This window comes from Agelaius tricolor, unplaced genomic scaffold (assembly GCF_023055355.1).
Source record: "Agelaius tricolor isolate 1412-34295 unplaced genomic scaffold, bAgeTri1.0.p SCAF_14, whole genome shotgun sequence".
NCBI lineage: Eukaryota > Metazoa > Chordata > Aves > Passeriformes > Icteridae > Agelaius > Agelaius tricolor.
Genome location: NW_027269274.1, coordinates 14,929,193 through 15,497,627, shown reverse-complemented (window position 1 = coordinate 15,497,627; position 568,435 = coordinate 14,929,193). Strand labels below are relative to the sequence as shown.

Below are 568,435 nucleotides of genomic sequence, written 5' to 3'. Positions count from 1 at the left end.
TTAAGTCAAAAGTCCCATAAAACCTGTGCAGACACTAGTGAGTAAGTGAAAACCTAGGGCAGAGCTCACAAATCCCCTCTCCATGTTGTCTGTCTGATTCCTGGAGTGGAGCTGTGGGTGCCTGGTGCTGTGCACTGAGGGTGATGACCCAAATGCTCTTGAGTGGCTCTTGATGCTGCTGCTGAAAGGGCTGACCATGAACCACAGACTGAATAATTGGCACAAAAAAAGCAAATGCACGATGCTAAACACTGTGTGGCTGGTAATGTGGGATCTGGGGTTTAACAGAGCTGCCTTTACCTCTCCACCTTTACCAGGCTTTGAGCCACTCAGCTGATGGGAATGAATGTCTTAATCTTTGTGTCTGAAGAGCCACTGGTAAACTGAGCCATGTCCTTCCTCTGTGGCGCTGTAAGGGGAAATCGGGGCAGGCAGTCATGGGCTGATCCACCTGGGCAAGGATTCTCACAGCTTGGCAACAACTTTGAGTGTGGACAAGAGCATAGAAAAGTCCACATTAAAAACCTTGAGAAGTGCCTGCCTAAAGGTTTTTTTCATTTCATGGGGCTCACTCAGGTGGTTTTTGTTGAACTCATTGTCCCTGCTGTGTGGAGAGGAACATCTCTGACATTCAAGATCTCAAAAGATGTTTGTCCTTTCTAGGATTTGTTTTGCTGTTCCTGAGATTTGTTAATGCTCTCAGGCAGACTCATGAGGACTTTAGAACTGATTGTAGTAAATCAGTAGCAGAAAGGCTGAATGAAATCATGGCAGGATTTTAATTGCTTTATGGTGATCGGTAGAATCAGCATTCCTGCACCTCATTAGACTAATTACTCTGTGAAAGTTAAAAGGAAAAGATTCAGTTTTTGCTCCAAAGCTTTATAATCCAAACACAGGTTATGCATTCTGGAGTGCAGGGAGGGGGATTGGGCTGGCTGCTGCAATGTGCATTTGGATTCTCTGATGATTCTGTGGTGGTGGTAACACAGAAAAGAGAATAGATAAATTCCAGTGGGCCCTTTAGAGCAGGGTCTGGACAGATGTGCCAGCTTTCAATTGTCACTTTTGTTTGAAGGATCTGGTCAGGAATTTTTCATATATGGTTGGGACACTGTTTAAAAATAGGAAAGGGCTCTCTTTGAACATACTTGTAATCCACCGTGTGTTTGCAGGTCTTACCTTGCCCAGAATATTATTCATGTCTGTTACCTTCTTAAAGCTCTGTGAACAACCTCTGTTAACAACTTCTGTTAACAAGCTACAGCTACACACTTTGAATGTGTGACATTTTGGCTTTTTGTACCAGATTTTTTTTCCTGACAATTCTGCAAGCTGCAGAGGACTGGATGTTTCATAAAGGATTATAGGCTTTGGTTCACTGACCCCCTCACTGGCTGCACACACTTTTATCAAACTTGCAGCAAGCTGCTTCAGGACTCCAGGCGTAGGCCAGGAGGTCGGTGTCTGTTATGGTTCAGGATAATAACAGTTGTGACAGCGTCTTGCTCTGAACAAAACTCTCCAGGGCTGCCTTAGCAGAGCCCATTAGAAAGAAGCAGATGTGTCTCAGTGCTGCTTGGATTGCTGCAGGTAGAAATCCTATTACACAGCCAGGAAGGTGCCCCTGTGCCTATTTCCAGCACAGTCACATAATGAAGTATTTCAGAAATTTTCTTTATGGGGAGCCTTTCTTTTGTGTCCCTGCAGTTGTAACACCTCAAGCTTTGACATCTTGCTGCTGCATTACAGATACAAACCATGAACTTGTTGTACTCATTGTGTTGTGTTGTCCCATGTGTTCCCAGGGGGGAAATTACTCACTGTCAGCTCAAGTCTGATGCTCCTATTGGAACTTTTTCCTACTCATGTTTTGCTCTGTGGAAGACTTTTGCCTACTAGCAGTAAAAAATACAAAGAAACTTCAAGGTTGGGTGATGTCAGAAGAGGTCTCTGCCACATTGCTATTTGGCTTTGTCAAAAAAATCCATTTGCTGAAAGAAGCTGTGTATGTCACCAAGAATTTGGGATAATGTTTTAGGTAGTCTGTTTCTGTGTTGGGTGGGCTTGACTAATTCAGAACAGCCTGTTATTCCTGAAAAATAAAAAGATGCAGCAGTCTTGAAGAAAATACATCAGGGAGTGTGGGAACAGTCAGTAGATGAATGGATGTAAAGTCTGGCAGAATTAAGGAAATGGGCTCAAAGGTATCTGGTTTACAAAACAGACCCTACCTAGAAATACTGGTGATGTAAGCAGAAATGAGCAGCTGTGCTTGGGATATCATTGCAGAAACCTGAGGGATTGGAGAGGCTCTCAGAAACTGGAGTGTGTCAGAAGGAAGAAAAAGGGGCTGCACACACAGCTTTTGTTTGTTCATCTGGATGTATTACTCTTTTCTGTAACTAACTTAACCTGGTGCCCAGTGAGCTGGGTGGTCCCCAAACACCCCTGGAAGAAGCTGCAGCTGCTGCAGGGATGCCACAGGTGTCCAGGATGGGCAGGTAGCTGAAATCCAGATATTTGAGTTTATTCAAAGGGCCTAAAGTACAGTGATTCCAGTGTCCACAACCTCCCACTGAAAGGGTTAATCTGAAAGATATTTTTGTGCAGTTTTCCATCTCAGTGTGCTGCCTTGGCTCAGGATGGCTGCTCAGTGCTTTCTGTGTGCTCCCTGCAAAATGCTGCTACTTGTCTTGTGTCATTTTAGGCAACTGAGTTTGTTAAAATGAGAGGCCAAAGACTAGAAATCCTGCATTTTTTCTTTTTGCTCACCACACAAGTGATGTTTGGCTATACTATTGGTAGCAGTAGGTTTGGAGGGTATTTCCCTCCCTGGAACTAAACAACTTGGGCTTGCAGCACTAAATCCAAAGTACAAACTGTTGTGTTTGCCAGCTTGCAGACACTGAAATGTGTAGGGTGACTGTGAGAGGTGTCAGAGCACATAATGCTGTGACCTTGGCAGTCAGGCTCATGGCACTAAAAATTCATGGAAAGCATCACCCAGAGAAGCGATGCTGCACTGGAAAAACTGTGGTATTTCTGTATTTGACCAAGTAATCTATGAGAGGCCCTAATGGCATAGCTCAGTGTCATTGACCTCTGCTTTTACAGTGTTTTACTCTAATTATTTCATGTGGCTATAGATGGCTTTGAGATGTTTGACTTGACTTTTTTGAGCAACAGGTCTGTCTGAATATCTGTCCCTTGTCACAGTAAATAATGTGTAAAGATGCTAAAATCAAATTAGAGGCAGGCAGAGCTCAGCTCAGCCTTTCCATCTGCAGGCAGGAGGAACAGTGCTGTATGCCTTAAATCTGAAAGCAAAAGGGGCTTCCAAGAAAGTTACTAGTAGGATAATGTAGGAAAACCAGCCTGTGCTCAGCAGCCTCATTGTTTGTGTACTGACAATCCCATTCAATATTTAACCCAGCTTTTTGTGCTTGTAGCAGTAAGAAATGCTCACTGGGGAATGCTACAGTGGAAACATTTGTGCTAAGGACAAAAACAGGCTGCAGAGGACAGATGCCAAAGCATTGTGGCTTTTCAAAATTACTGTGCAAACAGAGCAAATGAAGTGATTTTTTTATTTGCATGATACCTTACCCTCAGTGTTCCATGCCCTGACCGTGGCATTAGCAGGGCAGCCACGCTGGGCCACACGTTGTCCTCTCCAGGGAGGGGGTGTCACAAGAGTGACACTGATCTGCCAGAGGGTTGAGTAGTTGAGATGCAGCTCTTCACTTGTACTCCTCAGTAGCTGTGGGGGCTCACACCCCTCACTCATCAGCCTCCTGGGCCAAGGAGCAGGGCCTGGGTGTGTTCTGGTGCTCACAGCACACACTCAGTGTCTGCAGGGCACAACACAGCCTTTGGCGTAGGGATAGCACAGTGCCCATTCACATGGAATGAATTCCCTGAAACAATGGAAGCACCTACTCTCTGGAGTATTTTGGCCACTATTGAAACATTAAACCATTTTATTCAGCAGTTTGTGTTTGCTGTAGCTGGTAACTCCCTGCTCCAGAGGCATGCAGGCAGAAGCAGCCTGGTACCAAGGGTGGGCTCAGATCTGCAGCCACAGGCTTTGGCATCAGAATAGGTAAAGCAACGTTCAGGAGCTGCCTGAATCATTGGGCACTGCTGTCTGGTGTTTTGTACAGGGCACAAGAAGGCAGGAAGGAATCTCACAGGCTGAGGCTGTCATCTTCCAACACAAACCCCCTGTCTGCCCAAGAGTTTAGAGCCCATGGTGACCATCAGCAGGCTTCAGTGGGCTCCTTCAGGGGCTTCCAGACTGAGGGAGAATATAGATTTTCCCCAGATTTACAGAGGGAATTCAGAGTCTCTGCTGGCCTGAAGTGTTGCTAGAGGCTGTTGAACATGTGCTGTCTGTTATTTGAACTTGGACACTGGGATTTATGTGCAAATGGTACAACTTGTCACTTGGGTGAGGTCTGAATTTCAAAAATGGGTGATGTGGCTGGTCCTGTGACAGCTGATGTTCAGAACGTGCCTGGGGCTGCTTGCTGAGGTCCTCTCCAGCCTCTTGGCAGAAAGAACAACTCCAGTTCTTGCCTGACAAGTAAATGTGTGTGGGGGAGTTCAGTGAATTCAAGCACTCTTTGGAGGTCTCAACTTGTGTGAGAAGGGTGAAGCTTTGGTCCATCAGATCCTCTCACCGCATCCCCTGCTGAAGGCCAGTCAGCCCCAGCAGGGGAGGGAAGGACACACTGCTGGGAAAGTTTGGCCCAAAGTTTTTTTTTAATGTCCCCAGCTTTTCTCTAATTCTCAAGCCAAGAAACTAACTGAACTTTCAGCCTTTTAATATGAGTGGAGAGCATCCTGAAAATAATTGCTGCAAACAAAATTAATCTGGCCCTGCCTGCAGAACACCCCTGAAGGATTGCCTCCAAAGTGCTTGGAGTTAGATAAGAAATAAGCTCTCTTTAGTGATGCGTGTGCTTTCTAAATAAACTCCTTTTAAACAGACTTGCTGTTTAAATCTGTTTATTTACTGTGGCACATTGTGCAGATTATGTTTTAAGGAGCTCAGCAACCAACATCAGAGCTTTTACATAAGTGAGATCTGAGGAAAAATGGGAGTGAGATTTCAAATATCCCATTAATCTTTTCAGTTTAGGTCTGAGCCAGCTTCAAATTGCACCGAGCTGCTGCCAAGCGTGAGTGAGTTTCCATCCAAATAAAGGAGGCTTGGCAGGTCTGAGCTGAGGCTTTGTTTGTTTCCAGGAGTGTTTCAAGGACTCGGGGATGCAGGGCTGGTGGAGGCGTAGGGCTCTGTGACTGCCTGTGCCCGGCGGCCCCAGCTGCCCACACTGAAGGCACCCCTGCTTTTTACATTTCCTTGCCTGTGTTTTCAGTCTGTGCTTGCAGAGGGGGCTGTTAAAATGTGGGAGCCTGGAGTTTGTTTTGACTTAATCCCACACGTGCGATTCAGCATCTGCCGGGCCCTGGGATTCAGACTTGGAGCTGAGGCTTTACCTCAATGGCAGCTGCAGGGTTGTGGAGCTTTTGGATCAGGTGCTGCTGCTGCCCGTTGCAGTGGGCCTGAGTTCATGGTGTTGGCCCCTTCTGTGCCGTGCAGCAGAGGAGTTATAGAAGGGCTCAGAGCTGGGAACTGGTGAGGTGAGGCGGGGCTGGCAGCGCTGCGGCCATCGGCCGCCCTGAGGAGCTGAGGGGAGGCCTTGCGCAAGGGCAGCTGCAATCTCACAGCCCACCCAAAACCAGAAAGGCCTTTTTGGTTCTGCCTTTCATTTCTGGGGTTGTGGATGGAGTCCAGCCTCCCCACTCCACAGAGGGCAAGGAGGAGCTGTCTGGAGGGCCAAGCTCTCAGGATTCTGCTGAGGGAAAGGGAGCTCCCTCCATCCAGCGTGTGCCCAGCTCAGGTCTGTGCGTGCAATAACCCTGAAATTCATCCTGCAGTCTGCCTGCTCTGTGTCCTCCACAATCAGCTGTTTGCAAAATCTTCCCAAACACTCTTTCCTTGAATTTTCCCTGAAAAAGGAGCTTTATGACAGCAGAAGTGAGGAGGCCATGGTGGCCACTTTCTCTTGTCTCCTGTGGACATAAATTTGGGATATCTGCTGCACAGCATGAGCATTGGCCAGCCTTGCCAGGATCCCAGGTATTAGTCTGGAATTATTTGGCTGTGATCTGAGTGATGATATCCACCTAAAAATCATTTGCTGCAAAGCACTTCTACTGTTTTGGGGGGCTCTGGGGTATTTGTGTCACTTGCAGAAACCGAGGATGACACAGAAAAACTTTTGGAGTTTTACCAGTCCTCATTCTTCCTCCCGTGCCATGCCCTTCCCACTCCAATGAATTTTTTTACTGTGAATATAGGCACTGTGAGTAAAGAAAGTAATTGAAGAATTCCCTAGATGACACTTGTATTTTTGGCAGACACAATTTTTGTTAACATCTTGAAGGCTCTACTGCCTGGAAAGCAGTTCTCAGTGCCTCTGCTTTGTGTTCACACCATGACTCTGCCCTCAGCCTGGCTGCTGACTTTGTTAAGCTAAAGCATTAAAATAAGCTAAGTAGTTTAGTGCCCACAGGCCTTTTCTCTTAATATCCTCTGTTTGATTTTAGGATGGCCCAAACTTCTTCAAAACCCAGTAAACTTATGTAGCTGGATAAAACCTTTTCCAGGACAGTTTTTGTGTGCTCCTCCAACCCAGTGACTCACACCTCTTTGTGGGGTTGTGGCACTAGGTTCCTGCTGCTTTTACTTCTCTGCCTGCTAGTGCTCTTGGTTGTCTCTGGACCCTGTTTTATCCCCCCTTTTCCCCTGAAACTTGGTGGAGAAGAGCTGCTGTATTTGGATTTTCCTAAATCTTCAGTGTACGTAGAGTGACTGCAACAACAGATTGTGATGCATTCTCCCACACAGAGCTTTCCTACTTTTCATGGATCTCTAGGGTGCCTAAGGCCTATTTCAGACCTTCCCTCTTTTCCCTGTCTGCTGACCTTGGCTCTCCTCACACACACTCAGTTATTCCCTGAAGTCAAGCAGTGCATCATCTCTGGTGCCTGTGGAGCACACAGAAAGCTGCACAGCTTTTCCACACCTACAGAATTAGGTGTTAGCCCCTGGGCATCCTTGTGAAAAGCCAGCACAGGGAGGACGATGAAGACTCCATGGTGTTATCACCTGTCTGGCCTCTTAGCTAAAATCCAGTCCAAGTTTTGCTGAGGCAGAAACTTGGCCACTGAAGCAGCAGATGCTGCTGGATTTCAGAATGAAATGTCCCTGTGTGTTGGCACAGTGAAGGGCTGTAGCACCGTGCAGAGCAGCCAGCAAGGACAATGTTCCTGCCTGGGAGCTGAGAGCCAGCAGCAAGCCCAGGGCTCCTGGTACCTGGGTTGTTTGTCTGCCTCCTCTCCAGCCAATCTGTCTCTCTGGCAGAGCTGCCTCTGAGCTCAGGCTGCTCTCAGAGAAATTGGAATCCAAGCAGCCACTTAAATGGGCAGCCCAGGAGGGCTTTTTCCACAAGATTGTCTTCCATTGATGTCAGCTACACACTGGCATCTGCTGAGCCTTGTGGTCCTTGTGCCACCTTCTCCATGATTAGTGTGACAGGACACATTTTATCATCTGAGAGTTTTTTTGGGGAGCTGTGCCTTCTTTAGGGGCAGTTCAAACAGGTCCCCCTGTGCTAGATAATAGACTGCTCCCCAGAGCATTCCTGTTGAGAAGGGGAATTGTATGTAGAGGAATTTCCTCTTGGGTGGAATGAGGAGCAAAGCTCAGGTGTCTCTTTTATCACTCAACTCACTCTTGCAATGAAGATTTCTTTCTAGGAAATGCTGGTTTGTTCTCAGAACCTTGGCTATGATAGAATTTTTTTTTAAAGAATTTTGGGTCTTTGAGGAAGTGCAAAGTTCTCTGCACTGCACACCTATTAATCCCTGGAAATCCAGCTGCTTGTGCAGCAGCAGAACACAGGTGAGCCAGGGGGTCTGGTGTCTCTCTGGTTTTTAATGCTGTGCCAGTGTCACTCACAGTGCCCCTCCCTTCCCTGGCCATCTCCAGCCTTCCAGGATGGCAGCCAGCCCCCACGAGGGTGTGCATGCAGCTCATTGCTGTGCCAGATCATGAAGAGAAGCCCAAAAGTAGAGTGTAATGTTGCTTGGAGAAGGAGTGAAAATTGTGTCAATTTTCAGGGCAAAAGAGTGTCAACAACCCCTTCTTGAGCAGCATCTGCTGAGGGCAGGGCTGGCCCTCTCCTCTCATTCTTCCTCCCTTTCTTGTTTAGATGTGTATTGTGCTCTTTGTCTTCCCCCACCTAGGATAAAACCCAGCAGCCTCTGCTGAATGCCTGTGGGTACCAGTCCCTCAGTTAGGGAAGGGCTCTTCCCCCAGGAATGGTGGAGCACTGAACCAGGGAATGGGCACAGCCCCAGGCCCTACAGAGCTCAGGAGTGTCTGGACAACACTCTCAGGCACATGGGGGGATTTTGGGGTGTCTCATGCAGGGCCAGGAGTTGGACTTTGGTGATCCCTGTGAGTCCCTTCCAGCTCAGGATATTCCATGATTTAATTACTTGTATTTTTGGATGGTCAAGTGCATTCCTAGCCTCTGCCTGCTGCCCTTGTTGGAGGTGTCATTGCTTCTGTGGAAGGCTGGAAAGTGAAAAGTGCTCTGCAGCCAGGGAGAAACACTACGAGAAGTCATCACCTGTACATTGATTTCTTTATTTTTTCTCAAAATGCAACTTGTCTGCTGCCTTTCTGCTGCTTCTTAAAGAAGACAGGCATTTGTTTATTTTTTGAAGCTGGAAGTTTTAGGAAATGTGTTTTTGTTTTGCTTGGGGGTACCTAAAAATTGCTACATTAATTTTAAGTCCAGTGTTGAATAATAACTGCCTTGAGGTTTGTTACTTGTGTAGCAGGTTGGTGCCTGATGTGATTTTAAAGATGACCAAGATGTAAAACCCTGAGAGCAAGGATTTATGGAGAAGAGATAAGAAAATCTTTATTAAGAGAAGGTGCTCATCTTTCAATTTACTTTTTTCCCCCTCCTTAATATTGTCTGTGGCCAAAAACATCCTAGAATTTGAATTGTCCTGAATATTGTCATTCTCAACAGTACTTTCAAGGGCAAATACTTCCTGAAGTGCTGAATAACAGGTCTTGTATCCATTCTTCAAAGGAAATCCTGTGCAGTGCCCTGAAATCCTGGCTTGTTCCACCATCTCCTAAGCTGGAATGTGGTTTTCCAAATGAAGTATCACTGATTTGACACCAGGACACAAAACACTGCAAAATGTGCCTCTCTCAGGGTGGGGTTTGGAGCCTTTTCCTTGATGGGGCTCACTGATCCTTTTGGGGCCATTTGCTTGTCCAGGTGCACCTTGGTCCCTGTTGGTGCCTCAGGTGCTGAGAGTGCCAAAACCAATCTCCTGACCAAGCCTGGATGAAATTGTGCCCTGTTGTGCTTCAAACCACTGGGCTTTGGGGGGTACCCAAACAACCTTTTCTGTGGCAGCTTTGATGTTTCTGTGCTGATAACATTATAAAATGATTTTTCTGGATGATGCATGAAGCTGAACTTTGGAAAGAGATATGAAGGAGTAGTTGTTGGGAAGTTTTAAGCTAAGAATATTGTAACTGTAGATAGAAAAAAGCTTTTTAATTTTAATCTTAGTTGTTCTAAAGTGGATCTGATCTTACAAGATAAGGGAGAGTTGCTTTTGAAGCAGAAAGAGAAACAAATATGCAAATAACTAATGATTGAGGAAGCACACACTTAAAAACCCCCAGCACTCCAGCAGGGTGTTCAGGAGAACAACATGCACATTCCAGTGAACACTGAACAGTGCCTGGCTGGGGAAACACACATCATGGTTTGTTCTGGGGGAAATGCACATCAGCTCAAATGCTGTGAGACAGGGACCTCAAACAGTTGCTGTATTTGGAAATCTAGGCTGCAACTCCTCTGGTTACTGATAAATGTGTATCCTGCACATCCTGGGATGCAATGGGAAGGCTCTCTGCTGAGCAAGGTGTTCTCTCTGCTTCATCCCTGCAGCCCTTGTTAGCTGGGCCTGTGGCTCTAGATACTCTCTGGGGATCCTGCAAACATTCTGCAATTGTTCACAATTAAGGGGCATGATATTTGCTATGATCCTTTAAAAAATATCAATAGTAATTTAGATGTTTATGGCACATTTAATGCACTTAAACTGCTATGGTACTTCTACGTCATGTCTGCAGATCCCATGCATATGTTGTAAATAGCAAATTGTGGTACTGGCATTTCATTTTAACTCTTGTGATAGTCTCTTGCAATTTCAACAGTAATGGTATCCTGGCTACTCACAATAAATGCTGTAAGTTTAAGCAAGAGCCATGTCCTTTCCAAACAGAACTTGGGGGAATGTGTAGTAAGAGCATGAGAAGCAGAAACAAGCACCATACCTTGGGGGGTAGCACAATCTGCACTCTGTAATCAACAGAATCCTTGCAGCTGTGCTAGATCTGATGAAATGGAATTGGCTTTTTAAGGTTTGGGAGAGAGAATTTTTGCTTGTTTGCTGCTGTGATGCTGCTGTTGGTATCCAAGGAAGGTGATGTCTGTACCTTGGTCAGAGAGGACTGCACAGGGGCACCTGGAAATGTGGGAATTTGGTGAGATACCAGCAGCAGAGGTGAGTGCTCTTGCACCCCCTGCAGCCCTGCTTTGGCTGCCCAGGCAGTGCTCATGAACCCCCCTGCAGCTGTTCACAGCAGGTCCTGCTCCAGGGGGTGTTTGCCAAGGGTTTTACAGCTCCAGGGATGTGGCATCTCACCAGGGACTTGTTAGTGCTAGAGGACAAACATCCAAAAGAAGTTAAAGTAAAGGCCAGGGATGTGGGAGTATGGGTGACTCCTGTCCTTCACCCTAATGGATGCAGTGTCTTGCTCTGCTGCCAAATGTAACTCGGGTAAGAATTAGAACCAGGTTCTTGATGGTTTGTAATCATACAAGATCTCATCATGCTTTTGAAAGTGTGTAGCTGCTAACCCCAGCATCCTGGCCCCCTTCCAGCTCACAGAATTACCGTCTGTCTTTCCTGCCCCCTTCCCTCAACACCCCTGTAGTTTCAATTAGATAAGTCATTCCTTCTCTCCAGAATAGTGCACTGTATTCTCCCCACAGAGGAAACCTTCAACATCCACTGTATTTTTTAATCTGGACATCATTTGCTTTACTTTGTCATTTTGTTATCTAATTAGTATTACCGTGCACCTGGTGCAACCTGTCTGGTTCTGGGGCCTGAAGTTTTGTAGGGAGTGCAGCATACAGCTAATTTATTAATCTTCTAAACTCTACACCCAGTCACTTATTTAGGTTGAGTGTAACAGGCTTCTCAGTAGTGATTTTTGTCAGGAGGATGTTGGTTTACTCATCTGTACATGGTGATACAAGCATCAGAAGTTGGAATCCTTAATGACTCATTTCTGGCTGCTGAGTGGTTTTTGCACAGTGTTTCCAAGAGCACTGTGGGGATGCTGAAACAGGGTTTTCTTACCCTGCTGGCAGGCAAAAGCACATGGCTTGGGCTGGACCAGGGTTTTGGAGGTGGTTTGGGGTCTGGTGAGTGTTTCAGAGAGGCTGCAGCAGTGCCTGGCACGGTGACACCACCCTGAAAGGAGCTGAGCTTCGTTCAGCTCCAGCTGTGCCTGTGGCAGCCTCAGCCTGGGCTCCAAAGTGGGAGATTTTGAAGTCCTTAAATGGCTAATTTCTCCTGATATGCTGTGACAGTGCCTCTGTAAAACAGTCTGAACTTTGTGGCTCACTGCATGTGATAGCAGAGGCATTTCTAGCGCTTTTCAAACTCAAATGACTTTTTACACTTCAGCAAAGAAAGCGAGTCCTTTACCCTGGGATGTGAGCTGGGAACAGATGGACAATGATTTTTCACCAGCCAGTCTGTTGTCAGAGCAGTGATTCTCATTGACAGAGAGGTTAATAAACATTAGGAGGATATTCCACAATTGACATCTCCAGTCCACTGCCTTAATACTGGTTGTAATTCAGCTCAGGACGTTACAGAATCTTGTGTTTCCCAAGCTGTCATTTGAATGCGTTGGATGGAATTAAATCCAGTCGGGTTCAGATGGAAAAATTGATCTTTATTTTCTGTACTTAGGCTGGATTAGGCTGGGACTGTAAATTTTTGGAGAGAGCCTGTGCAGCTACAGTATGCTAATGGTATGGTGCTGAGGTTTGCTTATGGAATACACAAAAGGTGTGATATAAATAAGAAATGACTACAGACAATAATGGAAGAAAATCAACTGGGAATAACAAATTGTCCTTAGAATCTCTTAAGAATATACTGTTTGCCTAAGGAGGAGAGTTTAATTAAACTCCAGGGTGAAATGCATCCCTGGGGAGGGGGCCAGCACATGGCTTATGAATCAGTTGCACATTAACCTGTTTCTTCTAGTTTAGAAACAGATGGATGTGGTAAGTGCTTGCTTCTCAGGTCATTGGGGAACAAATCAGTGCTCCCTGATGTGTGAAGGGGGAAGGTGCTCTGAAGGATTGGGGCTGGTTTCCTCCCCTTTACCCCTCTGTTCTGGTTCTCCTCAGCAAACCCCAGAAGATCAGCTCACTGTAAGAGCATGGAGGGACAGGACAAGGGGGAATGACCGTATGGAAGAGAGCAGATTTAGACTAGATATTAAACTGGGAGGGTGCTGTGGCACTTGCCCAGAGAAGCTGTGGCTGCCCCATCCCTGGAAGTGTTCAAGGCCAGGTTGGATGGGGCTTGGAGCCACCTGGCCTGGTGAAAGTTGTCCCTGCCTATGGCAGGGAATTGGAAGGAAATGTGAGTCTGGGAGTTCCCTTCCAACCCAACCCATTCTATGATTGTGTGTTTCTGTGATTTCCCACTTGCTGTTGATTATCCTTCTCCTTTCAGCTGCTCAGGAGAGCTGCTGGCCTCCACTGCTGCCTTCTGGAAGTTTGTGTGTGCCAATGGCCCTGAGGGAGACCCTGAGCATCCTGTGCTTGGAAGGATGAGGTGCAGAGGCAGCACCCAGAAATGTCTGAGCTCTGCAGAGGATTGGAGCAGGTGACCTGTGTGTCCCAAAGCAGCTTTACAGAGGATGTGCCACTCTGGGGATCCATCTCTGCCTCAGAAGAAGGTAGGAGAAATCATGGTATTTACCCTGTAGAGAGCAGCACCTGCTCAGTGTTGCTGAGCACTCTTTGTTCTGATGAAAGCCCATGGAAACACTGGAATAAAACCATTAGGGTGTCATGGCTGCTTCCTGTCTTGCTTTCTTCACAGTCTGTTGCAGGTGTGAAAGCAAATGTGGCCCATTGGGCAGCTTTCTATCAGGGGGGTACTGAAAAGGCTGTGATACCTATTCATCTGATAAGAATAATTATGGGGCAAATCTTGATCTATTCCAAAGCCAGCTGTGGAAAATGATGCATTCTTAGTCAGATCTGCTTTCTGTGTTTTTTCAGAGAAGTGTCTTACCAAGCCTGATGAACACAATTATTTTATGTCTAGTATATGAAAGGACACTATTCTGTTTCAGAATCATGGTTAAGTAAGTGCAGTTCTTAGGAAAAGTCAGTTCTTTGCTAGCCCTAAGTAGCTCTGCTGGTAAGACAGACAGTAGCAGGGAACTGGTAAATAGTATGAGCAGAAGTGTGTTGGTAAAAAAATCACACTTTGAGATTGAAGTAATGTCAGTGAAAAGTTTGAGTATGAAGAGAAGAGGCATGTATCAGAGAACAAAATCTTTCTGGCTAGAAATTGCCCTAGTGAAAAGACCAAAACCAGACCTTGGAATGCTCCTGATCAGCCATTGTGTCAGGTGCAATAAACTTGGTAAGGCATTAAAGTTCTTGAAAGAGCCCTAAAATGAGTGGTAAGTTTTTTTGTGGCAACTGAGTGTTTTCTAGACTCCTATTACCCCAGACTTTTGCAGGAAAAGTGGCCTTTATGTAAGTTCAAATACATTCTGTGTGTAGGTGAGCACAGTGGTTGTGCACTGCAGGACTGGGATCACTGACTCCTGTGTGGACAGAGCCTGCAGGGGAAGGGAGAGCTCTGGAGCCCAGGCAGACAAGCTGATCAATAAACCACATGGAGCCCAACATTCTTAAGACAGGTCTGAACAAGTTTATTAAACCTCTGCTAGAGCTGAGAAATCACTACATTCTACAAATCCACGTTCAGCTCGCTCTGAGTAAAATTGCACAGTAAACATAAGCAAAAATCCATGGCTATTACTTACAGCTGATTTAATTTTTCATCCAAAATGTTTCAGTAAAAAGGAAGTAAATTGGGAGGTGCATTTTCTATGCATGGGGGCTTTGCAGTGCAGCATGTTTGTAAATAAGTGCAGAGTTTGGCATTTCAGAGAATCAATAAGGCACATTATAGAAAGTGGGAGCCAGGAGTGTTTCCCATCCTTTGTGTACTGGTAAGCCTGGGAACAGATCAATGAGTTTCTGTCAGCATTCAACAATGCCACAACATCTTTCTGAAGTAATTGGGCAATTCACAGAATGAAAGATGCCATCCAAGGGCTCTAATACTAGCTTCTGTAAGAGGAACATTTATCTGGTATTGAGGTGTTCTGAGGAGACCAGCAGTCATCCTTCTTTTTCTTCCTCTTCTTTTTTGAGGTAATTCACTTCCTTTTAAGGTTACACGTAAACAGACTTCAAAATAACAGCAGAAATGCAAATGTTGTCTTTTCATGGCTTCACGACTGATGAATAGAAGCGCCTCAGGTTGGGTCATTTCTTTTTGCCTTGAGGACTCTTTCAAAGGATGTCTGAAGCTTTCATACTCCAGTGCTTGCAATACAGATGGAACAGAGAATGTATTTATGCTCATTATTTGTGTCTTTCAGTGCCTGGAAGTGAGGTGTGCTTGCTTACTGGTGACTGGTGCCTCCTTTTCCCCTCCTTTGCTGCTGAACTGTGAACAGCTGTACCCATGGGGAAGGAGAGAGAATGGGAGATGTTTGTGCTCAGGACTTCCCCACAGGCAGCACCAGTCCCATCCCTGTGTGTCTTAGTGCAGGTGCTGAGAGCAGCACCCCTGTGGTGATGGGGGGAGCAGAGCATCCCCAGTGAGTGAGGGCTGCTCGGCTAAGCCCAGCTGGTGATAAGAGGAGGGTCTGGATTATGCTCCTGCTCCATTAGAAAGTGCCAGAGCTACTTTGGGCTGAGAATTGCCATTGATGTCAGGAAGGGAGAGTGAGGAACAGCAAACATGAAGGCTCCTGAGACTTGTCACCATCATACCCTGGGTCAGAGACCTCAGGAGGTTTGTGGTGTGGCCAGCAGAGAACTGGAAAACTTGTGTGCAACATCCCCTTGTTCCTTCAGTCATGGTCCATACACCCTTCAGCAGCACAGGAGGGACCTCAGGACTCTTGTGGGCATCCCTGTGGAATTCAGTGGCTCTTGTTTGTGAGACACCCTCTGTGTAAACTGAATGTGAAGCCTTAGTCTGAGAAAAATTGTTGTGCCAAATATTGGAGGTCTGTTTAAAAAGGATGTCATTCCTGTGCTGAGGGTGAAGGGTAAAGCTGTGGGAAGTGTTTCCTTTCTTCTGGAAAACTGTCAGTGGCCATGCAAGTCCAAAGCTGGGTGTGCCTTTGGGAAGTGGAGATGAAGGGCAGCAAGGCCCAGGCTGTGCTTTTGCCAAATGTTGTTTGTTTCTGGAGAGGGGATACCCAGAGGGTGGGTAAAGGGCGTTAGTGGTGTTATGTGATGATTCAAACCAGAAACTGAGACAATCTCTGGAATAAATGCCTGTTGTGGAGCTGTTTCAGGAACTGCACTGGTTTGGTGTCTAGAATCACTTCTAGTCTAGTGGTCTTTTCCTTCCTCACCAGTCAAAAACTGCTGCTTTAGTCCTTTTTTTTATTATTTCCACTTGCAAAGTAGCATGTGCCCACCATTGCTTTTCTAGTGTGCTCAGGCATCACTTTTAGGAAGTATATGGCACAGAAAGGGGGTTACTTTCTCCATCCTTCTTCCCCCAACCCTTGGACCATCCTTTCTCTCTTATCTTTGTCCTGATACATACCTGTATGAAATGGCATTTCCTAGTTAGTGCTTGCATGGCCAAGTCTGGGAGCTGCAATGGCAGCGTGGGGGAATCCTTGGTTCCTCTGAACTCAACCTGTGCAAAATGCAATCTGTGCCCAATGTCTGCAGTGTGAGCATGTCAGGCACAATCATTGTCAGGGGAAACCCAGACCTAGAAGGAAAATTATTCATTGCAACACTGGGGAGATTAAATCAAACCCTGTTTCAGTTGTTGAGGTAGGAGGTTTTTCCTCATGGTGCCAGCAAATGCTTTATTTGCCTCAGAAAGGTATAAATTCTGAATAGCTTCAAAATAAAACTCATTTAAACTGTGTCAAATACTTCCTGTCATTTCCTTCTCTTTCAGAAGTGAATTTCTTTATTTTTCTCATAAGTTAGTTCTAACTCTTACAGTTCATAAATTGAAGTGGAGGATTGCTGCTTTGTTATAACATGACATTTACCTTGTATGCAAGTGTTTGTTTTGATATCTGCTTCAAAATTTAGTCCTGAGCTTAGGAGAATGAACCATTATTTCTTTCAAGCTGATTTAGTCCAAGTGGAAGAAATTGCCTCTCTACTGCTACATGCTTTGTGGAACCAAAAAGCTCTTGGATAATTTTGCTGAGGTTGCAACAGGGTCTTGCTTATAGTGCAGAGCTGATATTTATTGTTCAGCATTTTCCAGAGAGCTTAATACAAGGTAGCATATTAAAATAGAGATAGGAAAGGATAGTCTGTGACACGTAAGGCAGATTTGACAGGAAAATCCCTTACAGTGCCCAGAGCTAAAGCAGCAGTGATGGCAATGGAGCAGACCTGGCTGCTGTGCCTCAGCCCCAGGTGACAGAGGGATGATGTGCCAGGCACTGTGTTCCATAGGGCTGGCACCAAGGGAAACTCCAGCTGGGCAGTTTGAACAGCAATGCTCAGCATTCCTGATGTGATGCAGCCTGTCCCAGACTGCCCTGGCCTTTGCATTTCAGCTCAGGGTAAAACCATGCTGTGGTTGGATTTTCTGTCTAATCATTTGTCTTCAGGCATAGGTGCAAAAGAGCAGGCCACAGGGAGAAGGTATCATTTAGCAATCATTTTTTGTTGTTCTTTATTTTTAGTAACACTCTTTTCATTTCATGCTATTCAGCTAAAATTAGCCTTCTGTCTCCTTGCCTCCTATTCTCCCACTCCCTGACTGTTTGGCAGTTGAGGCTGGGTTTTTGTTGTTGTTTTTTTACCTTCCTCACTGACTGGGACATAAATTGTTTGAACAAGAAGGAATTAGAGTAGGACAGATGGCACCACCTGCTGCTAGTGCTTTGCTCCTTGAAAGGCTTCCTGGCCACCGAGTCTGTTTGGGCAAGATGAGGAGGAGACAGGTTTATCTGCTTTTCTGGAGTCCAGAGAGTAGCTGTTATTCTGGTTCTCCTTCTCTCTCTGCTGTGAGCAGCACTCTATCCCATCTGCTGGTGACAGGCAGGATAAGAGCCCCTTTTTTTTCAGTCTTTAAGGGCTTCAGGTTTTTTCTGCCATTTCTGCTTCTGCTTTCCAGCTTCTGCTGCCAGCTCTGTGCCTTTCTGTCTATCTCTTACTTGAGCATCCAGTACTGGCCAGCAGAAGGAGGAAAGAACATGAAAAGGTCAGAAATTGCTGTGGTCCCTCAGGCCTCTGTGACCTGTGTCTGGCAGAGCTGCTGGTCCTGGCAAGATCAGGCTCCCCATGCAACGTTCACTGGGCTCCCCCCCACAGCTTACCAAAAACTGATACCCAAAAACTAAACGTGAAGAGTAGAGCCCACTCACATCTTTCCAAACTCATTCTAAGCCCGTTTGTCTAGAGTCTTTAGTGAACCTGATTATGAACAAACCACAATAAAAAAACCCCTGATTTCCCTTCATAGAAATTATTTCAAATGGAATCAAACAAAAATGGGAAAGTCACATTGGAGATCCTCAGCAATTTTCTTAGCTGAGTTGTACCCAGCAGAGTAACTTTGGCTTGAATCTAAGTGAGGATCTGGCTCTTGTGTCCAGTTGCAAGCAGAATGCTCACAATTATGTGTGTATCTCATCAGGTGCCCTGTCAAAGACCCCAGACAGACTGGAAGCACCTGTGGTTAGTCAGGAAATACATGACACTACATCCATACATGAGAGCAATAAGCAGTCAGAAACAAATTAGTTTTTAATAATTGCAAGTGATAGCTGACATTTTTCCCCCCTCACTTAAAAATGGCATCTGGTTTTGGGGGGGAAACATGCTCAAAAATTTTCTTTGCAAAGGGCCAGAGTAATGGGTCTTCACACAGCAGCACTATGTTCCTTGCTTATGGGGCATTGAGGAAAAGAGTAATTTATCAGAATCATTATAAGAGAACAACACCAGCACTTTGAGGCAAGGGCTTGCTTGAATAAATAACCATGTAAAGAAATATTAATTCTAATGGATTTCCTGTACATACCATATGGATGCAGGAATATTCATGAAGTGACTCACCTGATCATCCTTATCCCAAATGCCTGAAGAAGTTGTTAGAGAAAAGTAACTTTCTTGTAAAATCAAACAAAAAATCCCCCTAAGAAACAAAACCATCAGAGACTATGGTAGGTAATTTAAATACTTTTTTTAATCTTAAAAGCATATAGCCATCTTATTCCTGGTGGACTTTGCTTTAGATGTTTTTCCTAGAACTCTTCCTAATTAGCATAATGGCTTGCCATTTCCCACTCTTTAAATTGCAGAAATCACATACCTTGTGATTTTTTTTGGCTGCTTAGTGGAGAAATGTTCCTGGAAATCCCTGCTTTTTATAACCATTTAAAAACATCCCGTATATTCAGGAAAAAAAAAATAAACACAACCAAACCCATATTTTTTTTATGCTGTAGCCTTTTTGAGCTAACTCCTCACTTTTGTCTATGCTAGTGTATCCCAAGTGGGGAGCAGGGACCTGGAAGGGCTGGCTGATGCTGCTAAAGTTGTATTATGATATTGCCACTAATCTGTCCCCCAGCTCCAAGTTCTCTGCTTCAAGTCTGGTGTAATAAAAACATGTAGCAATGAAAACTCTTTCTGTTTCCAACAAGCTCAGGGTTTCGCTGTGTTTTGGGTTACAGCTGCAGGCTGATTTCCTTCCCTTCATCACTCACGGTTCTGGAACCCTTTTCTTTCCCATAAATTAATGGGAGATTTGGGGAAATCCAAAGTGCAAACCCACTTCTGCCATGAACAGCACCAGGTACCTGCCCAGGCTGGGTTTGTCAGCCCTGTTAAACTCCTCTGTGAGCTCTTGTCCTGACACAGCATTCACTTAATCCTTGCCCTATTGATTGCACCTAACAATCCATGTAGGCTCCTATCTGGAAAACCTGTGAAGAAATTGATGCAAAATGACCTCTCTCTGAAGCCTGTGGAAGAAGTGCTGCTGTGGCAGAATGCTAACCTGATTTTAGTGGGGCTGTGGCTGGGAGAAGCGGCTGCTCCATCCCCTCCATCCCCTCCATCCCCTCCATCCCCTCCATCCCCTCCATCCCCTCCATCCCCTCCATCCCCTCCATCCCCTCCATCCCCTCCATCCCCTCCATCCCCTCCATCCCCTCCATCCCCTCCATCCCCTCCATCCCCTCCATCCCCTCCATCCCCTCCATCCCCTCCATCCCCTCCATCCCCTCCATCCCCTCCATCCCCGGGTGTTCGTTCCCATCCCTGCTGTGGCTGCGGGAGCTCAGCCCTGCCGCCTGCTCTGCTCCCAGGAGAGGGCAGCTCAGCTCCTCCGCAGGGCGAGGATTCCTGCGGGAATTGCCAACCAGTTTCAGGGTCGGTATGAGCAAGCGGGACGGGAATTTTGCATCCCGATGGTTGTTTGGAAGTGAGGAGCAGTCAGAAAGGGGCTGCAGCTTTGCGGGGAAGGAAGGGACGTTCCCAGCTGGAACATGGATTTTTAATTCCCGGCAGGTTGTTCGCTTTGTTATCTTCTGTGTCGAACTCCCTGACTGCCGACTTCTCTCTGCCTTTAAAAAAGAGATCTCAGCCTCTGTCTGTCCTTGTTGTCCGTGATGTCCCTGCTGCCAGGAGCCGGGGGCTCCTCATCTCTCCAATCACCCTCATCACCCATTCCTCGTGGAAGGCCGAAGGGAATGGCTTCAAACTGAAAGCAAACAGGTTTAGGTTGGATATTGGGAAGAAGTTTTTTACTGTGAGGGTGCTGAGGCCCTAGCACAGGGTGCCCAGAGAAGCTGTGGCTGCCCCATCCCTGGAAATGTTGAAGGCCAGGTTGGACAGGGCTTGGAGCCACCTGGGATAGTGGAAGGGGTCCCTGCCCATGGGGGAACTGGATGGTCTTTAAGGTCCCTTCCAGCCCAGACCATTCTACAATTCAAAAATACAGTCTAAATTCTCAATATATACAATAAGCTCATGATTTCTGGGAGAAGGCTGGAGAGACAGCTGTTGGGATGGATGTGATTGTTGTAGAGATCACAGAGAAAAGATGTTACCTGTGTTGTTTGGGGTTTTTTTTCCCTGCATTCATGATACTTTCAAAAAAGTGAAAATTTGGGCTTTGGTAACATCAGGACCCAATATTTCAATACCTACCTGTCCTGACTTTTCAGATGAATGGAGAATCAGTAAAGGCCACCAGAAAATGCTGAATGTTGGAGTAGTACAGAACAGAGAAATGTATGGCAAGATCTTGTTGCAGTTCTTGAAAATTCTTCATTTTCCCACTTGCTCTTTCACAGAGTTTTCTTTAGATTAGAACTGTGAAATAACACATGGTTCTGAGGAACAGTTGCTTTGTTATAGAAGAAAACCAGGGGTTTCAGTCTGTGAGCTGTCAAAAGAGTGATGATGGCATCTTATGAAATGTAGTTTGTGCTTCATCTCGTGTTTGACTACAGAGAATTGTTTGAGCACTGACAAATGGTGTTAAGGGCAGCGTGGTCTACAGCATTTGAGTTGTGGTTGTGGTCTGCTCTGGGCTTCAGTGTGAGTTACTGAATGGTGCATCAGTTTCACTCTGAGACAAAACATGAATAACACTGAGATCAAAAAGTAGTTTTAAACTGTAAATATTGTTACTAGTATTAAAGCATTTTTCTTTTTCTCCTATTTGTCCTGAAGTCTCAGGAAGTCTGAGTTATTGCCATGTGAATCTTTTTTATAGCAGGAAAGATTTTAACAAATACTGGATTTTAACAAATGCTTATTTTAATTAAGATTTAAAAAAACCCCAAAACTGAAATTAATTTGGATCCCATCCTTTATGTAGTCTGGAAAAAAGTCATTTCTACATTACCCTCTAAAGCCATGTTAGCAGGACTGAAAAATGAGCTGTTCTGTGCATTGCCTTCAAATATCAGTGTTTTATCCTTAGCTGACTTCACAACTGGTTGTTTGTCAGTAATCTGCATCTTTCATGTTATTTTTTCCTCCTAATTATTAATTTAGCTCAGAAAATAGAGCACATTGGGGGTAATCTCAGATAGCTGAGCTCTTCTAGAAGCTGATATGAGATAAGCTGGTTCTCATTAAGTTGCAGAGGGAGAGCAGAGGACCACACATATTCATCTGACATCAGGAGCAATAATCTGGGTAGCACATGAAGAATTAGCCAAGTCTGAGGCATCTGAGCACAACAGGGATTTTTGCTTTCCATCTGAGATTTTGAGAAAGCAATGATATACTGTTTAAGGTGATGAACTTAGGTATTGATTTAGGTATTGCTTCAGCAAGCTCTTATCTTTGCTATTATGGTAAAGTGTGTTTCAGTGGAAGTGGTCTTATATTGTAACAAAGCAATAAAATTAGGAAGCCAATTTTGGATCATTATGGGCAATAATAGCTCCTGATCTGTCCAGACCTCATCTCTTACAGAAGTCAGGTGGAAATCCAGTTGCATATTATTCCTGATGCACCTGGAATTATGTGGGAGCAGAAGGAAACATGGGAAAATGAGGAGCTTAGATCTTGGGAAAGGTTTGTAGTGAGGCTGTTTTGGGGCTGTTTTTTGTTAAAAAACCCCTTTTTAAGAAAACCTTGCTGTTGTTGGTATGCTGCATGTGCAGTGGGACATGCAGGTGGCAGCAGGCCATTGTAGGAGCTCCTGCAAGCCTTAGATTACAAGGGGAAACTGAGGAATCTGTTAAAATATTTCTGTCTGGCACTTTTCATGCAGCCACCTGAGTTCTCCCCTCAATAGTGGAGTGCAAGTGACCCCAAAGTTGACCCTGATTAGAGGTGCCAACATGACCCTGGCAGCCTGGCACAGTGGTGTGGCAGGGGCACTGAGTGACAGATGAAGTGGGCAATAAACTTTATTCAGAGATTTAAACTGTCACAGTCCCATCCTGGGAACATTCCAGAAATTTATGATGATAATTTTGTTCTCTTAAAGTAGTAAACTCCACCAAATGCTGAAACATCTCCTGCAACTAAGACTCCAGACTCTTCCCCAAGGCCATGTAACTCTTAGTTACTATACAATTGACTTAAATTACTCCAGTTAATATATCTTTGTCCTCTAACCTTTGCCAGAAAGGTCAAAATCATTTGCTAGCAAATGATAAACCCCTTCCCTACCCAAGGACTCTCAGGAGTACAATAATTTCTTCAACTTACAAATATATTTCTGACCAGTCTGGGCAGAATCCTCATAAAGGATTTTACTTCCTACCACCTGCTGTGCCCCATGTACTATCCATTTCTACAGGGGCTGCTCATGAGCTGAAAAGAGTAAGTCCTGCCACTATTTAAAAATAAATAAGTAAATAAATTCAGTGCAGTTAGATGCATTTCCATCTCCTTCCCTTTAGATGTGCTATGGGCCCTGTCAAATGACACCATGTGAAAGGCCAAGATAAGCAGGTTTCAGTCCTGCACCAGTGACAGGTTTTCCATGCATAAACTCCACTGCTTTGAAGTCCATTATCTTGTAGTTCTGGGTTAGAAACTTCTTTTCTCTTGGAGATGGGACTCCCTGCACTCCACATCAGCTGGGCTTTCTCTCTCAGCCACAGGAAGGCTCCTCAGCACCAAAGGCAACTTAGTTTTGGGTCATTTGTGGAGGTACAATGTGTTCTGAGTCAGATGCAGGCTCACCAAAGCGTGTGGCTTCGATTGTGGCAATGTGAGCAGTGACAAGCACCAGGTCAGAGGGGGAGAGCTGGGAATCCCCTGATGCTGGCTCTGTGGGTGATGCAGAATTTGTTCCCCTGGTGATCTCTCCCCTTGGAGCCCACAGAGGAGCCTGTCTGTGATTTCAGAGGTCAGGGTTAAGATCCTGCACACTTGGGTCACCTCTGAGGGTCACACTGGCAGCTTTCCAGGGCAGGTGCTCTGTGCAAGGACAAGGTTCAGCACCTGCCCACACTCAGAACTTGGCTGATGGTTGTTGGAAATGCTGCTTGTGTTGGAAATACTGCTGTGCCCTGAGGTGTGAGCAGTACATGGCCCTGGCTGTGGCTCTGCTGGAGTCATACACTCTCATGTGTATTGAATGTCTAATGTATTCACACACTCAAATGTGGGACACATTTATTTTGTTTAATTTGTTTTCCAGCTCTTGCTGCAGTAACTTTCTGAAGTCAGGCACATACTCCACACAAAGCAAGGAAGAAAATGTATCTAATTTGGCTTCCTATAGAAGCTACACCCTTTTGGCACAGCTTTCATTTACAACTGCAGTGATAAGCAAGCAATTCATCTTTCAGTGCAAATCAATAGGAGAATCTTGTTTCATCTCCATTTCCTTTCATTTTGTTTTCCTTTGCTCACCACTCCTCTCCTGCCTGTCTAATCCCTCTGAAGGGAAGCTCAGCCCTGCCAAGAGCTGCCTCTGGGTAATTGAGTCACTCACTCCTCCTCCTGCAGGCTCTGTCCAGCTCCAGAAAGGTTGGAGCACTCAACTGCTGCTCACGTGTGCTGAAATTTAGCTGAGTGTGGCTGTGAGTAGGAGCAGCCCTGTGAAAAGCTCTGACATTTCCTGAACTGCTCTGGGCTGGCACATGGAGCTCATGCTCTGGTAGCCCTGCTCTACACTCTCTGCTGTTTCCTCCATGGCATCTCTGCCCCTTTGCTGCATGGGCCAAATGAACTGAGGAACAAATCCTGTCTGTGAGATCTCTGCCTCCACTTGAGAGGCTCTGTGTATGTGTGAGGATGAATAAGGATTTTTTTTTTCTATGTTCTAATTTAACACAGTAAACACAGAACACAGAGTAGCTTTCAGGGGGTTTGTGGTAGATACTGGTGCTTTGAACTCTTCTGGTCAAAAAGTGTTTTTTCTTGAACGTTTCAGTGGGATTTTGTTAGGGATTTTTCCTTGTCCTTTTCCTAAGTATGTTGTTGTCATCAAAAAATTGAAAATTTTTAATTTGGATTTGCTGGCAGAGCAGAAGGGAACATCTCTGAGACATCAGTGGGGGGAGTCTCTGCCTTCAGTCTCTTGCCTGAGCAAGTGTCCATGTCCCAGCTGTGCATGCTGTGGTAAACTGTTACATGGAGCTCCCTAAATACTCTGCAGTGGCCAACAGCTGGGAACTATTACCTGTTTTACTGCCTCAAATACATAGCTTGGTCATGGAGGAGAATAGTGACATGAAGTACAGGACTGCAAAGCCACCAGGATGGCAGCATGAGCCAGAAGAGTTGTGAACAAAACTTCAAGTGATCTGTTCAAGATGTTCTGCTTCTGTTTAAAATTTTCTTAGGGGTTTAAAATAGTCATATCAGTCTTTTCCTAATGGAGTCCAGTTGTGGAACCAGCTGTAAACAGGGTTTCCTTTGCATTTCCTTGTGTTAGTGTTCTCCTATGCATCATTCAAGTGAACTTTTGAATTGATGAGCAGAGCTGCTGCTTCTTCCCTTTTGTGGGAAGCACTTCTGGTGGGCAGCCAAAAGAATGGCTTTTCCTTTCAGTTTAAATTAACAGCTCTTTTAATGAAGTAACTGAGCTGCAGTTGAACCTGCCACTTGTCAGCCTCATGCTGCTGACATGTAGCATAGGTGTAAACTTTATTACTGTGAGCTTCCAGATGGAGAAACTGTCCAGTGCAGAGAGCATCTCTGTATCAGTCACATCAGCACTGATAATTGTTTATTAATTGTGTATTTAGTAATTGTTCAGCTTTTCACTCAGTGCAGGCAATGCTGTATCTGCTGAGCCTTTTATCCACAGATTTGGGACGTGCTGTACTGAATACACAGGGACACCTATGTAGTAAAACATGGGTGTGTTTTAGTAGTTTGTTTGCAATAAAAGGAAAAAAAAAACCAAATCAGGCAAAACTAGTCCTAGTCCAGAACAGAACAGGGTGTAAACTTGGCCTATCACTGCACAGAATATCAAATATTCCATATGTGCAGTTTTTGCTAGGAAAAATGGATGCGTTGTTTGCTATTTTTAACTCATGGATGTGTGTCAAATTGTTAAGGAAACAATCAAACCCCATGCTGAACCAAGGAGCATAACCAAAGGGGATAAACAACCTCTCACTTTTGAAGCTGCATGTTGCTGGAACTTGCAGAAATCTGAAGATATTGTGCTGTTCTACTAATTGCTGCTTCAGCTGGTCCAGCCTCTGGGTAAGGACCTTTGGAGGGGCACCTGAGTTTGCTTCATGGACATCTAGGCAAAGGCAGGAACCTTTAAACCCTTTTGAAACAATGTCTGTGAGAAAGGGAGGTGACACTGAAGGTGATGCACAGCAAGGGGCTGGGAGGGCCTTTTAATTCATCTTTGGGCACTGGCAAAGCAGCTTTTATTCTGTGCTGCACTTCAGAGCTTTCCCCCACAACTCTGAGCCTTAATAATAGTTTTAAAACACTCTCCTGGCGATTCTTATATAAATGCAGGGCCTCTAGAAAAAAAATCCAGGCGTGAAACTTGAGATAAAGTGTTGACAATGGGCACTGCTGCTCTTTGTGGGAATACCTGTCACCCGGTGTGGAGGTCTTGCATTGTCACTGTTCCCTGCTTGAGACCAATTACTGCTGGGCAGGGAAGAAAGAATATGCAAGAAATCTGTCTAATAACCACTTTTGAGGTGCTTTGTAGTGACTTTTTGTAGCTAGCAGTCTGCTAAACTGTTTACCTCCTAGAGGGCATTGCTGCTGAAAGGCCCAATGTAGTTTTAGCTGTAGCTTTTTGCAAATTCCTCTCAAAAAGAGCCTTCTCTTCTCATTGTCACCCCTTTTGTTACCTTCTTCTTGCTCATTTTTATGGACATAACCTGAATTTTTATTGGAGCAAGTGAGGTCAAATTCAGCCTTACCATCTCTGCTGTGATTTGGGAAGTGCTTTTGTGTTCAGGGAGCCATTGTTCTCCAGCCTCAGCTTGGAGAGTTCTCACAAGGATAAGGCTATCTCATAAAATTAAAATCCATGCAGTCAATTACTGGGATTTTTTTTTTTTTTTTTGGTTAGTAATTAACTGTTTTGACTGACATTCTGTCCAGGTTTTTGGGGAAGGATTTTGCTCTAAGGAAATCAGTCTACACATTTAATAGCTTGGCACTGAGAAAACCTTGAAATATTAAAAAGATTTTTTAATATAGGCTGTAGCATGGCTCAAAGCATCAGAGGTTTTAAAAAAAGCTTAATGTTTGGTTTTGTGGTCAGAAACTGAGAAGTACTTGGCCAATTCAGATGGAGCTCTCCCAAAATCTGTTTACAATTAGGAACACCAGCTCTTTTGCAATCTGACCTTCAGTCCTTTGGTTTAGACTTAAATATCATTTTCCTTAGGCTGAAGGGGCCACTACAGAAATCTCTTTTGCTGTCAAACACATCCTTTGCTGGACTCATTTGCTAGCAGCAATGACAGGAACTCTTGTTCACTCTCTGTCTCTGCACAGTAAAACATATCCTTGTAAAAATTCTTATAAAACCTGGGATTTTTTTACCATGCCAAATCCCACATAGCTGAGGCCAGATTGGATTAAATTAAATACCAGGTCCAGACTGGAAGACCTCTCAGAGGGCTGTCCTGGCAGCCTGGCTCCAGTTCCCATCCCCACTTGGTTTTGTGTAAGGGGAAGGCACCAGCAGTGGGTTACTGTGGTTGCACTGGAATTTCTGCTCTTTTCTGACAGTTGCCATTTTCTCTTCCTTAAGCACCTGTAGCTTCAGGTGACACAAGAGTAACACTGAGCACATCACATTTGGGAAATGCAAATAGGGGGTGGTGTAATAACTCCCACACTCACACACACAAAATTCAAGCTGTCCCATATACAGCACCCTCTTCTTAAAAATTCCTAAATGTTTGTACCAGGGAAATTTGCCTCATTTAAAACATTTTAACCAAGTGTTTTTTAAGTGCTAAGTGATTCCAGAACCCTGACCCAAAAAAACCCCAAGCCGTTAAGGGAAATTTTTTCGACATTAATCTGTATTTGTCAAATGCAACCTAAATTTTTGACAGTGGTGGCAGAGAGAAATGTTGAATAGGGCTGTTGTGGGGTCAGGTCGTTGTTTAATGAAGGTATGTTTTGTAGCCAACTTGCATTAAGGTGCTCTCCAGATCTGACAGTTAAACCATTGCTTGTAATCACACTTACTGTGATTAGAAACCAGTCACATTCACTGCCCAGCCATACCTGAAATAATCACTGCATGGAAACCTGAACTGGTTTTTCTTTCAGTGTTTTGAAGAGGATGTGTAGGAGTTACCACTGAGATATAGCAAGTGCCCCTTAAGGAGCAGAGAGTGATCAGAACTCACCTAAAGCAGGTATTAGAAGAAAAAGATCAATTTATTTATTTCCTTAAGAAAGATTTCTGAATCCTACAGAAAATTTAGAAAATGGAGTATAAAGGAGTTAATAATCTGAAACTGACTCAGTGTTATCCTGAGAAAAATGAGGCTCTTAAAGGTGTGTCAAGGTGAGCAATGGGAGTGGAATCACCTGTGTCTTCTTTAAAATGTTTGGGTTGTTGATGTTGGGTTATATTATTTTATTTTGGGTTTTTTAAAGACAGCATGTGATGTTGGTGCTTTTGCAGTGGTTTGCAATTGAACTCAGCAGCCAAAGTGAGTCTGGTTTTCAGATGCTCATACCCTTTGTCTTCTAAAAAGAGTGAGGACAGCTTTAAACATTCAGTGAATGGCTGGGCTGGGATTTCTGGAGTGTAGAAAGAAAAACCCTTTCAAAAGCTTTATTTAGGTACAAGGCTCAAGGAAGGAGCATCGGTCTCTAACACAAAACTCATCATCCAAAGTCTGCCTGTGATGCTTTAACGTATCAGACCAACTTCACAATGCAGAGAACAGTCAGCCCTGGCAATCCAAGCATCAGTGCTTTAAACATCCCCAATTTTCTGCAAAGAATTGAGACCTCAAATCAAACAAATATGCTGTGTTCAGTCTATGAGTGCTGATTTTCTTTTAAGATGCAATTGCCTGCAGGTGGCTTTCAGTGCCTCCTGGTTTGCCAGCCTGAATCCCAGCAAAAAAATGTGCCTTGAGCTGGATGGGTTCCTTAGCTGGGGAAAGAAACCACATCTTTTCTGCTGGGGAAGGAAATCACATCTTTTTTGATGGGGAATTTTAGAGACATCAGGGATGCAGGTGGACATCACCTTACTGGAACTTGGGCAGGCAGCTGAGTGTAGATTTCTGATGGCTGCTCAGGAGTCCATGGTGACTGAAGATTTTGCTTTTATATTTATAAAAAGCATAAAATACAGATATATCTATATATATAATATAAATATGCACAAGGTATTTGTTTGCAATATAGAGCACACATATAGAAGACAGCACATTGTCATTTTACAAGGGGAAATGATTTCCTTAAACAATGAAGAAATACTTTAGGTTATTTTTAAAAACAAAAGAAAGAAAGTTTTCCTGAGCAATTCCAGCATGCCAAACCCACAGCAAAAGTACACTTAGTGCTGAGGAAAATGCAGACTGAAAAGACTGAATGACTGAGTGTCAGCATGAAAGGAACACAGTGGCTGACAGTGAGTGAGTGGGAGATTGGGCTGTCACATCAAGGGAGAAATCAGTGCATGGAAACAAAAATGAAGTAACATTTTACCAGCTGGTTGGATAACTTTTAATGATGTTCAGCTTTTGGACACAATGCCTTAAGCAGACTGCTGATGTGAGAGGAGCCCCAGCAGAGATCTGCCAAGTCATATGTATTTTTAGGTGTTCACACAGGTTTCAGTGGGTGCAGGGAGAAAGGAGAGGTGGAAAAAAGAAAATACAGTAAAAGGTGCTAGTGCTCTGACACCATGATCTCTGGGAAATTGTGCCCCTTAGAGAGGAGCAGGAGCAAGGAAATATGACAGGACAACCACAATTGCATCTGTACTCAGTCCCTACTCTTGTAGAAAATGATTGCTGGCAAAAAGTGAGCACCTTAAAGCAAAATCTGAATTCTAGAGATTTTCTTCCTCTTGTTATTTTGCTTCCCAAGGACCCAATTATCTGGCTCATGGAAAGAGATGCTTATACATTCACCAGATCAGGTGTGTTTGTGCAGAAGCTGAGCCCCCTTCTCCTGCAGTGATTTTCACCTGCTGGAAGGGAAAATGCTTTGTGACCTCTCCAAGGGAGGGCTCTGCCAGCCTGGTGCTCTTATTTTCTTTGTTTAACAGCTACATGTGTACCTGCAGGAAGCTCAGCTCAGGACTTGTTAGCAGAACACTGGAGAGGTTCCTCTCTGTGCCCCAGCATTGTTCTGGTCTGGTCGTTCCTTTGAGTTGTGCAGGAGGGCAGGGGCAGGGCAGCCTGGGCAGCAGCTTCCCTTACAGCAGCTCAGTTGTATAAAAGAATTTCATGCCTTAGGCTGGGCTCTCAAATAGATGTGGGTCTGCTGTGAAACAGAGGTCTGGATTTAGGTTTGGATTAATTTCCTTAATTTCTGAAGAATTCACAATATTATGGCTGGTCATTTCTCTTCACTCTTGCAGGCTTTGGAGGGAGTGAAAGCCCTGCAGCTCAGTGGTGCAGCTTTTGCACCTCCCTGTGCCTTCAGGCTGGGCAGGAGCTGGCAGCCCCAGTTTCCTCCATCCATCCAAGGAACACGGGTTCACCTTTGGGAAGGTTCCCTGAAAAATTTGTAAACCTTTAAAACAAACTGGTCCTATTAAAACTCCCAATTTAAAATATCTGTGTTCTCCATGTGGGTCTAAACTGGAAATGAAGCACCATGTAGGCTTGCTTCCCTCATCCTCACAGTCTTTGTGGAGTTTTTTGTATGGATTTTTTAGGTTTTTTTCCTTGCGTGTTTTTTTCCAATTTTTTAAAACTGTCATTGTGTCCAGAAGTCTTACCAAAGTGAGCTCAGATTTTGTAGGCTAACAGGTTACTTTAGTCAATCATGCCTATTTGACTGTGATGTTAATTAAAGAACATATTTTGAAGTTATGGTGAATTTATTCAAGAAATAATGTTACCCACCTGAGATATTTGTGCTTGAAAGGTATCACTACAGACAGAAAGAAAAGTGTGAACTGGCTGCTTAGGCTGATGTTTTCATACTTTTGTCCTTGGATGCTAGAAGTAAATGCATGTGAGCATTGAGCTGTATAAAATTGAGCTATATTTTATCATTTGAGTCCATACTTCACTTCCAATTAGCTTTCTCTGTGTGCTTATTTTGACTGACCTCTTCTTATTTGCATTAAAAGCCCATGAGTGATTTCCATTTCTGAGGACCTTTGCTGGTGTGCCCCTTGCTGTGGCCCTGCCAGGGTGATGCACTCACCGGGCTCCAGGCAGGAGCAGGGCCTTGCCCAGGAGCTCCCAGGGAAACAGAGGAGCTGCTGAGGAAATAATGGAGCTGCTCAGCAGAAAATGCTCCTTTGCCTCAGTGCTGGCTGAAGTGCAAGCTGCATTTGGTATTAAAGATAATCATCCTGATGGTACATGAAATAGGGGAGGGGTAAGAAGTGTTGTTTCTTCTAATCTTTCCCTTTGAAGTATTTGCATGCGTAAAAATGATAATTTTGGGGAAAAAAGCGTGTTTGAAAGCCAAAATGTACTAATGTGGTGCTTTTCAAACCAAATTACTTGATGTGCTTTTGCAAAGCATTGATGAAGTGTCTCTGACATGAGAGAGAATGCAATGGTTTTGAAAGACTCTGTTTCCTTTGTACCCTACAGGAATGCTCTGGATGGATTCCCTGCTGCTGGCTCCTGTGAAGTAGCAGTCCTGGCTGAAGGAACCTTTACTCCCATAAAGGCACTGGAGCCTTTGGGCAGTGCAGGTGGGGAATGATTGTCCACACTGGCTCCTTCTGAGCATTCTCCTGCCCATGCCCTGGGCTCACAGATGTAGCCAGGCCAGTGCTCCTGGAGCCCTCCTGCCCTCCCTGGTGCCAGGCAGCTGCTCCCTGCAGCTTCTCCTTTGTTTATAGCCAGACTCACAGAACAGACCTTGGTGTCTCATTTAGAATGTTTGAGTAGTTTCCACATAAACGCTTCAAGAGCCTGTGAAATAAAATTGCCTTGCATGTGTTCTGAACAAACAAAAAAAATGGGATATGCTGAACAAAAAAAGGGGGAGCTGGCCAGTGGGATGGCTGGGCATTGGCCAGGGGTGGGATTGCATTGGGCACCACTTGTTTGGCACATTCTTTTATCATTATTATTGGTTTTCCTTCCTTTTCTGACCTATTAAACTAGAAAAGTATTTCACCTTTTTCCCAATTCTCTCTGTGTTTGGCTGCTGCCAGGTTAAACCACAACACTAATTAGTGCTGCTGTTGAAAAAGGTCCTTCTTAACAACCCTGAAAGTGGTGTGGGACAAAATGCAGACCAGAAAGTTTCTTCTGGAGAAAAGATCAAAAAGTGAAATTTTTTAATGAAACTCATTATTTTTTCTTCTGTTTTTTCCATTTTTATATGATTTCACAGCCTGCTAATACCAGCAAAGTTGGCTGTTACATGTCAAATCACACCAGCATTTCCAATCATCTCCCATGCTGTAATCCCAGTAGTGTATTTCATTTTTATTTACTTTAAACCTTCTAGGCAGATGAACATTACTTTTTATTTTCAGCTCAGAAGAACTGTTGTACATTACCAAGAAATATTTTTATGCTGTGATTAATGCTTTTACTAGAAAGCAGTGCTATTCCTGCCATGTCATACAGTCAGTTCAAACAACTAAATTAAAAAACTGTTTCAAATTACCTCAATCTTAATCTGGGAGGATTGTTTTTTACCATTTTTATTTCAATGTCTTTTCCTTTACAGGGAATTTTGAAAATTAACTGGGTTTTAATTCCAACCAGAAAGACACACTTTGGACTGAAATCAAATCTGGAAAAACACATCAGGAAAAGCTGAAACTTAAGCTCTGTGTGCCATCATAAAACTTATTGCTGCAGCTTCTAATCAGGTGAGACCCCAACTAGAATTGATAGATATCTTCCCTGTGGAATTTTGGCCTTGAAAGTGAACTAAAAAATTAAGAAAAAAATATCAGGGAATCAATGCCAGAAAATCCCCAAGAAAATATTAATGGTGGGGGACAACTCATGTCTTAAAAGAGGTAATACAATGTTGAAAGGAATAAAAACTTAAATAGCATAATTTTACACTAGTAGATGTTGATATTCTGATGTTTTAGGGCATCAAGAAAGTAACACTGTGGCAATTAGGAGTTCAACCCACAAGGATGTCTTTTAAGGATACTTACAAGGATCAGTTGTTGAGTTTCCACATTCTGGTGTCCTTTTAAAAGAGTTGCATGATCAGGGGGAAGTGTTTTGGGAATTGATGCCAGCCAAGCTATACTGCACCATAGATTACAATTGGTGGTAATTATTTGCTTAAGATATTTATCTAATATTACATCCTGCAAGCCAGTATTCTCCTCTGTGCAAAAACACCCATTGATCAAGAAGTCCTTTGTGTCTTTTGAATCTTCTAAAGAAAGTTGTTTCAGGAATGTTTTGAAATCTATCATGCAGAGATGAGCTTCATGTCCAACCACTTGTTTCAACTACAGCTATCAAAAAAGAGTTAAACCCCCTTACCTGCTCTGGGACAGAAATGCTCTTCTGGAGAAGTTAATCAGGTGTCAACTGACAAATGATCTCATGAATCAGAGGGATCTATGGAGACATCAGTGTGGAAATTGCAAGAGGATTTATCAGTGATAAAAATCTTCTTATTGTGCAATTCAGAGTTCCCTCTGGGAGTTTGGGAGGAATTTAGGACGTGTGGAGTTAAACCCTCTGCTCTTCCCTTGCCCCCATGACTCACAGCAAGGCTCAGCTTCCTCTCCCTAAGGCAGGGCTGCTCCAAAACACCACAGGGTGACTTGGGATAAAAGAAGCCCAGTGAACTCCATTTTCAAACCACTGGATGAAATTGGTCAATGCAGACTGCATCCCAAATGATTGTTTGTCTAATTTAAGTCTGAATTAAGGAAAGCATAAGTAAAGGTAAGTTATTAAAAAACAAGGAAGATAAAGCAAAAGGCAAAATATGCATCTGCAAAAGCTATTCCACTTGTGTGTATAAATCAGGAGACTGTATGCTCAAGTGGAGAATTAGGCTGAGTTGCCTGCTGTCATGCATTTAAATTAAGCAGATTCTAATAGCTTTTTTAAAATCTGGCCCTAAGTGTGTTTGGTTTTTGGTTTTTTTTTCTCTCAGGGAAGAGATCACCTAATCAAAATAGTGCTTTGGAAGGAAGAACAATTCAATACTGAACACAAGTGAGGAGCTCTAGCTCTGATAAAGACTGCACTGCCCAGGGAAGATTTGTTGCTGTTGGTAAAAGCCTGAAGAGGCTCTTTGCAGCAAAACTGGGAGCAGAGAGCAACCATCCCAAGTGCTAATGGGGACCAGTGGTATTTCTGTATTTGGGACAGCTGCTGATGGAGGGGCTGCTCTCAGTTTTCCTGCTCTCTCTGCCTTCCCTTGTGCAGCTGCAGAGGTTTTGGTCCAGGTGAGCCCCTGGCTGTCAGCTCAGCAGTGCTCAGGCACAGGATCTCTCCCTGTCAATGCCTCACTTCCACACAGGGTTCTGTAGAATTCCTCTCCTTTGGTCTTTTGAACCACGTTCTAAAACAGGCAGCAGAAATTTCCTAGAAAGTTTTGACCTAATTTCTTGTCCTGTGAAAAGAAAGGCTGGTGTTGAATCAGCTGCTTGGAGACAGGGAAGGGAAGGGAAGAGCCTTTCCCCATGCCTGGAGCAGAGAGGTCATGCTCCAAGCACAGCTCCAGGGCTTGGCTCTCTCATCTGCCCCTTTCCAGCAGTGCTTCTCTACCTCAACACATCATTTTGCCTCTTTGTCAAAACATCTTTCTCTAAACATGGGCTTTCTGTGTGAGCTGGACACACAGAGCATGGGCAAAGTATTTTTGGTACAAAGCACCAGAGCCTTTTGCCTGCTATTGTTGTACCCTACAGACAGCTGAAAGTCAGAGGGAAACACTGCACTTGTCCTGCAGAGATCAGTTGCTAGCAGGGACTTTAAAAGTGAATTCAGTCTAATTGCTGCATTTTTGAGCTTTACAGAATGCCTAATTTCACTTGACTATTGGGAGGTGAGGTTAGGGATTTTAGTTCTGCAATTAGGAGACCTGAAGTATCTGCACTGTCTCTGGGAAGGATGTGGCTAAACAGCAAGTCTGAAATTCTAAATGTATTCTCTTTGCCTGCCCTTTTTTGATCCTCGAATTTACTGTCTGTGTCTGCTGCAGCTGGAGAGGCAGAGGATAAAGGGGAGGCAGAGGTGCTGAGCCCATGCTGGCTGCATGTTTGTGAGAGTGCCTGGGAGAGAAGCAGGAATCTGAAAGAGCTGGCCCAGACACTTTGGGTGGTGACTGAAGTGCTGGGCCAAGAGGGACATGGAGGCAAGGCAGAGAGGGGTGGGAGGCAGTCCTGGGAGTCACAACAACTCTCCTAGAGGCCATGGGTGTTTTAGAAAGGGGTGCAATGTGTCCAGGTACTCCTGACTGAGCAAATCAGCTCCTGGCAATCTCCTTCGATTTACTCTGCAACTTGTGTCCTGGGCTGAAATAATCTACAGCACAACTGTATTGTCTAGCACAGAGCACTAGTTGGTAAATCAAACCATTATTTCAACTTCCCTTTATTATTTTTCCTCTTTATTCCTGCTGCCTTTCCCATTGCAGAGCTGGGAATCTGTGGCCAGGTAAACAGAGCCCTCTGCACCTCTGCTGAGGAATGATCTCTTGGAGCCTGGATGTGTGATCAGCATCCTCAGCCTTTCTCAGCCTCCTGTGTGGCTACACCTATTTATACCCTGTTAGCAGCTTTATATCCTTCATATGAGGAGTTCAAGGCCTGCTAATCTTGCATCATTTGTAGTCCTGTCTAAATTCTGATCTTTACAGCCGCTGCTCTAGAAATGAAAAGATTAATCAAATGCCAGAAGATTACTAGAGCTTCAAACCAGTCAAAATCTGACTGGGAAAACATGTTAATCACTTCTCACTTAACCTGAGCACATACTGCACCCTGTATTTCTCCTCCTGCTCTTGTCACTGATGTTCTGTATAATGAGCACCTCTGGCTGACAGATGCAGAAGAAATTATAGTGCTTTTTGCCTTCTTTTTTTACCAGATATCTCTGTGTTGGTGCTCTAGATACTCTTCAGACATCCTGCTCCAGCCTACATACAGAAAAGGCAAGATCTCCACACCAAAATTCACAGGTAGAAACACAATTGCAGAGAATTATAGAACCATTTGTAAGGTTTACAAAGTACTGCAGAAAAGTAGTAAATAAGTCAAAGAGTAAGGATAAGCTACACTATTCAGCAACTAATTTCTTGTATTTTAGTAATTTGAACATAAAGCTGTTTCAGCAATAAGCAAATTTTGTTTCAAGTATTTTTGTGTAAATGCATTTACTTTAACAGAAAAAAAAACCTTGTCCTTTATTGCCATTTTGAGCATGTGAATAAAATAAAGCAGGACTTTTCATACATTTGATTTTTTCAGCTGCATCCAGTGAATTAGCCCTGCTGCAGTTGACAGGATTGCTGCAAAACTGCCCAGATACAGAGCTGAACTCAGAGAAAATCCTGGTAGGCCCTTTGGGCAGCAGAGTCACACCAGGGAAGGACAAAGAAACAGAAGTTTGAGGGGTGTTTGCTCTTCAGGAGCTTGTGTTTGTCCCACAGTACCACAGACCAGTCCATGCACAGTGTCTGACACTGATATCTGACTGTATTCCAATGTACACTCAATATACAGATAGATCCTCTCTTCTGGTTGTGTCTAAAGACACAATTGGCAGGAGGTAAAAGAAGAAAAGTTATTTTTTTATTCTGCTCTTGTTTCTATCAGGTTAACTACTGATACAATCAGTGTTGGTTTTTATTTTCTTTTTCTGCTTTTAAATTTATAGAATGATTCAATTCCCCAGCACACCTTGTTGATTTGGTCTGGAAAGAGAGAAGTTCCCTTCACACAGCTCACACACTGCTCAGGTGAGTTTAATGGGCTTCATTTTCTTCTTCACTTTTTGAGTGATTTTATAATGGGAGTTGTTCCCTCTTGTGGTCCTCTAAGACTATTGATATTTCACTGTTGGAGACCAGAGGAGTGTCTATAACTGTGGCTGCAGCTCCTGTAAAACCTGCAGGTTTATACTGGTTGTGGTGGCTGGACTTGGGAAAATACTCATTTTGTGATGGGACTGTGTCTAACACCTCTGGATACAATGGTGCTGCCCAAAACCTCTCAAAAATACTTGGGCTTACCATTATTATAAATAATAGGAATTTCTGTGGTTATGTTATCCAAGTAACTGCAAGGAGAAACATTAGAATGCAGAAGACAGAAAAGTGATGAACAGAAAACCATTTTATTATAATGAAAATAATTTCTTGTGCTGCTTTTTTCTACTGCAATAAGGGCAGGACTGTGTATGCATAAATCACAGCCTTAGAAGTATAAAGTAAGGGTATGAAGAAAACCTAAGATCAGACTTTTTGGAAAAGAGTCTGTAGGATGAGAAAAATATTCATTGACTTACAGGAAATAATAAAATGTCCCAAAGAAAATATAGGATCCAATTGATTTTATGTGCCACCATTTGCAATCTATAAATACCCCCGTGGCAAACTCAGAAGATCTCAGTTTATTTGTGACTGGGAAATGGAGACCAAAAGCAGCCTCATATATAAATACAATGGATTTCACAGCCCCAGGATTTATTGTGTCTCCTTCAGCAATGGGGGTTACACACTGAAACAAAGCTGAGCCATAATGGGAAAACTGTCCTGCTTGGGATTTATGAATTTATAAAGGATATAGCCAGTTTTGCTGTGTGATTCAGCAGTAAATCACTGCCTGTGGGTGCCAGAGCTTGCCTCAAGTGGGAAGGTGCTCATGGAAGGACACAGCACAATCCCCAAGCAGCCACTGGGCACCAAAAGGGAATCAAGGGAAGAAGGGTGAGCAGAGAACCTGCCCCAAATCCAAAGTGCTCACTGAAGCACAGCAGTAGCCAGCACTGGGAAGATAAAAAGTCACAGACAATATTTGAGAGTTTTTAAATTGGGAAGTATTTTCTGTCAGGCTTGTATTTCACTTTGTTTGCCTCACCCTTTCCTCACCTTTTGCTCACTGTCTGCCTGTGAGTAGATTAGGGCAGGGCACAGTTCCATGCATGTTTTATTTACCTGCACATTTAAGCCTCCATTGCTTTATGTCTGTGTTATATGACATACAGTGTTATATGACGCACAGGTGCTGCAGCACCTGTGAATGGTTTTCCTTTTCATAATTGCAGCTGATGTATTCCATTTTCTGAGGGGGGTGGAATGTGTGATGGAAAGAGAGGTTTCCATCCCTGGTCTGACTGTGGCAGGAAGGTTCTGCTCTCATCCTTGCAGAGGATGTGCCTGTTGAGAGACAAGTTTGTGAATAGCAGGCACAGTGCTGTGCTGAGGCTCAGATGGGATCAGACTGTGTATCAGACTTCAAATGGGGCATAATCAGGCATTTCAGACTGCTGCTCATGCTCCTGGAGGATTTGCCTGATTTTCAAATGTACCAGGCAATCAACTGCCCCTTACTGATTTCAGTGGGAAGTAGTCAGCCCTCAATGCATCAGAAAAATCGGGCTGGTTACCTCGAAACCTGCATATGGTTTTCAAATCTTTACTCTGGGGTTGTTTTGTTTTGGTAGTTTTTTTTAATTGCTGAAACTAGCCTCTGTTTTCCTCTACTGTATATGCTTCTCATATGCTTTTGCTTACTCTGCAAATAGTGGCTTTTTTGGCACACTCGGCCCTGGAAGTGCAGTTGATTAATAAATTTTGTCTTTTCTAGATCTGCCTTGGAGAAGATCAGAGAGTTAGATCTAAGAGGAGTTAAGAAGTTGGTTTTGGTAATCAAAAGATTGCTTGCCCTGTCCTCTGTTTCTCCAAATTTTCCAGTTAATTTTTCTGAACGGGGAGTCTTGCTTTGGGTCTCAGCTGACAGAGACCCTCTGCCATTGACACAATTTATAATCCCTGATGTCCACAGGTGACAATTCCTTCTCCCCTTTTGGTACAATAGATCCTCTGCATATTGTGATTAAGCCAAATGCCTGCTCTCCCCTCTCATCCCAGCTAAAATCACCTGCAGGAATAAAGAGAAGAGGGCAGGAACAATGACCTGTGAGCAAAAGCAGAGTTTCAGCAGAGGAAGGAAAAGTCTCAGCTCTGACAGTCACCATCCCATAGGTGAAGGGCTATATGCCTGTTGTCCTCTGCCTCCTCCTCCATAAGAGCAAGACAAAAGGGTGCAAATTTTGCAGCAAAGAAAGTTCAAGGTGGATATTAGGGATGTTTCTTGCCTGTTGGGGGTTGAGAGAGTGCAAAGTGCTGGAGGAAGGTTGTGGAGGTTTTGGAGGAGCAGTTGAACAAGCAGATTTTGGAACCACAGGGTGTTGTTTGAGCCATTACAGACGGAGGGAAGTTCCATGCAGGGACCTGCAGATAAGGGAGGTCCATAGGGGGCTGCAGCTCCCGTGGGAGGACACGTGGGTGGTCCTGAGCAGAGGCTGAGAAGTGCAGCTCTGGAAGCAGGTCCCTAGAGGAAGGATGGCAAAAGGGGGGGACCATTCCCTTGCAGGTGTGACTGGAGCTGTGATGACTGTCACAGCCAGGTGCTGCTTTCCTTCCATCTGACCCTGGAATGTCCTGCTCCTTTGACTGACATGTGTCAAATAATCCACAGGCTGGAGGGAGAGGGAGCATCCAGGGGTGCTTGTCCTGCCTCTGCCATGAGGGGTCCTTGCCTGATCTCATGAGTCCTTTCCCAGCTCCCAGCACAGAAGCACCATCCACCAAGGCAGCAGAGTGCCACTGAAACTTTGGAAACAGCTGGAGCTTGCAGGTATTTGCAAACCAAAGATCCAAACAGAGCCCTTATTCCCACAGTAGCTTGGTACATGTTTTTGTAATAAAACAGTGGAACAGGCTCACAAACAGCCCTTCCTAAGGGCTTTGTGAGGGTCAGAGGTCCTGTCCCTCTTCTCTCAGTCTTATACAGCTCTCCACAGCTTTCACCAGGGACTGGGGCAAAGAGTGGTTTTTAGGTAAAACTCCCTATTCCTTATTCCTTTAGCAGCTTCCCGTGCTGCCAGGCAGCAGCATGGGGCATGCCCAGCAGCAGAGCACAAAAGGGACCCCAGCCAGGTCCCATGTCCCCAGGCACCTCAGCTGCTTCCAAACCTCTATGCAGAGCCCTGAGCAGAGGTTTTGTGCAGCCATTGTGACAGTAATGCTATGAGAGATGCTGCTGATACCAGTCTGAGACAGGAAACATGTAAGGAATTAGAAACAGACTCCCTGAAAGAAGCAAGACAACAGGATATATTACAATATCAAAATGTGCTTGACAGGTGGAATTTATATATCACATAGTGAAAGAAGCTGTTTGGTGAGTGATACATTTCATATTAAAATATATAAATCATTCACTTGGAGAAGAATTGGACTCTGTGGGCAAGCAGCTTAGCTACTGCATCTGACATGCTGCCTGTTAAAACAGATATATTCATTTATGAATCTGATAATCATTACCTACTTTTTGTATTTATTCCATGGTAAAATTCAGATGCATCAGTCACAGCATCTGACAATATTCTATGTCTGTTACTGGCTTGATTATGTTATTCCAGTGTTGCAGGATAGTTAATAGTCCCTAGTTAATCAGAGTATCTATTGATTAATATATATTCCCATTAAGGTAAATATAAATCATAATAAATTAGATAATATTACCATAATAAACCTGCTGTATCCAGTATGTAACACACTAAATCAAAATTAGCAATTACTAATTGAAATTATATCCCCTAGTATAGCATTATATAAATCAAAGGCATTCCTCTAAAATCCATGCATCATTCAGAAGATTAATCCTCTGGCAACTGTAAATGTTTTTCTACTCCATTCATTTGGCTAAGCAGGATAATGGTAATAGCCTTGAGGTTAAGTACACAGCACTGTGTTAGAGCTGGCTGTGGCCACAGGTGCCCCTCTTGCCCATCCCACTGCACCCACCACTGTCCCTGGGCATGCCCAGGGCACTGCACCCACCACCAGCTCCCAGGGCCGAGGGGAAACTGTCTCTGCAACGTGTTTGGAAGGTTTCTACCCTGTGGAAGGACCCTTTTTGGACACAAAACAAAGGGCACAAAAACAAAGTGCTCACCTGGGGAGCACTCAACACTGGGGAGTTGGGTGATCCCAAACCCACCAGGGTTTTCCTCTTCCTTCCTGCTTGGAGCTGGAAAGACTTGAGAGGGGTGTTTTGAATTTCATCTCCACCATCCCAGGGAGTGGAAGGGAGCACAAAGAGGAGCTGCTGTGCCCTGAGAGGGCAGGGCAGTGACTGAACAGCTCTGCATTGACCCAACAGCCTGGCATGGACAGGCCTCAGTGGGGGATGCTGCTGGGGTCCCTGGAGTGGATCTGGAGAGAAATACCCCTCATGAATGATTTTGGAGTGCATTTCTGTAGGGATCAGCCCTGCCCTGTCAACAAGGGTCTGGAGGAACTCCACCCTGCAGCCTATGCAGTGGGGAAACACTGATGGCTCTGAGGGAGCACAGGGTGAGGAGATGCAGGTGAGACAGCCCAAGCTCCCTGCACTTGCAGCAGCCTCACAAAATGTCCTCACCACGCTCAGAAACCCAACTGGAGGTTACACAAACCTCTCCTGCTTACTTTGCATTTTCAAAGCAGAGGACTGGGCTCCAGTCCAAACCCATAATCCGTGCGAGGGCATGTCACAACAAATAGGAAAGGGATAATTAGAATTTTATGAAGTGGCTCTCTATAATGCTACCTACTGTTTACTTACCAACAATTTTAAATTTAGCAACTGATGCAATTTTAATACCAATTTTAAAAATCCCCTAAGAAGCCCATGTTTGCTCATAGTTATGTGTGCTTTTAAAATAACCCTGTTTCCCCAGTGGGACCAATGTGTGTGCACATGTGTGTGTCTGCTCATAAAATGGTACTGAAAAGTATGAGAGCATAGGAATGTGGCTTAGCAGACAATAACTCTTGATTTCATTGTTTCAAGTCTTGTGTTTTTTTCTAAAAGTCAAGGAAAGTCCAGCTCACTGAAGAGAACAGAAGAGAATGAGGCATTCCTGGGCTTTCTAGCAGCGTGGGAGAAGATCCTTATAACAAGTAAATCTAAAAGCAGCACGAGATGGAATGATTCCTTCATTGTGTTTGATCACAGCTGTGTAACTTAGCTAGAGTGGTTTTCTTTTACCCCAGGCAGGACACTATTTCAGTGGTATCTCACACCACTACATGGTGTCCAGAGACAGTAATTTGACATATTGTTTGGGAAAAAAACAGTGCTTTAGCAAGGCAGTACATTTTACATTATTGATTTGTTGTAGCTAATAGAGCTGCATGGATATCCTTATCCATGGGCAGATCTGAGAGTATTAATCTACTCACAGAAAGATTTGTGTTAAAAGCCAACACAGAGAATGTAGCTCAGCTCTGGAGCAATTTTTGATATCTGATCACCACTGAGGCTCCCAGTGCATAAACAGAGCCACAAGGAAGGGGCAGGGCAGCCTCTGCTGTGTCCTGCCAGGAAATCACCCCCTTCTTCCAGCCTTAACACAGCTGGACCTGGGCACTGCTCTCTGCTTCTTACAGCACTTGCAGGGCCATGGTTTGAGGAGGAAGACAGGGAAATCCTGTGTCAGACAGAAGGGCTGTAAATCATGGGCTAAATTATCCTTGAGCATAACCTGGCAGGGATATGGAACAATTCAGCTTCAGGTATTTAAATCCAGTTCTCCCAGCTATGAGAACACTGCCCTGCAAAGCGTTTGCCCTGCTCTCAGCAAGAATTTCTCTGTGCTTTCTCCCTCCTATGGCAGGAGTGTGGACAGCTCTGCATCACCTGTGTGGGCATCTCTGCTGTGCCAGAGTTAAGGCTGGGTGGTTTAAGGAATTGACTTGTGCTAAAGGTAACCCTATTAGACATCATCCAGGTCCAGTCTGTTCATGTGAAAAGCCACATATTCCAACACTGAGTTATGTGCAGAATCTGACAGCATTGTTTTGTAGTGCTCATGCTTAATATGTGTAATAGGTTCTCACTCTGTGGACAGGGTGAATGGTGAAATGGATTCAGGTCTTTTTATTTTCTTTTTAGCTTGTTATTATCTAGAGGAAAAAAACACTAATTACTAGAAGCTAATAGCTAGTGTGTTACTTATCCTCTTAATTAGTACCTTAATTATTAAGTGTGGTGATAACCACCAGTTAGAACATATTTGCTTTTTAAGACTTTGTTTATCTGTCTTCCCACTCCCTCTTTTTAATGACACTGATACCAGCAGAGTTGCTGGAAAGGGAATACCAGTAATTTCCCCTTGGGAAGTGAGTCATTTTGAGCCTCCTGAACACTGTTATGATTTTCATTCTGTTGTAAAATGCTTTTCACCTTTGAACTGCTGGCTCGCGTTAGATTCTGATATTAAAGTTGGTAACATTCAAAGCTGTGAGGATGAACTCAGGGCAGCAGAAAAGGTCACCCCAGCAGCACAGGAGCTCACTCAGCTTCAGCCCTGTGGGAGGCTGGAAGAAACAACACAATCCTCAGCTGCCCATCCCTAAATCCTGGGGTGTTCAGTGAAGGATTGCCCATTGCACGTGTCTGAAGTCATGGTGTCAGGCTGGGATGTGGCTCCACTGACCATCTCCTGCTCTCCATCCTTTGGAGTGGGAGGATGGGATTTCTGGGTGCTGCCACCCCCTGTGTGTGCTCTGGGCCCAGCACCCACTGCCACAGCAGGTGTCTGTTCCAAGTTCATCCTTGCTCAAGTGAAATGCCAGGCAACTACATGTGAACTCTTAATAGAAGAGTTGTTTAAGTAGAGAATTAAGTGCAAATGCCTGCCAAAAATCCTGTATTGAGGTGATTGGTATAGATGGGCCACTGCCAGAAGTTGTAATAATACAGCATTTTTATGGAGTCTTATTAACTTTTTCCAGGGAGTGGCACATTGGAAGTGACTGAAGCCAGTGATTTAAGATGTGTGGCAGAAGGGAAGAAAGATCTCTTGATTACTGAGCACAGTGTATGGCTGGGCATGAGCTGGAGGTGCTGCAGCACACCAGAAAGTGCTCTCCTAGCTGTAAAATCTAATGGAAGGAGCAAGACATCCCTGCTCCTTCTGCCCTTGACTCTTGGCAGCTGGGATCACAAAGTGTTTAAGGGATGTGGATTAAAGAGCTGTGTTAGCTGTATGTGCAGGCGCTGCTCCTGTGGCCTCATTAGCATTCACCGTGCTGCACGCTGATTTGACATTGTTTCTGCCCCGAGGAGCTCGAAACCTACAGGCAAAACCCCGTGACCATCTGAAATCTGAACATTTCAAGGAAAGCTCTGAAGGAAGGATTCATGAGACTGAGAGCAAATACATTTCTGTTGCCTTGTCAGAGGCAGAGAGCAGGCAGGGAACAAACAACTGGAGCGGTGGAGAAGAATAGTGAGAGAGTCCCAATTGTTGTCAGCTTGATTCCAGCCCTGTTCCCCCTGACAGAGCCTTTGTCAGGGCAGGCTTTGCTGATTTACACTGATCTGAGTGAGAACATCCTCCATGCTTTTATCCAACACTGCACAGCTTTTATCCAGCTGCTGCTGGAGCGGTTTTAACCCCTGGTCCTTTTGCTTTTACGGGGGCACAGGGAGGAACAAGCAGCAGCACAGCCAGGCAGGATGGGCAGGGAGCTGCTGCTGCTGCTTCTCCATGCAGGGCACACTTGGAAGAGCTGCAGGGGTTCCTCCGTGCTCCTGCACACCACCTGAAGCTGGCCCCAGGTTTTTCTGAGCAGTGATGACCTCTCATGTAAGCAGCTTTTCCTTTGGGGTGTTCTGAGCTACCATGAGCACCTGGTTTGTGCTGTGAAGAGCAGGTTGTCCATCACATGGATATTTTCTTCTTCCCTTCTAATTTTTAGCTGTAAGCTCTCTTATTGGCAGTAGAAAATTTTGGTTTCCTTGAAAGACACTCAGCCTGGAGTGGGTGGGGGTTTCTTAGTGGAAAAAATATGATCAGCACTTTCTGATTCCAATTCTTGGCAGTACTGCAGGAGACAACAGGCTTCAAAAGCAGTTCCCTTTTCTGGGCTGGTTTATAAATGTCTCTGTAGCTACACTCACAGCATAGCATCTTCTCTTTTTTGTTTTTCCTTTTTTTTTCCTTTGTTCAGCTTTCTTCTGCTGGAGCAGTGCTGCAGCAAGAGATGGAGAGGAAGGAAAGCTCTTTGCCTGGAGGGTTTGGCTCCTGCTGTCAGGGTCCCACCACTTAGATGGGACCCAGCTCTGAGCACTGGTCACTTGAGGCTCACCACGAGTCAGCAAAGTGTTTGGTAAGGTCACCACAGGTCCCACTGCCAGGTAAATTCCATTTCTCCATCTTGCCTGGGAGGCTGGGCTGCCCTGGAGTCTCCCACACCTCTCTATTTTGAATTCTTACAAACTTCTCCACTCCTGCCTGCAGCAGTTAAGCTTTGGCTTTCAAATATTTTTTTTTGCATCCATGCAAGGATTTCTGTGCAGTGATCAGAGGAGCTTTCAGCACAATTTATTTATTATTATGCTCTAATACAGCACTTTCTTAAAACATTGTGTACACTGATAGGAAAATGTGTGATCACTTAAAATTGAAAGCTGCCTGTTGCTGTTAGAGCATTTTAAAACATTCAATGATTACTGGGGTGGGGACTCACAGCACAGTGCTTTCTAATTTTGTGTTCATTTTATGCTTTTTTAGCACAAAAAAATTGTGTGCAACTATAAGATGTTGGCTCACAGAGAATTAGATGTGCTGAAGCTGCCACCTGATGTTTCCTGATGTTGCCACACTCGAGGCCCCTGTGTGACATCTGTCTCTGATCCCTTCTTGTCACTGTCCTTATAAATGGGATCATTTATAGAATATCAGGGATAGAGAGCCCTTCCAGGTGTGATCTGCTCAGAGCTGCCTCAGGTTTCATAATTATTCACAATAATGGCCCATGGACAGGAGATAGTTGCTGTGTGGAAATGCCAGGAAAGTCATTTCTGGAATTGTGCTGCTCTGTGCATTCAACATTCCCTGGAAGGAGCCTCTATTGGCACAATTCCCTTCCACAGGGCTCTTGCCCTTACTGGCCACTGGCAGAAGTGAGTTCATGATATCTGTACCTTGCACTGGGTCTCTTTCCCTCTGAGCCTGAGAGGTGCAAGGAAATAAAATCATAAAATTGTTCCAGCAGCAGGAGTCCAGTGAATGGGTAATTGCCACACAATGTAAATGTGTTTGAAAGAGTGGAGGAAAAAATAATCTAAATGTTCTCCTTTTACTGGGCAAATGTATTATTATTTAGAAATAATTTTTGCTGTTGAAGGGAAGTGTAAGATACAATCAGAGACCATAAAAATGAAATGTATAAAGTGTTATTTACATTATATTGGAGAAGAAGGAATCACTGGCAGGAAAATGCTGGTTTATTTAAATACAAAATCAGGTTATTCAGAATTGCATTCTTAGATTAACTGCTGTACAAAATGCAGTCCATAATTCTTCCTGCAGTAGAAATATGAATCCTGGTGAGCACTGCTAAGTCTCTAAGTTTTGTTTGTATCTCCACACCATGCTGGTGTCTGGGGTTGGGGCTGTATTCTGCTGCAGCAGGAGCTGAGCAAGAGGCTCTGAGTTTTCTGCAGGGTTTGCTGTCCCTGCAAAGGCTGAGAGAAGCAGTGAGAGCACAGCAGCCAGCCCTGGACACTGGGGAGCATCCACAGCCCAACCCCCTGGGGCAGGAGCTGGCACTGCCCTTCTTGCTGCTCTTAAGGAATAGACCCATTTTTAACGAGGTTTGCTACTAATTGTCAACATTCAAAGGTTCATCACTACACCAAGGCGTGAAATTGTCCCTGTAGATTCTCTCTGGGGTGCCAAGCTTGTGGAAGTGGGGTTGTGTTTGGGGTGTTTCCTACTCTGTTGATCCATCCCTTTCTGGTTGCAGTGGTAGAAGCAAGATCTGGAGAGCTCATTTGCATCTTGGAAGACAAAGATAGCACAAAAAGGAGAAAAATATCACATTTCTGAGTTCCCAAGATGCATTTGGAGACTGGTGTTGATGGGCTTTGTAGGTAGATGCCTCACCTGATTTGTAGGATGGGTGATCTGTAAAGAAAGTTTTTGCCTTTGCTGTTACAGTTTGTCAGTAGTGGAGCATGAACAGGCACAAAATGTCATAACCTCAGATTTTACCTTCTATATTTTACCATAAAATTGACTGCTTTCTCAGATTGGACTGTGCAGAACAGATTAGGGGCAACCCTGCACATCCATTAAAGAGATGAGCACTCAAAAGGGGGTTGTAGTGCTGGAAATTCTGCCCAGAAAAAGATAACTGTGGCCTTGAAGAACATTTTCTCATCTCTTCCTATTGACAGAACACCAGCCCAAGCAATGTAAGCATATCAGATGCCTGCCAAGGGAAAAGCATTGCTCAAAATTAGCTCAAACCTGCTCTTCCCACTGGGAAAGGGAGCTCCTCCAGAACTGCAGACTTTGGTGGGTGCTTTCTGCTTTTCATGACAAATGGCAGCTCCCAAGAAAAGGAAAAAGCCTTGGATTGGAAGTCTGGGTTTTGATAAAGATGCTGAAGTTTTGGTGAGAGCTGGAGGAAGTTTTAGTTCTGACACAGCAGGACAGAAGCACAAGGAGCAATCAAGGACTGTGGAGAATGAGGAAGTGCTTCAGAAATGTCCAAAATATTTGTTTCCCTTGACAATCTGCTGCTTCCTCAATCCCTGCCTTGATGTGTTCAGGGGGAAATTCCAGCTGCTGCTCTGGCCTGCCTGCACCCCTCTGTGTGTGTGTGTGTGTAACCATGCCTGGGAAAAGAATAAAAGGAAAACCACTTTTGCTTTCCATTTTAAGAGCAGTTCCTCCTTCTGAATAGTGAAATAAAGGTGATGGATGAAAGACAGTTCTGTGTCACAACCTCCTGAGCCACAGACAGGAGATGCTCAGACCCTCTGGATGCCCAATTTCCAGTGTGAGGCTGAATGTCACAGTCAGCAAATATCCTAAAGAAAGGTCTGGAGAGATGAGGAATCCTGGGTTTTATTCACTCAGGAAACAAGATTCCAAGTGGCCTGTATATAAGGCTGCCTATAATGAAAGGTCTGCACAAAACAAATTCAGCAGTACAACTCCTTTTTACCATTACAGCACCCCAGACTGAACACAGACCTTGTGAATAATTGGCACAGTGATATATCCCCAAGTTGATGGTATTGCACAAAGTTTTTCACTGGGAGAGTAAACACAGGGATGTGTTATCTGTCAGGGGTGAGAGGGGACAGGCAGGCTCAGAAGCTGGAGATCTGGAACAGCCCCTCATGTGAGCAATGTCTGCAGCCCAGGGAGAAAATGAAGCACTGCCAAGAGTTTAACAATCATTCATTTTATTCCAGCATTACTCAGGGCCTATAACTCAGTGAAATATTGTTTGGAAAGCCAATTGTTCAAATGGGTGTGGATATAAAACCAAAGAAAATGCTGCCCTTGGAGGCAAGGCCATAGTCCTTAGTTTCAGTTAGAAGAAAATAAATAGTAACTATTAATCTGCAGCCTTTTGAGAGCTTTTTGTGGTCTTAAGTCCATGAATGACTGTGGGGGGAATAACGAAGGAAAAGGTAACCTGCTTAAGATAAAAACAAGCTCCAAGTGGTTTCTCTTCTAATTTTGGCTCAAGACTCCTGCTGAGCCTAAAGTAAACACTGTGGTACTGGAAAAAACCAAATAGGTTGCTTGGGTTTTGGGTTTTTTTTTTCACTCTTTACTTTTATTTTTCATTTTGTCTCTTAGATTTTTCTGGGAGCATCTGCTAGGCCCTGCTTATATGACCTATGAGCTGTGGGATTTCTTTTGCTTTTTTAAAGCCCATTCTTTCCAGAGTTAAAAAGGTTCTGGTTACTTCAGAGACAGAAGTCAGACCTTGCTGTGTATTGTTCACAGAATGCATCCAGAACTCCTCAGGCTCAGAAGTTCCAGGACACCCCATAAAGTTCCTTGGAGGAGGTTGCTTGGTGGCAGAATGCACAGGAATTAAAGGAGAAAAGGTCTGGATGATTTGTATGGTTTGAAAAATGGTGTTGGCTTACAACCTCTGGACTTAGTCATGGAAAAAAAATCCTTTGAAAATCAAAACAGGACTTGGGAATTTCAATTTAAATCAGCCTGAGAAGCCATGAATTGAGTCATCAGTACTGAAATGTGAGTCACCTGTTTGCCAAAACATGCAAAAATGTCTGGTCTGTGGTAGAGCAGGGATTAACCAACATCAGACCTGAAAAACTGGCAGCTCCTATCAATACTTCCAGATAGCACAAGTGGAGATAAATACTTAAACTGGAACCTGAAAGGAGGAAGTTGAGGCTGCTCCTCATTTTCCCCATGGACCATTGCTTTCCTTACTCTCAAGTATAATCCTTTCCAGCACAATCAAGCTTTTCAAGTTTTCATTTTTTAACACTTAATCCACTTTGAAATTTTTCAAGATGGACTTCAAATTGAGTTTGGTTTTGGTATTCTGAGAGCAGCATGAGGAGTTCATATAATACTATTATTTAAAATGATTGCCAGCTTTTTTACTTTGGAGGTTTTTATAAAAATTCCAAATCACTACTTAAAAGTGCAAATATTTACGTTTATAGATGAAAATCTGGCTATAGTTTTTTATTTTGCAGACCACATTTCGGAGCCAAGACATGAAAGAAATGGATTCCTGGGCTGCAGAGTCAGGTTGGTTTATTTCTTGCTAATAAACTTCTAACAGTGTACATATTTACTGAGATCCTCAAAATTGGCCTTTTCTGGGAAGGTTTGGAACATCAGCTGTCAGGCTGTGCTTTAGAAATACAGTTGTGTATTTTATTTACCCTCAGCCCACGCAGATGCTGTGGATGGGATCCCTGCCCATGGCAGAGGGACTGGAACTAGATGGTCTTTAAGGCCCATTCCAGTCCAAATCATTCTGTCATTCTATTTTGAGCTCACAAAATGGCACATTCTTAATCTTTGTGATTATTTTGGGGTCATATAGTTAATTTGTCACTATTTCTATCCAATTAAGTACAAACATATGCTGCATATGCTGAGTGGAATTATAGGGAGGTTCCTTTGTCTTTAATTTTTGGTAGCAATAGTGTGTGTGTGATAGCTCAGCTTGAAGTGTATCTAGATGAGTAAGCAAACCTGTCCTCTTCCTTTTTCTAAAATTTCGACCCATCTGACCACTTTTATCTTGGAGAAAATGGGAAGAAACTCTCCCCACTGAGCTTTAAAGGCTGCTGGTGAAATAACCAGCCCCACTGAGCAGAGTTCTGCTCAGTGAGTGGGTACATGCAAAGGTTATGAACTAAAAGGAAAAAGCAAAGTCCTAAATTGGATTGCTGGCAGCAGCTCCTCATGTTTCACTTAAGCCACTTTAGTTAAAATGACTTTCCTTTTTGTTTGCCAGGAAAAACAAGATGCTTTGTTTAAGTTCATTACCTGTAATAGTTTATAAATAGGTGGGTACTGAGCTATGCTCTGTTTTCTGTGACCTAGGCTCTGGGATGAGAGCGTTGCTGTCTGGGAGTTGCCATCCTGCTCCTGTTTGGGTGCAGAGCACCCAGCCCTGTGCACAGCCTCTCTCTGGGCTTCCCTTTGTGCCCTCTCTGTGCCTGGCTACCTCAGCAGCTGTGCTGCCTGAATAGAGCAGAAATGCTTTTTTCTCCTTTGCTTCTCAGTGTTAGGCACAACTGACATGTTTCTCTCTTGGGTCATGAATGAGGTGAGACTGAAAGCACAAACATGGGCTGTGCTGACCATGCCAGGTGCCCTGGTGCCTGTAGAGGTGTAGGTGAGGGTTTTGCATCTTTCCTATGGCTGCAGTGGACAAAATTCCCAGAGTTATCACCTGCATGGACTGATGTGTCCACAGAACACAAATATTCTGCACCAGGCCCTGCCCTGTTTGTGCCCTGCCTGATGCTGTTGGACACCAGGCTCTTTGAGATGCTTTTTTACAAGGATTCACTGCACACCAGAACAAGGTCCTTTCCTTGTAGGCAGGTCAAACTCAGATATGGCTAAAGATCCGGGACTTGTCCCAGATTGTCACTAAATCATGGCTTTTCTGAGGAATAAAAGCATTTTTAACTCTGCTCCTGGTGTCCTTGGCCATATCTGGCTTGGCCTGGGTGCAGCCACGCTGGAGGTGCTGCTGTGGGCTCCTGCAGGGCTGTTCCTGGGGAAACAGGGCCAGAGGCACCTCTCTGACCCCAAGGAACACTCGGGACACAAGGGGGGTCCTGCTGTTATGCATTAATCTCATCTCAGAGCAAAATTATTGAGAGGACAGAGTATGACAAGGAATGGTGGAGGGTTAAAGAGTAACCCCTGTAAAAAGGGTATGAATAACTTGAGGAAGGCACATCAAAGTGCTCTCTTGGGCTAAGAAGCAGTCCAGCCTCATCCAGAAACTGTAAATAATATTGTCCCCAGGGATCTGCTGCTCAAGCAACAGTACAATAAAATCCTTTCTGCAGACCAGGGACTGGATTTTGGATGCTGGTGTTATTGCAATTTCCAGAAAGTTTAAAGTTTAAGGACTGCAAAGACAGTGGGAACTCAGCAGTTTGGCTTCTCCTGGTGCCTGTCCCAAGCCCCCCAAACTCAGGAATTGCAGCTGCAGGACTGAGGGCCAGAGCAGCCCCAAGCCCTCCCCAGCTTACACAGGGCCAGATTCTTTATATGAAAAACACAACAAAACCCCACAAAGCAAAACAAGTAAAGCTGCTGCTTTAAGGGCTCTTTCTTCAGTTTTAGCATCCACTAAATGACTGAAATGGGCTTTGTAGGCAGACACATGAGGCACACTGTGGGTGAGGATTAAGCAAGCCCAGTTTAATCCTACAAGGAGCAATCAAATGTGGAAACACCCTGTCCTTTCCCCCTGGGGGACATTCAGTGAGCAGCAGCGTTCAGAGCAAGCTTTGTTGTTGGCTGGAGCCACCTCCTTGCTGGTTTCCTCATAGTGCAGGAGTTGATGCAACCCTGCCTATTAACTTTTTATTTTATGTTCTGTATGTTTTTATTATGAAAGGGAGAAGGAAAACCAATGTGCTTGGCTAATCAGGTTTATTTATATCCAGCCCTGGTGTTGCCATTATGACTGGAACACACACAGTAAGGATCTTTTGCCTTTTTTTGAGAAAAATACCAGGTATTTGAGGCAAGTCAGTAGGGGACATGGTGAGCAAGTTTTATTTTAGCAATGTCACTCTGTGCTACCTGGAAATTGAAAACATCCGGAGCATTTGGAAATTATTGTCACCTGAAAGCTCTGACCCAAGTTTCACACAGAAGGCAAAGTGAGTAACAGTAACTAAGTGAAAATGAAAAATTAATTGTCTTTTTCTCCCTGGAGAAGAGATCCATTCTGCTGGGGCTGGATAACACTTGCAAGCTACAGAGCTCCTTTTCATTAGAGAAATGAAAGGCTCATCATCCCTTGAGCTCTTAATTAGGCACCTTTTGCCATTCACAAAAATCTGGGTCTCTGCTGCCAAGTCCTATTTGTTTTAAAAATTGATTCATTCTCATCAGTTCCTTTGTTGGGCAGCAGAAATGGATAAACCAAATGAGTCCAAACACTTTGGAAAGTGTCAGAAGTTTAATACGATCAGCCAAGCTCAGCGAACAAGTGCGCAACAATGCTTTGGTGCCAAAGGCTCACAGAGCCATAACAAAAACCATGTTCAAAGCAGAGAGGGCTACAGAGGAGAAGGAAAAAAGTACATATGGAGCATCAGCTCCCTGCAGACCTATATGGCACTCTTTCATTTCTGGTGGCCATTAATCCACAGGAATTATGGATCAGTTGGGTAGGGAGGGTCAAAATCAAAGTGCTTGGGTTTAAAAATACTCAGGCTGAATGGTTTTTAGTGCAGGTTTTCTGATGAGGAGTGGTTTAAACCTTTTGTTTAAAGGAGATTAAATTTCTTTTTCCCCACCACCTGAAAAATAACGCCTCTTAGGTGTGGAATATAAATTTAAACTGAGATCAGCTGTGTTCATAAGGCTTCCTTTGAAGCATTTCTCCACATGATAATATTCAATATCTGTTTACAAGGCTTTGATTTCATGCAGGAAACAACTGCTTTTGTATAAACATATAAATGTGTGTAAGAATGCAGGTATTTGCATATAAATGTGTCCTCTTCATTGTTTTTTTTTGTTTAAAAAATCTCAACCAGCCTTGAGACAGGAATAAAACAGTAACCATCACTCGTGGGACCTGCCTGACTGGAGCTCAGCAGTGAACCCAAGCAAAGCTGGTGCCAGTCCCACCATGCAGGAGGCTGAGCCTTCCAAGAGGGTGGCTGCTGCTTTCCAGGCTGAGGAGATTCTCCAGTTTCCTGCACTTTCAGGTTTGGATGATCTCTTCAAGAGGTAGGACTAAATATACAGAAAGTTTTTTTGCAGAATTTGGTGTAAACCCTCCAAGTTTTTTCCAAAACTTCTCTTTTAGGCTCAAAGCTACTATAAAATTGTTCTTTGCATGGTTAGAGGGGCAAATGGCCCATTGTTAATCAGTGTAGTGCATTTTGGAAGGTAGATAGAGGGAAAGGTAAAAAATTATCTTGTGTGGAAGCTGTACATTCTGGGGAGAAAGAGTTTTACCAGCATGATTAGAGGAAAAGGGTAGATGTAATTGATTGAAAGTCTTACAGGAGTAGTTTTCACAGTGATTATCTGATTGTCTTTTCAGTACATACATCTTTCTCTCTAGAAGTGGTGCCAGTTTGAGTCACTGTTTCCTGTGTTTTGTGGCTGCACAGGTGAGCTGTGCTGGGAGAAAGCCCCAGAGAATTTCCTCACACATACAGGAAGGATTACAGGCCCTGTGTTAGATGCATGATGAATTCTTGCAGGTTTCCTCAGCCAAATTGTGCCAACAGTGGTGTCTCAGCTGTCAGTGTGGGGTTTTATCATCTTTTTTTTCTCAGCCAGTTAGAGAAGTTGTCAACAAAAGTATCAGTGTATTAGAAATAGTTTAGGAAATTATAAAAATTCTCACCTCCTGTATTTTTGTGCCCATTTGTTGTTGCTGCTGGTGTTTACATGAGATCCAACACAAATACCTTTATTTAGTTGAGTGCAGTACAATTTGCTTTTTAGTTCCTTCTTCTCCAAAGATAAGGAGGTCTCACTCCTATTTTATTGATTGAAAGTTGAAATTTCCATAACCACATGGAGAGTCTTGCTGACAGAGCAGTGTAAGCAAATTGTTTTAGAGGTACTCCCTTCCCAGAGGATGGGATCGAAGAGGATTTATGGAAGAGCTTCACACAAAAAGGAGTTTTGCTCTTTCCCACACGTAGACAGCGCTCACCATGCCCAGTTCAGATTGCTGAGTTAGATCATGGCCATTGCCAACAAGGCAGGTGCAGCATTTCCTGCACACATTTTTTGCCCAAGGTTACAGAAGTCCCTGCAGTCTGTATTTGCTTACAAACACGAGGGATGATCCATGCACATTCTCTGCATTTGCATTGGATTAGCTGCAATTTGCAGCACAAGTTCTTTTGGGTGATGACAGTGAAAGCATTAAACATCAGGGCCTGCTGGAGCTGTGCAAAGTCCAACAGAGGCACCCCTGCAGACTCTTGACTTATTTGCACTGTAAGAATCAGCTTGGGTCTCCACCTGTGGAAATGCAGAGTGAAACTGCTCAGAAAAGCTGTTTCATCTGGGGGTGTAGCAGGGCCAGGCATCCACTGGTGTCACAATGAAAATGTGGCAGGTTGTATTCAGCCAGATGAATTTTGAAAGTTGCTCAACCTTGGAAAGCTTTGCCTGATTTGGGAGGAGAATGAGCTGCAGAAATGCTCAGCAGCCACTGCAGATCTCACTGGTGTTGAGCAACACAGGATTAGCAAATCTTGGGCCTGGGAGAGGGAAATCATTGGGAGAGAATATGAACCATGCAAAGCCTCTTGTTTGTATCTGGGCAGTGGACAGCTCCAGTAAACCACGAGGAGCTGGCAAAGAGCATGAAAATCTGCAGTTATTTCCTTTTCCAGCAGGTTTGTTTAGCCCCTGACAGAATCACTCCAGTAAAGGGGAAGGGTCTGGCCATGGCTTCAGTTTTTGAATTTTAATCAATCTTTGAGCAGTTGGCTCAAAGCTGTGTTTCAGTTGACAATAAATCACAATTTGGACCATGATTTAGGACACTGAGGTTAGCCCTGCTAGTGACTGGGAGAGCCATGGTGAGGGTACACATGGGCAGAATCTGAATTCCAGTTTTCCCTCCTGTGTGCAGCACTTCCAGAGCTCCAGCTCTTGCAAACAGCTGTGTTAACACATCTGGAACTGCTCCTGTGGGGATCCATCCTGTTGGGGAGCCCTCTGCAGCTCTGGGGCTCAGCCAGCCATGAAACCAAGTGAAAGAGCTCATTCCTGGCAGGAGGGCACTGCCACTCGTGCTGCTTTGCTGTGACAAACAGAGGAAGTGGTCACAAACCTCTGTCAAATCTTCCCATTTCACTCAGCTCCAGTAATTATTGGCAGGACTAATTGCCACCAGATGGCTGTATTTTAGTGTAGGACACTATTAAAGACCCCAAAGCTCCTGCAATGTACAGGTTTTACCTGGAACCTTGGGAAGGCAGAGAACAGCACTGATTGAAATCTCAGAGAAATCACAGAATCAATTAGGCTGGAAAAGACCTCTGGGATCATTGAGTCCAACCTGTGACCCAACACCACCATTTCAACCAGACCAAATAATGATTTCTGAAACCAGTGGGAGTTTTGCTGACAGATACCAGATATTTCAGTATTCTAAAACCAGCCACAAATAAAATTGGCAGCACTCAACTAAACGGGAGCAGGAAGGAAAATGTGTTAGGGAAGGGAAAACAAATGCACCATTTACATAACAATAAAACTTTATATATATTAAAAAAAACAACCTGACAGTGAAACACCTTTCAGTACTGCTTGCTCAGGACAGCATAATAATGCCTGACTGAGTAATCTCAGCTGGGAGATGTGATGTGGTGGGAGATGCAGAGGATGTGTTTAATCACTCTTTCTTTGGTAAGTGAGTCAGATAAAAGACTATGTGAGAACCACAGTCAGAGGAAGGAAGTTATTGTCAGTCCTGGGCACTGAAACTGAATGAGTTTACATTTTTAAAAGTTTCATACATTACAGCCTTCTGGAAGATTCATTGATTCAGGGATCCTAAACCAACAGACAAACAACCCAGTGTTAAAGGACAGTGGTGGTGAGGGATGTACAGTCAGACTCTGCAGCTGTGGGAATGTGGCCACAAGATATTGATTTTGTAGAGTCCTGAAATGATTTGAGCCCTCTGCCATCTCCATTACTGCTTTAAAACAGAGTCTGAAAATGCCTGTGTTTGGAAGAAGCAATTCTGTGCCAAATTTCCCTGGCAAATCCCATCACTCACTCTAAGAGAGGAGAAGTTGCTGAACTTGCACATGCAGGGAAAGGCAGTGAATTACAGAGGTTTGCAGCCTCGTGTGGAGAGAAAATTGCAGGATTCATAAAGCAGTAGCTGGAGGAAGTGTGTACAGATGCTTCAGAGACCTCTTGTGCAAACAGACACCAGCTTAACTCACAGATTTAGAAGCAGAATTAACTTTGTTCTTCAGCACTGCTTCTCTTAACTGCTTCACTGCCATTGCAAGTGCTCCAGATGCTACTGGAACACTTCTGGGCTGCCTTTTTCTCTAGAATTGAGTCTAATATTTTCCCCAAACTAATTCCCTTCAGCAGCTCTCATTGGATTTGGTGTCTGGCCCCTGGTACCTTCTTCTTTAACTTCCAGTCTCTGACAATTTACTGTTTTCTTAATATTTCACCCTGGACTGGTAGGGTAGTACCTAACAGACCTGACTGTGTGCACTTGATTTTACACCTTTGTTTTTCAATTTAGACACAGCTGACTCTGGAAGGGATTTATTGCAGCATGAAATACCTGATTCAGCGGGGGTAACATCACATAGTGCCAGTCTCACTAGCAGAAGTTTTCTGAATTCATTTTGAAGTTTATAAAAGACATCAAGTATCAGAATGGTCACTTTTGCATGCCATGAAGCAATCGGGATTACTCATGGAGCTTGCAACATGTTTGCTCTTTATTTAGTTCATGCAGAGTTCATTATATTTCAGGGGGGAAATTTATTTTGTACTAGATAAATAAATATACTTGACTCTATAGATTTTTAAATTTATAGTCTATTTTAAATCTATAGACTCTATTTTTTAAAAGTTCCTTTCTGTATTAGGGATGTTCACATACCTACCATAGCCTTGCCAAACTAGCTCAGTCTTATTTCCCTGTCACCCAGGCCTTGTGGGCTATTAATGTATAAATAGATTTTTTTTTTCTTCCTCTCTTCCCTTCCTTTCTTTTTTTCCTGTCTTTTATTTCTGCAATCACCTGACTGTTTGTCCTGGAGCTGAATGCCTGCCCTATGCTTGCCTTGCAGAAAATGCACTTTATCAGGTGCTGTGCCCGTGGAAGCCCCTGGAATGGAGCACCCTGATGAGGCAATCCCCAGTAGGGAGGTGCTGTCAGCAGGAGCTCCAGTGCCATGGGCAAAGCTCTGAGGAGCAGGGCCAGGCAGAGCCAGCTCTGGATGTGCTGGCTGGGAGGGCTTTCCAAAGGGCACAACCTGCTGGGAGCATTTCTGGGCTCTGTGTGGGGAGCTGCAGACAGGACCATGCACAATGTGCTGCCTGAGCTGGCAGGAGAAATGCTCTGAGGGGAATGGTGTCAAACTCTGGGCTGTGAAGCTGCTCACAGACCTGTTGAGCAGCACTGGCTGTGCTCTCTGGAGCTGCTGCCCAAGCAGGGGCAGGACAAGCCCTGCTGCTCACCCAGCTCCCATCCCATGGACCCTGGGTCTGTTCCTGGCACCTTCTCCCCCCAGCCTTGGCCACACAGGCCCTTGGGGCTGCCTGTGCTCAGTGCTGCTCACCCACCACCTCCTCCAGGTGCCCCACCAGCCTCTCCTTGCTGGGAGAGCTGCTCTGGACGGGTTCTTCTGTGTGTGCAGAGTCCTCTAAAGCTCAGCTGTGCAGCTCCTGCAAGGAGAGCAGGGATGGGATTCCACCAAACAGGGGCTGCTGTAAGCAGGGTCTGAAGAGCAGCACGAGGAGGTGGAGGAGGTGAGTCAGATGTGCAGGAGGGTGAGTGTGCACTGTGGTTTTGTTGGTAGGAAAGCTTGTGGCACTCTGAATGCATCTTTCAGTTTTCTGAACATGCTTTTGATTTGTACAAACTAAATCCAAGGGCTTCCTTCTCAAAAGGAAGAGGCAGCTGTGTTCAAGCTCTTCCCCTGACCTGAATTCCTGGTTGAAAAAGAAACCAGTTTCTTAGCTGAAAAGTAAGTGTCAAAGGATACTACAATTAAATTATTTTTTATTTCCACCTATCAAAGAAAATTAAGTGAGAGGGACTAAGTGGATAAATGTATCAAGTAAACCTGCAGTGAAAACAATATACTGCCTTTCTACAACTGTAAACAATTACTGCCATGTGATTTGGAAACTGTCAATTAGCTCTGAGCACAGTGAATCAGAGCTGCTTTTGGTGTAATGAAAACAGAGCATCTCCCCATCACATCAGTATAGATTGCATTAACCTTAATGACTCCTGGAAGGCTAAACCTTGTCTTGCCAGGCAGATTGAACACTGTGCCTTGTAAGCTTTGCCTTTAACTTATCTTTGTAGAACTCCCATTGATTCTACTCTAATTTAAACTAGAAATACAGAAATTGTCAGGTCTGAACAGACCACTGGTGCAACTAATTTGATTTTTTGTTGCTAACTGCAACCAGTGATGGATGGACTCAGGGAAAAGAAGAATTATTCCTTCCCTGTCCCCTCCCCTTTTCTCTTTCCACTCGTACCCTTTCCCTAATTCGTTTAATTAAGTGTGGTGTGATTTCTTTACCCCCAGTTGATGACAAGTTTGTGTACTGAAATGGAAATATTAACAGATCTTGTGTCTTCAAACTCCCCAGTATTATTAGAGGTATTATTCTTGCTAGTGTAAATGTCAAATCCCAGTTTGGAAATAATTCTTTCTGTTTCTCCTGTATTAAATGGATTATTCTAAGAAGTTTCCAAATCCATTGCCAGGAGCCTTCTTTTTTAAAATCATTGAATGCTTCCTTTCAGTGGGAGAAAATGTAAATAGGACCATGTTACTCCATGAGCACCACCATCTGCCACATCTCCTGTTTCATTATTAGTGCCTGGCTAAAGTTTATTTGGTGAATTGAGAGGAGTTCCTCTTGGACTTATCCCAGTGTAACAAAATCCAACCCTCTTTCTTCCACTTACAGGCAATCTCTCTCTTCATGATGCACTTAAATAAAATTGCTGACTCTTCATGGGGAGAAAGACATAAACTGATGTCTCAGCTGGAATAATGTCTTCTTGGTCTAATGACTGGTATATCTTTATTGTTTACCTTCTCCAAAATATCTCCTAAGTTCCTATAATGAAGTGATTTTTCTATGGGCTGTTGCTCAGCACTTTAAAATTGGGCCCACAGGGGTTCCAAAGGTAGGATTTGAAAATGAAGGTACCAGAAGTTAATTGCTTTTTGTACAAAAATAGGGTGTGATTTCAATTTCTGAGATATGTGAGCTCTACTTAGCTCATGCCAGGCCAGGCTTTCTCTTCACTGAATCTCTACCACACATCAGAACAATTCACCTATGAACACAGCAAAGCCACTGCTGCTGCCAGCCTCATTGCTGCACAAATGATTTCCAAAGCTCTGTTGCTGTGGTTCAGAGAATGTGTATTATCAGCTTTATTTGTTCCTCACATTAGGAAAAAAACCATCTGCTTATGAATTAGGAAAAAATCCAGGCATATTTGAATCCTGATGACAACAAATACCACTATCTGCTACAGTGCAGACCAGGAGGCTGGACTTGAATTCAAGAGGGAAAAGAGTCCTTGAAGCTGGGAATTTAGCTGGGAATCTCTGAGTACAGCATTTTCCTGCTCAGGTGTGAAGATGGAGCATCTGCTGGCATCTTGCCACCCAGCTTTGCAAACCCAGCTATGTTTGAAGAGCAGCTCCACTGCAGGCAATGCACTATGGTATGTTTAAAATTCAAGTATAACTACTTTTTCCTATCTTTATTCCTTGCATTGGTATGTGCAAAAGCTTCTCATTCAAGTGGGAAACTAAAAATAAGCAAGTAAGGATGAAGCAGTAAGGAGGTTAACTTGACAGCTCCCAAATCAAACAGGGAAAATATTTAAAAGCTGAGCACCTTCAGTATTGTGACAGAGGAGGGGGAAACATCACAAAGACCACATTTGTGGGAACCTGTGCAAGATTTTTATGGACTTTTAGAGTGTGTGGTAACTGCAGGACCTAGTGAATCTGAATAACAAGTGAATTTAGGGAAAAATTATAAAATACCAAAGGCCAAAATTGTTGGTAAAGCTTCCCTTACTAACAACTATTAAGAATAATTAAAATAAATCAGGAGGTAAAGGCAGAGGGTTTCACTAACTACAGAGCCTTGTATTTGAAACTGAGCCTGTATTTCCAGCAGAGGTGTGTGCACACAGGATTGAATGGCCCAGTGGTTCCTAATCCAGTTCTCAAACAGCAGCAGAAAGCCTTTTTCTGCAGAAATCTCCTTTGCAGCTGCACTGTCAGGGGCTCACGCTCCACATCAGGTGCAGGGAGCACTTCTGAGCTGGTGTCTTGTTTGTAACAGGCCACCATTGCCATAAACTCGTTGTGCTCAGTCCCTGCAGAGGCCAGCATCCAGAAATTTGGATGGGCATTAAATGCACATGGATGATTTTGTGCAGTAAAGGAGCTGCTCAGATTTTGTGTATCAGCCAAGGAGTGCTGAGCAGTGGCCTATGTAGCTTGGAGAAAAAGGGAGAGGAGATGCTAATGAATACAAAATTTATAATAATCTCATTAATTTAGAGCCACCAGAGCTGCTCAGACTCAGTGTTAGTAGCAGAGCTTTGCAGCTATCAAGCTGATCCATGTATTTCTTCCCAGTCTCTCAGTCCTGATCCTCTCCCCTTCATGCAGTAAATCAAACAGGACACACCTGAACTTCTAAAGGTTTCCAGATGTTTTTTTCATTAGGTTATTGGGAGGCAGTAACTTTCAAAGGGCAGAGGAGTTTTGGCTCTGTGAATGCACTCAGAAGAGCAGGAGGGGGCTGTGTGAGGACAGGTCCCATCAGGTGGGCACTGGGAGCAGCAGAGCACAGCTGGGCCAGGAATCCCCTTCTGCAGGGACTGTCTGGGGCTTGGGCACCAGCTCTGCCCAAATGGGCTCAAAGGCACTGGCAGAGAAGCTGTTCTGGTATCAGAGCCAGCCAATTGTAGAGCTCAGTTACTGCAGCAGATCTGGACCCTGTGTGCATCACTGGGCTCCTTCTGGCTTTGCTTTCCCAATAGGTCAGGTCTCAGTGCTCTCAAATGTCACTGTTGTCACAAGCAAGTGCATGATGGCTGAGCTGCCACCTGAGCAAGCAAAGAGGACCCTGTTGTTTAAAGAGATCTTTCCTAGTGTACCTCCAGGCCTGATTGCCTCTTCCATTCACCATCTAGGGAAGGAATCTAAAGAAAAAAACAAGCATTTCACACTCTTCCCACTCCATTTCTTTGTCCAAAACTCAGTGTTTGTCCCTCTCAAAGTCACATTTTAAGCTTATAAACTGTCTGTATTAAGTAGTTTATCCAAGTGGCAAATTTCTGAGGGCATTTAGAAAGCTGAGAAGGACAGGAACAGCTGCATTCAGTAACTCCAAAACTCTTAATTCTGAATAAACAAGGGGGGTTTCACAAAGACTTTGTGTTTAGAGAAAGGGTAGAACAGAGAAAACATGCTAGGGGGTCTGCACCTTACATTGCCATTGTACATGATGCCATTTGCAAATTTGTCTCCAAAACCAGAAACTTCCAGACTGAGGAACACTCCAGGGGTATCAAAGGAGGGACAGCATGGACTGCTCATCACTCCTGGCTGCATCTGCATCCCTGCCCTGGTGCCAGAGGGGGACCCTTCCTCCAGAGAAGCCAGGAGGGACCCTGCAACCCTCCTGCCTTCAGCTGGGACAGCAAGAGATGGAGCAGGAGCTGTGTGTGGCATGCAGGAATCCCTGCTCACCTGACCCTGCCCCAGCTCTGTGCTTTCCTGGGGTGCTGCAGGTCCATCCTGCTGGCCACAAGCCCAGGACACCCCAAACTGCAGCCAGGTACTGCTGATGCCAGCTGGGCTCTCCCCCTTCCCTTAGCTAAGCTGCTTCTCCCTTTGGCAGCCTCTCTACACAAGTACTCACTGAATATCTCATTCTGCTCAACTGCAGTTTGCTTGAGCTCATATTTTCTGTTAAAAATACCTGATTGGTTCTCTAAAATAACAAAATATTGCTCTCATTTGTGAAGGCTGAGACTGCTTAAGCAGAGGCTTGAATTACTGCTGAAAAGTGTGTAACAGACTTTTGTGTAGAGAGTTTGTGTCATATGCTGTAATTTATTAGTCTCCCAAGGTATGCAAAATTGTTCTGTGACTATTCAGTAGCCATAAAATATATGAAGAAATGCAACTACCCCAAATTTCTGAGATTTCTTTTGTGTATAAACGCATTGCCATTTCTAAAATGTTTATGTGGCTCTAGGACATTTATTTGCAAGATACAGACTGCTTTAGTAGTACCCAGAGTACCTTAACCTTGGCTGGACTTGACTCTAGGTGCTTCTGTAACACAGAACTACAATCAAATGAAGCCCTAACTTCAGTAATTGAATTTTAGTAGCCAAATTTTATGAAGGAAACAAATTTCATTTACACCTGTGTATTTGCAAAAGATGAATTTCAGTTGTTAAATGTAAGTGTTCATAGACAAGCCTGTGCACTCAACCAAAGAGAGAAGAGAATCAATATCACCCCTGAGCAGCAGCTCAAATTTCAAATATTCACAGCTTGTAAAGTCGAACTTGTGAAGTTTAATTGACCAGGAATAATTTGAGGACAGTGATCTGTATGAGCTTCATAGGCAGAATGCAACTGAGTTATTCACTGGAAATTATTTATTCCACTTTAGAAATTATGGGCCACGTGAAATGGGGCTGTGCATTTGCTAAAATCTGAACTTTAATTTGCCCATGAGCACTGCATGATCCTCAGCAGAAAAGGAACAGCAATTAGGAGCTTGTTTTCATGTCATTCCCTCCCACCAGTGCTCTTGTGAGTAACCTGGTATCAATAAGCACATCCCTCCTGCCACAGCCCCACAGAGCTGAAGCTGTAAAGGAGAAGATTAACAAGGGATCCATGATCTCTTTTGCTTCTGTGACTTTGAAGTTCAGAGCAGAATTAACCTGTGATTCTTCCCTCTGCTGCTCTGCAGTGACCACTGAACTAAATGCCCATTTTTCTTCCTCAACTGCCAGGGAATATTTACTGTAGTTTTTCCTGTAGAGCCTTGTCCCTTTTGCAGAGCTGAGAGTTTGGCTCATCCAATTTCTGTGTCTCTTTTGTAACCCGTGGCACTGCTTTGCACCTCTCTGCTGTGGTTTAATATTACATGTCTCTGGGAATGCCAGGCAGGAAACAGGGGCTGCTGGGGAAAGTGCTTCTGGGGAAACGGGACCATCTACAACCTCCCAAAAATTGTGAGTAGTGTACTCAGGGACATAAAAGTTCAGCTACATGAGATGTGAGAGGAAGAAAGGTAAAAGTAAAGTGAACAGAATTTGGAACTTAAGTAACACTTCAGTTATTTTTTATAAACTTGAATCTTGGCTTAATTCTGAAATTGCACATTGTTTAGGAATATTAGTGTTGGCAGAAGTAAAGTTGTTTGGAGGAGTCTGTCATGACTAGAGGATCCCATATGAAGTACTGTGATATTTCATGCATGTAATCCATCCTCTTCCCCTGGTGTCCAGTTTACCACTTCTGTAAGGCTGTGAAATGAATCCCCAGTCAGGCCCCTTCAGGAGCCAACACTGCAGGCTGGGCTGGAGACATCCAGTGACAGAGCTGCTGTTGTGTTTGCAAATCTGGCATCCCAAATTACACAGTGTCTGCTCTCTTAAGCTGCAGATATGGGCAACTGGGGAGGCTGATACCCTGTAAGGTGTCTGTGAACTAGTTAGGGATCCCAAAGTACATAAAACCCATGAAATTGAACCCATTCTGCTCTGGCCTCACCTCCCAGCCAGGTGTAGGTACAGTTAATGTATAGATGCACACTGGCTAGAGAACAGACACAGAGGGCAGTGACACTGCTTGGGAAAATGTCACATCCAGACTCCAGGGTTTAGATTTTACAGGTGGGCGGTGGTGGCAGAGATCTTTCCTTTTCAAAGGTAAAAATGATAACTGAGCTCATAGCAATTTCTTTCTTATGTTTTGATCTTTAGGATTTAAGTAGGTAACAAGGCTTGTGCCCACTAAAAGGGTGCACTCAGGGGTCCCTAATTAGGAGTTAGGATGCAGAGCTTCCCTGCCAAGGACATCCCCACCATGGTGTTCAGCTTCCACCTGATGAATGTTCAGAACCTCTCCATGTTAGAAATCTGAATAGCTGTGTTGGAGAGCAGGTGCTGCAGGCTGGGGTGGGAGTGCTGAGCACTGTGCTGGGCTGACCCTGGAGCTGGCTCCCTGCTCAGCTCTCTGCTCAACCAGCAGCATTTCAGGCTGCATCACCCTCTGCCAGACACCTTCTGTGTCAGCTTGCCTACAGGTACAACCCAAGCAACTGCTGGAAATTAGGAGGAATCTTTTGTGCTTTGCCCTATTTTTAAGCCCCTTTGTCACTTACTTGTACACAGCCTGAGTATTTAAGCAATACAGGTTGGGGGCTTTTCTGCTTTACTCCAACTTGTTTGAAGAGTTGTCAGTATTTGTTCCCTTTTGAAATTCTTATCCAGACTGCACAGCTCAAGTTCTGTGGTGTAAACCCCCCTGAGAAGTCACCATCTCCATTTTGAGCTCTGCCTCACATCCCTTTGGCCAGACTGACCTCATCTGTGCAGATTTAAAATCCTAAGCAGCACAGCCCACTGAAACCAACACACCTGATGAGTCTGGGCAGAATTCTAACACTGGCCTATGTAACAGTGGTTAAGCAAAAGGTCTGCAGAGTCATCTACAGAGAACTCATCTGAAGGAAATAATGCTTATGGGTTTGTTTTTTTTTTTTTATTTTACAGGATGAGCCTCCCTAATTTGCAGTTCTTTGCAGCTTTATGCTGCACATTGAGTGAGGATCCTTCACCAGCTTCTAGACACTTTTTTCACAAGAAAATTGATTGGCAGGGGCCAATTTTTTGCTTGTCACTCCAGGTAAGATGACTCCATTGACTTCTGTATTTCACTGTTGGGGAAACCAACTACCCAAGAGATTACTAGCTGAGATTACTAGCAATGTGAAGGGAGACAAAACAAGGCAGATTTTTATCTTTTTTTGTCCAGTTCAGCTTCTTTCCAGCATTTCTTCCCCACTGTTCCTTGGTTTCCTTTTCTTCTGGAGTGGACAGGGTTGTGTTCCTTGGCACTGGCCTTGCCTTCCAGCAGGTGTGCTCCCCCCTGGTCCCAGCAGAAGAGCTGCTGTGCTCTGCTGCCTGCTTGGGCTGGTGCAGCCCCGTGCCCACAGCCAGACTGGGCTTGCTCAGGTGCCCTGCTTGCCCTGGCTGTCGAGGAGAGCCGAGTGATGCACGCTCAGTGCTGGCAACAGGGCTCACACATGTGCTCCATTGTGCTCCAGTACCTCTGTTTCCATGGCTACCACAGAAATTGCAGGTTTGCTGTACAAATTAGTGGGAGAGGTTCAGAACACCAGCCCATGTGCTGCAGCTGCCTGATCCTCACTCCCCTCTGCTGGGCTCAGCCGGGGCTGGGGTGCAGTGCTGCTCTCTGGCAGGGCTGGGGTGCTGGGCTCCAGCAGCAGGTGCACCAGGCACTGCTGGGCTCTGCTGGGGAAACTGGGGGCACACACCAGCCTGCCCCTGTGTGGCTCTGGGCTGTCAGGTCTTTGAGCAGGGGAGAGGATCAGCATTTTGATGTACAGCCAAGGGGCCTGGGGGAAGTTTCCTCCCTGGTGGTTGGGTTTTGTGCCACTCCTCAGGTGTAAAGCAACTGAGTAAAGGCATATTTCAGCATGTGACTGTGGAGCTTTATGCAGAAAGGCTGCAGGGAGAGCATAAACCCAGACAGAACAGGTAACACAAAGCCCATCCAGACCAGTACCTGTCACAACTGGAGACTGACAGCAGGGTCCACAGGGAGGATTACAGGGATGCAGAAGCATTGGAATTACTCTCCCTGTGCCCAAGTAGCTGCAGCTCTGCTTTCCTGAGCCCGAGATGGTATCAGTGTCCTTATTTTCCTAGTGAATTTTTTCTATTAATTTGCCTGCTTGTGTTAGAGCTCACATCCAATTTAGCCTGTGCAACAGCTCAGCAACAGGCTCCAGAGCTGAGCTGTGCACTGGGTGATCAAACTCCCTGCAGGCATATTCTCCCAGCATTAGCAGTCCTAGTTCCATTATTTGTAGTCATTTAACAAGCAGAAGCCATTCAATATCTGTGATTATTGCCCATCTCCTTGTGGTCTCCACTTTTAGAGACTCCTTCCTGGGAGGGTTGGTGACCAGAGCAGCTCATGGCTGTCAAGATTCAGATGCATTGTGGATGTCCCTGTTCCTTTCCTGGTACATGCCAGTATCTGGATTGTCCCTGAGCACTGGGCTGGCACAATCTGCCAGGATACAAATATTTCTTTCTTTACTGCTAGCTGTAAAGCAAAGCCCATCTCTCTGTGCGGCCACAGCTGTCTGTTTTGAGGACTCTGCCAAATTCCTTCCTTGGACCAGCCCACTCCTGGCATCCCCTGGTCAGTGGGGTTAAGAATATGCCAGACCAGACTTGACTTGTCAGGTTAAAGTTTTTGCTCACACTTAGTGTAAATTTCCTCTCCTTGAAGTGTTTGTACCAGCATGATCTTTCTTGAAGGCTTTGTCTTTCCCCAGCTCTCTGTGGAGAGCAGGAGTGCAGGATCCTGCAGCAGGGATGAGTTGCCTGTCATTTCTATGGGCACTTCTGCACTGTGGACTTTGGTGCTCCTCCAGCTCTGCCATCCCACAATACTTTGTCTGACTAATGACTGCATGAGAGATCCTCAAACCAGAAACTCAATCCTCTACCACAATATAGCCCAGCTTGAATTTTAGGCAGTTTGTTGACCAGCATCTCTTTGAATTGAAAGGTATCCTGAATGGGACAGTTCTGGTGCTCATACAAGGTTGTCCTGTTGCTGCTACTCATGAAAGGTTCCAGGGAGAGGAAATTTTGGCAATCACTGGAGGAGATTTGTCCCATTGCAGCCTCTGAGGTAACAAGGTCACAAAGAGCACTCAGACCAAGCTGCTTGCAGTGTGTGCATCACGGCTGGCACACAAGGAGTGTGTTTGTCTGGTGATAATCAGACCAATAGGGTGTGTTATTACATTGCACTGTGTTATTGCAGTTATTAAATAGCTTTCCCAAGGATTATAGAATAGCTATTTTTCAATAATACGTTCCTTGATGCCACCTTGAGAAAGAGCTCATGAGGATTTTTGAAAGGTCTGTTAGCAACATTCCAATTTAGGTAAGTATTGTGGTTGAATTCAAATCATGAATAAAATATGAAATAGATTAAGAAAGATGAATGGAGTGTTGAAAGGAGATCCAAAATCTGTTTTGGCTAATGCTCATAGCATTAATTTTCTAGAACTGCTTTCTTCACACACTACTGACTGAAAGTGCTTCATCCATTCAAATATCTACACTGTCACAGACAAGTTTCTTCTACATTTTTATCTTTCACCAACTTGAAATTGAAGGGAAGTGACCATAGAGGATTGTTAAATCCAATAGAGGATGGCTTCTCAGATACATAATTCTAACATTTATAGAAATTGAACTCTGCCCTGTAAAGTCACACAGCACATGTTTAAGATAGTTGAAGATTTTGTCTCCAGATTAGAATAAATTACATTAGCAATGTGGCAATTTTAATGTTTTCTTCTTTTCTTGGTAGTTCTTGGTGGTGTGTCCGTCTTTGCAATATTTCATACTTAAAGATTTATTTTGAGAGAAATTTTGACTTGGATCACTTGCATTGTCCTGTAAGTAACATAATTTCAGTTTTATTGTCAAGAATATTTTCTTTTAGACCTTATGATAGTGTTCTTTGGGGATTTACTTAATTTTGTGTATTCTGACTAAATCTGCTGAAACACTGCCATAGACTTTTTCTAGCAGTTTGACAATGTATAACATTGACCTTGCTAAGAAGCAAAAATATCCTTTCTTTATTTTCCAAGATTAAGAACATCACCAGATTCACTCACTAACATTACTGCTGCCTCCCCTAATAACGTATTTGTGAATTTGTCCTCCAAGTTTAATGGAGGACAGTGCTAGCAATCTGGAAAATTTGGCAACATTACTCATTGTAAAAAGCCTATTTACATATATTAAGGATGCCTTGCTGAAGTTTAACAACTAGACCTCCCTGAGCAGCCCAGCAGCACTGAGCCTCTCAGGTACCCACACAGCACTCAGCTTGTCTTTGCTGCCTGGGGAGGTTAATGGATGCAGCTGAGTCAGCTAATCACCACTGCAAGGAAAACACATCCACATGTTTACTGTGAAGCACCAAGATCCTTGGACAGGGACATTTACCATCACTGCAGAAAATAATAAGCCATCAAGGCAGGAAAATACTTCATTTTACTCCAATAATCTATCTCTGGCCTGCAGCAAATGCTGTGAACAGCATAGACACAGGGCAAGCATGCAGTGCTCCCACCCAAAACACCCTCCCAGTCTGTAAGTCACCTGCAGCATAATTCCTAAACTGTGGTTGTGCCTGTTTTGAAGAACCTTTCCCCCATTAATGTGCCCAGGAAGTTGTGTCTCCCTACATTCTTGCATCTACAACCTCATGTGGCAAGGATCTTCTTCCAGCTTATCCTACTTGCCTGCCTAAAGCATCAGTTCCAGGAGAGGGTTTATGTGGTGGAAGGTGTTGAGCAACTCTTCTGGAACATCTTGGGCTGCTTTCAGGGGTGCAGAAAGGGGATGTCCACACATCCAAGCCTTGCAAGCAGGAGTAACTCATGTTCAGTGAGCAAAGAGTAGCTGGGAAGCAAAAAAATAAGGTTTTGATGAGGTCTAGTCTCACATTTTCTCTCTGTTGTGTGTTTGCAGCTTACTCTGCTTTTAAAAATGTAGATGCAGTTATGGTCCTGTTAGAAACAACAGAGCCTCCATTGAGAAATGCTGTGACTGTTCAGGTAGGGCTGGACAGAGATCAGTGCATAAGAACACTCAGAGCAGTTTTAAAATCCAGGTGTGCTTTCATTTGTTCTGCTGTGGGACTGATCCACAGCTGTGTGCAAACTCCTTCCTCGACATTTGCAGTGTCCCTGCAGTTGTCACTCTCCAAGACAAGTCCTACCCCCACCACTCTTGCCTGTTGATCCCTGTTTTAATTGATCAGTGTTACATCTGCCCTGTTCTGGACTCTGATTAAATTAGAATCCCATTAAGCACAGTTGGCTGTCAGGCAAAGGAAATGTCTGATCTTATTTTCAGTATAAGGCATGCCCTCTGCACTCCTACACATCAGAAAATTTCCAAGGAGTGATAAGGCTGCAGTTTTGATAGGATTCCTGCATCTCTCCAAGGACTCATTGAAAACGTGGCAGCTTAGTAGTTGAATATTAGATTGTTAAGTGGCACAGTGCAATGTGTGTATAGCTCCTAAATAGTGTAAGGGCTCCTTTATACACAAATCATTGCACTGTGCCACTTAACAGTCCCAAAGAGCTGCCCACTCCTCAAGGGAGATCCTTCACAGCATCAGTCACTCCCCAGTGAAGCCACAGCAGCAGCACCTGGGCAAAAACACCCCTTGAATCCATTAAAACATCTCTTGATAAAGAACAAACCTAGTCTGGCATTCCTTGGAGAAGTACTGACAAAATCTGAATTTAAGGTGCTTTGTGCTTTTCTCTTTTTGTTGGAAAAGCAGGATATCAGTAGAGCGTTTGTGTCAAGGACCATGTGCTGAATATTCCCTTTGACTTTTCTAACAAAGCCCAGCAGAACTTGCCACAGGGTCCAAGGCATTCCTGACATGTATCACCCCTGCCTGTGCTCCTGCTCCTGGAGGGGTTACAAGTCCTTGTTCATCAAGTGTTATTTTCTTTGAGTGCAGCAAGAGCTGTTGTTTCAGCAAACTGGTCTAGTGAAGGGTGTCCCTGTCCATGGTAGGGGGTCAGAACTGCAGGGTCTTGAAAGGTCCCTTCCAACCCAGGCTGTTCTGGGATTCATGTTGAGAATATTTGGCAAATCATCAAAATCTCATTTTACTTGTTACTGTGTTAATATTTGGGATTTTCCTTTAAAAGGCAGCCTGTCTTCTGCAATCTTCCCTTCAAATCAGGTTGCTTAACAGCTTAAAGTCTTTAAAACAATGTGTGCCCATTTTGTTCTCTGGGATCATTCTATGCCTTCTGCTAAGCAGTAATAAAACAAAATGAAAATACAAGATTTTGTTTTAAATATTCGCTCCTTAACTGTGCATCTTATGGGCTGGGCTCAGTTAATCTCTGGATTTCAGTGTAAAATATTATGGCATTTATCTGTAAAAATTATTTGTACTGCACAACACTCTCACTTGAGAAAATCCCCAGACCAAACCCTTTTTGTTCCAGGTACATTCATTTTCTGCTATTAGAAAAAAAAATTAAAAAAAAAAAAAATCTTGAGACCACTAAGCAGCTGCAACCTTTTCTCTAGACCTTATTTCTCTGATATTAGCTGAACTGTGCATTGCACTTTATAGGAACAGAAAGAAATCCCTGCTCTAAAGCAGGAGTCTGTGCTGCCTGTAAATGTCAGTCAGCCCTTCCAGACCAGAAATTAATTGTGCCCCCACCACGAGAAAACGAACAGGTCAAAGCCCTTCTAGTGCTGTGCCCTGGCAGGTTATTAGGGTTTCACCTCAGGAAATCCAGCTTCAAATGCCACCTCACCCACCTTAGCTGATCACTCAGGAGCATGTATGGAACAGACACAAAAAGTTAATAAAAATACACCAGGCACCCCCCACTGACAGCTATTTAATTACCAATCATTTGCTGCTCACACAGAGGAGCAGTGTGGTGTCCTCTTGGGTGCTTCATTAGTACCATCCAATTTTGGCTGTGTCAAGGTTTATTTTCTGGTCAGTCCTTTAAGAATAGAAAAATCAAATATAATAAAAATACAACCTGTAGCGTTGTAACTGTCAGGGTAGCAACTATTGCTGGACTGAATTCAGACCTTCCAGCCTGGTTTTCACGTGTTTATAGTTTCCTTTGTTGTTTCAAACTATTTTGATGCTAAGAAGGAAGTGTTAAAAAAAAAGGAAAATCAAATTGTGTTGTCCTGCAACAGAGTGTTGTGCCCAGGGCTTTGAGATGCTCTGTCATGACAGACCTGCAGGGAACCCCAGTCCTGCTCAGAGAATTAATCCCTCTCCTTTCATCCACAGCACAGCTCTCCAATTTGTGGGGTCCCTCAGTCAGCCCAGAGGTTAGTGAGCACTGAGGAGCATTACAAAAAGTGTTTGCAGCTGATTTAAGATGGGAGGGCATCAGCTGTTCTGCTGTGTTTCCTTCTCCTCCCTAAATTAAGGGTTCCATTCGTTCCAGTGGAGTTCAAATAAGTAAAAACTGTTCTATGTTCAGAAAGAATGAAATGAATGTGAGGGACTCCTTAAAAAATCTCATTGGGGCATGGAGCAGATTCTCAGGCTGCTTCTGCCATTAGATTCTTTGGTTTTCCTTGCTCAGCATGATAATTGCAATAGCTGCTGTACTGGAGGAGGATTAACACATGCACATCACTATCTTTCTGCAGGTGCAATTTATGTTTATCTTCCTCCTGCTGCTGCTCCCATCTATTGATTTCCAGCTGCTGCCTTTCTACCTAAGCCTTGGCACAGAGGGAGATTGAGTCAAACACAAGGTCCTCCCTGGATCCTTGGGAATGGCTCAAGGTGCTTTGAATTCCCTCAGCCACAGGACTGTGGGTCTGTGCTGGAGCCACAGTCATCTCATCACTCATTGCACCTGGCCAGCCTTGTTGGGGACACTGAGTGACAATGGCAGCCCCCAGCAAACTGGGCACTGAGCTCTGGGCTGCATCTGTCCCCAGCTGCCTGTTTAGGGTAAGTTTTGCTGGGGAGAAGCTGTGTGCAGAGTGGTGTTTGGGGCTTTGTTAGGATATGGGTGTCTGCCACTGCAATGCCTGCTAACCACTATGAGTTCCAGATTTTTTCAAGTTTTATTGAATATTGACCCTTCATTTCTGTGGCATGGCATTGTTTACTAGGTAATGTTGTGTGCTGTCAGCTAGTCCAGGTCACCAACAGCTTCAGTTGGCTTTACTCTCTTTTATCTTGCTCTGTTTCCAGCCAAGCCCTGTGAATAATCTTGGCATTTTGTTGTGGTCCAAGCTCAGGCTTTGCACCAGCTTTGCTGCTAGTGCTGTCAGTTCTTCTAGGTCTTTCTTTCCAGAGGCTCTGTGACAAGTTTCAGGGCTCTCCTGAAAGCTGCCCCTCCTGAGCTGCTCAGGTTGGTGTTCCTTTCTGCTGCTGGGTCCCATTCCCAAGCTTGCTGAAGGACTGAGCCCTGCTGAGGCTGAAGGAGAAGCAAGAAGCAAGAAAGGACACAGAGGGTGTCCTTTGGGAAACGCCCATGTCCTTTGGGAAATGCCCATGTCCCTTGGCTGCAGCACACAGAGGGTGTCCATTGGGAAATGCCCATGTCCTTTGGGAAATGCCCATGTCCCTTGGCTGCAGCACACAGAGGGTGTCCTTTGGGAAACGCCCATGTCCTTTGGGAAATGCCCATGTCCTTTGGGAAATGCCCTTGTCCCTTGGCTGCAGCACACAGAGGGTGTCTGTCCCTTGGGAAATGCCCATGTCCTTTGGGAAATGCCCATGTCCCTTGGCTGCAGCACACAGAGGGTGTCTGTCCTTTGGGAAATGCCCATGTCCTTTGGGAAATGCCCTTGTCCCTTGGCTGCAGCACACAGAGGGTGTCTGTCCTTTGGGAAATGTCCATGTCCTTTGGGAAATGCCCATGTCCTTTGGGAAATGCCCTTGTCCCTTGGCTGCAGCACACAGAGGGTGTCTGTCCTTTGGGAAATGCCCATGCCTGAATCCCCCCTGCCCTGTGGGGCTGCTGCTGTGGCCTCTCAAGCTCTGTTGAGCCAGATCAGAAAGGCACAGCACAGACAATGCTGTGGCACTGCTGCTCCCATGCTTTTCTGCTGCTTGGTTTTAGTCAAGTTCCCTCAACAGAGCCATTCTTCAGCTGCTTATTCCCTCATCTTGTTTTAATTCTGTTCTGTGAATCTTCTGGACCCAGTGCTGATCTGCATGTATGGCAGTAATTAAATAGGGATCATGAAGTAACTTTATTTGTATAATCTAGAGAAACAGTATTCAGAAGCATTTTTATACCCTGCTTTTTTATTTAAGAATATGGGCTCATCAAAGCAAAGTGTTTGTGGGAAGACTTTTAAAAATAATTTTGTGGATCTAATTCTGATTAAACCTAGAGAGCTGGATCAACCTCCTGAATAACCAGCTGCTGGTATTTAAGGTGAAAGTCTTGGGTTCAATTTCCTCTTTAAGATCAGCAAACCAGGAACTTGGATTCAAAGCAAATTCTAAAATACAAATCCTTATCTTGCCTTATTTCATACTCTCACAAACCAAGCCTCGTCTTTCCACAGCTTTTAAAGAAAAGCTTTGCTTGACCTAAAAATCAGCCATACAGAGCTCCAAGAACCAGGTTGAAAAGTTAATTGCACCTTCTACACTCCACTGTAGCATTATTGATTGGAACACTTATTTAAAAAGTAGATTTTTTTTACGTACTTGTAAGCTTTATTGCCCAGATGGTGAGATTGCTTTCAAAAATCCCTAACCTTGAACTCCACTCATCAGTATAAATTCATTACCTGAGTTAATCTTGCTGTGTAGCAAGTAAGAAAAAAGTCTACCCAGTATTATATTCCTAGAAGCATTTCCAGTCTCACTTTGGCAAAACACTGTGGCTTTAAAGGGCTTCAAATTGTGTTGGAGTCTTGTTGCAGCTGAGATGGGAAGAACACAATCTATAATACTTTTCATTTGCTGTATCTACTCAAGTGTTCTGTACCTGAGGTTATTACTGGCATCTCTATAGTAAAGCAGCAGAGTATGTATCACCTTAGAGATGTAATTAGTGACCTACCCTTGTTTTTCATCTTTCATGATAAAGACAAATTCTAACTTTCTTTTCTATCTCTTTTCCCAAATTCAAGCTGGCAGGCAAAGATTAACGACAGGAAATAACACCAAGTGCTTTCCCTGGGGATTCCTGTGCCTTGGCTCCTGGCTTACAATCTCTTTTCCCTGCTTTAAGGGGATGATTGAAAAAAGTCATTTAGTGGTAGTTTGTTAAATTTAGGAAGTAGAAAAATGCAAGGTGTGGGAGAAAAGCAGTATCCAAAGCTAGCCATTAAATTTCACTGATTTCAGAAGCCAGAGCATCTTTTTGAGATATTTGCTGTGTTGTGGCCATTGTGGAGGAGACAAACACTTTAGTTAGGCCAGCTGTCAGGTTTACTGGGGCTGAGCAGTGTATAACCATCCCTGCTCAGCAGCACAATGGTAATTCAGAGCTCAGGAACAGATCATGTGTAAATGGTGCCTTGCTACAGTGGTACCTTCACCCCTACAGATGTCACCTCTCTCACACACCAGGGTGTGTTACCTTAACGTTTACCACAGCCAGTTCTACTAATTGCATAACAATGAACACAAGATTGTTGGCACAGCTGCCAATAGTGAGTTTGAAACTTTGAGAAACAGACAGGGTGACCCTCTGCATCACAGTTACTCTTCTTCCTTCCCACTAAATGACTTCAGAGACAAAAATATTCACCTGAGCTCTTTATCAGGGTGGTCACAAAACAGCCACAATGACATATTCTTGGTTGTGAAGGCAAACAAATACAAGTGCTTTCCAGAAATCCATCTGTTTGGAGACTGTGCCAGAGCCTCCAAAGACAGAGAGCATCATTCCCCCCAGCCTTCAGCCACAAGAAATGCAGCATCTCTCAAAGGGCCATTCCTAAGCAAGCACAGGCAGCTCTCTAACATCAGTCAAAATTGCCACCTTCTAGAACAGTCATGAATATGAAATCAAGCTCTAAAATGAATGTATGGAAGTTGCTCCTCCTTGCTAAGTGAAATGATCTTTCCCTCTGTATGGAGTCTCTTTGGGTGGAATACATTTGTTGCAGTGGTTTGGTTTTGTTAGTACTGAGGAGTCAGCACAGGTCAGTGGGCAAACTGAATTGGCATCTGTGTGCCTGAAACAGAATTGTTCACCCTGTGCTCACCCCCAGGGAGCCTGGGGAGCCAGAACCACGTTCTGAGCCCACCCCTCTCTGGAGGCTGGATGACCCTGCAAGCACCTCCTTGGGAGCAGCCACTGCTCCTTGGCTTGTCCAACACTTGTAGAACCACTTTGCACAGAGAAAGGAATTTTTTTTCACTTTTATGCTCTCTAACAGACATGAAAAGTGATTTCTGAGATTAATGCAGTATAAAATTTTAACTCACTTTGTATAACTTCCTTCTTTTTAGACAGGAAGAGTTTTTTCCTCATCTATATTATGACATGCTTTAGCAAAAGCAATCTTACTCTTTTTATCTTTGGCAGCTTGGGATGGGCATAATATTTACAAATGATGCCATGAACAAGTTATGCAAATCACCCAAATGAGAACCAGTAAGCTTTTATATCTTGCCAAACAATCGTGTATTGTAGAAATGCCACATTTTACAGTCAATTTGAGAAATGTTTGAGAGACTTTAAAATATTAGTGCCCTATTTTTCATATTGCTCAACATATATAACTGGATTTGTTAGTACCATGAGTCCAAAAATATAAACCTTTGGAATAGGACAGAAAAAATAACCGTAATAGATTTTAAAAACCTAAGTGACTTTGAAAAGCCTCTTGGAAGTTCATAATACTGTCAATTTTTTAAAGATCTTGTCTAAAATTGAAAACCTGTATGACTGCAGAGAGGCAATCTGTGCCTTTCTAACTAGTATAAAAATACCATTTCTTAGTGCATGTAAATGAGGCATTATAAAATAAATCAGCATAAAAGTAATGGATTCTCTTAATGTATGAAGCTCTCCAAAGGGCTCATCTACACTGCAGAATTCACAAGTGTCTGAGCTGAGCTAAGGATCTGTGACTGCATGGTCACATTCCCTGATTTTTAACGTTGTTCCACAATCCCTTTGGCAGCGTCCTGGAAGTTTCTTTTTTAGGAGGTTCTGGCTACTCAAAGTGGGGTTCCTGGGAGTCACAAATCCCAAGATGTGCAAGACCCCCCTTTCCTAACTCAGTCTGGGGCTACTAGTGAAAAATGAGCTGAACCAACCCAGCCTGGCAGCTTCTATGCCATAACCAGCTCATTTTTAAATTATTTATCTAAATTTGAAGACATTATTGAATTATTTGTAAGCTCTAATTTTATTTTTCATATTAAAAGGGGCATGTGGATTCTTGGATTGAAAAATAGCAGAAGTTTTCCCTTGGAAAGGAAGTTTCCAGCCATAGTAGTAACCCACACAACTTTCCTCCCCAAGTGAAACAAAGGAACATCTTGGAGGGGAATGAGGAGCAAATATCATAACAGTAAATTTGTGAGAACTACAAAATGATAACTTTTTAAAATGTGCTATTGAGGGCTTTTTCCAAGCAAAAATGTTTTCATGCTATATTACATCTGAAATCCTTACAACAGCTTTCCACCTTCCCTGTAAAGACCTGGAGAAAGGGCTTATTTTTTCAAAGCTCTTCTAAATCTCCATCTCCCTGCCTGACTTTATTTAAAAGGTTACAGAGCTCCAGTGCCTCTTTCCTGGTGTTTTACTGTTGGTGTGCTGTGCCCAGTGCCCTGGGTTTGCAGAAGGCTGGTGGTGGGTGGCTTTTTTGGTGAACTATTTACTGCTGGACAAGGGCAACCTGGGGCTTTTCTAACTTGGTTTTCTACTAAGTCTTTTTATTAAAGGCTCGCAACAATTTTGTTTTGATTGAAGCTGTGACAGAAGCACCTGGGCTGGATGAAGCCAGGCCAGGCCCTGCCAGGGAGGACAAGGGGGGACATTTCAGAGATAAAAATAAATGCACAGGGTGAAGTGTGAGGTAGGGACAGGGGCAACTGAGTCCTGTGGGGTGCTTTGCTGTACAAACCTTTGTGTAGTACAATTAAGTATTGTACATCCTTGTGCCCTGAGGAACCACAGGGCCTCTGGAGCTGAGTCTTCTGCTCTTTTCCCATTTATAAAACATTCTCCTACATTGCTGCATAGTGTTGGGTGTTCCCAGTACAGCTGAGACCCCCCTCCTGCCACACCTGTGCCATCACTTTGTGTTTTAGGCCAAGTTTGGGGCTGAGTGGGAACTTTACCCGCCTCTGAAGCATCCCACAAGTTTTTGGCATTGAGAAAGTAACTCTTACACTGAGCTGTGCTGGCAGTGTAGTGTTGTGAGCTATTTCACCAGTGCTGTGGCATGTGCAATATATATTGTGCGTGTTGCAGCAACAGGAGGGATGATGAATGGGTTATGTGTGCCCTGCTTTCTGCTTCTGTTGATAAGTGACTGATAAAGCTGACAAATAGCTGGATTAAGTAAACAGAGCCTACATAACTCATTCAAAGGGAATAACTGTTTACAAATTATCAATTGTTATCTGCACAGTTTTGAGTTAGGGATGATGGATTCTGTTCCTGTGTAGAAATAATGGGCTGGTGATGTGTATCAGGTATGTGAGCAGTAAAATTGGCCATCTGACAGTGCTCATCCTCAGGACAGGGACTGGCAGGAAAGTAAAAAAAGAAATGTTGCCTGGACCAAGTAGAGCAATTTTTGTCTCAGGCAAAGAACAGGAATCCGAATACAACAGAGGCTTCGGGATTTGGCTCCTAAATACAATCAGAATAATTTTTAGTCTTGTTTAGAAGCTATTGTAACTAGTTACTACTCAAGGGCCAATTTCCATCTCATTCCCATGAGCAGTGTTTGCAGAAAATGTAGAATGCATATCTTTTATTAGAACAGGAAGAAATGCCTGCTAATATAATGCCACTTCATTTCATAATTCACTGTAGGATGAGAATGGGATTTCAGAGCTGCTGATGTTTTAATCTCATGTTTCCTTGTCCAAAGTAAAAAGCTGTTCATGAACCATGTCAAGTTAAACAGATTTAGTTCCTCGATGGCTGTGTTGTATTTCTAGCACGTGTTAAAGGTGGGGGAGCGCTTGTGCTCAGCTCTCTATGATCAAGTGCTTGGTTTTAATTTAGTGAGTCGTCCCTGCAGCATCCTGATAACAAAACGCGGCTTCAGATTGCTGAGATAACACTGAGTGCCGATTGCACATCAGAGAGAAAATAACTCGGCTCGCAAGAGGCCGGACTGATCGGCAGGGAAAGAGGCTCTGAGCGGGGCTGGGAGCGCCGGCACAGCCCGGCCGGAGGGGCCGGGACTGCGGGGGATGCCCGGGAGCGCCTGGCCTGGGTGCGCTCCCTCCGGGGGTTTGGCACCCTCTGCTGTCCAAAAAACCCCAAAGCACCCCGGAAACCCGACCGCACGGATCTAAAAGAGCAAATCAAACTCCTGACTGAATAATTTTGGTGATCAGCCCCCCCACACTCTTACTTGCTGCAGCAAGTAGTGAATGTCCACCAAAAAAAAAAAAAAAAAAAAAGGCAAACAAAAATTTTCCTGCTTCACAATTTGCATAATTGCGTTGGCTCTGTTTCTCATAAATGAAGTGACCAAGTCTTGGCTCCTGAATCCACTGCAAGGCTTCCTGACCATTCAGGCTGGATGCAAATACAGCACAAAGACTGATGCTGGAGGAGTCTCAGATATGCTGAGAGAGGCTTTTTCTGCCTCAGCAAGGGCTCTGCACAATTATCACCGAGTCAAAACCACCCTAGCTCAGTGGAAACAAGCAGGTTCCTACCTAACATCTGGCATGGCTGTTCTTGCTACACGAGCATCTTGTGCTGCAGCTGAGAGTGCTGAAAATTGCCTATGACACCTTATGCATGTTTTAGCTATTTAGTTAAATGTTTATTCACTCCAGGTTTTTTTGGTAGCAATTAACAAATGCTTTCCTTGACAGAGACACACAGAGCTTCACTCCTGCAACAGAAACATGGGACACCTGGCTCTGCAGGAAGGGGAATTCAAACCTAGAAGCTCTGGAAAACAGGAGGCCTGTTTCTATTGTGTGATTACCTCCTATATTTGATTGACAAGGTAAGAAATATTCTGTATAGTAGACATGGGAGCCCCTAAGGAAATAGCCCTTGTTTGTCCCTTCTGTATTTCAGTGCTTGCACACTGTATTCAAGCTAAAAAATAGGAATTTATCACCCAGATCTGCAAGGCACACAGTGCCAGTCTTCCCTTAACAGACACCAGAAAACCAAAGCTGTGCTTCCCAGTGGAGGCCCTTCAATGGCTTTGATTGTTAAATGGTTTCAGTTCCATCTTTATGAATTTTCAGTTTTCTGTGGCCTCAAGTATGAAATCCATGGCAAAACCAGGACAAAGCACTGTTCTTCTGAGAGCACAGATCCTGACAGGGATTGCTGCATTCCTTCCTGGCTTAGCTGGAATTCTGAGCCACCTTCCTCATGCTAATCTGGGCTCCAGAAGAGCCCCATAGTCCAGGGCAACAAGCACCAGTGCCTGTGTGGAGCAGGTGCCGTGGTTTTGTCCAGGGTGGGCAGTGCCTCACCCCTCACCCTTGTCCAGCAGTAAATATTCACCCAAAAAGCCCCACACCAGCACCCTGTGTGCCCTGGAGCTGGGGGTCTCAGGGTACAAGTTCAGCCAGGAGCTGTTCCCTGCAGGAGCTCCTGTGCCTGCTGATGTCCACTACATCCCCAGGGGAAAGTCATTTGGGGAATGCAGCTCTAGGCTAAATTGCCACTTGTTTCTCTTGCCTTTCACTTCACTCCAGCAGGCTCGATGCTGCTTCCTTAACAAAGGATTAAATCCTTAAATGGATTTACTAATCAACTGCTTTTCTTTCCATACCCGCTCTGCTTCTCCTCACATCTTCTCAGACCTGGGAGGATAACTAAAGGCTCAGAATACTCATACTCATTTCTATTATAAGAAGAAGAAAATACACTGATTCTAAGAAATTCCAAAGCTTTTGGAAATAGCTTTGGTTTTTTTGCTGCAAGAGCCATGGTGTTCTAAATAGACTGCAGCTCTTCACATTCAGTCTCAATAGAAAATAAAATGGAGGAAGTGCAGAAGGCAGCACTGGCATGATTTGCATACAGTCTTTGAAAACAAGCCTCAGATAGAGGCAACTGAAAACCAGCTTTATATCAGGCTCTTGCTGCAACAGTGCTCAAGTCAAAGAAAGAAAAGCTGACCTTGTGACAAAATAACCCTCACTCTGGTGTATATCTGACACAAACAAAAAAAGATAAGACACTGTATTTTAAAGAGGACACAGAATTAGAAACTTGAGTGGTGGGAAAACACTAAATAAAACCCAGAATCCTTATTTGAGATCTCCAGTGAGTGGAAGCCAAGGTACCTGGTGCTGCCTGTGCATAGGGCAGTCTGCTGCTGAGCTGTATATTCAACCACAGATTGGTTTCCCCAAGCATCAGCCAAGACATTGTTTTTATTGATTTATTTTGCTATCTTCCCACTGCAGTGATAGGATGACAAAAGAACCACCTGTGGGTATCCTAATATATCTAATGCCAGCAGATTTTCAGGTTGAATAAAAACAATAAATCTTTCCAGGCACAAAGGGGAAACTGTGAGGTAAGTTAATTTGGGAAACTAAAGAGCATGATTTAGGAATATTGGGTTTGTTAGAATGGATCAGACCAGTCCTCCTGGTTTACTGTCTTCTTCTCAGAGATAGATCCTTAGAGATGACACAAAAGAACATAAAATAAGGCCCAAAATAGTCAAATGTTCAATGACACTTCCAGGGACTGGCCTGCTTTCTGACAGTGCAGCAGTAATTGTTACACCAGTGAGCAAGAGGTCTGACTCTCACTGTATTATGCACATTACAAGTGCTCCAAAAATTGGCTAGAATTTCCTAAGGAACCCAGGCACAATCAGCTCATGGCTGTGCTGATCACTGCATCTCTTGTGGGACACAGCCTGGATTTTCCCTAGGGCACTACAGGTAGATTTGTTGTACAACTTCCTCTTAAATTAAGGGAGAAAATGAATAAACATGTAAACCTGTTCAGCCACGTAATATATTCACAAATCAAGGCTAAAACACTAGTTAGTCAAAAATGGTGTTGAGTCTAGCACACCAGAAAACAAAGTTCTCTTTCTCCTCTGTTCTTCCAGTGGGGTTTCCTGTCTCCTCACTTCCATGAACAGGCTGAACTTGTCTTGTGGGGTGCTCCTAAAAATACATATTAAGTCTTCATGGTAACACAAGGTTTCTTGGATACCATCTCTTTCAAAACAGTAATTTTACACTCTCTTGAGCTTTCTGCTAGTTAAAGCTTCCAGAATAACACATCCCTGATTCTACACCACTCTGCTTTCCCCAAAGCAGGTCCAGCATGGGCAAGAGTGGCTGAAGATCCCCACAAGTGCTGCTTTGCTGATAAATCCTAGCCCTGACCTATTGTTGGCAGTGCATCTGCAAGGTTAGTTTTTGTTTTATTCCTGGCTTCTGCATCCTATTTGTCCAAATTTGGAGTCTGACCTAGGAAATCTAGGCAATTTTATTCATCCTGATCTTGGATTTTTGATAATTATACTATAACATGGTACACATACATGCACTGCTATATATGTAGCTCAAGAATGCAGTTTTGAACGATATGGCAAATTGTGTAGTATATTTACACTTCTTTAGATTGCTTAAAGGAGCATAAATAAAGGCAGTGTATCTGCCCCCAAAACCCCAGATATCAGTAGTGGTTGCCTCTGTAAGGTCAAGGCAGTAATACACACCTGCCAAATTCAGACCTGCACTCTTCTCAGACACAGGGAAAAAATCAAATTGAAGTGAAGGTGTAAGAGCTCCAGAGATATTTCAAAGCAAGCCAATAAAAGGGAAAAGCCTGAAAGTGACACTCACCAATAACAGGATTCTTAAAGCCTCAAACTCGATAAACCCACAAACCAAAAGAAATTAAGCAGGCTGTGTCACTTCAGGACATCATGCTATGGGATTTTAACAAGATTCATGGGTATTAAAAAGTAATGGCATAAATTGGGTATTTAAAGTCAGTATTGATTTGTTGCCAGATTCTGCATATCAACAATTGCACTTGAGTGTCCATTTACTTTGCTCAGAAATAAATATTCCTGCCCAGCTGCATGTGCTAGTTGGAAGAGAATCAGTTTTCACCACTGGCAAAGGGACAGGTTGTTATCTCAAGCCACATGGTTCATTGATTTATCTGTGGTGGAGTAAATACAAAAATGTATAGGAATGCTGTCAAAATAATTTATTTAAAAGCTTTTTTTGGAAGAAGAATGATAGCACGTTCCCAGGTAAGAATGCAAGAGGCTTTCTGAGTATTTGGACTTATTAACTGGTTGAGGTAAATTATCTCCATTTGATGTTTCTGGCTGGCAGAGTTAATTTATTTGTACAAAAGTATTTAATGATGCAGGGAGATTGTTATTGGTGGTTTAATTATTGTTTTGATCAGAGCTTCTGTATGGGTGGTAGTACTCCTAATAAGATAATCATACTTTTTCATCTGTTAATGAGTCTTTGGAGTATTCCCAACACAGTTTTAAGTCTTAGTTGTTTTCCCGCTCTTGGCTTAATTTCTGTGTTTCATTTGGCTTGCATAATGAAACAAGATGGGCTGCTTTACTGCTGTTTATAATAGGTCTTCCTAATATGGTCTTCTGTGCTTGGGCTGATCAGGATTTTCCAAAACCACATAAATGTTTTTAATCTGGGGGGAAAAAAAAAAATCACTTTGCCTGTAAATTGAAAGCAGTAAATTGGGGTTTTGTTCTCAGGTAAATGATAATATTGTTCTTGCACAATCTCCTAGTGGTATCTGAATTTTATCACTAAAAAGCATGTTGTCTCCCTCTCTTTTCCATCTATATCACTTTAAATGCCCCCAAAGAATTCCTTATATCTCTTCCTGCAAATTCTAAGTAGTTGGTGAGATCACAGTGAAATACAGTGAAAATATTGACAATATGGGCAGTATTTGAAAATTAACAGTGGGAAGGGCATGGCCTGACTGAGGTCCAGGGTACTTCAGCAGTGGGTGTTGATGTAAACCATCTTTACAGAGGTTCACTTTAATTATATGAGAAGCTGGGAAATGGTAGGAATGTTAAGGGGACAGCCATAAAAGAGCACAGTTAATATCATGTCAACAGAGGAGCTTTGTTTTTCTCTAAAGGTGAATATTCTAGTTCTCATAGTATTTTCTTTAGGGAGTATTTCTATACTCAGCTTTTCTCAGTTGTGTGACTACAACTTCCCCTCTGCTTCATTTTTATTCTGAATTTCCCAGGCCTGGCTCTCCTTGTTTTGCAGCCCACCTTGGTTCTGTTGCAGTAATGTGCCCACAGGGACAGCCCACACTGCAGAGATATAAAACCATGGGCACATGAAAAAGCAAGTGGTGCCTAAATGTTCCTGTGCTCTGCCTGCCACAAGCACAAACAATATTTCAGTCCTCTGTGACAGTTATACAGGTGCCTACTACTAAAACTGCACTGGAAGAAGGTGACAGAAAATTCCTTTTTCTCCTCTGGAACTTTCTCATCCTCTTTGATGCCAAGGAAAAAAGAAATGTATTCAAGCAGTAACAGAAGTGCTCCCAGTCCAGCTTTACCTTCAGAGCTGGGTGATGGTTTTTTGTTAGGTCATGGTTAGGGTCTCTTTGGGACTGTTTCACTGTTTCTTATGGGCTGGGGTGTTTCTCTTGTGCCATCTCACAGAGCTTCCAGAGGCAGCAGGAGATGCACAGAGACCTGGGAAAAGGTCTTTTTTACCAAAAAAGAAAGAGAGGACTGGAAGGAACTAGATTAGGGAGGAATAGAGCTTCTTGTATTTTTATCAGGCATCACAGATCTTCAGAGTTAGCAGTAATTTCCTATTTGGTACTCAGTGAGCTGGGGAAAGGGCATCAAGCACGTCTGCCTATAATTTAGGAAAACTGCAAGATTACTCATAGTTTCTCTCCTCATCTCTCCCAGGCTTTAGCCTGAGAAATTTATCCCTCTCTGTTGTGACCTGTGTGATGTGCCTTACACATGCAAAGTCTTCAGCTGTGTTAAAAATGTTAAAATTATTTTAGGATTTTCATAGTATGGAAAATATCCTAATATCTTAATTACTATCATAAACCTGGGGAACAGAGCTAACGCTGGACCTCATATACAGGCAGCTGTTGCACAAGTAGAAATTAAAACTCTCTGAAAAGCTAAGTCTAAATAGAATAAAAAAAGGGCAGGGGAAAATTACATATGTAAAATGAACAGCACCATGGCTGCTAAAGATCAGGTTTCTTCCATGAATTTATTCTTCTTATAGTTTTGGGAATTAATCTGAAATGTAAAATGAACCAAACAATCCAAGTAAGGTACAATAGATGCTAATAGGAAATAATAAAATAGAATGTACAGCAGTCAGGAGAAATGAGAAAGAAACAAAAATGCAGGGGGAAAAAGGAGTCAAACATAAAAGATGCTCAGGAGGTGAACAGGGAGAAGGTGGAAGATGGGTGTCCTGTGCTGCAGAGACCAGGCTACAGAAGCTTTGCTCTTGCTGCCAGCTGAATGTCTAACTAAAGGCCCAGTAGCCTCTTTTTTTGTCATTTACCTAAAATCACTAAAATGGTGTGGCCTGAAGCCTTCTTAAGCCAAGTTTAAAGTCTGTAAACCACAAAGCAGGCAGCTGGGGAAGGGAAGCTATGGAGCACATCACTTGGATCTGTTTCTTCCCTTCATTCTCAACCTGCTCAAGCATCTCTGCATGCCAACAAAGTGCCTTTGAAAGAGAACTGTCTCTGATATTTGGAAGAAAGTGTTGCCTCTGTAGCTATTAACATCCCCAGTGTCCACCCCATGCCCTGCTGGCACACCTGGCACCTGCTGCTAATGGCAGGGGCATCTTGAACCAGGCCACTGAAGGGGCTGGATGGTCTGATCTGCACCACCCCACGTGCCACCAGCGACAGCAAAGGGCAGAGTCCAAGTGGCTCTTCCTTTGTGCCTGCATTAGGGCTCCTTTGAGGATGAACTGATTGTCCTTCACAAGGCTGGCAGCTGACCCTTTCACCAGCACTACAACTGCCATAATGTTCAGGCCAAACAAAGTCTGAAAACAGGAAGAGCAAAGGAGAAGTCCAGGGATGTCACTCAGTCATGCACAGCAGGTTATCCTTTGGGTTAGCCTTAGTCTGATCCACTGGCCACAGAAATGGCAACTGCACATCTCTGGTTATTATCCCAGAGGTACAAAATGTGGAGAGCACTGAAGGTTAAAGAGCCCTTGGCAAATGTTCTTTAACACTGCAGTAGAATACTGCACATTCTGTTAGAAGACATGGAGTTCTAAGCTAACAGCATTTGCTGAGGAAGCCCCTGTAGTTATGGAAGACTTCATGAGCTGAAGCCACTGTCCAGCTCTCTGTGGAGAGTCAGACTGACTGGGCTTGGTCTCAGCTCAGCTTTGGGCATCCTGGGCATGCTGGTTTGCTCTGCAGCTCTTGTAAGGACCCTGTTTCCTCCACAAACACCAACTTCTGCCCCATTAATGGGCTGGGCTGCAGATGAAGGTCACCAGGCATCCAAGGATTTCAGAAACCCTCTTGGATTCCCTATGTAAGACACAAATAGTAATTCCAGTAAGAAAAATACACGTTTTTCATACAGCTTTACTCAACCAAATCTACCCTATAAGTAAGGACAAAAGCTTTTAACCAACCTGTAACTAATTTGAATGAATACATCTGTAACTCAAAGCAGACACAGTGTTCCTGTAAATTAATTATCCCCACTTCACTGAAGGGGAATTCTCTGTTCCACGAGTTTCATTTGAGTACGAGCACAGAGCTGCAAACCCACACCAGTCCTGCTCTCAGTGCAGGGATGTACAGCTTGAGCCTGCTGTCTGTGCACAAAAAAATTCAGAGGGACTTCTTGGCACTTGCAGTCTACAGGAGTGTGGTGCTAATTAATGAAGCAAAACAAAGGCAAACTGAATGTTTCACTGAAAGGAGCAGAAAGCCCTGCTCAGGGAAACTGGCTGCACTTAAACCTGGGTACTGATTTTCTAATGCTGTTCACACAGCTTGAACACTTCAGCTTCAAAACAGGTCTCCCCTAATATAAGAGAACAAGTGAAGGAAAAGATGGTGTGATGCTAACAATATATGTGACTTACTGGATCAATTCAGGGAAAACTTGGAATTCCTCATTAATCACTTAATGTAAACAAAGAAAATTAGTTTTTGATGATCAGGAGGTTCCTAAAAGACATGTGGCTTATTTTGCATGAAGCATTCCAGTTTAATTTTGTATAAGAAATGACCTACCACAGTCAGAAAAAATGTCCAAAACAGAAACAAGTGCCAAAACAGTGAGAGGTTGTAGGGAAACAGGTGAACCATTGTGGTTCTTGGAGATTCATGTGTCACCATGGACAGCTTTGGTTGAAGAAACAGGACATACTGAAGGATTTGTGGGTAGCCTGGAGCCAGGACATTTCACAGAAGCCCAAGAGCAGGCTGCTTTACAGGTACAACATTTGCCACCTTCCTATGTGCCCAAAAGTGTGGACAGGTTGCAAAGTGAGCTGCTGGAAAAGGTGAAACCTCTGAGCAGGCTGAATGGTAAATAATCTTAAAAAATAGGACAAGACGCGTATTTTTAAGGCATAGAATCTTAAACTGCTCTAGCACAATTGATCTATTGCCTGGAGTACCAGAAATGGGTTGGAATGTAATAGCAAGAAGTCATGCACTTAAAGATTAATTAGAATAACTGCGAGTGAGCTCAGAGGTTCATCAAATGTGAGATTACAAGAGGAGGAATCCAGGTATGTTATTGGTTGTAGGATAACTATGATGCCACTGTAATGTGGTCTTAAAAATGCTAATGTATTCTGGGATGCATTGAGTGAGGTATTTTCAGGAGACGGTGAGATATTAATATCGTGGTACAAGGCAGTTGTTAAGACCTTGTTTAGAACACTGCACACAGGGTAGAAGGTATAAAAGGACACTGGAGGAGTGGAAAACCTATTTGGAGAGAAGATTAAAAGCAAAGCAGAAAGACTGAGAATGGATGATCTAATTGCTATTTATAGGGACATTTTAGGTAAGTATCAGAGAAGCAAAGTTATTTAATTCAAAGGGCAAAATGGTAAAGACCTAATGGATATAAATTGGTAGTGAATACATTTACACTGGAAATTAGAAAGTTTCTAGTTTCAGAACAGTGGATGCTAGAAAAGCCTTGAAGATAAAAGTAAGGCACCTTGGCTGTCTGATGGCAGCTTAGTTACCCAGTTCATCCTCCAAACTGGATAATAAAATGGTATTGGGTTTCTCACAAATTGCCATTCCTGCAAAGAGGATATAAGGAGATTTAATCCCCGTGTGAGGAAATGTGTATTTGCAGTGTGTTAGCCCCGTGTTTCAGGAGTTTGCTAACGTGCCAGAAGGTCCAGCAAGATTCCACTTCCTTTCCGTGTCTTTTTAACCTCCAAATCACCAGAGATGACACAAAGTTAACGTGTCATGGAGCTGGTCAGGCGAAGGTTCTGTAAACAGCTGTCCTTCTGTGAGTGACGATTAATAGGACAGAGAAGATCGTTTAGATGTTTCACGGATCAGACTGGTGGGCCACGTTTCTTTCTCGACGCAGTTGTGTGTACCAAGGACTCATTTCCAGGATCGCCGAGCAGTCTGAAAGGGCGTGCTTCTTGCTCTTGCCAGCCTGGGAAGTTTGTGATACCTGACTTTTGAGGTTTTCTTCCTGTTGCACACCAATTTGGGGCTTTTGCAGAACAAGTCCTCAGTTTCTTAGCGGCTGTGCTTAGGGGAGGGGGTGGCTGCCGTGCCTGGCGGTGGCCGCGGAGATGTTCCGGGCGACTGTCGGAGCCGGGCCGGGCTGGCCCGGGGCTGCCTGGAGCGGCGCTCGGTTATGCAGGCGGTGTCTGCTGGGACTCAATTAGGCGGTGCGGCAGCGCTTTGGTTTGAATAGTTAATTGCGCGGTGCCGGGCCGGGAGCGCTCGGCGGGGCCCTGCGGATCGGCATGGCGAGACCCCCCTCTAGCGGAGGGCCCGGGCCTCGCCCGCCCCTCGGCGGGAACGCCAGCGGGAGCGGGCGGGCCGGCGCTCCGGGAAACGGAACCGCGGGCAAGAAGCGCTCCAGCCCCGCGGGGGCCGGCCTTGGGCAGGGCCGCGGCCGCTGCGAGCCCCGGGGCGGCTCCCGCCGGGCGCGGGCCTCGCTGTCCCGGGCGGCGGGCGCGCTGTGCTCGCTCCCGAGCGTCACGGGAAACGTCGTCGCTTTTTTACTGCAAGCCAGTGGGAAACGGAGCTTTCTTATCCTCGTGGAGAGCAGCATCTCTCCTGCGAGAGGAGCTGCGTGGCCGGCTCCGTCCTGCTTGGCATCGCAGCGCATCGCTCAGGAGCAATGGGAGCCCGGCGCGTCTCGGCGGTGCCGCGGCGCGCAGAGCGGTGTGAGCGATCTGCCCGCTGGATGCGTAATGAGCAACTTCATGGTTCCATTCGTTCTTCCTGCCCGCTGTTCCGGCACTGCCGCTCTGGTTATTTGTTGGCACTTCTTTGCTCCAGAGACAAACCATACAGCTCACTCGATCCGCCCGCTCTTCGCCTCGAACACTCATTTCGGGTCGGTAGCAACTGGTGTCCGGCACGACGCGAGGGCACGTACGCACGGATAAGCCCCGGTGCCCGCGGGCTGGGCGAGCCGGCCGAGAGCCCGCGGCCCGGGAGCGCGTCCCCCCCGGCGGCGAGCGGACCGGAGCGCGGCCGCAGCGCTCCCGCCGCCGTCTCCGGCCGCCGCCGCCGGCGGGCGGATGCGCTCCCGGGGAGCGCAAAGGCTTTTCGCGCTCTGCTCCCGCTGTTCCCCGCCGACCGGCGGGCTCGTTGTCGGCCACGGCCTCGGTGCGGGCCGGCTGTGCGGATCGGGGCGGGGGGCTCTCCCTTTCCGCCCCTCCGTCCCCGCCGCACGGGCAGGAGCGCGGTGTTGCACAACCCGCTTCCTTTTTCTTTCGCTTCGCTGCGCCGCGGGCAGCGGCGGCGAGTGCGCGGGGCGCCGGTCTCCGCCCTGGGTGGGGGGAACGACACGGCCGGTGCCGCCCGCCCGCTCCTCGCCAACTGCGGCGCTGGCGCGGCCCCGCCGGCTGCGCGGCCCCGCGGGGGCTGGGGAGGGGGGGGCGCCGCCGGTCCCCGCGCCCCGACCGACGGGGCCGGTTCTCTCCGAAGGGAAGGGGACTAAATCCTCGCCGGGGCGGGGGGGATGGAGTCGGGACCGCGCATCCCGCGGCAGGCACCGACCGCCCGCTCGCCCGCCGGGCCGTGTCCCTTCCCGCGGCGCCCGGGCAGGGCGTGGACGCCCGCCCCGCCCCGGCAGAGTCGCGGCGGCGGCGCGTCCCGTTACCGGCGGCCGAGCCCGCGCTGCCCCCGGCGCGGCGGGAGCAGGTGTCCGGGGGCAGCAGCCCGGGACAGCGCGGCGGGGGCGGGGTCGGGGCCGGGCCCCGCGGGGCCGGGCGGGCGGAGGCGGCGGCGGCGGGCTCGGCGCGCCCGCGGCAGGAGGGAGCCGGAGCGCCCGAAAAGCCGTGAGGGGAGGGGAGGGCGGAGGGGCGGGAGGGGGGAGGCAGGCGGGCGGGCGGCGGGCGCATGCGCTCTGGCGGGCCGTGCCATATTGGAATGAGGCAGTGAGCGGAGCGCCGGGGAGCCCGAGCCCCGGCAGCAGCGCAGGGCTGGAAAAACTCCCCGCAGGTGAGGCGGGCGGCGGCGGCGCCCGCGCGCGGGCGGAGCGGCCCCGGGCGCAGCTGTTGGGGACGTTTTGCCGGCGGGGCGCGGGGCCCGGAGGGTTTTTCCGGGCTCACGAAGTTTGGATGCGGGAAAAAGGCGGCGAGGCAGGAGGAGGAGGAGGAGGAGGGAAGAGGCAGGCGGAGCGCGGCGGGGAGGCGGCAGCGGCAGCGCGGGGGGGACGCGCCTTCGGCCGCGCCGAGGAGCGATGCGCGGGGCTGGCCGGGCGCCGCCGCGCAACTGCCCGCGCGCAACTCTGCGCGCTCCCGCCAGGGGCCCGCGGCGTCCCGCGGCGCGCTCGGCCGAAGTTGCCCTCCCGGCCGGCCCCGCGCCCGCCCGAGGACGCGCCCGGCCCCCGCGGGAACTTTGTGCGCGCCGCGCCGCCGCCCCGGCGGGGCCGGTCCCTGCCCGCGCCCGCGGGGGGCCGAGCCCACCGAGCGCCTCTCGCTCGCCCCCCTCCCCCTCAAAATGGCGGTGGAAGGGGACCTTTAAACCCCGCGCCGCTCCGCTCCGCACCCCCGCCGGGCGCGGCCGCGCTCCGCTCGGCGCGGCGCGCGTCCCGCCCGGGGCAGCGGCTGGCGTCGGTCCCCGTCAAGTGGCCCGTCAGCGAGCGGCTCTCGCCTCCCGGTCGGGCTGGGTGGGTGGGTGTGGGGGGAGAGGGGCGGGCGCCGCCTCCGCGGCCGCGCCGCCGGCTCTCCCGCAGCGCCGCCGCCCGCGCTGCGGGGCCTGCGCTGCCGCGGGGCCGGGCATTGTGTGCGCGCCGCGCCCGCCGCCGCCGCTCCGCACCTCCGGCGGCTCCGCGCCCGGCGGCGCTCCGGCGAGCGACACACAGCCTTTGTCTCTCGGGGAGTCGGTCTGCGCTGCCCGCCGCTCCTGCACCTGAAGTCGTAAATCGGGCGCCGGTGACACTGCCCGGGCGGCCGCCGGGGATGCCCCGGGACGCCAACTTCGGGCTGGGGAGGGAGCGGCGCCGGGGCAGCGGTTGCGGGAGGGCTCCCGCCCGGGCAGCGCCCGCTGGAAGCGGCGGGGCGGAATGCCCGCATCGGAAGGACTGAGCAAGTTTTCCGTCTGTGGCTTTTGCAAACTTGCTACCAGCCCCCCCCCCACCCCCTACACAGTGGAAATAATGAAAGGAGAAGAAAAACAGCGCGGGCAGTTAATGGTGAATTTGTAACTACGTTCTCCGTTGCAGTTCTGCAAGGCCCTTATTTATTGAGAAATAGGCCAGTGATGTCTGTTTCACAGTCACATGCGTGCTTTAGCGAAACAATTACATCTACTTTGGAGAAACTTGTTGCCATTATAAAAAGGTTGTACATGGTAACCCTCGTGTCTGTCAGTTTCACCCACTCTGACAGCAGAATTCTGGTGGAAGATGTTTTGCAGCAGAAGAAAAGGCCTAACTTGCTGCTTCTTTGCTGCACCTTCCTTCCTTCATGGGAGCTGGCTGCTGTCAGTAGCCCAGGCAAACAGTTACCATAGCAAACAGTTCTGTGAGGCAGAGTATGAGGTGCACCACCAAAACTCACTCTGGAGAAAATGAGAGTCCACCTTGCAACTTCAGAAATACCATTGTTGCAACCTACGTAAGATTTGCCATGTGTGTGAACTGGTCAGAAAGGTCTGATTTGTAAGAGGAAAAGTTGTTAATGGCAAGAAGTCTTGCTCCTTCAGGAGTGGGGCTGTAACTTGTAGCATCTACAGCATCTCATCCTGGCTGTGGTCTGTGATGACTGTTTCAAAATAGCCAACTGTTAGGACTAAGTGAATCAATGAGAAGATAAAAATAGATCAATTAACTGAAAGCCTAGGTTTCTTGTCTGGTAGGTGGTACTGACATGGATTTTACAATTAAAAAAATAAGTTTAAAAGTATCTGTCTATCTAAAAGATCATCTCTAGGGAGAACACTTGGTGGCCTTCCTGCCTTCGATTCAGCCACTTCCTCTTTTGCATTTGGTTTGTGAATTTGTTGCCGTGATTGAGGGATGAGAATGAAATCTGGTTCTTCCCAGAACCTGTGTTGGGAAGATGCTTATGGACAAGATGGACAACCAAATAAAGCTGCTCCCACTGCCTTTTTCAATGACTCAAAGTCAGGAGATGGCATGGGTGTGCTGGGAGAATGGCTTTGCCATTGTTTGGTGTGTCTGTGGCGGGCACTTACCCTGGGACACCTCAGGATCCTCTCCTGTTAGAGCTGACACGCTCCTCCTCACGGGACACAGCAGGGAAACAGTGGCACATCTCTGTAGTTATTGATCTTTATGGGCTTTCCTTTGCTGTTTTTTCCCCCTGTACTATTAATTTGCCAGTATTGAGTTATCTTATCTGATTCGTAAACTGGCAAATCTCCTGAGCAATTGCTGCTGTGTGGAAAAGGTGGATTAAGTGAAAGCTGACATGTTAATGACTGATAGAGTTTGCAAGGTGTGATCTTTATATTCTGGGAGCCCTTTCACTGCCTCATGGGGAAGATGTTAATGAGTACTACAAAAACAACATGTGCCATGGTATGTTTTGGTACCACTTTCCAGAGGATTTTTTGTCATTTCTTGGCAGACCAGTGACAACTGTAGACCACAACCTTTCTGTCGTGGCTGCCTTTTGAATCCACCGTGCTTGGAATTCACCTTAACATCATTGCTGTGCTTCCAGTTGTGAAGTTTGGCTGTGGCATGATCATCATGCAGTGATGCAGACATCAATACAGTCATTTGGTGCTGGCTCAAGTAATTGTCCTACAAGTGATGCACTTGAGGCACGTGGCATCTTAATTACACGAAGATGCTGACAGTGAAATGATTCATGTTAAATCCACTATAGTGTCCTTTAGGGGCATGGGAAAATTAAACCTGGAGGTGCTTAGCAAGGGGCATTTTGGGGAGAGAGCTTCCAGTGTCTAAAACCATAGGGCTTGCATTACATTCATTGTTCCTATAATGACACGGCAGCATTAATGCTACAGAATTGTCTTGGGATTTGGTTTCTTGACTTTTTAAGTGTGCAATTCTTTGTTGTATAGATTGGTCATTGACTTGAAACAGTGTAGCCTGTGCAAGTTACAAATGTTTTCTGGACCTATAACAGCTTTCTTTTGTGTTGTTCATCTGACTAATCTTGCTTGATGATTAGCAGATTTCATGTGTCATCTTTGTTTTGGTCTCTTGGAGCATCAGTGTTGCTGCTGGTAGTGGACTGGACTTTGTGCTCCTTTCCTTCTGTTTTTGGAGAGTGACTGTCAAGTTTTAAGTGTTTAAACTTGAAGTGGCTGTTATTTAAAGATTTTAAGGTCGTGGGGATTCTCCTCTCAGGAATACTTTCTTACTTGAAAAGTAAAGAAATAGAATAAAAGGGAAGGAGTTGATTTTTTTGTTGTTGTTTTGACTCAAATGCTTGTTGAGATGGTGCTGAAGGCAAGCACTCTGTCAGTATGTGATATCCTGAAAATGTCCTGAATGTGACATTTAGCAGTTTGCATTCTTGAAGTTCAGAAAAAGTAAAAAATGAGAGTAAATTTTTGTCTTAAATTTATATTAGCATCTTATGATTTTTAAAGCCATGACATCAGTGCAATGATATTTTATTGTAATGATATATTTTTGTGGCTTTAATCCATAATTCTTTTCACTTTCTTTATATTGATAAAACCTATGAAAGAAGCATTGAGATGCTAATTAATGCTCTTTTGATTTTAAAATAGTTTTGGTTCCCAGGGTACAGAATATAAATGCATTTTTTTAAGTTGAATTTCATGCATGTGAGACACACGTTTTCTGTGTTGATTTTTCTTCCTTTTTCCCAGACTTTGCTCACAATCTTTGTGGATTGGTGATGTTCATAAGATAATAATATTAGCAATAGTAATAATACTAATAATAATAATCATCGTCATCATAGTAACAATTATCATCATTGTTTTACCCCTATTTATGGGTGAGATTGTGGTTTTTTAAGTGTTCCTAGTAAAGGCTGGTCTGTAGAATTAAAGCATTACAGCATGAATTTTTCTCTGCATCCTTAATAGGACATCTCTTAGGGGAATTACATGTTTGAATAGTTTAAATGTTCCCCTGTGAGAAAGGAGGGTGTGAACTTAGGCTGGAACAAGATATTGTGCCTATCAGTTGGGACTCTCCAGGTGACTCTCCACATCTCTGGGAAATTAGTGAATTTTAACTAATGCAAAGCTGCATGGTGGCTCCTGAATGGTAGGGGAATGCTTTAACAACCTTTGAAGGTGGAAAGCCATAAGTCTTCAGGGTACTTTTCTGCTTTGTTTGGCTTGGGATTGTTGGATTGCCACCCACAGACACCAGTGAGTGATAGTGGGCCCTGGAGAACATTAAAGATAGACTCTGAAATTGTTAGGCTTTGTGTTTTGCCAGATCATTGCACCTGCGTAAGCAGTATGATAAATGATATAATTGTTAGATGTGATGATTGTTTAGTAATTAAATATAATTATTGTGTAATCATAAGAAGAATCATGAGAACCTATGTTAGAAATTTAAGGGGGAGCCACGAGGAGCCATGCTTGGCTGGAATCTATGTATACAATAGAACAATATAAGTTTAATAATTAACATGAAAGTTATATAATAATAGAATATAAAAACATTGTTCATCCCGAACGTATGGTCGGAGTCAGATTTGAGTTGAATACCCCTGACACCCAGAGCTCTTAATAAAAGCACCTGCATATAATCATTTTCATGGTTATGTGTTTCTGAACACCAACATGAGGAGTGGTCAGCTGTGCATAAAAAGGCGGCCTGGGCCCTACACAGCTGAGGAAGCCCAGGTGCCAAGGTCTCTTTGTTCACCTGTCTGCCTCTCCTCTTGTTCCCTTTCTTTACATCTTGTGGATTGTCTGGGATGTCTTCATTCGTCTTTTCATGGAGACAGTGATGTTTAGCTTTATTTTCCCTGTGAAAATAATCATCCTAGTACAACACCTGTTGGATCTTGGTGTCACAGAAACCCCAGACCCTCAGTCATGTTTTGTTGACTTGGTTTGGGGAAGAGTCCTGAGAGGAGAGCCAAAAAACTGCACACATGCAGGTATTCCATGTTGATCTCGTGAGTCTGTTTGCTGGGATAAGCAGGTAAGCAATAATGTTAAAGCCTGAAGCAGGAAGGGCTTCAGTGAGGTTTGCAGGAGCACAACCATCTCTTCTGCAATTCCTCACTCTGCTACTGGGATTTCTGCTCTTTAAGTGTGGTTTTTTTATAAGACAGAGCATCCTTAAGTGACACAAGGTTTTTGCTGCATGGATTACTTGTGGTAAATAATGCACAAGTAAGAGATTTCCCTTCACTTAAAGTTGGTGGGAGCCATATTTTTTTTTTTTTTTTGGTTTTTCTACCCATTGGGATATGGCACATGGACAGGTTGCAGATGCTTTTACCTACAGTGCAGGTGAGTTGTAACTACAAAGGTAATCTCAGCAATTTGTTCAGATTATATGGACATTTAAAATGTGATTATTGTCCCTAGAGTCATCCTGAGCAGCAGTTTGCTGGTGTTCAAGGTCATTGTTTATATTGCTGTGGCACTTCATTTACACTGGTTTATTTGCTGTTACACTTGAGAACACTTCTGTTCACTACAGAAATGATCTCTTTCTTCAAACAGATGAGTTGGGAAGGAGATTAGTGGAATGTGATGTTATCTAAAAACGATGCAGCTATTAAACCAGCTTTGAGATTCTCTGAGAGTACTGATCAGTGAGAGAAGAGATGCATCTTGGATTATATTTTTCTCTGAGAGTAAATGATGCAGGGCTGAGTGACCTCCTCTTCCATTTTGGCTGATTGGAGTTGAGGGCTCTCAGCATATCTCAAGAGGTGCTCTGTCTTGCAGAACTGGGTCATTGGTTGAAAATAATGGTGGTGGTGGGGAACCCTGCAAGGTTTTGCTGTTTGTCACTTAATCCTTTCCAAGGATGTGAGGGACTGCAGCAGTGATCCTGAGGTAGATATCAAGTGGATTGGAGAAGATGAACTCTGTCTTGATGTATTGAGAGGCTTCAGTCACTCTTTCTTCTGGCAATGGGTGACAGAAAGCCATAAATAGCACCTTCAGATTTGTCATTGTTTCCAGAAGAAACCAATCAAGTCAGGAAGTGAAGGCACTTCCCCTCTGATGCTGGGTGCACATTTATTACAAATGGCTCTGTGGGTGTCTCACCTCTCTGTGCTGGAGCAGGTGATGCTCTGGCATTTCTTATCTTTTATCTTGACCTGGGAAAATACATACAATTGTACAATTTATTTTTTTATTATATGGTGTATTTTTTCTTTTTGTTGCCTGGCTGAATGAAATCCCTTTAGGATTCCCCACCTCCTTGGGAGCTGTAGTAATGTGCACGTTTGCAGCTCAAGCATGCACTTTGCTCTCTGCACAGGGAGCTGTGGCCTCTGGTTTAAAAAAAGAAACTTATTTGTCTTGAGATTATAAAAAAAAATTTTAAAAATTTTAAATCTAAGGACTGTGAAACTCCATTCTACTGTAAAGCTTTGTCTGAAACCATTGTGGTTTTTTGAGAGTATCTTTGGTGTCAAAGCAACTTTTGAAAGGAGGCCAACACTGGCTTTAGTGCCCAATAACTTTGAATGAGGACCTGGTGCTGAAAAAGCTGACATGTTTCACAGCAGTATGGAAAAATGCTAGTGAAGCCTGACAGGGGTATGTGCTACAGGCTTTCCCTCACATATATGTAAATATTAGTGTTTATTTTTCCCTAATGTCACGTTCTAAGCATGCCCCCATTAATGTGTTAAGCACTGAATTGTTGAAATGGTGTTTTTAAGTCAATTACAGGGCCTGTCATTAGGTTCCTAAAGAAACGTCCAGTTAGGGAATGCCAAGCACACAGGCAGGGGGAGAACATGGAGATGCTTCCTTGCAGTTGGGCCAGCAAAACTCACAGAATGCACAGCCTAAAAAAGAAATTATTGAGGGAGGCAGTGATTCCTTCCAGGATTAACTCTGCTCATTGCTCTTTAAAGTGTTACCATGAGGGTTAAACTAATGGCCCTAAGAAATAATGCAAGCCCAGGATCAGTCACAAGTGTTACAGATCCAGCACTAATTGGCCAATTGAACCGAGCTAATCAACTCCTTTTAAATGGATGTGACCATGGGCACGAGCACAGGGAAATCTTCCCCTCTTCCAGGGGGAGGTTTTTCTCCTCTTTTTGCATAACAAAATCCAATCAATTTAGCTGTGAGTCTTTTTAGTCCAGTGGCCATGAGCAAAATTCTTCTTTTTCATGTGAGTATTTTATATCATAAGTTATTTGTTAAACTTTTTAAATAGATTTTGGGGAGGGAGAAGGAGCTTAATTTTGTATTCTCCTTTTTTCTTGTGGGCAAATCTTACATTTTGAACTTATTCCTTAGCAAATTTAAACATATATTTTGTCACTCCCCTTAATGAAAACCAGTGTATTTAGGGAAGTGGTTTGGTTGAAGCACATGAGTCTAGTTTGTTTTGATAATAAGCCAGTTCTAGATAATTCTAGCCTCACTGCAAGTGTAGAGAGAGTGTGTCCAACAGCTGCTTTGTCTGGTTTTGATTTTTTTACTGGTTCATCTTATGTAAGAAAGAGATAATGATTGGAAACTGAAGAATCAAGGACAGTTGTTTCTTCTTCTGGTCTTCATACAAAGAAAAAAGTCAGCAGAGTAACAGCTGGAAGGGCAAGGTGACAATAAAAGCCACAAATTTTGAAACTATGGTTTGAACTCTCCTTGGTTTCATTCTATGTTCTTACTTAATGAATACCAGAATATTGGGGTTTTTTGTTTCTGCCTTCTCTGTATATGCTTTTAAGGTAAGAATACTCATTATCCTATTAAAGTGTACTTTTATTTCTAACTGAAGTTCGATTTCCATCTAAAAGCAACTTGACAAAAATTATAATTCTTATGATTATCCAATAAGAAGTGCTGAAATTATCTTTTCATAGTAAATCTAAGTTTTTATTTCTATAGTCAGATTTAATCTTTTGCCTTTATATTTTGTTTCAAAACAGTGGTTGCATTTACTGGGAACTATTTTTAGGTTATTGAGAAATAGTAGTATTGCATAGTTTAGTATGCTTTTATTTAAGGCAATTTATATAAATGCTTTTCCTTTTGTGCTGTGATGTAGGTAATGACATCAAAATACACTTTGTTAGTTGTGATCATTCTTACATGCAAATGTGGATGTAGATAATATTGCAGAAAAAAATAACTTTCTCTCAATTATTGAAGGCATCTTTATAGAAAAATGGCAGCATTGTTGCTTCTGAAGAGGTACAGGTTTAGAAGCTGGGTCACAGTGGTTGCAGTGGTCAGGCTGGATCAGTCTCTGAATGAAGCAGTGTTTTTTGGGTTTCAAGGACTAATGGTGTATGATTTCTTCATTATCTGCCTTGCCTTAATGCATCTGACAAACAGCATGGCAAAATCCATTTCAGTGTGTAAAGTTAACCTTTCTGAGTCTCTACCTTAGCAGTGAGATTTGAAACAAAAATCCACTGCGGTGGCTCTCGGGCGTGGCTGAGAAATTTCCTTGGGTTGCTGGAGCAAGAGTGGCTTCAAGTCTAGCTGAAATTGGCATGGTCATGAAAATTGCCATAGTGTGTCAGATCAGACCCCCAGCCCTGTGTCTCACCTCCACAATCTCTTGAGATGAGGATGAGGGTCAGTGAGGTGGAGCTCAGCACGCTCTGTGCCGACCCAGGAGCCGGGGACTGGAGCTGTTCCCTGCTCTGAAGCCACACCTGGTTATGGGTCTGCACTTTATTCTGTGCCGTGTCAAAAGGTGCTCAGTCTGTGCTTTCTGCTCCTTGTGGTGGGAGAAATAGGGAATAATCTTTCCTCATACATCTTTTTGATCCTAGTTCTGAATTTGCACAGCCCTCGTGCTCTCCCATAGTTGCTCTATTCAGCTCAAAGAAGGAACCTCGTGTGTTGTACTGAAGATGCTGGAGCCCATCTGGAGCTTGTGTGTGCAGTGCTCTTCCTGATTGTGGGTGTTTCTTACCTTTGCTATAAAACTGAGTTATACATCCATCCCTATTAGAATAGAAGTATTTCAAGCCTCCGGTGCTCTTTCTTACCTTTTTTTGTGCATCTTTTAGTGTTTCCATGGCTCTTTGACACCAGCACTACAGGCTGTCTCAAGTGGCTCTGGATTTCTAGAGTTGTAGTACAATGTTTGTTGTTTTTTTATCCGTTCCTTGGGGCTCTTAATGAGTATGAAATTGATGTTCCAAGAGAATTAGTTGTAACAGCTTCAAAATTCCGAGTTGCAGTAGCTAATTTAGATCACATTGTATAGGTGAGGTTATTTCTTTTTCTATGTCTTATTATCTTGCCTTTAATTTCATCTGCTATTATCCTTCTGCTGTTCTTAGCAAACAGCATTTATTTTTCATCTCTTGAATGGTTCTGTATTGTCCTAAAACTTTGCACTCATTTAATGTTTGTGTGCTTCCCTTGAAAAGCAGGACATTGCACAGACATTAGTCCTCCTGGTATTGTGAACAAATGCTTTTTCTTTCTATCATTATTTCATGTCTTTATAATCAGCCTGTTAAGTATGAGATGTACCAGAAGAAGCTCCACAATATTTCAAGTCTCCTTGGATGAGAGCACCCTCTGATCTGAGGTGATCGCTTGGGTTTGGGTTTGGCCTTAATGCCCAGATTGTTTTATCTGCTTTCTAAAACTCTTACTTCTTGACAAATTGGTTGATAAATCACCTTCATTTAATGAAGTGCTACCATTTAGTGATCTTTGACTAGATCTGCTGTGCAGCATATGCTATAGAATTTAACACTGATATTTTCAACATTTAAAAAATATTATCCTGAAGTCCCCAGGTTGTGAATTTTTGAAATGCCGTTAATTCAGATATGTATTCCCAGACACCAGGCCTACATGCTGTGGTGTGAATAGATCAGTGGGTGCTTCAGTTTGGAAAAGGACAAAATGCACATCCCTGGTCTGGAAGAACAAGATTAAATCAGTCTCCTTGTGGTGGCTCCACGGTGCCTTGTGGCCACACCTGTGAGATGGGCACAGGAGAAAATGCATCTTACATTAGTCCCTATTGGATGGGAATGTGCCACAATCCAAAGGGTTTCTGTACCATGTGATTTACTTTGCTATAAGGTAATAAGTATGTTGGAGATTGTTGAACTAAGAAAAGTGATTTCATTTTGCTGTTAATGAGTGTTTTTCTGTCGCCCTTTAGAAAAATCCATTCACTCTTTGTCTGTACCTCAGCAGTTTTCTGTTCATTTTGTGTCCATTCACTTCTTCTGGGTGTGCCCAGCCCTCATATCAGGGAAGGACCTTTTAATCTTTTGTGTTTAGACGACCCTTTTTATAACCATAAAGGCTAACAAAGTACCTTACCAAGAATTAAAGTTAAGATGTTGCAGAGATGTTGACCTCAGCTTTGGAAAGCTTTTAGGGAGTATTTTTCCAGGCCGGTTCTTCACTCAGTTGATGCTCTTGCTTTGCATAGAGATCTGATAATTCATTTTTTTACATCCCTGTTGCTCCTGGAGCGATTGTGGCAGTGCTGGGCTGAGCAATTTCCGGTTGCTGCTGAGGGCAGCACTTCAGTGGAGATGGTGTAATTTACATCCAGGGCTGCACTTGCCACTTCATGTGTTCCAGCAGCTCCATTTCTATAGGGAGCAAATCAAAACAGACTTGGGCTGTCAGCAGAGATGTGGTTTTTAAACACAACCAGACGAACGGTTTTCTTTTCCATTTAATCAAGTTTATTTAAAATTGAATGTCACAGCAGAAGCATGTGATTATAACATATACAGGTATTTCTAGTGGGTTTAGCTCTAAAGAACTTCCATGGGCTACACTTAGATGCAGAATACTGACATGGGGGAAGAAAATGCAGGAGACTTGATGAAATAACTTCATAAGGCAGCGTTTTCAGGACAAAGGTGTCCTTTGGTTTTTCTGAGGCGCTGGGTTTTTTTACATCCTGCTACAGTATTAAAATTCTGTTTTAATGATCACAACTAATGATTCAAAAGTTGAAGTGGAACTTGAATAGAAGAGTATTATCTCTCTTTTGTATGTATTAATGAAACAAGGTTGCATGTGACAGCACGGTGATGTCTGAAAAAATACATGTTGAACTTTGCAGGGAAAGGGCTGCAAAAATAATTCAGTGGGGGGGAAAAAAAGTATGAATTTGAAAACACTTTTTATGACAGTGTAAATGTTCCAGTGTTGTCAGGATCAAGCTTTGAAATTGTACTCCTAAAAATAGAGAAATCTTTTTCAGTTGCACTGCCTTTTGAGCCCTTAGGCTCAAGTCTTGTTTTTCTCTCTGTATGAACAGACATGAAGGAAAAAAAATCTTAAAATGAGAACAGATTTTCTTGTAATTTTACCATTCCTGATGTTGGGGTAATAAGAGCATCATCCCTTACTGTGAGCTCTTGACTAAAACCCTGTGCATTAACTGTTCTTGGGCCTGTAGGCCTGTTAATGTTCTTGTGATTCAAAATGTGTAGTTGAAAGCTGTTGTCTTTCTTTTTTTGTTCTTTTTTTTTCCCTTCCTTTTTAAGCTTTCAGTACTTTTCAAAGGGAGTAATGAGAAGGGAGCACATCAGTTAATGAGCAATAAAAAAGGTGAGGCCATATTTTTGTGGCATTGCCTAGAGAGAGAGAATTCCATGGTTTAGCACAGCTCGTAATACAGTAATTCTATTGAGGGGGAAGATCTGGGGGAAAGCTGTGTTCTGCCATCACAGTTTGCCTGTGCAAGGAGTGGTAGGTGACTCAAAGGGAGCTTTAGCAAGTGAAAACAGCATGGCCAGTGCATGGATGGTTTCAGTGGATAGTGCAGGCACAGCTCAGGAGCTGCAGTGGAAGTAGGTGCCTGTCTGGCTCTGTCAGAGGGTTTGAAGATCATGTTTGGTTGAAGATGTTCCAAGATCGTATGAGGGGACTTATGATGATTATTTATGTTGATGCCTGAAGTCTCTTGGGATTAATCAATCCAGGAAGACCTATACTGGCATTATAGCCAGCCAAGTGTGTATGTTTTTCTCAGTTTTCTGCAGTTAAAGTGCCACATTTAAAGCCTTGTTACTCTGAGATGCTTTCTCAGCCTGTTATGAAACTTCACTTACTTCACTTGAAAGGTTTGGGTACTCTTTAGCACCTAAAGTGTATGAAGTAATCCAGGCTGTGAGAAGGAACCATATTTCTGTGCTTTTAGGCTCTTGTTATTTCTGCTTGGACATAATGTTAAGAGATGTGCTGGCAGTGGAACTGAAATAGTGGCTGGGTTCTGCTCGGTCAGTACTGATAGCTGGAGAGGGATTTTCTTTTCACACACCAGAAGTTGTGTCAGGGCATCAGGCAGCCAGGAGCAGGTATTGCTGACACAATGGCAGTGTATTCAAGCCAGCTGGTCTTTGTGAGATTTGTTGGATCTCACAGGTAGAATGAAAAATATGTTATGGTACCCAGATCTGTAATTTCCCATAGAACTGTGTGTCCTGTAAATATCTGCTGGTTGAGCAGACTTCTTCTAAGAGATTTGTGATGGAACTTGGACATTGATATTTCTGGGTTGCCTTCAGGTAAAAAGGGAATTTTTTGTATATTATCCTTATAAGGCACCTCCTCTAGATATGCATGCATTTCCATTAAAAACCCATTTGCTAATCTGAGCTGGAGCCCTTTTAAAACAAAATGTGAATAAAATCTTGGAAAGCAGTGGGAGATCTCAGGACTCTACAGTGAAAGGATTGAACTCTGCCATCCACAGCCTCTTATGAATAAAGTTAGCCTTCTAAAGATAAAAGAAAATTCAATTACAAAGCAAGGAGGAGAGTGAAGGGGTGTAATTAAAACACATAATCTTAAAAACAATATGACCAGCACACTCTTTTTTTTTCATGCTTTTTCATGTTATATTTAAAGCAGCCTGCTTTGTGTGTGCAGTTGCTATTCCTTAAGATTATTGATTTAGTTTCCTGGGGGAAACACTTTTGAGAGGATGTGAAAAGGATGACGTCTGTTGGTGTGATTTCACACGAGCATTCTACTTAAGGCAGTTTGCTGGAGAGTTTTCTTTCTCTGCTTGCTAATCTTTCTTTGACCAAAAAGAAAAAAAAAAAAAGGGGCTGAAATGAAGTGCTGCTTCTCCTTTTTTCTCACGCTAGCAGCAGTTGTCCTGTCAGCCCGAGTGCTGCAGGCAGCAGGAGGAACCAGAGGCAGCACGGGGACAGCTCATTCACATCCAATCCAGCACTTGGTTCCCAAAGTTCAGCAGTTTGGACCTGGATTTTCAGAGCATTTGGAGTCCAACTCCCACTGAAGGGATCCACAGAGGTGCCTAAAGCCTTGGATAGGATGTATAGCCCAAGGTCCCATTAGCCTGGGAACTGGAGAAACCTCTCTGGAGTTCTGGGCTAATGGGTGCTGTAGTAAATACACATCTGCTCTGCTGTTCCTCTGCTAATTAGCAGCTTAGTCTTATGCTAATGGCAGGAGTTAGATTAGACCACCTATCTTCTTGGTAGTGAGGCAGTCCTTGGCTTGAGTTACAGCATTTCTTTATCAGGACTGGCTTTTATGGTAGAAATATTGAGATTCTGTCTACAGCAGGGTGAGGTGGTGGCACACACGGAGCTGCTCTGCAGCTGGGTCAGAGAGGAGCCTGTAGGTGCTCATGAGTGATTGAAGGTGACAGGCTGTCCATCTTCAGAGCTCCTTCCTGCAGGAACTCCAGCTGGTTTGATTTCACAAGCAGGGATGATGCCTGATTTGATGGAGAGGAAGAAGCTGTGAGGAAGGAAATGTGGGAGGAACTGGCAAAAGAAAAATGAGGATGAGTATAGAGATGAGGGTTGAACATGAACTTGACAGTCGAGAGGTTTCAGAAAGTCTTTTGAATGCTCTGCTCTTAATACCATTCAGAAACTCATCTCTTTCCCAGCATTCTAGAGATTAATATTACAAATTCCTTTGATTTTTGAATATTTTAGGCTGATAGGTTGATAAAATATTAGTGGTATTATTTCATAAATTATTTTGTGGAAAAAAATTCTCTGTTAGGGAAATATTTTGAATTATTGTAAAGAAAGTCTTCATTTCTTATAGCAGTTGATGTGCATGTTTTGTTATCTGCATAAATACTGTGTGCAAGCCTAAAGAAAAATTGCTTGAGTAAACTTTAAGTCATGAGGTTTCTTAGTCAAAAAACATTCTTGCCTCTATTCATCTTTTACCTGGAATACCTTATGTCCTGTTTGTCTGCTTTTGTAAAAATAGCTTGTGCCATCAATTCAGTTCCTTTGATAAAACTAATTACTAGAAGATATGCAATCAGAAACTAAAAGCAGGTATGCTTTTCAGCTGGAGGGAGCAAGTGTGTAATCACTGCTCAGAGAACAGGTTCCTGAATTCAGGTTGCAACCAGTGCATTTGCATTTTGAATCTACAAAAAAAACCCATCACAATCCTTTCAGAAAAAGTCAGTGGAAAACCTGTTTCTGCAAGAGATGAGCTTGCTTGTTTTCTCCTGATCTGCTGGGAGATAGAAATGGAGGAACCTCAGCATGTTGATAGTGCTTTTCATGGATTGAAACACTGAGTGTGACTCGGATCCTTCCCTCAGGACGTGTTTCCTGGCAGCTCTGTCAGACTGAGAAGTTCTGGGCTTCAATCTGCAACTGGCCTTTGCCAAACGTGTCTTGCATTAAAAGTTTCACAGCAGCTTTTAAATGCCTTTAAGTGGCTGTAGTCCTTTGAGGAGCCTCATCTATGATGGGTTTGGTAATTAGCTGCTGGCAGTGGGCTGGTGTTGCTGGGGAATGGAGCTGGGATTGCAGGGAAGGTCTTGATGGTGTCTAAACCCACTTTTGGGATGGATTGAATTAATGATGCAACTGCTGTGTGGGTATTTGGGACTTGGAAACTCTAACAATGACTTTCAAGTATTTCATGAAATATCTCAGGGAGAAGTTTGAGTATTGGTGGAAAACCACATCAAGGGAAAGGTAGAGACTTCTAAAAGTATCTAACAAACTTTTCTGCTTTAAGCAGGTCTCGTGCAGTTTGCTGTGAATGTTGAAAGTCTTTGTGGATTGTTTTTAGAGTTGCTATAGCATACTGTCATGTTGAGTGAATATATTCTAGATGTTTCTGATGCTTCCTCACAAGAGTTACAGGGCTCAGCAGTTTTCACCTGCTGCAGGTGCCAAAGAAGTGCAGAGAGTGATTTACAGATTAAATACAGGGCAGTGTACGTGCCCACAGGTGGCTCCCTTCCCCAACAGCAGGAATTTGCCTTTTTTACCACTGCCACTTTACATATGAGTAGGGTATTTTTGGTTTATTTTTTTTGTTATAAGTCACCCACACTGTGTCATACCCTTCACACACATTTGTATCTTCCCAGTTTTGATGGGTGGTTGTTAATTCTGAAGTCTGATTATTATTGTCACTGCAGTGCTGGGGATATGCTTCTGCCAGCACTCGCTTTCAGCAGTGGTTTGGTTTTGTTTTCTTATTCATCACAAGCCAAGGAGATTCACAAGGCACTCCTGTGTGTTTGCAGGCTGTGGATGCTTTTGCAGGTGAGGGCTGCCTGTGCTGACTTGGTCATAAAATACCTTCTCTGCCAACAGGCTGAATCATTTCCACGCTACAAATACAAAGTTATGAGGGTCCCCAGATTTGTGGGATGTTTTTCTTTCTCCATTGCCTAAAGTTTGCTTCAGGGAAGCAAGTGGAAGTTAATAGAAAGTGAACCTAGCATTAATTCATCTTGAGGAAGGGTGATTTGGGAAATTAAAATAAATATATCTGTAAACTGCCAAGGCATAGCTTTAACTCTGCTGCAGATATACTAATACAGAGCGATATTTATGACTTGTTTTCCTGTGTCTTTCAATAACTAATCAACTGTAAACCAGGAACTTGTAGCAAGATTCTTTTAACTTGAAATTTATTTAAACTTCTCTGTATTGTTATTCCCTTATATTGGTCAGTAAGACTTCATATGTGGCTGTTCATTAGCCTGATTTTTAACACAATAATCAGTTTTATAAGTTGTTGTTAGCCTAAAAAGATAATTTTGACAGTCCTCTGTAGGAAACTATACTGATAATTAATGTTTGCTGAAATTTTTCATTGTTTATTTAACTGGTTTTGAAAAGTACATATTTAAGTATTTGAAAAGTAGACTGAGCTTAGACTAAAGCTCTTCTCATCAGTGTGGACACGATAATCATGCTAAATAGAATAACATTGGAAAACCAATGTTAGCCTTTACTAATTTACCACTTTCTCCTCTTACCACACTCGCCCCTGCAGAATGACAAAGCCTTTGCAGACTTTATATAAATTAAACCATTTAATTGAAACCATTTGTCCTGTCATGAAAATAGCACAAAGTTTGCAGTAACATTAGTTCAGAGTTGCAGCAGATAAGAGATTTAATGTGCATTCTATATTTTTTTGTGGGTTTCCTATCAGGTTTTAAGAACTGAAATAGAATATTGTGTTAGACTAGAAACAAGATTGTATCTACCCAAATACAAGAAACCCTTAAAAATTATACAAAGTGGCATGAATTTATGTTTGCTCGTTCATGCTATCAGTATGATTTTGGGCACAGGATAAAGAGATTTACAGTGAATACTTTGTCTGGAGGAGAGAGTTTGAGTCTTGATCAGGGAAGGGGAGGTACCAGTGCATGGAAGGACTGGAGTTAACAGTGGGTCTCAGAAATAACAGGCTGCCAGAGGGAGAGAGCCTGGAATGGGCTGGCCTTGGTTTAATGTGCATGTTACACACAAAATTTAATGATCCATTTTTGATACCTGCCCGTTCTTTGTTGCTCAAAGACCTTCCATAACAATCTTTTCTTGGAGAGACCAGAAAATAAAAAATGTTTAAAAAAAACTCCTGGTTTTAGCTGTTGCAGGTTTTCAGGGATTGCTCTGTGTATGTAACTGCAGCAAACCCATTTGTCTCTTCTAGTTGGAGCAGAAATGGGTTGGTTTTGCTGTCAGGTGGGCCCGTTTTTGGCCAGGATGAAGGATGCAGGGAGCACATGGGCTGTTGTCCCTGCCCTGTGGTCCCTGCCTTGCTTTGTGTTATTGTACAGACACCAGCAGTGGCTCTTGAGCTGCCCAAGCTGCCAGCCCGGGGCTGCCTGGTGTGTGCAGGGCTCCCTCTGCCTCTGTCAGAGCTGCTCCAGTGCCAGCTTTCCTCTCCCACCTCAGCTGTGCTCAGCCCAGCTCACAGAGCAGCAGGGAGAGCCCCCAGCCTGCCCTGAGTGCCCAGGGAGATCCTGGCACTGCTCAGGCTGGGGAGCACTTCTAGGTGAGCTTTAATGTCTGCCAAATCCCCTGGGCTCTGCAGCTCCCTCCACATAAATGTGTCAGGTGCTTTTCAGCTGCTTGGCCATGACTGATTAAGAGTGTGGGGAAACTGGTGTGCTGTGCAAAATTTCTGTCTCTCCTTTACTTGATTTCAGTTTCTCCTTAACCATGACTTTTCCTGTTCTTTTGATGATGTATGGTTCTCCTAAATTTACATCATCTGTTTCTCTGATGCTGTCATTTTATTGTGTATATAAAGCTGAAAGGTATTTCACTGAGCAGGTGAAAAGCTAGATACTGTGTTTTGTTTTATCTGATATCTAAGGCAAAGCTGTTGATAAATATGTTTTAATAATTTAGTAAACATTTTAAGGTTTATAACTTAATACTTTTGAATAACTGAGGTGACAGTCTGACTTGCTGTTGGAGTAAGTGCTCCCTGGAGCTTATGTAGAAAAATTGGGTAGAAATTTTGAATAAGGAAGGTGTGATGTGAATAACTATAGTGGATTTCTAGGAAGTGCTGACATGTTCCACATGTTTTAAGCTGTGCTGAAATGTGGTTGTTTTGACCAACCCAAGATCTGCAATTCCTCCCCGTTTTGATTAAATTTTGATTTCCTGTGTGACATCACATAATCATGATGTCATGCCACTGGGACTCCTTCTGCATGGTCTCATTCAGTCAGTGGCAGAAGTGACCTGTCTGGTTTAGCTTTGGCTCTGGGGCTCTGCTCTGTAGATGCCTTCATACTTTAATCTTTATTAGCTTTCCCTTTTAAAAATCACCCCTAAGTACTGTCTCTTTGCAAGAATGTCTTTTTTTTACTCAGAGGCTGTCACTGCAAGGCACAGTGGTGTTTGTACAGCAGCATCACTTCAGGTGTTGCACACAATGGCTGAGTTCTCCAGCTCTGGTTGTGCTCCAAGGAGAAGCTGTTGTGAAGCACAAGTACAATACAAACCAGGGGGAGGCACCTGTCCCCTGCTGGGACACCTGATAGAGTAGTTCAGCAGTTTAGAGTAGGAGTCTGAATCTCAGGTAAGTAGCAGTGTGATGGGAGGGCTTGGCTGGTGGCTGGGGCGTCCCCAGCTCTGGCAGCAGATTTCCTGTGCAGTTTGCAGTGAGGAGTCACTTCAGACAGCATCCTCGGAAAAATGCCAGATGTTGTTTTCCTGCCTGCAGACAACACTCCCCATATTAAGTCTTCAGCTTGGTGCATCAGAGAACAAAAAGCACATGCTGGTAAAGTAGGAGGTTATTTTCAGTTTTGCTGTTTAAAACAGGAGATCTGGAGTGTGACCCTGAAATCCCACATTGTTCAAAGATTTAAGTGGCAGTGAAGACTAAACCAAATTTCTCATTTCCCTTTAAAAACTCCCCAAGAGCACTGGATTTCTGTAGTTTTCCTTTAGATACTGATGGTAGGTTAATTTGGCTACATTATAAATTAATAAGCCCTCATTGCATTTAACCTAACTCCTACTTTATTTATTCCTGTTGCCATTATTGTTTTGAACATCAGTGCTGCCGTAAATTGTGGAAGCTAATTTTGAGTGTCCTCTGCCCACAGTTTCTTCACGGCACAGTATTATAGGCTGTGCTACAGTGATGACTAAGAATCACTGTAACAGAATTGTTTGGGGTTTTTTTTTGGTAGGCATCTGTTTAAGATCAGGATGTTTCTAATGACGCTGTCATTTATGTGCCTTTTGGGTGGTTACAAATTTTTGGTAATAGATGTTAATGATATGATCCCTGTCTGAACTGACTATGAATGCATAAGCTATGAAAAAATAAACTTGGGGTTTTGCATTAAATGAGAAGGTACTGAGAGCAGAGGCAGAGAGCCAGTGTGGGCTCACTCAAATCCAGAGCACACCCAACGTCGCACAGCATTGCTGAGCTAATCCACCTTGTCTGTGTTCAGTGACAACTAAAACCAGAACCCATTACACTTTTAGTAATTTTGATTAAAAGAATGAGAAGATTGTGTGTTGCCTGAGCAGCTGTGTGGCAGTGCTGGCTGCCACCCCCTGAGTGCTGCTCATGGTCCCTGGCTCGTGGATGGGCTCAGTGGCAGCTGCTCACAGGTCAGCACTGATTCTGCTGCAGAGGTGCCACTGCCACCACTTGGTTTTATTTGTGTTTGTGGTGACAATAATGAACTGGCTGTGGAGCAGGGAGGGCAGGGAACTTAAGAGTAGCTCTGAATTTTATCTTCAACTCCTGAGCCAGGATTTGGCTTTAGCATCTTTAATCCCTAGCTGCCTCCTAGGAAGGCAGTGGCCTTTTGGGAAAGCTTTTCTGATCAGCCTTACAGCAGTGGAAGTAGCTGGAAACATCCAGCCTGAGGAAAAAGCCAGCCATAAATTCCATACTTCCTCATTTTTCTCACTGTGTTTTCCCCTATATGTGTGTGGGAGGATTGCATCCCTCTGTGTTTTGATGTAGCACTTTCAGATCTTTCTAATTTCTGTTACTTTGTCTTCTCTGATGGCTTAGAAGAAAGCCAGGACTAGGTAGACAAACTGAGTGGTGCACTGGGGTTCATTGCCTGGCTTTTAGAGAAGAGTGCCAGGGATGCAGGGCACGCTGGAAAGTTGGAATGTCACATTCCCTTCCCCAGAGCTCAGCAGCAGGCAGCTGTCCTCTTGCTGCACTCTAGAGGCAGCAGGGTAACGTAATGTGCTGGGCAACAGAGACCTCTGAACTTAGAATTTGCTGCTCTTTAGATCTGTTCTACCTGTGTTACTCTAAGCTCAGGGGAAATCATCTTTATTCACCAGTCCAAAACAGATCTGGCACCATAAACCAAAGGCAAATTGAGTAAGCCTCAATTAAAATTAAAGAGTGATTGCCCGAGAAGAACTATTAAGTAAAACTCACAAACTGACATTGTATTATCCTGAGCAAGGAGTGAAATGACCAGGCTGAAGGGTCAATTTTCCAAGGTTGAACAGCTGCTGCTGTTTGTGCCAGGTTCAGAGCACTGGTGGCTGTGCCAGTGCTGTGCCAAATGGTTTTTTCTGCTTAGCCAGAGCAGAAGGCTCACAGATGATGCTCAAAGGCTGATGGCATTCCCCACCTGGGGACTTAGCTCTGTGACCCTTGTGATGGATCTGGCATCATCATTGTAGCACAAACAGTGGTTTTCAGGGGAAAGCAGGGAGATATTTCCTTTTCTGAGCAATGAGTTTCAGAGGTCTGGTCCAGCTGACTGCATGGTGCAGGATAGATGTCTGAGGCTTTCTGGATAAAAGTGTTGTTTCCCATAAAATAAAAGTGTTATTTCCCACTGTTCAGTGAGTGCTAAGAGGAAAAAGGAAGATAGCACTCACCTAAATCATTAATAAGTAACATTGAATTCTCTTGACAATGGACATTTTTTTCATGTGAAGGAAGCTGGAGTACAGGTGCTGTGTTCTTGACAGTGACTGATGGATGCAGCTCAGAGTCTGAACTGTAAGCTGGCTTTTATATTGATAAAAACGTATTTGTGGACCTTAAAAGTTTGGTCGGGTGAGCACAGATGAATTTTTACATATAAGTAAATGAAACATACTGAAGTGGATAAATGAAACATCTCTTTTCCCTATATTTGGGGTTCAGTTTGTATTCCTGATCTATCATAAATGAAGTTACCTTTAAAAGCAGCTGCTAAAGTAAAGATTTTCATTTGACACAAGAAGCTGAAGCATGTTTCCTTGTCTTAACAGGTTTTTTTCCCTTGGAACCAGCACAGTTACTGTGGGATATAAGTTCACTTGAGTTTCAGAGGTACCAGACTGTGCTATAGTGTAAACACAGCTGCTATTGAGTAAAATAGCTGCAGTCTTCTCTAAAGTATACAAGTTCAGTGTTAGTGCAATAATAGATGCTGATTTCATTAACTGTTAGTCTGCCTGTGGACTTCCCTGGCAGACTGGAATGGTGAAGTTCATCATGGGCTTGGCCTTCCATTAACTGAGAAAGGAAGGGAATGCTGGAGCTTCCCTGGGAAAAACTGCATCTCCTGGTCACCCAAAGGACTGGAGAGAGGGGAAATTCCTTCCTGGGATTGTTGTGTTGGAAGAATCCATGCAATGAAGTGCAAACCATGCTGGTTAAGTTAGTTTATATACCATGCCTGAATGCCAGTTGCTGTTGTGTGTACTTCAAATATCAGCACAGATACTTGCACAAATATCAGCACAGGTCATCTCCTGGTCAGCACTGACTGGGAAACTGATCAGGAGCAATTAATCAAGTGCTGATGGATGTGGCCCTTCCAGGTCCTTGGCAATACTGCTGGTGTCAGGGAAGGAGAGGTAATAACCACCTATATGGAAATCCTGATTTTATTTTGTTTGTTTTTGGTCACTGAATGTTTGTGTTTCCTGTGGCTCTTTTTCTGACTGAGAGAAGGTGGGGGCTTTTTTTATTATTTTTTAGCTTATGGGGGACAGCTTATTTAATGCATAGTGAAATGGCATAGTGATTCAGCTTAGCTGATAAATGAGAATCTCTGCATGGCTGTGCTCATTTCAGACAGTCTGGGCATAATGGTTCTCTCATTAGAACCAGCTTTAATGACACTGATCCCATAGAATTGTCTCAGTTCTGCAAGTTCTTGGGTTAAAAAAGTGAAAGTGCAGTATGGAATTTTGTCCTTAGGGTAACTAAAATACAATTTAAATAAAACAGGTCAACTTGGTGTGTGCAACCATCCAATGACCAAATATGTGGAGCTTGTTAAATACCAACATTTAGCTTATATAACAAGGCTGAATTCCCTCATGCTGGTTGTGAACTGGTATTTTTGAGGACTGTGCTGTGTAGATCTCTTAGAGCTGTAGGAGCTCTGCTCTTCTGTTCACAGCACAGAACCTCTGGAGTGAGTGGATGATGCTCTGGTGGGTGGAAAGCATGGAGACCAAACAGCTAGGAGGGGGGAAAGGGCTTCAAGGCTTCCCAAACATTATCTGGGACTGATGCCCAAAGAAATCAGCTGCTGCTGTAAGTGCAGGTAAGCTGAAAGTATGATCCAAGCTCCTGTTTTGCACTCCATAACTCACTGAAAGCTGCTGTGTAGCTCCAAAGCCAAGCTGCATTGATCAGCCAGGTCCTAGATGACAGAGCTCTCTTCCCATGGCTTCTCCTGGCACGATGCCTGGGGAGATTTCCAAAATGTGAGAGCCACAAAACAGTGCCAGGCTGCTGTGCTGCTCCATGGCTGCAGGACAGGCTCATGCTGGAGCTCTGCTGCACATGCTTCTCAGGAATGGCCATCACTGACCTGAGAGCTGGGTGCTGCCAGTGCTGGTGCTGCCAGTCCATGCCTGCTCGAGACCTTGGGGCAGTTCAGGTGAATCTGGAAAGTCAACATTTTCTTACTTGGGCTCCACAGTTTCTGGTCTGTGCTTGGATATTTCCTGTGCTCCATCATCCTGTGGAGCAAAGCACACTGTGACAGCCAGAGTGATGGGGCACTGACAGGCTTATAAATAACAGAGGACTGGAAGCTTCATTCATCTCCACTGTTGGAATTGAATAGTGTGCCTGATCAGGAAGATGAAGGGGATAGAAGTTATTTATAAATCTTATAAATAAAGATTTAGCCTAGACAGGGTCTCCTCTTTGGCTTTGCTGTGTGAGTTTGCCCCATGGAAAGTTTAGTGTGGGGTAGGGATGAATGAGTGGGTGTGGAACTACTTTCTTCAGAGCAGTGCAGCCTTATTTTCCTTATGAGTGGAACTACAGCCAAGTTACAAAGAATGTTCACAAGTCTTTCAAGGCCATGGAAGTGGTGAAGTCTAGAAACAAACACTTGGAGGTACATTTCCTTGTTCCATGCTGAGGCTGAGCCCTGAGGAGCTGTTATTCTCAAGAAAAGCCTGACCTCTTCTTTCAGGTTCCTCCTCTTTCTTTAACATCAAAGGTTCTCCTAGCACAGGTTGAGGCAAGAACTTATTTGGACATTTACTGTTAGCACTTTGATTTTTGCTCTCTTCATTGTTGCTCACTTGTTTGTGAAAGCAGTAAAATAAATTACCAAGTCTTCTGCTGAAGGGTTGGTGGGCTTGGTCCCCAACTTCTTCATGGAAATTTCTGGACTAACTGGTTAATATTTAAAGAAGGAAATTTTGTTTCTGAAGCAACTGGCTGTTTTCTAGGTGTTTGCTCTTCCTTTTCCCCTTAGTTTCTCTGATCCTGAGGGCAAAACTGCAGTGATTGCTTTTACTGACCCCCTCTTTTCCCTCTTCTTTCCCTTGCTCCTCCTCTCCCCAGCTGTGTGTGTACCAGGAGGAAGAGCCTAACACCCTTTCCTTCTTGAGGTTTTTCTTATCAAATCTAAGTTTTTCAGGCATGATACTTCTTTAAATATGTATGACCTAATGTGTCTGTGGTCAGGGAATTGAGTGGTGCTAAAAGTGATCTTGTTGTCTGAGGAATATTCTGGTATTTGCTCTTTATAATCCAAGCAGCACTAAGGATGGAGCAGAGCTGTTTCTAAGTGAATCTCCACACTCAAAAATGCTAAAAAAGTAACTGGTACCACTGAGTGAAAACATGTAAGATAATGTTTAAAAGTGCATGGAAAGAAAAAGTCTTTAAAATCTGCCTCGCTCAAGATTTCAGAGTAAGGTTTGAATAAGAAAAGCTTCTGATCTCCCTTACCTGTTGCATTTGCTGCATCTGAAGTGCAAAGATACAGTTTTTGAATGTTCTGACTTCAGCATTGCAAGGCTGCAAGAGCACTGTGTTTGGGTTTGGTTTGTGTTTTTTAAGTGAAGTGCTTTCTGAGTGATCCCAGCTCCAGAGCTGCCAGGTGTTGATTTAACCTTCCAGCTCATGATGACATCTTTTTGACCTGCTTGGTAAAAGCTGCTTCTTTATGGGGTCCCCCACAAGTTGATCCTCCTTTTGCCTTGGAAGTCCTTGCCTCACTATAAAGGCTGATTTGCTGTGATGTCTGTCTCCCTTACCTCACAGCACTGTTTTTCTCTCCTTCCCATTTTGGTAGCTCCCATTTTAGAGAGGTGCAAGTTGTAGCCTTGTTTTGCTGGGTGGGTGAGGATGCAGTTCAGTGCCACTGCAACCTTACTGGGGCTCCTCAGCAGCTTCACCTTTGCCTTCTTGCCTTGAGCACTTAGACTTTAAAAATAACCTCTCCTCCTTTGGCAAAACCTCCTTTACCCTTCACCCTGACAATTAAAGTTAATAGCACTTGGACACATCTAAAAGTGAGAGGTGCCATTTTTCTGTGGAAAAGAAGTAGCTTGCACAGATCATCTATGGCACAAAGGTATGAAATAAGTTTTGTAAAAATTAAAATTCAGGTGGGGGGTTATGCAGATTGCCTTATTTGAATATTTAAATGTTCTGTAGCTTTTTGATGACTGCTTTATCATTGTTTTCCATATATATGCAATGATGCTCATTTACAGCCTTCCCCAATCAGTTATACAGCAAATACCACTGCTATAAATAAAATGTCATTTGCAGGAGACAGAGTTTTGGAAGTTAAATGAGGAAGAAATATTAGCTGTGATCAGTTGGCCAGGATTTTCTCTACAGGATTATTAAAAGGAGTGGTTGAAATGTGGATTTTCCATTCCTTTCTGATACTAGCCAAGGAATACTTCAGGGTTTAGGATAGTATTTCAGAAAGATTGTCCAAGAGAAAAAAAAAACGTCTGGGGATGTTATCTCATATTACAGCTTAGCCAATGTAGTATTTGGCAATCAAAAAGCAGCAGTGCTGCTTGTCACCATCCCTGGCCATGCAGTCTCACCCTCCTCTGCCATAGCTGCTGCCTTAATCCTGCAGTCAGCTGTTTCTTCTCTCCAGCAGGAAACTAATAGCTGTTGGGTTGTTTTGGTTTTTTTTCCCTTGTTCTTTTCTTGGTAAGATCATGCTTTGGCTTGTTTGGTGCTTCTGCACTGTCTACTAAATAATTCAGATATTTCTGTCTAGTTATTCAGTATCACTGGCTTTGCTTTTAGCATTTGAGCTGTGTCAGTAAACTCATATTTGTCACCATCAGGGAAAATACACTTATTTCTGCTGTTACACTCTGAAGCCCCAGCAATATCTGCCAGATGCTCACACAGGCACACTCAGGCTGCTCCTGCTCCTGCCATGGGCATTCCTGCACCTGCAGGGAAATCATGTAACCTCCTCTGCAGTTTTATCATGTCTCACATGGGAGTGATAGATCCTGCCCTGGAATGGGGAATCTTGTCCTATCAGTCCTAAAGTAACTCAGATTAGATTAGTTTGAGGTGATTATACTCAAAGCTTCCTCATCAGTGATGCTATCTTTGGAGGATATGGAGCAGCTCAGGTCAGGATGCATCTCCTGCTAACAGCACAGGGGGTGTTCAAGAGTGCACAGGAGACCTATGAAACAGGCTGGGGATCAAAGTAAAGATCTGTTGAACCCAGGCTGCAGAGGGCTTTTTCTTGTACAGAAAGAAATTTAGGATGAAATTTAGGATGTAGGATAACCTGCTCTCAGCACATGTTTTTATAAGGGATCTTTCAATATGCATTGTGGGAAGTTGAATTTTGCCTCCTCTAGGATTTCTCACTTGAGGTGATAATTTTTACTCAGTGGTTGAGGTGGAAAGTGATTCTGTTTAATAAAACTGGAATTAGAAATTCTTCTATTCACATTTGGAGGCTCGAGCAGAGGGACACAGGCTTTGAGATACATTCCCCAGTGCTGTCCATGCATGGTAGAATCCTGGTTTTGTTTTTGGCTTCCCCTCAATTTTAGGGTGATAATTGACAGTCATGTTTTGACTTTCAAACTGGGGAGTGCCTGTGAGTAGGAATTCACTGTAGTCCTGGCAAGGATTAACATCTGGATGGTGTATGGGTAACATGCATTGAATTGAGCTGGTCTGCTGGCAGTGAGGAGAAGAGAACAGATCCTTGCAGAAGGACTGAGACCTGCTGCTGTTTAATTTTCTGTGCTGCTGCTGTTTCTGTGGAGTGCTGGGGAGGACTTTGGGAAGGGTGGATCAGTCCCAGGCTGCAGGAGCTGCGGAGGAGGATGAGGAGGAGGAGGAAGGGGTGTCCTCACTCCTTGTCCCCAGGTGGCAGAGCAGGGCTCTCTGTGTCCCTGTGCTGGTGCTGGCGCACTGCTGCCTGCAGAGCTCTTTGGGAACATTCCAGGAGTGCTCTGGTCACCAGACCTGCCTTGCACAGTAATGAACCAGCGAGACTGAGCTATGACAGTAAAAACCTGAGGCACACAAGTCCTGGAGTGATGCTGGGCTCAGAAACGTGGATTTGTGAGGAAAAGGACAGGGCAGGCCCAGAGACCTGACTCTTCAGAATCTGTAGTCTCATTTCTTTGAGTTTCATCTGAAATGAAGAACTGCTTCTCAGCATTTCTGAAAGCAAAGCTGAGCACTGGTGGCCTTGATGATGAGGTGGCTTTGTGGAGTGGGGTCAGTGTGTGTTGGGTGTGGCTGTCACCTTTTAGAGTCCTTTTAGAGTCCTCTTTCCTGTTCATCTCCTTGCTAGTAGGTGCCACAGCGTCCTTGTTAGGGAAAATGACCTCAGATGTCCCTTTCCAAAGAGCACTTCTGCAGCACAGGCTTTCCCTGTTTGTTTGCCTAGTCAGTGCCCTGTGCTGGCCACCCAGGAGGAAGTTAATTTCTTTGTAAGGAAAATCGTGAATTCTTAGTCTGTTTTGATCCAACTTGATTTGTTGTGATGACTGCTTTTGCTAAAACTGTGGGCTGTTTGCTTCTGCAGCTTTTATTTGCAATCATGGACAGTTTTTTTTTTTAGTCCCACTGCTTGTTAAAATAGGTTTTCTGTCTCTTGGACAGTTTGATTTGCAGTTGCATCTGTTTGTACAGACCTTATGTTCAAATATCACTAGTGGGCATAAAAACAAATAAAGATGCTGTGATTAAGGGCTTTTAAATTGAAATTATTTAAGATTAAATTACTTAGATTGAAATTATATGATACCAAAGCTGCAAACTTTGAAATAAGTTATTTTCCGTCTTAATTTTCACTCCAGCCTGCCACTGACAATTTGACTAATGGATTGTTTGTCCAAGGAAGAAGGCCTGATGATCCATGTGTGCAAAAAAATATAAATGAAATTCAACTCCCTTTGTTTTCCCTTAGTACCAGTGCCAATATTTTAGAAACAGGAATATAAAGTTCAACAACTGAGTCAATTTCTAAACCCAAATCTGAGTTGTCCCTTGGCTGTGATGGCACTCATGGGAGTGTCGTCCTTTCAGAGTGTAGCTTGTGGGTGAGAAATTAGTGTAATATATTACTTTTTTCTGTATCATGTGCCATTTCAATGGCATGACAAAAGAAGGAAACGAGTAGGAGTGTGCTTTTACATGCAAAAGGCGTTTTATGTCATGGATTTTTTCTTAAATGTCTTACTTGCAAGATACCTTCCTTTCCCCACCGGTCTTCTCCTTTAATTGTTGTATTGTCTGCAGTGATGACATCCATTAGCTGGTTCTCTGAAACAGGAGCTCATTTTCAAAGAAGGGTTTGGGAGATTGTGCCGAGTTTTTTTCCCTTCATGTGACTTGGGTGCTGAGTCAAGCTGAGTGTCCTGTTCAGATTTTATTCAAAGATTTTCCTGTAACACATGCACAGAAGATGAGTTGGCAGCAAGGACTTGTTTGAACAAATCAAACCTCGTGGCAGTGTCAGGGAACCATTTATTGTAACTTTGTGAAGATTGCATTGACCTTCTTATGTTGTCTGCAGGCCTGGCATCCTTTGTAGATTGAAAATAGTTTCTAAACCTGGTGTTCTGAGGTTTCTCCAGTAATTCTCATGTTTGGGGAACTTAGAGATTTATTTGTATCTTTGTTAATTGCCTCAATGTATGGGCAATGAACGTAATTTTGATTTAAAACTTTTCTCTCACATAGTGGGTAGGTTCCTCAAGGGAGTGTAAAGGGTTCCTTCCTCTGCTGGCAGATGAACTCTTGCCTATGGCTTTCTCACAGGCAGCATCCCTTTCCCCATCACTGTATCCCATGGGTTTCCATACTTACATGCACCAGGGATTCAGATCCAGAGGTAGAAGTCAGTTTCTTTCCATCTGAGTGCTCTATTCTATCTCACCATGAATCATACTACATTTTACTGGTGGAATATTTGCTTGTTCATGCTGCTTGTCTTTGTAAGGAGGATAAGAAGCTGCCAGGCTGTTGTCTGGGACTTGGTAGCAGCAGGAACTTCATGTTTTTCCTTCATCTTCTCTTCCAACTTGTAACTTCAGGCAGTTATATTCATGGACATGAATTTAAAAAATCAACAATGAAAACAGAGCAATCTGTTCTGTGTGGTTTCTTTATTTGGCCCATAACCCCCAACGTGCTTGTAGTCTGCATGCCATGAAAGTAGATGAGGAGAGCAGAATAATGCTGAAGATTTTGCATTTAAAAAAGAAACAGAACTCCCAACTATCTTAAACGTTAGAGGCAAACTGTATTTAACAGCTCCTATTTGCAACCACTTACAAACATAAGGGAACTTTTTGGGACACCCTGTTGTGTGTTATTCCCCTGTCAAGTCAGTGCTCTCTCTGTCGAGTAGCATTTAAATTAGCTGGGAATAGAGCTGTGACTGTTTCATTCTCACCTGGACTTAACCTGTGGTCCCATGGAAATTGTTTTACTGGCTGGGTGGCACAGCACAGGTTGTAAAGTCAGATCCTGTAATTTGTTGAGCTGGACCTGTGTGTTTCAAGATTCATTAACCAGACTTCCCAGTTCTAGGTGTCTTACCTGGATGGTCAGGCAGATCCAGGCTCTGAGTCAAATCCTGGAAGCCACTGGACTTCAGACAGGGGTTGGGATTGGAAAACAGACATGAAGTGACCTAATCTAAGTGGAAAAGATAAACATCACATATGGTATCAGCAAAATTTTGTTAAATGGGTTATTGTTTGGGTTTTTTTCTGTGATGTACAATAGCTCTAATGAAAGATGGAGTTAAAGGTAGAAGCACTGGTCCTATTCTGTGACCAAATAGATACTCCTTTTCTCTGGTAAATATATTTATGCTGGTAAAATGTACATTCACAGACATCTCCACATGTTCAAGGCAGAAGGGACTGCCAGGCTTTAACCTTTCAGTGTGCTGTGAGGTTCCTGTTTATCTGACTGTGTAATGCCAGCACTTGCTGCATTTAACCTGACGTGAGGGGCTCTGGTGCCCTGGTGCAGTGTCCCCCTGCCCTGTCCTGGTGACACAGCCACCCTGTCCTGTGTGCTGCAGGCAAGGAGGGGCCAGGGGCACAGCTGGGGTGCTGCTGTGGCAGTGCTTGGACACCTCTCTGAGTCCTGGAGGTGTCCAAGCACGGAGGACAGCAGTGTTCAACTCTAAATAACTGGGGGCTCTGCTGCTTCAGTGTGCACAGAGCAGCCTCTGCTGGTTCTGCCCACCTTGGTGGGTCAGATTGGGTCAGTGCAGGGCAGCTGTCACAAACATAGGCCTTTTGTTTTTAATAAACCCTTGGAACAGAGCTAATCCCTTTCTTGGTGCAGTGCAGGGTGCAGGCTGCATCCTCTGCAGGGTGTTATGGTTCTCTCCATGTGGAGGGGGTGAGGTGTGTTCAGAGCCACACAGCTCTGGAGGCCTGGCTGCTGATGTTGGCCTGCATCCTCCTCTGCAGATTCTTTGCTCCTTTTACATCTTACAAAAATTTCTTTGGGAGGGTAAGAACAGAAGGTGTGTTCTTTACATGCACTTCTCTTTGAGGAGTCTCAGCATTGCTGTTGCAATGGAATGGATGAAGCTGAGTTCTCTTCTGCCAAAACAGATTTAATGGGAGCAGCAGGGAGTTGTCAGGGCTACTGGTCTGTGAGTAGAGATTTCAGCACAGGTGGGAGAGAAATTATTGTAAGTTTTAATAATTAATCTAACTCTGGTGATACTTCCTATTTGCATTTATAAACATATATAAACTTCATGTTCAATGGTATCAACAGAATTTTGCTGTTCAGATAAGACAACTTAAAGGAAATGTTCTACCTTGGTGGTAGATGGTGGTTCTACCTGCATAAAAGGTAGATTCAGTGCTTTGTTTGTATTTGATAAATCCTTACAGAATCAGGCAAATTAGCTGCTTCTCACAGACCAGTTGTTCCATTTGTGTATGTAAAAATAATGCCTTAAAGAGCTGCAAGTCAGCCAAAGGTTTCTGTTCTTCACATTGGGTGGGATAATTCCTTCAGCAGCTGTGACTAATGAAACTGGTAGTATTTTTATTACTTTGTTATAGAGGCATCACACTTTATTTTGCCTATCCATAGCCTGCTTTCTGGGCCTTGCAGGTCTGGAGATTTTGGAGTGTGCTAACAGTGCTGAGTCAAGGCTTCTGTGACAAGTAGTTTTCTTTCCTACAGAAACAATCAAAACTGATTTTTTTTCTTTTTGTCACGGAATAGCAATTACAATGGCTTGAAAATTTGGAATTTCAGCATAAATTGGGCATTGTAAGTAGTCTTCCACTTTGTCTTTTGTTTGTGGGACGTCAGGTACTAGGAAGGCTTGTGAAATACTTCTTTTGTTTATACAACTGAAAGTTAGAAAATATCTAAAATGTTATCCAGTCTTCCAGCTGGTAGGGACTAAAGAAGAGAAGACAAAATTATAAGGAAAGCCTTAAACCCTATTTTGACTCTAAAAGGCTTGGAGAACTGGGAGCTTGCATGAAGTATGGGACTCTGGAGACCCTTTCTTGGAAAAGCAGGACCTCTGCCAAGGGCTCCAGCAGGGAGAATGGCAGCAGGATGGAGCAAGAGGGAAGGGCATAGATGTGTGTACAAAAATATTTTTCATGTCCTGTCTGACAAAAGAGTTGAAGTGGTTGTTGAATGAGAAAACATGGGTCGTATTCCATGTGGCAGCTGAGACAGAGGCTGGGGTTGTGCCCACCCTGCTCCTGCAATGTGTCACTGGAGTTAAAAATCCCCCAGGTGGGGGAGAGGAGATGGCCAAAGCCTTGGTGGCTTTGAACAGCCCTGTGCTGGTGTCTCCCACACGCTGCAGCTCTGGGGGTTTGGTGAGCTGCCCATCCAAGTGCAGCAGCAGTGATCCTGCAGACACTTGATCTGGGAATCTTAAACTGTTCCTTCTCAGGTATTAAAGATCTCCTACACCAGATGTTCTTCTGAATGTTTGTTTGCTTTTGCTTTTCTCAGCCCTTATTTCAAGGGTGAGGTTTTTGTTCAAAGGAGGCAGAAATCTGCGATTGTGCCTGATGGAGGTGGCTGCTGATCTGCTGTGGCAGGTAATCAGCTGTGTCCTTCCACAGAGCTGGCAGCAGTGCTTAGCCAGAGTCTCTGGCTTTTCCCCCAAAAGGATGGGGCTGTTTTAAAGAAATGCACTGACCCCAGTGTAGGAGTTTGGGTATTTCTGTGAATGCAAGTGTATTGCTACAAAATGGTGAATGAAACTCACACTGAATAGCTTGAAAATTAATTTTCTCCAGCATCGTTGATTTTGGTTCTGGTTGAGAAATTTGCACAATATATCTTGTTTTGTGCTGAAGACACTTAACTGAGAGTGATATGAAACTCGCCGGTACAGCTGGAATGCATTTCCAAAATGTTTGTGAATCAAGTGCTACACGTTTTAAGTCGAACCTAAAATTAAGTTGGTTCCTACCTGAATAGTTTATTGCATTAGATTCTTTTTGTGCTGTAGAATTTAATTTTTTTTAATACAACACTTCAACTTAAGTTGGCATCCAAGAAGGTCCTTTCCATTTTTGACTTTGTTGTGTCAGTGAGGAGTGGCAGAGTCTCAGTCAGGCTGGCTGGAGTCTCTGCCCTCTGAGCAGGTGCAGATGTGTTCTCCAAAGGGCTGATGTTTTAGGCCTGGCTTATCTCCTAGGGCAGAGGATCCCGTGCAGCTGCATTTCTGCCTTAGCTCTGCTCATGCATTGATAAGCTGTGTGGCCTGTGAGTACCCAGTCACTCACAAATCTCGATTCCAGCATGCTCCCCTTTCCCCTGGAGCCACTATCTCATCTTCGTGTAGCAAAAGGGCCGGCTGAGACCTAAATTCATTATTGACTGTGGTGGTGTTAGAGTAGAAAAAAAAGGTTTAAAAAAGCTGCTTGGAGTGGTGGGGTTTTTGGAGGCTGTGGGAATGGCTGGTTTCTGCAGCAATAATAGAAGCAGAGCAAATGAAGTGTGGGTTTTGCATGGCAGCATCAGGAATTAGGATTGAGGGGGGTCTGTCCCCTGTGGTTGGAGCCCCGTCCTGTGCAGCGCCAGGATCGGGCCCGCTGTGAGTCCTAGAGAAAAATGAGTTACAAATGTCTTTAGAAGAAGTGTACGTGTCATTTCCCCTCCGAGGAAATACATCACTGCTGTTTCTCGAGGTGAAAGAGCCCGGGTGAATGTGTGAATGGGCACAGGGAGCCGGAGGACACTGAGCACTGTCCTGCCGCCCCCAGAGTAACAAAGGCAGGGACCCGCGCTGCCCTGGCCGCGCATCTCCGGAGCGGAGCGGGCAGAGCAGGCTCTGGGTGCTGCAGGAGCCCTGCCCTGTCCTGCCCATCTCCAGAGCAGGCTCTGGGTGCTGCAGGAGCCCTGCCCTGCCCTGCCCATCTCCAGAGCAGGCTCTGGGTGCTGCAGGAACCCTGCCCTGCCCTGCCCATCTCCAGAGCAGAGCAGGCTCTGGGTGCTGCAGGAGCCCTGCCCTGTCCATCTCTGGAGCAGGCTCTGGGTGCTCCAGGAGCCCTGCCCTGCCCATCTCCAGAGCAGGCTCTGGGTGCTCCAGGAACCCTGCCCTGCCCATCTCCAGAGCAGAGCAGGCTCTGGGTGCTCCAGGAGCCCTGCCCTGCCCATCTCCAGAGCAGCCTCTGGGTGCTCCAGGAACCCTGCCCTGCCCATCTCCAGAGCAGAGCAGCCTCTGGGTGTTGCAGGAGCCCTGCCCTGCCCTGCCCATCTCCAGAGCAGCCTCTGGGTGCTGCAGGAGCCCTGCCCTGCCCTGTACATCTCCGGAGCAGGCTCTGGGTGCTGCAGGAGCCCAGCCCTGCCCTGTACATCTCCGGAGCAGGCTCTGGGTGCTGCAGGAGCCCAGCCCTGCCCTGTACATCTCCGGAGCAGGCTCTGGGTGCTGCAGGAGCCCTGCCCTGCCCATCTCCAGAGCAGGCTCTGGGTGCTGCAGGAGCCCTGCCCTGCCCATCTCCAGAGCAGGCTCTGGGTGCTGCAGGAGCCCTGCCCTGCCCTGCCCCGGACAGGTCTCCTGCTGCCCACCGGGAGCAGCTCCGTGCTGGACACGGTTTGAAATAGATTTTACCGGGTGCCTCGGCATGAAGGAATTCGCTGAAAGCCGATCCTTGCTGGAGCTCAGTCCTAAGGGGTGGCTCCTGTCCCCATTGTCTGGTGCGCCTTTGTTTTAAAATGATATTAAGCCTCAGACACCAGCTGATTTACTTTAATTCAACAGCCAACTTATGTTTGATTTCTTTTCATATTCAAGTGAGCCATCTGGCTTTAATGAACTGTAACTGTTTTTAATGCTGCCTCCAGTTGCTAACATCTGAATATTTCATGTGCTGAAAGGAGATTTGAAATGCAGAAGTGAGGCTGAAGAGTCCAAAGTATTTCCAAAGCAGCTCTGTTCCAGCAGCACTTGTGCTCCACTTCCCTCGAGATTTATCAAAAGATAATCTTTGGGGTGCCAGACTGTAAGCAGCAGCCATGGTGGGTGCTAATTACAAGTGCTCTCAATTTTGTGTACATAAAACACCACAACTGCTTATGAAATCCTGAGTAACAACCCAACTTGACTCGGGCAGAATATCAATCAGCTTCAACAGGAGCTGCCAGTGTTTGGCATCTTCTAAATCAACAGCCTCTTTGGTGCTTGGGGTTTGGTTTTGTGGGTTTGTTTTGGGGTTTTGGTGGGGATATTCACATGTTGCATAAAGAAAAAGCAAATAGTGTAGTTGCGTCACATAGTTTAGTTGTCGAAGCTATTTGAGAACTGTATCCCATAAACTGAAAATAGCTCAATTGCAATTAATTCTGAGTATACTTTGCCAGGGCTACACTATTCTAAAGCAGTGGCATATCTTCACACTTGTGGAATATGTGCTTTGCTCACAGCATTGCCTTTGTTTTGGCTTAACACTGAGACAGCTGATAGACTTAGGATAGGCCATTACCAAGACATGTTTTGATTAATGATTAAAAAGTGTTTTGTTGGTTATTTCTTCTCTTTGTGCTGAGCATCGTGCCAGTGACATCCTCTTCCAGCATCACTTTATAAAAGATGGAATAGATGGAAGCTCAGTCTGTGCAGGGAGAGGATAGGCTGGGACATGTGCTTGAGTTACCCTACCCTGCTCTGCTTTGTCCTCTGAGCCTGGAACAACTGTGGGGAGTGAGAGTGGAGCCTGTGCTTAATTTCTCAGTGCCTTTCTCACAGAGGCAGAGCTGGGTGGGAGTTAATGTGTGACCTTGTAGTTGCATGCTGAGCACAGACTTTCTGAGCTGGAATGGAGCAGGTTAGAGGCATAGAGCAGAAATTGGCAGCTGGGTTCCATTCCAGACACATTCCTGTGAAGCTGTAATGAATAAAAGTTATTGGTATCTTCTACACAGTAGATTTTTGTGGCATTAAGCTGCCATTCAATAGGAGCTCTTAATGATAACTCTTGCTACTCTCAAAACTTCTTTTTTTCACACGTAATGAAAATTTTTGAAGTTGGCTGTAGTTTTGATTGTACTTGAACTTCCTACATGACTGAGCACTGCTGCTAGATATTTTATTCCATTCAAGTTTGCTGATTTATTTGTGTGTGAAGGAAGCTGCCAGTGTTGTGTACCTCTAAGGTTTATCAGGTAGTCTGCATAGACATTACAGGTGTACAAAACTCAAAATCAGAGACTTTTCAAATGTGTAGGACTTCCTTTTTATAAAGCATTGTTATTCAAAATGTGTTCATTTCAGAAGCACAACCTAGGTTTTTTAGAACTTGATTTTTAGTCTTCTTTATTATTTCAGGTATATCACTTAAATAAAACAGGTGCTTCACAGACATTCAACAAGAATGCAAAGGGTTTTTAAGATTACCTTTTTCTTACAAGAATTTTCAAGCCAATGATCTTGGTTTTATGACCACTCATCTCTTTGATTTATATAAAGATGTCAAATTGTGTTATTTCTAAAGAAACATGTTACCTAGACTCTTATTTATGCAACTTTGCTTTTGTGGAGAATTTTGTAAAGAAACAAAACTTGTTCACTGCTAATGAACTGGTGGGCTTGCTTCACTCCTGTGTTTACTTATTTTCTAGCATTCATAATGACACAATTATTTAATTGCTAATAGGAATATGTTTGTAAATTGGATATTAGGAAGAAGTGTTTCCCTGTGAGGGTGGTGAGGCCCTGGCAGCTGTGGCTGCCCCTGGATCCCTGGCATGCCCAAGGCCAGGTGGGATGGGCCCTGGGCAGCCTGGGAGAGTGGAAGGTGTCCCTGCCCATGGAAGGAGATGATCTTCGAGTTCTCTTCCAACCCAAACCACTCTAGGATTCTATCTTAAAAGTAGCTAAAAATCCCATGAAGATTTCCTTACCAGCTGTTCCTTTCAGGTGTTTTCCAGGCTCCCTTCCTGAATGTCCCGGCCGCTGTGGAAGGCGGGAGGTGACTCATGACCACCAAACAGTGACAGCCTTGGACCCCCCTGCTTCTGGCTGCTGGGAACAGCCACTGGGCTCCTGTGGAGATGAATGGAGAACAGCAGTATGATGCAGGTAACAGTCCTGGCCAGCTTCTCTAAAAGCATGAACAATGTGGGAGAAAGATGGGCACAGTGAGTGTCCCACAGTGCCTGGTGCTGGTCACAGGGAGAGGCTCCACAGATTCTGGGTTGTGCTCTGGCTCTGGGGCTGTCATGGCTGTGTTTGTTACTGCTCTGTATCAGAGCAGGGTGTACCACTGGCTCAAAGGGAAACAAAATCTGGCCCACCTTGGTGGTTGTGTTTTCAAGAAGCTGCGACTTTCCTTTCTGTGGTACCGCTATGAGATGTGCTTGTGAAAAGCTTGGTGGTGTTAACACTTATTATTTTAAGGCATTTCTCTTTCAGAGGGGTTAATACCTAGTTCTGTCCTTGTGTTCATCTTCCTAATATTTTGGCAAGCTTTTGGTGCTGGTTGGAAAAGTCAGATAACTGAAGCTGTTTGCTGCCATTGTAATCTGTCCTGTTTTTCTGAAGTGCCTTGGTGTGTCCTCTTTGATGGGCTTGTGATATCAATACCTAACCTCCTGCAGAATGGTGTATTATGAGAAATCATCTCAGGTTTTGGATAACCTTGGAGCACCAGGCCAGGAAGAGTGTTAGTGTGGGATGGCTGGGAATACTAACAGCTTTCTGAAACAGTTCTGGAAATGTGGGGGTTGGGACCATCCATTTGCTCTGTCTTGCCTGCCATGACTGTTCCCTTTTCTTTGAGGAGCTCCCTAGCCATCACAGTTTATAGAAAGCAAATTTTAATTCGTAATTATCAGTGTAAACAATTGGACCAAGATTTTGTCTGAGTATTACTTTCCTTTGGTACTTGTCCAACAAGCTCCTCTTCTCATAGGATAATTCACTACTGGTAATTTTTCTACCTTTACTTTATGGTAATCTAATTTTTGTCAGTGTTGCTGAAGAAATGTTAAACATAATTTTAATCTATCGTGCTTTCTAGGAGAATGCTATAATCTGCTTTATGATGCTGAAATGTGCTTTTTGATTACTAATTACAGCAAGTCAGTCCAATTGTTGTCAATGTTATATCCTCAAATAGTCCAGAAAAGGCATTGTGGGTGTGGATGTAGAATTTCTCCTGGCACATGCAAATACTTTTTCCTTGCCTAGTGGAAACTGCAGGCTTCTGTCACAGAGTGTAAGGAAGGGAGCAGAAGAGTGAGGAGTTGTTTACATGGTCAGCAGTGGTGTGTCCACAGGCTGTGATAGCACATCCCTCAGTCTTAAAACCTTTATTGATATTTTTCCATCTTCCTCAAAAAGTAGCAGGTCAGAGAGTCCTCTCTCACTGTGTGCTTTTGAATAGCTGAGGAAAGGTTTGATTCTGGCTTGAAATTACTCAGCAGCTATTTCCCTGAGCATCCTTTTGTGCCAGGTTTGAGTACAGGAGACTGTGAAGAGCAAACAATAAATGATGAGAGCTTTACTTGCATTCAGAAATAGTTCCCAGCAAATACCTGTGTAAGCATAAGCACATTGGTTTTGTTGTGCCCTCTAGTATTGTTTTCTGAAGTGCTTTTGAGTTACACTAGTCCAAACCACTGCTGGAACATTGCTTTCATATTCTTTGACTGGTGTAATTTTCTTCCACTTGATAATTTGCAGCAGCTTTTGGAGGTTCTCCTCTGTTCTTCTGGTTTTACATCCAGGCTCTCTGGCTCCAAGAACCCAGACAGAGCTCAGGGTTGCTGGTTGTGATTCTCCCATGTGCTATGAGAGGAAAAGACAACTTTTATTCATGTCACAGTCATTTTCAACTCCTGAAATTCCAACCTGTCTTTATTTATTCATGGCCTCGCAGCTGGTGGAGATGAAAAAGATTAACTGTTATTAAAATCAGATTGAACTATATCTACATTTCAGGGTGAGAAACCTTTGGGTTAGCCTTACTGAAGTCTGCAAGACCTTCAATTGTGATGTACTTAAATGTCCAATGTGACAGTCTTCAACTAAATGACATTAAAAATGCATTAAAGTTATTTGCAGTGAGAATTTAGCTCAAATCCAAAGATGAGAACAGCCGGGTTTAGACTCTTTCCATTTCAGATATTTTTAAGGGCTAACTTCCTTAATATTTCACTACATTCTCCAGTCCAAATGGTATAATTCCATATTCTTTCTCAACCTGTATGTATCAGAGAGCAGCAGGATGTAATTTGTGATAAAATTCAGAAAGAGTGAGTGTTCCCACTAAGGCCAGTAGAAATAGGGACAAATGGGAAGTGATGCACCTGCCTAGGAAACTGCTGATATTCATATAGAGAATTTTCTCACCTCCAAAGTGGGTGAATATTCTCTGTAGGACACTTCTCTGATTTTACTTAAGAAAATGTTAGCTTGATTTGAAAGTTCTCCTGACACAAACTTGGTTGCATGGCAATGCCAGAGGGATGAGAATTGTGTCAGGTTTCTTCCCCTGCCTTTGCAAAAGTTGTGCTTTGCCTCTGGGCTAATGTGCTGCTCAGTCATCCTGTCTAATACAGAGAAATAAGTCTCCACATAGCAGAAAGCTGAATGTATTTAGGGCTTGTAGCAATTAAGGATATGGGGAGAAAGAGAGAGCATAAATATGTACACCCATGCAGAATTAGATGAATAAATTGTGCTTTGGAATCAAATGCATTAAATATGGTTTTGCTTGTTGTTATCTGTCACGCTGACTTGCAAGTTTCTTTCTCACAGTAGCAAGAACCTCTGCTGTAAATGTCTGGGGTTTTATTGAACATTCTGAACCAGACTGATCAGGGTGTTTAGTGCAGACTTAGGGCCCCTCAGGAATGTGCCTTCATTAAACTGGTCCTGAGTCTCCAGGGGTCTGCCAGCCTGTGAGGATGGAGCTGTGCAATGGGGTCTTGCATAAAATACCAGCAGAACAGTTCAAAGGCTTGATTTAAGCAGGGCCTGTTCTGCTGCTACTGTTCTGCCAATAAAACCAGAAAAGTGATTGGATTCTGGCTCTGAAAGCCTTACCAGAGAGATGGTCCTTTGGTGCACCTTTGGAGTGCCTCTGCATTCAGATTGAAAAAGAGAGACTTATTTTGGGGATTTTTCTTTTTTTTATGTATTCCTACCACATGCCACAATTAAAAAGTTAATTTACTGCTCTCATTGTGAATCCTCATATAGCATTTTCACTTGGAGCTTTATTCTGTGAGCTTTTCCTGCTCCACATTGCTCCAGAAGGAGCTGTGCTAAATAACCTGGGGTGCTGTGGCAGGTTTGTGAAAAGCAGCAAAAAGGATGGTTCAAACCATGGCTAAGCACAAACCTCAGCTGGGGCAGCCTCCAAAAAAGAGGAGAATTTCCCAGCTCTGTGCTCATTGGTGGAAGTGAGAGGCTGGTCACCTCAGCTGTAAAACCTTGGTGAAATGTGAGCACAACCTGGGTTCAGCTTTATGAATGAATGAATAGAAAAAGTTGTGGGGGCTTTTTGCAGAAGTTTTTAAAAAAATCTCTCTGACTGAAGGAGCTCACTATAAGAAAATTGTAAGAGTATTAAATTTTCTATGAGTGTTGGATAGGGATTTGTGTTTTGTTGGGTTGGTTTGGGTTTTTTTTGGGGGGGGGGAGTTTGGTTTTTGAGTTGGGTTGCATTTGGTTGTTGGGGGGTTTATTTACTTTTCCTATGAAAACCGGGTTTGAGTGAGCTTTTGGCTGTGCTGCCGAGCTGTGGGTGCTGTGCAGGACAGAGCAAGCTGAGCCCATCTCACCACAGGCCAGCCCTGCACGGAGAGAGCTGCTCTGGGAGGGGCCAGGCTGCAGGGCTGGGGATGAGAGGGGACAGAGGAGCTGCCCTGGCATGGAGGGAGCTGCTCTGGGGGTGTGGGACAGGCTGCAGGGATGAGAGGGGACAGAGGAGCTGCCCTGGCACCGAGGGAGCTGCTCTGGGGGTGTGGGACAGGCTGCAGGGATGAGAGGGGACAGAGGAGCTGCCCTGGCATGGAGGGAGCTGCTCTGGGGGTGTGGGACAGGCTGCAGGGATGAGAGGGGACAGAGGAGCTGCCCTGGCACCACGGGAGCTGCTCTGGGGGTGTGGGACAGGCTGCAGGGCTGGGGATGAGAGGGGACAGAGGAGCTGCCCTGGCACGGAGGGAGCTGCTCTGGGGGTGTGGGACAGGCTGCAGGGATGAGAGGGGACAGAGGAGCTGCCCTGGCATGGAGGGAGCTGCTCTGGGGGTGTGGGACAGGCTGCAGGGATGAGAGGGGACAGAGGAGCTGCCCTGGCATGGAGGGAGCTGCTCTGGGGGTGTGGGACAGGCTGCAGGGCTGGGGATGAGAGGGGACAGAGGAGCTGCCCTGGCATGGAGGGAGCCGCTCTGGGGGTGTGGGACAGGCTGCAGGACCAAGGGTGAGCGGGTGGGTGCCAGAGGAGCTGCCCTGGCACAGAGGGAGCTCTGCTGGAAGGAAGGACATGATTCCTACTCCCTCTCAGCCAGTGAAAAGGACAAATAGGTTGTTTGCCATGATTAGGATGAGTATGGCAATTAGGAAGAATAGCAGGTAGGTGAAAAATTTTGTAATGTAGGAGTCTGAGGCCATATATCATGTTGCAAATTGTTGGATAGATCATGATACGAACAGTGCAATGGGGAAGAAGGTAAAGGAGTAGAAGTCTATTTTTAGGCTGATGGGGATTTTGAAGTTTATAATGAATTTTCATTCTCAGAAGGAGGTGAGGCTTCCTGTTCCGGAGTGGATGTAGATTGTTATTGGGATTAGGCTGATTAAAAAGGAGGTTTTGACTGTGTTTGTAATTGTGTTGGGGGTGTTCTTGAGGTTGTTGGATAGAAGTGGAAATAGGATGGAGGTGGAGCGGGTTGCTGGAGTTAAGAGTATGAATGTGTTTAGGACTAGTGATAGGTCCATTATTTTCACTTGGATTTGCACCAAGATGAGCGGCTCCTAAAACCATTGGATTACTGTTATCCTTTGAAAGTAAGGAGACTGAGGTTTTATACTCAGCTACAAGAGTTAGCAGTTCTCGCTGGGTTTACCTCTCCCGCTGGGTGTGTGGGACAGGCTGCAGGACCCAGGATGAGCGGGTGGGTGACAGAGGAGCTGCCGTGGCACGGAGAAAGCTCTGCTGGATGTGGGACAGGCTGTAGGGCCGAGGATGGGTGGGTGCCGGTGGAGCTGCCGTGGCTGCCCAGCCGGGATTGGCTTCAGCCGCAGTTCAAGGCAGGGCTCGCTGAGCAGCTGCAGGCGAGCCGGCTTTCCTGGGAGCTCCTTGTAGCAATTAAGTGGCAACAGAACTTACTAATTGACCCTTTCAGTGTGTGAAGTGACCTGTGGCTCATTTAAGGAGCTTAAGTGCCCCTGGGCGGTTATCTGATGATCCCGGGCTGGGGGCTCGCCGTGCGGGCTGCCCAGCCCCGGCTCCCTGCGGCTCTCCCGGGGCGCTGCCGCTCCCGGGGCCCGGCCCGCGCCTCTCCCGCTCCGCTCCCCGGCCCTTGGAGCAGTGTCAGGGTCACCCCGGGCAGGACTGGCTTTTTGGGGCTGGAGGGGAGCGGGGCTCCTGCTGTAGGAGGATTTTTGATGCAAAAAGTGAGATGGTTTTCTTTGGGTGGGAGGAAACTTAAAATTCGCTCCTAGGTCTGACTGACCAGAGATGGTGTTTGTTTCCTTCTTGATTTTGGAGCTGTGAACTTCAGCGTTTTTATGGTCATATAAAACTAAAATTCTGTTTAAATGAGTTGAGAAATCTTAATCTATTCTAACAACATTTTGCAATGAAATTGTTTTTCTTAGAATGGCTTGCAGCCAAAGCTTTGATCGGCTCCACCCTAAGTTGCAAACAACTGTGGTCTGTGTCTTAACCTTTTATTTCCTAAAAAAAAATTCAAAATAAAACTCCTTATTTATTTCTCCAGGTAATTTCTTCAGTAAGTTAAAAATTATTCCTTAAAAGTGATGGTGATATTCAAGCTCTGAATCTTTTGAGCTGTGAAAGGCCAAAATAGCCAGCTATGTTTGGTTAAAAACAGACAAAGTTGGGGTCTGGAGAGATAAGAGTGTCTTTTAAAATAGATAATGTCATCAGCAAACAACAGCTAACCGAATATACATTTTTGAGCTTTGGGAAGTGATAACTCCTAGAGTCACAATGAAAAGTCAAAGATGAGCTTAACCATCAGTCTGAAGGCAAAATGAACCTATTAAACTCAAGACTTGTAGGTTTTTAGTCTATTTAATGTATCTCAGACTTTTGGACAAATATTTGCTCCTTTCTATTGGAAGACTGGGAATTGTCCCAGAGCTTACTTAGCTTGTTAGCCTGTCCAGGGGGCTGATAAGGACACGTGGTGCTAATTAATTCATTTTTTTAATGTGTAATGTTTCCTACTCGAACGACTGCTGCTGGAAAGATCAGTTACTGCCTGCCCTAGGAAAGGCACGGGGTGTAGGAAATGCCAGTGTCCTGTAACCTTTGCTGAGCTCTCCTTGGGCTTGTGATACACAGAGATTTCTCTGTTTTCAAATATAAACAAGGTATCAGGTTTCCTCGTCCTGAGAGAGGGAAAGCTCTGTTGTTCATTCATAGACAGCTCTGGGGCAGATGGTGGAACCAAGCCTGAAAATGAAAATGAAAGCTCTGCTCTTGTGTGCTGTCACTGCAACCCCATTTTGCTGCTGAACCTGATCCTGGTGTGTTGAGGTTAAAAATGCTGCTTGCATGGGCTGGGACCCTCACTGGCCACCCCACTGTGTTCCTGCAGGAAAAATGAACTAAACAGGGGACCTGAAATCCACCCTGGGCTGGCTTGGTGTCTCTTTAGCAAGGGGGGTACATGTTGGAGAAAATAGGAGTAGGAGAGAAGCAGGGAAGGGGGGCCAAGCCAGAACTGAAGGGGAGACAGGGCTGGGGTACAGGCCTGACAATAATAATTGAGAATTTGACTAATCTGTAGTGTGGCTTGTTACAGGTGCTTGCTTCCCTAACAGCCTGAGTGAGCTTTAAACTGTGGTTTGAGTGGTTTTAGCACATTTATGCTTTAAATTCATCCCATAATGAGGTTTTCTTGGTCTAAAGAAGCTGTTACACCTTACAAGCTGGGCTTTTAAAGTGACCAAGTTGAAAGGACTTTATTTCAGTTATGTCTCAAGTTGTTTTCTTTAGAACTACCCTGAATCCCTCTCTTTGCTTTTGGTGTTTTAGAACAGCTAAATGTATACTATCTGACTTTTAAAAAGAGCACAGTCATATTTCAAAGGATTTGTTAGACTTTCTTTTCAAATCTCTCACAAGTGTGTACTGCTCTTTCCTGGGTGGTTTTTAATTTAAAACACCAACAGTCCAGTGTGCCTGGAGTTCTGAGTCTCTCATATTTGTTGATATAAATACAGAGCTCTTCTGCCTTCGTTTCCCTCTCACAAATTGTAAGCAAATTTGTGCTAAACCAAAATCCCCTGGATTTCACTGTTTTCCAGACCAAGTCCAGCTTATAGGTGCTGTTCACAGGCAACAAAGGCCAAGTAATGTTGTTCATTTCTTGAAATGTGTTCACTGCACACCTGTGTGCTCAGTCATTTGGAATCAAAGTGGGTTTTGCTGTGGTTTGTAGTAGCCTAAAGCCACAGAAGTGTTTGGCTTCTCTTCCAGATGCTGGTTCCAGTGTGGAAGAAATGGAATTCAACTGGGATGAGTATCTAGAAGACACAGGAGCAACTGCAGCCCCCCATGGATCTTTTAAACATGTGAGTAAGGGAGGGTGTCTGTGCTTGGCATCTCCTGCATTGTTTCTTTGATACATGAAGTGTTTAGGGTTTCTTTGAATGAGTTACTGCTCTCAAATTTGGAAGACTAACTAGAATCAATTTTTTTATAGAGAAATGTTGAATTTAACCTTTTTTTTACTGTTTGTTGTCCTTCCCTGTACGTAGCACAGGGTAAGCCCACCCAGAAATGCTGAAATCTAAGGAGTTAAGGTCTTTTCTGCCCCAGAAGATAAGCTTGATTTTTCTCAAGAAGCTCAAAATATCCAGTCTCTTTCTTCTTTTGGTGATTGCTCCTGGACAGCTGTTATGGAGGAGTAGCTTTAGAAATCTGGTGGCAGAATAGTTCTTGAGCAGCAGAATTCAAATGTGCTCTTAGAGAAGGCTTTAATGGCAGACCTCAAGGAGGCAAGGAGAAAATAACAGCTCTGCCAAACACCTGACTGTAGTAGTTAGAAAACTGATTAGGATAATTGTTGATCACAGGCTTAATGAATAGGATGAGGTCTTGATAAGCCCTTGTCTTTGCCCTTGGACATCTTTAATGTCTGCTGGTAAAGTCCTGGAGAGCACTGTCCCATTGGGGGAGACCTGAATGTGAAATCTGCCTTCTTGTACAGGGCTCTCAGTGAAGATGAGCTGTACAGAGCTGGTGTCCAAACCTGTTGGTTCTTTTCCAACAATTAAAGCACCTTCCAGACTGCCAGACTGGTGACTGTGTGTGGCACATTGCTTGGAGGACACCCTGTGGTGCCCAGGCTTTTGGGTCCAGCACTCTGACTTTCAGTATGAGGAAACTTAAATCAGCAGGAAAACAGCCTGAGGTCTGTTTGTGAAGGATCACAAAGCATTCTGAGTTCAAGAGTAACCTGGAGAAATGAAGATTACTAAATAATCTGTTAAAATATGTCAGTTGTGTTAGTAGTAAAGATGCACAGAAAATACAGACTTCACAGAGGCTGTGAGAACACTGGGATGTAGTTGTAAGTATTTTGTTCAAAGCAAAAATTCAGGTATCTCATTTCTGAAGGGAAAGGGACTGTGCTTGTTTTATTTTTCCTGGGTGTACTGAGGCTGTAGCTAGAGCCAGCTTAGTTTAGTGGTGTCCATACAGCTCACACTGAGGGCACAGCATGGAGCCAGAGCAATGGCATTTTGCAGTAATACAGGGAATGGTCTGTCTCCTCTGGAGTGGTTTACTTCACTGGATCTCTGTTAAAGAGGCCTGCTATCATAACTTGGACACTATGTAACTAATTGTAATGCCAGCATTACAGCAGTGCCCAACTGAATTAATATTGTAGCTGGATTTCATTAATTAGCAGCAGACACACTTTGAAAGACTCACTGCACCTACACCAGCTCAGCTGTGTCAAGTCTGAGGTCTGGTGGCTGTGGCCATGGTTGATAAAAATACAGTTAGGTTTTAAAAAACCTCCACATTTTATATTGTTGTTATTATTATTATTATTATTAGTGAGGAACACAGTGCAGATGTGCTGGTGAGGTGACATTGTGATAGAGAGTGGTGAGGAGGTGTGGGCAAAGCCTGGGGGATCAGGGGTAATCAGTGAGCATGGAAATAGATCCCTGCATGTTCAGAATGGAAACTATTGGGCATTTTCTACCAGAGCTCCTTAGAATTTGTCCAGAGACCAGTGCTGATGTTCTCTGTAATAAGCTTGGCATAAAATTCTTTATTGCTGACACGGGATTGACAGGCAGAGGGAGGAGCATATTTATATCATAGTCCTGCTGTTAATAGAAGTGCAGGAGTGCAAGGTCACATGCTGGGGGTTTCTGTGGTCCATGAGAAGGAAATGTGCTGGAAAAGGTGGAGTAGAGAGCCCCACTGCCTCCCAGTGGAGAGTGACAGCCTGTCTTTGACAGCCCTGAGACAGGGTTAGTGGGATTCCAGGGTACCTCAGGTGAGTGGCTGTCAGTGGCAGGCAGGCACTGATGGGCCTGTGCTGCTGATTGTATTCCTCCAGCTCAAACCCGTGGTCCCAGTCTCTTGACTTTAGGAATGACATATTTTTATAATGCACCGTCAGGAAAGCTAACAAGCTTTACTCTCAGAAAAACAGAGTGAAAAATTCTGAGCTGAGGAATAGTATTGGCACAAGAGCAAATGAACATGTATGATAAATTAATTAATATAAATGCATTTTTTAATGGAACTGTATGGTTTTAGTTTGATTCTTTTTAAATGCTGAAGTAGTGAGCTCCCATTGTGAGTTGTGGGTGAGAAATACCTAACTCATGTTGTAGGAGAATGCATGGTCAGGTTAAGGAAGTGTAATCCATGCTTACACAGCCTGTTAGCAAAGCACTGGACTTGCTTATGAGTTGACTTTTTAAATTTGTATGCTTATATTAATTCTGAGAGTTTTGCCTTGCTATGAATAAGATGCATTGGAGAATTTAAGCTACTTCTCAAATTAAGTGTGTTCTAATGTTTAATTTGTTAGCATTTTAAAAATTAAACAATATCAAGATCAAAGTGACTGTTTGGCATAAAATTTAGCAGGAAAAAGAACTGTAATGGAGCTGTAATGAATGCCAGGGTTGTTATCCCCCCAGGTCTAAGTACCCTTGCTCTAGAACCAAATGCTCTTTGTAAATTTCTTTCTGCCTTTTACAACACGTGTGTGACCATGAAAAACGAGTTGGTCTTCAGCATCATCTGAACACATTTATTTGCTGTGTGTTCTTGCATGCTCTCAATCCTTTTTGTCAGTTCCTTATCATCATCTCCCCCAAACTGAGCTGCATCCCTGGCTCTGGCTTGTGCCGAGGCACGGCCTGGGGACAGCTCCTGATGGGAAGGGATGGCAGGGCTTGGAGTCACGGCTCCTGGCCCGCTCAGCCCCTGTCGGGCCCGCTGCTCCAGAGGAGATGCTCTGGAGGGTGCCCATCCTGCCCTGGCCGGCCCGGGAAGCTCCTTGGAGGAGTTGGTGGCGCTCCCGGGCCGGCGGCGCTGCCGGGAGAGGGCGCGGGCACCGCTCCGTGTGCGCGGCTCCCGGCGAGGGCTGCGGGCAGCGCTGCTGCTGCTGCTGCTCGTGGTTCTGCTGGAGCCTGCTCTGCCTGCCGGGACCCTGTGCTCAAAGAGCCGGTAAAGGGAGCAGCACAGATTGCCCAATTCTTCAAATGCTGCCTTGAGCTCGAGGCTTTTCTCTCAGGAATCGGAACATGAAGTTTTTTTGTCAGCAAGACAACTGTCTTTTTGAAGAGACACCCTCTATAATACCACTTCAAAATGCCTGCAGGTATTGGGTCCTGCTGATTAGGTTTTTAAGAAGAGATTTCTCTAAGTGAAGGGTATTAACCCAAAGGATATGAACAGTTAACACAGGCATATGCTTTTCTTTCTGGTGTAGTTCTCTTAGTTTTATTTTTAGCAAACCAGTATGTGCTGGCTGATGAGACTATAATAGCTATGGCAGTTACTGAACTGTCAGCACAGAACTGGGAATAAATACCCCAGAAAATAGCTGCTCCATCTGCATCATGCTGAAAGCCTTTCTTTTAGTAGGTTCAAAGAGGAAATGGAACTTGGGACCTCTTAAAAAAGAAAGAAAACATGAGTTACAGCCAACTGAGAATGGGGAATTGACATGTCAGAGTTTGTTAGGACTGAGGTCCTGGAATTAAGTGTAGATCAGAACATTCTATAGAGAGAGCAGAACAGGGTCCATCTGCTCTTTTGGGATTTGGGAAAAATTAGGGATATGGGAAACTTAAGGTGTTGCCTTCTCTTTTAAGTCTTCCATTCCAGTGTCTCAGTCCTGTGCAGATTGGTCACCTGCACACAGCACACCCACATACAAACAGAGCACTCCCACTGTCTGGTGCTTTATTGTTGTCAAAGCATGAAGAATACAGACTGATTATGTTCTGTGCAATTTATATGACAGTGCTGCAAGTGGGAAAGTCTTTCAGTGATGGGGGAAGGTATTGTCCAGGGCAGAAAATGAATGGCACAGTGTTGCTTTAAGCTTGAAGAGATACTCTGAAATGCAAATAAGATTTCGTTAATGATGATTCTGTGTGCATCCTAGTTTGGGTCCCATAATGTGATAAAGCTGTTTCTCTGAAGAGGCTGGGTGGCATTTGGCTTGAGTCTTTTTGTTCATGAACTTGTCTAAATTGTTCCCTCTGTTATTCAGCAAAGCTTCTGAGAGGTGCTCAGATGTGATGATCTTCTTCCTCTTCAGGTGGATACAAGTTTGCAGAATGGTTTTGCCCCTGGCATGAAGCTGGAAGTGGCTGTCAAGTCTGACCAGAACACCTACTGGGTTGCCACCATCATCACCACGTGCGGGCAGCTGCTGCTGCTGCGCTACGACGGCTACGGCGAGGACCGCAAGGCCGACTTCTGGTGTGACATCCTGACTGCTGACCTGCACCCCATCGGCTGGTGTCAGCAGAACAAGAAGATTCTCAAAGTGCCTGAAGGTACCAGCTCTGTGTGCAGGCACAGGGAGCACACCAAGAGGTGCTGTTGTCCTGTGTCAGCCGGGCAGGCAGCCTTTGTGGGCGCTGTGGTGCGCAGGTGCTGTTGCTGTGGGGACAAGCTGAGGTTATCTGCTGTGCTTTCCTGAAATCCCATGACAGAGGCTTGTGGTTATCTTAATCATCACCACCAAAATCTACTGCTTTGACATTTCCTTTAAGGTTTTTTTTTGTTGGTTTTGTTTCTTTCTTTTAAGTTGTTACTGGCGTGTGGCAGATTCTCTTGAATTAGGCAATGCAAGGCTGTAGTAACATCTTGTGTCTGAATAATCTTTATCTGGCAGGAAAAATCAGTCTTTCTCTTTCATTCTTTGCTTAGGTATCAAGGACAAGATACCTGACCAGGAGGAGTTCCTTCAGCGGGTGCTGAAGGGGGCGTGCAGTGCCCCTGCCAACCTGCTGGAGGGGGTAAGCGCTGCAAGGGGCTGCATCCTGGGTTTTGTCTTGGCTTTGCCCTTCATCGTTAAGGGGATCTTATTTGAATTGTCAGTTCAATTCCCTTTTTAAGTTTAGGGAGCATTGTAATATGCTGTTGACCCTAGAGTTCCACTCTCTAGTGTTTCCTATTTACAGTATTTAATTTTTATAGTGTTGTCCTGAAACATATCTGTTGCTGCAGGTTTGGGTTGTTCATTAATCCTGGCAAAAGAAAGACCTTTTTCAACTCCCTAGGGTTTCAGTCTTCTTCTTGTTCTGTTCCTCCTCCATACAGCTCTAAGAAAATAATGCTTTATTTATCTGGCTTTCATGTTGTCTCCTTTCTCAATTAACTCATTTCACTTTGAATTGTTTTGTTTGGGAATCTTTTACTAATGGTCATATTATTGTTTCACTTAATTACATCTTTGCAAGTGAAGAACCAATTTTTTTATCCCCTGCTCTGCACTTAAAACAATATCTGCACCTTATATCAGTGTCTGGTTGTAAAACACAGAACATAATGGTTTTTGGAAAATGCCTTTGACACCTTCATTACAGCTAACAGTTCTGTCTGTATGTTTCTGTCTAGTCATCTTTGTGTGCTGGATGACTCAGTTTTAGAAAGAGGTTATTCATGTTTCCTTCAAACCTGGAATATATAAATGATAATGTCTCTGCAAATGATAATGAGGACTTCGGTGAAATGTGTGACTGTGTCTACAGGCAGTGCAGAAGCTCTGACACAAACACCAGCGATTCTGAACATTGTCACTTCTGGCTTGTGTTAGGAAGGGACATGGATTTCTGTGCTTCTGTGCTTATACTTTATTTATGCAAACAGAATGTGTGTAAGGAGGTGGAAATATGGCATTTGTTTTGTTCTCTTGTACAGAATAATTTGTATTCTTTCTGTAGCTTCACAGAGGGAAAAATCCATTGGATCTCATCGCACCTGGCTCCCGGCTGGAGCTGCAGAACACCCGGGACTCCCTGGAAGCCTGGATCGTCACCGTGGTGGAAAACGTTGGTGGGAGGCTCAAGCTGCGCTATGAGGGCCTGGAGGATTTGGATAAATTTGACCAGTGGCTCTTCTATTTGGACCCTTTCCTTCACCAAGTGGGTTGGGCAGCTCAGCATGGATACAGCCTGCAACCACCTTCAGGTACTTGAAAACACAGATCTTGTATGTGGTGATCGGAGGGTAGTGGCTGCTGCTTTAGTCTCTGAGTTGTCCTTCTGGGTGCGCGTGGTGGTCACATAATCTGTGTGATCTGACAAGTCCTGTACCTAAGAAAATGTAGGGGAAGACACAAGTAGTCCTAAAAGACTTTTCACCCATTTGTTCTGAATGCTTTTGCCTGTCAAAACTTTCCTCCTGTGTGTGCAAAGGAAAGAAGTGAGGAAGGGATTGCCATCATGATTTTGGTTATTTTTGGTATGTTTGTTTTCCTGGAGGGGGTGGAAAAAGTTTTGTGGCTTTGGAGCACTGCTCAGCAGGAGCTTTTGCAGCTCAAGCCTACTGGACTGATTTAGATACCATTTAAAAATATGAAAATCTTTCTTAAAAGAAGGAACAAGTGCATGGAAGCAGAGGCAGAGGTGGACACATCTTTCAGGCATGTCCATATCAGGGCAGATCATCAGAGAAGAGGGGCAAAAAGTGGCAGAAACACAAAGGGATGGCTTATGAGCTTGCTAGCGATGTAACATGTTTGCTGATGAGGGGAAACCTTGGGATAAAGAATTTGGCCATTTAGAGGGGCACAAATCAAACTTTATTGCTATGTGTTCTGAGAGAAAAGAAGAAGAAAAATGACTTCTCACTCTTTACCTCTCTTTTTCCTCAAGCCATTAGGTCCTTGAGGAGTGAAGCAGATTGGCAAGAGATCCTGAAGAAGGTGAAAGAGGAGGAGGAAGAGTCATCTGTTCCTACAGATCTTTTTAAGGTAGTTTAATGCTGTGGATGATACCATGGAAATGCTATATTCCTGAGCAATGATTCAGGGAAGTCAGACACCCAGAATTCTTTCCTTGTTTTGTTTTGTTGGTTTTTAAAATTTATTCCCTCCCTCTCTCTGGTTTAAAAATGTAATTATAAGGGAAAATAATCATACTGGTATCAATTCTTGCTAAGTTAGACAACGCACCCATGACAGTTATGTGAGTCATTAGTTGTCTTGGTTCACATGTTTTAGTTCTTCAGGTTCTTAGTCCATTTTTCTCAGCTTTGTTTGGACCCATAAGTAGAAGTAGAGGTGCTGTTGCTCTTGAATTTGTTGGGTGATGTACAGAGATAGAGATAATTCTGGAGCCAGAGCCCTGTTCTGCGGGTTTCTGTTAGAGTGGAAATAGAGGCCTGTATAGTTCTCATTTAGTGTAGTTCATGAGGAGTGCTAAAGGTTACAGGGAAAAACCTCCAAACATTTCTATTGACTTATGTGTATTATCAAATCTTGCTTCTGTGTGGAGAATGGCAGAGGAAGAAGTCACAGAGACTCAAATCCCTAAAACTCATCAAAAACTGTCAGTCTCAGGGGGCATTGTTGGCCTTGTCATTCAGAGAAGTTGCTGGTACTGAGACACGTTGATTTCTTGGAGTGAACTGATAAAAACTCCTTAAAAACTCATCTTCTTCAGTTAATATATGTGAGGTATGTCTCTTTTTTGGTGGAAGAGGGCAGGTAATCAGAGCAACACATCATTTTCCAGGATAAACCTGTGATCGGAGTGCACTCATTCTCCGAAGGCATGAAGCTGGAAGCTGTGGACCCAATGGCGCCCTTTGTTATCTCTCCTGCTACAGTTCTCAAGGTACCAGAGTTCTTAAACCAGCCCTGCTGAGATTCACTTCTACTGCTACTTCTGTTCTCAAATGCTCAGGGAATTCTCATTAACTGGTTATCTTGAAATCTTGTGCTAGTTTCCAAATGAAGTGTTTTGTATGTCTCCCTCAGGGGACAGGCTGCCTGATCAAACAGCTGCTGATGGTGAAGCCACTGGATTTCAATGGAGGGGAAAAGTTCCATACAGATATAAGCTCAAAATATCAAATGATGAAAATTGTCAAACCCAGATTTTTAAAATTGGGTATATACCCTCACAATCTGAGTATCCACCTGGAGATAGTTTTTTGGGGTTTTGATTTTGTGAAGGTTATGTCATTACTGTGACATAACCTTACACTACACATGACATTTAGGTGGCCTGATTTCCAAACAAGGTTGGATTTCAAAGCTGAATTGAAAACTCTCCAACATGATCAGGCGTTCATTTTCTTGCTATTTGCTTGTCCTGCTTCTATTTGCTTCAGGAGTGTAGTGGTTTTTTTGGTGACAATCCATCCTGAGATGCAGTTCAGCCTTGTTGAAATAAGCAGTTTGTTATAGAATAGTTGGAAGACCACAGATGCTAATTTCTGTGCATTTTTCATGAGAAAATTCCCTAAAGCACTAGGTCACCTTATCTTTTCAGTGCTCAGACATAAAGTTTTATTATTTATGTTTGTTAAGTTTCTGGATAACACAGATGAATCTGCTGGTTTATGAATCCCAAAGATTCTTTTAATTTTATTTTTTCCTAACCCTCCCAGTATTTAAAGGTAAAGGGTTTCCATCAGGCAATGCTGCTGTTTAATAAAGTTCTCCGAATCTGCATCTCACAAGAGCCCATGGTTCTCTTTTGGCTGACTGCAGGTGTACAATGACAAATATTTCATGATAGAAATTGATGACCTGCGAGCGGAGCGCGCCGGCAGCCAGCGCTACGTTTGTCACCTCAACAGCGCCGGCATCTTCCCGGTGCAGTGGAGCCTGAAGAACGGGCTGCACCTCAGCCCCCCCCCAGGTATGTCTGTGCAGCCTCCTCCTGCTCCCTCTGCTCTGCACAGCACCTGGCAAAGCAATGGACAGAGCAGCACAGCAAAGATCCAGAATTGTATTTGTGTTGCCCCCAGACGAAGGCAGGAATGATGAATCTGACTCCATGTTCGCAGAAGGCTCATTTATTATTTTATGATGCTATATTATATTAAAGAATACTAAACTATACTATACTAAAGAATACAGAAAGGATACTTACAGAATGCTAAAAATTTAATAATGAAAACTCGTGACTTTCTCCAGAGTCCCGACACAGCTTGGCACTGATTGGCCAATGAGACAAAACAACTCACCAGAAACCAATGAAACAATCTCCAACCACATTCCAAAGGAGCAAAACACAGGAGAAGCAAAGCAGATAATTATTGTTTTCCTTTTTCTCTGAGGCTTCTCAGCTTCCCAGGAGAAAAATCCTGGGTGAAGGGATTTTTCAGAAAACGTGAATGTGACAATCCAGCTCTGAAAATCAGGAGGTTTTCCTGGGGAACTGTTTCCCAGCCATGAGTGTGGATTTGGGAGGATGAGAGAGGCTGAGGATGTCATGCATAACAACCTGACCACTGGAATGGATGGAGTGACTGTTCCAGGCCTGAAAGATATGTTGATTTCAGACTCAATTAACATGCTCTCAGAAGCCTTTAGTCATTTGCATTGAATTTTTGCTTCTGGTCAAAATGGAACATTGTTATCCAACATTTTATAATATTTTTAGGCTATCTTATCACTCAGAAGTTAATGAACTATTTTTTTGACCAATGGCCTATCAGGCACTGTTGCAGATTGTTGAAACATTGCTTTAGGACATAAGGGAATAGCGTAGTGTTCCTGCACTCCTGAAATATTTATTCATTTTCTCAAACTAGAAATGTCAATGGTACTGTAAAACCTGGTCCTCTGCTCTCTTACTTGTGCCCTCACAATTCAGGGTGTTTTGTTTTAGCTGCTCCTTACATTAGGGGGCAGAGACTGTAGGATGTTTGTCTCCTGCCTTTGCTTGGATAAGGTGTGAAAAGTGGCTCTGCCTGACCAGCATTTCCTAGAATTTTGCATGTATAAAGTGAAATCTCACTTTATAGGCGTGTGACTGGAGCTGACAAATATTTTAAGTTTCTGTTCTTATCTCCCTGGACATGGTGGTCATTCTGAATTGTGTGAGGTCTCAAGAGCCCTACTGGCACTGGTAAAACTGAGATAAATGGATAATTAAGTCTTTCTGTGGTTCAGCCCCTTCTGAGGAGAAGAGTCACAGAATAAATTAGGTTGGACTGGTGAGGTCACTCCTCAAACCTTGGCTTCAGTTTTGGGCCTCTCACTACAAGACAGACATTGAGGGACTGGAGCATGTCCAGGGAAGGGAATGGAGCTGGGAAAGGGGCTGGAGCCCAAGGCCTGTGAGGAGCAGCTGAGGGAGCAGGGAGTACCTGGAGAAAAGGAGGTTCTGGGGGAAACTTTGGCTCTGTAAATTTCAGATTGTCTTGTTAATACTATATTCATCCACTGGGTTTAAAATTTTGTTTGATTTCTTAAACTGTTGTCACAGGTGTCCCTTTAAGGGGAGTGGAATAAGTGCAGCACTTGTCCTTGCTAATTTACAGCCAGCCTCAAACTGACATGGCAGCACACTTTTGGGCCCCATTCCCTTCAGTTATTTGCTTTTTGTTAGATCACAGGGAAGCCAAGTATTTCCCCCAAGAAGAATATAATTTTTCTTGGAAGGATTCTCTGTCTCCTGATGGACTCCTTGTTAAGACACTTCCCTTCAGAGGTGTGCAGATCTACAGCTGTTATCAGCCTTGATGAGGCTCTTGGCACATCTTACTTCTCTCTTTAATGACTTAGCATTTAACATGTCTTTGAGAGAGCAGTGTATTGATATTGTGCACGTTTTGAATGATCTGTTTTTAAAAATTAGTTTCAGAGCTGACACAACAGCAGTTGCAGAAATTTTTCCTGAATTTCATCTGTACTCTGTGAAACTGTTTAAGATGGGTGAAACTGTAAAGGGTGAAACTGCTTTCCCATGTTTCAGCTGCTGCCCTTGTCTGCTTGGCAGACTCATGATTCAGGTTGGATTGGTCTGACCTCACGTGGCTCCCTGAAGCCCTAAGTCAGCTCACAAACCTGAGTAACCCAAACAGATCTCAGGCTCTGTATGTCAGGTGGGTTTGAAATGAATCTCAGCTGTTAAGCTCTAACCCTTGGCTCTTTGCTGTCCTAGGTTACCCTGGGCAGGATTTCGACTGGGCTGACTACCTCAAACAGTGCGGGGCCGAGGCAGCTCCCCAGAGCTGCTTCCCTTTGGTAAGGTTCTCCTGCTGCAAATCTCCTCTGCTGCCTCAGTGACACCCCTGACTCCAGGGACAGGAACCTCTTTTGTTTCTTACTTTAATTGCTTTTCCAAGTAGAATGGAATATTTGAGCTGGAAGGGACCTGCAGTGATCAATTACCCTATCCAATCCCTGACCCTCTTCTGGGTTAAGCAAAAATTAAAAATGTGTTGTTAAAGGTGTTGTCCAAAGACTGACAGGGATGGAGCTTTGAGCCCCTCTCTGGGAAGCCTGTTCCAGTGTTTGACCACCCTCTCAGTGAAGAGGTGCTGCCCAGTGTCCAGTCTGCACCTGCCCTTGGAAGCTTTCCCACACATCCTGTCCCTGGAGATCAGCACCCCCCTCTCCACATCCCTTCCTCTGGGAGCTGCAGGGAGCAGTGAGGTCACTCCTCATCCTCCTATTCTCCAAACTGGACAATGACTTAGCAGAGTCCTGAGCTGTTCCTCACAGGGCATTCCTTCCAGCTTTTCACCAGCTTTGTTGCCCTCCTCTGGACACGTTTGAGCACCTTAACACCTTACCTGTGATAACTCAGGAGGCAGAAGAGATAAGACAGTATAAATGAGAGTGAACTGAAATAGTTGCATGCCAGCTTCCTAGATAGGGAGGCAGTGGACCAAATGTTTCAGTTATGATAAAGCAGACTGAAAATAAATGTTTGTTTTGTGAAATTGAGATGTGTAAGAGTCCGTGGAAGAGACATAGAACAGCATCAGTCATTGTCACTCCTGTAACTGTGGAAACAGAGCCTTTTAATAGACCTTATTTTCATTTACTAAGGGTACTCTTTCAGTCTTCCATCCTTTCAGCTTGAAAAATTAATTCTATTGTATTAATCAATACAAAGTCATCTTAGATTAGTACCAAATAATCATTTTACATTAACCAGTGCCTGAAGGACATGCAAGATTTTGGGCTTTTGTTGGTTCAGTGACAGTATTGCTGTCCCCCAAAGCACAATACCTTGTCAAGCAGGAAAGGGTACTATTTACACCTGCCTTCCAGTTTCATTTACCATACTTGGGCTATTGCAGTGCTTAGGGGGAGAAATTAGAATGAATAATTACCAGTTTTTGAAGAGAGTGTTGCTGGCTATGAATTCTTGTTGCCCTTGTTCTGTCTTGTAAACTATAGCATCTTAGAACAGGTCACTGAATTTATTATCCCTTTCTGAGAAGAGTTGATCACTGTAGGCTAGTTCCAGAATTCATAATGTATTGATCCTGTAATTACTTTGCAGAGTGGCTCTGGGAAGAAGAGTCCTCTGTCTGGCTGGTACTTCTTATCTTTAATTCAAGAGCTCCAGAGCTGGATAAATACCTATTCTTATGTTTTAGGGATTTTTTATATATATATATAAATGCAAACTGTATTGGTGAATAAAGTAAGACCCTATTTATCCAAAAAATGTAAAAGAAAGCTTCCTATTCTGCCTGCCAGAGCTCAGATGAGGCAGGAATGTTATTTGCATACGTAAAGTGGATTTCCAAGTTAACATGATAGAATAGAGAACCTGGTCAGACTATTTGTCAGACTTATCACTCAGGTGGCAAGCAGCAGAGAATTTCTGATTGCTGAGAATGCACTCAATCCTTTCAGTGAGCCTGAGCATCCTTATTTTTTGAGGACAAATTTGCTAGGTCTTTCTGTAGAGCTTTTTTAAACTTAAATTCATTGTAGTTCCTGATATATCTTACTTGTTTACAGTGTGCTAATTATCTGAAATCTCCTCTGAGAATCTTTCTGTGTTATTCAGGCTCTGAGGGCTTTGTGTTGCTCCTGTTCATGGATATTCATATCCTTTCCTGGATATACAGCTGGTGCCTCACTGATGTATTCTGGCTTTTTCCTAGTTAACTTCTGACCATGGATTTAAAGAGAACATGAAACTCGAGGCTGTGAACCCAGTTGATCCTGAAGAAGTTTGCATTGCTACAGTCACCAAGTTAAAAGATTCATACCTCTGGCTTCAGCTGGAGGGTAAGCTGGTTTGGGGGGAGAGAGGAGTGCTTGCTCATCACTACACTTGCTTCTAGTGCCATCCCCAAACCTGATGAGTATTTGGAGCAAACTCACCGTGTGCAGAATATGGGCAGCAAGGCACTGTTTCCTCAATGAAATCATAGTCAAAACCCACTTGCATTGTCTGTTTCCAGTTTGCCTTGGCTGGCACTGCTTATTTAAGCCAGAAATGGCATTTGTGCATTGCAGTGTCAGTGCTGGGCTCATGCACCGTGCAAAGTGCTGAGCGGGGCCTTGTGGAAAGCAGGGGCCTTGGGACAGTTTCACAGATGAGTGACTTGCATTCTGAGCAAGCCTTGGCCAGACCTAGGAAGGAAAGTTTCTTCATTAAGATAGAGTAAGCCTGTGTCAGCTGTTCTCCATTATAATCCCATTTCTTGATTGGAAGTACATCAGCATGCACTTGCTATGCACTGTGCATCTCTGCTAAACTGCGGAAGGAAAATTCCCATCTCCAGCCTTTAGGAGGAAGTAAATGAGGTCAGGAAAGAATCTGGTCAGTAAAAGGGGATGAATAAATGATTGTTATTGTGTTCCAGATACACCCTAAATCAAAGCAGCTTCACTAACAAACATGCAGCAAGTGTTAACCAAATTAGAGGTTTTATGACTTGTTTCAATTTTTCCTTTTCTGAACTGAACAGGCTCCAAGAAACCTGTCCCTGAGTGTATAGTGAGTGTGGAATCAATGAATATATTTCCAGTGGGTTGGTGTGAGACGAATGGATATCAGCTCAGGCCTCCTCGCAAAGCAATAGGTACCGGTTCTCTTCTGTTTGCAGTGGTGGGGTAGAGCTGGTGAGACCTGCCAGAGCAAATTGCTGCAGAATTATTGCTGGCATGGCTGAGTTTGGAAACATTCATCATGCACAGAGAATCTGTGTGTTGCACAACTGTTCCCCTGGCTGTTGGGGCCAGTTGGAAGCCCTACAACTTCAAACCCCACGGTGTTGGCTTGAGGCCCCTGCACACTGTGGGGACAATCCATTGGCCTAACAAACAAATCCTACCTGTGTATGAACACCCCCCCTGCTCTGCATTTACTTCTGTCTGAGCTGTTCTTGCCATGAGTCTGACCCTGATACTGATTTTACGTGTGCACTTGTGCAAAGTCAAATTAATGCCACAACGAAGCAATGTGGATTGTGTGCACATTTGGGTCAAAATAAAGGAAACTGATTTTCTCAATGGGCCAGGTGGTGATGATCCCTAATGACAAAGTGCTGAAGAGTAAACCCTACCTTTTGAACTACACTAGTAGGTAGAATAACTGTCTTCTCTCAACTGGTTAGTGAGGCATGTTTATTAAAGTTTAATGGGGGTTGGAGAAACTGAAGAATTTCTTCAGTGTTCACTAGGTAAGATAAGAAAATTTTTAGATTGAAATGAGCTGTTATTTTCTGCAAGTCAAAGCAAGAGAAATTAATCTGCTTGCACTGCCAAGGACACATGAGGAAGAAGAGGGGGGATCCTAGTTAGATAAAAGATTATTTGAAAAAAAAATCCAGAAGTTTGTCAGGGCCAAAGCATGAAATTGCTGAAAAGGCATAATGTTGCATTACCTTGTTTTATTTTACTACCTGGTTGTGAAAGCCAGAATTAGCAAGTGGACCCATCACCTAAATGACTGATTTGTTTGCAACAGTGTTTTCCTGCATAGCAATTGGCTGAAGTCATTGGTGTTTCTAACCAGCTGATTTCATTCCATTTCAAAGTTAAAGTGCTGAAGTTACTGTGCCAGTAAAGTGACACGTTGTGCCAAAGAACATAACCTTTGGGTGCTGAAAAAGAAAGCATGTCATTCCTTTTCTGGATGGTAGTTCAGGTGGTTATGGGGCTCTGATGCAAATAAAGAGGCACAGAAGGTAAAATTTCGTAGAAAACTGGGCATGTGCATGCTTCATTTAAAGAATTTTTAATGGAAGTTGAAGTAAACCTGATTCTCCAAATTACTTGGATCAGTCTACCTCTCATGCAATTGGGTCAGTTGTCTGACAGTGATGGGAACATAGATTCTTTTTGCTGTATAACTTAAAGAAATGAGTCCACTATATATATATTGTTCTAGATGCTTCTAGATTTGTTTGTCTCTCATATTTTGCTCTTTTTTTTTTTTTCAGTAAACAAGCAGAAAAAAATTGCAGTAGTTCAACCAGAGAAACAGTAAGTAACAGGTTATTTGCTGTTGTTTTTGTTGAGTTTTTTCTCTTTATTTTTCAACTGGAAAATATGCTGTGTTAGGGAAGATGCAGATTTGCAAAAGTGCTGTACTGAGGGTTGAGAGATTCCACAGTCCATTTGTGTTAATGCTGGTACATTCTGCTGATGTTCAAAAAGACCTTTTGCACTACAGTAAGAGGAGATAGAAAGCCTGGAATTTGATTTTTTGTAATTGTTCCTTCCCAGATTAAATTTGGCCCAAAGCAGGCAGAAAGAAGAGTTCTGCTAATGTCTACAATGAGTCTAGAAACTGTGTCATGCACTTGGAGCTCAGTCTCGTGAGCCTGCTCAGAAATGCTCCATGGAATGCTCACAGTTGCCTTTATTGACTCTTTACAGCTTTACAAACACCAGAGCTGTCAGTAGTCCTGCCAGTGTTTGCATTGCTCCTAAAATACTGAGCAGACTGTTCCCCCGTTTTTTGCAGTTGGGATCAGTACCAGAGTACTGGAGTCATTTTAGTTGTATTTTGTTTCAAATCCAGCTTTTTCAGAATGCATAAGGTGAGGGTACACTGCCCTGTGCTGGGACATGTGAAGTTAGGAGGAGTCAGGGGATGCAAACTCCTGTGGGTAGCTTTGGGAGGTGTCTGTCACCGTGGTGGCCCATGGACTTCAAGCAAGGAAGGATTGCTGCTGGCTGTAGCAGGACAGAAGTCCTTTCCAAGTGGAATTTGGTAGTTTCTGTATGTTATTGTGAAACAGGGGAGGTATAAAAAGCAGGTTAATAAGGCTGGAGCTGAGGAAAAAAAGTGTTATGGTGTTTTAGTAACAGAGAGGTGACTGTCATGACTATGTGTCTGTTTTCCCAACCTCCTTCTTTCAATTTCAGAATTCTATCTTCAAGAACAGTTCATGATGGACTAAAGAACCAGGAACTGAACTCTTCTGACTCAGGTATTGATCACAGAGGTCAGGCTAACAAAGGCAATATCCTGTAAGAGTTCACCTGCTCAGTCCTGTTAGGAGAGGGAAGGGGAGGAAAGGTTTGGAGATTTTCATCCCTTGATGATTTGTTGAACTTCAAAAATGAATGAAACAAACAAAAACCTGCAGTTTTCAGATTCTTACACCAGAACATTGCCCCTCCAGCAGAGGATATGTGAAGCTGAATGTGCACTGTGACCATGCAGGTGACCTTCTGTTGTCACCTCTTCAGTTTGATAATGTGGGAGAAGCAGGTGTGCTGTATCTGTGCTCAGAGTTGTTGGATTCTGGCTTTGGGAAGCAGATCTCTCTGGTTTTATTGTTAACTTCATCATGGTGATAAACAAAACCAATTCAAACAGCAAACTGCTTTGTGTGCCAGATGGCAAAATCTAATCATTTTCTCAACTGTTGCAAGAAGGAATGTGATGAATAAGTACATCTGCTGGTGAAAGTCACACAGATCCATCCATTTGGCGAGACAGTGCCTCCTCCTCTGCTGTTTTCTGTACAGTGAAGTGCACATCTGAAGCTTCACTGAAAGCAAGATAAAAATGATGTGTCCTTGTTTATCATTTTAATTGGCTTTTAATAGAGTCATAATGTAAATTTGACTTCATTTATCTATCTGCCAGTTTTCAACTGCTGAATTTAAAGTCTTTAAGTGGTAGTGTTGCTCAGCCAAGAAAAACTAGAACACTGCTGGGTAAAACAATATTGGTTTTGTACATAAGTGTATTGCAATATATATTAATACTTGAATTTTGAGCAATGCTGAACCATTAAATAGATTCAGAGAGCTTGATGTCACTTCATCAGAGGTCATTTTATCAGTTGCTGAATCTTTTGTTTGCTAATCAAAGGAAAAGGATTTAAAAATGCAAAACAATGTGATGCTGCAGTTTAGGATGAACAGTGGAGAATAACTGCCAGTTTCTCTGGTGGCAGAAGTTTGGGGGAGAGAAAATTTACTGGAAAATTTATCTGTAATTGCTTTGTAGGAACTGCTTCTGCTACCAAAAGTTGGGATTGTCTTTGTCTTTGCTGTTCTCACTGGTGTGGTACCATGAAGCAGCAGACTAGCCAGGAGGGAATGTTTCCTTTCTGATACATGACCATCTTTATTTACTGCAGCTTGACAATTTGCAAGCATGGGTGTGAAGTATGAAAAATGTTTTGACAATGTGGAATAACTAATGGTGCCATTGCAAACGTGACAGAAACTACCTCAAATCCCTGTCATTCAGGACGTTTTCCCCTCCTTTTTTTACAGCAGATAAACTGTTACCTACTGCGAGATTCTTTCCTGGGGCATTTGCAGCGTGTGATTTCAATGTTTGTTTTCTCATCTCTCACTTCTCAGTGGTAATTAATGGCAAGTACTGCTGCCCAAAGATCTACTTCAACCACCGCTGCTTCTCGGGGCCTTACCTGAACAAAGGCAGGATTGCAGAGCTGCCCCAGTCTGTGGGACCTGGCAACTGTGTGCTGGTGCTGAAGGAGGTGAGCTGATGGATACACTGCAAACAGCAGAGTAGCTTCAACACCAGAGTGTCTGTCTAATTACAGATGGGTAATTCAGAAATTTAAGCTGATAAGTGAGGAGTGTCTTTTTGCATATAATAAAGTATAAATCATGAATGGTTTTATGAATGGCTGATAACAGTAAAAGCCTCTCATTTATCTAAGTAACATTCAGCCTTCTACTGCTGAATTTTATTTTCTGTTAAAACAGTATAACCTGTAATTACCACAATCAAAGGAGTTAGTATCTTTTTATAGCTGTAATAAATGTTTCCATTTTAATTAACAGAAATTAGCTGGAGATAATCCCAAATTTCCTTTACGGTTTGCACTGTTGATGGTAAAACAGAGGAAATACAGATTTTCTTAGTCAAAATGGCAAACTACATTCAGTAACTGGGAAATGAAAAGAGTTATCTGTGCTTTATAAGTTGGATACAATTTGCGTAGATCAGGTGAAATTACAGTTTGGCTTCTTAATGTAACTGAGGGAGGAGGAGGCCAGTCTTTAATGCCAGAGAGCTTCTTCTCCAGAAGGTGTTTCACAGCAAATTTACAGGTGCTTTAATGTAATAATTATTTTCTGAAATTTCAAAAAAGTTCATGAGGTGGTTATTATCTGACCTGAGAGGCTGGAAATTTCCCAAGACATAACTAACTGGATATGCACACTTGAGCTGTCATGAAATGATTACTTTATATATAAGAATTGGCTCAACATACCGGGAATTTTCCTTCCCGACCAAGTATCTTAACAGGGAGAGAGCTTAAGAGAGACTTTCTGGCAGACCTGCTGTAAAGCAAGAGTGTGGTTGTCAAGAATCAAGCAGACTATTGAAAAAGGTCCAATTTTGCATGCAGAAAAGTACCCTATCCTTTCTGCCTATTTCAGTATTTTATTGAAAGAACTGCAAAAGAGCAAATGTGAAGTTCTGTGGCAGCTTCATTTAATCTTGAAGGTTTACTCTGCTTCATTGCCTGAAAGCAGAAAGTGTGCACAAATCCTGCTGATGTGCAGGTGCTGAGTGGTGCTGAAAGTTCAGCCAGTATGCTCAGTTGTATGCATTTCAGTTGTGAGTCTTGCTCACTGTAGGAATCCTAGAAAGAGTTTGGTGCTTGCATTATATTTAATACTTTTCTTTGATTTCTGGGCTGCTGCATTAGTAGCAATAAAACTGCAAATTTGTAATGTCAAGGTTGTTATGCACCCAGTTGGAAATGATTTGGAATAAGCACATAGTGAGCATAAAAAGTACAATTACAGTGCACATTTTGTACTATCCCCCACTAACTTCTGGTTATTCACAACTTCCAAGTTACTTTACAGTACTCAAGAAATTATCATTTTATTAAAATGGAGACCTTATCATGGTTCATGGAAGCAAAACAGATGAGAGTTTAGGATTCTGCACTATGGTTTTGTTGTAAGCAGTAGGTTAGCAGGCAGCAAAATCCTGCAGTGTTTTTTGGCACAACTTCACATGACACACAATCTTTAAGATAATCGCTCAGATTTAGCCAAGGTTATGCAAGTTTGGGAGTTCTCAGCCCCAGGCATTAATTTAGTGATGTGTAATTCAAGGGCAATGACTTGGAAATTGCTGGATACACTCGTGACTGTGCAGACCAATTCTGAGGGCTGGGAAGGCCCAAAGTGTCGGCTGCTCTCAGTGCTCGTTTTGGCACTGTCAGGAGGTGTCTGTAATCCTGCTGTGAATGAGTGCTTTGATGCTAGATAATTTGGATGAATAGGAGCAATTTCCTATTTTGCCCTGGCACTTTAAAACAGATTTATTGTACAAATAACTTACACATGTTTTCTGCTCTTTCCTCCCATGCTGTAGGTTCTCACTTTATTGATCAATGCCGCCTACAAACCCAGCCGTGTCCTGAGAGAGCTGCAGCTGGATGAAGAGGCTGCCTGGCATGGCCATGGAGAGACCCTAAAAGCCAAGTAAATTCTTATCCTGTTCCCTGGCTCCTCAGTCCCAGTAGCTGTTCGCTGCAGGCTGTGCTCTAGCTTAGGTTTCAGGGAAGGAAAAACAGCTTAGAGCATATCAAGATGCCAGCAGCCATTAGGTGTTGCATTCTTTATAAATTTCTCTGAGTTCTGGTGGAGTGCATGTGATTTTAATGCTCCATAATATGGCAGTGTACTCTGCTACATGTGAGTACATGTGAGCAGCTAGAGACTGGTGTGGCACTGGTACAGCATTGTACTGACAGACCTGAGGGTGAAGTTTAAGATTATTTAATTCACCTGAAGATAATTGTCAGTGTTTTAAAGCAAAAACATGTACTGCTTGGGAAGCTTCTCAGGCATTTCCATTCAAATTTCTTAGTGGAAAAAGATTCTTCAGAAATAAAGTTAGAAGCTTTGTAATGGTCTGACATGGATGTCTTTCTACAGCAGTCTACCCTAAAGCACTCCCAGTTTTCCTGCTGAGCTTTTTGGGTTGAAGCTTCTTTGCAAGATTACTTTTACAGCTAGGAAAAGAGCAGTGAACGTATTTGCATATATTTGATAAGTCCAGATACTCCTTTATAGTCTAGGGATGGTTTTGTAATTAGGTCACTGTGTTTGCATATTAGAGATTAGATTTTCCCAATGTGCCACTGCACACTTTCCTGCATAATTTTGAACATGTCAGTTATTCTTTTGTTGGATCAGTTTCATGTATAAAAAGACATCTTTCCATATATTGGAGGACTGCTCTGAACTGGGCAATAGGAAGATGACAAAGGTTAGTGTAAATAGAAGGTGTAGCTGAGAAATAAAGAAAAAAATATTTGTTTAGTCTCGCTGAAGTTGCTGTTTGCTTTCTTTTGCCATAGTAGTGACACTAGGGATATCTGGACTATGATGATACATTTGGTTTTTTCAAGGTATTACCTAGGTACTTGCAGGCCTGAAACATCTCTGGTAGATATCAGCACATGCCTGTAGCTGTGCTGGAAGGATAAAGCAGAAATGCTGAGCAGCTCTGGTAGATATTGCACAGTGCAGCTCTTTCAGTGTAATGGTAAGGTTGGTGAACAAAAAGGAATAATTTCTTCATTTGAATCAATCAGGAGCATTAAGTGGAGTCATGCAAGTGACTGTCCCAGGGAATTGTTCAGCAGCTGGACAAAAGCTCATTGGAAATGTGGCAGTAGTCCCCTTGTCTCCATAGGATGAGCACAGAAAGGCTCACCAAAAGCTGTCTGCTGTTACCTGAATGGGCTCAGTGACTGCTCTCAGCCTTGGTTTGAGGAACCAGCTGTCCATGGCACAGTGGGCATTTCTGCAATCCCATAAAAGCAAAGAGAGAGAGAACCATCTGTGAACAAAGAAAACAAAATATCTGAACTCTTGGACAGTCTCCTCAGATGGTGTTTTGTAGTTGTTGATGGGGCAGTGTTGCTGTGTTTGGTACTGCAGCCACCTCTGTGATGGATTTTCTTTATTTGGGGATCTGACAGAAGAGACATGAGCTCCTGTTTCCTGGACTTGGCAGTCCATAAAGTTCATCATTGCTCATATTTTTTCTCAGTTTGATCTCAGTACTTTTGTACACCTTTCAATGAAGTCCTTTGATCCTGGTAATTAGAAGATTCCTAATTATGCCTGTATTTATACTGCTAGGTACAAAGGCAAGAGCTACCGTGCCACCGTGGAGGTTGTGAGGACGGCAGATCGGGTGGCAGATTTCTGCAGGAAAACCTGCATCAAGCTGGAATGTTGTCCAAACCTCTTTGGCCCTCAGATGGTGCTGGATAAGTGTTCAGAGAACTGCTCTGTCCTGACAAAGACAAAATACAGTGAGTAGATCCCTGATCCACACCAAGATGGAGTTTGGAGTGTTATATTTTAGTTTCTTCTGGCTTTGATGCCAGAAGGAGCAGCTCAAGCACTGCATAGAGAGGCCTACAAAATATTCATGTTCCAGTGTGTAGGAGAGAAAAAATTAACTTTTAATTAAGTGGTAGAACCATGGCTTAACTTCTGTTGTGTGCTTAAAAACTTTATCTTTTTAAAACAATTTTGGGGACAAGAACGTGGCATTATAATTGCTTTTACCAATTTGTGGTGGGGAAAAAAATGCAACACTTTCAAGCTCTTTTCTTAGTTTTTAGGGTTTTTGTAGACTAGCTTTAACCATTTGACACTGTGAGAACAAGCAGTGCATTGAGGCAATGTTTAAAAACTACAAATCATCATAAAAAGCACCATTAAATTGGACTGAATCTTTGATAATTTTTGTATAAAATAGGATCATTTGGAGACTTCCCAGAGATGGAGGAAGTAAGTCTTTACAGGGCAAACAAAATTGATCAGTAACTCTCGTTCCTTAAACCAAATTGAAGTGGAAAATACAGACATAGCGATTTTGAAGATTTGCAGAACTGGGATTCCTATTGGGAAGTGTCCTTCTATTGATTTTCCAGTCCTGATGAGGGCCAAGCATAGCTAGTGACACTGAAGGTGCAATTCAGCAGTGTGCTCCTTCCTTCTGTCCTGGCAGCACACTATTATGGCAAGCGGAAAAACAAGCGGATAGGTCGGCCCCCGGGTGGACACAGCAACCTGGAAGTAGCCATGAAGAAACCAAACAAAAGACGGAAGAGACGAAAACATTTCTTTGTTCATAAGAAAAAACGTTCTTCTACGTCTGTGGATAACACTCCAGCTGGATCTCCCCAGGTAGGACAGTGCTCGTGGGTCTGGGATGTGATCTTGGACTGCTTCATTTGAAACAGCAAACCTGGTAACTTCAGGGTTACAGCTGCTTTTTTTCTTTTCTCCTAACTCTTCAGGGCAGTGGGGCAGAAGAGGAGGATGACCAGGATGAGGTGGATGAAGAGTCTCTGACTGAGGACAGCACCTCAGAGCACCAAGATGAGCTGCTTGAAGAATCAGAGGTGTCAGAGAAAAAATCCCTATCATCATCTCCCACCCAGAGTGAACTGTCTCATTCCCTGGCTCAGGACCGAGACAAGCGGAAGAGGAAGCTCAGGACCTTCTCCTTTTCTGATGATGAAAATAAACCTCCTTCGCCAAAGGTAACTTGGAATGTAGGTTTCTGCCCTGGCTTGATCCCTGCTGAGCAAGCACCAAAATCTTGGGGGTATTAACCACAAAATGTGTGTTCTCTGTTTCCCCGTGAAGGGTGTTGTGAAAACTTTACAGAATAATAAAAATCCCTGATGTTTGTTATGGTTGAGTCATAGGACTGTGATAAAGAGTAAGCATATGTGATATTTTGGGAATTCTTTTGGCTTGTCTAGGACATAAAGATGGAAGTTGCTGAAAAGCTGCAGCTGGACAGTAACCCTCTGGAATGGAGCGTGGCTGATGTGGTACGATTCCTCAAATCCACTGACTGTGCTCCCCTGGCAAGGATTTTCCTTGATCAGGTATCATTTTCTGGCTGTTGAATGTTGAATCTGTCACTTGGCTTCTTGTCCCCTAAGGAGTCAGAAAAAGAATTTTTTTTTAATAGGGTTCTGAAGAAACAAACACTTGGGCAACCTGCGGCAGTTGGAGAGAGGAGAGTTCAGGGAATGACCAGAATTTTTCAGGTTTCTCATTACTGGGGGGAGGATATTTTGGTCTGCAGAGCATCTGAATCTTAAAACTACAAATAATGCCTACAACAAAGCACCATGACAAGAGTCAACATTTTATTTGCATCTTGGTTAAACTTTGCCATAAAACCAGTGTCTTTTAAAACTGTACTATTAAAAATAATGGTTGGGGTGGTTTGTGGTGGTGGATGTTGCTGATAAACTTCTATTTCTACAGAAAGATGCAGTGGTTGGTTAGAATGACTTTCTGCATGAAATTCCCTTGATTTCTTTTGTTGGGTTGTATTTTTTACAGTAGAATCTCCTGAGAGTCTGTGCCTCAGTTGATTTGAGCTGGCATTTTAAAAAAGGAGTTAATTTGTTGTGTGTCAGAGAGAGATTTTTAAGCTGCCTCAGGGAACATGAAAGAAACATCTAATTCACAAATGGTCACAAATCTGAAATTACAGCAAGTCAAAGCTGAAGGAGCAGGGAGAATAACAACAAAGTCACTCTGGAATTTTTGTCTTCTGACAGGAAATCGATGGCCAGGCACTGCTGCTGCTGACCCTGCCCACTGTTCAGGAGTGCATGGACTTGAAGCTTGGACCAGCTATTAAACTCTGCCATCACATTGAGAGGGTCAAACTTGCCTTCTACCAGCAGTTTGCAAACTGAGGAGCAGCCAAGTTGAAGTGGACCTTTGAAGCACAACTACAAAACCATGCTCCTTCCTCTCTAGCAAGTAAAGCCAAATGAACTTAAACTGAGGCCCTGGTGACCTAAAAGTGTGTGTCAGCCTCAATTTTTTCTATTTCAACAGAAGGAAGACAACATCTGGAGCAAAATGCCAATGCAAACACAGGGGCTACTCTTCCAGCTGCCAGCTTGGGAACACAATAGTCTCTTGCTCTATGGTTCCCTTTTTTTAATGTATTTTTTAATGATGACAGAAAAGTCTCCTCTTGTGGGAAATGACATTTCAATAGTTCTGTTGGCACGGAACTTTAAAAGGAGAAATGGATCCTGTTTACGTTCGCATGTAGGCTGCCAGAAATAACCTTTCTGTTCCTGATGTTTCACAGAATCCCCTGCCCTCCCTGTGGATGAACACTTGCTTTACCACAGCACTGACTTTGGAATGTGTTCTTTGCACATTCGTGTGTTAATGTTGAGATTTTTAATGAATTTGTTCATTGTTAGGACAACAATGTGGCCACAGGGTTTTGAATGTACAGTATAGCAAGAGTGTGGTTCCTTTTGAAGTTTGTTTTTGTTTATTTTGGTTTGTTTCACTGTTGTTGGTTTTGCTTTTGTTTTTACTACCTCTGTAGCCTGAACAGTAGAAGTGATGAACTAAAAAGGGAGGGAACTGCTCTTTCTGGACACGTGGTCCGTGGCTGCACAGCAGTCTGGCTTCTGTGGGCATGTCCAGAGTGCAAACCAACGTCAGCTTCTGTTCCAAAGCTTTAGCTGAAACTTCTGTAGGCATAACCTGGATGTTTCCTTTTTTCAGATGCCAGAAAACTGAATTATTTTGCACTTCTCTTACAGGCAGGCTGTAGGACATAAGGAAGGAAAGAGAAAGTGCCTCTGCATTTTCTATATTTGGGTTGTCAGATTATTTTTTTCTTTATTGTATGAAGTTATTTCCTTTTTCTTCTAGCAGACAATTGGGCCATGTACATAGAGCCTGTCAGCAGACTTTTGCTTTGCTACCTGAACATCTATTTAGAGAATACACTAAGGAAACTGCAATCAATAGAGGACTGCAACATAGCTCTGCCAGTGTTTGCATTCTGGAAACTCTTATGAGCTTGACTTTGTATTTTTAACTATCTACAGATGCTCAGGATCAGACTTGATGAAAATTTGGTAGGTTGGCAAGGGATTTGTGTGCTTTTATTACAGAAAAGGAAAAGGACCAGTGGGACATCTTAATTCCATCAGTAGACTCACAGTAGGATGAACTGCTGATTTTAATTTTCCATGGTAATAAAACCCAATCAGCCACTTGCTGTAGGCCAGTGCTTTACACTTGGAGTAACAGGGCTTATGTTACTTTCCATTAAAGGTGTGGGGAAACTCACATCAGGCCCAAGATCTGCATCACATCAGTGTTGAGTTTCAGCTGGCTTGCATTCATTCACTCTGCCTGTTCTCAGTGTTTGCAGGAGCACAGGCAGGAGCTGGATGTGTGCAGCTCTGCTCCTTTATGTCCTGCTCAAATCCATCTCTGCAGGAAGCCCCTGGCCTACGAATGCATGTGAGTTAGGAAGGTGTTTGCTGCAGGAGTGGCTTTAGGAAGGATGCAGTTATTGGGTTCTGCTGAACAGGGATTACTCTGGTCAGATGGAATGATTGGAGTGTCCCTTAGGCCCAGTGTGACTGGCCATTCCAAAGCTGTGAGCTGCAGGATTCAGAAGGATGTGGTCTGTAGGCTGAGAGCTGAGTTGGCACAGCCTGTGACTTTACCTGCCACCCTGGTGTGGAGGGGGAGCTGCCTCCAGTGGAAACTGCTGGCTCTAAGCAGAGCTCAGTAACTGGGCATGGTTGCTTTTGCCCCTTAGAGTAACTGCCTAGTCAAGGCAGAACTATTCACACAATTATTAAATCAGATTTTTTTTCGTTCCAGAATCAAAATGTCAGATTATTTATTAGCTGAATATTCCTGAGGGAGAGCAGTGTGTAGCTAGGACAATTTTTCTCCCACATTGTAAGCAGAGTGTGAAGACACAACTAAATTGAAATCAAAGTGTCCCTTTTTCCTCCTTACACCAGATATGTGGCAAATAAATGGATGTTTTGGCTCTTCATATTGTGCTTAGATCATTTGCCTGTACTCCAATCCCTTAGGACAAACTCATTCATAAGCCATTAGGCTTGAAAAAATTTCTAAAGAAACACTGCTGCTTTGCTGTCAGCATCTTGTCCTGAGAAATTTGGCCAGCAGAGAACTTCTGGGCTGGAAGATGATGCTTTTGGGTCAGGGCTGTAGAATTCCCAGGGTTCTGTTGTCCTGTGCCTGGCAGGATTGCCCTGCATAGCCAGGAGATGTTGCTTCCACCTTTCCCCATAGAGAGATAGATGTCTTTTTAAGTAGTTGTCAGGAGAGAACAGAGCTGAACATGTCATTTAGTGGACCTGTTAACATGGTGCCTGGGGTTTTAAATACAAATGTCATACTCCTTTTCTCAGTAAATAAAGCAGTCAGCAGTTTCAGCCCTTAGTGGGATACTCACTGGTCACCTTTGGCATGTTTTATAGGCTGGATTTTTCTGCCTTGTTTTGGGAGGCACTGACAGTCTGGTCCCAATGGGATCTATTTTTGTTGAGATTTTCAAAAGGGATGTTTTCATTATTTGTGAAATGTTTTTATGCTGCACACGGGTACTGTACACTCTGTTTCCTGGAAAAAAATGCACTCTGTTTTATTGCTGGATTTAAAAGGGATAACTGGGGCTTTATCTTGATGGATGGTGTTTCTACTTGACTCTGTTTCAAGTTCCTCTTTCTCTATGTGTGGCAGATGACACAACTGCACTTACTTGTTCATCTTACTCCAGTATGACTTTGAGCTCACGTGCTGCTTTAGTCACTCTGTTTCTTCAAAACTGGATTTTGTGTAGCTGGTGGCTGAATCTTGGATTTGGGTGACAGCAATGTTTCACCATCAGAAATCACTGGGACTGCAGTAATTTAGGGTTCAGGGGTTTGTGCTGTCCTCTAGCACATCATTCACCATACAGTACAACAAAGCTGGGGTCCAGGAAAAGGCACTGATGTCTTAGCAAATGTCTCCAGTACAAGAAAATGAACCTTGTGTACTGTTAATGGGCTGGTAACAGGAGTTTACCCTTGGCTTGACCCACTGAGGGTGTGTGTTCTTGCTTGTCATGTTTTCATATGCATTGTGCAGTCTTGGGTTTGCACGTTGTAGCTTTAGAAGCCTGGTGGTGCCACTTTGACCGGGCTAAGCTTAGCCTTGTTAGGCAGGAGCATTTTGTTGGGTCACTGTTGTGTGCTTTCTGCACCAACTCAAGGATTCTGTAACAGAGAAGTATTTGATCTCCAGAAATGCCATGGAGGTTTAATGTGGTAGAATTATTCCCAAAGCACAAGCAGCCTGCAGTCCATCCTAAACTGAAAGCAGTCCTTCCAGGAGAGCAGAGGTACAGCACTGATCTTGGTGAATGAAGACTACTTTTTTCCTATCTCTAAACATTTCTGAAAGTTCCTCTCTGAGGAATGAAATAAAAGGCAGATTAATTTCTGTATTGTATAGAACTCCAGGAGTGTTTGCAGTCTCTTCTGGGGTTAATGGAAACAGTACATACAGAGTTTGGGAGTGGTTTTAAAGATTGCATTCTCTGTCACAACTTTGAGCAGTATTTTGTTGTTGTTTTAGGATTTGCTAGTGTTTGTTCTTTATTCCAGTGATGCTTTAAGGAGGGAAGGAGTATTTAGCTGCTAGGTCCACAGAAGTGTAAATATATTTACAGGCAATTGGACTGAGCACTCCATTCTTCTATATGAAGTACAAGCCTTGGTACTTTGTTGGCAGAAAGCCCAGTGGCTTGTGAGATTTTTGAATGTAATGGAATAGGCTTCAAAACTATCGAGCTGGAGTTGGAGACTGGATACCTTTGGACCAAATCTGTTGTTACTAGATGAAGTAGTCTTACCAGAAACCCAAAAATATAATCCTGTACAAAGCTACTCCTTAACCAGTCCTGTCACAAAGTGTCAGCCTGGTTACTGCCTACTGCGAGCTCAGATTACCTAAAAGTAACTAAGCACAAAGACATAGGCTGGGTCAGGAGACTTCAGGTGTAGGATGTAGGCTCCCCTTCCAAGGATTGTGTGCTGACCCCTTGTTTCAGAGTGCTGCTGCCCTTCCCCAAACATGCATGTAGCCTTGTTTTCAAAGGCAGCCTTTTGGGTGAAGGATTGCAATGGGACTTGGGAACACCAGAGACAACAAGTGTTGTCTTTTATTGTTGTAAAACCAAAATAGCAATCTGTATGAAACACAACAAAAATGAGTTAAGGTTAGTGACACTTTGTCTCCGTGGTCATTTTGGTGGTATCTGTTCTGGAATGCACCAGACATGCAAGTGGACTTTTGATGAGAAGACAAAGTTGCTCAGTCCAGGTGCCCAGCCAGCAGTGTTTGGCTCAGCTTTAAGCCATGGAAGCCAGCAGATCTGTGCTGACAGAGCTCCAGGGCAGTGGGTCTGAGTGACTTAGCACAAACAGTGGCACCCCTGGCCTGGCACAGACCGGGGGAGCAGCCCTGGGGCTCGGGGACAGCACTGAGCTCTGGGCACAAAGGAATTCTCACCCACTCTGAAAGCTGTTGAGCACCAGTTTCCAAGAAACCTCATGGCAAAACAAACAAAAAAAATATCTGGAGGTGTCATGTTTCTCCTCTCTTTTTTAATTTTTTTTTTTTTTTTATTTCTGTTTAAAATAAATTTTAAATAATCTCTATAGACAATCAGAGGTCTTCTAGGAATCTCTACCTAAAAGGGTGCCAGCTCCACACCTGTGGGCCTCTTTCTTATACTAACTCATTGGAACTGATGCACTTTTCCTGTATTTTGCCTTTTTTAATTAGCTGCTTGTTCTTAAACAAAGATTTAAATGCATATTGTGTTGTGTCCCTTCTGCTTGTTTTATCTTTCTTTATCTTTTAAAAGAAAAAAAAATATATATGCAGTGAGACTGAAGTACTACATGGAAGAGAAACATGCACAAGAAAATATGCCTATTAAGTCCCACCATTGTTTGAGCAGGTGTAACAATTTAATCAGAGGATTTTTTTAAAAAATATTTTGGATGGATATTTTACTTGTTTTGTCTGTAAATAGTGTACAAAAGTTTGTGTTATATGACAGTTTTAAGTGGTTGTAAGAAAATTAAAAAAGATACTTAAACTGTTGCTGATGGCTTTGGTATTAATATCATAAATACTGCTGCTGACCATGAGCAATTTTCCATCTTGGAAAACTGTGGAAAGTTGTCTGGAACGTTCCATTGCTTGCATAAAAGGTAAATGCAAGCCACATAAATACCACTTGGAGAGGCTTCATGTTGAAGAGCTTGATTGGGTTCATTCATTTCCCTCAAATGGAGGAGTCCTCTTTATCAAAGCTTCTTCTAAGGTAACAGGTTTTGTTTCACAGGATGCTGAATCCAATTAATATACAGGAGCTGAGGACAGGACCTACAAATTGGAGTAATTTTCTTTTATTGCCTTCTTCAAACCTTGGAAGATGCTTGATACAATCCGCAGCAAACCTTGCAGATGCTGCAGCTCCTGGATGGTTTTGTAAAGGTTAGTGCTACCCCAGCAAGCTGAAATTTTAAAACAGGCTGGCTTTGCTTCCTCTGAATAGCATGAGATGTTTCAGAAAACATTGCCTTGCAAAGTTCTTGTTTCCTTACTTGGCATTCCAACAGATTGTACTCAGCACTTGTTTCTTGGCTGCACTTCAGTTACCTTGAGCTGATTTTACACTGGCTGCAGAAAATGCATAGGAGTGGGATGAAACTGATTTGCTTAACACTGTCTTTAGACCTCTATAAATAAGCAGGATTTAACATAAATCTTCTACTTGCCTTCACAGAGCACTGTCTGCTGGAGAGAAATCTGAAGGCCTGTGAATAGTACATAGCAGGAGGCAGTGATTTGTCTGCCACAGGTTTCAGAAGGGCTTATAGGAGTCATGATGAGATGAAACCCTTGAAGAGGCATTTTGGGGGAATGATCTGGTTTAAAGCATGGAATATGGAGTAACATGAGGCATAAGCCCTTGGAGTTATGTTTCCAGATTCATGTCTGAAACATAGGTTTTGTGTGTAAACAGCATTAGGTAAATCTTTAACCAGTATTGGGGTTAAGGTCAGGTACGTGTGTGGGATGTCTGATGTTCAGCAGCAGCTGTGAAAGCTAAAAAACCACCCTGAGCCACAAGCAAATGGGTCAAGTCCAGGTTGCAAATGCAGTGCTTGATGGCTGTTACCACTGTGTGCAAGGGGGAGAAAAAGTAACCTGCGTTGGTCCATGTCTTTTCTGTTAGGTAACTGTTTGCTTTCCTGAACTCTTGCTTTTGGCAGCTCTGAGCAGAAGAGTGTTGACCTGGGGCCAGAGGCACTGGACAGAGCATTTTGGCTGTGTGCTCTCTAGGTTAGAGAGCTGAGAGCATTTCTTTTTCTAGCTGCAACTTCCAGACATTTATGAAACAGCCTAAAAATCAGAAAAATCACTGTTGTGTGCCAATACTCTTTGGCATCACCTGCCAGGAAGGACAGTCACGTAGGTAGGTTTGCAATGTAGACACAACAAATGTTATTTAAAGAACTAAATTTAAATTCATGTGCTTGGCTTTGCTTTCTGATAGACTTAAACATGTGCTTTCTGGGTCATATTTATAAGTGAATTCATATTTAGACAGGGATTTAAAATTATTTAAAGAAATTAAAGAAATTGTGTAAGAAAACAATACAATGCAACATGACCTGGCTTGATCCTGCACTAAAAATAAGAGCCCAAACTTGATGCACTTGTGGCTGGTGAGGATGAAGAGGGGTACAGCACAGTCGAGGCTCACTGGCCACCAGTTTCATAGTTTTCCAGATGAAAGTGCTGACATGTTTTGTTTAATCCATTGGACCGCGGGTTGCCCTTTACAGAGGATGAAACATTTTTGCTAAAGAACCCAGGTCATACTTTCCTCTTGCTAGGGCGATAGCAGCCTTGCCTGACCCTGTGCGGTCTGGGCTAAGCAAAGCCTCCGGTGCTGTGAGTTCTTACCCGGGGCTTCCTCGGGGCTGTGGCGCGGTTTGGAAAAGGGGTGGACGCTGGGGCCGGACGGGGTGTGTGGGTGCTGGAGTCGGTGTGTGGGATATGGAGCCAGCCGGGGTGTGGATGCTGGAGCCGGTGTGTGTGGATGCTGGAGCCAGCCAGTGTTTATGTAGCAGCTGCCCGCAGCACCAGGCGCTCCTCTGCCGTGCTCCTCAGCCGGCTCTGCCCGAGCGCTGCGGCTGACCCCCCTGCTCCGGGGGCCGCTCGCTGTCCGTGTCACGGGCGGAGGGCCGAGGGGCGGTGCGGTGACGCGGCGGGGCGGGCAGGGGCGGTGCGGGCCGGGAGCGGGGCGGGCAGGCAGCGCAGGCAGCGGGGCGGAGCGGCAGCGGGGCCGGCACGGCCGCCATGCGCCGCTGAGGGCGCCGGCCGGGCCTCGCCATGGGGGCGCCGCCGCCCAACGGCAGCCTCGGCCTCACCGCCGGCACCCCGCGGCCCGCAGGGGCGCCGGGGCCCGGGGACCGCGGCTGCGAGAACGGCGCCCTCATGGACAGATTCGGCATCTTCCTGCAGGGGCTCCTGGGCGTCGTGGCCTTCAGCACCCTCATGCGTGAGTGGCGGGGCCGCGGCCTCCGGCCTGGCGGGGAGCGGGGGGCGGCCCGAGGACGGGTCGGGCTCGGTAGCGGTGCCGCGGCCGCGCTGCCCCGAGGCCGTCCCGGGAAGGCCCCGGCTGTCCCGGGCTCCCGGCCGGGGAGGGCTCGGAAGGGCCGCGGCGGCCTCGGGGGCGCAGCCGCCGGCGGCGCTTTGTGGGTGCCGGGTGAGCCGGAGCGGGGCCGTGCGGGGAGGCCTCAGAGGCGGTGGCTCGGGTCCTTTCGCTTTCCCAAACTTGCCTTCCCAGTGCTCGTACCCGTGCTGGTAGAATTGATTGGGTGGGTGTGTCTTCTGCTTGGGATTCTGCCAGCAGGAGGAGGCGGTGTGTGCGGGGAACCGCTCGGGTTTGGGATGTACACAAGTCACGGGTTTGGCTGATCAGTTTTGCTGCAGGTGCGCCTACCCTGTCATGTCACCAGCAGCAAAGTCATGCTTGTTTCGGTCGTGCCTCGCTTCCTTGGAGGGCCATTCCTGGGAGCTGGAGCAGCCCCAGAGCTGTGTGGCCGCTGGCAGAGCTCGGCTGGTGGGCAGGACTCCTGCCACTGCTCTCTGATTGTGGTGGAAAGGCAAGGAAGGTCTCTGGTGGCTCTGCCGCGTGGTGAGGGAGTCACAACAACCTGAAACAATTCTGGGGGGATTGTCTCTATCCCCTGGTCCAGTTAGTATCCTGTGGGTGAAGGAGTGGAAAAGAAGCCCAGTGTCATTACTCAGCTGACTGTGACCTTGCTGGTAGCAAAAAGTGGGAGAGGAAAAAGAGAACATCAGGGACATGTGTTATAGTTTGATCTAAGGACGAAGATCCTGTTTACATTAGAATTGCGCTGATGCCTTTTCGTGCTGCTGTCATACCATTGTGGTTAACTCAGACGTTTGCTACCACGTTACATTTGCATGCCTTAGTGTTCAGTCGCTATTGACAATTACATTGCTCTTCTAAAAGCTATGGGTATAGCTGTCATCCTGTGGCTGAAGGGCAGCAGTAATCAGCAGTGTAACATTTGGTCAGTGACAGCAGCCTCATAATTAGAAGTTTTAGCAGTTTCTGAACAGAAGTACCTCTGTGTAAGAAGGTGATGAGTACACAGTGTTGGTTTTAGATTTAAGGGATACAAATAGGTAATTTTTATGGATTGTGCATCAAAAGAAGAACTACAGACATTAGTTGTCAGGATGGTATATTTTTTTCTGGAAATAGTATTTTTATGTATATTATAGTAACACTGGACTAAGTGATGACAAGAAAAAGTGCCTATAAAAAGCAGGGACTAGAAAAATGAAAACCTTGTTGTTGGCTGCACTTTCTGACTTGGGTTAGGAACTGTTAAACCATGAACTGGGAGGAGACTGTTGGTGCAGTTGTGGCAGAAGGGAGTGGAAGGCAGCCAGTCCTCACAACATACTGCTGAGAGAGGAGTCTGTGTCCAAAGCAGACCAGAGCAAAAGCATAGCAACTTATCATTCTTAAAAGTGCATATATTCAAAAACAGGACAGGTTTGTTTGTCCCACCTTTGCCAGCTACATTCTCTTCCACAGTGTTTTGTGCCTCTGCCTGAGCAGGAGGAGAAGCTGGTGAGCCTGTTACACTGGTACAAGAGCAGCTCTCTCTCTGTTAAGGGCTGTTTTGTGCAAAAATTCTATTTGTCTGATAGCTGTTTCTGCATGTTTCTATTCACTAGCATCATAAAGTCACCCCAGGACACCTCTTTAAGTCATATGCAAAACACCTAGTGTGTTGTTCCAAACCCTTTAAAGTTTCCTCAACAAATAGGGCTTTTTGTGACAGGCAAGATGTGACAGAAAAGCAGGAACTTGTGGCTGAGCATGAAGGGAGAGTGTGACCTCAGCAAACATCTGGGCACCTGCACAGCTGTTCCTGTCCCAGGCTGCTGGGGCAGGAGGGGTGGCACAGCTGCTGCAGCTCTATCCCAGGACTGGTTGCATTTCAGCTGGAGTAGCTCTGGAGCTGTCTGGCACTGAGGGAGAAACAAGTGGCTGTAGGCAGGGGCTGCTTGAGATTTGTGACTGCAGTCAGGCCCCTTTGGAACAGCAGTAATTCTCTGTGTGCAGCTGTATCATTTCTCCAGCTCTTGCCTTACTGGTCTGGTATTTAAATTTAATAAGGAGGAAGTCACTTGTCTTTTGTCTTCTTTTTTTTTGAAAGGAAGCACTAGAAGAAGATGTTCTAATATTTCAGTTGTGATTAATGGTACTGAGCCCTCTGTAGTAAAAGAAATTAAAGTAATGGCACCAGAGATACATTGCACAATTGCTCTTTATGCACAGAAACTGTCTTTCTTTGAAAAATATTTGATTTGACATGTAAAGAGTAAGAAATTTTGGTAAGTGGCTTAATCAAAGGCTGACCCAGATGTGCCCTTTTCTAGACAAATTTTACCATGCTTGCATTCAGTGGAAAAAAGAAAATATTTTTAAATGTAAGCTGTAAGAGAAGAAGGACCTTTTCTGTGCCTCACTGCTGGATGTTCATCTACAAAGGACTGAAAGGCTGTTCTGAAAGCAAAATTATTTAAGATCTGACACTCCAGTGTGCCACCTCTTTGTTCATGCCCCTGTTCAGTTGCTGTAAAGCTGTGCTGTCAGCTGACCTGCCAATGATATCATTCAAACTTCATATTTGAAGGGCTAAAATGTGTTAAGTATCAGGTTTTTACTTTGTGGAAAATGTGGTGGCTCTCTGCCAGGGAGAGTGTGGCAGCTGCCCTGCTGTGTCTGTCTTCTGAAACTGGTAGGGAAGGCTTTTACAAACCCAGGCACATTGCAGCCTACCTTGTGTGTTCCCACTGCTGAATGGGCACAACCAACAGGTGACAGCAATGGTGAATTTATCACTTTCAGCTGACAAAATGTTCATTTGGCATTAATTCCTAGGTTTCCTTTACCTTGTAGCCTTTGACTCCCTGTTCTGACACACAAGGAATGAGGATCAGTTTTACCCACTCACCCCACCTTACCTTTTAAATGAATGACTTCCTTCTAGGTTTTTCCAGATTCAAATATAACCTGTCACAACCCCTAACCTTTTTCTTGTGGAAGGTGCTTTAGCTAGTGATCATCTATCTCGAGTTTCTATGGGAGCTTCCCCATCTCCCTTTAAAAGAGTTGAAGTTTGCATGTGGTTTTTATTGTTTTAAGGTAAGGCCACACGAATTCACTCCTTAGTGTCTCTGATTCCAGGTTGTACCCTGCTGTTTTTGATGTGAAGCATGTGCAGGGAGGTCCTTTTCTGATGCCTGAACCAGTAGTGAATTTACTCAATACTATCAGAGCCCACCTGTTGTGTTTAATTAGCATGAATTACTTTTATGGCTCAGCTGTGAGGCTAAAGATGTGTGAAACAGTTTCACCAAGATGCTACAGAGGTTCCAGCACAGGAAAAGCTGAACTGGAGTTGGGTGTGACAACTTCTCTTGGGTCTCTTCTGACCACAGGCTCTCACTCCCTATCCAAGGGAACTAACTGGTGAAAAACCACCTCATTTTGGCAAGTCTGCTTGCACTGGCAGCCCTCTTGGACTCTGGTCACTGACTCTCAAACCTGTTAGCCTGATGGTTTTTAGTGTATTGCTTGGTTTTGTTCTTGTTCCTCCTGCCTTCCATATGGATTTGTTTTTCACCCTGGTTTGTTTGAGCCAAGCCACTTCATAACAGGAAGTCTTAATGAGTTTCCCTTGATGGAAGAAATGCATGTTTATGCTACAGGTCACTAAGCCAAAGGTAATATTTTTCCAAAGTTTGCTGCTGTCATATTTGTATCTTATTTCACAGGATCTTGATTTAAAATGATAGCTTTGCTCCTGAGTTGTTTGAGGTTGTTTGGTGCAATATTTGTGTTTATTTCCTGATGCCACAAAGCAGGTTTTAAATACTTTAGGATAATACCATGTGTTCTGTCTGTAATTACAAGCACCTTCTGAGCATTGTGTAGTTGGGCTTTTGTTGGTAGTGCATGATAAGAGAGGGATGTTAGCACAGTGTTCTCATACATGTATGACGTTAGATGGAGGTTTAAATAACTCCATTTTTATTACCCAAACCTGGGAAAGGCATGGGGGAAAGGCCACTGCCCATCCCCTTACCCTGTCTGACAAACTGTTTAAAGTAGTTTATTTACTAAGCTTGTTTGCCAGAAGATAGGTACCTTATCAGAGTGTGGCAGTGTTTGTTTTGGGCTACTTAGGAATGGCTGAGAAATCAGATGTGAGTTGTATGATGAATTATTGAAATAGAGGAGTCAATTGGTGCTCTGTAGGTAGAAGGTTTGTGTCTGTCTGTGAGGAAAATACAAATATGCTGTAAAGGAGACCAGAGTGTGGGAGTCTGTTCCCTTTTTGTGGCCTTGTTATAGTTTGTGTCTGTACTCAGGCTGAGAAGGGTTTACAGAAGTGGAATGATTGGCTACAGGTGCAGTGAATAACCCAGTAGGTGGGTTTGCTGTTGAGTCACAGATGAAACAAAAAGAAACCATTCCAATAAAAGATACTATATATTGTAAGGTGCTCTCTTTGCTTACAGGACCTTAAAGGAAATACCTTAAAAACTACATCCTTAATGCCAGCGAACTTTACAGCAAGGTTTTCCCACTTAAAAAGCTGTCCAAGGAGAAGGAATGCTTTCTCACATAATAAGCCAACTTAGTAGGTAATTCAGTAGAATTTGAAATGCCTTAGCAAAAATGTGCTTTTCAGAGGAATTATTTCATATTTACATGAAGGTAAAGGAGTAATTTTATGGGAATAATGTTCTGGCGAGAAGGAATTAAAGGTAATTCCAGTTGCCTTTAAGAAAAAAGCATAAAATAAGCTAATGGGTACAAAAGGTCTAAACCATATGATTTAGTTGTTTTCTATAGCAATTTTCTTTCTGCTTGAGCAGGCTTAGAAAATATGAAAATTTGATAGCCTTAACATCAGCAGTGGAATACAGACCTCTGAGTAACAGCAACTAGCTTATTATGCATGGCATTTCCTGAGATGCTGGGCAGAGGCCTGCTAGCTTTATTAATAAAAGCATTTCTTCAAAAGATTATATATTATTCTGACTTGCTAATACTGCATCCTTGAATGTAGTTAATGTTCACATGAATTCCTGAGGACCTCTCAGCAGGGTCCTTTTTGTGTCCAATATTAAAACTTGTCTCAAAAGTGTCAAATCACAAATGGGAGCTTTCCTAGTTGTGAAAATACAAGCAGCATTGTGCTTGCACACCGCAGGCACGGTGCAAAATGCACTTTATTCATTCTCCTAGAGCTCTCACAAGTGCAGGCTCCTTGTGGCTTCTCGGGGCCTTTTGGGTCGCTGTGACCCCGAGATTGTTACAAGTCCCTTTTCCCAGCCCGAGCGCTTGAAGAATGAGTCAGAGCTCTTCAGTTCTTGGTCAAAGGCTGTTTGTTGTTTCTTATCTATAAAAAATTTTTCTCCTGCCCTGCCGAGGTTCATCCAGCAGGACAGTTCCAGGCACTCTGCCTGCCCCTGGGGCAGGGTTATGTCTTTATACTAAAAACTACATATACTATGTTTGCAATAACTTCCCAATGCCTATCACCTCTACTAGACAGTGAGCTTCTACTCTAAACCAATCTCTAAGTGCCAACATCACAGCAGAAGATGGAGGCCAAGAAGAAGAAGGAGAAAGCCTGGACATGCCCAGTTCCCTCCATCTTGCCTCCTGAACCCCCATACCAAAAACCCTAAAATCTACTTTTCCACCCCGTGATAACTTCACTATCATTCTACCTAGACTGTTGTGGCTTGCTGATCTTCATCTAAGGTTGGTAATTTGCTCCACGAGTCATAATCCACAGGTGTTTTGGGCTCTGTGCTATGGTTTCTGAGCCCCCTGGCAGGAGTTCTGGCCGTCCTGAGCAGTCAGAGGGATGTTCTGGGTTCCCACCGTGGCTTGCCAGGTAAATGCAGAGCTGGCATTGCAATGTGTGCTTGGAAAGAGTTGAAGGAGCACTCTGGGGTACCGCAGCAGTGGGGATGGGTCCCTCTGCAGGTAAAGGAGCACTGGCAAGTTGTGCTGTTGAACTGTGCTAAAAGGCCACGTTCGGGAGAGCGTTTTTCGGAAGTAGGACGTGCCCAAAGCTGCCCGGGGAGCAGCGGGACTGGCGGGTGGCGGGGTCGGGGCAGGACCCTGGACAGCGCCGGGTTCGGGGCCCGGCCGGGGCCGCTGCCCCTGAGCCGCCGTGCGCGGGGCTCGGCCCGGACAGGGCAGGGCTGAGGCTGCTCCTCCCGGCTGGCTGCGGGCCCGGCAGGAAACAGCGCGGCGTGATGGCTGGAGAAATAAATGTGTGTTACTCTCTTCCTCCTTCGGGCCCGTGCCCTGGCAATCAGTGACGATCGGTATCGCGGGGCTGTTGGTGTGTAGGTTAAGTGTCTGCTTGGGGCTGCAGGACTCGGAGAAGCCTTGTGAGGTCCCTTTGGTCAGGGCCAAGGAAATTGTGCCTTACAATGATCCAGTGTTTCCCTATCCCCAGATGGTGAGGTATCGCTTGCAGCCATGTAGCATTGCTGCTGCTTGTTTGCTTTAAATAAATCATCAGCCCTTCCAGTGCCTCTGTACATCCCAAGCTGAGTTTGAGACAAATAGGAGAGATGCACTACGAGCTGGAGCAGAAAGAAGAAATCCAACCCTGACCGAATTAGCAAAGTAAATTACTTTCTTTTGCCATGCTAATATTGTATTACTATTTAACAGGAAAAATCTGTGTGGAATAAGTTCTGTCCATTGTGAACTCTCCGGAAAAAGGCACATCTTGCTGACAAATTTCATGCTGTGCAAAAGCATGTAATAATAGGGTTGGAAAATGATCCTTTTTAAGTGAAGGAAATACCTGCTTTTTTATTAAAGCTGCTTTCAAGATGTCCAATTCTTAGTTGCCATAGATTGTAATAGCACTTTATTGGTCCTCATGCCCTGATCATGTCAGGTTATTAATATTTTAGTGTCACTAACTATCCTTGAAACACCATGCCAGTAAAAGTTAAGACAAGGAAAATAAGGCACCAATTTAGACAAATAATCTGCAATCTCTAAGTCTCTTTTCATTAGGTCTGATGCCCTACTTTGTCCTGCTGACTCAGAAAGTGTTACATTTTCTTATTACTCAGCCTGATTGCTGGCTGTAGTTGTAGGCCCCATAATAAGATTGTTCTAAGTATAATTACACATGTCATTCACATTATGAAATGTTTAGGAAAAAGGATAAGTTATGTTGACATTTGTAAACTGTTAAAATGATAAATTATCCAGGAACTCTGAAGCTGTGTTTAATTAGGATGAACTTCTGGACTGTTAGCTAGACTGGTGTTTAACTCTAAAGTGCATAGTGAATGTCTCCTGACTGGTGTTTTATAATTAAATCTGTAAGGAGCTGATTTGCACAGACACACAGGCTGCAGTTTTGCATTCTGTGGTGATATTAATTTCATGGTTAATGAAGTTTGCATTCTTAAAGTGGTATTTAACAAGGTCTTATCTGTGTGGATTTTGTTGATGAAGTGAAAAATCAGGTCTGCTTCCTCATGCCTGCTGGTAGGAAATGCTTTGCACTCTCAAAGATTTCTTGATCTCAGCAAAATTTATTCCCTGTGAAACTCAGTTTGTTAAATCTCTGGCAGACTGAACACAAGCTCAGGGCTTGCGTGAGTCTGCCTTTGCTGGCAGTGTGGTGTGGACATGAGGTTTTAGGGTTTACTCAGGGATAATTAAACCTATTCACAGTGATGGTCATGATACTGAGACCTGCTTTTCTGCCACTTACCCTGAATCACACATTTTATATCTATTTGTTGTCATAACCTCATACATATGTTGTCATATGTAAGGAAGGTTGAGAATAAAAATGAGCTAAAATGAATTTACAGTTCAAATTCCTCAGAGCTCAGTGTTCAAGGTTCAGATTCATAGTTCCAGGTGTGAGTTACTTTACAGACATGCAGGGCTACAGCAGGGGAAAGTCGTGTCAAGGAAGTTACTAAAGTTACTTGGTTTTTTTCTGGGTTTTACGGTGTTTTTTCCTCTAAATGTTGCACTTTTTTAAAATAATAAGCAAATATTGTTTTTTAATTTGATATGTTTTGTTGTGGTTTTGGTCATTTTGTCTTCTGTGACATTTTTGGCTAGCCCAGGTTCTAAGGCCAAGCATTCCTCCTCCTCTCTTGGTGATTGATGTATGTGGGCTTGCCTGAGAGAAAAGGAGAACGGTGCCACAGTTCCTTATTTTCTCTGGTGGTGGGGCAGTACCAAGCTCAGGGGCAGCTGCTCTGGGAGCTGCAGGGTGCTCAGGAGGTGAAGATTTGTGACAAGGAGTTTGTTTGGGTGCTGCTGCTGTTGGAGAGGTTTCTCCATTGCTCCACTGAGCCTGTGAAAGGGATGAACCCATGGAAGTAAATACAAGTAAGGTTCACCACAGCAATCTTGGACAGTCTAGGCAGTCCCTTTGAGAAAGTTCTTTACTTACAGAAGCAACCTTTGCTTGCTTTTTCTTGTTTCACTGTGATAATTTTTATTTCTGTTTCTCAAAAATGCAGGATTTTTCCGTGGAACAAAAATTACTTTTAAATTACAAGCAGCTATTCACAACTACCAGCATATATCCTCTGTCTCTCATAATTTCTGAAGATACTATGCTCTAAAATTTTAATGCCATTTTAGAATAATTGCCTTTACTCCCTTCCTGGTACTTGAGAAGCTGCTATTCAGTATCTTCCAGCACATCCTCCTTGCTTTGAAGCAGGTGGTGTGACCAACAGCCTACATTATTTTATATACATAGGACTTAAAAGCTTTCTTTGGAAGGTAATTGTAATGATAGAAGACAAAATAGTCTAAGGAGCTTTAAAATTATGGGGCGGGAAGTCCTACCCTCCTCCATCTAATCTTAAAACCTTGAGTTACTTATGGCAAATGTTTTCAGTGCTGGCATTAGGTTTTGATGTAGTTAAGAAATAAGAAGCCTTTTGCAGGTGGAAATCGTTACATGATTTCAGCCTGATTTCATAAATTTCATTTATGAAGTGTATACCTAGTTGTTAGATACATTATATCAAAGAAGTCTCCATAATTGGCCTCTGACTCTCCTTTCATGGTATTTGATCATGTGTAAAGAGAATATATGAAAGCAGGTTGTGTATCTTTTGTTCTTTTTAGAACAGTTGGTGTTGTATGAAATGTCTGTCTTGCAAATCAATGCTCTGGTAGTTCCAGCCTAGAAAGACTGAATCTGGTAAGGAAAGCTCTTTAGAATTTAAATGGCTTCTGAACATACAGTTTACATCTACCTTTGGCCTCCTTGATTTAACATATTTGCTGTGTTATCATTTTTTACAAAGTTTTTACAGTTTTCCTTTTACATCTTTTTTTGTATCTGAACTTACATTTCAGGTTTGCTTTCTGCTTTTAAAACTGTTACAGTTTCTGCCTTGCTGAATATTTTAATGAATGGTGATTGAGTTTGGAGCTGTGCTGTGGCAGTTCTGCCCGTTCCCAAGAGCTGATTTAAAACAAGCAGCTTGAATGACTTTAAGTTCATTGATACCTGTTGTCATACTAATAATGTTCAGAAAGCTTCATGTATTATTGAGTGATCTTGTGAATGCTGTATGTGAAAATGGTGTTGTGAATCGTAAATTGCTGCTTAGTGCACATTAATATGGATTGATTCTATTTGTCTTGTGCTAAATAATTCATGTTTCCCAAATGGTTCTGATTTCTAACACAGAAAAAAATCCACTTGAACACAGCAGACTGTATTTTTCAGTCTTCACTGGGTGCTTGCATAGCATGGCAGGAATGGCACAGCTGTTTTTCTAGCAACCTTGCTTTTTCACTTGGCAGTTGTTTAATGATACCTGCTTCAGAATATAAAAGTGTTTGCAGGAGGGATCTGTATCAACTTTCCAATGCCAATCTCACAGGCATTTTCACAGGAAGCTTAGATTTGCTTTGCTTTAACTATCTCATACCTGTTGAAGAAACAGAATAGCAAATGCATCTCTCTGAATGTGCTGGGAAACTGATTTATTATAACTTTCAAGCAGAGCACACCTTGACCCAACAGTGCTGTGTATGCTAAATGCAAAGATAACAAATGCCTGTCTCTTAAGACTGAATTGTGGCTTTTAACTTTATTATTTGGATAAATATTTCCTAAGCTACTTGTGCTGTTTACCTTAGAGTTCTTAAAGCAGTTACTTGCATCCCTTTCTTTTTAGTATTGCCATGGCTTTTGGGAGCTGAGGGCTGGATGCTTCTGTTTACAGGGTGTGTTGTAGATGCATTTTATGACTTCTAAAGTGCTTCCCTCTCTGGGGAGACAGCAAATAGGTTAGTAATCAAAAGTGTGAAGTTGTGTGCAATTCTCCCTCTGCTAAGTTAGTTTAGTTGTTTTAAAAGTAAGCTTTACCTTTAAGAAAAAGGAAAAAAGCCCCATGACAATGGCTGTTGATGTGGAGTGTCTGGGCTGCTGGCTCTGCCAAGATGTATTTGTTTCCTTTATTGACAGCCAAGTTAATGCATCTGTCAGGGCCACACAGTCATGTGCTACCAGGATGCACGAGATCAGTCTTGCTGAAATTGTCTTAGGCTGAGTTGTATGCAGGTAATATGATTTATTTGTGTCTCCCACAGCCAATCTATACAAGCTAAGGATTTAGGAAAAAATTTTTGGAGCCTAAAGTGCATACATGTTAGGGGAAAAAAAACTCACCAGCCTCATGTAATGCATTTGGCTGCCTTTCCTGAAGCAGCAGAATCATCTGATTTATTCCAAAGCTCAGATTGCAGTATTTATTCTTTTCCTGATAATGATTTGTCCTCTCCTCCCCTGCACTGTGAAGGGGAGCTTTACTTTGTGATAGCCATTCCCTGCAGAATGACTATAAAGTTTTAGCTCTCACTAAACCTTTGAAGGGAGAAAATTTACAGGTAGGTTTTTAGCTGGCTTTGGAAGCAGGTAGGAAGTAAATGCTTTTACACAGGTAACTTTCAGTTACTGTATTTCACCAGCATTTATCTAGCAAGCACTTCTGCCCGTTTGATAAATAATGTGGAATCCAGTGCTGGCACCTTGTTTTCAGTCATCTCATGTCATCTGTGTTGAGACAAAGGAGCCCAGGTCATGAGATAGCTGGGCTCGATGGATGCTTGGCACTGATGTCTTTAACTTTGCAGTAAAACAGAGCCCCTTGTTCTCTGCTCTGACAGAAGTTCCAGTCAGGCTCACAAAGATTTTGCTGCCTTATCACAACATTATTGTCACTGCTGGCAGTGGAACAGAGACTGAGATAAGATCTGTGGTTTGCAGGTACCTTGTGGCTGTCCAGGCACTGCATCTCTAGTGTGACAGTGTCCCTGAATAACCAACTGGCTGGGTCATTAAACTTTATTGTGTCCAGCTTTCTATAAAGTTTCTCCCTGGGTGACCTTCTTTAATGGACCAGTTCTTAATTACACTACAGAATCATTAAGGCCAAGGGCACAGTGGGATTAAGAAAGGGGTTGGGTTCTTGCATGGCTAATGTTTTCTCTCTTGCAGAAGTTTGAAAAATCCTTTTTGCTGGGCAGCAGAGCTGGAGGCTCATGCACTTTGTAGGATGTCAGTCTAATACTGATTAGAACAAAATTTTCCCTTGAGTGAATTATTCCATAACTTTTTTCATCATGAAGAAACCATGGTTCCTGGTGTGTTTCTCTAATGCAGCAATATCACTGGAAATCAGTTCTAATCCAATATAATTTCTGCTTTAGTACCGTGGGTGTCTCATGTGTGGAGAAGTCTGTGTCCTTAAGCCAAAATATTATGTAGAATTCTGGGGCTCTTATGCAGGGAAATGAGCAGCAGGCTTAGGGTGTCCTGCATTTGAGCATGTAGCTGATGGGACATAGGAGTGGAAGGAAGAATTTGCAGTAGGGCAAAAACTGAATTGCCAAGAGCATAGTGCATTTTGGGGCTGGGGAAATGGCACTGGTTCTTTTGGTGCTTATTGCAATCACATTTATTGCCTCTTTTAAAACAAATACAGAGAAAATTCCTTTTTTTTTTAACTCTGAGTATGGGGAGATGCTGAGCTCATAGGAGTCACAAAAGCTTTTGGCAATTGAGTGATATATGGTTTACACACCTATATATCTTTTGTAAATCATCATTGTAGCCTATTCTCATTGGACATGTTGTTTCTTGCACAGTTAATTCTAAAAAGAAAAATTCTATTTTGGGGAAATCTTCATGTAATCTCATGTAATTATTTATTCTCACTATGCTGCTACCAAGAAAATAATGGGAAAGGAACAAAGTGAAATAGCAAGACAAGCCTCTTAAAGGCTTTGCTTTAATAGTAAAGGGAGGTAAGTGCAAATGAATAAAAAATCGCAAATAACGTGAAATTCATTGGTAGTTGTCATTCCATAGTGAATTTTCAGGACTTACTAGTGTGCATATGCTTGTTCAGAACAGACATGGTTCCACTGTTGTGGGAGAAGTGTTGATACTAACAAGTAGAACAGTGTTTTTCAAAGTCTTCCCAAAAAGAGTTTTAAAAAATAAAAATCTAGCCTGTGTATGTAGTTGACTTTACAAGTTTTTTTACAAGGTTAGAAAGTGCAGGTTCGGATTTGTGAGGCATATGATCTGATAACCAAATGTTCTGGAAATAATGCCATTCTTAGAGAGTGGTCATCTGAAAATCTGCATCAGATTCCAAGCTTGGGTGCTACTGCTTGGTGTAACTTCAGTGTTATTCCACACACAGTGAGCAAACACTGGTACAGGAAACTTGCAGTCCTTGTCAGGAATGTGGATTCCTGTGCAGCAATACCAAAGTAGCCTGCAGATCCCAGCAGTCTTGCACTGTGAGGGCTGTGTTGGAGGATCTGTCTGGTGGCAAACCTGTTACTTGGGAAGCTCACACTGCAGCAGATTTCTCAGTGTGAGATTCTGTCCCTCCACATATGTGTGTGTGTGTGTGATTTTCAGTTAGCCATACTTTAGTCCTTTGATAATTGGTTCAAATCTTGGAACTTTTCAAGTGTCAGATCACAGAAAAACGTGTTCTAGACTTTAATACCAATTTTTTTTTGAAGGGACTCCAAATGTCACCTGCTGCCACCTCCTGCTCAGGGCAGGGCTGGCCCAGCCCCCTTGCTTGGAGCCTTGTCCAGGGTAATTTTCAAGCTCTGTCAGACTGCAGTCGCTGCATGTTCTTGGGACAACTTGTTGCAGAATTTAATTGGCCTCACTGGAAATTTTTTTACTTCTTTCATCCTGGAATTTCCCTGGCTCCAGCTTGTGGCTGTTTCCTGTGAGAAGGGTCCAGTGCTGCCCCAGCTGAAAGTGCCCATGCATGTGAGGAAATGTGAATGTGGTGTGCAAATGTGATCCTCACCAACCTTTCCTCCTTTTCTCTTTGGCCAGCTCAGCTGTTGCTCTGCTGAGGTCTGATGGCAGAAATGTGTAGGAGATTTATGAAATGTATCAGTCACATGCTTTGGCTGTGACCCATCTTTGAAAAAGTTTTGAGAAGCACTGGAAACACAGGTGACATTCCTCAGAAGAGCAGTGTTGTCACAGTGCAGCTGCAGAGGACATTGAACATGTTGGGGTTTTTTATTTTTTTTTCTTCAAATTAATGAGCTAGAGAAATCTTTGATCTTTACTGGGGTCATAAAGATTCTTAATGAGAACTGCCAGAACCTGCATCTAAGAAATGCAGTAGTGCATGATACATAGAAACATTTCAAAGGTGTGAGATGAGCCAGGTTTGTGCTGCTACAAGAGCAACCATCCAGAAACTAAGAGTTCTTGAATCGTATTGAAGTTACTTCACATCAGCAAAATAGTTCCTGTGAGACTTCTTGAGAAGATGAAGGAGAGAAAGAAAGGCTGGATTTCAAGTATTGCTTTGCGTATTGACAACTTGGAGAGGTTTTATTTCATTTCTTTTCTCTGTTCTGGCTGTTATTTTTCCCTATGAGTCTTCTGAAATTCTGATTGCCAAACTCCCACATTAAAGTAAGTGTTAGAAACCCTTCCACAGTACTCTGGCATTAATTATTCCTAGAATTTCAATGAAGTGGGAAGACAATTCAATGAACTTGAATTTTGCATTAGTAATACTGTGTCTTATATGCTTATCTATTATCTGTCCATCTGGCAACTCACATGCTTGTTGGCAGAAGTGCTTTTATTTCCTTTCCTGAAAAATTCTGGCACTGAATGTGTAAACAAGCAGCCCTTCTTTCTTCCTTTATAATTCAGCATGAGCTTGTGCCCGTTATTAGTTAATGAATGTGAACTGTGCAGGATGGCTGCCGGTGCGAGCGCGGCTCCGCGCTGAGCAGATGGAGCAGCGGCGCGTCCTCGCCGGCAGAGCCGGCAGATTGAGATCCATCTGTCAGCTGACACTCACAGCCAGCCCCAGCCTGTGCTCAGACTGCCAGCAGCAGCAATCCTGGCTGCTTTTGGCCGAGCACAAGGGGCCAAATCATTTCCCCTCCCCACTTTGGTAGGTGCTGGAAGTGCAGGAAAGATTCTGTAAAAAGTGTGTGCTGGCTTTTGGTTCTAAAATTAATGTACTACTGGCGAGCCTGCTGAGGACCCTGAGCTTACCAGTGTGGTTCTCTGCAGCCTGTGGGGTTTTTGCTCAGTTTAGTTACTGGGAAGCTCAAATTCTGCATCGGGGTGTGTTGAGATGTACCTGGCAATGTCTGCAGCTGTCAGAAACACCTGATGCTCACAGACACTGCTGCAAGGGGCTGGGCAAACAGAACCTCCTGTGCACAGGTACATATTCATCAGGTTGCACCTCCTCAAGATTTTACTCATTTCATTTTTGTGGTGTGATCAACCAGTCAGCATTCCAAAAACACAGCTGCAGAGGCTTTCCAAGCATGCTCTCCTGTTTAATGTGAACTCAAATGAAATGTGTTTCTAGAACTGGCCAGAGAAACACAGACCTTATCCAGGCTGTTTCTCAGTACAGATAAAATCTGAAATGCTGTTAGTGGAATTGCTTTTGAATATCCTCTTCCAAAATGAATTTTTGTGAATTTTTAAAAGAAATTAATGGATCCAGGGACAATGTACAACTTCATAGCAATAATAGAATTCAGGGGTGGAACTCACCCCTGCCCAAAGCATGCACACCATAGCAGTTTATTGCCATTTTGTCTACAGAAAAGCATCTTGCACTAACTCCACAGTAAGTTGAAACTTCTGTTTCTTGCATTTGTTTTGTGATGCTTTGTGGCTTCCTGTTGTTACACAAAAGTGCCACTAATTAAAGTACTCCATAGTGTGACTGGGGAGGACTTGTCATAAATAACAAACTGGTTAACTTGGCTGAGTGTTGCTCATTTTTAACAGAAGTTTTGTATTTATGTCATGCTGTTCACAGGGAAAACTGCTGGCAAATGTTGCTATTACAACTTTATCTTTGGTGTAAATGTACAGTCTTTTTGTCTTGTCACTTTTTAGCTTCTCGTGGGGGTGAAACAGTTTCTGCTGTCAGAAGCAGTGACAGTGAGGTGACAGGTTGGCAGCTTGGTGTTCCCTGAAAGTGCTGCCCCTCCACTTTGGAGGTGATTTATTTCATTGTTTTATGAGGACAGTTGACTTTGGGGGAAATTACTTTACTTGTGAAAAAGTTATGATTGGTTCAGAAACCAGAATGTGGTTTAAAGGCTTGTAAGCTGGGCAAGCATGATGTACACAGAGCATCCTATGTTAAACTGAAATTCATTACTAATACCTGGAGAAGCAGGTTAAAATCCCTGTTGATATTTTGCAATAGACAAACTTACCTACTTGCTTGCCTTTGTGTATAGTTGTCATTATTTTAATACTGATTTCTCATGTTTGTTTCCAGTATGTTAAAATTGTCTGCCTTTCTGTGAAGGGATTATCAGGCTAAAAAAAAAATCTGTCCTTCTTTCCTTCTGTAATTCAGTTTGCCAACAAAATAGAGGCACATTGTCAGAGAATGTATTTGTTCTACTGCTGATTCATTTGATTTCATTCTGATATTATGGACTGCCCCAAGTTATGAGAATACTTTCCAATTTGGGTTTGGGTCTCCAGTGAGAGAAAGAAACAGCTCTTTCTAATACCTGCTTTATTGTTGGAAATTAAATTTTCTGGATGGGCAGTCATAAAAGCTCAGGCCAATGGAATGGTGGTCAGATGTGGATTATTGTTTCATGTGAGGGACATTGGCAGTCAGAGAATGGGGCTCTAGGAACTGAGAGCTGACAGAAGTGAGTTTCTCTGAAAATGGATCCTTGGAGTTTGATCTGGTGAAGTGCAGTAGTGAAAGATCCATTTCATCGAATGCTGAAACATTTCTGCAAGTCTGTTTGCTTTCACTTTCTATATTTTTGTTGCTTTGGAAGCTGCTGATTGTCTTCAATTATATATATTTTTTTTTTTCCCTAGTAAAACGCTTCAGAGAACCAAAGCATGAAAGACGTCCCTGGAGGATATGGTAAGTTTCTGCATGCTTTATTCTTGTTTTCTTCTTGCATGTAGTAGAAATTGAAGGGATGATGTTAGTGTATGATGATTAAAATAAAGGAAAGTGATGACAAGATATTGATAACTGTCAGTGAGGAACCAAAAAAGTTACCAAAATACTCGAGCCAGGCTACCTCCTGTGTGTTTCCTGGGTAGTCATTTCTTACTGAACACTTCCAGAATCTGTAGAGATGTGCATTTAGACATAAAGTTTCAATTTGTGCTTCTTCCTAAAGATGGAAATTTAGAGTAGCCCTTAAGATGCATCTGAACATCTACAGACTTGCATAAGCTCAGAGGAAGGTCTCAGCTGGGCTCAAATAAAGTTCCGTGTTTTCTTGGTACCCTGCTATGTATAAAATAGAGAACAGGATGATAAAAAATACAAGTACATCAACTATAAAAAATGCAATGTATAAAAAGTGTGTTTGTGTTTATTACACTTTAAAAGTTCCTGGATTGAAGCAATGCCAACATAAGCTGTACCAATTTTGAGACTGGTGTGTAAGTGTTAGGCTGCCATTCCACTTGTTCAAGACTTCAGTGGTTTAAATTCCACTCATACAAAGCTGCTTCTCAAAACTAACACTGACCTTTATTTTATTGAAAAAAAAAGTATAAAATCTTTGTGTACTACAGTCAACCTCAGCCTGAAATTCTGACAAGTGCACTGATAGCCCTTAATTTTGAAGCAAAGGATCTTGTTCTGGGACTCAAGTATTGTTATTTATAGCAGAGTGTACTGATTAGATATGGAACTCACTGGCTTCCTGCCTCATCTCCAACACTCAGCTCTCTGTGTCATGCAGTGAATGAAGAGATTGAAGTTCAAGACAGTTATCAGGGAGGGTAGATGAATTCAGGCATAAAATGTCATTTGGATCTGTTGGGGTGTTTAGATCTTTTTAGACATACAAACAACAGGCAAATTGGTTGTTTTTTGAATAATGCAAGCACACTCTTGCCTGCAGAATACTTATTATGATTCTTATGTTTTACATTTAATGAAACATCCACTGAAAGTTGGATGTAAGGGCTGGAGTCATTACTGAATCACTGTCTACGTGGGGGTTTATATTTTCCCCTTGAGTAACAAACTCTTTTTTCTCTGACTTTATCATCTGCTTTGGAGATAATATTGTCAAGGTTGGAACTCTTTTGCAGTGTGTTCTAAGCTCTGCACTGTAGATAAAATTCAGTGAAACCACTTCATGCTTCCAGGTGAAAAATATGCTGGCTTTTAAATGAAATGCTGCAGATAAAGGACTCATTAGTCACCATTAAGTTGTTCGCCTACAAGCACATGATGAGGATTTTATTTTTGTCTGTGCCAGAAGCTTGCTAAAAATGCATAAACATAAAAGGTCCAAAATACCTATCAGGGCTGGGATACTCATTGTTTCCAGGAGGTTATTAAAGACTTAGCCAGAGTTAGTCAGGATTAGCTCTTGGATCATGCACATGATACCAAGAGGATATCCATAGACTTTGTGTTTACAGTGGTAGGTTTCGAGTTAATATGATTTGGGTTATTGTTAGAAAAACCAGGGGCAGAATTTAAAATGAAACATTGTTTAAAAAGAACTAAATACTATGATACTTTTGTCATTCTGGTGTTCTCATTTGGAGAAAAGAATTTAGTAATAGAGATGGAGTTTTAATTAACATAAATTTGCAATGTCTGGCTGTGTTATAAACAGTTTTATGTGTCTTAAAAAGTGTTTTTACTTTACATAGGTTTTTAGATACTTCCAAGCAAGCCATAGGGATGTTGTTCATCCACTTCGCAAATGTCTATTTATCAGACCTGACAGAAGAAGACCCCTGTTCACTGTGAGTCTTTAATTTTGGAATAACTGGCCTTTATGGAACTTCAGGGCCTGAGTTGGTGTATGTGAATAGTAAGGCAAGATAAAGCTGAGAAGAGAGTTTTCATGGTAAAAATCAGTCACTTTAAAAAACCTGTGGTTTAAAGTTGGTTAATCAAAGATCAGCATTCTTCTCTTTAAGTTCATGGCTGGCAGGCGTCTGGACTGTGTGTTGCTATTTTAAACCTAAAGGGCAAAGCCTTGCTACTTGTCCCTCTCCAGTGAATGAATGGGGACTTGAGATGCACATTGCACTTCAGGTTTGTTTACTGAAGGTGCTGGGACCAAAGGAAATGAATATCCAGTGGTGTTCACTGTAGTAAAGCAAGGCTGTAATACAAAGTGAGGTTGTTTTCAGGGTTATTTAGCAAAAATCATTTGTGTTTGTATTTGTTTCTAAAACCTACATTGGCTGCTGCAGTATTATTTTCATTTTGTTAAAAATGGGAAATCTTGCTTGGTAGCCAGGCAGTTAGTACAGAAATTAATTCTGCAATGTCATGCTTGGAGTAGTGTGACTAAATAGATAAGCATTTCTCTGTAGTGTATTAAACCTGAAGATTTCATGACTAAGACCCTGACAGGCTCTTTACAGGAGCTCCTGAAGCAAATGGGAATTGTTTGGGTTTGTTCTTGATAAGGCTCATGCTCAAAGTAGCTTACACATTGCTGGTAGTGAAAGCTGTGAAATTACTTTTAAAAGCCCAGTAATTTGCCTTTTAGAACCAATCCAGTTCCTTTCGATGGCATCTGCTCACTTGTTGTTCTTGGGTAAACAAAGGAGAGACACAGCTCAAGGAACATGCTTGTGTTGCTGCACAAGCCAGTTTTTATTCCTTATTCCTCCTTGGTTCCTTCTGTGCTCCTACATGGTAGAAATGTGCAAGAACACTGCTTTTCTCTTCCCACCACAAAGCATTCTGTTAGGCAAAATGCATTTATTTTAGCAAATAAACTGTAAAATTTGAGTTATGATGGTTTCAACAATACCAGGCATCATTGTAGGATTTTCCTTGCTTATAGCTTTAAGAATTTCCTGAAAGGTTTAAAAACTGGCAGGTTCAAATTACTTTCATTCAATTTTTATAACTCAAAAGTATATATTCAAGTGAGGTAACAAAAGCATGTCAGAAATTGTCAGTGTTTAAAGCTAAGGCACGATAGTATATTGCAGTATTTTAAATTAAAAATAACTTTGTTTATTAAAAATAACACAAAACATTTTGTTAGGCAAAATAAAGGGTTTGCTGACATGTGCATTCTCTCCTGTTTTTTTAACACATGTTTTTATTTTCAAATCCCACTTTTAATCTAAGTGTAACATGACACAAAACAAGTAAGAGAGTGAGATTATTCAGTGCTCTGAGGATAACTGAAATTACAGTGTGAAGCTGGATAATTTCTCAGACAAGGGTGCAGATTCTTGATAGCAGAAAAAAATATCACACAGCATTAACCAAAATCTATCTTAGGAAAAATACCCCTAAGTTTGAAGGTGGGTCCAGACTTGCCTGGCAGCAGCACAGCAGGTCCTGTGGGCAGGGTGAGGGCACATCCCGGGGTGAGCCCGGCGTGCGGGAGAATCTCGGTGTTCTGGGGCATCCCTGGGGGCCGGGAGCCCTCTCTGGCTGTGGAAAAGGTGCTGGCACCTCTGATTTCCCTGCTGCTCCCTCTGCTGCCTTCCTGCTGCGGGCTTACAGCAGCCTCTTGTGGCCTCAGCAGGACTCGTGCAGAATCGGCATTGCCGATGTTCCTCTGCAGACACTCAGCCTTGATTTTAGTGTTTGACTAATGCAACGTTAATTAAAACTCAGATTTGGTGAACAGGTATTCGAAAATAACTATGTTTAGAAAGTTTGGGGATCTTTAAGGACAGGAAAAAATATTGAGACTGCTAAAATTATTTAAATTGTAGGCACTCAGTGTAATTACAGAAGTGGGTACATGATTGTTCTCAATACTCTGGCTTCTCAACATACTTACAGCTCTTTTATCAGTCATGGTGTTAAGATACCCCTGTAGAAAATGGACCCTGACTCCTTGGGTTTTTGTCTGGTTTTCCTTTCAGGTACCTTATCAACTTCCTGCTGGATGCCACCTTAGGAATGCTGCTGATCTACATCGGGATCCGAGCCGTCAGCAGCATCGTGGAGTGGCAGCAGTGGGAGTCCCTTCGCTTTGGGGAGTATGGTAAATGTCCTGCTCTGGCACTGAAGTGGTTCTCAGGGTAGAATCCCAGAGTATTTTAGCAAGTGGTTAACTCATCCTAAAATCGTTGTACAGTCATTTTAGTATTTCACTTGTCATGAGGGTTAAGTTCTATATCTCAGTATTCACCTTGTGTCTTAGAAAGCTCAACAAGTCTCTGAGCATTCACTGAGTTTGGAATGACTGCTTGAATACTTGAATATTTATTTTTTTAAGGATTGATACAACAAATTATGATATTGGCTAATCTCATGGAAAAAATACCAGCATGATAAATTTACTCTGAAACACTTCTAAAAAAATGATTGCTGGAAGATCATTTCCTAGTAAAGCTTTCACTGAACCATGTGCTACTGTCTGAAGATACCAAGAGTTCTGCCAGCCCTCTTTAAGCAGCCACATCCCTTCAGAGAAGGGAATGGCAAGATGCTCTGTGCTGCTCCTCAAGTAATGATCACTGGAGCTTGTGCATGTAGGGCCTGTATCACTGCTGAAAAACATGTGAGGGACAGACTGTGAAATCACTTCCAGGTGAAGTTGCAGAGTTTATCTTCTGTTACCCAGAAGTCCCCTGATGTGCAGAAGTTGTGGATTTGCAGCTGCAGTTGAGTATCACACATTCTTAACATCAGCATTTAATTTTGTTCAGTCTGTTATTTTCAGATTGCTGAAAATGAAATTTTTGTGTACATGCTAGAAATCACATTTGCAGCTCCTTGAGACAGGAATGGGAGGAGATGTTGCCTTATAAGAGAGCTGTGGCTCTTCATCAGAGAGAAAAACAACAACCCCAGTGGTTTGGGGGGGGGGAAGAAGTTTAAGAAAGTTTAAAATGTTTGCCTAACAAATTAGGAGCTTTCACAGCAGTTTTATAATTATTACTGGTAGGATTTTGGTTTTGTAAAGATTTCTTTGGTTTTAATGATCCTAAGTAGCTGACAGAGCTAAGAATAAGTAAAGGCCTTGTGAAATTGGAGCACTCTAAAAGCTTGAGAAGTTTGCAATCAAATAACATTAATTGCTATTTGCTTTAATGTCAGAGGTTTAGATATGATAACAAGCAACTTAGAAATAACTGCCTATGCCACGAGGGCATGTTAGATTTATAGAGATTTAATGTGTATCTTTTAGGGTACAGTTTATGGCCACTTAAGCTGTTTAAATCAGCACTGCCACAACACTGCTTGTCTGCTTTTATCCCACGAGCCACAGTCCAGTATTTGCACTATTTTCCTTGGACTGGTGCATATCTGACTCTTCAGGGAATTGACCAAGAGAGCTAAACCATCAAAACTTCACTTGATCTAAGAGAAGTAAATAGTTCCTCCAGATTAGTCCCAGGCTCGTGTCCCTAAGGGATTAGGTAAGCACCAATGTCCAGGGAAGGCAAAGGGACAAGGAAGGAGGTGAGACCTCTTGCCCAGAGCCCCCTTTTCTGATTGCTGGTTTGGCTTGAAGCCCTTTGAAGATGTTTGAGCAGCTTTCAGCCCATATAAAACTTGAGTTTCCTCTTAGAGGGAAAAAAAATGTGTATCTATTACAGTTATAGGTAGGTGTTTGTAATCATGTCAGATATTAGATTTTATTTCTCCCTAATAACATTTTGAATTTTTTTGTGTGTAATCTGTTGTCCTTTCCCATTTTAATGTTCTTTCAACAGTAAGCAGTCTGTGGGTGGGGAGATGTGGGGAGTATATTCACTCCCCTGAAATTTCTCTATTTCTTACTGACTTTCAAATGATCCCGGGTCTATTTCAGTTATGAGGCATTTCTGACTGCAGTGATTAAGCTCTTAAAATCAACAGATGAACTTGTGTAGTGCTTTGGAGATGGTCTGTGGCTGCTCCAGTACTGTCACTTTGAATTAGGAGATCTGAAACACCTGAACCTGTTTATTGAGTATTCTCCTCTCTGTGTGTGTGTAAGTGATGTATGAAATTACATAAACCCTCTTTTGTTAGTTGTTCTCACTAGTATCAGATCATTTAATAAGTCACTAACTTTTCTTTTCTGCATCTTTATTAATGTGCTGTCCTGCCCTTAGTGTGTTAGGTTTTTAATCAAGCTATTGTCAGGACTGTTTTAAAGCATATTGCAAATCTGCATTTCCATTAATCATGTGAGAGAGGCTTCTGGTATAAAGAGAATTAGAGAGCAGATGGAAAGTTGTTTTGGCTAAAACTAAGTAAGTGCAGTAAGGTTAGCCCTCTGTAAGAAATCCCATCTAAAAGGACAAGTTGCATTGGATCATTTGCTGTCATCTTCTTTTAAGTGTCTCTGGTGTTCCTGAAGTGAAAACCCTCCTATCACCAGTTTATTTAATATTTTTCAGTTTGACCCAAAGAACACTGTTATTTTTCGTAAGATTTTTTAAAATAAAGTAAGGTGAAAGAGGAGACAAAAATGCAGTTCTGTGGGGTTGCAAGTGTGTTTAGAACTTGGGATTTTAAAGTTAAATATGGAATGTGTAGCATAGAATCACAGAGTGGTTTGGTTTGGAAGAGAACTCAAAGCCCATCTTGTTCCACCCCCTGCCATAGACAGGGGCACCTTCCTCTATCCCAGGTGGCCCCAAGCCCCATCCAGCCTGGCCTTGGGCACTGCCAGGGATCCAGGGGCAGCCCCAGCTGCTCTGGGCACCCTGTGCCAGGTCCTGCCCACCCTGCCAGGGAACAATTCCTTCCCAATATCCCATCTGACCCTTGTCCTCCCTTGCAGCCATTCCCCCTTGTCCTCTTGCTCCGTAGCCTTTTCCACAGTCCAGCTCTCCTGGAGCCCCCTCAGGTACTGAAATGCTGCAATAAGGTCACCCTGGAGCCTTCTCCACACATCTCCTCTCTTCTCCACCCCATGGTTCCCTGAAGAGTATCAGAGTCTTGGAGCATTTTATCTGGAGTAGTAGAGTCATGTCCTCAGCTTGGAGATCAGTGTGATTTCAGTTTGTTTGTAAATGTGGGAAAACAAACAGGAGCCCTCCTTCCACCCCCAGGCAGGTCTCTTCTTGTGACTGAGTGATGTTTGTGTTTCTAGAGCCTAAATAATCGTTTGTCTCAAGTTAGTTCTCACTGTGAGCTCATTTCCCTTCTTAGCTCTATTACTTGATCCCTGGTGATTCATTACTTGAAGTTGTCACAAAAATAGCAGTGTCCTGCTGGTTTTAAAAGCCTTTTCTTTATATGGAGGATAGTTTTTAAGCATAAATGCCTCAGGGAAGGAATGGTTACCAAAATATCAGCATTTATAAATGGTGGCTGTTTGTACAGCAAAACAGCACTGCAGTCTGATTTATGAACAAAGGGCCACGATGCTCCCTCAAGGGCTTTTTTACATCAGAATTTTTAATTTTATTGGATTTGTCTTCATATCTATGGTTTTATATTCTCAGATTCATTACTTCAGTAGTTGGATTTTAATAGAAGTGCAGAATCAGTTAATATATTTGAGTGTGTAAAGAAGAGAAAAGCAGTTATGATCTGTACTGAAAAGAATGTTCCCTGCATTCTCCTTCCCTTCTTGTCTTGAGCTACTTTAGCTGCTGCAAGTAGAAGACAGGTGATAAATCCCTCCTGGTGATTATAAACTCCACTGGCAACTGAATTGTGCTGTGGCCTCTTTCCTTGGCTTTGCCTCTCCATGGCAGAGCTCAGAAATTGTATTTGATGCATCTTTTTCCTCCAGCTCTTCATTTGCCCCTTGCAGAGCAACTTACTTATAGCCATGTGGGGTAGCTAGCTCTGCCTTCAAAACTATTTAAAATTTACTTTGGTGTAGTTCTGTGAGTTGGCATTTTCTCAAGAAAAAAATTTCAGAATCTGAAGAACAGAAGGAAGTTACAGGGTAGAGGAATAGCAGGTATTGGGTTCAAGAACTGTTTCTAAACATACTTCTACAAAGCCCCTGATGGCAGTGGCAGATACAGGTATAGACTACTTCAGCATTGCCCAGCATTTTCCAAAAATGCTGCTACAGTTGTCACTGCAGAGGATTCAAAACTTTTCAGTTTCATTCTTTATTTGCTTTTCTTGCACTAGCAAGATTTCCAGTAATTTGCTGGATTATTTTATATGTGACAAGTATAAAATCAGAATTCAAGAGATGACTGTAAGAGACTTCAGAAATTAAATTACAGCTTTATGGCTTCAACATTAACATTAAAGTTCTAATTTGGGTTTGTGTACAGAACCTCTGAATGTACAAATGTCTGAAGGTGCTCTTTGGAGCACCTTCTGGATGTGGTGATGTTATTAATTTGAATTTCATGGCTTATAAAACCATAGAAAAAATTGGTTAGAAAGGAACTCCATATAATCCAACCTCTTGCTCAAAGCAGGATTAACTTCAAAGCTGAAGTGGGTTGTTCAGGGCATGGTCCAGTCAGTTTTTAATTTCTCCATGGTTTAGGATTTAAGAACATCTTTATCTAAACAACCTACTCCAGTAGATTTAACCACTCTCACTGTGAAAGCTTTTTTTCCTTCATATCAGAATTGTATCTTCACCCACCCAGTCTGTATCTTCCCACCTTTCTTCTAGGATACTGCTGGGGCACTGTCAAAAGACTTGCTAAATTCAAAGTAGGCAGCATCCCTGTTGTCCCCCACTTGTAATTATAGCTAATTTTGTAGGTGCGGTAGGGCACACAAAAATCCTCAAGTAGAATTTTAATATATACAACTTCTAATTTCAGTCATGTCCCAAAATAAAACCCCAAAGAAACCAGCATCACTCCCCACAGAAACATTGTGGAACAAAGCATTCATTGGTGAGAGTACACAGCACTTTTAATATGGAGTTTCACAGTTTTTGCATGTACAAAATCTCCTGAGAGTTGCAAAAGATGCAAAATTGTTTTCACTGTCTTTGCTGTTAGGAATGAAATAAATATTGGAAAAGAGATTAGAATAAACTGTTCATTTCAATAGTAGGGCTATAGCTAAAGCTAGATTATTTTTTTAGTATTTGCTAATTAGTGAGAAAAACTAGAGAATGCTAATAAAAATGGGGAGTATAGAAATTAATTGCTAAAATGTAATTCTCAAACCTAATTCAGGCCTTGTATCTTCAGAAGAATCACAGTTGTTTGACTCTGACTTACTGATGTTTTCCCTTTAAAATTCTAACTCTTTGGGTTTTTACAAGAGAAGCTGCAACTGCAATATTTAATTGTAAAACTTGAGCATTTTAATTGCTTTCCTCTCAGACTGTTGAGTGTTGATCAGAAACTCATCCTGTAAAACTTGCTTAGGAAGTATTTGTTGTTTTGGACTCCAGTCTGATTTATCAGTTTCTCTGTGTAGCATTTCAGCAGTAAACCCTCAGTCTCAGAGTATTACCAAGTATTAATACTGAAAGCCTTTCAGGAGCGTTCCAGAAAAGGAAGCAGCAACTGTCCATTATGCATTACAAACACATTAAGGCATCTGATTTTCCATTGCACATTATTCATCCCCAGGCTAAGAGTTTGGAGCTGCCTTTGAAGAGATTGCAGAGGCTGCTGCAAAGACTAAAAATCTGTCACCCCTCTCCAGAGCTTGCTTTTGTTTTCTGGTGAAGTGCAGCTTCAAACTCACCTGTAAAGCTTGTTAGGCTTACCAATCCTCTTTTTTCCCCTTTTTTGTCTTCTTTTTCTTTCTCTGCCTTCTTTCAAAGAGTCTAATTGTGTGCTTAAGTTTTCCTGTTCAAATATTTGTGGTCTTCTTTCTGTCCTGGCAGATAACTTCATGCACTCAGGTTTTCACTCTGTTGAGTGCACCTGCTGCACCCTTTCACATTGGAGCTACAATATGATCCTAATTTTTTATTCAGCTTAATTTTTTATAGCAGCTCTTGCACCTTCAGTTGGTTACTTATGGTAACTCACTTTGTAGAGATGAAAAATATCTTTAAGGTAGCCTAGAGACAATGGTGGAAATCTAAGTTCTACTTAGACTGAAGGGAAATGTGTTTTCCCCAGCCACGTTTTCCTCAAATTTTCTCCTTTAAGACACTTAATATGTCATGATAGAGGATCAAAAGTTAACAATATGAGGAGAAACACAATGAAAGTTTATCTGTCTTGCTTTCATCAGATTATATGAAACAGTATGAGCATATTACAGGTACTGCTGGATGGGACAAAGTCCTGTTATATTCAGTTTGTGATACTTTTTGAAAGCTGGGGTGAGGCAGAGGGAGGGGAAGGAACAGCACTGAAGGAATTGGAGAAGGCACTTCTGGAGGATTTAGCTGCCCTGCTGTCTCTTCCAATACTGCTTTTTTAAGTTGTTTACTATGAAGTAAATCAAACCTATGCATATATTGAACCTTTCTTCTTTCTTGCAGGTGACCCCCTGCAGTGCAGTGCGTGGATGGGCCAGTGTGCTCTGTACATAATGATTATGACATTTGAGAAAACCATCATCATCATAGTGCTGCTTATACCTCAGTGGAAAGAGGTTGGTTTTTACAGCATTTACAGACAAGTGAATTTTAGGTGGAAGCTGTAAAGACTTCCAGCTGTGTTTATTGGTTTGGCTCAAGCATCATGATTGTCTACACTCATTGCCAATTAACTCTGTAGTAGTGTTGTGTTCTTTAGTTTAATTGGGATACTGCTAATGAGACCTTTATCCATTGCCAGAAATACCATATTGTATTTGGAGTGTTTTTTGTAAACTGAAAAATCCAAAATTTAATTCTATCTCCATGTCTAAATTACCCTTGAAACTACTAAGTGCTTCTTTCTTTTCTTAACTCTAATTCTTGCCCATTTTGTATTCTTGTAGTATTTTGAAGAATTCTCTTTGCCTGACCTTGTTGATAGGTTTTAAGTGTAGACTTTTAGAAATTCGTGGTGGATTAGTGAATCCACTGGTGCTGACTGGATTAACCTTTATTTTGATGGACTCTGTGCAACCAGATATTCAAAGTGGTGCTGATATTGCCCATTAAAACCAGTTAGCTCTATTGTATGCCCTGGACTACTTTGGGAACTCTGTTCTCCTTACTGTGTATTTTGTAAAACTCTGCTCTGTTTAAATTTCCTAAAGATGGTTCTACATGTTCCTTGGGAGTGGCTCTGAAATGTTCAAGATGATTCTTATGCATCTCCTCAGACTTCTGTAAACAAAAATGACAGAGATAAGTTTCTTGTCAGCCCCACTTACTTATCTGTGGTAATTTATGAGCTGTCCTAAATACTTAGCTTTTCTCAAAGCTGCCCTTTTTTGGTTCTCCTGCATTATTTCTGTCACATTAGCTTGTACATGAACATTGCCCTGCCTAAGCCAGTTGGGTGCACATACTGCTGTGAGCTGAACTCAATCCTTTTCTTTCCACAGGTGGCTTTATTGAACCCCATAGAGAACCCCCAGCTGGAGCTGGCCATCGTCATGCTGATAGTTCCCTTCTTTGTTAACGTTAGTACCACTCACTTCATGAGATGCTTACTTGGGTATCCTCCTGCCGTGTGTTCATTAATTAACATTGGTCCTGAAACCATTCTGTACCTTGGTGCTTAAGTTAATTTAAGGGCTGCTAAAGAATGGGTAAATTGTCTGGTTATGTACATTTTACAAAGCTGAAATCCATATGGAGTAAAAGAACCAGGTTCAGGAAGGGGCAGAAATGCCTCATAGACCCCTTTGGCCTGATGACTTCAGTAGATTGTCTGACACAGAGATTATAAAATTACAGTGAAATTTGCTTCAGGAAGCAGTTGGTCTAAGGACAGACATCCTGTGAAGTATCCTGTGTCTGACCATGGCTAATGGCAGCTGGCAGTGGTGGAGCAGAGGAAAAGGGCAAGTGTGCAGTCATCCTTCCCAAAGTACACTCTTGCAGCAATCAGGGATTTAGGGATTAGAGCCAGAGCCAGAGGGTGTCCTTGCACGTAATAACTGCTGGTAAAGCATTGCTACATGAAGAGTTAATATACAATCACTGTGAATAGTCACTACTTTTCTGATTTCCTTCTCTTCCACAAAGGGATAAAGTAGCTGGATTTCTAGAGCATTCCTGAAAGGTGTAATAAGATATGTGACACTGTGCCTACACAAGATTTAGCTTTCGGCCAATTGAGAATTATTTTCAAGTTTATTTGGTCAGTATTTGGACCTTCCTTCTACTCTGAAGAAAGCTGAACTTTGCTTTTCCCTTCTTTTTAACAGGCGTTAATGTTCTGGGTAGTAGATAATTTCCTTATGAAGAAAGGGAAGACAAAAGCTAAACTTGAAGAAAAGGAAGCAGGACAAGATTCAAGAAATGGAAGCAAAGTCCGATACAGGAGAACAGCATCACATGAGGAGTCAGAGTCAGAAGTATGTAGAGTTAATTATTGCAGTTAATGCAATATCAATCCAGTGCATCCCTCCTGATACTGATTTCATTGTGGCACTGTCAACTTAATTTTGATTTGCTGAGCGTGTACCTCTAGCAGTAGCTCCTGGCATTGGCAGATGAGAACCAGTTAAGGAAAAAGTCATTGTTGTACCACTCTGGCAGTTAATTTCCTTGCAGATGGGCAGGCAGACACAATAGTATATGTAAATACCACGGGTGAGCTGTGCTGCAAGTGCTTCTAAAAAAAGCCTTACAGGGAATACAAAACTAACAGACAATTCTAATTCAAAGAGAGGTTAATAGCTTAAAGTGAGAGGGAGCTGGTGGAGGCAACTGACCTGATTTTTGAGAACTATTTACATAGCTGCCTTAGCATAACGTTATTCTAAATTACATTAAGTGAGCAGTTTTTTAGTTCAGCTGAAAGATGGGTGGTTTATTTGAAGGTGAGTCAGTTTAGCTTTAGTAAGTTAATGTAACTTTTCTGTGTGATAAACAGTGCTATTTATATGGGGTTTGTCAGGTTATGTGACTACCTTGTTACCAGTGCGGATCAAGACCTTAAATATTCTCTCAGGCTGCCTCCACTGTTGTGGCATCACTCTTTGGGTTCAGAGTCAGTGGGCTATAGTGAGATTAATATGCATCCATCCTTCTGCAAAATTTACTGGAGGTTTCTGATAGTATCTGCAATGATGTGGCAGTAAATCCTAATTGTGTTCTAAGCTCTTTCCTGAGCAAATAATAAGGTGCTTTGCAAGCATAAAAAAGTAAAATTTAAAAGTAGAAAGAAGGAGTGTGACTGCTCCATGTGCTCAGAAGCTGTAATTTGTTTTTAGATCCTTATTTCAGCAGATGATGAGATGGAGGAGTCGGATGCTGAGGAGGACCTGCGCAGACTGACCAACTTGAAGCCCATCAAGAAGAAGAAGCATCGCTTTGGTCTGCCTGTATGACACATTCCTTGGCCTGTGGACTTGCAGGTTTCATGGCAAAAACTTCTGTCAGTGGGGTTTAATGTTGCAATTGCATCTCCCTTTTCATACAAACTGACTTAGAAGCAAGGTCTACCAACAGGAGGCAAAGCAGTTGGAAGACTTCCAGTTCAGTTGCACTACAAACACACTGACCAGTTATGCAAGAACATCTCCTCATCATGTGTGGGAAATGGACGAGTCACTAAGGATTCGTGTGGGAGGTGTCAGAGAAGATCAGAGAGAACAGATACAGAATCTTTCACTTTCAGTTACTGATGGGACAGTGTATGGAGTTCTCAAAAAGGCGTCAGAGTTGACTAAGTTAAAGGAGTGTGTTTTATTACTAAAACTGGCTTTTGCAGCATAATTCCTAGAGCAGAATAGTTTATGGTTACAAGCTGTAACTTAACATTATTTTTTTAAGTACAAATGTTTACTTGCTACCGGGTACCTATGGAACTAATAGGTGGAACAAAGATTTTTTTCCAAGTCTTCTCAAATCTATCTGACTATTTTATATTTAAGTTATATTTTCATACAGTTGTATTTAAAGATTCTCTTTATCAGAGAAATGGGTACCGTTCCCTTTTTTGTGCAGAGCAGGTCAAAAGATTTGTAGTGAAAATCTTATTTATCCTTGTCTCCTGATTTAAGACAAAGGGATTGCAAAGGGAAAAGCTCTCTGTCACTGCTGAAGTCACCAAATATCACTAGAAAATGCAGTCCTGTGTGTGCTCTTGACCACATAATTTGAAAATACCTTTTTCAGTAGGAGGTGGTGTTTGCATATTTGACAAAGGTGCACTTTAGTGTATAACAAAAATCCATTGTGATAAGTTATTTGTGAAATGAGTATCTATGGATACTCTAATTATTTGTTTTTCTGCAAGTCTCTTGTGCATACCTCTTAAATGACCCAAAAGAGATGGAACATTTCTGATACTTTTCCTATTATAGGGCCTGCAGTACAGGACTGTGATCTGATTATAGCAGTTGTGCTACAATATTGCAAATACAATTCTGTCCCTTTTTTTTTTTTTGTTGGAAAAGCAATCTTCTACTTAATGTGCTTAACAGCAACAGCAACAACAAAATTTCTCCTATTTATTTGCCATAAAGTCTCATTATCCTTCAATAGTAAAAGAACAACCCCAAGGGATACAGTGCAGTTGTTACCACAGCATTTCTGAGATTTTCAGTGTCTCTTCTGATAATTGAGAGCACGTAGTGATCTGAAACCTAGCAGACATATTTTCAGTGATATCCTTTTGCTTTGCATATTTTCTAAATGATTGTTTCTGACAGCTTTCCTTGCTTAGCTAAACCTTGTGCAGGACAAGGCAATGTGTCAAAGAGGTGACAACAGACCTTGAATGCAAATCTGTTGCAGTACCTGGACACCAGAAAAATTCCAAGCCTTAAACCAGTTTCATTGGAAAACTGCTCAGAACTTTTTAAGATTTTTTACATTTTTTTATAGATTTACTAGGTCTTAATGTGATTTATTATCCAGACCACTTAACTGGGCCTTAGTAAATACTGAACTGTGCGCTCCCGTGCTTACTTTCACTATTCCAGCATCCCTTTTCCCGGTGGCTGCCAAGGGGACACGATGCTCTGACACCTCAGGGTGTCCAGCCAGCTCAAAGGGACATTTACCAAACCCAAGGTTTTAGTTGAGCCACTGACCTTTGCTACTGTGCACTGAAACGTAAGAACTGCAATAAGTTACAGTACTAGTGTTTCCTTTAGACTAAATCTAGAGATTAATGACAGTGGAAGCTTACCTGGTTTCTTTTGACATGGGGGGGGGTGGGGATGGGGAAATGTCCCTAATCAGTGTTGCCTCTGGTTTGGGGGGTGTGGGGTTTTTTATTGATTGTATCACTCGCATCTTCTCTTGACTATTGACCACTGGGCGGGCGCAATCTCCAAAAGCACAGTACTTCAAGGAATTCATCAACAGAATAGTCTCCTAAGCTCACTTTTCCAAAGGGATTTAAGAGCTAGGGCTGGCTCTTGTCACAATTGTCAGCATTTATTATTTTAGCATAGGATTTGTTCTGTTTCAGATAGTAAACTAAAGCTACTGAACATGTGCTACGTCCCAGTGCAGAGCATGGCTGTCCTCGCCAGCTGAGATAACTGAGCAGCGCACACAAATTTAACTGTGCCAGCTTGCATCTTATCTTCCTTTTCCCTCCTCCAGTTACTTCAATTATCAAAATGATTCTAGTCTCATGTTTAGTCTGTGAAGTGTCAGTATAAAATTATGGCCTTAATCATGTAAAAATATTTCTTTTGAGCAGACCTCAAGCTTATTGACCAAGTACAAAACAGTATGAAGTGCTACGGAGCAGTTTCTTGAAGGTGGTTATAGAAAAGGTTCTGAATGCCTAATTTCTCATGTCTTAAGTGCTTAAATGTCTCTTCTTGTGAGATATAGATATGCCTGGCAAGATGATGTAGTAAAGCACTATGATCCAAAGACACAGAAGTATTTTAAATACCACAATAGTAACAGGAGGAGCAACCTTCAGAGGGGAAAAAATTAAATTCTCTACTAAGACAATAATTCTATTCAGAATTTTAGGTAAGTAACAAAATCTGGGTTTTTTTTTATCTATACATTCTTTGTTACCATTGTGAAAGAGATGGAAAATATAAAACTAGCTGTTTTCCTCTCTGTAAGGTAAAAATTGAAATTCTTGCAGTAATTATGAGTAGGAACAAGTCCTTTTGTCTGACAGGCTTGCATGTGTGAGCAGGGAGTGTGTGCTTTAGTGCTTCACTGTGTCTTACCACTTGTTAAAATGTATTGGCAGTACAGTCTGAAATGGACTTTTCATAAAGAGTTGATCCAGTGTGAGATTGCAACACCACATTTGTATTATCCTCCAGTTGTCACTCAGATTTCTGCCTGGCAAATGTACTTCAGGACAGCTCATAGCAAAGGTTTAATTCAGGCTGTGCTTAGAAAATAGGATTCTGTTTAATGAAAATAAGCTATGTAGTGAATGCCAAAGTAAGAGGAAGGGATTATAACTTAGAGAAGAGACACAAATATTGGTGGAGATGGAATTTACCACGAGTGGTCAACCTAAATACATTAACTGTTCCTAGGATCTGACCTGTGACACATCTGCATAAACTTAAAACACTGGTGTTGTCTAGTATGTGGTTTCCAAGTTCTGGCTTCAATATGTTCAAGTCCCCTTGTCTTACTTTAAGTAGGTGAATGCTGTCTGTTAATGTTACTAACTAAAATGTACTATAGCTTTTCTTCAGGGAAAACTCAGAAACTGAGTTGCAAATTAGAGCAATGCAAAGTGATCCCCTCGGGCAGGTGTCTGCTCTGATCCCTGCCGAGCCTGGGGAGGGGGGCCCGGGCTCTCCCGCTCTGCTCAGAGCTGAGCATCACAAGGAATCTCTGCCACTGTGCTTGACTAACCCGTGTTTGCAACTTTGCTGTGCTTTTTACAGGAGAAACCAGTAGTGAAAGCTAATAAATTCAGCCACACCAAGTCAGAGTACATCTACAGCATAGGCGTGCAAACTTTTTTAGGTGAAGTTTCCAGTTCAATTACTGAAAATTACTACTATGGTTTTACAAAGTAAAACTGCAGTATCTTTAAAAAAGGGACTCTTTTGTAGGTGTTTTTGTCTTGTGTGGGTATCCATCTCAAACTGAATGTGGGGTTTGTTTGTAAGTAAATTCAGAGTATAGCCAATGTGAGCAAAACCAACAGCTGTATTCTGCTGCCCTCTGTTTGGACCATATTGTTTAATCAGTGGTGTTACCTTAAACTTTTAAGGGTATCTGATGTAATAACATTATAATGGTTTACAATAAAGTCTGACTTATTACAGATTTGTACACTTGTTTTATACTTGTTCTGTTTCAAAGTGCCTGTGTTTCAGTGTCTATAGTGTGCTTTTGTGGGAAGCAGGTTCTGCTACTTGATTTTAACTTCAACTCTAATTGTGCACCCTGTTATGTTGATTTTTATTTCAGTATATTTATTTACCTTAATGGCAAGTCCTATTTGATCAGGAAGAGCCATTGTTCTTAAGTTGCAAATTTTGTTTACAAGTTCAAGAATCCTTGCAGGCTCCTCTCAGATCCATTTCCTGAGGAAGGTTTTTTTAGGGCTGGAGCTGAACAGGATAGACCCAATCCTGCCTCTGTAACTCCTCTGTGACATTGCCCTGTTATTTTCATACTTTCACCTACCACATCCAAGCAGCCCCACACCCTCTGCACCCATTCAGGGAATTCAGAGTATAATCTTCATTCTACCTAAAGTGTCAGTCCTCTGAGAGGTTGTTAGCACTTTCCTGGAGAAGTCAAATCTTCCCTGAGATTTGGCAGCCATGTGTACATTCACTTAATTCTCTATGGTCATTGCCGTATTTTAGTTGGAACCATTCCTCCAGCAAAGGAGTTTTCCACAATTTCTATTGCAGTGGAAGATCACAACTTGTGTTTTTAATAGCCACTGTTGGATAAATGAGCCATCTTGTTCCATTGTCATTCGTGTCCCATTTAACAGATCTTAAGGACCTCAACCAGGTGAACAGGATTTCTAATCTAAAATTTAAGTAACTGTAGATTTAGGCTGGTTCTTTGTGATGAAAAATAGCCCATAATCTGTGCAAGTATATGATTGTGCCCTTTGTTGAGTACTGGTTTAGGAAATGGAATTGAAGAGAACAGAGCTCTCCAGGCTTTGGGGATGTTCTAGAAACCCCAGGATGTGCTGCCTGCCTCTTTAAGCACTTCACCTGCCCCAAATGGCAAGCAAGGTATGAGTGGTTTGATTTTGTTTGTATAGATTAAATTGCTATGAAAGCACAACTCTGTTGCTTTTGAGGGAGGACTATGCAGTACCAATTAACTGAAGCAATTTTGAAAGCTGAAGGGAAAATAATAGTTCAGTGTCTTGAATTCTAAATATTTGCTTTAAACACGCAGAATGTTATTTTCCTGTCATAATAGATAATCAGAATAGTGACGCTTGTGGGACTGTAGAGAAACATCTTAGTAGAGAACTGTTACTTTGTACAATAGAAAAAAAAACTGTTTTTTCTAAGGTCAGTGTTTTATTCTTCTGTTTTGTTGGCCTACTAAGGGCACTGCTGCTCTGTAGAAATGCTTCTTCTGGTTACAAAGACATGGGTTTAAAATAGAAAATCAAGCTAAGGAATAGCTAAGGGCGTAACATCCAGGCTGCGTTTTAGCCTACAAATAATTCCCCCAATAAAGGATAAGATCTCAGGCCTGGAAATAGTTCAGCTTAAAGGCAGTTTGAGCATTGGGAGGCCTGGGGAGTAGTTCATAGCCAACAGATCGCACAGTCCTGCTCGTACAGCACTGGAGCTGTGGTTTGATGTCATGTTTTCATCGTGAAAAACAAATTTTTGTTACCTCTTGTGCTTTTCTGTACCCTAAAAGCACTGGCAGAGCCTGAGGAAATGCTAGGGCAGATTTCTACCACTACAACAGTTGATCTCTCTAGTGGAAGGTGTTTGGAGGTCAGCCATGCCTGCCCTTCTCACATTAACCTACCTGGCTGGAGTCTTGGTTCTTTGTAGGTGTTGAGTGCAGTCACAGAAGCTGATATTTTTTTTTGCATGATGTAAAGATTTCATATAAAAAGCCCAAAGGGGAACAATCTCCCACTCAAACCTCTCACAGTACTGAAAAATAGAATTCATGCTCAGAGATGGCAGGGCTTTACTTAATTAAAAAATTGTTTAGAGAACAAATATTAAAAGTTCTGAGAAAGGTTTTACTGCTGTCAGCAAGTACAGTGGGGAACACTGAGTTTATCCATGTCTGAGTAAGCTATTCCTGTACAGATATGGGTGAAATGGTTAAACTTGCTGATAGTGCTGGAAGTAAAAAGTGATTTTACTCTCTCAGTTGAGTAAGAGCCAGCACTGGAGCATGATCAGAGATAGAGCTGTAAGGGTAAAACCATACCCTACTTTATTAGCTTTCCAAAAGACATAGAACACTCTCCTGTTAAAGATTCCTGTGCTAAAGTGATTCAGGGCACAGTTATGCTTTGGACTTCAGGTTTGTATCATCTTTAGAGAACACATATTTTGTTTTGCTGGGAAAGCAATGCCCACTCTTTTTTATCCCTCCCTCCCCGAAGAGGGTTCAGAGTCAATTTTGTGTCCATAACACATATTGCCTTTTAAAGCTATAAATAGAGCCCCAGCGGACTCCCCGGGAAGCGTTCTTTGCCGGGACCCGGCTTCCCCGCTGCCGCAGCTGCCCCCGTCAGCCCAGCCCGGTGAATGCTGCACGCCCGAGTCATCGCCAGGAATAAACCTCGGACAACAACAGCCTGCCCGACCTGAATCATCCCGCCGCTGCTGCGGGAACAGGAGCCAGCCCGTGACTTCACTCGCATGCTCTATATAAGTCCAGGAAAACAACAGGCGCTCGCAGAGCTCACGGGCTGGATTTAATCAAACTCGGGAACGACCTGGGAGGGATTTCAGCAAGGGAGCACCGCAGTTATGTCACAGGTACGGGGACATCTGTGCGCTGCCAGCCCTCGGAGCAGCGCCTGGCAAACCTGCTGCTGGTTTGGATGCTGTGCTTGGAAAAGCTTATTAGGAGTTCCTCTCGTTAACCAGTGAATTCAGCTTTTCTACTCTGTGACTTGTGTGATTAAAATATTTTAGCAAATGCATACTTAGGATGGGTTATTTGGTGAAGAAGGAAAGCAGCTGCTCTCTACATGGTTAATTAATTTAGCTTTAAAATGTTCTGGTTTACCTTAAATATTTTTATTTGTGTAGAAAGGGAAAAGTCCTTTCCCCTGCTCTGCGTTGGGATGTTTCACAGATGGAGGAATCTCTGCCTTTCTAACACAATTTCTCAGACAGTGATTCTGAAATTCTGTTTTGCAAAGAGGTGGCTGTGCTGAAACGTCACTGTGTAAAGCTTAGGGCATTCACATGCAGGAGAAAAGAGTGTGACTGAAAATTCTAACTGTTAGGATAAGATATTTGAGACTGAAATTTTGTATAAAATCAGTACTTTTATACTCATTTTATAACTAATGGTTTGTCTTTAATGCATGCCCCAATAATCAGCTTTTCAAAGTGCTCTTGAAATGAACTCCGAAATGGTGAGGTTCAGGTAAATGTTACATTTGCATCACAAGCTGCATGTGCCTGGCAGAGCTCTCCTCAGCATGAGAGTTTTACAAGAGTAGTGTGATGGAGAGTAGGAACACAGAGAAAGTAAGAGAGCACAGTTCTTCAGCCATAGAGAGTAACTCAGTTCAGCTGATTTTCTTTACTCCAAAGAAAATCGTACTTAAAATCCAGTTGTATGTCTTGTAAAGTAGCATTTTCTGTCTTGTGACAGGAGGAGGTAAAGCACAGGCTGCACTCCCATGCCAGGAATGGCTCCTGGCAGCCCCTGCTCAGAAATTCTGGCAGCAGTTAGCAGTGGTGGGGCTGTGACAGTGGCAGCTGCTGGCCAGGGCTCACCATAACCTCTCTGTGCACCAGCTTTGCTCTTCAGCTGGGGCCGGCTAATCCGCAGCAACTGTCCCGCTGGAAAATCCTCTGCGATCAAAGCGTGAGATGGTTTATTTTAAAATAACTGGGTGACATTCAAGAGCTCTGCTCAGGCTGTATCTTTGTGTATGCCAAGAGCCACCTTTCCTCACCCTGTCCCCAGGAATTCCCTTGTCCCAGTGGGTAGAAGCCTCAGATTTACTGTCTGTTACCAATAATGGGTGAAGGATCCTTGTGGATTTCACATTGCTCTTAAAGCAAGGGCTTTTTCCCTTCCTGGGTTGGCTGCCTGTGGAGGGGGCCGTGGGCATGAGGGACTGTTCCCATCATGTGCCAGTTGTCATTCCAGAAGGACAGGTAACTCCTGGCTGTGGGGATGTTTGGCTCACCAGCTGAACAACCATGCACGAGGTGTTGTGAATTTTGAAGGGTTTGCTGACACCCTTTCCCCTTGCTTGCTTTGGCTACTCATGAGTTTTTTCCCCAGAGATCTCGTAAATGTTTTGTTTCCCACAACACATGCAAGTGGCATTGACAGTGAGCTATTCTGAGCGTTCCCAGGAATTTGCAGCAGGCAGCAATCGTGCTGAAGGCTCCAGTGGAGCCAGGCCACCCGTCCAGGAGCCAGTCATGCAGGCGCTGTCCCTGCAAGCTCCCTGGGACTCGCTGCTCCAGCCATCTGTAGGCCTTGAGGGATTTGTTTCCCTCCACAACTGCTTTTAGCCTCACAGGCAGTGCCTGAGTGGCTCCACCACTGCCAGAACCCAAATATCAGAAGCTCTGTGTATGTAGTGATGGTCAGAGAAGTTTGTTGTTGATCTTTCAGTGTGCAAATCTATTAGAGTTGGAGTGTGGGGGTCTTCTGTTCCTCTCAATCATATCCCTGTGCCCCTGAATCTTGCCATGAGGGCTGCCTGGTGGGACATTGAAAATCCATCCATGAAGTAATAAACTGATGGAGGAATGGTTATGGTGTTGGCTGCTGCAGAGTGGGGTTGTGTCTGACTGGGCAGTCCTAATTTAAAGTAGGCTGATGAAGTAATGTTGTCCCTATTTCCTTGTAGTGGAATAAACTGTGAACAGATTAGTAAACAGATTAGTACTTGGCTTTAGCAGTGCACCACCTGATGATGCATCTGTTTCTGTATTAGGTTTCCTTCTTCTTTGGGTTCCAAGTCCAGTGCTTCAGATGTGTTCAGTACAGAGCCCTGTTGAGTGCTCAGATCCTTTTGTTCCTTAAATTTAAGATGATCAACTATGGGTCAAGTGTTTATTTGAACTTAAGACAAGTCCAGATTTGGAATCTCTCTGACTGGTTTCCCAAAGAAGTAGTCAGTTAACTGAGGCACAAGCCCAATTTTGTAAGAAAGTGATTTTTCCTTTCCAAATATTGAACAGGTTCTTGAATTACCAATCAGTACTTGCAGAATAAGCAGGCAGGGCTGGACAGAGAAAATCTAAGAACTTCCTTTTTTTTTTTTTTTTTTTTTTTTTAATTAAGCAGTCCATTGCTCTTTCAAAGGCTGTACAATAAAAAGACAATTTCAGAGCAGTAAGAATGTAGCAGATTTTGGGAAGGGCAGTGAAATTGTGATTATGAGAAGATCTGAAGTAGTTGAGTATGTAACTTCAGAACTGAAATAGGTGAAATATTGTGTAGCAACTCTGTATGTTGTAGTCTTTGGGTGGAGGTAGCTTTGTTCCCTGTGCTTTGTACACAAAATACTCATGTGTAGGTCTGTTTCTTAGCCAGCCCCTGTGAAAAAGAAGCGTCCTCCAGTGAAGGAGGAAGACCTCAAAGGAGCCAGAGGAAACCTTGCCAAAAACCAGGAAATTAAATCTAAAACCTACCAAGTGATGAGGCAATGTGGTAAGTCTTCTTGATTGGAAGCAATTAAGCAGAGTAAAACATTGACTTGATTGCCCTTTTCAAGTGAAAGGGTTCCTCATCTGGTGGACAAGTGAAGTATTTATCAAATGTATATATGTATTTCAGCAGCACTAATTTGACTCCCTGAATTTGGGTGGTATTTCACTGATTGTCTCTCCTGGTTTTCTTTTCTAAGAACAAATGGGTTCCGCAGCACCTTCCATATTCAGCGGGGCTCGGACAGGAGGTGAAACAGTCTTTGAAAAACCGAAGGATGAGCCAGCCAAGAGCGTCTTTGGCTGACAGTGGAGCTGGACATGACTCACCAAAATGATTGCTGTAACATTTTTCAAACTTTCTGTTCCTTGCACTAAAGTCACTGTAGACTCAAGTAGCTAATTTCCACTGTAAATCCTTAAGTAGGGAATATACTCATATCAAAGAGTAAAACTTCCATGTTCATTTTTATTACATGCTTTCTTTCTATATATTGGATAATGTTTGCTATAATTGTTTAATAAAAAAGGTTGTTGGACTCAGCTTGGCACACTGTGGTGACTCATTTCACTTGGAGCTCAGATTAATTCCGTGGGCACTTTGGCACTACAGGCGATTATTTTGTCTGTCAAATGCAAGTAAAAAGTACCCTGATGACACAGTATCAGTGTAATTTCTTCACACCAGGGGATCTGAGGGGGAGCTGATCAAAAGGGCAGTACAGAAACCTGGAGACTTCACCCAGATCTGTGTTGCCTACAGCGGCACCTTGGTGAGGGCCCTCAGGGTGGTGGCGTGGCACAGGGTGGTGGCTCTCCCCTCACGGCTTCCCCTCACGGCGCTCCCCTCACAGTTCCCACTCACGGCTCTTCCCTCACGGTTTCCCACTCACAGCTCTCCCCTCACGGCTTCCTCTCACGGCGCTCCCCTCACAGTTCCCACTCACGGCTCTCCCCTCACAGCTCTCCCCTCACAGTTCCCACTCACAGCTCTTCCCTCACGGTTTCCCACTCACGGCTCTCCCCTCACGGTTTCCCACTCACAGCTCTCCCCTCACGGCTTCCCCTCACGGCGCTCCCCTCACAGTTCCCACTCACGGCGCTCCCCTCACGGTTTCCCACTCATGGCTTCCCCTCGCAGCTCTTTCCTCACCGTTCCTGCTCATGGTTTGCCACTCACAGCTTCCACCTCCCAGCTCTCCCCTCACAGTTCCCCTCACGGTTTCCCACTCATGGCTCTCCCCTCACAGTTCTCCCCCATATCTCTCCCCTCACACCCTTCCGGGCAGCCATGCCATGATTTCCCTTCATGCAGCTCAGCTGTGAGGGCAGAGGCCCAGCTCTCACAGTGTCCCAGCACCGAGGGAGGGATTTCAGCTCATTCCCAGTGGCTTTTGCCTTCTGTCCCACTGGATCGAATGAGAAGTGGGATGCCAGACCCAGCCGCCATGTCCTGCCTTACCATGGAGATGAGAACCCAGCGAGTGTCTCTGTACAACACCAGCACACTCTGAGGGGAAGCTGGTTTTTTTAAATGCTGTTTGCTTCTTAATTTGCTGCATTAAACACCAAACCTGTTTTCTCCCAAACCCCAGAGTGTTTCCTCTCAGCTGGATATTTGTGCTAAAACACAGAGGAACCTCTGTGGGCCCCTGCCATGCTTCCCACACACCCTGAGTCTCTGCAGCACGTCTGGAGATGGTAAGTAAGATGCCACATTTGTTAAAGAAACTACTTTTATTTTACACAGACTAGACATGATTAAGAGGTGAAAGTGATGCCAAAGTTCTCTGTGCACCATGAAATGCATCATATTTGGCTTTTGTGTCCCAAACACAGATAAAATGAGACAATGCCCATCCCAGAGAGACTGTGGAGAGGAGCTCACTTAAGGCAGCAGGAAATCCTTTGGCTTTAAGGGGAAAGCTTCTTTAAAGATATTGCTGGTGCATTGCTTTGCCCTGCTTTTTTCACTTTAAAAGATTATTATTTGCAACCAAGACCCCACCTCCTCACTTTAGTGGGCACAATTTCTCCATGGAGCACAGGCTCCTCACAGGTATGTACCTGTGGCAGAGCCTTTCCCAAGATCCTTCCAGAGCATGAAAAAAGTCACGGTGGAAAAAATTCCTGCCCTGATTATACTGGAGCTGCCTTTGCATTGAGTTCAACAAACCCTCCTTAATTAACCTGTGTGGAGAAGGTGGAAGGAGGTTGTTCAATAGTTATAGAAACGGTGGCAAGGGGCAAGTAGGGCAAAATGTTGTCACTTTCCTTATTGCAGTACAAGGGCCTGACCTGCAGGTTAGCAGGACAGGGGGGGTGCTGTATTTCAGACCCTGCTTTGGATATGTTGGTGCTGATTTAATAAAGCACAAAAACCTCTGTGTCCCACATGGATTCTACAGGGAAGCCAAGTAAGGTATCTGCCAGAGAAGTGGGATTTGGCAAACAGCTCTATTTCCAGGATGTTGTCATGTTCATTTACTTGTGCTGCTTCCAAGTGTGACAATAAGGACTGGGCATTGGTTTTGGTCTTCCTGTCTTTTAATGTGGACCTCATCTAAAAAATGTGAGGGGCAGAGCTGATGCTGCAGCCTAAATCTGTGCAGCAAAAGCAGCTCTTTAACATCCATGTGATTTTACACATGGGCATTAGAAAACTGATGACAGATCCACTTAATTAAAGCTTTGGCACTCGCAGCTCTTAGGCCGCTAAGTGTCTAATCCTGTGTATTTTAAGGGATTAAAGCATTACATGAGTTGTACAAGTTAATCAAATGTATTGCAGTTTAATTTTTTGTCTTTTAAAATATATATATTTACATGTCCTGCTATAAAGGATACAGTATTTGCAAGTAGTATAAACAGTCTGCCTGAGAGGAGTAAAGTTTATTTTTTTAAAAAGTTACTTAAAGCACAAGGCTTGTAAGACCAGGCTGTGCTTAGCACATTCTTTGTAGTGAACTTGTAGATGTCTGGTAAGTAATAAATTATTGAGCTCTGCTTTTGTGTCTCCTTGCAACTCCAAGGCCACTGGAAGCTTGCTCTCCACATGGAAACTTTGTAAAACAGGCATGAAGAAAACACAGATGCTTTTATTTCCACAGGATCTTTGTGTTAATTTATGACAATAAATGGCATTACCTACCAAGGATCATGGCCAGTTGGGCAGGGAGGCACAAAGGTTGAGAAAGCCATTAGCTACAATATCTCATGTGAATGCTGCCTGTCCTGGCAATCTCCAAGTCTCTGAAGTGCTTGTGATAATGTTAAAGGATGTGCCCTTTCAAATTATTACTGTGGAATATGGTAGAGACCAAGTCATCTGCCCGAGGGATTTCATGTGGCACAGTGCAATCTAATTTTTAAAAAAAAGTATAGAAATTTCCTAATTTTATGTGTTAGGAAACATTAAAATTCTAATGTTTAAGAGCAAAGATCTGTTGGAAAAATAAGCATTAACCAAGTCCAAGTTTTACCTGTATTTAATGGGTAAATATTACATTTCTGTGTCTCTTCAAAGCCTACATGATATCCGCAGTACATGTTACTCATTAACTGATTAAGATAAATAGAGATTTCATTTGAAATTTTGGTTTTTTCCAAAATGGAGCAGAGGACATTGCTTGCATTGATGGTCTTTTCCTCACTCATAGTATTAGCAGAAACTAATGATCAGAAGGTATTTGCTCTATTTTTATTATCAATATCTCATTTGCTGATGTGGTCATATCGTGGTAACTGGCCAGGTAGTGCAGGTAACTCCTCTGGTAACCAGCTCCCAGGGAGACTTGGGTGAATTGTGTTGAGATTTTAGAGCTTTGGGTCCTTTTAAGGTAACTTTGGTTGTTTGTTTGGGCTGTTATAGTACAAATGTAACAGGAGGCACTTGCAGATGTGTTTGATGATTCTCTTCCTTCGGAATGTAAGATATCAAATTTGGGAGAGCAGTAACTGTGCTTTGGCTACTGGATGATGTTTGGATCTTGACACAGGACCAAACAAGCACTATGCAGTGCCAGGAGGTTTCTGAGAAGTGTTTAATAATAAATATGGAATGGAAAAGAGGGAAGTAGAAAGTTATTTGCACGTCTGGAGGAGCAAACTCTCTTTTGTACCATCACAGTGGTGACATTGTAAAAACATCAGTATTAGAGAGGAAGAGGAAGGTTTAAGTCAGAGGATTTCTCTGTCCATTGTGCCTATTCAGAAAAGAGTGAAGTGGAACTGAAATGCAGGCAGGTGTTGGGGGCAGGGCCAGGCCTGGCGGCCGCTTCAGGGGCAGCCAAGAGCTCTGCAGGGAGCCATGGAGAGTGGGTGTACGGGCCACTGTGGGTGTATGGGCCCACAGTGCCTGTGCCTCTGGGCACGTGCCTGGGGCTGGTCCTCTCTGCTTCTTTTACCTCTCTGCACAGCAAAGCTCCTCCCCGTGCTGCATCCCGCCGACCCCTGGTTTGTGCTGCCCACAGCCTAAAATGCTGCTGGGGCTGGACCAGTGCAGGAGATGCAGGTCCTGCTCCCTGCAGCATCCCTCGGGCACGTGGCAGTGGAGTAGATTCTGCACTGGGTAAATTTTGCACAGGACAAACCACAGCTTGGGGCTTGGTGTTCCTTATGGAAAACCTCACCCTGAATGTGCCGTGGGCAGGTTTGAGTATGGCAGGGCACCCAAGTTCTGAATTTCAGCCAGTGTCCTAATGGAGAAGAAGCCACTGCATGCTATTAATTGGCAAGAAAAGTACAGGAAATTAATTATCAAAATAGCTAAAGATCAATTAGCCATTCAAAAGACTTGGAGGTTGGAAAAGTAAAAACAGAAGTGCAATGATATTCTCTGTTGCTGAAGTTTTGTATTTTAATCAGCTATTGGACTGTTGTGAGGCTGGTGATGCCCAGATCAGCCTTTCTTAGTGCCACTGCTGGAACATGGGTAGGACCTTTAGAGAAACATCCCAAGTGCAAAAGGAGGTGTCCATGTAGGCAAGTGCTCCTGGCAGTTCTCAGTCCAGCCACCCTCTGGGGTGCTTCAGGCAGCTCTAGAATGGTGTCCTCCTCCTTTGACCATCAGGAGCCCTGGAAGAACCAGACCAGGAGAAACATGAGTGCTCAAAGGGGATCTCTGCTTGTGTAACCAGTGAGGGGTTGGGAGGGCCATGTGAGGTTTCAAGCCTGCTAAACATCCTGTGGGACACAAGATACCAAGGAAAACAGTAAGCAAAGTCAACAGCTGGGAGAGCAAATAAACAGTTGCACAAAAAACAGGGACCTTCCCTGGGTCAGGCTTAAAGAGGCTTCTGATCTCCCTGAGGAAAATCTTGGGCAATGCACTGGGGTGATGCAGCAGCAGCTTCACTGTACCCCAAGGAGAGAAAAAGGTTCAACAGAAGCTTCTGTGGAACAGCAAAATGCAGATGTAGCTGCAGGTTTTGCATGGGACAGTGGCTGTGGCTGCAGAGAAGGGAATAAACAGACTGGTTCAGGGCAATCCCCTCCCCAGTTCCAGCCAGCTTTCTAACAGTTCATTTCTTCATCAGACTTTTCCAACAGCATCATCCAGGTAAGGATGGCCTGAGAGCAAAACCTGCGTGTTTCTGTCTCAGTCTGTTTATTTTTTCCAGCCTGCTGTTCAAATATACAGCCTCCACGTGGACTGCAAGGTCACATCACGATTTGCTCACACAGTCATCACCAGCAGAATTGTCAACCGAGCCAATGAGTCCCGAGAGGCCACCTTTGAAGTGGAGTTACCCAAGACAGCCTTCATCACCAACTTCTCCATGTAGGACCAGTCCTCACCTGCAGTGTAAAGGAGGCAGCTCTGGGCGGGGTTCATTTTCTGCTCAAAGAAGGAGCACAAAGAGGGTGCTCTGCAAAAGTACTCTGTGGGGCTAAGTAGTAAGCAGCCAAATAGAAAAGAGGTGCCCAGGGCCAGGCTGCCTGCTGCATAGGGGGGTGATAGATGTGCTCAGTGGTGGTGTTTCTCCTGCTCCAGCCTCCTCAAGACTCTGCAAGGACAAGGGTTGTGTTGTGGTGGTGGCTCCTGGCATCCTCCTGGGTGGGGAGGGATTTGGGAGCCAGCATCCCTTGCTCATGCCCAGAGAGCCACAAAAACCTTCTGTTGAGTTTCTTTCCCCAGTGCATTCCTTCTAATATGAATTAATTTTCATGGAAACAGGTCCATCGATGGTGAAGTATACCCAGGAATAATAAAGGAGAAAGCTGCTGCTCAAAACGAGTATGACTCGGCAGTCTCACAAGGACAGAGCGCTGGCCTTGTTAAGTATGTTGCTATTCTGAGTAAGGCTGCCCCAACACCTCTCCTTGGCTTCCTGTTTGGCTGGGGGCAGATTAAATCCTGGAGACAGCCACATCCCAGTGGGGTCAAATCAGTGAAAACCAATCTTGGGTTCTTGGTGGAAGGGACAGTGTATCTTTGTGTGTGTGTATATATATACATATATATATATTTTTAACATATAAATTCACATATGTGTGATGTATAGGTGGGCCTGCAATGGGCTCCAGTAGGAAGCATCCCCATCCCTGTTTAGCAGTGCCTTAGGACTTGCTGTCATAGAATCACTGAATCACAGATCATGGAATGTTCTTGAAAGGGATCTACAAGGATCACAAAGTCCAATTCTTAAGTGAATGGTCCACAGAGGGATTGAACCGACAGCCACGGTGTTGCTAGCACCATGTTCTGACCAATTGAGCTAATCTCAGGGTCAAAGGTCCTTAAAGATCATCTAGTTCCAAGCCCCCTGCCATGGGCAAGGACACCTTTCAGGTTGCTCAGAGCTCCATCCAGCCTTGGTCGCTGTCATTCAAGAGCACCTTGACACACTGGGATGATGCTCAGTGCTGAGTCTGCCTCCTTGCAAGCACAGAGAACCCTGGCATTTGAACAGATATCACAGTTTCAGGGTATATTTAATCTGTGCTTCACAAGTATTCACTCTGAGGCATCCAAGGGTTTCTGCTCCATTTCTCATCTTGCACCCATGACACATTAATGTAATGTACAATATGTGATGTGCATAATAGCACCTGCAATGTAAAAAATCCTCTCTATGATGAAAAATATTTACTGCTACTCTTTTTTTTTTATTTATCCCATGTGGTCCCTTGGAGGGGTCACAATAAAAGTGTGCAAATTATTTTGCACACTTCACAAACTCCAGCCACCACAAGGAGGTAAATTACTGCTCTTTTCCCCCAGAATTACAGACAGAAAGCTGGAGCAGTTCCACGTGTCCGTCAGCATCGCGGCTGCCAGCAAAGTCACTTTTGAGCTGACCTACGAGGAGCTGCTGAAGCGGCAGCTGGGGAAGTATGAGCTGCTCATCAAGGTCCGGCCCAAGCAGCTCGTTAAGCACTTCCAGGTGAGCTGTTCTGGGGAGGGCTGGGCAGGGAGCAGTGCTGTGGGTTTTAGCACAGCCATGTTCCCTCTGAGACGGTGATGTTCACTTCTTCTTTGCTGCCAGATCGATGTGCACATCTTTGAGCCCCAGGGCATTCACTTCTTGGAGACAGACAGCACATTCATGACAAACGAGTTATCTGAGGCACTCACCAAAGAGCAGAATGAAACCAAGGTAAAGCAGCAGCTGACAGAGGTTACTGCCAGTGGCAGCTCTAAGTTATATTGCTTTAGATATTTCCTTCTGATTGCTTTGCAGGCTCATATTTTATTTAAGCCAACTCTAGACCAACAGAAGAAAAATTCTGAACTTGATGAAACTCTTCTCAATGGTGATTTTGTTGTGCGTTATGATGTTAAGCGAGAAGCCACTGCAGGTGATATACAGGTAAAAAACATATAAATGAAAATGCTTTTAGATCACAGATAAGTATGAATGTGAAGTGCAATCAGCAAAGCAGCAACATTTGCTTTGAAACACCAAGAATGACAGAAAAGGCTCTTCCCATTAATCCAGGGTCAGCAAGAACTGAGGGTGATGCTTGGTAATCCCCAGAGACATCCAGGTATATTGAAAAAAGATCGCTACGGAAAAAAAAAAATCAGTCTTTCAAATTTTATTCAAATGCCCAATCTGTATTGGTATTTCATAGATTTTTTTTTACGGTCTTTTTTAATTATTATTTTGTCACCTCTAAAAGTGTATTTGTGGCTTCCTGTAAATGAAGTTTAGAGTAATGTGATTTATATAACTTCAAATGATGCTTGGTCTCTGTGGTTTTTGTGATAACTGAGGTAATAACTAAATACAGCAGGAACTTAACAAATATTTATGAGCCGATGCCTATTCTAGGGAATAAAATAGAGTATTTTCCATATCATTTCACTAATGAAGTATACATGGGTGTGCTAAAAGGTGGCAGCCACAGTCATTCAGCAGAGATGTACTCACAGGTAATGATAAAGAGGTAATGTGATACACAGTGATAATATGCATATATCATACTTATGGCACTGAGATGTCTAATGTATATGTATGCATGCATGCTGCTCTCTGGTAATTTTCTCTCTACAGACAATCTTGCTTCCAGCTAGGAAATACATTTTACTTTTTAAATTTAAATTCTTTTATTTGGGCTTATCGAGAGAGCAGAATGCTAAGCATGCTCCCCACTTCTTGCTGTGCCAGAATGTTAAGATTTATTCTTTCTTTCTTCAGATGTACTTTTATGGGTGATTTCACATTCTGTATTTCAGATTGTCAATGGGTATTTTGTCCATTACTTTGCACCCCAAGAAATGCCGGTGTTTCCCAAAAATGTCATCTTTGTTATAGACCGAAGTGGCTCCATGACAGGCAGAAAAATTGAACAGGTAACTTCCCTCAAAGCATGACCTCTGTTAGCAGCAGGCACACACCCCCCAGCCTTCTGAGGAAGCAGCTGGGAATTTTTCATTGGAAGCACACACTGGATTTGTACACAGCAAAAGGTTCAGACTCATAGAAGTGCTTGAAAATACATATGGATAGATTGAAGTTATTAAGGAGTAACTCTTGTTGGACACAACTATTTTCATGGATATTAAACATTGAGGCAGAGAGAACTTACTGCTTTTTTGCAGAACTTCTTGTGTTTGTATTTTTCTTTAATGAAGATTAGAGAGTTAATTTATCTGTTGTCTGTTTTATGTTTATTGATGATTGTGTATGTAGCTCTGTTTGAGAGCAGACAGGCCTCCTACAGCCCTCACAGGTTGGATTTTGTGTCTGTAGGTTAATTGAATTGTCTATTTCTCGTGGTCTCAACCTAAAACATTCCATTCGGGCTTAATGAAGGCATAGGGCTGCATCTGGAACAGAGCTGTAGAGAACTCCCTTATTACACTGTAATGTGAATCCCAGTTCTGGCAACAAAGTGGAAATAATCAAAATCATTGTTTTCTCCTTGGAACAGACAAGGGATGCCCTGTTGAAGATTTTGCAGGACCTCCGCCAAGAAGATCATTTCAGCTTTATCACCTTCAACCACAAAGTGGTGGAGTGGAAGAGCTCTTTGCTGCCAGCCACTGAGGAGAACGTGGCCAGTGCTGCAGCCCTGGTGCAGACTCTCGCTGCCAGGGGAGGTACACGTGCTCGTAGCCACAAATATGAACCCAGTGGAATGAATTGCTTAGAAAAGAATTATTTTTATTAGTTACATAGTGCCCCAGAGCTACCACCAGTGCTTACAAAGCAGGTCAGTTTTTGAGACTTATAAGTGATGAGTGGGAAAGCAAGCCTGTGCGTGGTCAGACTGGTGACTACATTATGAGATAGATATAGTTATATAGTACATGAGAGATGCTTACAGCACATCTATGAACCAAAGCCACAAAGTTTTGTTTCCAGTTTTTATCACAGAGATAATTAGAAGATTCCTTGGTAGCACACTTTTTCTACAGAAAAATGGCAACTTACTCAACATTTGATAGCAATTTGCTGACCTTTTTTTCCTATTTATATCAAGTGTCCCCTTGTAAAAAAAAAAAAAAAAGAAAAAAAAGAAACACATCCAAAGTCATACTCCCTTGTAAGCCATGCCACATAAATAAAATAGGCCAAACAGACATGGCATTTCAGTTGCTGCAGCAGTCAGTGTGCTTGGTGTTATTATTTAGTTTTAAGCACAGCTCAAGGGCTCTGTCTCCCTTTAATGTTACACTGTCAGTATGAGCAGAAGTTTCCTTACTCTAGGCGCTAACACCAATAAATCCACCCATGCTCAGCTCTTTTCTCTGATTTCTTATAGAAGGCAGGGAAACTTTTATATAGGTTAACAGATGACAGTATGTTTACTTAAGCATTTTTTAATGGCTCTAGACATGTTTGTATTTCCCATGACATATGTGTGGAAAATCCTCCCAAGAGAATACTCCAGCACTGCTGTAGCAATATAACACCCAGTAATTAAGTCCAGTAGGCTAAGTCCCTAAATCCTCCTCTCTCAGAAGGATTAGTTCCTGCAGAAAAGTCTGCTGGGCCTGGGCGGATGAAGGGCAGCAATCCCTGCAGGTGATTGTGCTGTTGAGGTGAGCAATGCCTGCTCTCTCTTTGCAGGCACAGACATCAGTGGTGCCCTGCTGGCTGCCGTGGGCATGCTGGACAAACACGAGGGGCTGCCAGAGCACAGCGTCTCCATGATTATTTTGCTGACAGATGGCCAGCCCACTTCTGGTGAGTGAATGCCACTCCCGGCCCTCCCTCCTCTGGGGTTTTTATCTGGTACATTTGCATCCCAATATTGATAGACCTAGCCTGTGTTTTAGAAGAGCTTTGGAATACACAGGCCGAGCTACTGCTGGATCTGGAGAGGGGGATTATGAGAGGGTTCTGCTGAGGGCTGTAGGGAGTGATGGCACAGCCTGCCTGCCTGTGATTGCACATCCTTTAGCTGGGAATTGTTTCGCTCATACCATTGGCTTCCCAGTTTATAAACTCAAGGGAATTGGAGATACTCCAGGCACAGCTGAAACAGAAAAGTAAAATACCTAGAGACAAAATACAGACATTTTGCAGATACTGTGTACAGTCCTATTTGAGAGATATTGCTTGTGCTTCTTCACCCTCTGTGCCCCAAACTTAAGATATTTTCAAGATGCTTTTTATTCTGCATTCTTTGCTATGTCTTCATTAGTGATCAGCTGTGACAGCACAAACCAAAGGATTGAGATTGAAATATCAGGTGAAATAAGCAACTCTCAGAGCAATGGCACAAACTCCCTTGTCTCGAATGGGGGTTTGTCTTAGCTTTGTGTGGCACCAGCATCACCCCAAGATCAGCAACAGTACTTCATCTGTAAGCCTATAATAAGATCATTCTCCCTTTTAGATTGTGTGAGCCATTCTGCTTTGGGGTTTCTTGATTTTGTTTGGGTTTTTTAGTAAAATTCAGCTCACAGTGCTGCCTCCCCAGCATAGCCACAGTGAGTCTCCAGTGCTCCCCACATCCAGCAGTTAGAAATGAGTCCAGGGTGGAGTGTCAGGCATTATTGCCTACACTGCCTTCCTTAGCAAAGCAGCTAAAAAGGAAAAATCTGAGCTGCTCCCACGGTATTGCTGCAGGCAGTGACAGCTTCTGCCTGGAAATGCTGATGGAAAAGCTCTCACTACATGGCCATCAGCAGCTCTTCAAATGGAGTAAGGTGATGGTGTGAAAATCTTTTCCTCTGTCACACAAATGGGCTGGGAGAGAAGCATGGCCGAGTTCATTGGCAGTTTGTTGGAATTGCTCCATTAACCAATCCATTCTTCTCTCAATTGACACACATAATTTTTATGGATACTACCTGTCTTTTGAATGCTTGATGAAGTGTATCCATCCCTCATGTTGTTAACTTGTAGTGTGTGTCCCTTCTGTACTAAAATTGTCCTCTGGCCCTGTAATCCTATAAAATATTTTGCACTTGGCCATGACAACATCAGAAGAACCTAATAAAAGTCATTAAGGGGGGAGAATCATGTTCTGGCATTCCACATACAGAGTTGTGCTTTCATTTCCAATTTGATTACTAGCATTCTATCCCCTATTTTTTTAGTATTCTATTATGAATTATTTTAAAAAACTTCAGACAGTATTTTCCATTAACCTGCTGTAGTCTTTTTGCACTTCAAAAGACCCAAACCCACAATGGTGTTTTTGTTTCATTTACAGGTGAGAGAAATGTGGAAGTAATTCAAGAAAACGTTCAGAAAGCAATCAATGGGAAATATGCTCTTTTCTGCCTTGGCTTTGGGTTTGATGTCAGTTATAAATTCCTGGAGAAAATGGCCCTGAGCAATGGGGGAATAGCACGGCGTATCTATGAAAATGCTGATGCAGCCCTGCAGCTCCAGGTCAGGAGTAAGGAATGTGCCAGGAAAGCCATGCATCAGCCTCAGCTTATATCCAGTTCTAGCAGCAAAATCACAGATTTTCTGAGATGAAATGTTGGGGTTGAGTTTACCTGTTACTTTAGCCGAGGGAGAAAGGCAATTTTGGGGTATCTGAGGGTTTGTACCCTCCATGTTATCCATGACTCAAAGTTTTCAAATCAGCCACATTAAGACAAATTGGAAAACTCACATATTTCTCTACAGTAAAAAGAGAAATTGTCCAGGGGAAGCGGACAATTTCTGAATTTGCAGTAGTCTTGCACTGCTAAAGAAAAAGCTTTTTAAGGGGGCTTTAGACATTCAACATATTGCTTTGCACAATTTTGCTGTCATTTGTGTGTGTTCTCTGTCTTACTGCTCTTCTTTAGGGCTTTTATCAAGAAGTGGCTACCCCAATATTAATGCAAATTGAAATGCAGTATCCAGAAAATTCCATTGAAGGATTAACCAAGAACAATTTCAAGCTGTTTTTTGAAGGATCTGAAATTATAGTGTCTGGAAAAATTAGCAATGAGCTGGATCTTTTGCCAGTGGAAATTAAAGCTCAGTCAGTAAGTGTTTAGTTTATTAATTGTGAAACACATCTCCCTCTTCTGTCTTTTGTGGCACAATAGGAGGCTTCAAGAAGTGTTTTGTGTTCAGTATATGTTTGTTACATTTGGGCTCTCAGCTGTTTTCTCATTGTTTGATCTCTCAGATAATTTGTTAAAATTACTCTCTCTTGAATTTGCTACAAAAGAAAAACCTTGAAGAATATCCACAAATAAGTAAACAGAAATTTTAATTCAGTTTTGCTAATTATTTAACAAAATTCAAGTATTTTAGCCTTTTAAGCACTTTTAGGTTTCTATTGTTACAATGAAGTAGAAAATCTCAATTATTCATCTCAAAAATGCTGAAACAGAATTTAATTAACTCCTTTTTTCATCATTGTTTCAAGTGCAGAAATACAGATCTAAAATACATGCTTTTTAGATACTTTGGGGATGCATTTTCCAATGGGAAAGAACAAAATTGAAGGACAGCTGGTACTGAAAGATATTAATCATAATGTGACTATAAATGAAGTTTATAGAGCTGAAGTTTATGGAGCTGTTCTTTTGATGGTCAGTTTTCTCCCACTTCAGCACACAAGTAACTTGACTCTCAAGGAAGAAGCAAATGTCAAAGAGAAGGAGCAAGTATTCCAAAATCAAAGATACATCTTTGGGAATTTCATAGAGAGACTGTGGGCTTACTTGACCATTCAGCAGCTTCTGGAAAAAGCGTAAGAGATTTTAATGCCTCACATAACAAACTTCTAACTTCTCAAAACACAAATTCCTTATTCACAAATTATATGATCAGAAAATACAAAGAAACAGAAATATTTTTCCAGATGGTACCATAAACATAAGATACTGGGAGAATACTACATTACTGTATGATGAACATGAAGTTCCTTTCAGTTTATGGTAGCACTACAACATTCAATTTCATATATATATGAGCACATAATGTAACACATTCTACATGAAATTACTATGAAATATATTTCAATTGTATGGGCTGTGTTGAGCTGTTCTTGTACACCCTGAAATATTGTCTGCAGATAAAGAAATGGTAATAGTTAGGGAATAGAACAATATGGATGTCCATAAGATACTTCATAGACCATGTATCTATTACTTCCATGTATTTAAACCATACATAGGCTCCAGTGTTGCAAAGAATGAAGCATTTCCATCATTTCAGGCGCATGAAGAGCTCAGTTATCCCCATAAGACTACTGACCCTACAGTAATAAATATCTATGGAGACACAGCTAATACATAAAGGAATCTGAAGACAATTTGTTCATAGTCTCTACACATTTCTGCTACATCATTAACACAGACTTTAGTATTTCAGCTCAAGAAGAGGACCAGAAGGCCCTGGAGGCCCAAGCCTTGGATCTGTCCCTGCGGTACAGCTTTGTCACACCGCTCACTTCCATGGTGGTCACCAAACCCCAGCAGCAGGAGGAGCTGGCAAACAAACCCACCGAGGCTGGTAAAAACAACCCCCTGAAATGACAGTCACTACAGTTGAAATGGAAAACAGTTTGTTTAAATATTCACTAAAGGTAGTCTAATAGCTATTACTATGAATGCAGGGGGGAAAGAATGGCCTCAGAGTTTTGCAAGTGCTTTATATACTCTTCCTTTAGCCCTAAAAACATCATCAGCTGAAGCCCTTGCCCCAGTTTGTTGGTTCACATGGGTAAAGTAATTCAGTGTTTACTGTATGACACTCATCTGTCCCTCTTTCACTTCACAGACAATGAGAAGCCCAGCACTATTCCAGCAGGAGGTAAATGTTTTCTTCTTTTCCAGTAGCATATTTTCATAGTCTCTAACAAAAAAAAAAAAAACACCCAAAACTAAAAAAATCAAACCAAAACAAACAAAAACAAACAAACAAAAACAAAATAACAAGAGCAAACAAAAGAGTTCATGGTGGTTGTTCTGTAGAGGGAAGTATCTGAGATTTGAAAAAATGTGGGAAGTAAATTATAAGCAATGCTTGCTACAGTCTGTGCAGGTTTTAGGTGGATAACAGGGACAAAGGGAGAAAATCTTCCATTCAGAAAGTCTCAAAGGTCAAAATTACCTATGCTCTTGAGGAAAGTAGTTCTTCAAATCAATAGTGTTAATGATGCTTTCTGCTTCTTCCTACCACGTGTGAAGCATCTTCCCAAAGACTCCACTCAAGAATGCCTTGGGAGGATGATTCAGGTATGTTTTTCCTCTCTGGAAACTGCATTTATTTGAATAATAATTTTATGGGTGGAGAACCTTGGTTTGGCTCTAGTTCTTTCACAGAAATGTATCAAGAGAATCACAATGCTGCCCTGTTTCTAGAAGTTGCCTCTTTCAAAGTGCTGCTGGAGAGTTCAATAGCAGAACCACTCCTCTAAGGGATGTAATGCAGTCATGAATAAAACACAGATACTCTTTTTTTTTTTCTCTCCAGTTGCTATTGGACTGAGGGGTGGGCGACCTGCTGGTAAGTACCCCTCCTCTGTTTCTCCTCAGAATAATTCTATAAAGTTCATTTCATATGCAGGGTCATATCAACCTTATTTTATATAAATGCATTTGGATTGGAGATGCCCACTTTGATGTACAATTTAGTTTTTATTATATGTGTTTCAGTCCACAGATATTTTATAATGAACTATAAACTTTTGAAAACAATCTTGGTCCCTTTTCAGGAATATAAAAAAAATGTACCTCCTGAAAATAAATGTGAAAGATATGGAAAAGCATGTATTAGTAAGCTGAAAGAAATGGATCTAAGAACAAAATAATTCACCAGTCCTAAGGTATCCAGAAAAGTCAGTGGACAGCAAGCAGGACAGATTCCCTCTTTCAAAGTGTTGGGAGGAAGGTGCAAGGCATAAACCCAAAGCAACAAAACATTGGGAAAACCCTTTTCTTTCAGATAGACGGCGCTCTGAGCTCCAAACTGTCAGCAACAGGAAGATGTTTTCAACAGGTAGCTGCTCACAGTGGGGTCAGAGGGGCTGGGCTGGGTGTGCTGCATTCTGCACAGCCCAGCGACCCTTGAAAACACAGCTCTAAACCCTCCTACAGCTCCAGCTGAGCACAGGCCCCTCCCTGTGCTCTTTTCCCCCATTGGGACAGCTCCTCTCAGGCAAAGCTCTCCACAGTTGTCAGTGAAGAGCTCTGGTAAAAAGGTTTCTGTACAGCATTTGTCCTGGTTCATCAGCTGACTTACAGAAAAACGTTTCATTAAACTCTTCTTATTAATTTTGACTGTTTCAGTTTCCAGGTTCAGAGATGCCAAAAGACCACAACCTATTGGTAAGTGACACATATCCTATACCCATTTCAATTTCTAATGTAACTGTAATGTACACTTCTTCATGCAACAGTGCTTTTTCTTACTGCATCAACTCTGTGAAAAGCTTTTACCACTTCTTGCAAACCTTGGCTACTTCTTTCCATTTAAGTAGAAAGTATTCCTGTATTCCATGAGAAGACCTCTCTGGCTCAAGGACATAAAAAATGCAGTACAACAAATTTTCTGCCTGAGCATTTTTAAGGGCTCCTCGTCCTCAGTAAACTCTATATTTAAAATCTGTTGGTTTCATTCATATCAAGGTGCTGTGTCTGGATGTGTTTTTCAGCAATATTACTTTGTTTTTAATCATTCTATCCTTTAACAGCTATAACTACTGTTTTAGGCATAAATCTATAAATTATTTCTGCTGTACCTATTCAGCATAGAGGCTAGATTTTTATTGTTGCTGATATTTTTCTTCTCTCTTTTCAGCCAATGAACATGCAGAACTTCTATTTCAATTACCCAGACAAAATGAAAGAATCTGCTTAAATATTGATCAGAGAGCACAAACCTCTGTCCACCTTCTGTCAGATCCAGAGCAAGGTGAGTGAGCCATGTTAACCCAATGCCAAGGCAAGGAGAGTCACTGGGTCTGTGAGTGCAGTTGGTATTTTTGGAAATAACCCCCTCTCATGAAGAGCCATCTCACACTTGCTGCTTTGCACTGACCAGAGAGGCTGTGGTAAATTCTGCCTTTCTGTTAGGCAATATTAATGGTGCAACAGCTGGGGGCACTTCCCACAGATCTGGCTGAGGATCCCCTTCTCCTTCTGGTGTCACATCCTCCTTGGTCCTTAGGGTGTTCTCCTATGCAGCCCTTGGGGCTTTGGAGAACGCAGAGACCTTAAACCTTATGGTCCCTGTGTGCCCACAGAAAGGTGCATGCTCTGGATGCACAGCAGATTTTCTGTGGTCCTGCCCTTGAGGAGCCATGGCCCAGGCACCAGGCACCTGCTCTGATTATGGAACAGAGACACCTGTGTGCAGGAGGTGGAAGCATGGGGTTAGACCAGCTCTAGTGACCCCACCACAGACTTGGGCCATGTGGAGCTGCAAGCCAGAAGTGCCCCACAAAACTAGATTTGAGACCCTGGAGTCATTTCAGTAACAAAACTGGAGCAGGTTTATTAAGATCACTTGTACCTTAAGAGAAGAATCACCTGACAAATTTGTATTAAAGGACTCACTGTGACGGGGAAACTTGGAGATGGAAAAAATCACTTTGTGCAGTTCGATATTAACTACGTGAATCCCCCTGTGCAAATCCATGTCTACACTCATGCAATCCTTGTAAGCCACAATAACAAGAATGATTGGCTGTCATGGACAACATCAACCTCCTCCACCATCCAGGGGTAAGAAACATCTCCCTGTCTTTTCCTAAACTTGAAAATGTGTCAGATCTTTGTTCAGTCAGGCCTCTACTTTCCTATTTACCTGAAGTAGGTGCTTCCAAATGTCCTTTTCCAGCAAGTATATCAGTGTGAGTAGCAGCAGGGTATCTTCATAATCCCCCATTTCAAATTTGGAGAAGAAAAGAAGTTTAATTTTAATTCTCCAAGCCTGTGTAAAGAGAACCAGAACAACTGCACCATCAGCCTGCTGTTCATGTATTTATGTTCCAATGGAAAGGAGCCATGCAGAGCAGCCTTGTGCCACCAGCAGCCACTTAGTGCTCCTCCAGGGCAGAGCAAGCACTGCCAGTGATGGCTTTGACATTTACTGTCCCTTTTATACAGCACTTGGCTCCACACAGGCTGGGGTTTTCTTTCTCCTCAGTTTTAGCAATAACTCCCATCTGGGAAGCTGACATTTTTTTATGGGCAGGCATAAAGTGTTGGAATAGCTGTCTGTATTAAATGTCCACTGTAGGAGAAGGGATACTTTAAAAGCAGACTTCATTTGTTGGAGTAATTAGAGCAGGACCCTTCAGTACCCCCAGAGCTGAGTGGAGCTGGTTCCCCCAGCCTTTTCATATTGCTGGAACAAGTCTCCACAAGGATCCCCTGCTGGCCTGGGGCAGACAGGACACACATCGCTGCTCCCACACACACAGTTCTAGACAATAACAACTCCTACAACAACTGCTTTCAATTATTCTTGCAGTCCAGCAGAGCCAAGAGCTGGCTGGATTTATGTCCCAGGATAATTTGCCAAGCAGAATGATCCTTCTGCTTCAACCCAGCACCCGAGCCTTTGCATCAGCACTTTGGGGGTGGCTTTGTTAATCCTGTCTGCAGGGAGCAAAATGACAGTGACATTGGTGTTCTCCAAGACCACCTGGGATCACAATAATATGAATGGGTCAGAAGAAAGGCAAGATCTGAAAAACTTGTGAAATATCCGAGAAAAAGAAATTTGACTTGTTCATAAAAAAAAAAAAAATGAATTATATTATTAGTCTACCTTTTTTCTCATTAAAATGGTGAGAAATTTTTTTTCCCATCCAAGCATTTCTTGTCATTGTGGATAATAAGGTGTATTCATCAGCAAAAAATTGCCCCTGGTATATTTGCAAGACCTGTTGTGAAGTATGGAGAGAAAAGATATTCTACTCAATATTTTCCAGCTTAAAGATAACTACAAACAGATCAGGAAAAATGCAATTGCAAAGAGACAAAAGGCAAAAAAATTAAATTATTTTGATTAATTAATGTCAGTTACTTAAATATATATTCTTTCTTCACATTCTTCTTGGAAATAATTTCCTAATTTACTTCCTAGGCTGACAGTGTCAGTTGAAAAGGAAAAGAGTGTTACAGCATCACTGCCTGATACGGTCACAGTAAAAATTTCCTTGGTCAGGTTTCCAGAAGATTTCCTTGGCCTCTATTTCTTGAACACCGACCGTTTTTCGGACAAAGTCACTGGAGTTCTGGGTGTGTATCAGCATGGATGTGTGCAGCAAAGAATGCTCTTGTAACTCAGCTCCTGAAATGAGACTGTAGTCAGGGAGTTCTTGAGAAACTTTGCGTTTAATTTATTCCTTTTGGACATTTAACTTTTACTGCCCAGCAATCCCAAAAAGGGGAGGCCTCACCCTAGAAACATAATGCATAACATAATGCTTTTCCACTCACCCTAAGTAGCCCATTATGGGTTTAGAAGATGTTAAAATAAGACAGAAATAATAGTTGGGCTTAACCTCAACAGTGCTGTGGAATGACATGACTGATGCAGAAAATCCATTTGATGTCAAATAACAGACTATAAATAATGGACATAAAATTGTAAACAATCACAGTTAGGAAATGAAAGCCAGCTGCTCCTGAACATCTTGGCTCCAAAAATCCTGGTGGGACCTAAGTTGAAGTTGTTTTGGAAACTGTGCAAAAAGAGGTTCCGTATTCCAAAAACCACAAGGAAGAAATAATTGTGAAAAAGCATCAGAGAAAGGCTGAACCTTCCCATGGAGAGCTTTAGGGATAACAAGAGATCACAGATGAAACAGAGGAATTTTCTAATCTTACTAATGGAGTATCCAAACTGGATCTTTGATTTGTTTTCTGAGATGAAGAGCTGCTCTCCTGGTGTTAGAACTGCCATTTGGCTTAAACAAACAGCAACACTCAGCTGGTTTGTAATTTTTAATAATTTCTGTGTCTGTTGCTTAGGTCAATTTTATTCAAAAGCGCAATTTAGGAGTAACTCCAACAATGATCAGAGAGCTGTGGAAAGACTCCTGAGAGTGTCTGGATCTGAGCACAAAGTTTCCAGGTACCAGATATGGAGGGAGGGGAGGGGGTGTGCTTTGAGATGTATTTTATCAGCAAATACCAGAGATCTAAAGAAATGAAACTGAGGGAGTGTTTGTAAGAACACACCTCTTTAATGTAAATAACTTGCATTTTAATTTTTTCCTAAAAGCTTGCATTTGTTTAAGTGATGCTACAGGGCTCCAGGCTCCTATTTCATTGGGGGAAATAATTACACCCTGGGGGTACAGCTTGCATTGTTAGCCTGGAAAGGGAGGGTGTTCCCTCAACTGGATTTACCAGGAGGAAAATTTTCTATAATTCAACTGCTTTTAGCACACATCTGTGATGGGGAAAAATCATTGTGAGTGTGCAGGTCCTGGGAGTGCTGAGGTGCAACTGTGCCCACCCAGACCTCCGACTCCTGGTACCATCTGCACATCAGGGCAATTCTGACCCTGCCCCTTGATTGTGTTATCACATCTTCTCTTGTTTTGATTTCATTTCAGGTTGTACAAGAAAGATTACAGGCTTGAGTCAACCAGTGAACCTGTTTCCTGCTGGTCAATAGAGCTAACTCCCTAGGAAAAAAAATCTTTGAAGGAAATTATGGAAATGAAGCTCTTCCAAGTATTTTTGGTACTTTCATCAAGAAAACCACAGTTAAAGCCTTACTGTTGCTCTATATATGTGTCACAGATATTTTATCTCGAAATAATTATACTTTTAAGATATAAGGGTCCTTGCTTGTTTGCTATTTGAAAATGGTTTCTAATCTGCCATGTGGTTTTGTTGTTGAAGATTTATGTGAATGAACTAAATAAAATTGACATTATCAGTTCACAGTTTGACATGGACACATGGACTTATGTTTCCAAAGAGAAATCAGTAGTGGCATCATCCAAGCCAAGAAATGTGTCATGCAAACAGTAATAGATCTCTAAGACTTTATCCAGTTGTAGATGGTGGTGTTCTTGAACCATGCATTTTGTGAAAACACCATTAAGTTTGAGGCAGTATTTGTTTACCATGTCTCTCATTTTCTATTTTATTGCTGTATCAGAGCTCTCTCAGAGGTTTTTCTGTGAGACCATTCAAAGCTCATTAAATCAGCAGAGAGGGGGCGTTGCAAACCCACACCAGCTGTGCTCTGGTTCATTGTTGCGAAAGTCTCTGAGGCTCCCTTTTGGAAACATCTGCAGAGCAGCCATTGGCTGGTTGCAAAACCTCTGGTTGCAAAACATTGCATTTCAACCCCAAAAGTTAGCAGCTTTTTTTGGCTCCATTTCATACATTTTGCAAACATTGGAAGATGTTTTACAAATAATGAACATCTCAAGCCCAACCTGCTGTGCACAGAGGTAACGCTGCAGAGTAAACACACACACAGAAGCCCCTGCCCATGAAAGCCAAGCTGTAGTTTCAGTCTTCTGCTTTTTGTAAGTTTTAATTCCAAAATTATTTGGTTTAGAATTTCAGTTCCTTTGTATCTTTGAACCCATAAATATGCCAGCATTATAGGCAGTTTAACAGAAGTTTCTTTCTATCATGCCAATAATAAATAACTGGAAAAACCTTTTTTTATTTTAAAGCAATGTACTAAAAGAGAAACAATTTCTTGCCAAAGTCAATAAGCTAAAACAAACCGTGTAATTAGAAGCCTGTTTTTTGAAAGAACTGTGCAGACACAATGCCAAGATATGTTTGTGTGAATTGCTTGTACTTTCAAGGTGCTGATTTTGCTGCACAAACTACATGACAAACTGTGGAATTTGGAGACTGGAAGTACCAGATTGCTCACTTCACTGCATCAAAAACAGGCTTCCCAATCTGATTCCATTATAGATGAACTTGGGATTTGAATCACAAGCTGTTGATCCAGGGTTATATCAGCAGAGTTGCTGTAAATTAAATATTCCCTGCTTTCAGTTGTGGGGTGTCTGTGTGTCACCTCCAGGCATACAAACAGCACTGAGCAGGGAGCAGTGGCTCATGGCAGGGGCAGCTTTCCCCTGGGACCCTGTGCTTTAAGTGAGGCTCAATCTGGCACAGGCCATGCTTGAGAGCTGTACTTTCCCAGGCAGCTGCTGCCCTGCTAATGCAGTTCTCCCTTGCTGCAAAGAAACACTGGGCCAGGGAATTTATTAAGGTAAAATACAAACTCCTCATATTGTTCAAAGATTTTATCTGACTTTGAATAGACAAGTTGTGCTGACAGAGGTTTCTGTGCTTTCTGCAGCAGCCCGAAGTTGCAGGTGTGCCTGGCTGCTGCAGCTCCCCAATCCACGTAGTGCTGCTCCCCTCTGCACTGTGCTTTCCATTCTGTAAGTAGGTGCCATTCCACTCTTCACTTGAATTTTGTCTTCATTTGTTATTTAGGCACTTTCCTCCTGTGATTTCCAAGCCCTGAAGTGAGTTCTGGTGGGTTTCTGATTTCCTATGTTCCCTTCCCTTGCTCAGAAGCTGGAGGCAGATGCAGTAATGAATATTTGGCATTTTGTAATTTCTAATTCCAATACAAAATAGTGTCAGTGGATATGTAACAGATCTATGCATATCTCACAGGATATGGCCCCACACTTCTCTTTTTAACCAACACTGTAGCCATCAGCAGGAGGAGTAAATATTTTATCTAACTGTGAGCATCTGTCTGCTGCTTCTCTCTGCCCTCTGTTACCTTTAGCTACATTTGCTGTTACCTCCTGCCTTACAGGAATCTCTGAGTGCTTATTGAACAGGAGCCACACAAAAGCAGACCTGAGAGCAGCTCGTGACTCCCAAATCAGTCACAGACAGGACTCCTGCCAGCTCCAGAGATTTGCCTCATCCCCATAAATCAAACAGGAAAGTTCCAGCTGGCCAGGATTGCCTTGTGCCCAAACTCTGCCAGCCAGGGAGGTCAAGGTCTGCTGTCCACGGCTCTGCTTTGTGGTGTTAATGGAGCAAGGGAGCACAGGACCAGCCCCATGGACAGTGCCACAGCTCCTGTCTCAGGATCCAAAATGGATCATTTCTTTATTTCATTCTATTCCATCTAATTAATTCTCTTACAATAAAAATTTAGAACCATGTAAACTTAAACTTACTAGTTCCAATGTTCTCTCACTCCTTCCTTTTGTTCTCCCTGCCTTCCTTGTTTTCCAGTCACTTACTACCTTCTGTAGGAATGACCTGCTTTCTTTCACCATTTCTGTGTGGATTTAGCTAGCAAAGATCTGCAGCCACTGTGACACCCTCTACCCTCTCCTATTTATTTTCTCCTACACAACTGCTGCTTTCAGTAAAGGATTATGCTCCTCAAATGGCCTGTATATCCCATAAATTTAGCAGTAAGTGTATCTTTCCTCCATTTTTTTCCTCTTTGATTTTTCTGCTGTATTTTTGTTCACCTCTACCCTTGTTCTTTCAATTTGACCTATCATATCTTCTATCACTCATTTTTCCCACTCCTCTTTTCTCTGTGTTCCACATTCTAGTTTTCCACACAATGACTTTTTTTGTCCTACTACTGTTGGGAAATTTTCTGCTTTGCCATATGAGACCACAACTGCCTTTTTGTGGCTGATTTGATTAAAATGAATCTTGAAGTAAATAAGAAATATGGGAGGGAGAGAACATGTTTTTGGTTGGGTGGGTTTTTTGCTTTAGAAGTAAGAGCTTGCAATTTCTTGCAGTAAAAAACGCATATATAAATAAATGGGGCACTTGCCCTGAATGTGTCCATAAATTCTTTTATGGGAACAGAAGGAAGGGTCTTCCTCAAGAAAGATACAGTCCAAAAGAACTACTATTACTCAAATGTGAGTGCTGCTTACAACCTTGGTGTTTCATTAATTGATAAAGATTCAGACATTCAAAAGAGAGGTTCAAATTAAAATGCTAAAATACAGAATTCCTGGATACCAACAATCACCTCCTGTGCTGGCAGCAGCTGTGCAGAGTTAAGAGCTCAGGTGGTTCCAAATACCACGGGATTATCCCAAAATCTGGGCTGGGCTGTCAGATGTCCTCTTGTGCTCAATTTCAAAATGCATCTGGCACTCTGGGCTTTGTGAAACTGGCATGAAAATATTGAGCTGTCAGAATAACAGAACCAGGCACTGAGTACTGATACTTTTATTTAATCACTCCTGTCACTCAATTATTGATTAAAAATTGGGTAGAGGGTTTCTGTTATGTAACAAAGTAACAGTTTAAGTCAGAATTTTAAACCTAACAAGGAGGTCACTTCAGAGGATGAGGGATCTTGCACTTCAGATTGGATCAAATACACAGTAAAACTCTCTATGAGAATCCATCATACCTTGTCCTTGCTAAGCATGCATGCTTATATGCTTTGAATAGATCTTATACATTGAAAATACTGTTCTTTCAGACAAATATTGTCTGCCTGTGCATTTGGAGGAAGTTGCTTAGAAGAGACTGGAAACAATATAATCTGTGTGAACACCATCTATCAGCCCAGCTCCATTGTCATGGACAAACCAGCAAGGAATATCGACCCCGTGTGTAGGATCTCTTCTGTAATCCTTCTGCCAGCCCCTGAAAGGGAAAGCACAGCCATGGAGTACTGAGGTAGGAACTGCACCTGCACAAGGATTCTTGCCTAAGTCTTTGCTAAGGGCTTCATTATTTTGTACCTGGTTACTGTCAGTTCATTGTTCTTAACAATCATTGTGGCATCTGGTTTCTTGGGATCAGAGCCAGGATGAATTTCAAGTATGGTGAAGTCAATGGGCCGGAAAAACTGTCCTAAAAAGAGAAGCTAAAATTACCGTTTCAGACATTAAAACAGAAGCAAGCCAAACAGAAATCCTAGGATTTCTACATTCCTGTGCTGGTTTCCATGTCCCTTCAGAGTTTGGATTGATAAGCAAACACCAAGTTTCAGGTAAGCTGAACATATGCCTGAGGTGTTATTGGTATTATTTTCTATTTATAACCCAGAATTGTATCCACATCATCTGCATGTAAGCTCCAGCTTCTGACTGCACAGAACAATTACAGCCTTTTCTAGATATCCTTCAGGTTATCCTCACTTGGTATTTTGTCTATTCTGTTGAATTTATTACATATTTTCCAAGTCTTCCACTTTTAAATAATCAAATAATCCATGTGTTGATCTCTGAAATTTCTGGATGTGATTATTCTCAGCACAAGTACAATATTCTGTCTATAAATTATGTAGCCTCATAAGGAAAGACCAGCAGGGAAACACTAAACAAAGTCATACCTAATAATCCATGGGTCTGTTCAGAAAGTTTATCACTTTTCAATGTATACAGTCCCAGGAAATCTCGGTGGAGAGGATGTTTCTTCCACACTTGGTGCAAAACAACAACAAATGAGGCACCACTGCCCATTGTGAGCACCAGATTTTTTTTCCTGTTAATTATCAAAGTTAAACTGAAGAAAAAAAGAAAAACATTACTTAGAACATTGTGTTTACCAGAGTTAACAGCAACAGAAAGAAATGTGAGAAGAAAAAACAAATGTAGCTTTATAAACTGCTCAGGGCTTTTTAAGAGAGAGGGCTTGCTGCCTAGTTTGGTCCATAAAGTCTCTCTCTGTGTGTTCACAGACAGTCACAGAATCATATTAAATGACACTGGAAAAAGCTACCTGGCCTTTAAACTTTTCAGTAAGATGTTTTTAGCAAAACCTGTCCCTTAACAGCATGATTGGTTACAGACAGGTTGGTGATATGTAGATACAGCACCTGATGCTCAGTGATACAAATTCTATTCTTAAACTATCAGTTCTTTGTCTGAATGCTACATGACACTTTTTCCTTTAGTCTTTCAGAGAAGTCAACTCCCAAACTGCCTATTTTAGTGCTAGGATAAAGAAGATTTGCTTCTGTGTCAGTGGTATCATCCATGTGTTTATCACAATAAAAAAGTCATGTGTAGGAATGAGAGTTTGCTCCTTCTGCTGCACTGCTGGGCCTTGAGAAGGCAGGGATTTTATTCTACACAGTAATGTAATGTAAAGGAGGAGGAAGAGAAAATGTTGCCTGTTCCTTCTATAAACTTTTGCACAGGTATAAATGATTCTGTAATAGATCCCATGAGAAATATGCCTGCTGACAAGAAAAAATATACCAATTCTGTAACTGCCACAAATTCAATTTTTAAAATGGAGATTTGCTTTTGGAACACTATTATGCCTTTGAAAGATTACACACTATGTCTGCAGTTACTCCTTAAATATTTGCAAGATGCTGCTGTACAAAGCACAATACCAAATCTAGTTTTACCTTAGAGCAATAGAAGATCAGGGAAAAGTCTTCATTTACTTATTTCAAGCAGAGAAATTTGTGAATAATTTAGCAATTACACAACAAAACAGACAGCAGAATCCAGTCAGGCTTGAATCAATTGCTTTTGTAGATTCCCACACAAATCATAGAAGTTTATTATTGATCAACATTTAACAATATTTTAAGAAGAGTAGAAAGTAATACAAGAGCCTGATACCCTTTCTGTAAGTCTTACCCTGCTTGTTGCAAGGTGACTGAGTCCAGCCAGGTGAAAGCTGTTTTTTCATCACCATTCTCAATTGTGATCCTCTCAGGAGTTACTGTCAGCTTTACATCCAGGTGCTTATTTGCAATACCAAGTTTTCCAAAATATGAGTTTTGGATCTTTGCATCACTATTTGCTCTCTTATCACCAATAAGTTCTCCATTGACTGTGATGCCTAATACAGAAATAAAACAAGTATTGTTTTATAGACAGGACCTGATCAACTGATGGCAAGGAGTGTCTTGAAAATTTAACAACTTAAGAAATGAAATATGAATTGAAATATAGATCATAATTATTTGTGAGTATTTGTACCAAAGCAAAATAATGTTCTGGGGGTTTTCTGTGAATTTCCACAAAGCCAAAAATCATTTTGTTGAGAAAAGTTCAGTTTTTCCCAAAGCACAGAGAGTTTGTGATGGGTACAGAATCTGAGTGACATCAATCTCTCTTTACCAGATATTCCACAAACTGGTGACCTAAGGATAATTTTATTGCTTCTACTACAACTTACTGAGACAAATTACTACTCTCAACCCTCACACTTTTTTTTGCTACAAGAAGTGAAAACAGTCATGATAATGGTAAGCTATCATAGCTACAGGACCTCCTGTTAGCTTTGCTAGGAAAAAAAGCTTATGCATTATAGAGAGAAATAGCCTTTAAACATATTTTGTTAGAAGTATTCTGTATTAAAAGAAAAATAAAGTTTAAAACTCACCTGTAACTGGGTCAGTTATTAAATTTAAGATCATGCCAGGGTTTTCATTGATATTGAAACAAATGGCATCTTTTTTTTGTGGCACTGATATAATGAAGTGTGGATCTCCATCAACTGTAAAGGCAAATCACTGGTGTCTGTATAGTGATACACAGAGTCAAAGCTCCACATGAGTCTTTAATATTGCTTAATAGTTGAATTTAATAACTAGATATAAATTATTTATTAGTAAACAGGCAGTTATCAACACAAAAATTACTGATGGGAAGGAGGACTGAGAAAATGACCCATATAATTTTAATTATTTGATCTTTAGAAGACACTAAGAGATGTTTAAAAAGTAAATTAAAATACTTGTCCCTTAAAAATGAAAAAATGGCTGCTGTTATGGAAGGGAAATATTGAAAATATTAATAAGAATTGTGTAATTTAGCCTTAAATACCCTCTTCTGTTGTCCTAGACAGACATTACTCCAACTACTCACCACTGGTATACCATGTGGGTGCTGATGCATATGTGTGATAGAGTGGTGAAGCTGCAGAAGGAAAGAAAGTTGTTAGAAAAACTTGCACCAAAATGGAAAATTACATGGCCTATGTAAGATGTCAGGGAATTAATATGCTAGGTAAATCAGTAATTGCATCCTAGTTTTCAAAGCATGTAATCTATGGGATGACAGTTTGTGTCATTCCATAGATTAAAAAAAGTTTGTGTGCTACTTTTGAATCCAAAAAAGCTTCAGGATAGACACAGATTTCACTCATAGTCTAAATTGCTCTGAGGGTTTCCATAAAGCCCAAGCAATCTATCTGTAGGATACAAATGTTTCAGACTTGAGGATTAAACTGTCAGCAAGGAAATGCAACATTATCCATTGAAAAATTCTGACTTTTTGACATTTGGGTTGGTTTTGTTTGTTTGTTTGTTTTACCTTTTTTTTCCAGAATGAATTTAAGTCTTTTCAGTGAAAACTTGAAAAAACTAGACAGAGACAGAGACTGGCAGTAACATCCAGAGCAAAAGCATGACTCTAACTCTCCCATTTCCAGGATTGCCCAGCCAGCAATTTGGTGGATCAGTTGCTGTCTCTTGAATAAAACAGATGCTTTTAGTACAAATGACTGAACATGTTAATTTAGCCAGAGATGCTGACATCACAGTCCCTGGATTTCTATAATTCCAAAGGAAATGCAAAGTGAAGTCCATCCTCTGTTCTTGGGAAACAGCTTTCAGGAAAAAATGGTGGTTTATGAACAGGTATTTACTCCTTCTAAACTGTTTTGCTGAAGCTCTGTCACCTCCTATTGTTCAATCTTTAAGTGTTTTTTCAGCAGTGAGCAGAATTTGGTAGTATTTGTAAAAGTCCAGTTGTACTGTTGGAAAAAGCATCTCTGCCTCTGGTAATTTCAGTTGACAGATCCTGCTCCATTCAGAAAAGTAAATTAAATTACTTACCCATCAAAGGACCTGTGAACATCCCTGCTTGAATGAAACAAAATGTTATTTTAGAGGCTACAAAGAACAAAACCCAATCTCACCCACTTCATTCCTTCCTCCTTTCAAAACCAACCCAAAAATCTCATAAGTATGTATAAATTTCTAAATTTTACAAATTAAAAATTTAGTCAAAACAGTTTCTTTAACAGTGCTACAAAGCAACAGTCTTGAAGGGGCTGAAAGCACACCCTGCTTCCCAGCACAAATGCAACTTCTCCAAGAGCATGGGGTTTGCTGTCTCTGGGACTGGGACAGCCTGCTGTTCTCTGATCCCTCTGTGTCACCTTCTTCTAAGCTGGACCTATGGGAAGGAAGAATTGCCTGCCTGGCTCCACATTTTTCTACTCTTCTGCTCTTTTTTCTGAAATTCTATCAGGATGTCTCTGTGCTTTAGAAGTGGCAATCATGGCATGGATGAAGATACCTTTGTATGAGATTGCTACACACAGGTACCTGCAAGGCCCTGGAGGCAGCCCTGGAGAGCAGCTGACTTGTACTGGGCCTGAATTCTGGGTGGTGGGATGCTGCAATCACCAGAGACAGGAACTGAACTGAAACCACTACTCACAAACTTACCCATCTGAAAAGTTGTATATCTATTCATAACATGATCTTGATTAATTCCACTTGAACTTTATGAAAATATTGCATCCTAGATCAAATAAGTAATGTGGAAAATCCATCTCTATTAAAAATATTAAGTAAATGTAATAAAAATTTACATACCTTCAGCTGTTACCATGGGCAGGTAAGAAGTAAAAGGAAGAAAAAGAGAAATTTACAGTTTCAGTTATACAATTAAACAGGAAGGATTTTGACCCTCATAAAACATCATAAAAAAAATTAACTGTTTGAAAACTCAACCAGCTATCTTTAGTATTTTGTAATGCCATGTTTTCCCAGTGATAAAACTCAGTATTTGTAGATCAAACAGAAATGTACTGAAAGTAAAAAGCTGTTATGTGGGGCAATTTATTATGTATAGGACAAGAGCTCTATTTGGAACTGTTTTATTGTTGTGCCATACCTATATTGCAAAATGTTCCTTACTGGTTTTATTATTTTGTGGTTTTCCAGGCATTTGGATGATTCTGTTAATACTGACTGGATGATTCAGTACATTGTGAATTGAGACTTCTGGGTGAGTAAAACTGGGGTTTTTTCTTACACAGGGTCAGAGCTTTGAGTATTTTCTATTACTGCTCTACACTATCTATATACAGAGAGGATTTCCTTTGAAAGAGGTTCAGAAAAGAGCTTTTATACTACAAATACCTGGAAAGGAAAAGCAAAGAACTGAAGATGACTGAGTGGATGTCACTCCTGTCACATGTTTGGGGGTTTCCATGTTATGCACACCAGCTGCAAACTTTAAAGTCATTACATTGTGTAGTGACTTGAATGTTAAATTAATCATGAAGGGGTTTTATGTCAGTATTCCATTATAGGAGTCATGAAAAATAATGCAAAAATTTATCAGCAGCATGCCTGAAGAATGATTCAGAGTTGAAGGGCACTTAGCAATTCACTGGTTTCAGAATTTGCTGCAGCTGAAAAAACCTCACCAATCTCCAGTATCTGTTATGCTAAAATGCCTTAAGTTCTTATGCCAAAATCAGGAGATTAGAAAGTTTTTCATCTAGAAGGCAGCAGAGAGCCCACACGGAACTTTTGGGGCCTCTAAACAAAAATTGGAGAAAAAATAAAGGGATAGTGATAGAAGATACTGGAAAGGCTCTGTCAGACCTGTGGGATGAGGGTGGCTCAAACAATACAAGGAGATGACATTAGGATGGCTGGGGGGCACACTGAGCACAGAGCACTGCTTTGCTTGGCCAAAGAGAAGGAGGAACAGAGTATTTGTTACACAGGGGTTAAACAGAGAGGCTGAAAGAAGAATATTTCTCTGAGCAATGAGTTCATAATTAGCTAAAGTATCAGAGGAGTTGAAAACAAATTGTGTGTTTTCAATATAATTGCTTCTCTTTCTGCAATATATATTGACTATTGTGTTTTACATAAGTAATCTCAATCTTTTTACAACCTGATATATCCTGCCTGAGGAAGAGCTCATGCAAATTTTCCCTTTTCATGTGGAAAGAGGTTACTACATCTATCCCTAGGCTGAAGTATGTAGAAAAATAAAGGAGAAAGTGATGGTAAGTCATCTGAATATAGCTGGATTATTATATTAGAAATGCTTCTTGGTTTTCAGGGTCTTTTTCTGTAATAGTTTTTCTATTTAGTTTAAAATACATTTATTTTAAATTTATAGCGCTTTGCCCATATGATTCAGTAATGAAGGATAGTTTGATGGAAATGAGCTTACAAAGAGAAGGAATTTTGCATAAATCACACACATGCCAGGCTTGGAAAGTAGATTTTGCAGATACATATTTAAAACTGTGCCCACATGAAAGCCTTTCTTTAGGGCAACATCAAAGGAACTCTTAGCTTCTCAAATACAGTACAATTGTGAAGATGTCTATACCTTCAGTGGGTTTATCAGCAATCCCCTCTTCATTTTCATTTTCTTCTGGTTTTGTTACCACCATGGATGTCAGTGGTGTTACAAACTTGTACTTTAGCGAGAGAGCCAGGGCTTGAGCTGTAAGGTTTTCCTTTTCTTCTCCTGTGGCTGTAATGCTGAATACAGAAAGAGACTCCCAGCATCAGTGATTGCTGAATCACTCACCACATGTCAGATTACATATTTTAAAGTAAAGTCATTTCTCTGCAGGTAATTTATCAATAAGATATAACTGTTACAGCCTAAGAGCACTTCTGATTCTACTGGCTATCCTAGAGAAAGGCAAAACTGTGCTTTATACTTGCAATAATTTAAAATCGTTTCATTTGCAACCTGAAACATGAATACTGAGGCTAGGGAGGAGAATAGGTTGATGGATTTCCCTCACTGATTTTCATGATTTTCCATTGGCAGCTTCACATCCTAGAAACTGCAGGAGTCAGAGGCTGCAAGGGGTTCAGAGCTAAGATATAATTCCAGGTATAATTACCGTTTTTCCAAGAGTTGTTCAATGGTAAGATAAGCCCAGAGCCTTTCAATGTACTCTCCAAATATGTACTGTTGTTCTTGGAAAGCCTGAGCTGTCTGCTCAGCTCCTTGCTGTGTAGTGTACAACAGGGCGTCCTGAGCCTGTTGGGAGAAAGAATGGTCTCTGCATCACACGTAGCCAGGGACTGACAGAACTTCCCAAAAACTAAGACCTTCACACCTGAAAATCTTATGAAATTGAAAACCAGTCTGGTTCTACACCAGAAAATTGCCAGTGTTGCATGAGGAATTTTGTCCCATTGTTTCTGGAAATTTTAGAGGTGTACACTACAGAACATAGCCCAGTATTCCACATTCACATGGCATTTCTGCTCATCACAATGGAGGCAAAAGAAGCATTCAGAGATTTTGTGTAGCTTACTCAGTCAAAGAAATCCATACTTACACCTTCACCTCTTACACCTACAGACAAATGGTTTTGGTTGCTGTCTACAAAGCGCCCAGCCACCACAATCTCAGACCCATCATAGAAATGCTTGAAGCTGTTAGTAGTTAGGTCTGCTATTTCATTTTCTGGGTAGTTTAACTCCACATCTATGAGCATGGGATTTGACACCTCATCATAAAACCCCTGTAGGATTGAAAGAAAAAAAGAAAACATTTAACTATCATTGTTTCTTTAGTTCATGGGTAGATCTGTAAACAGAAACATCCTGCTATTTTGGCAATGAAAAATAAAAGTGTATTTTATAAGAAATATTTAGATGTTTAGTTAAATCTCAGAGTGTAAGGCCTAGAAAGCTACAAATAATGGAAATGAGAAAGGACATACAAACTCTTCAGTCTTGCTAAGAGAAAGAAGAATATTTGAGAACAATGTGCTGTGGATGATGATTTCCATCCATATAAATCAAGGGGGATACAAAGCCTCCCGTTATTTGAGAGAGATAATTTTCTACACCTCTTCTCTGCAGAGACTGACATGACAACATAATCAAAGAAGACTGGGTATTTGATTTTATCAGAGCTTGCAATGAAATCTAATATCTAATTCTTTGGTGAATTCTTTGAATGGCTGCTACTGGAATGTGAGAAGTAAAAAAGACAACCCTGTATGGCCAATGCCAGTTTTCATGTCTTTTACAACTCTAAAATGCCCCAGGAGTGTGGTAAGATACACCTGCTTGCAGTGAGTTTCTTAAGAAAGAATATCTAGACCTTTATGATTTCTTACTCTTTTTGCCCCTTGACAGGACATTAATCACATGATCTGTGAGGTGCAGGAGATACAATGACTGCAGCAATTCTACCAAAGTGTCCTTCAGAACTGTGAGTTGTCTCACCCTATGCCAACTCCCTGCCATAGCCCACAGCACGTCTCTTTTACTGTCCCTGCACTTCCTGCTTATATATTGGAAGGGGAAAATTAAATGCAACTAAAGATCCCTTCCAAATCAAACTATTCTATGATTCCAATACCCTGATCACAGAAGACTCTGGAGCATCTCAGTATCAGATTACACACTGGGATTTTGATTATTTGAAAATAAGAACATGAATAGTTATCTGACCTAATGTTCCTCTGACCTCATGAATGTGGTAATTACTTCACCTGAAGCTGCAAATCTGCGTCAGAGTCGGGGTAAATCCGACGGGCCAATCCTTTATTCTCCAGCGCCATCCTCTCCAAGAAGCTGTAGTCAACACCACTGCCAAAGCCAAGATTGTATAAGGTGTATCTGCCATCAATTGCCTTCTTCACTGCTTTCTCAATCTCCTGAGTATTTGATACACCTGCATCAAACCAGGAAATGTTTGAGTTGTTTTCAAAATAGATACAATGATCATAAAATCAAATGTGACTTGGCGTGTTCAGATTTCTTAGGAGACATTACTAAAAGCTTGATTTAGTACTATGATTCTGGTAGTGTTCAAATCATGAAAATATCCAGAAGTCAAAAATGAAGGCCATTTTTAACTAGCATTTTTTGTTAGTTAATGAACTATCTTTATTATTCCATCCAACACAAACTTACCTACATTTGGCTGACCATCTGTTAACATGATAATTATAGAAGCGCTTCTCTTGGGCACAAGGTTTTCTTCATGAGCAGCATTCAGAATATCAATTCCTCTCATCAAACCACCATGTAAATTTGTCACTATGAGGTAAAAAATTTGGGTTCAGCAAAGGCTGTCAAAATAAAGGTCCATTTTTCACTGGGGCCTAAAGAGATTTCATTACAGTAAGAAAATTAAATATATGGATTTACAAGCAGGGGGATATCTAGTACCTGGACTTTGGAAACATAAAGAGAAATAGACATCATTTTCTGAGTAAAACTGAACTTCAGGAGTGCCTCATCAGCAATCTGAAACCCCAACAAACTGTAGCATTGTGTTCACAGAATCAATCAATAAATTAACTTACACAATGACCTGCTGGCAAGGCCCATCAAGTACTTACAGCCTTGAGCAGAAATTTGCTGAACAAACTTCCTCGCTTCATCCAAATTCTCAGGAGTGGCCTTGATTAATGTTTCTTTCCAGGTAGATATTTCACTATCAAATAATATGAAATTGAAGAAGTCATCTTCTTTAATGTCATCTAGGATTTTTAGCAGTGCTTCTTTTGTCTGTAAGGCAAAGAGATTTAAACACATTATTCAAAATTTAACAGAATATGTGCTTACGGATTTTACATCATTAATCTCTCAGCATTGGGCTATTTTTTACTCCTACACAGTATATATTGCAAAAATTCAGAGCTTGTTCTATTCTTGCCAGTCCCTGTATCAATTTCAGAGTAACTCTAGGGAAGTCAGCTGCAATAACATCTGGTAAATCTTTGTAGCTGAGATGAAAATCCAGTTTCCCGTCATGGTTGGTTGCTTACACTGAGATAAGCTGGCATGGCAAATGGGTAGATACAAGTTAGTGGAGAAGCTCATAAACAAGCATGCCTGGATATTTTGATGCAGCACCAAAGCCTGAAAATTCTGAACATTAGCTCAGTCATAACTCTGAAAAGAGCTGCTGCTTCCCAGATACATAGTGAACAGAGAAAATGCACATAATCTGTATGTACAGCTTATTTTGGAGCTGTCAAGCACATGACAGCACTCTCTGGAAATGCTGATATTTAGAGTTTTGAACTAATGACATTTATAAGTAAATATAGGCTAAATGTATTGGTTTTTGTTCTACAGCAACACTGCAAACTAGTACATCTGGCACTGGGCACTAGAGAGGTCACACCATTGAGCCACTTTGTAACAGTTTGAGCAGCACACCTGCACTCTAAGGCATCATGTCCCTTCCAGCACCATCTCCCTCCCAGCACCTTGTTCCAGCTCTTTCACTTCCATAGTAATGTAATAACTCACTTGTTCTATTTCTCTTCCAGACATTGAGCCACTAGTATCCAATACAAAAATAATATTCTTGGACAGCTTCGGAAGATTTGTTGGTGCAAAGAAGTGTACAAAATAGCCATTGACAATCTGAAAAAGAAAACACCACCACCAAAAATTTTGGTACATTATAAAGGTAAAACAGATGAAAGAGATATTACTCTCATTTAATGTCTAGCCTCTGAGTGTCCTAAAAAGTTTTAATGGCCCTGATCAGTCTCACCTCTAAGCATGAGCCCAGGGGTGTCATTTAAGTGCAAGACTGGGCCTTTGGACACTGAGCTACATTGTCAGAACAGCTACAGTGTCCTGTCTCCATCTGTGTCACACCTATACCTGTTCCTATCCATGGACTCCACCGGTTTCGATCCCACCCTGAAGACCCCACTGAGTGCTCCCACTCAGCTGCCTGTCCCTTAGGAAACAGCTGGCCCTTGCTGCTCCCTGACCTTTACTGTGCAAGTTAAACTGTTCAACAGTTCAGAATTTCAAGTTGTTAGACTTACCTGCAAATTATCTGGAGTTGTTCTCTTCACATCATATCTTACAGTAAAATCCCCATCCAAGACAGACTCTGAGCAACTTGGACACCTTCGCTGCTGGTCCAGGGTTGGCTTGAAAGAGATATGGCCCTGACAAGAAAAGCCTTCCTTAGATCTGACCCTAATAGCTGAAAATCTTCTACAGAAAACACCTGCATTTTTTTAAAGCTGGTATATTTATTTTCACAGACATAAGAATAACCTGTTTTATTGGGTTAGCTACTAGATTGTACATATCCATATGTACTTAGAAATTTATTGGTGGCAACTGACACGTGAAGGCTGCTATCCACAGCTTTCTCCGTATGAGTACTTCCCCACCTGCCTTGGGTCAGCTCTTCACTCTGAACAACAGCTTTGATGAAGCTGTTGTATGTTTTAGGAATTCTACTACCTCCATATAAGGGAAAACTACTTGTTAGAAATTCAATTTTTCTGTAAGAGATAATCTTACTGGTATCCAGGTTTCCTCTTGTTGCCATTGAAATCATTATTTCAGAATTAGAACCATAATATGTAAATGATGGAATGCAGTAATCAATGTACCTTTTTTCCTGAAAAAGTTTTTTTAATGGTATTTTGTAGCTCATTGGTGATGAATGTTCCTTCTGCTTCCAGCTCAGTGATACCCTGGGGCTCAAAGATATCTACTTCAATCTGAAATATTAATTAAAAATATACTGTCATTGATTAAACCACAATACATCAATTCAGCCATTTACAGGGGGATCAGCAGTACGGATGTGAAAGAGGGATTTTCATAAAAATAAAGACATTTACTTTTGTAATACATAATAGCAGTCCAAATCTACATGTGTGTGGACACATCTTCAGCCAAAGAGACCTTTTCAAACACAGAAGTTAAAAACAAAGCTAGACTTTAATAGAAATATGACTTGTTGGAAAGCTAGATAGTAGTATCTTATCAAGGCAGATAGACACAAAAAGCTGCAGCATTCCAAAATTTAAAGATGGTGTTGTTTCACAGTGGAGTGAGAAAGCTGGAGTTTATGCTATAAGGTTATATACAATTATTCCAAGGTATTGCAATAGCTTTTTCAGTTTTTCATACAGGATTTCTTTTGGAATGCTCAGTAGATGAGCAAATTTGTCAGGTTTACAAGTAAAAGCCTGCATTAAAGTATACTGATGAGTGGTCCCCTGGAACTCATGGAAATGAGTTATCAGAAATGTTATCATGGCCTTTATCTCACCTGTGAACCAATGGGAATGACCATGGTACTCCACTTTCAACAGATATGCAGAATTCCATCATCTCTTAAATTACAGTCAAATTTGATCAGTTTGCCATTTACCTCAAAATCTTTGACAAGCTGCTTGGGTTTCACTTTGATGAACATTTCATATTTTCCAAACTGTCGTTTCAGCAGTTCCTCGTATGTGAGTTCAAAAGTGACTTTACTGGCTGCTTTAATGTTGACTGAGACAGTGAATTTTTCTGTTTTTCTTCCTGAAGCTCTGTATTTAAGTGGGTAGGAAAAAGATCTTTATCCTCTTTCACAGTATTTATTGTTGGTGGCATATGACTTTCAAAAAGAAGTAAAACAAATATGGGATTTTTGATATACTGCTAAAAATCATCAATCAATACTCAAAATCTTACTCAACTGTAGAATTTATTCAAGTTTCCCACTGAGCTTAATCCCAGGAATAGGTCCCACAAAGCCAGTGAAAGTTGCAGGAACAGTCTTTCCATAGTTGCAGACAGTGCCTGTGCAGTCAGAGGCTGTATTTCCTTTCTACAATTTGTGCTACAATAACTTAACTTAATGATTGTTCTTTTGTCCCTTAATGTCAGCAAAGAGCCAGAACACAGCATTTCCACTCTCACAGTCTGCTATGGAGTGATGGTGTGGAAGCCACATGACATGATCCTTACTTGACAAGACCAGCAGTCTGTCCTCTTGAAACAGCCTTCTCATATTGCTTTTTTGCAGCTTCTTTTTCCTTTATAGTTCCAGGATAGGTGACACCATCAATTGTCCTGCCGATGAAAAAGTCCTAGCTCAGTGGAAGGTTACGACAGGAATTCTCCCTTTGTTGATTTGTTTGCTAATAACCTTTCAGAGACCTGCTATTGCCAAGATTTGGGCCCTTTCACTGAAGCCAGGCTCCTCAGAGAATTCAGCTGGAATGAAGAGCTCTGCTCTCAGTATCATAAAAGAATCTAAACCAATTTTTACTTTGAATTAGATCAAAACTGGGCTACAGCAACATAACTTACACCTGCCATATTCCTACACTTCAGGAGCTTCACCATCTCATCTCAACTAATGGCAAACCAACTCTCTGGATGTCACTCACCTGTCCAGATGTCATCATCTACTGAGGAGCATTTCATCCTTGAACTCCTTAGAGGACTAAGCAGCCATTTCTCACACCTCATTCTACCAAAAAGGTTCTAAAATGCATTTATGATTGTTTGTGTCCTAAAGCTACTGCTCCTCTTCACTGGAGATAAAGCAGGCACGGTGTGATTAGCAGAGATGGATGTGCTTAACTGAATCAAACCTCATCATGGTGGAGAACTGCACATGATTGCAACTAAAGGTACAAATGTAAAAGAATAATTCTACTTTCTGCCTTTCATTCAAATATGATTTTTAAATGAGGAGATAAATTAAGCTATAATGCCATCAGGGAAATGAAGTAATGGAACTTTCCTGGTTTGATAATACCATAGTAAATAAGAGGCATTTCTGAAAAGGTGGATGAATCTGCAGGAAAGGTCCCGCATTCCCTAAGGTTCCCTTCTATTCATAATGATGAATAGAAATAATTGAAAATTAGTCATCTTTTCTACAGATGTACCAATGTTTGCCTTTCTCCACATATCTTGCATGTTAAGTTAATAGTACCAGAAAATTACCCAGGAGGTATTTAGAAATCTATTCAAATGGCAAAGTAAAAATGAGCACTCGGGTTCCATTTCTCCCAGTTGAATTAGCACAGATTTTTAGTCTTCTTTAACAATATTGTAAAGATTACACACATGCTGAAGTTGGTAATGAAGGCTGTCTTAGGGAGTTCAACATCAAAGAAGACTTCTTTGGACACATTTCCACGATTGACAGCTCGGCTGGTGATGACATTGTGTGCAAAGCGGGAAGTCACTTTACTATCAATTTTCATGCTATAGATTTCCATCCCATTGACAACCTGTAAATTGAGAAATGAAAAAAGACAAAAAGAGCACTAGCTGTTACACTCACGTGTGTATTAATCAGTTGTGATCATATTTCTAAAAAGAAACCACGGCAGTACATTGAGCACTCCAAAGCAAAAAGAAAGAAAGACCTAATATAAGAACTGGAGCACAGCTGTGTTTCCTTGGCTATCTATTTCACTGACATGATGGTGCTATTCTACAAGTCATAACTATAGACTTTAACAAAATACTACCACCACAAATACTGCCATTATATAGGAATAGGTTTTTTCTCTACTGAGTGAGTGAATTTTTATGGTTATTCAAAGAGCATAGCTCTCTACTGCTGCCTCACTGTATTAGTGACTGTAGTTATCAGAGGAGTGGATGATTCCTAGAGCAGGGATGTAAGTAATCCTCTTGTCTTAAAATAGCCCACATGCCTCCAAATTCCATTTTGTTATTCTCAGCTTCCTCCCAGCTGGAGCTCAGTCTTTTTTAAACAAGGAAATGGGCAAGGCAATATTTATTTTCTTTCAATGTTCAGGTATAAGGTTTCTGGACACTAAGAGAAAGCATGAGAACAACAGATGTTCCCATTAGGAACTCCACAGCAAGGTCTGCTTCTGCCAGCAAAACCAGCACTGGAAGGAACTTTGGAGTTTTTATGATGGGTCTGATTTCTGATGATTAATTAAGAAGGTCCCCAAACAATCAAAGCATTTAAGCATTGCTGAAGGGGAATCCAGGTGCCAAGTGGAATCAGCCCTAGAGATGAGGTCTCTTGCCTTCCTTAGCAATAACTGCAACATAAAAGTAAAAACAAAACAAACATAGAACAAAAGTCTGTTAGAGATATGCAGGTGACTTCAAAAGAACTTAGGTATTTATTCAAATACAATGAGATTAAAAATCGTTTGTTCATTCTCTTTCCTTGTCCAGGACTTCCATCAGAGCTTGGAAAGCAACTGTCTTGTTGATCCTACTGCCTAAAACAGGCAGCTCTGGGCTGTTTTCCTCATCACACACTCAGAAATATCCATTTGCTCAGACTGGTCTCACAGAAACATTTTGTGAACACAGTAAGAATATTCTCGTCACTATAAAATCTTGGTAGCCCAGAAAAAACCAAACCTTACTCACCAAGTCATTATCAGCATTTCGCTTCTGTAAAGAGAAAAAAAAGGGAAAAAATCATGATTAGGTAGGAAAGCTGCATTTAGAAATAAATCTCTTAGCATCTGTGTAGTTGTCACAAATTAAAAGAAGTCCAGGAGAAGGAAGGTTTGAGAAAGGTCTTCATTAATAAACTGAAGTAAATTTGAAGGAAGAGCAAGTAAGGGATGTGAGGCAGGTTGGAGTTATTTTGCTTATGGCATTCCCAGTTTTGGTGAATCTTTTGGTTTTCATTTGATATTAGTGCACCCTAAATATTGTGTTTTTGAAAGGTAAGTTAAACTTTGAATGTTGCTTACTTTATGTTGCTCATGTGACACAAAAAGTGTCTTCTTCCAGCTGAAAATACACATGGACCTTTGAAATATGAGGGAGAATGAGAGGAAAAGAGGCTCAAATGCTCAATGCCATTTATAAGTAAATGCCATTGAGACTAAAGAACACACTAAAATCTGATTAATAGGTCTTCCTTGAGTAAAGGTTGGCTGTATGGTGACCTCAAGTAAAACCAAAATATCTTGTCCTCATAGTAACATCTTTCTCTTGAGAATTCCTAAATCTGAGTCCTGCAGTACATATTTTCTTTTCAAACTTATTTTCCTTTGGAAGAAAAAGAAGAGTTGTATCAAATCATAAAACCCCACTTTGCGTAGTTTTTTTCCTGGCACACAAATCCAAACTATCATGCAGATGCTGCCTTACATTTTTTTCAGGCTCCTAAATTTTTCCTATTTCAGCCCAACAGCCTCTCATCCTAACATGACCAGGCAGGAAGGTAATTCAGCAGGATTAGATAGGAGAGGCTGTCACTACAAAAAGCTGCATGGAGGGGGGGAAAATAAGCAGTTAAAACATGGTGGGTTTTTTTCCCAATATTTGCTCCCAGAGTAGGTGCAAATATCAGAAGCTGTACAACAGTATCTCATACTCTGTTCTGAAAGAGAGGACAGGCACTAAACAAACTTCCTGAGTGCTGTTAAAATAACAGCTTGTGTAACTCAATTCCCATCAGCTCAGCTGCAAACACCTTATCTCATCTGGCTCCGAGAGCCTTGGGGGTCACATTTTGTGGAATTGTGTTTAGCTGCTCCATCAAAGGCAGGGGTAAGGACACAACAAATCAGACACACATCTCATGTAGACCTAAGGCTTTCAGTACCTTTCCTAGTTGGAAACTGAAAGACAGAGGGTTATTTTTTTATTTTGGGGTTCTTTTCAAGACACTATATTAATCTATGGTAATGCAAGGTTTGAGGGAGGAGGCTTCTCTTCTGCTGGAAGAGTCTGGCAAAAAATGTCAGTGTGCATTCCTTTAGGTTCATCTTTCAAACTGTTAACGCCATCCAGATGATTTCTGTATGTCCATCTCTCCTTTTCACAAGCATATATTAATTCCTTTAATGCCAGTATAGACTGTGCACCAACTCAAATCTGACCTTTCTAATACTGGAAATATTTTTTATCCATACTGTCATTACAGCTTGTCATTTGCCCTTACAATACCCAAACTGAGGTATGCTCCTTGGGAAATGAAAAGCTGGAACTCCGTGAAATGTCTGTTTGTTTGGTACAAACTTTTCCTTACAGTGCAATTACCACACAGTTTATACAAAACACCAAAAAAAAAAAAAAACAAACCAACAACAACAACAACAAAAAGCACCTATAAAAATATGTGTAGCTACAAATTACACAATTCTGACTACTGCTTCCAAACGGAAAGATACTGTACCTGCATTTGAGTTTTACAGAATTGCTGTTGTGCACATTCTTTATCAGAATCATGGCTTCAATGGTAGCTTTGAAGGAGTTCTATTTTGATTCTGTAAATATTTTGAGGGGTGCTCTGCAATTTCCATTGAAACTACAGAAAAATCTCTCTGTGAAAGGCACTATTCACTTTGCACTTGGGCTGATCTCCAATGGAGAGACTCAATCCAGCTGGACATCACCCAGCTACCTGCTCTAGCTGACCCTGGTTTGTGCAGGGGAGGGGATTATGTGACTCTAAGTCTGTGATTTTGTTCTGTGTTTTTTCATTTTTAATGATTCACTTGAGTGTAACTTGAGTCATCACTAACATCAAGGTCATTCCGAGCTATGTGGGCAAAAAGCAATAGTGTGCCAATCATAATGATGGTGCAGTTCTAGACTAAAATGAGAATTAACATCCTCTACCCTGGGTAACTGTTACTTGATAAAATGTTTCTGTATTATTTTCACATATTTGCCAGGTGCACCGATTATTAGAATTTTATTATTTTTCAGTTGTGCAACAGTAACAAACCTCTTTTGTTCAATACTGTTTTGCTGTGGCAGCAGAAAAGAACAGAGGTGCAAAGAATCTATGGAAATTGGAAAGTAAAAGAGAAATTTGAACCCCCAGGAAAACAGAGAGGGAAAACAAGACTCCATTACAGTACTTGCTGAAAGAAGCCCTGATTGTACAGCTTGGGAAACTAAACCACAGCAGGACTAAAAGACTCAGCAAAGACTGTACAGTTATCTTGAAGTGACCTCTGGGAATCCAAAGTGCAGAATGAGGTATTTGCATATATCCCTATATGCTACATAGGAAAACAAGGAATGAAAATGATCTCTGAATCTACAGCAGCACTGAAGACTTCATCACCCCAAGTGATGCCAATTGGTGCCACAGAGAAGAGCCCATAATGCAGCTCATAGGAACAGGGTGTGCCAGCACACTCAGGGAACTGATGCAGAATTTTGTTCCATTTTCAGCAGAATTGGATCTGCCAACTGTGTCTACCTGGCTGGGGCTCTAAAAGCAGCTTTGACAGCTTAAAGGTCACCAGACAGCCAGAATTCCAGCCATGCTCCAGCACTGGATACTGCTTGCTCAAAGGGGCCAAGACACAGATGGGCACTGAGACCTTCACCCTACAGAGCAATCTCTTCCATTTCAATCAAATCACATTTGCATAAAATACAGAACAAAACTGGGAGAATCAGCTGGCTTTTTCATAGTGCTCTGCATGCATAGATGGAGCATTGCACAGAGCTTGGGCAGTTTTCCATTTAGAAAGGCTTTAGCGTTGTAAAACACATAGAGAACTCCAGACACTACAGTAATCAGAAGGAAAAAGCTACATTATATCTGGGCTACATGATGGTTAAATAATAAGAATCCCTGGCATTTCAAATTTGCAGCATTAGATCTCATGTTGACTTTTAGAAGTTAGGCATGTTACTATCCTGTTTTCAAAGAAAAAGTCTTGGCAAAGATCATAACCTCATCAACAGCAATCAACTGTAAAATGTCTTGTCCTGTTCTACCCAGTAACTCAGAATGCTCCCTAAAGAGATTTGCCCTCTGTAACTTTTCAGACTGCACAGTCACTGAGAGAGAGGGAAATAATTTATGGAGGTGAGGAAGAGTGGCCAGCAAGATAACCAAAGAAAATGAGGCAGCAAAACATCAGGCAGCACTTACTCAGAGATCCAGTCAAAACCAGAATGGCTCCTTTGAGAGATGTATCTCATGTTGTGCTAACATGGAAATCTTTGGAGAAAAATCCTACCATGTCATTTGGACTCTGGGCATTTATCTTGATGCCATGCTACAGCTCTGTTTTCTGCTTCTTAGAGCTGTCTTTTCACTTGTATTCCTTAACAGTGCCAAAGTCAGTTCTCTGGCAGGACTGATTGCTTTACACATTTAAATATTTTACTAAAACATGTCACCATTACATGGTGATGACAGGGAAAACAGAGGAAAGGGATGTTTTAAAAAGAGAGAGAGAAAAACTTCAGAAGTGATTGAAAACTGAGGCTGATTAGAGATCAACCAGTCTGAGTTCCAGCTTTTATCCTGTGTCCAGGGGTACCAGAGAACACAGAGCTCCAGCTGCCAGCATTGTATGAACTCTTTGATAAATGCTGATAAACTGCAAGAAGTTAATCTCTGAGGAGTGGGAGACCCACAACCCACACATGGTTGATTACTTACCTTGATGTTTCTGACGTGTGTTAGCAAAAAGTCTGAGGATGCAAAGGTAGGAATCAATACTAAAATACAAAGCAATAGATTATTTTCCATTTTGGAAAAAAAGTGAGGTTCCAACTGGAATGATATACATAAATATATAAAGCTTTGTTTACCTAGTGTTAATAAATAACCCAATGACAGAAATGGGATTAAGCATTAAGCATTTGGAAAAAATCAGGCGCTGAATTTTGAACTAGTATAATCTACAGAATACTGTTAGAAAATCTCTTAAAGAATTTACAGAATATTTCAGCAGTGTCTCTTCTATATTATAGCTCCAAACAGAAATTCACCACCATTTCCGTACTGGCAACTGAGATTAATCTCCACCCCAGACCCACTTTTTTCCCAAATGAAAACTGTCATCTTTCTGATACTTCCTTAAAGGCTTTCCCTAGCTCAAATTTACTGTGGCCATAACAGAGCTTGCAGTCTGTGAAAGCCATTTAAACTCCATTTCAAAAGCACCCCTGTAATCCTCCGTATCACTCAGGTACCCGATTTAGGTACCGTTATTTGACACGTATCCTGTCTAACCTAGACACTTCCCATTCCATGGATTCCTATTCATCTTGGTGGCTGAAACCAGGTCCGAGCTCCCAGGTCTTGCACCTTGCATGCTGACCGTGCTGCCGGGCATTTTCCTGTGTTTGTTACCTTGACACTGTCAATTCTCTCTTAAACTATTTAGCTGGTTCATTTCACCCGTTAATGAAAGACAGACTTCGAGGACTGGGGTTTACATGCTCAGTGATAACGAAACATTTTATTTTCTGTTTTTCCTGCAGCCAGCGTTACGACTGCAGGTGCTCAGCCACGGGAGAGCTCCAGGAGGAGCTCTGAGGATTTTTTAATGCATTCTCCACCCCATCCAAAGGGACCGGACGGGACGGGACGGCTCTGTGGAGCTGCTGCGCCCTGCCAGGGCTCATGACAGGTGGGGTGTTTTGGCACAGCTGTGGCCGTCCTTGGCCCGGGCTCGGCACAGGGACGTCCCGGAGCAGCACACCGGGGCCACGTCTCACACGGGCCGAGGCGGGGACAGCGCTGTCCCGGGGCCGCGGCGAGGCCCGCCCCGCTGCCTCAGCCGCGCTGCCCGCTCTCAACATGGCCGCCGCGCCCGCTTCCAAAATGGCCGCCGCGGCGTCGCGCCCGCGCCGGGCAGCTGCGCGCCGGGTGCTGCATGGCCGCGGCCGCCCCGGGCATCTCTATGGCAGCGGGCGCTGCCCGGGCCCGGCGGCGGGAGGATGCCCCTGGCTGCCTACTGCTTCCTGCGGGCCGTGGGCAAGGGCAGCTACGGGGAGGTGAGCCTGGCGCGGCACCGCCAGGACCGCAAGCAGGTAGCGAGGGGCTGGGCCGCGGGGCAGGGGCACGGCGGCGGGCGCGGCTCGGCCTGGGGGCAATGCCCGGGCTGGGCTGGGCGGGGATGCCGCCGCGTCTCTGGTTCGGCTGTGACCCGCACCCAGCTGAGGCCCGGCTTTGGCTGCTGGTCCTGACCCACCCTGGGCACGACCAGGGACGTGGCATCGTGTCGGGGTGCAGGTGTGACTACGGTCTGGTGTCAGAGTGGGGCTGTGACAATCACCAGCTGTCGGGCTGTTTTTGTGACCATCATCTGGTGTCAGGGTGGGGCTGTGACCGTCACCAGGTGTTGGGGTGTGGCTGCAGCCACCCGAGCTGCTGTTTCTGTTCTCTTCCCTTGTCTAAAAGAACTTTTAATAAAGGTGTGGAGAAGACTCTTCGCGGGAAGGTTTTGGTTGTGTCAAAGTAGAAGCACAAGCATTTTTGTTGGAAAACTGGAATAATCTGTCTAGTCTGGCCAAAGCAGAGGTGTTCGATAGGGAATGTGAGAGGACAAAGAAGTGGGGACGGAGAACATTGGGAGAGCAGTGCCACAGGAACCTGCTGTGTGAGTTTATGGCCGGGATTTTACTGGAGATGCTGGAGGAGGACTGTTCCCAGCAGGGAGCAGAGGTGTGTCCTTCCCGGATGGAAGCCCTCGTTCCCTGCCTGGAATCCCGAGGTGAATCCCTGTGACCCTGGCGTGGGTAGCAGTGAGGCAGGACTTGTTCCCTCCAGACCATCACCACGTGCACAGTCCAATGTCCTCAAAGAGTTTCTAACCCCACCTCATCCTAAAAGTAAACAGTGCATGGAGGTCACTCGGATACAGGTCCTTGGATTTCATTGAGGTATTGCTGGTCATCTACACTAGCAAGAGCCTTGCTTCCTGTTTGGAGTTGCATGATAAATATTTGGAGTGCTTTACTGTGTTTTATCTTTTGCCAGCTTTTACAAACTTTCTTCTCTAGCACGATGATAAGGATTTTTTTGTTCTGGCTTTAGCACAGTGTCACATTTTCTGTGAAAGAAATTGTGTCTTATTTAAGCATATTTGCTATTAACTGAATGCTGGATTTTTGTGGAGAAGGTCAAGTAGCTTTAAGTGGTTAAAACAAAACTAAATGGAATTCATACACAATTTGGTATCAAATAAGGTGGAAGAGCATTACAATAGATTTCAGCAGAGAATCTTGCCAGGAAAACATGCTCATTAAACTAAATATAATCGATGCCAAATTTAAAATAAGGCTAATATATGTGCTTTTTGCATTTTGGTGTGTATTTTGCTTTTTCCATTTTGGTGTGTATTTTCTAAAAGCTGCTGATATAAGCTTAAACGATTTCCATGCCCAAAGTTGTTGACTTGTCACACAGACCCCAGTAGTTGCAGCATTTCTATTTCATTTTGAAGTTAGGTGATGCTGTACACAAATACACACTCCTGGAAGCTTTGCAGCATCACAGCTTCTATCAGCAACACAAAGTCACGAGGTGCTGTGGGTTTCCTGGGTAATTGGTTCCCTTGGTATATAGGGGCATTTCCTCAGCACTGATTAAATGTGCTGGGCTAAATAATAGGTGCAGCCTGGAGAGCAGACACTGAAGCATCTCTGAGTATACTAAAATTCAGCAAGTAAAAATATTTTACAAGTTTTGATTTACAACCTCTCCAATAAGAGCAGGTGCAAGTGTAACCATGACATGATTGTTGTGTGGAAAGCTGATGCCCTAAAGTGATGTCCGACAAAATTTTCATCAGGATTAGGGCCAGGTTAGACCTAAATATTGGTGTTGTGGGTGATGAAAGTGTTCTATGGATTTTATTGTCTCATCTTCAGCTTCATGAATGTTTTTGCTGAAGCCTGAAATTCCTTAAAATTACATTAAATGTAGTACATATTAAGGAAGTAGATAACAACTTTTGTATGTAGCTTTGAGAAATTCTTGACCTATCTTAATGAAGAATAAAATAAATTTAGGAATGAGCATAAGACATTTTGTCTCTTTCAGATTACTTTCATCATTTGTTTGCACCTGACTGCATACTTTATATATATTTAAGTTTACTATTGATGTGGCCTTTTTGAGAGTAACTGTGGTACACAAACAGATACTTCAGGCTTAAAAGATGAGTGACAGCCACACATTTAAAGTGAGAGTGGGGAGAAAAAGAGAAATGTGAACATTAGTCAGAAGAAAGCAAAACACCACAAAATTCCTGAGCAGAGTTGTATTCAGGTGGATGAATGAACACACCTGTTCCATTTTTATGGTGTAAGGGTAGAAGAGAAGAAGTTCTGCATAACTTTCATCCAAACTGCAGCCTCTATGTAGATGAATCAGTGGATATTTCAAATACTGCATTCTGGGGAGTTCCCTAGGGCTTCTGCAAAGTCACGTTCATCTCTTACCATACACCTTGCCTTGTCTTTTACAGTATGTCATCAAAAAGTTAAACCTTAGAAGTGCTTCCAGCCGTGAGAGGAGAGCAGCAGAGCAGGAGGCACAGCTGCTGTCCCAGCTGAGACACCCCAACATTGTCACCTACAGAGAGTCCTGGCAGGGAGACGATGGCCACCTCTACATTGTGATGGGCTTCTGCGAGGGAGGAGACCTCTACCACAAGCTCAAGGAGCAGAAGGGAAAACTCTTGCCTGAGAATCGGGTGGTGGAGTGGTTTGTGCAGATTGCCATGGCACTGCAGGTACAGTGGAGTGGAATTTTGTCACTGTCAGATATAAACTTCATTTGACTTCTTATGTATTTAAAAATTCCGGCTAAGCTGCAGCCTTTGGATTTCTGTTTGGCTGGGTTAGCATCTAATTACAGTGGTTATTAGTACATTAAAAATGGATCATTGCAGTCAAATCAACTATTTTAAGTAAGAAATTGATGACATATTTTATGTCCACAGCTCTGTAGCACAGTAGACAGTGGTTGCCTTTGGGGTGTTTGCAACTCTTGTCTGATATGCTTCTCTGGTTTGAAAGTTTACATTAAATTTACAAAATGTAGGGTTTTTTGGGGAAAAAAACCCGCATATTCTTTCAGAAGAATTTTGTTTTCAGTCTTTTTATTGCTGTTTTTAATGGTAAATTTAGACTACTAATGCATCATTTCTATTAAGCCTTATCCTACTGTTTTAAATTTGTAATTGAGGGTTATGAAACTTTAAAGCAATTCTTACAGCAGTAAACACCAGACATAGATATTAACATTAAAGAATAAGAAATTGGACCAAAAATTCTATCTTAAAAGCTGGTTGTTGTGGTCAAAAATACACTAATTATGGGTACTGCTTGTTGTTTATTATGACTAATTTTCTTCCCTGTTTACACAAAGCTCACATTCTAATTTCCTCTGAAATGTTTTTGGACTAAGATTGTCAAGAAATGAAAGCAGCAGAAAGTGAGTTACAGTCTTAACTTTACATTTTAATTTCTCCTTTTCTGCTGATTTATAAGGGCCATGCAGGGAGATTTGGTTAAAGCAGTGCCAAGTTTTGGGCCCCTGCCTGTATCGGTCACTTTTAATGTTATTTCACCAATACTGTCTTAGCAGGTCACTCCTGACCTTGAGAGGGATTTCTGTGTTTCTTCCACTTTTGTGTTTTCTTTCTTTGACTTCTGTAATGAGATTTTACAGTTAGGAGTTGATTAACCTTATTTCTATGATTTTTCCCCCTAGTATTTACATGAAAAGCACATTCTGCACAGAGATCTTAAAACGCAGAATATTTTCCTGACACGAACAAATATAATCAAAGTGGGAGACCTGGGAATAGCCAGGGTGTTGGAAAACCAGTATGACATGGCCAGCACTCTCATAGGCACCCCATACTACATGAGCCCTGAGCTCTTTTCCAACAAACCCTACAACTACAAGGTACAGTATGACAATGTCATTGCTATTTTCTTAGGAACCTAATTACTTTATTTTTCTGAGATCATTACAGTCTTACTTGTACATTTTGGTTTCTTATTGCTTCTAAGTCTTTAATCTTCCCAAAGACCAAACAGAAAAAACAGGAGAGAGATTTGTAGGAACATTTGTTTCTGGAGCTGTGTTTAGGAATTCAGAGCACGTGCTAAGTTATCCCAACCAAGGTGTTCAGCAGGCTGCCTGTACCTCTCACAGCTGGAGAGACAGAATGGGAACAGAAATATCAGCCTGTGTTAGAGAGATGCACTTTCTGAATTTATTGTATACCAGACAGGAAGATTTACACTCAAAAGTTGTATTAGAAATAACAGCAGCATTAAAAAAAAAAAAAAGGAAATTTTAATGTGAGGAATAAGCAGTGTTATTGTGAATTTAAAATATAACAGAACAAAGCAAACATGTTCAGCTCTTGCTGTAAACACACCATAAATAGGGGTGTCTGTAATGAGCAAGAACTGAGGGGAAACCTCTTCCAATGAAAAAATCAAGATTTTTCATTTACAGTTAGGACAGATATTGTACTAAAAAAGGAAACAAGCGACATTTCCCCCAAAGATGGCTAATTTCTACCCTTCCTTTTGGAAAAAATTGGGGATATTTTTAAGGAAATAGTTGACTTGATCAAAATTAAAAATAGAAGAGTGAGACTGAAGCCAGAAGTTTGCAAGGTATTTTGGGCCTAATTAGCTCAGTGCCATTAAAAGCCTGTTTCAAAGCAGGTAACTAAGTCCAAAGATAAAACTTGTACAATTAATAAGAAGTTCCCAAACATTTTCTCTTCCCCTTTTTTCAGTCTGATGTCTGGGCCTTGGGCTGCTGTGTTTATGAGATGGCCACACTGAAACACGCCTTCAATGCCAAGGACATGAACTCCTTGGCTTATCGAATTATTGAAGGGAAGGTAAAAACTCCTGAAATTTTATGTGGGCTTGGATTTCCTATCTAGAAATTGAGATGATCTTTTCTAATCAGAAATATTGCATGGAGTTAAAAATACTTGCATGTAATATACACCATCATATGTAAGACTCTTGTTTTGTTGTGGTGGATGATGTGATACCAGGAGAGTTATTCCTTTGTAGGTATGGCTAGAGTTTCTTGTTACCTCTTCATTTAAGGAATATACTGAGTAATTTTCAGAGTTCTGAGATGACTTTCTTAATTTGCTTCTGGTTTTGTATAAACATTGCATAAAAATTAAATTACTGTGTGATGGCATTTTACTGTTATGTAAGATTAGATTATTTAAGTGTCTTCTTGCTTTGGCACACAATGAAGTGAAGGTGGATTTATTTTATAGAAATTTTTAAGCCTATTTACAGAACTTTTACTGCTCATATTAATAAAATTAGGAGGGCTTCTTAGCCACACACTTGGAATTTCAATATTTTGTTTAACATTAGGCAGTTGGGTAACTTTCAGCATTTGGACAATAAGTCTATTTTTCATACATATTTTTTATGTAGCTGATCATAATGACCACACACGAACGTTCTAGAAGTAGCCCCTGCTGATGAATATATTCAATAATATCAGGCTTCCCTTTCCTTTCACAGCTGCCACCCATGCCAAAGGATTACAGCCCACAGCTGGTAGAAATAATACAAACCATGCTCAGTAAAAAACCTGAGGAGAGACCGAGTGTGAAAAGCATCCTGCGACAGCCGTACATCAAACAACAGATTGCTCTGTTTCTGGAAGCCACAAAGGCGTAAGGCATTTTCATTTGAGTGATTGTGTGCAAAACATTCATGCTATTGTTGTCTTTTTTTTACAACTTTTCCTGGGTTTTGTAGCAGGATGAAGTAAGTTTTGTTATGTGCAAAACATATGAACAAAACAGATGAACATCAGTTTCTTTGAATTCTTTGAGAAATATGAGGGAATTATAGTGGAAAATATTTTCTTTCTGCAAATGCAGAATAAAACTCTGTAGTGCTAAAAAATACAGAATTGGTAGAAAACACACCCATTTCCATATGGTTCTTGAGGCCATTTATCATCTGTGAGTTGAAAAACCAATTTCCTTTTGATATACACTGATATAATTATTTTTCTTTGTCAGGTTTAGTCAGTTATTTTACAGCTTCCAGATAGAACTGACCTTGGTGCTCTGCAGAACAGGTGTATATTGCTGGCAGAGTCTGACTTGGGTTTTTAAGATTCTTTTTTGGAATTGAAAATGAGGTTGTTGTGCACAACCTATTGAAAAATCCCAGTATCTGATACTCTAGGTATGAAAGCTCTTTAGTGGAGTGGATTTTTTTTTAATTAGTATAATCAAAAGAAATATTTTAAAACCTTGTTGATAGTGAATGAATGACCAACTTTCATTTTCTTCACAGGAAAGCTGCTAGAAACCATAAGAAAGCAGTGGATTCTAAACCTAAAGACCCTTGTTCTGTCACCTCAGCAAAGAATGAATCTCACAACAGGAATGTTACACACCAAAACCACTCCTCTGAGCAAGCCAGAAAATACAAAGTTGTAAGATATGGGGGTTTTTACCTTAAAAAAAAAAGCCAACAAAACCCAAATCCTTCTTGCTTTTTCTAGATAAAAGCCTCAGTTTTATAACAAGTGCCTTGAGCATCCCTGAGAACATTAGATCTGAATCCCAGCAATGTGTAAAATTCATATTAGTGAAGGAAATGTTTTTAGATAAGAGTGGAAGTAATTAAACACCTGTGAAGCTAATTGCAAGATCTGTAAGATGTTGTAAACAACCCCTGGTTTTATGTGAGTTACTCTTGGAGTATTTGGGATCAAATAATTTTTCAAATACTTCATGACAAATGGTAATAGTATTTTTGCAATCAAAAATGTATTTAAAAACTAATTATAGTCACAACCAAAATTCTTTGTTGTTGAAATTCTTTCCAGTGGTTACAACAAACCTTTTGTAATAGTTAATCTTGTGCATGTTTTTTGTTTTCTGTAATAAGTCTGCTGTTCTGGATTTGAGCTTTCAGTGTTTAAATACTGAGTGTATGTGGTGGAGCACATCCTAAAAACTCTTGGTGCTGGTTCCTACTTTAGGGAAGAGCCAAGTGAGTACAACTTTGCTCTCATGGTCCTGGTGAAAAGTAGGTGTATTCCTTGTGTATAAACCAGTACCTGAAATTGGTCATTTGCAAATCTGTATCTCTTTAAAAATGTGGATTTTGACTTTTTTGAGGCTCCTAATCTGTTATTGATCATAATTTCCTTTCAGTTTATATGCTCTGGTATGTTCTTGATTTTCCTTAGAGAATTCTTTCATATGTGTATAAAATGCAAAGGATGACTTTTTTGTTTTTCTTTTAATCCTAGGATGAAGAAGATTACATCAGCAAATGTAAAGCCAGCAAATTTTATCCCTCAGAGAAACCAGCTGTTGAGTTGGAAAGAAAACCAAGCAAAAATGATCTGAACAGCTTGGGAGACTCCATAGCTACAGTCAGTGGAGTGAACATTGATGTCCCCCTGTCTGAAAGGATGAAGCATGGAAGTGACAAGGGTGGCAGTGAGAGGATTCCAGAGAATAATAAAGCAAAGCATTTACATGTTCCAGGCCATTCTAAAATAACATCTAATAACCCACCAATTCAGGAAGATGGACAACAGCAAAGAGCAAAACAAGCTTTTAAAGCTGAAAGTGTTGAATCAAAGCCATCTTCTGTTGATTCTGTAGAAGATGAGGATGACACTTTGAAACTCCTGCAGCCTGTATCAAAAGACCAAAAGCAAATTGACCTGGTAATGCATTTATGCTTATTTGAAGTGGATTCAGTGGCCAGCTCTTACAATTTAGAGAGCTGCTGCACATGTTTTTCTGTCAAAGTAGGATGTTACTGATGCAATTATTGAGATTCTTAAGTGGTTAGGAGCCTTGGGTTCAGATTTGCAAAGGCAATATGGTAAAGTAGTTTTGGGATTGTATCTATCTAGATGATTGGCATTCTGTTTTTACAGGGAAAAAATTTGCATTCCCAGCTATGAACAGAGAGAGTAAGAATAGTTTTGTAACTTTTGTTCTATGTTGTAAATAGGCCTGAATAATCCTCATTTGGATCAGGGGGCTAATTGGTGGTGATTGTCTTTTCACTGCATTTTGGTCTACCATGAGATTTTTAATGAGAAATCATTATTTGTTGTAGAGCTTGGATTCCACTGAAAAGCTGCTAGCACCCTTTGTAATTCAAGTAAGTGACCTTCTTTGAAGGTTTAGTAGCTAAAGATGCTGGTACAGCAGGTATTTTATCTCTCAAGTAAGAATTTATTGTGGTTGTACCTGTGCTATGTTAAGGTGGTTGCAGTCCAAATAGTAAAGGGGCCTGTTTTGATTTTTTTTTTAAGTGTGTTTGTGTAAATCTGGAGGTGACAGGTCTGCATTTTTTTAAAAATGCTTTTACTTATTAGGATGATGTCAGTCGTGGAGCTTCAGGAGATGTTCAGGGAAAAATGACCTTCCACAAGCAGCCTCACAGCAGTGTCAGTGAACCCTCTCTCCCATGGCAGCAGCAGCAGAAGAGAGAGCTTGCTGAAGGCTGCTCAGAGAAGGTGCAGATACTTGAAAAATACTTCTCCTCTCTCCTTTAAGACTCCTGTGTTTTTCCTCTTTAAACGTGGGACCTATTTTCTAAAAAAGGGTGGGTGTTTTAATGCTGTTCTTGTTTCATGTGTGTCTGTATAACTTCAGTGCTCACAAATGCAGATCACTGAAGGTGACTGTTAGAAGCAGCCTGAGTAAATCTTTGAAAATCCCCAGTACCTTTCAGGGATGAGGTGGCTGTGCCAGATGGGCTGTGCCTTTACTGGGTTGCAGTGTTTCCTAGGAAATTCCATCAGGACTTCTCACTGTTTGTGACTACGAGTCAGTACCTTTGTGGATAAGGCTATTTGTGGTGGGTAGTGCTTAGTAGTGCTTTAGAACAGATGTGTAATGGCTGCCCTGAGCTTCTGAGTGCAAACTGTAAGAAGAAAATCTTGGCATGCACACAGGATTGAGTTCCTGTAGTTCCTCCACGCTGAGCAGGGAGGTTTCTTTGGGGAAAGGCACAAGGCTAAAGAAGAGGGTGATTGGTCATTGATAACCTGGTTTTCCCTTTGGGTTTTGCTGTTTGGGGGTGGGGACAGTTGTTGTAAAGGCATTGGCTGAAAAATGGTCTGGGAGGAGGGGGATAAGATGTAGGGATGGAAAGAAGGGAAGCAGATGCAAGCAGAGATGGGGAGAAGGAAGGATCAAGCTAGGAGATGTGAAGAGGTTACAATAGGATTCAAAATCTCTGGCATCCAGCTTTACCATGCAGGAATGTCTTCTAGATTGCAGTGTGCTTAAACTTTTAATAAAAATATATATAAATTCTTGCTTGCTTCTCTGTCAAGTTCAGAGCAGTTTCTCCTCGGCCTCTACCTGTTCCTTCTGATGTGACCCCAAAGACAGCCCAGAGGGGTGCAGAGCACCCTGAGCCTGCAGATAGTGCCAAACTCAGCCAAGCAGCCATTCCAAAGGTTAGTGATGAAAACTGTCTGCTGGTTTTTATCTCCTTTCTTCTGAGCAGTTTGTTCCATGTGTGTGTGCACAGTGAGTAAAGAAATGTTTGGTAGCTTCCTCCTCATGGAAGCCCTGCTCAGTGTGGGATGAGCCTTGCTGAGCCTTGGAGGTCAGAAGCCCTTTTTCTAGAGTTCAAATTGGTCTCAATTGAAGACAGTTTTGTAATAAATAATTAAGCATTAAATAGTTGCTCCCTCTCCTTGAACCCTTGAAAAGGATTTTTTGCTTAATAGGTGATTAGGAAACAAAAGCTATGATGGTGATTGCAAATTAAGATCAAATTAACTTCCTTTGAAGGAGCGGCCCTTGTCAGCAAGAGAACGGAGGAGGCTGAAACAGTCTCGGGAGATGCTTCCCTCTGGTAATTTTTATGTTTATATGTTAACAGTTTATGTATAAGTAGGCTAATTACTTTTTTCTGAAGATATTATAACTTCTTGTCTGTTCTTCACTGCCATCCTCAGAACGGTGCACTAAGGAGCTAGTTCTGTGTTAAATAAAAAGTTCTGTTAACATGTCTGTATTTTTCTGCTTTTTAGTTATGTTCAGTTCTGTTCTGTGTTGACAACTTGCCTTTGAAATGTACATAAAATGTAGAATATTCACTTTCAAACAGGAGCGTCAATGTTTTCTATTGGCAAAATACCTACCTCCCTGCCTGCCTTCTGCTAGGTGATAGATTTTTTTCTGGCACGAACATGAAACTAATTCAGAATACACATAGCTTAGTTGTAAATATTGTCAAAATGTCCTCCTTCCAGTGGTTCCAGTGAGACAGTCATTAAATGGTGCAGCAGTTGAAGCAAAGTCACGTGTGGAAAATTGTGTTAAAGTTCCCCAGTCCTCATCAGATCCCAGTATTTCTCAGGTAAACTTTGTCAAAAGTATTTCTTCCATGTAGGAACGGTAATAGATGCCATATTTCTGAATTACTTACAACTATTAGAATTCTTGTTATTTATTCCATCTTCCCTTAGAGAAAGAGAGAAGCCCATTGCCTGTCTGATGATGAGCTGAGCTCTTCCACAAGCTCTACAGACAAGTCTGATGGTGATTCCAAGGAGAAGTAAGGATTTTGTTTAATACTGTGCAAGAATTTTCACTGCTATACTGGACCTTGACTTGGAGTGGAAAGAAAAGGCTTTCACACTTTATCTATGCATAGTGAGTGATTGCAGTATGTGATGCATAGAGGAAAACAGCCCCACTGAATTATTGTCTCTCTGTGACTGTACACTTTCCATGCTCACCTGGGCTGTGGGGTTGTGTATGGTCGTTTTGTGAACTGCAGCTTCCCAGGAAAACAATTTTCCAGCACCAAAGGAATCTGCTGTCAGGATGCATTAAAAGCACAAGTTAAAAGGTGCCAATGTGCATCCTTTCCACTGTAAATGAGGCTGAATTTATCTCTGATTTTTGTCAGTGTAAGCAGCTTTCAAAAGATGCAATTTGTTGCATTACCAGAGTCAGCAGTAGCCAGTAGGATTGTGGGGTTTTTGCTGGGCTCTGAGCCTTTGTTAAATGAAATAGTACTGATTTTGCTATTGATAAAACTGCACCACAACTAGGAATACTTATTAGGACCTGAATAAACTCACTGAAAGCTCTTGGAATTCAGGGTGGAAGTTGCATTATGATGGTGACTGAATTATTTATTCCTTCTCTCCTAGGAAAAGTATGAATGAAATGAATGACTTAGTGCAGCTGATGACATGGACACTGAAAATGGACTCCAAGGAGAACTCTGAGTGCTGTGTAACCTCCACCCCAGCCCCAGAGTTTAAACTTCATAGAAAGTATCGAGATACTTTGATTTTGCATGGAAAATCACCCGATGAATCAGAGGAATTAAAAATGGAAGAGATTCCTTCAGGTCTGTTGCTCTGGGATTGTGTGGTAATACTTAAGAGTCATCCTGTATTCTTCTGCAGAATATGAAAATTGTCTGTACTGAAAGTAATTACTACTGCACTGATTTTTTTCATTGCATTTTATTTTTAATAGATATGTCATTGGTCCCTTACAAGATTAGGAGAATGGTTGAAATTTTGAGATCTGATGTGGTGCAAGGATTGGGAGTGAAACTTCTTGAGAAAGTGTACAGAATCATGGAAGAAGATGATGAAGTGAAAAGAGAGGTGAATGTCTTCCATAATAAAATAGTTTAATTTCTTTATAAACCTAGATAAATGAGCAGGCTCTTTATCCTATTGAGATAGGGTAAACCTTGATTCCAGAAGATCTTTATGTAGTCATGGGCAGGCAAGGACCTAAGTATATTGTAATTTTCATGCCTAAGTTTGATTCTAGATGTAGACTAAGTTCAACTCCAACTTGTTCAGAAACCATCAGAGCTTTAGAACAGTACCATGGGGAAGGTGTGAGGGATGTAAATAATTTTATTCTGTTAATGTTTGCCTTCACATTACTTTTCTTATGCCCCTTATGTCCAAAATAAGAAATAATTTAACATCAATCCCTAATGGAGGTGAATAAGGAATACCTTCAGTTCCTTTGATTCAAAACTTGGTTACACTTACCCAGGCAGTATTTGATTTGTAACCTGTGAAGATCTTACATTTTAAATTTTTGGGTGAGATTTGAAAGTCTCTTGCTTTTAGACAACAGTGTTCATTTTTCTTCTCTCTCATCTGCATTGCCAAGCTTCACATGCTTCTTTGAGCTGAGTGATTTGGTATTTTTCTGTTAATATTTTGGTAGCATCTGCTTCTTTTCAATGCCAGTAAATGTTGTGGGTTTTGTTGTGTGTGTGTTGTAAACAGCTGCAGTTGCGGGAGCACATGGGAGACAAGTACGTCACTTACAGTGCAAAGGCTCGGCACCTCAAATTCCTTGAAGAAAATGTGAAGCTCTGACCAGAATCTTTTCCTTGGACAAAAGAACTGTTTTCTAGCTCCTTTGATAGACTGGACCAGCTTACAAAGCATGTTCATCCACTGATCTCCTTTGCTGGAATAAGGAGGTGAACTTGCAGGGAATGTTAAGAATTCATAGTAATATTTTTCATGTTAAAATGTGAACCAGGCTATCACTTTCTCAGAAGAGAAACTTCTGAGTTGCTCTTTAGTTTAGTTTAGTTCTTTTCTCTTAAAACGTTGCTTTCCATAGGGGTCAATACCAAGCTTTGTATACTAAGGAGTGTCAAAAAAGATTATGTTTGAATTTGTCATAGCAAAAGGTTTTTGGTATGGTCTCATACTAAATACAGTAACAAAATCTCTGCCAAGGCTCTGATGTGATAAACTATAATCTATTACATCAGATAGTTGTGAAAATTTAGCATGAAGAAACAATTACTAATTTTTGTGGAACTCAAGGTCCTCAGGTTGTGTCAATTGCCAAGTTCAAGTGCTGAAGGGGGCGGCTGTACTGCTTGTAAGGAGAGACTTTGCTCTTGTATTTTGTTGCTGAGGCAGTCACCAAGTGGGGGAAAGCATTTGGTGTCTGGATAAAGCAAGTCTGAAAATGTTTGAAAGAAATGCAGCCATGGTTACCATGGTTCCAGTTGGAGAAATCCCTTTGCCTTACAAATACTAATTCCTTTTAGGAATGAAAGTGCCCAAGACCAGAATCTCTTAGGGAAAAGATAAAACACTTCTTTTTTTTTTTTTTTAATCCAGAGTGTCTCACTACAGCCCTCAGGCATTATTGTGTACCATACCTACAGGAAAAGCACATGTTTTTTAAATAATAAAGAAGTCAAATGGAATTGAATTTTTAAAATAAATAAACCTGTCTCTTTTCCTGCCTGTAGCTGAAATACTGTAACCTCCAGCAGCTGTGAGGGAGCTTACTGACATGAGCCATACCTATGGATCCTGCTCACACACTACAAGCTCAAGTTACAATGTTTCAAGAGCAATTCTTACTTGTTCTTCCCAGGGAAATTTATTTTAAACAAAAACTGGCTCTCTGTATCCTCCTATCCTAGAACAGTTATTGTCAGAACTGTGGGGTATGTACCATTTCACAGTATTTGTTACAACCTGGCACTACAACCTGGCAAGACAACTTGCTTTACACACAGTTAGAAACATTTCAGTAGAAGTTCAGCTGTTTATTAATCTTTTAGGCTATGGCAACAGCTTAACTAGTATTCATTTTATTCACTGTGTTCCTTTTTAGTGAAATACTCAAGATATGACCTCCAGTAGCCTTCTGAAGTTAATCCCCCCCATTCCTGTGTTCCCAGTGACTCCCCTGAACCTCCAGACCCAATTTCCAGCCTTCATGCTCCCTGCAGAGCTTGGTTGTACTCCTGGATGGATACAAAGTACTGAGAAAAAACCCAAATGCTAAGCCAAGAAGTATTTCTCAATGGAAATGAATTGAACAAAACTTAACAAAGTAACAGCCTGGAAAGCATCATTTTTAGCTTTTAGAATGTCTCTTTGGCTTCCTGTCTGCTGCCTTCTTCTCTTCCGTGCCCGACTCCTGGACCGGCAGCCACTTGAGGGGATTGCGGCGGTACATGGGCCATGGAGGGAGCGTCAGCTGAGGGCAGAGGAGGCAGTCACAACAGGGACACTGAGTGCTAGGGGCTCTTCTGCACAGCTCCTTAGGGAAATCTTCACCCCTAACTCATTATCTATTAGTCCTTAAAAAACTCTTACAATTTCATATACATTATATTGCAAAGTCATGCTTAAGTTTGTGACTAAAGCACCCCAGGGTGTTGCAAGGAGGAGGACAGCACCCACCCTGAGGAAAAAAGGACTCCTGAGGTGACACCAGCATTCCCAGCACCTCCCACGTGCACTGAGACCCTCCCCTTATGTGGCATCACAGGTAAGTAACTCTGGGATGTTTAAGTAAGTAAGGAGCAGATGGATGATGATGATGTTACAGAATTACAGGGGCTTTTCAAAACAGTGGAGTGTGTGTGTGTCTTCAGTAGTGATTGGTCAAATTGTGCTCTATCTGAATTCTTGAGAGGTGTCAGAACCACAAGTAAAACTGGATTGGTTTTACTATTATTTACTATTTTACTATTGGGAATGCCCCATAGGAATGGGACACCTCTCATGTATAGATAAGTAATTACTCCTGAAATTCCATTCTGCCTCCCTGTCTCCTCAGGCAGCAGGGGACAGCTGCAGAATTGTCATGACAAGCTGCTACTGCAGAGAAAACCTTCCTGTCCTTTCTGTTACTAATGCTGTCAGCTGGACTTACTCTAACTTTTAATTGAAATGAAAAATGAACTCAAAAGTGGTGTTAAATTGCAAAAATTCTGCTAGCGTTTCAACAAAAGCACTTAATGGGCTGCAAAGCGTTTTATGCAGATCAAAGAAAGCACAAATATGTCTTAATAAATCTGAATTGCATAGCAAACATTAGTCTGTGCTTACAGCCCCTCAGTTTAGCAATTATTCCTGATTAAACAGTGCATGTATTTTTTTTGTTTGGGGAAAAAACATTCTTACCAAACATGATAAAGCAAATCCAGCCATAACTATGTAGACAGTCCATCCAAACTGTTCAGTGATGTATCCATAGATGAAACCAATTACCTGGAAAAACAAACATTTAAAAAAAATCAAACTTTAAATGAAAGAGAACATTTCCCATGACATGACTAAGATGCAGGGGGTGGATTTAGGTAGGAAAATACAGGTTTTTCAAAAGCATGTACATCTTTCAAACCTTTTTAAAAGTGCAGGCCAGCAATGAAAGTAAAAGATGGAAAGTAGAAAAGTTTTAATCCATGACAGTCTCTCTGACTTTGTTTAAAGTTTTTAGTGACTCCAAACAATAAAAATATTTATAAAATCAGAAAATAAAAATAGTCCTTTATGTTCTCACCCACAGCACTACTATACTTACTGCAGAGACAAGAATGATTCCTTGAAAAATCTGTTCTGCTAATTTTTGGCCCTTGTAGTCCTGTGGAAAGAGACACTTTTTAGTCAGTTATTCAAAACACAAACCTGCCCACTTAACTCTTTCAGGTTAGATCCTACAGTCTACCTGACCATGGGTTCTCAGCGTTTTTGTTCAACTTTCAAACCAGATTGGAATAATTTTTCTTACAGTGGCTGAAAACACCTCCTCTGCGGGCTTGACCACCACATCACCTAGAAACAGAAGCAAGCACTGTCTGATCAGGGTAAGTAATGCAAGTTCAAAATATCATTATAGTCACCTTAACACCTTCACTAAGTAAAGCTGTATCACCACAGAAGAGGGCACGGTGTGTGTGGCACCTGTGTTCTGGAGAAGGCTGACAGATCAATGTCTCCAGGGTGGGTGCCAACAGGATGGTGCACATTCTCTTCAGTGGTGCCCAGCACCAGGATGAGGAGCAATGGCCATAAACTAAAACACACCAAGTTCTCCCTCAACAAAAGGAAGAATTTTATGTTGAGGATGGCAGAGCACTGGGACGGGCTGCCTGGAGAGGTCTTGGAGACATTCCAAATCCACCTGGATTCATTCCTGCTCCAGCTGACCCTGCCTTGGAGGGTTGGACTGGATGATCTCCAGTGGTTCCTTCCAAGCCCAGCTAATCTATGTTTGCCTGACGTTAGAAAACTCTGGGAGCACACGCTGCCTTCTGTCCTACAGCAGAGGCAGGAAAGCACAGAGGGGCTTCCCTTACACAGACAGCTTCTTTTTACAGCGTGACGGTCCCAACTCGCAGGTCAAAACCCGAATTACAGGGATTCATCCTGCATCCCCCTAGCCGTGCCTCGTACACGGGTGTCGCGCAGGGGACACTGAGACCCGCCCCCGGCCGTGTGGCCGCAGTGCCCCGGTGCCGAGGCCCGAGCGGGCCCTACCATCTGCGTTGGGATGGAGCGGAACACGCTCAGCATGGCGGCGGCGCTTCTCCGGCGTCTTCCCGTTCCTCTTGGCAGCCGTCTCCGCGCTCCCGAGTAGAGCCCTGCTGCTCGCGGGGCGCGGCGCGGCCTCTCCGCTGCTACCGGCGCTCGTCGCGGCGGGGCGGAAGACGGCTGCTGAGCTGGCCGGAAACACGCCCCGTCCGCCCCGCCCAGAGCCCCGTCGGCCGGGGGTGCCGCCCCCAGCCCCGGCCATCGCCTCCGCGCCGCCGCCGCTCCGGGGCTGCTCCGCTCCCGCTCCCCCCAGCCCGCCAGGACGCATCTCCTCGGCAACGGCGGCTTCGCCCCGCAGGACCCCGGCGGAGGCGCCCTCTGCGGCAGGTGCGAGGCGCCACGGAGCCGCCTGTCGGAAACCCGCACTGACTCGGCGGCTCGCGGGCCGCCCCCCCGCCCCAGCCTCGGGCTCGTCTCACGGAGCCGCCGGGCGCCGCCGCGGCCCCGGTATCGCGGCGGGGTGGGCGCGGCGCGGGTTGGGCGCCTGGCGGCGGTCAGGCACCTGGGCGGGCACCCGCGGGCCGCGCGCTGCCGCGGTGGCGGTGCGGGCGGACGGTCCGTGAGGGGCCGGGGCGGTGCGGGAGAGCCGGGCACGGGCCCGCCGGCCGGAGCGGGGCTGTGCCCGCAGAGCAGCCCGGGGAGCGCTGTGTGCGCTGCAGGCAGCCGGCGGAGCGGCGCGGTGTGGGTTTTATTGTGGTCCGTGACCATCCCTGTGCAGGGACTTTCTGTCGCTGTCCCCAGCCCGGCTGCCGCGTGTCGCTGAGGCGCCGGCCCTGTCCGTGCCCGTGCCCGTGCCCGTGCCCGCCTCAGCCCCGGCGCTGGGACTCGCCCAGCGGGACGTGGCGTTGTGCTCCCAGGCAAAGCTCCGTGTCCCGCCCCGTGCCAGCAGTGCGGTGGTGCTCAGAGGGCTCAGGGCAGGGATTTTTTGGGCTCCCCTGGTGTGTCTGCAGCAGCGGGAAGAAGATGGTTCTGACAGATGTAACAGTCACAGCACAGTCTGAGGTGTTTTAATTTAGGCATTTCGCAAGCCTCTCGCCGTTTCTGCAGTTTTGCGTGTTGTTAAGGAGCTTTCTGTGTGTCATTTGGCAGCTCCTTCACACACCAGGATACACAGCTCTTGTTCTGACTTCACCTCAACCCTTAAGTAATGAGCAAGCATGTTTGAGTTTCTTACCAAAATTGCATTGGTGTTGTGTTTCTACCCCCTTCTATGACATGATGGTACTGCCTTCTTTCCCACTTTTTTCTCCCAGTTCGGATAGTTAAATAAATAGGTGCAACAGTAAAGAAAACATACCTAATTTTCCAGATCTTTCAGGTCAGTTTTGACTGGCAGAAGGAGTTTGGCCTTTTCTGTCAGTGGAGTGGCAAGATCTACATGTCTCCTTTTCATCTCTGAGACCTTCTTTAGATAGGTGATTGTACTGAGGGGGTCCCTAACACAAGAAGGACATGGACCTGTTAGAGTCCCTTCCAGTGCCTAAAGGGGCTGGCCAGGGACTTTGGACAAGGGCATGGATGACAGGACAAGGAGGAATGGCTTCCAACTGACAGAGGGCAGGTTTAAATGAGGTATTGAGGAGAAATTCTTCCCTGTGAGGGTGGTGTGGCCCTGGCACAGGCTGCCCAGAGAAGCTGGGATGATGTCTGTGCCCGTGGCAGGGGTTGGAACAAGGTGATCTTGAAGGTTCCTGCCAACCCAACCTGTGATTCTGTGGTTGCAGTTAGGAACTTCCTGAGACCATGCTCACTTTTTAAAATGTGACTTAAGAGTTTTATGTATGTCATAAAACTGACAGAGGGAAACACTCACTGCCTTGGACACTGAAGCTGTTGTGACACTCCTGGTGATAGTGTGCTGTGCCTCATGGAAGAGTGCACTGACAGTGACTGCTGTATTTTTTTCTTGCAGATTTGCAGGAACCTTATGCTAATAAAATAAGAATATAAAAATGACGTTAAGGAAAGGTGTGTATATATGTGCTTGTCTGATTTTTTTTTTTATCTTTTGTATCTGAGTTTCTCAGTTGTTCTCTGGTTATATTGATAAAGATTTTTCTTCTTAATTTTCAGTGAACATTTCCATCCTTATAGTGGCTGTTGTCATATTTTTGCTAGTTATTCATCATAACTTCCTAAGCCTCAGTGACTTCTTGAGACGGGAATTGTCAGGTATGTTGGGTTTTGTTTTAATTTAAATATATATATATGTATATTTAAGATTTGGTGGGAAAACACCTGCTCTGGCCAGACAGAACCTACCACGTGGTTTAGGTGAATGGGAGGGGAAAGTTAATGAGGTTATAGGTGTGGCAGAGGGGACCAAAGGCAAGTGCAGACTACTGCAGCTCAGCCTTTTAATACCTTGTGCTGTGTGTGAATATGTGTGGTTAAATGCGTGCAGTTTTCTGTAAATGTGGTGTTATTCTATTCTTTAGCATCTCAGATTCTCAAAAGCTGATGCTCTGAGTGTTTGATCCTGGCTCACTGTAATCCACACCTCAGCTCGGACATCCAAGTGTTTAGCAGAAAAATTGAAGCGTTGGGAATTTTAGTGTGGTAATAATAATAATATGTAATAATAAAAACAAGTATGTTGTTTTCACTCCCACAGATCCAAGTCCCTTAGGACTTCAGCCTATAGATTTCATTCCTGCAGCTCCCCAGAGGCTGGCAGATGAGTGGAATGACAAGGAGATTCCTGTGGTCATTGCAGCCTCGGATGAGAGGCTGGGAGGTGCAATTGCAGCCATGAACAGCATTTACCAGAACACCAGAGCCAACGTGGTTTTCCATATTGTTACTTTGAATGATACTGTGGATCACTTGAGGTAATGATGTTTTCACTGGATTCCCACAGCATGGTGAACTCTGTATTTCTGAGAGGGGAGCAAGCTGCCTTTCCCTGGAGCTGCACTCCCCTAACTCCCAGTCCCAGCAGCTTTTTGACAGGGCTGCTGTGGGAGTCCCACCCTTCCTCCTGGGCAGGTTTCAGGGATGGAAAAGAAACATCTTTTCCAATGGGCTTATATCCAACCAGTGAGGAGTTTGTTGGTGGAAGGGTTGTAAAAGGTACTTCTACTTTTCATCTAAGCAATTCAAATGCTGGCAATCACATTTCTACATTTTTATAGATTGCTCTTTGATTCTGGTATTCTAATCCCCTTCTGTCCACACTGATGGTTTTGGGAAGGGCCTGTGCTAACAGGAGTGTGTATTTCTGATAAAGTAAGAAGTGACCCCGTACCTTTCACATGTCCCAGGTGTGCAGGTGCTGACCCTGGACTTGCCCCTGTGGCCACACAGGACAGCACTGATGTCAGCATCAACTACAACCCAGATGTGTTTGTTGGGCAGGGAAGTGAGTGGCCACCTCCAGATCTGTGTCACTGTTAGCTGGGTCTCCTGCTTTTCCCTTGTTTTTGTCTCATTAACAAGATCTGTGCCTCTCTCCTGCTTGCAGGATGTGGCTGAGGAGCCCTCCTCTGAAAAACATGAGGTACCGAATTCTGGATTTTGACCCTCGTGTCTTAGAAGGCAAAGTACAAGTGGATCCCCAAAAGGCAGACACGTTCAAACCAGTGAGGATGATGCTGATTACTTTTTGCAATTAGTAGTTAATAACAATATATTTTGATGTTGGCTTTTGAACCCGGCTGAAGATTAAAATCAAATCTTTCTGCATAGAAGCAATCTTTCATAATAAAATTCCTAAATTTCAGTAGAATTAAATATCTAGATAGTGAGAGATGGATTTGAATATCTACATATGCATGCCTAGGATCATTTCTTGCTGCTAGCCACAGTGAAACACTGCAGCTGGCATGTCAAGCATGCCAACACCTCAGAGATGCAGATCTATGTGGAGAAATAAGAAATTCTTATATAGACCATTTTTAAAGTTAGTTTATCAATGCATATATTCATGGTAAACCAGGAATTGATGGAACTTATTATTTTAAATTGTAGGATATTGCTGCCTGTTTTACTTCCTCTGTAGAAGTTGTCTTGGACATTAATGCCATAGATAAGTGCCAAAAAAATCAGTCAATTCACATTTATTTGGAAATTTTTTAAATTTAATTCTCCACTTCTCTTGCTTTGCTGTTCTCACAGTTAACATTTGCAAGATTCTACTTGCCCAGCTTTGTACCTCATGCAGAGAAGGTCATCTATGTGGATGATGATGTAATAGTGCAAGGTATGGGACCTTTGTTAGCTGCCACTGGCCTTATGCTGAGGTCAGTATCTTATCTCCCACAGAACCCAAACATTTCTGTACAAACTTTGTAAATATGAGTGAATTGAGTTAAACTGAGTAGTTTTATCTGCTGTAACAATGGACTGAACAAAGCCTAACGTGGCACTTAGTCAGGATTGCTTTTGATTTTCCTGTGCTTGCTTCCATTTTCCAGATGATATTGTTGAACTTTACAACACCCCATTGAAACCTGGACATGCAGCTGCATTTTCAGATGACTGTGACTCAACCAGCAGTAAAGTTGCTGTCCGTGGAGCAGGCAATCAGGTTAGTTTTAGTCTTGTTCAGTGATAACAATACTGTAGATCTCAGACTTTTGGGAATGCTCCAAATGCTGAAACCTAAACCTAAATCTAAATGTGACTTTCCCTGCCCAAACCAGTTTTACAAATGGGACCTGCAGTTTCTGTTCAGGCACAATAAATTACCTGGAATTTTTGCTGTGCTTTACAATGAGAGCAATTCTCATTATGGAACAGTGGGAGGTCTGAGAACATTGAAGGGACAATTTTTAATTTCTGCATGTATAAAAAGTACTTTATCTGAGACTGGTACCATATTAATAATATGGTATTATTAAGACCATGCAGCATTCCTTAAAATATGTAGTCTATATAGTCATATTTTTAAAATGTTACACTTCTTAAGCTTTCTTTCTCTCATTTTAAAGGAAGGGATATTTAATATAACAACTTCAACTTACACCTGTCTGCTCTGAGTTGTGAATTTTTCTTTAGGGATTTCCCATATATTTTAAGCTAATTTCTACTCTCTTTTTTTTCCCCCCAGTATAATTACATTGGGTTTTTAGATTACAAAAAAGAAACCATCCGAAAGCTTGCCATGAAAGCCAACACCTGCTCTTTCAATCCTGGAGTTTTTGTTGCCAATCTGACTGAATGGAAATTACAGAACATCACTAAACAACTGGAGAAGTGGATGGCACTTAATGTGGTGTAAGTACCCCAGGCTAGGGGTGCCAGCAGCTCAGGGTTCTGCTGGTGGCATTTCCCTCTTGAATGGAAGGCTCTGTGTGTGTATCTCTGCTGCAAGTGAAAAATCAACTGATCAGCATCTTCTCAACTTGCAGAGAGGAGCTCTACAGTAAGACTCTGGCTGGCAGCATCACAACACCTCCCCTGCTAATTGTGTTTTACAAGCAGCATTCCAGTATTGATCCCATGTGGAACGTCCGACATCTTGGTACGTAGGAAGCGTTTGTGATGCTGCTCCCCCAGGGTGTTTTTCCAGGGCTGTAGCTGGACATCTTGTTCATGATGTAGCAAAGTGGGCTTTTATTCCCCCATTCTGTCCTTTGTTCTTTAGGAAAAACAGCTTTGCAATTCCATCTTAGGGCTTGTGGGCCTGAGTCTTTCTCAAACTGCTGGGGGTTAGTTCTTGAACTGACTTACTCAAAATCCTTTTAATTTTCCACCAGTATATTGTATCTGATGTGATCCAAGGTGTTTCTTCCAAAACTTTAGAGAAGGGCAGATATTCATGTCTGTTCTACTGGTGAAACCCCAGTGCTGGGAGAGCTTTTTCAGGTTATGTTTCTGATGAACAATACATAGGCTGCTGAATTCATCTGGGTGTTAATTGGATTTTAAAGAACTTGGAAGTTAAGGCAATGTAGGAAAATAGACGCAGATCAAAGTGACATTTAGTTGCACCTGATTGTTTTTCACTTTGCTCTTACTTCTGCTTCCCCTATTACCTTCTTTCCCCATAAATGATAAGATTTCCTTTGTTAAATCCTTTGTTTTGAAGTTAATGTTTTGCACGTTGCTGTTTTGGTTGCCTTTTTTTCAAACACTAATGCTTCTCTTTCAATTGAAGGGTCTAGTGCTGGGAAAAGGTACTCTCCTCAGTTTGTGGAAGCTGCCAAGCTGCTCCATTGGAATGGACATTTCAAACCCTGGGGAAGAACAGCTTCCTATGCTGAAGTCTGGGAGAAGTGGTATGTCCCTGACCCTGCAGGCAAGTTCAACCTGATCCGCAGACACTCGGAGGCCTATGAAGCAAAGTAGAGTCCATTTGAATAAATGATGACATTTTCTCAGGAACTTCTGGAGCCAAGCAGAATATTTTTCTTTAAGCCAACCTGTATTACAGAGCCAACCCTGCCTTCTGGAGCACAAGGTGGTGCACTTGTTCAGCTGCAGTTCTGAAATGCACAGGTCCAAAGGAGGTTCCTGTCACCTGTGTGACACAAGATGCTACTCCAGCAGCACTACAGAAAACAAGGGAAGATCTCCACAAATGAGCACTTTTTTGTCATTTCAGTTGTATTCTCCTGCTCCTTACTACAGGTCTTCAAACGGGGGATCATTTTTGTCAATTACAGAAACAAAGTTTCTAAGAACAAGATAGAAATTCAGCTGGTGCTTGCACCAGCAAATCTTGCACAGCAATGTACTGTAATTAAGAGCTGCCTGGGTTTTGTTTTGTTATTTGTTTTGTTTTGTTATCCTGTGAAATAACTCCCTCAACAACCCTTCCTTGCATGAAATCTCCACCCAACCATTTCTCTTCAAGTCTTTCTTACAGAATTCTGCAAAATTGAATCCTTTTTGAAAGATTAATCCTTTGAGTATTATTTCACTATGCAAAATGGTTTTAACTGCCAGTGAACACTAAACCAATTTTTTTTTGGAAAGTGGTGGATGAAACTTTGTTTAAAAATAAAGCTAATTGTAACATGCTGACTCCAGCCTCAGGTAAATGGCACTCTAATTCCAGTCTTGATACAGGAAGTGTTTCCTTTGTGAAAAGTAGCAAGTGATTAAAGCCAAAGTCAATTATCTGGTCTTTGTGAAAGCAGTCGAATTCTAAAATAGTACAAACTACTTATTTTGGGGACCAGACTGTATTAATTACAGATTAACTTTGTTATTGTTGAGTCCCTCATAGTTCTCTCAAGTGAGCTACACTGCTATAGTTTTTCCTGTTGTGCTTTTCCCCATCTGGGAACTCATCAGATGAGATGCCTGTGACCTCTGCAGCCAGCTGCCCATCACCTGTGCTAAGGTAAGTTGGTGTTTTTTATAGTTGTATTGTTGGGTGATAGTTATTATTACCTGATGTATCCCAGCAGCCGCTGTGCCAACTACTCCATTTAACAGAGGTTTGCACTCAGGCTTGTGAAGAGCCCTCAGTGGAGCATGTTCAGAAAAAAGGCTTTGTGTTCATCACAGCTGAGTCTGCCTGGTCTGAAACACAGGGCAGCAGAGGTAAAGGACTCCTTCTTGACTGTGAATATGGTTTTAGGTCTGCTTTAAAAGGATTTTAAACTGCTGCTCTCATTGCAGTCACTGCCTGTAGTTCTGTTTCTGTCATGGATACCCCGATCTGGTTTGTTACCTATTGTTTCTTTTACTGGGTTTTGATGAACCATTAGAACAAGAACCATTCTTGTCCTTGAAGCAGTAAGGAGTAATTAAGTAAACTCACTTATCAACTTTGAAAGATTTTACTTTGATTAGCTGACAATGCAATTCAGCTGAGCAAGCTGGGTTTTAGCAGGCTTAAAGGAACTGCCTGTTTGTGTATGCACTTGACATCTTTTTAAGCTGCCCATGAGAATCTGTGGCTTAGCAGACATTGAGGGAAAACACACCTATTTATCAAAGAACACAGAAATCATACTTTACAGTTAATAGGAAGAAAACAGATGCACAGGAGATGTTTTGCAAAAATGTACTGAAAAGTCACTGTCTAAAGTCATGCTCTAAGGGTAAAATCTTTGTAATCCTCTAGGAAAACAGATTTTTTGTTTGAACGTGGCTAGAATGAAACATTTATCATTTATCTTTCAAAGACAAAGGATTTATTCTCTTGATAGGTATTTTATAAGGCAAAATGAACAGACTAAGTGAGTCTACTAGGAATTTTTAAATAGGCTTTAATATAGGAAATAAACTTTATGACAAAGCTGAATAACAATCAGTTTCCTAGACCTGTATAAAATCTGGAACTATTCAGGGAGATGCACTATTATGTACATTATCTGACACAGCAACAGCTGTGGCTTTGCAGCAGCTCTGGCTCTGCAGCATTCCTCCAGCTTCTGCTGCAACCCCAGTGTTCCTGACTGTTCTGAAAGCCAGAAGCAGGTCTCCAGACAGTGCTTCCCACCTGGTTTGTTACACATAGTCTGTATTAAAATCATAGGCATCATCCTCATCTGCTGGTTTATCTAAGCTGAAGGACAGTGATCTGGAATGTTCATTTCCTGAGAAGAGAAAATCATGTGTTAGTGAAACCAGTGCAAATCCTGGAGATTCCAGAGCCCATACTTAAGCCAGGGTTCTGAATACCCACCTGCCCTCTGCTCCTTGAGATTTGTAGGATTTGTTTGGTGTTTTCCAGGCTTTGCTTTTCTGGTGACCTGAACTTGGGTTTCCTGCAAGTCAGAGGTCAGACATTCTTTTAACATCATTAATGAAATCTCCCATGCAAAGGAACCTAACAGAGCCTGGGGAAAGTGTGCACGGCCCCTGGTATAGCTGAGCCTCACTGCTGAGGCCAAGTGATTTTGAACAATGTTGTTTCCTTAATTCAGGAAAAAAGCCCAGACCTAGTGAAACCCTCATTTACCTCTTTGACGACATCATCATCATCATCATCATCATCATCATCATCTTCTTCTTCTTCTTCTTCCACATCATGTTCATCATCATCACTTTCTGCGAATTCCTCTTCCTCCTCTTCTTCTTCCTCCTCCTCCTCCTTGCTTGTTTCCATGTTTCCCCACTTTGATCCTTCCTCTATCATTTTATTTTCCTCTATTGTCCCATTTGTCATTCCAGCTGACTGAAAAGCAATGCTGCTTGCTGGACTGGGGTGCTTTATAGCTGCAAAAACCACAGGAAGTGTCTGTTCAGTCTCTGTCATTCAGCACTGATGTAATGCCCAGCCCCCGAGTGGGGACACTGCAGTTCTGCCCCCTCCCTACCAGAGAGGGCCTCCCACACAGGGTTGAGCCATCAAGGCAAGGAAATTCTCTGAGAAAAGCTTTCCCTGAGGCATCTACAGAAAAATGCTACGAGCTGGAGAACCTGGACTTGGGAATAGGTAAATTTAGCTAAGTGGGTTTAGTTTAGATAGCAGGAAAAAATTCTTTATTGTGAGGATGGTGAGGCCCTGGTACACCTGTTCCCAGAGAAGCTGTGGCTGCCCCATCCCTGGAAGTGGAGGGGGCTCTGGCTAATCTGGCCTGAGTGAAAGGTGGCCCTGCCCACAGCTGGGGGTTTGGAACAAGATGGATTTAGGGCCCCTTCCAACCCAGGCCAATCTGTAACCCTATGGTTAATGGTAGTCTATTACAGGAACAGTCCTACCTTGAACAGTGTTGCTGTTTTCTTGTTCTAGGTTATTTAAATTAAAGCCTTCCTGCATTTCAGCTATTTTTTGTTCTGTAAGATAGGGTGGTGGTTTCTGAGATCCTGGAGGTTGTGAGTAGTACTTTATTCTGGCTCTGAGAAAATAAAAATCAACATTAAAAAACCAACTAAAGATAACACAGTTAAATCACTGTATTTAAAAATAAAACCCAGAGCACAAAGCTCTCAAACTACTAAGTGTTTAACAGCAGTTCAATAGATATTAAAATTTGACTCTGAAGTTGTCAACAGTATTAAGGGGATAGCCCACTCCTGAGAGGAAAATGCAGTGGCACTTTGTCACCACAGATCACCTGCCTGTAAAAGCAGCTGAGTCACTTCAGCAAGGGAGATAGTCACAGTCAATTACTGAATCTGAGTTACATTTATTCCTACCTTCAGAATATAGGAACCTCCCTAAATTTGCACAGAAAGTTTGCCATATCCTTTCCTGTCTAGAAGAGGACAATGTGGAATTGGTATTTGAGAGGAAAGCACATTTCCATTACAGAAACTGTCTATGCAATAATGTGCAACAGGTTTTGATTCTTCTCATGTATCCTTCACTACTTCAGAAAATTATCTGTGGATGGCATCCTCTAAATCTGTTGGACAATCCAGCTCCTTACCCAAGTGAAATGTGAGAAAGGAAGGGAAAAAGCAGCCTCTCCTTTTTAAGTACTTTGCTGGACTCGGTGCTTCTGCTGTGCTGGATTAACAGTGAGAAAAAGATGAGCAGCAGAGAGCAAAGTTCACAGCATACATACCCTGTCCAGTCACAAAGCACTAAGTTAGCCATATTTTCTATGTCAGGAACACCTCCCTTTTTCAGCATGCCCCTCTTCTGAGCCAGTAAAGATAAAAACTCTTCAGGGTCCCTGAAATCTGGGATATTATAGTGCATCATTACCTAGGGCAAAAGAAAATGGCACATTTAGAAATAGATGCCCATCCTTCTCATGGTTTTAGGAGTAAAAGAGCAAATAAAGTTGGATAATATGAGGACAGAGTAAGAGAAAAGCTGTTTTTCTCACACATGTGGGAGTAAACATTAGAAAGCAAAATGCCTACTTCATCAGCAAACTCATCTGCCATTCAAGCAGACTCGTGGGTGTACAGACACAGTGTAGGTGCACAGTTTGTGGTAATTGGGAGTGGGGCTAGGGCTGAACCTCATCCCCAATGGGCACAGCTGTGAGCAGCACTGACAGCAATGAGCCATGGAGTGCCCAGGGGCACTGAGCAACCACCAAAGGGAACAGAGGGCAGACAGGTGCAGGGCATCAACAGGAGGGGATAAAAGGCTGGGCTGAAGAACAAGAAGGGCAGATGCTTGCAGCCTTCTGAAGAGGTAAGGTGTTACTCTGTGTGGGCTGAAGCTTTCTTTAGTTCTGTGGGGATACTCTGTGTGTTGTGGCTGTCTCAAACATGATGTGCTGCAGCAGGACAGCACACTGGTCTGTGAAAACTTTTAAAATAACTGAAAGGCAATTAGGCTTAGGTTAATTTGCTTGAAACTAGAGTGAAATCGAGTTGGATCTGAGGTCTTCACTGTAACCTAGGCAGCATACAAGCAGTATCATCATTTTTCACTCTCTGATTGTATGGTGATGAGGTCTTAAAAGCAATGCTCTTTACTCAGGATTGTGGCATGCTGTTCTGCCTTCTGTTTGAAAGGATGAAGGATCACCCTTGGCATTGCCACTTTGCATGCTTAAGGAAAGCAGTTCAAAGACTATCAGAATTAGCTACAGAAAATGAACTTTCATTACTGGGCCTAAGAAACCTACAGAGAAGTCTGATGCAGTAAGAGATGTAGAAAAAAGATGGAGCTTACCTGCTGCTTGCTGCAGTGATTTATTATGGCATTTACTCCTTCAAGCACAACTGCTGAGTCTGATCCTTCAGGGTCTATGATACTTCTCAAGGCCAGAGCAAGGGCACTGTTAGAAGGATCTGCAATTATACTTGGACTGTCCAGCATCTTTGTCTGCTTATCAACGTGCACAGGTTGCATGGACCTGTTCAGAGGAAAATGCACTGTGAGCAGATAATCAGTGAAGGACTGGTGATGATGAGGGATGCAAGACACAAAGCTCAGTGTTGGATTGAATGTACTTCATCCAGTCAGTTTCAACATTTTGTCATCATGTGCTTTGTGTAGGATAGAAATTTAAACAAACAAAACATCAAGTTTATACACAAGTTTATCCCCTGGAGAGAGCTTGCATCACACATATCAATACCTTTCATCTTGCAAATTTTAATGTGCTTTTAAAGCTGCACATTGGTGTGCTTTGCCCCTAATGGACTGAAACACAAACTCATGGTAGCTGAAACACAACAAACAAGGAAAGGAACAGCTTTGATCAGGCTGAGCTTACTTGGTAACACCTCTTGTCAGGCCAACATTACAAGCACGCTTTCCTTTGAGACTGTTGATGATGCTGCTCTTTCCCACGTTTGGGAAACCTGGGCAAAAATCACATAAATCCTTTTAAGTTAAATAAGAAAACAACTTTTTAACACCCATCAAAACAGCTTCTTCCAGGTATCTTTGCTAAGGTAAGCATCAGTGTGAGATCAGAGTTGGATCTGAAGTCTTCACTACAGAAGTAAGACAAAGAATGTATCCTCATTTCTCACACTTGTAGGATTTGTGGTGCTACATTCCATGGAATTTTTGTCAGGCATGAGGAAGGCAGGGCCAGAGGAGCACATATCCTGCCTTCTTTGGGCTCCCACAGATCCATGTGGAAGTGCACCATGGATCCCTGGCAGCTGAAGCACTACAACACTGAGAGCTTTGGATCAAAGAACAATGACTGGAAAACTCATTAGCAAATCAGGTGTTAGCAGTTTTACCCAGTCCAGTAATACAGGATCCCAAAGCTTTATGGGAAAAGGAAACTCCTGTTTCTCCAAGCACTTACCTACCACCCCAACCTGAATGGCTCTGTCTTGGGCCTTGCCATACCCTTGAAGAAGCTTCAATAGGCATTTGCTTCCAAAATACTGAGAGGTTTCTGAGAAATCAACACGTGCATGTCTTTTTGTGACCTGTTCCTGCTACAGGAGTCAAAGGCAAAAAAATCCCATGGTCAGGAGCTATTAAGGAAGATAAAATATGCACACTTAGATTTATTCATCTACTGTAATTGCAGTGGTAAGAATTCCCCCACTGTACTGCAAAGCTCAGTCAAAGTGTAAAGGCGCATCCATCAGTCCCAGAAGTGCAATCAAAACAGGGGAAAAGGAATTTTAAAGATGTTTCAACATGTATGACTGCAAACACATGACCTTTTCATGGGACAGCCTGCAGTGCTCTTACCATAGTCTTGTCCTTCATCATTGTTGCTGACTTAAAAGCAACGGTTGGAAACTCCTTCTTCAAATAATTCAGCCATTTCTCTACGTTGTCCTTTGGCACTAAATCTGGAAAGAAGAGCAGTTCTTTCACTCCTTAAATTAATTTTAACATGACAAATGCCCTTGGCTGAGAACTCTAATATAAAGGACTGGGTGCATTCCCCAAAGGCACACAAGGTCTCTGCCTTAGTAGAGCACATCACAATTACACTTCTGGCCTCTGTATTAGATTTCTAATGTTGGGGTCCTGACAGAAGACTTTGTAAGGTATAGAATGATGTTCTGTGAAGGATTACCCCACAATCCTTGCAAAGGCTACTTTACCACAAAGTTCCTTTTGCTCTTGCTATTTTTATTTTCTTTACTTAGCTGCTGGTACTTGGTAATTTGCAGCCTTTTTAGTGAGCTCAGAGTTGGATCTCATGTCTTCAATGGAATGTCAGACTCCTTTAAAATCTTCATAGCTCACCTACCAAAGAACCACAGTGCCAGTAACACTGTGAGAAAACTTGAATTTCTTACCAATTTTGTTCAGAACCAACAGCAGCTTTTTGTTCCCTCCAGAAGAAGTGACAGCTTGCTCCAGCTGAGGACACCTGCAGCCCATTGGATCTCTGGCATCCAAAACCTCCAGAACCACATCTGAGGCCTCAAGCACCTGGGTCAGAAAAAAGACAAGACTCAAACAAGACATTACAGACCAGATGACAATTCTGGTATAGCTGTGGCTCACAAAAATAGTTGTTAACATTGTCTGTTGTAAAATCCCTTATTTCAGTGTGCTAAGTTCCCACAGACAAACTTTGTGTTCTAAACAGTAACACAAAAAAAGGAAAATAACAAGTGGTCTTATTGCTGACTCTCATCTAATGATATAAAAACAGTTAAAGCATTTCACCTTCATGAGCTCTCTGCAGAATGATTTCTTAGAATTTTTATTCAGCGGTTTTTTAGTCTTTCCTTTAGATTTGCCAGAGGATTCCTAAAGCAAATAAAAACAAAAGGAAATTATTTAAATGAGAATTAGTGTCTAATATTTGTGTGCATATTCAGCATGAAAATGTAACATGCTGCTTAAGAATGTGCAGTTTCAGGATGACTTCTACAGGTTCAAGGAATCAAAATCATACAGGACAGAACCCCTACCTGTCCCTCTGCTTTCTCCTTGATTGTGGCTGCATTCTTTTTAGCTTCCAGCTTCCTCTTCTTTTCATGCTCTTTCTGTCTGTTGAGCTTCTGCTTTTGTTTCAGTTCTTCAAGCTGATTGCAAAAAAAACCCAGGCCAGATAAAACATCTTTGAAGGTGGTAAGAAAGAATGTTCCTTCTCCCCATTCCTCACCCAAGCTCCTGAACTGGCTCAGTTATAAGTCCTGGCTATCCAAGTGACTCTGGGCTTTTTTTTTTGCATCCTACCCAGAGGCAGCCATAAGAGCAGCTCTGCAGCCACCCTTACAGCTGACAAATGTCACATTAGTCCACACCGCAGACAGTAGATCCCTATTTTCTGTGTAATCCCATAATGCCATGATTTAACTCCCAGCACTCCGATGGGGCATTTCTGTATCCCAGCACCACAGGGAATTCTGACTGCGTTAGAAACGTCACTTTCAGCGTGTTCCCGTGCACAGTGAGGAAACAAAGGTTAAAAATAAAAGAGTAAATCATTATTTGATTTGCTCATATTTCCAGCGTTGCACACTGTACAATGCTGGAAATAAATACATCGTTTTTTCAAAGCACGAGTCTGCTGGGACCATCTACCATGACTGCTCCTCTGAGTGCTCACTTATGCACGCAAAGCTTACATAAAGAAAGGGATGGTCTCAGTTTTTGCCCTCTTTACCACGAACTGTGTTTTTACCCTCTGCTTTCTTTGCTCCGCTTCCCGCAGAAGCTCCTCCTTAAACGGCGCCGCACTGGGAATTCCGGGATCCTTCTTGGGCTTTTTGTGTCCGCGTTTCTTGGCCTCCTTCCGGACTTTTCGGTGGTGTTCTCTGATCTGAAGCAGGCACAAGAAACCTTCTCAGCCTAAGGCCCAAAACCGCAGCGCAGAGGCCCCGGGACGGCCAAACGCGGCACCGGGGCCGGGCCTCACCTTCTTCTGGATCTTGTAGCGCTTGTGGCAGCTCAGCCTCTTGCTCGCCTTCCGCAGCTCTGCAACGCACCGCGCCCGTCAGCGCCGTGTACCGACACGCACATCCCCGCCACCGAGCTCCCGCCGCCGTTCCCCCGAGCCCCGATTCCCGCCCCCTCGATCGCCGCCGCTCGCTTGGCCACGGGCGGCCGCCACCCCCCGGTGCTGGGCCGCCTCCCGCGCCCATCCCGTCCCATCCCGGCGCCCGTCCCGGAGCCGCTCCCGGCGCTCACTCGGTCGCTTCATGGCGCCGCCACGTGCTCCCGCCGGCGGGCGCTGCCGTAAAGCGCGCCGGCGCTGCCCCGCCGGGGTGTCGCGCGGGCTCGGCGCGTTGGGCGGCCGGGCGCGCTTTGCGGCAGCGGCGGCGGCGGCACCGGCGGTGTCGGGACGGGCGGTACCGGCGGGACGGGACGGGCCGGGCCGGGCGGACCCCGCGCACCCACCCCGGGTCGGCCGCGGCTGCGGGAGGCGGAGCGGAGCCGGCGGGGTGAGCGGCGCGGGCGGGGCGCGGGCCGGGGCTTGGAGGCCGCTGCTTCTCTTTGTGTGGCGGCGCCGCCCGAGCGCGCAGCGGCCGTGCCGCGCCGGGCCCGGGGCGCCGAGCGCCGCCCGCCCCTGTCACCCGCCCCGGGCCCGGGCCGTGTCGCCGGCCCGGGTGCGCCTCAGCCCTTCCTTCCCGCCCCCGTTCCCGCCGTGTTCTCCGTCCCGGCGCCGGGCCGGGCCCGCGGGGTGACAACGGCCGCTCCCGGGGCGGGCCCGGGCACAGCGGCGGGTCCTGCCCGCTGTGGCGGCAGCGCGGGGCGGGCCCGGGACACGGTCCGGAGCCGGGAACGGGCTTCCCTTTGTTTCCTGCCGGGGATAACCCCTCAGCTCCCGGGCAGGGCTCCGCCGCCTCGGGGCAATTACACATTCGGTGTCTTTGTTCCTTGTCCCGGTGTGGAGAAAGCGGTGGCTGTGTTGTCCCTCTCGCTTTTTCCCAGCTTTGCCCTTTTACCGTGCCCGGTCGCTGCCAGCCCCCTCTTCCCATCCCGTGGCAGCTTTCAATGGGATCGGTAACCGGGGGAAATTCCGGCTGCGTTTCCCTCCCCTGTTCCCTTGGCTAAATTTACCGTGTTTCGTGTTTCTGGTGAAACGTGGGAGATCCTGATAGCAATACATACTACCCGTGGTATCTATTGGTTTTTAGCTCTCTGCCTGGAGGCAGAAAATGAACCTATAGGTGCTAGAATGTTTTATTTTAAGTGTATGATGTCCGACGTGTGTAAAACCTGTTGGTGTAGGGAGGTTGGAGTGGGTGACACTTGTGGTCCTTCTGTATAGTTTTGGGAGAGACAGCCTTCCTTCCCCCGTTGTGTATATCAGTGTTCATGTGAATTAGTAATGGCCAAAGCGTTTCTTGCTGTGGTTTTGTGACATTTTTATGGTTGGTGAGGGCAATTACTGAGGGGATGCTCAAGCTCCTGTTGCATTGGAGGTGCTCATTGATAGCAGTGGAGAGTCTTGGTGTGACTGTTGAGAGACTTGTGAGCCAGCAGTGCAATTGCAGAAGAAGCTCTGGGAGAGAGGTTCTGCAGTAAAACTGTGTTTCTATGCACAGCTGAGTTCTCTGTGCTTAGGAGTGTGGTAGTTTAGGGAGAAGTTTGTGTTTTGGAGCCTCACCTTCAGTGAGTGTTACATCAGCAGGTCTCTCATTGAGTGTTTGTGATGTTGTCCAGACTGGTCCATATTTTGCACAGTTATTAGAGGAGGAAAACCTCTGTGTTTTGGAGGCTGTGTATGAGTGGTGAGAGTACCTTGATCACAGCAGTGTCAGAGTTTGGCTGAGAGCCACAGCATTGTGCCTCGGACAGTGGACATGCAGCAGCTGATGTGCAGCCTGCAGGCAGGTGCTGGTTGGGAGGTTCCCAGATCTTTAGTTCAGGATGGGACTGGACTGAGTGTACTCTTGAGTTCCTGGTTGAAGCAGAATTATTGATTCTGGTAGTCCCTCCTGCCTTTCTTCCACAACCAAGGGCTTGTGCAGCCACTCCAGACTGTAGCCTTCAGATGGAAGTTGGAGGCAGTGCCAAGGCTTGAGGCTGTTGTCAGTTCCCAAAATGAATTGCCTGCTGATAAACCACAGAGCTTCTCTGCATGTCGGTGTGATGAAAATGTCCAGAGTGGTGAACAGGAAAAGAACCTCTCTGGGGTTTGATTGAAGGCAGGAGTTGGAAGAACTACATAGAAACAAACATTTTGCCATAAAATGGTTCTGTATATTTCACATGGAATTTCTGTGAAAAGAATCAGGCTTGGACACTGCAAAGAAATTGAAACTGGTTTTTTAGTGTATGGCTGCATATTTTGTGCTTACTTCTGAGTATAAAAATCTACTCTGAAGAGTGTTGGAGGTGCATCATCTTAGAGTTTATTAAGTGTTTGTTGACCTTAAGATTATGTTGTTATAAGCACTTTTCTGCTTTGCATTCTGTAACTTACAGCTTTCTGGTTTGTACTCTCAGGTCAGGTATCACTTCTGTTTACTTTCTGCTCTGCTTGATGAATCATTCTCTAGCAAGTGGCTGTGAAATCTGTAATGCATATTCAGGAACATTAGAGAAATGTATTTTTACTGTGACAATGACAGAAGTGTCTAGCATTCTGTGTACAAAATTACTTTGTAGAGTTTCTGCTGGGCTAAAAAAAGTTGCCTTCTGTTTCTTGCTTTTTTTCTCTGTCACTGTAATTATCCACTTTATTCTTTGATTTTATTCTTTATCTGCCTACTCTGAATTTTCTTCCCTCTCTCTTTTCTTTTTCTTGTCTTCCAGTTGTGGCTGTACTAACACCATTACTGGTTTGGCACTCTTAGAGTGTCCCCTTCTCGCAGTATCTGTGCTTGCCCATCAGACACTATGAGGAGATTGGCTTTTCGAGGTGCTGGTTCTACTCTGGTAAATCTGGTAAATTATTGATTGTGTCTCCATCCCTCTGCCTTGGCCTTTTGCTTTTCTTTTTCCTAACTGTTAATTATTCCTACCTTATTCATCTCACGTGTGTGCCTGGAGTTATCTCTGTCTCTAACAAAAATGCTTTAATGCAGTTACATTGTGCTGCCATACCTTGTTAGTCATCTGAGTGCCTCCTAAAAGAAATCCCTGGATTTGGTTGGAAACTGGGGATAGGCTGGGATAGATGCATCTGTTCTGTCCTCAGCCTTTGAGATAGCCCCAAATAAAAAACCCCCAACTTTTCTGATGCTGTCACTGGAAGATGGGGAAGACCCAACAACTTGTTCCATAAATTACCATAGTTGTTGGATGGTGGTTATTCATTTGTCACTGCTTGTGTTGGTAAATGCAAAACTATGGCCAAAAGAGGAGGGGCTTTCCCTGCTTCTCCATGCTTGAGCCATTCATCCCACACATAAAGTGGGAGTAGGAGGTCCCACGGTGATCCAGACCTTCTTTTCACTTGACTGTAACACAAGGTATTCTGTGGGCCTTTTCATTTGTAATTTGTTTTGGTTGGTTGTTTTTTTTCTTTGTTGGTCTGTTTTTCATGGTTTTTTAGTTTGACATGGAATGAAGTGTTTTTACACCAGGACTGAGCATGTGTCTCTGGACAGCTTTCTTGTTGAAAACAGTGGTTCTTGCTGAGTTGTTGTGCATGTGATGGGGTATGAAAATGTGGAGTTTAAGAATATATTCTGTGAAGAGTTGCTACTTCAGTGTGAGCTTGGGGGTTTCTGGCCTTGCTGTCATTGGTGACTGTAAAACTGTAGGAGCATTTTGATTTCCCTTTACTCTTGGGATTTTCCACCAAGTTGGAGTTTACAGAAATGGCTTCACTGACCTGTAGCATTTGGCAAGTGTATCATCAGAAGCTTTGCTAGCTCTGTGGGTAGCTCTGAGCAGAGGGTTTGGATGCAATGCCAGGGCTTTAAGGTGGTTTCTGTTCATTATAGAAGAAGTTGGATTCCATGGGTTCCAAGAGGCGAAGAGCTACCTCTCCTTCCAGCAGCGTCAGCGGCGGGGACTTCGACGACGCCCATCACTCCACCAATGTACCAGGCCCAAGCAGGAAGAGGAGGAGACTTTCCAACCTCCCAACTGTAGATCCTGTTAGTACCTTCTTACTGATGGCACCTTTTTTCTTGGGGATACTGTATCCCTGTGTGGAACATGCTGGACTGTAAAATTAATGACCATACATAGCACATGTACACTGGTCCTGAATCTGTTCCTGCCTTGGCTGAGCTCTGTTTAGGACCTCGTTCAGCTTTGGCTTTGCCTTGGTCCTGGCTCACCACTTTCATGTTTTTCTTTGCTGTTTTGTTTTTGCTCTTTTTCTCTTTTTGCTGATGATTTTAGCAGATGGAAGGATATTGGAGAATGAGCTGAAATCATAATGTGCAGAAGTAGAGAGCTGTGTCTGCATAGCAAATGCAGAGGGATGAGTGGGGAATAGCACAGGCAGTGATTGCTGAAGTGTACAATGCCTCTGCTATGCCTTTGCATGAGCAGTCTAATGTTAATTAACTGCAGGGCAGAAGAACCCCTGTTGTTATTGTAGATGCCTGTAGCTTGGAGAAAATTGCAGTGAATTAATTTACATGTTGGGTATTTTACTTAGAATTAGTATTGAAATAAAGCTCCCTGTGTTCAAAAAATAAATGGGGATCCTGCAGTACCTGGCACACTTGTCAGGTATCCTGCTAAAGTGTGAGGTGCTCCAGTTGCTTCTCACTTCTGCTTTAGAGCATGCTGTGGATTGGCAGCTTGTCCTTCCCTTTGTAAGCAGGCTTTTGTTTGTTACCTCCTTAAAATTCTCTCCCTTTTCCTTATTTCATTGTTCTTGCCTTTCAGATTGCTGTCTGCCATGAGCTCTACAACACCATCAGAGACTACAAAGATGAGCAGGGCAGGCTCCTTTGTGAGCTCTTCATCAGGGCACCCAAGAGAAGGTAAGGCCACAGGTCTGGTTAAACCTTGAACCTGAGATTTAATCTGGGAGAAGTGGAAATTGATAAATACTTCAGCAATAATTTGTGAAAAATAAGCTACATTTGTCATCATTTCACATCAGTGTTTGATGTAATTATTCAGTGGGATGTGATTACATTGGTGCTCTTTTTCAGGAAAAAAAAAGGATACACTGAATTAATTTGTAATACCTGCTTAAAACATCCATGCCTTTGATTGTAAGATATTCTGTACAAGTGGTGGGATGTAATACTAAGGACACAGCTTTGGAGGGTTAATAGAAGTGACCCTTGAAAATGCAGTAGCTAAGTAAGAGGCTGAATTTTCTCTTTAACTCAGAAAATTGAGGACAGTACCAGAACATACATGAAGTGAGCTGATTGATAGAGCACTGCCCACATCTTTTAGCTGTAAAAGAAATGTATTGGAACTTTCTTTGGTTTATTTAGTCATAAACATGCACAAGTTTTAGTTCTGTGGTTTGGGTTTTACTGCTTGGAACATGATGCCTGTTTTTGTCATTGCAACAGAAATCAGCCAGATTATTATGAAGTGGTTTCTCAGCCAATTGATTTAATGAAAATCCAACAAAAGCTGAAGATGGAGGAATATGATGATGTGAATGTGCTGACTGCTGATTTCCAGCTTCTCTTTAACAATGCAAAGGCTTACTATAAGGTGAGCAAACTAAAGGCTCAAATCCATTGTAAAAGGAGTAGAGATGTTCAAATTCTGCCTTGGTTTGGCTAAAACCTCTTCAATTTAGGCTGAAATATTATTGGTAAGAGAACAGCACATATTGCAGTTATTTGCATAAATTTCCATAATGTTGACTGTATTTTTCTAAAATGCCCTGCTATAACAATTTTTCTGTGGCAAATCATAAAATAATATGGGGATGATCTTCATGTAGTTTTCCAAAAGAGGTCAAAAGGAAAAATGGAGATATAAAATGAGAAAAATATTCCTCTGTCAAAGCCTTCTCATTTTACAACACCCTCTCCACCTTTGAAATCGAGAAAAATTTCTTTTTTTTTTTTTCCTTCCCAGAAGGAAAAGTTTATGCTAACAGCAAGCTTATGATAGGAGTGTTGAATCTTTCTCTTCCATTTGCCACTTAAAAAAATGAAAAAAAAGCACATTGACTGTCATGGTCAGTGATGATAGATGTGAATGTAATGTCATCAAGACATCCCTGTGGTGATTTCCCCAGACTGGGTGTGTGTTTTATTGTGGATACTAATGGGTTTTATATAAGGAATTGGGGAAAAAATTGGATTAATGTTGTTTAATGAAAGGCTATGTTAAATCCATAAAGCAGTGAAATTGTATGTGGCGAATGAGATGATACAGCAAATCTAAACCTGCTAATATTGCCTTTCACATATCTTTGACTTTGGAGATGATCCAAATGAATTCCTTCTGAATAACCCAGCTGGGGTAGCCAGGTGACATCCAGAAAGGCAGTGTTTGTTTCACTTGTGTGTGTGTGTGTAGTAGCTTCTTGACAACAATCAGATTTATGGCTTAATGCATTTGCACATTCTGCTTCCAGGAGGAAAAGCACAAAGATTTCCAAATCCATTTTGTACTCCTGGAGCTTTGCAAGGCACTCAGTGTGAAAACCCCAACATTAATGGGTTGGTGGCAGAAGAGAATGATTGGGGTTTTACAGAATGTGTGCTGCCTTTGCCTATAGAATTGTGGGCTCAAAATGTAACTGTGTCATAGAGATCTCACATTCGACTAAAAATAGGTATCCATTATTCCAGGATGAAGGAATGTTGGCATTTCCAGAGAATTATGGAGCTGTGGCACACAAACTTAACCTCTTCTTCTTTTCACCTTTTACCTTCCCCAGGCAGCTCCATGGCATGGACAAACCAGGGACAGTGATTGATTGTTAAGGTCTTTATTCCAGCAGATGTTTTATTGGCAGTGCTCCAGCAGAACAGCAGCCTTTGGGGTTTTTTTTGTATTTCTGGTCAAGTCTCTCACTCCTGAGCATCTTGTATTAATACAGAAGGAAGCAGATTTGTGGAGCAGGATACCCTTAAAAAATCTGCTCTTCATAAACAACCTCTGGTCTAATGTGCTGAGAATATTTAAGCCTAATAAGGCAAGATTAAGAACAGTTCTCATGTTGGTTTCTCATTTGTATTACAAGCTGTCAGAGGTTGAGAGAGTGAAGTAAGAAGAGTGCAATCAACAGTAATAAGGTGATATTATCAGCAGGAGTACCTGAAATAGAGCCTAAATGACAGAGGAAAGGGAAGGAAAAATACATGGGTGGAAAAGCTCTCTTTGTTCTGTGTAGTGGGTAATAGGCACGTGCTTGTCTGCCACTACCAGCTCTGTATTTTTAAAAGTCAATTTTCTAACTAATGCTTCTACCTCTTCTAAAAGATGTATCCAAGGGTGTACCCAGGTGGTAGGATGTTGTCAGGTTCTTTGGAATTTCCCAGTTAATGCTGAGTAAACCATTGCAATGCTTTCAAAGATATTTATTGGCATTCTTCTACAGAAGTTCATTTTCAAGTGCCACGCAATGACAGCAGTATTGGCTTAAATCAGATTTCTGGCATACTGAAATTGAATCTGTTTTAAATGCTGGTGGTGTACTTCAACAAAAGCCAGTGATTTCTCCAGATTCATCTAGTTGGTTTGTCCAAGCCTCAACCCAGCTAATTTTATTGCAAAGTTTTCTGAAAGACTTGGATGCTTTTGAGTGATACAGGTTATATTTTCTAATGTTTAGTGTGATTCTTAACTCCTCTGTCAAAGAACAAATGAAGCAGTAATTTCCCAAGTTTTCTATTACTCATATTTAATAACTTTCAGCTGATAACTTACAAATTTCTCTCAGATGAGAATGCCCTGAATTTTGACTGGAATATTTGATTTGTTTTTGCAGCCAGATTCTCCTGAATACAAAGCTGCCTGCAAACTGTGGGAGCTGTATTTGCGCACAAAAAATGAATTTGTTCAGAAAGGTGATGCTGAGGATGACGATGATGATGAGGAAGGACATGACAATCAAGCAAATTCTGAATTAGTAAGTGTGGGCATGACAGCTGCAGAAGGGGAAGGCTGTAACTGTGGATGTCAGCTGACTCTGAGAGGGTGAAATTCATTGAGTAACATCTCCCTTGTTAAATTATGCCCCAAAGGGTATTTCTTATGCAAATTTATTAGTTAATCACTTCACAGCATTGGATGTGTGTTTCACTTTTGCCTAGCAAAAAAGGCTGTGAGGGTTTCTGATATGGGTAAAGCATGGCTCTGGTTTAGTTGCAATAATATGAAGCATGTTGAGTTCGTGCCAACACTGAGGTTTGCTGCAAGCAAGATTCATGTCTAATGGCATCAGTTATCAGCAGGTCCCCCATTCAGTCAGTGCAGCTGTTCCTGGAGTGTTATGAGGGGAAATTTGGCTAATCTGGTTTTTGTGATGTTGGGATGCACATTTTCAGTAACTGTGATGTGTGTCTGACAGTCTGCAGTGTAAAGCTGAAATTAGAGTTTTTTAGTGTACCTTTACCTGCACAAACAATTTGTCTTCAAAAGTTGCATCTGTATTTTGTAGCTGATTTTTTTCTGCCTTTGAAGTGCAAGTTCCTGTATTTCAGCACAGCTTGAAGCCCTCCACTCTGGCTGCTGTTAAAACTTTCTGTAATTTTTGTTTCTTACATTAGTCATCTCCAGGTTACCTGAAGGAAATTCTGGAACAGCTTCTTGACGCTATAGCTGTTGCCACAAACCCCTCAGGACGACTCATAAGTGAACTGTTTCAGAAACTTCCTTCTAAAGTGGTGAGTATTTTAGTATTGTGTGTTGTGTGCTGAATTGGAAGCCTGGACATTTCTATAACTGATGTTACAGGCTCTGATGGCCATGCTCAGGGTGCAGTTCTCTGTTTCTGCCTCATCAGTGGCAAACTCCTGTACCTGTTTGTACTGCTCTGTTTCAGAACAGTGGTGTTCTGTTTTTGTGGTGAAAGTTTTAATCAGCAGAATAAATATTCTGAGAACCATCACCATGGATTTGATTTTCAATCAGAACTGGTCCCTTGTGTCAGTTTATTGATGAATCCTTGTATCTGCCTTATTTGAGGCTTACACTGTTCTTACCTTCAGTTCATCTAATGGCTCATTCTGTGAGCTGTTAGAACAAAACATTTGTGACTGTTTATAGTAATACATAAATTATTCTGTCTTCCAGCAATATCCAGATTATTATGCAATAATAAAGGAACCCATAGATCTTAAAACCATTGCCCAGAGGATACAGGTATGAACATATTCATGTGTCAGGGTACAGCCTTTTTTAACAGTAAGCATTCCAGAATTGTTAGAAGTCAGGATTTATGGTGTCAGTGTGTTTTCCCTCTGCTATTAAAAAACCTGCACATTGTGGTGATTCAATGTTCTGTGCTGGGTTAGTGCTGCAGAAGAAGCTGTGTGGAAGATCAGGCATTGTGAGCTGTGGAGTGCTGGCTTTGAGCCAGAGTATCTCGGGTTCCTTGATGTTTAATGGCTTAAAGCAGTTCCTTGACAAGTGCTGCTCATGTAAAACATTGGAGTACTGAGGCTTGGTTGTGCATTATCATCACCTACTTCTGTTCTAGTGCTATAAATAGATGTTTTGTACTGATGCATTTTTCATCTTACTTCTCCAGTAATTTGAAATACTGTTCTGTAATTCTAGCATTTTGTATAGTAGGGATGGGACACTGATTGAACTAGAAAATAAAGTTAAACCAGCATTTTGTCAGAACTCTTCAAAGTAGAGATAGTATGATCTAGTCAGCATTTTTTCAATCTTGGCATTCATGAGCTTTATAAAGACTTAGCATATATGTGTGCCACTGTCTTTGATTACTTTTTGCAGATACTTATCTATTGTCTTTACAAATAAGTTGCTTTTCTATGCACATTCCCTTTATTGAATATGACTTCCTTTGCTTTTCACTATTGGCTTAGTTCTCATGCTGTCTGAAGTTTGCCACTTTAACCAGTTCTGCTTCTTGTTGTATAGAATGGAACTTATAAAAGCATTCATGCCATGGCCAAGGACATAGATCTTCTGGCAAAGAATGCCAAAACCTACAATGAGCCTGGATCCCAAGTATTCAAGGTTAGTTTCAGTTGTTCACAGTGTGATTTAAGTTCAGATTTTCTTGGCTACTCTCTATGTTGGTTGATCCTTAAATAGGATCCTTGAACATAAGGCTCTCAAGACTCTGATTGCATTTTTTTTAAATAGCTTTTAGTGGATTTTTCTTTTTTATATTGCTTTTAGTAGAATTGGGGTGCAACAATGACAAAAAATTAGCCTGAAGCTGCTCAGGTCTTCTATTCATTTCTTTCAAGCCACTGTAAAAATACTGTGTGGGAGTATTTCAGGCAGACTTTGTTCCATGCTTCATTTCTTATGCAAAATTGTTTAATATCTAAATGTAAAAACACCTTAATTTTTGTTTTAGATAGCTGGATATATCTGATAACAATATTATTCACTTTCAACATTAAACAAAAAAATCTTTTCATTGACAGGATGCAAATGCAATTAAAAAGATATTTAATATGAAAAAGGCTGAGATTGAGCACAGTGAGTTGGCCAAGTCGAGTCTCCGAATGAGGTACTGCAAATTCTATAATCTCCTATGAAAACCTCTATTGACATTCCCTTAATTGTGCTGTGGAGAGTATAGTGGGAAATAATGGCTTGAAAACTTATATTAGTGTTGTTTTATAAGTTGTACATTGGTTAAAATACTTTTTGAAAGAAAGCTTTTTTCGTTGAAATACTTCTATGGTGAAATATTTTTGTGATGTGCTTGATTATGAAAAATACTGTCAGTGGATGTTTAATAAGTTATGGCAGATTTCCACCACATGTTTGTAAGTTAATACAGAAAATGAATAGTGAGGAACAAGATGCTTTGTTTTATTGAAAAGTGCTGGGTATTCTTGAACCTTGTTAGGAACTGAAACCAAAGGGCTCACAGGTAGGGGCAGAAACATAGGAACAAAACCTTGGTCAAAAGATACTCAGAGGGAAATCCATTCATGTTTGAAAAGCAATTTTAGCTATGAAGAGAGGCACAGGCACCTGAAGATCCAGATTTATTAATCAGTGAAGCAGAGATTTGGCCTTGAATATGCAGGTATAAAACACTTGATGAAAGTTGAGAGCTCTATTTGTTTCATGGGGTGATTTTACTTAGGAAACAGCATTTTCTTCCTGTGAAAATCCATAGTGTACAGAGAAGTGATGCAGTCATTATAAATGTTTCTTAGCTGAAATGCAATTAAATTTCTTCTCATGTAAACATTTTATTTAGGAGCAACACTCAAGAGTAGGTTTAGATATTATTTGCCAGTGTGAGCTGTGTCATTTATCTCAAAAAAACTTAAGCAATGTCCTGCAAGCAATTCAAGGAGTTTGAAAATTTACAAGGTGGAATCTCTTTATCTATTGGAGCTATTTACTGATATTTGGTGCTCTTGTCATTTCCTGCCAAGATTTGTATGGTACAACTGGAAACACTGTCATGCCTTACTTAACTGAAAGGTAGTTTCATTTTTGCTGTGTATATGGTGTCAGTATTAAAAGTCTTGCCTAGGATTATTGTGTGAAAGAAGTGGAAGTTGCCTGGTTGATTTTTTACTGCTTGGTGTTTTGAGAAGTGGTTTTTTTGGTTGGTTTGTTCAGCATCAGCATTCTTCCCATGGTTGGGTGAATCATTGTTGGAGCATATAAAAATAAAAAGCAGAAATACTCCTTAAGGAGTAATTTCTGACACCAAGGTGAATAATTTTCCTTCATAAAAGTATGTGTAGTGGCAGAAGATTTGGATTCTGCAGACACATACATGTGTGTTTGCTTTGCAGTAACTAGAATTACACAGAAGCACAGAGGTTTTCTATTTAAATTGTGATTGTATTTTATTTTTGTCACTGTGTTGGCCATTGATGAAGCTCAGCATGTCAGGGTGTGTGTCATATTTATTTCTGAGGCTTAATGTTTTTTCTTTAAAATCTGATTGTGTAAGAAGGGATGACAGATAAATCACACTGATATTTGTTAGCTGAATTCCTCTCTTGCACTGCCAACCCATTTCCATTTCTCAGCTGCCTTATTCTAGATGTTCTCTTGTGTATTGTGTTCTCAACAGACCTTCAAATCCTGAAGTAATCTGTCAGAATCATTGACAGCTCCCTTCTTTGTTTCTCTAACTTGGGGGGAAAAATAATGCCTGAAGCAGGCTACAATAATACTGGGCTGAATGCAGAAAGAATTGGGATAAGAGAAGAAGTGCCATGAAAACCAAACCTTTCACCTGCTATTGTGTATTTCACTGGTTGCTTTTTGTGTTGAACCATTCTTTTTTGTGTGTTTGTTTCTTTCTCAAGAATCTACTTCACAGAATCATTATTCTTATTTAAATTCCTAAATGTTTAATTGTGTTAAAGGGGAGTTCTTTACCTATTGCTGATTTGGGTAAAACTCCCTCCTAAGTTCACTTCAAGTGCATTTCCTGTATTTTTCTTCTGAATTTGCATCTGTTATTCTTTGTCATTGATGGCTCAAACTCAAATCATCATAATGCTACTGACCTAAGCTTTATATGTTGCCCCTGTGTCAAAAATAATGGTTTTTATTGCAGAGCTTATTGTCTCCTTTGCCATCCTAAACTGCTCTTTGTGGGTGTGGGTGCATTTAAATGTCCTCCCTTAAAGTGACAAAATTGAGTTGTTTGATAATATGCCCTCTCAGCCAACCTGACAGTGACTTTAATTGTTGATAAAACATGACTGGACCTGTGTGATTGGCTTTATCTGGGTGCTAAGGAACATTTTGTTGGCTGCTTTCACTGCTATTTAGGCTGAGCTGTGTGTACAGCTATCAATGCTTGAGCTGAACGTTACTTTCCTCTGACTTTATAAACAACATCCACATAAATGCTGGAGCACTGAAAGGATCTCACTTATCTTTTAGCTTCCAAACATCTGTCTCTGAACTTTTTGGCTGATCTATCAAAGTGATTCTGTAAAAAGCTTTTTTTTCTTGCTGCGTCTTTTCATGGGTTTAAGGTGGGCCTGTTTTTTTTCCTCCCCCCCTTTCCTTGGCTTGCCTCTCCTGCCTTAAGGACTGCATCAAATTTGGCTGCTTCCAAGCTGACAGGTCCTTCCTCACAGGGTAAAGGCAGTGTTGGGGATGAGAGAAATTCTTCTAACAAATATTATCGGTAAGTAAATTGTGCCCTTGGAGGAAAAGCTGGGTCCTCATCCTATGGAAATGCTGAATTTTGTTTGATTTTCTTCCTCATCCCTGCTGTGGTGCTGGGCTTTGGATTAGGATGAGATGAATGCTGATAAGACATTGATAGTGTGGTTATTGCTGACTGGGAGGTGTGTGCAGTCCATACTGGCTACAGCAGCTGACACTGCAGCACAGGGGTAAAACCACCTGGGCTGCTCAGCTGTGCCTGGATGCTGCTGCTCAGGCTCAGAGCCTGGTTGTGAAAGTGCCTCATGCTCATGGGCCCAAGGGCTGGGCCACTGATCAGCAGCACAGCAGCCAGGCTGGCTCAGGGTGCTGAGGCTGGAGTGGCCCAGGTGGATCTGCCCTGGCAGTGGGAAGGTGAATCTCAGCTCCAGGGTCCTTTGGGAGGAGGTACTGCAAGTGGATGTGTCATGATCCAGGTGTGCACACCCTGTCAGTGGTGCTGCAATAACAATGAGCCAGGTGAATGAAGCCTTTTTGGTGAAAAAAGGCAAAGCACAGCAAGGACAGAAGCAGAAATGGCTTCATCAGGCAGAGCCCAGCACCAGCACTGCTGCCCTGCAGGGCTGCAGGGACAGATGGAACCCAGAGTCATGGACTCAAGGAACTCAGTGGATATTTTAGAGGGATGGCCCACACACTAAGGAAATGATATCTGTGTGTTTGTATCAAAAGGCAGGAAAGGATGTACAGGAGAGTGTAGGGCCCAGGCATGCCCTCAGCCCATCTGCTTTTATCCAGTCTTCACTTGGCCCCTGCAGGACAAGGCTGAGGTGCCTAAAGAGGATTTCTGGAGGTGCCTAAAGAGCTGATCTTGTAAAAAGGCAGAGAATGTCAGGCATAGCTTATGTAGTGTGGTATGAAATGCTGTGCCCCAGGTTTGGGACAAAAGAGGGGGATGCTGGAGAAGTCCAGATGAGACTGTAGCCAGTGTGGATGCCAGTTTAATCCACCTAAGCATGGGAGGCTGCTTCATGTGCAGGCACTGTGTGTGCTGAAAATGCCAGAGGTGGGGATGAGGGAATGGGAGGAGGTAGAATATACAGCTTTTAGTGTGTTGAATTCTTTCCTGTAGACAAATGCCAATAAAACAGGATCAAATAACAAAGTTATTAATTGGGAGAGACTTCTTATCATTCCCTTTCTCTTGCAATTAATCAAATATTCAAGTATACAAAACAGGACAGCAGGTAGTAGGTTGGAGCTCAGTTTTCTGACTATGTTGGATGGACCAGCTCATAAAATAGAGGCAGACTCATGGCTTGGTAAGAATTTCTCCTGTTCAAGGCTCTGGCCTTCTTTAGTCACAGCTGTGTTCCTGCTTATGGAGTCATGACTTGTTTCCTCACGCACTCTGGGTGGCTGTTAATGGTTAATGTGATAACCCTTTCCTTTTTTTTCATTATAATTTTCTCTTTTTTTCTTATTTTTCATTTTTAAAATTCCTTTCCTTTTTCTCTTTCCTAGTAACAAAAGATCAGCCCAAGGGGATCGTTTATCAGCAATAACCATGGCACTGCAATATGGATCAGAGAGCGATGAGGATGCAGCTTTGGCTGGTAGGAGCTGAAATGCAGTTTCTCTAATTCCTTTCATTAAAATGTTTACAATGACCAAATCTGTAGCGCTCCTGATAAACTCAGATACATTTATTTCAAAAATATTTCGTACTCAGTGTGTTATTCCTTTGACTCTTACAGCTAGTGAGATAGGGCAGGCCAAACTTGCTGGCATACTTTGAATTTTCTGTCTGTTTTAAGTATATTTACCCAAGCTTTAGGGAGCTGTTCCTTGCTTTTATTCCTTCTGAAATGGAACGGAAGAGGAGATACTGGAGAAGACATTGGGTGCTCCATGCAGCAAAAGAGATTGGTAGTGCTGGAATTGTTTCTTTGTTTAATTTTTTGTTTACATTATTTCTTCGTTGATGTTGAAAGATGCATCTGTTCAATATGTGTTATTGGGGCATTTATTTCTTACCTGGTAATTGAGGTGTACTCTGGACAGTTTTCTACTGGATATGTAGATATGTAGAATTTTTTGGATTTTAGCTCTTGCTGTAAGCAAAAGCATTTTGATTCCTGGTTAGCTCAGAGTTCAGTTACTGCTTCAGAGCAGTTTTCTGGGAGGTGTGGGGAGTATTTATTAGCTGGGTTTTGCTTGTTTGTTAGCTGATATTTTTTCAAGTTGCAGTGCTGTAAAAACGTAGCTTTTTATGTTTTAGTGATTTAAATTCTTGAACTGGTTGAACCACTTTCAGGTGCCACCTTTGCTATGGACATTATTGTAATTTTTTTAAAGACCTCTCTCTGTGTGTGAGGCTTTTGCCTTGCTGCTGTTGAAGCTCTCCTGTCTTTATTGCATTCACCTAAGAGGCAATGTTATTTCTTTTGGCAGACCTGTCACCCCCTAGGATTTTCTGTGCTTCCAGTGTACTACTTGGACAGCCCTGTGCTGCCAGTCTCTGGGTGACAAGGGCTTTTCTTTAAACCAAGTGGTATTTTTATTAATTGCTCTGCTGTCTCATTTTTTTTTTTTCATTCCTCTAATGCTTGTTAAAATAAATGAGAACAGGGCTGCATGACTGAACATTAATAGAACTCTCTCCTTGAACCAGAGAGCTGAATCTTTATGAGCTTCTTTGGCTGTAGCTGTTGCCTAAGCAATGAACAATATCAGTTTCCAACTGAGAGTTTATCCTGACAGCTGCAGATGGTGTTTGCTGTGGTGGAGCTTGTAGAACATTTCCAGCCCCAGTGTAAAAGTTGGGAGCAGCTTCAGCAGCTCCCTTGCTCCTCATTATAAGTCTACAGAGGCAGGCATAGGTGGTCATTATGTGTTACTTGCATGTACTTAATTTTGTAAACAAGGCTGTTTTGTTTTTCCTGTCTCATTTAGAGATGGTTTAAGATTGGGTGCTGCTTTTGGTTTTACTGGCAACCATCTTCAGTTGGACATGGAGCTTTCATTGTTGTTTGGTGCTCTGGAACCACAGAGGGGACAGTGGGGTTTTTTGTGGTATCTGCAAACTGTAGTTGTGGTAACAGCACAAAAGCACTGCCTGTCCCTCTCCTCTGCCAGTGCTTGCTGGGGATGTGGGACCTGGTGCTGCTGCACATTAAACAAAGTACAGTCTTGCATCAGATTATTTGATCTATTAGAGCAAAAATATTATTATTGAAAAAAGAAGAATTTTTCTGTCTTCTAGTCTGAGTAATACATTCTTCTTTGGGTCTTAATAGAGCAGGTTTCATATTAGGAGATCAGAATAATTTTCTAGATATGTAAGAATATATTATGTTTACATATCACTTTTAAAGAACAGGCACATCATAATGGAAATGTAGCTGCATATTTATTTATTTTATTTATAACTGTATATTATGTAAATATAGTTATATATTTATATATATAATGTATCTCTGTATTTCTTTATAGCTCTATATTATATAAATATAAAATACAGTAAATCTATAATACATAAATGCTTTCATTTTAGTACACTTTAAAATCACTAAATAATATCTAATTTACTTAGATTTCTTTTTAGGGAACGCCTACTTTTAACACAAAGAAAGTACATTTCTTATTTACGGTGTTGAACTGTTTTGTTGCTGCTCACACACAGCAGAGAACAGCAAATACTTGGTCCCTTTGTGTTTTCTCTTTCATAGAAACAAGTTATGCTGCTTTTTCAGTTTGTTTCTTACTTTTGGTGGAGTACTCAGACCTGAACAATTTGAGTAAATACACCAAACTGTTTGAGTAAACTAAACCATAATCTATTTTTGAAGTTTCACCTGATTTCAGTGGTAGCTCCACTGGTTTGTTTCTACCTGAGTTATTCTGTGCAGCTCCTGCTTTGCTGGCTGTGGTGTGGTAGATGCTGGTCATTAAGTGATGCTGATTGGCATCATTAGGATAATTTTGGGTGTCTCCCCAATCAGTGATGCACATCCTCAGTGCATGTTGGCACATCTGCTGATGCCTGGTTGTGTTTTAGCTTTGCTTCTGACCCTGGCAGGTCCCACACACTGATGTAGATCTGGTGTCAGGCTGCAGGGCAGCAATGACACCATGTGCTGTTACAGTCTGAGTGTCCCCTGGCTTTGTCACCATTTCTGTGTGACTTCACTGAAGGTGGATAGAGAGCTTGAAGCTGTGGCAGCCTCCTCTGAGCAGTTATGGAAATGCCAGCTGGAAACCTGGTGTTAGAGAGCTGTACAGCTGAATGACAGGGTGTCATCTGCCAGGCTGTCCTGCAGACTCAGAGGGGAAAAGGGGTGAATAATTTAACTCTAGCATGTGCAAAGCCATGGAGATTTTATGTTATGTCTGTCTGCAGGGTACAAAGTGCACTGTTCATGTGACTTGGAAGTGTAGAAGGATTGGCCATTTATTGCTTCCTATCCTGTTTCCAGTACCAGTGTTTTCTCCTTCTTGGTGTATTTCTGTTGTTCATGTAATGTTTCTCCTAATTTTATCTGCAGTAAGTGTTAGCTCTCCATAGCTTTTCTTTCATTCATCCTAATCCTGAAACAAGATAACCAGAAAAGTTTGCTATGAAATTTTTAAATACTTACTATGAATTTTGTAGGCTTATTACATAATCACTGTAAAACATTTATTTTTTCTTCATTTGTTGTATATATTAGAGGAGCACCATCAGGCTTTAGTATCAATTTTTTCTGTTAAGCTTCACAATTTTATATTGAGCTATGATTAATATTGTCTAAAGGATTGCAAGAAAGTACTTTTTGTTTTTGTCAGCTTGAGGCTCATTAGATGTGTGTTGTGTCATTTTCTGAGGTGTGAATCTGACTGCCAGAGAGGGCTTTCCTCTCCTTCTGCTTTACACCTTTATCAACCAAAGCACCCACTGTGAGTTGTCCTGCTGAGTTTCCTGTTTTTCTTTTCTCTCTGTGCAGCTGCTGCTCGTTATGAAGAGGGAGAGTCTGAGGCTGAGAGCATCACCTCCTTCATGGACACCTCCAATCCTCTGTACCAGCTGTATGACACAGTGAGAAGTTGTCGTAATAACCAGGGCCAGCTCATCTCTGAACCCTTTTTCCACTTGCCCTCCAAGAAAAAGTACCCTGATTATTATCAGCAAATTAAATCACCCATTTCATTGCAGCAGATCAGGTAAGAGAACAGAATGCAAATTACATCTGGTGTGAAACTATTCAAGGGTTTCTTTCAGTCCCAGAATCTTCTCTTATGGTCAGGTTGGTGGTACCTAATGCAGTGTTTGCACCATCTCTTCTCTACATTTGGCTGCTGTTTGGTTTATTTTTCATTGAATTTCATTCGTAATGTGCTTGAAAATTGCCATATGAATAATTCTGAAGGGTAGGTGTGCAGCAGAGATGAAAGTTTTTGCAGAACTCCCATTTTTGTTTTTCCCTGACCCGATGGCTTGATTACCTCTTACTGCCATATTCTTTGAGTTAAAAGTCTTCAGTGTGAATTGTAGGAAGATGGTTGCAATTACAATCCTGCTGTCTAGGTCACTGTGTAACTGTGGAGAGTAATTATTTTCATGGTGATGTAGCTGGTCTGGACTGAAGCCAGCATTTATAAATGTGTGAGCCATGAAAGGTCTGTGAGCTGCCAGAGTGCAGCTGTCAGATTAAAGGCCTGGGTGAAGTGAGCAGTGTCTTTCTTTGGTGGCTCAAGATAGGCCAGTGTGATGGGTGTGAGCAGGGTCCTGGGAGCATGAATAGGCTTTGATGGTGCTGCCCAGTGGCCACTGGGGCTCCAGGCCCTGCCCCAGCCACACCCTGGGAGTACCAGTCCTTCAGCCCCAGGGAGGGAGCCCTGCACCCTCCCACTGCTCATCCCTTTGGTATCCACTCTGATGCACAGGTGGATGTACATTTTAGCTATCCCATAATATAATCTGTCAGACTTGATGAAATTGTTGAATGAGCAGGGTTTTGTTAAATCAGAAGCTAATAAAGCTGCTTTTTGGTTTTTTATCTTGTCAGAGGGTGTTTTGCACGTGCTGGGGAATAAAAGCTGCCATACTGGTTATCTCTCCCATCAGTGGCTTTAAAGCATTTTTTCTTATGTCTTAATACAGCTGTAATAGTGGTAAAGAAAGTGTCTTGCCTTGAACAAAGCACAAAATGTACTTCATGTAAAAAAACCAAACAGTGAAATTAAGAAGAATCATTGACATTTTGTGCCTGAATCTACCTAAAAGTACTGGCTCAAATTATATATAAACAGATTTCTTTGGGAGAGATTTTCCATTAAAAATACCCTTGATATCAGGTATAGAACAAATAACTTGCTATAGAGAGGCAGCTGCATTTCTGCTTTCCTTACAGTGTAGGCAGGTTGCATCTGGCTGTGTGAGCAGCACAGAAATTCCATACCAGTGTATGAAGAACTGTAGAAAAAAGTAACTTGACTTACTGTCTGGGGGCTTAAAAAATAAAAAAAGAACAGCCAGGCTTTTTAGAAATAGTGTTTGAGGCTCACAAATTAAAGTACAATGTTTGTAGAATCTAATTTCCTCCACATTCTGAAATTCAGCTGTCTTTTAAATTACCTTGTAATCTTCACTTCTTACTGTACCTCAAAAGCCTTGAAGTCATGCATATGTACTCTTAATTGATGGGCTTTAGGGGAAACTGAAGCATCATGGCTTTGCTGATGCTGCTAATGTGTCTTTGGTATTTAGAACTGCCACTCATTAGGGGTGGAGATTGTTTATGGGGTTTTGGGTGTTTGGTTTTCTGTGGGGTTTTTTTCCCTTCTTTTCTTGTGGTGGTGGTTTGGGGATTTTTTTGAGATGTACATAAATAGAGCATATCTTCTGTTCCCAGATGGGGACAGAAAAGCTCAGGTCCCAGTGGAAAGCTGAAGGAGGTGGAGTGAAGCCTGCCATTCCTGTTTCGTGGCTGTTGGGCTCTGGCATCTGCCTGCCTCAGCTGTCCTGCCAGAGTGAGCTGTGAAATGTGTGGCTGTTGACATTTTACAGCTTGTCATGTATTTCAGAGGGGTTTGTGTGTGCTAAAAGCAGGAAAAGTCTTTAAAATAATTCATGATTTCCAGAGGGATTCTGTGTGTTTTGGTTTAATGAGATTTTACCTATCCCAGCCTCTCAGTCACTTTGAGTGTTCTGAACCTCAGTCATCTGAGCTGATGCTGATGCTGAGCTGTTCCTGGCTGTGGGAGGTAATCATGCTGATGGCTTTTAGTTGTCTCCTGATTTCCTCCTGTCTGCTGCTCACAGATCACAGAACAGCTGAGTTGGAAGGAAAACCATCCTGCCCAAGCCCTGTGGCAGGCTCACCCAGATCCTCGTGTCCAGGCTGTGTCCAGTCAGGTTTTGATGGTCTCCACACATGGAGACTCCACATCCTCCCAGGGCAGCCAGTGCCAGTGTTTGAGCACCCTCACAGTAAAAAGCATTTGTGTTCAGCTGAAATTTCCTGTGTTGCCCTTTGTTCCACTCACCTCTTGGCCAGTCAGTGGACACAGCTGAGGTGACCCTGGCTGTCCCTTCGTTCCCTCCCAGCAGATGCTGAGCACATTGATGAGAATTCCCTGCCTCAAAGAGAGCAAAGCTCAGAGCTGGAGAACAAGAAAATCCCATGTAAAAAGAAAGGCATGATGCTGTCAAGGCTATGGCTTTGACATGTGGTGAAAGTGCCTAATGCAAAGTTGACACTGCTGGGGAAGAGCCATTCTGTTAATGACAAATAACCACAGGACAGTCAGGAGAGGATGCAGGAGAATGAGTTCAGTTCCCAAGTGCACAAGTGCTAGATCCTGGCAGGCCTACAAGAACACTGCTCCTTATTAAATTTTACAGTGTTGGGAAGTATCAACCCCTAGGCAAGTGGGTCAGGCTTTTTTATCCCAGAGGAGGAAGGTGTGCCAAGGAATTCCCTGGCAGCAGCTGTCTCTGAAACACGTGTGGGAGTACAGGCACTGAAATTGGTACCTTCACAACACACCCTGGTGTCTTGTGCTCCTAGGGCTGCAGCTGAGGTTTAAAAACGGGATCTGGTGTCAAACACACTTGGGTTTGTGTGATAGCTACTTTTTGGGGAATTCAAATCAATTTTTCCTAATGAGTGTGATCCTTTTTGGACAATGCTCTCTAACACAAGAATTTAAATGTTTGCATTTATGTGATGTGTTTGGGTTCTCTTGAATTTTGTGGTGGTTTTGGATTAGTTATAACTTATTTGAGTGGAGCTTATAGTAAATGTCATCACCTGGTCAAGCATATTTTGCCATATAACTTAAGCAGTTTTAGCAATATGGCAAATCAAAAAGTGGAACTAATTTTGAAGTATTAGAGACTGGTGCCTGGACTAAAGTTTGAAGGGTTTATAAAAGAGAACTGTGTTTTTGTTTACTTGATTCATAAATGAGTCAATTGGGAAGAGAAAATGATGCCTCTGATATTTTGAATACACTGTAAATTTTCCCTTTATCTGAGATTTAGGAGTTCTTTCATTCCTTTTGTCACTTAATATAACTTATTATTTGGTGAGTATTGTATATTTTTGAAATCTTCTGTTTGTGTAACCAGTTTTCCTACCTTAGCAATACTTTCAGTGCATGTTGTATGTTTATAAAATCACAGGTTCTAGTAAAGAAGGTTCCCAATATATTTTAGAAGAAGACTGTCATCTTCAATAGGACATTTGTCAAATGCATCTCTTGATCCCACTCATTCTTTGTTAGTGGGTTGTTTTTCCCACTAAGAGGCAGGACTAGCACTTCACAATTTCTGAATAAAAGAAAATAAGTTGCATAACTGATCTTATCCTGGTGTTTGAATATTTTTCAGTAGGGAATTTTTTGGCTGTTTGTCTAATAAGTGGATCTTTTGGTTATATGGAAAGAGTATGTCTCACCTTTACTCCTTCCAGATATTCCACCTGGACAGACTGATGAGTTTGCAGTAGGCATTTTAGGGAGTTGAGTGCCAGCTTACAGTATTCTTTTAATTAATATTCTGATTTCAACCAAATTAAATGTCATGTCACTGTTGTTTTGGGCTTATTGGTCTTATGAAACTGTACTTTTAAACCTTATTTAATTTTTTTTTTCTTCGTTTTGCAAAGGTCATTTTGCTTAAAAGTAAATTCTTTCTAGTTTTACTCCTGCTTTCAGGTACTGTTATATCCCTGTCAATAATTTTTACAGAAATTTCTCTTAGTTCTAGTCTATGATTTGTGTTATGTTTGCAGTGGCTTTCTGTAGAGCCATGAGTTTGGTTAGATTCAGCCCCACTTTGGGAAATAAACTGATGTTTATAAAATCCTGTCTTCCCAAGATTGGTGAGATGGCTTGTTAAAAATTTATTGTGAAAAGCTGCACTTCATCTTCTAAATCCAGAGAAGTCATGATGCTTGAGTTCTGCTGAGTTTGAGTGTAATTAAATCTGTTCAAAGTACTTATGTAAATAACCTACCTAATTAATCATCCTATTGTTTGCTAACAGCAGCACAGAGAATGGTAGGAGAGGAATTTCTTTGCAGGCTAGAACAGGGTCACTTCTGTGCCTGTTCCTTTTTCATTCCTCATGTCCCTGGCTGGAAGCTGTCACTTTCCAAACCATTCAGTCTTAAGTCTGGGTTTTTACTTTTGCTTCAGGCCTTTGATGAGCACAGCTGTGAATGTAAATTGTTTGCTTGAAATCAGATGGCCTGCACCTTGGTTGTTGGGTAGTGGATAAACAAATAGTGGTAGGAGCAAGCTTGGGGCTGAAAGGCTTTATATTAAATTTATTTCATGGTAGTGATGATGCTCCATCAGGCAGGGACACGTTCAGCCAGGTGCTGCAGAAGCTGGGCTGGGTTTTAAGGTGGTGTGGGACTGGTGTGTGACTGCTGAATGTGCAGGCAGGAGGGGGAGGAAGTTCTGTTGCAGCTGTGACAGCCTTTGGGGCTTGTGTTGCTGCAGATTAGTATTTTCTGTGTGTGTGTGTGATGAAGTGTTGGAAGGTTTAACAAAGGTGGCTAGAACTTCCAGCATTGTGCAAGAAAACACGTTAAGCATTGACTCATGTTGATTCATGTGTTTAGCATGTGAAAAATGACTTTGGTGTTGCTGTTACTCCTCTTGTAACTGTTTCCAGGTGAAGTGCACTTTGCTGTATCACCAGTCAACAATCAGGTGTTTTTTTAAGGGAAGGCACAGATTGGAGGGTTTAACATGAGAGGTTCTGGACACTTTTGGCTCTCACTGAAGATGAGTGGAATTGATGGAGGGAAGGCAGCACTTGGGGCTGTGTAGAGCTGGCCTGGCCAGCTCAGGTCTCAGGGGCACTGCAGCAGTGTCAGCAGCCTGTGCTGCTGCCTCACCTGTAACATCTCACCCCAGTATGAAAACAGGACTTCAGTCTCCACAACTTCCAAAATTACTGAAACCATTCTTTGAGGAGATACATTTCCCATTATAGTTACAACTGGAAGATGTTGCTAGAGAATCAAAGAGTAAATCCCATTTCTCTAGTTAGAGCTCTTTGACTATTGCTTTATCATGAAAATGATATTACAGAACTGTTTTGCACTGTGTAACTAGTGAAATAGCTGACTAGTATTTGTCTTTTGCAGAACCAAGCTGAAGAACCATGAGTATGAAACTTTAGATCAGTTGGAGGCTGATCTGAATTTGATGTTTGAAAATGCCAAGCGCTACAATGTCCCCAATTCTGCCATCTATAAAAGGGTGCTGAAAATGCAGCAGGTTATGCAGGTATGTGGAGGAGAGCAAGCAAAGGGATATAACTTCACATGTAAATTTATTTTCCTAAAGGATATTTTTCCAGAATAATTTTTAACTAGACCTGTGTTTGCAGAAGTATTTTCTTGCTTAGAGGGAAGTATGGGAATGGAGAGCATCATTAAGTGATTTTTCCTCAGCACACCTGCTGCCTTCTGTGATTTCTTTCAGTCACTTTATTCCTTACTGTGACTCCTAACCTAATTAAATTGTGAGAAAATTGATGTAGGGTTTTTTTGGAGTTTGCCTTTAACTGAGTAAGGCTGAAACCTTTCAGATTTCATTAAGTGTTCCAGATAAGTGCTGTAGTCTGAAATGGCATTGTTTTCAAGTTGGTTCCTCAAAAATTGTTCTGTCAGTTAGAAAGAACTATACTGCTCTTTAATTCTGTTCTGTAAGTGTCCAGCAATGAGTTTGGCTTCAGGGCTTTGTTCTTTTTTCAGGCAAAGAAGAAGGAGCTTGCTAGGAGAGATGACATTGAGGATGGGGACAGCATGATTTCTTCTGCTACATCTGATACTGGAAGCTCAAAAAGGAAAAGGTATCTGCTTCTGTAGTTCCTGCAGGCCGTAACCTTGCTGCATCTCTTTTTTTACAGAGAGTATTAAACCATGGGTTTTAGCATTTGTATAAGGATTTGTAATTCTGAAACATCATTAAGTGTTGATTCTAATTTATTCAAAACTATTTGCTGACTATTAATTCCCTATTTTGGTCTATTAGTTGGCAGTTATCCACATCAGTAAGTAAAATGGGCACTGTAATTGCACTGAACTCTGTGATTTTCTCAGTGGATTTCAGGATTTTTTGGGTAGAGTTGTTTTATTTTAGCCTGACAAATAGATAAACTGATTATAAGAGGTTGATTACTTAGGGTCCTGTAAAATAAACCAAATTCCCAGTGATTTGCAATAGACTCTTCTCTTGAGCATAATGATGCCTTATGGAAGGTATTCTTTATGGTGATAGCTGTTTTGTAATTAATGATGCATTAGTAATTAGTGATGCATTTCACTCCAGCAAGAGGTAGTTTCTCTAGTCTGCCTTATGGTGTCATTTGAAGTAAAGTCCAGCTCAAATAATATTATTGCAGTGGTAGCAGCAGCCAGTATAAAATTGCAATTCAGCATCTTTCTTTGGTGTTGCTTATGAGCATTGGCTTCCTGGGTATTTATTTCTTTTTTTATCAAAGGAACAACAGTCTTGAGGGGAGGAAGGGAATGGAGTAGAGCATCAGCAGAGTCACTGAAGAACAATCAAATAAGTGCAGAAATGTACACTCATTAAAAAGCTTCAGAGGGAAAATATGAACATGGATTTAGGAGGTGGTGCAGTCTAGGGATGCTGGGAAGAAGAAATGTAATGGAAAGGAAAGGCAGACCACAGAACCACGTAATCAAGAAGGAACAAATTGCAAAAATCACTAGCTTTGTGATCTTCAGATTCAAAAAGAAGTACTAACCTAATCAAGCAAGTCAAATTGTCATCAGAGTCCTTTTAACCCCATGTTGCTTTTGATCACCTTGTGCCAGACACTACTGAAATGCTTAAAAGGTAAAAATCTGTCAGGCCCTGTCATCTAAGAACAATGAAAGAGGAAAGGGAACAAGGAATTTCCTGTGTTGGTAGGCAAGGGAGATCAGAATGATGCCTGAAGAGCACCTGAAAATGCTTTTGATGTTGTCACTTTGATGCTTGTTACCCATTCACTTGCTGAATGATAGCAAGGAAAAGATCATAAATGCTGCTGATCACAGAAGTGAAGCAATGAGAGGAATTCCAAAATGTTGCTGGAAAAGGAAACTAATAACCCATGCAAAATTCATCCTGTTGGCAAAATAACAGTTACCCAGAAGAAAGTTGTTCGAATGTCTGTCCCCTTTTATGTATCAGATGCATGACATGAATCTTGAGTATTGGCAGGCCTTTTGCTATTTCTGTTTGATTTTCCTTTGCCTATATCTGTTGAAATGAGTGAGAAAAACCTGGAAACACATTAAAATGAGAGGGATTTGGCAACATGTCTGTGTTCTGGCATTGCTCATCTGCTAGTGGGAACAACTAACCAACATTTGCCAACAGTGGTAATGTTTAGCCTATAGACTATATTTTGAGTTTTCTTTGTTGTTAGTTTTCTTTAGTTATTTTGCTGATCTCACCAAGGAGTAAGAGATATCTGAGGCATGAGATTATGCTGAATTAGGTTTATTTTAAATGTGTAATGAAAAGAGCCACATCATGGGAAATCTGTGTTGCAGTTTGGTTTCTAATAAATTGTACTGGGATATTTTGCACATTCTGCAATTGAAGGTAATTTTTTGTGGTGGTTGTTGTCTTTGCAGATAATGTAATAGTCAAAGTTATAACTATCTGAATAAGTCTTGAGGAGATGGCAGATTGGAAGCCTGTTTACAAGTGCTTTGTAGTGAGTGTATTGCTGAGTGCCACAGTATCTGAGCTGAGACTACACATTATTGACATGAATTTTCTTTTCCCTCATTTGATTTGCTTATAGGCCATGTACTATGTGTGCAGGGAGCCATGTACTTTTTTGTGATAAGCTGTGTCTTGGTTGTGCTGTCAGATTTCTTGAGACAACCGTAACAGCTACATACAGGGTGACTGTAACATTTGTGGGGATAAGCACGCATCATTTTCTACCTGGGCTTGCAGTCCTGGTGAGCTTTATTGACTTCAGACTTCATTTGGATTGACAGATATTTAAGCAATTCTTTCTACTGCATCCTTGATGTCCTTACTTGGTACTGAAGAATGTACAAAATTACTCTGAGATAAATGGCTTATGTCTTTGATGTTCTGTGTTCACCAGAAGTAATCATGAAAGTACTGACTGGTGTTTTTTACCCTGTTCACTCTGGATCTTGAGCTCTTGAATTCAGATGCCTGATCCTGACTGCATCTTTTCTCTGCATCTTGAAAGTGCTCAGAGCTCCTTTTGGCCTCTGCACTTTGAAAAATGAGTTAGTTGGTTTATTTTGTAGAACATTTGAAGTCAGGGTCAATGAGAGAACAATCATCTGGAAGAGTCATTTCCTGTTTCTGTGTCAGGCTCCTGATTGTGATGCTGTTGTTAATTGCAAATTCTGCTCTTAATGTTGAATTTCTTGTGTGTGTTTAGGTGGTTCTGGTTGTCTCTTCATGGTAGAGGATAATATCATTTTGATATTAGTGTTGGAAGTGGGGATAAGAACCCCTGACATTTATTCTTTTCCTTTGTGTTCTTCTTAACCCAACAGTAAAAAGAACATCCGGAAGCAGCGCATGAAGATCTTGTACAATGCGGTTCTGGAAGCTCGAGAGCCCGGCACAGGCAGGAGGCTCTGTGATCTGTTCATGGTTAAACCATCCAAAAAGGACTATCCAGACTACTACAAAATCATCCTGGAGCCAATGGACCTGAAGATGATAGAGCACAACATCCGCAATGACAAGTACGCGGCGGAGGAGGCCATGATCGAGGACATGAAGCTCATGTTCCGCAACGCCAGGCACTACAACGAGGAGGGCTCCCAGGTACTGCTGGGCTCAGCAGCCACGCTGCTCTGCTGCCTTGCAGACATCAGCTGCTCTTAGGATGCCTTCACTTCGATTATTACACACATTATTTATTGTAATTGTTTATTGAACTGAAGTAGAAATTCTCAGAACTTCTGAGAAGGGATGTCTTAGAAGGAAAACAGCTTTGTTTTCATGGAAGGGGAGAGTGTAGGAGATCAGACTAGAAGACATGACTTGTTTACCTTAGCAAAATGAGTCTGAAAGGGATATGGTCTTCATTTACAAGTATATTGTTGGGTGTGTCTATATTGTGATGTTTCTCAGGCAGCAGGAATGATGTGGAACAGGGAGGTGGTAAGCAACTTCCAGCTGTTTCTAATGAGCAACTTGGTCAACTACTGCATTTCATCACCAGGATTGGGTTTGAAGACCCAGGACTGTTCTAGTCCTTTGTACCTTGAGGGAATCTCAGTGGTTCAAGGGATCTTTCATTGTTCAGCAGAAGGGTTTGATGAAGAAGTTGATAACACAGCTGCCCCTTGCCATTTTTTAGTCTTTGGAATAGAGATGCATCTTAATTGAATAATTTTTTCAACATTTGTAGCTCACTGATTTAGAGGGTGTCATCAGTTCTGCTTACCTGTGTCAGTTAAAAAGAAAGGCTTATTTATCAAAGGTACACTTTAAATAAAACACTCCATTTTGCTTTCAGCTTTTCCAAACTAACATTGAAGTGTTTCTGAGGAGCTAGTTCTTAACTAGTAAACACAGTAAACCTTGTTTTGGTTGGATTTTGATTACTTTACTGATTAATAGGTGTACAATGATGCCCATATGCTGGAAAAGATCCTTAAGGAAAAAAGGAAAGAGCTGGGACCCTTGGCTGAAGATGATGATGTTGCATCCCCTAAACTAAAGCTAAGTAAGACAACCTTGTGCATTGCCTTGTCTCATTTCAGTATTTACAACACAATAGAGGTGAAGAGATCTTCACTGACAAGGAAAATAGAATTATATTTTCAAAATCATGATAGCAATAGCATGTCTGTATTATACAATAGAATTGAGTTTTTGCATGTAGTGTTTTCTAAGAAAAGTAACTTTGAGTGAAGAAAAAAGACTTGGGAATGGGTGGAAGGATTAAGATTTAGTCATACAGTGTTACCCAAATGTTAGATAGTGTATTATGTGATCAGTCAACTAAGGGTCTTCTAAAATTGAGCAAATCTCTTAATTTCACTGGTTAAATGTCTGGGATTTCCACAAAGTGTTAAAAAAATGTGAACTCTGTTTGGCAGATTATTGAAAGCCATGAAGAACATGGAAGTGAAGTTCCTCGGGCTGTTGCCCTTACAACCTTGCTGCTACTCAAATCTTATGTTCTCTTAATAGGTGTTCAGAATTGAGGAAACTGAGATGGATAAAATTGCACAAAAACCTTAAAGAAAATAACTGCACACAGTCCTCTTGCAAATTAAATGAGCAGCTCCTAGGTAAAGCACAGGTGTAGAGTACAGGTGCAGACTTAGAGTCTGCAGTGCGGTAACAGAGATCCTGAATTAGTCAAAAATCCAACCTGATAATCCCATGGGAGGCCTTAATTTATATTTTACTTATAATAATCTTTTCTAATTTGGCATAAACATGTCATAAAGGAGTCTGATAATATTTTGAATACTTAATTTTAGTGCTAGCCAGACCCTGTGATGACAGGATTTATAGCAGCTGCAGAGACACATTCATGGAGAGCTGTAAAACCAAAATGAATTTAGAGGAGTTTGTTAATGCTGTTAGGTAGGAAAAGATGTTTTCCTTGCTGAAGCCTGAGGAGGCCTTTGCCTGGTGGAGCATGGAGCAACATATTCTGTGTTTGCCAAAAAGAACATCAAGAAAAATTTATAGAGTTATGAGAAACAAAGGAAGCTGCAGCCTGGAACAGGCTCCGTGTTGTGAGGCTTCTGCTCACACCATGGAGTGGTTCTCCCATGAGCAGTTCTCTGGACAAAGAAATTTGCAAGTTCTCAGCTTTGTCATTTTAACTCCTTTTTTCATTTTTGTCATGTCAGGTAGGAAAAGTGGCATTTCTCCCAAGAAGTCCAAGTACATGACTCCGATGCAGCAGAAGCTGAACGAGGTGTACGAGGCGGTGAAGAACTACACGGACAAGCGCGGGCGGCGGCTGAGCGCCATCTTCCTGCGCCTGCCCTCCCGCGCCGAGCTGCCCGACTACTACGTCACCATCAAGAAGCCCGTGGACATGGAGAAGATCAGGAGCCACATGATGGCAAATAAATACCAGGACATCGACTCCATGGTGGAGGACTTTGTCATGATGTTCAATAACGCTTGCACGTACAATGAGCCCGAGTCTTTGATTTATAAAGATGCCCTGGTGCTCCACAAGGTTCTGCTTGAAACTCGGAGAGAAATAGAAGGAGATGAGGATTCTCATGTGCCCAATGTCACTTTGCTGATTCAGGAACTTATCCATAACCTCTTTGTATCTGTTATGAGCCACCAGGATGATGAGGGCAGATGCTACAGCGACTCCTTAGCTGAGATTCCTGCTGTTGATCCCAACTTCCCAAATAAACCTCCTCTGACTTTTGATATTATCCGAAAAAACGTTGAAAATAATCGCTATAGAAGATTGGACTTGTTCCAGGAGAACATGTTTGAGGTGCTGGAGAGGGCACGGAGAATGAACAGGTGAGCAAACCCTTATTTTTCAGGTATCCTTATCATGACATTTGCATTTAATGTTAGACAAAGGCTGAAGTTTTTTAAGGTGTTTGCTTTCCTTGATATGAGTATTTGGAAAACTAAATCTCAGGAGCTCTGTCAGGTCTTCAGTGGAACATTTGCTTTGATTTGAAAACAAGGAAGAAGTTAGTTTTCTGCTAAGAGATCATTTTGACAATAATCTTCCAAAGGAGCACCTTATGACAAAAAGGTTCCCACTAACTTTGAAATTGAAAAAGGGAAGAGAGCTGTTCTCTAACTGTTCAAATAGTGAATTACTCTTTTGGAGCAGTCACACCTGGTTGACTTATGGTTCCATATAGTTTTTTGAGCAAAAACTATGAACACTTGCAACTTCTCATAGTGTTTTGCTTGAATTCAGTAGCCTTTTTGGGAATGTGCAGGTGAGAGCTTGGCTGTGAAGAGAGGAGGTAAAAATGATCTTAAAACATCTACTGAGAGGAGTATGGATAGTTAAAATAAGTCACTTTTGTTAATAGTACTGTTATTACTCAAGTTTCCAGAAGTTAATAAATTGTGGAGGTCCAGCGACAAGTAGCCTTGGTCACAACTAGTTACCTTTGATTTTCCTGGCATTTCAGGACTGGTGTGTACCAAAATACTGTTGTGGGTGAACTATAATGCAAATTGACAGTGGACTAACAGGTGAACCATCACTTAATGCTTCATGGCTTCAAGTCAGTCTCTCCTGCTGCTTATGAGTAAGCAGAGAAATCCATCGGCAGAGTGAAACTTTCAATTGATCACAAAGAATGGTGATTGATGGGTGCGTTTAGGCTCCTGTTTGACCTTGCACAAACTGTGGTTTTACCCTGTTGCTGATGTTTTTGTACAGGACTGATTCGGAGATCTATGAGGATGCAGTGGAACTTCAGCAGTTCTTCATTAAAATTCGAGATGAACTGTGTAAAAATGGAGAGATTCTGCTGTCACCTGCTCTCAGCTACACCACCAAGCATCTTCACAATGATGTAGAAAAGGAAAAGAAGGAAAAGCTGCCCAAAGAAATAGAGGAGGATAAGCTCAAAAGGGAGGAGGAGAAGAGAGGTAGCTACTTTTGTTTCATTAATTTTGAATGTACCAAATGAGAAATGTACCCACACATGTAATGTGTTTCTGCAGCTTTGCCTGCTGAAAGGGCCTCAATAGTCTGCTTGTTCCCCAGTCTTTTATTTTCAAGTTATGAGAGATATATTTTATTTTAATCTTTATCAGCCAGGCCAGAGAGCTTTTAAGAAAGAGATGTAGGTAGATATTATCCCTGTATGAACTCTTTAGTCAGAATACATTAGGGTACCAGTATTATTTCAAGGATATTATAAAAAAAACAGTAGTTTTTTACTTCAACTTTCTGCTGATAATAAACTTAATGATGTATATTCCCACTGACCTTTTAGTAATTTTTTTTGACAAATAATGATGGTGTTGTCTGTGCTCATGCTTTTAACACTGCTGAAGAACTGAGGTTTGATAAACCTTTTGTGCTTTGGCTACTGTGGATGTGCAGAGGAGTGGACTTGCACTATTTTGTAGGGCATGAAGCGTACCCTGAAGGTCCTTTATTTCACAGTTCCTGGTTGTTTGTGTGTGCTCCATTGTGCACCATGTTTAAAGGAATAAATAAGCTCTCCAACTGCACCTCTTCACAGACAGGAGCACAGCTTTTGGCAATTTTGTCCACAAATGATCTGTCATGGTTGATCTTCCCTCATAGATGTCAGCAGCAGTAAAGCCTGGTTACTCCAGACTCAAAGTGAGGCACTGACATCAAGAATCTTGGCTAATATGGAAATATGACATTACTAACATCTGGTTTTCCCTTTCTGAAATAAGAAGCTGAAAAGAGTGAAGATTCCTCTGGATCAGCTGGGCTGTCGAGTTTGCACCGGACCTACAGCCAGGACTGCAGCTTCAAGAACAGCATGTACCACGTGGGGGATTATGTGTACGTGGAGCCTGCAGAGACCAGCCTGCAGCCTCACATCGTCTGCATCGAGAGGCTGTGGGAAGATTCAGCTGGTAAGGGTGTCCTTACTGCAGGGAAACATGGGGTGAAACTTGTTAGTAGTGTTTTAAGCTTCTACTGTATTTGCAGGGACCCCCGTGGCAGGGAGGTATAATGAATCTGACTCCATGTTCTCAGAAGGCTAATTTATTACTTTATAATACTATATGGTATTAAAGAATACTATACTATATTAAAGAATACAGAAAGGATACTTACTCAATGCTAAGAAGCTAATAATGAAAACTCATGACTCTCTCCAGAGACACAGCTTGGCACCAACTGGCCAAAAAGTCAAAACAACTCCCACCAGAATCCAATGAAACAATCACCTGTGGGTAAACAATCTCCAAACACATTCCACATGAGCAAAACTCCAAACACAATCTCTGTTTTCCACATGAGAAAAACAGAGGAGAAGCAAATGAGATAAGAATTGTTTTCCTTTTCTCTGAGGCTTCTCTGCTTCCTAGGAGAAAGATCCTGGGCGAAGGGATTTTTTCAGAGAATGTGAATGCTGCAAGCTTCCAATTTGATTTTTTTTTTCCTGTGTAGATGTTACTTATTTTATTTGCAGAACTGTTTGTACCGGTGAATATTTTTCTGTTGCTGTTTCTGAGTTCCTTTTTTCTAAAGGATATTACAAACAGAAAATTCTTGGGACAGCATGGGCTTTTTTTGGTGTTCATTTCTGCCTACCCTCAAATTGTAAGCCTTGCAGGGGTGGGATTCTGAGTGGGATGGACTCCTTGTAATTTAGGTACAGAAGAGCACTGTTTTTCTGTGCTGAGAAACCTGACCCAAAGATGGGCACAGGCTTCCTTTGATTTAGAAAAATAGTACATATTTGTAACTTCTATATAAATCATTGTTATCAATTTGAGTTTGTCATCACGGTATTTGTCACAGCATAAAATGAAAGAAATAGTTCATAAAAAACTTAAAAACAGTTAGCTGAGATTCTTTAAATAATCAGGTGGTTGTTGTGTGGACTTCAAAGCCATTTCAAGGCCTGAAAGTTGAGATCTATAAATAAGAAAGAATTTCTCCTTTATTTTGCTGAGTCAGGATTTACTGGAGAAATAACAATTGTCAGGCTTTTTAAAATAACTTATTTTCCTTTTCAGAAAAGTTGAATATTACCTGTTTAAAAGCAGATTACTCCTAGTATAAATGACTGCATTGCTATTTGATTAATCAGTCAATTGCTAATTGTTCTTACTTGGCTCATGCACTGGAGAATGTCATTTTACATTTTTTTCTTTCTATCTCCCTTCTCCTTTTTTTTGTTGTTGTTTTCTATTTTAAAGGAGAGAAATGGCTCTATGGCTGCTGGTTTTATCGACCAAATGAAACTTTTCATCTTGCAACACGAAAATTCCTGGAGAAAGAAGTTTTTAAAAGTGATTATTACAGTAAAGTTCCTGTTAGCAAAATTTTAGGCAAATGTGTGGTCATGTTTGTCAAGGTGAGAGACTGTTCAGACTAATTTATACAATTATAAATATATAAAATTATAATTTTATATAATATTTATAATATAAATATTATTAAAAGTCATTCTTTCTGCTATTTCCTGTAGAGCTGTAGGCACTCTAACATAGAGACATTCCAGTTATATCTAAATAAAATAGGACTTGCTCCTGTGGGCTGTTTGGATCTTTTCTTCCTGAGATATGTGGGTCACCCAGGTGATGGAGGTTCCCTGTGCTGGTTGATTTGTGGTTATGGTCAGCCCTGGCTTGGTGAATTGTCCTTTTCCCAAGTCAAAGCTCAGAAATCTTGTGAAGGTGCTGCAGGCTGCAGATCTTGTACCTGTTAATGCACTGGATTGGGAAATTAATAAAACCTAACTCTTCTCACATGCCCAACCTGTACTGAATTAGCTCCTTCTCCAAAGGTGGGATTTCTTGTTTGTTGTTACTCTTGGTAAAACTTGGCCATCAAACTGGAAGAAGAGAACTCAGCAAAAAGGCTTCTGACAGAAGCATAGAAAAAACTGAAGCCATGAGAGGGACTTCACTGTGTGTCTGTGGAGCGTGGGTGTTGCTGAAATAGTTCATATTTTTCCTTCAATCTGCAGGAATATTTTAAATTGTGCCCCGAAAACTTCAGAGATGAGGATGTCTACGTGTGTGAGTCGCGCTATTCTGCGAAGACCAAGTCTTTTAAGAAGATTAAACTGTGGACTATGCCTGTGAGCTCTGTCAGATTTGTCCCACGAGATGTGCCCCTGCCTGTGGTCAGAGTTGCTTCTGTGTTTGCCAATACAGACAAAGTAGATGAAGAGAAGCACAGTGAAACACTGGAGGACAGTAAGGTGGGAGAAAGTATCCTTCATCTTGAAAAGGTATGCAAGGGGAATGTTGATTGTATTTGACAGATAGAGAATGACAAAATATTAGCCCTCATGGCCTGGGTTTCACCACATCCAGACATAATAAAATATAAATGAATATAATATTTTTGTTATAAATTATATTACAGATATTTGTAAATTAACATGATCAAAATATAAAAAGACAGAAAATAATAAACTGGGTAAATATTTGTTACAAACCTCTTTCTTGTGATGAGGTTGGTTTGGGTTTTTTACCACTCCAGAAAGTTACACTTTTGCCATAAGGCTGCCCTAAGCCTAAAGAACCTGTAGAACTGAAAGTCTAATTTTAGTTTATGGCAGTGCTGGAATGCTTTTGTTTAGCATTTCAGTAAAACAGTCAGTAGCAGACAGCAGTAACACATAATATTCTATTGTTTGTTGCCTGTTTGTGGTTGATAATGAAGTAGTTTGTTGTCAAAATGCTTGAGAATATTTCAGTCCAACATAATGGAGAAAATGGTTCATTTACTGTACCTAGAGTAAGAAAACAAATAAATTTAGGTAAGTGTATTAAAATCAGTTAAGTTTAATTTGTTTTGTCTGAGATAAATTTAGAGCCATTAAAAATAAGAGACTCATAAAATACCTTAAATCACTAAAAAAACCCATGAAAAATCCACTTTGCATTTTCTAACAGAACCTGAGAACACAGTACCCAGCACAACCATTGTCAGCTTTTGTCAGGCACCTAGTGTGTGTTAGTATATTTATTCATGGCAAAAGATGGAATTAATTCTACTGAGAGAATGAAAACTCATAGGATCTTTTCCTTCCATGCCTTGGTGAGACAGCCTGTGTTTCCTTGGCTTTCTGGAATCCCAGGCTGAAAGATGGACTGAGGCACAATTTGAGTTTTTAGTAAAAAGTAAGAAATTAAATAGGGCAGATGGTATGAATTTGTAAGCAGTACATGGAGTGTTCACATTATTGTATAAGACAGTTGAATCATTACATTTTTGTGTCTGTTAGCTTGGCCATATATTCAGTTCTTGCTTCCCAAGCACTTTACTGGGCTTTAAACCATCAAAGCTGACAAGGCTTGGTTTGGCCAGTTTTCTTGGAAGCACTGGAACAAAAAAAAAGACCTGTAAATTACTATTCTAGCAAAATTGGAGCTTTGTGAAGTAGGAAAGCTTGTGACAGACATGGAGGGTATCTTTGGCTTTGCAGTTTTAATTCAGGAAACTTTTGCACACACATCTCTGCCTAGTGCTTGCCTATTATTGTTAACATAAAGATAAAGCAAAGCCTTTTACTGGTACCTGATATCTCTTTATTTCTGTGCTTGGTTTTCCTCCTTCTTCAAGTTTCTAAATGCTTCTTCTGCAGGACAAAGAAGATGTTCCAGTAGAAATGTCCAATGGGGAGCCAGGTTGCCATTACTTTGAGCAGCTCTGCTACAATGACATGTGGCTGAAGGTTGGGGACTGTGTCTTCATCAAATCCCACGGGCTGGTGCGGCCTCGAGTAGGGAGGTAGGGGCAGCTTCTTGTTTGCAGTTTACAGCTGTAAAAATAACTTGGATAAAAGAGGGGCTGGTTGTAAAAAGGATTAAAAGAAGGTGGGAAAAAATGTGAGTGATAGATGGAGGTGGAATTTTAGCTGCCTGATAAAAACCTGGTCTGGTTGTACAGCTGGAATTGGCTGTTCTGTATTCATCTTCCACTGATGGTCTTCCTGAACATCCTGCTGCCTCATCTGGGAGAAATGGCCTTTCATTTGTGTTGCTGGGTTGGTTTCTTTGCAGAATTGAGAAGATGTGGGTGCGAGATGGAGCCGCTTATTTCTTTGGTCCAATCTTTATACACCCTGAAGAAACTGAGCATGAGCCAACAAAAATGTTCTACAAGAAGGAGGTGTTTTTGAGTAACTTGGAGGAGACCTGTCCCATGACTTGCATTTTGGGTAATTATTAACTTTAATCTGATGGACATCTTCTTTCCCTACCCAATCTGAGGTGATTGAAGGCTATGTGTAGGCTTGATTCCAAGTATGTCTTTTTCATTGAGGGAGGGAGGGGATACTATTCAGTGAATTTCTAATATGCATTCCTGCCTGTAGGATCTGTGATGAGAATTCACTATAAGGAAGCTTTTTTACAATAAGGGAATTACATGTATGATATGAAAGTGAACATTGCAGCCAGAGAACAGAAAACTCCATTATTCTTGCATATTAATGTAATTACTCCAGTACATATTACCTGCAAAGTTGAAAGGAGGAGTTGGAGGTTGAAGTTTTATTTGCTACAGAAGATGATGGCTATGTACTTTGTTTTGGAGTTATGATGCTGAGATAAATATGGTAACTGACAGTAATCATGGGGGCTTGTGGTTTTGTGGGTTCTCTAGATCTTAAAAGCAATCCAAAGGCTGCATTAAGTTGCTGTAGGTTTCTTGTGAGTGGCATTATTTGACTGGAATATCAATTGATGTATTTTCCATAGTTGCACCAAATGCCAGGAATCTTCCAGACTTACGAGACAGGCAAAAAAATGGACTTTCCACACTTGTAAAAGAAAATCTGCAAGTGTGGCTGCCTTCTCACCCAGCTCTTTCATTTCTGCAGGAAAATGTGTCGTTCTGTCATTCAAAGACTTCCTCTCGTGCAGACCAACAGAAATCTCCGAAAACGATGTTTTTCTTTGCGAGAGCCGCTACAACGAAAGCGACAAACAAATGAAGAAATTCAAGGGCTTGAAGAGGTTTTCCCTGTCTGCGAAAGTTGTAGATGATGAAATATACTATTTTAGGTAAAAATGTGAGGGGAATGAGGGAACACTCTTCTGGATTGTAATGGACTGGCAGCTAAGCCCCCACCCAGCCTCTTGGTCTGGAATAGGGGAGAGAATCTGAAGGGCAGAAGGAAGAAAAACTCCTGGCTCAAATTAAAAACAGTTGGAAAAGTGGAGCAAAGCTACATGAGCAAACAGAGCAAGATAAGGAATGAATTCCCTACTTTTCATCAGCAGGCAGATGTTTAGCTGTTTCCTGGAAAGCAGGGCCTTGGCACCTGTAATGGGAAAGACACATGCCATAACCCTGAATGTACCTGTCCTCTCCTTCTCCCCATATTTTATTGCTGAGCACAGTGTCAGAGTATGGAATATCCCCTTGGTTGATTTGGCTTAGCTGTCCTGGTTGTCTCCTCTCCCAAATCACTGCCCAGCCCCAGCCTGCTGGGGCACAGAGTGGGGAAAAGGAAGGGCCTTGAGACTGATCTTTTCAGCACTAACTAAGCAGGACGTGTTATCCACCCTGTTGTCTCACAGATCCAAAACAAGGCACCTCTCAGCTGCTGTGCAGGGAATTAACCCCATCCCAGCTTGACCCAGGACATCCACAGAAGTCAGAGGTGTAATTTCAGATAACCACACTCTTGGGAAGAAATGCAGATAGCATCAGTCTTTTTATGGTATTAATACCAATAAATATTTTCTTTTTCTTCCTCTGACTTCAAGAAAAGTCATTACTTTATCAGATTGGTACATTCTCTTGGATATTGTGAAAATACTTAAGTCCTCATGAGTAAGGCAAATCTTTCGGTGAACATTCCTATTAATAAAATAAGAGTATTAAGTTCTAACTTAAGTAAAATGTGACATCTAAGGAAGCTGTGGTGTTAATTTCTACAGTAGAAGGCAATTAAGCACTTATATTGAAATCCCCTTCTAACTCATAAAAAATCCTTCTGACAAGTGACTGAAATGAACACTGGCCATAGACACACAAGTGGTTCTCAAAGGAAGCATAGGCACATCTCAAGTCACCATTGTTTCTATACTGTTCAGTCAGAAATTAAGAAAAGTTGATTTTTCTCTTCAAAAACAAGTTCTCCTGTAAGGTATGAGTCTATTCTCAGCTGCTTTTTGTCTTCCTCCTCCACCTTCCAGAAAACCCATAGTTCCTCAGAAAGAGCCATCTCCTCTCCTGGAAAAGAAGATTCAGCAGCTGGAGGCAAAGTTTGCTGAGTTGGAAGGAGGTGATGAGGACATGGAGGAGATGGGAGAAGAGGAAGGTGACATGACTGAAACACCTTCTATGCCTCAGCTTCAGGCCCCCTTAGCCAGTGATTTGGATATAATGCCTTATACTCCACCCCAGGTAAGGACTTTGCTTCAGGAACCCTTAAAGCTTCATAGTCCACATTCTTTTCCCAATCCAAATGAAGAAAGTAACAATTTATATACAAAAGAAATATTTATACTGAAGTTAACAAGTGCATGGAGTAAATGGCACAAAACAATGTTGACATGTGCAAATGATATCCAAGTGATAGTGTTTCATTCCATTAAAATATTTTTAAAGGAGATCATTCAGCTGAGGAAAACCCATTTTTATGTCTTAGTATTGTTTCTAATAATGGGGTTTTCTGTGACACTTGTTCAGAAGTATCAGGTCTTTACATAAAATTCAAATACAAACTTTCTTACACATGGCCTGGAATTTGTGTAACTGAGTGTGGAAGCAGAGTGAGGAACTGCTTTAGCTGGAAATTCAACTAACCAAAAAGGTTTCTTTGCTACTGGATTAAGCCCTTTATCTGTGTCTCCATACTCCCACATCCAAGCTAATGCCAAGTCTTAAAGAGGCAATGGGAAGGATCTGCTGGGAGCAGGAGGGAGTTCCAGACTCTTTTGTGACCAGCAGTGTGGATTTCTGCAGCATTGCATTGAAAGGAGGTTACCCCAGGGTAGAAATGTCTTTGGATGTTGTGAAAGAGTTGCTGAAATTGAAAGCTTTTGCCTGCTTTGAGTGTGATGTTTTGCCATGTGGGCAACCACCAAATGCATTTTCCCTTGCAAGGTTGCTCACTGCTCTTGTTTAACATGCTGAATTTTATGAGCAGCTTGAAAATTCTTGAAGAGTATTCCAGTAGAAGTGGAATTTTATCTAACAGCTATTAAACTCCAGAACTTTTAAACTTTTTTTTTCTTCTGCCAACAAAGCAGCTCTTGAAACACCTAAGAGGAGACAAGACAAGTGACAGTGTGGTATTGTGGGGCTTGGCAGATAGGTGGGTGATGCTTTCCTGCTGCAGTTTGCTGTGAATCAAGTCAAAGTACTTAAAACAAAGATGTGCAACTTCATTGTTTGCTTCAGCAATGACTGAGAAAAGGCATGAAAGGGGGTCCTGGTTGGTTTCTTCTTTTAACAAGTCTGAAAGTAAATACAGAGTTATCTGGCCCCAATGGAGAAGACTGTTCTTTTAGAAATGTGTGGATGGGAGGTGGAAAAGAACAGAGAATGCAAGAACCAAATTTGGAATTCTTACGATTTCTCCAAGTCCTGTTTGCCCTTCCAAACTGATGGGAAAGCTTTTTGATTAGGTTACTGTTATCAAAACTGTTGCAAGAACTATATAGGCAAGAACAGCTGGTAAACTTGTAGCTCTCTATTTGCAGATGTATCAGAGGCCAAAAGTATAATTAGATTTCCCTCTTTGGTTTGAGAACTCTCCATCTGCCTCTGGGGCTTGCCCAAGAAGCCAGGATGGAATTGTATCTGCCCTGTGTATCATCCCAAACTCTGTGTGGAGTTTTCTTCACTTCCCCCAGTCTTTATGTTCATAATGAAAACTTCAAGGGTGGATTGCAAGTTAGTACAGTGAAGTTTGGAATTACATTTAAATGGGCATCAGTTAATCTTGTTTAAATTGATAAGCAAGACTTTTAAAGCATCTTGGTATTACTAAAGCTTTGTTTTTAGCTGAGAGGAGAGTGTTGAACTGTGGGGCCAAAGCAGCAAGTAGGAGGAGTCAGTAACATAGTCAGAATTTCAGGAGAGGAAGGAAACAGTTGAATGTATTTTTGTTTCCTTTTTTGCCTCCACCAGGTACTTGAAAACAATGGCACTTTTCAAGATGTGACAGATTTGTAATGTTTAGGGTATGAGAAAGGCCTTAGAGGGTTTTGATGTGGTGATACCTTTATGGATCCATACTGGTCAGAGTATGGATCAATTATGGTCTCCTGTGACAAAGATAGGTGGAAGGGCCTTCAAAAAGGGGCTCCAGCTGTGGTATCTCAGTATAGACATGTCAGAATAGGTTCATTTTTTGGTGGCTGAAAACATCAAGGAGCTCTCACTGGGGGCATCCATAGCAGAAAAAGCAAAGGAGCAGAATTTCTGTTGCTCATCAACATAAGAACATGATGGGAATCTGTGGTGCAGGTAAATGGTGATCAGCAAAACTGGGCTTTGGTTTTTCAGGGGCAAACAGCTACTTATGTAATGAGAAGTGAACACTGGAGAGAAAGGAAGGTCTGGCAGGCAAAATAACATTTAGAAGGTGGAATGAAGGAGAGTAGAGATTGTAAAGGCAAAGGAGGAAGTGGAGAAGCATTTTCCTAAAATGTGAGGTGGCAAATAAACCATTTTTCTCAACTCGTGTTGGCAACATCTCTTGACAGCTCAATGGACAAATTCTGTGACATGACACAATTCCTTTTGTTCTCTTCTGGCCTTCTCTTTTGTACACTTGTGGTCATAACTGCTTTTTCTCACAGTCCACTCCCAAGTCTGTTAAGGGCAGCACCAAGAAGGAGGGATCAAAAAGGAAGATCAACATGAGTGGGTACATCTTGTTTAGCAGCGAGATGAGAGCTGTGATTAAAGCTCAGCACCCAGACTACTCCTTTGGAGAGCTCAGCAGACTTGTAGGAACTGAGTGGAGAAACTTGGAAGCAAACAAGAAAGCAGAATATGAAGGTAAGTAAAAACTGAGATGCTGAACTCTTTTCTGCCTTTTTTCTTTCTCAAGACTTTCTGTTGTTCAGATGACAGGTTTAATAAAAGCAAATATTTATGTTTGTGTTCTGGATGTACCTTAAAGAGGAGTTCATACTGAGAGATGACTGAAGAGGAGCAAAGAGCGTGTTTCAGTTATGTAGAGCACAACTGATAATTTAAATGTCGTTGCCACAAATAACCAAATGAACAAAGTCCAATTAGAAGTAAAGGGGTATGGAGCTCCTGGGCTAGAAGTCAGTTGAAAAAATATTTTGTCAATGTTTCCTTAAAGAAGGACTGAGGGGTATTTTGGACAAGAAGCTCTTGAGAGCTGTAGCAGCAGGTAAGAAAGGCTTACAGGGGAGTGGGGGAAAGTTCATTATTAACAGTACTTAGAGTCCTAAGAGGCTGTGTACTGTAGTGTAAATATGACCTATTGTTCAATACAGTATTAATCAACTGTTGTAACTCATTTTTTGAGAGATTTTGTATCCTGAAGAAGGCCTAGGAATATTTCATAATCATGAGATACTTTAGACCTATCTTTCTCCCCTTTCCTCCCTTCTTTTCCTCAGTTCCTTCCCTCCTTTCCTTTCTTTGCCTTCCTCCTTTTCTTCCCTCCCTCCTTTCCTTCCATTCCTTCCCTCCCTCCTGATAAACAGTCACTGCGTTTTAACTTTTATTTGATTGAAATAAAATACAGCTGATCTTTAACAGCCAGCCCTTACCCAAGCCAAAAACATGGGTTTGACATCCATAATCACTTCTCTAGTTAATAGCATGTCAACACTATTAACTACTGTATTGATGCAACTTTATTTTAAATAAATGCTCCTTTGGATAGGAACATTTCAACACCTGGGAAAGTTATGGCCCAATTCAGTTCTAACTTTGGAAATGAGATTTGATAGGTTTTCTGCACACTCATAACTTAAAGGCAGCTTTGATCTTGAGGCTGGAAGCTTGCATGCTGTCACTGTGCACTCTCAGCCACCTCAGTCCTTTCTGATTTTCAGTAGCACCTCTTTGCAGCTCTGGAGGGAAGCACAGCACCCTTTGCTCTGTGCCAGTTTGCTTTGCAGATGCTGAGAAGGGAAATGGTAACGCTCTTTCTTTGTGACACTGCTGGGGCTTTACTTTGTTCTGTAGTTGTTTCCTTTTACACCCTTCTAGGTGCATGTGTGATCTTTTTATTGGCAGATGCCTCCTTACAGCCTCCATCCTTCAGCAGGAGGATGGCTGGCATGTCACTGCTTTCTTGCTTAGAGCAGCTTGAAGTCCTGCACTTCTGCAGGAGGGCTCTGTTTGTCCACCGTGTTAATGATTGTCTGTGTGCTTCCATTTGAATCTTCCTTCTCTACTCAATTTTTCCAAAGCTTTTGGGGTTTGAGCTGCAGTTTCCCTGGCTTGGTGTCTGACCTGAACTAGACTTACTTTTACTTGGTTTTAAGGGGTTGGCATGGGGTAAAAAAGTGTCCAAACTGTGTTTGCTTACCATGCGTGAAAGGAGAGAAACTCCACTCCTTCCACTGTGGTGAATTAGAATTCATGTGTTCCCTGGTGTGGATGTGAACCAGGGAGCAGGGAGTGGGCATGGTTTGACATCTTAGTGAAAAAAGGGTGCTGCCATTTTCTGGTGAGAAGTAGTTTACATTTTAGATCCATTTTGACCCACCGAAAATTTTGTTTGGTTTATGTTCAGGGTGTTAGTTGTTTTTTTAGCAATAGTTGAGTAGAGAGGAGGCTGTGTTGGAAGTGCCTGCTTGGCTAAATAAAGTAAAATAAAAGGGATTGAAGGAAAGGCCTGTTGTAAGGAAAAGCTCTGTTCAAAGCAGAAAGTCTCTTCCCTGTCTCTTGAGATGTGATGGAAATGTTTGAATGATCTCAAGTCCTGGCCTATGTGATTTGGGTTTATTATTGAGTTTTAGGGTGAATGCTTTAGGCTGAACTTTGAGTTCTCTCCTCCAGTTCCCTCTGGCAGTGTTATTCCATTTGTTACTTCTGTGGCAGTCAGGGCATGAAAGGGGCTAGGTAAAACTTGAGTACTGTCTTACATCAAGTCCTTCTTCAAACCTCAGCACTCTGAAGTCTGATAAAGCTGAACACTTAGCAGTAATTTCTCATTCATCAGAATGTCTCTTTTGCTTTTGTCTGACCATTTTTTGTTTTTTTAGCTGGCCAAAAGTAGGTGAGAGTCAGAAGAACTACTTCATCTTTTCCCAAAGTGCTTGCTGTGCTCTGGAGAGGATTTTCTCATTTTTTTTACTTCAGGATCTGCCTTTAAATATCTTGTGTATTTTGTGCTCAACTGCATCTGAGTTGCCTGTATAAATGTAGGAGTTCCTCTGCGTCGTCATCACTGCCTGAAATTGCAGAAGTGGGAAGAAGGAAGGAAATGCCTTTGGAATGAAACTGGTCTTTGAGTGTATGGAAGTAGTGCTAGAAGCTGCACAAACAGGTTCTAGAGGAGTCAAAAGTGTGGTTCAATGTCCTAGAGGAGGCGCGTAACACTGGCAGGATGCATAACTTAATCTCCTTGATAAACTTCTTCTTAGCCTTCATTTGACAGAGGACCTTGATTGCTGGTTTAGTGCAGTTTCCATCTTTCACCAACTGCAAGAGAGAACTCATGGCCCTGCATTCACTGTTGTTAAAAATTGCTGGAGATGTATTCTGCATCCATTTATTCTTCTTTGTTCCTCATTGTGCCAGTCAGACACAATGTTCAGAATAAACAAAGCAGGAACTTGAATGCCCCCAAAGCACCTGGGGTGGGCATTCAGTATTTCTCCTTTTTTGTTTGCTTGGGTTTTGGTTTTTTTTTCTTTCTTCTTCCCATGACCCTTTGCCCTTCCCTTAATATAAAATTGTCCTCTGGTCAGATTACCCTGCAGTAGATCTTTTGTTCTTGCAGTCACAGTGAGAGACTTGATTGAGATAATGACCAGATTCATCGTACAAAGGACACACATGACCTCCAGTGAGCAGCACAATGTGAGTTAGACATCTTCAGAAAAAAAATAACTCCTAGGGGTCCAAACGGGGAAATGACAGAAGGAGGCAGAGAAAAATATTTTTGGTTTATCAAACTGCTGCTTGTTATGTTCCAAAAGCTAAGGACCAATCTGCACTAGGGAAACTTTACAAGTGCTCCCCTATTTTGCCACCACTCTTCAGCTGCATCAGTAGTAAAATACACGGGGAGCCCAGAAATGACCGTGCCACCAGCTGGCACTGCCGTCTGCTCTTTGCAGCATTCTTTAGGGCACACCTGGCAGACATGGGGCTTCAGTTCCCACAGCAGCTGGTAGAGGATCCACCCAAGAGCTGATGGCCTTGGCTGCAGCTGGTTTGGCTGAGCCAGTGGTGTCAAAACAGGGAATGTTTTGCCACGTCCTAGTGCGGACCGAGCCTAGTGCTGGACTGCTGCTTCATGTTGGTAACACTGGTGTTATTATCATCAAATTTGTTCTTTTAATTTTTTAAAAAATTTTATTTTATTATTTATTTTAATTATTTATTTTTTTAGAAAGAGATAAAACTTTGTGGAATATTTTTCATGAAAGGTTCTCTAAAAGTCTTAGCTGCAGCCACATGAAATCAAATCATATGCTGTATAAAAAAGATTCATCTGTTCTACTTTATATTTGACTAAACTATGCCAGTGTCTGACTAGTCCTTTTTAATGAACAGATAATATTTTGAAAGTCTGGGTTACAAAACAGAACTGAAAATCTAAAATACTTTTACAGAGCGGGCAGCTAAAGTTGCTGAGCAGCAGGAGAGAGAGCGAGCAGCACAGCAGCAGAATTCCTCCCCCCGGGCAGGCACTCCTGTCGGGGCTCTTATGGGGGTGGTGCCGCCACCAACACCAATGGGAATGCTCAATCAGCAGTTGACACCCGTTGCAGGTAAAACGTAGGAGCTATGACCATTTTTTCCTCATCCACTTTATCAACCCCCCTTCATAACTCTGAACAAACACTCTCTTGGGTCACGTTGGAAGCAAAAGCTCAAACTCTTCAGTCCTTCTTCATGATGAACGTGCCTAGTGCAGCAGTGGCCTGGTGTCCAGGGAAGCAGGGTCCTCCTCGTGCAGTGCTCCTGTTCTGGTAGTGTGCAGTCGTGTTTATTCACTCTGCCTTGCAGAGTTCACCTTCAGCCCTGCTGTGGCAGGAGGCCAGTAGCTAAATAGTCTTCTAGTGCATGCAGCATCTGTGGCAGTGCTAAAGCAGGAGGGAAATTGTTGGGGGCTTAATTATCAGGGAGGTGAGAGGCCAACAGAGTCTAACTCAGATTTTAAATCCAAGCAAAAGCTTTGTAGACTTGCCTCTTAGGCACTGGTAAGCAGAGCAGACCAGGATCTAGAGCCGTTGCAGAAACAAAGACAAAATGACAACATTGCTGGTTTTATCAGGTTATTTTTCAGAATAGAACTGAGCTTGGAGAACTCTTCCACGAGGTCCCTGTTGCTGGGTGTTGAGCTCCTTACCAGTTGTAATCCGGCTTGATTTCATAGGGAGTATGCTCGGAGTAAGTATTTTCAGGATCAGATCTGAAGACAATGTAGTCCATTGAAGATTCTTGTATGGAAATCAGCCATACATGGGTGAGAAAATTAATTAGGTGTGACCTGATAGGTTGTTTTCCTTCCCCAGTTTCTAATTAAAATAAGAATTAAATTGCTTCAGTCAAGGTCAAAATAGTGTCGAGTAGATAAAAATGAGAATTTGGAGGGTTCTGGGTTTGAGTTTTGGGGTCTTTTTAACTTTCCCTTAAGACATTCCAATTATTCCATTTATTCTTTTGTCATTTTTCTTTTTCTTTCTCATCTCACAGGCTGTGGCCTTATTTCAAGCTGACAGCCTGAAGCATTTTTCATCACAATCTCTAAATCCCCTTTCAGTAAATAGGCTGCATGGATGTTTAACTGAAGGCACATTCCTTAGTTGGTTCATGATCTCCAGGTTATAAAGCATTTATTTACACTGAGTTGCATTTTTCTTTTGGCTTTTTTTCACTCTGTTCATGGTAATTTCCCTCTGAACTGTTTGCAGTTGGTGTATGTTTGTGTGTGTGTGTACACTTATCTGTGCATATATTAAGGAAAAGGAGGGGGGAAAAAAGAGTTTCCCAGTGCTGATCTCTTTTGTGAATAATTTACTTCAATCTAGAATATGTAGAAATACCATCCTCTTGTGGTTGTGTTTTCTTGGTTTGGTTCTTGGGTTTTTTGGCACTGAGTCACTTTTCCAGTTTTTGGAGGCAGCTGTTGATGGAAGGTAATACTTGCTGTTAACACTTCCTTAAAACTTCCCCAAAAATGAGCATTCTGCCAACTACACATGCTACCTTATTTCCTGTGGCAGCAAAACTCTGTTTCAGGCCATTGTCTTATTTGAGCAGATCAACACTCAAGACTCTTCACTTTGGCTTTGGGAAATACTTCCTTAAAATAGATGATGGAGCAGATCCTTTTGAACTCCTTCTACTTCTGTGGCCCGTTAGAAAAACACAATCTTTCATTCTTTGGTTTTCGCAAGTCCTACTTGGAAGTATCTTGTTCTGTTTGGACCTCTTTCACATCCTCCTCCATCCTTGGATTGCTAGTTCAGAGAGCTTCTCCATCACAGAACTTCTTTATGGCCCATGGGGCCAGGGAATCTGGAAGCCTTCTGAAGTGTGTTTCTCTTAGTGTGCAGCACTTTGGTGTCTTCTACATTAAGTTATTGCAAAAGTTTACTTAATCTTATGTTGCTATAGTAAAAAACAGGAGAACAAGTAGTTTCAAAGACATCCTAAATCACAGTTGTGGGAGCTGGAAATAGTTTGGCCATGTTTGGTAGTTTAAAGTAAAAGTTTGCAATTTGTACGTGGGGTAAAAAATGGCTGCTCTTACTTGGAATGAGCTACAAGAAATGACTTCTCATGGAGGTTTGATGGCACCCTTATTAGCCAGTTGTTGAGTATTTTAATTGGAAATGTAGAACTCAGTTTCCATGATTGATAAATATGGGTTTGATTCCTTGGAGAGTTTTTTGTTTGTTTATTTTAAAGCTTCAGAAGTGCATTAACTGCTCTGAAGATGTGTCAGCAGCTCAGGTGCACTGGAGGTCCCAGGCAGTAGCTGCAGTGTGAAAGCTCCTCATGCCAAGGAGGCTTTGGTTGTGCTTCTTCTTTTCCTTTCTCCACTAGAAATATGAATTTCCCTGTAATAAAGAGGTACAGATAAGGTTCCAGATATTTGAAACAGGTACCTACAGCATATTTCACATGTCAGTCTAGGTGCCCTATGGAAAATGAAGGCTTGAGGGAGATTAGTTCTTTATTTTCTTGTTGTTTTCTCCATGTAAAGCTTTTGGGATTAGAGAGTTCTCACTTCTGAGGAGGTGACAGGTTTGGCTTTTATTTTGTAGCTGCTCCTCCTATTTAGACCCTGAGCTTGTTACAGCTTTGTTCTCAATTAGAACTGATGAGAGTTTTTGGCCAGTCTCATTCCAGAAATCTCTGTTTTGAAAGTTCCTTCTATGAATTACGGGGAATGTGGCAAAGACTCAGTGGTTTCTTAGAGCAGACTATGGAATCCCCAGCAAATCTGCATTTCTAACTTCCCTCATCTCTCTAGACCTGCTTCTGTCCTCTGTCATCTTTTCATTGTCCTTCCAACCCCTTTCCTTGCTTACCTAGCAATGCATCCATTTAAATTAAACATTCCAGGGCCTAACAAGCATAGTGCAGTTATACTGTGTAGGTTCACTACATGGATAGCAGAAAATCTGAGCCAAAGCCAGAGAAAGCTCTCAATTTCCTTCCTTACATGAAGAAAACAAAATTTTTGAGCAGCAGCACAATACAGTGTTTGCAGTGTCACTGATTTTCCTCTAAAGACACGTTGCAGACATGGACAGTGGAATTCTGTGAGGGACTGCAGGTGCTCCTTTTAAGTCCTTTCACTTCACTCTAATGCCATGAGTGTAAGTTACTGCAGCCCAGCACTTTACACCCAAGTTTAAAATTTGTGTTACTGCCTTAGTTCATTCTGGAGATGGTTTAATAAAAATCACCCATCATTGCCATTAGTTTCAAGTATGTGAATGTTGTAGGGCTTTTGTGCATCAGTTTTGCATGTGTACTGCAGGAAAATGTCTGGGGTTTGATTTTTGTGGCCTCTGAAGTAGCCCACAGAGCAGGGCTGGCCATGGGGCTGGCCAGGCAGTGTTCTGTTTGTAATCTGTATGCAGATGGCAGAGCTTTAAGCTGTATTAAAACTGCTTGCATTAGTAACATTTAATTGTGGCTGAATTTATTCCTTGTGTTAACATATCTGAGTATTCAACATTTATTGCCCTGTGAGAAACATTACAAATACACTAAATACTAATTCATCAAAAGGATAGTGTTTCATATTTATTTTTACTTTTTGTTGGTTTGGATTTTGTTTTTTTTGCAAGATACTAATTGTAGTACTGTCTTGCTGTACTAAAGGTGCTTTTTTTGTGTGTGTGTGTGGATAGTGCATGTCTGTGCATACTGTGTAGACCATATTGCATGTTATTGATGCATGTTTGAAATTTGTTGTGTCCTTCAAGGCATGATAAGTGGCTATCCACCGGTGCTGCCACCTTTGCAGGGCCCAGTTGATGGCATTGTTAGCATGGGCAGCATGCAGCCACTTCACCCAGGGGTGCCCCCACCCCACCAACTCCCGCCAGGTATGCCAGGCATCCCAGGCATCCCAGCACCCGGTAAGAGCCTCATCCTCATTCCCTCTTTATTTCATTGTCATGTACTTGGTTTGACCCATTCTTACAGGAGTTCTCTGCAGCTTGTTCTGGTTGTGCCTTTGGTTTGTGAGCAGCAGCACTGCTGAATGTGAGGGGTGTGCAAAACACTGACACTGCAGCATGCCCAGTAAGCCCTCAGGCAGAGGGTACTGGAGAAACTGGTGCTGCTCCAGCAGGAGGTTTGTTCCAGCCAAAAAAGCCTTGGTGATTGTACTTGAGTTTATCAGAAGTGTGAAAAGGTGAAATCAGCCTGTTCATATCCTTATGTCATTTGAACAGTGTCTCTGCACTCATCCTTTTCTTATTTGAAGTGGGCTTATAAATGAAATTTATTGTTCTCTTTCCTTACCAGTCTTTTTCAGTGTGTTAATGTCAGACTACACTGAAATGAGCCTGGTCATGTAAGACTCCTTGGCCACTGGGGCAGTGATGTGTTACTGTAAAACAGTGTTCAGATTAAAGCTTGTGATAGAACAGTGACTGGAAACATGTGGGGACAAGGTGAATTCAGTATTTTCTGTGGCAAAATTTTGAATTTGTTTTTGAGAGCATTTCTACTGCATTTGCTATATTTTTGCCACACTTCTGATGAAAAGTGAGGCTTAAATGAAACAAATATTTTGCCAATGTTAATGCCATTAATGTGTCCCAATTAAGGGGAAAAACATTCATCTGCCCTCTGATCCTGTTTCCTGCTGATTCATTTTTTACCTCTGATAACTCATGTGCCTGTGAAAAAGATGTGCCATCCCTCTGTTCAGCAGTGAACAAGCTGTGGGCAAAATGATCTCATTTGCCTCTCCCTACCCCCTTGCAACTGTGTTTATCAGCAGCTCTGTTAAGAATTTTATCTGTACATAAATGATGTGAGTTGGGGAGGTTTTGTTTGCTTGCCTGGTGTTTCTGAAGTCCATCAGCACTACCCTGCAGCTTGGCTGGGCTGTGGATTCCCTGCCATGGCACCTAGAGGGAGCAGCACAGCAGCTGTGCAGGGACATCAGCACACAGCAGCCAAACGTGTGGGAGGTGAATCCAGGACACTGCATCCCTCTGAGGGGCTGTTCCCGCTGCCGTGGGCTGGATGTTTGTGTGGAAAACTGACAGGATGTGGATTAGCAAAGAAACAATGTCTGGGAGTGAAGTGGTGCTGAGCTGGGCACAGCAGGCTGAGGGTGAAGCTGTGCTCTGATGCTGGGAAGGGGAGGCTGCCCTCCTCCAGAGCCCTTCCTTCCTGCTTGTGTTGCCAATGTTTTTCCCAACTTCTGACATACTGTTGGTACAGATACATTTAAAATGGGACCTGTGATCAAATGGAAAGTGCATTTGAAAAATGCTTTAGTGAGTGAAACTCAGTGGCACATCCTTTGATCACTGATAGAGAAATCATACATTTAATTCATGGAAATTAAACCTCAGGAAGAGCACAGTTAGTCTGCAGCTTTTCGAATGAATGAGCATGAGAAGTGGCACAAACAGAAAGGAAAGCAGCAGCACACATAACTTTCAAACATCTGTGTGTCAAATGCCAGGAACTGCATGACTCTTATTTAGATCTGTATATTTTTGTATGGAAGACTGACACAGTTGTGCAGGAGGGAGAAGTCCCAATATGCTTGAGAAAAACAGCTTTTATTTTTTGGTATTGATTTCAAATATTCATTGTTCTGTATTTAAGGCTATTGCAGCTTAACCTGCAAGTTGCATTTTATATTAGTGAGATCTAACAATTTGTGCAAAGGCTTGAATTTCATCCTGCTGTGAACACATTTTACAAAACTGAACACAAGGAAATGTTAAGTGTTGCTAAAGCAGATCAGCATTTCCTTTCTTAAAGGAAGGGACTTCAGGAAGATCCTGTCAAGCCAAAGGTGTATATTATAAATGAAAAGATGCAGTCAGGCAATCACAAATTAACATGAAAAACACCTGAAAAGCAAAACCTATTCAGTGTGCATTTCTCTAACTAAAATAATTCAACAGGCCACATATCAGTGTTTGGTAGTTGTCATGTTGGCTTTTTTTTTTCATTCAGAAACTTGTGAAATTTTTATTGGGGGCGAGGGGGATATTTGAATGTTGTACATCTACTTAAAATAACTGTGAGCAGTGATACCAAAGTATAAATTCTTGCTATTGAAGACCAAAGAGGTATTTGTCACTGCTCTGAAGTAAGACTAATTATTTTATATTTTGGAATATAGGTGTTATAGGCCAAAATGTGTCCCCTATGGTAGGCACTCCAGCACCAGGAGCAAGTCCTTTTGGACAGCAGGTGAGTCATTTTTGCATTATTTATGAGGCTCTAAGGCTCAGAATTGGCATTTGAGCAACATCCCAGTTCAGACATGTAGGGATGCACATAGACTTTCCCAGGGAGAACAGAAATGAAATGTTCTGATGTGGTTAGAACCAGTTAATAGCTCACACTCAGAGTGTATGTCTGTATTTGATGGTGAATTGTTGTTACACTCAGGTGGTTGGTCCAGTGAGGTAACTTCAGTATAAACAAGGCAGTGTTTTGTCTTAGTTTTCTGCTAAACTGAGGCATTTCAGCATAGTGTGAAACTGCTGATAATTTAGGTTTTGCATGCTTTGTGACACAGAGAGGACACTGCCCAGTTTATCAGCTCTTGATGAATAGGTAAAAAATATTCACATTTCACAAACTGTTGAAGCAAATGTTCATTGGCAGTTCAGAATTTATGAGTTTGGGTAACTGTGATTATCCAAACTGTGATTTGGTAACTGGATAACTGTGATCTTCTCAGTGATTAATGCAGATTTACTGTTCAGAACATTCCAATTTTTACTGACCAAATTTTTGCATCATTTGTAAAGAAAAGGAGGGAGAGTGGCTATGCATGGGCAGATAGTGGTCGGAGGCAGGGGAAGAGTTTTAAACTACAAGAGGAGATGTTTGGGTTAGATGCTGGGAAGAAGTTATTTATTCAGAAGCACTGACACAGAGTGCCCAGAGAAGCTGTGGCTGCCCCACACCTGGAGTAGTTCAAGGCCAGGTTGGATGGGGCTTAGAGTGACCTGGTCTAGTGGAAGGTGTCTCTGCACATGGCAGGGGATGGAATAGGATGAGCCTTAAGGCTTCTTTCAACTCAAACCATTCTGTGATTCTGTGAGTACCAGAAATTAATGTCATGACATTGAGTTATTCCAGACCACAGGATGTCTGTCCTAAGAGTTCTCAGTGCTGCTGGTTAATCACAGTGGTGGGAATTCTTCTGTATGACTGGGAATTTTCCTGCCTGAAATTTCTGCCTGACAGAGATTCTGCTGAAGTAACCCAGTTGTCAAAGGATCCATATCAGTTTGGATTAGATGTTTTAAATTTTGCACTTCACAGACCACAGTATTTCAGATCAAATTGGAGAAGAAATGAAACAAAAAGGAGATAAAAGGTGTAATTAAGGTTAGAAAAGATATGGTGATGATAACAAGTGTGACGTTTTTCACAGGGGTCTTAGGATGAGGGAAGAGACGAGGATCTGACTCCATGTTTCAGAAGGCTTGATTTATTATTTTATGATATGTATTATGTTAAAACTGTACTAAAAGAATAGAAGAAAGGATTTCATCAGAAGGCTAGAAAAGAATAGGAAAAGAATGATAACAAAGGCTTGTGACTGATGGAGACAGTCCGGACAGCTGGACTGTGATTGGCCATTAATTAGAAACAACCACATGAGACTAATCACAGATCCACCTGTTGCATTCCACAGCATTGTTTACATTTTGTTCCACAGCAATGTTTACATTTTGTTCCTGGGGCCTCTTGGCTTCTCAGGAGAAAAAATCCTAAGGAAAGGATTTTTCAGAAATATCATGGCTACAAACAAGTGTATATTTACATAAATCAGAAATATGAACAATATCTGATGAGTATGAATGGTTGGTTTGCACTTCCTTTCTCCATGCATCTCCAGGGAAATTTCCTCAGGCTTTTGCCCATAACCTCAGTTGAAACTCCACTGCAGGAGGCTGCCCCGAGGCTGGGGTGTTCCCTGCAGTGCCCCTGGGTGTGACCCCTGGCTGGTTTCCCTTTCAGATCGGGATCCTGGGCCCGCCGGGCCAGCAAGCGCCGCCGCCGTACCCCGGGCAGAGCCCCGCCAGCCAGCCCGTCATGCAGCAGCCCAGCACCCCCATGTTCGTGTCCCCTCCACCAAAGACACAGAGGCTGCTCCATTCTGAAGCCTACCTGAAATACATTGAGGGGCTCAGTGCTGAGTCCAACAGCATCAGCAAGTGGGACCAGACCCTTGCAGGTAAGGCTTTGGGTTCCTTCTGTCATTTTTGCTTTCATAGAAAATGCTATCTGCTGTTTGCTTATTACAATATATACAATGCATTTAAATATATACATGTATTATTGCATTTATTACATGTAATAATATATATACATTATTATATGTATTAAAATATATACATGCAATTAATTCCAAAAGACAGATCAACAGACTGAGAATATATGTGTTATCCACAGACAAATTCCACCAGAGCTGCATAAACCTAAGATTTAAACCCAATGGTATGGGCTTAAATACTAAGAGCAAAAGCAGAATATCTTATATTGTAGACTTACATTTGCCTTTCTCTAGAATAAGCCATGAGGTGTTGTATTGCACTAAATAGTTATTTAGTTGTTTGCACTGGGTGTTTTGGTAATTTGCACTGTTCACGTGATTTGTATCCTATGACTTCATGGTCTTCCTCTTTTTTTCCCCCCAAGTGTTAGCCCTGGTGGTCTCTTTCTTCCCTGGTCAGTCCTTCCCCCTGCCCCTCCCCACTTATATCCCATTGCTTGTGTGTGACCATGTTCACAGGGGTCCAAGGATGAGGGAAGAGACAAGGATCTGACTCCATGTTTCAGAAGGCTTGATTTATTATTTTGTGATATATATTATATTAAAACTATACTAAAAGAATAGAAGAAAGGATTTCATCAGAAGGCTTGATAAGAATAGAAAAAGAAGGAATGATAACAAAGGCTTGTGTCTCGGACAGAAAGTCCGAGCCAGCTGAATGTGATTGGCCATTAATTAGAAACAACCACATGAGACCAATCACAGATCCACCTGTTGCATTCCACAGCAGCAGATAACCATTGTTTACATTTTGTTCCTAAGGTCTCTCAGCTTCTCAGGAGGAAAAAATCCCAAGGAAAGGATTTTTCATGAAAGATGTCTGTGACACTTTTGGGCCTCCTCTGGGGTATAAAAGTAATGTTCCCCTCTCCCCTGCCATCAGGCCATGCCCTCTTTCTCACCTGGGGAGTCACCAGAGCCTGAGGTGTCTCCTCCCAAGTCAATAATCAGAGGACATTTGTCCCTACATGGAAAAGAGTGTTTCTGATGTTTTGCATTGTCCCTGTAAGAGGCTGGGGTCAGTGACTGGCCCGAGTGGACCCAAAGAGCCCCTCCAGGCATGGTCTGACAGGAGGTAACGGAGCCCTTGTTGGTTTTTGCAGCACGCAGACGAGACGTGCACCTGTCCAAGGAGCAGGAGAGCCGCCTGCCCTCGCACTGGCTGAAGAGCAAGGGCGCCCACACCACCATGGCCGACGCGCTGTGGCGCCTGCGGGACCTGATGCTGCGCGACACGCTCAACATCCGCCAGGCCTACAACCTGGAGAACGTGTAGGCACAGCCCGGGACAATGGCTGCTCTGCCTACTGGGTGGCAAGAGATAACCAACAATAATTTGTATTGCATTTTACTGTACATTGCAAGACCATTTTTATATAAGGACACTTTTAATAAGCATATTTCACTTTTTGTTATATTAAGTTGACTTTATCAAATACACAGATTTTTTGCATATGTTTCCTTTGTTTGAAAGGTGATTTCATAATTGGTTGAGTGTAGTCAAGGATTCATCTTTCTTATACTTTATTGCTGAGAATCTGATGCCATTGTTTTTATATAAAAAAAAAAAAGGAAAACAAAGTATTTACAGATTGCTACAGTGGAATGTGAAGTAGTCATAGTTTACATCCTATGAGAATGTGTGTACCTGTGCTTGTGTGTGCTGGCCACTTCGGGCAGAACTGCTCGGGTGTGAACAGGGAGGATCTCTTAAAAGAAGCTAAAGGTAAGATGTGCTTTGGCACTAAGGAGAATTGGCATTCCAAATCAACACTGAGGCAGCTGGGTGGGCCACAGCAGCCCTGGAAGTGCTGGTGTGGACGGGACAAGGGTGTCCTGACTGCTCATGTTGTCCAGTCCTGTCCAGTTATTTAACTGTGTAGCCAAGGCCATTGTGATCCTAAATCAGTAACACAGCCCCTGTGCTGGCAGGCCCTTAGAGGGGAAGTGTTTCATCTGCCATGGCCTGTGCTGGGGGTTCTGTGATGTCCCCAACATCCAGCAGTGGGACAGGGAGGCTCCTTCCCTGGGGGCTTCTGTCTGTGCTGGAAGAGGCTCACAGAACTCAGAACCAGCCCAGGTCTTGGAAGGTAAGTTAGGGGAGAAAAGTGGAGTTGTTCTGTTAGTAAAGTAATGTGATGTTTTTTTGAAATTCACACAATTGGGCATTGTAAGACATTTTTGTATGCTTTCTTTAAGTGTATTCATTAACCTTAGTGAAAGTTTTGCAATGCAAATTGGAGTGAAATTTGATGCTTAAATTAACTTGAAAGTAAAATACTACTGTATGGTATGTGTAAGGTCAGCATACCCAGTACATTGGAGAAATAGAGTACTTGCATTGCAGCCTTCAAAGGGTTTGGGGTTGTTTTGGGGTTTTTTTTCCTTTTCTTTTTTTTTTTTTTTTTAATCTAAGTAAAGTAGGTATTGACTCTTCTTGCCAAATTTCAAGGTTGTGGCTGCCTTCTGCTAAAAACTTACCTGTCCTCAACTAACCAACCTTTTGGACTACAAAGTTATTTGTTTAAAGGTAAATCCTTTCATTTATTTAATTTTGGAAAAAGAATTAATACTTTTGGATTGCTTTAAGTAACTGGGAAAGCTCTATGAATTTGGGAAAAGTCAGCAGGAATGTGGGCACTGCAACTCAGCCCAAATGAAATGATTTACTGATACACTTCATTTATGCTAGAGATGTTCATCATGTGGAAATGAGTTCTAAAGTCTGTTGGTACAGAACATTTTCATTTAAGTATATTTGGCAGAAGGTTAAATTAAATATTTTCCTTCAAATACTGGATATCTTGGGGTTTGTTTTGCTGATGTAATTAATACTCATGAGGGAAGTCACCTTGCAAGTATAAACTGTGATTTAATTTTACTGGCCAATTCTTCTCCCTCTCCTATTGCAATCTTCCAGTCATTGCACAAAATACCCCAGGTAATTACAAATAGGCACTTAAAGTTAGTTTAGGTCACATGTGCAATGGATGTGAAGGAAATGGAGCAAAACAACATAGAGGGAAATAATAGTTTTGAAGTCTACAAGTAGCACACCCATGGTACAGAAGTTCTTTACTGGCCTTTGTAAATTTCCAATTTTATTTAATAAAGTAGAAATTGAATAGTCTTAGACCACCCCTATAAAATGTGTTTAAGTTACCATAGGTTTTGCAGGTTTTAGCCACAAAGATGGGATGTTGAAGTGAATCAGGCAGCAAAATCCTAGTTTTTGAGCATTTGGAACTATCATGGATTGTACTAATACACCACCAGATTCTCCTACTTCTCAGCATTAACAAAAATTACACCAAAGAACCTGGGATGAATTTTAATTAAATTATTGTTTTATTTATTTTCTTTTGAGGACTGGATGGGACTCCCTTTGGAGCCTGTATAACTCAGATGTTTAATTTATCTGAAGGTCAGTGATGAGCAGATGTGCAGCACTGGCTCTCTCCTGCCAAGCAGCTGAATCCCTCCTTTCACTGCTCTTTCTGGCCCAGGAGCAAGAGATTGGAAGTGCAAACAAAACCTGGCTCCTCCCTCAAGGCAGTGCAGAGCACTACCACTAAGCCACTGGGCTGGCCCTGATCAATTATTTTAAGCCTTATTTATTTCAAAATCGTTTCTCTCTATACTGGAGGCATTTCAGTCAATTGCAGTGAAATTTAGGATATAATGGCTACAGTCTAGAATTCAAAACCAGCAAAAGATACTTTTCTCACTCTGGTTTAAAAAAAAAAAAGACATGTCTGTCTGTCTCTTTTTCTCTCTTTGTGGGTGTTTGAGCCCCTCATCTGTTTTTCACTGCCGTTCATTGTACTGGCATAAACAAATCTTTCATAAATAAAAGGATGTGTGGGCAATAGTTGGCTTCTGTGAGAGTGGAAAATAGATAAAACCAGGACAGGTATTTTCATAAACCAGTTGGAGACAACTAATAATTATTTGTTCTCTTCCTCAGTCCTTCCCTTCCATGAGAAAATTTACTGTTTGTGTAAAAATTCAAAACGTTGATGTTGGTGACTTTTTTTCAGCATATGTTTTTGTACCTGGTTTACCCATGCTTGGCTTTTCATTAGATCTTGTACTGCTGAAGGCTGAGCTGCTAACCAGGTTTATAACATGTATGTACCATCACTTTGTTTACCTGAGTCTTTTTAATTTGAATAAAAATAGTTTGCAAAGTGTTTTGGATTAACCAGGTTTGAGTGCTCCATTAAGACTTCTGTTAGGATTTTATTTCAAGTCATTCTGGCTGTAGCTGATCCAGATGTTCTCAAGTCCTTGGTACATGTGTGCTTGTGTGTGGATAAAATACCGTTTTTCTATTGACCTGTGTATTTTGAGGTGTTCCTGTAGGTGATAAGAACAGTGGTGTTGAAAATTGAGCCATTACAACAGGAACAGTGAACCTTGAAAAATTTCTGAAGCATTGGGAACCAGCTGAGTGGAGGTGGTAAGATTCAGTCAGTCCCAGATGCCCCCTTATTAATTAGTTTGAAAGTAAACAGCAAGCTTTAATTTCATATGGAAGCTAACATGGTTCAGGACCGTCTTCCATGTAGCTGTTGAATAGAGGAAATTAGATGAGTAACATGGAAAAAGCATCTTTTACACAATTCAATTAGAACCAAGGATGGAAATTTTCTGTACAAATTGGAAGAAAAATTAAGTGACAGGAACCTCTCAAGGTGCCTGGCATAAAATTTACAGAGAGCTATTTAAACAGTCAGAACACAGCATTAAATTAACATACAGCCATGTTTTCAGCCTGGGGGATAAATGCTGCCTTTCATACAGGCTGCCAGCTTCACAGCACTTCTACCCTTCTGTTGCAGTTGCCCAGAGGAAACTAATTCTAATCATCCTCCACATCTTATTTGCTCAGTCTGAGATACTAAAGATCAACCATAAATGTACGTAGCTCCCTCTTAGCTAGAAGTGCACAAAATTGAAGTTTCAGAATGTCTGGGCACTGAACATTGTGTGAGATCTGGTTCAGTGAAATTTTGATTCATAAAATGAAACCTTACATTAATTTTGCCAACTGCATTTGCCAGTGAGTCTAATTTGACCCTCATCTTTGGTATAAAGCACCAGCATGCAGTACTGATTTCAGGAAGTTCCTCAGGAGCAGCATTCATCCCACCAGTGTTGGGAAGATTTTTTCCCCTTTCTCTGAAGGAGCTGGGGATGGCCAGGAGCAGAGTGCAGCTGCAGTTTGGATCTGTGTATTAACTCCAAAGTGAAAGCATGCCTCCAGTGATGACAGGAAGAGTTCTGCACCAAGGAAAAATTCCCTAGTTCATCAGATGGCTGTTCCTTCCTTTTGCTGCTTTTGAAAAGCTTGGACAGAACTGCTGCAGCCCTGTGCCAGGGAGGAGTGCAGGCTGGGACAAACACCCTTCCTTGACCATAACTTCTTTCAGCTCTTCCCTGGCTCACCACAGGTTTTTCAGCAGATCCTTGTGTGCACAGCTGCAGAGGAATGATCAACAGGTCCATTTTTTCCACAGAATCATTCTGGATTGGTGGTGGACTTGTCCCCTCTCTAATGCTGGAGTGGTGAGCAGCACTGCTTGTGTGTAGGTACCGGTGTTTGTTCCCCGGTGACTTTTTACTGCTGCTGCCTTACTGAGTTGATTTTTTCCTTGCTTGGTATCAATCTTGCCCTGACTTCCACAGTTTGGAAAGCTTGCAGCAGGAATGCTTTGCTGAGTCTCACCAAGAAGCTGTTGCCTTTGCAGAACACATGAAAATGCTGTTGGTGGGTGCAAGCTGTGCTCCAGGCAGACACAGCTGAATTCCCTGCAGAAGGAAGGGATGTGCTCAGCCCTGGAGCTGGCAGGGCTGGAAGTGAAAGCTGTGACCCTGGCTCACTCCAGCAACCTGGAACAGCCTGAGTGCTGAGCCAAAGGAGAGCTCCTGCTTCCTCCCTGTTCCCTTTGCCACAGCAGATGGATGGAGGAAGCTGGAGGATGGGAGGGAGACAGGGATATGAGTCAGTACTGGGGAAGGCAAAGAGCACAGAGTTAGGAGTCAGCAGGAATAAAACTGCAAAACCAAATGAAGGCTTTGGTTGGTGAAGATGAGCTGTAGTTTAAAACTGATATTAAATCCCCAGTGTGCTCGGTTGTGGAATGAGCTGGAATTCTGGAGAGGGGAATTGCAACTATTCTGATTTCCAGCATTAGTGAGAGACTGGCAAAATCTAAAAATGCCAAAGGGTCAGCACTAGCAAACACACTGAGGATTGGAGACTGCAGCTCAGATTTCTAAATGTCAAGCTTCATATTCTGTCATAACAGCTCTGTGTTGCCTGAAGTGGTGCGATGCCAACTCAGAGGATTTTATTCCTGCAGCGGTCAGTGACACAGAACTCCCTGACACCAGACATCTTGTGAGTGCCTGCAGCCTTCCTCCCTCTCTATTTACCTGGCTGGAGACATCCCTGAGATCTTCCAGATGTGCCTGGCCCTCTCAGCTGCCAATGGAAAACAGGCACTGCAAAACAAGCAAGAGGTCTGGAGTGAGAACTGGGTTTGGCTCACACTGTCTGTGGAACACTCCCCTGCTATTACAGGAGTGCTTCAGGGAAGCCTCAGGAAGTTTTCACATCAGGCTCCTGAGTCCAGAGAAATAACCTAGGGCACAGGGCTGTGGCTTGAAAAAAACCCCATCTATTGAAAAACTTACTTGTTTTATGACAGCAGAGCACAAGAGAGTTTCAGAAAGCTCAAGAAATAAAATCAGATGGAGCTAAAGCTCTGCAGTTTCCAAAATCTGGCTTTTTAAATATTGCTTTATTCTTTACTGCTACAGTCAGGGTTGACTTCAGTGTGATGGTCTGTGATTGCAAAGCAGCTTGTTCATGAGTTTTGGGCTCTACCTTGGAACTAAAGTCAAAGGTTCTTACTCTAGAGGAATAAATAGAGGCTTTCCTCAAGTTATTCACTTGCTGCTCAGTCGAAATATGCAGTGACATAGTCACATCTTTAATTCTGTCAGTTTTTATCCCTTGAAAACACAAGAAGCACTAATCCTCCAGATGAAGTCGTTGGAAGGCACAACAGGAAGGTTCCCCTCTGTTTTTCAAGTGGAGAACCTGCACCTTGACCTCTACAGAGCTGCCCCTGTCCCTGAGTTGATGAAGACTTAAAAAGGCTGGCAGGAGGCAGCACAGGAAGCCCTGTAAGTGCATGAACTCCCTCGGGGTTGATTTTAGGCTGATCTTAAGACTTGGCTTCTTTGTTGCACCTTCAGCCTGCAGCCCTACCCTCAGAAATAAAACAATTGTATCAAAGCAGGATCCTCCAAGATTACACTGCACCAGTCACCGACCCCACCGCGCTCCGGTGTCCCTGGGCAGGGAGCAAACCCTGCTGGGACACAGCAGCCAGCCCTGTTCTCCTGCCTTGGGGACAGGATTCCCACCCCAGGACTCAGGGCTGCCAGGACTGACACTGCACATTGCTCTGGTGCCTGCCAGACCTGGGCAGCACAGCCCAAACACACGGGTCACTCTCCACACACTGTGGGCTGAGCAAACACTGAGCAGCAAATCTGTGCTCTCTTTATCCAGTTAAAATTGTGCCACACTGCAAAGAAAACAAGTCAGCTGCCAGAGCAGTTCCTGTAAGTACAAAAGAAACTAACTCCAAATTACTATTTCCATTATGCTGAGATGGATGCATCCTGTAATGTTTCTTTCCCACTGGTCTTGTCACAAGGGGGGTGTTTGACCAAGCAAACAAAAGCAACAGCCAGACTGTTTACTCAGTTTACTTTATTTAAAAGCACGAAGCAAACACTTAATTAGTGACAGAGGCCCAAATACAATGAAATTTTCACTTCATTTAAATACAAATATTACAAGTATGGAAGAACCATCTGAGTGTATTACACACATGTGTGGATCACAGTTCATCTTGCAGAGCCAACATCTTCCCCCACCTTCAACGTGGCAGTGCTGCTGCTTTGGCACTCGAACAGTTGAAGCACTCAGGAGCTCCCCCTTGAAGAGTTTCAGCTTTCTGAAAGTTCCCCTTTCTCCATCCTTGCCTCGTACCGTCTTTCAGATTGTTTCCTACGGTAAACATCATCTGCAGAAAAAGATGTTTGATGTTAGAGTTTTCCCAGTGCAAGCTGGTGTTAAATTAAATGAATCCTGTCATCTCTTTTAAAACTTTTCAATCCAAACTTCTCTTGCAGATGCTGATTGACAGGCAACAGGAAATTCAAGCCAATAGAAATCCTTATTACCACTTAAAATAGCTCAGGTTCTCTCCCATATAGGCTAAAGTTCTTCCCATCAGTCCCAATGAAATATTTTTCTAGGAAAACTGTTTCCAATGTGAAACAGTTGTTTCTTGTCTACTTTCCCACGAGAGTGATTAAAATTACAAATGCCCTATTAGCTGAAGGGAAATCAAATTATAGGCATGAAGTCAATGCCTGAGGGCTTCCAGCCTGACTTCAGTATTTCAGTATTTTTTATCTCAACAAAACACAGGAATATTCCCATCTCCATGGTCTTTCCAGTCATTCTTCCTGCCTCCCTGCTCCCTAATACCACATACAGTTGAGTTGATCCCTTCAGTGAAGTACACAAAAATTTCTAGCAGGGTTTATTAAGGAGAGGAATGTCACATTAGAAATAAATGCTTTGAGTTACAGAAATTAAATGCCATTAGCCAAGTTCTCTTGAGCTGTTTTTATACTTATTTTTTAAATTGTAGAAGTCACGTTTCGGATAATGCCACACCTCTGCTTAAATGCTGGCAAACCTCATGAGTCCTTTTCAATCATTGCAGAATGGTTTGAGTTGAGAGGGGCCTTAAAGGTTATCCCCCTGCCGTGGACAGGGACACTTTCTACTGGACCAGCTTTCTCCAAACCGCATCCAGCCTGGGCTTGGACACTTCCAGGGGTGGGGCAGCCACAGCTTCTCTGGGCACCCTGTGCCAGGGCCTCGCAATCCTCAGGGGAAACAATTTCTCCCCTAACATCCAATCTAAATGTACCCTCTGTCAATTTTATTCAGTACTCTAAACCCAGGATTTTCGTTTGTTTCTGCCCAGTGTTTCTGCTGGGGATGCAGAGCCTGAAGCGCCCCATGCTGCCCGAGCAGGAGCAGCCGGAGCGCTCCGGGCCGGGCCGGGGCCGGGCCCCGCCGAGCCCGCGCTGCTGTTGGCCGGGTGGGGCCCCCGCACTCACAGAAGGTCTCTTTGCCGATGCGGACGTTGATCATGAACCACTCCATGGCTCCGCCGAGCACAAAGAAGAAGGGCAGGAACCTGTAAAAGCCAAAGCGCCGCTCCCCGGGCACCAGCCTCAAAAGGCGCTTCAGCCTCTCACTGACCAGCATGGCCGGGCGGCACCGGCGCCTTCGCCCTTCGCGGCTGCAGGAGAGAACAGAGCGGGGCGTGTGAGAGGCGGAACGGGCCGTGCCGCAGTCACACGGTGGCCGCAGCCGCTGGCGGGCGAGGAGCGGCCCCAGCCCGGTGCAGCCCCCGCGGCCATGGCGGCCCCGCCGCCCCCTGCCCTAAGGCGGGAACGCGCAGCCAGTCAGGGCCGCGCCCGCCGCGCGCGACCCCGCGCCGCTCACCTCCCGCGCGAGGGCCCCGCGCGCGCGGCCGGACGGAAGGACGCGCCGAGCTCCACGTGACCTCTCCCTCGCAGGGCCTCGCCTGATTGGGCGGGGCGGGGCGGGGGCGGGGCCTGGCGTGAGGGAGACGTGGGGCCCCGCCCCCGGATCCCGGCCCGGCCCCTGTGGGCGGAGCGGGGCCCCGAGCCCCGGTGATTGCCCGCCCGCCGGTGCCGCCGCGGAGCAGCTCCGGCTGTTTGCGGAGCAGCTTCGGCGGTGTGCGGTGGGGCCATGGCGGCGCTGGGTTCGGCGGCGCTGCGGAGGGGCGGCGGCGCGGCCCCCCGGCTCCTCGCCGTGGCTGTATCCTGCCAGAGCTGCCGGCACAAAGCCACCGGGGACGGAGGGCACGGGCAGCCCCGGGAACAGCACCCGGCGGCCCCCGCCAGAGTCGGCGGCCAGCCCGTCCCGGCCGAGGGCGCCGACACCAAGACCTACCTGTGGGCCAGGTACCACGAGATGAAGAAGCTGGTCTATGGTAAGGGGCTGCCACGTCCTGCCCGGGCCGGCCTTTCCGTTCTTTTTTTTTTCCCTCTCCTTTCTCCTCTTCGCATCTCGGTGCCTCTCCCCGCCCCGCAGCCCTGGGGATGTGCCCGTGCTGTGCAGATGCCGGGTTGGGAGCCTTTCTCCCCGGCGATGCCATCCACATCTTCCGTGGCACGCGGCTCTCTGGGATGGTTTTATTTCATTGAAATCTGGTCTCGATCTTCCTCTCCCCATTCTGGGTTTCCTTCTGTGCAGATTCCTCTATGCAGATTCCTCCGTCTGTCTGGACTCAGCGTTGCAGGACACGCAGGGTACATGGGACTTTTCATAACTAGCCATCGTCGGCATTGTCGTGGCAAATGGTCTAAATGAAGGGCTTGTTGCCTTTTTCTCCAGTTTGCCTTGGCTGGCACACGGAATCGTGTTAGATTAGGACAAATAGATGGCGATGCTGAGTGAAGGGTGACGCGTCCAAGTCACCACTGGCACAGGGGTGAGCCTGGAGAGCGCTGATGCTGCAGCTCCTGGGATGGGTCCTGGTGCTGAGCTCAGTTTGTGTTCCACATGTGTCACACCTTTTGATTGCGATTTTGCTTCTCTGACCAAGAAGTGACCTGGCTCTGTCGGGTACTTGGAAATCTTGCCAAGTGAGGCGAAAACTCAGACTGCTCACCAAGTCTGTTCGTGTGTAAAACAGGATTGTGGTCTTTTTGGCAGCAGCAGACCTCCACTGTATTAAACTCTCCTAAAAATAGCTTTAATGACAGGAGGGCAGGAAACTTTTTCCTGTTGGTTTCTTGATTCTTGGAATGCTGAAGGTAAGCACTGCAGAGAGCTAGGAAGTGAGTTTGTGCCTGCTCTTACAGAACTCTGTTAGCTTTTGTTTACTTAAGGCCTTGGTTAAGGACAGCAGTCAGCCCTAGGCATCTGGAAGAACTTCCTCCCTGTTCTGAGATCGACAAGGTCTGTCATTCCTTCGTCCCCCATCTTCCAGTCCACTGGATTTGACATCAAATCTCGAGTCCTTCATGATGCACAAACCTAAAGGAATTGGCTGCTGATCCATTAGGTGCTCAGGCTGCTGCATTCCAGGATGGGAGCTCCTTTCCCAGCGCTGGTGAAGGCACTGCAGGATGCTGACGTAGGACTGGGGTTTTGGTAATACCCTCCAAGACTGAGTGTGGTTTTAGCCCCACTGCTTGAAAGAAATTCCAATTTGCAATGCTTATATTGCTGTTTGGACCTTGCTATCCTCAGAGGCATTATTTTCTTTTCCATAATGGGATTGAAGCCATAAATGCAGATGTGTGCTAATAGGCTGTGTCACAGTCTCTTGGCAGAATGCTTGCTTTGCTACGTGAGATTGTGAAGTTTGTGTTCACATAACTCTGTTGTGATGCAAGAGATGCAGTTTTTAATTGAGGTGGAGCAGTAATCCCCAGGAGTAAATGCCAAATGAAGTCAGGTGAAGTAGCCCAAGTGTTACAGAGCAGACTCTTCACAAACCTTCAGGAAGCCATCAGATATGTTGAATAAGGCCCTCGTTTGTTCAAAGAGTATTTCCCCAAACTAAAATTTCAAGACTGTGCTGTTATTCAGATCTTGTTGGGAAGAAACAGAGTTGGTCCAAGTTTTAATTGTTGCTTTGATGACTGAACAGTTGTGCAGAACGTGGCATCACCGTCTGTTCCTTTGGGCTTGGTTTCTAACTCTGGTGTGAAGGTGAATGTCTGTGCCTGGCTCCTCAGTATTGCCCAGCACCGAGTTTGGGCAGACTCCTGTGGTGCCTCCTTCTCCTTCCCCCTCTGAAGTGCCACCTTTGTGCAGTCCCTTGTCCTGTGTTGTCAGTGGCTGTCACTGGTTTGGAGCGAGTCTCTGCCAGGAGAATTCCTGGTGTGTGTTCAGCCCAGCCCTTGCTTAGCACCAGATCCATGGAGCACTGTTGCATTTCTGCACCATAAATGCTGAGTGAGTTGGACAGGGCAGGATGTGCAGGATGAGGTTCTGTGCAGTGGAGCTCAGTGGTGGTGCAGGTTTAGGGCCAGAGGAGAGGCACAAGGAGTTCTCAACTCTATAAAGACATCTGTGCTCTGCCAGGCTGGAGTGAATGATACAAATGACAGCACAAGGAAGCTGCACAGAGAATGCCTCTGAGGTAAAACTTCCTCTCACTGTTGACTCAAGAGAAACCATTCTCTTCATTATCCCCCTGCCTATTCCAACACTGACTCTTATGACCAAATTTCATTACCTGTAAAAACTTGAGGCTAAAAATCTGAGGCACTTAGTGTGCTTTTTTTTTTTTTTTCTTCTGCTAAATTCACATTAGTCAGAGGGATGGAGTTGAGCAAGACTTGCTGTTTTCTGATCTGATAAATGTCAAGGGAGGCTGATAAGCCCTCTTGGTAAGCTTTGAAGTCCTGCGCTCTAGGAAACATCAGGACAGCCAAGACAGTGATGCTTTGGCTATAAGCAAGAGTTTGTTTTTTCATCAGTGTTCCAAATCTGTAAACAGTGGCTACACTAACTCAGCTTTCCTAGAGAACTTTACAATATCTGCAAACTTCTTGCCTCTGCATGACAAGTTTGAGAATGGCTAAATGTGAGAACAGCCAGAACTGGAAGAGTGACCAGTTATGTAAACTTCTCAGTTTTGCTTTCTTGGATAGAACCCATTTTTTCTTGTGAAGAACTCTTGTAGCATTTCTCTGGTGCCTTTGTATATTTTAAAAGTGTAATTTTGGAATGAAATTATATTTTTAATATTGCTTTTAGTTAATGTCGATTTCATTGGCGGGAAATTCCAAAATATTTAGGCATAATCTAAATCCAAGGTCATTTAACACGGTTCCTCTGAAATTAAGTGGTCTTTAGATAATATTTTTCTCTTCCTATCCTATCTGCTTTGGCTGGTGGGAGTGCTTTGCAGGAAATGGCACAAAACAACACTTCAAAAGGATAAAGGAGTACTTGGAAGGGAGGAAAACTGGCAGTTTGTCTTTAGAAACTTAGTGTGAACAAGGGAAACTTTTTGATTCATGAAGAATGTGGAGGATGATGGCCATCTGCTTCTCTGTACCCTTCTTTTCCCTGCTTGTCTTATGAAGAAATTAGTGCAGATGTCTGCTGGGTTGAACTCCTGGGAGTACAAAGGGTGTGAGAGATGCGGGTGAGTTGCCTTGTTTGTGTATAATTCGTCACTAACATGCTGGATCTGAGGCGGAGAGAACAGGAGCGTTTCCTGCAGGATGCTCTTGGCACCCCGGAGCTCACAAAAGCAGGAGACGTGCTTGGCACCTCCTGCCCAGAGCGTTTTTCACGTCACAAGGGGCCAGATGGTGTCTCTAGTGTCTGCTCGCAGTTAATTACCTGCTTTTGTTTCCATCTCTGCTCTCCTGTTGGGGATTGAGGGTTATTGCTTTCTAACAATGTGGCTTATTGCCTGGGAGGAGACACCCGATTTAAGCAGCTGCCCAGGTTCTCACAGTGGGAAAATGTTGTGTGTTTATTTTGCATTTACACCCAGGTGTAAGAGATCAAACAGGCTTTCTTGTGGTCTGCCTTTGCTGCTGAATTTCATCATGTGCCATGGACATGCAGCACTTCCCTAAAATCTGTCGGAGCTGCAAACAGGAGCCAATTGTGCAAGCAGGCAGATTCCTGGGGCTGCATCCAGTGCAAGAGCAACTTTTTCCACACCGTCCTCCCATGTGCTCACGCTGCTTCTCCCTCAGATCAGACTTCCTGGGTGAAGTGCTGAGTAGGCAGTGACTAACTGATATTGTCTGCCTTTCTAGTTAGGACGCAGACAGAAAGAGTAGTTGGCATTATTCTTTTTTAATAACCAAAACTGGTCTTCAGTTTGTTTTGTGTGGTTGTTTTCTTTAATTTGTCGTATCTGTCCAGCAGTTTGTTATGGTGTCTTGGCAAAGGAGAAAAGCAAAAGCTATCATTCTTGAAAAAATGGCATCTTCATGAGCTTCTGGTGGGTGTCTGTTTGTTTTGATTTGACAATTGCCAGGAAATCTGAGACAAAGATCCCTGGCAGATTACGTGCAGAGCAGCAGCGCCCAAGCCTGCAGCCCAGGAGTTGATAAGCACTAAGGATTGGTAACCACCCAGGAGGATATCTTTGAAAAATATACAAACAAAGCACCACAAAAAAGCAAACCAAACCCCCAAACAAACACAATTAAACCAAGCTTCTTGAAGCCTGCCTCAGTAACCCTGAGGCATGTTGGGACTCTGGTATTGAAACTGATCTTGTGTGTGCTCCCTGGTTGTGTCTTTTCCCTGCTGTATTGGAACCTGCATGGAGACTGCATGAGTTTGAGGAGATGGAGACCTGCAGCTCTGTTGAGGAGGGGGCTGCAAAAGGACATTTACACTGAGACAAACATGCATCGTGACTCTCTAGACTGAACCAGAGATTTCCTCCTTCTCAGAAGAGCAGTGACTTTGAAATTACTGTAAATTCAAGATGTAGGATGATGGGGTGGACAGAGCAAGCTGCAAGTTATGATTGATGTGGAATAGGAAACACAACAAGGAGATGTGTGGTACCTGGGGAAGTGAACATAGGGAATGTTGTGTATGAGCCAGTGGGTATAAATAATTTTGGCTGGTGTGTGCATCCTTTTTCAGCCCTTAGGAGGTAAGAGAGAATATGCTGTGTGAGGGACAAAATATGAGTGGGGAAAAATGATCTGGGCTGTCAGTGGACAGCAGAGAGGCTCTGTGCCTTTGAGGCTGGCAGGGAGGAGCATTGCTTCATTCACTGGGTCTAAATGTACTTCATAAGTTGTGCTGTGGCACAGTAACTGCTTATCACAGATAGGACTGGCTTGGTAAAGCTCAGACTGCTCTCTCCTTGTTACAAAATCCTACTGCTCCCTTAGTTTTTCCTGATATTTTTGCAAAAGTTGTGGCTAGCATGTGTGGTTGAATCTAGAAGATTCTCTTTTCTTCTGTGAAAAGAGAGGTGGGGTTCAGGCAATGGTATTTTGTGATGCTCTCAGGCTATCAAAATGTCTGGTCCTCCATGCATTAGCAAAAGGGGAATGTTGGAAGAGCTTGACCTCTCTGTAGGGACACTGTAGCAGCAAGTTGGGTGCATTTGGCATAAAAAGAAAAAAGTGCTTTAATAGAAGAGGAAAGCCCTGCACATTTCCCCTGAGATATGATTAAGGTTGTGTCATCATTTTTCTTGTGAGGGAGAAAAATAACACCCAGCAAATCCCAGTGTAAGCTTAGAAAAAGGTCTTTCCACAAGTTGACTGGGGGTGAGGACAGGAAGTGGAACTCTGTTTATTTATGGTGCAAAGAGCATTTATGATGAAAGTATGAAAGTTGTGATATTCTGAATCCTATTTACATTTCCCATCTTTTAAAATCTCACTGGAAAGTACTTGGATTGCATCCTCTCTCCTAAGCCTCTTCCAGGAACTTTGCCACCAGCTGAGCCCTGACAGGGAGCTTTTGTTCCTGGTGTGTAGCCAGTAAGTCAGCCCTCCTGCCTTAACACACTGCTTTATTTTCTAGTGATTCCTTGCCACATGATCTGGTGAATTGTGTTTGAAGGCCAAATGGAAATCAGTTAGGAGAGAAGGATGGGTATGTTTTGTAACAGTGATTTCTTTTCCCCCCTGCAAAAGAAACATTTAGAAATATTTGAATCTATTTCTTTGGTTACCTCTCTGAATTAGAGCTCACAAAAGAACTTCAGCCTTTTGCCTAAATTCTGTTAAAATTCCAGACAAAGTCTTTATTGGGAAGGGCTGGTATCTCTCTCTAATAATGTATTTTTTGTCCTAGACTCAGATGGAACTTGGTTTTATAGCAAGGAAGCAGTAAAGAACCAGGACAGGGGTCCTTGCTAAATGCCAAAAGTTAAGGTAGGAAAAGAAAAAATCCTACCCACTGATGCTGAGTAGGATCTGGAAAACGCCTGCCTGCTCTTTTGTCATTCAAAGAGAAAATTACCCATCTTTGAGGAGGGAGGAAATATCCCCTTCCCCTCTGTCCCCCAGTGTGGTTGTGACCAGGCAGCCCACTACAAAGAACTATTTTTATTGCCCTTTCTTGCCAGGGACACTTCTCATGGAGCGGGAAGCCTGTGGGAAGATCTGTTCCTGCCTCTCCCATTGCAGTGCAGTGAAAGCTCCCCTCTCTGCTCTGGCTCTGGGAAGGGATCTCTATACAGGCAGTTTAGCTGCTTGGTCACTTAACCCCATTTTCTCAGTGGTCTGGGGAGCAAAGTGTTATTCCCAAGCACCTTGAGCAGTAACTCTGCTTTGCAGTGACCGAGCTGTGCCCACAGCTGTTTATCAGAGAAAAGCAGATCACTTGCTGCTATCAGCATTGCACGGTCCAGGAGCATAACTTACTCTGGGGTATTTTTTACATGTAGGTGTTTGTACTTTGGTTTTTCCTGCCAATTAATACAAAAATTTTAAAAGTCCTAATGGTATTTGCAGGATTTCTCTGTGAAGTCTGGTTGCCTCTGTGAGAAACAAAAAATGCCAGAAGACAAACCTCAAAATTTCAGATTTGGAGTAATCTAGACTTTTCCAAGAGCCTGTTTGCTTGTGCAAGTCCTAAGTGAGTGGTGTGTGTTTTTCTAGTGATTTATCACAGCTGCCTTTCATATTGAAGCCTGCAGAAACTGCAGCTGCTCGGAGATAGAAATTTGACACTTCAAAACCTCGGGTCTGCTTTGCTTCATGTAGGCCAGAGACCAGGGGGCATTGTTTTGCAGCTTCCTGACACAAAAGGTCAGTCTGGCTGTGCAGATGGTCAGAGAGCTTTATCTCCAGGTGCAGCCAGAGGTTTCACAGTGTGTTTTTTCATGGGGACGTTATTTGAGTGAGTGAACAAACGGCAGCAGCCTTCCACAGCAGCTTTGTGCTCTTTGCTGCTGCTGTGTGCCATTTCCAGCTGCTGTCAGGTCCAGAACAAAAAGTCTAAACTTCAGTGATGCTCTCAGTTTCTCTAACTTCTCCCCTTTCCCTTCTTTTAGATCTCCTTCCACCAGGAGTCTGCAATCTCCTCAACCCTGCTGCCATCTATGCTAACAATGAGATCAGCCTGGGAGATGTGGAGATCTATGGCTTTGACTATGATTACACATTAGCACAGTATTCTAATTTACTGCACTCCATGATTTTCAACACTGCCAGAGACATCCTAATAGAACAATTCAAGGTAATGAGGTGCTAAGCGTTTCCACTCAATTAAGCTTGCTGCTGTCTTTGCAATGCCCCAGACATGCTTGTGCAGGCATTGTGCACACGTGTCAATTACTTGATTTACTGAGATAAACTTAACATTTCACAATCTTTGATTGCAGAATTAATTTCCTTTGAGATTATTTAACATGATGTACATTCCTGAGGTTTTATAAATGTGGAGTGGGAGACTTAGTGTAAAAAAGCCCAGGTCAGCTGTACTCAACTATGGAAATAATGCCTACAGGATTGCTGGTTGGAGGTGCACATGGTGGCTAAACATAAGTCATGGGCCAACACTGAAACTGTGCAGGACTTGGAATGTGCTGGTGATGGGATGATGCCCTAGAGCATGTCCCAGAACAGATGATCTGTTTGCAATGGGTGACTGCTTATGCATGTTTTCTCATCCTGCCTTTCTGTTTAGAGGGGCTCTGCAGTGCCGATCTTTGCCAAATATATGCAAAGATTACAAGAAGTGCTCTCACTGCCTCAGTGAATCTGAAGCTTTTTCACTACTGTCCCTTGCATGAGAAAAACTAGTTTGGGGTATCCTGATCCCTTTGTCTTACTCCATTCATCCACTTTCTTTGCTGAAGGGGCAAAATTAGGCAGGACTAAACGAGCTCAACAGGTGAAATGATTTTGTTGATTATCCAGTGCTTATGCTCTAATGATGTTGCTGTTTGTTTTCCCAGTATCCAGAAGGGCTTGGGAAGTATGACTACATTCCAGGGTTTGCCATACGTGGACTTCACTATGATGTACAAAAGGTAAGCTGTACAAAGTTCATTCTCCTGGGCTTTGTTTTCCTCTGTTATGTTTTTAGTGGAAATACTTTATGCCATTGCTTACAATAACATCTGCCACCAAGTGACCAGTGAGTCTGGCTGGCTGGGCTTTTCACTGCTTGGGTTCTTCCCCAAAGAAAGATGTCTGTGGTGCCAGCCTGGCCTCCAGCAGAATGGGACATTCTAGCAAAGGCCTCTGGTAAACAGCCTTGCCAATTTAAAAGTCAATTCATTCCACACGCTAATTAATAGAAAACTGAGCTTGTTTATGTGATCATTTCTGTCTTTCAGGAAATTTAAACAACAAAATTCAGTCCTGCATCTACAAGTACTTGCCAGGAGCAGAGGCATAATGTCTTTCTCTAATAATAGAAATGACTTCTCAGGAGAATGCTTTAGGAAGCCTTCCCCACCCCCCACCCCGAATAATAGGACTGCCTGGAATAAGATCCAAGCTACTTGAGATGCATACTTCTTAAGAACACAGGCAGGCAGAGTGCAGGCATTAGCTTTAACCCTTTTCAGTGCTTTGGCCCGATTCCCTGATGCCCAGTGAGGTCATGCTGGCTGCTGCAGCCAGGCAGTCAGGTGGGAGCTCAGCACAGAAAGTTGCTTCACCGGAGTAGCTTTCTTGTATGTTGAGTTTGAGTGAACTCAGGGAAGCAGGCAGTGCAGGCTGGAGTGTGTGTGCTGTCCTCCTGCAGGAGGGAAAACGGAGAATGAAGGGAAAAGCTATAGAGATTTTCTGTCTTTTGTCCTAATTGTGGAGACAGCATGGCAGCAGACACTCATGCCTCTGGCCTTACAAAGCAAGAAGTAGATCTGTGGGAAACTGGAGGTTCTTTCTCTGTTTGAATCTTTGGCTGCTGTATCTGAGAAACACGGGCAAATGGCCTGGCCAAGCAAAGCACCCTTTGAGTGAGTGGAAAGTAGAGAACCCTCTTTCCTCAGGATCAGAGTTTGCAAAAAACACAGAAATCTGGGTTATGCCTGTCTAAGTACAACTTGCAGCATATTTGCCTGCACTCCTCACAGATTACTGGGAGCTCTGCCCACAGTGTAACAAGATGCACTGATATTGTATCCTGATGGAAGAGTTCAATGCCACTTTCCTGGTGTGAGCTGTGGAGTGATGTGGGTTTAGTGTCAGGCTGCTTTCCATCCCAAGGACTTGTGTTACAGTTTCAGAATGATGGATGGAGAAGGATGGCTCATGATTAGGGGAGTCTCTGTTACCAGCCTGGTGTGCTCCTGAACATCTTTCCTTCAATGTACACTGGGGAGAGCTCTGGTGTGAGGAAAATGGCTGAGTGCCACTGTGCTCTGAACTAAAACTTGCCCACTTAGTTCTGCTTAAGATAAAGGTGGGGAAAAATAGATCTGTGTGCACAAAGCTCCTTTGGAATGTATGTTTTCTTGAAGGGAGACAAGAATAGACTGTCTTGAGTCACAGAAATATTGTCCCTGTTTTTCAACTGCATCCCTGTCTACCAACTGGGGTGTAACAGACTTTAGCTCATAGAAGGATGGTCTTTTGCCAGAGAGGCCAATAAAAAGTCACAGTATGAATAAGTGTGTCTAAAAGTAGCTAGAGAGTAAGTGCTGTCTAAAGTGCATAGAAGTGGGATGCTCATACTGAACTTTATTTTCTGAATGCCATTTGTGTGGAACTTTAAACTTGAATAAGGTTTCAGTGTAAATTTTAACAATAACTGAGTTCTAACAGTCAATATCTATCCCTTGTCACAGAGTCTCCTCATGAAGATTGATGCTTTCCATTATGTCCAGCTGGGGACTGCATATAGGTCTGTCAGTTCTGAAAATCACTTTTAAAATGCTTATATATGCAAAAGTGGATTTCTACATCTCAGTGTATGTTCATGGCATATGTTGTTCTGCTTCTTTCCTGAGCAGAGCACAGTCTTGTCTGGCTCATCCTGTTTGCTCTTGCTTCAAATGCTTACCTGGCATATAATTGCAAGGAGTTATTTTTTCTCAAGCATTTCAAGCCAGGTGTGGGTGGGAAGACCTGGAGCTTTTTGTAATGGTTAATAGCACATCTGGTCACGTACACTGCCTGGTGTTTCAGCTGCAGCTACAGCATGGCTGGGTTAACACCTGAGAGCAAACAGAGCCCATAGGGAAGGGCTCTTCTGTATGTGCTTCACACATGGGCCTGTCTTTTTCAGGCAGGAGTTTGTCCCAGCAGTGCTCTGCTGAGACTTGCAGACTGATCTGGATGTGCAAATTACATCTTAAAGCAACATAGACATGCCAATAAATTAATAATGCATCAGAATCTGGGCTCACTTTAAGTCCCAGATTGTCCTATTTTTCCTTTAGTTCTCCAAAAAGAGATGGGTATGCTTTGGAATAAGTGGCTGAAACAGTGCAGAGCAAATTTTTCTCCTACAAGTTGTGAGACTGGAGACTGAGAAAACACCTTGCTCCAAAGAGGAGTAGTGAATTTATAAATATCAATAGCAAATCTCCTGTAGTAATTTATAAATATCAATAGCAAATCTCCTGTAAATCCTATGTTGTATTTCCTGAGCATGGAACCCAATGTGTTTTTTTCCTTGATCTCTGCCCTTTTGCTGTTAAGCTTTAGTTACAGTAAACACTCTAAGAATATTAAGAAGGGAGTTTCATAAGCAGAGACAATTGGCTTCTTTGAGTGCCAGCTTGGGGAGTGAGGGGACCAGGGGTTTGTACTGCTCCATATTTTACTTCAACTTCATAAAGAGATTTTTAGTGAAAACACATTTTAATTTTTCTTTTCTCTAGTGTCCTTTGGTAACTATCTTTTTTGGGGTGTCCTTCTAAACTTTCCTTTGCTTTTGTGCACAACTGAGGCAACGTTTAACTTCTTAGATGCTGTGTCATAACTGAGTAGAAAAGGAGAAAGGGAAAGTTGCTGACTGCTTGAGCAAAGAGTCATCAAAATTGTGCAAGAGGCAAGACCTGCAGCAGTCAGATAACCTGATGTTATGAACTACACAGATCAGCCATACTCCTGGTTTTGGTGTTTTTGAGAAAAACAGCCTTCTCTGTTGAATGGTTTTAGTCAAGATCTTGTTCTGTGTAGGAAAACTGAATAAGAAGGAACCCCTGTTTTCAGGAAGCCTTTTCCTACACCCTTTCATTAAAGGTGCTGTATCTCATGGAAGTAACATCTCCAAAGCAAGTTAGTTTACCCAGTGCTGCCCAAGTCAGGTCGTGGGGCTGATTTGGTGGGGCAGTCCTGTCAGCAGATTGACAGCAGGCAGAGAGAAGCCTCTGGCTGGACTCTGCTGGAATGTGGATAAAGCCCCTCAATTAACTTGTAGGAGCAAAAGAGGTATCTGAGGAATGTCTTGGGAAAGATTTTATGTGAATCTTTAGAGCTGTTGGCCTCTCTGCCGGTCTCTTTTGAGCAGGAGGAATTTTTGAGTTTTAGGAAAGAACCTGTTTGCCCTGTTCTGTTTTTCTCTACTGTTTGTAGCACTGCACAGACAGTGATTATTGACAAACTGCATTGTTTTGTGTCTAGAGGGCTCAAACCGGTGCCTGATGAAGAGGTGATCGAACTCTACGGTGGTACACAGCACATCCCCCTGTACCAGATGAGTGACTTCTATGGCAAGGTATTGTAAGCCCCCGCAGCTCTTTGAACAGCTTGGAACACAGAGGCAATTGTATGCACATGTAAATGACTGCAGCCTCCCTTGGAAAGGCTGGTCCCCAGTGAGCTGCAGTGTGTGTTTTTGTTCTAGTGGGAATATGCCCCAGAGGTTATTTAGCAGTTTAGCATCTGAAAGACATCTGCAAAGCATTTTTAAATACCAGGGCTATTGGCCTGGAGCTGAATGGCTTTGAAGACTGATAGGGAGATGTTCCTTGGCCAAATCTAGCTCCCAAGCTACCCCGGCAGCCTGCAGTGCCGTGTTTGCAGTGAGCTGTTGGGGAGGAGGTCTTGCAATGCCTTTCTCTCTTTGGTTTTGGGTAGGATGTTTTTCCCTTCATGTTAAGGATCTCCCTCCACACTCCTTCAGAACTGCTTAGGGGATATTATTTATAGGGTTGTAGTCCATGAGTATAGGGATAGTAAAATACTGACATTCTGTCTGTAGGGGCTGTAAAAATCGTCTGGTTGCCTGAACCTAGAGGAAGTTAGGAGAGGTTTTTCTTCCTTGAGTGTCTCATGTGGCACAGTGGCCAAGCAGGATCTTTCACATCCCTTCTCCCAGAGCTGCTTTGTTTCTTGTCTCAGTTCTGGTGCCTTAGGGGAAGCTGCAAGGAGAAGGGCACACTTCCTCTGTAATACCCCTGTGAGTCTGCTCTGTGAAGTCTCCAGCAAGGTCACTGCTTGATTTTTCTCTTTCTCTCTTGGGAACAATTAATCTGAGTGGTTGCTTTCTGGATAAGCATATACTCTGTTTATAGCTCAATGATGTTTCCAGCTTTGAAATAGGACATTTTTGTTTAGAATTTGATCTGTCTGTAAACTGCCCTCGACTGGCCTCCTCCTGTGCAACTCTCCTCACTCCTGCCAGACTTGAGCTGATTTCATCTTTCTTTTTAAGTAATTGTAAACATGAAACCTGCTTCAAGTTGTGGCTTTCTGTAGGACCAGGTGCTTATACTGAGGTGCCTTTCTGTGATTTGTATGTACCAGGTGCTTTCTTCTTTCCTGTAGTTGGGATTGAAAAATTTGGCTACAAAAGTAGAGATATCAGCTTAGTCTTTGTGAAGAGGTGAATCTTCTCTCCTAGTAATGTAATAGACTCCATGAGCTAATAGGTGCATCCCAAAGAGAACAAAAGTATTTACAATTAATAGCATTTGCATTCAGCAATGTCTGCTCAACCTGTGCCACTGAGTGGGGCATATTTTCCTACATTAGTGAGAAAGATGGAAGAAGGGTTAAGATGACTGCTGTGTGAACGGGTGCAGTGACCTGGTGAGGAGTGAGCCTTTAGCAGGGGTCTTTGATTTTTTCTTCTCAGCCTGTCATGCTGATGTTGCTGATGAGCAACAGAAGAGTTGCTAACAGGTTACAAGAGAAGTGGGACTGATATGGCTGAAGTGTGTAAACACTTAAGTATTTACTTAAATACTTCAATAAATCCCTTAAGTGTTTTCCTGGATCTCTGTTAGCAGGAGTGTGTGGGCAGCTGCCAGCATCCCAATACCTGCAGTAGGAGGGCACAGATCTTTCCCAAGGTTCAACACTGCAGCTGGTGTGGCTTTACATGTGATGGCCTGTAATGAAGGTGGAGATCTCAAGGGAGTTGTAGAAAAAGCACATGTAACATTCTGAAAGCACAGTCCAGTTTTTGTCACAACTCCTGTCACTATGTCTGCCTAAGGAAGTCAAGGCCATTAAAGGGAATTGGGAGAGGTTGGACTTGCCCTGTAGAAAAATGCCACAAGGCACAAAAATGAAATCAGAGTTGACAAGGTAAATCTTTGCTGTTAACACTGAACACTTACCTGTCTGCTCTGTGCTTCAGGTATTGAGAGGTAGGACAGGTCATTGCTCTGCTGCACTCTGCTAAATCCCACACCTAGTTATTTCGGTAGGGACTGCCTGGCTTTGTCCCTCTTGCTTCTTTCCTAGAATCTCTGAACAGGAAAATAAGATGGAGGCTGTTTACAGAAATTTTGGGTTTGCTATGGGAGAAAAATTCCCTTAGCAACCAGACATCAAAATGGACAGAAGTGTTGGAAGGAGTCAGTGAGTATCCTAAGCAGCACCACCATGTGTGGTACGACACACAGGCACTGACAAATGGCTTGTTGGAGTGATTCTTACATTGCCTTGTGAAATCTCACTGGAACCTGGTTTGAGCAGCTTGGCACCCAGTATAGCCTGGTTAATATGAGCAATGTGGCATCTTCAGCAAGGCCTTGTCTGCTGATATAGCAGAGCATTGTCTGTTGGCACCTGTATTAATGCCAAGAGTCCAGGTGGGAAGCAGAGGTTGAAATAAAAATATCTGAGACCAACTCCCTGCTTCCTCCATCTTCACCATATGGTATTAATGATGCTGGGTTTGTAAAGATTTATGTGAAGGAGACACCTCTCTCTCTTCAACGTTGGTGTTTGGGTTGAGAAGAAGAGAGAGCTGCTTGCTGAGTGACTGGGATTTCCCACACTAGTGTTTTTCTTTTTATTAGCCTGGAATATATTTCAGATGATGCTGGGTGATACAAATTTGTTTGTTGACTTTACTGTTTTTTCCCCAGTATTTTTGGTCTAATGCCTCCTTTTCATTTTTTTGCTTTCCAGGGTCCATCACTTAAGCAGTTTATGGACATTTTTTCTCTTCCTGAAATGACACTGCTCTCTTCAGTCATTGATTACTTCATCACTCATGGCATTGAGTTTGACCAGGTGCATCTCTACAAAGACATATCTGTAAGTGAAATGTCAACTGCCCCACAGCTCACACCACATCAGAACTGCGAGTTCTGCAGCAGCCAAACCCAAGGGGTTTGCAGTGGCCAGCCTGATATGACAGCTCTGTTGTCCCTTTAGATCAAAGCCTTACCAGGGAATATTCAAAGCTGTGTTTTCAGAACATGTTTGGGCTCTGTCTGTACTACAGAGCTGGTGGTTCTGGTGTATCTCGTGTAGGAGTGCCTAGGCTGCTTAGGCTGAAGGTCCCTCCATGGGAAATATCACAAAGCTTCTGTAAATGTTTTCTGGTTCTGCAGACTTTAAATTGTTTTCCTTAATATCTCATTTGTCAAAGAGAAAAGCTGTGTACCAAACAGTTTGCTTTATACAGTGATGTAAAACACCTGTCCTGGCTTGCTCTGAGAATCCTGCACCCCTTGCAGCTGCAGAGTAGTCTGATCCTTTGGGTGGCTGTAGTCTGATCCAGTGGTGACTGTAGCTTTCATGTGTCATTTACTCCAAGGTGTTAAGTGGCACTTGAAAGGGCTCTGTGGGATTATCAGCATTGTTGGGGCTGTTTGACTTCTCAGTTAATGCTGTAGACAAGATGTAAGTACTTGAGATGGCTGCTCTGGTGACTTATGCTGACAGACAACACATTTTCCTTATTGCACTCCTTTTTCCATGGAGAAGGGTTTTGATTGGTACCTTGTGGGAATCTTAGGTTCCCCCACTGGCTGTTCAGTTCTGGCAGGGACATGGGGCTCCAAGGGGAAATGGGGCTGTGCTGCTGCCTTGTGATAAGGATCCACCTGTCAGCTGTGTGTCCTGACCTTCTGTTGGTGCTTGATAGGAACCTGCCAGCCCATTTCCCACAAGACCTTAACATGTTTCAGGGGTATTGGGTGTTGGCTTTTCTCTTGGGGTGAGGAAAATGTGAAGAGGGGATACAGCTGACTCCTGAGGCCTTTTGTGAAGAGTATCTTCTGAGAGATCAAAGTATCTTCTTTTGAGATCAAATGGATGTGTTCCTAATTGAAATCTTGAGAGCAGGGGGATGGTTGCCACAGCTGATACATGTCTAATGCTGGGCAACTGGTGGGGTCCAGCCCTCAGACTCCTGAGTGCTAATCCTGGCTTTCTCCTTTTGGAGGAGAATGTGGTCATCCCTGAGGAACAACTAAAGTAGGCAAAGAAGAGAGCTAAGGCAGAAAATCTGTGGCAATGCCTGAAATCTATATTGAAACTAGGGACCATCATGTGCTCTCACCAGAAGAGTTCTTGCTTTTTTCCTGTACAATGAGGATAAACAAACATTTTTGCAAAACTTATCCCTTTGTAGTACCCAAGTTCAAGTGCAAAGAAATGCTTTGTGAACAGGAGCACAGAGATCCTCCTGTGCCTGCAGAGGACTTCAGAGCCCAGCTGTGAGCTCAGCACTGGCTTAGCCTGACACCCTGCTGTAACTCCTGGTGGTACTGCTGATGCAGCCTGTGTGCTTGGGAGCAGGCTAAGTGCTACAGGCACTGCACTGAGTCAAAAGGGCAGACCTTGGGGTATGGTAAAGGCTGAAGCTGACATGTAATTAAAGTAGTCCTGTCACACCAGTTTGGTCACTTCATATTTGAGAGTAACAATGTACAGGTTACCCTGCTTCCCCTTGGAGGCATTTTTTTGATGCCTACCAAGGCTCCAAGATTTTACCTGCAGAAACATTATAGTTTTCCTTTTTCTTTTCTTCTTTTGTTTTTTGGATGAGTTTAGGGAAAGAGCACACTGAAATTTTTCTTCTCTGCAAAGGTAGCTTTGACCAAGTCCAAAGTTCTGCTTACTTTTAGTGACAGTGCTAGCTAAGAGAAAGCTGTTTTCTTGTCAGAGGTCCTGCCCTCTTTTCAGATTCCTTCCAATAAGGCAATGAGATATGACCTCTGCCTTTTTGCCCTTCAAATCCACAGGGTTTCAAAGAAGCTCTTAAAACTCCATTTTGAAGTGGTTATGCCTCCACCTTCATCATCCCCTTTTAAGTTGTAAATTGTGGTTCTCTCCACAAGAAGGAAATTTTTTTGGGGTCATGAGGAGGTTTTCCCAGCACTGCCATGAGAGCAGTTGACTGTGTGGCAAGTGTCACTGTAGTGATGTCAGTGGTGAGTGTGGGACTCAGTCAGAAAGGGCAGCTCTTGAAGGGGCACACACAGTGTAATAGGAATTTAAGGGTCCTGGGGAAAGGCAGCAATTGTTTACCTGTGAGAATTGTCAGGGGTGAAAACGGTGCTGTTCAAACAAGCATGTGCAAGCACTGCAAACTGTGTGGCTGCTCTGGAAATGGTTTTGTGGGTCTGGCATATCTTGCTGGATGGAGCCTTGTGCAGAATCTCAGTTGGGTGTGTCTAAAGCTGTGCTACATCTTGGCTTCTGGCCTGGAAAGTAGAGGATATTTGGATGCCCTTGACAACATCTGTTTTAACTTGCCTCCCTCCCAGCTGTGTTTTGTGCCAGCCTGCTAGTGGGAGGTTCTGCTCTGCCTGTGCACACTGTCACCCAGGGCTAGGAGCTGTGGGCCTCTTGGCTTGTGGGGAGCACTTGGGATCACAGGTGCTCTCCTCTGCTGCTCTTCACCCTGTCCTCACTCCTGTCCTTTGGGTCACACCTGGCAGAGCTCCCACAGGCACAGGGGGAAGAAAAGCCACCTGTGTCTGAGACAGTGCAGTGTTGGGACAGTAAAGGGCTCTGCAGTGGCACAGTCCTTATTGCCTTGGAACAAGTGGGGTAACGTGCTCATTTCCAAGAGCAGGAAGGAACTTGTGCTTCCACAGATAAGTTTTGAGGTTTTCCCTCTTACACTGCATCAGCTGAGCCAGCCATCCTGTTCTTCTTTAGGTATCTTGGTGAACCTTGCTGGGCAGGCTCTGCTGCTTTGCAGTGGTGGAGCTTTTATTCATTCAGCAAGGAGGGGATGTGTCATTACTGCCTTGGTCCTAGTGGTGGCAGTATGTTTGCATGCTGGGAAACAGGAATGCCATGTTGTAAAACTGAAACATTTTCCCCCCTGCTCTTTTCTTTAGGATGCAATTAGAGATGTTCATGTGAAAGGAGTGATGTACAAATGGATTGAAAAAGATATGGGTGAGTTAAATAGCGCTCTGGTGCCAAATTCACTTGTCACTTCCTCAGTCTTTCTCTTTAGGTAGAACTGATGGGGATGAGGAAGGCCACTTTGTCACCATGGTGGTTCGTTGCCTGCCTGCCTGAGGTGGATCTAACTCAGACCTTTTGCATATATAGTGGTATAGGGGCTAGGTTGGGTTGGGTTTATAGAAATGTGGTCATGACTTATGCCAAAGTGCTCTGATGGATGCTGTGTGTTTCATTCTGATACAGAGCAGTACATCCTGCACGGGGATGAAATCTATGCCGTGCTAAACCGCCTGGTGAACCACAAGAAGAAGCTGTTCCTCATCACAAACAGTCCCTTTAGCTTTGTGTGAGTACCATTACTGCTCATCAGTGGGTCACCATTGCACAGCAAGAGCTGTGCAGGGCACTCCCTCCTCTGAGCACCTGGAATTTGTATGGGACAGGGTTTTGTAGCAGTAGTCATGGAGCTCTCTGGGAACTGTTTGTGGTGAACGTTACACCCAAGTGAGCATTGATCTCGCTTTTTGGAGAAGTTACAGGGCTGTGGCTGGCCACAACATTAGAGAGCTGACACTGCCTCTAGCAGTGTTTGATGTATCACAGACTTCCCTGGGCTTCCAGTGGTGCAGAAGAAAGTGTGTGACAGCTTGAAACAAAGCACAGCATCAATGCTTCATACAATGAGACAGCCTCGGGGGGTTCACAAATCTGTTTTCTTCTCTGTTACTGAAATAAGAGTGAATTTAGGGCATACTGTTATAAAGATGCAGTGTTGGGTGAAAAAAAGAGTACTGGATCTGTTCATTTTTCTGTTCCTTTGCCCCTAGGGACAAAGGAATGAAGCACATGGTTGGCAAGAACTGGCGGGACTTATTCGACATGGTCATCGTGCAGGCGGACAAGCCCAACTTCTTCACGGACCGGCGCAAGTACGTGTGCAGGGCAGCTGGGCCTGGGCCCCCTCCCTGCAGGGAGCTGCTCCTCTGGCCTGCCAGAAAGCACTGGCTTGCTAAGCATAGTCTGCCTCCAGGAGGTATTCAGCCTTCTCTCAGATACTCTCTGAGGAGGCCAGAATTGACCAGTCTGGGAGTAAGTGGATAGAATGTGTAGAGCCAAGCAGAAAACGTGTTTCTAAAATCGGCATGAGAGATGGCCATTTCTTGTCCTGAGAATGTGACAAAATCTTTCCTTTTCCTCTTCCCCACAGCAAGTTTCTGTGTGGTTTGTTTTTAGAGGTTTTTTGGGATCTTGTTTGTATTGGATACATGTTTGGGAACTGGCAGTTCTGGAAGCCTTTGTATGTGGCAGCTGAGTTTTGTGGTCAGTTAGGAGCTGCCAATAGACAGGCTGCTGTCCTTACTTTGCTCTTTGGCTTCTTTGCTTTGGGTACTTGTGTCTGCTTAGTTAGGGGATTGGTCTGTTCTTTCCTTTGTATGTATTTTCCTCCCTCACTACCCAGACCATTGGCATATGCTGGAGTAAACCTATGGAATGGCTTTATAAGCAGTGCTGGCCTGGTAAAGGTTTTTTTCATGGGCTGCAGGTGACGTGCTTTACAAGCACAGCTTGGAGCTATGATGATCCGGCCCTCTTGGAAATAAAACCTATGGCTGCCTGGTGCCTTAGATCCCCTCATGGAGTGGAGAATGTCATGGCAAGCCCTCAGGAAAAACAAGAGACAGCTCAGTTCACCTGATGAACTCAGCATGGGGACTGCTTTCCATTCTCTCTGCAGACTTGCTTTATCCTATTAGGACATTCCATGGTCTCTGTTGGGCTGGGGCATAGCCAGGTTGGAAGAGCACACAAAGTGTTTCATGGCAAAGCCTTCTTGGCCTTGGCATTTCAGAAGGAGTTATTATGGATATTTTCTTCCTCTCTGTATGTGAAAGCAAGAAGAATTGTTAGGGATTTTGACCAGAAATGGTTACAGTCAATGGAAGCATTTTGGAAAGGTATTTCCCTTTCATACTTTTTCTTCCCTTGAGAAAACAGTGCAGAAGGCCCAGAAGGTCACTTAGAACTCATATAGAGCTTTTATTTTAAGTTGTTACATAGGTAAACAAGTTTTGTGATTCAAATGTTCTGGTTGCTGGGTAACAATCACCAAAAATCAAAAGAAGTTGACATCTCCCCCCATTTTTTCCCAGACCTTTTAGAAAACTGGATGATAAAGGTTCACTGCAGTGGGACAAAATAAACCAGCTGGAGAAGGGAAAGATCTACAAAGAGGTAAAGTGAATGGGTGCAAGCAGGACTCTGAAAGGGTGGGGACTTATAGCACCCCTGCAGTTTTGGAAATCACTGGAAAAACAGGACAATCTGCTTGGTCAGGGTGAGGGGAAATGATGGGTTCTGCTGTAGGACACTTGTTTGTGGTTGGTGTTTGAAAGGTAGAATGCAGAAGTCCTTGAGCACCTGTGTAGGTAGAGAGTGTTTGTAAGAAGACACTCTCTGGGCTGTGCTGGCTGTGGGCAGTGGGAAGTGCCCTGTCCCCGGGAGCTCTCACTGGCCTGGTAGGACATTGTCCCCCAGAATGCCTCCAGCATGGGCTTGACACTAGGGAAGGACAGGGACAAGTGGGAAAAGGCAGAGCAGGGCCAGGTAACTTAAGGTGTGGGGTACTTGCTTTTCTGCCCAGGGGAACCTGTGCTGAGTTACCTCTGCCAGGCTGGGTTGTCCCTGCTGCTGCCCTGCTTGTGTGAGATGGGGTGGTAGGGAAGCATCCCCTGGATCAGTGGGAGGGGCCAGTGAATGTCCCCTGCCCCTGTGTACAATGAAACCTTCACCCTCAGAGCTCTGCTCTGACATGGTCCAGCATGGCCAGCTGGGCACTCTTCCCTCAGCTCTGCTGATTGGCCTGGCCCTGAAACTCTTATCCTGGAGGGGCTCCCAAGAGCGTGGTAGTTGAGGCTAAAAAGGCACAACTCTCTGAAACCTCTTGTGCATGCAAAGACCTTCCACACCTCACTCCAAATTGTTCTCCATAAAGTTGGAAAAGGTAGACTTGTGTAGAATAAAGAAATAAGGAATAAAGAAACAAGGGTGATCCAATAGGGTACAAAGCATCAAAGAGACTACAAAGCCTGGCTCCTGACTCTCCCCTTCTGGAAGGACCAGCATGTCCAAAGATGAGCTGCAGCTCTGGTGAGCTTGCTGCCCTGGCTGTTGTCCTTGCAGCTGGTCTGTCCCCTGAGACAAGTTGCCTCTGGCTTTAGGACGGTTTGTTCTTGGTTATTTGAGCAGTCCAATCCCACGGGAAGAAACTGTTAGTGAGATTTCAGTCAATTAGCTGGGACCTGACCCCTTGGAGCAGAGTAGGTCATGTCCTTGAGTAGTGCTGTTGGGAAACCTCTGTCTGGTGGGTCTGCCAAAGTGCTGGGCTGCTGTCCCATCCTCTGCCAAGAGCTCAGAGCTGGGAACATGCAAGCAGAGCTCATTCCCAGTGGGTTAGCAGCTCCCTCAGGAGAAAGGGCACACCTCACCCATGCAGTTCATTGCTGCATTAAATCCTGCCCTTGACCCACCTATGTCTTGTGGCCACAGGTTGCTCACCCAAGTGAATGGTGCACTGAGAAAGGGAAAATATGAAGGAGGAAGGTGGGCTGGGTAGGATTTTGGGCTCCTGTCCAGTTCTTCCCCACTGTCATGTTTATCTGACTGCATTAAGGTTGTTGCCTAGCTGTGGTTCTTAGGGTGTACTAGAGTGTGTATCCTGGTTGTAGCCCACCCTGTCTCCAGGATTTTTGGTTCCTTGGAGTGTCACAATATGCTTCTTTCTGACAAGTGTTACTGGCCACGGACTTAGCTGTGCTGGGGATGTTGCCAGAGGCCTCTGAGCTGTTCCTGTCTCCTGAAGCAGGGCTGCATGGTAGTTTTTTCCTGTGGGTATCCCATGAATGGGACCTCAGGGATTGGTGTTTTTCCCTAGGGACTGAGAAGTTGAAGTGATGCCCTCTAGTCCCTTCTGTTCCAACAGATGTGGTGTTTTCTGTACATGCCAAGTTTGTACTCCCTTCCCTCTCCAGATGTGTGATCTTGGGGGAAAGGAGGGCAGGACTTGGAGATGTCAGAACAGGTCTGTGGCTCCATGGACTCCAAGCACAAGTTTCCTGGCTGTTGAGTCCATTGCTGTTTGAGGTGACTGGAGCACAGCAAGAGGACTCTGCTCCTTGCAAGCCTGTGCTCCATTTCCTTCTCTGCCAGTGGCTTCTGAGCAGGCCTCATGTGAGCAGCAGCAACATTGTGTCCAAGAAGTGCAGAGGCTGCCTGGTCCTGTTTCTGTGCTGTTAAGGGAAGTCTGCTCAGCTCCAGGGATGCTGCAGGAACAGCAGGCCCAGCACCCTGGTCCTGGGCAGCCTTAGCTGTGCATTCAGCAAGCTGCCAGTGGCTGCTGGGGGGCTGCCTTGTGTTTGGGGCTTTCTGGCCAGGCTGCTGCTGGTGGCTGGGGGTGCTGCTCCCTCCTGCCACTGGAGACTGGCCAGAGGGATTGCTGCTGAGTGCCTCATAGGTTCTCACTGGCTGCTTGTGATGGTCTGCTGGCATTGATGGGGCCATTTCCTTTCCTAGTGGGTTTTGTTTTCATGACTCACGTGCAAAACTTGTGTGGAGATGGAAGGGTAGTCCCTGAAGTGCCTTCTGTGCATGTGTGGATGTTTGGAAAGCCTTGAAAGCTGCTTGGTGCTGTGCTTTAGCTGGTGCTTTGGGGTTTGGTTTGTTTTACTCAGCTGTGAATCTGTGCAAGCTGCCTGGCTCTTTGGCTTGGTTAAACAATTCCTGTGGACATGTGGGTGTTGTTAATCTTTGGGATTGGGATGGTGGTCAGGGATGTGGAACAGCTCCTGACACCAGAAGCCTTGCCTGGCAGTGCTCACCTTCCCTCTAGTGCACCCTGTGATGTGAAATCCTTATCACCTGAGACCAACAACTTCTAAACCAGGGGTTCTTTCTGCCCATCCTCAGGCTTTTCTAATTTAGGCATTTCTTGGCCTCTAAACTGCCTCCTTTTGTTGCCTTTTTAGACCGTGTTGTCTTCTTGACTTGCTGTGCCCTAGACCACAGAACTTGCCCTGAATTCCCTGTTTGCAAAAACTCTTTGGAAGAGTTTGTGCCTTTTTTAAGGCTAGAGAAAAAGCTGAGGGATGTACAGGGAATTGTCACATGGGAAGAAAGTGAAGTGAGGTGGGGAAGGACAGAAAGCTCTGGGTGTAGATGGTGGGGCAGCACATGGGGTTGACACCCCCTGTGAGTGCTCACACCTACCTGTGGTAAGGTGGCCTGTACCCACGTTTCACTCTGTGCTCCTGTCACTTGCAGGGCAACCTCTTTGATTTCCTGAGGCTGACGGGCTGGCGTGGATCCAAAGTGCTCTACTTTGGGGACCATCTGTACAGTGACCTTGCGGTGAGTGAAATGTCCGTGCCCTCCAGTGGGGTGGGAGCAATCCCACGTGGCTGCTGGGGCTGGAGATAAGGCAGGGCCTGCTCTGAGTGCTCAGGGCTGTGCTGGGTGTCCTCCCCACAACAGGACACACAGGCTTCCCCACTGCTGTCAGACAGAGGCAAGCACTGGAGAAAAGGCTCCTGAAGTACCTTCTGTGGGTAAAGTGTGAATTTGAGAGCAGTTTGTATTGATCCCACCTTTTTAGGTGCTTCATGCAACTGATTCTAGTGACCAGGAAATGGTTGTTATTGGCACAGGCCATGGATGGCTGTCCCCTGAGAATGAGAAATGGGAACAAACCCACTCTTCTAGGAACCAGGGTTGTGTTTGGCTTTCAGTCTTTATGTTGAATCCTTGGTTGTTTTTTCACCCTGACCTCCAGGACCTCATGCTGCGTCATGGCTGGAGGACTGGAGCCATCGTTCCTGAACTGGAGACCGAGATCCGGATCATAAACACGGAGCAGTACATGCACTCCCTGACCTGGCAGCAGGCTCTGACAGGGCTGTTGGAGAGAATGCAGGTAGACAGCTCCTGGCTGAGCAGGACAGGTTATATGCTGCCTTCTGAGCCTGAATTTTGGGTTTAGCATAGGGATGAGGAGATGTACCATCTTGCCTGGTTCTCAAAAATATCTCATCCTCCTCCTGGTGCAGTGGGCTCTGGGTTTGTGACTTACAGTGGAAATTGCAGGGAGCTGAGGTATGGCCTGCAGGACTGATGGATGTGATGCTTTCTACTGTTGTCTTTGCAGATGTATCAGGATGCAGAGTCTAAGCAAGTATTGCTGGAGTGGATGAAGGAACGGCAGGAGATCAGGTGAGCATTTTCCCCCTCACTTGTGATGTCTCTTGGGGGCTCCCAGGCCCTGTTTTGTTACCTGCTTTGGGGACAATGCTGCTGCAGCTGTTGGACTCTGGTCCTGCCTGGTGTCACTTGCCTCTGGGTGGGGGCCATGCAGCAGTGTAGTGCTGCAGCCTGGGAGGTTGGACTGGTTTGAAGGCAGGGTGGGAAAGGGGAGTGCTGGGAGGGGCTGGTGGGCTGTCTGCTACTGCAGCTCCCACAGCTCCTGCCACTGCCCATAACAGGTGGATTAAGAGTGCACTGAATATTCATCAGTGTCACTGCACAGGGACTGGCCTGGACTGGCCTGCACCACAGCCTCGGGAGGGCGTACTTGGGGTGATCCCCTGATGCCCAGGGAGTGGAGTGGTCGCGGGCTAAGGGAGTGGGAAGAATCTGTGACCACAGTTTTAGCTACAGAGCACCATCTCTTTCTTCTCAGGTCTCTGACGAAGAACCTGTTCAACCCCCAGTTTGGAAGCATCTTCCGCACCTTCCACAACCCCACGTACTTCTCCCGCCGGCTGGTGCGCTTCTCTGATATCTACATGGCTTCCATCAGCTGCCTGCTCAACTACGACGTGAATTTCACCTTCTACCCCCGGCGCACCCCTCTGCAGCACGAGGCGCCGCTCTGGATGGACCAGCTCTGCACGGGCTGCATGAAAACCCCCTTCCTGGAGGAGATGGTGCACATCCGGTGAAGGGCAGGTACTGCAGGCAGCAGCAGCGGGGCCGGCCCCGGGCCGGCAGCACCTCTGTCTACCACTAAAGGGCGTTTGACACTTGCGTGTCTGTGTAGATGGTGTGTTTATTTCTTCCCTTCACTGGCCCCATCCCTTTCCCTGAAGTGCACTGCAGGCTGCACAGAGGATGGGTGCTTGTACAGGGAGTCCTCTCTAGGAGTAGGTGAGGTGGAAGGGCCAATGCTGGTAGTGGGACACTGCCCCTCCCTGCTCTGAGCCCAGACATGTGGCTCAGGCACGGAGCTCCACATCTCCAGTGCTTGGTGACAACAACCAATGGGAGGTGTGACAAGGTGTGTCAGGTCTATAGCTGCCCCCATAGCCTGGGACTGCAGTGTGGGTGACTCTGGAGATGGACAGGGAGGGTCAGGGCTGCCAGCTGGGCAACCACTCAAGCCCATCAGTGAGTGCATCACATGACAAAGCAGCAGCAGCATTACCTGTCCAGCTCCCCACCAGACTGGTCTGTGCAGCTGGGGGCTCTGCTGGGTCACTGGGCAGGATGTGCAAGCCTTGGGTGTGGGAGTAGGTCACAGGGTCTCAGAGTTACTGGCTGAGGATGTGGCTGCTTTTTGAGAAAGCTTAAGGCTGTGCACTGTTGGTATTTTGGGGTTTGATGCCATGTGACATCAATACTTTGGCAGTTGATGTGGTGTGCTCTGCTGTGAGCTGCAGAGGGATGTGTTCAGCCCTGCAGGGAAGGTGCAGGGCTGGCAGCAGAGGTGGTGACCTTCATCTGTGTTCACTGAGATGTGGCCTAATGTGGCTGGAGGGGCAGGTGAGGATGTCTGGGGAGGGGGCGAGTGTGAAGTGCTGTGGGGAGCGTGGCCAGACAAAGCCCTGTGGTGCCTCCTCAGCAGGTGGAAGAGCAAAGAGATGCTAATAGTGATGCCAGAGTCTATAGGAGTGGACAAAGGTGACAGGCAGGAGGCCCAGGAAGGTGAGAGCTGGTCTAGGATGTGAGGTGCAGAAAGTGGGCTCTGCACTGGCTCAGGGCCTTGCTGGTCCTGTCCAGGCTTAGATTGTCCCAGGGCCATGCAGGGTGTTGAGGAGGGGCAGAGGACAGGTGGGGTGGAAAGGGGGTATTGGGAGTTTGTGCCACTGTGATACTGGTTGGCCCTAAGAGCCAGGAGCTCATGCCCTCAGAAAGCTACTTGGTGTGGGGAAGTGATGGCTGTAGGATGAAGGGGTGGCAATACTGATTGCCACCTTGGTCCTCCTTCTCCTCCCCTCACTGCTGCACCACTTGCAGATGGCAACAAGGGTGACAGTGCCAGCTTGCTCAGGGACAGTCGGTGTTGAGGTGACAGAGGAAGGAAGGCCTGGCAGTGAGCAGGCACAGAGGAGGTGAGGGAGTGACTGTCGAGTGGGTAAGGGCTGTGGGTTTGGAGGGAGCTGGGCACTAGGGGTGTGTGAGCACTGGGCTGTGCTCATGGCTGTAGGGGCTGGGTGTGTCAGTGTGGGGGCAGCTGAGGGAGAGAAACCAGGGCAGTGTGGAGGACCCTGTGCCAGGACCTGTGACTCAGACAAAGGTGCTGCGTGTGTCAGCAACCCTCAGTGAGTCACACACACACACACACACACACACACACACACACTCACACTCTTCTCCTACCTGTTCCTCCCCAGTGCTGTGCCAGCTGGCCTGTCAGTCTGTCACTTGTGTGTCACTGCCTTGTCTTTGTGCCATGTGCCAGCCTATCGCACACTTTCAAGATGCCTTTTGCTCAACTCAGTGGCTTGGACAATCTGTTAACGTGGCTGCTCTAATCAAACACCTGTAGTAGGTGCATGTGGCATTTTCTTTGTGCTGTGTGTAGTGTGTAGCTCAATAAACGTCTGCAGCATGTGTCACTAACTGACTAACCCGCTTCTCTGCCTGCCCTGGGGGCGTGACCGAGGGCAGCCTGGGCTGAAGAGCGAGGCTGGTCGGAGGGCGATCAGCACAGAGCAGTGGTGCCCTTACAGCGGCAGTGCTGGCCGAGGGCACCCGGAAAGGTGAAAGGTGTGTCCCAGAGGGTGTTCGGGGTGGTGACGGACGAGACTCGCACCTGACTACGGGGCAGTGTGAGAGCACGGGAGCGAGGCCCGGCGGGCCCCGGGGGCTGCTGCACGTGAGCACGGAGGGGCCGTCCCTAGGAGCGGCTGAACTGGGCTGTGGATGCCGGACCTTGGGCAGGCACCACCTTGTACGGGGCCATGACAGGCGTGGGCGGGGGCACGAGGGGCTGGAGCTCCCACCTGCTGGGGGCGGCCGGTAGCGGCGGGGCGGGCGGTGGGAGGCCGGGGCCGGGGCGGCGAGGCAGGCGCGGGCACAGCCGGTGGCGCTGAGCTGTTTATTTCCCCGCGGTGCGGTGCGGTCGGGTCGGGGCCGCGCGGGGTCACTGCGGGAACCCGCGGGGGTCGGTGCCGGTGTCCGCCAGGGGCGGGTCCTGCGGGGCAGAGAGCGCGGCGTGAGCGCGGGTCCTGCGGGGCGGGGCGGAGGGAGCGGGGCGGGGCGGGGCGTGGCTCACGTGCAGCGGTTCGTAGTCGGGGGCGTGGCCGCCGTACAGCGGGTTGGGAATGGCCACGAGCGGCCGCTGCGGGCGGGGCCTAGCGGTGCGCGGGCCCGCGCGGTCCGGCCGGGGCCGCGCCGCCGCCTCCTCCTCCTCCTCCTCCTCGTGCTCCTCGTCCCCGCGGAGATCGGCCTGCGGCGGGAGCGCCGGGTGGGCGGCGCTGCGGCACCGGGCCCGGAAAGCCCCGCCCACCCCCCGCCCGTTGTCGCCCACGGGCTCCCCCTGGCGGCCCGCCCTCTCGCACGCAGCCACCCGCACCCGGCACCGGGACCCTGCACCCCGCACCGGCCCCGGCCGATCCGCCCGACCCCCGGCTCCATCCACCGCCCTCGGCCCCCGTCCCGCTCCCCAGCTCGCCCGTACCTGATAGTACCCGAACTGCCCCTGCTGCCGCCGCCTCCTCACGCAGTAGTAGGCGGCGCCGGCACCGGCAAGCAGCACCAGCGCGAAGCACAACGCTGACAACGTCCCCGTGGCCACGGAGCCCGGCCCCGCACCGTTCACCTGTGCCAAAACAGCGGCCCCCTGACGGCGCTGCCCCGGCACAGCGATGGCACCGCCCCTGCTGCTGCTCCGCAGTGATGCTGTGGGCAGCCCTCCCAAAAAGAGCCGTACCAGGAGCAGAGGACAAGGCCAGCTCTTGGGATGACTCTGTCACATCATCCCCAGGCCTGATGCCAGCCCTGTTCGTGCCCCAGGCTCACCTGGCCAAGGTGAACAAGGGGCGGTGGGATCCTCAGCGGCTCTGCTATCACGTGAATGATGCCATTGAAAGCTACGATGTCCCACTCCACAATCATCGTGTCATTGATCCCCTTGGCGTCCTACAGCACAGGACACAGATGATGTCACCTGCCCAGAAAGGCTCCCCATCATTCCCTGTCTCAAAAGAGATGTGGTGAAAACTTGTGGCGTTTTTTGCCCTCTGCCAAGGCTAAACCTACTGAGTGCTTTGTACTGTTGCTTGCTGGGAGCTCTGATACATGCAGGTCATATCCTGACTGGGATGGGATGATGGTGCCCGTTGTGAGGTTGAAGCTGAAGAGGATGACATTGCTGGATGACACGTGGAGCTTCAGTTCTTCTCCTGTCAGTGTCTGAATAAGCACCAGTGCACAGGGGTGAGAAATGGATGAGCTGGTCTTTCCCTTTCCCTGCTACTGTGCAGCCCCCCCAGCCAAGCCCAGGCTCTCTCATGGCCACAGACAGCTCCATTCACAGATAGCACAGAACTGTGCAGAGCAGAGGGGATTTGCCACCCTTAGGATTGTCAAAGCTCAGCTGGAGAAGGCTCTGAGTATCCTGACCTAAATGGCTTTTCTGAGGGAATGGTTGGACTGGAGGCCTCCAATCCACTGATCCTCTCTGACCCACATTCCTCCTCCTTCCCCAGACTATTTCACACTGTCATGCCAGCTTTGGTGACACCTGCTCTCCTCTGGGGCTCTGATACTTCAACCCTGCTTGCTTACCTCATTGTCTGCAAAGCCAGAATTCAGAGGGGCAAAGAGAGTTTTGGGAGCAGAGACATCAGACAAATACATGAAAAAATCCAGTCCTTCTTCTGTGTCATTGGCAAAATTGAGCAACATCTGGAAGAGATGGGAGATCTTCCCCATCAGCACATTGCTGGTAGCACAATGCCATCCCCTTCCCCAGCCCAGAAACCTCCCCAGCCATGGAAAGAAGCCCCCTCTGTGTCTGTAGCCTTTACCTTGCAGACAGCCCAAACCCCAACTCCTCCCTGTCCCAGCTGGTCCCTCCCTCTGCCTGGCTGCTCCTGCAGCACCAGGAGAGCCTTGCTTACGGAATAGAAGGTGGAGAAGCGGTCCTGGTCTGCGAGCACATCGGGCAGTTTCCCACTGCACCAGTACCCATCTCCCACAAACCCATCACGGCAGCTGCAGGTCACATCTGCAAAGAACACCAGGCTCTGATGGGACACCAGTGCTGGCTGCACCAAGCACCTTTTGATTTCTGATACCCTCATCATGTTCCCTCTGGACATGGCCATGGGGAGAGGAGGTGTGCAGAGGACTGGCACAGGACTGTCCCCAGGGAAGTGCTGGCACCCTCACCCTTCTCCCGGTAGCAGAACGCATCCCAGGTCTCGCTCAGGTTGCTTCGGGAGCCGTAGTCCACAATGCCCACACGGCTGGACCCACAGCTGGGGTTGGGGTAGGCTGTGGGGTATCCAGCTGTGCCATTGTCCAGCCAACCCACCAAGCACAGATGGAATCCCATCTAGAAGAGGAAAACCAATGATTAGATTAAAAATAGCTCTGTCCCAGATTTTCTGCCCCAATGAACATTCTTAGTGTGCCTCATCCACCATACCCCCAACACCCAAAGTGTTGGGCACAGTCACAGGTCCCATCCCAGTGTGCCTGCCAAGACCCACCAGCCCTCCTGTTTCATGGATATAGATGGAGCAATAGGGCCTGGCTGAGGGGCTGAGAGGTCACCCACCCACATGTCACCCACCCACATGTCCCCCCTGGGCTGGCCCAGGCTCTGGGAGATGCGTGGCCTGTCCCAGCCCCACAGGGGACAGAGCCACCCCTGTCCTGACCTGCTGTGCTGCTCCCAGCTGCTGGAATGTGGCCAGGGAAGCGCCTTCTGCAGCACAGGCTGCCTGAGCCTGCTCGTAGGTGAAGTCGTACTTTTTTCGGGGTGACTGCAGGTGAAACACACCCATGGTCTTATCTGCAAAATACCAAAGCCCAGGAGCATCAGTACAGGACACACTGAGCCACCTCCCTGGGCAGCCATGTGTGTGACTGTGGGCAGCACTGCCAAGGAGGGTGGGATGTGGACAGGGCACGAGTGAGGGAGAGGCTTTCTCTGAGCTTCTCGCCCCCCACAAGGGAGCCACTGCCACCAGAGGCCACGTCACATGGAGCAGACAAGGATGGCTTACCCTCCCCATATGACATGCAGGGAAAAGGAAAATGTGAAAACCTTGCCAAGCTACAGAGATGAGCCCCTGTCCCCTTGGCCATCCCACCCTGCAGCTCTCCTGAGGGGAGCTCCAGGCCAAAGGTGGAGGATGAGGGAATGTGGCCTCTCCATGGAACAGCATCCCTGGCCAGCAGGGCTGAGCACACTCACCGTGGAAGTGCAGGTCAGTGCAGATGGCCTCGTGGTGGCACTGCCCATTGGCATCCAGGCACCGGTCCGTGGGGGGCACCACCTCCTGCAGGCACTGGATCCCATCCCCAACATAGCCCTGCTTGCACTCGCAGCGCCGCTCGTTCTGCAGCACAAGGGAAGGGTGGCATTGTGTGAATGCAAACACACTGGGGATCCTTGCATCCCTGTGAGGATGGGGATGAACCTTCAGAATGCCTCTATATGCTGTGACAGAGCTGTGACAGGCCACATGGCCTTGTCCTAGCCCCACACCCAGGCAATGTCACATCGAGTCCTTGGCACGTGCTGTTTGTTTGAGCTGAGCTTTGAGGTACATGGCTCCTGACTCTTGCACTACACCATGCTCCCAATCCTATCTTCTAGCCTGTGGTGATCAGCTTTGGTTCTTCTGCAGAAATGGCAAGCATTGTCCTTGTAGGACCATTCAGGAGCCCCCAAACCAGCCCAGGAATGACACAACTGACACAGCTCTTGCTCCTTAGATAGAGAAGTGGGGGAAAACAGCCTCAGCCCCAGAACTGTCACAGCAGCACAGCCCCTGCCTGCTGGTAAGCACCCGCAGGATGAGCGCAGCACCTGAGGGCACCGGAGAGGAGGGGCAGGGGACTGCAGGAGGGGGGACACTGTCACAGGGCTGTCCCCGGGCACCCAGCTGGGCGGCTCTCCCAGGCACACGGATGTCCCCGGCCCTCGGGGCCGCGCTCACCGGGCCGGTGCTGATGCAGCGGGCGTGCTCGCTGCAGTCCCCATTCCTGCCGTCGGCACAGCGGTCGATGGGCTCGCAGATGTAGCCGTCCCCTCGGTAGCCGGGGCTGCAGGCGCAGGACACGTTCACGCCCGTTTGTGAGCACTGTGCGTGCCTGGCACAGCCTCCGTTGTCCTGGCTGCACATGTCGATCACTGCGGAGGGAAGCCTGGGTTAACTAAACCATCTCATGAGGTGTCCTGGGGGGCAGCCTGGCTGTCCTGCCAGTTGTCATGCCAACGTGGCCATCGGCAGACGGTCACCTGCTGTCCTGCCCCCGTGTCCGCCCCCCCTGCGGCCCAGCCCCGCGGCTGCCGTACCTGAGCAGGTTCTCCCGTCCCCCTCGTAGTGCAGGTCGCACTCGCAGAGGTTCCCGGCGCGGCAGGCGGCCTGGGCGTGGCACGGCGGAGAGCAGGTGGGTGTCACCACTGAAACCAGAACACACCCGGCTCACAGTGACCGCAGGACTGTGACACGGGCACGGCTGCCACCACCAGCCTCTGCCCCAGGCCACCCACCCCACACTCCCACCTCTGTCCCTCCCTCCCTCCGTCCTCTTCTGCAGGTGCCTTGCCCAAACACAGAGGTTTGTTACTCCATCGAACACACCTCACATCTTCACCTCAGCCTCGAGCCCTGCCTGGAACACCTGAGCTCAGGGACTTGCTCATGATCCAGCAGAGCTTTTCTCCTCACCACCCAAACCCTTGTGAAATTCAACAGCATGTGGCAGATCTCGGGATGAGCCTCACAACTGAGAGTTCCTTTTTGGAGATCTTTCTGAACAGCTGCTTGAACTACCCAGCTCCTGGGAAAGCAGCCATGTGGCAGCAGGTCCCAGGGAACAGCAGGTGGGTCCCAGGGAATGGCTGAGCACCCCTCACCCAGTCTGGTTTCACAGCGCTCCCCAGTCCAGCCCTCGGCACAGAAGCAGAAGCCATCGCCGTGCAGGCCTCCATTGCACACACCATTCTCAGTACAGTTGCACTCTGTGAGGAATGGACAAACACAGCATTTATGCCTTGGTGGAAGGGCCCTGGGACAGCCACGTGGCAGAAATGTGGCATTGTGGACAGGTGTGAAGGTGGGCACAGGAGCCCCATACATCCCTCCCTGCCAGTCCTGGCCCCCTGTCACACACGCCCTCCACAGAGGAAGAGAAGCCTCTGCACCCACAGTACCCCATCAGTCCTCTCCCCTGGGCATTTCTGGAATGTGTTTCTCACTCTGAAACATTTCTTGAGACCCCGTGAGGCCTGGTTTGGGATGGGAGGATGAAGAATTCTCTTTTCCCTCTCTTTGCTTTTGTCTCACATGGCACAGGTCCCTGCTGAGCATGTCCTCTTTCTTAATGGGGTTCATCACAACTTCTGCATCCCCCAGCTCACAGCACATAGTTTCTCCCAAGCTGGGGCTCTCAGCTGTGCTCAACAAACGAGGAGGGCTCTGGCGCTGTGCCCTTATCAGCCGTGTGCTGCAGGGGCTGAGGCCAGCGCTGCCCCCGCCCCGCCCAGCCGCGGTACCTCGGCATTCCGGGCCGTATCTGCCGGGCGCGCACAGCTCGCAGCCCGTCCCGATGAACTCCTGGCTGCAGTTGCAGACCCCTGAGCCGCCGATTTTGTCGTCGCAGGTGCCACGGTTGTTGCACGGCGCCTCCAGCCCTCCTGGGCACGCTGCAAATGGGGCACCTTAGTGAGGCTCTGGCGACAAAGGGACGCTGTGCTGGAGGGTCCCTTTGCCCCCTCCCCTCAGACCCCGCACACCAGGTGCCCTGAGCTGCTGCTCACGGGGTGCTCGGACCGCAGACAGCTCAGCAGTCTAGGCACTGAGTGCTGGGGACATCTCATGACAGGAAAACTTAGGAATGGGGGCAAGAGGGGCAAATTTGACACAGCTTCCAGCCTGGGAAGAAGCCCTGCTGTGGTGCGCTGGGTCTGTGCTCTCCTGCCCCACACTAACAGCAGACTCACCCAAGGATGTGAAAGCTGCCCATGGCACAGAGGGCAGATGCCAGGGATTGGCATTGCCAACATCTAGAGGTGACTGATATGTCTGACAGCTACCCCCAGCAGGCCTGTGCCCAGGGCTCTCCGCAGAGAAAGGATATTCTCAAGGAAAGGGAACCTCTTGTCACAATCTCAGGGTATTGCTCCCTGCGCCCTCTACAGGCTGGGGCTCCCCGCCTGGGGTTTTGCCCGCCCTTCTCCGGGGAAGCACGCTCATGGATGTCGGGTGTGCTGAGCCAGCAATGTCACCTTCCCGCAGGGGACAGGGCCGGGCGGGACAGGGTGTGGCTCTTACCCCGACAGTCCCGGCCATAGTGGTTGGCACAGCACTGCGGGACCCAGAGGCTGGACACGCAGCTCCTCCTGCAGCCTCGTCTGAGAGGCCCCCTGGAAGAGAAGTGTCTCCTGAAGGGGTCCCACGGGGAGTGCGGGGGCCAGGCCGGCCGCAGGAGGGAGTTGTGGTGGAACAGGAAGGTGTTCCTCAGCAGGTGGTTTCCATAATAGTAGCAGCGCCTGGTTTCCCCCTGTGAGGAAACAGGCAGAACACAGAGATTGCCACACTGATCACTGATAACTCACCCTGACTTTTCTTGTGCCACTCATTCAGTTTTATGGCAAGCAACAGAGGCTTCCTAACATATGCGGGGGGCTGGTGACAATGGAGCCCCAGAGGAACCTCAGGGTTGTGCCAGAAGCCAGCAGTGAGAATGGGGTACAGCCACTGCCTCCCAAGGCTGCTCACTATGGGATCCCTGAGCCACTCCCAGGCTGAGCTTTTTTGCTGTAAAGCACCCAGAGCCACCCACGCAGGACTGACCCAGCAAAGACCACTGGGCCCCATATTTTTCAGCCCAACTCCTGCATGACTTGGGGCAAGGCATGGACCATGTGAGAGAGCCAAGGGCTTGCCACACACAGGTGAGCCTTCATTGTGCTGCTAAAACATGAGGGGCACGTGGGGGTTGTCTCCTCTGGGCCTCCCTGGTGACAAAGCTGTGAGCTTTACCCGTTGAACGGAGCCAGCAGGGCAGGGTGGCTCGAAGCCACAGAGTCCACAGCTCTCTGCAGATCCCTGTGGAGGGGAGAAAGAGACCTCACAACAACTCAATCCATGCTGCTGCCTCTCTTGGCTGCTCAGAGCTTTGCCAAGGGAGGGCAGCAAGCTCTCCAGGGGCCCCTGTTCCCAGGCACAGGCTGCATGGGTGGCCCAGATCCTCATTCAGCCCATCCCAGGTGCTCACCGGCAGCTCAGTCAGGGTGAACTCGTCACACCGAGATCCCAGATCTGGTGGCTCCAACAATCTATCAATGCCATAAGCAATGCCCCCATTGAACTCCATGTGCCTCTGGATGATGGTGGCGTCACCGTTCCCCACCAGAATCTCCCCCTAACAGAGGAAGAAAGCAACTTGTGATTCTGGTACATCCTACATCCTGGCTGCACCACCCAGAAGTGGCTCAGTTTGGGCTGCCATGGCTTCTTAATCACTCCAAGAGCTGCAAAATCTCTGTGCACGTGTCCTTGACCACCCTTCCCACTTAACACTTTTCACAGCCACCTGTCGTAAGGATGGCCTCTGTCCATGCAGCACGTGCTCTCTGGAGGTTGTGGCACCATGCAGCCAGGTCATTGTGACATTCATGTGCAGGTAGCAGATCCCTGTGCACTCCCTGCCAGCTGGACATGCCTTGTGCCTCTCTACAGCACAGCTGTAGCCAGGGAATGGGCTGTCCCAGCCTGCAAGCACCCCAGCTCTGTGTCCACTCCCTGCCAGAAGCACCAGATGCCCCATGGCCATGCCCAGGGACACTTGCTCCATGGGAAGCCAAGCCTGGATTCACCAACACTCACCACGTGGGCTTTGCTGCAGCTGAGTGAGATGGTGGAGCCGTGCATGGTCCGTATGGTTTCAACCTGGGGCACGTTACCAGCAACAATCTAAGAGGGGAAAAGAAGAATGTGAAGGAGAGACTGGCAAAACTGGGAGTTCATTTTAAGACATGGTGAGGGCAGGGGTCAGTGGTCAGCCTCAGAGGGGTGTGATGTGGCAGTCCCTGAAGCTGGTGTGGGTGGCACAGCACAGGTGTGCTGGGTTAGTCCCAGATTCCTGCACAGTGAGAGGCCAGTGTGAAAAAGCAGGGCCTGGCTTTGCTCAGCTGGGCTCTCCCCTCGCTCATAGCCCTGTACACAAGAGCCTGTTTGTGAGCCTTGCAGCTCCCCAGGAGCTGATGACAGAAGGTTTCAGCTCAGCCACCAGAGGTTCACCATGATGCTGTAGGTGCCTCAAGTGCTCAAACAACTTTGGGTCTTCTCAAGACAATGGGTGGCACTGTGTGCTCTATGGCAGCAGAGTATTTGGCAAGGTCACTCTGACACAGCCACAGCGGCACCTGGTGTGGCCCTGGCAGCTGTGTGCTGTCCCGTTTACCTTGGTGTCCCTGATGATGTGTGCTTTGAGGTAGGAGGCCAGCACGTCGCGGTGCTCCCTGCGGTACAGGAACTTCTGCCGGCTCTCCGGGAGGGCGCTGAAGGCGGCGTCCGTGGGCCAGAGCAGCGTGAGGGGTCTGTGCACGGGGTTAGCGAGCAGCGGCAGCAGCTCCGCGTCCTGCCCGACAGCACAGCGACACCAGGGGGGAGCCCCGAGCCCACCGTGACCGTGCCCCGGCACGCAGCACCTCCCCGGGGCGGCAGGGGCAGCGGCTCACCTGCAGCAGCTTGCTGTAAACGCTGTACCCAAAGGCCTCGGCCACCTCCGTGATGTTCTGCTGCACAGGGAGGAAAGCAAACAACTGACACCAAGGGTTCCCCATAAACACAAATTTATCTCTGTCACCATCGTGCTGATGGTTTGGCCTGGAAAGGGCTGGCATTCAGCAGCCACCACTTTTCTGATTCATCCTGGATAGACACTGCTATGGCAGGAGCTGGGATGAATTCCAGCACTCTGTTGTGCACAGTAAATGTGTTATATTCTGTAAAATGCAGGCTCTCTAAGCCCCTAATGCTTGCTTAAGGAGTCACAGAGAGACATTGGCAAACTCATGCTGCAACCTGCTCTGTGCTGGAAAAGGAGTGTAATGGTTGGCATGGGACAAGATCCTCCTGCCTACACCCAGAACTGTTGTTCCCTCATGATGGAAAAGGCTCCTTATGTTCCAAATATCCCACAAATGCTGTCACCTTCACAAGCCAAATCTGTGGCCTCAGACAACCCCTGGGCAGGCAGGGACAGGGAGGAAGAGCAGCCCAGGCAGCTTTGGGCTGAGGCAGCTCTGCTGGGAGACAGATCCTGTCCCTGAGCTCAGCACAGCCCTGAGAGCAGGGCACGGCTCCAGCCTTACCTGTGAGAGCTTTGAGATGTTCTGGCCCAGCAGGTCACTGGGAATGAGGATCTTGTTGATGAAGTGGATGACCCCATTCACACCTACGATGTCACTGGTGAGCACTGTGGCTTCCTCGTTGAGAGTGATGCTATTCTGAGAGAGAGGGGACCTGCTGAGGCCTGCACAGCCAGCAGCTGCCACAGACACAGCGCCTTCACACGACAGGAAAAGTGACATCCTGACAAATGGGACTGCAAAGGGAAGTACCTCGTTCACTGTGATCTTTATTTTGTGGCCAGATAAAGATGTAAGGGACTCCTGGCCTTCCAGGTCACTGGAGAGCAGCTTCTGGCAGCCCACCATGTGGTAGCGAAGCAGGTCCCGGAGGAGGCCTCTGCTCTTCCACTCCTCAAACTGCAGACAGAAAACAGAGTGAGGTCACACCAGGGCACTTTGCCTTGCACACAGGGCCCCCTGCCCCAATGAGGGAGACCTGGACTGCCTGAGTTCCCTCTGACTCATCCCTGAAGGGAAGATGGTCCCCCCAAAACACACTGAAGACACAAAACCATTTGACAGCTTTGGGAAATTTCAACCAGCTTGACTAGTCAGTGATGGGGTCAGGATATTCTATTACACTGACACCAAAAAGCTGCCATTTTATTATTCCTGAGAAGGAGTAAGGGGTCTGTCACAGATGATGGGAGCCTTGTTGTTACCAGCCCCATGGGCACCAAAGCCACCACACACCACTGATCTGGCACAGTGCCTCTGAGGCCCACAAGATGTCATCTCCAACAAGAGATGATGGTCATATCTCCTTACAAGAGGAGATATGTCCAGGTTGTCTCCTCAGTGAGATGCCTCCAAACTTCTGCTTTTACACTGATGGAGAACAGGGGATGGATGCCTTTACCTCTCCATGGTGCAGCCCCTTGGCTTTGGTTCACTGGGCAGAGCAGTCCTAGGGGGGACATTGCCACAACTGGAGCTGTCAAACACCCGACAGAGTTGGCATGGGAGGGCACTTACCACTGTGGTGTTTCCTATGAAATCTGTCTGTGGGACGAAGATAGTGAAAGGCCCTGCCCCACTGAGCTCTTTGATGCTTTCTGCCTGTGTTAGAAGAGCATTTGTGGGAAGGGGAGCAGAAAACATTGTTCCAGTTAGCAAGATCCTTTGCAGAAAGCCCAAGGTGGGATTTACTACACAGAGACAAGGACAAAGCTGTCACCAACCTGTATCATCCTAAAGAACACGGATGCATCTGGAATCCTTCCGAGCTCCTTAAACAAAGGGAATCAGCTGGTGTTAGCAGGGTCCCTTCCACTGGTTCCTCCCCAGCCAGCACAGTGACCTGCTCCTTCCACTCTGAGTCACTCTCCCACCCCAAGAGACACCAGTTCTCCTGGCACACCACAGTGATTTTCTCTCCCTCCCTCCCTCACCAGCTCTGCAGGCACAGATGCCATGGGTGCTGCAGTGAGCTCTGCCTGCACCATTCACAAGTGCTGCAGGATGGAGTGGCCAGAAGATGAAGGCTGGCTGGTCCTGCAGCACCTCTCATGGGTAACTGCCCTGTGCTCGTGGGACACCTCGAGTGCTTCACAAAATCTCTGCTTTAATCTCACTGTGCTGCCACTGCCAGTTCTGGGATGCTGTCCAGAGGGCAGACATACCCTAGAAGACAAAGGACCTCTCCTCACCACACTGACTTTCAGTAAGAGCAGAGGCACACACTCTTTTCTCACAGCTCTGCTGTGGGCACTGCTTTGTTTGGCACTGCCTGAAAAGGTCACCAGTTTGCCCAAGGACAGCCATTGTACTGGCAAGAGGACTGGACACAGACTGCTGCCCACCAGGCTGGGTCCCAAGTCCTGGCATGGCCACAAGGGATACCTGCCCTCATCCCACTGGGCAGAAGTGGGTTGTCTTGGGAAAAAACAAGATTACTCCCATTTGTTTATGACATGAAGCAATCAGTCCCCCAGAGGTATGGCCAATGTTGCTGACAGCAGTAGAGTGTTCCTTCCCTTTGGAACAAAGTCACTTTGCCATGTCCCATAGCTGGCACACCAAACACACCTATGATTTATGGAGAGTTTGCTCAGAGCACCTGTGTCCTCTCCCACACCACACACCTGTCAATGTGACACCAAGATCTGAGAGGAGGGAGTGGATTTGCTACAGGGCAGGGGACACAGAAGGTGCAGCACAGGCCTCTCACCTGATGCATTTTGCCACGGCAGGTGAAGCCATCTCCAATGCTGTGCCAGGAGCAGGAGCAGTTCCGAGTGCCAGGGCCTGTGTACTTGCAGAGCCCAAAGGGGCTGCAGCCTCCATTGTTCTGGCAGGGAAAGCAAAAGGCTGCTTGGAGGGGCTTCTCCCACCACCTGAACTGCTGCTTGTGTGTGGGAGCTGCAAACTCCATCCAGCCCAGTGAAAGGAAACCACCCCCTCCTCTGTTTAGTGCCTTAGAATAAACCTCACCCAAATTCTCAAGGGCTTCCCAGCACCAAATCCTCCCATGAAATAAGATTTTTACACCTCACTTTGGAACACAGGGTCCACGACAAAGCCCCTGATTCAGAGGGACAGTTTCAATGGCAGTGATGCCCTTGAGCCCAGAACACTCTGATGCTTTTGAGCACATCCCACACAAAATGGACACAAAGGAAAAAGCCCACATGCCTCCAACCCTACGTCCCTCTTTCCACCCCGAGGGAATGCTGGGTGACAGACACAACTGCAAGTGACTGCAGGAGGCAATGGAGGCCAAACACACGAGGAAATCCTTCAGTATGTGGAAAAGCAAGACTTCAGCTCCAACCAACCAGCTAATGCTGTTCCTGCTGTTAACTCCTGGGAGAAGGGAACACTCCCAGGCTGTGGCCTTCACCTCTGGAAGCAGCCAAATGCTGACATACCTGTTCACACAGGTTGATGGGGTTGCAGTGGCTCACACCATCCCCACTGTAACCAGGCAGGCAGTTGCAGGCGACCTGGAGGGAGAACAGAGCCTTGGGCTCAAACTTGGACCAAATAAAGGAAACACACAAGGGCTGCCCTGGACAGAAGGCATGTGGTGTAGCAACCATTGCTGCCTCCATGGATAACCAAGCTTGTGTCCACAATAAATATAACCCAAGACTGCCTTCAGCCTCTGGCCAGCAAAGCCATTTGCTCTCATGGAAACAGCAATGTTTTCATGCTCTTCCAAGGAACCTTCTCTGCATGGAAGGGAGAAAGCACAAAGCACTGCAATGGACAGAAGTGTCTCTAGTGACAGCTGTGACAGCTTCCATGATAATGTTGCCCTGACATCCACCCCACACACTCACCTTCTTTGGGCCTGTTTTGGTGCACTCTGCGTGGGTATGGCAGCCCCCATTGCTTTCCAGACAGAGATCAATTTCTGCAGCAAAACAATAAGGCCAAGTTATTGCTGAGGGCTGCTCAAGGCAGCTAGGAACTGGTGGTCCAAGGAGGTTTTGGGAAAGCAACAGGGAGAACTTTTCCAGCTTGGAGAACACTTTCCTGGGAAAGTGTCTTGTGATAGAATAGGAATAGGGTACAACTACAAAGTTACTCCTGACACATGTGGGTCTCTGAGCTGTGACAAATCTGCCCACAGAAAATTCCAAGCCTGTCTGGGTGCACTTTAAAGAATATGAGAGGACTGGACTCCCCCTAGCTCCATCTTCACCCAGAGCACCACTGTGGGAGACTGCCCTTACCCTCTGTCCCTGGGCCTTTCCATGACATGCATAAGAGCAAGAAACCTTGCAGGAATCTCTTTGTCTGAGATGAAAACACTGGTGTTTTAGTCTGAAATTCCCCTCAGTATTGATGCTGCTCCTCTGCTACCCCCAAAACACACCCTGAGTCCTCACCCATGCAGAGTGTCCCGTCCCCAGCATAGCCTTCCTTGCAAGCACAGGTTCTCTCTCCTGGGGACACTTTGGTGCACACAGCATGCACGGAGCAGCCACCGTGGTCAATAGTGCAGGGATCTATTTCTGTGACCAAAAACAAGAGGAGCTTGAGTGATCTTTCCTCTGGCAGCTTCCTGCCATTTATTTCACCTTGTGTTTGCTGGACACACCTGTGCAGTGGGTCCCATTCCCTGTGTATCCAGCAGAGCAGAAGCAGGTCGGTTGGGAATCTGTGGAGCTGTTGAGGCAGCTGAAACAAGACAGGGACAAACAATCACTGACAACACCTCCTGATTTGCTCAGCTGGGGGGAAGCACTGTTCAAATCTGGCACATGCAAGAGACCACAATGACCACAGGAGGCACACTCCAGGTATTCCTTTACAGGTCCAAACACTCCAGTCACGCTGGCCAGGACCTGGTGTCCAGCCCAGGCCTCCCACATGCACTCTCACCACACCCATGGGCCTCTGCAAGATGCAAGGGGGATGGCAGGGTCCCTGCCTAAAACAGGAGTGTGGGTAATGGATGGAGAGGGGGACATGGGGGAGTCATTCCAGCCCTGTTTCATTCCTTGGCTGGTTGACTTGCTCCACGAATAAGGCCAGCCTTGGAGTACCTTGGAATCTCTCTGCTTTCTGCCATCCACACATGCTGAAGGAACTTAGAATGGGTTTATGCCTGGACAGACAAAATCCTTGGGGAGACTACATGTGGCTCAGGTCCAAAGAGAGTTCCCAGAAAGGAACTGACAATTGTGCATCTTTGATGAGTAGGCATCTTCTGCCAGCCCTCTGCCAAGCCCTAAGCCAGAATCACCTCTGTGTAAAACTCACACAAACACTCACGGGCGACTCAGCCCCTCTCCTGCACTTACTTGGCCATTTGATGGCAAGTGTTATTGCATAAGTCAATCTTGATTCCTGCAAGAGAAAATACAAATAGAACTTGGAATTTTCAGCTGGGGCCATTTCTGCCATCTAGAGAAAAGGAGCCTTAAAACCAGGAGTGATGCTAACTCTCTTGTCCTATGTGGCAGCAGGAAAATTTAATGGGATTTATGTTTTTGCACTTTGCAAGGGAGTGAATTTGATATTCTCTGTCTGTGCTAATTGATTTTTTTTGACTTGATTTTATTTGTGTGGCCTCTGCACTGGTCAGAACGAAACAAGGACTGAAACCTTGTTAACCCAGAACACAGAGCCATTTGGTTTTGGCCCTTTTGAAGCAAAAGATGAACTGCTTTCATGCTTGACATTTACACTAGATGGGACAGCTCTGCTTGATTTCTATTTCTAAATTCACAATAAAATCAACCTTTATGTGTAAACCTTTAAAATCTCAAGGTATTTATAAGCTCAGGATTCTCCTCACTCAAATGAAAATCCCAAATCCATCTCCAACATGTTATTTTGACACACAATGACAGATTTGTTGAAGACTGCACACCACAGCCTGAGCTCACCTGAGTCACTCAATCTGTGAGCAGAAAAAGCAGCTCAGCAAACACACTGGGGCCTTTTGAAAATTCAAATCTAGCCCTAACACCTTCTTAGGAAAGCAACAGGAGTCATGACCAACCCAACGTGGCTGGAAGCTCCCATTTCTCTCCTAGAACTAGGGGCTGTTTTTGAGGTGCCTCTAACCTCAGTGGAGGTAGAAACAGGGATAGGCTTTTCTTGGTTAACCAAAATAAATGGTTGGGGAAGTCACAGCAAATGCAGCTTGTGTGCAGGAATGAGACAGCAGAGACTGAAAATGTTTTGGGGGACTGCAGAGTACATGTGACTCCGTGGTCAGAGCAGACAGAGCCGCTCTGAAAACTTGATAGGATGCCTCAGATTTCTCTGCCACTGGTACAGCAGGGGCCCTTCACACTCACGTACTTTCCTGGCAGGTGGGGCCCGTCCATCCTGGGAAGCACTCGCAGCTCCCGTCCCCTTGCAGTCCATCGTTACAAATGCCATTGTCACAGGCACATTCTGCAGGGAAAATACAAATACCACTGTCAAACCAAACCAGCCAGGGCTCACCAGCAGAGCCTTGCTGCCATTTCATTGTCTGCTCTGTTACTAATCCAACACATCAAACTGCCATCAAGAGTATCAAAAGAAAAAGTCACAGGAGTATCAGCTCTTGATCCCTCACTGCCAGGCCAAAAAGCCCAGGAAGAGATCACCTGCCTGTGCTTGCTGTAGTTTGGGTGGCAGCAGGAAGAGCAGCACAGCACAGCACATGCTTGGTTTGAGGATGCAAAATGGGACCATTCCTCTGGCTGGCCACAAGTGCTCGCTCCTGCTGCTTCTGTCTCAGAGACCTGGCAGCCATTTGCATGTCTCAGAGCCTTGGCACATTTCTGCTCTCCCACCACCCCTCCAGAGAACTGAGACGTGGCCACCTTTCTGCCCTTGCGAGCAGTTTGGTAGAGCCAAGCTGCCACAGCCGCCGGTGTCACCTGATTTGCAGTCGGCTCCGAACCGTCCCACTTCACACATCTCACAGGCGGTGCCGTGGAACCCCTCCAGGCACCGGCACTCCCCGCTGCCCTGCAGCCCGTCCTGGCACTCCCCGTTCCCCGAGCACCACCGGCCCGGCTTCCCGGGGCACATCTCACACATGTGGCCGTAGTAGCCGGGGCAGCAGACGGATGTCTGGAAAACCAACAAGAACAAGCTGGGGTGAGCCATCCTGTGCACACAGACAGGGCACAGCTTGGTTCCCCTCTCTGTGTGACAGCCATAATTTCTGACAGCACGTGGAAGGAACTGGTAGGATGGAGTGAACACCCTGAAATGAGGTGTTCATGTAAAGCTGCACTGCCCTTGAGAAACATGGCCCCTTTGGTGAATAACTGAAATATCCTGTGCCCTCCAGCCTGTCTCCTGCCTGTGTCCTCAGAGCAGAGAGAGGCTCTGGCAGGAGGTGATTTGGTTCCAAAACCTGATTTAATTGCTCTCACTTCTTTCTGCATCTACCCATGGAGGAAAGAAAATCATGAGAGGACAAAGTTAGACATTAGAGATGATGAGAAACAACATTTAATGAAACAATGCAAAAGTGCCAAATGAGGTACAAGTGCTGGCTCAAACTCTCTATGTGAGTACAATAAGTCTAATGCCCCCTCTTCCTTTTCATTTTCCCATTCCCTCTAAACTTTCAAAGTGATCCTGCAACACCTAGAAGATGTCAATTCACACAAGCCTTTCTTTTACCATCTTTTCTTTAAGTGTTTTCTTCCAGCAACCCATTTTCACAAAACTGGTAGGGGCCATAACACACACATGAGGTGTGAGACCTTCTGCTCCTCCCTTTGGTTCAGCTCCAATGAGTCATCAGTTATTTGGGAAGGCACAGGCACAAGCAGAATACCATCACTCATGCCTCATTTCCTTTGGAAACCAGACTGCAAACATTCAACTCCTTCTCTTCCTCTGCAGGACAAAACCCAGAGCAACAATCCCGAAGCAGCAGGTCCCAATCCATCACGGAGCAGACATTTCTGCAGATCTTTTGTTGTTCCAGTGCCCTCCACCTCCTGATAGAGAGCGATTCCCAGACAGCCCCTGTCTCAGCTATGCAATGGCACAATCACAGCCAGGATTTCAGCACAGCCTGCACTTCCATGGCTGTGCTTCTCACACCCATCTATCTTGCTTTTGCCAAAATGAATCAGAGGCAAGTGTTTTGCTCACCAGAGAAACTTTTGCACAGGTGAAATGGCAACCTGTTGTTCCTGCACCTGCAGAGCGCAATCTGCATTTGGCGAGATTCCCTCTTCCAAGGGGCTCCTGAGGATATAATCAACATAGACACACTTAGGAGATACTACAATATTTAGACAAATAATGTACATTTTGGTGCATATGGCATTGTTCTTGCTTTGTATCTGACAGGAATAGCCCTAAAAATCTGAACTATCCAGAGCTGAGACCAATGAAGCATCTCTGGATGTGAAGTCACCACATAGAGTCTTTTTTACCTGCCAAACCCATGGTACACGTTAGTCTGCATACTGAGAAAAAAAGAATTGGGAATTTTTGGGTATAGGGTAAAGCAGCAAGGCCTAAGAAGCCAGATGTAGCTGCTAGGCATTTCACAGCCAGCATGGAAATGAAATGCTTAGCTATTTTCCTCTCTGGATATGTTTGTCACTCACTCACAAACAAGCTGCAGGCACAACCAGCCCATCTGCATGAACAAATCAATGGTCCAGACAGGGAAATTGTTACAGGCACTCTTAAATAGGCTTTCCTTGATGATAATGTCAAAATAGTCAAATATAAAATAAAAAAATAATAAAAAAGACATCTCTTATTCCCTGTTAAGTGGGAAAATGAAAAGGCTCTCGAAATTCAGGCAAAACCTGGTGCCAGCTCTGGGTGGAGCTTCATGATTCATGTCCATGTTTTTCCCTCTGTGTAACTCTCCCTTGGTTTGTGCTTTTTCTTGCAAACTTTGGCCCTGGACAAGCCACAGAGGACTCAAGGGCACATTTTTTCAGGTATCAAGATGACACCTATAGAGCAATAAAAGGATCCCAAAGCACTATCTGCAACCAGTCTGTGAGCTGAGCCATGAATCCAAGACTCACCAAAAGAACTGATCCAGAAGGACACTTGATCCCCTTGTCACACTTGCCGCACCTTGACTAGGGCACAGAGAACAGGACAAGTCACCAGTGTGCCTCTACCCACATCACACCAGGACACTAATCTTGAATAACAAAGGCTGCTCTACAGGCTGCTGCCTGGGACAAAGATGTTTTTATCTCTGTGGCTCAAAACACCAAAAGAAGAGATCGCATGTCACACCTTTCCTGAATCTCAGGGATTTTTGTAGGCCTGGGGTTCCTTCACACAAGGCTGCAAATACTTTTTTTCCTGAGCTGTAGCAGGCAGTCTGACACTGCAATCTTCAGGTTTAGTGGCTTAATTGCCATGAGCCACAAGGTACATGCAAGCTGGAGTTTTGTCCATGACTCCAGGCAAACCAGGGAGCATTTTCTAAGGGAGCTTGTGGTCATGGCATGCAAAAATTGGGCTGGATTTTCCTTCCACAGCTGAGTATTTGGGAGGCTCAGCAAGGGAGCTGAACATGATCTGCACAAGAGCTGCATTAGATGTACAGAATCTCCAGGTAAGAGGTGCCAAATCTCCACAATGTCCCATTTCATGAGGCTCATCTGGGGTTACACCACAAGCTACTGTGTCATCCATGAGGGCAGCCAAGGGAGTTGTCTGTTACCCATCAGTTTGGCTCAGCAGGTGGAGGAACCCCGTGAAATGTGGTGTCAGCTCCTTGGACATCAGCATTACCTTCAGTATGGTGGTGGTATTGGCAGTGCAGCGATTCTTCTGGACCTGGAGCACCTGGGACACCCCGAGCAGGATGCCATTCCTCGTCTCAAAGGACTGTCCATCCAAAGGAATGTTATTGACAAACTTCTGCAAAGCAGGAGACAGCAGCTGAGACAATAACCTTCATCTCCTTCTGCATGGATTGCTTGGCAGCTCCAACAATCCAGCAGTAAATTTGTGAGGGTGTACAAAAGAGAAATGGGAGTACTGGGTCACCTGCCTTAGGAAGTGATGGGTCAATCCAGAACAGCCTGCCTCCCTTACCTGAGTGCTGTTTTGGTAAAACATCAGCCAGTAGGAGAGCCCTAACATGCTGTTCTTGTGAACTCCACTTCTCAAGTCTGCAGGCAAGAGCTTCTCTCCCAGAATAATGTGGTACTGCACTGTTTCATTGTCCTAAATCCACAAAAATACAAAGGTTTGGAGTCTTTTGACTTCCTAGATTACAATTCAGTCAGAGGTATGGCATAAGACGTGTTCCCAAGCACCTGTAATGGCTAATTAATGCCACAGAGCCTAGTAACTCTCTGTCACAGATGACTGATCACACTTAATGATTCTGATACTTGATGAATCCATTAATGTTTTTTGGAACCTTTCAGAAGCCTGAAAATTGCCACTGCCAGCCAGGAAGTGGAAGATGTTGTGCCATCTATCCACATACTAATTTACTCTGCCCTTGGGGTCCAAATATTTTTTTCAGGTCCCACTGCAACACCCCTGGAAATCCTCTTATTTCTCTGCCACATTTCTCCCAGCTTTTAGCATCAGATATTCATCTCCTCTGCATGCTGAAATCCCCGAGCTTGTTTACTATTTGGCAGTGTACCTGCCCCTGCACCCACCACAACACATACTCAAACTGCAAGCAAGCAGTGAGCTTACCAGCTGGGTCACATTGGCAGCACGGCAGTACTCCTCAATGGAGTTATTTCCAGGAACAAAAATTGTGTATTGTTCAGAGGACTCAACTTTCCCAATGAGCTGGTACTCCTACAAAATGTCCAAACAGTGACATTAGCAATTACCCTTGTACTCACTAAAATCCAAACCACACATGTGATCAATTACAAAGGCAAGAGGAAAAGTTTGAAAATAGGATATACAACTTCTACTCAGCCATACACATCTGATTGCTTGCTCCTTGTCCTGGCTGACACAAGAGCAGCTTCCCAGCTATGAAAAAGCCTTCTCTTTATTCTGGTTTTCTCTGCCTTGTACAGGCATCAGAACACCTGCAGTAGACAAGTCATCTTCCACTGCAACACATGGCAGTGATCCAGAGATCTCACTGTAATTATGTAATTCTGGCTGCTCAAAAGCTTTCCTAGAAGACCCCTCATGCAGAACACACACAGTCTCCCTTTCTTACCAGGCAGCCCAGATTTATGTCCCCAGTACAGGGGGAGGTGGCATTTGCTCCAAAGACTGCTGTGACAGTGACAGCTGTGCTCAAGTGCTTACCTCTAGCAGCTCCTGGAATGTGCTGAAGGAGGCCACAGTGCTGAGCTGCTCCTGCAGACCAGGAGGGCTCGGGGGGATATCTGCTGGGGAGGGCAACAAAACCTGCGGAAAAAGCAGGTACAGAGCAAGGCTGAGCAAGGGGCTGAGGGGAATCTCACTGGACTCCTGCCCTGCTTGCAAGAAAGGCAATTAAAAGATCTCATTTTACACAGTCCTGCAATAGTCTGAACTCTTCTATCAGCCAAGAGAAGGGGAACTCTCCTCCCACTGGTCCTGGAGACAAATGTTTTAAACTTTGAACACTGCTGCACAGGAAACATCTGTCAGGACCTTGTGATAACCTCATATAGTTTGCCCTTATATCCCTTCCTAACCATCCAGACTTGTGCTCCTCCTTGGCCCTGTAACAGAGGCTGCTACACAACCCTGCTGCTACAACTGCAGCATTTCCCAGTGCCACATGTACTGACATACCTTGCTGAGGACATGGATGATGCCATTGCTGGCAGGGATGTCACTGATAACTACAGCTGCATTCTGGATGGTCAACACCTGCACAAGAACCAGAGGGAGAAGCGAAAGGGTCAGGAAGTGCCAAGCAAGTGCAAAACAAATACATTGTTCATTCAAGGCTGCTCATGGTTAATCTGGGTACAGTTTGTGAAAGATGCCTGCATTTGAGGGCACCAGTGTCCCACCCAGGCTCCCCACTGGGAACAGCAGCCCCTCAGCAGTTAAATTTGAGCTTGGTACATTTCTTATGTAAGAAAGCCTTACGCCACTCGTGGTGTTTATCTGCCATCTGGTCTGTGGGTTGAGAGTGGGTAATTCTGGCCCGTACTTTTTGAGCTTTTCAGCAGTGAAGACACCTTCAAGGAAGTGGGCTCTGTGGGGAACAAAATCAGATAAAGAAAAGATTAGGGAAGTGATGGTAATGACAGGGAGATAAGACCATACCACCCAACATTCACATCTCTCACAGGAAGTACTTTAGCATGAGGAGAGAACAATGGAGAGAATTGTTCTGATGCCATCTGACTGGGAAAATCTCTCTGCTAATACATGAAAAATAAACCCACTTCCCATGGTCTGTGGTCTGTTATGTTTTGAATGCCTACCTAATTTTTTGCCTGCTAGATATTTAAATTTACTTCTATATTTATCTCAAGGTATGTCCTCATTGGTCATGCACAAGAAAAAACCCATTTCATGGCTCTGTTACTGTTGCTTAGCCCAGTAAAGCAAAGTCAGGAGGCTCCTCGTACCTGACTAAAAAGGGCAGCATGTAAGGGGTCAACCAGAAATCTTTGTCAGCATTGCTCAAGTTCTTGATAGCTGCCTCTGATGGCACCAGGACAGTGACATTGGCTCCTGCTGGGATGCTGAAGAGAGATTTCTGTTGTCCAAAGCACAAAAATGAACAAATAAGACACTCCCCTGCCACATCTATAGTGCAAAATAGCCCCAGCAGCCATCCCGCCCTCCCAGCCATGTGAAAGGGATGTGGAGGAACAGGGCAGGTGCTCAGCAGCACAGCAGGGTCTCCTGCCTCTCCTGGCATGGCAAGCAAGGAATGCCACAGGTGCTTTGGCCACAACAGCTGGCACCTCATTGCCAAGGGAAAACCTGCTGCTTTAAGCTCTACCTTCCCAATTCAGTTTTCCTTCAAACACGTTCAATCATATCCATAAATCCTTTTTGAATGCCCAACATCAGTCCTGGGGGAGGGACCAAGATAACTGCTGGCAAAAGCAATTTTCTGTGCAGCAGGTCAGGTGAGCTAAAGCTCAAATTAGAGACTGTCCATCACAGTGAGTTTCCACACACTTAGTGCAGTCTCTGGAGGGTCTCTCTTATTCCCACATAGAGGCAGAAAACAGCAATGAGAAAAGGAACAAACATGCAGTCTAATGTCCCAAGGACATTCTTCTGAAAGACAGGGTTATAATGCTACCCCTTCTCTCCCTTCTGTGCTGTTTTTTGATGGCAAGGAATTTCAGGTGGTACAACCATGAAAATTAGGTGTAACACAGCCTCAGCTTCCTCTCCTGAGAGAAACAAAGCCCCCAAGACACACTCATGACCCTCATTCTACCACAACTCCACAGCTTTTCCACATGCCTGTTTTGCAACCATTTCTCATTTGCTTTGCTTTGTTTTCTCTAAAGAAAAAGATATTTGGAGTTTCTTGTCCTCTAACAGACTCATTCACAGACTTCACTTCTACAGAACTTACCCATGTGGGTGTCCTGTGGTTTCTCTTACCTTAACCCAGTTGTAGAAGCCTACAAAGTGGGAATTCCTGGCCAGCTCCTTTCAAATAGAAACAACAGAAGAGTTACCTCTGCTAAGCACAGGGTACAGGGCTGGGGGACTTGGGTTGGGGGAAAGGAGCAATATCAAATACCAAATCTGGCAATATCAAATCTGGCAACAATGACTTCAACATTCTTCTCACTTCACAACCATTACAGGCACCATGTATTGTGAGGAGAGACGGGCACTTCTAAAACCAAACTTCGGCCATTAAAAATATATACTTCCAAATAAATAAACTATTTTCAACTCATCTTCAATGAGTTCATGTGTATCAGGGACAAAAGATTGAATCCACAATGGCCTTTGATATTTCTAAAGATAGAAAATAGGCCTGACAGCTCTGACCTGAAAAACTTTCCTAACAATGAAGGAAAGATGACTTATTGCACAGGACAGGTGCTCCCTGCACAGGGGTGAGGCAGCTTAGAAATAATGCTTTCACTGGCAGTAATTAGTGCTGGCATCACTTCTGTGCCTGTGGCCTTGGAATTCACTTGGGCTTCACGCTGATGCTGGTAGGAGTCAGTCATTTACTCAGGTAAAATGGAAAAGTAAAGAGAGAGCAGAACCAGCCAGTTCTCTCCAGTCTCAAGAAGGCCTCAGACATTTGCTGCTCACTAACTTTTAGAATGTCCCCATAGCATGTCATGCCATCCCCAAAGTAGCCTTCAGAGCAAACACAGGATCTCTCTCCTCCACCAAGGGGTACACAGGTAGCCTGCAAATACAAGGAAAGGAAGAAGAAATTAGAGAGCAAACACAGGTTATGTAGTGTTACACCCATATCAGTGTTGAATTCTGGCCTTCTAAAGGCTGGGCTTGAGTGGCACACACAAACTCCTTCCCCCTGCTGCCTTTATGGTGGCACTGAGTGTTCCCCTCATGCAGCCAAGCCTGGGTGATTGCTTTGGTAGTGTGAACCCACAAAAATCAGAGGATCCATCTTTGGAGCACATCAGTGCAGTAAGATGACATATCATAAACCTTTGCAATTCTCTCAATGCCATGGCTGCTGCAAAACCTGTCAGTGAGCAGGTGAGCCTGCCCTGCCCTGCCAGCCTGAGGACAGCTCCTTAACTACTCACCAGGTCATGGCAGCCACCATTGTCCATGAGGCAGGGGTTGATGGCATCACAGCTGTGGCCATCACCAGCATAACCCCTCTTGCAGACACACTCGCTCTGCAAGAAAGATATTTCAGTTTTATAGACTTACCAGAGCATCCTCATTTACTATCCAAAAAATGTCTAAGGCAGCAAAACCTGTCCTTAATTTATTTTCCCAAGTTTTCTTCCTGGTCCCTCAAGACCTGGAAATGTGGAGTTGTTTTCTTAGCAGGACATCATCCTCTATCACAGCACACAGGCTGCCTGGTTGCTCAAGCACATTGATCCCCTGCATTGCTTGGCTGTGTGGGCCACTGGAAGATGATGGTTTCCTCCTTTGTTTCCAGGTCTTCAGGGAACGACACAGACTTTGTGAATGGCAGAAAGAGGAGTTAATTTCAAAGCTTCCTGCTTTGAAGATATCTAGCAGAGGACTTGCACATCTCACCTCACTAAACTCTGCTACAGCTTTTGTACCTTTTTTCAGCACCTTATACAAAGCTCCCCATGCTCACTGGGGAGAAGCAGCACACTGAGAAGTCTCCTCTCACGCGCACCTTCTTCCTCCTCCCTCAGCATGCATTGCTCTTGGCCCAGCTCCCTGCACAGACTGTCTGAACAGCTCACATGCTCTTCAGTGCTGTGGTCTGGGACAGGGGCATGCAGCAGCTGCTGCCTTAGGTCAAGCTGTATTACAGAGTGCAGTCCTGTCCCTTTGCTGCACAAGTCCCAGGGTCAAGCAGCAGTCCTGAGCACACCAGTGCACCTCACATGCAAGTGCACTTTCCAGTGGTACTGCAGCTGTAGCTGGTGTTTCTGGCAGTGGACAAGCAAGCTTGGCTGCTGGCCAGCCCAGCTTTTACCTCTGTTAGCCCAAGTCCACCTGAGAGCAGCTGAGGGAGTGTTATTCCTACCAGCAGGCTGCTCAGCCTTGCTCATACCTGCCCAGGCCCGGTGTAGACGCAGTCGGCGTTGAGGTGGCAGCTCCCTCTGCTCTCCAGCATGCAGTTGTCTATGGGCACACAGGCCTTGCCATCCCCAGTCCAGCCCACATTGCACTGGCAGGTGGCAGTGCCAGGGCCTGTACTGGTGCACAGGGCCTTCAGGAGAAGGGACAGAGAAGGAATTACACCCAGCAGAAGGGAGAGAGTGCAATGAAAATACAGCAATAAATCTCCTTCCTGACACTGCGGAGAATTTCTGACTGACCAACTCTGATTCCAGCACTGGGGATGGGAGGTGGAAGCATCTTCTCCAGAAAAGTCATAGAAAACTTCATAATAAAGTGATTCTGGAAACATTTTGTGTTTTCAGAGAGGTAGACATTTGTGTCTAAGGTGGCTCAGAACTCACAGGGCATTCATTATCATTGTGTAAAGCTCTTCCATTACACAATAAAGTATTCCCTGAAGAGGGGGACCACAATCTCCTGTCTGGGATGGAATCAATGATAGATGGCAGATCTCCCTCAGGAGAAGACCTACTTTGTATTCAGTGCCATCCTATTCTCTTGTATATGGCCCAATGTCTTCCTCTGACTGAAGGGTCTAATTTATGATGAGGTTTGACCATTTGGCAGTAATTTCCAACATGAAGCATCACATGGATACAAATGTAGTGTTGATGGTTACTGGGAATATGTGTTGGATCTCACAGTTAAGTTACAGAGAAAGTAACACATGTTAGATGAGCTTGAGGGGAATATCATTGCAAATCAAAAATTATCTGTACAGCTAATCTGTGTGGCTGATAAAATATCTGGTGTGAACCAGCCAAACTATCCTTGGAGTGTCATATTTGGTACCAGCTCAAATGACTGACATCTTTACAATGACTATGCCAAGGCACTTGTTATTCCACCTCATCTGACAGACAGGAAAAATCAGCACACAAAATCTGTAACAGTCCCAGGAGCCCTGGATCCCTGCACTGATTGAGAGGAGCTGCCTCTCCACACTTCACAGTCTGAGCCCACTTACATTCTGTGAGCAACCTCCCCGTTCTGGCTGACTGCACAGGTCAATGGGCTGGCAGGAAAACCCATCCCCTTCGTATCCATCCATGCAGATGCACCTTAAAAGTATAAACACAAAAGGGACACAGGTAGAGCAGTCCCTTGAGCAGGCAGATTTATGACTAGCAGGCTGGCTGAGTCACTCAAACCATGCTGTGCACCAAGCACACAGCCACACACAGCCACAGGGGTGGCAGCCATGTACAATGACAATGTGCCCCGAACATGCCACACAGACTGACCTTGCTGTGTCATTCAGGCTGCAGACAGCGTGCTGGTGGCAGTACTGGGACAGCCCACTGGGGCCACAGTTCCTGGAGGTCTTGTCACAGAATTTCCCAGTGTAGCCTTCCTTGCAGGACCAGGACTGACACACCCCGCCACTGCCAGGCCTGTTGTCACAGACACCATGGACACAGCCACAATCTGTCAAGGACATGCAGTAAGATCAGTGAGTACAGAAAGCCCAGAATCCACCACAATTGTAGATTTCCAACTTTCCTTCACAATCTCTTGTGACACCAAATAATCATTCCTTTTTTTTTTTTTTTTTGGCAGAGGGGATGTCTGCTTACAGACATCCATCACAAATTAAGCCTGGCCAGGGAACAGATCCTGCGACTGCCTGGGTCCATGTTTTCTATAGGCTGTAAGAACAGACTCCAAACAGGCTATCAAGCTCAAGGTCATTGTCAACTCTCTTTTGTTTCCTAGCAGGAGAGATCTAAATTAGGTTGATGTTTCCAAGACATCACCACTGTCATATCAAACATATCAAATGTTTTCTCCAGTGTTGTTTGAAGGGACACACATGATGAGATTTTTGTCACTTCTTTCATGATGCTGGTCTTGCCAGAATGGAAACTAATATACATGAATTTGTACCATTATCTTTGTTCTAAATTTTCCTTTGGTCTCTCCATCAGAGTTACTAACCTTCATCACAGTTCTCGCCGTGCTTGTTTGGGTTTGCACAGATATGGCAGGCTGTGCCTTTGAAACCTTCAAAGCAGTGACAGTTGCCATTTCCTTGGATGCCATCACTGCACTGGATGGAAAACAAGAAAAAACCAAAGTGATTGAAACTCAGAGAAATGCCAAGGCATTAATATCCATCAAAGGTACTTTGATACACACAGTAACAAACAGGACTTTGAAGAGTGGTGGTAGTAATACAAGATCCCACACAGCAAGAGCTGTGTCCAACAGCCATGACCTAATTCTCACTAAATATGTGCCATTCTCCCTGGATCTTCTGCTACCACCTCTGTGGGTTTATCCCTGGAGCACAAACTCTGAATTGTACTTATCTCAAACCACACTGTTGCACCTGCTTGTTGCAATGCAGAAGGTTCCCCCACACTTACATTTCCCCTGCCATAGCATGGGCTGGAAAATCCCCCAGGGCATGGGATGCAGTCTGGACCAAAGAACCCTTTGCAGCATCCAGGTTTCTGAAAAAAAACCAAAATTGGTAAGGTATGACATGACTTAACAAGAATTTCCTGGAGTACTCCTGTGCTCATAATTCCCAAATTCTGGTCCTTGTCTCTGCCATGGAAGGAAAGAGAATGTTGTATTTAGCATCTGTGTTTCTTAGGAGCTCCTGCGCCTAAATTATTTTTCAATGACCCTCTTCCTGCTCACAGCCAATTCTTCTCAAAACAAACCATTATTTTCTGCTTACTCTGTGACTTCAACACATGGGATGCATGTTTTTTATGAACTTTTAATTCTTTAATAGCACTGGTCCACTCACTTTTCCTTTATCCTTGCCCAGAACTGCATTCCTGCAGAGGGATGTAGCAGTCCTGGATTACAGGCCTTGTCATGATTGACCAAAGGAAGAACAATCATAATACAAACAATCAGCAGTATTTAATGAAACAACCACAAATCATTACATACAGTTGGCACTGCAAGAGCTCAGGAGCTGCAGACAAATACGAGGTCCATAAATTCACTAAGAGAGACTTTCCTGAGCCATCTGACAGTGGTTCATAAACAGGATGCAATCACTTCACAGCTTATAGCACTTTCTCTGTGCTCAGCTTCCTCTGGGAGAAATGCTAAAGCTGGCACACTCCAGTTAACACTACACAATCATGGCTTCCTTATTTTATTTATTTGTTGCACTCAGGTTTAACTGAGCTGCCTTCTAACATCTGCAGTAGGTTGGTACCCTGTGTTCTCCTGGACAAAAAGCACCTAGCTCGTTTATGTGATGTCCTGGGGACAGCTTTCCTTCTGCCCCCATCCAGCCCCCTGACTCAGAGTCAGAGCTGCTCCTGGTGAATGAGGAAGGGCAGAGCTGAGCTGTCCCAGAGGGAATGTGTTCCTCCATCCCACTCACCGTGATGGTTTGATTGCAGTACCTGGCACACCCCTTCTTCAGGACGTTCAGGCCTTGTGGGTCATGGATGTAAACGCATTCCTTTGGGGACAGCGTTGGTTCCTGCACAAACAAAACAAGCTGCTAGGACTGTCACCTTCCCCTTGGCTCTTTCTGCTGCAGAGAGCAGCTGTGCCTATCTCTGAGCTGGGGAAGTTCACTGGGGAGCCAAGGTGAGCAGCACACACTTGTGGCAGGCCTAGGATGGACCAAGGCACACAGTGGCCTCCTCCTGCTCCCAAGAGTCCCCAGGCCTGAGCCAAGGTGCTGCCCTTTAGTTCTAACAATAGTATCTGTGATAAGGGAGAGAGCAAGCACAGGGGAAGGAAGGGAGGGAGAGGAGACAAGGGGGAGATAAGGATGGCAGGGAGGAGAAATAGAGGGTAAGAAAGAGGGGAGGAAAGAGATGGGAGAGAGGAGAGGCGAGAGGGGAGGGAGAGTGGGGAATAGAAGGAGTAAGGAGAGAATTAGACAGTGAGGAAGGGAAGGAAAAAGACAAAGGTGAGATGAAGAGAGGAAGACATAAGAGGAAGGGTTGCAAGTAACATTGGAACAATGCTCCTGTCTTGGAATTGGGCACAGGTAGAACTGGGCCCCAGGTGATTCTGACTTTGCCAGCCTCAGTCAGAGAGGAAAATGAGTGACTGGTGATTTTGCAGATCTCTACTTCAGACATCCATGCTGAGACAGCATTAGGAAGTTCTCCTGAAAGTCAGACCTCTCAGAGGACACAAGAGTTTAAAGGTGGTGAGCACCTCTCTGTCTTTCACAAACAACATCTTGGGTCTGGCCTTCACATTGCCATTTCCTGGAACTTGCTGTTCTGCTAACCTCAGCATGAGATAACCCAAACAGCAGCACTCCTCCTTCCTCCACCTTCAGCTAGCTCTGCTCATCTCTGAATCAACAGGGAACACAGGCCAGGAACAAACTGTTTCTCACCCCCTGCAGAGCAGAAAGGTTGTTGTGATTCTCTGGCTGTGATATAGGCAGAGGCAGTACTGGATGGTACTTGTGGAATCAGGTTTGCTTCTGAGACTCTGGAGCAGCTGGCAAACCCTGCTTGTGGGCAGGAAAGCTCTGCCTGAGGCAGAGTAGAAGTGCTAAAAGCTTCAAGTCTACAATTTCATTTAGACCAGAATTTCTCACCGTGCTCCACATTGATTCAGCAAGCAGACTCCAGAATAAGAGAGTGCACAGAGCAGTGAGTGGGTAGCAATCTGGGATCACAAAGCTTGGATACATACCCTCTAACAAGCCTCTCTGCTGCCTGCCTTTCCTGCTCCCTATTTATTTGAAAGTGGCTTGAGTCAGAAACTGTCAGTGTGCCTGTTTGTTATTATGCAAAGAAATTACAGAAATAACTACAAATATTTACCATTTCCTTGCTGCCAGGTGGGCAAATGCTGTTGTTGAGGGCTTCACAATCCACACAAGTGCCCTGTTAAGAAAAGAAGAGGCAAAAATGTAATCTTCTCAAAGGAACCCCTTCCCCATGCCAAGAATGTACAGAGCTACTGTTCCTAGTACATATATCCAAAACCTCACAATATGTATCTGAAATATTTAACTACTATTAGTTTCCATGCTCTGAAATGAGCCAAATTTATCACTTAAATGAAATCTCTCATGTGTCTCAAGCAGATGCTTGCACCTGCCTGAAGCTGGGGTTGTCTGCACTCTCTGAGTTTCTCTGCCACGAGGCATCCTGCTAGGCTGGAAATGTCTGGGAATCCAAGCAGCTTTGGGAACCCAAGCTGTAAGATTCACTGAGTCACCAAGTTATGTGGACACTGTGGCCCCTTGGGATTCACTGTGTCTCCCCAAACCTCTTACTATTCAGAGCCTCATCTTCTTTCCTCAGTAACCTATCAAACTGGGGAGCAAGCACCTCAAATAAGGAGTATGAAACAATTTGTGTGAGAATACTGCACAGCATTTGTAGGTCCTGAATGCCTGCTTCCTGCCCAGGCTACAGGACACCAGTGGGAACAAAGCACTGTCAGCCGAGTTAGCAACTCTAGTGGGAAGAAGATCACATAAAGGAAAAGGCAAATGTACTTTGGAATCCAAGGCAGGATGGGGGCATGGAAAGAACAACAACCTACAAGGAACATTTGCTGATTAACAGGAAAGCAGTGCCAAGTGCAAGCAGAAGAAACGCTGGCAGTGCTGCTGAAGTTCACACCAGGGCAACTCTCAGACAGACCACCTTTCCCAAATGCAGTTTACACAGCTTGCTTTTGGCCCTCCAGGTGAGCGTGGGGTGCACAGCAAGCACCAGCTGTGCTTGAGCATGAGAATGGGAGGAGATGACTTACCATCACAATCTTATGTTGCTCTTCATTGCATCTGTGAGGCAAAATGGGAATGATTGAAGGAGGGATGAAGATGCCATCCAAAGTATGAATAATACCATTTGAAGCCACAATGTCTCTCATTTTTAAGGGGATTCCTGATTCATCCATCAGAATTCTTCCCTGATGCAGAAACACAAATTTAGCCCATTAGACAGGATCAACTACACAAAGCCAATGTGGGAAACAGATGGTTCAGAGCATCAAGGGCAACCACACAAATGGTCAAGCCTCTTTGTGGAGTCACAGATTGGATAAGAAGCAAACTAATTCAATGATCTCAGTTAAGTCTAGATTTTTAAGAGGGGGAGGAAGCAGAGATTGGCTGAAACCACATAGTTCAGAACCACATGCAGACTTTCTCTTAGCACAGAAGGGTTTTGATTCACACTTACATCTGCACTAATGTTGATGGTAAGTATCTGGTTGGCCATTGTAACAATGTGTGGCATCATTATCAGTTGCTCTACAGTCACCTGAAATAAAACACACAGGGGTTGTACCATGAAAAGGGTCATTTCAGTGTAGCTTACATAATCCTTCCATGATTCCTGCCACTTGAGAAACTTCTGAAGGGGACTTAACGTTTACATTTCATGAAATACCATAAAAACAAGCAATGGGTCAGAGGGTAATCCAGGACTTTGTGTGAACTGTTTGCAGAACCACAAACACAGCAGTGCTGGTGGCAGCTGCCTTGGTTTTCATTCCTTGTTTAGGTAACTGTCCAGCACTGCTGAAATCAAGTCTCACTAGCATGGTCTCTTGCTAATACAGCTGCAAGTAGGGTCAGACTAATAATGTTTTTTTCTAGGACATATTCAATAAACAATGAAAGTTCAGCCAGAAGCATAATAGAGAACATATTTTGACTGAGCAAATTAGCTCTAAGGCAGAAAAAAAAAGTAAATTGCAGCTTCTGTACTTAGAAATGTAACTATTTGAATAGAGAGTTCTGAGAACCGGGACAATTCTTATTTTTGTGTCCTGCAGCAAACTCTACTGGACAATATTTTCATTGTAAAGGCCATCCAACTAGGGAGCACCAACACTCCAGAAAACTCAGAGTTCCTTCATGGAGAGAGAGCACAGCTGTCCCTTTTGGCAACTCCTTTCATGGCAAACATTTTGCCTCATCAGATCCTGCAGAGTCACATCTCTGCTCCTCCAGGGGAAGTCCAAGAAGCAGCAACTGAAGTCATCAACACTGTGACCTCTATGCCAGACAAAAGGGTTGCTAAGGGGTTGGTCTGAAGGAGCTCTGGGCTCAGAGCTGCCTGCCTTACCGCTGCTGAAGTGTAGATGTGATGTTTCACCAGCTCCTGAAGCTTATTGATGCCCTAAGGAAAGAAGAGAACATGGGAATTAGATATCCCTTCAATGCTCAGGAGGAAGAGGAGGCAACTACATTTTATTCTAATCAGAGATTGACAATGCCAGTGCCTATAGCAGTGAATTCACTTGGTGAATAAGTTCCTTCATTTTCCCCTGCCCAAAGCTGGGTGAGGAATGAAAGTCAAACACCAGATATAAGCAATCTGGCTAACCTGTAAGCTCCATCAGCCCCCACTTCTCTCCTAGAGCCTTACAGAAACAAAGACATGGTTTAGCCACCCCCAGGAAGAGCAACTTTCAGCAATGACCAGATCCATTGCACAAAGTCATTCCAGCACAGCCCAGTGCAACTTGGCCAGCTCAGGATGCCTGACAGTACTATGGGCTCCCACCTCTGTGAAAAGATAAATGAGCCTTCCATCTCTCAGCCGATCCACAGCATCATTGCTGGGTACAAACACAGTGAAGGGGCCTGGTCCATCCAGTATTGCAGGCAGGCCACAGTTCTGCAAAAGCAACAGAAGATTTCATCATGGATCTAACATGGGTTACTGAGGGGGGTCCAGCAGGAAGTGAGAGGAAATATTAAACAGCTCACTAAAGGCAGAGCTGTTGTAAAGCAAAATGTGCAAGAGGCAACTGGACACAAGGGACAGGTGTGTGATAGAACAGAAGTGTAAGTGCCACAAAACCACAGCTGGGATAAGGAAGCCACTGGTGGGAATGCAGCAAATATGAACAAGGGAGTCCCAGACTAATGTTCCCTGCATGCTTTAAACACAGAGAGACTCAACTGTGATCAAGAGCTAAACATGCTGTGGAGAGCAACTCTGCAGGGACAAGGGGAAGATGGGAAAGAGGCACGTACCCTTGCTCTTGTGCCAGATCCCCTACAAATGTGAAAACTCCAATATTTTCCATTACATTTGCTTAGGTAAAATAAGAAAATAAAGACTACAAACAGCACAGAATAAAAGATCCAGAAAGAAAGCCAAACCACTGAGATCTATTTAAATGCTGTTCAAAATTCCCCCCACATCAGCAGCAGGCTTTGTACAGCAGCAATACCTCAGCTTCCTGGACAGACACAAACTTGCTTACCTCCAGGATTGTTTCAAATCTACTGAAAATCTCCATTGAGGCAAGGATCTCACCAATGGTTTTCTGCAGGAAGATACAAAGAGGAAAAACATGGCTGGGTCTGAAGCCAGGTCTGAGCACATACTGGAAGGCCAAGCTTGTGGTTTGCATGTAAAGATCGACAGGAGACCATCATCCTCAAAGAGATGGGCACAATCTAATGATTATTTGTTCTCATTTAACACAGAGACAACTTTTTGATTATAATTTCAAAATGCACTACAGACCAATTAAAGAAAATCCTAGTTTGATTTTTATGTGAAAAATGCTTTTCAATACTAGTCCTGTAAGATACATATTCTGTAAGATACAGCAGCAGAAGAGCTCATTTGCTATGATTTTATTCATGAAAGTAGAATTCTCCTCTCAGCCAAGCACTGTAAAAGCATCATTGCAAGATTTTTATCTGGCTTATGTAGTACTTTAAAGGTATTTTAATAATACCTAACAGGCCTAATCAGAAATGGAGACAAAATAAATAGCCTTTTTCCTTTAAAAAAAAACCCTCACTGATTTGGAAGATTAATGATGAAAATCGCTTTTTAAAAAGTGCTTATTCTGCTGCTCCATAAAAGAAAAGAAATATGAATGCTTCTGTACCTGTGGGTTTCTGAGGTTGTCGGGGCTGGGCTTTTTCCTGAGGCTGTTGACAATATGTATGATGCCATTGGCTGCTGGGAGATTTGATTGCAAGACGTTGTACAGTTCCCCCGGCAGATCTTGATACCGGAAAGATTTGATGTATGTCTGGGTGATAATAATAATAATAATAATAATAATAATAATAGTTCTTCCTTGCAGTACATTTGTGTTACCATGATACAGCTATAAACCAGTCCTTATGGCTCAGCAAGGGGAAGGAACAGCCAGAGTTACTCTTGAAAAAGTAAATGTAAGGGATGGCCTGAGTGTAAGACAAGCACCTCACTCTACTTGAGTTTGGGTGATATTTTGATCCTGAGTGGTACTTTCAAATCTTAATACAGAAAAAAGACCTCATCTGGGATACCTTGCTCCAGAATGAAGTTTGAGTGTGAGCAATGCTTGATCACAGCTCTGGATCACAAAAGGATGCCCTGGCCACCACATAGCTGATTTGGAGGCAATCCTGGAAGTACAGCTTTGACTGCAGCTTTTATTGACTCATTGTGTCTACAAGGAGTGTTCATAACAAAGCCAAAGCAGTCAGGCTCACTGAATTAAAAGGCAGGTGTCTGGTCCCTCCACTTGGTATGGATCCATGCCCTGCAGCCTGGTGTGGGAGGGTGTCCCAAGGTTAACCTGCAAAGTAAGCAGCCAAGCCTTGGTGCTGCAGCCATGATTCAAGTCCAGGGAAGCACAGTTTTCCTGTGCTTTTCATTTTACCATGTGCACTTTGAATTGCTCCTCCCTGCCCTAAACTTCAGTTCACATCACTGATGACTCAGTCTGAAACAAAGGAAGGGGAGTGCAGACTTCCCAGATCAAAAAGCTCCTAAGTAAACAAACAGGAAAGAATTTTAAAAGGAGCATTGACACACTCAGTTCGGATTCCCCTGCTCCCAATAGTGTTTTGTCCTTTTGATGTATTATGACCTAGACCTCAAGGCCAAGGCTGGATCCTCAGAGAGGAAACACAGGGCTCTCTCCCTTGCCACCTGTGGGCTTGCAGGAAAGGTCCAGGATGGAGAGAGAGAGCAGTGGATACCGGAAAATGTGAGTCAGTTGGAAAAGGAAAAAGGAACCTTCCATGTCAGAACACAACAATGAAAGCTTCTTTGCTAGGAGGACTAAGAAAAATATAATAGAGAGGAAAAGAGAAACTAGAAGAGGAAATATTCATCATGTGGCTGTGTCCAAGCACACAAACTCCATGGGAGCATTCAGTCTGAAGGGAGACTGTGTTGCCTCTTCCACATCAGCCACATGGATATTGTAGCTGATAATGGTGTAGGGAAGAGGTCTCTTCTCCAGAGCATAGTGCACATAGAGAGCATGGAAAGACCATTCACATGTCAGATTCTTGGTTGTCTGTGAGACAGGAGATGTGGTTGCTTAGGGTGTCTGGTCTTAAATCACCTTGCTTTAGACTACACAAAGGAGCTTCTTGTTTTGATCACAGAAAAAGGTTTTCTGGTGAAGAAAGCCCTTCAAGGAAACCATGCTCAAGCTCCAGCCTGTTCCATGTGAAAACAGTGCCCCAGGCCTTCAGGAGTTCCTCACCTGGCCAGTGAATGTCAGCTGATGTCCTGACAAGGTCCACATAGTCTTGGCTTTTATCATGTCTTCTATCAAATGCAGACCAGGAACAATGTGCATTTTGCACAACTGCTCAGCAGCTGTGTCCTTTGGGGAGGAAAGCCCACATAAAAAAAGAAAAATGACATGTTCTTTCAAAAACTTCGTTTAGCACAACATCACCTTTCTCCCAGCTAACACATACACAGAAATTCTTAGCATACAAGACTGAGCTTTCCTCTTCATTTTGACTCACTGGAGTAGCACCCTGGCAAAACCCTCATGTTTGTCTGCACATGCAAGAGGGAGACTGATTAACCTGCAAGTGACTTTAGAGGAATCCCCTGGACAGAAACCTATTGGACTTGGACAAATTAAAAATTATCCTCGTATGCTCCAGACTATAAAATTTGCTGAAGCTCCCCGAGTGCAATCTTTCCGTATGCTGGACCATGCAGGTGGTCTAATCTGCTGAAATTACATTTAACTTCCTCTGGGTTTACCATCATTGCTGTTTTTTAGAACAATCTTCTGTCACTTTTTGTCAAATGATTTAGGTGGGACTGATCCTTGGGGGAGCAGGTCGACTAGGTAACTTGGTAGCCTCTCCTGATATATTTTCTATGGATCCAGAAGTTAGTATTTTTGACCATAGTTTGAAATTCCAATATTTTGGTGTAAAAGTTGGCCCCTTTAGAAAATCACACCCTCAGATAGTAAAAAGGTACTTAAAGCTTTAATAATAGTCTTACATAAGAGTGACTTTCCCGACATTAAAAACAAACAAAAAAAACCTCTGTCAGTATTGAAGAAAGAAATGGAGTTTTTAAAAATGTGAGGGATGTAACATCCTCTATAAGGCTACAACTTAACCAGACAATGAAAAGTATTCCCAAGAGATGATTTCTAGAAATAGTGCATGCCAAAGTTCCTCTCTTGTATCAATCAGTTTTTACACGCTGCAGACCTGAAGCGGGAAAGAACCTTAAAAGAAAAATTTGCTAAAATCAAGAAAACTTACATTGAATTCCATTCTATCAAGAATGGGAAGAAGGGATGGTACAAAGACTGTGAAGGGCCCATATTTAGTCAGCAGTGTTGAGCATCCAGAGGCTGTAAAATGAGGGGCAGTGTGAAGTAGTTAGGCAGTGATGGTTTAACCACAGCAATAAAAATATTTCTCTTGTTAACAGCACAATTCATTCTACACAGTATCAGCCTGGTGCAAGCAACAAGTATTCATTTACAAGGAAGTAGAGGGAGTTTGGCACTGCTACCCTGTCCCCAGCTTGCTCCACCCCCCAAGCAAAATAAAAAAGCATTTACCAAACATTTTCTTGGCGACGTTTAGCTTCCTTATAAACCTTCCTCGCAAATTGTGCTGATTTATCTCACCCAAGAGATCTTTATAGCAACTTCTCCCATCTCCAATCTCCCCTTCTTTGCACACACAGCTATGAGGCAAGGATGAAACATAACAAACCATTGTAAACCAGTTTGCAACACATTCAACAATTGCCAAGCAGAACAACATGTCAGTATCTACACTTGGAAGACCAATCCCAGTTCTCACATCTTAGAATCATAGAATGGTTTGGGTGGGAAGGAACCTTAAAGATTACTTAGTTCAAACCTCCCCTGCCATGGGCAGGGACATCTTCCACTAGACCAGGTTGCTCAGGTTGCAACCCAACTTGGCCTTGAACTCTTCCAGGGATGCTGAGTAACTTCTGCCTAAACTGAGTGACAGGAAAAAAGATTCACATTTCTGCCAGGAAAGCCAATTTGTATCTACTCAAAGAGAATGGAGATGCATCTTTCTCAGATACAAACGACATAAGGATTGTCTGCTCTAAAGTTCAGAGTACAGATTGCCACAATATAATTATTGGCACCTTTTTTAATTAGATATTTAGTCAGTTGTAGTAATTTCAGCATCTGAAAATCTGAGGTTATGCGTAAAACCCACAGGCTAAGTGATGATCTATCAAACAGCTCCTATGTGACCCCTTGGCTGCAGTGAGAAGCCAGTCCAAGCACACCAGGTAGCTACAGTTCATCTGGAGCTCACTGAGGGGCCCAGACAGGTTAATGACTTTTCCAGAAAAGCTTATCTACATGTGAAAATCTCTGTCCTGGTTCACACGGGTTTGCAGTCATCACTCAGAGACTACCAAAGCTGTTTTTTCCCGTTTGGGCTTTGTCCAAGTATCAGCTCTGCTCTTTCTGTGTCAGCCATGCAAAGACATGCGACACAGGGGAGGAATTTGACTCCACTCCAGCCTCAGAGGGCTCAGTGCCAGCTGCTGGGAAACAGATCTGTAAGGCAGGGACTGCACTGAACACTGTGTCCTGAACTGTGCTAGCACATCTTCAGAAAGGGAAGCCACGGTGTTTCAGTCTTGGCCTGGAGCACACAATGAGCAAGTGGATGCTAATAGTTTTAGCAGCACTGGGGAAGGAAGGATCAAGGAGATGGGATTGCTCTTTCCCTCTTCAGTGTCTCAGAGAAGCTCTACCTTTTCTTGAAAACACGTAAAATTCTCAGGGAAGTTTTCTCTGGTGTTTGAGAAGCCATTATGCAAAAATGATATTTCTCATCTAAGCGGTACAAACTTGTAGTTTTGCTGCAAAGGACTACGTGAGGTCTGGTGTTTCCTCACTCAACTTACCCCTTCTCTGCCACTCTGCAACTCTAATTTATTTATTGCTTACAGATCTGACTGGGAGAAGAGACAAAGTCTTATTCCTTATTATCAAATATGCACAAATGTGAGCAAATAACCACACATCTCCCTTTTAATGATTGATTATTAACTTCTACCACCACTAGCTTGGGGAGCTACACCTCCAGCTCACATCAAAGAAGACTCTGCCACCCGAGATTTAAAGCATTTTGTGACCCATGTGCAATAATTTACAATGGCTGATGTCAAACTCTTCTTCCAATAGGTTTGTTACAAACAGGTTCTTCTCAAAGGGTGACTCTGGCCTGTAGTCTTGAGATCACCATCAGTTTCTTCAAAATTCAGTTCATCCAAACCAAGTTTCCATTCTAACTGCAGAAAAAGCTTCTTCATTTGCAGTTTTCAAAGTGGCTTACCTAGGAGTCCCCTGAGAGTTAATTTCACACGTGGCAGTCAGGTCACAATGGTACTGCCGGCAGTCGCTGGGAAATGCCAAACACTCAGACGAAGGAGGTCTCCTACTCATCCCAGGCTTGCAAACACACGTTGCCTAAGGGAAGGCAACACAGTGATCATAGAGCTGTATTCACCATCTTTTACCCTGTGAGTAATCCTACAAAAGAGCTGTCTGGTTTCCCTTTGCATAATCTGAGGTGAGGAGAGCAGATTTGACCAGCACATTCATCAGTTCATGTGAAGATCTCCCCTGGACAATTTTGGTTGTTATTGCCTTACCTCTCCTGGCCGTCTGTAAATACAAATTGTAGAGTTTTCTGGGCAGCCTCCATTGCTGTCAACACAAGGGTTGATGGGCTGGCAAATCTTTCCATCTCCTTGAAATCCTTCTTTGCAGGTACATTCATACGTACGAGATCCAAGAACTTTACATACAGCAAAGGGAGAACATGGAGAAGGAGCACAAGGATCCTGAGCTGCAATTAAAGAGATTAGAGGTGAGCAGAACCAAACTTCTGTTTTCAAAACAGTGCTTAATTCAGCACAGCACACTGTAGGCATGGAAAGAATGGAGCATAAGGAATTTGTACTGTTTAAACTTCTAAAATTTCACAGGGAAATGAAATCATTCCAAACAGCAGACATTTGGGGGTTTTTATTCTGAGGAATTTGGATGACACATTTTTCATCCTATTTCAGTAATAGAAGTGCGAGTGACAGAGGATGCTTGGATTGGTTCTGAATTTGCATCATATCTGAGGATACACGAAACTGCAGTTTGGTCAGCAAAACCTGTAAAGTGCCAGTGAAAACATCTATCCATAGCTAGCTCATCACATGCATCTTATCAATGTTCTTTTAAGGAAACCAGTTCAAAACCTTAAATTTGAAATCAGTGAAGAACTCCTTGGACTCCACACATTATTTTAACTGGTTCAGACTCACCAACATCCTGCTGTCACTACTTAGTGCATAATTATAAGTGAGTGCTGGATGGAACTTGCAACTTTAATTCACTTCTTGCTTTTATGACCAAGTGAAAGGAGAGCCAAAAGCTTAGCCTTTAATCTTATGGGTATTCCTGAAAAAAAGGGGCTTAAACCTCTGCAGTGAAGTAGGCATTGTGTTCACAGTAATCAAACTCCTCTGCAGATAGCAGTGTGATAGGTTTTTTCCAAACAGGACCATTTAGGGTCACAGAGAAGTTTCTCACCTTGGCAAGTGCTGCCCTGTTTTCTGTAGCCCAGCTTGCAGTCACACAGGGCTGTCCCATCCCTCACCACACACTCGCTGTTGGCCTCGCACGTCACACCTTTGCAAAGGGGGAGCTCTGCAGTCACACAGCAAAGAGAGTTTCCCTTTGAGCATGTAGGGCACTGGTAGGAGATATAATTCACCTTACACAATATCTGGAAATAAAGGCAAATGTGGTTTCCGAGGACCCCAAATTGGCAAAAATGCCAGAGGATATGAGCAGTGCAGGCAGCTCTAAGTTCCTGGCAGTCTAGGTAGTAAGGCCCCCCAAGGCTGAGAGAAGAGGTCCAGCTGGTGTCCAGAGAAAGAACAGAGGCATACAGAGATGGTACATCTTAATCCCTGTCACAAAGTGGGCAGTAAACCCCATCTCTTCCCTCTATCTTGATCTCCAGTGCTCAAATCATCTTTTCTCTACATTCCCAACCTATTCAGTGCCTCCCTGCCCCTTTAGAGACACCCAAGCCCACATCACAGGGCTGCTCTCCCAGCCCCTCTGCAGCTACCAGTGTGTTTACCTTGGTCACACCTGGGGCCTGTGTAGCCTCCATAGCACGTGCAGCTCCCATTCCCAGCGACGCCGCTGTTGCATTCCCCGTGCACACAGTCACACTCTGCAAGGGATGTCAGACAAAGCTTCAGCCCTTTGGCTGCCAGGCAATGCACAGGGCTCCAGGAACACACTGGCCAGCTACCCTGGCACTTGGCAGCCTGATTTCCTACCAATAATCCACTAGCTCCTTTTAAAATATGGCCATGCCAGCCAGAGCTTTGAGAGGGTAAATTGCATGTCCTGGGCTCAAGAAGATGAGATAAAGAGCAGTTCTGAATGCAAGACCTAGACCAGCTTTTCAGGCGTGTGTTTTAACACATGGGTACAACCTCCAAGGTCACACCTATCTCACATGTGTGGACACAAGGAAGCAGGAGCTAGACAAAAAGGGCTCCTGTAACAGCCAGGCTGCACTGCCATAATTCACTTCCCAAAGTGCCATACATGAGAGGCAGCATGGTGTGTAATCATGTTTTTATAGAGGAAGGAAGGAAAAAGCTGGGAGACAAGTGGAGCTGTTTTAGGAGTCTGAAAAACAGTTGGGAAGTGAGTGTGCGTTGTTTTAGGGATGTAGGTAATGGCCTGGCTAGAAAGAGAGAGGAAAGTGGGACAGCCTGGGTAAGGGGGGGAGAGAGAGATTTACAATAGGAAAAATGGACTGTTTGAGTGAGAGACTGAGGATCATTTATTTAGTGGGACAGTGCAGAAGGGCACAAAGACAAAATACCCAGACACCTGCTATTGAACACTGCCAGCTCTCTGCCACTTTCCCCCTCTTCAGCACCTTCCTCACTCAACCTCTTCCTCCTCCTTCCTTGTTTTCAGTTATTTTTGTAGAGGTTTCACTTGAATGACTTGTTCTTACCTGACTGACAGTCTGGGCCAAAACGATTTTCATCCTTGCAGTTCTGGCAGCCATACCCACTGTATTGCTCCTAGAAGGGCCCCAAAATGTGTCAGGTATTATTTTTCTGTATCACTCTATTGTTTCACACATCATTATAGTTTAAAGTCTCTCCCCATTTTTGATTTTCTGTGATATCTGAAGCAACACAGTGAAGAAAACTGATCTGCTCAGTGCTCCAGTACTAACCAGCCCCCATGGCAAAGGAGATCCCAGTGTAAGCTGACACACAGAGGGCATGCAAATGCCAGGAAACTCTGCTGGGCACTGAGCAAATAATGTCCTAATTACAGACAGACAGGAAAGTTCCAGCTGGCTCCTGATATCTCTCTGAAAAAGGAATCTGGAGTTCATTAATACCAGTGGGATTTTTTACATTGATTTTACAGGGTCAGGGACCTTCAGCATACATTTTAGTTGATATAAGGTGTCTTTGAGTTAAATCCAAAATCAACTTTTCTCAAACAAGAGTCCAAGAGGTAGGATTTGAGCTGTTAATTAAGGGTGTTGCAAAAATATACAGTTCATCAGGGAAAGTCTAACTGATTAATTACACTACACATTTTAGAAACATCACTCTATTCAATTCAAGTGTGCAGGAATTGTTTATACTTTGGTTGTACTAAGTGTGGAGTAGTAAAGAAAAAAGAAAAAAATATCAACCCTAAATTCTTTCTCATCTCTCCCGTTTTTCCTGAGAGAGGGAGCCTCTGCCTAACTGGGTACAGCTCATTAACAGCCAAGTGTCTCAGGGCTACTTGCAGCTGCAGACAGATACAATTATTTCAACTGATCAGGGGTTAAATTAAAGCAATTCTTTCCTTATTTCACCCTTGAGATTCTTCCCAGCTCCACACCATCACCAACAGTGTTTTAGTGCTATTGCTGACAACAGCAATGCTGCAGGAAAACCACAGACACTGATGCTGGGATGAGAGGAGCTGTAAATGCCTTCCAGGCAGAAGGGCAGCCTCCACCCAGAGCTCCTGCACAGACACCACACAAACAACTCCCTCTGACAAAGCACATCACCCTTAGAGAAAATCATGCCCTCACCTTGCAGATGCAGGTCCCATTCTGCTGTATACCATCCAAACATGTCCCATGGCCATTGCAGGGATTTTCAGAGCCTCCTGGACACTCTAGCAGGGAAGAGACAGGACAGATGAGATTAAATTGAACAACCAGCACCTTCCCATCTCCCCCTGGCCCAAGTATTCCAGCTGTACAAAACAAAGGCCAATTCACCAGCAAATCATCCAGCATGCCTAACACTGGCCCAGAGGTGAAAGGTCTAAGGAAAAGTCCCAACAAGCCCTAACTAAATTTCAAGAAAGGCACTGAAACATGTTTTGAGGTTGGGCCACTGCTGCCAGCAGCACTGAGAGGTGAGGGCAGTTCTGGAACTAGGAACAGACAGGAGCCTGCTTTGCAAAGACACTGAGCATTTTCAGCTCTCCTTGACTTCATGGAGCGCTGGAAGTGTGCCCAGAAAAACAGGGTCTCCACATCTTTAGAGTGGGGTACCTCCAAATTCTGAGGACTATTTCTGATAATTCTGAAATCTGTGATTTCTCTGATGAAACTAGTTGCTTATTGAAAGCTATTATGAGAACAGGCTCAAGCACTCAAACAGTCTCCCCTTTTCTGCAGAACTGGAGGGGGCCTTTCCATATTCTTTCAGTCAAACATGTGAGAAGCCTAGTAGATCTTGATTTTGGATTTTTGACACAAGACAAAACAAATTCTCATTACTTGGCATAAATCTGAGTGGGAGTTTTGGGACTGTTACTTTCACCTTGGGTTGGAATTGCTAAGTATTCTCTATGGCTGAATAGCTGACTGACTCCAGACTATAGAGCAGCACACGTGGCACACGCGCTGCAGACGAGAGGGATATCAGAAAGATCTTCCTCTTCCTTTGGAAACTTTTGCAAAGAGGAACAAAAACATCCCTTTCCAAAAGTTTATTTTTATAGAAGAGACAAAAGGAAGTTCCACCACAGGAGGTTATGTTATGTGTTAAATGTAAGGGGATTCAACTCATCTGGAGCAAAGAGATTATGTGCTGAACAGACAGATATGCTCCCAGACAAACAATGGAGACCTTGTGAGTGTTCAAGAAATAATGAAAATTAATCACCTCAATATATATTTAATACCTCCTATTAAATAGTTTGACCTGTTCAACAGCTGGAGGTTGTTGTAAAAAACCCCAAAACTTACCATAGCACTCTGTACCCCAGAATCCTGGACAGCACTTTTTCTCCTCAATTTCCTTCTTACACATGTGATGGCACCCTGGCAGGGAAAGGGTATTTTCTCCTAACTTGACAGAGTATCTTAAAAAGAATAATCCAAGATTATGATTATACCACAAACCCAGCACAGGCCTGCTGGAGGGTTTCTAGGCAATCCCACTGCAGTGCCCTGGGCTCTGAAGGGAAGGCAGGGCCCTCATCCCCTGTTCCATGCACACACACAAGAGGTTTCACTCCAGTTATGTCTTCTCTAAAGAGGCCCATTCATTCAAGCCTCAGAGTTTGGTCAGAAGAAACCTGTCAGGGACTGGGCACGAGACAGGATCTTGCATCAGGATGGAATCCTTGGGTGCTGAAGGGTTAAACAGCACAGAAACAAAGGTAGGGTGACTCAGCATTCAACTCCACATCTAAAATAAGTTTGAAAGAACAAAATCTCCTTTCAGGACTCATCCTTTTGTGTCTTTTACTGAAGATTCCAGATCAAAATGCAGTAAATTTGGATTTAATAGCCATATTATTCACAGATTCTCTATTAAATCTTGGACAAATGCCTTAAATCCCTCAAGGAAGCATCTTCTTTTCAACCCATCATCCCTCCCCTCCACACACAGGGTGAGTCCTTGGTGGCAGTGCCTCTCGTTCTGCACGTACGCGGTACAAAACTATTCTTGGGTCTGTCCAACAACCACCACAAGAGTAGATAACACTCAGAAAAGCTGCATAGACTCACATTATTCTTACACTTCATTTTATTTTTGGCACCACATCCTTCCCAAAAGGAACTTGGAAATTATCTCAATAGCACTGCTGCTTTGGCTTCCATCTGACTCCTGTGTGTGTGCAAAAGCTGCTATAAGCTGCAAAACTGCCACCACTATTTTTAAAGTATTTTGAGGGAATCAGAGAAAGAGCAGACAATGGGTCTATATATTAACAGTTAACATTCACCACTGAATACATACACAAACAATAATCTATAGTGTTTCATTTCACAAAAGCCTCCTAGTAAATTCAGTTTTCCTTCATCCTTTTCCTACCTGCCAAACTCAACAGAGTATGAGCAAGGAACACATGAACAAGCAATTGTCATAAAGTGAACTAGGAAGGTTAAAAGTTCAGAGGATTATTGCTGGAAGCTGGGAGGATATACAAGGGGAACTATCATTAATTTTTTTTCTTAATAAGCCACTAAGGAATTCTGGGTCTGAAACAGGTTTTTATGCTAGACAGACCTCTGTTAAATTGCTATACAGCAGGACTAACAAACCCAGATTATTTGGGGCAAGTTAAAAGGTTATTGTCATTTAATTTGTTCTGTGTATATAGAACCTGCCCAGCCAAAAGTCTGTGGGATTTGCAGAGAGACAAAAGCAACAATAATTGGGGCCATAAACCCATCTGAAACAGAACTCCATGGACCTTTACAGCTCAAAACCACGTGTGTGTTCTCCTGAAGAGCACACTGCTCCCTGCATAGAAGGGCTGCACCAAAAGCATTACACAGTTAGGAATCAGGCCTTACCTGCAGTCCTTGACCCCTGTTCTTTGGGTGGTCCTTGACCAGCCTCTTGGACAGAACATTTTAGACACTGCAGCACAAGAAGTACACGCTGTATTCAAGGTGAACATTGTCTTGATATTGCATCGCATGGATTTTAACTTAAAAAGAAAAAACAGCACGGAAATAGCCCCAGATTAAATTGTTATCCCAGGCACTTATCTTGCCAATCTTGTAATATCTTTATCAAGTTGCACCATGAGTTAGATATCACTGGGGAGGGCAGTGGCCAGTGCAGCACACTCTCCCATGGACTAAACCCTCCTGCCAAGGTGCTGCATGCTTGGATCTACTGGATCTCAGCTAGAAGCAACAGATCAGGGCAGATCACAGCTATCTTATCCTTCCCCTATGACCCACAGCAAAATTTCTAACCATTCTTAAAATAACCACAACTCTGCACTGCTTATTTCAGCTGATCTTTTACAAACATGTGACAGTGGTGTGTGAGGACAAGCCCTAAATTAATAACCCTTGCCAGAAGACACTGAATTAAAAGGCTACAAAACATTTATCTTTTCTATGCCACTGATAAATCCAGCTCATTGCTATTCCATGGATCTGCAGAGCTGACTGTGTTAGTTCAGTCTATTTCCCAGAGCCAGAAGCTGCTCACAGAAATATTTCTCATGGCAACTGTCCATGAGGAGGCACAGGGAGATGGATGGAAAGGAAAAGTGCTCTGCATCTCTCTGAACACCTCAGTGCTTTGACCCCAGCTGAGAAGGACTCCATTAACACTGGCATGAAGATCAGGTAGGACACTTGGATACATCACGTGGCTGGTGAATAAATCAGTAAGCCCTTCCACCCAGCCAGAATGACTTTAGGGATTTGGTTTTCCTCCTTTCCTGCACCCCTGCACAGCTTTGCTTTTCCAAGAGAAACACAGATGACAAAGTACAGCCTCAAGTGGGAATGATCATCATCACATGCCAACCTGTCATTAAAACGTGTGATTTTGCTCCAAAAGCATTTCCTTGAATTTCTAAACTTCTGGAAACAAGCAACTGCATGGAAACCTCATTGGTAATTTTGAAAAAGACAGTATTTGCCACTGCTGATGACAGAGAAAAGCTGGGAGGCATGAGCTGTGTATGCTCCAGAAGGTCATTGACTGGAAAAAACCCAGAGCTCATCTCAACTGTGCCTCTACAGGCATTGTATTTTCTAAAAATAAAAACATTGTATCAAATTTTGGGAGAGGCCTTGATCTGGAATTTTAAAGCCAATCCTGAACAATCCTGCTAATGCAGCAGCCCTCCTGTCCCCAGAACTCCTTGTTTTGGATTCCCATCAGCAATCTCAGTTTTGTTTCCTCTGAACTTAAGCCCAAATACATACATTTGCCTCAAGGCAAGGGAGGAAGCCCATGGCTTCCCATCAGTTATCAAGAGCTCAGGAAGGCCCTCCCAGATGATAGGCAGAAGACCCTGACAGGAAAACCTCCCGAGAGATAACCCTCAAGTCTCAAGTCCACAGGGACATGTCCCTGGAATATTTCCTGACTCCTTCCCCCTGACTGGAGCTGTTGAGCTTTTGCTCGTGTTTATGGATCCACCTTCTGCAGCCATACATGCAAGAATGCTGCCCAGTGAAGGAAATTATTTCTGTGGCTATGGTTGCCTTTCCCATGGATATTAACTTCTGGTTCTGCTTCTGAGGTTTTCCTACCATACAGCAACCTCCAGTTCCCCTGGCAGCAGAATCCCTAGGAATCTCTTATGTCGAGGACTCCCTTGCAGTATAAAGAGCTCAGAACCAATTTGAGATCCACCAACTCCATCTCTCCTGTGAGCACCAGCTTTACTGATGTTATCCAGCAGAACAGAGATCAGCTTTGCTGTTCCTTATGCACAGAGCAGGCAGAGGAGATTTCCAGTTTTTCATGGAGAAAAGCAGAGAAAAAGAACAAACAATATGGATGAACAAAGGAGGTGCTGCCTCCAGAGTACTCTGTCTCTAAAGACCAGCAGGGCCATTGATGGGGTCAGCCATCTCATTGGATCTTAAATGAGGGCTCCAGATTAAAGCTGGGCTTTTGAAAGGAGCCAGTTGAAGCCAGGCACATGGGTCTCACAGAACAGACAGCTCCTGACTTTTTGGTTCCACCAAATCCCAGCATTAGCCTTTCCTGAGACAATGCCTCAGAAAAAGGAATGGGAAGATGCCTGAGCAAGAAATACAAATGTGGACTCCTTCCTGTGAGTTAGAATTATGCCACAAACCTCTACCAGGCATCTGAGCCACCCTATCTGTATCAAAAAGACCAATAAACAGAGCACAAAACACTAAATTAAATTTCTCCAACCTTCTATTTCATCTGTACTTTCAGGCATCAGACACAGTTGGGCCATTAAATGAGTTCTCTATCACGATGGTGCAGGAAGACACCATTATTCACACGTTATTCTATTTCCCTTCTCCTTCCTTCATCAATGTGGTTCCATTTCTCAATGGAAATGAAGAGTGGGAGAGGTGGATGTCTGCCATTCCTCCCTGTTGGCATGTTTAATTACTTGCAGACCTCTAAGACAAGACAGTTATTGTGGAATCCCCTCTACCCTACTGGGACACTAGATAAGCTTAGGCAGCTTTCCAGTAAGACCTTCCCCTTTTTATAAGGAAATATGCTTGTGTCAGCAGCAACAGGCAGGAGGAAAGAGGAAGAAAACAGCTGAGTGGAAAAGTATTAAAAAAATATTTCCCTTCTAATTTGAGTGACAGAACTGATGAAGCAGTCATTTTCTGGAGAGTTTTTCTTCTTAGGAAAGCAGAAGAGGGAATCAAGGGACATAAATGCGACAGTCTGGATACTCAAATTCTGGAAAGGATGAAAGACAGACAGAAGTTTGAGTCAGAAGTGGCTCCTGGGGCACAGCCTCATGGAAAACAATGATGCACTGCTCCCTTGGGCTCATCTTTGACTGCTGTTCCTAAGTGCAAAGCCACTGGAAAGGAAGTGCCAAGAGGGAATATCTGTCCCTGTGATGCAGCAGTGCTGCCTGGTGACAGTCACTGTTCTGATCAGGTGATGTTGTGAGCCTGGACTGGGTCACAGTTTGTGTACAAAGGAACAGGAAAGGAGGACTGATGCTCTCAAATATCTCCAAAATGAAATTTTTAAAGCAGAAGACATCCAGCTGTAGCCAAAAGAAGTTAAGAGCCAGGGTGCCTCTGTCTTCCAGGCCGTGCTGTGCTCTCTCCCTGCACTCAAATGCTTGTGCAAGAGCAGCCACTGTTCTCTGCACTCAGCTGAGACACACAGAAGCTTCTGGATGCTGCAGTGTTTCCTTCCCTCCTCTCTGAACAGATGTCCCTCACTTCTCAAGCGCTCATTTCTCGTACTCCACCTCAGGAGAATAAGCTGGGAAGTATTTCGTAAGGGCTAGTTTCATTCCCCTCATTTTCACTCTTTATCTTTTCCTCCCAAACCACAACACAAATCCTTCTGCATGGTAAAAATCTCAAGGAAGAAAGAAAAACATATTTGGACGTCAGTGCTCGGCTCCAACAATCCTGGGAGCCAGTTCTGGAAATAGCCATTATCTAATGAATCACCAAGTTTCCAGGGCATTTGTCCTTTACAAAACAGAGCTGTAGACACATGCTCGAGTCATTATAGTCATGAACCTCCCCAAGAAGTTCTCAATAACATTTGAGCTGAAGAGAGCAGCAGCTCCTGGACACACAAACTCTTCACACTTGTTCAAGGAAGACACTTTGTAGTGTGAAGATGAACAATGAAGCTCACAGATCACAAAACATGAGATTTACTGTTGCCCTGGGTTCCCAGCATCTCAGCTGCGGAGCACTGGACACATGGGGATGCTCAGACCACTCTCCTCATTTCCCACCATTCCTCCTCCAGCACAGCCTGGGATTGGCCTCCTCCCAGCAGAAAAACTTCCATGGTTCTCACATCTGCTGCATCTTCCCCAGCCCATAGCAAGAGGTATGAAAAACCAAATCAGACTAACTGTCATGTTTGAACCATTAAAGCTGAGCCCTGGGGTAACATCACTGAAAAACAGGCAGCAAAAAATCTCTCTTCTCTCTCAATGGCCCCTGTGAGCCAAGAAAAGCCTCCTGTGGAATCACAGCACTTTTATTCCAATCAGATCCAATGGGTTTTCTAAACTGCCAGAGAAAGCTTCATTAGATCCTTATTTTTCCTTATCTCCCATTATAACCTCACAAATGTTTCTTCTCTTTCTCCATAAAGAGGGAATTTTTGAGGAAAAGACTCCAAAAGGGAGTTATTCCTGGATTAAGTTAGCTGCTCCAGAGGTGATTCAAAACATTTAACTTCTCTGTGAGTGGGTACTCACTACCTAACAATGTAACTGTTTCATGCTAAGCCAGACTCCTCAATGATTACAGAGATCAACAGAGTGTCTCCATGCAGAGAGACTTACATTTCACCTTAGAGCAGCTGAAGACACAAGCCCATGCCTTTGAACACAATCTGAAACCCATCTGCCTGGAACCCACGTCTCCAGACAGATCAAATCCTCCCCTAGAAACACTTCATGTTTGTGTTCAAGTCACCATAATGATCCTACAAGCCTTCCCAGTATTCATTTATGGCCCTTTCATGTGACAGTCCATACAGAAGCTTCCACATAAAGGTCTGACACTGAAGCATCTTTCCAGTCCTCTGGCTTTTTCTAAATCAAGTCCTTAAGACTCACAGGTCTGTCCACTCCCCACAAGGCCCTGCTGTGTCATTCAAGACAAGACAACCCTACACAGGGTGTTTCCTATCCCCAGGGAATTTCCAAATGCCCCCCACAACTCCAGGCTTAGCAGGCCAGTTCACTCCTCCAACAGCAGGACACAAGGAAGGGGATGGCAGTAGACAATATAAAATGAATTAGTGTGAATTCCAGCCCACAGGAACTGGGCTGCCTCACCATAGAGTCTAGAGAACAGATCTGCAAAGGTATCACACATTCTCCTAGGTGCTGCTGCTAAACACAAGAACGGAGGGGAAGGAACCAGAAGAAAATCAACAAAATTGAAATAAAATGGAAAGTATTCCACAATCCTTGCTGAGGAGCTTTTGGGAAATGTACTTGAAACAAACTGTTGCAAAGGGACAAATTGATGAGACTTTAAAAATTATTTTAAAGTAAAATTCTCCTGGGAAACTTATGGATCTGTCCTGATGGATACAAAGTTCCTCTCCCACATACTGAAACTAGCAGAAGACAAAGATGCTGAGCATTTCCCTCTGATGTTGCTTCTTTCAAGTTCAATGCCTAACACAGACACAAATTTAATCTGATTTAAAACTCAAGCAGCTCCCTTCAATCTTATATTTAGTTCCTGAGTTTGGACTACAGAGAAGATACCTTACAGCCCTACAGTTTTTACTGATTTTATTCTGCACCTAACTAAATGTAAATAAAAAAAATGAGTTGTGGAGAGGACTATTTCCTAACATGCTACCATCCAAATGTGAAGAACTTTTCAATGAACATTTAAACAAAGATCCGCAGACTTACCTTCTGACTCTGGCAGTCAGCTGTGGGAGTGAAGCATGCTGCTAAGAAGAAAAACAGCAATCCAGGAGGATGCATTTTCATGCTTTTACAGGCAGGACCCTTTACACAAAAGGGGTGGTGAGAGAGGCTGCAATTTCTGTAAGATAACACCGCCTACTAAGAATCAGATCCAAGACAAACCAGAGGTTAAAAGTAAACAGGGAGAGAGCATTTTTGCACTGTGCTTTTTGGCTGCAAAGCCTTCAGAAATGGATCTGCTACTTCTAGTGTGATTTCTGAATCAACACAAGCTTTTTCTTTCCATTCTTTTTTTAAATGCACAAGCAGAACTCCTAAGTAAAAGGTTTACTGAAAACAGGAACATCTACGGATTTCCTCTTACATATCAGTTCAAAACAGAAGGAAGGAAATCCTTAGTTTTCAACTAATTGGAATGAAAAGAGGTTAACTGTATGCTTAACAGAAGGCAAATGCAACGGGCAAACTTAAATACCATAAATTCATGAAGGGTAAGTTAATTTCCTTTTGCCACTGATGTGAATATGTCCATAAAACCTCCAAGTGAAGGTAGAGCTGAGCACTGCCTATGCCAAAGTATTGCAAGAACAAAGCAATGGAGTGACAGAACAGGAATGGAGCACGTTGCATCAATCAATCAATCAATCAAGCACTTTGGGCAGGCTTTGATATTTTTATTTTAAACAGTTGACTTTCTCAGCAAGAAAAGCTGATGCTATGGCAGCAATGGCAAAATTTCTAATTTCCAAACACTCTGCTGACAGCTTGATGAATCCAAGGAGCATTTCCATAGCACTCAGAACAGAAAAGTCCCAAAACAGGGTTTAAAAAAATACACACTAACCTGAAGTACAGTCTGCAATTTATAGTCTCCTTTTGAATTTTACAAATAATTGATTATTGACAGATTTTCCATGTTCTTTGTCTCCCTGCTCTGCTAAGAGAGCCCACTATCCTGAGCAGTCTAAGGACTGCTTCTGTTAGCAGCAAATCTCGCTAAGTGATGAGGCACCTTCATATTTTCAGGCCATTAATAGCACATGAAGGTGCCAAAATGAGACCAGGACATGGAACCATTCTTGTGTTTACATAAATAATGAGAGCTTTACCACCTTTTTGCCCCTGCATCCCCACAAAGACACACATGCTGTAACACACGAGGCGCATAGGAAGCGCTGTACTTACTGCTGCCGTTAGCTGTGCTTCACTTCTGCCTTCATCCTACAGGGAAAGGCAGAATGATGAACAGCCAGCCCTGCTATATATCCTGCACTAACAGGAAGCAGATAAGGCACACAACCATCCACTGCAACCCATGTGAGCAGCACCAGCCCACAGCTCAACCCAACAGCTCAGCCCGCTTGTCCTGCCGCAGGACAACGGCAGCCCTGGAACTGTCGCTGCCCAACTGGTGCCACCCTGTCAAGGTCAGAGGGCTCACACTGCTCTGGAAACCATTTGGTACCCTGAAGGTCTTCAAAATGAGGCAGAGACACCATGGCTCAGCCAGCTTGGGTGCGATGGGAAAGTCACAAATGGGCAGTGGGGACACTCTTGTAGAGAATGGAAGCTGTACGGTGTTTTCTTGGCTGCAGTCACGGCCCTGAGCTGGCCATGGAAACACAAGAATGAGGCTGCTCCTCTGCTCCATGCTGCCCCAGGAGGATTGTGAAGATTGTTGGGTTTTCCAAGAGCTGGCTGGATGACACAGGGATTAAGTTGCCAGCATCCACACATAGCTGAAAAGTTTTTAAGGTGAAAATAGCTCACCCTGGGGCACTGGAAGGTGTATTGGATTCTTTAATGGCTCAGCACAGAAAATGGTACAGGGCAAGAAAAGACACACCAAGACTGATTCCAGGGCTTTCCACTGCTGCTTATCATCACTGTATCTGACCTACTGCAGGGAAACCAGGAAGGGAGAGAAATGCTTGGTGAAATTCCTCTCTGAATTAAATAAATCAGATTCACAGCAACATCAAAAGGTTCACAGCCAGCTTCCTTATCTGACCTCACCTCAATTAAAGACTAGCAATACAAAAGCAATATACAGGCTAAAAATGCAAACAGTGAGTAGTGCCATTGTACAAGAGCAGAGCATAAACTGAAAAATCAAAAGGTCATCTGTCATTAGACCCTGCTTTCCTGACCAAGCAGCACTAGCAGTGTGTGTTTCAGTCACTGCCTATGACCTGCTCTGAGAGAATGGAAACTTTGCTGACACCACTGTTGGAGCTGGAACACCAAAATCTGCAACACTTTTGGATCTTCATGATTCTGGAAATTAGTAAGAAGGTGAATCACTGACCACCTCTAAATTAATAGATGGCCAAGAGCCATTAGTAATGTTCAATGCACAGAAGCCAAGGTGCTCTCAGCAGCAGTTCCAGCTGGCAGTGTCATCAAAGATGGCAACACCAGCAGAGAAACAGCACAGGAAGGAAAAATGAGCCAAACAAACCCAAATTACTGCTCCACTCACAGTTTCTGTTCTCTTCTCATAGATGGATTCCTCCTAGGCAGATAAATGTATTTTCTCATGGATGACATCTATAAAAACTTTATGCCTTAGAGGCAAAATGCATTGGATCAATTTTTTGATTCCACTGTTTAGTCCAATACTCTTCAAAACTGCCAACAAACAGAAACCCCAGTTCCCTCACTCATTTCGATATTAGACCCACTCATGCACAGAGGCATCTCTACAAAGTATTTCAAACCCCAGAATCTCATAAAGCAAGATCCTGAGATCTGCCAGAGAGCCTTCATCAAAAGAGAATATTTAGGCAAGTCTTGTAAAGATTTGATGACAGAATACACAAACAGCCCTGTGCAGGCAGGGTAGGAGGCTTTGCAGCTGATCCTAGTCAATGTTTGATTGAAATAGGATTGTGCAAATCCACTTTTAAAGCATACAGTAGGAGTTGTCAACTGTCTGCCAGTGTGTTTATCTGTGAGGTTTCACACATGGATCTTATTTGTTTTGGAAAGCATGGAGATTAACTTATCTGTCAAGTGTCTCTTGCCCACATAACAGAAGGTGGCTGGTTTAACAGAAGTCACAGATGTGGGTCTCAGAAACATCTTCAAATTCTGGCCCTGACTTCTTCAAGATGACTGCTACAAAACACTTAAAATTTACCTCGTGGGCTCAGTCTCCCCCATCATCAGCAGATTGTTGGCAACAAGGAAAGCTCAGGATTTTTCTCTCTCAGGGAAAAATTCCCTCTCTTTTTATTCATGCATCAATGACAAGCTGAGTCCTCTAAAGCGACTTTTGTAAGACCTGGAATTTTTATTGTGTACACATTAACATTTAAAGTTGAGAATCTGTGGGTAAAAATTACTCAACCTGTTTCACAGAATAAGAAACCAAACCCCCACCTGGATACAGGCAAAGGATAAGGCTACAAACCCTCCCAGACTCCCTGCCTGTCTGTGCCATACACTGTGTTTTAAAATGCTGGGTCACCAGCTCTGCTCTGTGAAGTGTGTGCAGCTCTGACCAGATTGGGCAATTTCCTGCTATTGAAATCTTTTGTTTAGAAACCACAGAGCCAAGGCAAGTGATTTGCCATCCAGTCCACCTTGCCACACAGCTTCTCTGGGAACTGACCATTTGGTTACATCCACAGAGAGAAAAGGACTCTTGTTCTGCACTTCTGGCAAAGCTGGGAAAGGACATTAAGTCCCTTTGCTCTGAATTGTAAGGCTGTGAGTCTGAAAAGGATTAAACAGGCCAAGCCAATAGTGCTTGTGTCTAGGAATGGGGCCAGCTGAACCATACTTTACCCAACATACCCTCAGGGTCCTGGTGAAGATGCAATGACACAACCCTAATTTTCCTTTCCTCTTGGCAAGTTGGAAGGAACTAGAATTTTAAGGTTTGCTCATAAAAGCAAAAATCCTGCAAGGACTGCACAGAGAGTAGGAGTGTGTTTATCCTTCTCTTTCTCACACAGACACAGTAGTCCACTTCCAAGCAGACAGGTAGGGCTGCCTGAGCACAATGCTGTGGCACAATTTAGAAAGAAATTGTCATGGTTGTTCACATCTTGTTACTCCAAAACCTCTATGGGCAGCAGTCCCAACATCAGTAAATAAGTGCTTTAAGTCTGGCCTATCACTTTCTCTTGACTCTGAGTTCCTTTACGTGTTCTGTTGTAGTGAAAAAGAGCAACATTTTCCTGTCTCTTGGTTTTAGTTTTGTACTTTTCCCATTTATTAATCTGGAATTGTACTGGAAAGTCAGACTCTAAATTCCCCACAGGTACCCAATATTAATTAGAATTCTGGGTACACTGTTTGTTCCAATAGCTGAGCTATTGAAACTCAGTACCTGCTGACAGGAGCACAATGGCAGAGGCAGTGAGCTCTCCCATGAAGTGCTGCTGATTCTTCAGGCCCTGTCGTCTGTAAGGGGTACCAAGGGCTTACAATGTGCTTGACTCAAGCTGTACCCAGCAGTTTGCCAAGGACAGCACTGAATGTCTGCCTGAGAACAGATGGAGATGGGAGTCAGAATCCTCCTAGCTCTGCATTTTCAGCAACTTCAGAGATGCCAGGGGCTCTTGTTATTCCCTCTCAGAGACCCTGAAGACTGAAGCACAAGGGCTTGGTGCCCACCTCATCTACTCTGGCTACTGCTCTTCATGCACCTATTCAGGCAGATTTTTCCAGTGCTGGCCAGTCTTTCTGGATCTAATGAACTTCCCATCCTCCCTCTTTCACATCAAATTTTAGCTTTCCAAGTTACTAAATGCCCTTAATTATCAGGTGGACACCCAGCTACAGAAGCTTGTTGTCTGCTCTGAGCTACAGCTTCCCTGCTTTTCCTCATGTGGCTGCTTTCTGCCTAAGATTTGGTATGTTTGAAGATTACTACTGCAGAAGTAAACTTCCTGATCAGAATGCAATTAAGATGCAACAGCACTTTGTGTTACACCATTAAAAAAAACCCAGCTCATTATCAGGGCTGATAGAACAAAAAGCTGAAGGGCTGATGAAAATAAAAAAATACATGACTGTGCAGTACATCCACAGCCAGACAGAGCAGAGCTCTGTAAAGCAGCACAGGAATGGACACAGGACACACAGGATGCAGGTCACACTGTCATTTCTTCTTGCAGAGAAAACAGTGTTGCCTAGGTCAGCACCTCATTTACTTTCCTTCCTAATGAGGTTCACTTACAATTTTTTATTTGTAATACAAGGGAAGTTTTAAAACCTTTGGGGAGATCCTTGGCAGATGACACTGAACAAAAATATTGTCTGGGTCTTCCTAGTGTGGCAAAATTCTGTATCAGCTGCAAAGCCAGAACACAGAAGTTTGAGAGTTCAGGAGATACTTTCCTGACAAAGGTCCCCCCACCTGCCTCTGTGTGTTTCTGGTCATAACTTCAGCTACTCAGATATTGTCTTAATGTTGAACAAGGGTTGGAAGCTGGAAAGAATTTGAGGACAAAGGCTTACTAAAGAGGAATATGCCTGCAGGGCTTTGTAGTGCTCTTGCAGAAAGAGAAGCAGAAATCAAGACTAATCTATGTAACCACAGCTGTTGACAGTGACTTCATTCTGCAGAGCTTTCTGTAGAAACTGAATGTGGAAAGTCCTGGGAAATTTTTATGAACTGAAGCAATCAGTTTAGTTGCAAGATAACTGATTGTACATTTTGAAGAAAACCTCACTTAAGTTCCTGTATTTAAGAACAAAAGACTACATTAAAATCAGACAATAAAGACAACAGGCTGGCATTGAAGAATGACAGTTTATGAAAATTTTCAGTTTAATATTGCACTTAAATGAACAGAAATGCAGACCCAAAAAGCACTGACTCCAGCAGGCTCTAACACAGAGCATCTCTCCTCCTTTGGAGACTGGCTGGGAGAGTTTGAGCTGTTCAGGCTGGAAAAAAAGCAGGTCTAGGGAGACCTGACTGCAGCCATATCAGTATTTAAAGTTGTTTTTTTTAATGAGGGACTTTTTACCACGGCAGACAGTGATACAATCACGGGAAATGTTTTTTAACTGAAGAGATTTAGATTAGATGTAAGGAAGACATCCTTTACTCAGAGGCCCTGGCACAGGTGGCCCAGAGATGCTGTGGATTCCCCATCAGTGGAGTGTCCAAGGCCAGGCTGGATGGGACCCTTGGAAAATCAATCACATGGGTGGCATCCCTGCCCATGGAAGGGGAGCTGGAATGAGGTGATCTTGAAAATCCATTGCAACAGAAACCACTCTGTGGTTCTATGAAAGCAGCAAGGGATCAGATATCTGGTAGCAGGAAAAAGGGGGGATTTCTTCTTTGGGGTTTGGTTGGGCTGTCATTTCTAATTCTTTTTTCCGGGTGAAAATGGAAAAAGAGGTGAAGTATCAAGGAAAAAGCTTTATATAGCCCATGCTCTACTTAGCAGAGAATAAATGATGATTTATCGAAAAAAATGCCCTGAAAAGAAACAATTCTGATAGCATCACAGGGAAGATAGTTAATGGAAGAATCAAAACATACTGCAGTATGTACTGAATATTTCATTAATCTTGAAATGTGATCAATGCTTACCAAGATATAAAGGAGGAATTGCAGCTATTTCCTGGATTAATAATGTGTTCCAAAGACACAGATGCTATGTTTTAAACAGCTGTGGACCTAAAAAGAATTTCAAGTTTAACCAGAGATGTGTTTTTTCTACAATAAAGTATGAAAAAGAGGCCTTACCTGCTCTAAGTATGTGACAAGCAGGGGGTTATCCCTGCTTACTCTAAGATAAGATTCTCTGATACCCACTACTGCATTAAAATACTTTAAACAGTTGGGTTTTACAGAAGATGCTTAGAACAGAACTCACGTCTCTCTCAAGCACAGGGCACTCCCCAGAACAGCCCTTATTTATAGATGGAAGCAGGGCTGACTTATATGACAAGTATAATCCTCATATGAGAGACAGATCTGTCCATGTTGGCTCAAATCCAGGCAGTTCCAGAGGAATCCTCACAGACTCCCTTCATATTCACTTATAAATTAATTTGTAAATTATCTGTTCACCTGGTAAGTCCTCAAATGCTTTTGAAAATCAGACTGTTTAAGTTGCCACGGGCTCCTCAAGTGTTACCTTGGACAATTATTAATAAGTGATTAACAGAGCTACTTCAGAAAGAACCAGTGAAGACCTAAGATTTCTTTAAATTACTTTATTCCTAGGATGTTTAACCTAGAAATTAGCTTTTTCTACCCAATGATAATTAAACTTAAATGAACATAAGCAACCTTGAGATTTCAGAGAATAGAAGAGCTCTAAAGTACAGGAAAATTTAGTTTTCTAGTACCAAGAGCCTGCAGTACCTACCTTAACTGCTCAGTTCAGTCTAAACTTAAGGAGTTAGGCTTCCTCTGTCAAACTGGGAGCAGAGCTGCACTCCAGTTATGCTCCTCATCTCTGCTTGCTTTGGGAACTCTACTGCATCCTGCAATACAATTTGACTTTTGGCTGCCTCTTTGTCATCCTTGCACTGACTGCAACATTCCTGGCTTCTGAAATCCAAAAAGCACAGCCAAGCTCTGCAACAGCATGGAAAAATACTCTGTGAAACCACCAAATTCCTAACACCACTGTGGACTTGCCATTCTTTGAGAAAACTATTAACTTGTTTGGACCAGGCCCTGAGCAACCTGTTTGAAGATTGCCCTGTTTAAAGTTGGATGTCCCGAGGTCTCTTCCAACCCAGATTTCTCTATGTGTTTAAGGGGCACCAGTTTTAAGCAGCATCAGCTGCCATATAAGTATGAAAACTGTTCTTCCCTTCTTAATTCCACTGGATATAGAACATTCTTTTTCAGTGTCAATATCTGTCTTTATAATAGTGAGTAGGGATTTTACTGTCATGGGGGATGCTAAAACTGGTTGGCATAGTAACTGTCAAGTTAAACATGATAGCTTAGAAAGAAAATCCCTAATATCTAACAGATAAGCAAAAGTACTTGAAATAAATCCTCAAATTGTGTTTAGAGGCTGCAGATCCTCAGTTTCCATGACTCAGCTGTACTTCTGGACTAAGAGTCTTGTAGGAGAATGAACTATTTTCTTCTTTCATCCTGCTGCACATTTCATACTTTACAATGCACTCTAGGAACAGAATGTGTGCTGCTGAACTGCCATATGGTATCCTGGAAGCACAAGATATAAAGTTGAATAAAGACAAGGCCAAAAGAAAACTGTCAAATTACACTTTATTTGTATTGACAAGATAGGCAAAAGAAAGACTTTGTGTTCAGAGATACAAATCCATTATTTGCTGACAAAATGCCAATATACCCACATTGGGTATTTCCACTTCCAAGACAATACTGAGAGGATCTTTACCAAGCAACTCTTTTATCCTTGGAAAAGGAAAATGAATGCCTGTGAAAATAGTTTCATATGAAAATTTGTTACCTGCTTGTGGCTCAAACTTTACTGTTAAGTTAATGATTGGCAGCAAATAATTACACTTGGCCTCAAAGAAAAACATATGTAAAACTGTAAGATCATTAAATAATAAGCATTAGCAGCATACCCAAAATACTTCTTGTACAAAGAACATTGCACTTGAGCATACACAAGCATTTACCCTTATTTACACATTAGAATTTGTATAGAACAGCAAGACTGATATATACAGAAAAATAGTGGAAACCTTAACAGCCCCAGACGACAGAATATCTAGTGTTGACTCCTTAAATTTTCCATACAGTTTCCCAGGATGTCTCATGTGGTTTTTTCACTATATACTATTGCATAAAAATAGACTGTACAAGAAGGTCAGTCCCCAGTTAACACTTCAGAATATTTCTATGTACTATTACATGTTCACTGCACCAGGGAGCAAAGGAGTCCAGGTCAGCTTCTCATGAAAACAAAGAGAACTTGACAGGTGCTATCTACTTACTCACTGTGCTTTACCTTGTAATACATACTGAAATCACTTGGCTGTGCAGTAACTACCCAGTGAGCTCCAAAGGCAATTCCCTACCACACAGGATCTCCCACTGTCTTGCAAGTAATGAAATTAATTTCTCCCTGCTTTCTGCACTTGGGATAAAAATGTACCACTGGATCTCTCTGTTCCTGCTGCCTTCTTGTTTGGAATTTCCTTTTGGGATACTATCAGTTTCTCCAAAGTGATCCAGTGTTAAATTCTGCATCAGGTCCTGATTCTGAACATCATCAAACACAAATGTGAGGGCCTGTGGATATGTCTGATACCCCATGAGCACTCTGTCTAAATCCCGGATTCGTCTTCCATCTGCAAGCTGGTACTTGTCTCTCTTTGGTGGCTCCTTAGCAAATTCAGGTAGTGGGTAACTGATATAATCTTCATCAAAGAGGAACAAATCAGAGCTGGTCAATATCAGTGTTTTAGGTTGAAGTGAACTAGTGTTCTGAGCAGATCCTTCAAAGTGATTTACTTGAAATGCCAACACATACAGAAGGATGTTGAGGGATGGAAGATTGGTCAAACCATCCATCTTCTCTGCCACTAGAAAAGCAAGGTCCCCAATTTCCTCTTCATTTGGATAAATAAATTTTACTCTGCTAGAGTGAATCAGTTCATAATTCTCCATTTTTCCTGCAAGAAACACACATTATTATATCTCTATTTAGTGCTATACAATAATTTCTTAATGTACTAGGATAAACAACAACCAGCTTGATAGCTGGCTGTAGCTGGAAGAATTTAAGTTTTGTATCTATTGATACATGGCTTTTGCTTAAAAACAACACTGGAATAATTGTATTTGGATTGCAGGTCTCTGCCAGAGCCCTTCTTGCATTACCAACAGACTTTTCTGCAAATTTCTAACCATGTATGTCCAGGGTGAATGCAAGAAGCCATCAGTAACTTCACTTGTGCAAGACTCTTACATACTTTTAACAATCCTGCTCACATAAGGCACATCTAAGATAATTAAATCAGGGAGTTTAGTTGAAGTATCAAATAGGAAATGACTGATGCATAAATGTCCCTCAAAAGAGTTTTTAATCAGTACAGTTTAGGTGAAGCCTTAAGTATGATGCCTAAATAAGTCATGCCATGTAGAAAAGACTCACCTGTGTTTTTACTCCCAAATTCAGAGTAGAAGTCCTTATCTACTGGTTCAGGTGAAGGAGTGCGTGCAAGCAGTGACAGGACTGCCATAAGCTGCTGTATGAAGGTGTGAGTGTTGTAACTGTCTCTTGTCAGGCAGGTGACAATGTGATCTGCAGAATGCCCTGAGGAGAGCACAGAACATAATTCACTCACTGTGGTACTACCACTTCTTGAACCAACATGCAACTGTCATCAGAGAAGATTTTTTAAGGATTATTTCTCCTGAAAACATGCATTACTATTCAGAAATCTTTTAAATTCCTGTAAACAACAGAATCCTTACAAATCCCTCAAAAAAATACATAATTTCTCTTCATTTAAAATACAATGTATACTTATGATTCAAATCTTGCTCTAGGTATCCAAGAAAAAGGAGAAACAGAAAATCTCTCTTCCATCTCACTAATAAAGACATGGATCCATCTAAAAAAGACTAGGACAAAATAGAACTGGAAAAGCTTAGAGCACAAGAGGTACTCACCAGTAATTCGGAAGTATTGGTCAAACAGGCCAACATTTACTGACTGCAGGTCATTAAGTTTTAGCACAAAGCAGCAAGAGAGGTGGAAAGAACTGTTTTCACAGTCTGAGTTTTCTTTGTTCCAAAAATCTGTTAAAGAGGTATACATGAATAAAAGGTCAAAACAAAAAGATTGTTCTGTCCATAAGCATAATTTTTATACTACAATCTAATACTTATCTCACACTTGAAGAACGAAATTAAGAAAAAACTGGGTACAGTGGCTAAAAATTTCTCAAGCAAAATACAAGCAATTTTTATTAGGAGCATTTTAAAAAAGTATTTGTCCTGTGCCTGATTTAAATTAGCGCATGCACTAACTAATAACACACTTTAACTGAATGATCACCATGAGGTTCATTACCCTTCACTTTCCATTTTCATTATGAGAGGGACCATGAAATAACATCAGAGAACAGCATGGATCCCATGGCAGCTAAAAGGGTCTGTCTGAGAAGCAGACATGACTCAAGACTCTGGTTTTTTGACCATAAAAGCCTTATGCAAATACTGGTCCCTTCAACTAGGAGGTCTAATTAAGAATATTGACCAAAATTGGTTCTTAGACTGAGGACAAACACAGAGAGAGGGATTACATTGGTAACATGATTAAAGGATCAAAGTAACTATTTTACCTGACTGGTGCTCATCTGCATGAATGAAAGAATCATCCAACAGAAAGTAAATGGCTTTTGTTGAGAGAAGCACACAAGCCATCACTTCCACACTGGGAGTCTTGTAAAACAGAACTGAAGACCACATGAGGTGTCTCAACTCTTCATTTTCCACCTAAGATGTAAATTTTACTTCATAAACACATGAACTTTGATATTTCAGACAGTTTCATCACCTTAGAGGCAACTTTAGACCCCCAGAGAAACAACTTCAAAATCTTAAGCATCTGAACATGCTCTGGTTAAAGACAGGTAGTGGTAAATGATGCCACAATGGTAGCCACTGAAAATATCTTGAGTTTATATAAGAAAATTATTTTTCTGTTATAAGCAAACTATTCCTTGCTTTCTAACCAAAATTAGAAAAAATACAGAAAAAAATTTCATTTGCAAGAAAGAGTTTTTAGGGCAAACACTGTAGGCAAAACTTTAATCACCAGCTGAGCAGTGGCCTCCCAAACCTCAAGTCTGCTGAGCCTTTAGGTGTTTCTGAGGGTTGGATTCAAAGACCCTGCAGAGAGGACAGGAGCACAGCTTGCCACTGCAGCTGCTGCTCCAACTCAGCATCTTCCCAGCTTCTAACTTGATGGGCTTACTGTGAGCCCTTAAATGAGTCACCTGCTTTTTTTATCAGCTTCTGATATAAAAAGAGAAGTACAGCTTGTAACTGTGCTTACTTAGAACATTTGGAAGAGAATTAAGGGAATAAGAAAAATGTATCTATTTCTCAAGCTTTTCAATTTGTACTCAGATTTATCACTCAAAAAGCCACATCATAATTTTGGGTAATGTTTTTACTTTTCAATCTGATGTTCCCTAGATACACTTAAATGTTTTTCAGAAATCAGGTTTATCTGTTCATGTTTCTGGAGTACCTTCAGCCATGCACATGTGCTGCAGTCATGCACAGTACTACAAAAACATGTCAGAACATTTATTTATTGATTTAGCTAAGAACCATCCCAAAATAATTACATTCCTGTTATTTTCTTTCCTTTTCCCACTTTAAAGAAAATAGAGGAACATTCTTGGAGCAATCACATCTTCACAACATAATCAATATAATCTCCTGTTCAGCACCACAGATCCTGAAGGCAAATTATGCTTTGCAGGATCCCAATTGCTGTAGCAGGGAACCCAAAATGGAAAAATACACAGATTCTTGATCAAAATGCTGTCAGGTTTCCCAGAGCCTAATTCTTGTGGCTAAATTTGATCAGGAAAGTTTTTGTAGATACTGTGTAGTACAGAAAGGTCACAACGCATGTTTTTGTACACTTGATATAGACATGATACCTCTGCAATGTTGCTATGGAAAAATTCAACCAGGGCTCTTCCCTTCAGCCCAGCCACATACTGCAGAGACACAGAAACATGAATGTGAACAGGAATCTGGTTGTCTTCTGTTATCTTCTGCATAAGAAGCTCAGATGGGTATAAGGATGACAATGTCAGATGAGGCTTGCAGAAACTAGAAAAGATCCAGAACACAAATGATCAAAATGTAAAGATCTACACAGTTTTTTCCCTTCAAAAATATTTGTATTTTGTTCAAAAATTAAAACCAGGTAAGTTCAATTTTTAATAGTTTAAATTATCTATAACTTGACCATAGATGTCAACCTGCTATGACCTCAGCCTGCAGGCAATGAAATAGGAAGTTTCCTTCCATCCGAAATTACATTTTATGTTGCAGCAACAAAACAGGAAAATAAAAGGTAGAGTGCCACAGTCCAGGATAAACCATTCACACTTACACCAGACTAGCACAATGCAGAAGTATTTCATCAATACTACAGTCCAAACCCAACCACAATGACAGCAGCCAACACAGGGGTCAGGCCACATCAAGCACTGTGCCAGAGACCTTTCACAGGAACCATTACCTGGCTGCCTGACTGTGTCTGTTTGCCTCCACAGCATGATTTCTTATGGCATCCGATTTGTTTGAAGCTTTGAAAATAATAATAGTCTTAACATCCTGGAGCAGTGTCCTTAGAAGGCTGTAGATTCTTAGAAAGTGGAATTTCTCATGAGGTAGAACAAACACTGCTGTAACAAATCTGTATCCAACAAGCAACTCCAGCACGTGTCCATCCAAAAATGAACCCTTCTGCTGTGTGGCACCGTGAGTTGGATGCAGCACAAGTGATGCCAATGGAATTCTATTCAGCTTAAATACACTTCCCAACTCCTCTGTGCCTGCCCATTTACCTGGCAGCAAGCTGAAATCCACCTTTACAATGTACAAATGCTGGGGTGTCAGAAATATCCAACAGGGATGGACCACACAGGGACTCTGGTCAGAAGATTTATACACTGAAGAATAAAGTGCAGAACACAATGCATTCTTTGAGCATTCCTTGTTATTGCCAGCTGACTCTGGTTGATGCAAGACTTTCTGAACATTGGTTTTATTCCCATAAACAAGATATGTTGGGAAACAACCTTTTATTTCAACATCTTCAGCTGAAATGCAATTCAATTCCATGAGCTGACAGAGAAATTCTTGGAGATTTGCTTTTCTACAGTACCATGTGGAGCTTGGTAACACTGATGTGTAGTGTTGAGAGCAACACGTTTGTAAACAGGAATAAAAGTCTTGAAGGTTCTGGGAGTCTGAAACAATAAACAAGCAGTGGTCACTGTTTCTCAGCTTCAGAGTTAAACAGATCTCTGGCAGGAGAAAGCCAAATTCTATTAGATCAGCGTAGGGAAAACACAGTGTTAATTTCAAGGCAGAAGGGATGTGCTGGCAATTTCCTCTCAGTTCCTGATGAGGAATCTCAAACACAGCTAGCATCTCATCGGTCAAAACCAAACAGGAAGCAAACTGTCTGAGTCCTTTATGAATGTGAATTGAAAAGCTCCAGAGAATTTTGACTATGTCAACACTCTCCACTGCTATGTTGTCAGATGACTGAGTATCCAAAGTAGTGCTGAACTCAAAAGTCTGATCTCCTTCATGAAGTCCCATTTCAAAATATCCATCTGCTTTGTCTGTGGTTGTGGAATTACCCACAGGGCTTCCTTTATTCTCTGTGGGAGAGGGGGCAGATTTCTGCACAGCCTGCACTATCGAGGCAGAAAGGTGCTGGATAAAGTCTTGGTTGGTGGCAGTGTAGGACATACAATTAAAAGGCAAGATGATGGTGTTACAGGGGTCAGGCACTGCACAGTATTCTCTCTCCAAACTTCAAAAGAGATAAGAAGTCACAGTAAGTACAAACTTGAGTTTAAAAACAGTTATGGCTCCCTACAATTCATGGTGCTGCTTCTCAGAACTTTGATATTTGCTCTTGCTAATACAGTTAAATCAGTGTAATTTTGTAGAACATCTTTGTACTGCACAGCCATTGATTTCAGAGGCCGGTAGTGTGCAATTCTATAGAAAGTAAAAACTCAAATGTTTAACTCCTCTTTCCTTTCCCATTCCCAGTAAGTCCAACCTCATGAGCTAAAGGACTAGACAATACAGCTATTGCTGGTTTAGAAACCACCAGCTGCATTCCAGGGTTCAAAGGTTAAAAACATATTTTTGGTTCAAAAACCCAGAGGCAGAATACAACGAAAGAGACTGTTTTGCCTTAAAGGCTGTGTTTAAGAAAACAGGATCTATTGTTATTACCCAAAAGCTAACAAGGATTTAAACCAGAGTTTATTTATGTAGCTTACCACACATGATGACCACCACCATACTCTTTGCATGAAGCCAATGAAGAGGCAAGTGCCTAAGGAGAAAGAAAGTAACATCAGGAAGCTGTAAACTACTCAAGAGTTCAGCACACATGAGAAGCAAAGTTAATATTGGCTCATGCTTTTTTAAGCTGGCCAAGCCCTGGTGTTTCCACAGGGAGCTTAACAGCCACCCTTTGAAGACCCAAAAATACTGTTTGCTTTAAGTTGGACATTCAGCTAAGGCAGAAGAGGAATGAACTCTGATGCTGACCTGAGAACAGATCCAACCTGTGATCCAGGCATTTCAGCACTCTACAAAGTTCTACTGAATTAGTGTAACATGAAGCCAAACACTAAGGAAACCTGACAAAGACCAACTACACTGGTAGCAAAGGAAGAGACACCAAGTCTTCTTGTCTTATTCCTTGAAGCCATGCATATGAAGAGTGCTTCCAATACCACAAAAGAAATCACAAACCAGAAGTTATCAGACAGGAGGAGATTGAAGAAGACAAATTAAGGGCATTGCCTATTGACAGGGAGAAGGTTCTTGCAAGAGAACTGCCTTTCAGAAACTGATACTGTAATATGATAAGACACAATTCTTACACTCAGCATCTAAATGGCTACTAAATGATGTTATACTAGTACTGGGTAAACATCTCAAAGCCATAGTGGCAGCAGTTCTCTGCAACTCTGGTAAACTTAGATTCTACATTTAATTAATAAGCTGGACCAAGCACCCTTGAATCAAGTTTGGGGCTACCTCCTTTTTCACTAAAATAGCTCTGAGAAGCAAAAAACTCTTTGCTATGGATTACTACGATAATCTAAATTTATCATCAGAAATAAGTTTGCAAAACCTTTTAAAAATACTATAATATAAACAGAGGTGTGGCAATTACCTGAATTTTACATCTGGAGTCTGGTATTTCAAAGCATCTCTGGGGAACTGTATGGTCTGTAGGAGTCGAATCACTGGATTGCAAAAAACTGCTGGCTAGGACTGTTTCTTCACAAATTATTTCTAGAACAAACACAAACACTCTTTAAATCACTGAAGTAAAACCAAAATAAATATCTAATAGTATCTGCCAATCAAATGGAATTAAAACTGTATAATTAAGATCTAATCATAAATCATTAAAGCTAAAGGATATCTTCACACAATAGCCAGGACAAAAAAGCAAGCAGAATTTTAGTTTAATTTAAAAAGACTGCTTCAGCTTCTTTCTCAAACTAACAATCAATTTCAATCTCAAATTCTGGTGTAAGAAATCTTGACACAGCTCAGTTTTAACAGAACTAGTCAGCTGCTAGGCTGGCAGGGCACTCTTCATGAACTTTGTAGCACACTCCCAAATTTCTGCAAGCTTCAATTGAACAATATCAGTAATACAACCTTCAACCAGACAGAGAAGCTCTGATCTCTCAAATGCCACTTTAGATATTATCTCACCTTATTTGGAACCTTTTTCAAGGGTTCAAAGCTGAATCATCAGTAAAAACTTATAATGAGTGAATACAAGGCAACATTCTCAGGGATGTTTGACTTTTTGCCAGTTAGATATTCACAGCATCAAACTGGCACAACAGAGCAGAATGATTTTCAGTATTGCCACTGAGCCAGCCTGCTCAAGTATTTAAATATGAAAATAATCAACAAAATTACAGTGTGGACATGTTTTTGGCTTGAGCATAAAAAACCTGTATGTATCTTTCTGGATTGATGGTAAAGTTCAGCAGATGACACCAAGAAATCTCATGGTCAGAGGAAACACAAGAGGTATTTATTACTTGGACAAAATACTGTGTTAGCAAGAAGGAAACTCAAATTGACAGGAAAACCAGAACATGACAGCATTATTTTTGATTTTCTGTTTCCTATATAAATATTTAATCTTTTTCCATAAGCCATTTCCCAATGACATTAAGCATGAATAATATGTTACGGAAACAGATGGTGTCTAGAAAATGCAGAGAAAACAATTCATAGAAACAGCATATCAGGAAATTAATTCCATTATTCATGACTTAAGGTCTAACAGTGAAACTAATTGCTTAGCATATTTCCATTTTCTTTAAAATAGGTTTCTCAAAACTGGTATTTTGAAAACAACCCTTCATAGTTAGATATGTAGCAAATAATAAATTTTTATTGTTGAAGCTGAGAAACAGCCTGCACAACCCTCATTTTCCCATTATTTATAAAAGCCTTCCCCAAAATTCTACTGAAGGAATCTTATGGAAAAGGACTACAGTAAATAAACCTTGACTCTTATACCACTCTATAGAACTCCTAAGGCCTTTAGAAAGATCTATATTTTATTTTCTCCCAAGATTTGTCTGCTCCTAAACATTTACTGTAGTAGAAAAAAATCTGTTGATAAATAATTTAAACAGTCCCAGGGGTTGCTGACATACATTTTTACAGCAAGTCCTGTATAAAACTGCAGGTTGTTACACAGTTACAGAACTGAGACAGTTTGTCAAGTGCTTAATATTTTAAAGCAAGCATTTACTTGATTTTGGAAAAACTGGCATTTTTTCTGCAGATGAAAAATTATCTAGAAGGGCTACAAAGGCAAAGTACATAAATAGCAACTAAATGTGTATCTAGGTGTCTGCCCCTCCATCAAATGCTGTCAGAACAGTTTCATTTTTCTAGAGTGAACAAAGAAACCTCTGCTGATTCTGCAGAAGTCACAGCAATGGACTTTTTCCAAAGATCAAGCTCCTCAGGGATGCTTCTCTCCCTTATCCACCAATCCACTGATTAATGGTAAGAGGAAGCTGTGTCCCCCATGAAATGGAGAAGATAATCCCCACTCTTTTCGATGGGTACGAAGTCTTCTCTCACTATGCATATTCTACTGCACTTCTCAATCAGACAAAAGTCAAAACCAGCAAGTATTTCTATCTCTTTTTCTCAGTCACAAGTGAATATTCACATAAGTCAGTCCTGTGGGCTAAAGGGGAAAGTTAAGTCATTCTTCTAAGTTCCTAATGCAGCAGGCACATTCATTTGAAACACAGAGTAAAAAACATTTGAGGTGAGGTCAGCAGGTACTATAGAGCACAACAGATGTGCTGAGATCACCAGCTCAGCCAGAACACTAATCCCACAGGTGTCTTTTTCTCATCTCCTTTCTCCATCTTCCCCCTGGTGTGAGAGAAATGCACCCCTTGCAAAAAGCACTAATGGAACATATGCTGCTTGAGCTCACATTTTGCAGACCAAGAATGGGTACTGAAGCAATATCAAAATATTTCTCTCTATGCCACAGTTTTCCATTAAGGCATGACTCTAAACCTGGAAGTGGCATCCAGTCCTCTGCAGGATGAAGCAGTAAAAAGTCCTGTACCCACACTCTCACTCCATATATTTAACCACTACTGGGAACTACAGGTAGATTTTGCTGAGTCACATTCCATACACCTTTCACTTTCAAAGCCAATTCTACCATGTCTTTGTGCTTGTCTTGAAAGCCCTAAATCCATGCACATAATATTCATGTATATCAATGCAGCTTAGAAAAGCAGAACCAAGAGGCTCAGCCCAGCAGCACGATACATACATGATTACCTTGGCTGGAGCTGACAGGACGAGGCAGAGAGGGAGAGGAAGGACGAACAGTAAGAGAAGAACAGTTTGATTTGGAGCTGGCAGCAGTGAGCCTGGAGTCCTCACTGATCTAATAAAGAAAGTACGCAGCAATTAAAGAAAAAAAACTAAATACACAGGACACATGAGATCCTGAACTAAAATAAGTCCACACAAGCCTTCTCAATTTTAGTAAAAGGAAAGTTAGTGCCAGCTTTTTATTTTTCTTTTTTTGGTGGGGGGTGGTGGGGGTGGTCACCTCCTCTAAGTCTCAATTTTCACACTAGGTGGAATTCCACTAAGAATTCTTCTAGAGAAGTCATTCTGATCACTGACTAATCACTGTATTGACAGAATTGGCAGTGTCCCAAGTCAAAAGAATGAAAACAGGATTTCTGCATTGTAGGGACAGAACCTCTTCTTTCCCTACACTGATTTCCAAACCAAGACTAACCAACTACACAGCACACAGCCAGGTACGAGGGAAGGCAAGGAGAATTCAGATTTCTGATTCTCTCCCACTGCTGAATACCCACAGGAAGAAACTTTGGGGAAGTAATTTCAGTACTCTGCAATGCAAGCAGTAAAATCACAGCTCTGAAATACTTGTGTAAGATACAAAATATGGCTGTTAAGGTCAACTGTGAATTCACTGTGTACACCATTAAGTAATTTTATCTTTTCCTCCCACTTCCTCTCTCCCGAGCCAGCCCACAAATAGAAGGTCAGATAACTACCAAAAATGCATTGAAAACTAAAGAGGTAAAAAAGGCAACATTAAAAGTTCATATAACATTAAAACACAAAGCATAAAAATGTTAATGCTAAGGAAAATTCACTGCATTCTGCTTACATCTAACCTGTAGAAGTAATTTTGTAAGCTTTTGTAAGCTGCACATTCTACTTCTCTCACAGCACCAGACTCACCTTTTTATCAGAGTTGCTGAGTTTGTATTTCACCTCCTTTGCTTTTTGAATAGCTTTTAGCACTTCCACTGTGTCCAGTTCCTTTTCTGTGGTAACAATGTTATCCAAACAAACCTAAAAAAAAGTTAAAATATCTAAAAGTATTGCAAATGAGGCATTCTCCAATTTTTTATTAATGGAATAATCAAAAATTGCCATGGCTCAATGCAAACCATGAGCATCTTTGTAACCATTACACAGAAACAATTACCACATTAGACCTTGAGCTAACATCACTTTAATGCAAACTCAGCAACATTTGGTAAGTGTAACACCATTCCAGCACAACAGTGTTTCAATATTAACAGACTTTGTTACCCAATGAGGCAGGGTAAAATCTCATTTAGACCCGGGAGCACAGCTGAGTAACATTAATAAGGTTTCACTCTCTAAACACCTTCTCCAATGCACACCAAAAACTCATCAGGTTCTCAGAGCATTTGCAGCACTTCCCTGCCCAGGCTGAAGGGAGGGTGAGAAGAGCAGTCCTGGGACTCACCTCTGAGGCTCTGTCTCCAAACTGAGCGAGGACTTTGGTGCGGTAATCAGGGATGATGCTCAGAGGGTTGCTGGATAACATCACCTTCTCCAGGCATGGCAGGCCGCCGATGTTTTTTACTTCATCAATCTGAAAGTATTTGAGAATAAAAGCATGAATACAGACTGGCAAAATAGAAATGAGCACACAGACTGAGCATTTCTTGCACAGATTACATACATACAACAACCAGGAAAAATCACATTTTACACACAATACAGCCATTTTTATTTATCTGCAGTTTGATCCACTAAAAGAAATGGCTTCTGATCTAACACACATTTTGACACCAAAAGTCAAGTTACCTGTTCTATTTTGTTGTTGCTCAGATCCAAGTTGACTAATGAGTACAGTTTGTTAAGACCACACAGCCTTTCCAGCTGATTTCCTGCTAAATTCAGAGTTTTGATGTTTCCCAGTTTTGTGTGAACGCCTTCTAGTGATGTAAGTTTGTTGTAGGATAAGTCCAGGTGAACAAGGTTGTACAGATGCTACAACAGCAGAGAAAATTCATGTCATGCACCAGTTAAAACTGAACAAAGATGCTATCTTATGGCTGGTTCATTTTATTGTGCAACAGTGTTTTCTGGACACTATACAGCATGAAAGAAATGACCAGAAACTGTTCATTACAAAGGTTAAAGCTTATAGAAATGGAATTTCCTCCAGTGCATTTTTACTAACCCACACATACAGCTGGAAGTGAATGAATTTAGTTAAGAACTAAATGTATGTCAATATTGGCAAAGAAATTAAAATATCCAGGAGCACTTAAGAAATGCATCACTAAAAGAGTACTTGATGTTACAAAGATGCAGCTATTTGGGCTGAAACTACTCTCCATGAAGATGAGCAACAAAATTCTGAAGCATGAAAATCTGTGTTCTAAGATCTCAGGCAGCTGGGTAAAAAATTCATCTTCAAATGCATCACTTACCTGTAAATTTTCCACCAGAGACACCCCATTGTGACTCAAATCCAGGAACTCAATCTTTGGAATTAATTTCTAGAAAGGAAAAAACCCCTCTGTGTTAAATGCACTTTAGTTTTAAGTCAGGCCACACTTCCTTCAGGATCTGCTGACCCACAAAAGCAATGGAAAGGTGTTATCCAACACAGTCTCTCTTCCCAGCTTCTGGCATGAAGAAAGCATTCTGTGTGACTTGGGGCAAAAAAGAGCTGAGACTTAAGAAAACGAGTTTACTCTGAGGGGCACCATTCAGTTTTAATCTAAAACCTGGTTTCTTACTGAAGACAAATAATTTCTCCTATCTTATCCCCACTAATTATAGATAAAACTCACTAATGCTGCTTTGGTCTTATCAAACAGATAAACCAGGGGATTTATGCTACACACAAACCTGGATAAAGACAGTAGTACCAAAACCCAGAGTAAGTCCATTACTGATTACACCAGCCAACAACTACAAGGTCACACAAACTTGTAGAAAATGCATTTTAACTCAGAAATCCTTTTATTTTGGAGGTCTCAAACCTTGAACCTGATGCTGAATTTTGACATCAGTGTTTTGCATCTGCTTGATTTTGGTTGTAATCTCAGAATTGATTTGCCTTGACAAGCCAGTTAAGACCTGCACACAGACCTGAAGCATCTTAAATCCACATCACAAAAAATTATGAACACGATAATTATGCTCCAACTCTATGATGTCTGGTTGAGCTACACATGTAAATATTTCCTGCTTCACAAGAGTAGCTATGTAAAGTAAAGTAAAGTAAAAAGCTTCAAGTAAAAGCTTCAAGTAAAAAGCTATGTTCATATTTTACCATGCTCTTGTGATGAATGTTAATTTTTTTCTTAATAGCTGATTTACAAAACAAAATTCTAAAGTACTGGCAAAATACTCGAAATTTTGTTTTCATGCTTCTCATATTGTTTTGATGTCAAGAAAGCTGCCAGCACGTCATAGGTTTTTAAATATGCAGGAAACTCCAGCCTTGATAACTACTCCAAAGTTGAGCCATGAGGTGTTTTTTCTTATAAAAAAATTTTAAAAAAACTCTAATTGGCTCCTACAGCCAAGGCAAACAGTAAAAGCATCTTTCAAAAAGTGAGAATTCATGGAAATGCCTACAGAACACAAAATGACAAAAGTACTCTCCTTTAGCAAAGGAAATGAAGTTCTTATAGAACAAATCTCCTAAGCATTAACTTGGGTAGATAAGTGCATAAAGTGCACATAAAGTGCAACTGAAAATTCTCCAGAAAAAGCAGTAGAGCAAATCCAAAATCCTTGCTGTGTAAAATGTGCCACAGATAAGTAATTCTTTTTCCACAAATTAAAAATACTTCTTACCACTGAGTCATCAATTTCAGAGATGCTATTGTGACTCATATCCAAGGTTGTTAAAGTTCTCCAGGTCGGGATAATTGCTGTCACTGGACAACTTGAATCCAGTGCATCCTCTGGCTCCCAGTGATCAAACTCAGAGGCCTCAGGCACCAGGATTTCCTATTTAAGAGAGGGACACCAACATTTGGCTTACACCTTCAGGGAGAGCTAATGGTTTTGGAAACTATGCCAACAATCCCATTTAAGCAAGCATCAAAAGCATCCAAACACTTCCCTCACTGAAACTTGAGATTCTGTAAGGTTAGAAAACCCTTAGAGTTCCATGGTTTTAAAAACAGAACCTGCAATAGGCAGTACAGAAAACTCCATGAACTCCAAATGGATATTTCCCCACTGTGCATGTTGGTTTTGCACATGCTTTGAATACCCACAGAAGGAGGAACTTGCTCTTACCTTCATTGATGTTGCTGAAAATCGAACACTCAGTGTGGCCAGGGCATGTTTTGATGAAGTCAGCCCTTTGATAAGCTTTCCCCCACAATGACTGATCTATTTTAAAAAAATCACATTACATAGTCAGAAGTACTAGGACAGACAAATGAGACACAAGAGGTAGCTACAGCAGATCCTACAGCAATCTGCAAAGTAGTTACAGCACCTCCTTAAAATCTCCTGAGATTATCAGGTCAGAAACACTGACACTTGGCAAAGCTAAAGCAAGAAATCAGAGACATAACTAGAGAAAAGTGAAATTCAAACATATATTTAAACAAAGCTTCTCCACTGACTTTCCACCTGTCCCACGTATTCAAGGTGAAACTACCCAGGTGATTGAACAGCTCACAGCATTTTTACTGTTACCTAAAAGAGATCTATTTCCAGCTATGACTCTACCTGCAGACACATTCATTTGGGTATCAGATGTTCTTTTTATTATAAGAAAAAAGAAATGTCTAGAAAGTGAGGACCTGTAGTCAGCTAATTACACAGACTGAGTTTAAGATTACAAAGTCTCTTTTTCTGTAGCTCAATTTGAAACAACATTACTGAAAATCTGCTACAGTGTCTGTCCAGGTCCTTCTCTGTAGACAGTCACACACTTTGTGCAACCATGAGAGCTGGCACATTTGCTGGTGTATCAGGAAAACCACAATGAACTGACAGAGATTGAAAAATCTCTGTCATTCTTGAAAAAATTCTTCCCAGATTACCACTGTTACTTTTTGGACAGTGCTTACTTTGGGATGAAAGTGTACATCTAGTGTCAGTCAATCCAAAACCTTTCATGAACATACAATTTCAAAAGTCTTCAAGATCTAAAATCTTTTTTCCTCACATTCATTCTCACAGAAAAGGGGAAAATGGATACAATTCTGCATTATCCTCTCTGCTGTGTTATAGACTCTCTCACTCTATTGTAGCTTCTTTCCTGTATGAGAATGACAATAAATCCCTGACTTCAGAAATACACTTCAGTTCATGTATTTCTCATGACACCTCATATCAATAACACAATAGCATTCATGTACTAGAAAAAGTACAGCATCCACCAAAACTGCACAGACTGCATGACAGTATTGGATAGTCTTTCTCTCTGGAAAGACCTGAAGTGGTCAAGCAGGTATTTGAAAAAATATCCATTGAAAACTGCTAGAAACCCTGGTATTTATATTGCAAGCAGAGCAGTGAAAAACATCTGTAAATTATCAAGCAAGCAGCACAACATCCAAAAGGGCACTTTCATAAACAAATTTAATGTCAGGGTATTTTCACAAATACTTGACACACTTTTTTTTTCCAAACTAAAAGCACTTTGTAATAGGGGATCCTACTACAACCACTTGTTAGTTCTTTAAGGTAGTGGAAAGGCACTCAGGTACAGGTTTTGTGTGGATACTGCAAACTGTGTATTTTTGGAAATACACACAGTGCAAGGTCTTCTAATTTAAATGTTGTGTCCTTATTTCCAAAACTTGTGAAAAAACACTGTTTCACAAATGAAACAGTCTTCCTAAACTCTGCATTCCCCAACTCCAGCAGCAAATCAAAGCAGAGAATCACCAATTCTGAGATATAGGCAGCAGCCCTGGCATTTACAGAGCACATATGAGCAGTATCTCAGCCCTACCTCTATTTGATGAAGTGATTTGAAAATAGACAGATCAAAAGGCAAGAGATGCTCCTGAATGTTACTGGTTCCAAAAGGTCCCCCTGTTCCAGTGACCTGGCATTTAAGACATTAAAGAACTGAGTTAGTGTACACAATCCAACTTTTTTACATTCCAGTCTTACACAGGCAATGGCCCAAGGGCAGTGGCTTAGAAAGACAGCCCAAGTTCCAAGCAATTTTTCAAATATGAAATTCATGGCACTTGCAGGTTAACTCTTCAGGAAAACAAATACTAGTTGCTCCAGCTAAGTGCACTGAACTTGAAGTGCCACCTTGTGCTTGCATTCTGTAGCACATGGGGCATGCAAAAAGCAATATCATAAGCAAGGCTGACCAAGGCTCCATTGTTAGCTGAAAATCAGAGAAAATTCACTGAAAACAACTTCCATGAAACCTGTGAACCCTCCAAGTCTGCACTGTCTTTAATTCCACTACAAGGGATGGAGTTCAAGGCATTGACAAGATGGGTTTGAAGAAAACAAGCATTACACTGATACATCAATAAAAATGCATCTGGTATTTCCATGTGGGCACAGGATTCTGGCCTCAGAGCATGTCAGCAGCATAAAAAGCAGATGGCTTCATTATGTTTGCTGTGAATAGAATTTTGAGAGAAAACTCAAAGGGTTTTCTCTGGTTTTATGTATCTTACAAGTTCTGAATGTGCCCACTCACAAGCATTCAGAAGGGCTAGAAATTCTGCAGATGCCGATTTTTCTAAACAATGAGCTCCTCTCCAGCCAGAAAATCCTCCCTTTAGAGGATTCTATACAGACAGAGGATGACAAAGGCAACTGAGGAGCCCCAGGAACACCAGCACAGCTGTGGTTTTGCTTCCCTGATCCACCATTTGATTTCAGCTTTGAACACACGACACAGTTAAAAGGCAGCTCCTCATGCAATAAAGGGCTAAAATGAGTTTTTGAGTCATAGCAAGCAGTGTTAAAAAAATACTTTAGGGAAAGTCTAATTAATTTCTTTGGTAGAAAAAAAGTCAAATTGTGTCCTGACAAAAACTATCTGTTCTGAAGCCATTTTACATTTATTCTGAAATGGCATTTTAGCAAGAAATTCAGGGCTATCTATGAAACTGAGGCACTTTTTAGGGTTTTATTTTTAACTTTCAGATGCAGTCAGACAGTGAGAAAGGGGCAAGATTTATATAGATGCACATATGCACATTCATTCATAAACAGTGGCCTACCCACAGTGCCTGCAAAGAAAGCAAGGTTGAAGAGGTCAATATTTATTTCTTTACCCATCTCTACTGGCACCCAGGAAGATTCTGTGGCTACATCTATACAGAGGGCACTGCTGAAAAGACCACATCACACAGCAAACACCTTGCCTAGAGCACAGCATGGATTGAAGGTTGGCAGCATAAACACCTATTTAACATTGACCTCACCTTTAGATACTTGAGTCTACAAGTGAAATCCAGAATATGCCCTAGATCTGTTTTGGCATCTCCATTAGCACAGGTAGGTTTGCCCTGCAGCAGCTGCTGAGTAACAGCGTACAACTGCAGGGGCCTGATGGTGAACACTTCTCCAGCCATTAAGAGCTGCTCTCCTGAAAAACAGAGTAGCTCAGGATCAAACACAACGTTGCAAGGCTCACAAGGAATAAATGGTACATGGGAAATGGAGTGATACAGGTTTGTCATTTGTACTGTAAGATGAAAATTGAGGGAGCAAAATAATTTTTTTAACACCAAAATAATTCAGGTATTCAAGTGGGCACTCATGATACAGGCCTGAAGTTTCTAATGCAATTAATGGCAAATTTCTCTCAGCCTTTACAGGACTGGAATCAAAGTTCCCTTATATAACATAAGAATTATGAAACTTTTTCTGAGATATCTCTAAGTTTATAGCAGTCAGGTTTTTTTCTATTAAGAAAACACAGCACCTGCTATCTAAAATACAGACCTCAGATCTTTTGCTATGCTAAATGCAGAACTGTAGTGAATAATATGTTTTTTTGAAAGTATGGGGATTTTCTACATGCTAGTACCAAAGCAAATGCCCAGAACAGAAAATGCCTTATCTAATTATAATTTCACAATCCAATTTAACAGTAGGAACAGCAGGAAGCAGCACATAAAAGCCTCTCTGAAGGCACCATAAGCTCGATGTAGGCTTCAGCAGCTGGAACACACACATGGAATGAATATCTTTCTTCCTTTTAGGGACACCAGTTTGACTTCATGGACAAGAAAGCATCAGCTTTTGTGATAAGCAGAGTTCTCAGAAATGCTCTGAGGAGTAAAATTCCCTTCAGCTTCAGTGGGATCAAGTCCAAGAGTCCAGCTGCATATACATTACTGGAAGATTACACTAATACAGAGCAGTCAGTGACACATCAGTTCTCGTATCACTGAGACTGCAGGCACCAGAAAGCCAGCAAAGATTTCTTCACAAGCTTTAGATATTCCAAAATTCACTGAATGGACTCTGAGGTGGCTTCACCTAAAGGTAACTTTCTGCCAGAAAATCTGAAATGGCATTGCTGAAAAATGTTTCACCTATCATGCCTACCACGCCTCAGCCAACTGGAATTATAAAGTAGCATCTTGTATGTCCTTCAAAACAAAAATAGCAAGGATTAATCCTTTCACATGCCTTCTGCTGCTAATGGAGCAGCTGGAGCTGTTGTAGTTACAGTAAGAGCATTTCATTTTCATCTGCCAGCCTCAGAAAAGCACACCCTTAAATTAACTGACCAGAAGGTCTCCTGTTTCCTGAATTCTGGAAGAATAACATTTAGATATCCAAAGTGATCTCTTGCATTTAGCACACAGACTGTCAGGATGCACTAACACAGACCAAGCTTCCTCACAGGTTACACTAAAACACACTGACACAGAGCTTAGCAAAAGCTCCTGATCACCACTGCCACATCCTGTCCCTTAAGGACACAGACTAAGAGGCCCTTTTCGAAACACGCATTCACCAATTTCTTGTTCCAACAGTGGCTGCAAGACTGTTGCAGCTCTTCACAAAATGTAGCTTGAATTAAAGTGCAAGCAGCAAGAAAAAGAAAAAAAGAAAGAAGGGGAAGAAAAAGTATCAGTCAGATATGGAAGAGCAGATCTCATTGTGTGGAGGTAAAATATGAAAGATCTGTGAATGCATGAACAGAGAGGAAAACATTCCTGGAATGAATGCTGCAAGTTCCTTACCTTTGTGAAAGAGCTCTTCAGCCAATGCAGCAGTGATCCCATTGATCTCCTGCAAACAATAAACCATGGCAAGAAGTGTTATTTGCATACTTATGGTTCCAATTTTCTAATTTGGACTTTTAGTGAAGTATCCTTTTTTTTGCTGTGGTAGAGGACTGTTGTTTGGTTTTTTTTTACTGAAATCAGGGGTGACTGTTTTATAGATTTGTTTCTAACTTGAAAACACTTCATAAAAATTACTTGACATGGTTTTATTTCATATAATTTTAACTTCCAAGATGAAAGACAGTGAACTACATTTAAATAATCCCATTCCCACATCAATAAAAGGGCAGCAGCAACTAGAGCTAGTTATTACTAGCCATCATTAGCCCAACTTGGAAGACAGTTCTGTTTTGAAGAAAATATTACAAGTGTAGTGTTCTTCAAATTTGAACATTAAGACTATTCTAATGCCTCCAGTACTCAACATTTTGTCAGAATATCACTAACACAGAGAATGCTTTAGATTAACATGTCTACAGAAAAAAAGAGATTTACAAAGTAAGTAGTCTTCAACTCTGGACTTCAACTCTGCTATGCTTGCTGCAAAGTAATGCAAACCCCTCCTCATCATCCCTCTTCCCCTCCTGAAGCCACCCAGGTGCTCAACCTCCATTCCTGGCACTGATGGCTCCAACATGAAAGGCTGAAAACTCAGTGCAGGGATTTGTACTTCCTGAATCTGCAGGTGCACAAAGATCAGTATTTCCCACCTGAGCACACCTCTCTCCACAAAAAGCAAATGCTCTGTGCAAGTCCAGAAATAGTTCTGAGCACTCCCAACCGCTCCCTTTCAAAGGCCCACAAAAAGAACAAAATAAAACTGTGAGGGTGAAGCTTCTCCTAGAGAAACATCTCATTTTAAGGTAGCTGCAAAGTATGAACAGATATTATGGATCATTGCCACATGAATATTTCATGAGTTTACTTTGCTGACAAATACCTCATGATTCACAACAAGGGAATACGTCCACAGGACATCTGCAGCAGACAGCTCAGTTCATTTGATGAGGCAAGGATTTTAGAACATCACATTCTTAGTGCAACTGAAACCCCATTCACTGAGGATGAACAAAGCCTCCACGCCATAGTTTTGAGAACAACAAGCTCAAAGCTGTATTCCAAACAAAATTAAACAATTCTGATTCACATTTGAATAAGCCAGTTACACTCATCTGGCAAGCACAGACTTAATTGAAAACTCTACTCTGTATCTCTTTTGTCATCTGGGACACAGAGCCAAAATTTTTTTCCTACATTTATAATTGGAACAAGATTATGACTTAGACTGTTCAGTGACTAGCAGGCAAAAAAAGGAACTCTATTCCTCTGTCAGATCTACAAGAGACTTCTGTCTTAGCTGTAACTACTTAAATGCATCACACCCTCAGAAGTCCATTGTTTGCAGGTGTCTCTGAACAGCAGTTTGTGAGTACTCAATGCTTTTCCTGCAAAACCTTCTACATGTAAGTTAACAAACCCAATCTTCTAAGGTGACAAAGACCATGCAACAAAATAAGCATCCCCACATCACTGCAGAAATCCTTTTCAATGTCAAAGCAACAATAAAGTTCTACATTGCTGTCACATGCAACTGTTTCTCTTTGCTAGGCTGTACCCAAGAACAACAAAAGGCTTCAAAGTGACTTTAATGTATCAATGGCTGCTTTTTCAACTCCATTTAGTTCTATTAACCTGGGAAATGAAATTAAATAATCCTTACTGGAAATACGGCAAAAAAGAACAGACAAAAATATTGTAGCCTTCCTACATAAATTAATGAGGCAATATCAGGGATTATAATGGCTCCAGTATGTACATGGGTTGCCTGGTAATGAAGATATTTTAAAAGATCAAAGTTCTGCAGAAAGGTAATTTTTTCCAGTAGAATTCCAGTGGTAAATATTTAGCTTTTCTCCTGAATAATTAACACATTTTTGGTAAATATTTAAAAGTATTCTAAAGTTCCAAGCAAAACACAATAGAGTTTACAACTAAATCAGATCCCCCTAAAGCAAAGAAATGCAGATTAAACAACAGCTTTGCTCTTAATACCCAAGAGCAGTTTAGAAACAGGGAAGCATTCATATCCAAATACTGATAGCTCTTTGGAAAAGCAAAAAAAGATTACATTACAAGAGATAAAAAATAGTCCTGAGAAATAAGTCAGGGGCAAGGAAGAACTTCTGCTTGCATAAAAACCATGTGAAGTTACAACACTGAAACTTTAATGAAACAGACGTCATCTACAAGATAGAGCATAGAACAGAAAAATTATGCAATTTGCTGGTGATCACTGGAATTTTGGTTTATTTGACCAGAATTCTCTCTACATTGTCAGACATTTTGAATAAATTTAAAACCTCAAATCCATCTCAGAGGGCTGGATAGTTACAAATCTGTGCTTCCCTCTTAAGTCTGCAAGGCAATAGCAAGGCTGTGGAATAAACCTTCTACTATTTTTATCTAAGAAACTCTGAAGTCTCACCAGGATAATTATGTTCATGTAACATAACTAAACCAGGCTTTCTTTTGTTGCTAAAACTTAATTAACACCTAATGGATCACTGGTGACTAATTTTTGAAGCTATGAAACCCTGATGGGCCTTCTCAAGACATCCCACCCCAAAGCAGTGGGGATGCTTTCCACTCAGTTCTCCAGTGCTTTTTCCTCTTGATGAAATTCCTTCTTCCCCTTACAACATGATGCCATATTGCAAAAAAAAAGCCCAACTATACACAAGAGATGAGCAAATTGCAATCTGAACATGAAATCAAGTAATTGCTTCTTGCTTCAAATATCCTTTACTGTAACATTCTGTCTGCTGGAGCTATTTCTCCAAAGGCCACTCCATCATTGTGCTTCCACAGAGAAGCATCATTGTTCTTCATCTGGGCTACTGGAAACTGTTCCAGTGTGAACCACAGCTCCAACCATTAGCCACTAAGTAGGGGGGTGTGGATCCATTATGCAATGTTCATTTGAGAGCCAGCACTCTTGACTTCAGCCTAACTAATTCAGCCTCACATTTATTCACAGCTTCCAGCTCTCCTGCCAGCATTTATTTTTTTCTTTTTAGAGTCCCTGCCCACACTACTTCCCAGCACAGTGTCTACTACAATAAAAAGCTGTGTCAAAAATCTTAAAAATATGCTTTGTTATATTGTGCAAAATGTTGAAAAAGAACCATTTCAGCAAACTCATGAAGATTCCACAGAATTCTCCCCAAGTCAGAGAATGAGGAAAAGAGACTCAGGCCTCTATTCAGACACTAAAAATATAAACTTACATATAAATGAAAGTGTAGGAAGTGTGACAAAACTTTTGGTGCAGTAACAGGGAACTTGAGCAGCAGAGTTTGCAGGTAGATCTCCAGTTCCTTTTGTCTTTTCTCCACAAGGCTTTTGGAATTTTTTCCAATGATCTTCTTTGGAGGTAACAGATTTTTATCTATTTTCTTCTCTGAAACAAGCTGAAAGACAAAGACCAGAGCTAATACCTGACACAATGTCTGAACTTGCACAAAAGATGCAATGGAACACATTAAGTTGCTTGTTGCCCGATGCTGGGAAGATCCAAAAATTAAATTACTTCAGTAAATTTAGCTACTGCCTTCAAAGTATTAGGTATTTTCAGAAAGAACATTTTGTCATGGAATTATCAGAGTGTAATAACAGTGTCTGCTCAAAGAATCACTCAGTACCAGGGCAGAATGCAAGAAATGTGATAAAACAACAAAATAACCAGTGCATTTCTGAGAAAGCAGAACACTCTTGAATAAAGTAGACTTTGCCTCATTTTTGTTTTTTATCAGCACTGGTTGGTAAATATCCCATGCTACATTAAGGATGTTTTTATCATCCACTGTGATGAGACTTTGGCCAACAAATCAGCTGATCATAAACATCCTTCTTAGGAAAAAGTTCACTGACTCCAGCCTGAACTCTCCTCTCTGACACAGCTTCCACCCAAGGCTGAAGCTGTCCAGGTCAACCTCCCCCAGTTCAAGAGGGGAGTGTAACAGGACAAGTAATAATGTTCTCACAAAAAGGACTGAATCTGCAGTTCAGATGGCATCTGACAGATATTCTCTCTTTATTGAAGAAAGAAATCACTCTGTAAAACAGAACTACAAGAACTGTACAAAGTTTTGTAAGATACCAAGGTCACAGTTTTAACATTCTTACCTTTTCATGCAGGTCATGGAAATCACTGTAACGATGTTTGACTGTCCACTGATGATTGCCAACACTGACCTGAATAATGTACACCTGAAAGGATGAAATTCAAGTAAGGACACTGCAAAACATTTAAAGAGAAGCTGCCTGTGAGACCTGCTGATTGATGGAGCACTGGAAGGTGGGTATATATTCTGCAAGGACCAGAGCTAAGGAAATGCTAACCCCAGGTCTGAGGGGGTTTTGCTGATGGGGGATGCCTGATCTCACTCACGAGGGTGCTCCATAACAAGAACATGCAGATGCCTCAGTGTAAAGCAGTGGCTTTTTTTTTGCAACCCAAAGGTTAATGACCAAGGGCTCTAAGCTACCTCTTTTTCCAAAAGTTTCTGCTAACTGAAGTTGGTCCTCATAGCTACCCACAAGCCTGAGACAGCAGCATCCCTTCTTCCATCTACCAAGTTCCACAATGGGCAGAGGAACTTGGCAAGCATCCTGCTGTCACTTCAGTTAAGCAGAAATCTGGAGCTTAACTCTTGAGAAAACAGAACAAATCCTTTGGTTGGGTGGATGCTGTTTTATTGCTTTTGGGGTAAAGCACAGAAGACATCTTCCTGAGGAGTTACTGAGCTCAAAGTATCACCGCAATTATCTGAAGCAACCCAACATCTCCTAATACAAAAATAAGTATTTTTAGCCATGCATGTACCAAACAAAGATTTTCATTCTAGGTGACTTTCTGGATTGAACAGTGCTGGTTTTGCAGGAGGCTCAGCCTACCTTTTGATATGCCAGAAAAAAGCCATCCCAAAGACATTTCAAAGGTACAAGCTAAAACACAAGCTGTAAACAAAGAAGGCTCTGCAAAACCAGTTCCACAGCTACTTGAATACAACAAATTAAATAAACTATATTATCCAGTCCAACTATACTCTTTGGAGAAAACACCAACTTGTAATCAAATCTTGAAAGCATTTAATACAGTTAAGAACTTGCTTACTACCACAGATCACCCAGAGCTGACTCATAGCTGCTATGAGGATGATACACATCTAGTTGCTAAACCCACATGAGAAAACAAAAATCAGTAACAGTTTCAATCTGTTACATAAAAGACCAGTTTTCACTTACTGCAAGTACAGAGCAGCACAATGTCAAGCATTAAATAGAGTACCACCTGCATTTTAGAAGATGAACTATAGTTCATGCCAGTTTTATTTTTGTAAGCATCTGACACTGGCTCAGTGAACAAAACCCAAGCCCTACAGAGAACCAAACCAAGATGTCTGACTCGAGCACGCGGTGAGTGACACATCAGTGCTGGGATGAGCACTGAAAACACAGAAGAATGCCCACACAGAATTATGGACTCAATTAAGGCCTGTGCCTGCTTTCCTGTCATGTTGTGTTGGGAAACAGCAGATCAGGATTAATCACTGTGCTGGTGACAAACCAGAACAGAAATTACACCAGCATTCAAAAGCACCTCACAATCCCAAGGAAAGCAAGGAGAAAATCCAAGGAACGAAACTTAGAAGTAAAGAAGTACTATATTTATAAGGCATAATAAAAATACCAATTGTTTTGAAAAGCTGACTGTGCTAAACTATGGCAGAGCAAGCAGTGCATCTAAATGCACATTGAGTACACAAGGCATGAAACCTAAGATTAGACACTGGAAACTCAGTAACTTCACATGTCCCAACTGACAACTCACCAGGTGAGCAAGCAAACCCCTCCTCCTGTATAAAACACAGAGTAAATTTGTAATAAAAGTTTAATATCCTTTTGCTGAAATAGCAAGCACTGACCACTTCTAGAAACTCAGAGAAATGGACAGTCTGGTTGGGAAATTAACTGTTAAAGTGAGCATTTGCATGCACTGATACAATTCATTAAGTTAAGTCTTTAAAAAGCTGTAGCATTCCCATCTAGAAGGCAGCCAGAGCAGGCAGTACATATTCACCCCCCCAAACAGCATCAGTATGCAGAGACAGCAACTGATTTCACATCAATCCACAAGCTGCCATTATCCTGAAGAATAAATATATAAATGCAATATGCTGATGTGCGTATTAAGGCTTGTCTTAATATAGAAATAAATCATTTTAAAAGAAAAAATCCCCTTAGATATTTCACTGTTTTAGGAGCTTAAGTTCATCACTAACAATTTTTGAGTGCACTAATACAACAAGGCTGACAGGTGAAGTTAAGGTCCTTCAAGGCTGCCTGTCACACCAAGGGCTAAAGGAATACACAGATAGATGATGACATCTCCACTCTGCACTTTCTTGCAGACATAAATAAATATACCATGTGAAATCCCCACCCATCCTTACGCCACAAACCGCACTTCTATTGAGCGAAAACACAAAACCCTTCATGTTCACAGGATTTCCTCCTCCACCTGTCTCTACCAAACCCTTCTGCATAAAAAGTTTTGTCCATCTTTCTATAAATCAGCTCTTTTGGTTATGTTCTACTTTGCAAAGTGTTTGACATATTTGCAATGCTATATGTATATTTTTTTTGTTTTCTAGCAAGCCACTACGTGTTCTTTGCAGTTAAGAGCCCACAGCACCAAACAGCATCCCTTCATCTTCTTAAATACTGAGGGCTGGAGGACCTACTAAACATTTTTAAAGCAGATATTAAATGAACAACAGCAATTCCAGACTGCTTTTTGTTCACTTCCTATACAAAACCTGCCTACCTTGCTTTACATGGAGAACTGGCATTTCTACATTATGTCTCATCCCACTGCACATGCTTCAGTACTGTAAAAAAACCAAATAAGAACCCAACACTTAAATGACAGAGCTCTCCACAGGAAGCCTGGGACACAGGTGTGACTACAGCCAGCAGGTCCCAAATTCCAGAGCAGTGATGCACACCTCCTCCTTCTGCCTCATCATGTAGTCAGTTTACACCCATTCAAGGAAGCAACAGTATTTCCTTAAATATCAAAGTTAGTATTTATGTTTAAAACAGCTGCAAAAACCAGGAAAAGCAGGAAGGCAATTTTAGGCCAAACAAATGCACAGCAGGAAACAAATGAAGCACTGACAGCTTTGAGGCCTTCTACTCAAACCCAGTCTTCAGTCAGCATCAGCTGGACCAGCACACCCAGGAGAAACCCTGGAGAAATGCTCACAGCTTACTAACCCAAGAGAAAACACATCCACCAGTGCAGCATTTTTTCCTGCTGGATTTACCCATACCTTGCCTTTCATCCTAAACACTCCAAGGAGAATCACATTTTTGAAAGTACCTTCAACATTACACAGAACTGTGGGGCTCCCTGATATATTCTACAGGATCTGATACCACAACAGTCAAACAGATGTCATGACAGTCCCCTTCTATGGAGAGTGAGCTCTGAAACACAGAGTGCAACAGGAAGCTCATATGCCACAAGAAAAACAATCTTTTAAAAACAAGGATGTAAATAGGATCACAGCCACCTGACCACACGGTAATGGATGAAGATGCAGGTTGCTACAACTGTATTTCCTTTCTTACCTTTACCAAATTTGACTGACTTTTACACCATTTAACAGTCTCTGTCCTGGTGTAGGTCTTTGTCATGTCCTTAAACTCCACTCAACTAATTATGAACACTAAACACATGCTATTTTTTTCAAAAATTTTTCAGCCTGTGACAAATTTTATAAAACTTCTGCTTTCATTTAAAGATCTAGTCCCACATTTCTAATGGCTTGGGCCTGTCTCATAAAAGCTGACAAGCAGCCTTGGAGACCTGCTAACAGCTTCAGGAGGTTTACACACAGGCAAGCTTAGTGCCAACATGCCTTCAAAAATGCAGCAAGAGAATCAAAGCAGGACCAAATACTGGTAAATCCTGTCTTTCATACACTGTACTTTTAAAGCTCCCAAGAAAAATTGCATTAAAGTAGCATGGTATTTCCATAACCACTAAAGAAAGAAATCTGGTCTTGAAAAAATAAACTTCCTTGGGCTTAGCTGCAGCAGCTTCAAATGTTATCCTCAACTATCAGCTGATAGATGAACACCACCTGCAGAGCTACACACCTGAACTCCAGCTCAATCTAGAACACTAATGGTGTCACCCAAGGGTGGCCCTACCACAGCACTTGTCTGCAGGCTAAAGCAGCAAAGGAGCTCCTTTCACCTCCTGCACCATAACTTCCAGAGGGATAAGGGGGCAGATGACACCGGCATTTTGTCAACTGAATGCACTTGATTTTCTCATTCACTGGTATTGCATAATACTGATTGAAATTCTCAACACCACTGCTGAGTCTTGGTTCACACCTGACATGGAAGTTTCCAGTCCCCAAGCCACGGGTCTCACTGTGCCTCTGGGCTGACTGAGGGTTGAACCACATCCTAACACACCCCCAGTAACACCTCAGCAGCAGTGCTACCATTTCTGAAAATACACATCATGCAACTAAGAGAATGAGCTCAGGCACTTCTCAAAAATTCATTTCAAGCTTGCAGTCAACTCCTTCACCAAATGCTCCACACGTTTTTGCCTGTAAATATGGCAACTCACCACCTGAAAGTCATTCCCACAATTGTGTTCCAATAGTCATCACCTGGGAAGGAATTAGGCTCTTCATGTGCCACAGCTGTGTAAAGCTCTGTCCTATTAACAACTCAGAGACCACTCTCCCGTTGCTCTGTTTTCCCTGGATACCTTTACAGAGGCAGGAGCATGAAGCATTACTTGTATCCATCACACAACTTTCCAAATCCTCTCTTTCTAAACCATTGCTCCCCTTTCCCTTTTCTTTCCCACAGCAGGAAGCCTGTCACCCATGAGCATTCTACTGAAAAAAGGTCTTTCAAATCACACTAAAATAAAACAGAAGGAGAAAACATTTTTTAGTTATATAACTAAAGGGTGGTGTGCTCGAGGCATTTTCTATCTGCAATTACACTGAGGTCTGCTTTAGGATGAGCTTCTTCCTGAAAAACAGACCAATTAACTCTTGGTAGAATGCGACCAGATTAAAAACAAGTTATATATAAAAAGCTTCATTCCTTCCTCAAATTAAAACACTGCTGGCATTTTTTTTTTTTGTGGGATGAAAGAAAAACTGTCTATCCTAAATCATCTGATTTCCTCTGGAAATAAGATCAGAGGGGATTTTTTAATGATACTTCCACGCAAAGGAAAGATTTTCTGCTTTGTTTAGTCCAGCTTTGAAAGCTATGTTTACTCGATAGCAATCTCTCATAAACATACGCACATACACATTGATATATACGGGCAAGAACACGACACTTGTCCACGGAGCCTCCGCCTCTCCCGAAGGACCGAGGCTACGCGGAGCTCGGGGCCGCTTCTCCCGGCGGAGCCCCGCTCCCACACGGCTCCTCTCCCCGAAGCCCCTCTGAAACTTGTGCCAAATGCCTCGCTCCGTCCCCAGCGTGGGCACGGCTCCGGCCGGGCACAGCCGCCGGCGGCAGCCCGGCCCCGAGCCCGGCCTCACCCGCTCCCCCGGCAGCGCTGAGGCGGCGGGCCCGCTGCCCCATCCCCGCCGCCCGCACGTCCCGCACGGCCTCCCCGCTTCGCACCGTGTACGTCTCCACCAGCTCAGAGCCCAGGACTCGGGCCTCCCGCGGGGGCTCCTCGCCGTCCTCGCTTCCCGCCGCCGCCTCCATGTCGCCGGGAGAAGCGCCGGGGCGCAGCCGCTCAGGCCGTCACGGCTCCCCCGCGGCCGCCGCCGCCCGCACCCGCCGCCCGCCCGGCCCGCACTGCCGCCGCCGCCATCTTGGCTCGACCCCCTTAGGGCGCGGCGCGCTCCGCCCGCGCCCCTTTATGGGCACAGAGGGCGGGGCTCGGCGCGAAGGGGCGGGGGCTGAGCGAGGGAGGGAGGTGCTCGGTGCAGGGGCGGGGCTTGGTGTTGTGGGGCGGGGCTATGTCCCGCGGGGGGCGGGGTCTAGCCTAGCCGAACGCACATGCGCGCTAGCTGTGCCTGGGGGGCGTCGCGCAGTGCGGTGCAGTGCGATCCAATGGAGTCCAGCGGAATCCAATGGAATCCAATCCAGTCCAATGGAGTCCAACGGAATCCAATGGAATCCAATGGAATCCAATCCAGTCCAATGGAGTCCAACGGAATCCAGTCCAGTCCAATGCAATCCTATGGAATCCAATTCAATGCAATGGAGTCCAATGGAACAGAATCCAACCCAATGCAATCCAATGGAAACCAACGGAATAGAATCCAATCCAATGCAATCCAATGGAATAGAATCCACTCCAATCCAATGCAATCCAATGCTGTCCAATTCAATACAGTGCAATGCAATGCAATCCAGTACAATCCAATGAATCCGACCCAGCCCAATCCAGTGCACTCCAGAGGGATGCAATCCCTGCAGTGCGGAGCTGCTGAGGCCTGAGACCCCTCCGAGTGCTGTGGCTGTGACACTGTCCCAGCTGCTGGCAGCTCGTGGTGCACATCTGTGGCCACCAAGGGCTGGAGGCTTGGACACCGTCACACCAGGCTGAGGTGCCACCTCAGTGGTTCTGTGACTGAGCTGCCTGGTGCCACCCCAAAAACAGAGCTGAGGAGCTGGGCTGACTCACTCAGGAATGAGCCCACAGTGAACTCGGGGTGTTGTTTGGGGTGATTTACTGGCAGCATGGACTTTCCTTTCACTGTCCCACTGAGCATGGGGAAGTGTTTCAAGCCTGTACACACTAAAGGATCTTGCCAGGGATTTGTAACAGCAGTGCAGAGTCTAAAAGATGGCAAACAAACTCTCCTCAGCCTTTTCCCCTGAGCTGAACCTGAGCTGCCCTGAGGGAAAGTCATGCTATGGCAACCTTTCTGACAGGCTGTGTGCACCCCAGGAACAGAAAATTGCAGGAGAGAGGATATAATGAGTTTCTTTAGGAGTATCTGGTGTATTAAAATTGAGAGGTTATCTAGAAAGATTATGTTTTGGCAGAAAGATGCATCAAGCATCCATCAAGGCTTTGAAATAAACTCTGTGCTACATTACACACAGAAAGATTATGTTTTGGACTGTCAAATCAATGAGATTTTGTTAAAAGTACCTTCCAGCAGAATGAAAGCAACATCTGTCTGCCCTACCTCATGCTACCTAAGAGAGGATGCAATTAGCTCAGTATGAATTCCAACAGAAGTGCAAATGCCCTGGCTGGATGTGTGGAGCTGCAGGGGCAATGCCGGTGTCTCAGATGCCACCAGGACTGCAGTGGCAGATAAACAAACACACCTCTGCAAACAGAACTGGAAAAACCCATTTGGGGTTTTTTTTCACTGAAAAATGTTTTCCCTTGGTCAGGATGTATCCGAAGGATGATGTGTACAAGGACAAAACACAGAGAGTACAAGCAGCCCAACAGGGATTTTCTAATGCTGTCCCAGCATCAGGAACTGCTGCTGAGCTCAGCCTCTTCATGAGATAATAAGTGGGTTTGGAGAGCAACCTTAATTAAGCTTCCTCTGAATGTCCTGTCTCCTTAATTAAATAAAAATTTGCAGCCCTGTCGCGGCTGTCGGGTTTGATCAGTGCCCGTCTCCGCCTCCTGAAGCAGTTCCTGCCCGCAGGCACAGCGGTGGCTCAGGGTGTGACAGCCCCGTCCTGGCCCACAGAGGAGAGGAGCAATGTGCCTGGGGAAGGGGGAAAATGGGGGCTCCTTCAGCTAAAAGATTCTGAGTAGGCTTTAGGAAGCAGTAAATTAAAGAATTTTGCTGTTGCTGGGTCTGGACTGTCTCTCAGGGCCAGGTGCCCAAGGCATGGAAGGGGGATGCTGGAGCATTTTGCTGCAGTTTGGAGCCATGGCACAGCCAAAGGAGCCCTGCAAACATCCCTAATCTCAAATAAAATTACAACTTAGTTGGGCTTCTGGCTTTTATTTCCTTACATTTGACCTCAAGAATGCCTCTGCTAGTTCTGCAGTGGGTTACAGCTGCTTGGAAGTGAGAACCTGAAATGAAGTTTTGGAGGAAAAAAGCTCAGTAAAGCTTCCCAGTTGTCTTGGTAGCTAGGAGGGACTGACAAGTGGGACAGCATGTCAGGATGCAGCTGGAGCTCACAGGCTGTACCTGACCCCAGTGACAGCCGTGGCAGATTAAAGGCACTGTGCTGGCAGCCCTCCTCAGGCTATAGATAGCCACCCTCCCTCTGCCATGGGGCTCGTGTGGGGGCACAGGAAGCAGCAGGAGAGGGTGGCTCTCCCTCAGAACACCCCATACCTGCAGCAGCCCCTCCCTGTGCTGTGCATGGCAGAGGCTCTGGGTTTCCCCACAAAACCCCAATTCCCAGTTCTTTTGTAAGCAAACAGCCCGGGAGAGCCAGGGGATGCTGGAAGCTTTGTCTCCAGGCAGCCAGCAGGGAGGCAGGGGTTGGCATTGTGCCACTCGCCTGTGCCTCCTTCCCCGGCAGGAACATCACCTCCTCCTGCTGCCAGATGGGATTTCATCCTCTCCTCTGGCTCAGCTCTGCTTTGTAAGTCTCAGATGTGCAGCTTTCCCATGCCAGTGTGTAGGGTGGCAGTGGTCCAGATCTCCCTTCTCTAAGCACACAGAGACCCTTCCTCCACATCCCAGCCTGAATTTCACCCCAGCTCTCTCCAGCAGACCTTTTAAAGGCAATGTTGAGCCACCCCTCCGGGGTAGGGTGCTACATTGACCCTAAATATATTCTGACGCATCCCAGGGGCTGTTTTCGGGGTGACTCAGAGCCATCACTTCCCAGGATGGAGGGACAGGGCCAGGCAGGATTCCTCAGCCCCTGTCTCTGTAGTGCCCAGAGCTGGCACCTGCCACCCCACTGTCCCTGCAGTGAATCCCAAGGCCAGAGAAGCAGCCAGGGGCTGGGGTTTGCCTCGGGGCAGCACTTCCTTGGGAAGGTCTCTCTGGGGTTGCCCAGGAGGTTCTGGGTGGTGATTTGGTTCTGGGGAACAGCAGGTCTCCCATCCCAACCTGTGCCCTCACCTAAGAACAGGCTTTAACAAAATAACTACTTCACTCTGCTGCTTTTTCTGACTTCTGTGTGTTAAAGGCAACCAAAATATTAAATACATTCAAATTAGGAAGACTAACGGCTTCAAAAATCAATTCCTTAAATGAAACAATTTTCCTTTTTATTCCATCTGCTACCCCTAGGCTGAGCAGAGGCAGGGCTGGGCTGAAGCCTGGGTGACCACAGGACCACAGTTCCTATCAGCCTCTGCAGTGAGTTAATCCTTCAGGACTCAAAACCTGGAGGGATGTGATGTGGGATGGCTTTGTGCTCACCTGCATCTCCACTTTGTGCTGACACCACCTGGTTAATGCTGCTTTGGCTTGGGCATTCCATGGGGACTGCAGGTTTTCCATGCAGCATGATTCCTCTTAAAGGCAAATTTGTAGAAAAGATTAAAAATAACAGTTGCATTAATTGCATTTTTAGTTTTGCAAACTAATTCTGACATGAGCCAGCTGGAGGTGAGACTTTGCCGCCCTGTGGTGCCAGAGCCATCTGTAGCCCCTCTGGACACAAGAGGGAGTCCTGAATCATTAAAAAGAGAGGTTTGTCCTCGGTTGCTGTGGATTAAAACACTTCTCACTGCACTGAGAAAACTGCTCATCCCTTGGAGGCCTTTGGTGTGTTTTGCTCTCCACCGTGGCAGGGTAAATCCATGGTAAACCCACAGTCAATCCAGGAGTGTGGATTTGAGCTATTTGCAGTGGGGACAGGTCAGCGAGCTGGCTGGGTGAAGTGAGTCATGACTTCCCAAAGGACTGGCAATTATCCCTGGAATCAAACAGAGCTGATACCCCCATTTTGGTAGCTGGTCCCCACATTTTGCAGCCCTAGCTGAAAACGGAAGATTGGGGCAAAGCTCCGTGTGTGTCTCCGTGGTGCTGGGGCTGCACATTCCCCCCATGTTCCCCGTCTGCCCACACAGATCCATTCAGGCTCCCCGAGAGCCCCAGCTCAGGTCCCCATGGATGTGGGGACACACAGAGGGGACGAGGGGCCCTGACACCCCCTGTTCCCACTGCCCCGGGGGACATTTGCTACTGGACAGGGATATTTTGGGACATGTACCTTTCCTGCAATACCCAATCCTATTTGGCACGGTATAATCTTTCTAAGGCAGCTCCCAGGGGGAACACTCTGGAGGTGGAGGTGACACCATGGCACGGGTCCAGCCAGGACAGCCAAGAGCCTCAGTTTATCAGCAATTTCGGCGGGTCTTGCTGAAAAGTGGTGCCTTGATCCCACAACAACAAAGTCACGAGGAGAGCTCCAGCTGCCGCCGAGGGGGCCGGGGCTGGCGCTGGGGCTGGGGCTGGCCCCGGACGTGCCAGCGCCGGGCTCGGCCGTGTCCCCGTCCCAAGGCACGCAGGCCGGGCATTCCTGGGGGGCCGGGCGTGCGGGGCTGCCCGGGGCCGGCCCCAGCCCCCTATATCAGCCCTGCCCCCGGCAGCGCCGGCACAGGGACAGCGACACCCCCGGCCCTGCCCAGCCATGGATGACATCTACAAGGCAGCGGTGAGTGCTGCCCCTGGGGCGCTGGGCTGGGGAGGGGGTCTGAAATGGATCTAAGGATTCTTGTTGGGTCTGAAATGGACCTAAGGATTTTTGTTGTAGGCTCCCCAAAGCTGCGATGGCAATAATTCAGTGGAGAAATGGAAATGAGAAATAATTATAAGGCAGCAACTTTTAGTCAACATCCTCATCCAGGACACTGACCCTTCCCTCTCATGGCTCGGGAAGTTTCACACTCCTCTTACAAGTGTGAAACTCTCAACCTGCTGTTAAATTATTTACAATGACCCCCTGGTTCTCCACTGTAAAGCAAGGACATGGCTCCTAGGTGAAGTTATAAATCTCAATAAAACCTTCATGGCATAAGAGATGACTCTTGGTTTTAGCCCAGACAAAGCAGAGGAGGATTTCCCAGGAAAGAAACGTTATTTGTATGGGTTAAAACTCACCCTCTTCTTTCTGGTGCTTTACAACTCTGCCATTGCTATGTTCCCCTGCTCCTTAGCTGAGTATTTTTCATGGGGATTTAAAAAAACCCTTGGTTTGTTCTCAGTTATTTCCAAACCTCCCACTCTGCTTTGCTGCTCCTGCTCTGTGCTGTGCAGAATCCAGAATGTGAGCTATGCCCTGGGGAACGTGGAGCATCCTTTGGCTATTTTAACTTCCACAGCTGCAGGCTGTGCTCACTGTATAAACCCAAACTATTTGGTCTGTAATAAGAACTCTGCATTGTTCTGTAATGCAGACAGACAGAGCTGTGCAAGTGGAATAAGGATGAAAATAGATTCTGGATTGTGTGGATTGCTGTTGCATCCATAACTGGATTTACAGTAAGAGCTTTTTGGTACTTTTCCCTCCTTAAATATACAGCTGATCAAGTTTGATTTTAAGCAAGAGCAAAAATATACATCATACCTGTCTTATTATTATGCCAAGGTTTTTAGAGGGAAGGAATATAGTCCTTGGTAGATAACTGAAGAAAAAAACCCTCAATGCTCACACATCCCCTGTCCTTTGGTTAGCCTTAAACCTCGGAAATGGAACCCCTGCAGTGATCCTGATAGTGTGAAAAGGTTCAGGAAAAGCTGAGTCCCCCAGCCAACACCTTCAAAATGGAGAAAAATCGAACCTGTAAAATCAAAGGAAATCCAGGCCTTTCTAATTAAGGTTTTAAATTAAATAAGCTCTCTGTGACTCAAGGCACAGGCTCTTTCCTCATTGTATAGAGACCACATGGCCATTAATTAGGTAAATGTAGGGTTTGAGTCCTGGGCATTAACTCCCAACACCTTTACAGAGACAAAACAAGTCCAAGACAGGCACAGCTGAGACAGACAGCTCTTTTGTGTATCTAATTCCCACAATTTAGACTGAAAACATTTACCCGTGGAAAAAATTAAGAACTTCAGTTTCTTCTGTCTGACTTCAAATGAAAACCATGGGATGGAGAGAGGAGCTGATAAAAGCAAAATACAGCAGATTTGGCATTATCATAGCTGCTGCAGTGCTGTGAGCTTAGAGCTTGCCTTCCCACACTGCAGGCAGAAAAACCTGTTCCTGGAATGGTGTGGAGGGAAAAGAGGAATAAGGCAGCAAACAGCACCCATGTCCAGAGCAAACTATGAACAGCTCGAGAGATATTCCTGTGACAAAAATGTCACTCTATAGCAACAATGCATCTAATTTATATACACCACATCTATCACTTCAGCACTCAAGGAGGCTTCAAAAGTGAATAGTGTATATTTTCTGCATGCTGATAGCATATATTAATATTACATTTATGCCAAATCCCCTACATGCAGCCAGAGAACACAATGGATTTTCATCTTACCCACTCATGCCTAGATAAGGGTGTGCAAACACAAAGCTATTTTGGGAATATTTTTAGGCTCTGTTAAGCAGTGCCTAGAACAGTGCCAGGGACAAGTGTCCAGATAAAGGGCTGCAAGGATAAATACCAAAGCTTGGGAACAATCAGGGAGCTCATCTTTATCTCCAGCACCTCTCTCCCCCAGGTTTATAAATAGCGACTGCGCCAGGGGTGTCGTGTTACAGAGCAGGACTGGCTGTGGCCATCCTGGTGGTGGCTGCCCTTGCTCTGCCCAAAAAATGTCTACAGAGGGCCAGCAGCTGCCTGCCTGCCTTCAGCAGCACCAGGAACACACTGGGCTTGGCTTTCCTCCAGCTGTGGAGAAAAATCCTGCCACCATCCTTAGTGCTTTCTGCCAAGTTCTCACCTCCTGGAGCAGGGGGAGTGGGATAAAATGCTCTGCCTGCTCCCACAGGCTCTGTCCTGCTAAGGAAAAGTGCTTTCTCTGCCAGGAAGAACCAGCTGCCTTTTGCAAACTATTGCCCTTTGGGGCAAAAGAATCAGCTTTCACTCAAAGACACAACCCTGGGGTGTGGTGTCCTGCCCCAAAGAAAACTGGCATGGGGGTGGCAGCAAGGAGACTTTAGTGGGGTCAGACAGGGCAGCCATGGGGTCCTACCTGGCTGGATCTAGAGAGGCTGTTGACCAGCATAGGAAGGAAAAGTTGATGTTCTCATGGATGCTTCCAGAGGGGCAGTGAGAGATGGTAGTGAGGGCAGCAAGTTCAGCTGGCAGTACCTGAAATGAAGCCAAAGAGGGAAAACTTAAACAGGTATGGCACAGAGCTGATCGATTCCCCCTTGCTCTCCTTATTGATTATTTTCATTAATTCATGCTATCTAATAAGCTCCCACTGATGGTCTGTGGGGATTGAATTAGGGCAGAGTTTGGGAACAGTCTGCCAGCCCATGTCAGCTAATGCCTGTTGGCTCCACAGGCCATTCCTTCAGAGATTCCCAAAACAGACTGAAGGGAACAGCAGCTCCCTTCAGAGCCAGACACCTTTGTAAGAAAACTGGCTGAGATGGAAGCAGAGCAGTTAAGCTCTGGATAGGGCAGTAGTTCCCTGATCTAGGCCTGAAAAACAACTACCAGGGATGGTCTTGTCTACCTCTCCCTCCCCAGGGAACTCAGGCACATCTCAGCTCTGATCTGACATTGGCCCACATGTGAGCAGCCCTCAGCACTGCAGTGAAATAAGAAATTATCCCCAAATGGTTGACAGAGGCATATTCTTTTCCCAGTGGGCTTTCCCTGCTTGTACATAAGCTATTTCTGCCATGTATTAGCATCTACTACTCTAGAGAAGTTATGTTTGCTTCAGAGGAGATGTGAATAATTTTTTAAAGGGAAGAATCTCTTAGCCTGCAAAAACCTGCTGTGTCAAAACCCCCTGGCTGTACATTCCCTGATCCATGAGGTTGCCTCTTGTGAGGTTTGGTTGACCCTGGCAAAAGCTGTTGAACAAACAACATGTTCTTTTAGCAATTAGTGATGCTGACAAAATTAAAATGACTTGGAGTCTGTGTTTTCCTTACAGGTTGAGCAGCTGACAGAAGAGCAAAAAAATGGTAGGTGCACCTTCAACCTGACACCAGAGCCTGAAGTGGAGCCCCCAGGCAGCAGCCCTGCCTACCTCAGCAAGAACATTCTGGAAAATGCTTTGGTCACGCTGGCCAAGGCAGGGCATGGCCCAGGGATTTTGATCCACCAGCATTCCTAGCAAGGCAGTTTCTGGTGTCCCACAAGGCCACGGCTGGGCACTGCTGGGTGCACAGGCAGGGGAGGCTGTGCCTGGGATGAGTCCCTGCCTGCAGGCTCCAGCTGCAGGGCAGGACCCCCTCACCTCTCCTCTCTCTCTCCAGAGTTCAAGGCTGCCTTTGACATCTTCGTGCTGGGGGCAGAGGATGGCTGCATCAGCACCAAGGAGCTGGGGAAGGTGATGAGGATGCTGGGGCAGAACCCCACCCCTGAGGAGCTGCAGGAGATGATAGATGAGGTGGATGAAGATGGTGAGAAGTTTGGGTTTCTTCTGCTCTCCCAAGCACCATCCCCACATCTGGGGGTGTGGGGGGCATCTGTGCAGTGCTGGAAGGATCCATGCTGGGGACAGTCACAGCTGTGGGGTGCAGCCTGCTGTGAATTCAAAGGACATTAAACACCCACCAGACCTCAGCATGGCTCCTTTATGGAATTTCCAGCAAAGAGAAACTATAGAAATTTTTATTCCTAGAGAGATCGGACTGCTTGAACTGATTTTGGGGGGTATTGTGAAATTGTACAGATCCTTTTAAAAAACCAAATACAGGCTGAATGTAGGAACTGCCATTTCAGAAATGCCACTTAGAGGATTTGATCAGGAAAGTCTCTCACTGCTCAAGTGTACACACCCCCACATAACTAACTGTCAATACTGATTCAATCAGTGTACTGATGATCACACATAACAAAACCCACTGTGGACATTTGGGCAGAAATACCACACTAAGTAACTGGAAAATAAAAAAAACCTTTAAAAATCAGGCAAAAAAGGAAAGCATCTGAGTCATTGAAAACAACACTACTATAGTGCAGGTGCAAAACCACACTGCATGAATACCTGCCTTCTGGAGCCTTCAATATTAATACCCAAATTAGATGGACAGGTATCTCCATAGCAGGAATTTCCATCCTTTGGTACTTCCAGAAGGACTTCTGCCAAGGCAAAATGACTGTGAAAGGTAAAAATTCACTTTCAAGGTCAGGGAAGGGCCTCAGTCACTTTTTCCAGCATCCTGAGAGCTGACTCTTGCTGCAGGGCTGCTCTCCTGAGTTTTGGCCCTTGCTTGCTGAAGGGAAGGGTGATCCCTCTTTGGCATTGCCCATCCACCCCCTGTAGCTCCAGCTGATGGCTCTGGCTGGGCTCCCCTTTCCTGCATTCCTCAAGCCCAGTATGAGAAGAGACTGAGGCATCAGACCTTGTATATTCTTCCAGTCTGACTTGTAGAGACACAATCTGATGGCAGTCTTGGTTTTTAACTTTAACAATAACGGGTTTAACACCAGCTTAAGGTTTTGGGGTTCTGAATTCACGTGGCTGTGCAGGGAAGCTGGGTGGGCCAGTCTGGTGGAGCTGCTCATGGAGAAGTGTGGAGCTCAGTCAGGGTCCCAGTGCTGGCCAGCTGGCCCCAGACAGTCCATTCTTCCCTCAGGCAGCGGCACCGTGGACTTCGATGAGTTCCTGGTTATGATGGTGCGGTGTATGAAAGATGACAGCAAAGGAAAAACCGAGGAGGAACTCTCAGACCTCTTCAGGATGTTTGATAAGTAAGAGCCATGAGCACAGCGAGGTGGGGTGGGGGGAGGGTGCAGCCAGCCTGGCCCCCTCCCAGGCAGCTCTGTCTGGTCCTGAGCTCTTCTGTCCTGGCACAGAAACGCTGATGGCTACATCGACCTCGAGGAGCTGAAGATCATGCTGCAGGCAACAGGAGAGACCATCACCGAGGATGACATAGAGGAACTGATGAAAGATGGGGATAAAAACAACGATGGCAGGATTGACTATGATGGTAGGACTCTTTCTTGCATGTGGTTTGATCACAGGCCCTTGGTCATGCCCCTGGGCAGCTCCCTTGGTCTTGGCTGATTTCTTGGATGAGCACGAGCTCATGCAGGCAGTGCTGGGTAATACCTATGACAGGAGCACGTGCACGGGGATGGCAGGGTTCTTACACTTGTGAAATGGGAGCAAGGACCTGGGGCTGCCTTACCTGTGCCCTTGCTGTACTGAAGCACTGCCGCTTTTCACCAGTCCCCTCCTGCCCCCATTAACACCAGCACCATTTCTGAGGGGCTGTATCTTTGAATGTGGTGCTGACAAAATGATGCCCAGGCCATGTGGTGGCAGCTGAGGGTGATGCTGGGCTCCAGTGACATTTCCAGCAGGAGTCACAAGGAGTCCTTGCCACAGTCAGAGGAGCAGTAGCCATCCCCCCCCTTGGCCTTTCGCATATCGTGAGGGTGGAACAGGAGACAGGGCTGGGAAAAGCTGCCAAGAGCACACTTGACGGCTGTGAGGGCACTTCAGTCTCACCTCACACCTCTTGTCTCCAATGTCTTCCCCTTGGCAGAGTTCCTGGAGTTTATGAAGGGGGTTGAATAAATCTGAGGCCAGATGGACAGCTTGAATCTGCTAAACCCTCCAGCTCTGCATCTCATCTCCTTGACTCAGTCCCCTGGCTACCAGCATGAAGACTGAGTGCTGAGAAGGGTGGCCAGGGGGAAATAAAACCTGTTAATACCCAGTGCCTCAGCTGGTCATTCCTTGGAGGTTCAGTGACAGCTTCACCCCTGTTGTGTTCTCATGATTAATGAAACCACTCCTGGGGGCTACTTCTGGTGACATCACAACTGGAGCTTCAAGCCTCCAGGGAGGTATTCTGCTGCCAGCCCAACAGCAAAGTCCATCCAACAGGGCCATGGGTGCTCGTGGGGAGCTGCCATGTTCCATCTCCTAACCCCCCCATGGTGAGCAGGCTTGGGAGCCGGCACTGGTGCCTGCTGGTTCAACTGGAGCATTGGCAGCATTTTAGCAATGAAATATGAATTAAAACCCCCTTCAGCCGTCACTGACATTCATGTGCCTGGGACAGTCCCTCTCCTCCCTACTCTCACCCTGGCTATCCCAAGGGTACACCCCCTTCTCCTCCCTGCCAGCCTGATTACCAGCCTGTAATGCCCAAAGACCTCACTTTGCTTTGGAAACATGAATAAAAGCCATTCCTGAGCTGGACTGGATGCTCCTTCCTGTCTCTCCCAGCCTGGTGGGAGGCAGGTACTGGCCCCTCATAGTCCTCCTGCAGCCCTGGGTGGGAGCCTCACTACAAAAAAATGAGACCCCCAATTTTCCCTGTCAAATCACATCGATTTGGGCCACTGAGAAATGCACAAGCCCACTCTGGGTCTCAGCTCCCAGGCACAGGGTGACAGCAGGGCCAAGGAGCCACAGCACCGTCTCCTCTCACCCCAAGGAAGCGCAGCATTCCTGTGGCATTAGCAGCTCTCCCTGCACATAGCTGCCTCCTCCCATCAAATTACAGCCCCAGCACAACTCCCACATTGCAGTCGTGTTGCTAAAGTCAATCGTTTACCCAAGCAAAACAAACATTGGCAGGGCAGGCACGGGACAGTGCAGGTGCAAGCCTGGGCCATGCTGCCCTCAGCCCTGCGTGGCCACGCTGTTGGGCCAGTGCCCCAGCTCTGCTGCTTGTCCTTCTGCCTTTCCTCCCCAAACCAGATTTATTTTTCCCCCACTTCTGTGGAAATAACACCCTAAAGCAGCTGTGACACAATCTCATTTATAGCAATGATGAAATATTGCAGTTCAGGGAAAACAGGGATGAGAGAGGTGGTTGATTGTTTGCAAGGACATGGCTGTGTCTTTCCTCTGGACAAGCAGCACTAAATACTTTGTTAAATCAAGGCTTATAACAACAGAAAAACTAAGAAAATGAACCTGTCAGCTAGAAACCTAGGGTATTTTGGAAACAATTCAAACACAAACATATCTTTGACTCACTCACAGGGGTCTCCCCAAGGGCTCCAAGCTCTTGATGCCATAGCTACTGCAGGTTCAGCAGGACTACAGGTGCACCAGAAGGCAATGGAAATATGGGTCTGAGAACCCTGTGACAGGAAATGCTCCCAGGGGTTAACAGATTCTGTTTCCAACTAATTTGTAGCCTAGAGATTAAAAAGAAACATTTTCCACCTCTGCAGTGTAACAGCAGCAGCAGCAGCAGTTTCCCACGGAAACCTGTGAGGACACAGCATGTCCTCATGTTTTACCCCAGGCCTGGGAAGCTCCAGAGCTGCCAATAGCTGGGGTTCAGCCAGGAGCTGAGGTGATGCCAGCTGTCCCCACACCCATGGCCACCCAGCCCACAGGCAACCCACAGCTGCACTCACGTCACATCAGGCATCACTGACAGCCCCCTTATCCTCCTCTGTCCTGGCCAAATCCCAGCATCCAAAAAAGACTTCTCCAAGATATTCCTCACTGATTACTGATAGGCTTTGGCTCCCTGGAGGGTGAACAAGAGAGAAAATAAGGTTAACCCCTTTCCTTCAGTCAGCTTGGTGGCTTGGACTGTGCTGTGACCCAGGGAAAAGGATGGCTGGGAAGAGCCACCTGGCCCTGTGTCTGGGCTCTTCCCCCTTGGCTCAATGGCACTGGCAGCAGAAAGCCACAGCCTCACCTGCTGCCCACCCTTTTCCAAGACTACAGCCCAGAAAGTGGTGGCTGGAGAGAGAAGACAAAGGTCTTGTAGCAGCCAAAACTTGTCACTAGAAAAGCAGATACACTGGGAATATTTAGGCTTTTCCCATCCTTAGAACAGGAGGTTGGGAAGCCAGGAAAACTGCTGCCAGGCTGGCCTGCCTTAAAACACTGCCTGTCCTCCCAGTCAGACAGCAAATGCTGCAGGGTGAGGAGCTGTGGGTGGATTCACTGCTGGCTAAAACACAGGAACAACTGCACAAGGAATGTAACACGACATGACAGGCCAGAGAGTGGGTGAGCAGGCTGAAAAAACAGCCCCCTGGAGGATCAGCCTGGCTGAGCCCCCACACAGGGGATGTGCTAACAGTGAATGAAAACCATCCTGAGGAATCCATGGATCTGTGCAACTCCAAATCAGTTTGCAGTTTTCAGTGCATGTGTAACAAACCTCCAGTGCTCAAAAGCATTTGAGGAAAGTGACACAAGTCCACATTGTCTTGGGAAGAAAAAGCAATTAGCTTTTTTTTTTTTTTTTAATCAGGCAAAAAGTCATTTACCAGCGTCTAAAACAGACCCTAGATCTGTGTGCTCTTACCTCCCTAGCAGAGACAGGAGCTGTGCAGGCAGGTGACAGCAGCCCATGCCACTGGACACTGCCACAGCTCTCAGGCCATTTCTCTGCTTGCCTTTGCTGTGGATTTAAACTCCTGCCCTGGTTTGCAGCTTTATCAGCATATTTGAGGCCTCTCCTCAGTCCTCAATAAAACTTTGCTGTGTGAACCAAGTGACTGCAGGAAGCTCAGATGAAATTTTGTACTCACTGCCCTAATAAAACCTCTGCCTAAATCTGCCAGCAGGGCAGTGGCAGTGTAACGTGAGCCAAGGTACATCAGATAAACACTTCACCAAGCCAAAGCCCCTGTGGTGCAGAAACACCTGCAACAGCCTTGAAACCTGGGCAAAGCAGAACTCATGCTCTGTTACTGCTTCTTTTTGACCACATTATTCAAAGGCAGTAAAGGGGGACACAGCAACACATGTCCAACCCTACTTTTTGTCATCACTGTGAACATCAATGTCCCCAGTAAACACCTTGCCCCATCAAAGCATTTTGCAGGGCTTTGATTCCCTCCCCCCAGTTCTGTGCTCTTGGCTTTCAGAGCAATGGCTCACCTTTGCCAAACGAGATGATTTGGTATTTGGTTACACGCCCTTTGCCTTTTTTCTTTTTTAAGTCAAAGCAGAGAAAGGAGCCAAACTGGAACTTGATACTGAGTCCTCTTAATTGCAAAAGGGAGAAATAATCTGCAGCAAGTATGATGTGCAGCAGCAGCAAGCACGAGATGTATAAGCTGATGTACAGCAGTTGTTGAGCATTGAGATGCTTTTGAGCTCTTTGTCTTCCTGCAGGATACCAAACACTTCATCAGGAGAGTTTTGCAGTTTTCAAATATCAAAGATGAGAGAGCTCTGTGTAATAGGGATAGTTTCAAGTGGGCCACAGCTGCTGGTCCCCCCTCCTGGGTCTGTATACGTAATGCCCCCAAAAAGGATCTCCAACCTCACTTCACCAACAGAACTCACATGATTTCACAAGGCCAGAAAAAGAGGATGGAGACCCACCCGGAGGCAGAGTCAGCACAAACTCCCCTCCACAGCTTCCCCCTTTGGGGCAGGGGTGACTGTACAAAGAGGAGAGCTGTGAACACAGGTGTCACAGGGTTAGCAAATGCAGGAGGTGGTCACTGATGTCCAGGCAGCGTCCTGCAGAGCCACCACATGAGCAGGGAGCACACAACAACAAACCTGACACCTGTGGAAGCTCACAGAATTCCTGTCTCTTGCTACACAATGATGCCTGGATTAAGGTTACGTTCCTCTGGGCTGCATTTTGTCACGCAGCCGCTATTTTGGTCAGAAAGTCAGCAAGCCCTTATTTGGGAAGCTGTCCCACTGAAGGGCAGCATGAAGGGCAGTGAGATGAAAAGGCTGCTCTGAAGGCAGGCCTGGGGGAGCTGCCTGGAGCCACAGGAAACCCAAATCTTGCTCTCAGCTTCTCCTTAACATTCCAACATCCTCTTCTCAGCCTGACCCTTGCCTCTCTCTTCCCTTAGACTGCATCTTGTGGGTGAGCTACACTCACAACACAAGCACTCTGGGGAACACATCAAGGGGATTGAGATGAAATCTCCCCTCTTACCTTTTTCTTATGGAAAAGTTTTAGTGCTAGAGATTTAAAATGCAGAACACACACTGGGTAGAAAATCTGCAGACACAGTAAAGGTGTAGACTGACAAACACCAAGTGCTCTGTTCAGAGGTTTTTTCCTTAAACTCTTTTAACACACATCTACACCAGACTGACCACACTGACCCTCACTGGACCAGCCATTCCCATCTCCTTCAGTACCAGCAACAACTCCACTCTGTGTGCCTTAATCATCTAGCAAGCAGTGGAGGGAAGCTTGCCAATGAACTCTGTCATGCTGTTGCTTAATATTAAATCTGATTTTTACTAATACCTTTGCTGGTGATCATTTAAGCTCCTCAAACACTTGTTTGTAACAGGCTGACAAACACCAACCTCCACAAAAGCCCAAGAGATGCACACAGCAGGAATCAAGACAGCTAAGGGCCACAGACATCCCTGACTTTACAACCCCCTTGACTTGTGAGTTTCAAATTAGTAAATCCCTTTATATTGCTTTGTTTAGGGGTGGGAGGGTTTTCCTAATCAGTCAAAAACAATTAAAAAGTGGGAACTGGGAGAAGATTTTTGAATTTAAGCCAGAAAGAATTCAAATTAACACACATAATTTTGGTAACTGGCTAAACTATTTAAAAAAATAAGTTACATGAGTTGGATGTTCTAGTTAAAATTGTTTTTTATCCTGCAAGTGTTCTGCTGCTCTACTGCAGTCAGGTCCGTGTGAACGTCCAGCCCTGGTGTGCTCTGCTGTTTACCCCACCGGGTGGACACGCACAGGAACTGCAATCTCAGAGCAGCCGGCTGCATTCCAACAGGTGCCTAGTCCAGAAGCGCAAAGCACGGCATGAGTCAGCTTTTGGGGGGCCCTGAGCAGTTGAAGCCCTCTCCTGATGTACAAAACAGCAGGAGCAAAACCCGGGCTCAGCTCCTCCCGGGATTTCACACATTATCCCCCCCCATCTCCCCAAGCCAGCACATTTCATCAGACAGTACTTTTGTTACTGGAGTGATTCCATAAAATCAGTCACTATTAAAAAATGTGCATTTTGTATATTCCTAAACCTTTACATGTTCCCAGGTGTAGCTCCATTAATGCTTCAATATCTACAAATATTTCAGGATACAACACACACCAATTCCAGCACAAACTCCTGTGGTCTCCAGCACCACAGCCAGCACCCTTTCTCCTGCTATTTCCCTGGATTCCCGCAGCTGTAGGGAACCACACACCAAAGCAGCAGACATGGAACAGCCCTTAGAAAGTTCACCTTGCTGTAACAGCACCAGGAATTATCACTGAACAACTCATGGTACCTGAGAAAGAAAATGTCACCCCAGTTTTCAAAAGCACAAGGAGGATCCAGGGACCTGCAAGCCAGCCAGGCTCCCCTGATCACTACTCACAGGCTTGATGCACAGCTGCCAGCTAAAATACAACTCAAACAAGGCCTCTCCTCAAATTCAGGAGGTGAAGGCTTTGTTACATACAATTTTATTTTAAAAAATGCTGTAACACACGTGCCAGTAAGAAAACTGGGTCTTGTTAAAGCACATCAGTCCTTTTTCTGCTGAGCAGCCTGCTGAGCTGCCTGCTTTGCATTGTTGGCCTGCATCTTCTTCAGCCCCTTCTTGTTGTGTTTCTTTGCAAATCTCATGTTCCTCAGAAACTTGGGATCAACCTATAAAAATAAAGGAAAAATAAGCCATGTTGCAGAAAAGTCACCTATAAAAACATTTATAGCTCCACACTGTTGCAATTATTCCCAAATTCAGGCTGTGACTAGTTCCAACTTCTCTTCTGATTTTTCAACAAGATTATTTTAGTCATCTGCAACCAGGCATTAACAGCTGTTTTCCTTAACCACCATAAACAAACAAAAAATCCCAAACCCCAGCAATAACCATAAAGAAAGAATAGGACAGGCAAAGGTGGAGGAGAGGCAAGACTGAACCCTCACTGAGCTTTCCAGAAGACAAATTTTTACATCACTTCCAAAAAGCGTTGTAGACTGTGACATCTACAAGGCAAATAAAATCACAACCCTCCCTAACAAAAAATTTACTGTTTTCATTTCATAATGAAATGGAAACAGATCCTGTCGTACCTTTTGGATTATCTCAGTAAAAGCAATATACTGTCAGTTTCGTGTGTTTTGCCCAGAAATGCCAATTCCTCTTATTTTGTAAATGAAATTATCTGGATTAGTATAAACAGCAAAACAATATTGAAGGAGAGAGAAGAGGGGGAAAGGAGGAGACCCAGCAGGACTCAAAAGGGAAAGGAACCATTTAACTGGCAAGTGTTTGTTTTACTGGAAACAGCACTCAGTGACAGCCACCAGAACAGGACAGGGACAAAACTGGCCACTGACTAAAATGCAGTTTTATAGACATACAAGGGCAGATTTCATGTGGGTTAGAAATATCCCAGCTGCATGTCAGGCAAGTGAAAGAACTGAACCCCACAGTGGTTCTGACCCCCTGCAACACAGGCATGTCTCCAAAAAAAAGTGTCAGTCAAAAAATACAAATTCTGGGGTTTTTCACAGTTAAGCCTCAGTGACTCAACAGCCTGGGAATACCAACAGAAATACTCACCCCTTTGAGAGATTCATATCTATGGGTTTTGGGCTTCTTGATGCCATTTCTGTGCCACTTACGGGCTGTGTGGAAAATAAGACAATTACTTAAATTCCAATTTCTGCTATTATTTACCAGCTGCATTAGTTTCTAAGTGTACCTGACCATCAAAATGGTGTGGAATAGACAATAATTAAAAACACATCTCTATGCTCATCCCTTTGCATGGGCTTCCAATCCAAAGATTTCAGGCAGCTCATTAACTAATGACACCCTGACAGCATCACCTCACTCATTAATAAACTGAAGCCCTTGTGGTCAGTGTCAGAGGGCACTGTCACTCACTGTGCAGGACCAAGCAGAACCCATCTGTGACCTCTGCTAATCACAGCACTGATGAAAGACCCCAACCATGAACGATTTCATCACTGTGGCCAACTCTGGATTGCACAGGATCCCAGGGATGAAGCTTTTCAGGAACATCACACAGTGACAGGATGGCTTGGGTTGGAAATAACTTTAAGGACCATCCTGTTCCACCCCCTGCCAAGGGCTAGGATATCTCTCACCAGACCAGGCTGCTCCAAGCCCTGTCCTTGGACACTTCCATGGATGGAGCAGCCACAGCTTGTCTGGGCACCTCACAGGGAAGCATTTCTTCCTAATATCCAACCTAAGCCTACTCTGTCAGTGTGAAGCCATTCCCCTGTGTCCTGCAGCTGCCTGCTCTTGTAAAAGGTTCCTCTGCCTGCTTAGCTGGTGGTGACCACCATGGCATCACTCAGGTTGGAAAAGGCCTCTGAGACCACAGAGTCCACCACCACCACCCAGCCAACCCGACCAGGGCACGTTCAGCCTTTCCCTGAACACCTCCAGGTACGGTGACACCACCACCTCTCTAGGTAGCCCATTCCAATGTCCAAGCACCCTCCCTGTGAAGAAATTCTTCCTAATGTCCAACCCAAACCTCCCCCGGCACAGCTTGAGTCTGCATCCTGTCATTCTACTGCCGGTTACCTGGGATAAGAGACCGACCCCCAGTTTTCCAATGTAAAAGCTCCTATTTTTCTACCTACGTATTAATTCTACATTGAGCCCAAACAAGCCTCGACTGTTATCGCACTTCTTCAACCCCCCCATTCCATCCCTGTGCAGCACCACCTTATCTGCCACAAACCCCCGGGCAGGCCGTGCTGCCCTCACCGCGCCGGTCCCAGCCCGGTTAACCCGCCGGGATCCCCTGCCCGCTCACACTGGTTGTGCGTGGTGTGGTTCTTGGACTTGGCCATGGTCGCACCTGCGGGAGAAACACACACGGCTCAGCCGGGCCGGGCTGCCGAGGGGCGCCCGGCTGCCGCACAGAGCCCGCCCGGCCCCGAGCCCCGCTTATTGCCCCGCTCCGACAGCCCCGACCCGGCCCCTCCGCCCGGCCCGGCCCGGCCCGCGGATGGTGCCGGATGGGCGCGGATGGTGCCGGATGGGCGCGGATGGTGCCGGGGCCGCCCTCACCGGAGCCGCGCTCGCCGCCGCCACCGGACCGGAAGAGAGAGAGCACCGCGGGGGCTGCCGGGAATCAGGGTCGGACCGGAACCCCGTGTCCTGCAGTTCCGCCCGGCAGTTTCCCCGTTGCCTTCCCGAATCGCTGGTGTGTGCCCGCACCGCCCCGGCTCCCGCGGCCGCCGCTCCCGCTCCGGCTCCGTGAGGGGCCTGAGGCCGCTCCCACCCCGGGAGGGCCCCGCCGCGGAAGGACCGCAACACCCAGCGACGTGGCGGACCTGGTCCCGCAGCTACGCGGTTCCCCCAGCAACGCGGTTCCCAGCAACACGGTCCCCCCACTATGGTGTCCCCAGCCATGGCCTCTGCCGGCCGGGAGCCGGGAGCCGAGGCCGCCTTGCTTGGTCCTGCCCGACCCCCGCGGGAGCCTGAGGCCCTCGGCCCCGTCGGAGCCCGGGCTGGGTTCATCTGTGCGTTCACCGCGCTCGGGCAATGTAGTCATGCACAGACAACGCTCCTCAGGGCGGGTTCACTCAATGCGTTCATCTTTTATTGGTATGAAGCACCAGGGGCTCGAACAGCTCTGTTGCTTTCAGACAGAACGCTGTGCCAGCTCGGTGACCCCCACAACCCCCAAGCCCAGCAAAGACCTGGCACAGTGCAGGTGTGCTGGGTTCTGACCGTGCTGTGAGGTTAAAGTGTCACTCCTGCACAAGACAAGGACTGAAGTTGGTATTTCAGTCTGTGACAGACACTGAAATTATGGCTGTGATTGGAAAATTTCCTCATGGAAAGGGTAGACATTGCAATGGTTTGCCCAGTGTGGTGGTGGAGCTGCTGTCCCTGGAGTTGTCCAAGGAAAGACTGGATTTGTGGGCATGGATTGGGGCATCTCCCATGGTGAAGTGACACAGGAATAAGGGGAACAAGGAAGGCCAAGCTTGCCCTAGCCCCTAGGGTTTTATCTCTTGACCAATTGTAGCATTTATGGCCAAGGGTGCTGTGATTTCAAATGGGAACCACTGAAAAATTCGCAGAAAAGACCCAGGTTCTTCTGCATTGTGGGAACAGACTGCCACCTTTTGATGGCATTGCCTTTATTTTACAGTGAGAGACACAAGTGAATTGCTTAAAGTAACCCAGACTGAGAAAATAGCCCAGAGACCAAAAGCCCCATGGCCAGTACACGAAGTGAACTGGACATTGTTTCAGTGGCTGCTTGCTTGCAGAACAATTGCTACTCTGCCCCAAGCTCAGATAGCTATAAACAAGCTCTTCCTATTATAAAAACAGGGGAAAATAGATTGTCCTTAGTAGTTGGATAATACTGATGAGAGTGAAATAAAAAGAGGCAGGAAAAAGAAAGATAATGCAATTCAATTTCAGTATTTCTCTTATTTTGAGCAAGACCTAAGATGCAAAATGTATTTGGCTTAATTTCCCAGCCCCACCCCCATTCTGAGCGGTTCTTTTGTAAAAATAGATGAAAATAGCAATATTCTTTTACTGGCATTTTGCAGCTGGAATATGAAGGTCTGCTCAAAATCCTCCTTGATATGCAAACATCTGACTTTTTAAACTGTTGTTTTTTTAAATTCCTTCCACTATAGAGAGCTCCAGTCTTAAAATATTTGTACATCACTGTGGCCAGCTAATTGCAGCCAACAGTAGAGAGAAGCCCTGACTCCTGATAACACAGAGAGCCAAGCTCAGTGGAAAACAGAACTGAATCCCAGAGGTGTGTTTGCCTCCACTGCATTTCAAAATGCACTAATTTCTGAGCCTTCCTCCACAGGAAGAGACAGAAGGGTTTACTTTAGGGCTCTATCCACCCTTTCCAAGTTTTTTGCAAATATTGCTCTATTGGATCTCCCTGGGAGTCTTTCCCAGCTGCTCCTGGGGCCACTCAGATGAGCAGTCAGCCAGGTGGGGATTAGAGAAGCTGTTCTTAATGCCCAGGTGATGACAAGATCCATAAGCCAAATTAATAAAACAAAACTGTGGAAGAACATTCAGTTCATGGGGCTGAGTGTAACATATCCAGGGCAGTAGTGATTTATAAATCACTACAAACCAATGCAGAGAACAAGGTGAAAAGGAGGAACCAAGGCAGGACCAGGATCACACTGCTGGGTGATTGAGCCCCCTTGAATTTCTTCCGTGCCCTGATGAGCTTCTGTGCCTCTAATTATGGTGTTACTGACAACGATTGGCCAGTTCAAAATATTTAGTCATGCTTCTGGGGATTACAGACTTAATTAGTGCACCTTAGCACAAGTGTCCTCTATTAAAGGAGCTGTGCTTGTTAAATAGGATGGTAATTACTCCAGCTGCAAAACAATTATGAAAAAATCATAACACAGAAATCCCACCGAGCCTTTGACAGCTGTATCTCGGTCACTGTCCTTGCATCATGCACACTCATGCTGTTTGATCTCTGGTCTGTCACAGTCTTCATGCTGACACCCCATTGCAGAGCCTCCCCCAGCTTGCCTCCTCCCTCCCTGTGAGGTGACTTTGCCCTGGGGTAAGGAATTTCTGGGGCTGCCCCATTCAGTAATGCCAGGGACTGCCCACTGTCCAGCATGGTGCCAGTGCCAGAGCTGAGCCAGGCTGAGTTTCACAGGGGCTTGAACAGAGGTTGGCTCTGGTCATTTCCCAAAACATGAAGGAATTTCCTCCCCATTTCCACAGGAAGAAGACAAGGAAAGGCCATGTTCATGTAGGATGCTGGACACAGTGTGACAGCACAGCTCCCCAGTGAGCACAAAACCAGCGCAGATCAGGAGTCCAGCTGTCTTTGCTTGGCACAGACCCTACAAACTGCTCCCTCCTGGGGAGGCATTGAGCAGTGGGGAGAGTGCAGGGATGCTTTTTTGCTATCCCTGATGGCTCACACGGAGGATTCCCACCCTGGGTGCAGCTGCAGCGTGCAGGGCTGTGCCCTGTCAGGGAGAGCAGCCCGTGGGATGTGGCCACCTTCACACCCACCTTCACACCCTCCTTCACTCCAGCAAGCAGACCAGGACTGGGCTGTCTGGCAGCTCCCCGGGAGCTCCCTGCCCTGGCAGTGCCGGTGGCTTTGGGGCGCTTTTAGGGCTGTTCCCAGCCTGTGAACAAACAGGGCTCGGCTGTGCTGTGGAGCCGAGCGATGCCGGAGGGCAGCGGGGCCATGGGAGAAATTCTCCGCGGGGACAAATGGCCGATACACGTCCAGAGGAGGGAGAGCAGCGGGGACACGGAGGCACTAGAGGGAGCCTGAGCATAACAGATCCAGCTCCGGCTCCGAGTGGGAGAATTAGTCCCGCTCAGGGAGAAGGGGCATCACCAGCCAGTAACAATAGCAAGTCTCACACAGCAGCTTCCCCCTTGACCTGGCATGCTACCTGGCTGTGCCTTTTTTTCCCCCCTGACAGCTGTTCTAATTTCCTTGAAGGCATAAAGACATGGTTTCATTGATGGGAAGTGCCAGTCTACCAGCAGAGAGACAGCTGGCTCTGAGCATTTTGGATAGGAGGTGAGAAAAATCACTGGCAACTGGTGGCAATTGTCAGATGGGAGGGTGCAGGAGAAAAGGAATTCTTGCAAGGCAATGGAGAGCAGAAGTGCTGATCCACAGCTGCAGATATCTCTGTGGGAAGGGGAGGTGTCACAGCAAAGCCTTGCCAAGTGTTCCTGGACTGATGGCAGGGACAAGGGAACAGTAGCTGAGGTTTGTGTCCCCCACTGGTGCATTCCAGTTAGCACCAGTTATGAGAGCTGAGGCACCAGAAGAGGCTGGACACCTGCATTCTTTTATTTTATTTTTGGATGTATCTGTTCCCAGTGCATCTTCTTTTACAATGTTTGCAAGGGACCAAAATTTGGTTTTTACAGGGTACTCAGGTTCAGCTCAGTAGAAATCAGAGGAGATGAGTGAGCAGGGACCAGAAAAAAATCCTCCATCAGCCCTGGCTGCCGTTGGAGGCTTTCATTCTCCCCTCACATCAGCCCAGACCCTCCATACATATTGCACAAGTGTGTTCCTGTAAGCAGTTTCCTAGCATGAGGGTAGGATTTAAAATCAGGCAGCAGCCTGCAATGCAGCCCTGACCTTTCTCTCCAGGACTGCCACCTCCTCCCACTCTCCCTGGAGCTGGCACTACTAACAACTGGTTTCCTCTTGTTATTTTTCCACCTCCACTCCTTCCTCCAGAGGGGAGGCCGTGCTGGTGGCCCACGTAGTGGTGACTCACAGGCTGGGACCTGCGAGGAGCCAGCTAAGCCTGGCCAAACTTAGAAACATCTCATTTTCCATTGCCTACACCCTGGATACTGCTTCTGGCTGGGTTCATCGCTGGAGACCTTCTCCAGCTACCTGGGGGGTTTGGGAGGACCAGCAGGAGCTGGGCTGAGATGGAGTAACCCTTGATGTAGATAATTCCATCTTGGTCAGTGTTTATCCAGCTTGCTTATAGCTGAAACCCACGAGATGTTCTGGCTTTTCATGCTTGGGAAGCATATAAATAAGGACATATATACAGGACTGCATGGTTGTTCCATTTTTCTGGAAGCATTTGAATGATTTGAGGGGAGCTTAGAGGTTTAAAAGCTGATTCTCCATCTGTGCCAATCAGCCTGGTCATCCCTAAATCAAAAGATGACAATTGCAATCACATAACCAAGCCTGAGGTACCGATGGCCTGCAAAGGTGGAGGTGCTGCCGTGGCTGGAAGCTGGAAATGGAAACAGCTGGGTGATGACCAGCAGTGGAGCAGGCAGGGCAGGGAGATGCAGCTCCTGGGCAGCTGCATCGGGAGGAGCAGGACCTGCAGCTCCGTGCGGGGACAGCGCCAGCAAGGGAGCAGCCGTGTGCGCGCAGCCCACGCTTGGTGCTGCTTTAACGGGATTTTCCAGAACAGTTTTTGCCCCAGTAACGGAAAGGGAAGCTGGCCTGCCGCTTCCTAAGGCTGGAGTGAGCGTGTGCAGGCGATGTGACACCTGCTGAAGCCGCACTTGCCGAGAGCCCGGCGGCTCCCGGGGAGGGAGCGGAGCCGCAGGCACCGAGCAGCTGATGGCTGCGGGGAGGAGGCACACGGAGGCGGCGGGGAGAAACGGAGAGGGCTGACCTAAATAGATGCTCAGCTAATTTATTAATTTCTCTGCTTTATTATTTAACACAACTTCGAAACAGCTCAGGACTTCTGGTTCCTCTCAGCTCTGCTGCTGACGTTGGGGATGGGGTTATTTTTTACCTGATTTTGCTGCCTGGCTCAGCACCCCTCTCTCCCGGCAGGCAGACCAGGCACACTATGGGAAAGCTCCAAAACAACCACTTTCTAGCTCGGAGCACAGAAAGGACTTATTTTAAGTTATTTTGAGCTTTTGATTCACCTCCTGCTTAAGAAGCTGTTCGAATTTTGGCCTGCTTTACGCATTGCTAATAGGGAGATTTATCTCCAACTTAGCTGGCCGAAGAGAGGATTGGTGGGTTCATACAGCATGAGGCAGCCTTCAGCCTCCACTGACATCTTCCTCCAGGCAGGCTGCCAAAGGCAGCCCCAGGCTCTGTAACACAGGGGCTTTCAAGGATAAACCTGGAGCCTGTCTCGCTTCCAGCCAGCCTCCTCTCTCCTCAAATCCTAGCAATCCCCTGAAACACTGTCCAGGAGGAATTTATTGCTAGAAGAACACGGAGCCCCAGCTGCTGGGAGAGCTGTTCAGGTTGCAGTTCACCCCACGGGCTGCACGTGTCCTCTGCGAGCCCATGTCACGTTTTAGCACTGCTGAGCTTGAACAGCCACAAGCTGGAGGAAAAAAATTGATGCCTGTGCAGGTTGTCTGAACCCCTGCACCATTTCTGCGCAGGCACGAGGGACACGGGCAGAGCTGCTCCATATGAAGCTTCCCAGGATTCAAATCATGCAGCACCCACCTTGTGCCAAGCAGGGCCCTTTAATTTTTCATTACAGATTGTCACTTGATGTATGAATTTAGGCCAGTGTCGTATACAGTTACCCAGGCCCTCTGTTGTGATTTTTAAACTGGATTATTCATCGACCTGCTTGATTCCTTGCAGATTTTTAAGCAGTAAAATGAGCCCTGATGCTGTTTAGCTCAGCAGCAGGGGCATCTCAGCTCACCCGCCTTCACACTGCTGGAGAGTTTGGTGATGTTGCTGGGAGTGGGATAGTGCAAAATAGCAGAAATGAAGCAGCTAAGGAGGCTGCAAGTTAAAGTCTTCCAAAGCAGCAGGCACCAAAGGGGAACAGTTGGGAGTGGGGCTGGGAAAGTAGGTGCTGCTTCCCTGCACAGTCAGCTCCTTCTCTGCCTTCACTGGTCAAACTGGGGCAGTGTGAATCCTGGGCAGGGTCCTGTGCTGGCAACCCACAGAGTGTGCAGCCTGGCCCATCTCAGGCTTTGATCTGAAGGGTTTTGTGGTAGTTGTTTTTAATATAAAGTGAGACTTTGGTCCGAGAGCCTTTCAAGGCCAAAAAGAATGAACATAGAGAGGACAGAGGCAGCCCAAGGGATCTGAAGTTTCTCTTTCCCTCCCAATACCCTGGACTGGATTTTGGTGGGTGATGCCCCAGATTGCCTAATGAGGGCAGAAGGGCCCTGCATCCCACACCCTCTGGTTTTGTTCCTGGGGTTTTGTTCCCTGGCACTTTAATTGCAAAGAGCTGATTAGGATGGAGTTAAGGGTAGCTGAGTGTCACACTGGGATTTAGGATCCTTCTCATGGGCACAGCTTCTGCCCTGCAAGAGGAGGGAAAATCCCTTAATGAACCAGAGTGGGCAGCAGGCTGAGGTGAGGGCTCTGGTGTGCTGCCACCTCACCTTTACCTGCATGGGGAGGATTATTGGGAAGCCATGTTGACAAATGCTGTGGCTGAAAAGGAAAATGAACTTCCTCACAGAGATGGTTTGTTTGTGCAAAGTGGAGAGAGAATAAAGGAGCTGCCAAAAAAGATGACATTAAACCTGCTGCTTACCTGTAGCTCATCCCATACCATGACCTCTCATTTGCAGCAACCTAATCCAAGATGTTCTTTCTGCAAAGCAAAAAAAGTAGGTTATTGCTCAAGCAGAGCTGGGGAGGGATAAAGAGACAAGCAGGGAGGGATAAAGAGACAACCTGACAATCCTGCCAGGTTCTGTGTGTTCTGCCCTCTGAGCAGGGTTAAAACCCTGGCTAGCAGCCTGATTTGGGGGTTTTGGAAAGAACTTGCACACAATCCCTTTCCACACCTTTAGGGAAAGGCTTGCTGTGCTGCAGAGGCAGGGCTGGAGACAGACCATGGGGCTCCCAGCCCTGCCTTCAGTTCCTGCCTCTCTAACCCAGGGACCTGGTGGCAAGAGACACAAACCAGTAATCCTCAGCACTCTTGTAGCACATCTCAAAGTGCTTCCTTGGGAGAGAATTAATGACCCTCCACAAAACTATGGCTGCCCTTTCCCAGCCCTCCCTTTCTTTTGGATGCATTACCTGCTCCAGCCACTGGGTCATCCCACCTTTGCCGGGATGCAGAGATGCTGCACACAGGCTTTGCCCGGCAGCAGTAAAATCCTCCTCTCTGCAGCACTGAGAGGATCTTGTGCTATTTCTTTTCCTGCCTTTAGATATGCAGAAATCCACTTGGCTTTGTCTGCTGATTGATTTTAGCCGTGGTTCTGTACCAGGATCTTTTCAGAAGGTCTTGCTAATTAAGAAATCCTGTCCCCATTGAAACCACAAATGCAAACACCTGTTGGTGTGCTCCTTACACCTTTTTAGGGCCCACTGCAGCCACTCTGTCTCTCTTAGAAGGCTGCTTCTCATCCTGGGTGGCAGCAACAGAAGGTTCCACAAACACTGTCCTTGGATATTAAACACATACATTACTGAGCTGCCCTTCCACAAAATCAGTGCAGAGAAATGACTGACACCATCCTTTTTACATAATTCAAATTAAAATCTAATTGCACCACGGCTGCAGGGGAAGGGACTGGGACTGGCAAACAGGTTTGGTGCAGAGTTCCCAGTTCCCACCAAGGAGCAGAGAGGTGCAGGGCACCACAGGGGCTGTGCTTGGGACACCTGACTGCTTTAAATAGTGCATGTGTCCAACCTGTTCTGGAAATGGTGCTCAGGGACACTGATTTCAGCCTGATACTGGCTGCATCCCTCTGACAAAATGGGCTTTATTAGGAAAATAGTATGGGCTGTGGCAACACTTCCATTAGCCCTGCTGCCCTCCCACCCCCTGACAGCTGAGTACCAGAATAACTGAGCTGGTTGACACAGGAGTGAGGCACTGGGACAGAGGGCTGCCAGTGGAGGAGAAGCACAGCCCTCCCCTCTCATATCAGCCTCATCTCACTTGTGTTAGGGGTGGCCTGATTTATGATTTGGCTTGCATTAAAACACATTTCCTTCCAGAGCAGTTTTACTTAAGCTTTTCAAACACTTCATGAACCCAAATAAAGCCTTAGGAAGTCTCTGGCAAGTGGATACCTCAAATATCCTTGGCACTCAGCAAATCTGATACATCAGAGGGGATGGGGAGGGCAGAGTGCCTGGCTAAGATCTGGAGGCAGGTGAATTGCAATTATTTTTCACTAGAGCTCCAAAACTGTAGCCTTATTTAAGTGTTTTAGCATAAGACATCAAGCCAGGCTGACAGATAGTCAGGGAGAGGATGCAGGACAGACCTCAGGAGTCCTTACTCTCTAGAGAATATCTCTCTTTTCCCCCCATGTCTGCGTCATCATGCTGCCACCCCTTCAATTGCTGCAGAATCCTGAAAAATTAACAGCTAAAGGTTTTTCTTGCCTGCTCTGGCCACCTGAAACAACCTCCTGTTCGGGTGGAAGCATTGATGTGTTTCTTAAAACAGCTCTTCCTCCTGTCATTAAATATTTAAGAGAGCAGCACCAGGGGAAACCATGAGCTTTTATGGAGGCAGGATGGCACAGTGCTGGGAACCACACAGAGCCCGATTTAAATAGTAATGAGATGGCAGCACAGCTCGGTTTTATCCTCCCCTTGCTCCCCCTCTCCCCGCAGCATCCCCGGCAGCGCATCCCCGGCCGGCTGCATGCGGTGCGTGGGGTGGGCTGGCTGCGATGCGATCGGGCTCTGCCAGGGCGTCCCGGTTGCAGATGTGCTGAATGGAATCTCAATGACCTGGGAAGCCAGTGCTTGTCAGGAGCGATGGGAACACAGCGGTGTCCGAGCGCCGGCCGCGGTGGGGTGGGAGCAGAGCGCGGAGCAGCCGTGGCTCGTCCCTACCAGTTCCTTTGGCTCCCCCCCATCACTTTCCCTGCTCTGCCCTATTTTGGGGGAGCGGAGGGTGGCAGAGGGAGGGTGTCTCCTCGCTCTGCAGTTGCTGTAGCAACTGCGGTGTCTCTGGCGGCAGAGCACACGTTTCTTGCAGCCAGCCCGAGTGTGAGCTGCTGAACTGAAAGCAGATTGATTTTTTTTTCCCTGCAAGAAAAAAGCCACCCTCTGCCCTCCCCACCCCCAGCAGCCAGAGCCCAGGAGGGCCAAAGACAGCACGTGGGCACCAGCCCAGTGCCGACCCGCAGGGATGCTGCCGCGTCTGGCTGCTCCCGGGAAATCTTCGGCACATGAATCAAAGCCTCAGCCCCTTCTTGAAACCCTTCTCTGATCCCCCTCGGCTCCTTGGCAAGGACAAGCTGCCTTTCCCTAATCCAGGCTCCAAGGCAGGGTGGGTTGCTGCAGCCATCCAGACTCATCCCTGGGGCAACTCAGACCTGAATTAATTTCCACATGAAACAGAGAATCTGCTTTGGTGGGGAGGGACCAGTCGTGATCAAAACATTCTCAGAAGAGGAAGATCAGCATAAGCTTTGCAAAGTTACTTCCCTGGGTAATGATTTTTAAATAGTAGAGCCCTTATCACAGGCTGGATTCATTTGGTGCCCATTTCCTGCCACCTGATAAGACTTCACCTCCTAAATCCCGTTACTCCCCCATTTCCATCACCTTTGCACATCACAAACCCTGACCCGCCCTCTCTTCAATTTCTCTCTGAAACCAGAGGAACAGAGTTCCTTGAGGCAGCTCTGAGAATGTGCTGATGCCTCTCCTCTGAGCCTCTGCTCCTTGGCCATTGCACTGGTGTTTGGTCCCAAGGCACATTGCTCCAGTGTCCACCACTGTGTCAGGACCATCCTGTGGCCACTGCAGGAACCCATTCAGAGCCCATCAGCCTGGTTTGGGCTCCACTCTGAATATGTGACATCTCTTTTTTCCTTCACCACTGACTTGATCTTTGTTTCAAATAAAGCATATCTTGCTGGCCAAGGCATCCAGCAGTTCTCATCAGCAGGCAGCTGGAGGGACAAAGCAAGCAAAGCTTGGTGCTAAGGGTCCCATGTTGCTCATCACCCACAGCCCTGCTTGCATTCCTTTGGGTTCATTGCAGAGTTCAGCCCTGGCCTTGCACAGATGCAGAGACTTGTCCAGATTTTCCAGAATGCCATGAGCTCTGATCCTGCCTTTTTACCACCTGCCTTTGGGATGGCTGCCAGGGAGGGCAGGAATTGCAAGGAGAGCTGTTCTTCATGAGAGGGGGAGGCAAAAAGTTAAGTTTCCCATGCTCAGAGTCCACCCTCTAAGCATTTCCTGGTGGGAACCAAATCTTCCTTCTGCAGGTGATCACCTGCACCACAAGATAAGAGATGAGCAATGCTCAGCAGGGGCTGTAGTAACCCAAAATAGGTTTTTCCCACTGTAATCATTACTTAAGGTGCCATTTCTTAGCCAGTGTTTTTGGGGCTGCAGCTGGAGCTTTATGTTCCCTGGGAAGTTTTCTTGAAGAACAGGTTGGCCAGTTGGGGAATGTTTCACTGCTATTTTCAGCCTGGGACGTTTTCCTTTTTCTTTTTTTTTTTTTCAAAGTACAACAAAAAACCTGTCAACAAGTCACAAAAGAGTGATCTCAGTCTAAAATACGAGCCCTGGCACGGGAGGGCATTTGACTCAGAAGCCACTTCCCATCTTTGGAGACTTGAAGTATGTTCCACTTCGTCATCCTGAAGGTCTTTGGGCACTTATAAAAACAGAATTTATTTATCCACACTCAGAACAGCCTATCTATTATCTTGAAGGCTCAATTCAGAAAGTTTCTTCAGAAATTTATTGGTTTCATTCCTACCAGTCTGAACAGAAGTTTTCCACAATGTCTGTCAAAATACAAATGTCTCAATTCCAATTTCCCTCGGTCTCTAGCAGGACATCACATTAATTGTGTTAAAAAGCACTTTTATTAGTTACTGAGAAAGCAGGAGTCTGGCAGCTCTTCTTGACCACGAGCTATTCACTTTTGTGAAGTCTCCTTTAACAGTGCTTTGATCCAAAGCAGTGGTTTTCTCCACCAGCAAATTCAGCAGTGCCTGGAGCCAAAGGGACCAGCTCCAGGCAACAATTATTGGCTGCAGGTTTGAAGGGCTCCTACGGCTGCCTGGGCAAAGCCTTTCTGTTCCTCTGGAGGCTTCTGACATCCCCATTGTGAGAGCAAAGCCAGTGGGGGAGGCACGTGGTCAGCCCGAGGCCAGGGAGACCCAGGAGCACGGGCAGAAATGCAGACAGGATGGGGGAGTTTCATCCCACCTGGGACACTTCTGGGAGGGCTCAGTGAACCATCAAACAGCTCACAGGAGCTTTGCTTCAGTCTAATTGTGCATAAAGCTGCTCCAGCCAAAACAGCCCAGCCTGGTGACAATGTGGCATCTACCTCACAAGGGAAAGGTGGCAATGAAAAAAACAGCAATTCCCAGTCCTCCAAGGAGCAAGGAAATTATATTCCCCATCTGATCTCCATGGGATGCTCTGAGACTGCTCCTGCAAACATTCAGTCATTCTGGAGCTGTGTGAGCAGCCAGAAACCCAAATTTCCCACCTGCCTTCCCACCAGCCCTCCTGACCTCCCTGAGCCAACACCAGAGCATGAGGAGTAGGATGGGCCCTGAGCACAGGAGCCACTGCAGGATCCATGGAATTCCTGGGATGTAAGCACCACAGTGAGATACAGCTGGGCCATCAGCATTAAAGGGAAAACTCAGCTCTGCTGCATATTTGCTATTGACTGTCCTGTTCTAAACAAGGTGACAGACATTAAGTGGCATCAAATGAGGCTGGACTTTACCTCATAGCACTTTTCTGAGCACCTCCAATGCCACTCCAAACTGAGTCCCTGCTTACACTTCAGCTCTGAAAATACTTCAAGGAGTTCCAACACACACACATTCAATCCCTGTGTGGAAGAAGGCAGTGCTCTGATAATTGAGACATTAATGCTGAAAGACTGAGCAGGATTCCCTTGGCTGTCACAGCTTGGCTGCTGGGAGCTTATGGAAGGAAAATAAATAAATTGGGACTTGGTTGAAATAGCCAACAGACTGAAACCTGGAGATTCCTGGAAGCAGCTGTGCTGGAAAGGAGCACGTGTAGAGGGTTGGAGGATCCCTCCCATGGTTGTGTAACTACCTCAGCACTGACATTGCAAGTTGCAAATGTTGTCAGGACTGGCAGAATTGCACCCATCTGACTGTACCAGGACCTCCATAAACACTCTCACACTGCCATCTTCCAGCCAGGCATGTCCATCTGCCCCCTGCAGAAGGATGGCCAGGACAGGCACAGGTGAGAGCCCAAGGTCTGTGGGGAGCAGAGAAGTCCCTGCAGAAATAGTTTGTTGGATGCTCAGGTGTCTGTGGAGGGATCTGTTAGTCAGCAAAAACCCAGAAAGGGGAGATTTCAGACAGGAGGAAAAGCTGTGCCACCCAAAAAGTGCAGCCCAGCTCTTGTCACAACCCTGTGTGATCTACCATTGGTTTAACACAAATTCACTGGGGAAAAGAAATGCTCTTGAGTTTGAGGATAGGTATTTGATATCGTACAGCTGATTTTGAAATCTTACAGATCCTGCCCCAGTAGAGAGGCTGAAGACATTTTGATCAGAAAAATCCCATTTCAGCCTCCCTTGCTGTCCCTGGAGGGTCTGGTAGTCTCTTACCTACAAGAGTGCAAAAGATGCAACATCAGGAAGGGCCTTCATTCAGCACAGACCCTTTAATCTTTTCCTTTTATTTTAGTACTCCACCCAAAATTTTTGGCCACAGATATGGCAATTAAGGGCTGAGCAAGGTCTGGTTACAGCTGCATGGGACATAGCTCCTGCACCAGAGACCAAGAACCAGTGCAAACGTGTGCTGGAGGGACCTCATTGCCTATAATTTAGCCCAGTTTTCTTTCAGACACTGGCCCAATCATGATTTCTAGAGGCCAGAAATCATGGTGCCAGAAAAAATGGTGCAATTCTTTGAGTGTCTGATGTTCCCATATGTGCTGGTTTTACACCTGTATGATCCAATGGCCTCATCAGAACCAAGCCCGACTTCTCCTGGCTCAATGGAGAGGAGAATCTGGCATTTCCATGATTTAGCCCCTGGACACAGCTCCATCCAGCCTGACAAACAGCCCTGTCACATGCCCTTTGCACAGCAGGGGAGAGCCTCAATTACACATGAGCCACCAGCTCTGCTGTTTACAGGAAGCACCAGCACAGAGCATGGAATTAGAGAGACCACAAGGAAGTGAGGGATTATTTACTGGAGATTAAAGGACATGGAAAAACCACAGGACAAATCAGTGGGGCCTAAGCAATGGTAGCTGCTATTTCAGTCTTCCAGCTGCTGGCACTCATACTGGTCATGCTGTGATGGGAGAGCTGGGGAGGAATTAAGGACAGGAGGCTGCTCTGCTTTTGGACCAGCAAAACACACCAAAGAATAGGCCCCAAACCTGCTGAAAGGATAGGAGAGATTTCTTTCCTCAACTATTTCTGAGTGTCTTCTTCCTCCCCAGGTGTGATTCCTACTTGTGGACTGCCCCTCCAGGCCAAGCAGCTCTGGCCAGACCTGGCTATCAGCAAACTGGGATATGCCCATGGGTTAAGCCCAAATGAGTCAAGATAAAATATGTCCTCAAATCTGGAAAGTACAACTGCCCATGGGTTCATCTAATTTTTAGTGAGATCTGATTTTCAGCTATGTCTGGCCACCAGGATTTCAGTGTTGCTAATGAGCTCTGACATTTGGACTGTAACTGGACCCAGTCCTGTGTCATTGTGTGCCCATCTCTTCCTGCAGCTGCTGTCCCTGGGGCTCTCCAGGATGGCCACATACTCAACCACATTTTCCCTGAAAATCCTGCAAGATTTTCCTAGTGCTTGGCTATACTTCCTGAAGCATCTTGCTCCTGGCAGGTAAAGCTGTTTGCAGTGCTGCTGTCCTTGTCCCACAGCCATGCTGGCAATATTGCCATCACTGGTCTCCTGTCACCAGTTTTGGGATAGCATCCAGACTCCTTCACCAAGCCCCTCTCAAGGAGTCAGGTGAATCTTTGGCTGCCTCTCTTTCCAAAGACACAGATGTCACTTTATCATCTCCTCCCCAGCTTCTCCTGTACCTCAATGCCACACAACAACAGGCCACCACAAGGTGCCAAGTGACAATATCCCCCATCCATCCCCACACTGAGGCGGACTGAGCTTCCACCACCACCAAAGCTGCATCTCCAGCAGCCCTGGGGCCCCTGTGCTCAGTGTGGGGCTGTGATTCAGCTCTGACTCTGGGGGAAGGTGGCCACTACTCCCTGCACTGTCCATGGTGGAAATTACAGAGCTACAGCAAAGGCAGCAGGGAGGGAGGGAGGGAGGCTCCCCTTGGTGAGGAGGAGCCCACAAAAGGCTCCCACTGACATTTCCCTTTCCCTGCATCCATGTGGCTGAGGGAACACAAATGGCATTGCCCTCATGTTTGACCAGAGCAGTGCTTGGCTGCTGGTGCCATGCCACTGACTCCACCTCAAAAGCCAAGAGAAGCTCAGTAGATTTTTCTTACAACAAATAGAGAGAAATGAAAGCATGAATGAGCTTATTGTACAACCTCAGAGAAATACCCAGCCATTGTTAGCTTGACACAGGCTGCAAAAAGCAATGGCTAAGAAAATAAAACTTTATTCTTTTCTGTATATGTTGGCTGAAAAATAAAACCCTTCCATGAGCCAGCAGCAGCGCTTCCATCAGCCACGTGGCTGATCCACAACTCAGCGACTTCCAGAGCAGGACCTGACCTGCTGCACATAACAAAAGGAAATTGAAGAACTGGGTTTACAGAATTTTTGAAGGGTCTTGAGGCACATTGTGCACTGAGCCTGCCCTACCCCACACAGGTGCCCTCAGCACCATATCCCATCCTGGGCTGGCAGCAGTTGGAGGGAAGGCAATGCCATCTCTCCAGAATCTCTTCTGTGAACATTAGCACAGAAACTCTCCAGAATATTTCCTTCTCCCTGTTCTCTGCATATAGAAAGCCTTGCCACAAGGTCAAACAGTGCCCAGTCCCAGGGGAGGCTCAGGCACCTGCAATGAGTATCTCAGAGCCTCCAGGACGCTGAGGGTGACAACCTCTGCCTCAGAGAGCCAGCACTGCCAATAAATTGGTTCAATGGCACTTTCTCCCCTCAGAAATGAAGACTAAGAGCCAGGGCATGCAGAGAAAATAGCCATGCCACAGATGCTCAATTAATTAACTCAATTAATTTTTACCAGGCCTCCTGGGTTCATTCATTGTAGCTGTCTGTGCTGGGAGAGCCGGGCGCCGTCGCCTGCTGCAGCGTCTGAAGCAGAAATGTGGCTCTGGAGATGTGTTCCTCTCCACTCACCATATAACTTGCTTCTGCCACCAATCCACATCATTTTCCCTTATTATTGAAGTGGTAAAATCAGCCTCAGGAGCTCAGAGTCCGGGAGTAGGGATTCCCAGTTTGGAGTCTGTGGCTGTCTTGTGCAGTGCAGTGACATATGAAGGGAAAGAAAAAAAAATCCCATTAATAATTCCAATTCCCTCCTCAATAATTTCACCCAAACAAACCTCCCACCCAAACCAGTGCTTTTTAAAAGACTGGTTTAGAAGGCAGGAAGTGCTAGTGAATACACTCCTTCCCTGTCACAGCTGCAATTCCACTTTCAAACACATCTGACTTCAGAGACTGGCTTGGATTTTTGTGGTTTATGTTATTTTTCCTCCAAAATGGAGGAAAAATGGCTGCAAGTAGGAGTTAAACGAGAGCCCAGTGATGCCAAGGCATTGTTTCCCTCCATCCTTCTGCCCTGTGTTCCAGGGTTCCCAGAGCAGCAGGGCAGAGGTGGCTGGGATTGTGCTGGGGACTGTTTCCTCCACAGCCTTGTGTGCATCGCTGGCTGTGCCACGTTAGGGAGCCAACGGTGACTTTCTTTTGAGGTCTGTAAATCAGGAGAGCAGCTCAGCTCCCTCACTGGCCCCAGCAGAGAGCAGAGCGGGTCCCGGGCAGCGCTATCAGCTGTGGCTCCAGCCTGCAGGAGAAGCGCTGCCCCGGGGAGAGGGTGGGATCTCATCCTGTGCAGCCGCACACCCGCCCGTGGCTGGGCTGTGCCCTGCCCAGCCAAACCACCAGCAGCCTCTTCAGGGCATGAGTGACCCAACAAATTACAGGGAGGGACAAAAACGGGATTCCGCTTTAACTTGTGATTTAAATTTAATTTTTTTTTTTTTCTTGTGGACCTATGAAATGGCCAAAGTTTTTCAGGTGTGTTCCACAAGCCAGCAGGAGCCTCTTGCCGTGCTGGTCCATCTCTCATCACCGGCTGCCTGCAGAGGGGAGAGGAGAGGGCCGGTGCAGGGGATGCTTCCCGAGCCGGGATTTCATGGATTCCCGGGAGCCTCTTTGTGTGGAGGCACAGGCAGGGGACTGGCTTGGTGACAGCAAGTCTGCTCAGTCACAGCTCAAATGGCTTAATAGAAACTGGATCCAACTGGTCCAGCCTTGTGGGTTTTGATTTAAACTGCAGTTATAAGGTGTGATTAGAGGCGGGGGATGCTGTGCCAAGAGCTAAAATGTGAAGCAAAAAAACATATATTAAGAAAAAAATTCCTTCATTCTTCCCCAAAATCTATATGTGTTTTTCCATCATTAACCCTTTGTCTACCACTGCCAGATACCCAAGGAAATCCTGTGCTCTCCAAGGACACCTCTGGCTCTGCTGCTCCAATCTACAGAGGTCTGTTAGCACTGCAGAGGAGTTTGAGCACTGAAGTTCTGACATTGATGGGTTTGCTATTAATAATAACCACAGCAGGGACCCACTGAGTCTTTCCTGCCCCTGTCCCTGAGAGCCAAGGAAGTCTCTGCCCTCCCTGCATCCCTCACACTGCCCAGACAGGGCTGGAGCAGGGGCTGTGTTTGGCTGCCTTCTTTTTGGGTAAGTCCTGTACAGTCTAGAAGAGGGCAGTGCTTTTCTAGACAGTCCTTTTACTGTCTGGAAACAGTTAAATCAGGTCTTTTTTTTCTGTCTCCAACTAGCTGCCCAAAACCTCAATGGTTAATTTGGCAACTGGAGACCTCTGGAGATGTTAATACAGTTCAAGCCTTCAGCCCATATGGATAAAATCCTAATTCAATAAAATTGCTGGTTCTTTATCTTCGTGTGGCATCATCACACAGTTAATTTCAAGCTTTCCAGTAAGCTGTAATCTATCTTTTAACCTAAGAGCTCTTTTGCATGACACTGAAATAGGTCCCAGTCTATATACATCTGCTGCCAATACAAATGTATGGTTCAGCAACAGTAAAGAGGATATAAAAGACTCCCACGTTACAAATGTAGGAGGCAGAGGATATTTTAGCATGGCAGTGGTTACACTTTTGGCAGCTTTGCTGTAAGAAACTTTGTTTTCAGAGCCTTAAAATATTCCCTGTGCAGTGCAGACTGACATATTTGCTTTCAGCAGAGCTGTCTCAGGGGCCAGGGCTGGTGAATGGAGCTCAAGGATGTGGGGGAATGCAAAGAAGATGGAATTAATATCAACCTATGTTTAAACAGGGTATTTCCTTACAAAATGCAAATATTTACAAATGCCATCAGATCCTGATGGGATTATTTCCATGAATACAGATGGGCACTCAGGGGGTACCTGCAGGCAGCCTGCCCAGCCCCTGGGGCTGCTTCAGGAGCTGGGGGCAAGGCAAAGAAGCTGAGTGGGCAGGCCAGGAGCCAAAACTATGAGGGCAAAGAGATGTAAGACAACAACCTTATGTAGGAAAAGTGTCTGGAGACTTCCACTATCTTCCATCTGCTGGAGAGCTCAAGTTCACTGCTGAGATGCCACTGCTGGGTGCAGGTCTGGACCTGAGATGTTACTGCCCGAAAGCAGAGGGAGCCCATCCTCAGCTGGCAGGTGGATGTTGGCTTCCACGTGTCTCCCAGGTCATCCTGGAATCTCATGATCCAGTAAAACCCTGTGTTACCTGTGGAGAAAATCTGTCCTGCCTTGTGCACTCTGGAATGGTCAGAGTAGCTGTGAAACCTTGATCCAGGCAGTGTTTTGAGCAGAAAAGGGGAACTTGTCTCACATGGCTGATGGGGAGAGGAGGCAGCAGGGACAGCAGCAGAGCCACAGTCCTGCCTGCTCTCTGCCCCTCACGAGGCAAGGCAGAGCTGTCCTGCAGACCCCCAGGTGCTGAGGGCCACACACCGTGTCCCTTGGCTCTGGGAACTCACACCAACCAGGGAGAACACCAGGAAGATTGTTTTGAAACTTCAAGACAGATTTCCAGACTCTTAGAGACTTCTGAACCAGAGGCAGAGCAGAGGAGCAGGAGGGAGGTGGCTTTCTACTGTGTCCTGACTCCCAAATGACATTTCCCAGGGCCCAACCTGTGGCAGGACAGGAGTGAAATATTTGTGTCCTTTCTGATCAGTTTGAACCATCAATTTCTTGCAGAAGGGATATCTGAGAACTCAGGTGGGCCAGGATTGAATAGCAAAGCAAGTGTGAAGCCATGCTCTGCTCAAGAAAACACTGGGAAATGGGCAAATGTTGACCTGGCCCAGGCTGTGACCTGACTATCAAACCCAAGAGAGCTCTGGTGAGAGGGTCCAGCAGGACTGCTCTGTGTCAGGTGCAGGCCAGACAAGCTTAAAAGTGGAGTAAATAACTGAACAATGTCCTTTTGAAATGTTCTCTGCACACATACAATTCTAAAAATTCAACCTTTTTTGTTAGAGTTTCTAAGCCAGCAAGAAAAAGCACTTCTTATCATCAAGCCTCCTTAGAAAAGCTCATTGCTGCTTGTGCTGAACCTGGATGGGGTCTTGGCACAGAGGATTTGGGGACCATGTGATGGCATTATAGTTTCATGCTAATCTGTCCTCATGGTGTGCTATTAAAAATAAATAAAAACCATGGCTTCCTAATCCACAGGTTACTAACTGTGGGAAAAACACATTTGTCACTGCCTTAGCAAGGGATTAAAAGTGTCACACTTTGGTGTTTATTTATTACAGAGTGAATGTATAAACACATTGTTACTAACCTGAGTATCTGCATTGCAAAACCCATGCAGCTGCTCCTGCAGGACCAAACCCTCACATCTTCAGCAGAAATCCTGTGCCAAGCCCTGCTGCAGCTGTGGGGGCTGCACGAGGGATGACCCTTTGTGCATGGACAGCTTGGGGCATTTGGCAGTGCCTCACCAATAAATGTTCTTGCCAGTGGCAAGTTTGTTGGGATTCCTAGGAAATAAAAGAGAAAGAAATAAGTTGTTTTGATAGTAGATCAAGTATCAAAGAAATGAAAATAACCAGGTACTTTTGCAACCTGCAGGCTGAGCCCTCTGCCATGAATCCAGGTGTTCCTGCCTGGGGTGAAACTCCCCCCAGTTCAAAGAGGCAGCACTGGGGCTCTGATCTGCACAGATGCATGAGGCCCAGCACAAGGTCTTGATGCAGACTTCAGAGAAGCCTTTTCATTTCATTTTGCCTCTCCAACCAGTCAGGTGAGGCAGTTCCCAAGGGGGAATACTGCCCAGACCAAGAAATTGTTTTCTCCTCTTGTCTTTGCCATACAAGATGATGAAATAACTGACCTTGTAGGTGAGCAATGAGCCAGACAGTGAGTGTCTTCCACCAGACTGCAAGTCCTCCTGCAGGGACACTCCTGTGCTCTGCACACACAGAGCAAAGGGGTCCCACACCCTTGGAGGGAGGATGCATTGGCCAACATTTTGTCAACCTGCAAATAAAGAATAATTAGTCCTGGAAAAAAACCTAACCTGGTGTCTGCTCCACTGAACAAACTTTCTTTTGAATACTGAGAAGATGCCTGGGTTGAGCCTCTGCTGCTCCTTCTGTCCCAGCACACAGTGAGGCACCAGCCACCCACTCCTAATTAACTTGATGGGTAACTCAGCAGCACAAATCACCTCAAGTTACCTTGGCCACGGAACACAGCGGATCCTTCCACAATGAAGCAGCATGGCAGGAATTATCCCCATCCATAATTGCTCTGAGCAGACAATAAACCAGCTTGTGCTGGTGGAAGTAGCCACTCAGAGGTAATAACCCAGTGAGTAACAATAATGGCAGCAGATACTTGATAAAAAGCAGGGAACAAAAGAGAAAGCTTTCTCTATTCTACAGAGAGCGGATGTTTTCTGTTTGCTTCCTTCATTTCAGAAATGCACTTGGCTCTTTAGAGAGCACAGCTCACCCGCACTCACAGCAACAGGGGGCTGGGGCTGGGGGAGGAAGGGGTCGTTCTTCACTGCTGAGATCATGAATAGGAAAATTGGTTTTCTTCTTTTAATCTTTCTTGGATTTCTACCCAGCTGGTACCCAGGCATTTTCTTTTTTTCTTTCTTTTCTTTTCTTTTCTTTTCTTTTCTTTTCTTTTCTTTTCTTTTCTTTTCTTTTCTTTTCTTTTCTTTTTTCTTTTCTTTTCTTTTCTAGAAATGTTTGCATATGAGTGGGGGGGAAAATGCAAGCCTGTTTCTGGTTAAAAAAGGGCATTGAGGTACAGGCATGCTTACTCCCCCCATCCACACCCTGTGAGTGCTCAAGAATGGGCAACAGGAGGGCTGAGCCATGCTTATCTGAGGAAAATTCCTAAAACCAGGAGCTTGCCTGTGCCTGGTGCAGGTGCCTGCTGTTCCTGGTTCTGCTGCTGCACGTGGTTGTGCCCTCTTGCTGCCCAAGCTGCTCACGCTGGGGGTCTGGCTGCTTGCCCTGTATCTGCTGGCCCACAGCTCTGCTACCCTGGTCTAAGCCCAGAGCTCACACAGAGGCTCTTACCCACCTGCCCCTGATGAATTGGTCTCTGAGAGCAGGACATGGGGCAGAGAAAAAAAGGAGTCACCCCATGCTCCTCAAGTGCCACAAAGGCAGCGGCACGGTGGGAGCAGGTGGGCAGTGACTCAGCCCCGAGGATGTTTGTGCCTGTGGCTCTGGTCCTGCACCAAGTGCTTGGCACCAGATCTCCAGTGATGCCCATCCCATGCTGGGCTCCCTCCTGCTTCCCCAGCCATGCCACCTGCCCCCAAGCCACCCCCTGCCCCAGGAGGGCACTCATGGGCACGGGTTTCAGTGCCACAATGGCTCCTGTGGACAGCACAGGAGGTGGGTGACATGGAAATCACACCAAGATGTGCAAGATGGAACTGCAAAACCCAGGGGGTATTGTGGGGGGTTCAGAGATCCTAGTGCCAGCTGGGCATGACACAGCCCTGCTCAGCCACCCCGAGCTGTGCCCTGCAGCATCACTAAGGCTGCAGCCAGCCATCTGCAGCACAGAGCACCAGGGAAGGCTCTGCAGGCTGCAGGGGCTAAGCACTGCTCATTAAAGTGCCGGGGAAATGTGAATGAAGCAGATGAATGGAAGAAGAAATGAATGAAGGAGGGAAGAGGAAGTGAATGAATATTGCATTGACTTGGTGCCTTTCATCCCAGGATGGCAGAGCAGTGCAGCACAGCTGATGGGCAGGCACCGTGTCAGTGCTCCCTGGAGAAACCCCTGGTCAAAACAAATCAGATTATTTCCTGTTGACAGAGCCCTTCAGGGAAAGGCAAACAGGGAGATGTGGCATATGGATTCCCATTACTTGAAGCACGAGGTTTTCCCCAAACAAAATCCCTCCAACTCCCCCTTAATCGATGTGACAGATCATTACTTTTTGAGTTGCTCTCCTTCTTGCTATTCCAGACACTGGGTGATTTCCATGGCAACAGCATCCCAGCCACCCCAGGCCTTGTCCTAACCTCTGTCGTCTGCTGTCGAGTCACAGCAGTGCATAACCTGCAGAGAGGAGCAGCAGGGCCACAAAGGTGCCTTTTGCACTGGGGGGGTCCTGGACCCCTCTTTCCACCCTTCCCTGTAAGCCCCAGGGAGCCTCTTGCAGCCAAGCACCACACAGGGCTTGCAGGCAGCTGTGGCAGAATATGTGGAAATGAAAAAAATTATTTTCTGGAGGTTTTTTTGCAGTGTTTTAGGACACAATCAGCTGAACCCACTGGCAAACCTGGCTGAAACTGGGCTCCAGGATGGTTTGAATGGGGATGATGGGAAGGAGCTGCAAGATGCTGTTGCTCCCTTGGTAATGCAAAGCAGGGTAGGGACCAAACCTGGCTGCTTTGGGGAGGAAAGAGAATCCAGCTTTACTTCTGTTTTGGTGGAGAAAGGGTTCTCTCTTCTCCTCCACGTTCTGAAGGAAAAGCAGTCAGGGATGTGATCCTGCATCCGCCTGGTGTGACCAGCACGAGCAGCACACCCTGCCCAAAGGAGCATCCAGCCTCCACTTGGACATGGTGCCATGGATCCCCCTCAAGGCCAGTGTGACCCCCTTGGCTGCGTGGCACTGGGGTGTTGTCACCCCCCAACACTATGGAGGTGCTCCTCTGGCAATTCACAGCTGCTCACTGCTGTGACATTCCCAAGGTGGCCACTGAGCTGCCTTACAGGTGTTTAGTGGAGTATTTGAGGCGGGATGCAAAGCTCAGGAATCATCTGTGGGCTTTGAGTGGTTTTTGGAGGGGACCTGAAGAGCACAAAGCTGCTGTGTGTGGGCTCTGGGTACACAGCACTGCTGTGCTGAATGAACCAGGGTTGTGCTCACACAGGAACCACCTCCACTGCTGAGGGAACTGGAGCAGCTTGGTTGGGTTTGCCTCTTTCACTTACCCTGCTCCCCCAGCAAACAGCTTCCCCTCTGCCAGGCCAGGGTGGCTGAGGCCACTGCAGGGCCTGGGAATGGGCTGTGGGAGAGCACAGGGACAGTCGGTCCTCACACCTCACCTGCAGCAGCAGATAAAGTGCCTTTGTTGAGTCACATCACCTTTGTGATTCAAGGTTTGCCCCAACACAACAGGGAGTTTTCCTGCCAAGGGTTTGCTGCCCTGCCTCTGCATCAGCCTGCATCTCATATAAGCTGTGTCAAATTTCATGGTAACCCTGCAGGGTTATTGCTCTATAACAAACACAATTGCTGCACTAGACCCAGCTCACCATTCAGCTCATCCAAATATTAACCAAGCACCAAATGCAGAGCCATGGCCTGCACCCCCCTCTTCCACAGGGAGTCTGGCCACTGGGCTTGGCAGTTGCAGGACTGGACCCAAATGAGAGGATCCATTTGCAGACTGGGCCAGCAGCTTCCTTGAGCAAGACTGACTGCTCAAAAACTCACTGCTGGAGTTTTTACAGTTGAATTCAATCAACCCTTTGTTTACCTTCCCTTCACAGATGGCCAAGGAGATGTTCTGTCCTGCCACAGCCTGAGCTAAGTTGCTTTACCTGTCTGTAAATGGCCTGGGCTCAGAGGTCAAAGGCTCTGAGCCTTGGACCAGTTCCTTGGCCTTGCATGGTGAAGCACCTGGTTGGATTTGGAACATCCATATTCACAGCACAGCAATTTCTCCAAATACTTCAACGCAAACTGCTCCACGGAGAACCCCAGCCAGAGCTGGGACATCTTTGGTGATTGTGGGAATGAGGAGGGACACAGCCTTAGGAAGGGAAGGGAGCACATTTCTGTAATGCCATCACCTACCCTTCAGGAACTGTTCATGCTGATGCAGGGCTTAGCACTGAACCTAAATATATTCAGATAACTTAATAAAAACCAAGGGTCTAAAATACACATCATGGCAAAGCCTGGATTAAACAAGCTATCAATATCCTCTTTATAATTAAAATAGGGGAAACACCTGTAACCCCCCAGGTTTACAGGCAGTATGGTGGTATGGCCCTTGCTGGGAGCAATGGCTATAAATAACCCAGGCCAGGGGATAGCTGCTTTGCCAGCTCTGCAAAAGGATGCGTGACCCTGGTGCCACTCAGCCTGGAGAGCTTTCCATAACAGGGCCAGCTGCAGGAAACACTGGGTGGTGATCTGGGGCTGCGTGGGCAGGACCGGAGCAGAGCTGCTCCTTTTCAGCTTAACCTCCCCAGAGCACTCAGGCAGAGCCAGCCCAGGCTGTGTGGAGCTGGAGCACTGCTCCCTCCACCCACACAGACACCGTTTGGGAGAGAGGAAGAGGGGAAAAAAATCAGAAGACAAATTGAGAGTTACCTCCATGTTTTCTTTGCCTGCCACCTTCAGCCCAATCATTCTCTTCCTCTTCAGTCGAGGCCAATTTGCAAGAGGAGCAGCTCCCAGTGCCTGAGTGGAAAAGCCTTTAATTACTGTCATCTGGGAGGCTGTGCCAGGCTCCCCTCCAGGGCTTTTCATACTTTTTTGAAGACACTGCTCCAGGTCTTGACGCCCCCAAGATGCCATTTGTCAGGCTTTATTTAAAAGGAGCATTCCCTGCCTGTTGGGAGGCTGGGGAGACAGTTCCTGACAATCCATGTGCACTGCTGCTGCATGAACATGGCAATCACATCTGGGCAGTGGCTGGTTCTGGCTACCCCATGGGGTACCAGGCTGGCAGCAGCCCCTGCCTGTGGTAGTCACCACATTCACCCTGAGAACTGCACTGCTCTGTCCCTTTGCTGCCTCTCCTCCTGTTTCTACTGAGGATGTAGACAAGGCTGTAAATGGGATCAGACAGGGACAAGGAAAATTTGGGGAGACCTGGCAATTGTTAAATGAAGTGGCCCCAAAGTATTGTCACCCAGGAGTCCCCAAACCTGCATCTCTGGGAGCACATTCCCAGCTGGAATGCATGTTCCCTCCTGCACAGTGTGGGTTTTGGTGTCAGCCAGGGCTTTGTGTTTCATCCTGCACAGGGAAACAGGAATGCAAAGCCCCCATAAACCAACCTGGCAGACCCAGCAAGCAGGGAGGGGAAGCTCCTTTCCCCTGCCTGCCCCACCAGCTGCAGGCAGCACTCAGGGCTGGATGGCCCTTTGGGGTGGGACAGGATGAGTTGCCTTAAACATAAACACAGCCTGAGCTGAGACCAGGGACTCTGCCCACACAGTGACCTTGCAGCCTGGGCCCAGCATACACTGGGATATACAGGAAAGGATGCCAGAACATTTCCAGATGTCCAGGACCAGCACTTGTGGGACATACTCTGAATTACACCCACCAGAGCTATCCCTCTAATATTTCATCGTTGGAGCATCACCTGTAGCAGAGAAAAGCTGCAGAGGAGGATTTTTGGAGAGCCTCTGCCAGTGGGTGGCACTGCAAAACCAGCAGTATGGAAGGAGCAGCAATGCAAGGCGCTGGGGGTGGAACGGCAGCGCAGACACTGCGCGCACAGAGCGCTGCACATCTCCCGTGGGTTGGATATGGGCAGCGTGGGGATGCTGCAGCCTGGCTGGTGGCAGCAGGGAGGCTGCTGGGGGGAGAGGAACAGGCACAGGGCCAGGCAAGGAGGCACCACCGAGGGGTTCAAGGTGCTGTGGTGGTGTGGGGTCAGCCAAGCCAGCAGGAGTGCAAATCCATCCATGTCCACATGGGACAGAGCCAATTCATGTCCGTGTGGATAACCTCCTCCAAGGTAGGAGCAGCTCCTCAGCCTCCACTGCTCTCCTACTGTAAGGTTCTGTCTGCAGCTTAAAGTCATGTAACAGTCACCCTAAAATGTAAGGTGCAAAATGTAAAGTGTCACCCAAAATGTAAGGTGTTACCCCTGGAAGTGGCCAGGCTCCTGTCCCCAGCCTGTAGCCCCAGTGAAGGACGTGGTGTGGTAGGTGTGAGAGCTTTTGGACCATCTTGCCTGCAGGCACAGGACCCCTGGAAGCACCAGGGCCACCAAAGATGTGCATGACCCAGGGGACTGGGAGCCCTGAGGGAAAGTGTGCTGCATCACCTGCATCATCTCCTGGCCAAGGGGGAGCTGAGGATCCAGAAGCAGCTGGGTAAACCTTGAGAGTGCTAAAACAGGCTCTACACCAGAGACTGGCCTGGTCTGAGGGTCCACATTAAAGATCTAGAGTTCTGCTCCAGTTCCAAAGTGGTCATGCTCCTCACACCCCTCCTGACAGAGATTTTAACCCCAATTGCACCTCACCTGCACCTGATGTCCCATCTCCAGTGACCAGTTAATTGCCAGCATGTCTCCAGTTAGATTTCATATCCCAGTCCAGCTAAAAATGCTCTGAGGTGTCTAAGGCAGTAAATGCTCTGTTCTTCCTTTCACTAATAGACAACAAACAAAGGAGCATCTTCCTCCTCTCCCCCTGATGTCCCAGTGGTAGCTGGGAACCACAAAGCTCTAGAGAGGAGTGGGCTCATGTAGCCCCAGTCTGACCATGAGGCCTCCTGCTGGGAGTGGGACATCTTTGAGGAGGTCAGAAGGATGGGCAGGGAGCCATAACAGAAAAACCTGGGTTGTGCAGAGGGAATTTGGCCCTGAAGGGCTGTGCTGTCTGCCTGGTGGGGGCAGCCATCTCTGCTAATGCGTATTAGCAAAGGAGCAAAGGCTTCACCCAGCAGATTGTGGACTAGCAGGAGACACGAGTGCCACCTCAGGAGGAGGATGCTCCCATTAGCAGAGTGTTTAAAGATGTGGCACCAGGGCTTCCTCCAGCCTCTTCCTCCTGCAGGGAACACTCTGCTGACTGGCATGGCGGGCGTGGCTGCAGAATCCCATCTCCTGCCTGCCCACATCCGTGCTGACAGAAATGCCTGGGTACAGCCCACTGCCGACTGGGGAAGAGCTCCAATCTGGCCCTTCTGCTGCAAACAGATCTGATTTGCTGCTGGTGCTGAGCGCTCTGTAATTACAGAACATCCCACTTAATCGGGATGTGCTTAATTGGGAAATCCACTTACCGGGATGTCACCTAGGGAACCGATTTAAGCTTGATAACACTTAAGAGCAATGCCTGCTGCTTTATAGGGAAGGTAATTCTCCTACAGGGAGATGCCTTCAGGTGGCTGAATCATACTCCTCCTTCAGCAGCATCCAATGCTCCTGGCTGCTTGTTCCTGCAACAGATTTCAGCTTTCCCCTTAAGTAGGTTACAGGCAGGAAATACACCAACTGCTACTGCCAGCTCACTGCTGTCCTCTGCTCCAGCTGAACAGGCTGCCACTGCCACGTGTGCCAGCCCTCAGCTGTCCCCCTGCCTGGACCCACACACCTGGCACGCCCGACCCCCTTCCCCCTTTGAAGACAGCTTTCCTTCCCCAGATGGAACAATTTTTGAAGCTGGTAACATGATTAGGCCTGGCCAAGCTGCTCTTTACAGCAGAAGAGGGAGCAAGATGACCTGGTCATCACCTGGATCAGGGCAGAGCAAGACTTTTGGAGATGACCAGCATCCCTTACTATTAACCCCAGCACCTGTCCTCCACCCACTTCCTCCAGCAATCAAACACAGCAAATGTCCTAGTGACAATAAAAAGGGGATCTGGGAGCAGTCCTTTGAGTGAAAGTTGAGCCAAGCACTTGGAAAGGTCAGTTTTCTGTCTGGTTTTCCATGGGATGAAGTCACCCTATCTGTGCATGCACATACAGATCTTATAGATACCACCAGTAACTGCTAAACCTCTTGATCTATGTAGGCAGAGAGAAGCAGCCTTTCCAAAAATGACAAATTCCCACAGATTTTGTAGTAACAAGAACCAGGGGAGAGAAAACTTACAAATATCCCATCTCTCACCATCTCTCAGAAATGGGACAGCACTTTGCAGCCCCAAGCCCTCATCAGGCACATTCCCGTGTGAGAGGGATTCCAGCTGCTCCGGGATCATTAGTCCTCCAACTTTTTGGCATCACCTGGCTTGTTTCTGCCCTTTTCAGCCAGACTACTTTTCCTTTCCCAACTGCACCAAACTACACTGTCCCTCTTCTAAAGGTGAGTCCTTGGATGGGGGATGCCTCTGTTACCAAAACATCTGTCCCATGCAGCAATAACTCAACACAACTTTCCAAAAAGCTGTGCTGATCTCTTTGTTCTCACCAGCCAGGAGGAGCTGGGGTGACTCAAGGCAAACTCTTTGGATGCATAATTGTGATTGCCTTTCAGACACTTGAAAATGCAATAGCTTGACATCAAATGAGGGATTTTTATGGCTGCACATGTTTTGTGTTTCTCTGAACAAGCGAACTTCCAGATTAGCTACATTGGCTTTTTAAAGTGCTATAACATATGCAAAAGCACTTGTAATGTATAGTGATTTCTGTAAAAACAAGAGGTAAGTGCTGAAATGTCTCCTGATTTATCGTTTTGCTTCTCCTAACCCACGCTGGGAGAAGGGGTAAATGCAATCATCTACTCCCTTTTTGGCTTCTTCCAGCCCAGAGACAGATGGAAGATGAAACACCACGTACTACAGAACTTGTGCCTTTCAGCCACTCTGGTAATTGGAGAAGAGAAAGCCCTCTCAGTTCCCCAGCAGCACAACCAAAAGCACACACAGCAAATGCCTTTCCAGGGTGCAACACAACGTGAATGGTGAAGCTCCACCATCACAGCAGCAGCTGGCTGGGCATGATGGGCTGGGCAGCACCTCCCAGCAAAGATGCTGGAGGGTCTAAATGAGCAAAGCACCCTGATGAACCACATTAGCAGGGTCAGGCCTCTGCTTTCCTGACAGCAGGTCACCTCCTTGTCTCCTCCTCTTGTTCCTGCCCCTCTTTTCCTTCACACTGCTATAATCCAGGCAGGAGGCTGTGCAATGGGATTGCTCTCCACGTCACTCATGTTGGCTTAAATTTGCATTCTGAACCATTACCAAGGACCACATCCTCGACACAGATGTCTCAGGAGCTGGGCTTACTTTTTGCTAAAACTGAGCTGTGCAGAGGCTTGGCAAATGAAGACATCCCAGCAACCAAGGCTCCCATTTTCTGAGCCTGGGTGGAACAAATAAAGTACCAGCCCAAGCTCCATTTTAGCTCGAGGAGAACAGCATCATTTATCAGAGCCAAACAGGTTCTTCCCCTTCCCTGCTACAGAGCCAAGCTGTCCCCTTGCTGTGCTGGGGCTGCTTCCCCAGTGCCAAGGCAGGGCTGCCACCAGCCAGGGCTCTGTGGCCACTGCCAGGGCCATGCTGGCAGTCAGTGCCACAGTCAGTGCCAGCTGACACGAGGGTGAGTGTCCCAGCCTTACCTGGCACAGCTCACTGCAGTCAGGTTCAGACAGAGCCCCTGGAGCAGGGATGAGTCCTTATGAGCTGGAGGTTTTTCAGTGTGTGCCCTTGTGCCAGGCGTGTTCAAGCCCATCCTTTCCCACTGAGCAACTGCAGCTCTCTGCTGCCAGCAGGAACATGTAAACCCACCTGGGCTGCCTCTCACATCCGTTCTTACACATCACAATGGTTGTACAACAATCTGGAGGGTCAGCAGACCTGCAATCTTTAAATTAACCTTGTGCATTTTTATAGAAAAGCAACACTTACCCTTAGCAGAGTTTATGTGACATGGATTTCATGTGCTTTGTTACTGCAAATTAAACACAATTATTTAACAGCTGCCAATAGCACTTTTTGCATCACTGCATCTTTTGCATCACTGCATCCTAAAAGCTATTTAGCATGACCATGGTTAAAATGCAGATTATTTTTAAGGTCTTCAGTTGCTGTCAGATGAGAAGGGAAAAGCCCAGCACTTGCAAGTGTGAACTGGCTGGATGTGAACCTTCTTGCCACCATCAGAATGGCATCTCAGTTACCTGGCTCTCATTGTGCCAGTAAGAGAAATATGAAGGGAGGGGAGGAGATGTGGAAAGGAGAGAGTGTCCTCAAATGGAAAAAAAAACACAGCAAAGACAGGATCAAGTCTCAAATGTTAAGGGATTCTTCACTTGTATTAGCAGCTCCTGCTAAGTGGTCCCTGCTCAGTCCTTGGTTGCCAGAAACTTCTCCTCTCATTTCTTTTCAGGGCCAAGACACAGTAGAGATGCTGGATGAGCAGCACTGGCTCTCCTACTGAAGTCCTGGAACCTGAACATCCACCCTTTTGTTTTTGAAAAGACAGGGGATACAAATCATTGTTTTCCAGCTAATTGCAGAGAGCTGGAAAGGCAAAACACAGCAATATTTGCTAACAGCAAATATTTGGAGACCTCAGTCCAAACTGTATTGATTCACTGAGTGTAAACATGGGCAGAGAGAGAGCTTCAGGCACTTCAGCATCTCATGGCTAATTAAAGCTGGGAGAAATTTGTCTCAGCAAGTTGTGAGCCTTGTACTTCTCCAGTGTGACTAAGTCCCTGTGCGATATCTAATTTGCCAGGAGGGGTGATGAGCTGCCAGCACCATGTTCCTGCAGGCACAGGGGGCTAATTGAAGGCAGTTTGATGCTCCAGGGCAATCCTGCTTGCCAGCTTACCTGCACCATCCCAATCCCAATCAGCCTTGTAAACTGCAAGACAGCTCAGTGGGAATTTTAATTGTGAAGGAGTATTCAAAAAATCCTGACAAAATCCGAGGGCCTGGCCAGAACGACGGGTTCTTGTGGTTTCTGCAGGGCTGTTTTTCCAGTGAGGCAAATGGGGTTCTTCTCCTGCAACCCTGCAATGCTGAAACATGATCCTAACATTCACAGGACCTTGAGGCTCTCAACCTCCTCTGAATCCTGTCCTTAACCATGGTGAGAAAGTCATGGCACCATCTTGCTTGGTATTAGTGATGCAAATCAAGATCAATTTCTCCATAAATAGCTCTTTACCAAAGATTCTGTCCTTTGTCTCCAGCTCTAGCTGAAGAGAAGGAAATCAGCAGCAACTCCACATCTAACAGCAAAAAGACATTTCTCAGAGGGTACAACTGAGTTATACAGAGCTGGATTTTGGAAACTGCTCTCTCCACCCCAGAGCTCTCTGTGGGGAAAGTAGAGGTACTCAGAGGTCCCAATTTCCATTTCATTTCCCCATTGTTTCCCTGGGCTGCAAATGCTTCTTTCCTTACCTTTCCAGTCCAACCTGACTCACAGGCCAGGCCTATCCCAGCTATCAGCTGGCCTCACTTTGCAGCTATGCCAGCTTTGGCTAATTTGCCCAAGAATCAGTGTGGCACAAGGAGCTCTGTCCTGGGTAAAGGTAAGAAACCACAGCCACCCTTGATGGTTTTTGGGGGTCCCCATACACTAGCAAGCCTCCAAACATCCCCTTCCAAGCAGCTGGGAATCCCCACCTGTCCCTGTTTCCCTGGGATAACCTGCCCAGGGGGAGGTGACCTTGCTGGCTGGACTGATGCTGCCACCACTCTGTTTTGTGGGCTCGGTGGCTCCCTTTTTCAGCCAGCATTAAAGCCAGCCAGCCACTGACTCCACAGCAGAGGCTCCCAGAGGACAGGCAGAAGCTGTTCATCCAGAGATAGAGATCATTTTTAAAGGGAAATCCTGCTCACTTCCCAAAATGAGGTAGGTTTTTACCAGCACACAGCCCCAGTCAAACGCACTTGTGGCACCAAATGCATCAGTAAAAGAAGAAGCCTTGCTCTGTGGAACAGAGCTGTGGTTTTCAAAGCTAACAGGGAGAAAGGGCACTGTAAATACCTGGAGGAAGCGTGGGCACAGCTTATTAATAGACACTTGCTGTGAGACGTTAGGCTGCATGACAAGGCTTGCAGTGTCCTCCTGGTGTCCTCAGATGCCCTGTTCTGCACTGAGCTGGGCTCTGTAAGCATGCAGCACAGCCCTCAGACCTGCTCACTTAGATGGGGCACAAAAGATGGGGTAATGAAGCTCATACCAGAGCTTTCATTGCTGGAGAATTCACCACCTGTGTTCAGATGCTGGGGAGAAGCTCCTGTCCCCAGCTGCTGTAAAGGATCCAGGACAGAGATTTTGATGGGCACAGATGAGGGCCTGAGGAAGGCACACAAGAATGTCAAGAAGGATCATTTCCCAAAAACTTGAATTGCAGGGGTTTAACATTTCCTGAACTGCCAGAAGGAGCTAATTTTGTTATCTTTACCCTGCAGCTCATCCAGTCATTCTCCAAAAGGCTGCACAAAGTATTTGGTCTCTGATTTCTCTCCTGTGCTGCTGTCAAGACAACTCCTGAGTTTAGAATCAAAAGCCACTCCTGATATTTAATTATTCCTGCTTAGCAAAGCCTTGTCTAACACACTGTATCCTTTCCCAAAGAGAGCCATAACAGACAATTACCAGCCCCTGTGAGTGATAGAACAGTGACCCTGCACTGCCACACTACAGGAATCCTGGCAGGGTCACAAAGGTTTTATTTCTTATATCCAAAGACTCTTTTATCAAGCAGAGTAACAGACAGATGGAGTGGTTTTGCACAGAACTGGCTATTTGCCTAGGGAGAAAGGGAACTCAGTCCTCAAACAGCCCTCCTGCCCCAGGTGATGCTGAGGAGAGCAGGTCCATGGGCAGTTAGGGACTTTTACCTTCACACTCCTGGGTTCTTTCAGCATTTCTTCTCCCAGCTTGTTGATTGCTCAAGGCCCAAAGATGCACAGACTCATGTTATTAAATGGCTCTTTCTGTTGACATTTTTATTTTTAGGCAATGTCACTGAAACATTCACCACTGCTGCTTAGAGGTAATGGAAAAAGAGGTGAGCTCCAGATTCTGGGTGATGGGGACCTCGAGGCAGGCAGCCAGGCTGGCCTGGGATGTGCCTGGTTTCCCTGCTGTGTTTCCAGTCCATGCCCTGAGCAGGGGTGTGACTGAATCGTGGCCCTGTCCTCAGCAGTTCTGGCCATGCCGACCCCTCCCCAAAGGGTTAAAAGCATCTGTGAGCTGAAGACAGGCTGGGATCAGTGGCAGCCACCTCAAACAGAACTTCACCCAAAGGGGCTGCTGAGCACCCAGGGGTGCTGCCTTGCCTGGATGCTGACCTGAGGGGTATCCATGGGCAGCCGCTCCCCTTTGGATCACTGTGCTGGGGACAGGCAACAATCTGTGTTTCTTCCTCAAGATTGCTTTTATGGCTTCACACTGAACCCTCCCCCCTTTAGGGTAGGCAGGCTGAAGAGAAGAATATCCTGAGAGAGGAGTTACTCCAAACTGAACAAACACTTAGCAAAATATGTTCCTCTGACACCTGCTCAGCAGTGGGAAGTGCTGGTGGGATGTGAGCTGGACTGTCACCCTTGTCCCTTCCTGTCCTTCCCTGGCTCCCTCACACTCTGGCACGCTCTGGTGCTGCTGGAAGCACTGGTGGATGTGCTCCTTGCCTGATTTCAGTGGCAGGGCCATGAGAGCTACAACCACCTGCCCTGGGGCAGCCACAGCAGGCACCTGGCAGAAGCCATGCAGGACCTGGCAGTAAATGAAACCCTCCTGAGCAGCAGCACCAGGGGCACAGAGGCTCAGCTGAATTTCTTCCTGCCTTCTGTCTGTCCTGTATTGTGAAGAAAACATCGGGAGCAGTGCTGGGATGTCACCCACTGGGTGCTGACTGCAGTGCTGTCACTCCTGGGCTGTGCCCCCACCTTGGGGTCTCCTCTGGGCTGTCTGTCCTGCCCACTGTGCCTGGCACAGGCAGCCAGGGGGTGTCCACCATCCCAGCAGCCACCATTCAGGAGGAGCCACAAGGTGGCAGATGGCTAGAGAGGGAAAGCATGTCCTTTGGAGAGGATTTTGCATTTGGTAAGCTTAGGCAAGTTTTAAGTAACTCCAGTTTTGCCCTTTGAAGTAATCAATGGAATATTTCAGAAGTCTCTGTCAGAAAACCAAGTGTGCCACCAAAACACTAGTGGGGGGGGGGGAGGGGGGAACCCTAGAAAATGCTAGATCAAAGTGATGATATTCTCTCAGTGATTTTCACGTGGGTGGCATCACAAGGCTAGACACCATCACACGCCTGCAGCTGAACACATGCAGGCACACACTAATTGATAACTAATGTGTCCTTTTCCCAGGACTTGCCAGTATCAAAGCACTCTGCAAAATATCCCTCTGCAAAATCATGTCCCAAAGCACTGGCTCTGGCCTGTGAGGGGCAGCTGGGCAGCCTGTCCCCTGAGCAGGGGGTGCTGGCACAATGCCCCGTTGTGCCAAGCAGGGAGCACTGGGTGCAGCAGGAACACTTGACCACAAAGACCTGAGCTGTGCTTAATGGAGCTCTTGTAGTGCCTGCCTGCTAAGAGCCTTAACTTCTTACTGCATCTTGCCAGGCTTTAGGCAAAGCAGGGCTCCCAGCAGGGTGCTGGATTGATTTCCTTTCCCATGAAAATAAACTTATGACTTCATATTTGTTCCTTGTCCCCAAATCCCATTTTTTTTCCAGGTAGAGGGGAGAGGAATTTGATGGATTATAATTAAGAAGGTGTTGCTCTGAACAAGGAAGGGGCAGGAAGGTTAATGCAGAATGTGGCTGAATTGCCTGAGGAAGAGATGTTTTCATGGGAAAAGCCTTGTGAGAGGAGAGCTTTAGGGCTCTTCTTCCCTGCAGAGCAGGTGGGTATTTACAGGCACACTCTGGTTGAGTCTATTTTGGCTGTAGGTGGACATTGGACTTTCTAGGCCCTCCTTTTACTCTGCAGTGATGCTCAGCAGCAGTAACTGACAGGAGAGGGGGATTTGTACTGCTTGTGATAGGAAGCCCCATTGCAGTGCCATAAGGAAGGAGCTGCCCATGAGCCCACAGAACTCACATATAAAATAAAAGTAACTGCTAATATATAATATAACCCTTCCCAGGCCTCCAGCACCATTCAGCCCAGAGCACTGTACAAGCAGTAATTAAAACTTCCCAGCCCCCGGCTTTGCCAGCGGTGCTGAATTCATTTTCCAGTGTGGGGAAAAAAGCCTTTTCTGACTAAGAGAGACAACACAATTTTAACAGCAGGAGAGGTTCCTGATGACACACAAGCTGGGGTGTGGGCCTTGGTCCTTGCCTGGCAACAGGATTTTCAAGGCAAGAACAAGTGGTTGGTCCCTTCTCCATCACAGATATGGATATCTATCACTGCAGTGGGCAGCACAGGAGTACCAGCCCCATGCATTCAGCCCCAGGGGCTACAATCCAACTTGCTTTGCAGAGGTAAAGGCTGAAGGGAAGCAAAGGGCACAGGGGAATATGGCTGGAGATGCCTGTGACAAGCCCCTTGTCCAGTCACTCCTCCTGGAGCATCAATCTGCCTTATCAAGCCCTGTCAGGTTCAGTGTGCCCCGCTCCTGACCACGTGTCTGAATTCCAGGAGAAATGAGATACCAGAAACATCCTACAAGAAGGAAAGGAATGCCTGGACATGCAAGAGCTTGGCTTAGTTCAGAGCTTGCCCTGCAGACCAGAAACACTGGCCCTTTGCTTTTGAATTAACACAGTAACCAATCCAGCATCAGAGAGCCTGTCCCTCTCCTGGCCCCTGCCTGCTCCATGCTCCCCAGGAGCCCTTGCAGACGAATCTTGCACAGCTCTTGGGTCCAGTATGAGCCCATAGGAGCTACTCAACACAGTGTGCTGCTTTCAAAGCCCCCTGGAGCCCTTGGCCAACATTCCCTTCCCATGGTTAATGAGCTGTCTCCAGTGCCCACCCAGGCAGTGCCTGTTCCCTTCCCCTCCATCCCAGCACTGCCTCACAGGCTGGCCAGCCAAATCCCCCTCTGCTCCTAACAGCTTTGGGAATCCTGAAGGACCATCTGGGAGGAAAAAGCAATTTTAACTCAGGAAGCAGATTATCTCCCTGCTCTGCCAACACTGCCTTCAAATCACAGAGCCCAGAGCCCCCGGCCCACAGGGGCAGAAAACCACAGGGCTTGGTGAGAGGTCCTGTGGCAGAGGGGAAGGGCCCAAACAACCAGAAATTTCAGCCTCCTGTCACTGTTGGGCTGTTTCCAGACACATGCCAGCACCACCTGTGTTTGTGTCACTCCAGGGAGTGCTGCTGCAGCCTCCCAGCAGCTGGAGAAGTGCTTATGGAGCCAGCAGTGCTGCACTGAGGGTTATTCAGCTCTTTCTCATGGATTCTCCTTACCTGCTGTTATTTCCAGCCCTGAGTCAAGGGAAGGAGAATGGGTTGGCTTGAAGGGCTTTGGTGAATCCTCCTGCAGCTGAGCTCTGCAGAGCTGGGCACTCGCTGTGTTTCTCTCATCATCCCTGCAGGCTGATCCCCATGGAGAATGGGGTTTGGGCTTGCTGTGTTTCATGTGAGAAAGGGACAGCCTTCTGTAAAGGAAAAAGAGAGGCCTGGAAATCTGCTGCTTTCATTAGGCTTTCCTTGGAGCTAGCTTAGTTTTTGGAAATCAGTGCAACCATGAAGAAAGCAGCCCATGAGACTCTGCTGAGAGTGCCTAATTCCTATTAAATAAATAGGAAGAGAAGCAGCAGCACTGCAACAGGGAGTGTTCCCTGTGGACAATGTGATTTCAAATTAATTTCTCCACAGAGGTGTTCTCCCACTTGCCCAGCAGGCCTTGTGGAGGCCAGGAAGGCTCAGAGAGGGGACAGCCCTGCACCAGCAGTTCCACAGTCCCCACTCCATCGCCTTTCTAGGACTCAAAATTTCTGCTTTTCTCTCTGAGCCAGAATGATGCCAAGCTACAACTGCTGTGGCCTGAAAGGTGATTTCTCAGCTCAAGGTGCACCATCAGAGCCATTACTGTGCTCACAGCAAGCCCCACTGCCTGGCACAGCTGTGCCTGCACAGCCCCAGCACCCGCTGCAGCAGAGCTGGTGGTGAAGGCTGAGCTGGAGCTGGCAGGGCACGAGGCTTCTGCTTTGATGGCACCCTCTGTTTCTGACCTGGGTAGGCTCTAGAATTGTAACAAAGCCACAGGTAAACAGGAGTGTCATTTCAATGAAGCTGGATTAATCAGAAATGATTTCCCAGATGGCAGCAGCAGATGGAGGAGAGCCCACCCTCACCGAGGGTCACTTCTGCCAGGACAGAAGATGGCACAGGGCTGAACAAGAGCATTTGTCTGAACTAATGGGCCACAGAGACATTTGAAGGGAAGTTTCCTTTGGAGCAAAAAGACAGGTCTCTGCTTTCACTCACCATCTGCCCGTGGCAGCTCTTTCCTCCTCTTGGCACACAGCTCTCATCCCCCAGCTGACATCCCACGGCAGCAAACACTAATCACATCCTCCTCCTAAGAAGAGATAACAGGGAAAGAGGCTTGGCAGGACAAGAGACCTCCCAGCAGCCCCTGCAAAGCCAATCTCGTGGCCTGGGGTCCCCCCAGTGCAAATCCCTGTGGCTCTTGTTTCCTGAGCTGGGACAAAGTGGGCACCGGGGCTTTGGCTGATGTTGGGTAGAAAATAACCGTGAGAAAGGAATAAACCAATTAATTGCTGACCCACTGACAGCCAACACCTCTCCCCCACCTCCCCCTGCACAATAAAACCTGTCTCCTCAGCTCAAGCAGATTTAGGATTGCTGCAAAGAGCCTAGAGAAGGAAAAAAAAACCTTTCCCACTCCAGCTAATAATATTTCCAGATAATCTGTTTGAGGCAGCACCCTCTGCGAACCAGGAAAGCCTTTAAGAGCCGTTAACACCTTTATTCAGACTTCCTCATCCTCCCCCAGACAAGCTGTGATTAATTATCCAATCCAGCTCGATCCCCCTGGGAAACAGCTCCGGGGCTGGGCGTTCATCCCAGGATTTGCAGGGTCCCTCTGTGAGAGCAGCTCCTGCCCTGGCTGCTGCCTCCTGACAAGCAGGAAGGGGCTGGTGGGGAGCAAACTGCTTCCAGCCCTGCACTTACATCAGCAAGGGCAGGGGATGAGGGGAGGGCAGGTTAATGCAGGGTCTTGGCAGCTCTCATGGCTTTTTCTTTGGCTGGTATGCACAGGCACCACCAGCTGCACTGGCCCTGGAAGCCCCTCCCTGAGAAGCTGCCCCTGGGATCACAGCCCCTGTGGTTCCCACCTGGATTTCACAGCCCTCCTTCCACCCTCACGGCTCTCTGACTCAGCTTGCCTTTCCTACCATTTCCCAGCCCTGCCAAAGGTGTTGGGGATGGAGAAGGCAGGAGGAGAGGGGGATTTCTGCCTCTCAGGTTGCTGCTGGGATGTTGTGCCCAAAAGGTGCCCCTGTGTAGGTTCTTGCAGACCAGTGCAGCTCCTAACACTCAACTTGTACATGCATTGTCCCACCTGTGCTACCTTTACCCACCAAATCCAGGCCCTTTTTGTGTCCCAGGGTAACTCTCCCATCCCTATGGCTGCACACAGCCTCTCCTGGCTGTCCAAGGGAGGATCAGAGCTGCTCCAAGATCACGGTATTGCCGAGCAATTTACTGAACCCAAGAGGGTTTCAGGGACATTCCCCTTGTACCAAACACCAATCTCCACCCCACTGGTATGACACCAAGTCCACCACAGCCCTTAACCCATAGTAGCTGTAGTCCTCAGGCTGTTTAAGGATTGACACATCAATGGCCACCCTGCCCCAATCTCCTCTGGCAGGGTGCAGGCATGGCTCCTCTAGGGGTCTGTGGTAGTGTCATGCACATGTTTGATGACTTTTCTCACTGTAGAAAGTCCCTGTAAACCCTCCATTTTCAGGGGAGAGTCCCCATCACACCCCAAGACCTGCCCACAGGCTTGCTGGGAGGGTGTGAGGGAGGGGGCACTGTGGGGCTGCCATGCCCATGTTGTGCAGCCATGGAAAACCTGTAATTAAGGAGACACAGCAGCCTTCCTTACAGTTCCATGGTTTTGTGACACTTGAAGGAGCTCCTTTCCATTGGACCCTGTCCAAGAACTCACCCCTGTGCACTGCATGTTGTCTGCTGGTCTATTTATACCTGCCAGGGGCAGAACCCCAGAAATATCCTCATCCACCACCTCAGAGCAGTATCTGCCATCACTGTTTTCTGCCATCCACCTCTAGAAACCTTCAGAAATAAAACCAGAGAGCACAGCAGTAGCTCGGGGGTCCCAGATAGTTTTGCAAATGAAAACTGTTGTCCTCTCCTTGTTCTCTTCTCCTCATTAACAGAACAACGTGTTTAGGTCATTTTCAAACAAGAGTACTTAAGGTTCAGCATCTCGTGTGCTCTTTGACAAGGTGCCAAAGAAAGAGTGAGGAGAAAGAGAGAATGTTTCTGCCAGATGGGTGCCAGCTCCCCCAGGATGCTTCACAGCCCCAGGTGCTGGTTTGCATCACACCTACACACTGCTTTCTGGGCTGGGCTTGCTTTCAACACTCCCTTTATTTTTAGCCACACTTTCAGGAAAAGGCAAAAGAAAAATCTTAGAACCTCTGCAGCTTCCTGAAGCTCTTGAGAAAGAGAAAGCTGAGGAGTGAGCAGACAGCTGGGAAGGCCATAGTCCAAGAGCTGGAGAAGTGCATTCCAGTATGGAGCGGGGCCATGCTCTTGTTCTGCCCATGTGAGGGCACAGGTGTCACTCCTGTGTGTCACTGCTCCTGCATCCATCCCAAGGGCAACAAATGTGCTGCAGATCCAGCCCTTTACACAGGGGTTCAGCCACCACTGGGACAGGAGATGGGAGTTAAAAACAGGTGCTGCAGGAAGTGGTTTGGGTGATTTAGTAGGCGGCACCTTCCCTTTAAGTTTGCAGCATAATGAAACTGCTCAGCAGGGAGTTCTGGGCTCTGTGCTGCTGCAGGAGCTGCATTTTAATAACATCCTAAACTTTCCACTTGTGGTCACCCCAGATCCCACTTCTTGCAAGGGTGGAGATGTTAGCTCCAGTGTCCTGGGCAGGCTCCAGTCTCCAATAATTCTGCTCTGCTGAGCCAAGAGCTGCAGGAATTTCCACTGGACACACTATTCCTTACTCTTTTTTCCTGCTGTGACTACTGAGCAGTTTTCCCAGGTGCCAGAAAACAGCATTTACCAAGGCATTTCAAATTCAAATGCTTCCCATTGTCTTGAAAGGGCTTTTCCTGTTTTATCCCGTGCTTTCTCTCTAGGATCCACCAACCCCAGGGTCTGCTTCACCTGGCTGGCGTAATTCTCTGCTCAGCTGTTGGCTTTGCTCTCCTCCAACTCACCCTGGGCTCTGAAGGTCATGGACATCCCCAGCTTTGGCTGAGCTGGTGCATCACAGCATCCTCCATCTGCCCTGTTCTCCATCATCACCCAGGAAGGTGCTCCTTGGTCCTTGACAGGAGATGCCAGCTGCTACCAGAAAAGGAATAATCGATTATGAGACTGACATTAACGAAATATGAGATTGTGACTTGGGACAGACTAAAGCCATAGAAAGAATTTTAAATAATTCACCATCCTGAAAGTGAAGCATATTACTGGGAAAGACATTCAGGTCCTTTCCCAGTGGCATTAACTTCTATGTAACCAGAGCTGATACCATGAGATGAGAGCAAAATGAGACTACTGCTGGGTAGGCAATCTCGGCATTTCAAAGCATATTTGAAAATCGTGGTTTTCCCCCTGCCCCTCTCACCAAAATTATTTACAAACATTAAAATATTCTGTTTTGGTAGTATTGCCTACAAGACAACTAAATCCAAAATAAAATAAAAACACAAAATGCTGAAACAAATTGCAAGTCCCTGAGATGTGTGCTGGCAAAACACTCATCCAAATCACTGCCTTCTGCAAAAATGCTTCTATTTTAGCAAAGCCACAGTTTTCCGGGGGCAGACTGATCCACCAGAGACTTCTGAACCCGCAGCAAGTGGCAATGGAGGCTGAAGAGAGACACTGTGTGGGAGGCAACATTTCAAATGTCGCCGTTTGCTTTTCACTTGAAACCAATCCAAGGGCCGTGAGGAAGCGTTCCAGAGCAGGAGCTGTGCTTTGGCTGTCTGGAAAAGTTGCTGCCAGTGCCTGGGCAGAGCGTGGGCCTACCCAGAAAAGCCCTGCTCATCCACAAACACCCCTGGAAGGGGGAACGTTACCCAGGCAATTATTTTAAATTTATCTCAGCAATTAAATGCAATTGTGCTCACACAGCAGATGAATCTGTGTTGGGTAAGCTCAGCTTAGCACACAAGGCATTGGGAATGTTATGCTGGTGGCACCCACCTGAGCTGCTGGGGGGCAGCAGGAAGGGACTGCCACAGACAGAAAAGGGGCATTTCATTATCTTCAGAATGCATATTTCCTTGACAGAGGCAGTTCTTCTTAGGGGAAAAGTGTTTCCCTTGGGTTGTGGGGTAGGAGGGAATGAAGGATGCCCAAATGGCAGGGGTTTGGCAGCTCTGACCCTGCACCTACACACTGTGGAGCTGGGTTACAGCCATGGCTCAGGCCCAGCCATGTCTCCCCTGGGATGGCAGAACCTTTCCAGGCTTCTTGGGACACCATGTGGGCTTCTGAGTGCCTATGGACACCTTGCAACGGCAGTCCCAAGCACAACTCAGACTCAGTTCCTTTCCTTGATGTTGAAATCGCTGTAGAAATCCCAGTGGGAAATTCCTGAGGCGTGACAACACTCGAGGGACAGCGCTCCCTCCTGCTCCCACCAGGCCAGGAGCTCCTGCTGCTCCCAGGGATGCTCTAAACAAGCCTGGGGAGGAGAGACCTGTGAGACAAACACCTTCTTGTGGCTTCACCTTAAAAGGTCAGCTCTGTTTCTTGTCATGCAACGTGCTCAGAACCTGCCCCAGGTGATTAAACGTCCGGGAGTTATTAGATCACACACGGATAATCCTCCCTGTACCTGGCAAGGTGATTCATTATGATTCACAAATTCCTGTGGTGTTATGGTTCCCAAATGGACTCAGCATGTGAAAACTCCTCCACAGTTAGCAACAGAAAACCACGAGGGGCTGGCACAGGACACCCCCCAAGGCTGATGTCCATGTACTCATTAAGGGGCCTCCTTAATTTTAAGGACAAAACAGGGTTCCCTGCAGCTTTTCCACCAGGGTGCTGTGAGGTGCACGAGCCACCTGGGAGGTGACGTGTGGGGCGAGGGGAGGCAGCCTAGAAGGGGGCACATAGAAAGGAGATGTTATTGGCTGGTAAGGAAGGGGGAAAGGGCAGAAAGAACTGAGCTTTGTCTCCTCTGTCTCCACAGCAGTTGGCTCTGGGCTAGGGGTGAGTCACAACAAGAGAGTTTGATTAGAGAGAGCTTGATTTGTGAAGTGGATGCAATTAAGACCTTGGATCCTCAGGGTCAGTTTTAGTAGCTTCATTAAACTGAATCAACTCCTGCCTCACTGTTGGCCATGGAGGGGTTGTTTTTGCTCCTCCACTGTCTTTGAACTGCTCTTGCTGCAGCTTCTCAGGTTGAGGCAAAATCCAGCTGAGCTGCTGGGGATGAGCAGGAGGAGGGTCTGTCTCCCTGAGCATCAAAATGGGAGCACAGGACAGGCCTGAGAAAAGATGAGCTAATCTAGGGATGAAAAATCCTTCAAAGACTATTAAATACAAAGGCAAAAATGGTGCCTCAGGAAGATCCTGAGTCCAAACTCGTGTGTGGGCAGCATGTATGCAGGAGACCTGAAGGAGTTCCCGTGTCATCTTTTTCCAGAGACATCTGCTCTGGCTACTTTGCAAGAGAAGAAAAGGAGCTGGTTGGACTCTGGATCTGATTCCAAGTTGTGGTTCTTAGTTGTGATGAGATGAATAACTGCCTGTGGATGTGGCTGGATCCCTGGAGAGCGTTGCAGTCATCCCCTGTGCTCTGATAAGGGAGAAACATCAGCTTTGCCCCAGGCAGCAGTTTTGGGTCCTCAGTGGGAAGAACTGGAAGCTCTGGGGTCAGGAGCAGCCACTGCTTCCCAAAGCTCACCTGCCACTGACTCACAGACCACTCAGGCCAGACCCAGCACTGACCCCAAAGGAGAAGCTGGGGAGGCGAAAGCCTCCAGCCCATCCACCCTGATGTCATGAAAATTCTGCTGCTGAGATGCACTGGTGTCACCAAGTTCACAGGTACAAAACCCCATTAAATATTTCATTCCCATCAATTGCTTGCTCTAAGTGCCTTCTGAGGAATTCATGGGAACGTTTTCTATTTGACACAGAGATACTTTCAATTATGAAAGATGGCTAAAAATAAAAGGAAATAATACTGTTCAGACATCTCTGGAGGTGGAAACAGGAGAGGAAACCGTCAAGGAGAGCCAGGGAAGAGATTTTTGTTAGAAATAGAGAAAGGCTACTTATTTTTACAGACAGAAAATGTCAGGAGGCAGCCTGACTTGAGAATTTGGAATCTGTTGCTCACCTTCTCTATTAATAATTGGACCTTGACTACTTAGAGTCTGAGCCAGAGAACTGGAGTTAAGAGTCAAGTCAGTCTCTTTCTCTGGTCACAGGGGCTTTGATCACTCTGAAAATTCTCAGCTGTGGACTTGGTTTTTTTGGCTTAATATGTTTTCCTTTTTTTTTTTTTTTAATGTGCAGGACCCCAGCCTGTGACACTGAGACCCTTTTTGGGCTCTCCCTATAATGTGAGAACCTTGGGCTGATAACCTTAGGCTCAGTAAGCCCATGGGATGTTCTGATGCTGATAAAACATTTACATTTTGTAGCAAAAATGATCTGTCTGAGAGCAGAGCTTGAATCATCAATCCTTTATGAATCAGCCCTTTGAGATAAGAGATTTATTCCTCTGACACCCATAACAGGTTGTTTAGCTTTTCCTACAGACCACTGTCAGAGGGACATGGCTGAGCTGCAGCCACTATCTCTCTGTAAATTTTTGAATTTAAGTTATTAAGTGAACAAATATAAAACATACTGAGAGCTTTTGGTCTGCTCTGGCATTGAGTAAAATGTGTCTTGCACACCATACATGTGACCAGGGAAAAGGGAGGCACCTGGAAAATACAACACTGAAACTGTAGATGATTTGGTGTTTATCTCTTGTTTCTTCTACATAGCAAATCAAAGTCACTAGAAAAAAAATTAAAATTACCACAAAGGGGCACAGTTTTGTTCTGCAGATGGGAGCTGAAAAGTCTCTGGACCTTTCTTTACTCCACAGCACTTGTTTTTAGAGATGCCTTTAGCAAAGTGCTGTGCTCTCATTGATTTGGGCTGTGTTCTCTGAGCCACATGCTCTAATTTTAAGTGATCAGGGGCTTAATTACCTGCACTCTTCCTTGTATTTTGAGCAGCCATTTTAAGTTAAAAATATCAGGCGTGTTCAGTGGTTTAGGAGAGCATTCCTGTGCTATTCCAAATGGAAAATCATCTTCAGTACAGTGCATTTTCTGCAAAATCACCACTGAAGAGTGAAACAGTCCAGTCAGTCCCTGGTACCACTTATTCTAATGGCAGATGTGCTGAGCCCTGGGAGTTCAAGGTGTTTTTGTACACACTTAGGCCCACAGACCTGGTGTGAAATGTAGATAACCTGTGCTTTATTTCTAAACAGCTGCACTCAACCATTTTTAGGGGTAAAAACCTGTTCTCTGTTAGCTATGAGGATTGACCTGCCTGCTGCCACACTTCAGTGGATCACAGGGGAAGATTGCAGAGTGATTCTGAGGTCGGCATCTTCCCACTGCACACAAACAGCTTCCCACCAGGCCTCTCCCATGCCCAAGAGGTTTGCTTGTGGAGCTCCCTGCCCTCGTGAGCAGCCCAGGGCAGGACAATTGTCCTGGAGGGAAGGGATAAGAGGAGCCACACTGAAGCTGGGTTCCAAGGGAGAACTGCTCTGCTGGAGCTGTGGTGCAGCTGAGCTCGGGACAGACTCTGGACCTCCAGAAGAGAGGGAAGAACTCAGACCTCCCATGAAGAGATTATTTCCCAGTACTTTTTCTGGTTTCCCCCTCCCCCCCAAACATACCACTTTTCTGCCAAATCTAAGGAATAACTTTCCAAATGAAAATGCTTCATCCATAGTCACAACATGACAGATACAAAGTACAATTACCAAGTAATCATGGAAGAAACCTCTGGGAGAGGAAATGACCCAGCATGGCACACAATCTCTTGGGGAGCTCTGCACATCCCCATCCTTTCTTTGCTTTCCCCTCTCTTTCCATTGACCTTATTTCCAATGAGACAAGGCAACTGTAACACCATCAAAGGCACTTTTACTAACTCTGCAAAGCTCCTAAGCACCTAAAAGGATCAGAGATGTCTCTGGATGCCCTTTGGGATGGAGAGAATGGTGGAGCAGGCCCCCCCATCAGGAGTTCTGTCAGCATCAGGATGTGCCTGGGAAGGGAATGGTGCAAAAATCATCTGGTGCAAGCATGTCCTTGGCAGGGTTTGTGCTTGTGTGAGCAGGAGAAGATTTGCTGAACCTGCTGGAGAGGCAGCCCAGTGGTGCTGTAGCTCTTGCAGAGCTGTATCTGTACCCTGGGACAGACACAGGAGCTCAGAGGACCACCACACTGAGAACAGGGCCTGGTGTGGACTGGTGAGCAAAGGCTGCAGGTAAAACCTTGGCCTGAGAGGGGAAAAAAGGTCTTTGTGTTGTGAACAGTCCCCAAAGAGCATCCCTTAGGAAAATGCAGCCAGCAAGATGAAATTGCCATTCATGCTTTTTAGAGATGTATTAGGAATTCAATTAAGAAAATGTTCCACTACAGGAAGCTCAAAAATTAGGATTATCATTATTGCAGAGGAAGGAAGCATTTTTAATGCATTAATTTTTTTAAAATGACATCCCTATTGACAATGAACTTTTCCTTGCAGCACCCAGGCCAGTAAAGGAGAGCAGTTTTCTTTAGCAGTGGGGAGGAGCAGCAAGAAGGTTACAAAAAGGGTTTCTGTGGGATGCAGAGCATTGGAGAATGCCAGACTGGATAATGGGCCCTGAGCTGTGGTGTAGAGGAGATGAATGCAGTGGATCCTTGATTTTATCTGTAACTTCCTCTAACATCTTTCCACTTCAGGAGCCTGACCTACATGGAGGCAACATAAGTGGTCACCATTGACTCAAAAAAGGCTGTGAACCCAAAGGAAAAGGTGTTTCTGTGACCTTCCCTCATATCCCCAGAGCAGGGATTCACTGCCTACATGTCTTTTTGTGTCCCAGTTGCATGGTGCCAACACCCCTGATCCAAGGAACGGGTGGGTGGGTCCCTGCTGCTGCCTTCATACCAGGAAATAAAGCAACAATTCAAAGCAAAAGGTGTTCCAAGCACCTCCTCAAAGTAAGTCTGGATGGGGGAGGTGGGTTGAGTTTTTTATTTGCAGGACAAGATATCACATGGAAATCCAAGAATAGAATAAGTTGCAGGGGAGGGAGAGGAGGAGGAGGAAATCACTGCTTTTGCATTTCTTGTTCCCTTTCCAAAGCTTGTGCATGCCACAGTTTTAATTAATAACACTGTCACCCATTCTAGGTTCAAACAAAGGAGAATAAGGAGGATGTATTCCAGGCACTCAGGTACCTGGGGAAAATGAAGTGATGGCTTTATATTTTGAGGCCTCATTGTGGGGCTCCAGCTTTTATTCAAAAGTTGTTCTCTGCCAGGAATTATCTGAACCATTACCTCAGGAGGTCACTTTGAAGTTGAGCTCAAAAAGTACTTAAAATAAAAAAAAATCAAATACATTGTTTGAAGGCTAAATAAAATAAACAGACCCACAAACACAGCCACCAGGAATAACATTTCTCTGCAAGGCTCATTGTCACTCATGTCTCCCAGCTGACACATGCCCCCATGCAGGCACTGTGTTGTCTCCTGGGGATGGCTGCCTGCCTGGTGCACTCCCCTTTGACTTTGTTTTGGAGCAAGGAGCCCCTCAGCTGTGTCCTGCCCTCTCCAGGAGTGGCAGCTCTGCTCAATCTCTGCCCCAATGGTTTGGGTTCCCTGCAGAGCACTGGGCCTCTTGGCCTTTCTCTCTGCCACATCTGTGCTGCTCATCTCAACACACTTCCCACCTCCATCAGGTAAGAACATCCTCCTTTTCACAGGCTGGGAAAGCAGGGCTTCCCAAGACCACATAGAAATAAGAGGTGATCTCTGCAGGCCCCACTGACCCGTTGAATTTTTGTATAACTCTTTCCCCTTTGGGCAAGCCAAAGAGTAACTAAAACTATCTGCAAATAACTTCTGTGGAGGTAGGGAGTGCCTCCAGGAGGTTGCTGATGTGACACATTCAGGCTGTCACTGATCATCACTTTCCTGCACAGACAGTTTGATGATACTGCTTTCCTTAATTGCACCAAAAATTTAAGTCAGAAGATCTAAGGCACCATGAAGAGCTCACAGGCAAAAGAGACAATATCCACCCACCCAGGAAGGTTCTCCAGAGACAGATCCTGCAACCAGAGCTCAGATGGCTGGCAAATGAAATGATGGAGAGAAAAAATTCTCTGAAGCTGCTGTTTCCATTTCTATGGGTTTTTAACAGCAGGAAATACTTGATAACCCTGCATATCCAGTGGCAGAGGCTGTGGATACTGTTGATTTCCTTCTGGCCATTCACTGAGTGCCAGTTCAGCCTCCAGGGTACCTGGTGAGGACCCAGCTTGTGATGGGAGGGACACCCCCAGTCACAGCCCCACCAGCTCCTTCTCCTCCACTATGTGAAAAATGCAAATGAAAAATTGTTTTTGTTGACCTCACAAAAAGGAGCTTTTGGAAAGCACTGAAGGAAAGAGGAGATATCACCAAACCCAAAACAGCAGCAGCAGAGAATGGTGTCTGACCATCAGACCCAGCCTTTCCCCAGACACTCCCAGCTGAACCTGCCTTCCACCATGAGAAGGTAAAGCCCTCTCTGCTTCAGCAAATTCAGGACTTTTCCTTAGCATCCAGACAAGACACAAACTCATGTCCCAGTCTCCACCATCTCCTTTCCAGAAGCTCCAGGGAGGCTTGGATGGAGGCATCAGCACAGCTCATGCCCGGGTGAGCTCCTCATCCCAGCCTACAGAGTGCTTTTGGAGTGGGCAGCTGAAAGGATCAGAGGGATGAGTCAGGGGAAGGATCTCACGACACACCAGCACATTTGGTGGCTGAGGAGAAACCTGCTGGTGTAGGAGAGCAGGCCAGCCACAGGGAGCTGCTAGCAAAGAAATCTCCAAATGGATCAAAAAATTACAGTGCAGAAAACCAGGGCCACAATCCTCCAAAATCAGTGTATAAGGAGGTGCCAAGGACTTCATGGATAGGACTTGGAGAAATCCAAGCTAAAAGCCAAAGGCATGGAAAAAAACATGCACCAGGAGCAACCTCCAGGACAGGCACAGATGGGTCCAGGAGGGTCTCTGGTAGCACAGAGCAGAGAAAGAGCAGGTAATGAGAGCCCCATGGGCAAGACATGGCATGTCAGGCTGCCCCAGAACGCTGCAGAGGGAGTCACCATCATCTCCCTGAGAACAGATGAAATGAGCTTCAAACCAGGCACAGCTGCTGTCCTAATGGAGCTCCAGAAACCCCCTGGGGGGTGTGAGACCATGAATGCCTCCCAACCAAAACCAAAGAGACCCAGGAAAATGTAAAAGGCAAAGCTTGGCTGAAGGAGCAGAGGGTGCCTGAGGTCTGTTTTGTGAATCACTGTACACTGCTTCAATTACCTTCCCCTCAAAATCACATCCTCACTGCAGTTATGTGGACAAAGCCAGTCCACAAGGGCCCAGAATTTAAAATCCTGATGAAAGCCCTCATTTGCTTCCAAGGAGCAGAGAAACCAGAAAAAGCACAGTGCAGTCAAATGCAAAAGCATTTGCTCTTTCAACACCTACGAGCACATTTTTCTTTTTATGATCCATTTGGAAAACAGTGTCTTCTGCAAAGAACAAAAATAATCCTCCCGTCAGGCACCCCGAGGCATGGCAGTGGTCCCAGAAGCAAATCAGCAGCTCCAGATCTGCGTGACGTTGGGGAGCTTAATGAGGGTGGCATGTTCTGCCACGCACAGAACACACCTTGGTGAGGCAACAGCCCTGCTCAGAGCTGGGAGCTGCAGCCCAATTCTGGCTGATCCCACTTGCTTCAACCCTCACAACACTGCCAGCCCCCCACGCCCACTGTGCTGGGGAGCACTTGAGAAACCCTCCCAAAACGCAGCTTTCCCTTTTTTTGGCACTGCCAGATGAGTCTCCAGCACACCCTGGTCCCTGCCTTGAGGCTGTTGTTCTGAACAGCCTCCAATATTTCCTCCAGTGCCTGCAAACTGGTAGAAACTGAGGGTGTATTTTGGGGTGCCCTTGAAGGGTTTTGAAGTCTAGAGATCATGTAAACATGAAATAAGTGTGATTCATTTGGGGCTGGGGGGGAGGGGGGGCATTGCTGCCAAGGCAGCCAGGCAGAAGTGTGGCTTCTCATATGAATTGGGATCCCAATTGCATTAGATTAAAAGCAAGAAAAAATTGCCAGCAAAGTGGGATTAAGAATATTTATGGATCCTATTGGCTTGATGTATGTGTCTCCCAAGTGATGGAAACTGAGTACAAAATTGAGAAACTTCAGCAATCTGTGGGGGAAAGGAGACAGACAGCAATGACTTTTTAATGCTTCATTTTTTTTCCCCATGAATTTGGTGCTCACAGAGAGCAATTATAATAAAAGGTTTGAAAAAGGAGGTGAATATAGCAATGTTTTGTCTTTCTAGAAAGACCAATCCATCTTAAGATCTCAAAGCACTTTTCAAACTTGAGGAGATCTTAACTGCATTAGGGCAAGAGACATAAGTAAAACACTGTCAATACCAAACCCTTCACAGATGCAATGACACCAGTGACTTACACCTGCCCTTCAGGTGCTCTGGACATTGAGAACACTCTGCTTCTCTTCTCAGTGCAAAAACCTCAGTGCACAGAGCTTGAATTTCTAACCCCCAGTGCTCCCAAGCAAAGAGTGCACTGTGGTACAGAGCTGTGAGGAGTGAGCATGGAGAAGGATTTGAGCACAAGCTTTAGGGGGAAGAGGGCTAAATGATTTTTGCACAAAATGTCCACAGAAAAAAAGCCAAACCACTAAAGAACAGGTATCTAAAATGACTTCACAGGCACAGAGGAAATAATAGAGAGAGTCTGAAATGCAAAAGGAAACCTAACAGAAAACTGGACAGGCAAAGATGCAACCTGGGTGTTCTAGATCCAGCTAATTACCTACTTGATTAATTTGTATTGCTCCCTTTCTTTGAGAGTGGTTTACTGTGGTTCAACTTTAAATAAGTTTGATCAACTTTAATTAAGTCAAGATGAGCCTGATTTAAAATTTACTGGATGTTTGTACACCATTCTTATAACCAGTGTAACCTCTCCTCTTTTTCTACTGGTGGAGCTACGTGCGTTGGCAGCCCTGTAAAAACTGAGTTAAGCAGCATAAAGCACTTTCAAAGGAGACCTTTACATCTTCCTATTTCCAGGAGTGCCCAAAACTGTATCAGATTTGGCTTTAAAAGCCTCAGTGCTGCTGGTTGGGTTCCTGCATACCAGGACACATGAGTATTGCTAATTGACTTAGGTAAGCTCCCTGCGCAAGCCTCAAAGTGCCCGATGCAATCACACACCCTTTTCATTCACAGCCTGTTTCCCAATGCTTTTGGTTTTCCTCTGTCCTTAAATGGGGTTCCAGGGGCAGGCATTCTCCCATCACACACCTCAGGGAGCAGAAGCACCTGCTTTTCCCTGCATTTCTGCAGCTCAGATATAGCTCCAGCACACTCTTGTTCCTCCAGACTTATCTCCCTACCATGCTCCTCTGTAAGCTAAAACTGGTTCCCAAGGGATGGGTGACCCTTACACGCCCCAACCATGACATCCTTTTATGCATATTCAGTCCAAACCCACACTTCTAGGCAGGACATCTGCTCTTTCCTGGTCCTGTTTTGTTTTTATGTTGCACAGGCAGTTCCCTGGGCTGCTCCAGCCTTGGGTACAGCTCTTTGCAAACATCTCCAGCTCAAGCAGGGGCTGAAGCTGGAGCTGAATCTGCTTGGCCTGAGACCAGATCACAGGAAACAGCAGCCTGCCCTGCAGAGATCATTTCCACCTTTGTTAGCTTTTGGCTCCAGCATCTATTTTGATAGATGCTGAGGTCTGAAGCTGTCAGTAAGGAAATGGGAAAGGGGAATGGCCATGCTTTAACTCTTGCTTGGCAGCAGCATTTGCCCATGGTGTAGTTTCCATGCTCTGATATTGATAGATTCAACTGAGACAAAAAAAGAAAAAAGGAAAAAAAGAAAAAAAACAATGACAGCAAAATCCCCAAAATAACAAACAAACAAACAACCCCATAAAACAAACAAACAAACAGGAACCACCTGCTTAGAAAGAGCCATCACTGAGCCCTGTTCCAGGGCTGATCCATGGGAGGAGACTCACCAAGGCTGGTTGCTCACTGTGCAACTCATTTTTGTGGATTGGGATAGTCCTGTACCAGCACCCCATCCCAGGAACCTTGCCTAATGCATAAGTGCTGAATTTTCAGCCTGGAAACCCCTCAGTAAGGACAGCATGAGCTCGTCTTGCTCCTCTGCAACCCCCGCCAAAGGAAAACACAGCCCAAAACATCAACACAGACAGAGCAGGGAGAAAATGGCCACAGACCCACACACTGCACCCCATCAGCTCTGCCAGCTCCCTTTACACCACCCTGGCCCTGCAAAAACACCCTCAGAGCTCTGTGTCCACTGTCAGGCACAGACACACACACCCTGAATTCCCTCACATCTGCCAGAGAAGTGCAAGGAACTTCTACAGTCCACGGAACATGATCCTGAGGTACAAAGCTATGACAAGAGGACACCAAGGGTTAAAGATGGGCTTTACTTTTCTGCTGGCATTCCATCAAAAAGCATTCCACCCCTAGCATTTCAAATTACTACAAATAAAGCAGCAACAAAGATGCAAAACTGGTTTAGAAAGTACCTGATAATTTCCTTTTAAACTTCCACTTCAGAGCGAAAAAACCTTCTTGCTTTGAAATAAATGGCTCTGGACAGGCAGAGGTGGGGGACATACAATGTGTCCTTCTCATAAATTCTCGTTTGAACTGAAAAAAGGAAACAAACTTCTGAGGCTTTGCAGACTCAGTAGCTGGGCATATTCCTCCCTCAAGGATCTTTATCTGCTCCTCCTTCATCACAGCTATATTGCACAAAAAATCTAAGGAGAAAATACACTTCCTGATTCAGATAAACACACTGGTGGATTGACATAGTTACAATTTATTTAGCTATAAAATTAATCCAGAAAACACTGAAACAAGGGAATGAATCCTAGGACCACAAAGTTAAAGAGGAAAGTCAGGAAAACATGACTGTTAAGATACATACAGCAAATTTCATCTAAATTAACTAGAGATGGGCAGCAAAGGTAAATCAGCTACCACACAGTAAATTTTTTTGTTGGAGCCTTCTCCAGAATGAATTCATGGGCTGGAGGGTTTGATGCACAGGATGGATGTGAGGACTTTCACCATCAGGACTGAGCCACTGAACTGTCCCTAGTTCCTCTGCAGTCTGTGGGAACTCAGAACCCTTGGTGCTCCAGCTGAAAGGTGCCACAATGTAGAGAAAAAGCACAGAACATGTATAGAAAGCCTCAGAGAGGTTGTTCATCTTTGTACGTCGCTGGCTGCTGAGCACAGACACTGAAAAAATAATGGGAAATGATGGCTTAGCAATAACAAAGGCAGGAAACCACCTGTTTAGCATCCAGCTTCTGCCCAAGCTAACATGGATGAGAGAGCTACTGCCTCCTGAAGCAGGTGACCTCACAAAATTGGCCCTGGCAGAAAAGTTGTGGCAGGGTCTTGACCCCTGTCCCCTGACCAGCACTTGCTCCACATGTGTCAAGCACAAGGAGGAGCCTCTTGCTGCTTGTGGCCTTTGTGGAGACCCAGCAGTAGGGACGAACACTGGCCACAGGAAATGGAAAAGAGCATCTGTCACCCCCAGGAACTGGAGAAGAGCATTTCCTACCCCCAGGAACTGGAGAAGAGCATTTCCTACCCCCAGGAACTGGAGAAGAGCATCTGTCACCCCCAGGAACCTCTGCATCGCTGTCACCTCCTCAGCATTGCCCTTTCCATCTGCCTCCGAAGCTGGAGCTACACATCCATGAGATGAGAGCTTGGCTGAGCCAAGGCTGGCTGCTCCTGGGGTGTCAGAGACCACCAGGGTGTGGGCAAAAAGCCTCTTGTGGGCTTTGTGGTGAGCAGAACCCCAGAGAGGAGTCATCTGCTCAAAATAGCTGGTGTCACATCACCTGTCAGCTGGCATGGGGCACGGCAGCTCCGCTCCAAACACAGCAATGAAACAATGCAAACAAGAACAGGGCTTAGTCACTTGTTCGAGTCTCATTCCCTTTTGTTTTTACAGATGTGCAGTTCACGGAAATGAGATGATTAGCTCATCAAAGCATCTGTCATCTGAGAGACAAACCAGCTTTTCACAAATGCATCCAAGTGACAAGACCTGTCGGATACAGGCTGCGGGGAATCTCTCTGAGTCTTATTTTTGGATCTATTATAATCAGCCTCACCAGCTTATTAGTTATCTCCAACACATCAATGGGGAAGGAAAAGATAAATACATGAAAACTTGTCATGGCAATCTGAAAGTGGTGGGGGTTTTTCCCTGAAGGAAAAAAATCCTTGTACTTTTACAGCTCTTTCTTTTAACACAAGCTGTACAGCTTGGCCTTTACTCCTGGAAGATTTAAATGAATTGCCAAATTATTTAAATGGAATAAGTTTTATTTTTATCTTCTTAAAGTTGGGACACCTTAAAATGAATGCATCTGGTGGTCACAGGCTTTGCCAATCGAAGCAGAACTACTGGTGTGTTTAACTCTGGACAAGATGCTTTGCTGCTTTTCCAGATCAGGAGAGAAAGAGTGGCCAGATACTTAAAAGCTCTCAACTGGGGCTCAGAGGATCTAAACTGAGCATCAATCTCCCCCTTGGGCTTCCTGTGCCTGATGGCACCTCAGGACATCCCTGCAGTCTGTGCACAACGCTTGTGAGCACAGGGGGGGTTTAGATTCCCACTGATGACAGGGCTATATTGAATCCTAGAATGGTTTGGGCTGGAAGGGGCTCCTTAAATGTCTCAGCACAGAGACATTTAGTGGCCTTCAGGACGCAACAATGGAGCACAAAAGGATTTTAATTTTTTTTTTTTAATTATGAAAGACAAAATTGCTGGGGCTGAATGGGAGATAACTCGTTTGTTCTTAGACCTTTGCTGTTACTCATACCACACCTACCATGGCAGCAGTGGCAAGCTGTTGGCTTTGCCTCCTGCTTGGCCTGGTGCCACCCAAGCCAGGCTGTGCCATCCCCTGCCCTGTGCCCGCCCGGCGAGGAGCGAGCTCAGAGTCCCAGTGCTGGGAGTGTGCACAGCTCCAGGCACAGCACAAAGCTCACGTGGGCTCTGCAGGCAGGGAGGAAGAGAGCCCAGCCAAAGAGAGATGTAAGAAGTGGAAACAAACAGAAATGACACAGCCTGGGCATGAAGAGACATGTACAGTCGGCGTGGAGGGAAAAAATGGGTTGTAATGTAAAATCAAGCAGTATCTGTCAGTTCTAACTGCTCCTGACAGCATGACAGCTCCTTGCAAGCACAGAGACACTGCTTGGCCTCAAGCAGCCCCAAGCACCAGACAGCAGAGTGGGAGAGGACTGAGAACTTCAAAGGACTAATCCTTAGCCTTGCTGCCTAGCCTGCTAATGACACACAATATAACACTTTTTGGGAAGTGCAGGCTGGCCTTCTCTCCACTCACACCATAGGGAACATGGCCACTCCAGAAACTGGAGAAACTATGGCCATGCCATAGTTTCATTTTGGCTCATTCTTTGACCAGGTGCAACATTAGCTGCCTCCTGGCAATGGCCATGGCCCTCTAAAATGCCCATGGTGTGTACCCTAGCCAGATCTTGCTTATTGCCACACACCCAGCCCCTCTGCTCCCCAGAATGCCCCCAGAGCACAGGCTCAGCATTGCTCTCCCAACACTGGGCACTCTCTTCTGAACCAGAGAATTCTTGTGTTGGGCACTGCTCATCAGTGTTTAACAAAGCTTTCCAACCTCTGCTTTCTGCACTGTGCACCTTTCTTCAGTTTTCAGCACTGTGACAAGGGATGATGGGAAGAGATTTTGGTCCAGGCAGCTGTATATCCTGCCAGGCCCAAATGGCTTTCCTCCTTTCATCCCTATTCTCATTCTTTTCTCCTGTTTTGTCTTCACTCCTTTCCCCCCCCTAAGCCTGAATGTCCTGTGTGCCCCCAGGCAGATCAGGATCAGCAGCGTGGTGGCAAGGAGATGGCCACCCTTGTTTGGTGGCTCTTCCCAGCCCTGGAAGAGCTCCTGGCACCTCCTGAGTCACAGGGATTTTCTGTCAGGACCTGCCTGGGGGATGACTCAGCCCAAGCCCAGGGGAATGGGACAGATGTAAGAGATGTGTGGAGGCCTTGGCAGGTCCCTCCTGCTGCCTTCCCCAGGCAGGACATGGGGTAGGACACTGCAGGGAGAGGAGCAATGGTGCATGGTCACTTTGAGTAGAAGAAACCACTTGTTTGGGTCCCCTTACCCCCTTCCAGCCACAACCAGTGCCAGCCCTGGGCCCAAAGGGACACCTGAGCCTTCCCTGCAAATTAGAGATGCTGAGAGTTTGTGCCCAGCAGCACAGCCTGCCCATTCAAAGCCAAAGGAAGGAAGAAGATATTCATCAGCTCCTAACCAGTTCAACCCCACCACAGGCAGAGCTGTTTGTAAGAATTGATTACTTGCCTCTATTCCTTGAAGTCCTAGCTTGGCTGCTCTGTCCTGCTTCAACATCTCCTCCCAAGTTTATCCTCAGCTTGTTCCAGACAAGATGTCAACAAATGCCATCTCCAGGTGGGGACAATGCCCCGAGTTAACAGCTCAACAGATACAGCAGACAGCTGTGGTGGTGAGCAGAGGAATGAGAGGCCCATAGGTGGGGGTGATGCCCTGAAGATTGTGTGCTAATCACAATAAATTAATTGGCAGTCAGGAAAAATCCCATTGTCCTCTCTTTAAACACCCATAAGTGATAATAAGAGTTACTTATTAAAGTCACTGAGAGGACTGAAAAAATCTACAGTGTTCCACAACTTGCTGGACTCTAAGGAGAAGCAAGTCAGTAAGAGACTTTACACTTTCAGCATTTTCTTTCTAATTTTCCTTTTTGTTCTACCATAAAAAAAGAATGGAAATACCATGGCAATTGTTGAACATCATGATCCTTCTGTAGAAAACACTTCACTGGGCCTGCAGTGACACAAAACCTGAGAATCAGATTATATAATTTTTCATAAGGTTGGGGGAGCTGGTCTCCAAGGGCAAATACCAAGTCACTTAGCAGCTCTCCTGCCATAATAGCTTTCAGCTTTCCAATAGAATTTTTCCTGGGTTTCCTCCAAAAACTAATAAGACCAAAGCTTCCTGGAATGAGCTCACTCTGTAGAATTTCCCCCACTCACCACTGGACAGCAGATGTGTGTCTGCAGGGCTAAATGCACAGGAGGGCTGACTCCTTAGCTTAGGTGGTCTGGCCAGAAGTTCCTCCTGGCTCTGCCCTTCCTGGGCCTGTCTGCAGTTGGGTTTTTCCTCAGGCAGCACTGGTACACCCAGTCCTGCCTGACCATTCCAGTGATCATCAGGGCACCCTGGCCACCCCTCCATGTCACACAGCTCACAGCCACCCCTCTGTAAGGCTGCAGTAGAGCATCAGCCAGCAGTGCCAGAGGCAACAGCTTGGATTCCAGAAATCCTCAGTAAATATGGTACTGCCTGCTACCAGAGTTGGTGGGATCTGGGTGCCTCATTCCCCTAACTCTGGGCAGGAATTGCAGCCCAGGCACTCCCATCCTAACACAGTCAATCCTGTAGGCAGCTGCTCAACTCATCACTGTGATCTGGGGATTAGAAACCAACCATCCACACACAGAATTTGTGCCTGTTGCCTAGAAGACAAGCAGTACATCAGGGGGTCAAATCCCAAAAGGAAATGCCTTTAGCTTTTCATGTTTCAGTCTCAGTGGCTGCTCAAAGACTTATTGTATCATTAATATCTGATGGAGCTTATTCTGAGTGGTTTACTGGAAAATTATGACTTGTCAGCAATTAGCATAAAATGAGTAGGAGCTGAAGGCAGAACAGCCCATTATAAAGGACTTTTTAGACAGAGCTCTAACACTGGTGCTCAAAAGAATATTTAAAGAATGATTCCTAAACAGCTACAGGTCAAGCAGATATTTTATATAACGGAAGCAGGAAAGTCTGATTTACAATTGCAGTCCAAAGAGTTCCTTGCTTTTGAAAACACAGCTTTTCTCCTCATCTTATAATTTCTATTTGGAAAAACAAATCCCCCTGCAATGCACACCTGGATTTTCATTTGACTTTGCCAGGAGGTTCTAGGGAGAGACCATTGAACACAGCTCAGTGTCTGAATACTTCAGGCCCCTCCTGTGTACCTGCTCCTTTAGAAGCCAACTGAAATAAGAGGGATAACTTTACTTTACACTTCAGGTGTCTGCATAAGCCTTCAGAAAAGGTGTGAAGGTAAATATAATCCTTCAGTCACATTCTCCCTGCTCTGCTTTGGATAGCTAGTAGGTTTGTTTGTTTGTCACATTGGAAAAATCAAGAGAAGATGTCAGCACTCTCTGGCAGTTCCCTTTGGGCCATCAGGTGATTCTCCTCCATGGCTGGCAGTGGAGCTGCGATCCCATCCTCTCCCATGGCAGGGCTTTACATGCCCTGTGATCAGGGAAGGAGGTGGTGCAGCACCATGAGAACTTGCTCTCTTCCACGTGAAAACTCAAGATAATTAATCTTGCTACCATCATGTGGGTAAGGATATGAAAACAGACACAACAGCCCAGGGACAGCCAAGAGACCACAGGTGTCCTTCACCCCATTTGCCATTGCTGAAATCTACTGGCTAAACCTGCTCCTGTTCCACTTCAAAATCCTGCCAAATCCCCAGTGCCAAGAAATCACTGCCTACTTCTTCTGGGATTATGATGCATTCCTTCCTCAGACTTACAAGCCCATTTCCTTCTCAGTGGCAGAGGATTAAATTTCTTTCAGAATCAGCGGAAACACTCTGTGCTCTTACATAGAACGTATTAGTATTAGAGCAAATTCATCTCTGATCTCATTCATCTTTTGCTTCAGTCCTCTTGGCAGACAATATATCAGTCTTTTAAACTGCACAGGCTTCCTACTGTCTCAGAGAAAAAGCTTTGGCATCTGATTCAGCCACTGAACCCCAGCATGACCTGAGTCCTGGATGGACAACAGCACAGGTCCTGCAAAATGACTCAGTTCCATATGGCTTCCTGTTAGTGACCTTCATCAGAAACCTGAGGCTTCCACACTGAAGGTTCATCTGCACCAACCTGCTTACACCAGGGCTCCACATGCTCTTCTGAATGACTTTCCTTCCCACATTTCTCATTGTCTCTGAAGTGGTGCAGAAGTGGATTAAATAAGCTATCATCTCAGTTAGTGATAATGAGAAAATTGAAACAAGCTGTTCTATAAATGTGATCATTATCTAGTAAATTAAATGAGATATTCAAAGTGTCCACCCAGCAGTGGCCAAGGAACTTCCCTTACTCTGCATTTCTTTTATCTGGGAGAAAGAGGAAATTATCACAGCCTCCTGCAAACCAGAGACTTCAATGGACACCCTGTCATTAAAATCATCTGGCTTTCCACACTTGCTGCACTGGATACTGCACAGTAACTGCTGGCTGCTCAAAGACCAGGATGCCCAACTGGGGATGTTGCTGGTGCTAATGACCTATTAACAGGGACCCCATTCCTGTGTTCTGTCTCCTGGAGAGTGGGGCTGGGGACACCACAGGACCTGCTGTCATGCACACACTGCCTAGAAATCCACTGCAGATAGTCTGGGCTGCAGGGATGCTGGGGTTTGGGGATCTACTGAAGATGGCGGGGAAGAGAAATCCAACAAATTCAAAGGGCAAATTAGAAAAAGTTTTTTGACAGATGGATGGAGGAAAGAAGCATCAGGGCTTCATACCTGGTTGTTTACTGGGATGTCACTGAAGATGGTGGGCAGGAGGCAGGAATCAGCCTATCTACTGCTGTCTGTCTTCTGCCTAAATGCCTGAAAGTCTGAATGTCAGTAAATGCAATTAAAAAAAAAGTGCAGAAATTGGGAGTATGCATTTAATCTCTTGTTTTCCTATACAAAACCTTGATGTAAAGCAAAATAGTTTCCTGTTTTCACGCCATTTTGCTCTGTGGTCTGTTGATCCCATCCATGCCAGGCCAGCCTGCTCTCTCACCCTTGCTGCAGGCACATCCTGCAGTGGGGTTGCTCAAACGTAAGAGATGTGTGAGGGATCGGGCCCCAGAGTGGAGGAATGACCTCACAACAGGAGATGGGATTCATGAACCACAGAATCATAAAGGTTGGGAAAGACCTCCAACATCTTCAAGCCCAACCCTTGACCCAACACTGCCAAACTGCAAACCAAAGGGCCATCACAAAGGGCCATGTCTGCTCCTTTTCTGAACACCTCCAGGGATGGTGACTCCACCACTGCCATGGGTGGCTGTTCCAATGATTAACCACTCTTTCAGTGAAAGCATTCTATCTGATGTCCAAGCTGAACCTCCCCTGGCACAACCTGAGGCCATTTTCCCATATCTTGTGAATGCAGAAGTGTCCAGAGAGCTCATATCCAGCAGTGCTCCAGCCTGCAATCACTGACAGGTGCTCCCACTGAGGTGCAGCAGCTCTGGGCACTTTGGAGCTTACACAAGAGCCTCAACAAACCACACACAAGTGACCAGACCATAAAATGCAGAGCAGGCCCATGGTATCCCCAAGGAGTCAGAACTGTCTGCAAGGAAGCAGCTGCTGCTGGAGAAGGCAGCGCTGGGCACTCTCCATGAGAGCACTTTGCTCCAGCAAAGCCCTGCTCTCCCTTTCAGGCAGATTATCCTGGGGTTGGAGTAAAGACACAGACAGGGAGTATAATGCTAATCCAGAGTCTGAATCCATCTGAGCCAAAGGAAACCTCTGTGGCAGCATCAGGGAGCAGAAGCTGCAAGCTCCAACTGGCCATGGGAGGGCAAACTGCTCCAAGCATTGCTGCACACTTCAACACCAGCACTGCTAACTTTGCTTGCAGTCAGCCTCCCTTCCTGAAAGGCAATCCAGGCCTGCCTTCCAAGGAGTTTTAATTTAATTGCTTGGAAATTTTGGAAGGGCTCTTATTTCAACCAGACAGAAGCTTTGGAAAAGGCAATGAGCAAAGCAGGACACTCTGGGAATGTCCTGCTGCTCCCGGGCCAGCACAGGAATTCCTCTTTTCCCCAATGGCACTAACATTAAGGCAGGCCTTCAGCATAACCCAGTCAAAGCAGGCTGCTAGGAAACTGCTGGAGACAGTTAAAAATAGGGATTGTTCTAATCCAGTGTTAACCCTTAATGGAGAAGGCAGTGATTCCTCACTGGGGGCACATCACTGCCACTGCTTTTATTCAGCAGTCTCTCCCCTGTGCTGCCTTTGATTGTCCCAGCTCTCTCTTGTATTTTCCTTTATAGAGTGTTTTTCTCCTAACACAGCGGAAATCAACTCAGAAGAGTTGTTTTTGTGGCTGGCCTGTTTTCAGTGCATTTTCTGCCCTGCAGCCCTGATGGCAATAAGCATCAATCAACAAGGAGTGGGTACTGCAGCCCATCACCATGGAGAGGAGCAGGGTGTCAGCACAGGACCTGGAGATCACTCTGCCCAGCAGCATCCTCATGTGTCTGCACACACATCTCCACTCCTTATTTCACAGCCTTTTAGCATGGAAAAGCAACAAGGTGGTGTCCTTGCAAATATCTTTACCTCATTTTATTTATTGTTGAATTTCAAGATGAAGATCAGTTGAGTTTTATGTGCATAGGCCAATTCCCAAATGCTTTATTTCCTTTTAGTGCTCTGTATGGCCCACAACACACAGCACTATCCTAGCTAGAAAGTGGTGAGGATCATTAACATCGAGAAAAGCCAAACTTAATAGCAGAGTGCCAGGTCAGCCAGTGAGCTGCTCACTACCCATCTGCAGACAGTGCCTCTGGCAAGCACTTCTCATAGCTGCATAATGCCTGGGATGGAGAAAAGCCTCTCTCTCATCCTGAAAAATGAGGAATGTTCCCAATACACACCCATCTGCTAGGGAGGAGACAGGTCATGATCAATGAACAGTGAAATAGTTGGAGTTTAGTTAAAAAATTAGGAAGTAAGTGGACTTGTATCTACTGTCTCAAGCCAGCTGTCACTGAAGCACCTGAAAACCCTTGGAGGAAAAAAAGGCACTTGCTCTATTTCTCTGTTCCTGAAAGTATCACAGAGTAACTGATGGGCAAACCTCATTCAAACACCATTGCTCAAATGGATCAGCGTGGAAATGCAGAGGGTTGAAGGCAAAAGGCACAGATTGCAGCCAGGTTTGGACAAGAAGCTTTCCAAGAGCAGAGATAAGCAAAGCCAACCTGTGTCTGCCTGACCTGCTGCCTGAACAAAACCTGAGCCACGAAACCTTTGAGAACTGCCAAAATGAGCTCCTTATCTACCATCCCCTTATCTACAACCCACCCTGACCAGGCACTATGAAGGACCAAATAGTCTGGGCTGCAATTTCCCAGTGACCATGTGGATGTGGAGGTGCAGACCTGGTGCCATTTCTCACAGACCTGGCAGCCTTCCCAGAGCCATAAAGAGTTTTGCTTGAGTAAGCACCCAGGAGGGTCCAGCAAGCTCCAGTAAGCACCAGCTCTGCTGGGTGAGTGGAGACCTTGCCAGGGCTGGGAAGAGAGGCACTTGTGCAGAGAGGCAGCCTGGTGAGAAGTGAAACACACTGGCACTCAGGGCAGGAGGGCCAGCAGAAACCAACACTGACCACAAGGGCAGCTGCCTTTTGCTTGAGCTGCTCAGCTCAAATCCATCCTTAAATCCTGACAGCAAGGAGCTCAGGGCCCTGCTAATCCTGTGCTCTCACATCTGCACAGCTCCATCAGGCAGAAGGCAGCTGCTGGCACTGCTGTGTATTCAGTGCTGACACCTTCAAGTGGCTTTTGGCCCTTTTTTGGTCTGCCCAGTGCTTGGCTGTGCCTGAGGGCTAAAGCCACCCAGCAGCAGCACTCCTGTTTGGTGATGGAGCCTTGGAGAGGCCACCTAAAGCATCATCCCCAGCACAGGTGATGAGGGAAAGCATTCTGGGATGAGCTCCCAGCTTACACACCAAACACCAGATGCTGTGAGCAGGGCCTGGGCATTGCACAGAACCAGATCTCTGCTGTGCTGTGGTTTCCAGGCCCTGGCACTTGGCTGCTGCCAGAGCTGGGCAGGTCAGGAGGAGCCTCATCCTCACAGTGACCAGCACAGGTGGGGGCTGCAGCAGGGCCCAGGGGAGCTGATCCCCTTCACAAGAAGCTTTGCCCAAGCCAGGCAGGATCTTCCCATTCTACTGCTGCTCAAGCAGGAACAGGAGGTTGGGCTGACAGCCCCTGATCCTACACCACAGATGAAGAGAATACTTCTCCAGATCATTGCACGAATAATAATGGCATTAACGGAATTACAGGAAATCCTTGCTTTTCTAACTCCAATTCCAGGTTGAAAAACAGTGTTACTAGCAGGCACACATGAGCTCAGCTGCTTTGATTAAAGAGCAACTCTCTAATCTCTGCCTGGACTCTGCCCTGGGTTTTAATGCCTGATTAACTCCCCCCTGCCAGGATTATTTTGCATCTTTGCATATTTTGGAGCTCTTCATTTTAGTTTCTTGCTACAGACAAGGAGCTGTTTGAAACAACTTTCATTTGCACTGGCAATATAAAGCACTGTGAGTTTGTGGCTGAGTGGTGGCTGGAGCACAATTCAGGGGACTTTTAGGGCAATCTGCTTCTTCTCAGGGAGCAAACCCAGGACAGCACACTCTCAACATGAAGGAGGGTATCACCGTGTGTCTTAGCCCTCTGGGGGACACCAAATGTCACTTCCAGAAAATCAGCAAGTTACCACCAGTTTCAGAAGTGGAAGGCAGTGAAAGATTGACTCCCTATCCTGAGAATATTGAGGCCTTTCATAAAAAAATAGTGAAGTAGATTTTAGTTTTTTTTTTCCTGCACAACTCAAAAGTGCTGCAGTAAATACAAAACTTATCATAGCAATTATTTAGGCATCAAATTCTAAAATCCCTTCTAAGAAAAAAATTAAAACTGGCAAGAAAGGGTTTGAGCCAAGAGGGTTTGCTGTGAGGAGTACCTAATGCTTTAGGTTTCCATTGCTTCCACAGCCTTCTCCAGTTCTCCTGTCTTCTATGTATTGCCAAACACCACCCTTGAGGATGCAATTTGTTGTGCAGCAAAGGCATTTCAATGCAGAACAACAGGATTTACAGATGGGCAGGGTGGGATGGGGAAGGAGGAAGGAGAGTGGGGTTCAGTCACTGCCTCAAGACCAAAGAAGCAAAAAGAATATTTGCACAACAGTGCCCTTAAAGGAGGACAAAACTGTCCCTGTTAAATCAGGTAACTGGGTCACAGCAGAGCTGATGGAATGCCAGGTCCTGAAGGATAACCATGCTTTGGGGTGGCAGGGTTGAAAACTCCATGTAACAGCTCAATGAGTAACAGCACAATGAAACAAAGAGCATATCAGGTGATTCATGCACAGCTCTGCAGGTGCCCACCCCGCTGCAGCCACCAGAAAAGGCTCACTCATGTGTTAAGGCAATTCTGCCCACAGGCTGTCCCAAGCCTTCAGCATTTTTTCCTTCCTTCCTTTGTTTTTTCCACACATCCAATTATTGAGGATGTTCACAGAAAAATGGGATTTCTGGTCTCTGGAAGCCCATCTGCTCTCCTGTTTATTTCCTGAAGTTGTCACAGTCATCTCATAATGGATTCCAGTGTCACGACCACACTGATGGCTCTTCCCATGGGGAACACACAGGAAAACCACTCTGATGGAGAAAACAGGCCCACAGAACTCAAAGGACCCTGAAGACATGGGAGGGAGCAGAAGGTAGCCCCATGTTTCTTCAGGCTCCCACCAATGAAGAAAAACCTGGGAGATGTGATTTGCTACAGCAACACATCCCAGAAGGCTGGAGACCTGAGGACCTGCTCTGCAAAGTGCTGCAGGGACACTGCACACTCCAGTCCACCAGAGCTGCCCTCCCACTGGGTCACTGGTTGGGCCAAGAAGTTGCTCTGGCTTGGTACTGATGTAACCAGTCCTGACTGGCCAAAGAAGGCCACAGAAACTGGCTGAAGGGATAAATCTGGCCACGGGTTTCAGAAGCTTAAGACCTTTGAGGTGGATCTACCCAAGCCCTCCCTTGCTGTGAGAATATCACTGTGACTGCCTCCTACCCCTGAGCAATGAACTCCTGAATAAAGAACTACCCCCCAAAAATACAAACTCCCCTCCCACTCATCACTGGAAGACAACTCCTTCCTTTTATACTTGGTTTTACTTTTACATTGCTGGGAGCTCAATACAGTCTTCTCCACGGGTCTTTCTTCCCATCAGCTCTGTGGCCTGGCTCTGCACCCACATTCTGCTGCTCTGAGGAGCGTCCAGCTGGTTTCTCAGGCAGTTGGGTCCTTGTCAGGCTGTCCCTGCCTCCCTTCCCCATTAGGCTCAGTGCCCCATGGCCAACTCAGATGTTTGTCCCAAAGAGCAGGCTCTGGGAGGGCAGATCTCTCTGCCTTTCAGGGCCAGACCTAGAGCAAGAGCACATCCCAGCAGGACAGAATCCCAACTGGACACAGAGCAGACTACACACACCCATCCTGTGGTTGGAGGAGCCAAATTTCCCAGGAGAATTAATTGTACCATTGTCCTGCTGTGGAGTGGCTCAAGGGGCAGACTCAAAAGAGCAGACAAAGCAATACTGTCCAGGTCTGTGCACAAACCTTCAAATGAGCCAGCTCACATCTGGCTTCCACCCTTTCTGCACTCCCCTCTCCTGCCTGCTGCATGCCTTGAATGTCTGTGCAGATTTTGCAAGGTTACCAGCAAGCAAAACAGGGTTTTGCTCTCAAGCTCAGCACTTGGCTACACCAGCTCCAGGGAGGAGCAGGGGTTTGTCCCCAGCTCGATCTGCCCACTCTGTCCCACCTGCACTTGCAGCAGGAACACCTTTGTGGCAGATGAGCTCTCCCTTTTTGAATGCTCCCAGAGGGATTGTAGCCAGTCCAGGAGCACAAGCAGACTGGGGGCATTCAAACACCATGGAAAGCACACAGGCTATGCCATCTTGTCCTGAGGATTCTCATGGCAGGGATGATATCCTACATTTCAGTTTTGCTTTCTACAAGCATGGTGAGTCAATAGGACTTACTGAAATAACCCAGGAAGAGATCCAGTTCAGGTTTCCTTACATTGCATTGCTCAACTGAGCTGCCTTTGGAGGGGCCCACATGATGGAAGAAGCACAGTAGGCTGTACTAGGTGAAGTGCAGCTTTGGGGGTGATTTGCTGTCCAAAATACCAGCTGAAGACATGGAGCTACACAGGAGAAAGAACAAAATCAGGGCTCCTCGTGATCCCGACTGGCAGGATGAGCATGTGCAGCGTGGGAGAGCAAACAGACAGTGGGGGAGCCAAGTGGAGAAAATAAGGCAAATGTATGAGAGGCAGATGAGTATCATCAGTTTAAGCAGCAAAACACCATCAGCTCTGATGGGCTTTGGGTCAGTTAAGGGGTGGTAAAACAAAACAACAAATGAGGTTGTTTTCTTTCTTTGCTCTCTTTCTAGGCAGCATTGGTAAATTCAACCCAGCTCATCCTGGAATACACGTGGCTTCCTTTTCACTTGTGAATTTCCTTAGTTCAAGATTATACATCTCATTTCTCCACTTTTCCAGAACAAAGACAGCACTGTTTTGTTACTGTACAGCTACTTAGTCACTGCTGAACCAAGCCAGAAAACCTGGTATGTCAGAAAAAGCATGAATAAAGGATTTGATTAGGGCAAAGGGAAGAGGGAAAGGGAATGGATGTGAGATTTGTCTTGTTGCTGCACTCAGTTATTAGAAGCAGTGGGGACACTGGTATTGCATTTGAAAAGTTTACAATAAAGCCTTTAATAAACAAATTCTTGGCTGATATACTTTATAGAAATTTAGGGACTTTGGTGGTAGGAGGGAGTTTTACACTTGCTATGTGCAGTTCCTAAGAGGGACTGTTTCCTAATTTCTAATAAAAGACCATTCACAAATCTAATATTCACCACAAAAATGGTCCTGTTCAGCTGCTGAGGACTCACTGCCTGTGAATCCCAGCAGGGCTGCAAGGCAGAAAACATAGGATTTTTAGCCTTTTATTCCTACAGGCTGCATCGCTACTCACTTCAAGTAGAGAGCTTTCCAAATAGGAGCTGACCCATTTCTGCCTGTGGCATTGAGGGCACCTCTTCCACTAATCTCGTGTGTCAGCGTGGTGCAGTTGGTAATATTTGTCTCTGGGACAGCAGGTTAGGGATTTACTGAGTCCCACACATCATGTCCTTTAATTCAGTGTCAACCAAGGATAAGCCAAGGACCTAGGGCAAGGCGTGATCCATTACAATTTCATGCTGGGTGGGTGCTGTATTGTTAGAAACACAGCTCCAGCTTCCAGATGAGAAGCCAAGCCTGAACTGCCACCTGGCTGTACGTGCTCCAGGTTTGGGGAGAGCAGCATATTCACATTTTCTCCCTTCTGTCATTCAACACAACAATGTGGCCAAAACTAATGGCAATTTTAAAATTAATGAAATAAATATGTGGCTATAAAATCAGAAACAGCACAGTTGCAAAAGGGAAAGCAGACAGAAAGAAATGCATTTCCCTCAATAAAGCTGAGATTTCCATCACAGGGCCGTGGAGGGCTGGGCAGAGGAGGATGGGCAGTGACATTTACACTGCAGAGTCCGCTCCGTGCTCTGCCCCCGGCGCTGCCTCCCTCCCTGCTCAGGGACACCTCCACCACAGACATCTTTCTGGTTGGCTCCTGCTGCAAATGGCAGCGTGGGGGCTGACCTTTCATGGGGTGGCAGCTGCTGAGCACACGTGTGGCACTGCCCGTCCCCTCCCGACACCAGCGCCCAGCACGCTTTGGGTGAGAGCAACCCTTGGCCACAGCTCTGGGGCCCTTCACATCCTGCAGGCTCTGGCTGCAGAAAGGAAAGTGGGAGTGGATCTGCCAACACTCTAAAAAACTCCAGTGCCATTTCTATGCCAGCAACATCCTCCAGCTTCTGTGAAAGGGGTCTGGAAGGGTATCTGGTGTTAATAAACCCACATCTTTTCACAGTAGAACAGCGAGCCTCTGGGGCTCACGTTAGGACTACAAAGCTTGTTTGTATACTGGAAGGACACAAAGAATTATCCCATCTGACTTCCCATACAGCCCAGCCTATTCATTTTCATGCAGTTGCCCGTATTAAGCTTAATTACCCCAACATTAAGATTAATGGCTTCTGTTGATTAGCCTATCTCAAAAGGAGGACTATTAGAGTGTTTGAGACAAAGCAGCCTGTGCTGTGGGTGATTTTTTCCCCAAGGCCTGCTGTCCTCACTGCCAAAAACACAAGCCCTGTTGAGCTTTCTTTGCTTCTTTTCACCAGCCAGGGATGCACGCCCTGATTTACCTCCCAAGATTAAGGAGCCCTTCCATATCTGGTGCTTTCCCTGGATGTTTGTACAAGTGCAGACTGCCCAGAGCTGTTGCCCAAAAGGTTCACTGGGGGCAGAGGCTGTGATCTGGTTCTTGCTCTCCTGCAATGTCCCAAGTCTTTTCCACTCAGTCTCTCAAAAGCATCTGTAAGGCTCCACAAATTAACATTTGTGAAACGTTCTGAGATCTTGAGATAGGAGTGGCTATAAAGCCCCCCCAGAACTATTGATGTGCTTTATTATTAATTAACTCTGCTGCCGTTGACTTAGTCCAGAGCTCTTGGAGTATTTTGAACAACAAAGAGAACCACCATGCCTGGGCAGAGGCTTGAGTTCTGCAGCAAAGTGACCCCCATGGGCTCTAGAAGGCCATTTTCATGAGCAGGACAAAGCAAGGGAAAGCAAAGCAGAGAGAAAACACCTCCTGGGATGCCAGGCCTCCGGCAGCAATGTGGGGGCTTTTGGAAGTGCCTGCTGGATGAGGCAGGGTGTCACTCAGAGGGGAAAGCTCTGCTCTATGGCTGTGCCACAAGGTGCAGCCCCACATCCAGGCTCAGATCAGCAGGGAGAGGCTTGTCCCAGCTGGGAGAGGTCGGTGGGTCAGGAGGGCAGAGCAGCACCCACGACCCCTCTGGCCACAGGCTGGACCTTCCCCAGCAGGGGACCCTGCATCCAAGCGGGGCTGGTTTTCTCTGCATTGTGTCCCTAATCAAAGCACAAAAGCCTTTCGTTTAAGTGGGTTTAAATGGTTAAAGGCACTTGTTCCTCTGAAAAGAGAATGAAATTGCTATTGACACCTCTATAAAAGGGAGGCTTTTCAGGCTCACTAGGAAAGCAGCAGACAAGGAGTCTTCCTCACTTTGTTGCCTGCAATTAGATCTGCAGCCTCCTCCTTTGCTCTTGTATTAGGAATAGGTACCGGTATCTTCAAAGGATGGGAAACTTAATGGCCTCATTGGTGGTTTGATGAATAATTCATGATTCTGCATTAATCGAGAAGTTAACTAAGGTCTGGAGAGGCACAGTCTTTAATGCAGAAAACATCTTTGGGCAGTCATGCTGGGTGCTGGGTGAGGGAGATGCAGGACGATCTGCAGGATGATCTTGTTTTCAAATGGAGGTACAGACCTCCAGGTACATCAAGCTTCCTTCACTCACCCAACTGCACGCTCAGGACAGGAGCCCGTGTTTGTGTGACCCCCCTGGGGCACCCCAGCAGAGCTCAGAGCAGTGGCTGGGCTCTGGCTCCACTGCAGGTGGGCACTGAGCAGCACCAGGTTGTCCTTTGGCTCAGAGAAGCTCTGCCCCCTCTTTGGCATGGCCAACAAGGCCATGGTGCCCCACAGGGAGCCACATCAGCTCCATGCAGTGACACACGCCATGGGAGGGCAGCCACCTCCATCCCTGCTCTAAGGATGGGGGTTGGCAATCTTAGGCAGCACCTCGGGTGTTTTGCTGGGTTCCTCTTTAAAAGCAAAGCTGTTCCCTTACTGGGCTTTCTGCAGTGCCTCCCACAAGAGCCCGTCACTGCTGTGCTGGAATACAAATAAATAATATTGCACATGACTCACTGGTTGTACTTGTGAAACATGAGGAAAGAAGGTAACAGCCAAACCTGTTTAAACACATTGGCCTGAGTGACGTTTTTAAGAAAACAATGGCAGTGCTGTGCCCATTGGAGCCTTCTCAGAGCAATGCTAAACGTGCCATTGAAAATATCATCTGTTCAGATTCAGTTCAGATTTAATCATCCTCCATTCAACCTTCCCAAAAATAAAATGAAAAAGAAGAAAAAGAAAAAGGAAAAAAGAAATCTTTCTGGCTGAAGCATTTGGTTCTTGCTCAAGAATCTGGTCTGAATTTTATAAAGGTTTCCTGGAAGCAAAGATCAAGGGGCTGGTTTGGGGCTCAGAAAAAGCCCTCTGGCAGGATGAAGAAGAGAAAACTGCCAGAGACTGAGACTGATACTTTGTCATTAACTTATTGGGAACACTGCACAGGACTGTTCCTGCTAATTAAAACCAGTGGTGACCAAAGCTCATTTGCAGAGATTGGGCTTGGGCCAAGCGTTTGTGTGTGGATGAGGAAATGAGATCATAAAAGTCACGACTGGGCTCCAAGCTCAGGGTGTGTAATTGCCTCTCACACCTTGCTTCCTGGCCCCTCCAAATACCCCCTTTTCTAATAAAAGTGGTAGTGGAGCTACTCACATCTATTTTGAGCTATTGGACCACAGAAAAGGACCAAGAAAATCCCTGCACTGGGGCTGTCCCCTGTATGAGTGGATTAAAACTGCTCTGAGGTTGGCTCCCCTCCAGCTGAATGTGGCTTCTCCACATATGACTTTTACATGTAGGATTTCTCCTCAGGTAAAAATCTGTGCCTCTGTGAGTGTAGCCAGAAGCACACTGAGATCCATAGGATCTGCCAGAGCTAGGCTTGGTTGACAGTTCAGAGAAGAGCAGCCCTTCCCTGCTGAGCCACAGATCCATGAGGATGGCTGAAATCCTCATGTCCAACACACACCTCGGAGATGGCCCCCCATGACCACCCCCAACCCCATGAGTGGACAATAGGCAGAGGCCCTGATGGTGTTTCCCCAAAATCTGACCTTGTCACACTCTTCTATCCATGAGGTAGGTAGGGCTGGTGGGCTGATGTGAGCAACGCCGCAGAACTGCTGCCTACTTAAATATATATATCCACAGGGGAGGAAAATACACACTGCCTTCAGCAGATACTGTGAGCTAAGTCACAACACGCCCACTGGCACGTCCACCTCCCTAAATGTTCCGTCACAAGTGTCCCCTCACAACCATACCCCCAGGTTAGAGCAGTAAAATCACATAGCATCTCTCCTACCCCACAGTAAGCAATGCCTCCACACACTGAGACTGCCCCAAACACTGGGGTTTTGTTACACCAGTGTGGTTTTACTGGGAAGTTTGTGAGCCATGAGCTAACATGCCATGACTTTTCCTCCAGGAGTAATGCAAGGCCTGTTTGACACCCTCAGCCAGACCCAAATCTCTGCTGATAAAAGATGCCCACCAGAAAGAACAGGAATGTCAAACCATTGATGAAGACAACTCATCTCCTCTAATGGCATGTCTTCTCATCTGTTTTCTGAGAGGACAGAATCAAAGCCTGAATTAAATAATTCCCTCCAGTTGTACACCAACTAATTGCATGGCCCTGCTCACTGCATCCATCTGACAGCCATTACTCCTAATGTGCCTGAAAAAATGGTTTGTACATGGGGAGTCCTGTCTCTTTTCCCAAGGAAACTAGCATTCTTTGGAAAGAACCATTCTTTGCCATCACAGCCTGATCTCATGGCTCTTTCTCCCAGAAAACACAATGTTAAAGCAGAAAATCAAGCAGCAAATATTCTATCTGAATGCTTGGGATTGCACAAGGTCACATTGCTTTCAAAGGTCCAGCATACCCCCAAAATGGCATCAGCAACAAGCATCACACAGCAGAGCAGCAGGGAGATGAGGGAAATGAATGAATCCTACTGTGAAAGTGGTGTGTAGAGGAATGGGGCTGAAAATTATGGTGCTGAGATATCCCACAGTGGAAAAAGGATGGGAGGGAGAGGACAGGCAAAGGTTCCAACATCAACACACCAAAGAACATCTCCTGCTCTGGTCCTCTCAAGGACCTGCTCTGTCCTGAGGTGTCCAACTTTGGTGTTGGCACTATCTGCCCAAAGGAAGAGGGAGAAAGGTGGTCAGGACAGGCCCTTCTAGGCTGGCACCTGCCTTGTCCCTGTTTGCACCAGAGGCAGGGAAGAGTCCCTGCTCCTCCCTCTCCAAAACACAGCAATGAAGAGAAAGCACCCATGGCAAGAGACACTGGGAGACACAATAAGGAAAACGTGTGAAGGCACAGACAAAACAATCCTTGTGCTTTATCTCCCAACTTCAGACTGCCCTGCCAGAAGAAACACAGTTATCTCCTCCTCCTGAGAAGCCTTGTATAACCTCCTCTGGCTCTCCACAGAGCTCTGTCACCCTCCTGGGTCCCACACATCCCCTCCATGAGCTCCTTGCTTGCTGGTGTCTAGCCAGTGCTTCACTGGTTTATTTTCATCTGCTCAGTTCTTGGGCTGACTGGGCACTGTTTTTTGTTGTTGTTGTTCCTGGATTTTATTAAATACAAACAAGCCCCCCCCCCCCCAAGTGTTTCTTGCAAACTCAGACAGGATTGGGACTCTCAGACCCCTAGTTCCTGCTAATGAGAAGTGCAATGAACAGGAGTGGGCAGCGCTCCTCCAGATTCACCCTTCTCCCTCTCCAAGGCCTCCCTCCTTGCCTTTATCAGGCACATGACAGAGGTGAGGAAGACTTCTTGCTTTGTACCCAGGGACTCCAGTCTACAGCTGAAACACAGCAGTTTCTTCCATCCTTACATTAAATGGCTCTCCCTCACCTCGTCACAGCCTGAGCTGGAGGAGCCCCCTGGGATGAGATGGGGCTGCAGGAAGCACTGCTGCTATGCAGGGAGGTGTGAAAACTGCTCAGCTTCCAACACCTCTGAAAAGCTGAGAGTGTTTTACAGAGCTTTTGCTTTAACTAGAGATTGGATGGACTTCAGTTGTTTTGCCTGAGTGCCTGTGTGCACCAGTACCTGGGAATGAGCAGCAGCAGGACAATGGGAACAAACCACTTGCATAGATTGTTCCCATGTTTAGTGCCCACAAAGGAGACAAGAGCATGAAGTTCTGCTGACTTGCTAAATAACCACAGCCCATATTGTGAAAGCAGAGGTTTCATGAAATGAAGACAACTTTTCCATGTGTTTTACAAGATGACTGACCCTGGGGGCCTTCAACATCCTCTGTTTCATCTGCACCTCCTGTAATACACTTAAAAGTTTCAGGTGCTTCTTCAAATGACTGCCTTTTACTGTCATGGTCACTGTGTGCATCCTGGCCCAGCAGGCACTTCACCAGGTGACTGTGGCAGAAAACAAAGTGGTCTGGACATCTATTTGCTCACATTCAGCAGCTGATGAGGAAAGCCTGTGTCTGAGGCTCTCAAACAAGCATGGTGGAGCACCTAAAACCCTGTGCAAGTTTCACTACTTTTTTTTAAAAGATTTGGGCTTTCTTATTACCACTCAAAGCCCACTGGCAGGCAGTGGAGGTGGGACAGCCCTGATGACAAGCAGCTGTTCTTTGCATAGCAGTGTCCATCCCCTGTGCTAATCTCAGGATACCAGGCACCAGTTTAGGTCCAAGGTGTGAAATCTGAGAGTTCTCCCCAAGAACACTGAGAACTCCCCAGCTCACTGCAGAGTCAAGCCAAGGCTTAAGAAATTCTCATTACTGCAATTTCCAGTAACATTTTGCAGTGTGACTCATCCAGGGTCACACAGTAAATACAGGAAAGACCTAAGATAGGTCGAGGTGCTCTGAGCCTCAGGGCCAGGTGCAAACTACTCAACCATGCCTGTCAGATTGGCTGAGGAAAGTGCAGAGCTCTGGAATTATGACAAGATTTCACAACCTTCCATCTCAGAGCTTGGAGAAAGAAAGTGACATTAAAAATTATTTAAAAGAAGAAAAGAACCCCTCCCAGCGCTAGTGACAAGATTACCTGCTGACAAAAAGAAAAGAACTGAGAAATAGCCTACACAGGTGGGTCTAAAAATTATGAGACAGGAAAATGAAAGAGGAAATGTAATTGAAAGAATAGCCTCTCTCACACTAATGCTATTCTTGACAGTTGAACAAGTGATTTTAAAGATGACTAAAATAATATTTACATTCTTACAAAATCACTGGATTTTGAAGACAACTCTGTTTGGTCATCTCCAGGGAACAGAAGAATGACGGGCTAATTAGCTGTGTTTGCCAAAAAATGCTTTTCTTCTTTTTGTTATTATTTGCTACACATTTCTCGCCTGGATTGGGACCTCTCTGTGTGAGATACTGCACACACAGACCAAGCAACAGCTCTGGCCTCCAGATGTTTACTCCTGGCCAGTGTTTGCAGTGTGGTGGTTCTCTGAGGCCACATCCAAACACAATAAAATCCCACAGCGAAGGTGAGCTCACCCTCACAGCTGCCAGCTCTGCTCCAGAGCTCTCTGTTCACTGGTGTTACCCAGCAAACACAGGTTGTGCTTTACCCACAACCCGTTTGCTCGGTTGATTAGAGAAAAAACAGAGCTGACCCAAAACTGAAAATCAGGCCTTGGTTCCTAATTCAGCTCATGCCATTATCCCCTCTTTTCACACATTGGCTGATTTCCTGCTTCTGCTCAGAAATGAAAATTAACACACCTGAAGGGCAGTTTAGTGGGACGGGGCTTGTGGTGAACACAGGTCTGAACACAGATGGGGAAAACACATCAGGGGGCTGGCAAGGGCCACACCTGCTCACTCCAAACTTCTTGCACCAGCAATTCTGCCTCAAAACAAGCCCTTGGATGATGTCACTGATTTCAGGACCACCACTGTCTTTATCTCAGTCCCAGTTTTCTCCCTTTCACCCTTTCAGTTCCCTACCCCACCAGAGGGGGCCAAGCAAACAGGCTTGTGTGGGGCTTGGTTGCTGAGGTTAAACCATGCCAGAAGGGAAAGGGAAAAGTGAGGGAACCATTACACCAGAAAAGGACAATTAAAATCTCCTGTATGCTAGAGGAGTCTCACAGTTCTCCGGATAAATGGAGGGCATTCCCATCATTTCCAAGTGATCATTTAACCTTCATCATAAAACCTCATTCCAGGATCAAATCTTCCCAAAGCCAGATGCCTGTAACACTGCAGCCCTCACCATATGATTTATCCCAGGTAATCTGCCTTTGCAACATGCTATGTGCCTCCTCTGGCACCATGGAAATCCATAAATGACATGGATAAAGGAGCAGTGAGCTTTATGCTTGCTCAAAGACAGCATAGGAGAAATGACCAAGTACAACCTTATTTTTAATACAGCCTAATTTTCAAATCCACTGGGGAGTTCCTGCCAGATATTTTTCTGGTGGAGAAATATCATTAGCCTGAAGCCAAACGTTGATATAAAGCTGTATCTGTGTGGAGAGGTTATAAAGCTAGAGATGTGATTCAGATGGAGAAAAGAAATGGGTGATTTAGAACAAAAGACTGTGTTCAAAGCACTAATTACAAATGAACCAATTCTTGCACTAGTGCCAGTAGAAAAACTCAAAAGACACACAAAGAGCATCACTAAAGTGCTGGGGTAGCTTCTGTCTCTTCACAGCCTGAGATGATTAATAAACATTCAGGTATTTGTGAAAATGTTTCATAAGACCTCCTTAATTTTGACCAACACTTAATTCTCCAAAGATCTTTCCTAGAAGCCTGTTACTTATTAATTTCTTTTTCTTGGACCTTCAACTCTGAGCTTTAAGGCTTTGATTCATGGAGCAGAAACAACAGCATGTGATCTCATCAGCCACCCACCCTCCCAACTGCAGAGACCAAACCTTTGGTGCAAATCCTCTCAACTGCTGAGAAAATGTTAACCAGGAACACACTTGCAAAAACCAGAACCAGTTTGTGAACAAATGAACATGTCTCACTGTAAAAGCTATGGAGGGGGGGAAGATATCTTATAGCATGGAATAGAAAGCAACATTTTTTTTAATGACTCTGAGACCTTTTATGAGGTATGAGCTGCAGATTATTGGGGTGCACCCAGCTCATGGAAATCAGTGAGGCTGCTTCAAGTTCTGTGGATCTAGATGGATTTAGACCAGTTGGACATTAAGCACAGGTGTCTCAAATCTTGCTGGACCTCGCTATTCCTAAATATGCTGAATTTTAGTGATACTTCTCACAACAGGAAGAACATTCTAGTGAGTGTTAAACTGAACTCATGCTCTCACATAACATGTGCACACCAGAGGGTCCACAGAAGCACATAATGTACATTAGTTTACCTGCAATCACTGATAAAGGTAAAATTGGATTCCAAACACAAATGAGAAACTTGAAGATGGGATGATCCAACATAATCTTAAAGTATGTTACCACCATCAAGGCATAATTTCTTCTCCATCACTAGGTGGATGCACTTTCTGTTGGAAGAGGACAGGATAGGGAGAAGTTGAGTGCCAAGAGCTGATCTGAATACTTAGGATAATATGGGACAAAAGACTAGCCCCTAAACCAGGAAATTCTGAGCTGGATTTTCCTAAAATCTCATGAGCATAAGAATGCTCAGTTTCCAATAGGATGGTCTAGCACCTCTATCTCCAGTTCTCTTGGCTCCCATAAAAGCCCCGACCTTTATCAGATGATGCAGTTTTTAACCTTAATCCACAAAGTCTCCCCAGGTCCAGGAATGGGTTTGTTCAGGCCAAGAGGAAGGGTCTGACTCTCATACACATCCCAGACACTTCCCACCTTTCCGCCGTCCCCACCACACTGCAGAAAGCTTTCCCAGGGAATTGTGTGCCCAAGGAAAGGAAAACCCAAGCAAACAAAAGACCCTTTGATCATTTTATTAGGGCACAACCTACAGTACTTCCTTATGCCAAAACTGGGGCAGGAAATACAGACGTGACTTCTGGGAGTGCTCTCCCTGCGTTATCACTGGAAAGGACGGGAACTTTGTGTTGTATTTAGCCAGAGATGCACACGGCTTGGGACGCTCTCTTCTGCAAGATGTAAACAAACTGGCAGCCAAGAAGATTCTCTCTCTGGCTTGTTTATATGCTTTTCCTCTGACCTGGTCACTTCTTTCCTGCCCAGCTGCTTGCTGTGGGAATGTATTCCCAAGTGCTCATATCCCAGCCTTTTTCACTCTCCTGCCTGAAAAACCGGTTTCTGCCCTGATGCTGCTTTGAGGGAACACACTGAGGCTCTGCCTCTCCCCAGGTTTGGGGACTCCCACCAAAGCCACTGGAGTTAGTTTAGCTTTGGTGAGAGGAAGTCAAAGCCTGTGTAGTTTCAGGTTTAGGCTCTAATTGCCTGTGTGGACAGGGACATGGTCCTATGGATAAACCTCCCGGGCAATTCAAGGACAGCCCTGGTGACAAACAGAAAGCAGCACTTGTGTCTGTGGTGTCAGACCAAATGCAGTCTGGAGAGGGTTTGTGGCTCTGCTGCCCACGGTGCTTCCCCTCCTGCCTTTCTCCCATCCTCTGAACCCTCAGTGCCATGATAAAGAACAGGTCTCCATAGGGGATTTCCCTTTTGCACCTTAAGATCTGAGAAATGGGAGCCTGTGCTGCAGCCTGTGCTGTCCTCCAACTCCAGCCTGGGCAACCATGTGGGCCCTTGCAAATCCAGACCCCAGATTTCAAATCCTCTAATAATCCCCAGGCAAGCCAGTACCAAGGGGTTGGAAACTTCCCATTCTGAGAGGCTGTTTGATCCCACCATCACTGGGATAGCAGAAGAGCCCAACCTCCCCATTGGCCCAGGCTGCCCTGTGGACTCCCTCAAACATGCACACAAGGACAAAGCCTATGGACTTTTTTATTTCACAAGTAATTAACTGGGCAGCCTCCCCTGAGCCTCTTCTGTTGCTTCCTGGGCACATCTCTGAAATTAACCTCAGAGCTAATGAAGCCAATTATCAACAGCAGACATGGTCTCCCTCTAATTATTTTCCCTGGAAAGGTCACCCAAAGTGGCACATTGTGAAACCCAGCTAATTGCATTGTCTGCTCACAGCACGGAGCCGGCTCCTGTAGGGCTGGCCGGGCTCGGGGGAGCCTCATGTGCCATGGCCCAGCAATTGGAGCCTCCAGCAGGGGAAAGAGGCGGCTCTGAGGGAGGAACCCACTGCCAAGGCCTCCTTGCCACCAACGTTGCTCATGGATCCAGGCCCTGCCTGCTGGCTGATCATCCTTCTTTCAGATGTGGCCAGCCAGCCCAGCAGTCAAGGCAGAAGATTAGATGAACGTGCCAAGCTATCTGGGTATCAGAAGGAAGTGTCTGGAGGCTTCTCTTTGGAAACTGTTTTGTTTTCATTTGTCTTTTCTAAAAAATTGTTATTTATTTTCTTCTTTAGAAAAGAAAGGGAGGAAGAATTTTGGTTGGAAAAATCCAAGCCCATGGCCTAGCTCTAGGACATGGAGAAGGATGTGGTTGGAAATATCAGCTGTAGAAGAGCTCAGTGAGGGTGCTGCCCCATTTCTAAATTAACAATGGGGGAAGGAAGAAATCCTGGTATTTTTGAAAATTATCTAGATAAAATATGGTCAGACCAAACCAAAGAAATGGCACAGAGTAGGACAAGAACAGAACATCTTGCACTATATTCTTCAGGTAAAACATTTCTGATAGAACAACCAGCAATGTTCCTGAAGAGACCATGAAGTTACAGATTCTCCACTCTAGGAGTTTTATACTGGCCCTGCCCTGTTTTATCTATATGATTACCAAAGCTTTCCTGAGAAGCCACCAAGCCTTGCTCTCACCAGCCCACAGAGCAGCTCAGGGGAGAGGAAAGGACATATTTCCTCATATTCATCTCATATTTTCATACAATAAAAGTAGAATGCAATATACTGTGCCCTGTCTTCATCACCTGCATCCAGCAGCAAATCCAGCTCCAGTGCAAGACCCCAGTGTGTTTGATCCCATGGATCAGAGCTTGCCACACCCCACCTCTCCCTCTGAGGTTTTAGGAAGAAAGCTAAAATTTTGAAGCACTTCTCAAATCCTGTCTTTGACATTTGGGATTAAAGAGGACAAAGTATTCATGCCTACAAATGGATGCTATTTGGGAATTTGAGTGGGAAGCAATGCTGTGACTGCTTGTTACATAACCAAGCTGATCCTGGAGGTTTGCTACCCCAATTCCCAAAGTACAGCAGGATCTCTGCTATTTCTGATGGGCTTCCCTGAGCCCACCAGCACTACCATAATCAGGTTGCTGTGAGGCTCCAGTTTGTTTTCAAACACACAAACAAAACTTATCTGGGAAGTAATGCAACATCCATCCCTCTGGCAGGACAGCCCAGGATGGACTATCCAGCTGCTAGCCTGGACCCTGCAGCTTGCTTTTATCAGAGGTTGCTTTGGAAAGAGAACATGCTAAATCAAAAGTAGTTAACAAAAGATCCATCAAAAGCAAGCTACAGATGCTGCATTTCTGGCATCAGCAGCAACAGGATCCAAGCAGCTGGATGTGAGACCAGCTGTGTGGACTCTCTCTCTTCTCCTCCTCTCTCCCCTCCGTGGCTCGGGGCACAGTGTGCCTGTGCCCCAGTGTGACACAGCCCTAATCACATTCACATGTCAGGTCACACCAGGCGGGAGATGATGTGTGTGACCACATAAAAGAAGGGAATTTTTCCCTTTGAGATTTCTTTGTTGACTTTAATAAAGGTTCCCTCTGGGCTTTCATGCTTCAAAGGAAAAGGGGAGAGGGACCATCTTCACAGATCCTAATTAACTACATTTAATAATTGCTCTTGCATGCTGCTTTGGTTCTGCATCTTTGGCACTGCATCTTCCTTTCTCAAAGGAAGGAAGGCATTTCTGAAAGGGCTTAGAGAACATCAGTGTCCTCCATCCTCAATAGACCTCAGAAAGCCATGGTGTAGAGATGAATATGCCAAAAGATTTGCTTGTAATTCTGTACAGCATGGCACTGACAGAGGCACTCATGGGGACATGGGTGACCACATACATCTTCTGCAGAGTTTCTTTCTTAGATGGGAGAATGAAAGTACTTTGATGGCCTCTCCTCTGCCCTATGAGAGGACAGAGTGGAGCTGCTGCTCTGACATTTCTGTTTGGGTGGTCTGGAAGGGAGCACAAAGTCAGCATGCCAGCAACACATCCCCATCACCTCTGAGGTACCTGACACTGCAAAAACAGTCTCAGCACCTCCCTGAAATCAGATCTTGGATCTCACTGTGAAATCCAGGTGGGACAAGGGAATACCAGGATCTTTTGGGAAGTCAGCAGAAAGTAGGTCAGTCATACTCTTGATATTTTCAAGTGACACTGAGCTTTCAGTAAGAAACAGAATTTCTCCCAACTGCATGGCCACTGAAAAAAGAGGTCCCATGTATATCTGCAAAGAAAGTGTGACTTTCTGGCACTGAGCCCTGTTTTGGGGGCTCCTGATAAAAACCTGTCATCAGTGCAGCCCTCCTGCACACACCAGCTGCACACCAGAGCTCCTGCCAGCTCACACCACTTCTCACTGCAGGGCAAGATACAGCCCTGGTGCCCTGAGGGCACACAGCAGTGATTGCAATGTCAGTATCTCTGACCCAGACAGCTCTGGAGCCTTGCACCTGAGACAGGCATCACAGGCTTCCCCTAAGATAATTCTTAGAGCTCTGTTCAGAGAAGGGACTTTTGGAAACCCACCAGGGATTTTTAAAGTTGTTTTCCAGACTTTAGGACTCTCCACTTCCTTGCCAGACTATGGTGTTCACATCCTCACACCAATTCCTTCTTTCTCACAGCAACACAAAACCTTCATCCTTGTAGTAAGATCCTCTCAAGAGTCTGCATGGTCAGGAACTCTCACATCCATTTTGTGCAAGGGAAAAACCAAGTCCATGTGATTCCCATACCACAGGAGTGGCATTACCTGGGCAGTGTGTCACTATGTCTGTAAGTCATGTCCCAACACCTAAAGCACAAAGGTATGCCTCTTATGGAGAGCTCCTGGGCTAAATACAGAGATCTCACCCTTCTAACATGCTCAGCTGGAAGATCCAGGGCTTTGTAGTACATCAGGGTCACAAGTGGTTTTCCTGCCCTTCCTTGCAATGATCCACTTGAGTAGTTCCCATCACCACTCAGTGGTGGAAGGTTCCCACCTGGCATTTAATTGAACAAGGCAGCCTGGGAAGGGCAGCTCAGAGCCCATCCTCAGTAGAGCTCTCTGAAACCTTGCTATAAGCCCCAAGTTTTTGCTTGCCTGGAAATGCTACAATGAGTATTTGAGCCACTGCCATGAACACAAGAGGTCCCAATGCCATTCACAAATATTTAGGCAGAGGAGAATTGCAGTCCATTTAAATTTTTAAGGGCAGCTTAGGCACTATTTCTGTCTGGCCTATGAAGAAGGTAAATGAGAGAGTCCTCAAGCTGATAACATGAGTAAAAACAGGAGGACTGGCAGGGCTCCAGGCCTGAGGACTGATGGTTTGGGGAAGATACAAAGAACCTGCCAGGAATACTCTGGGTTTAGGCTCAGGCCTGTTATGGCCTTGGGTAAACGAATGCTACGTTTGTTAACCAACATGAAACGCAGGAGTCTACAGAAACCACATGTTTTCCATCCATTCCATGTGCTCCATCAGCTTGATGGAGTTAGATGATGCAGACAGACAGTCTGAGATCTGGGTTAAATAAGTTGAACTGCTTTATTTTTCTCTTGGCATTGCAGTGGGCGCAAGAAATTCTCACAGGGTGGAACATCTGGAACACATTATTCACTAAGAGTGAAAGATGCTGTTGTGTTTGTGGAGGAACCAAGCACGCTTCTTGCAAGCATCTGACACAAACCAGAGTGACAATTAACAGCATGGCAGCTTTCTTTAAAGGGTATTAGTTCTGCCTCATGTTAAATAAAACCTTTGTCAGCTTAGCTGACAGTGCAGGTTTCCAAGAAGACATTCCCCTAGCCCAGGAAGAGACATGAAAGAAGTGGCAGCCTGGCATTTGCCCAGGCAGCAGGGGGAATTCCTACATACAGCAGCAAGATGGAACTCCTGTCAGATTTAGAGCACAGTAGGAAGTGATGCTATGACTTCTATTGACACATAGATGATATTTTTCACCCAACAGCTTCCTCATAAAACTAATATAGAAATACAGTGTAAGTCAGCCAGAAATCTGTGGATTTCAGTCAAAATCAGATGAGCCAAAGCAGCAAACAAAAGGATTTTCTATTCTTTAGTGGCTGGTGGCTCAGGCTCTTGCACAGAATGTGGGAGCCTTGGATCGGGTCCCGTCTTTCCTTGAAGGACCTTTAGTTCAGACTTTAGTCCAGTTTTTCGGCTACTTTTTTCCCCAACTAAGACACCATATCCTCCAACAACCAGTGGTCTGTATCCTGTGTGTGAGATCTTTCTTTTCTGCAAAAACTCGCCAAGGAAAGCTAGGTGAAAAGGTGAACACAGAACTGGAGAGATAATCAAGATCCTCCTTCCTTGGAGGACAGATGGCAACAACCTGAGTCAGGAGAGCTGCACCTCATGAGTGCTGCAAGGGGATGGAGGGTGATCCCAGGGAAGCATAAAAGGGATGAGACTGAGGATGTCATCACATAACAATTGGAAGAAGAGAAGAAAGACAGGGCACCTGAACTACAAAAGTCAGTGGAAAAAAAGGACTTAGGAAGACAGGGAGAAGATCCTTCTTGTGCTTTTGGCTGATGATACCAGCATGTCTTCCACCTCCCAGATGGAAATCCTGAACAACAACCTTTCTGAACTACAGGTTTTTGTTAAAGCAAATACAGGATACACTTGCCACATGATGCCAATGCCAAAACCACTATGTCAGCAATACATTTTAACCCTCCAGGAAACTACCTTTGTTTTCCTTTTCTGAGTAGGAACAATTCAAGTAATTTGCTCTTACCACTCTTCCTGAAATTAGAAAATAACTTCTAATAAGACCCAGAACAATCTTACGTAAAAATGCCTACTCATTTTACCATGCTAACAGAAGAGCTACTTCACATTCAGACAGAATGAACAAATAAATATGTTTTCAGACCATAATGGCAGAAAAGTGCTTCCACTCTATGTGTACATCAATTATTTCCTTCTATTTAAACCCATGACTAATTACCCTTGGAAGCAAATAGCTAACATCCAGTTGAGTACAGGCATCCCTTTTAATTTAATCAAGAACTCATCTAGCTTGAAAATCATGGTAATTATCAATGAAGTGGAGGGTTGTGTGGACCTAAGCCCTCTAGCAGAAAGTGCAGTGCATCATAGGAGGCTAATTTCCAGAAAGGATGAAGGGAAATGTCCAGATTATGGACAAAAAAATGCACTATTTGTGAGATAATGTCAGAGAGGCACTCATGATTACTCAGAAAGATGCAGAAAGTAGTGTTTTCCACAGCCTCAAAAGTTCATGGCCCAATTTTCAGTAAAAATTAAATGTTTGCTGTGAAAATGGGGGTTTTATGGAAACCCCCAGATTTTTCCTCCAGAAGGCAAACTGGGTATAAAACTCCAAGCCACCATCATTAGAAATCCTTTGGGATTACTTTTGACTCCTCTCCAGACATATTCTGAACCAGTTCCTCCTGCAGCTCAACACAGACTGGGTCATCACAAGACCTTTAAGCTGACCCTGGAGTTCAAACTGATTTTTTGTACACCCATCCACATGAGAAAGGCACATTGAGGAGACCCCACACATACACTGTACCAGCTTTCTCCAGGGTTTCCTCATCTACGACCATTACAGCTGTCACATCACCTCACAACACATCTTTGCCTGCTCTTCAATTCAGCTGACACACTGTGTGCCCAGCAAAGCAGCCAGGGTAATGCTGTGGGCAATATTTTGAGATTTTTGACCATGGTTTCTAATATGCAAATGCAGTTACAGTTTTTGCCCTGTTACCATCACACAGTCTTATTCCAGTTGTGGCCTCGGTCATTTCACTGGTTAGAAACAGGCTGGCTTTCAGAAAGAGGAGTTTGAGCAAAAGAGAAGGGCCAGACCCACACCTTCTGCCCCTCCAGAGACCAACCACTGAAAAAAAAAAACAAACCACAAGATCCATAATCACAGAATGGTTTGAGTTGGAGGGGACCTTCAAGATCATCTTGTTCCAACCTCTAGTACAGGCAGGGAACTTTCCACTAGACCAGGTTTCTGAAAGCCATTCCCCTTGTCCTGTCACTACATGCCCTTGTGAAAAGTCATAATGATGTTCATAAGGCAGCATTGGGGGGTAATTTCTTGGTTTTTAACACCCATCTGTTGAGAATACACCACATGTGTTTAACAGGAAACACACAGCTAAGGCAAAGATGATACGTGAAAAAGAAGGTCCTTTACCGCATCAAGTCCCTGCAAGAGCTGAAGAGCATTAGCGGTTTCTTCCACTGACATTTTGCATTAGTCCTTTTGGAGGAGGCTCAATGTAATGTGAATTAGATATGTTGCTAAAAAAACCCTCCAAAACCAACAAGAGATGTCCATGGGTGTTTTTAATGCCTCTGCACACCACGCATCTCAGCACAAGACTTCTGAGACAGAAAAAGACAACATTAAGCAGCATATGTATTCGTGTGTTTATATATACATACATATATATATATATACACACACACACATGCATAAAAATATATACTCTCATCTCCAAAGATCAAGTCAGATCACTGGGAAATTCTTATACTTAACAAGGAACTTCATGAAGCCAAAAACCAAGAGGCATTTGATTAAAACAACCAATTAAGGTTTGGCATGGGTACTATGAAAACCTTAGAAGCTGTTGGCTATCAAAACTTTTCTCCTGAAAGAGAAATCTTCATTGCCTGCCAGAGACAGTAGCAGCTCTGCAGGCTCACATACTGCTCTGCTCCATGTTTTCTGATCCTTGAGCAGCAACTGGCCAAAACTGGTACAGTGTTTGCCTTTTGACACAAGGTTCCAGATTCCAAAAAATTCCCATTTCTTAGATAAATATTTCAGTTTACAATCAGAACTAATTTTTCATAAATTTACAGAAGCCATGACTCATCCATACTTAAAGGAGAATTGTAGGGTTGCTTTCTGAACAAATACCCCACCAGATTGCGTACTGCCATGTTTTGCAAATCTTCCTACAAACCACACATGCACAGAGCAAAAGCTTTGATACCTGAATATCTATGAAAAATCCAAATTCAATCCCAAGTTCAGTACTGTAACTACAGAGCTGGTTCACACCTCAACTTCTAATTTTCAAAGGTCAAAAATTATTTAGCAGGACACAGAAGAGCTTCTGCTCTTTATAAATAAAATAAAAAAGAGACATGAATTTCTGAAGTTAGGGTTCTGAGTTTGCACTCAAACCCTTACAAAAATGAGGGATAATTCTAAGACATAGGAAACCTTTGGTCTTCTCAGTAAGATGGAGTATGTTTTCCTTGCCAGTTTGTACATGTTTCAACAGCCTTCTGCCACAGTTTTGCCCTTCTGGAACTTCAGGTTTAAACAAATCCAGGATGCCACAGGGAACTTTAGTTCATGTAGAAGCAGCAAAGCCTGTTCATCTCCAAAAATCACTCCTGAGATGGTCTGTGAGCAGATGCAAAGATATCTTTGGAAACACTAAGTAGGGAGGTGAGGATCCAGGAAAATGGCAGGGAAGATGGTTTTATGTTCATTCCTTCATGCACACACATGGAATTCTTCTGAACAAGTCTTAACCATGCAGACACAGACCTGGGGCAGAAATGGATGCTCCCAATCCCTCTGGAGTTTGCTGGGCAGGGCACTGCAGGTGAATCACAGCCCAACCGAGTAGCTCTCAGGAAAAAAAAGGGCAGCTCAGCAGACCATCAGCTCCAACTCCACACATCCAAGAAGGCAGGAGTGGATTCCAAAATTCCCCCTGAAGCCACAGCACCCCAGGGCTCAGCAGCTTGGCTCCCTGGTGTCAGTGTGCCCAGAATCCATCCCCACTCCCTAAATGTGTGGCGATGCAACCAGGCCAGCTCTGTGGGAAATCTCAGGATACCCAACACTGCTTGGGAAATTAAAACTCAAAGCAAAGATGAGCTTGAATTTTGTTTTCTGAACAGGTCTTTGAGTTTTTTCGCTGTGCTCTGATCACAGGAGTTCGTTTCTGTCTCATAGCTCACTTCCCTCCTGCAGAGGCCGGGAATGCCCCTGGGAGGTTCCAAGGGAGCCAAGGGAAGGCTGTTCTGCTCTTGCCACAAGCCTGGGCGAGCACAGGTGGTGAACAAATGTACAGGCAAGGAAAAAGAAGCACAGAGTAAAGGAGAGACCAAAGGGGAGAGAAGAAAAGGAGCAGAAATCAGCAGCAAGGCAGACTATGGAGTGGGGGGAAAGCCCAGGGACTGAGGAAGAAAGAAAAGGAGCAAGATAAATACAGGGTTGTGGCAGCTGTGTGATGACAGGCACTGGGACGAGCAGACAGATACAAGACCCAGCAACAGTTGTGAACTAAAAGTTTACAAAGTCTGATTTCTTTCCCGGACTCCCACTTTACAGGACTTGAACTCAGGAAGAGAGAAAACCACAGACTCTGTGTCTGCTCAGCCTGCCCGGGACATCCTTTAAGAACCAGCCAAAACCCAAAAGTGCTGTGATGTGTGACTGGAGGCCATGAAGAGCTCATGCAAGGGAGCAAATCTCAGGGGAGCCACCCATTTCCAAGCGGCTGGCTCAGAAAGAGGCTGCCTGGCCTCTGGGATGGTGGCTGTGGGCACTGAAGGGCTCGTGCAGAATTAGCCCCTGAACAGGGCATTAAATCCATCAACGGGACAAGCTCTCTTTTATGGCTGGAGACCCAAGTGGCATTTATTATACTCCATTCAGGTTTGTAGGAGAGCCTTCCTGGAGCAAATGAAATACTTTCTTCTCTTCCTCTTTTCTTCACTTTTCTTTTTTTAAAGAAAAAAAAAAAAAGCCAAAGCACGCTCTGCTGTTACATGCAAAATCCAAAGCAAGGACACAAGCATTGCCTCAGGATCCAGAAGTGAATTTTAAGCCATTTCACTGCAGCAGATAAACTGATAAAAGTGGCTCACAGCCAGCAGGATTTATACCTGCACAAGCAACACCCAGTGGATTTCCAGTCCATCACCATAATTGCTGCAAGCAGTATATGCCTATTCATAGGAACTAGGGAATGCAGACCTGAAATGCTGAAATGCTGGATTTGCTTTTCTTCTTCATTAGTGCTTATTTTAACTTTCTCCTGCAAGAAAATGGGCAAGTTCCACTACTGGCAGCTGAAGACACTTTTTATTGCCAAGACGAAAAACTAATGTTCCCTTGCTATAGGCTTTATATTCAAAGCAGAAGGAAGAACATGGTTCAAGACTGCTAATGCAGCTGGCTGCTATTAAAGAAAAAAAAAGTCTCCTCTAAGCTGGCTTTGACGCCAAACAAAAGAAACAGCTATAGGTTTTCCCCCAAATAAAGTATCTTTTCATGAAACAGAGTCCTCAATGGGAAAATATGTAGGTAAAAATCTTGGTGCAGGCAACTTCCTGAGGAGCTGCCTTTAGGTCTTCCTTCAGTATGAACTACGGATCTATCTCCATGCTGCTGTCCTATGGGGGGAGCAGGGAAGCCATAAAGGTGCAGCTCCCACAGGTGGGGCTCCCTGCCTAAGCCGTGCATCATGGCACAGAGATGGGAAATGGAAAGCAAACACATTTATATCATAGAATATCCTGAGCTGGAAAGAACCTACAAGGATCCTTGATTCCAACTCCTGGCCCAGCACAGGACAAGGCAAGAATCCCACCATGTCCCTGAGAGCATTCTCCAAACATTCCTTGAACTCTGTCAGGCTTGGTGCTATGGGGAGCCTGTTCCAGTGCCCAAACATGTCTGGGGGAAGAACCTTCTCCTGATATCCAACCTAAACCTCCTCTGACCCAGCTTCAGCCATTCCCTCAGGTCCTATCAATGGTCACCAGAGAGTTTGCACCAAGCCCTTCTTTGTGCCCAGGTTTGCTTGCATGAAGGGAGGTGGCTGCCTTTTTGCAAAGAGCTCTGCTCCCCTCCCGTGCTACCATGCATCCCCTCCTCTCAGCAATAGGGAACACTGACTTCAAAATTCATTTCCCTGCTCCTAAGCCAACACACAATATTGTACTTTTACATTTAATGGGTTTAAAACATTCAGGTTCCCCTCTGGTCCCAAATGCATATGCATTTCTACATGTATTCAAGCCTAAACTAACCCAGCTCCAATTCCTGAAAATATTTAAGGATGTACTTAATTTAAAACATGTGAGCAGTCTGAGTGAGGTCAGTGGGATTATGCTTGAATATATCTGCTTTTGAACAGACCCCAGCCACTCCTCTCCCTGCAACACCCCAAGATGAGGGCCAGGAAAACTCAGTAACAGCCAATTTTGCCAGTAGGGAAAAAAAAAAGTAAACAGGAAATGGAGAAATGAAGCCATTTGCCCCAACATCAGAAAGCAAGTCACTAATACAGCCAAGCACCAATGATCCAGGGAACAACAGCTCTAGTGTTCACAAGGAACCACACATGGGGCTTTCACATCACAGCATGCACAAGGGCTTCAACCACAGCAATGCTTTAACTGCCCATCTTCCTAAAACAGTCTTAAGGGGAATTAGAGGCAAGTCAGGCCTGATGAGATTATTGTACCAGTCTCTTCCAAATAAATACAAGCTAAAAATAGCAGCAGAGGACAGATATTGCATCTCACCAAGAGGCAGATAAGCCGCCCTCGCTGTAGGCACACAAAAGCAGGCCAGACAGATGTTTACACTGGGTGATTTAGTGCATCTGAATTTGTCAAGTTGTTTGATAACTTCATACTCAAGAATGTTTCTTTCCTCATTACAGAAACATCCTGGTTTCCAGCAAAAAGTGCTGCTGGCACCAGAATCCCCCACATGCTGTTTTCTGCACAGCAGAGATCAGAGGAGTTTATCGCTCAGAAAGAAAAGCTGGACATGGGTGGCAGTTTTCTGTGAGCTTCTGGTGGGTCTTCCCTTCCCTCCTTGCACCCTTTAAAAGGTGGACAAGCTGGATCCTTTCTTTCCCCAGGCTCCTGGCTGCAAAGCAAACATGCAATGCCAGCCCAGTGCTATTCTTCCATTGCTGGTGCTCTGCAGGGAGATGGGATCTGATTTACCCTAGAAGCTCTGCCGCTGTGTTTCAGCTCTACAGGGACACTCCTTAATCTGCACGAGGAATCCAAAGGACCCGAAACAATAAGAGAGAAGGAAATCATTGTTTTAAGACACGTACTGAAATATCATTGTGTGGATGTACTTAACAGATGGGGAATGCAATGGCCAAGTTCAGGCTCCCCTGGGTGTGTTTCTCAGAACCAGGCTGCCCCATCCTTTCTGTGTAGAAAAACTGGAGGGGGATGATGTGTGAAATCTTCCTTGGCCACGTGGAGAAATGATGGTAGTGATGGTAGCTGGGATCCAGGGCACTGAAGACTCTGTGTCAGGGTGATGCAGTCAGGCATTTTGCAGGGCTTGGACACCTCACAGTCTCCCAAAGCCCCTGGACCAGCATAACCCCCTGACACACACATGGGAT

At 44.5% G+C, this 568,435-nt stretch overlaps 16 protein-coding genes and 3 non-coding genes across 49 annotated transcripts; 9 read left to right on the top strand and 10 right to left on the bottom strand.

Moving 5' to 3' along the window:
- Positions 1-89,746: 89,746 nt before the first annotated feature.
- SFMBT1 (Scm like with four mbt domains 1) lies at positions 89,747-163,078 on the top strand. The gene is made up of 21 exons (XM_071439900.1): positions 89,747-89,848; positions 125,877-126,038; positions 133,639-133,733; positions 137,969-138,209; positions 138,586-138,674; positions 139,602-139,848; positions 140,535-140,632; positions 141,396-141,497; positions 142,379-142,529; positions 144,783-144,865; positions 146,749-146,875; positions 147,562-147,675; positions 149,038-149,080; positions 149,969-150,033; positions 151,427-151,566; positions 153,432-153,541; positions 155,213-155,388; positions 156,093-156,271; positions 156,385-156,630; positions 156,856-156,984; positions 157,672-163,078. Exons 2-21 carry the CDS (start codon positions 126,011-126,013, stop codon positions 157,810-157,812), a joined length of 2,604 nt encoding a protein of 867 aa, XP_071296001.1. The 5' UTR covers positions 89,747-89,848; positions 125,877-126,010; the 3' UTR covers positions 157,813-163,078.
- Positions 163,079-165,289: 2,211 nt separating this feature from the next.
- Positions 165,290-199,362, top strand: STIMATE (STIM activating enhancer). Of its 3 annotated transcripts, XM_071439896.1 has the most exons (8): positions 165,295-165,551; positions 182,044-182,092; positions 183,859-183,954; positions 186,058-186,179; positions 192,519-192,631; positions 193,517-193,594; positions 194,345-194,494; positions 195,356-199,362. In XM_071439896.1, the coding sequence occupies exons 1-8, from the start codon at positions 165,383-165,385 to the stop codon at positions 195,470-195,472; spliced, it is 894 nt and encodes a 297-aa protein (XP_071295997.1). In that variant the 5' UTR covers positions 165,295-165,382; the 3' UTR covers positions 195,473-199,362. The 3 variants fall into 3 exon arrangements, with proteins under 3 accessions (XP_071295999.1, XP_071295997.1, XP_071295998.1); XM_071439898.1 differs by lacking the exon at positions 194,345-194,494 and having other exon boundaries at positions 165,290-165,551; XM_071439897.1 differs by lacking the exon at positions 183,859-183,954.
- Positions 199,363-199,500: 138 nt separating this feature from the next.
- MUSTN1 (musculoskeletal, embryonic nuclear protein 1) lies at positions 199,501-205,450 on the top strand. The gene is made up of 3 exons (XM_071439899.1): positions 199,501-202,036; positions 204,791-204,911; positions 205,108-205,450. The coding sequence occupies exons 1-3, from the start codon at positions 202,028-202,030 to the stop codon at positions 205,212-205,214; spliced, it is 237 nt and encodes a 78-aa protein (XP_071296000.1). The 5' UTR covers positions 199,501-202,027; the 3' UTR covers positions 205,215-205,450.
- A 4,795-nt stretch (positions 205,451-210,245) lies between these two features.
- On the top strand, positions 210,246-225,674 carry ITIH4 (inter-alpha-trypsin inhibitor heavy chain 4). The gene is made up of 21 exons (XM_071440144.1): positions 210,246-210,323; positions 210,529-210,689; positions 211,086-211,190; positions 212,133-212,295; positions 212,398-212,508; positions 212,593-212,721; positions 213,591-213,707; positions 214,289-214,457; positions 215,431-215,547; positions 217,025-217,206; positions 217,614-217,796; positions 218,373-218,512; positions 219,128-219,276; positions 219,544-219,576; positions 220,678-220,764; positions 221,055-221,093; positions 221,566-221,679; positions 222,317-222,491; positions 223,861-224,015; positions 224,751-224,853; positions 225,341-225,674. The coding sequence occupies exons 1-21, from the start codon at positions 210,246-210,248 to the stop codon at positions 225,414-225,416; spliced, it is 2,586 nt and encodes an 861-aa protein (XP_071296245.1). The 3' UTR covers positions 225,417-225,674.
- A 3,391-nt stretch (positions 225,675-229,065) lies between these two features.
- LOC139596103 (inter-alpha-trypsin inhibitor heavy chain H3-like) lies at positions 229,066-249,545 on the bottom strand. Its single transcript, XM_071440143.1, has 23 exons — positions 249,443-249,545; positions 248,867-248,925; positions 244,864-244,887; positions 243,565-243,767; positions 242,452-242,556; positions 241,868-242,030; positions 241,098-241,208; positions 240,516-240,641; positions 239,983-240,099; positions 239,064-239,232; positions 238,633-238,758; positions 238,209-238,390; positions 237,042-237,227; positions 236,598-236,737; positions 236,069-236,223; positions 234,304-234,309; positions 233,536-233,562; positions 232,565-232,615; positions 232,080-232,193; positions 231,329-231,533; positions 230,065-230,237; positions 229,472-229,583; positions 229,066-229,373 (listed from the first exon to the last, which is right to left on the bottom strand). Exons 1-23 carry the CDS (start codon positions 249,543-249,545, stop codon positions 229,244-229,246), a joined length of 2,787 nt encoding a protein of 928 aa, XP_071296244.1. The 3' UTR covers positions 229,066-229,243.
- Positions 249,546-249,992: 447 nt separating this feature from the next.
- Positions 249,993-263,491, top strand: NEK4 (NIMA related kinase 4). Its single transcript, XM_071439895.1, has 16 exons — positions 249,993-250,245; positions 252,687-252,953; positions 253,937-254,134; positions 254,985-255,092; positions 255,748-255,902; positions 256,537-256,678; positions 257,504-257,929; positions 258,331-258,375; positions 258,593-258,733; positions 259,559-259,684; positions 260,025-260,088; positions 260,489-260,595; positions 260,705-260,793; positions 261,398-261,600; positions 261,732-261,865; positions 262,511-263,491. Exons 1-16 carry the CDS (start codon positions 250,153-250,155, stop codon positions 262,601-262,603), a joined length of 2,391 nt encoding a protein of 796 aa, XP_071295996.1. The 5' UTR covers positions 249,993-250,152; the 3' UTR covers positions 262,604-263,491.
- Positions 262,109-266,852, bottom strand: SPCS1 (signal peptidase complex subunit 1). Of its 2 annotated transcripts, XM_071439893.1 has the most exons (5): positions 266,531-266,852; positions 265,782-265,825; positions 265,575-265,634; positions 265,175-265,261; positions 262,109-264,242 (listed from the first exon to the last, which is right to left on the bottom strand). In XM_071439893.1, the coding sequence occupies exons 1-5, from the start codon at positions 266,850-266,852 to the stop codon at positions 264,120-264,122; spliced, it is 636 nt and encodes a 211-aa protein (XP_071295994.1). In that variant the 3' UTR covers positions 262,109-264,119. The 2 variants fall into 2 exon arrangements, with proteins under 2 accessions (XP_071295994.1, XP_071295995.1); XM_071439894.1 differs by lacking the exon at positions 265,782-265,825 and having other exon boundaries at positions 266,531-266,731.
- GLT8D1 (glycosyltransferase 8 domain containing 1) lies at positions 266,771-273,553 on the top strand. The gene is made up of 10 exons (XM_071439891.1): positions 266,771-266,911; positions 268,497-268,552; positions 268,658-268,756; positions 269,199-269,415; positions 270,048-270,165; positions 270,701-270,785; positions 271,000-271,112; positions 271,635-271,801; positions 271,936-272,048; positions 272,685-273,553. Exons 2-10 carry the CDS (start codon positions 268,537-268,539, stop codon positions 272,873-272,875), a joined length of 1,119 nt encoding a protein of 372 aa, XP_071295992.1. The 5' UTR covers positions 266,771-266,911; positions 268,497-268,536; the 3' UTR covers positions 272,876-273,553.
- A 1,178-nt stretch (positions 273,554-274,731) lies between these two features.
- On the bottom strand, positions 274,732-282,131 carry GNL3 (G protein nucleolar 3). 3 transcript variants are annotated; one of them, XM_071439888.1, is made up of 15 exons: positions 281,967-282,131; positions 281,695-281,753; positions 281,461-281,598; positions 280,745-280,858; positions 280,497-280,580; positions 280,121-280,256; positions 279,561-279,664; positions 279,163-279,298; positions 278,614-278,701; positions 278,067-278,250; positions 276,997-277,139; positions 276,188-276,324; positions 275,445-275,701; positions 275,169-275,250; positions 274,732-275,079 (listed from the first exon to the last, which is right to left on the bottom strand). In XM_071439888.1, the coding sequence occupies exons 1-15, from the start codon at positions 281,977-281,979 to the stop codon at positions 274,991-274,993; spliced, it is 1,764 nt and encodes a 587-aa protein (XP_071295989.1). In that variant the 5' UTR covers positions 281,980-282,131; the 3' UTR covers positions 274,732-274,990. The 3 variants fall into 3 exon arrangements, with proteins under 3 accessions (XP_071295989.1, XP_071295990.1, XP_071295991.1); XM_071439889.1 differs by having other exon boundaries at positions 275,454-275,701; XM_071439890.1 differs by having other exon boundaries at positions 275,457-275,701.
- On the bottom strand, positions 278,317-278,392 carry LOC139596117 (small nucleolar RNA SNORD69). Its single transcript, XR_011681249.1, has one exon. It is a non-coding gene; the product is annotated as a small nucleolar RNA SNORD69 (small nucleolar RNA).
- LOC139596116 (small nucleolar RNA SNORD19) lies at positions 278,800-278,873 on the bottom strand. The gene has a single exon (XR_011681248.1). It is a non-coding gene; the product is annotated as a small nucleolar RNA SNORD19 (small nucleolar RNA).
- LOC139596115 (small nucleolar RNA SNORD19) lies at positions 279,993-280,065 on the bottom strand. Its single transcript, XR_011681247.1, has one exon. It is a non-coding gene; the product is annotated as a small nucleolar RNA SNORD19 (small nucleolar RNA).
- PBRM1 (polybromo 1) lies at positions 282,081-339,509 on the top strand. Of its 20 annotated transcripts, XM_071439885.1 has the most exons (32): positions 282,081-282,220; positions 284,541-284,663; positions 285,677-285,832; positions 286,578-286,675; positions 287,225-287,372; positions 289,609-289,749; positions 290,390-290,506; positions 290,916-290,984; positions 291,732-291,830; positions 292,250-292,335; positions 294,850-294,948; positions 296,454-296,545; positions 299,915-300,131; positions 305,576-305,717; positions 306,188-306,285; positions 309,002-309,278; positions 310,080-310,185; positions 311,330-311,972; positions 312,862-313,073; positions 313,860-314,045; positions 315,342-315,499; positions 316,115-316,381; positions 317,744-317,889; positions 318,162-318,319; positions 318,983-319,166; positions 320,307-320,517; positions 322,923-323,124; positions 326,898-327,056; positions 330,735-330,890; positions 333,131-333,201; positions 334,990-335,206; positions 336,409-339,509. In XM_071439885.1, exons 2-32 carry the CDS (start codon positions 284,625-284,627, stop codon positions 336,579-336,581), a joined length of 5,127 nt encoding a protein of 1,708 aa, XP_071295986.1. In that variant the 5' UTR covers positions 282,081-282,220; positions 284,541-284,624; the 3' UTR covers positions 336,582-339,509. The 20 variants fall into 20 exon arrangements, with proteins under 20 accessions (XP_071295986.1, XP_071295971.1, XP_071295970.1 ...); XM_071439870.1 differs by lacking the exon at positions 330,735-330,890 and having other exon boundaries at positions 285,680-285,832; XM_071439869.1 differs by lacking the exon at positions 326,898-327,056.
- Positions 339,510-343,077: 3,568 nt separating this feature from the next.
- Positions 343,078-345,190, bottom strand: UQCC5 (ubiquinol-cytochrome c reductase complex assembly factor 5). Its single transcript, XM_071439864.1, has 3 exons — positions 344,919-345,190; positions 344,528-344,712; positions 343,078-343,413 (listed from the first exon to the last, which is right to left on the bottom strand). The coding sequence occupies exons 1-3, from the start codon at positions 345,188-345,190 to the stop codon at positions 343,337-343,339; spliced, it is 534 nt and encodes a 177-aa protein (XP_071295965.1). The 3' UTR covers positions 343,078-343,336.
- Positions 345,189-370,051, top strand: NT5DC2 (5'-nucleotidase domain containing 2). The gene is made up of 14 exons (XM_071439863.1): positions 345,189-345,432; positions 352,459-352,643; positions 353,365-353,439; positions 355,207-355,262; positions 356,990-357,083; positions 359,732-359,860; positions 362,905-362,965; positions 363,221-363,323; positions 363,805-363,906; positions 365,128-365,209; positions 368,294-368,380; positions 368,802-368,942; positions 369,174-369,238; positions 369,705-370,051. Exons 1-14 carry the CDS (start codon positions 345,189-345,191, stop codon positions 369,964-369,966), a joined length of 1,686 nt encoding a protein of 561 aa, XP_071295964.1. The 3' UTR covers positions 369,967-370,051.
- A 4-nt stretch (positions 370,052-370,055) lies between these two features.
- On the bottom strand, positions 370,056-423,901 carry STAB1 (stabilin 1). 4 transcript variants are annotated; one of them, XM_071439859.1, is made up of 70 exons: positions 423,816-423,901; positions 422,613-422,748; positions 417,067-417,203; positions 415,507-415,622; positions 414,337-414,422; positions 413,242-413,311; positions 412,342-412,437; positions 411,783-411,899; positions 410,849-411,045; positions 410,530-410,663; positions 408,753-408,880; positions 408,448-408,539; positions 407,412-407,534; positions 405,810-405,956; positions 405,171-405,233; positions 404,462-404,575; positions 404,021-404,074; positions 403,130-403,210; positions 402,699-402,857; positions 401,756-401,818; positions 400,339-400,440; positions 399,353-399,439; positions 398,922-399,033; positions 398,228-398,411; positions 397,951-398,044; positions 396,913-397,071; positions 395,951-396,046; positions 395,488-395,583; positions 394,812-394,859; positions 393,812-393,942; positions 393,324-393,432; positions 393,021-393,098; positions 392,547-392,648; positions 391,968-392,075; positions 391,347-391,478; positions 391,041-391,169; positions 390,317-390,373; positions 389,418-389,513; positions 388,181-388,376; positions 387,612-387,707; positions 386,603-386,648; positions 385,897-385,976; positions 385,685-385,810; positions 385,133-385,206; positions 384,719-384,793; positions 384,019-384,138; positions 383,030-383,077; positions 382,824-382,907; positions 382,059-382,205; positions 381,810-381,944; positions 381,174-381,233; positions 380,897-381,073; positions 380,320-380,406; positions 379,709-379,855; positions 379,474-379,539; positions 378,763-378,991; positions 377,985-378,134; positions 377,346-377,450; positions 376,782-376,889; positions 376,423-376,616; positions 375,675-375,819; positions 375,136-375,269; positions 374,642-374,807; positions 374,371-374,477; positions 374,036-374,155; positions 373,508-373,660; positions 373,268-373,387; positions 372,927-373,067; positions 372,522-372,695; positions 370,056-372,440 (listed from the first exon to the last, which is right to left on the bottom strand). In XM_071439859.1, exons 2-70 carry the CDS (start codon positions 422,691-422,693, stop codon positions 372,390-372,392), a joined length of 7,839 nt encoding a protein of 2,612 aa, XP_071295960.1. In that variant the 5' UTR covers positions 422,694-422,748; positions 423,816-423,901; the 3' UTR covers positions 370,056-372,389. The 4 variants fall into 4 exon arrangements, 3 of the variants coding, with proteins under 3 accessions (XP_071295960.1, XP_071295961.1, XP_071295962.1); XM_071439860.1 differs by having other exon boundaries at positions 381,174-381,230; XM_071439861.1 differs by lacking the exons at positions 422,613-422,748; positions 423,816-423,901 and having other exon boundaries at positions 415,507-415,581; positions 417,067-417,193.
- Positions 423,902-430,840: 6,939 nt separating this feature from the next.
- On the bottom strand, positions 430,841-460,423 carry NISCH (nischarin). 4 transcript variants are annotated; one of them, XM_071439855.1, is made up of 21 exons: positions 460,197-460,423; positions 454,638-454,721; positions 453,740-453,922; positions 450,408-450,456; positions 448,632-448,795; positions 447,182-447,277; positions 445,507-445,602; positions 445,057-445,212; positions 443,676-443,744; positions 443,044-443,229; positions 442,700-442,828; positions 442,162-442,275; positions 441,217-441,325; positions 438,536-438,657; positions 437,628-437,683; positions 435,839-437,146; positions 435,249-435,423; positions 433,914-434,067; positions 433,240-433,368; positions 432,719-432,880; positions 430,841-432,236 (listed from the first exon to the last, which is right to left on the bottom strand). In XM_071439855.1, the coding sequence occupies exons 1-21, from the start codon at positions 460,281-460,283 to the stop codon at positions 431,608-431,610; spliced, it is 4,257 nt and encodes a 1,418-aa protein (XP_071295956.1). In that variant the 5' UTR covers positions 460,284-460,423; the 3' UTR covers positions 430,841-431,607. The 4 variants fall into 4 exon arrangements, with proteins under 4 accessions (XP_071295956.1, XP_071295957.1, XP_071295958.1 ...); XM_071439856.1 differs by lacking the exons at positions 430,841-432,236; positions 432,719-432,880; positions 433,240-433,368; positions 433,914-434,067; positions 435,249-435,423 and having other exon boundaries at positions 436,346-436,571; XM_071439857.1 differs by lacking the exons at positions 430,841-432,236; positions 432,719-432,880; positions 433,240-433,368; ... (2 more) ...; positions 435,839-437,146; positions 437,628-437,683 and having other exon boundaries at positions 438,601-438,657; positions 441,209-441,325.
- Positions 460,424-465,008: 4,585 nt separating this feature from the next.
- On the top strand, positions 465,009-471,148 carry TNNC1 (troponin C1, slow skeletal and cardiac type). The gene is made up of 6 exons (XM_071440141.1): positions 465,009-465,137; positions 468,548-468,578; positions 468,873-469,019; positions 470,199-470,313; positions 470,419-470,555; positions 471,117-471,148. The coding sequence occupies exons 1-6, from the start codon at positions 465,114-465,116 to the stop codon at positions 471,146-471,148; spliced, it is 486 nt and encodes a 161-aa protein (XP_071296242.1). The 5' UTR covers positions 465,009-465,113.
- A 5,786-nt stretch (positions 471,149-476,934) lies between these two features.
- Positions 476,935-479,776, bottom strand: RPL29 (ribosomal protein L29). The gene is made up of 4 exons (XM_071439854.1): positions 479,564-479,776; positions 479,307-479,351; positions 478,073-478,137; positions 476,935-477,153 (listed from the first exon to the last, which is right to left on the bottom strand). Exons 2-4 carry the CDS (start codon positions 479,341-479,343, stop codon positions 477,028-477,030), a joined length of 228 nt encoding a protein of 75 aa, XP_071295955.1. The 5' UTR covers positions 479,344-479,351; positions 479,564-479,776; the 3' UTR covers positions 476,935-477,027.
- Between the last annotated feature and the right edge of the window lie 88,659 nt (positions 479,777-568,435).

Excerpts from the sequence above, each read along its gene's own strand:
- SFMBT1 (XM_071439900.1), top strand. The coding sequence starts at position 126,011 with ATGAATGGAGAACAGCAGTATGATGCAG. Across the intron at positions 142,530-144,782 it reads GCACCTCAGCCCCCCCCCAG|GTTACCCTGGGCAGGATTTC; the intron begins GTATGTCTGTGC and ends TTGCTGTCCTAG. Across the intron at positions 150,034-151,426 it reads ACTGAACTCTTCTGACTCAG|TGGTAATTAATGGCAAGTAC; the intron begins GTATTGATCACA and ends CTCACTTCTCAG.
- STIMATE (XM_071439896.1), top strand. The coding sequence starts at position 165,383 with ATGGGGGCGCCGCCGCCCAACGGCAGCCTCGGCCTCACCGCCGGCACC. Across the intron at positions 183,955-186,057 it reads GAAGAAGACCCCTGTTCACT|GTACCTTATCAACTTCCTGC; the intron begins GTGAGTCTTTAA and ends TTTTCCTTTCAG. Across the intron at positions 186,180-192,518 it reads CCTTCGCTTTGGGGAGTATG|GTGACCCCCTGCAGTGCAGT; the intron begins GTAAATGTCCTG and ends TCTTTCTTGCAG.
- MUSTN1 (XM_071439899.1), top strand. Across the intron at positions 204,912-205,107 it reads CCAAGTGATGAGGCAATGTG|AACAAATGGGTTCCGCAGCA; the intron begins GTAAGTCTTCTT and ends TTCTTTTCTAAG.
- ITIH4 (XM_071440144.1), top strand. The coding sequence starts at position 210,246 with ATGCAGCAGCAGCTTCACTGTACCCCAAGGAGAGAAAAAGGTTCAACA. Across the intron at positions 217,797-218,372 it reads TGGAAATTAAAGCTCAGTCA|CACACAAGTAACTTGACTCT; the intron begins GTAAGTGTTTAG and ends CTCCCACTTCAG. Across the intron at positions 224,016-224,750 it reads CAAAGTCACTGGAGTTCTGG|GTCAATTTTATTCAAAAGCG; the intron begins GTGTGTATCAGC and ends TCTGTTGCTTAG.
- LOC139596103 (XM_071440143.1), bottom strand. The coding sequence starts at position 249,545 with ATGCCCGGCAGCACGGTCAGCATGCAAGGTGCAAGACCTGGGAGCTCG. Across the intron at positions 244,888-248,866 it reads CACACGTCAGAAACATCAAG|AAGCGAAATGCTGATAATGA; the intron begins GTAAGTAATCAA and ends TTCTCTTTACAG. Across the intron at positions 236,738-237,041 it reads TAGGTGTAAGAGGTGAAGGT|GCTCAGGACGCCCTGTTGTA; the intron begins GTAAGTATGGAT and ends TTCTCCCAACAG.
- NEK4 (XM_071439895.1), top strand. The coding sequence starts at position 250,153 with ATGCCCCTGGCTGCCTACTGCTTCCTGCGGGCCGTGGGCAAGGGCAGC. Across the intron at positions 252,954-253,936 it reads AGATTGCCATGGCACTGCAG|TATTTACATGAAAAGCACAT; the intron begins GTACAGTGGAGT and ends TTTTCCCCCTAG. Across the intron at positions 261,601-261,731 it reads AATGGAAGAGATTCCTTCAG|ATATGTCATTGGTCCCTTAC; the intron begins GTCTGTTGCTCT and ends TATTTTTAATAG.
- SPCS1 (XM_071439893.1), bottom strand. The coding sequence starts at position 266,852 with ATGCGTCCTGGCGGGCTGGGGGGAGCGGGAGCGGAGCAGCCCCGGAGC. Across the intron at positions 265,826-266,530 it reads GCTCCATCCCAACGCAGATG|GTGATGTGGTGGTCAAGCCC; the intron begins GTAGGGCCCGCT and ends TTCTGTTTCTAG. Across the intron at positions 264,243-265,174 it reads GATTTGCTTTATCATGTTTG|CTGACGCTCCCTCCATGGCC; the intron begins GTAAGAATGTTT and ends CTCTGCCCTCAG.
- GLT8D1 (XM_071439891.1), top strand. Across the intron at positions 269,416-270,047 it reads GATACTGTGGATCACTTGAG|GATGTGGCTGAGGAGCCCTC; the intron begins GTAATGATGTTT and ends TCCTGCTTGCAG. Across the intron at positions 272,049-272,684 it reads GTGGAACGTCCGACATCTTG|GGTCTAGTGCTGGGAAAAGG; the intron begins GTACGTAGGAAG and ends TTTCAATTGAAG.
- GNL3 (XM_071439888.1), bottom strand. Across the intron at positions 279,665-280,120 it reads GTTGGTTCTGAACAAAATTG|ATTTAGTGCCAAAGGACAAC; the intron begins GTAAGAAATTCA and ends TCTTCTTTCCAG. Across the intron at positions 275,251-275,444 it reads ATGATGATGTCGTCAAAGAG|GAAACCCAAGTTCAGGTCAC; the intron begins GTAAATGAGGGT and ends TCTGACTTGCAG.
- PBRM1 (XM_071439885.1), top strand. The coding sequence starts at position 284,625 with ATGAGGAGATTGGCTTTTCGAGGTGCTGGTTCTACTCTG. Across the intron at positions 318,320-318,982 it reads TCCCATGACTTGCATTTTGG|GAAAATGTGTCGTTCTGTCA; the intron begins GTAATTATTAAC and ends TCATTTCTGCAG. Across the intron at positions 320,518-322,922 it reads TGCCTTATACTCCACCCCAG|TCCACTCCCAAGTCTGTTAA; the intron begins GTAAGGACTTTG and ends TTTTTCTCACAG.
- NT5DC2 (XM_071439863.1), top strand. The coding sequence starts at position 345,189 with ATGGCGGCGCTGGGTTCGGCGGCGCTGCGGAGGGGCGGCGGCGCGGCC. Across the intron at positions 353,440-355,206 it reads TTCACTATGATGTACAAAAG|AGTCTCCTCATGAAGATTGA; the intron begins GTAAGCTGTACA and ends CCCTTGTCACAG. Across the intron at positions 355,263-356,989 it reads CAGCTGGGGACTGCATATAG|AGGGCTCAAACCGGTGCCTG; the intron begins GTCTGTCAGTTC and ends TTTTGTGTCTAG.
- UQCC5 (XM_071439864.1), bottom strand. The coding sequence starts at position 345,190 with ATGGCCCCACCGCACACCGCCGAAGCTGCTCCGCAAACAGCCGGAGCT. Across the intron at positions 344,713-344,918 it reads GCGGGGCCCTCGCGCGGGAG|CCGCGAAGGGCGAAGGCGCC; the intron begins GTGAGCGGCGCG and ends TCTCTCCTGCAG. Across the intron at positions 343,414-344,527 it reads CATCGGCAAAGAGACCTTCT|ATGATGTTTACCGTAGGAAA; the intron begins GTGAGTGCGGGG and ends CTTTTTCTGCAG.
- STAB1 (XM_071439859.1), bottom strand. The coding sequence starts at position 422,693 with ATGAAAATGCATCCTCCTGGATTGCTGTTTTTCTTCTTAGCAGCATGC. Across the intron at positions 405,234-405,809 it reads ACAACCTCAGAAACCCACAG|AAAACCATTGGTGAGATCCT; the intron begins GTACAGAAGCAT and ends ATCTTCCTGCAG. Across the intron at positions 394,860-395,487 it reads GCTATGGGGACATTCTAAAA|GAGCTGGCCAGGAATTCCCA; the intron begins GTTAGTGAGCAG and ends TCTATTTGAAAG.
- NISCH (XM_071439855.1), bottom strand. The coding sequence starts at position 460,283 with ATGGAGGCGGCGGCGGGAAGCGAGGACGGCGAGGAGCCCCCGCGGGAG. Across the intron at positions 453,923-454,637 it reads TCCATGACCTGCATGAAAAG|CTTGTTTCAGAGAAGAAAAT; the intron begins GTAAGAATGTTA and ends TTTGTCTTTCAG. Across the intron at positions 435,424-435,838 it reads AGACACAGTCAGGCAGCCAG|TTTCTGCAAGCCTCATCTGA; the intron begins GTAATGGTTCCT and ends GATCTTTTCTAG.
- TNNC1 (XM_071440141.1), top strand. The coding sequence starts at position 465,114 with ATGGATGACATCTACAAGGCAGCG. Across the intron at positions 470,314-470,418 it reads CTCTTCAGGATGTTTGATAA|AAACGCTGATGGCTACATCG; the intron begins GTAAGAGCCATG and ends GTCCTGGCACAG. Across the intron at positions 470,556-471,116 it reads TGGCAGGATTGACTATGATG|AGTTCCTGGAGTTTATGAAG; the intron begins GTAGGACTCTTT and ends TCCCCTTGGCAG.
- RPL29 (XM_071439854.1), bottom strand. The coding sequence starts at position 479,343 with ATGGCCAAGTCCAAGAACCACACCACGCACAACCAGT. Across the intron at positions 478,138-479,306 it reads CCACACCACGCACAACCAGT|CCCGTAAGTGGCACAGAAAT; the intron begins GTGAGCGGGCAG and ends TTTTCCACACAG. Across the intron at positions 477,154-478,072 it reads GATATGAATCTCTCAAAGGG|GTTGATCCCAAGTTTCTGAG; the intron begins GTGAGTATTTCT and ends TTATTTTTATAG.